The sequence below is a fragment of the Lepeophtheirus salmonis genome, chromosome Z (genome assembly GCF_016086655.4).
Source record: "Lepeophtheirus salmonis chromosome Z, UVic_Lsal_1.4, whole genome shotgun sequence".
NCBI lineage: Eukaryota > Metazoa > Arthropoda > Copepoda > Siphonostomatoida > Caligidae > Lepeophtheirus > Lepeophtheirus salmonis.
Genome location: NC_092584.1, coordinates 15,654,619 through 16,166,879, shown reverse-complemented (window position 1 = coordinate 16,166,879; position 512,261 = coordinate 15,654,619). Strand labels below are relative to the sequence as shown.

The 512,261-nt window shown below is 32.1% G+C and overlaps 2 protein-coding genes and 4 long non-coding RNA genes across 6 annotated transcripts in view; 3 read left to right on the top strand and 3 right to left on the bottom strand.

The window, feature by feature from the left end:
• The window catches only part of LOC121130488 (protein timeless-like), a 10,383-nt gene extending 7,421 nt beyond the window's left edge, over window positions 1–2,962 (bottom strand). Inside the window, 1 exon segment of the mRNA XM_071893798.1 lies at window positions 2,831–2,962. The gene's annotated coding sequence lies outside the window, so the exon portion shown is untranslated.
• A 5,373-nt stretch (window positions 2,963–8,335) lies between these two features.
• On the top strand, window positions 8,336–9,661 carry LOC139907372 (uncharacterized). Its single transcript, XR_011783931.1, has 3 exons — window positions 8,336–8,623; window positions 8,701–8,825; window positions 8,929–9,661. It is a non-coding gene; the product is annotated as an uncharacterized lncRNA (long non-coding RNA).
• Window positions 9,662–13,279: 3,618 nt separating this feature from the next.
• Window positions 13,280–14,538, bottom strand: LOC139907343 (uncharacterized). Its single transcript, XR_011783889.1, has 2 exons — window positions 14,331–14,538; window positions 13,280–14,271 (listed from the first exon to the last, which is right to left on the bottom strand). It is a non-coding gene; the product is annotated as an uncharacterized lncRNA (long non-coding RNA).
• An 18,007-nt stretch (window positions 14,539–32,545) lies between these two features.
• LOC121130290 (inactive dipeptidyl peptidase 10) lies at window positions 32,546–495,820 on the bottom strand. The gene is made up of 17 exons (XM_071893684.1): window positions 495,741–495,820; window positions 441,461–441,584; window positions 126,685–126,898; window positions 98,867–98,970; window positions 93,118–93,192; window positions 73,474–73,526; window positions 71,773–72,023; window positions 68,777–68,934; window positions 65,962–66,068; window positions 55,372–55,498; window positions 54,880–55,130; window positions 54,637–54,813; window positions 47,753–48,052; window positions 45,301–45,495; window positions 35,749–35,909; window positions 35,053–35,264; window positions 32,546–32,724 (listed from the first exon to the last, which is right to left on the bottom strand). The coding sequence occupies exons 2-17, from the start codon at window positions 441,578–441,580 to the stop codon at window positions 32,614–32,616; spliced, it is 2,616 nt and encodes an 871-aa protein (XP_071749785.1). The 5' UTR covers window positions 441,581–441,584; window positions 495,741–495,820; the 3' UTR covers window positions 32,546–32,613.
• LOC139907312 (uncharacterized) lies at window positions 115,573–116,096 on the top strand. Its single transcript, XR_011783813.1, has 2 exons — window positions 115,573–115,700; window positions 115,888–116,096. It is a non-coding gene; the product is annotated as an uncharacterized lncRNA (long non-coding RNA).
• Window positions 131,509–133,150, top strand: LOC121130291 (uncharacterized). The gene is made up of 3 exons (XR_005868649.2): window positions 131,509–131,811; window positions 131,889–132,182; window positions 132,817–133,150. It is a non-coding gene; the product is annotated as an uncharacterized lncRNA (long non-coding RNA).
• Window positions 495,821–512,261: the final 16,441 nt, after the last annotated feature.

Sequence of the window (512,261 nt, the reverse complement as noted above, 5' to 3'; positions counted from 1 at the left end):
TAGGATAATAAATTTCCTTTAAAAAAATACCCTTTCATTTTTCATTAGTGTGCAGAAAGCCCCTAAAACCGGCAATGGTAAGGATATAGTAATTACTTCCGTCTTCCTCTTCCGTATTACTGTCTGAAGAGTCCTCGTTCACAAAGGTATCTTCTTGTGTAAAAGACGAATTACTCTCTGAGCTGTCATCCTCATACCAATCAGGATTTTCCAACAACTTTTTAAGATTACTTTCAAGTTGACTCACACTTTGATCCTTGAATATCAGAGAAATGACCTCCAAAATTTGAGCACTCCTGTTACAAAATAAAAATATGGTTCATACTGTATACTAAATCTTTGAATGACTACCATTGATTTGAGTCGGTGTCTTTTTCAATAGCCAATAGAATGAACTTATCTAGACCCGCAGCGAAAAAGTTCCAAATTATTTGATTCTGACGTTGAGTTCGGGAGGATGAAACTGTTATTATGGAATGTGATTGAGATGAAACGGATTGATCAAATATAGTATTTGAAGGCTCTGGTATACTCAAAATATTAACAACAAATCGAAATATATGTTCTATTACATTTGACTCATTTTGGCTATTTGACAAATCCTATATATAGAAATTAGAACCATGTATTGATAACCATCAAAGTTATAATTGATGTATAAAAGACGTACCTCGTTTAGAATATAATGAGCAGGGGGTATTATTTTGCCCAGTAAAGGACTGTTTGTAAACTTATTTTCACTTCATCCAAAAAGTTTATCAATTCATGGCAATATTGATTAGATTCGTTGGAATTATTGAAGACATCAACGTAGTCCTCAATTGGCATTGTGAGCTCAGATAATACTCTATCAATTGGAAAAATATTATGCAAAAATGTGAGCTTGTAAATATATCAAGTGATTCTAACCTCGATTTTAATGACTTTTTAAAACATATTTTACTCAGACTAAAGTAAACATTTCAAAAATTCAAATTTGTTTTTTAATTCTTTAAATCTACTTGATTTAAATTAAGGACACGAGCAACGCACTCGGTATAAATTAATCTCTTGAACTCAATGAGCTGGACGGTTTACATATTGACTTCATGTAATATAATATATATATATGTATTTATATATTCGCAAAAACTTTAAACTTTAAAGAAGGAACAGTAAATATATGCTATCCTGTAATATAAATATGGGGATATTTTTAGTATAGTTTGCAAATGTACATGAATTTTATTATGCTAAAAAAAAGTGGTGGATTTAATATATGAAATCAAATGAAATTTCAATTTCTTGTTTTCATAATAGTCAAAAAAATGTTAGCCCTACTCACTTTATCATAGCCTCATAAACAAATAAATTATCTTCAACATGTGAATGGATGACGGGAATGATATCTGTATCCATAGAGTTTCTAAACATGATCATTTGTCTAGTTTTTTTACTTGACTCAGAGTCACAAAGTTTCCAACATATGTTTCCTAATTTTTCTTGTGCATCATCTGACAAATGATATTTGTCTCCAATAAAGGAGCCCAACTCCAGGACTTCCATATCGCTGGAAGGAGAAATAGCTGCCCATTCCATCTGAAATAGATATAAAAATTTATCATTCACTTTGAACATAAATAATATAGGAAAAGCTCGAACAGTATTGACAACTTTTTTTTTTACATGACAGCTTAAAATATTGTGATTGGTGATGGCGACCTAGGTCGATTTTCACAGGATGGTAATATGTAGTGAGTGCTATGTCGTTCCTCTTACATCTCAGTTCTAAAAAATATCCCTGTATATACATATTTTTTAAACTGGAGTCTTGAATGTATTATTTTTGGTTTTCATAGGGTTATAAAATATTTTCTAGATTATAGATGTTGTTTTATTGAAGACCTATACTTGTTCTAAAAACGTAATCTCCATATAGCTATATCAAGTTACTTCCCTTTGTTCCTTGACTTGTCTCCAAATCATTCCAAACATCAAAGATTTATCCATAAAAGGTTTCATCACTTCAAAAATCAGGTTGTGTGATTTCAATCCCTCCTAATTACTTCCCAGCCTAAATATACTTAATTTCGGAACATCTTGTAATGCAATCTTATTATTCATTAAAAAATCCGACAGAAAATTGACAATTAAACTGAAATAATCAATTATAATTTGACCTTTATTTTTTTACTGGAAATCTTTGAAGTTGTACTATAAGATTTATTATTTACTTTTAGCGAGAGGAAAAATTAACTTCCAAATAAAATCCTTCTTTTTATTAAATTTTGTATGATTAGACACATATGGTAGGAACAGTATTCAAGATAACTTCATAAATAATTTAGTTTGAATGTTGCAATGTTTTTCATCACTTGTTTTTACATGTAACTTTCATCTATATAGTTATTTAACGTCGAAATATGCCTTTGAATCGTAATTATACTCTAAAACTTGATTCAAATAAAACGGTTTTTAAAGAGCAGTCCGATTGCAGTTGAAGGTTTTAATATGGTATTTTTCGGGTTTTTACAGCTTTAATAACAAAAATATAGGCGGTTAGATAGTAACATATGCATCTATAAGATGAGTTGCAAGAGAACTACAATTCAGAATGGAAAAGTTCTTTTAGGCGATTTTTGATCAAAGTCGTCATGAAAAAGAGTTCAAAGCTGGATTGAGTTACAGATCTGAAATTTTATTTTTAAATTTCTTAATAATAGGTTATTTCATGTATTAAATGTTATTCCAATCGGATGGAGAGAAAAATGTATGTTTTCTAGGGAAAAACTACTGTGTATTCCATACTTATGTATTTCAAAATAAAGCAGTCGATATGTTAAAAACTCACCTTTGATTGAATTGTTTTACAACGATTTGGTGAGACAAGTACTTAGGATGATCCAATGAGAACCAATTCTTTATGTAAAGGCAATGTATATTTTATATAACAATCAAACGCTTTGGCTGTCGAAAGAATACTACGTTTCATAATAAAAAGGTTTTACTTATCACATTTGAAGAGAGTGTGTGAGTCTTCTCTTATGGTTTGTAATATGGTAGACCTCGGCTTTTCTATTGTTGCTTTCTAACTTATTTTTCTTTTCAGACGGGGAGAATTCAAAAATTATTTGTCCGAATCCTCCTTTGATAGTTAATTTTATAACTGTTTTCATTTGTTTCGAATTTTTTTTAAATAAAAATACTTTAATTTCAAAAACTTGATGAAATAGTATGGTCCGTAGATTTTTTTCTTTCGCAAGACGTCAAAACGTAGACTGTCAGAACGTCGAGCGGAAAATATTGCATTTCCAAATATGAAAAACAGTTTCTACGTCATTTCCTTCCAGACATTTCCCGCCCGAGATATTTAGCCCACCACCCTTACATAAACTAACAATAAGCAACTCTCACCTACCCAAATTTATACCTCGAAATTTGGGGTTATTTCGTGTACCGCCAGCCACCAAAATGAGATGAAATCCTTCGATGTTAATTACATTACTTTTAAGTCCCCTCTCAACACCCCAATTTATTTCACGAAAATTAATAGTTATACCTTAAATAAATATAAAAATATCTTCATTTATTCTATTAATTTATTATCTGTATAAAATAGACGTCCTCCTATATAAACCACAGTAATTACCCCTCACCCCTCATATTTATACCCCGAAATTAAAGATTTTTTCATGTATCAATGGGTCCTAAAAAGGCATGAAACCCACCACCATGAGATAAGTTACCTTCAACGGCCAGTCGCAACACCTCAATTATTATCCAGGTAGTTTTTGGATACTTCTGATTCACAAAATGAGATGAAATTCCATACAGTCTCAAATTGCATGGCCCCTTGAGGGGATGTGTGTAAATGAAAGTAGTAACCGTGAGCTTCATACCATTTTGGGAGAGGATCCCACTTATTTTACGTTTTTCTAATTAGACTCCCCTAAAGCTTTACATAGAAGTACCATGATCGGGGGATATAATTTTGAACATCTTGATAATCCAGGAGTACATAAATAGAAGTTGGTGTTAGGGACTTATTTGGCTAACTACGATATCATTTCTGGCCTTTTGTCTGTTTAATAAGGAAAATAAGTGATGTGAGGAAAGTGACTAACAGAAACAGAGCTCCATGAAAAGTCAAGATCTATTACTATTTTTATTGAAGAATTATGATGATTCTCCAGGTGACTATATATAAGGTGTGTCCATAAGAGATTTCTTTGCTACTGTTTACAATTGTTCTGGCTTTTTAAGTTCTTCCACCACCGCGTCCCTGAGCATCAATGAACCCTTCTCATTTTCAAAATACTCTTAGATTGTACAAGTGAAGTGCTGATGTTATATACAGTTTAAACTCTACCTCCACCGTATTTCTAGGCACCAAGGAACCATTCTAATATTCTTGAGTACACTCCAGCCCACGGGTTGTGCAGGTGAACTGCTGGGCCCAATGCAAGTTCATTTTATCCACCAACCCTTTCTTGAGCATCAAAGAACCCTCCTAATATCCCAAAATGCACCCTGGCTCTCAGGTTGTACAGAAGAAGTACTGTGCCTCAAGGAAGTTTAAACTGCACCACCACCTTATTTCTAAGCACCAAGAACCCCTTGGGTTGCTGGTACCTGATGCAGGTTAAATTATTCCACCACCGCTTCCCTGAGCATCAAATACCCCTTATAATATCCTAATTAAACCCCGGTAGGACAGGTAAAATATTATTTAATGGCCGTTCTGCCCTTAAAGACTATAAAAAATGTTATCAGAACCGTTTCTGGAGCCCTAAGAGCCTACATAAAAAAATTTCAGTAAAATCCATCCTTTGGTTTAGTCGTGATTGAAGGACAAACATTCACATTTAATATTTAGATGTATACGCTGTGAATTCCTTAAATTATTTGATTATTGTAATTACTTCCCCGATTCATAAAACTTTTCAGTGATGTAAAAAACATTTTCATAACGGGGAAGGAGGGATATGAGACATTAGAACCTGTTTTTTTAATAGGAGACCTTGTGGTTCTTAAGACTCCATTTTTCAACTTCCCTTTAAGTTCTTCGTCCATTACTACGGTCAAGGAGTAATTCATGAACAAAACTAACACTATTGTCATGTTAATTATATTTTCAGACAATTGAAAATTGTAAACACTAAATATGTATAAATTAGAAACAAAATTAAAAATATTTTTTTAATATTTTATTACTCAGTCCTATGCATTAATATATTTTACTATCTTGTAAAAGTTATATTATATTATATATCACTTCAATACCTACTTATGATGAGTCTTATAGTGCATCTTTATGTCAAATAATTTGACAAAAGTACTTAAGGAGGAACTATATTGGAATTTTTTGATCTTCTCAAGACGATATGGGTCTTCAAGTTTGATTTTTGTGTAAAAGAACTAGAGCAGTGACTGCATTTGTATTTTTTTATCTTCTCATGAACACCTTCAATATGATTCTTCAAGTTTCCACATTGTGTAAAAGAATTAGAGCAGGAACTACGTTGGAATTTTTTTATCTTCTCATGAACAGTTTTAATATGAGTCTTCAACTTTGATTTTTGTGTAAAAGAACTATAACAGGAACTACATGTGAATTTTTTTATCATCTCATGAACACCTTCAATGTGCATCTTCAAATTTCCAGAGCGTGTAAATGAACTAGAGCAGTAAATACATGTGATTTCTTTTTATCTTTTTATGAACGCCTTCAATATGCTTCTTCAAGTTTCCAGATTGGGTAAAGGAAATCGAAAGGTCACTACATTTGAATTTTCCTTTCCTCTTATGAGCACCTTCAATATGCATCTTCATGACTTTAGAGATTGTAAAAGAACCAGAACACATTCGAATTTATAGTAATTAATTACACTGTTCTACTAACGTGAAACGAGGAACACAAAGCCAAGATCCGTCATTACTAATTACTAGGTAGGTAGGTTACAAAAGTCAATAACAACTGATTCCAGGACTTTAAATAGACTCATGAATTGTATATTGAGTGTAGAATTTTGTTCACATCCGAACCATACAACTTTTATTTGTTTGATAGTCACTGTGTTTTGGTGGTATTGCACTTCTTCTAAGCCGAAAATAGAAAAGTTTTCTAACTCCTGAAAAAGTGACGTCACTTGCTCCTTTAATATTTATGTTTACATAATTATGTAGAGATATAAAGAGACTAAAAAGGAAAGAGGAGACAAGATACAATATTCTAATGTTATGGGGAGGAGCACAAGCTCATTTTTGATCATCATTCCATTTGGTGAACTTATAGCCCATTTTTTTTAGTAATATTAACTCATATGAACTTTTTGTAATTATAAGGATATAATATTTGTCATAATTGTAGTTTTATCTCAACATCACGTGGTATTTTAAGCAACTCTTCCATTTTGGTATAATATTAGAAATCCTCAAAAATGTTTTTGAGTTAAAAATTATGGATTGACTTAATGTATACAACTCAAAATCAAATTAGATATCTGTTAAAGGGGTTTCTAAATTAAACTTTAAAAACATTATTAAACTTATAATTATAACGGATGAATTTCCCCTTAAAAAATAAAGTGTTACTTCAGATTGGGTTTGTACAAAATAATGTAGTATAGTTATAAATAATACATTATATTATAATTATATAATTATTCAGAGGAAGATCAGAGGAAGCCATAAATTGCTCTTTGGTGGATGAGAAGGCCAGTGATTCCCTAATTTTAAACATGTGTTTATTGAAGCAGCTGCTCCAGGATTTCTGCATTTATAATTGCCTTGATGTCTTCAATGTTGAATCATTCATTATATTATATTTCTATTTTTGACGGAAGTTTTTATTTTTGCACTCCTGTATGATATAAATGACGCTAGGTACTTTTGCCTTAAATTCTATTTCTATACTCTCCGTATTTTTACTTCATGCCGTCCTTAATTTTGACAGTTATGTGTAATTTATATCCATGACCGGTACTTTTGCCTTAAAACCATTTTGCCTAAAGGATATTTCGCCTTAATTTTCTTTAACAAATTATGTAATGTTCATTAATATAAAAACATTAAATGGAGGTTTTCTGTTGGAATAATGAAGGGATTATGCCCCAAAAGTACAATAATACTATCAAAATCTCACTATGTAATGAGCTCGAAAAAGAAATAAAATATCTAATATAATAAGAAAAATAAACTATGAGGACAACTGTTCGAACAGAAGAAGTATTAATCACTGCTCGATTATTAATTATCATTTGACAATATGGATTAGTCATATTGGAAATGACTCATAAATTGACAAAAAGGCATAATATGAGCAAAAGATCCGGGATTTCCTCTTCGTTTTGATCCACAATGTGTGAGAAGAAGAAAATGTTGACTATCGTGAGGTGAGCCACTGAGAGGAATCCAAGAGGCCCTAAAATTATTCTTAATTCTACATATATATTCGGAGTCATTCATAAGTTTAAATCCTCCTCTTGTTTTTAAAAATTGATGAAATGATTGCACTATTTTCAAATTTAACATTATCAAAAGCACAGGGGCTAATTTTGAATATTGAAGCAGTCCTTAATTTGAGAATATTTATCTTATTCATAAAATGACATTTTAAGATCTTTTGAAAAAATACAAGGATCTGTAAGATTCTCAATAATGGACTAATACCACACATAATCAAAAGAACAAAAAAATATATATTTTCTCAATGATTGTTGTGTAAATTCAGGGTTACCTGTATCAAATATTTTCACACATACTCCAGGAAAAAAGACCAATATCTATAATACAAAACCTTAATGAGAAATGTAAGTCACCTGAAATCTTTGAGGCCCTTTGAGTTGTCCCCAACAATTATACCAAGTTGGACAATTACATAAAGTGAGGAATACATTTTTTTAAGCCGTTTTCATAATAATTCTAGAAGTATTTACATTTATCTAAGAAATTAATTAATTGACGAAATTAAACACTAATAAAAGAATATACATTAATATTAATTTTACAAATTGATGCCGGATTATTACTCTAAATTGGATTGAATGATTATATAGAGTCGTAATATTCATATTCTTTGAAAAATATTGTAGTAAACACAATGGTCACACATGAGGTTAATATTCAAATTTGATTGAATTATAATACACATTAAATTCGTTGAATTAGTTAAAAGTCACTTGTTATAGTTCTCATAATTTGTATTGAGATCCATTGGTGGTATGAATTCCCAGTCCTAGATATAAAACTTCCGAGTTATTTGAGTCCTTTAGGTGACTACGTATAGAGAATATACATAAGTAGAGTGACTACTCTACTCTTTACTGGCCTATCAAAGAACGACATATGAAAAATTGTTGACCTGGCTCGACTTGTGGGAACAAGATGAATTATTTTGAAATTACGCGCTTTATATAATAATAATCTATTGATAATTTTATTTTAGTGGAACAAGGCAAAATGGTTCGAAGTTGCTGTACAATAAAATGTAGTAATCGCAATGGATCGGACAAAGTGAAAATAAACCATATTTCATTTCATCGGATTCCACAAGATCCTCAATTAAGAGTTGGATGTCTACAGGCAATTCGCTGTGAAAATTTGAAACCATCACTACACATCTATTTGTGTTAAGAACAATTTAGTGAGTCGGACTTTGTTCGTGATGGTGTTGTACAAAATCATTGTCTCAAACAAGGAAGTAATCCGTCAGTATTCCAGATAGACTATGTCCTCCGAGCCCGAAAAGACGCCGACTTCATGTTCGTAATGCTCGGAATGAGAGAAAGACGAATAAAGATATACAATGCAATTTAGATGTTCCAGAATCAAATACAATCATTGAGGTAATGTAGTTGTCTATTTTATATATATCTGAATATACATTGCATACGTATTCAAAACTTGAAAAGATCATGCTTCCATATTTTATTTTTTATTTTTCTCTAGGATTCACATAAACTTACACCAAATTGATGATACACTCGCTAGAGCAGAATTTATTCTTATTCATGATGAAGTGTTTGACATTCTCAACAGTCGCTCAATGAAGGCGCCAAGCTATAAAGAGATACTGAATAAGAAACACTTTCATTTTGCAGAAAGTATTTTTTTATGATTTTGAGAATTTATACGAAAATTTCTTTGATCCAAGTGGGATGAAAGTAACACTCTCAATGAGAAAAACAGGTCCTCTTGGTATTCTTGGTGATATTAAATCTAGTCATTTATTAATCTCAAATTTGGATTCAATGGAGCTCTTGTATCTCGCACCATATAAACTTTGCCAGGATCGTTTGGAAATTTAGTTCAATGCTGTGAGATTACGCAATAAATTGAGCTATAATCCTAATCCTAATTATGCAGATATTTTAAAAATGGTTTAATAATTTTTAACATTCGGCTTTAAAATATATTAGCATAATTTATCCCTATCTTCAACACCGAGGGTGTAAAACAGCCTTGAATCTTAAAAATAACAAAAAATGTATGACCTTTTTCTGAAGGCCACGAGTCTATGAGAGAAAAAAATATGGCCATATTTGGAATTAAGGGATCAAACTGTACTAATTTGGTCATATACTATTTTTGTACCATTTTTTCTAATGGAAAGTGTTATCTATTTAAATTTATTTAATAATATTTTCTAAATATAAATATATTCTTAAGTTGATCATCAAAATATGTGTCGTATTCTCTGGAAAAGTATAGGCTAAAATTGTAAAACATATATTAAGAAATTGGTCCAATATTAAAAAGAATTGCTTTCAATTGAAACCTTCACAAACAAATGTATAAGATAAATTAATCAAAGCAATAAGATTTCCAATTGACGGTTTAGATTGTATATTGTGCATGAATTACTAAGTTCAAAACATTTTGACCTTTGCCTCTAGCTCAGCAACCCTATGTTATGTTCTAATTCAGCTCTTACAGTTTGTCCTTAATTAATCTATTAGTACTAATGGAGCTACAACAATTTTACCTTCTTCTCAATTGATATTCAATGGATTCTTTTCTTAATAGAAGAATCTCCAAGCAGTAAATTACTCATTCACTACAAGCTTTTATAGTTAAATATAAAAGGTTACCCTAACTGAGCTAGGGACAATGTTGACCGCAATATTAACTCCAACACCGCCAATAGTCACTCTGTTATGGCAATAACTCTATGTGAATACGTAATGTAAACTGTTTTGTACTCATTTGACAAGAAATAAAGTTTATGAAAAGATGAATAACATCGTTCTCATCTTTCTATTTCAATTAGAAATTGTTCCATTGTACGGAGCTTTAGATTTTTCTTTTCTTACGTATCTCATTTCCTCATGCTCTCCTATGTCTATGAGTTATGATCCAACCTTTCTCACCATAGTCAACCAATTCTTCTTCTGAAACATCCTAGATCATAAAGAAGTGGAAATTATTGATCTTGCTTTATGTTATACGTGTTCGTCTATCTATGACTCTTTTCTAATATATATAATCCATATTGTATAATGATAATTAATAACGGAGCAGTGACTAGCACTTCTTCCGTTTGAGCAGTTGTCGTCTTCGTTTATTTTTCTTATTATATTACTTTTTTTTTTCTTGTTCGAACTCATTACATTGTGAGATTTTGATACTACTATTGTAATTTTGGGGCATAATCCCATCATTATTCCAATAGAAAACCTCCATTTAATGCTTTTTATATTAATAAACATTAGATATTTTGTTTAAGAAGATTAAGGCGAAATATCCTAAAGGCACAATAGTATTAAGGCAAAATGTCCTAAGGTGAAGTGGTTTAAGGCAAAAGTACCGATCAAATATCGTTTATATAAGGAAAACCCCATACAAATGAAGCACCTTTCTTTAACTCTTGATGATGAGGTAGGAAGAGGACTTGAGCAAGAACGCTGATTAAATATAGGAGGGCTTGATGTAGGAAACAGATTCAAAATAGGAGAAAGGCTTGAGGTAACAAACAGACACAAAGGGGAGAGGGGGTAAGAAACTTTAAGTGGTAAGAAACGGATTTAAGGTTGAAGGAGAGTATGGGTTAGACAGAGGACTTGAGGTTGACGATATTGATGCAAGTACAAGACTTGAAAAGTGCTCCATAAGTCCTTAAATAAATATGTTTCTCTCAATTGATCACAAAAGCTATGTTTATTTTCAGATATTATTTCCTTTTTTCTGCTAAAGAAGCTTCTTCACATAAATCATTTTCAGGAATCGAAATTGTTAATTCCTTAGATGACATGCTATTTTTTAATGGCCTTAACGATTTAATTTCTTTACTGTTGGACCACTCATTGAACCATTTAATTTTTTTATTTCTCTTATCTTGTTTTGCAGACAATTTTGGAGACGTATTATTCACTACTTCAATTAAATAATAAATGCAATCTATACTTTGCTGATTTTTAAAAGATTTAGAAATCATTCCAATCCTACGATCGGTAGAAAATTTGGAAAAATGCTATTAGAAAATGAACATAGATGTTATCTACTTTCCCCAGCATTACAATGTATGCTAAATAAGAATATTATTGAAATAAATCACCCACCACAATTTTCTCATATTGAATTTCGGCCGAGGAGCAAAATTACAATGCATTATTTCATTATATAAAAGTGATGGAGTATAATTAGAACCTTTATTGCAAGTTTTCTGTAATAAATATAAAGAAACTAAGAATATGTATATTAATATTTTTAGAAATTATAATATATAAGGTTACTTGTTCCGCTTCATCAAACATGTATATGTGAGATGTCCCTGCTCCTTCATCTTCAACGAAAAATAAATTAATTTTATATAAATATAGGAATTGAGTATTTCCTCTTCGAATAGATGAATATGGAAGGGACTTAGCCTCCGAAAAGCCAATCATAAACCATTGAACTTCATCCCTATTATATTTAACATAACTGACTCGTGTGTTGTAGTCTTTTCTTTCCATTTGAACACATTCCAAATGTTATTTAATGGAATTATCAATGTATAATGTCCAATTGTCTTAAGGATTTTTTTAGGATGGACTCCCTAAACAAGGAGGCTTAAGTTTCTGAATGATCGTAACATATATGGCAAACGTCACTCCGCCTTCCCATAGTTCCTATTTGTGGACAAAATGCTTTATAATTACTTTATAAATGTGTTTTTTCAACAATATCGTTCATTACCATAAACCTGGCACGATTGAACATATTTCTGGTATAAGATGTATTTACTCCAATGACTGGGAAAACCAACAGCTCTGAAGTCCGAATGAGAAAGTCACCTTCAAGAAATAAAAACGCCATGCTCATAATAAGGGTTTCAAGACCTCAAAGTAAAGCCATTTTCCAGATAATGAGTATGCAAACGACCAATCGTATATTTGGACATTTCCATCAAGAAAGAAAATGTAACGAAATGTTACTTAGAAGCGAGAAAACCACTTAGGGCATGGACCTCTCTTTTCATAGGATTCTTGAGACCCTAATTTACAATTAAATCCCATTTCACAAAAATTAAAAACCATCCCTAGCCCTTTCTTGTCTACACAACAAAGTATCAGGCCATGATGAAAAGGTCGAATATCGAAATAGGGAACGGAAAAAATGTCGCACATAATTTATAACGTATGGAAACTTAATAATATATAATAACCCAATGAATGCTTAAACAACTTAGTTGTTTAAGTATTCAGTGTCATCCGATCAGTTGGGGGCCACATTTTCTTTGGACAGAAAGGCAAGTTGTCCTCCAACCACTTCTGGGCCTTTTTGGACGTTTATGCAGTATGTTATGAAGTCTCTGAAATATATTTATAATAAAAAACCATCACTATAGCCAAGAAATCAATAATATATTAAGAGTAAGTGAATATTATATACCCAACCTGAAATGCTTATGTATATAGCATAAACTAACAATAAGATCTTAATTTGTCATTTATCTTGAATATAATAAATATAGAGTTTAATGTAATTATCTTGTTAATATAACCGAATATGATGCCCTGAATAAGCTTCTTTTGCCTGGTGATTTTGACTATTCTCTCTATCGATATATATATGTATATTTTAGTAATACTAGCTAATTCAAATTTTCCAAAGCATCCCCACTTTTATATTGGTTGGAATAGTTTATAATACAGATCAATAATAGTTCTTCAACTAATAATAGGAATGATTTTGAAGTCTCTACTCACTTGATAAGAATCTCAATAACGACATAGCATTTGCATGTTCAAAATAAAACCAAATGAATCAATAAGATAAAAAAATTAAAAAATAAAGGAGAACTCATAAATAGGGAATGTAATTTTAGAAGAATATCATTGATCTTTTATTATTTTTTCATTCAATACTAAAACAATCGTACTTTGTTACATTTTAAATACTGTTCTCAGTAAAATAATTTATAATTATCTAGTATGGCAAACATTTAATAACTTATTTATTTCTGTGTAGATCCTAGATGTTTGCGAGAGTAATATTCCCATATGGTGGCAAGCAATTTAGCTGTTTGGAGAAGGATTCCAAATTCAATAAGTTTGGACATTACAATGACATTCAGATAGTTCCATAGAAGTACCTTATATATTTCGTAGAACACATAATCTCTTAACAGTTCCACACAACTGTAATATCTCTCAGTAGTTTATTAGTGTGAGGTTCTTAGTTATTCGGTAGAGAAATAATTATATTTTGATCATATGTTGGCACACAATTTAGTTGTTTAGAAGAAGATTCCCGACTCAATACATTAGGAAATTGCCAACATATTCATATATTTTAATATAAGTATACAAAAGTTAAGTAGTCTCTTATATATTTAAAAAAACAAAACAAAAAACTGTTAATCACTTAATAGTTCCAAATAACTATTTATATGCAAGAACATCAGAATAGACCAAAATATCGAAAAAAGAGAGGCATTATATTCTTAAGAGTCTAGAATCTTCTTCCACTTGTTTTCCAAAGTCAAAAGAGACTCAGTAGTAATAAAGAAATCAGGTGTGAGCTTGAAGTGTCCAGGTTATATAGTTATCCGTATTTCAGAAAATCCAACTTATAAATGGAATTGATATGAATGTGATAAAGAGATTTCTCCTTTACATATTTGAAGAACACTGAGGGATTCTTATTAATGAAATAGTTTTCTTTGACTAGGAGACGAAGCAGAGTTGAAATAAGGAGCTCTGGATGAAGGATGAGATCTCTCTTTCTTCTTCCCACTGGCTATTTTCTGTCATTTTTCGGAGCTCCTTAGTTCCATATGTAGAGATATAAGATGATTCCGTAGAAGATCTTAATGAATTTATGTAGAGGGACAATGATGAACGAGATCATACGTCACTATCACAGACCTTGATAATAAGAGGTATGAGCTGAATCAACGATCTTATTCCTTCCATTAAAGGAGATCGAACAAGTGAAGCAGTTGTTCAAGGGATCTCGGCCTATATCCATATATGAGAGATCCATCCAAATAACCATGAGTGTCGAATGAAATGTCTTTCCACGTTATTCCAATTCCTCACTTCTCTCACCTCTTCCGAGTCCATCTGCCTGAGTATTGGAACACATAGATAGTTCTACTTACTAGGCTTTGTGTATCAAAAATAAGTTGCAAGCTCTTTATATTTGTTTACATTTATTTTACTGTTTATATTCCAACGCAACCTTTCATTACATTAAAGAGGTAATTCAAATTATAAATTAATGAATGACCTATTTTTTATTCGACATAAATACATAAAATACAGTTGATAATAACAATTTTAAATTATAATTGAAAAAATATAGCATACAAACATCCTTTCTATAAGTTTTCATCATAGAGATAAAAAATATAGAGTGCTTCCTTGATGAAAATATTGAAGAGAGAGAGAGAGACAGCTGATGAATTCAAACAACATGGGGATCAAAACATTCAAATATTATATACTAAATAGCCCCTTCGTCTTACTTAATAATGTGATTTTAGGGGCCTAATGGATAATGACGGTACTCAACTTACTTCAAATTATTCTCTTATCATAATTATAAAATGCAAAATAGTTCATTATTAATATTATAATAATTCATCAACCTCAATTTTTTACTCTTAGAAAGGAGTATCATAATTCATCTCTAAAAGGAATATCCACGCATGGTATTTAAATTCGCCTTGAATCATTTGAAGCCTATAAGAACGCAATGAAAAACTATTTTCATAATTGATTTTTTCTTATAAATTCCTAATATTCTCGTTAAAAATATTATATACTTATAAAATTAAGCCTTTCAACATATTATTGATATTTTTCAAATGATTGATTCTTAAATCGTATCAGATTCGTGAGGATACTACGAATCTTTATTCCTTCACCCGTCTCAATTTCTAGCTTTCCCAAGTGATACAGTTTTATACTTGCATAACATCGAGAAATTGCTTTTATAAGCGAAAATACATGATAAGATTCTAGAGATAAATCAAATATATGATCACTAAGGCATTGAATGACCTAATTTTTAAGAAACCAATATTTTTCAAAACTACAATGCTAATTTTAAGGGTCAGGCTGGAATCTCGCAGCAAAACCCGTTTCATAGAATTTAAAAGTATTTCAAACATCTTTTCAGTTTCTAGACAAACTTCAATTACATCCTTAGAAGTATAAGTTAGTGCTGTTTGATGCGATCCTTCCCAATCTTTTTGTTTTTTCAAGGCATAATTGACCCTGAATTCGTTGTTAAGACACCAGAAAGATTCAATACATTTTTCATACAAGATTGTTTTTTCCAATTTTTTCACTATAAATCCGACAATGGCCACTCTTTTATAGTCAAATAATTAGGACTAGGCACTTTGCTGTAGTCATGGTCGAACTGTAAGGGACCTTTATCAATTAAGCCTTGTTTACGAATAAATTCCATATGGTTGCTATCCATATTTATCTGGCATCTTCCTTTGTTTCCCTGAGAGACAGAAATGTGGTGTTATCTTGACTTAAGCAATTTCCTCTCGTTTCTGCATTAATCTCATGTTGAATAATCAATCTTTTAAAAGCGAAGGAAAACTGTTTGACCGAAGGATTATTATAATGCCCGCATGCAAAGCGAATTGCACAGAAGATAAGTTCCAAGTGATCTTGACTGAATTAGTATGTTAGAATATATTTTAGATAATTTGTATATATATAAGTGTATAAAACTCTGAATTACAATAAAAATCCAACATATCCTGTTATTGCTTTGTATTAACAACTTTTTGACCACTGCAAGCTTTTAATTCTTTGATATAGTCGTAGCTTGATTCCAAGAGAGGGCACCAATAATCATAGTTGGATGTTCTTAATGGGGCTTTAGTTGAGCTTAATACATTTCGACTTAAAAATGTCAAATAAGGCGTCAAATATTCTAATGAATTCCACAGTATCCGTACGGTTCGAAAAGTTTTTCTGGTGAAGATCCATTGAGAGCATATCCAAAGCCTCTGCTACACTTCTCAAAAGTGTTTGACATGCCAAATTTACTTTCATTCTCATTCTTCTCCATTCAATTTGAGCTTTTCGGAACTTCGTTCCAGCTCTCAGACTTTCATGTTTCTGTCATAAGTACCGTTTATTGATAAAGATCCAACGATTCTCCTCTCCTTTTTGATTTTTTATAACACCAAAGGATGCAAATGTATTCCTCACGAGCTTGGCTCATATGGCATATATCAAATATTATTGTTATCTTGATTTCAGGATTGGAAGGATGAGGAAACGTAGTTTCCATATTATTTGGATAGAAAATAGCTCCGAGGGCGTTAAACATAGCAAAATTGCATGAGGGCCCATCACATGTAATACTAGGAATGATTATATCCGTATAATACACTTTACTCAAAGCCGTACGAACCAAATTTGCCTTTTCTCTCCCCGATAATCCATGGATCATAAAGTTTTCAATAGGTATTTTCAAAATCCCATTGATGACAACCACCATCAGTACAAGAACCTCTGTGGCGTGAGGTATTGAATCGTCGGACACTCCATTGTCAATGTCCACGTACCCATGGTACTTACTCCCATCAAACTCAATCATTTTTTTCATTATACTCATTTAATCTAGAGTGAGGTAGCAATAGATTTTGTCACCGTTGACACTTTCTTGTTGCTGAGCTCGTATTCTTAATGCTTCAAACGATTCTAGAGTAAAGACGTAAACATCAATCGATCCATACCAGATTCTAATGACAAAAGGATGTGGCAATGCCATGTTGAAAGTCCTTCGGACATAATCATAACCCTTCTTAGAGAAAAATTGTAAAGTCAATGGCAACTTGTTTTAATTCATCTGAGCTCTTTTGGAAACTTAGATGTTACCGTAGACATAACTTCTTCACTTAATCCAGAAACCATATTTTTTTTGTTATATGTCGACATAAATCTTTAGTATTGGTTATCTGCTTCTGAAGGCTTCGTTTGCCTTTTGACAAATAATTTTATTTTTAACTTTTAAAGCCTTTAAATGTGTTGAAAGAAGTTCATTTTTTTTTTTTTTGCAAAAATCCTAACGTCATTTTTACTCTTTTCGTCACCTCCCCCATGGATTCCATAGTACTAGGTAGAGAATATGTATGATGAATGACTATATTTACAATTGGCCTTTTTTCAATCATGCCATCAGAATTCCTTTTTATAATACTGTCTTCTTCATAGGTCTTTAAGATTCGTCAATGGGACTCTACTTTGTTTAAAATACATTGACAAGTCGAAAATTGAGGACACTGCACCATCAACAAGGTTGCACTTAACTTTGTGCTTGATGATGGCAGTGTCCTTGAAGTCCTTAGAACAGATTCTTGACCATTTGGTTGGTTTCCAATCTCGGAGGCGGCATTTCCCTATCCATTGTTTTAGAAGTGCTAGATTTTTAAGAAATCTGAAAATAGAGGGTTACTTATGATATATATGGAATATTAAATTAACTAACAAGGATGTCAAAACAAATGATTGTTTTATTAAGTTATCAAATTACTTGGGGAAAAAAGCTATTTTCCACATTATTGTGGTTGAGTTCACATTTTTTCAACGATTCAATGTCAAGATCGTGCTCTGTGGATCTAGAAAAAGCCGCCGTTCTTGAAGTACAATTGAATGCAATGCAAGCTGGCATTAAATTCTACGAATAAAAAATAAATAAAGTATTCATCAAGTTCCAATTATATCCACTATGACAAATTTACCTAATACCAAACTCCTTTTGTAAAAATTAAAAGGTTATTTTATTACTAATTATTAATTTATTTAGATTTTAAGAATATTATTCGTAGTAGAAAGACTTATGTTGAGATAATAACTGAATGTTTTGATCCTTCTTTCTTAATTGTAGATTAGCTGAGCGCTTCAATAAATTGCCCTTGCTATTCTAGAGAGTGAGCAGACTATAAATTATAATTCATATCTCTACGGTTCTAATACAAGCTCCAATCACACAAACTCTTCTGTTGAAAAACATCATTTTTTTGAAACAGTAGACTTGAGCACCACTTGCGTCAACCGTATCTAACTAAAATCGAGGCCTTAAACAACTTAAATTCTTTGCATTGAAAGTAGATAAAACCTAATAAAATCATTATAAAATGATAACATTATTTTTTTTTTAAACATAATACATTTATTTGAGTTGAAACACCTAGGTCAAATTATACAACATTACGAGTACGAGATAAAATTAGATGACTTTTTCTATAATACATATACTCATTAAATATGAAAACTAACCTTTACAGAAAATGTTTGCTTGCCAAAAATATGACCAAAAATATAAATTAAATAAAGGCTTAATGGCAACCTTTTTTAATAAATATTTATTCTTTTGGACTTTCAATTTTTAATTAGATTGGACAATTATTTTATATAATATTTTTAAATTTCTGTAGCTTTATAATCGTTTATTCTAAATTTAATTTCAATTAATGATTTCTTTTGTCAGTGGAGCAACTGGAATTATAAATATAATCTAGTCTGAAGTTTTCATTAATTTTCAGTGGAAGTATTAGAAAATGAAGCAATTGCTTATAATTAAAAAAACATGACAACTCATACTAATATTTAAATCTAAAATGAACTGAATTTATGTTATAGTTTTAAGAATTCCAAATGTAGTGTATGTTAAAAGGTTTTCCTCCCTTTTTAATCTCTTCTAATTATTATTACGATTTCTTAAGATGTGATATGTACCGGGTGTCCCGAAAGTCTTGACCGGTACTTTCGATGGTTTTTTTCGAGGTTTTAGAGACTTTTTACGTAAATGTTGCGTAAATAAAAGTTAAAGACCGTTTTCAGATTAACAAGTTTTGTTCAATAAAATTTCGAAATTCATAACTGTTTTTGACATGGAGGCTAAAAGACATGAAGTAGCTGCTCTGCTTCGTGCAGGAATCAGCCACAAGGAGATCTCTGAGGCCACCAGCATATCCGCCACCACCATTGGCAGGATCAATAGGAGGTTGGACAAGGGGGAAGGGCTTGAAGACAAGCCTCGAAGTAGGAGATCTGTCTTAAGGCCACCAAGGCCACTAAGAAGAAGATCAAGGCCTAGATCAAGATAAACCCTCTTCTGAGCATCAGAACAATTGCCAAGAAGAACAACATGGGTAAGACTACTGCTGCCAACATTGTCAAGGACATTGGGGGCAAGTCCTTGGCCCGCACCACCTGTCCCATGTTGTCCATGGCCAATATGGAGGCCAGATACATCCGATGCAAGAAGATTTTGAACAACATGAAAAGCAATGGGGACAGAATTCTCATTTTTTCCGATGAGAAAACTTTTAGAGTGGATCCAGTCTTCAACCGGAAAAATGATCGCTACATTAGTCTAAATGTTTATGTGGGATCTGAGAAATATGTGTCCATGACCAAGCACCCAGCCAGCATCATGATGCTTGAAGCTGTTGGCTTAGATGGTAAAGCCATGCCTCCAGTCTTCTTCCAAGAGGGCTACAGGCTCACCTCGGAGGACTACATCAAGGTACTCAAGACCAAGGTGGTCCCATGGATCAGGAAGGAGTATCCTTGCAAGAGGGTTTGTTTCCAGCAGGATGGGGCACCCGCACACACAGCCAAGAACACCCAGAAGTGGTTGAAGGAGAATGTGGAAGTCTGGTCTAAGGACTTCTGGCCCCCTCCTCCCCCTACCTGAACCCCTTGGATTTCAGCATCTGGGCGCACATTGAGAGGCAGGCTTGCAAAAAACGCCACAGCAGTACCAAAGCTCTCAAGACCAGTATCACCAAGGCCTGGGCCAAGATGGACCCCAACTACATCAAGAACACCTGCTCCTCCTTTCGTTCCCGTGTTGTGGCTGTTATAGAAGCTAAAGGCCAAATTGTTAAAAACATATTATAGATTATAACCAAGCGAAGTTTTTTTATTAAAACATTTCTCTGTATCTCTACTTTTAGTCCTTGTAGATCTTAATGAAGTTGGAAGTTAGAAATCAGTCAGGACTTTCCGGACACCCGGTATATGTATATGTAAAGTACTACCTTTTTCATTCTTGGTATAAATAGCCGGGACTTGTATGTAAGTATCAAAGCAGTATTGATCAAGGTATCTAATACGAATATACATGTGTTCCTATTAAACTAATCCTTTCATTATTCCTCCAAGTCTTCGGTTCGTGTCTCTCGGTCGTCCTGGATTCGTGGTACTAAATAGATTTGATCTCTCAACCTCGTCATAGACAAAGCACTACAAAAATTGATTTTTAAACTAATTAGTAAAGGATTACTCGGTGTTGCTCGGGCCAAGGAGATACAGGGAAATCAATTTGAAAACAACCCCCCAAAAAAAAAAAAAAAAAAAAAACTCTTATTAATGCCTCTTGTAACCTTTGTGGTGTTATTATGAATATAAAAAAATAATAATTTGTTATGAACTTGAAACAACATACTAACAAATATGCATCTAAAAAATTATTTAAATGAGAAGTACATTTTTTATTTACTTCAAAAATTCCCAAATCGAAATTCGCAAAGGAAATTGCAAAAAACTTTTTTGCACTAATTTTGCAAAAAAAAATTACCATTTATTGGAATTGTAAAAGAAACACAAAAGCAACCAATATTTTTTGTACATGCAAAAAAAAAAAAAGTTATGAAGAATAATGTTGTCCAAAAAATAACACTCGATAACTGTTTCATTTTCGCAAATATTGCAAAAATTATTTAATAAAATGTTTTGTAAATTGAATCGGCATTTTTGTGTGCAAAAAGCATCATTTTGTGGGATTTCTTCTCAAAAAACTGAAAATTGACGTTTGATGAAAAAATGTAAAAAAAAAAAGAAGTTAGGAACATGAAAAAAAAAGGAAAAAATACTCAAGAAATGACAGATATTTCAGGTAAACATCAAATTTTATTTAGCAAATTTATATGCAAACGACAAATTTTTACAAACTTTATTCCATTTACTAATCCCATATTCCATTGGAAGTTCATTTTTTGGTATTTGAATTAAACTAAATTGCAATTTTTACCGATTTCTTTTTTATTACATAACTTTTTTGATTTTGAATAAATTTAGAAAACGTATTTATTCCTATAGTTGTTTTTTGAAGTGCCAATCCGTTATTGATAAATAAGTCAACCCCTTACCTAGTCTACTTGAGCTGCTAAAAACGGTTTTTGGGTTTTGGGTATAGCACATGCCTGTCCAAGCCCTAAGAGGGAACCATGCAAAAAAAAACCAAAAAAAAAAAACCTACACACAATCTTTTTTATATATGTATACAGCTAATGTCAAAAAATAAATTTTATGAGGAAAAAGATGATACTAAAATAATAATCCCTCTTTATTAGAAATATGAACATACTACGACTATTGAAATTACATGTAACTTTTTTATCCTCTTTTATAATTTTGGTTTGTTCTCGTAAATGTATGTGCAGCCGAATAAAAATAATAGCAACTAATTAGAAAATTAACTATGTCATGGCATTTACGAATTTTTGTAGACGACTTTATCATTCCAATAGCCATTTCGGTAATAGATTTTTCAGTTTTTGTATTCTTTTCTTAATTTTCGATCTAAAAATGATTTCCACGTTCGAAAGCTCCACCCAAAAAAATTTAGATCCGTAAAAACTAATCCATTTGAAGACGTATCATTTCATGAGGATATCAGGCTGGTTCATTCGTAGTATCAGTTTCTTTGAAATACTCTTATCCTTTGGAAAGGAAAAAAGCGAGGCATCTTTGTCTTCAGATTTGCACGCGCATTTAACAATAGCTTTAGATCGAATTATTAGAAAAATTTCCTTGTCTACATATTTAATAATGATTAGGCACAAATTTATTATACCTAATTGTCAACTGACGTCAGGTAGTTTGTCTGGTGTCTTAGCTCTTCTTAAAGGGCTTTGGACTTGGTAAATTCCAAAGATAGAATTATGATAGAATTTTGTTGCAAGTAATTTGATACTCTAGTTTATTTTCATTGAAATGTATATTGTATTCACACAATCAATCTATTATATCATAAGAAATTATAACGAGAGACTCAATTCTATTTTTTTAAATATACCTCGGCCAACAGGTTGTACAGCTGGTCCCTAAAGGGGATTAAAACCTATCGCCACTATTATCTTGAGTATCAAGAACCCCTTTATATATATTATAATACTCCCTGGCTAATGGGAGAATCACTTTTCTACTAGAGGGCTCAATTACCAGCGTCGCCCCTTCCCTGAGTATCAAAGACCCCTTTCAATATCCTAAAATAAACTGCATCCCATGGGTAGCGCAAGTGAATCGCTGTTCGAAAAGGTGTATCTTTAGCCAGCGCCACCGCTTCATTGAGCATCAAGAAACTTCGTTATTCTCACAACTCAAGGGATTGACTTTTTTTGGAATTATAATTAGTGGGCTCTGTAATGGTATGTGTGACTTGTGTGGTGGTTTATGACTGTCATGCGGATCCTCTGCAACTAGAGGGTACAGGTGTTTTTAAATGGGTAAATTTAAGCAAAAAAGGTGAGCAATTTAAATGAACGTAATGAAATGTGGATATATCAGGATGACTACAGCAACAAGGAATGATCTTATAAAAATTTATATTGGAATTGTTGATCCTATTTGATAATATTCGAACTATACTTTTGTGTAAATGTGATTCGTTTTTTCAAAATAGACACAAACAAAAAAAATATTTAAACATACTCTTCAACATCAAATGTAATAATTACAAAAAATCATCTTTTCTATCATACCTAAATATTTTCACTTAATATATCTTAAACATAAACACATTCACCAAATAAACTAATTTTGCAGCATGTTGTGCTATTATGGCATTTGCTCTTACAGAGGTGTCCCTTTTTTTGTAGATGTACTTATTTGTTTGGAGTCTGTGCAATTGTGCCACTTAAACCCCTGGTTCATTTCCATCCGATAGAATTGACGTCGTACGTTGCATTGTAACTTCCTTCTCTCTGGGAACTTCCTCAACACTGAGGAACAACTCATTGAAATCATCAAACTCCTTTCTTACATTTAGTTGCTTTAAGACATCATTTTTGGTCCTTAACCTATACCTATAACCACAACAGACAAGTCGTAGTGGGGATCGTTTTTTTGATACTTAGAACTTAGGCTTTGACGCACTGTCCTACCCCAGTCTCCTTAAGCTGCCTTGGTGAGATTTGCATCATACTGTTTGCTTGTTCTTCTTGCTTTTGATTAGCTCATCTCTGTTAGCCGTACTGAGCAGATTGCCAATGTGAACACTTTAGATATGTCCAACTATCTTTCCTATTTCCTACCTGACAACCCTGGAAGGCTCCGAAGCGTAGCATTGAAGGCTGCAAATGGAACAATTTTGTTTAGATTGTTGACAGAACCCCCCATTTCTTGTCATCAACCGGTGTTCTCTCTATGACCTTCATTTTGGACTTTTTCTGGTCTATATTTCCACTCATCTCTAATAGATGCTACTCCATAGTTATATCACACTCTTTGGATAAATGTAAACCCTCAAGTCTGACCTTTATCGGATGGCCCCACATTGCTTGGTATGAAGATCGCCTAATAAAAGAGTGAAAGCGGTGTTTTTTTTTGGTATACTGAACAAGCCACTAACCATCAGCTAACTTACTTCTCTTTTTGTCATGTTGCCGCATCATTAGAATGTTTTGAATTTCTCCATCTCTTCTCTCATATAATTTCTGAGATTGTGAGTGATGGGGGATTTCCATGCCAAGTTCACTTGGACAACCCGTGGCCCAATGTCTATTATAGACTATCAGAAGGGATCCTTAATGCTCAATGAAGCTGTGACGTTGGCCAATAACCAACCTTTTCTACCAGCGGTTCAATTGTTCCACCCATGGGCTGGAGTGTACTATATTATATTGAAAGGGATCATTGATGCTCAAGGAAGAAGTGGCGGTTGTTAATGATCCACCTCTAATACCTGCGGGTATTTCGCACAACCGTGGGTGGAGTGTATTATAGGATAGTAACAGGGATCCTTAATGCTCAAGGAAGCTGTGTCACTGGGTATTGATCCACCTTTTGGACCAGTGGTTCACTTGCACAACCCGTGTACCGTAGAGTATTCGAAGGGGCCTTGATACTCAGAATAGCGGTGGAGACAAAGAGTTGAATAGGGTAACCAATGGTACAGGGAGTATTATAACATATTGAAAGGGGTCCTTGATATTCAAGATAGTTGTGGTGATAGATTTTGATCTACCTACAAAACCCGTTGGCCGTGGTATATTTTGCAAAATAAAATGGAGTTTCTTGTGACAATTTCTTATCATACTATAGTTTGATTGTCCAAATACAACTTAAATTTTAATAAAAATATACTAGATCAGGCTTGTCTAGCCTTTTAATATAATGGACCGCAATGGGACTTCAAATATTTTAATGGGCCACAGAACCTATGAAGTTAAATTTCTTAAAAAATGGCGATATAAAATAATGCTATAAAATAAAAATTTATTTCCATTTTAGATCAGATATAAATAAAGACCAAACTGTTTACAAAAACAAAACTGGCAACCTTTTTAGAGTCTCAGAAAATATGAGATACTGTCAAATTCATATTTTTCAATATTTATACGTATTATGTGGGTTCTACGGGTTTTGATGGTATTGTGCTAATTTTGCTAAAAAATACTACTTTAAGTGAAAATGAGTAGTAGGCTACAAGTAAGCATTTGGCGGCCGCAATGTTGTCCCTCATCCACAGGTTGGACATCCCTTCACTAGATTATAAAATTGCTTGCAATGAAATTATATCTTAATCAAATACTTAATGATCAAATTCCTTGCAATGAATTGTTTAATAATCAAATTACTCAAAATCATTTTACTTGACAATGTGAATTAAGTTAAAATGACCATTGACCACTCTATTGTAAATTTTATAGATTGTCCAGCCATTTTGCACATTGCCCGCTCGGACGGGCATTTTGTAAAATGCACAATCTTCCACATTGCCTGTCACATACTTTTTTCTTTCTCTATGAATTATGTAGTAAGTTTCATTAAATTAATATGAGATATTAATACACCTTTGACCTTATAATAATAAAGTATTTAATTCATAACAATGAGAATATATTTATATGTTAGTTACTGAACAAAAAATGATGAAAAACTTCTTTCGGACCTTATCAATTACTCATATCCTCAAATTCTGAGTTTAGAAGGATTAAAATAATCTATTTTTAAGTAATACCATTTAATTGAGCCCGGAGTTAGTAAAGTCGCATGTATATACGTACGGAGTTGAATTGATTTTGAATTAGAACAAGTTTAATTCAAATAAAATGAAATATTCCCCCATTAGCGTTGGATTAATAATGTAATTAATTCATTTTGATGAACAAGATTCTTATACATTTGGGTTCGAAATAGAACCACTAAGAAGCATCTGTCAGACTGTGTCATTCTTCTATATCCTCCTTTATGAGCTTAAAAGGATCAAAATAATGTAATTTTTAGTAACTATTAATTCGGTATATCTAATTACTATGAAGTAATAATTATGTTTGATGAGTCAGCAGAAACGCAAGTATTTACTCAGAGAGTTAAATTTATATTGATCTATGATTTAGAACCGGGATCTCTAAAATAGAGAAAATCAATTTAACGTTAAATACATTGAATGTAAATTGATTTTTCATTTTTCACCCACTTTAATTTTTTTTTTTCAATCCGTTACTTCGTTTAATCGCACCATTTGCTGGAAAATAAGTCATCTCCAGATGGTTTTCATAATTATTAATTAAGTATAATGGAGCAATTAACAGGTACAATGGATGTTTATGCATTTATTTATCTAGTATCTTTCAAGGTATCTAATCAATGTGTTTATGCCCAATACCTAAATTTTAACTCGACGTTGGGACCTTCAATCTTTATTACTGCATTATTTAAAGTACTTTGTATTAATTTTGAATCTCTTTTTTTTCTTTATTATCGGAAGAGTGTGGATAGATATTAATACACTCGAATTTCATATTATATACTTCAATTGCAGGTATTTAAAAATATAATATTTTGCACAATACTTTATTCTGTAATTCCTCAAAATTTCATTCTATTCTCTTGATGTTGAAGAAAGTTGTATTGCTTTATTGAAATATCATATTTTATTAGATCACAGATTTTTGTGTAGGTTTATAATGTAAACAGAACGAAAAAAAAAAAAAAAATGAAATTTCGATGTTAAATTGGTAAAATCTTCCTTAATATTGAAGCTAGAGACATGATTTTGGTACCAAAATATCTTTTTTACCATTGTTTATTAGATGAAATAGGTTTAAAGGAGAAAAAAAATGAATTTATATCTTATCTAAAAGAAACTCAGATTTTTCAAGACCATGTGATATGAATAGTCCACAGAAAGTGTGCTGATGGGCATTAATTTTTAACTTATTTGAACTATGTTACTTCTAAATTGTTTGATTTATTTTCAAAAAATTATGTTAAATATATGAATAGTCAGCTTCATTCGAAAAAAATGAAGACAGCCAAAAAATAATGAATCAGGGGGAAAAATTAAGGGCATTGTTGTAATTTTTGGTAATTTGTACAGGATTTATTTCTTCATAATGAACGTGGGTTCTCCCATATTCATTCGTAGGTGAGAAGAGAGTCAACTGTGATGCTGGGGCAGGATCATTCTCCTGTTATCTACGACATGCCGATACAAAATCTTCAATTTCATCGTCCAACTTGAGCCACAAGTAGCACTTTGAGCCACATACTTCATTTTTACGATGACTCGATATGAAAAATGCAATTCTTCAACAAACTTGCTTTGCAAGGGAAAATAGTCGATAAGGGGTACACCCGAAAATTTATTTGGGAGTAGACCTTTAGAATGTCCTGCCTCATACACCCGAACTAACAGCCTCAACAGCGTTGCAAAGCTCTCGATCCTCCGGTAAAGCGGAAGAAGGTACGATTCAGAGGAGCATGAGCTCGAGATAGATCTAAACTGCCGTAAATCTGTGGGGTTATCCAGAAACGGAGGATTGTTGACTCGTACGCAAGAAAAAGAATCTGCATGGGAAAGATTGATGCTTTTCACAGGCTCGATTAAATAATTAAACCACGATAACAACATTGCACCCCGAGGGAGACGGGTAGCAACAAGACTTGGCAAGTCTTTTATGAGTTGACGATATACAGTAATGGTCTGTGGCGCATCTTGATCTTGAATTGAGTGAAGTCGGCACAAACCCGAACACTTCTATCTTGTATGAGGACAGAAACAATTGGAGAGGGCCATTTTGAACAATTAAAATTGGAAATGTTACCACGCTTCTCCATCTTTCGTATTTCCAAAGTGAACTTCTCACAAAGTGCCAGTGGCACTGACGGGCTCTAGTATACCAATGCCAAGCATTGTCTTGAAGGTGAACCACGGCATGCCTCATTGTACTTCCTTTTCGAATCATCGAATCTAACCTTATATCTATTTTTTAGGACCTCCACTGGGGATTCCATAGAAATAACCGTATTGGATACGTTAGGAGAATTGTACAGCCTAACCAAAAACGAAATCCAGGAAACCCCGAACACCTAAGATTTACTGCCCAAGAGAGACACAATAAAATTACGACGAACAGGGTTAGAACCATTTAAGGTAACCCCCAACCTGACAGAACCCAGAGTCTTTACTTTTCTACCACCAAAGACTTCAATTGGACCAGTATTTTTAACAACCTTTGACCTGTCCATCAGATATTTAGGTAAAATATTAACATTTGATCTATGTTCTAGTAAAAATTTAATTCTTCTCCCATTTGTCATAAAGAAATCATAGGCTCTCCCTAATGCATCATTTAACTGGAATAAGATAGAAGAACTCCTCGAAGATGCAGATAACGGACAGTATATCCTGAAATGGCCTAGTTTCCCACACCGAGCACACACCTGCCCCGGACATTTTGACTTCTGGAAGAGATGTTTTCTCCCTCAAAACTTGCAATTCTCTCTATCCATCTTTAAATTAACCCTGGAAGGTTACCACATCCTGTTAGAACGATGGATACCTTTTGGGTCCTTACATTTAGATGCCATGACAGATTCACTTGATCCCATTTCTGTAACGTGGCTGACAGAGGTTTCCAATGCTCTTTCTATTGGCAGTTCGTCCGTCGACTTTGTGCTGCCCGCCTCGAAGATAGTTTAGTGGAGCAAAAGGGGAAGAAGTATTCGTCGAGAATAATTTCGTTCTCGAACGAGACCTCGCAGCTCCCACACGAAAATCGGCCAAAACTTGCCTGGCCATTCATCCGAGTTAAACAGTCATCCATAAGCTCCCCGACTCCCTGTTTAATCTCAGACAGCCAGAAACGTTCGAATAGTAGACTTTCCGTTAGGGGGAAAACATCACGAACGATTTTATCTTCAGGTAAAACAACAATTTGTATGTTGTTGAACCATTGCTGGACCTATGTCCCAGCACAGTAAGGCAGGATATACTTTTACCGTTTCGGGGACAATTCCCTAAACAGGGATTTCGTCCAACCATGACGACCATCTATGGCCTTTCACGCATCATCAATCACGAATGAGGAAAGCTGTCATATCCCCAGCTGTCCTGTCGTGCCTGACACACAATATCCAGGGGCTTGAGTACCATTACTAAAGACGAAGGACTTGGGATCACAGCTACAGCCTTCGATATAATCACTCACTAATGCCGCATACTCCAGTTTCTTCTTTTTCCTCAACTCATCCTCACTTCCAAGTTCCAACCGGGAACATTCACATCTCAGCTCCGCAAGCGTGAGCCTGAACAATAATTTTCCCATCTTAGCCGTCACTTATAGGGCTCCAAGGACGCTAACTGAGTATGCAAGTAACGGCCCAGAGGAAGAGCTAATAAAGTTGACGCTGGGATTGGAGATACAATCATACACTAACTTATATTTGTCAGGGATTACTATTTAAAGGATATACCTAAAACTACGATAATACACATACAAGTAGACACTACTACTAAAAATGTCCATTGATTAACTATGGTTATAAATAAGGCCTACGTCAAAACCATAATAGTAAATAGAACAATGGTGAGACACAACGAATAACATTCATTTACTTATTTTTTGAATATCGCATTAGCGATATATCCACCTATACAGTAGAATATATTTTCCACCCCTTCAACTTAAATATAATTTGATAATTCAATATTTGATCTCATGCGAATAAATTCTGTTTTATCAACTTGTATTTTATTTCCATCTCCCACCTTTTTACTGGCAATAAAGTATCGCGGAGAGTAGAAAATGACTGGATGTTAGTCACCAATAAAGAGTTGATTCTCATTTTCCTTTCACTTTCAAGAAACTATCTACAACTTAAGAAATAGTTTCCTCCCTCAAGCTGTCTATACCATCCAAAGTGCCTCTCAAGTGATTCAGAATTGATCTTCCGTAATAAAATAAACTTGGCTTCTATCTCATTTCAAAGATAATTGGATTGTTCACTTCAGTCAGTCCCCTTGTGGTTTGTAAGACAGGCAAAAATGTTTCAGAAAACAGTCCTTTCTAGCGAAGAGACATATCTTTAGCCAGCAGTATACTACCTCAACAGTACAATTAGTCACTCTATTTTAGCCCTATGGTAAGTGCCCTTGTATATATTTTGGAATAGTTTTTAATAGTGACGATTGAGCATATTAAAATGACTAAAAGTTGGAGCTTGGATAATTAAAAACTATACTTTTACTCTAGCTATAATTTTAAGATGTAACCATACTTCCTTTTTATATACTTGGACGTTTGGCTTTACATCAAATAGTAGAAAATTATTAAATATATAATATTAGAGGACAATCTAAGTTGGAGCCAAGGGAAATGTTTTCAAAAATTATGGACGAGTACCTATTGATATAAATTTTGATTTGAACATATCCGTCCAAGTTGTTGTTTTTTAACATTATAAGATATTCATACACATTCATTTTCAGAACAGCAGAATGGATATTTGAGTTTTACTATTAATCATAAATTCAGAAAGCTCCTACTTTTTTGATTTTTAATTTAGAACTTATAATATAAGAGATAATTAAAAGTTGGATCTTCTATCAAAATAACCAATTCATGTAAATCATATATTTACAAAATACCTCTTTATATACAAAAATGAATTCAGATCCTATTAACTAATTTACTAATATACCTATTTATTATTTGTTTTTGAATTTGTTAAATTTGTTAAACTGTAAAGTTTTGTTTGAAACCTTAAAGATGTCTTCCTCTCTTATTTAATTAAATATGAAACAAAAAAAGAGGACTTCCTGAGCCGAATATATAAGAATTAAAGCCTTAGAATGAGTTCACGCAAATTAATAGCTTTTCTCATACACCGTGGGACATATTGAGTTGTGAACCTCAAACACGACGGCTTATATTCCGAAACTTTGTTGTTGAGTTGATATTAAAAAGGTGTCTCACACTCCGGATCCAAATCCCTAACAGAAGGGCCAAGAGGGAAAAAAGCTTAGAAAATAAACTAAATTTACGAAAAATTAAATATGGAGCTAAACTTCCTTCACTCGCAATGTGGAGTAGGTAAGGCACAGTAAAAAATTATTGGAATTGAATTTGAGTCTATTATGAGACCTCTCTAAAAAGAAAAGCCCGAAGAAAAAGTCTTCAGAAGCGCACCCTCCATTCAGAGGAAAGTCATCTAAAAAGCTTGACTGCCTCTGAACAACCGAAGATATTAAAAAAAATGGAATATTTATATTAATTTTTTTCGTTTCATTTTCTACAAATTATAACTTTTTTACAACTTATTTTGCAATACTACAGTACATTATATTAGAATGGATATTTAAGAATACATATTTCTAAGGAGATTAAATGATATACCTATATGATTTAGTAGATAGCTAGTTGGTAACCAATCACACTGAAATAATTTCGAGTCACATGTCCATCAAATATATAGTTGATTGGAAGTAAAGTATTCAGTCAAAGTTCCCATCTCTACTTACCTAATGTCCATGAGCATCTGAGTATCAAGGTGAAGTTACCTCCTTCAATAAGTTACCTTTCTAACACAAAAATATTTTTCAAATAGAAAAACTTAATCTAACTAAGAGCTTAGATCTGTGGGTTCTACAGACCTAAAAAATTAGATGAAAAGACGTTTTTATTGAGAATTTCATACTCTAAAGTTGTAAGTAATTTTTTTGTTTTTTTTATTTCTTGATAAATCAAGTACAATTTTGGAATGAAAATATCCATTTATATAATTAAAATACATATTTTCTTTCAATTCTTGGAGAATGGCTTACACAATGAAAAAAAATCTTGTTAAAATTTTCTGGAGTTAGTTGTATAGAAAATTGTACACTTTTATAGTCCTTGACCTCTTACACAAATCCCTTTCTTATTTCAATATATTTTGTTAAAATTTGTCCAAATCCCTTTTTTTAAATTGAAAATAAGGTAGAAAATGACATAGACTACAATCTGAAATTCTGTTCAAGCTGTTATCATAACACGTATTTTTTTATTAAAGAAAGAACATCTATATATAAAGTAGTCACTAGTGCGAGTGCTCATGAATGAAGGGGGATAAAACAGACGATTCGTTGGGGAGTTAAAGTATAAGTTTCTGAATCTCATTTCATATTAATTTTATTTTATTGAGCTTGTTCATAATTACCAAATATTAATTTGTATTTGTTATACATGAATAAATAATTGGGGGTAGGATTTTCGAGATGAGTATTATCTGAAGTTTCAGGTCTAAAATAAGTCTTTTTCAATTATTTCAGTTTAACCCCTCGGCATATGAGCCAAATTAGTCCCAAATGGATGCTCATCTCGGATCCTACTCATACTTAAGAAATACATTTGATTATAGACACCGGAGTAATTCTTGATATGTCATCAATAAATATGGAGTGAATTTTACGCTTATTTCCTCACACGGCTGCTTGCAGCTGATATAATACAACGTCATGAGAGCTTTGTACTACTTTCCTCTTAAACATTGTATGTCATTTTTTCTACAACTCTTAACTATTAAACAAGAAATTATCTCACTAAGTATTAGATTAAAACATATATTTATTTATCTCAAAAAAATATTTTTACAGAAAAATGAAAATTAGTATATTTTACTCTTCAATCACTGGAGGCTTATAAAAACATTTTTCAAGGAAAGAACCCACAGAGCGATACAAGTGATATTTTACTCCTTCTAAGAAATGTCCTTCGTCTGGGTAAATCTGAAAAAAAAGTATATATTATTAAATATGAATTAAGAATGAATCAGCAAAATGATACAGCTAACGTTAAGTTTAATAGTTGATTTCATACACGTCGTTACCTTTTGCTGTATCAAGCAAAACTTGACACAACATCCACAAGTCATGACTAAAAATTCCGCAACTTTACACTTAGATGGGGATATTTTTTAAATTCACCAAAGTTTCATGACAATCTGTTCTTTAGTTTGTGAGTTTTTGTGGTTATTGTGATCCTGCTTTTGTTCTTTCCAAAAAAATTGATCAAAAAAAATTTCTTCCTTTAATTTTATACTGCTTCTTTGATGGGAAAAAGTACCGTCCAAACTAAGCCTTTGCTTGAAAAGTGATAAAAGGTACTCCGCCCCATAAAGAAAATTTAAAAAAAATTGCAAAATAAACTTGTTTTCTTTGTTAAACTGGCGCTTTTTGGCCATGTCTTATATTTCTTATAATTTCTTTTTTAATAGTGTGATAAAAAAAATGTATTTAAAGGGTCTAGTTTTACAATTAAGAATTTTCGAGACCAAGACATAAATATTTTTATTTCTTAAATTAGTAGAGATATATACAAATCCATTTATATACAAACGTAGGGACCCTCCATGAAACTAATCATTCAATCCAACCATCCTCAGGCTCAACGACGGCCTCCTACCTGTCGCAGAACCTGTTACAACCCTTGATCAGGTGATCTTTACTCATATTGTTCACAACCTCAATAATGGAAGCTCTTAGAGAAGCCAAATTGTTGGACTCCCTCTCCAAGACGCCCAACACGAAATAGTCCAAAGTATTGCAGTGTGGTGAGCTAGGGGCCAAATTTCCTTTACCAGAACATATCCATATTGTCCGAAAGCCAATTTTGTACCCAGATCGATCTACCTTCTACCTTGCTGGTGTTCCCATCCCTCCGGACTCCTTGAACTCCTTTGCGACTTTACACACGGTGGTAGAGGACAACTTGAGAAAGTCGATGATCTCTTTGGGTGTACGGAATTAACGGAGGATGACAATGATCGCTGCACGACGGTTGTACTCGGAGGACATTTTCAACGCTTTGAATATATAACTTTTACAAAATTGTCTGCTGAATCTGATAAACTGGTTTTTAAAGCTGTACCACTAAGCGTTCCCAAGAAAAACCCGTTTAAAAAAACTCTTAATCGTAAAGCCACAAACTGTACATTAATTTCAAATCCAAGTATCTCCAAAATATAACTTTTTATCTTCTCTATATTCTCTAAAGGGCATTGCTGATAAATTGAGAATTCAATCCCGCCATATTAAATTAAATCAAGTTTTTGGCAAATTCGACACTTACTGGGTACATAAGTAATTTATACCATCACATTGGCACACTCTCTCGGGCAAATACGCCAACTTAAAATTTATCGTATGGTCATTTATTGATCAAATCTAATGAACATTTAAAAATTGATGGATCTTATGTTTTGTTTCAATGGACGTGACCTCCTCCATCTTCACCAACCATTGTGATCCTTTGCCTGAATCGTTCAACATCCTTGGTGACATGTATTATTTGGGATCATATTGCAATTCTTAGTGATGCCAGCCTTGGGGGAGCTAACACTGAAGTAGGAGGGATTGTTGACCTGTTCTTGAAGGATGCCCATAGATTGTACAAGAGAATGACCATATCTGGAATATTGCTAGGGCAGACTTTAGCCACGAGGCAGAGTCCTGTGCAAGTACTACTATGTTCAGGCCATACTTCTCCTTCATTCAGGAGAGCAATTCGTCTTTAAGAATCTTCAGGAACTCAGTTGTCATGATCTTAATTCCAGCATCGATAATTGAGCCATCTCTGACCACAGTTTTAAAAACCCTGACTCTGGCCGAATTCTTGGACTTCAAAACCTTCCTCTATTATTACAGGGGATGAATCTTGCATTCTGCCGATTAATTTCTACGTCCACCACAATTTTTTTCTCATGAAAATGTACAATGACTTTTGAAGCCCTCTTGTGCTTCATGTAGGTCAAAATTTTTGAACAGGGTATTATAAGCTTGGGTTTTTCTGTAACAAATTTATCATATGAAAGAATAAATTTACCCAGTCACACATAAAGCAATTTGTAGGGTGAAGTTCAAAGTGGACGCCGAGATGTAGCCGTTTGACATATTGCCAATTTATCTGCATAGTCTTGTGTATATATTGTAAATGACAATCAGAGCTAATAAATAACTTTAGAATAAAACTTGTTGAATCGATAGATGACTGTATACATGCACGTTTTTTCATTGCAAATCAGTAAAAATAAATACCTTCATTTAAAACTACTGTACCTGTTGTTCAAAGTTGACACTGTTATAAACAAGGGCTTTTGCAAGCAGCATACTATTTTGAAAATGAACATTACGGTCTGCCGAACCATGAGCTAGAAAAATATTTTTGTCAGTTATTTCAGGAATCCGTTTGATTAAATTTGCATCTTCATAGCCTTGTATATTGTCGGAAGTAGAAGGGAATCCCATGTATCGCTCCGAGTACGAAGACTCTGTAAATATATTGTATCAAAAAATATGTTTAGGATTATGAAATGTGTCGGATCAGTCCTAGGGCTGATTGCTGAATCTGTCTCCCACCCCCCTTTCAGTCATTTTTTACATTTGATCTTTTAACTCTTCAAGCGCTCCTTCAGTCCTAGTTATTTTTATAGCCATTTTTTATTCATAAAAAGGAGGGAATATTAAAATAAACGAAGAAAATAATAGCTAGAAATTTAATAAATGAGTTCTAGCTACACACCCTTTACTTTAAACTTCAGCTATCTTGTCTCTTAAAAGACGTTATATTTAATAGCTACGGACATACTTAGTTACTATGCCATTTCAGCTGTTGTAGTTAGTATAAAACACCGTAAGGACTGTTCTTAGGACTGACAAATTTTATTATGACTTACTGATAGGACTACAGTCCTTTTAGTTTTTTTAGAACGATCCAACACTGGGGATGATGTATCTAGAAAAATGGCAACTCACCGTAGTATCTCCAGTCTACAACAGGCGAAATAGATACTCCACAAATTAAAAAATCCGCCTGCCTCATGGTAAGAAGCATTACAGACACATATCCTCCATAGCTGACTCCGCTTACTGCAACACGTTCCTTGTCAACATATTTCATGTTGTTGATAAAATATCTATGAAAAGAAAATGTTCAAATATATTATTCATATACAATATTCGTCCAAAAATATAAAATATAAAACTGGGAGTATATATTACAAAAACGTTTATCATTTTTTACTTTATGTGGTTGACAATTCAAGGATATTTTTTTACATAAATTGTCTTGATTATTCATTCGTAGGCTTCCAAATTGCACTTCCGCAAAAGTTCCGGGACACAATGATATAAAAATATTGAAATAGATGATCCCCTTTTAAAATTCAAATTGGAGTCAAATATAGTCTCATGAATCAAATAGGTACAAGTTGTAGACTATGTAGATATTGATAATCTCCTCATAAATTAAAAATAATCTTAAGATGTTAACACGTTCGTAAAATTCACCAAATTTCGGGAGAAAATTAACCTAACTTTGAGATCCCCCCCTGAAAGCTATGATAAAAAAGCTAACCTGATTTTTGGCTCAGTAAAAATCCTACATATGTAGAATATGTTGCCAAAGTTTCGTTTCCATAAAATTTGGGGAATTTTTTAATTCTTGATTAAATACATCACAGTGTATTTCAATTTAGAAAATAATCTACTTTTGACTTCATTTTTGGAATTATCATTCTTAAAAATATTCAAGTTTAAAATTCAAAGAGGTAAGCTCTTTTGGATTACCAAATATATACAACATATGTACATAAATCTAGTAATAAGACAATAAAGTAACACTGAATTTTTTTGATTCAAAAAGGGACCTGGAAGAATATACATTTCTCATCAACGACCCACCTGCTGAAATTCGCCACAATTGATAAAATCATGAATTTGAGGTTGTGTGCCAAAAAATATCTAAATTTGAGAGGATCGGGCTACACCAACCACTGATCTGACCTATAAAAATATGTGTAGAAACTTTATAAATAAAAATACCCGTTGCAAATATCTTCCCAGAGTTTCAACACTATCAACAAATACTTTCAAATAATTTATGTTTATTTTGACAAATCAGTTAAAGAAATTGTGTAAATATATGAATATGTGATAGCACAATCTAATGCAGGGTGTCCACTATAAATTAGATCTACTTTAAACTTCATCCAGATCCATAATGTGGATATTCGGGGTTAAATCATACTAATATAAAAGGTTACGAGAACAATACACTATAACTTCCACCACAATTGTTTTGACAACAAACAATAGTCCTCATGGAACATGCAAGGAGAGACGTCATCCTCGAATTGGCTCGATCGGGGCACAAACCCTCTGCTATCTACAAGCTTCATAACTACCCCAAGACCACGGTGTACCGGGTCTTCAATGCCTGGGAGGTTGAGGGGAAGGCCTGCCGCAAGGCCTACAACATGAGCAGTGACCAAATCCGCACTCCCCGCTTCCTTGAAGGCCTCTGGAAGTCCATCAAGGCTTCGCCAGGGACTTCCCTGTCCAGGTTGGCCAAGAACCGTGGAGTGAGCAAGCAGCTGGTCTCCACAGCTCTGAATGAGGACCTCGGGTACAGGTCATACCAAAGGGCCAAACAACACATCCTCACGGGATCCATGAAGGCCACCAGGCTCACCCAATGGTAAGCGTCTCCTCAATGACCTGAAGAGCCATGGAGGAAGAATCATCTTATTCTCCAACGAGAAGAACTGGACTGTTAACAGAAGCTACAACGTCTAGAATTACAAGTGGCTTGCCAAGGAGAGAGAAGATGTCCCTGCGGTCTTCACCACAAAGTTCCCGGCCTCCGTGATGACCCTGGGTGTCATTTGCAGCACCGGTGAGGTGATGCCTCCTTTCTTCTTCAATCCCAAGGAAAGGGTTAACGCGATAAGGTACTGCGAAGTCATGGAGGAGTTCGTCATCCCCTGGATGAAGGATACGGCCGCTGGGAGGGAGTTCATATTCCAACAAGACTCAGCGCCTGCACACATCGTCATGAGGACCACTAACCTCTTCAATTCCCACGACATCACTTTCTGGGATCGCAACACCTGGCCCTCCAACTCACACGTTCTTAATCCGTGTGATTACACTAGTAGGGGAAGTTGGAGAGGGAGGTGTGCAAGGCCAGACACAAGAGCATCGTGGCCCTTAAGGGCTCCATTATGAGGGAGTGGAATGCTGTTGATTCTGCAGAAGTAATCAGGGGATGCAAATCCTTTAGGGGCAGGATGGAGAAGATGGTGGCTGCTCAAGGAGGACATGTTGAATAAATTTATTGTTTAATATCATGTTTAACTTTTTCATATTCACAAATACACTCCAAATTCCATTTTTATCAAGCAGGTTGAATTGTTAGATAGTTCCAATTTATTGTGGACACCCTGTATTTCAATGCCAATCTTTATCTTTTGCCTCAACATAGTCATCCGTTTCAGCGATGAACTCTTTATTGTAGAGAACTTAACAGAATTTTTTTTGTTTAGGTCTGCAAACAGCCAGTAGTCGCCGAGAGCCAGCCTGGAGAGTAAGCTGTATGCAAAAGCAATTTGAAATTCAATTAATATAATTTTGATTGATTTGTGACACGGTGCATTATCCTGTTGAAACAACACATTCTTCTTCTTCAAATGGGGCCGTTTTCCCCTAATTTCCTCATTCGAACGCTTTATCATATTTACTGTTGCTGCTAGATCCCTTCTCAAGATACTCTATTAATATTATGCCATGTGCAATATCAAGGTCATAAGCTTTCCAACTGATTTTTGGGATTTCAGGCACTTTGGACGAGATTCCCTAGTTGCTGTTCACTCAGATAATGATGATTTCTTCATACCTATAGGTTTAATGACCTATGTACTAATGTTCCGTAAATATTTATGTATGATAATATATTAATATGAGAGTCATTCTGGATTCTCCTCGCGTAGAGTAAAGTATATATAACCCCCATATCCTCATATATCATAATGGATCCATGTTTAATCCATTATCACATACTGACACAAAAATTCTTGTTTTATTTTGTTTTAACATGGCCAAACACTACTCAGAATCATCATTACATTTTTGTTCTTGTTCAACAGTGAGCAAACGCAAACCCACTTTGAACAGAGCTCTTCTGAGCAAACTTTTAAGGCAAGAAGTTCTTTTGATATCTTTACAATCTTAGCTAACTCACATAACTTCCCCTTCCAATCATTCAATAGGATTTTGTGGATAATTTAAAATATATTCTGTTGTTACCGCCTTATTTAAGACATCCATTACGTTCTGGATCATTGGTGTCAGAACGACCAAGTTTGAAGTCAGCAAAACAACGTATTATCGCTGTTTCTGATGGAGAGTAGTCCCCAATACCCTTTTCAAACTAACACACGAAATTGTTTTGAAAATAACAAAAGTAGCGTCCCACTCAGTGCAATAATTCACAAACTAAGGAATACATTATTATGAAATTTTGACAATTGTCTTTATAAGGTTAGGTTTCAGTGAAAACAAGATGAATGATAAAAAAGGGCTATTTATATGTGAAGTAGGTGCTCTAGCCCTGTTGTGTTTGTGTAGGTGCTTCTTGGACAGGGAAGGAGTTGTCACATGTCATAGCTGGTGCTGGGACTTTTGTAAAGATATAATATTCTCATTGCGTTTTATGTACAAATGCCCCTTCCTAGTCATTATTATTTTATTTTCTAATTGAGAGTACGTGAAGGAGTGAACATAACTTTAGAGCCATGTTTTATCCTTCAAGTATTATTTCAATCATCTTTTCGCACCTCTTTCTTGAGAACATAATTGACTAGGATATACCCATTGATACTTGATTGCGTTTATATTAATGAATTGCATAAAATATTAATGTTGTTGGTTTTTATGTTCAAGAGTGCTTTTGTGTAGACACTCTACATATATATTTTACATTTCGTATTGATGTATATGTAAAAATATCTAGACGTTAGATAAAATCATCATTGAATACTTAAAGGAAATTTGAAATGCAAACTTAAAAGTATTCCTCATTGGATAAAATAAAAACACTTACAGTTGCGAATGGTCTACTGGGTGCGAGTTAGTAAAATTTTCCATTCGTTTAATCGCATTTTAACGCATTTATGTGATTTTTTTAATAATATGATTGTGTCATTAATTAGCTTTGTATTGATATAGTTTTTATCTTGAATTGGCGTCCAAATGAGTGAAATGGTGGCAAAAAGGCGTTGTATATCCGATTGGCTTGACGCACATAGAGCCCAAAAAGACATCGCTATCATCGTCTGGGTCAATGTGAGGACCGTTTGAAATATACCACGTACCTAGAACGTTAGTAAAGGGACGTCCAGAGCTATAAGAATTGCCACTTAAAACTTTGTTAATTTCTGGCCCAAGGATATGTGGTCTCTGTTATCCCCCGCCTTGAACACTATTGATTTCTTTTGGTTTTGGCCATTGAGGGCATCCCAAATGCAACCCCACACTTAGATTTGGATCACCTAAAGTGCGCCATCTTCAATATCTGAGTTATTTACTATGAAGACACAATTATCAAAGCCTGTAACAGCTACACAAACGGTATTCAGGAAGTCATTACTTCTAATGGAGGCCATATCAAATATGATACATCCTTTGATATTTGCTCACAGTTTCTCCAAATATATTTCTTATCTGTGAGTGGACCATTTTTGCCGAAGTACAATTTACCCAATGAAATTTCGCCAAAGAATCATTTCGAAAAATTTGGCGGAAAAATATATTCAATATATTGATTTATACGTTTATATGTATATTTTAAAATGTTACTAGGATAAACATGCATTGTTCATATCCAATATGCCAAATTGGTAAATTAATGAGTGTTTTTTTGCAGAATTTTTTGTATTTATAAACTATATTCATTCAAGATCATTATATAAACACCATACAGTAGTATGCTATTCAAATGTAGCTGGAATCTTTAAAAATAGACAAACACGACAGCAATTCTTATGGAATGAAAGCTAATCACTTCTCCATTATCAATTAAATACCATTCGAGCCACATACTACTATAAGTAATAAATAAGAATCGGAATTATAAATTTAACATTATTTCCCCAATGCCAATTCTCCGATTCCTGATTCCCATTAATCGTCCCATTACTAAACTAACCAAAAAAATTAAATTCACACCCTGTATATTTGTTATAGTTAGTAATCCGAATGCATATTTAATATGTAGGTATATAATATATATGAATGTGATACCATGTATTTTTATAGGCAATAAAGAATATCTGCGCAAGAATCTTTTGATTAGTTTGCATATACATTTGCAAAGTATATTCAGGGTGCACAAGCTATTTGTTCCCCGAAAATGATTATTTTTATACGTTATTTCCTATCTAACCAGAGTATGAATAATTGATGGATTCTAAATCATTATATTAAATAAAATCAACTCCATCTTCAATTACAGTCTCCGTACAGGCTGAATGTCTGAGCAGGCTTGTGCCACTTGGTCCCTTGGAAAGTCCTGGTATTCCTTTTTTTTCCACTGATAAGTTCATCTTTGGTGTTGAAGGGGGTTTGGTTGGTTTGCCGTTCAATTGCCCAACAAATAAAAATCCATCGGGTTTAGATTTGGATGCCCAAATTCCGGAGAGATGAAGTCGTCAAAATTGTCTTGAACTGAGTTCTGTTGCTAAATGTAAGGGATCCCATTGGCAACCATGTCGATGTATAGGGCTTTACCTTGGTCTCTGGCACCTCCAAGTAGGCATCAGTTCATAACTGAGGCCTTGGACATGAGGAGGTATGATGTGTCTAGACACAGTCACTTCGACCTTTGACCTCAGCACAAAATGCTATTGCGCAGGTTTGAGTAAGCTATCGAACAAAAATAAAAAAATCAGCTGCTGAAATACCCACGTTTATCCAAGAGAGCGCACCAAAGCGACAAGAAAAATAGCGTGTGCAGCGTTTATATCTACAACTAAATATGTAACATTTTCATCTAGAATTCTAGAATTTTATCAAGAGGAATTTCAGCAATAAAAAAAAAAACTGAATGATGTCATAGATGTGTTCCACATGGCAGCGAAGATGGTGTCCAGGCAGCCACGGAAGGCCATGCAATCATTGCGGATGTAGTCCTCAGACATGCATCCAAGTGCTGGTTGCAATAGCCTTGGGTTGCTGATATTTGGGTGATGGACAGTGCAATCCTTGGACTACACATGCATCCAAAAGGTAAAGTCCAATAGGTTGGTATCTGATGAGTAGGGGCCCGCATTTTCTTTGGCCAGTAAGGCAAGTTGTTTTCCAACCACTTCTGGCCCTTTTTGGACGTGTTGGCAGGCGTACCATCGGCAAGAAGACCACGTTCCTGTCCGGGTTCATGTTGGAGATCCCCAACTGCTCTGCAATCTCTGTTGGTTTCTTGCCAGCGTTCAAAAGTGTGCAGACCGAAATTTGTGGGTCACGTTCATTTTCTCGGCTTCTAAGATACTTAGAAAGATCTAGCTTTTTTCTTTCTTTATTTTAAGCATTTGACCGGAACAATTTTATTGCATTCACAAAATCCTTGGTTTATGTAGCAAACAAAAATTGTAAAAATTTCCGTACCCGGTGTTCGTAAATTAATGGATTATGAAAAATCTTTTCACAAACTATAAATTCTAAATAGCTCATTATAGGTATTTAAAGTCATTATTACTTTTTTATGATGTATTTATACATACACACCGTGTCCACTAATTCGAGTGAGTATCATTTAAGTTATAAAAATTATAGACTAATGCACAGTCGAAAACAAACAATGACTGCAGATGTGTCATTTGCATAGGTAGGAATTAATTTACCAAACTACATTCGTAGTTTTTTTTTGGTAATTTATTTTCTTCGGCTGTTGTGAAAAGAGGATCAATAACGAAATAACGAATAACATTTAGTGATGAAAATTGTGTGTATTTTGGGTATGCAAAAAAAAATTAACAAACTGAAAACAAAATGGACACCAAGACAATTTGAAGAAGTTTTCGAGAAAAGTTTTAAAAGCTGTCATGACTCTTTATAAGATTGGCTACAATCAGCTGCGGCAATGCTGGAAGGAGAGAAGGAAATAAAAAAGGACATTGGCAAAAAATACTCCATTGTCGATTCTCAATTATAGTCTGAGTCCAACGAGGACTTACAATGATAACTTCACATCATATCCTCAAAAGTACTCTCCGTCCTTTTGAGCACACACGAATGTTCAATCGGGTTTCGAGTATAATTGAATGTAGTAGGAAAGGGAATTACAATAATAATGTCAACCTGCTAAAAAACAAAAAACAAAATCTTCAAATTACCAATTCCAAAAAAACAAAAAACGGGACGGCTATAAAATACCCACGATTTACATCAATAAAGGTTCGTTTGAGGGATGATTTTTCTGGGCATGCTTCTTTTCAGTCACGTCAATTCAGCGACATTTTTATATTATGAATAAAGGGTGATTCAATACGAGCGGTTTTTGGATTGTAGAAATAAAACACATGAAATGTTATATTATGGTCAAAGCTTTATTATGAACCGAAAAAGCAATAAATCCCTTCATATGTTGGTAGCAACTGGCCTTTAAATGGTCCATTCTTTTGTGCCAATTTTCGATGACGCGTTCGAGCATTGTGACAAGGAATCTCACGAATAACTCGCTCAATATTTGCTTCCAATGCTTCAATCGTCGCTGTTTTATCCACATATACTTTTTCTTTTACGTAGCTCCAAAGAAAAAAGTCCAAAGGTGTGATATCACACGATCTTGGTGGCCAATTCTCCAGGCCAAAACGTGAAATTATTTGCTCACCAAAATGATGTCCCAATAAGTGCATTGTTATGCGCGCTGTATCGCAAGTGGCACCGTCTTGTTGGAACCAAATATCGTGGAGACCATGTGCTTCAATTTGAGGTATTTTGTATGCCTTTAAACCCAAATCTTTCTTCAAAATGTGCCAAGTTGTTGCATACGAGAAGCCAAGTTGTTGAGAGCGGTGGCGAATCGATTATTTACGTGTACGTGAAGCTGTACGTGGCCTACCAGACGACGGAACATTCCAAGAAGTTGCTGTTTATTCAAATTTATTCGATTATTCTGCGAATTGTGGATTCTGAAGGTCGATTATGTGGACCATAGGTTGGACGTAATTTGCGAAAAACTTCTTTCACAGAACGCTGATTTTCATAGTACAATTGAACAATTTGTACACGTTGTCGTGGCGTATATCTCTCCATGAAGAATTGTAAAAAAATAATGAGTAAAAATGACATATGAATTCGACATAACTCACGTGCGCCTGTCAAAAAATCCCTACTGGTTAAAACGTCTCGTTTTGAATCACCCTTTATTAGAAGATGCACGACTTCCTTATTAGACGTCATTACTCACTAGAGTGGTCTTTAAAATCAAAGGGGACAATTCTAGTAGGATCAACTGAGGCTTTTGTGAGATTTCGTAGAAATTCCGTCAGTTTATGTTAAGGAAATAATTTAAAAATATATATTTGAGTGTGATGGTATTCAAACACTTCCATAGATGACTCTTGGTAAAATAGGATTTTTTTCTTTGTGAATATTATAAACGTAGACTTTTCATTCATTGGACAACTTGTTCTTTTTTTGAATACTGATGACGTCATTCATCTTGTATAGAATGTACAGATGGGGACCCAAAACTTGAGGTAAACTTTAATAAATTACTCAAAAACCGGATTTTAATGGAACTAAGAAATGATAACTCGTAACCAATCTGTGATATATGTAAATACTATTATATTTAGCATTATTTTTTATCCAATATGTCCTCCTTCATAGGCAATAACAGCCTGTACAACTCGACAACGAACATATTAAATTTTATCTGCAAGACGCCAAGCAGGCCAAAAGTAATCTATACATATTTTTGCTACAATTTTTTTTGTTCCATATGCAAACTGTAATAGACTTGTAAATATTGTAGGGAGTCTCTCCAACCTTCTTCGGCACTGACACAGGATTTGAGGAGATTGCACCCGCGTTGCTTTTTTATTTCTACACTTAGAGACACGGGATAACAACAAAACTTATTTATCTTAGTTTCAGCTGCTGTTTGGTTGTAAACATAACAGGGATAAAGTCGTAATGAAATGCTACAACAAGTTTTGAGCTGTACCTATTATGATCATTTTGCTTAAATTAACCAATTTCGTCTTTTAACTTTAGACTACTTATCACTTTGATACCGTTTAAGTTAAACAATGTCATGAAAAGTGATATGGTGACGACTCCACTCCCTAAAGTAAATAAAAAAATAATATTGCACGAAACAAAACGTGTTTTCTTTGGAACGTTAATAAGCACCAAATTTTAAAGGAAATAAAATATGGCCCATAATTTTTTCACAGTTAAAAATATAATAAATTCAGTATAAAAATGGGATAATAATATCCATGCAGGATGTAAATTAACTCTTACCTCGTAGCATCCACTTGATCTTGTATTTCCTTCTTCCCAAGTTGACCCTTAACAGACATTTCCAATGACTCTCCTTGGCCAATGCTTCCTGCTCCATCGACTTCAATAACGATATAACGTAGTCTAGAAGCCATAAATGTGTTGTAGTTAACCATCCATTCATTTGTTACAAGCTGTGTTCCAGGTCCTGAATATCTACATATAGAGGAAAAATAAATTGAAAAAGAAAAACATAATACAGAATTGAAGTTTGTAAAAGAATAATAATGAGTTTTGTATTCATTTTAGTGTAGATCCTTATCCCTTTGTATAGTTTTGACCAATGATTTTTAATACTTATTGTGTAGATATTATATAGATGTTTATTACGAAAATAATGCTCTTGCAGTTCTTAAAATAGGTGCCTAATGTTCCATTACATATTATAAAAGATATTCAAGGAAATGCAATCGTTATGCGACTGATGAGTGTTGACTAGACTTAGGCATTGTGAGCGATCGTTCAATACTACAAAAATTGTTCACTTTGACCTTTTTTTTTTTTGATAAACTGCTCATTTTGGCATAATTCTAAAATGATATGAAATAAATGTAAAAAGTTAGAGTTCTAACTATGTTAAACAACCGCTTTTGATGATTCTTTGACGAAATTTTTAAAGTGAAAATCTAATTGACAAAACTCTCCTTCATTAGGCCCTCTTTTTGGAGGTAAAAATATGTATTTCTATGATGAAATTAGAATTGTTATTGAATAATTGGATATGTGAGGGGGGGCTTAGAATAACCAATTAGAGAAAGTATAAATTGGGGGCAAAATTGACTGTTGAATAATCCTCATAGAATCTTGCAAAAAATAAGAAATACTCTTGCGTCAAATTGCCAAATCCTGATCTTCGCTTAATGCAAAAGGCTGTACGAAATATCCTTGTAGGGGATGATGAGATCCATCCATCTAACAAGACTCCTGAAGATCTCAGCAATTTGAAATTTCTTACGACAACCACCACTCATTTGGACGTCTTTAGTTATTTTTAAAACTTACCATACTGCTCAAAGACAAAAATTAATGGAAGTAAATCTGTCTAAAATGTTAATTTGTTGATATTATATAACAAAATCTATAAATAAATTATGATCAATTTAAAACAACACTAATTACTCTAAATTATTCTTATAAAACTGATTTTTTCTTTAAATACAAATTGCTCAATTTTGATAATAAAATCGCTCAAAAATCCTAAGTCTAGTGATGAATTTTGAATATTAAATTTAATTAGGAAGATAATTATATTATCTTAATTGTATCATTCAGTCTATTCTATGTAAATATATCAGCCCCAAGAACAGTTTTTAGTATTTTCAGCTTTGAGCAATTCTGCAAATATAATGGAAGGGAATTTAATCAAAAATTCCACAAATGAACTCTATGAACACAAAGAGATGTGACATAGACAAGTTGCCAGTCTACAGATTATATATGCATTGCATTTTTAGGTTAATCAAATAAGATTCTAGTTTTTTTGTTTTCAATTGAAAATGTCACAAATAGAGGTTAAGTATTTGGTTCCTGTTTCATAGGATTTCTCGAGGTTTATTACCTAGGAGAAATTCCTCCTCAGAGAAACAATTTTAACTTAATCCTCAAGCGTTGGATATAGGAATTAATTTGGAATCTTGTAAGAGTGCCTTCCACAATATTTCATAATTACTATCTTATTCGGAATTTCCAGGATCCCACCATCTTTCTTAGAGAATCCATATACTACTAGAAACCTCTTAGCGAAGGCTCTACAAACCCTACAAAAAACCATTTGTCATATTTATGGAAACCCCATATATTTATTAGCTTCAAATGGTCAGTATATACCTATACCTAAAAAGATGCCTGAGATAGGCTTGATATTGGAATGAAATAATATCATAAAAATGTATCTTAAAAATTTCACAGCCTTCATTTTCTCTAATATAAATATGTTTATTTCGGCAAACATATTACAAAAAAAACGAACTTATGATATGTCATTGAAGTAATTCCTTACTTCTTCTACAATCCATATCAAGCCCTTGACAATTTAAGGAATGTTTTGGGAGAGATCAGCTGTGAAGAGGGAGAGAAGGACATAAACAAGAATATTGGCAAAAATTCCTCCGTTATCGGTCCGCAGTTCTAACAGTTATAATTATAAATCTGTGTTACATTCCTTCTTTTATGAGTACACACAAATGTTCAATCAGGTTTTGAAAATAATTGAATCACTACCCTAGAATTAAATAATAATCCCAACTGGAAAGGAAAATAAAATTCATTCTTCAGATTACCAAATCTAAAAAAAACGGGAGAGCTAAAAATATCATAGGATTTACATGACTGGTTATAACACAACAGGTATAAAAAAAAAAAAAAAGAACCTTTGACAAACTTATACCAAATAAAATATTTGAATGCAACTTACACATGGAGAACAACGGGAAAAGTATTTTCTATAACGGAGGATTCATTTATTGGAATATCCGGTGGATAATATATTTTCATTCGCAAAGGTACATTTTCATCTCCGGAGCTCATAACTGGAAGACTTTTAATTTGTATTCTTGGCCAAGCCATTAATTTTGAGGCTTCTTCAAGGTCTGCATTGGCATCCATTTCAAATACGAAGGTTTGTGTTTGATTTGGAAGAGGGGATCCAGAGAGTGAAAACAAGTAGGTTGCTGGAATTCCGGGACCAAGGCATTCTAACACGTAATACTCCAAACTAAATACAATTAAAGAGTTCTAATTTAAACGACTAATATTTATAAATTGAATACACATTGTTGGGGAAAATATAATTTTAATTAGTGTTTCATGCGCTATAATACAAGTTTAATGACCAGAAAGTAATCATTTTCAAGTATTCAAGTTTTATTGATAATAAAGAAAGTTTGGAGCATTACTCCTATTGTTGATAAAATATAATATTAAAATAAATGAAATAAACAGTTAAATAAAGCTTCTTGCATCTACATGCACCAGTGGTGCCGCAATTTAGGGGACATTGCTCCTTACTTTGTGGAATTTTTATGGACATCACAATAAAAAAATATCTAAAAGTGATCATTGCTTTAAATTTAGTCTCTCCTTAAGTTTTTGTCAAATTAGGCATTTATAAAAAAACCTGTAGAATCAAAATTGTAAAAAAAAAAGAATAAAAAAGACCAACGGTCCTCCTCCTAAAAATACTCCCCAGATGATGTTACCCTTACAGGGAGCGGAGTAGCCACTCATTCGATATAATCACCGTTGGCATCAATAACAGCCTCAATACGGCCTCTAAACCGACCGCAGGCTCTTCTGACCATCTCATAGTCCATGTTGCCGAATACCTCCTTGATGGAGTCCATCAAGCTGGCCTTGGTGCTATGGGGATGTCTGTTGGTATGTCTCTCGACATAGCCCTAGACAAAATAGTCCAAAGGATTAAGGTCAGGAGAGTTAGGAGGCAGCAAATCCTTGGTTACGACGTCATAACAGTTATCGGTTAACCACTGTATGGAGATTTTGGACACATGGCAGGGTGCTGAGTCCTGTTGCCACACCCAGGGTCTGTCTCCGGCCACCCCTTGGATCCAAGGAAGAACCACATTCTCCCTAAAATCCAGGTAGACCTCTGTATTGACCTTTAGACCCGTTTCAAACATGTGGGGAGGCATAACATGACCTTCACTGCTGACCACCCCGAACATGCAGGGAACTTGGTCTTCATTACCTTCCTCACATGGCTGGTGGAGGTGGGTATCCACCTGTTGTTCTGCTTGTTTACCATTGATCTTGACAGAAATTCTTTTCATCAGAGAAAAACCACAGTATCCCGGGCTGCATTGGGTCCTTGAGCTTGTTGAGCAATTTTGTTGACTTCATCAGCCTGTTGTCCTTTGCCTTCTGGGTCAAGATCTGGCACACCTGCATCTTGTAGCTCCTGCATCTTAAATCCTCAGATACACAGTCCCTTATTGTTTTCTCATGGCAGCCCAGATCCCTCGCCATGGCCTTCATGGACCTGGTAGGGTCATCCTCAACCATCTTCTTCACCTTGTCGACAAAGTCAGTGTCCCTAACCTTCATGTTGCCCCCTCCTCCTTGGGTGCCCTCTTTATGGTGGCATCAACATCCCAGGTGCCCTCTAGCTTCTTACGGATACGCTGAACAGTCCGTAAATTCACTCCTAAGGTTGAAGCAATCGTTGAATTGGAGATTTCACCTCCATTATTAACGAATGTCATGACTACAGCGGACCTCGAAAGCTCCTCGTTCCACTTATAGCTCTTTATCTCCTCATATGATGATGGCATGATGCTAACTGAACTACGTATCGTCAGCTGACGAGAATAGCTTTCCTATTTGGTAACCAGTTTTTTATTTGATAATGTCGTCTTCAGGTTATCAAGGTTTAAAGTAGGCGACAATCTGATCCCCGCTCCCTGTATAATACGTGCCTCGCTTCTACAAATGGGCTAAAAAGTTCCGGGCTTAACAAAGAAAACAAGTTTTTTTTCTTACAAATTTTTTTTTTTTATAGTTTCTTATTTAGTTGCTTTGGCCCTTTACACTTTTCAAGTCATTACTTAGCTTCAACAGTATTTTTTCCCATCAAGAAGCATCATAAAATTACAACACAAAATTGTTTTTCATCCATTGTTTGGGAACTAATACATCTTGCGTCACACAAAGCATAATAACTCAGAAACTAAGGAACAGATTGTTATGAAATGTTGACAGCTGTCTTCATAATTGTTGGTACTAACTGAAAATGAGGTGAAAATTTCTTAGAACAAATTACACATGATAAAAACCTGAAAATGATCTGATTACTCTATTGTTTATCAATTTATTTATATATATATACTAGCAGAGGATCCTGCGTTTCAGGGCTGAATAGAGGGGAATAGAAACAAAGAATGAAGGTAGAAGAAAAGAGATAGAGGGTGGTAAGAAGAGGAAGAGACAGACAGAAGTCGAGAGGTATAGAAAAGGAAGAGAGTTTTGTATTTCAGTCAAAAACAGACTCTTAATTGCCTCAGAGGCACAAGTAAAAATTTCATAGGAATATGCTTGGTTAATTATACGTCTACTTGCTAAATTTAAGACTGATTTCTTGGACCGTTTTGATTCAAGAAACAGAATATTAAATAAAATATATTTGTGTTTGATAACAAGTTTTTTCAGTCCTTATTTATTCATTCCAGTCCAGTTCTATGAACGGCCAATCAGTCCTTAAGACTGTAGGCCCTTCGTACTGTCAGTACTAGAATTGATTTAAAAAAATGAAAAATACATTTATAAGTTTTAGGACTGAACTGAAGAAGACTGTAGGGAACTAATGATGCCAAACAATTATGGATAAATAATGTTATCTAAGTAGGACGATTGATCAAGATGAAATGGTATTCCTGTTCTTTTAAAAACAGGGCAAAAGTAATTGTGTGCCAGTCCTTATAAATTCTGTTTAGTTCATTCAAGTCTGAGGACCAGTCCTTTGGACTTTGAGTACTAGAACTGAATAAATAAGAAGAAATAAAGTTGAGTGACGTTATCAAGGACCAAACTTTATAAGTTGTAAGACTAATATGCAGGGCTGGACTGAACAGAGACTGAACTGGACGGGGCTGCAGGCTTTAGTCCTAAATAAGGATCAATACCACACTTAGTATACATATTCTAACTTATTACATCGTTAGTTCATCAAAAAGAACAAATAATGAACTATACATGACGCTTCAAGTGAGACAGGGTAATCAACAGCTGACAACAGAGTAAAAAGGGTATTGTTTTGTTAGTCAGGTAAAACCGTGTCTTTTGAAAATTGGTAAAAATTTATCATTGAAGACGTCACTGGCTCATATATATCTGGGTTCTAGGTAATTTTCTGCGAACATTTTCTTGGCCGCTGGTAATTTTGGCTCGAGGAGATTTTGCTGCTTGATATATTTGCCACCTTTTTATATTTTTTAAAATATCGGCATTAACTTTACTCTCCCGACCTTAATCCTTTGGACTATTTTGTCTTGGGCTATGTCGAGAGACATACCAACAGACATCCCCATAGCACCAAGGCCAGCCTGATGGACTTTATCAAGGATGTATTAGGCAACATGGACAATGAGATGGTCAGATGAGCCTGCAGCCGGGTTAGAGGCCGTATTAAGGCCGTTATTGATGCCAACGGTGATTATATCGAATGAATGGCTACTCTATACCTATATGCTCGTCATTAAAAAAAAATGTATATTTTGTGTTGTTTTTTTAGGAAAAATATTTTGGCAACAATTTGATCCCCGCTCCCTGTAATTGTGTGCCAGTCCTTATAAATTCTGTTTAGTTCATTCAAGTCTGAGGACCAGTCCTTTGGACTTTTAGCACTAGAACTGAATAAATAAGAAGAAATAAAGTTGAGTGACGTTATCAAATACCAAACTTTATAAGTTGTAAGACTAATATGCAGGGCTGTACTGGACTGGACAGAGACTGAACTGGACGGGACTGCAGTGTTATCACAATAAATGAGTTTTTTCTGGAGCTTGTGCTTCTCTGAATAGTATTAAACTCATTTTTGAATTCTTTTTTTTATTAGTATTTATTAATTATTTCAAAAAATGATTATTTATATATTAAATCTCCAAAATACAACAGTAAAGTTCGAACCGATAATATAAAAACATCAAAAGGTGGGAATTATGTCATCGATGAAAAATTACTTGTGGCAAAATTCTCGACGGTCAAAATATTCACTGCAAAATTTCCAGTCACGATATATCTATGATGATATCATTTACCAAAGATTGTTCTGTGGGAAAGCTTTTGTGTCATATTCAGACGTCAAATCCAGGACGACAAACCTTATAAAAGGTTTTGAAATTGGAACTTCTAAGGATTGGATAATCCTACATAAGATATAAACACATATTTAACTTAAAGATTAAGTTAAGTTATTCGAAAGAAATAAAAAGTTGGAAAATAATTTCCAAATGAAGTAATACATATTTTTGTGTATAGATATATTGTATAACTTTTTAAATCTTTAAATTTTTTGTCAGTTAGATTACATAAGGACACGTTACAAGCAAAAGGAATATTTGATCACAGATATTTTTATTAATATACATTTTTGTCCGCTTGATGGAATTTAATAAATATATTAATTTTCTAAAAGTTAAATGCTATGATCTGTGACAAGGATTTTTTTCTGTCTCGGGATGATGTTATCTATTAGATAGTGTTGGATTGGTCCTAGGACGGATTTCCTAATAAGTCTTCCCCTCTTCCCCATTTCAGTTTCTTTAAATTATAGGTGCATACATCGGTCCTAAGGTCCTAGCTATCTTTATAACTATTTTTCACTCATAGATAGGATTGAACAACATAACAACGGAGAAAATAATAAAATATAGCTAGAACGTTAAATAATAAATTCTAGCTACAAGCTTTCTACTTTAATTTTACGGTATTTAGTAAATTGTAAGGGGATGTGATGAACAACTGAGATGACATAGTTCGTAACTACGACATTTTAGTTATTGCAGTTAGCATAAACGACCGAAAATGACCTATCCTAGGAGTAGCAAATTTTATTAGGACGGCATCCTTTTTATTTTATTTTATAGCCATTTCACACTAACAATAGGCTTTTAAAAAGAATTATGTTTAATCGATTTTTTGCTTTCCATAAATGCTTATTTCATTGGCCATCTAAACAGTGCTTATATGACGGTCGTACTCAATTACATATATATATATCGACAGTTAACATTACCGAGCGTGTTGCATCTTTGACATTAAAATTACGGAAACGGAATCCACAGAACCAAAATTGCGCTAAGTAAGTGCCAACTAACATATCCAGACCATAAACATTATTTATGTGTCCACTTTTCTCGCTGAAAAACTCTATTTTCACTTTGCTGGTGTCCATCTTTGATGCACGCTCAAATAAATCTGAGTCAAACAATTGCAAACTGTTTGAAAAGTTGTTTTTTTTTGTACGACATCTTATCTTAATCTAGCATATAACGATTGCACTTATACAAGCCAAAATTCACATTACTAAATCCATTAAATTGATTTTTACTACGCTTATACAAATATATAATAATTTTTCTTTTATGAAAGCCAAAAATTTTAACTGTTATGGGGAAAAATAGACAAACAATTTTTAAAGTTAGGAAATTGACAAACAATTTGTTTTTCTACATAGTGCAATATTGCAACTAAATTAGATATTGTAGAAGGAAATACTCTTCTTTTTTTTTATAAATGAAATACCGATAACTCACAAATGATAAGAAATTATTGTACCTCATACACAAAATGAAAAATCCAGAAGTTATTCCCCTCTAAGTAAAACCCTGTAAAACTTGTCCCTGCATACAAAAAAATTCCAGTCATCTACTAAAAAAATTAGAATATCTCTGCCCAAAACTTGTCTTGTGGAAGGGCAGACCCGCCAAGAAGGTTCAAACCCACAATCATTTAGGCTCATTTAAATACTTCAAAATGAACCTTGCACCCATGGGTTGATTTAGGCTAGGATAAAAACACCAAAGAGATTAAAAACCACGGCCAACACTTCACAAAGAATTTAAGACTCCGCAAATCACTTCAAAATGAACACCGGGCCCATGGGGGTTTCCCCCGCTTGGTGTTATTGCCGTAGCCTTTATCAACCCATGGACCTAGGACTCATTTTGAAATATTTTGGTGGGGGAGGGGGACTAAATATTTAGAGCCATCGGAAGTTCCATATGTGCTTTATGAAGCATCAACAGTGGTTTTTAAACTACTTGGGTATCTTTACCGTGCCTTATTCAACCCATGGATCCGGGGTTTATTTTGAAGTATTTGGAGGGCCCCTAAATACTTTGTGAAGGGACGGCAGTGGTGGTTTTGAACCTGATGGCTGGCCCTGATATTTTACAAAACAAGTTTTATACCGAGGTATTCTCAATTTGTTTTTAAATGACTGGAAATTTTCCTAATTATTATTTTTTGCCCATATAATTTTCTTCAGGGGAGTTTTCCTAGAACCAGAGTAAGCCCATATTTGAAAACAAAAGAAAATTTTAAAGAGAATAAGATTGTTTTTTTTTTGTTGTATATTACTGATTATTTTCTTACTCAAAAAGTAAACAAACAACCTATTTGATACGAAAAAACCATTACATATCAACACGAGATTTAAAGCTATAATATTTTGACAAATTATCATTTTGATGACTTTTGTTAACAATTATTTTTATATAAATGCCTGCCCAGTCTATTCTTAGATTAACATCGACTTCTCAATGGATATTTAATTTATCATACCTTGGACTAAAATAACTATTGACATAGGAACAATTTCTTAGGATTTTGCGCGAAAATATTGAGGAATGAAGAGAGCAAGTGATACAAATGGGAGTGTGAGGTCCAGATTTCCATCTAGAAGACACTTGGTACAAATGCAACTCTGATGGAAGTCCAAGCGGAACACCCGTGAAATAACTGAAAAAGTTTAACAAAGAGTTAAAATTATATATATTTTTTGATGAGCCCAAAAAAAAACCCTACATGAGATTTTCTTTTTCATTCCAGCCTTGAATTTCTCGTACTTCGTATTTTCCAAGTGTGATGGGATGAGTGGATGATGTGTTTTTACTGTGATCCAGGGACACTAGTGCGATATGAGTATAGTATCCTGAGTCCCCATCCCGTAGTGGTGTTTGAATAAGAAATGAATTTCGATTTGCTTGGAGCTTCCCATAAATGGGAGGCGAATAAAGTGTGGACCATGATCCTCCGAGGTTTTCTTCACAAAAAATCTGCCAATATAGTTACAGGAAATTTTTGATTAAAATGTACAGTTTTATATTGAATACAAATTAAGTATTGGATAGTTTTTAAGAAGGTATTTTAAAGAAAAATCATATTCCCTTTTTCATAAAGTCATAAAGCTGTCCAAACAAAGTGGATGATTTGCTGTTTCAAATATAAATTTTTAAGTGGTGTATTTCAATAAATTTAATTTCCTATCATAAAAATAAGTCATTAATAATGCCTTACGTCTTTACACAACCAAGTTGGTCCTCTACATTCTGAGGAAATACTATAATTTTGAGCTCTATTCATCCAATTTATTGCTATGGCTTCATCTTCACCAATCCAATTGACGGCTGTGAAATAGTAGTCTCTAAAAATAATACAAAAGTCTATTGAAATAATCGTAGATTAAATAACTAATTTAATTTCTCAAGTAAATTGATTATGAACAAAGAACACCCTATATATTTTCTTTTCTTTGTTGAACATTTGGTAAAGAATAAGGCTCAAAGTCATCAATAGAGCTGAGAAGTTTGTAAGGGGGAAAAAAGCGCGAGGAGAATGCGGGAGCGTTACTTATATTATTACTGAATTAAGACCCTCTTTAATATCAGCTGCACGTCAAATTATTTTGGAGGAAGAATATAAATTACTTTTATAAAGAGGAGGGGACTATTTTTAAGATAGCATAATGTTGTAATTATATATAAATTAATATATAATTATTTTATTATTCATTCGTTTTTAAAACAATTTACACGGAAGATAACGGTTTATGTGCACGCTTATTGTACTCTCTCCCCAAGACCCACATAGTAGTCCTAGGGGTGCAGACCGGTCAGCTAGGAGGCCCTTTGCATAAACACAAAGGCCTTAAAAATGTTGTTTTTCCCCTGAATCAATCCTGTTCCAAAGAGCCGATTGGGAAAAATTGGGTTCCAATTCAAAATTAAAACCTGGTCCTGGATCTGTCAACATCAATTTAAGCTCTCCAACGTCTCTATCTATAGAGTTAATTGCGTCCTTGGGCGTGCGCCCTGTAAGGAGGCACACAATAATGGACTCACTGCGTTCGTATTTGGTGTTGTTTATTCGAAAATAGCACAGGTGTAACAACTGAACCCTTGAGCCTTCGCTTACATTATATAGACAAATGGCAGACACTATTGCCGTCAAAGCCGTGTCATGTTCCCAAGAGGTAGACTTGGGAGGTGGAAGTATCCCTTGGATTTTTCAAAAACTGGCCATTGTCTCCTACGCCGACACTGTCACCTTATACACCATAAAGTTAGCCCACTATGTCGTGAGTGTGGTTTTAGAGATCAAGAACCACTTCATCTTGTTTATGAAAACCCTAAATATATGATTGAGAGGACACAGCTTTTAGACAATGTTCAACCTTCTCAAGGACATTCTGTGGCCTCTCGAGTTTTTTTAATGAATTCTGATATCGGTGGCTGGCTGAACAATACACCCTCCCCCGAAACTCGTTCAGGACGGACCGGAGTAGGATACCTAATCCAGAAAACTATTGTGAGGGTACTAAAAGTTAAAGTTATTTTTACATGTGCCCGTACTGATTATATGATTTATTTGAATTGTAGGAATAAATGTTTTATAATTAAATGACTTAATTTAGATCCTGGTTAATATCAGCCGCCTGTTATATGATTTTGTGGGGCGAAAATGAATTTAAAATAGGGTTAGTGCAGGAAAAATATTATAATTATTTTAAAAACCAGATATATATATTTTGTTATTCATTTTTAAAGTAATTTACACCAAAGATAGGTGAGAATGCTTCTTACTTCAGAGGGCGACTTTTTATATGTTGAGCAAAAAAGAAGAAAGAGCCCACCTTTTTTTTTTTTTTCTAATTTTTCCAACTTGCTTTTTCATTACAAACTACTCAATTCCAAGGTTAATAGAAATACAAGGTTATACCCAGTGTTGGGCAAGTTACTTCCAAAATGATATATATTTCATATTACTATTTCCCTGATAAATTGAAAATAGTGTGAGTATAACCACTTAAAAAATGATGAATTATCCTTTGTTGTAGCCATCTTGAAATCTCCAAACCAAATCGTCTTCTTTTCCTTTTTTTTTACGGGTGTTGCGCCTGTGTTGTTTTTCTCGAAAACAACTCGCCTGTTACACAGCTCGGATTGTAACGCGCGTTACCGGACTCAGTAACTGTAATAATATTACCGTAATAGATTTAGTAGCGCCTTATATTACTCCGTTACTGCCTAATGTAATATATTACGGTAACGCGTTGCTTTTGTAACGCGTTACGCCCAACACTGGTAATACTCCATCGATTCTACGATAGTGGTCGGACAAGTTCCCGACATCAACGTAAAGATGGTAGTAAATAACATATATTTAATTGGCCTTGTATCTTTGCTACGTAGAAAGGTTGTCAGACCACACTTGCAGCTGCGCATCGCAGCAATTTTTCATTAATGTTATTATATACTGTTATTTCTCCAATCAAAATATGTTTATGATATACATCAGAAAGCACTACAGACAGTGCTTGACTTATTTTCATATATTCAGACATTCTGACGTTGGAGTAAACAAGTAGAAAGATCAATAGCTAACAACAAAATATCCTCTATATTCCTGTTTTCCTGAGGTAACGCCCTTTCATTGATTCAACCAATCAAAATTTTCTAAGGGCGACTCAGACCTGTAGGTATCATTACCAAGGTTGTGCCTAGTTCAGGGTCAACGGTTCTATCCGTACCCGTTATTTCATTTCAAAGGTTTCGGTCTCAGTTCAGTTTTATTAATCTCGGTTCCCATCTTTGCTCTCGGTTCTTTTTTATAAAGCCTCAGTTTAGTAACAGGGACATAAAAGAAGAGGCGTCGCTTGAAGATTCGGGCTCAGGAAATAATACTAGATACAAACAGGATAGCAGCTACCTTATAAGTAGCGTGCTTTGTGTCCTAAAATCCAGCAGGGGCTCCAAAAACTAAGGTTGCTTAAGACCCTGGTTTTCAAAGTGTAGGCCGTGAGGGGAGGCTAGGGAGGTGGTGCAGGATGATGGAGAACTGAGGATTGCTTTCAGTCTACACATACAGAGTACACATGTGTCGTATAAAGGGGGTCTCACCTAAAAATGTATTAGTGGAGAAGGGGGTCTTGGTATAGTAAAGTTTGGGAAATCCTGGCTTAAGAAATATTATAGGTATCATATTATAAGGGGCTGTCAAACTTAGTAGTGGACCTGAATCCATAATCTACCCCGGCCCTTCCCTCTTTTATTTACAGCATCTGGTGTCTAATACCACTCTTACATATCCATAATAAACCTCTAGCTATTTGGAACTCAGATATAACTGTATCACACTGGCGACGTAAAAAAATAAATGGAGACTGTTACAATTCCATAAAAAACTGCGAAAATTGAATTATTAATTTAAGGTAATTTATGTTTTATAACAGGTATATATTGTATTTTCTTTATATATTCTATATAGGAACAAAAGCACTAGAACTGAGACAGATAAGCAATTTATTGCTGCCTCAGTTCGACTTTATAGGGTCCGGTTCTAGCTATTCAAGAACCAGAACTGCTTGAACTGCTATACCGATAAAGGCACAACCTTGTCATTACCTTTTGTAACCACGGAACCACTTTATTTTGTTTAAAAACGTCCACTCTACCTTCTAGAAAATGTCTTGTATAAAGTAGTAACAAACTTGTCTCTCGTCTATATTTAGAATATTTTTATTTACCTAAATATATACTCGTAAATGTTGCTATTTCTTCATTCTTTGTCTTTTAATATAAACTGCAGTATGATTTTCACTACATTACTTAATAATTCTAATCAAACAACATTGGATGAATTCGATCATACAGCCTATTGTGAGGGTATTAGAAAAATATGGGAATGAGAAGACAGACTGTAAGAAATACCATAGGTGAAAGACAGAATAAACCAGACATGGATTGAACAAATTAATTTATTATTTGGACCTAAAACATAATTAATGTACAGCATATTCAATTAAGAGTCTCGTCTACGAGCAACAACGTATGCCCTTCCTGCCTATAACTGCTATGATATCGGTTCAAGTCCTTCTAGAAGAGTTATGGCTTTTCTATCCAAGTTGATTTAAATCTCAATGTCTGTCAAAGAACATTCCGACAAAAGCGATTGGCACAAAATAATTATACCTACAAGGAGTTTTGAATATCATGTCATCAATGTGATTGTACCTGCATCAAGAAATTTTCTTTTTCTTTTAAAAACAGTTACGAATAATCAAGAAAGTTATTTGCTTCCTCTTCGACGACCTAAGTGTAGATATTTGAAAGGAAACAAAAACTAATTAGACAAACACTTTTATTCTTTTGAAATTGATACATGAACTTAAGTTAGTTGAAACTATCAAAATGTCAAGTCTATAGAATGATTTAGTTTCATGGAGGGAGTGGTTTTGCTAGCCACTTTCTAAGCTCTCCACCCAAAAATTTTTTATAATATCTTTTATATATATATAAAAGATATACATATTTATAAGTCTGTTTCTCTTATTATCAACCATGGAATCCAAAATAGTCGAACAGATCAGTCTGGGATATAATATAATTGTAAGAAAATAAAGCATAAAAGTTTTTCGAAACTTCAATGGATCCATCTTTAGCCTGCGGTTTAATTGTTAAAACACAATATTAATATTTTATGTGTATGGACTTTGATGTTAAAAGGCATTTATGCTTGTATTGTTTACTAATAAGTGATGCTTAAAATTTTTGAGGAGTTGGAGAAGACACTGGACTATAATTGTCAGCTGTTTATTTTTTAGAATTGTTGTCTATTAAATAATAGGTGCAGTCAAAATAAATCAAAGAATAAAATTTTAATTTTGAGGCAAGATCTCGGTACTTGAAAGAAATATTATTATGATTATTTCTTGAGGTTGAGTGATTAAAAACCAAACAAACTCATAAAATCTTGTGTCTAGTTGGGGCACTTTCAATTTAAAAATCCACTTAAAATTTAAGTAAAGTTGAAAAATTTACAATTCAAGCTGAGTCATTATTTCTTTCAGTCAGCACAGCACTACTTTTAAATGTATACATTGTATAGATTAAATAACTTACCTACTTTTAAGGCATAAAGTTAACTTAATGCAAGGATAGAAGCCTTTTAAGTGACATTTAAAAAATAGTATTTTTATATTTAGTGTTGCCTAATTCTTTATTTATTCAGTTTACTCTTAGGATCTGTCACTGGTACTCTCAGTACTAGAACTGATTAAAATAAGAAGAAATAATGTTGAGTGACGTCATTGAGGAGCGAACTTTATAAGTTTTAAGGCTGATATGCAAGGCGGAACTGTACTGTACCGAGACTGAACTGGACTGCAGTTTTCAGTGCTATATAAAGACTGAGACAAAACCAATTTTATGACTATGGGAAACTGAGAGGCACGACAATTTTTGCTAAAACAGTTTGACAGTATTCTTAGGCTTATGGATAGCAAATGTATATTTTATCAGCAGTTGATTTTTTCCTATTTTTACCTTCTATTATTCTTATTAGCGTGAATAAGAAATGCAGGGTGGACAAGGTAAATCCAGAATAACTTTAACGGCTAATTATAATAATTATAGTGGTTATGTGATAAATTTTCTTATAATTTTTACAAGCTAAATGCTTTAACTGTCGAATTTTATAACATAATTTTTGAGTATCTTGTCGTTCAAGCACGGAAATAGTCGGGAGAATTTCAATCATCGAAGCTCACCGCGCGGGACAATCTGCACAGCAGATAATTTTCTTCTTCAAATATCCAAAATCAACAGTTTATGACGTGATTGATGCCTTCGATGAGAAGGAAAAGACTGAGAAAGCAGCTCATTCAACAAAATCTGATAAACTCTAGACTAAAAGGTTCATAGCTGACTTGAAATGATGAATTGACATTCATCCAGACACACCAATTACTAGGCAGTCAAAGGACTGCAACGCGAGCAAAGTGACCATTAAAAATGCCATCAGGACTGACCTGCATTTCTTGTCTTTGGCCAGAGCCCCGATGCATCTGCTAACAAAGCAGAATAAGGCAGACAGAATGAGCAAAGACAAGATTCTTATTAAAACCAAATGAAGAGCAAAGGTGGTGTCATGCTAATTTTTTTTTTCGGACGAGAAAATCTTCACCATTGACGCCAAGAATAAACGTATAAAAGATAAATGGATCTATTCGGACTCTGATGAAGTCCAACTGGTCTTGAAAACAAAGAATTCAGCTTCGGTTATGGTCCTGACGGTTATCAGTACGGAGGGACTTGTTATACGCCCCACTTCTTCTGAAAGGGCCAGAAGGTGACCAAGGAGGTCTATAAGGACGTTCTCAATGATATGGTCATCCCATGGATGAATAAAGTCACTGATGGGAAGCCATATACAGAGCAAGACTCAACACCTGCTCATAAGGCCAAGATTGTCTAATTGTTCTTAGTACAAAATGCGCCAGATTTTGGACCAGTATTTAATTGACCAGCCAACAGCCCGGACCTCAATACCTGTGGTTTTTGACTGTGTGGTAGGACCATAGGTTACAAGAACAATTATGCCTCAGTTGAGGCCTTGAAGGCCTCCATCGTCAATACAATGAAGAACATGGATCCATCCGTGAGAGGTAGCAAAGCATGTAAGACATTCAGGCGCCGTGTACAGATCATGATCAAGAACGAAGGCTTTCATTATGAATAATTATTTTACATTTAATGTGGCTTACAAATGTATACAAAATTATCTTTCTATCTTTTTTTAAAAGTCTCATAATTAGCCATACCCGTTAATCCAGATTTATCTTGTCCACCCTGCATATTGTCCATATCATGGATATGCTATTGAGGAAGGGTATACATTTTTTTTTCTATTCACAAATCATTACTGAGTATTGATGAAGAATTAATCCACGTTATGGGCTCATTCTCTAAATAGAAAGAGCATTTTGGCTCACATTATAAATTCCTTCCTAGTTAAAGGAAATTGTATTTTGGTGGCTCAAAAAGACAAAGTTGATATTTTCACAACATAAAATGGCCTATTTTTTTAATAAACCTGTATGAAATTACTTACTTAAATAGCTTGAAAAATATATAAAGAACTCAACATCTGAATTGAACAGTACTCGATGACAATGATACACAGGGATATTTGAATTAAATCCCCGCTATATCTACTAAAAATAGCTAGATTTGTATGTTTTTTTTGATCGATTTGGGACATGAAAATTAAGATAGTTTGAGAAAATATCTTAATTTTCCATTGTAATACCTGTATCTACTAAAATATGAAAATAAGATTGTACAACGATGTAATACCATATTTTTAATACCATTTAGGATCATATATATATATTTAATAAAACTACGTAATAAAATGGTTTATTTTTGACAGTAAGGTTTAGGTCCTTTTATTTGTTGGTGCTATTTGGACATTTAATATTAATGTAAAAAGTGTTTTCATTGATATCAAACTTGGTTGTTTAGTTCAACAAAATGGTCAACATCAACAATGCTGACGTCGCGTGAAAAAACTCTATCAAATCTGAACTCTTTGTTTGGACGATAGGTTGAGAAATACAATGAATAATTGTATGTATTGCAAGATAGACTGATGATGAGTTTAATGTCGTTATAAAAAACCGAACTTTTTAAGTGTTAGGACTGATATACTGGACATCAGTCCTCTGTCCTAAATAAAGACCGACATAGAACTAATGACGCCAAACAATTATGGATAAATAATGTTATCTAAGTACGACGAGGGATCAAGATGAAATGGTATTCCTGTTCTTTTAAAAACAGAGCAAAAGTAATTGTGTGTCAGTTCTTATAAATTCTGTTTAGTTCATTGAAGTCTGAGGACCAGTCCTTTGGACTTTTAGCACTGGAACTGAATAAATAAGAAGAAATATAGTTGAGTGACGTTATCAAGGACCAAACTTTATAAGTTGTAAGACTAATATGCAGGGTTGTACTGGACTGAACAGAGACTGAACTGGGCGGGACTGCAGGCTTTAGTCCTAAACAAGGATCAATACGACACTTAGCATACATATTCTAACTTATTACTTCGTTAGTTCATCAAAAAGAACAAATTATGAACTATACATGACACTTCAAGTGAGACAGGGTAATCAACAGTTGACAACAGAGTAAAAAGGGTATTGTTTTGTTAGTCAGGTAAAACCGTGTCTTATGAAAATTGGTAAAGATTGATTGATGAAGACGTCACTGGTTCACATATATCTGGGTTCTAGGGCCCTTTACTACGAAAGTTTTCACTGCCGGTAATTTTGCCTCGAAGAGATTTTGCCGCATTGCATATTCACCGTCTTTTTTACGTTTTTATTTCATCGGCTCAGTCTTCAGTCCCTACTAAGAATTCGCACAATACTAATTACAGATATCTATAATTATGTTACTCATTGTAAGCAAAGTGTAATACATACGGCGTCCAAATTTTAGGAGAATTACCTCCTTTGGCTCATGATTATTATAAAATAGCATATTAATCAATTTAATCATCTAAATACAAAACATGCATATACACATTTCATGAATAATTTGCTAATAAATATGTTGCATTTACAATTTCTTCAAATACTTATATATACAATTGCCGATTAATCTTAAAAAGGGCAATAATATAACATATAAATCCCAAAAGATGTTTATGGTGTGCATTCGAAAAAGATTTATGTATAGGAGGAGGATTTGTAATCCGGATAATTTAAGGAAGGATTTTATTACAATTTATTTCCCAAAACTAATTCAACCATTCACAAATCTTTTCCTCTTACATGAAGGTGTCCATAGTGAATTACATCACTCAACCCAACCCTTCCAACTCCAACCACCTCGGCCTAACTACCCTGAACTTGGCATAGATCTTGATGAAGAACTTCTCGTCCATGTTGGTCACTGTCTCGAGGATGAACCCCTGCAAGGAATCCACATATTTATGTGTTTATTGGACTCTGGGTCAGATCTGGCAAGCTAAAAGGCTTGTCTAATTCTGTATTATTAGTTATTATCTTAAAACGATCATGTCTTCCTTGCATATGTTCCCAACCCATTAGATTCCTTGAAAGCCTTGGCAACATTGTAAACGATAAATTTGTACAGTTTCGGAAGCTGAATAATGTCATTGTGCGTGGTATTTCCTTTAATTGGTTAGATGGAGTTGCAATGGTTTAGGATAAGTAAGGATTCCAGTATTACATTTAGTCCATCTAACCTTGGAATCTTGTGTCAAGTCCATATACAGGGTTCTGAAGCAAAACGTGGATTGAATGACTGATTTTAGAAAAAAACATCAATAATCTTGAAGTTTTTGGTGGGCCCTTTGTGTAAGAGGACGACCCCCAAGTCCTCCTTCCCATCCCTCCTGATTGTCCCCTTGTCCACGTCAAACTCGTTAGAGAGGCGATTCATGGATTCTGTGGGGTCCTCGTTGATCTTATTCTTCAGGTCCCCCAGAAACTCAGAATCCCTTTTCAAGCTGTGTTCCCCACTCTTTTCTTTTCTTGAGAGCTCTCTTCCATCCGTTTTCATTTATGGAGCACTTCACAATGTCCATAATCTCTGCCACCTCAATTTTGGCATCCAGAAGGTCTGATATCCTCTACCTTTTTGCTTCTTGCTTACTCATTATGAAAGATTTGAGAAATGTTTATTATTGTTTACTTATCCAAAAAGGAGAGGAGATTCGGAATATGCAGGGGGAAATCACAGAACCTCTCTATTTTTAATTAAATAATTAGTATTTATTAACAGTCCACGGCTTGCTTCCATACCCTGTACATAAAATCTATTTCTTTCTCTAGGAATGACTGGGGCGCAAACGTTTAGTTCAAGAGAACTGTCCATGAGCTACATCGATTGTGATTTTGTTAATAATTATCACTAGTTAGTTTTACACAGGATATTTTCTGCCCACGAAAATATACAGTCGTCTAGAAAAATATATATATATATATCGTGAGTTGGTTACTTCTTTATTTTTTGGACATATACAAAACTTTCCACTAAAGATTATTCATGTAAATTACAAAAAATAAACTAATAAAAAAAAGAATTTTAACAAGTTATTTTATAAAAAAAACATTCAAGATTTTAAAGTTATTAAAAAATGGGGTAAAAGTCTTCTTTATCAAATAAAAATATAAAATTTACAACAGTTTAAAAGTCCATTGATTCTATAGGTATATCTCGCGATTATTGTGTTTAGACGTTCAATAAGAGAACTCCTGCAAGCTTAAATAATCGTGTGAGTCTTTGCTATTTTAGCCTTCACCTTAAAGTCATTTTCTCCCCTCGTGTAAGAGCAATAAGCAAGTATGTCGCCTTGATACTTATGTAAAGCCAATTGCTAATAATACTCTCCACGTTCAACAACAGAGGTCCCACACTCAATCACATGAATAAAACAGTTGGAATGAAGATACTACTGCAGCTGTACATCAAGGATGTCGCCAGCCAACACCGCCCCAAACCGTCCATCAGTAAATTGTACATACGTAAAAATGTTTTCGAACTATTTATATGGCTTATCTTGAGTAAATTACTGCGTTTGTTTACTTGCTATTTAAGTAGGCTCTCCCATCCTCTAGTCCTCCTTGGTTAATTATACATTGGGAAATGTTCAATAAATTTAAATGTAAAAAAAATAATTAAAAATCTGAAGTTGTCAATTTAAATTATATGTACAAATGCTCGAATTTTTCTGCTTAACACCAAAGATCTTGATTGCTTGATTGGTTCTATAGAAATGAATTGAATGACTTACCTATAATGAAAGGTTTTTAGAGGTGGTTTGAGTTCTTCGTATTGAAGATTATTTAGATCTGAGAGATCAACGACCCAAAGTGACACTGATGGATTTGGAGTTCCGGCCTATTAAAAATGAGTGGATTAATAACATACATTATTCATTAGAGATGTCCGTAGGGGTGGGGCTAGAGGGGCTATTGCTCCCCTTCCTTTTTTTTCAAATTTAATATTTAAAGTTTTTTCGAAAAAATTTAAATTTTTGTGAATACCTAGGGATTTTTGAATTTTTTTCCAAAAAACTTCATATTTTAAATTGAACTTTTGATATTTTTTTCCGATATGAAAATTTAGTTTAGTTTTAGAAAAATAGTTTTTGATTTTTTTACAAAAATTTAATATTTAAAAATTTTATTTTTGTGTTTTTTTTCCAAAAAAATAATTTTCTGTAAATAAGTATGAGTTTTGTAATTTTTTTGTGAATAGCTGTGGAGTTTATAATTTTTTTTTCAAAAAAAATAAATTTCCAGTGAATAACTATATATTTTTGAATTTTTTTTACAAGAAATTTAATTTCCTATGGATAGCTTTGGATTTTAGAAACAAATATCAAAAAAGTGAATATATGGAATTTTTTTCATATATATTTAATTTTTGATGAAATTGTTTTTTTTTTGGAATTTTTTTAAAAATCCTGTGTGCTCCATTTTCATTGTTAAAGTAACAAATATACAACATCCTGTTTATCTCAGTATTAGAAAATAACTGCAGGCTTTTGAAATATATCAAAGCTCTAAATTGAAATAAACTACATATTACAGCCTGAGTTAACAGCACAAATTCATTGCCCTAAATCTACGTACATTGCACGAGCAATATATTATGATGCAATCTAATAAATCAACAATATTGGAATGAATGGAGAGGAAATATAACAAACATTCAGTTGTCTATTTTATATGTAGTAAGAAATCGAATGGTTAATTTATGACTTCCATTTTCTTAGAAATCTTTCCTCACTTGTACTTAGGGCGGTTTGTTTTCAACTCTTGTCGAATTTAAATTACGGGTAGTGTGGAAAAGTTAGGATATGGTGTAAAATTGCCTTAAATAAATCCATAGTTCTACAAGGTAATCTTTAGATAACACATCGCCATCAAATTAAAGAATAGAAGGGATACTCAGAATTTATTTATTATCATTTTCCATAAAATAATTTTCATACCCATTTTTCTAACCCAGGGATTCCCAAAAATTCACCCTGCGACCCCGAAAATAACGGAGTCAGAGACTGACGACCCCCAATGACACTGGAAAGGTTTATAATCTTGCGCACAGCCACGCACATGCACTATGTGGGACCCCGCTCACTTGACCGTCACATACAGTGAGATCAGAGCTCGTTCACGCGAAGCAGCTTAAACAACGTTGCATTGAGATTTTCAGCTGTTTTCAAAAGGTTTTTGGGCAATTACCGTGTGACTGTTATTGCTGTAAATTAAGCTCTCACTAAATTGTGTCGTAAGATAAAAAAAATGAATTTTTTTTGTGAAGGAAAAAAAACGAAAAACAAACTGATAGGAAATGTGTAAGGTATTTATTTAGTAACTCTGATTGTGAAGTGGGGTTTTACTGACAGGGTGTGCTATACAAAACTGTTTCTACGTCTCCTGTGTCTTTTTCAGGCTAAGGCCTTATTCAATATAATAACTAAACGTTCGTCTACAATTGCATGGTTGTATTCTTTATACTAGTTTTTTAAAATTGTATTTGTTTCTCTCAAATACATTTTGCGACCCCTCCCTTGGGAGCACCTGTTTTTACCTATAAAAAGTGTTTTGACAAGTTATTGAACAAAAAAGATAAAAAAATAAGAAATATTTGATGATTTTTTTTACTTCGAATCATTTTTTTTTTACATTTTCATAAAGGAAATTCTCTTTTCTTACTCCAAATTTTCTAATATTGTCTATAGGATGGAATAGCGTATATCATAACAAAAGAATATCAATGAATGATTAACGCTGTATTTTAATCCGTATATGTAAATTACAAAATAAAGAACTTTTGTCTCCTTGCAAACTTTGAACCAGATATTTTATTTAAAGATTTTAATTTTTGGAAGATTAAATTTCACAGACTTTCTTTTTTTACCACATGATAACTTTTACGAACCAAACGTCATCAAAATTCGAAAAAGTTAGAAAAAAACCAAAAAAAAAAAACACACTCCTTAAAGTATTTACATAGTGATGTAAATCGTGTTTATTTTTTAGCTGACCAACTTTTTTAGAATTGGTAATCTGAAGAATGATTTTTCTTTTCCTCAGCTGTTGTTGTTATTTAACTCCAGTGTAATGAACGTATTTTCCTACTTATTTTAATTATATTCAAAACTTGGTTGAACATTCGGGTATGCTCATAAAAGATGGAGAATTAGAATTGTTAATTACTAATTCCTGAAATAACTAATAACCATTTTATCAAACAAGACTTGTTGTCAATAAAATGTCTCATCTTTTTGTATAAGGACACTATCTCTCTAAAACCCTTTTCTATGAAGAATTATTTATAAAGAATATAAAAAAAGGGGAAAAAATCATGTGCTATTAAAACACCCAAGTTTGGTTATTTTAGTCTATGGACAATGCTGTACGTCAGATAATTTTCAAGGCTATATAAAACAAAAAATTAAATATGGTCTATAATTTTTGAAAAAAAAGCAAAACGTTGCTTAAAAAAAGGTGTCTTGAGACCTTTTGGAAAAAGAAAGTTATCTTGGCGTGTACTGTAAGTATTCGTAATATAACTAGATACGAGTGATGGGATCTTACCTTAGGATAACGAAGTTTCTGAGTGCTAGGGTACGTTTCACCACTTCCAAATTTCTCAAAAACAACTTCTTGAACATTTGTATCATTGAATGTTGCATAAACAATTTTTTTTCCATTTGGAGATACCCAAATAGCATTCCCTTGTTTTAAAATGTCTTCTGTTGATTTAAAAGTTACACATATTAGTAGATATAGTTAAGTATAAAATATACAAATCATTATATTTGACTAAAGAGTTATTCATTAAGATCAGAAATATTATTGAGCAAATTTATATTGCCTATGTATGTCTTAGCCAAAGAAATTGCACAAGAGTAGCTATTGACTCGTATAGCCACTGATTACTCCCCTGAGAAAGTATAAATATTATTTTTTTAAATATGATAGTGATACCAATGCGTCGTCAATGAATCAAGGTTACTTGACTCTAACAACGTTATCTCCTCTCTCTCTCTCTCCCCCCTTTATGGATTAAAATCCTTCGCTTTATAAGTGAAGTCTTTTGTCAGAAAATGAATTAAATCCACAATTAAACTTTTTTGAATCTTCTTGATATTCATAATTTTTTAGCACTGTTATTGTATGGGATACATCCATTGTTTTCTTCTAGTCAAATCATTTAAGAGCAAGTGAGTTGAAACTTGGAAGGCTGTACTCTCTCCCGTTGGCCAATAGCACACCCAAGGCAATATTAATTAATAATTGATTATCCAACAAAACCTCACTTTTTGCCCACTCCATAAGAATGAGATATAATAAACCTTGCATAATCTGCTCCATTTATTCCAAATATGCCCTATTTTTATTAATAGGCTCATGGTCTTCAGAAAGGGGCAAAAAAGTTGATGTTATTCTGGACTATTTTTAAGATTAAAAGTCTTTTGAAGCACTGGGTGTTGAAGATAGAGATCAATCAATATATTTCAAAGGCTAAGGTTCAAGGATTCTAAAACTATTTTTAAAATGGCCGTATCATGTTTATAATACGAGTTATCTATGTTTAAAGTTGAAAATAGGAGATTTTTTATTCAGAGGCTCATAGTTTTGAAAAAGGACATACTCAGAAAATATTAAAGTATCTTATTTGACAGCTGAAAAAAAGTGGGCCACAGCTACGAAGAGAAGAAAAAAGAAAGAAAATATGGCTGTAGGACATAGTGGTGGAACAAAATCCCCTCTGAACTGCTCCTGGCCAATCGGATTTGGTCTGAGGACTCCCTTGATTGTACGTTTCTTGAAATTCTTCACTAATTATTAATCCGCAAAGAGTCATTTTGTGTCTAAGGAGCTTGAAATAAGCAAATCAAAACAAACTAATGATGCACACACACTGCTTCTATGTAGTGGTAACTGTTGAAGAGAAGAAAAAAAGAGTAAAATCTCCCCCCCCCCTTTTCTTTAATTGGTTAAATGGAGTTGCACTGATTAAATATAAGTAGACATTAGAGTATTACATTTACTCTATATGACCCTGGAATCTTCTTTTAAGTCCATACACATAAAGTATATTTCCTTCTCTAGGAACAACCGGGGTGCAAACCTACGCACATTGAGTTCAAGAATATAATTTCTACCTCGTGCAGCACTATCTTTCATTATGATGCCAAGTTTTGATCGCGATCTGTAAACCATTTTGCTTGGATTAGTCAGTCTACCTCACTAGTGCTCCACGATTTTTACAATGAATTTTCTTTCCCTCCATTCTGATTATTGTTGCCTTGTTTGCATGTCATACTCGTCGACACCAGGTAAGATGCACTCCATGAACGTTGGTTCATGTCTCATGCCCAAAATTTAAGTCAGAATGGTACAAACATACATGCAAGAGATGTGAAGGTAAAATGATAAATCCCTTAAGCTGGAATGAAAACTTTTGTGTTCAATAATTTCATTCATTGTACAAAGCGTGAAGAACGAGTGAGGTAGACTGACTGATCCAGCTGTGGCAATCAAATTCCTCTTCAGATTGCACACAAAGTAGGCCCCATAATGAAAGACAGTACTGCCAACCTAGAAAAATAAATGTTTTTAAATCCCTCCAGTGCAAGTAAAATTTACAATACATTAGTATACTCCCTTGTGGACAAGCCGTTAACTAGTGTAGCCCATGGGGCGGGATGTATTATAATTTATTCGAAGTGGTCCTTGATACTCAGGATATTAGTGACAATAGGTTTTCATCTACCTGCAAAACTTGTTGCCAGGATTATATTTTGCAAAATAAAATGAAGTCTTTTTACACTTTCTTATCATACTATAGTTTGATTGTCTGATTACAACATAAATTTCAATAAAAATATAGAAGATCAGGGTGTCTAGCCTTTTAATATAACGGGCTGCATTGCCACTTGAAATATTTTAATGAGTCAGAGAACCTATCAAGTTAAATTTCTTAAAAAACGGATATATAAAACAAAACTATTAAATACAAATTTATTTCAATTTTAGACCAAATATAAAACAAAGGCCCAACTGCTTAAAAACACGAAACTGGCAACCTTTTTAGAGTCTCAGAAAATACAAGATACTGCCAAATACAAATTTTTCAGTATTTGTACGTATTATGAGCGTTCTACGCGTTTTGATGGTATTGAGAGAATTTTGCTAAGAAATACTTCTTTAACTAAGAATGAGCAGTGGGCCACACGTAAACATTCCGTGGACCGCAATGTTGGACCCGATCCACAGGTTGGACATCCCTGCACTAGACTATAAAATTACTTGCAATGAAATTATATCTTAATCAAATCCTTATTGATCAAATTGCTTGCAATGAATTGTTTAATAATCAAATTATTCAGAATCATTTGCCTGGGACAGTAAATGAAGTTAAAATGACCATTGTTCACTCTATTTTAAAGTTTATAGATTGTACGAGCTTTTTGCACATTGTCCGCTCTGAGGAACATTTTTCAAAACTTCCAATTTTCTGCATTGCCTGTAATATATCTATCTACAAATATATTAAAAAAACCACACTCATGCATAAAAGTTACCTTCATATATCCAATCCGGAATTCCATGGATAACAACTTCAGGTATAACAGTATCCCTTGGACTGATAGGATAAATCTTTTTTTTTGATTGTGTAATATCTGGTACATAGTATATGTTGTAGTTTTCTACGAAAATGAGACCAGCTGGAGAATTTGGAAGCCACATTGCAAATGAAAGAGAACTGGAGGATGAAAGCAACGGGAGAGATTGGGAGGAAGCATAATTGGAAGATTCAACGTTCCACATTGACCTATATATTTAAGAATAAAAACAAAAGTAAATTATTATATATTCTTATTCGAGAGTAAACAACTAAAAATGCAGGAGCGTCCACAGAGTTGAATTGTGTCTTTTTACTATATAATTTAATATTTGATTTTTTTCCCCAAAATTTAATATTAGAAATTAAATTAAATTTTTCCAAAAATTATATATATTGAATATATATACCACTAATATAATCCTGCGGATTTTATATGTATATATACATTTTATATTATTATACATTGTACGAGATAAAATCGTGGATGTTACTTTAAATCAATCTGAATTACTTTTTGTTAAATATTATTTTAAAATACTAGGTCGCATTCTTAAAAGTATAGACTATTCCGTTGAATAAACAATACAGTTAACTTTCAATAGTCAACAACATGGAGGTGAAAAGACAAAGAGCGTCTGATTTGTTTTTCGAATCCAGTGTCGTGGAGCTCATGGATGTCGTATGGTGCTCCCAGAGTCTTTTTTGAATGATTAAAATCATAGTGGCGTCAGGTCAGAGGCTTGAGAGGTTTTTTAGGAGTGGTGACGCCGAAATATCAGAATAATGAATGACCCACACTCTAATATCACCAGAAATCCGGCCAAGTTGATCAGACAGCGTGCCAAGGATCTCAATGCCAATCATTGTACTCTGAGAAAGTATGTGACGGTCTATTATGTACAACAATCTCGGCAACTACTTTTAACAGCAACCAAGGCCAATAGAGTTAATGGAGACCAGAAATTGTTGACGCGTTTAAAGCATCATTTCGCATATTCTCAGACAAGATTATCACTATTCCATTTAGGGTGTAGTATAGAAGGGAACCTCAGTAGTGGACGTCTAAACCCTGCATCAAAAAGTGGTACGATGCCTTTAGGCTAAGGTTGGAGGCCATGATAGGAGCCAAGGGAAATCATTTTGAAAAATAGAATGATATATCAATAAACTGATACAGCTTCAATGTTGAACTCCTTTTAATTCTTGAAAAAGTTTACTATTTTTGTTACTTATCATAAAATTCCACGATTTTATCTTGCAATGTATAACAAATAAATGTTTTAAACTATAAAATATAATTCGTGGTACCTATAACCAAATTTTACAAAGATTTAAGTATAAAGTCTAAATATTGGGTCGTTTAATTTTTTAAATAAAAATAATAATTTGGAAATTTATCAATATCTTGATTTAAATTAGAGATTACTACTTTTGTGTTGTCTCATCATACATGCATTTTTATATTCTTAGCAATAAGTTGCTTAATTTAAAAGCCAAGTTTTTCAATGTTAAAAAAATTTAATCTATTCTAATAAATAGGGTTTTATTTAACTTTTTATAGGTAATGATGAAATAACATTATGATAGTTAGGGATGTTGTTTTTATAGTTGTAAATAAAAAATAAGATATGAATGAAGTATAATAGAGTTTCCTTACCCAGTTTCAATATTGTAGACTGTGTAGAAAGCGAAGACTGAATATCGATATCGCTGTAAAAAAAAATATGACAAATATATAATTGATATTTTATATTTATTAGTAGATTTTAAAAAACATTTTTCATTTAAATTTAAATTATCCATTGTTATCTTGTAGAAACATATTGATTTAATTCATTTTTAATATGTAAATAATATTGCAATTATCTAAAAAAGATAAAAAAATCTTAAAGTGAAACATATTATGGTTTATCTTTCAAAAAAAATCATTTTCCCATAAAATAAAATATTGTGTAAGATAGATTTCAAATAAGATCTCAGAGGTCTCTTCTTCCACTACGATTTCCTTCAAGCAGCTAATTATTAAACTGAGTATACAATTAATTAATATATTCTCAAACAGAAAATAACCCACGTCATTTTTGGTTAAACGGATTACATTTCCAGAAAGTCTGAGGTATAGAAAATAATTCAATATGGAATCAGTTGCCTATAAAGGGTTAAAAGTGTACATTCATGGCAAGGTGACTATATATAAAGGCGAGGCAGCAAGGAAATTCTACCCTTGTGTTTTTTTTCATTATGAAACGAAGATGCAAAATGGAATGACGTCATTGTCGATACACATAGCACTCTGTCTTATATAATGGTAAAGTAATAGTTTTAAAATACAAACTTAATTCATTGCAAGGCAACACAAATTATATAAATAAATATAATTAAAATTTATTTATACGACACAAAGGTAAACTTAAGACCATGGCAAAAAGTATGAAAAACAAAAAATATTTAACTTATATTGATAATAATATCTATAAAAGTAAGTCCTTTCCAATATTTATTTCCATTGTTTTGAAACTTGACGATATCCTTGCTTGATACTTTATAGAATAATAAAATCAATTTCAGAACTAACTACATAAAAAGACTAACGTTATTTTGCATAGAGTATATATTTATAATAATGAACTATCTGTATGCAAGGTTATCGTAATATGTTTTATGTATATTATCTAATTTGCTATTTTATTACATAATATAAGAGTGGTGAATAATAGAATAGCAATAAGTAAAAATTACAGCATACACATTTTTTTACATGAATAATAAATATTAATTTGTCAATTGACCAATCTGTCTAAGTTTCTTACAGATTAGCAACTGCGTTCTTCAGTTTAAGAATTTTTATTAAGGTTATTTACTCTAATTCTTGTCCTTGTTTGCACAAAGGATATAAAGACTTCTTTTGGCCAGTTAGGATATAATTCAAATAGATGATTATGTAGCCTTTCAAATACGTTTGGGTTTTCGTCAATGGCGTCTTCATGGCTACAATGAAAAGCTATCAAATGATTACATCCTCTTTTGAGTATCCTCGATTGAAAAACTTTAATTCTTCTTACTGGGATTTTGGAGTGGCTCTCTTCTATGGGGGTCCTTATTAAATTTTCTTTTAACTTCTTTGAGCTTTGTAACTTGCACTTGTTTTTGTATGAAAACAATTCCCTTAACAAAGAGAAAGTTCTTTAGGAAATTTTTTATAAGAAGCTCTGCCTAGAGATTCCGTTCAAAACCATTGGATGTAAAATGCTACCATAAATCTTGGTATTCTTAACATAAATTGGGTATTTTATCATACAGACTGAGATCCAAAGACGGTCGAACATCAAATTTGTCTCAGGAAATGAAAAATACTGGGCATCCTGTGGATTGGGACAGCAGGCCATGGTAAAATGACGAGTTTCATCACTAAACATACGTAAAATAGTCGAGAGTTGCATTAAGTGTGTCTGTTTACTGATATTATAATTTGGGATTAAATGCCCCTTGAAAAAATTTGTTGTTTAAAGAATTTGAGGGGTATTCAAATCCATTTAAGGAGAAGATAGCTCTAATAAAATTGGAAACGAGAAAATCATTTCAGATAAGTTGACTGTTGAAAGCAAAAATCCACTTTTTGTTATCATTTTTTTAAATAATATAAACAGTTAAGTTTTTTAGGGAAACAAATATTTAATTTGTTTTTTATTAGTCAATTTTATTCTCTTTTTCTATTTTAATTTAGGTAATCGTTTCTACGTTGGTATTTTTTTTTTTTTGATAGCTTAAGTGGAAGGTGAATTATAAAGTCTAATTTTGAAATGTATATAAGAACATAATGAAGCAACGTAAAAAGATGATATTTTTTACAACATCAGTTAACGACCTGAACATTAAAAAATAAATAGGCTCTTACCCTTACCAAATTTTCAATATATTTAAATGAAGATTAGAGATCATATAAAAAGAGTCCTTTTAGATAGGATGAAGGGGAAAAAAAAATATTATCTGACGATATGTTTAAAAAAATAACACGTAATGTTTCATTAAATTAGCTACGAGGGGGTACAGAATAATTGGCCGAAAACAATTTTTCCGAAGGACAGGTTGCCAAACCTTCATTTGGCCAAAAATGACACCCTAATATATTGATATTAGGGTGCCAGCAGGAGTATTTAAAAAAATCCTTGAAATACTTTTTTCTAAAAAAAACAATGCCGTAGAGAAATATCATTGATATGGGAATTGTTTTGATTTTTTTTTTTTTTTTCGATTTTATATTTCCAAATCTATAGTTCTTCACCAAAAACAAAAATTTGAATCAAAAATTCAAAATTGTTCACAATAAATTAAATTTTTAGAAAAAAAAAAAACAAAATGATATTTTTTGATGTAAATTTTTACAAATCCATAGATATTTACACAAAATTAATTTTTTCGGAAATTTATTTCAAATATAAATTTTTTTTTAACAAATCCACAGACATTCACAAAAAAATAATTTTTTTGCAAAATAGTTTAAAAATTTCCCTTTTTGTTTATAAAAGTCTATAGTTGTTCACCAAAAAACAAAAAAATTAAAACAAATTACAGTTTTTTACACCAAATTAACTTTTTTAAGAAAAAAAAATTCAAAATTAAATTTTATTAAGTAAAATTTAAAAAATCCACAACTACTCTCAGAAATTTTATTTTTTGTAAAATTAAATTTCGAATATTAAATTCTCTAGTAATAAGAAAAATTTCCTCTTTTTTTAGCCCCTCCAACCCTCTGCCTGCATATGCCCCTGATAATGACAACAAGTTTTGAGAAATAAAAACATATTCTTATATTACAAAAATTTTCATCTAGGAATGTTGACTATTTATCAATGTTTATTTTAAAACGATAGTCTTAATATTTTGAAATTAAATAATTTAAAAATGATATAATAACAAAATTAGATTCATGTTTTATTTGTAATAAATATTATGGTTCTTAACTATTTTTATTTTCATTATTAGTAGATTTTTAACAAGTTTTTAATTCAGTTTCACTACATAAAACTGAATATTTTATTGAATTTTTAAAAAAAAGTGAAAAGAAGATATATTGGATGCCTTTGTTAAATTATAACTAAGGCAGTGGGGATGCAATGGTTTATAACAGCCATAGCAATCGCAACTTCTGAAAAATATATCTACATATAGTTTATATGAGTCATTCTAAAGAAAATTTAAACTCAATTTGAATAAAATTTGAAAGTGTAAAATTATCCATTATTGAAAACTCGAAAATGAACATTTCAGATCTGTAACTCAATCCAACTCAAATAGTTTTTTTTTTTTTAAATAATTGGAGTTACCTAATAAATACATTCCTACATTAATCATTTATGATAAAGAATATTGCACATGAATTACACCTACTATTTCTTATTTAGAGTTTAGTCTTTTTAAAATATAGACTTTTTGGTGCAATCTAATTAGATATACTTACAAAAAGTCAGGAACAAAAAAATGAATCTATATTCAACGTTAATTCAATTTAGTTCACTCCCCACAAAAAAAAAGGTATAACTGATTGGAACATTAAAATCTGAACACTTACTAATTCAATAATTAATGAAGGTCGAGGGATTGAAATTAATTCATATTCGGATATATTAAAGCATAAATAATTAGTTCGAAAATAAAATAAATATGAGCTCACTAGCTTACGTACAAGTCAGGAAAATGACATTTTAACGTGAGTGACGAATTTCCATTCGTGCACAATAAGCAGTTGTGCGTCTCCAGGAGACCGTCTACGCCGTTGAAGAGGAGGAAGGACTTTTTCAAAAGGCAATACTGAACCCCGATGAGGTAAAGAAAACAGTCTGAGCCAATCCCTTCGAGTCCATGCGGAACCATGCAAGAAATCTTGGGGTTCCCCACCAGACTGTCCAAAGATTGATAAAGAAAGTGGGGTGGAGATGTCACTTTTGACTCAAAAAATGATGAAAACCCCATCTCCTTCTTTGCAACACTCTTTTGAACTCTTTTTTGACACTTTTGCCCTCCCTACTGCCCTGATGCCAAACTGATTGTCAAGGGGAAGGCCTTCAATATCGGTCATCCAAACATCGAGGCTCTCAAAGCCACTGTAAGCAACATTGGGATGCTATGCCAGAGGACTACCTCTGCAATGGAACCAGGCCTTCTGCCACCGTCTGGAAGTCATCATTACCGCTATATTCGGCTACATTAGTGATTAAGACAGCTTAGACCCACATCTATTTATGGTAATAATATTGTTGAAATTCTATTTTTAAGTGATGAGTTATATATTGTTGATGTACAAATTTCAAGTGTTAAGATTTGATTGTATCACTTGGTACTTAAAATTCGGTCTACATCAGTTTTATATATACATTATTTATAATGTTCATATGTGCTTCCAAACTGTGAACACGGTACAATGAATGTACTGGAATACGGAGCTCAGAATTCGAGCATCTCTTGAAATGAATTATCTAGCTAAAAGTACTATTCCTTCGATTTTAAAAGCATATCTGAATGTAATCGGTTCTAATAGTCGACTGCATCAAATAGATAAAGACTTGTGCAATACTAGTTTAATATAGTGAGGAGATAAATGACAGTTAATCTATTGGAAAAGAAAAAAAATTGTGTCTAAAAATTATGAGACCGAAAAAAAAAAATCAGTCCATAGAATGAGACTGAATAATATTGATCATAAAGTGAGATGGTCTAAGACTGTAGTCTGGACCAAAAATAGGCTTAGAAAAAAGCATCTGAGACCAAATGGAAACCCAAATTCGGTGCTGGACCGAGTCTTACAGTAGTAAATACTACTTAAAACACAATGTTTCAGTCTGAATATAGAACATATCAGATTGTCGCCTACTTTAAACCTTGATAACTTGAAGACAACATTATCAAATAAAAAACTGGTTACCAAATAAGAAAGCTATTCTCGTCAGCTGACGATACGTAGTTCAGTTAGCACCATGCCGTCATCATATGAGGAGATAAAGAGCTATAAGTGGAACGAGGAGCTTTCGAGGTCCGCCGTAGTCATAGCATTAGTTAATAATGGAGGTGAAATCTCCAATTTAACGATTGCTTCAACCTTAGAAAGAATTTACGGACTGTTCAGCGTATCCGTAAGAAGCTAGAGGACACCTGGGATGTTGATGCCACCATAAACAGGGCACCCAAGGAGGAGGGCGCCGACAGGAAGGTCAGGGACACCGACTTTGTCGACAAGGTGAAGAATATGGCTGAAGATGACCCTACCAGGTCTATGAAGGTTAAGGGGTGGCCGGAGACAGGCTTGGGTGTGGGAACAGGCCTCAGCGCCCTGCAATGAGTCCAAAATCTCCATGCAGTGGCTAACAAAGAACTGTTATGACGTCGTAACCAAGGATTTGTGGCTTCCTAACTCTCCGGACCTTAATACTTTGGACTATTTTGTCTGGGGCTATGTCGAGAATGGCAACAGACATCCCCATAGCACCAAGGCCAGCCTGATGGACTCCATCAAGGAGGTATTCGGCAACATGGACAATGAGATGGTCAGAAGAGCCTGCGGCCGGTTCAGTGGCTGCATTGAGGCTGTTATTGATGCCAACGGTGATTATATCGAATGAATGGCTACTCTATACCTATATGCTCGTCATAGTTTTGATTTTCAATAAAAAAGTTAAAAAATGTATATTTTGTGTTGTTTTTTGTAGAAAAATAATTTGGCGACAATTGGATCCCCGCTCCCTGTATGTAATTGTTAAAATTTTTTGTGTCTTAAGTATTTAGTGCTGAATTTGTTTAAAGCTCTACATATTCTCTTAATGTCTTTAGAAAGTCAGTTACAACTTTTAGTATATTATTATGGGCAAATAAATATTTAACTTGATTACTTTGCTTTCTATGATAGTATCACAATGTACAATATGTAGTTGGTATTCATACAGCAGTTTTGTCAGAGGACTAACAGAAAAATCGATTATAAATAGCATTGAAAACTTCCAAAAATGGGATAATTTAACAGAAATGGTTTATAAAGCATAAACATAGCCTTTAAAAATAAACGTAGCATTATCTATACGAAAAAAAGATTGGAATTTATTGTATTGATATCTTTATTTTAAATTATGATGCATATTTTTCAGATAGCGGCTGTATAAACAAAAAATAGACACTTGAATGTGGAATTTTAGCAAGTTTATTTGGAAAAGCAGGGGAGCTCCATTAACTAAATTTTTATAGATGATGACACATAACTCACCATTTCTAATCTTTAACATAGACTTCATCGAATTTGATAATGGCATCGATGGAGTGTCAGAAGTTCTGTCAGGTGATAATAATGTAAGTTGGGGCGTCCTGGAGTTCCAATGCTCATAATAGGAAGCCTTGAAGGCTTCAAGATTCAGCGCCCTTGTCCTACAGGCCCTAGCCTCGACATGCTACCAGCAGGAAAGTTTGAGTAAATTAGCTTTTGGCAAATGTAGAAGCCACATGGTTTTTAATCAGAATTAAATATTGCTCTATAAAAATGCATGCACATTGTGTAATCTTTGTTTTCTGTGCCGGTGTATCATCCTGTTAATGACATCATCGCATGACAATTGGATGCAACAAATACCTAGCTCATTATCGATGCTAGGCCCTTGACTCAGTCAAGTTTAAGATCTCTGTTGGATTGGATTCCCCGCGAAGTAAATGAACATTCTTTATTCTTTTGCCTGTTTGTGAGGCTATTTTTCGATTCATTATCCTAACTTTTTTTTGGAGAGAATGGCAATAGGAATGAATTATCAATTACTTAGGTAGTTGGGAAATTAGAGTTTTATCGTCTGTGCCAAACTTTTTTAAAAAACCTAAAGTACCATCAAGAAAATGGATCGTTATATTGTCCTGAGTTAAGTCTCTTGTTAATTCGACTGTAACATTTAATCATTGTTGTTTCTTCATTGCCTTTGGACTTTTGTGAGAGGAACATTATTTCTTCAGCTGTTGTTAATTTACTGTACATTTCCATCTCGTTGAATATTTTTTCGTTATTAGATAATCCTTAATACATATCCAGATCTCACTTTAGCGCTTGAGGGACATGTCTTAAAGACATCAGAGCTGCACAACTTTCGAATGATTTAAATCCAGCTATAACCAATGAACTTATCTGTCTCAGTGTTACTACTTTGCTAAACAATAATTTTTTTTAGGATTAATACGGAAAAAACATACTTTCACAGACAACAGCTATGCACTCAGCCATAAACATACATAAATTTATCAATGATATCCAATCTTTTGCTTTGTTCACTTTCACATAAGCCTAGGAATTATTTAATTTTCTGTTCTGGGTTTACGGATCTCATACTTTTTTTAAAATATCTTTGCTCTTTGAGGAACATACAAAAAATATTGAGGCCTCTTTGATTAGAGCCATGCCATATCTGATTTGCATTGATTCATGTGCCATATCTAAATTTAGTTTAATTTAGTTTTAAATGGAAATGGGAGAGTTCCTTTTTATGATACGTTAAATTTCATTTTTATCACTTAACATACTGTTGTTGGCTTCATATGTATGTTTTATATCTTTAATCAAAAAGGTCAAGTCTTTCATTAACAATGTTTTGTAAATAATAAGAAGGGTTCGTTTTACAAAAATAAACATTGGCAGACAGAATCCTTGATGAGTTGTTGGTCAATAAACGTGCTAAGGGAAGTAAAGATAGGACGCTAAATGGAGTTGAGGGGCTGCACTATCCACCACCCGACAACACCGCTCTGATTGCCTACGTCAATGAGCACTGGAAGGCATAAGAGAGGAGATCTCTGCACTTCTCAGAGTCGTTAAAATCTTCCAGAGAAATTTATAACCAGATTAAGATATTTAGGAACACATTCCATCACATCAAGCAGCGCATGCCTAGCAGTGAGAATGAAGAAGAAACTCTCCGACGCAAAACTGGCAGTGGCGGTGAAAAAAAATAAAAAAAACCTCTGGCCATGTCGATGTGGCCTCCCTAAAACCCTGAATGGAGCCTGCTTTACTTTATATTCTAATTGTAAATGGAGTCAAGAGCTTACACCATCCCCTCTTTGAAGGCCTACGTCAATGAGCACTGGAAGGGCATAAACGAAGAGACAATCTACAACTAAATATGGGATATATTTTCCCAGATCCGGGTCTGTTCAGATCGAATAAATTTGGGGTAGCTGAACTTTTAGATCCATATTCGAAACCAAAATTAGACGGATACACCCAATTTTTAGAAGCATTTTATGCAAAGTTCGGACCTTAATTAAATCGGATCCAGATATGTTAGTACTATTAACATATAATTATTAGTTATTTTTAGAATTATTATTGTAATATCTTTGAGCACGTCGTTACATTTATTGAATCTTAAAGCCTACCCTTTCTAAAATAAACAGAAAAAAGGCCCAAAATCAGTTTGTAGTAAACTGACTTTTCCGACCATAAAATTATAATTCTTTAATTTTTGATTATTGTTCACTGGTTGAAAATGACTAATTATAAATCAACCAATCAATTTTCAGAAGACTGATTATGAGAAAAGAAGCATCATTGCTCATTTTTGTCTATGGAGAATAACAATGCAATTGTTCTTTTAGATATTACTTCAATCATCTTATGAAAGTGAATAGTTTGTACATTCGATATAGATAGTATCTTTTTTTAAATCTAGGATTAAGATTTAGGTAATACTTCAACTCTTTTAAGATCTGAAAAATCTTAGATTTTTAAATGATTAGTCAAAGTTTGGGTACCCGAAGCCAAGTCGGGTCTTGAATCTCCAAGATCAGTCCTATCTCTATCTGTGAGCCAGCTGCAAATCCATTTTCTATTTTGATATTCTATTTTACTCATCGGAAATTAATAGGAAGATTCGGGTATGAACAGATTTTTCAATAGCAATCCTTTGTCATTATCTATCAAGATTTCGCATGAATAATTTATAACATCTAAAAACGGGGAAGAGTATTCATCAAATCAATTCATGAGACATATAACTTTTTCCATAGTAAAATGAAGTTAAATTTGTGTTCTTAGAATCGTTATCTTCATGGTTATAACTTTTAAAATATTACATACTTTTTTGATCCTTTTCAAGATTTATTAAATGATGGGATTTTATAGTAGGAGCTTCACATTGTGTAGATGAGTTTGAAAACATCAATACTTTTGGGGTAGAAACTCTATCTGACTTAAACTTCATCAGGGTTATCACAATCCTTATTGTCATCGTGAACTTTTAATTTTAGGGGTCATTTTCATTTAACTTTTTTACTTTCCTTAAGGATCGTATCGATATCTATTATGTGGTTCATTAAAAACAGCAAAGTTTAAAAGAATAAAAACATTAAGGCTTACATAGTACTCCCTACCAATAAGTTAGATATTACTTGTGCTGAAAATCAGGTGCAATTTTTGGATAGTCATTTTCTCGGAGTTCCCAAACTAAAGAATGAAATTACTTTTCTTAAGCTGTTGTCAACTAACGTTTCTACTATCTTCAACATATCATTGATGCATGCGTATGAAACTGGATTGAGGATCGACATCAGGATTTCCATCTCCCTCTTGTCGTAGCTGTTTGTAGTTGATGTAATGGAACGTCATTCAAGCTAATTTCCTCTCCTCTAAAACATTATCTTATTTGTAAGTTTACTATTTTGATTTACGGTTATTTGTTTTTTCAACATACATTCTAATACTTACAATATGATGCATTGACGTTTGTGAAGCTATATGTGTCGAATAAGATAAATAAAAAAATAATATACAATGATTCATTTTAGAATATTTAGGGTTCAACCTGGCTTTAGTATTACTGAATAATTAACATGTTAGAAAACCGATTCTAGAGATAATATGTATGCAAAGTCGCTCAGAAACAGACAACTATTAATTTTTTGTACACTCCCAATCTCAACTGACAAAGAGGGGAAGGAAAATTAAAAAAGAAAAAGAAATGTTAGCTAGTTTTCTGTGCTGTATTTTTTTTTTTGCCAATGATTAATTATTATGGACAGATTTATTATTTAGATATTTAAATTTCTTATCATAATTATCATTTAATTATAATATGGTTTGATGAATATCTTTATAAAGATGAATTAAGGATTAAAAGTGGTTTTTTTTCCTATTTTAATAGATACATATATTAAATTAACTAATTTTATATGAATAAACTTACTTATATTAATTATTTTAATGTTAAATGTATTCTATTTTTAAATTGAAAGGTACAAATTTTGTTTAGGTATTAGTAGTTTTAAAAAGCGACTACATCTCAAACTAGAAAAAAACTCGACAATTTTTTCTTAACAACTTGAACTTCTCCAAATATCCCTATAAAAAACTAGATTTAGCTCAATAAAGGATGATTTTTTAACCTTTATTAATGGCACGAGCCATTGAAAGGAATATATGTTATTTTAGCAAAATCCCAGGAGGTTTTATTTACGAAAATAATGCAGGGTAAAATTGATATTAATGGTTTAATAGATACTGCGAAAAGTGATGCGTGTTTTATTGAGTATTTAGCTGTAGTTAATTTAAAAATTATTTATGTAACGAATGTTATGCTGCTATAAATTTATGAAGCCTGGCCACCAGTGTATTTTTTATATAGTTTTAGTTGTATAGTATAATGATGTATTTTGAAATTAAATGAATGGCACAAATAAAAACAAAGAAAATAATCATAATAATGGGACTACCTTTTTGAGCCAGTCAAGTTATTTTTTTTTTTTTTCACATTATCAAATAATTAAAACGCAAGAATTTGGGATACGTGGGACATTGATTTTGATTAAGGGTAGAATCTAGCATAAGGGAAATTAGACAAGGATTGTCTGCTTATCTTTTTGTAATTGACCAAGAAGAGTTGATTGATATGCTATTTAATAATGACCGAATAAATGTGATATTTGTCGCAAACATGAAAGTGAAGACAGAAATTTATGTCAACCATTGCAAGAAAAAAAAGCATCAATTTTATAATTAATGGAAGTGCTAAAAGTTTTTGGAAGAAAAACTGTATTAATAATAAATACAAATAAGACTGAAGTAATAACCATGGTAATGAGAACAAAGGAAATAAGATTCAAACTAAGAAAGATCCTAACAAGGTATGGGGTATGTACAGGTCGGTAAAACAAGACACCTAAGTAGGGAAGAAATGGAATATTGACTTAAAAAATGTGCTTACATTTTCAAAACTAGTATTTGGATCGTGTTCAAGAGTACTCATTAAATGGGTTTTGTTACATACACTGATAAAAAAGAAAAAAAATAATTCAACAAATGGAGAGAAAATTCATCTTCGATGGGAAATTATGTGACATGACATCATGGAATAGACTTCATGAAAAAAGTTCTTCAAATGGTCTCTTGTGGAAACTAAGAAACGCTTAATGATGAGTAATTTAAGATGGTGTATAAGACTGTCAAAGTACATGGACAAACATGATAGCAATGGACAATTGATGTGATATTATGCATGAGTTTCTACATCTAAGACATTTTTATGTAAATATTTGTGAATACGTATAGATATTAGTCTGCTCTAAGGGATTGAGATGTATTTATTTATATGATCAAAACATAATTAATAACTTATGGAGCCGATTCAAAAGCTGAAAAAAAAGGAAAAATAATCATTCAGAGAGTTTGATCGTATAATAAATATTTTAGTATATAAGTAGGGATGGGAAAATTGTCACAATTGCGGTAGGCGTATTTAAAAAATTACATTATACTTTAGTAAATGCAAAATATGGTCTTTAACAAGTGCGCATTCTAAGAATATGATTCTTAATGTAGAGAAAATATTCTTCTTAGAAAAAAGAGAGGGGATGAATAAATCCTCTTATTTCTTATCTTTTCAGAGGAACTATTATAATTAATTGTTAAATATTCCTCCTTATTATTAAAACTTTAAGATATCAGCAAGCAAAAAGAACTATAATTCATAGTCATTTCTGTCGGCAACAGATATTCCAGATATGTTGTTTTTATGCTCACCGCAGTTTAGGTAATATTTCCATCTCTAGACATGAAATCAACAACTTTATGATATGCTATAACCAAACATAGTCAAATTATAAAAATCTAATTCCTAAACCTTGCGTTGTCAGTTTTTATACAGGTTCTCTTTATTTTTAACATTCTAAAAAACACACGATTTCCATCACTACTCATTTATCTATATCAATAAAATGAATGTAAAGTGAAGTTAAAATTGTTTCAATTTATTTTGACAATAAAATTAAGATAATTAGGATTTAGATGGTTCCAAACGGGTTTCTGCATAATTTTCAGTTCCTGGGCTATGAAATAGTGCTCACATGCCGGCCCATCTCGATGATTTTCCTTATTTCATCGACATTTTCAATGATTGGTCAGCTTGCCTCATTTTCGACATCCATATTACCAGAAAGGAATTGTTGGAAACACCGCTTTGCTGTTGCATTAAATACTGTTTGGGTCCATAAACAACTTTTTTTTTGGCCATCTGCTCTGCTTTTTCACTTTGGTTGTAGCTAGTGCTGTGTTTGTCCTTATTTAGGACCGAGGACCGCTTTCCAGTCCAGTCCCATCGAGTCCAGTCCCGCTTGTCGGTTCTTAAAGAAAGTAAAATCGATCCCGCCTGATGTGAATGAGGGTGTTTTTTCACCTTTTAATTATTTTGTTAGATAATGGAATAAATTATATAACCAAGTAACAAAAGAAAATATAATATTTTTTGCAAGATATGTGCAATAATCTTAATACATATTTAATATATCTTACTTGGCTCAATACAACATCTATATTTGTATGAAAAATTCTGAGGACTGATAGTTAAGGACCGTTTCCAAGGACCGATACTCCTAAGGAATGGTCTCAAAGACTGACAGTCCTAAGACTGGACATGATCGACGTATAACTAGTTGTAGTGATACTGAAGAATGTATCAAATGGTCTCATATGCACTTCAATTTTGGAATGCTGTAATATATGTACAACTGACTTCACCAAACCCAAAGCCAAAAGCATGTAAATGAAATTATTGTAAGTGTGAGCTTAACCTTTAAGCATACTTTAAGCTTTTTTTTAACGCAATTTAATAATTGTGAGATATAGATCACGAAAGACATCTAGCGAAACACACTCAGAACTTTTTACTTGGATTAATATAAAAATTTGTTTAAATATAAGCTCAAAAAAAAAGTATCCGAAGTGAATGGAGGTCATCATTAATACAAGTGTATAGCATGTTACCAACTCTGCTAATAAGAAATTTCATTAAATATTATGTAAATTATACCTATTAAATCTTTAAGGTATGGACTACTTACGTAATATTATGTAACTTAATGTAAACATGTATGTTACTACATTGATAAATCGATTTCGTACAAAAAAATAAATCATTCCGCTCAGAGGACTCAACATAAAAGCAAGGGAAGGCTATAAAAAACGTCAATCCTTTATAGCGTGAAGTATCTAGTTTATTTATGTATTCTCTCTTTCAACTCTGAAAAAAGCAAGTTGTCAAAACCCTTTCAAATGAGCAGAACGTATTCTTTCTTAAAGGGTCTATACGCAATACATGTAAACAAACGAATCTTTTTAAACTCCTAGTATACATCAGATTTTTCGATAAGAATAAAGAAAGGTGTTTATTTATGAACTAATAAATATTCTTGTCAAATTGTGTAGCTATGATTCTTAATAAAGGTAATCATGATTAAACTCCCTTTATGAATCTTTGTTCAAAAGAATACGTAAACACATATTCTAAGCTTATGTACACTGTGCAGGGCTGGAAGATAAAATCCGCCCTCTCTTTGGGTCTCCCTGGAACCAATTGTCGTAATATCTTCTGTTTATTTTTAATACTGTGAAATATACTAACAAAACACATTCATTTCGTCACAATTGAAGAACTATATTCGGAGTATCCGATGCAGGGACGGAGGTGCTCCATAGTTATGGGTCTAATTAATAATCAAGTACAAATTTTGGATTTAAAAAATATATATCTCTCATTTGAATGATAAACAGATAAACTTTATACCAATAACGCGTTAATAAGCAAGTAAGTTATACTCATTAGAAGTGTCAATCAATTATTTGAGTAGAAAAAAACTATATCCCGGGGAGTACCTCACGGATTGGGATTTGAAAATTATCGAAATTTTCATAAGGATACATTTAAAAAAAAAAAGTATAAGTTGGTAACTTTCAAGATATTAGTATTTTTAATAACTACCTATTCCATCCATATTTTGAAAATTCAAACATATTAGCGACCAAGAGCAAAAATAGACTTCAAAATTTTCCCCATACCCTCCACTATTCCCTTACTCCACTTTGCGAGTAAAGGATTGAGCTCATTAATTAATTTTTGTTCATTTAGTTTTTCTTCTGCATTTTTTTCTCCCTGGCCTTCCATTCAGGTATTTGGATCTGCAGAGTCAGACACCTTTCTAATATCGACAAAAGAATAAAATAGAGTTATATAATGTTTTTTCATTGTGTTTGGGGCTCAGAGTTTCACAAAGTCCCCCTTTTTATTCAAATAACCTTTGACTTTGTATGTTCTCATTAGAAGGCCATAATTCTCATGTATGTGATTTGGATCCAGAAGTTCTCTCTTTTCTTCCTCTATTTCAGTTTCAATCTAATAAAAGAGGAATACATCTCTATGGATTGAAATAAAACTATTCAATTATAATAGCAAATTTAAAATTTAACAACGCTTATACCCAAAAATATATTTAACAGCCTTAAAACTAATAATTTATAGATATAGTACATTTGTAAATGGGGTCGAGTGTTGATAAGATCTAAAGTCCTTTTGTTTTTAACTATGGGGAAATTTAGAAATGATATTATTTACATGAATTGTTCATTTTGATACAAAATTTCATTTTGAAATAACTCTTTCGTATGTTTTGAATTAGAGCTCTTAAAACTCTTATAATAGTAACGTATTCCATTAATAGAAAGAGATGTTCAAGTCAAAGGTTAATTATGCTATTCTGAAAATAAAAAATGCAGTAACGTTGTTCAATGGACAACGTGTTTGGGAAAAATTATTATATGCACTTTAAAGACAATTTCTAGGTTAGATAGAGTAATTGTAATACTGTAAAGTTTACCTATACTCAATTAGTGCAATCCCTCATCTAATCAATTAAAGGAACTTAAAAAAAAAATACAAATATATTTGTTTAAACTTTTTAAACTCTTGTTAACAAGTTGATAGATTTGAAAAAGTCAGCAAATTTATATAGAATACAAACTTTACACATCTGGGCATGAATAAAAGTTATGTTATATTTCTGCATCATGTAATTTTAGTAGTGAGACAAATTTTAAGTCACAATTTTTATGTTAAAGTATACAAGTCATTACAATCATATTTCAACTTAGTATCTTATACCAAAATAATTTTAATTTTTGGACATATTACATACAATATTATACTAGAATTCTTTGGGAACGGTGTTCTTGTGCTTCTGAACTTATATCTAAGAAATTACACCATTGCATCATTGTAATTTATTTCCTCTTGATTTTTGGAGGTTTCAAAAATATGAAAAATCTTTCATCTCAAGCCTCAATTGAAACTTGAAAAAATATATCAGTTAATACGTCAATTTATTACTATATGAGTGAACGCGAACAAAAAATTTTGATTACGTCCCAAGGGCTTTTTTACAAAATTTAATTATAGATTTTTTGTAAGATACGTACATAATTATGGCAGCCAATTGGTGGCTCTTCGAATCGCCAAAGCCAAGAAATTTACACTTTTGCCAAGGAGTTGCTGCCGAAAAAATATCAAAGGCATTGCTCGAGTTATACTTCGAGCTGAATTGAAATTCATATCCGTGTCTAATAACAATATATATATTTTTGACTGCAACTTGGTAAATGTTATCAAGGGGTAAGAGCACAAGAAAGGTTATGAACCTCTAAACTATTTAAGCATGTCTTATCAAATATTTTTTGGGGAACTGATATATGAAACAATTCAGTTCCCAACTGATACAAACCTAACAGAGGGTAAAAGGTCCCATGGCCACCCTACAATATTTTAATTTCAAATAAGGATTTTGATTAATAATAACACACATAAAAGTACCCTCTATTCATGCCTTTGTAAGTAAGATCTTAAAATATGAATGCTTCATTAGAGGTAATTTATTGCTCTCTCGAAATTTATAGGTATGGAAATACATGTTATTCTCTAACAACCATGATATTTAAGTTTGATAGTATATGACTATAAATTTGCAACTATACCCACACTAGTATTGTTAGGAGTTTATGGTTTCACATAGCTTTACCCCATTAGAGTAACGTAGTTATGATTTTGCATTGAAGGAAATATGGTATAATAGTCTAATAAAAATAAATCCATTATTTTTGCATGAAGTTGAAGGCTTTATTTAATATAGTTAGAAGGAGTCGATATAGGTCAAGTATGTTGCGTTTTGTTTGATAACTTCTTGGCATTTAAAACCTCTCTTATAGACACCTTTGTCCCTATCTTTAAAAAACTGGAAAGTCAAACTTTTTAATCGGCAAAATCATTGCCATAGAGTGGAACAGGTGATAATTAGTAGTTACAAGGTCCGAACTATAAGATAAAGGCATAAAAACTTCCCAAAATAGCACTTGGAGCGAATCACTATCGATGTGTGTGGCCTGGTGTCGTCTCAATGGTACGCAATTTTTCTCCTTTTGGTCAAAGCTGGCCGCTTTGGGGCAATTGATTCATTCAGGTAGTCCAATTGTTGATAGAGCATGTCCAAATCAAGATTTTGAGCGTAAGGAGTAGCTCATAGTGGATGGTATCCTTCCAATCGCACTAAACACCCAACAAAAGCCTCCCTGGCCGTAAAAGTTGCTTGGTCAGTTTTTGCCGGCTCACCGTGTTTCGACCACGATTGTTTATGCTTGATGTTGTCATAAGTGACCTATTTTTCATCACCAATCACCATCCGCTGCAGAGATGGTTATATTTTGTTGTAATTCTTAGGTTGAAGTTTGGTCCATGAGGTGTTTTTTTTGTTAACTCCTGTGGGACCCATACATCGTGCTTCTTTTTCTATCCAGCCTTGTTTAAGTTATACCCTACCTTTTTTTGTCCAATGTTTAGCTTCTGGGCAATTAGAACAGTGATTACATTTTTCATTATTTTACCAACTTTTTCTACAATTGACCTTCCAGAGACTGTTGTATCATCGACATCCAAATTACTTAAATGGAGTCCAAGAAATAAAAATACCCTTTTATTGGGTGTTACAGTTTCCGGACCATAAATGCTATTCACAATCCCTTCTGCCCTGCTGGGGCTTTCCCCTTGTTAGAAGAAAAACTGTAAGATAGGGCGTATTTTCTCTTTGCTATTGTGTATCTTTGAGAACTGCTTAAACTATACTGAGTGCAACAATTACCATACATGTTTTTTAGTACGAAATACTATCTTTCCAACGCCATCTAGCGTAAACGGATCGCAATTATAGAACGGGAGTTACTAAAGTCATCTATTGGAGAAGTAATGGATTTCTTTTTACTACTGATCCGTCAACACAAAAACAAGCTAGAATGATTTTTATCAATTGTCACTTTCCATCATTTTTATTCAGCCTTTAAAAGAGCCGAAAATTGCATTTGAAATAGCTAAAATTAATCAATTAAAAAAAAGTTGGCAATATCAGGGTACTTCTTCACCAAATTTGAATTTGACGCCTATAATTGACTTTAACATATCTAATGAATATTGGACTGGATGCATATAACTTGATTTATTTTTCAGATTGTTTTAAAAATGGACACATCCTATATTAGGACTGGAGTGTATGGGGTTGTATCGCAGCTCAGTTTGGTAGGCCCCTTAAACCCTTAAGGATCGGTACGTTTTTATTCTCCGTGTGTAATACGTATAAACAAATTTCACATATTAACTATTTGGATATGATAAAATTTAGGTTATTTAAAAAAAAAAAAATAGATTTAGGTGAATAAAAAATAATATCTGTATTTGTTTCTATAAAAAAATAAAATAGGTAATGTCTTACAAAATCGTAAAATACATACCAATTATAAAAAAACAAAACAACTAGAGAAATGTTGGAGTGATAATTTAATTAAATTTCACAATGTTTCCAAGTCAGCTTCACGATACCTAGCCCCTACAGATACATCTGTATCAAGGGAAATAATCTTTTGACAGCTGGCAATATTGTGACTACAAATCAAACTTTTTTATTAACAAAAAATATAGACAAGCTGATCTTTTTTTAAAGAAAAAAATAAATTCATGAATAATAGTATTACATACACTGTGTGTATATTTTAACTAAACTTTTTTTTTAAAGAAGTTAATCGATGAGTAATTTATTACCACAGAAAATCAATTATAAGAAAATAAAATATCGATCTTTTTGAAAGAAAAGAAGACAATAATCTATTTCAAAAAGTATATAATTTGCAATTATACCGTTTCGAACAGCGTACATTCAAGGATGTACTGCGGTTTGTAACAAGCCGTGAGTTCAATTTAGCGTACCCTTCTATCCCTATCACATATGCATGTATATTGAATAAGTTTTTTTTTATAAATAAGAAAGGATTCTTCTCTCTCTCAAAAACAAAAAACGAATACTTTCGAAACCCAAACGAAATTTAATAATATTTTGTGAAGTTTTAAGTTTTATTTTAATGTCAAAATATATATGACATACAAAAAAGAAATAAAAAACCTAGGGTTACTATCGTTGAAAACCATTTATACGTATAAAAAAAATGTTTTTATCTACGAAACGAATATGTAAAAACTTTTTTTTTTCTTCATGTTTTCTTGTTGAAGTATTTAAAAAAAAAATATTTCAAAAATTAAGGATTTTTTAATACAAAATTTAGTAAAATTGTATGAATTATAAATAGAAAAATGCATTGATGAATTGAATTTGCTAAGTTTTTTTTTTTTTTTTCAAACTTTCTAAGTATAAATTTATGATATAGCAAATCTGGGAAAAGGATCATGTTAGTAAAATAATGTTTTCATGAATTAAAGAGACCAACTGATTTAATAAGAATGAGTAGGCAGAATATGAATCTGATGTACGAAATGTCAACAAGCCAGGTACAAATATATTTGCTTTTAATCTCATTTATGTACAAGCAGAAATTAACATCTGACATTAGAATTGTTGATATTTACTACTGTGTTCTTATATAGGAGCCAAACATATAAATATAACTTTAAAAGAAAATTATAAATAAATTTCTTACCTTCTTAATATTATGAGATAAAAGAATATATTTTCTATTTGGAGATAATTTATAGTTGACTGCATCCAGTCTCCGCTGAAATCAAATATATATATTTATGAGTTATTTACAAAAAACTATGATTTTATTATGACTTTCAATTATAGAAAGAAACCCACATGGGGAAAAATATACACGCAAAAATATCTTTTAGGATTCATAACAACTAAATGTTCTTGAAATCATCATGAATAATTAATCTGTAAATATTTGTTTTTTCTTCATACGAAACTTTGTTTTTGATTTATTTTATTGCAGTAAACACTGTTTTAAGTTAAATGCTGATTTTTTGATTCCATATTATAAAAACCCCCCTGGGGCCACTACTTACACCATGTTTTATGTATAAATTACTAGTAGAAGGTGCTCACATTACAGGGATGAAAGGGGGGGGGGGCTGGAAACAAAGAATAAAGGTAAATACAAGAGACAAAGAACACGGAGTTACCTCACTAACACAAAAATACAATATGTATTTTGTAGTAAACTGTCGATTCCCCTTTCTTCCTTGATACGTCATGGCTATTTCATAATGTATTTTTTTTTTTTTTTTGGATAAATAAACAAAGTAATGAGTTATTCTATACTGATGCTCCATTTCACAACAGAACAGGTATACAATTTCTTGTGCATCCCTCATCGTTTATGTAATATATATATATATTGCCCATCTTATTTTTTCTATTAAGAAATTTCGCTATTTCTTCTTCATAGAAATAATGAAATACCTACTGTTAACTACTATTGTAATAAAATATTATCAAACAATATTATAATCAGAGATGTTCAAAAATCTATTACATATAAAGGAGGGCCCATATTTTTTCAGTTGTTACCTGATTCAGGGAGAGTGCTTCCTGCCTTAATATATGTTTTTATTTACCAAAGCTATCATCCTTTACTCGTAGGAGTAAAGGATCATTTATTCCTTATTTAATACTTACTACGACACCACAAAGTCAATGGAGTCCAAAAGTAAATTAAGGTTGTCAAAGATTAAGGAATAACTTGTGGAAAAAATATTTTGCCTTAGACGAGACTATAAGTATATTCAAACCTTTTTTTCTTATTATATTAGAATTGTAGGTACAATAAGTCTTAGAATGAATGGATAGCATTTTGAATATCTTTGATTATAATTCAGTTGGGAATAAAATACTAAGTAGATTTGAGTAACATTTAATTCATTTAAAAAATTGTGAAGAAATAATACAACAGTGATAGTCTCATAGTTCATACTCATAAATGGCAATTGGTATGACACTTATTGTGAGAAACAGAAGGAAGACAGAAAGAAGGTGAGATATATATACAGAAAAAAGGGTTTTATTTCGCTTAAAAACAAGCTTTTAATGTCCTCAGAGGCTCTAACAATACATAAAACAATGCTTGGTTGTTTTATACGTCTATTGCTTAACTTTTATACGGATCTGTTTGACCGTTCTGGATTCCATGTGTGATAACAATTGTCAACAATGAATTGAAATGTTTTTTTTTCAGATTATTTTAACACAAAAAAATATTTATATTATTTATACGTTTACAGTCTACAATGTGCTTTGTTAAAAAAGTTATTTTTATCAAAATCTACATAATTTATTTTTATTTTAGTTTTGGAAGAATTTAATAAGAGAAAAAATATATTACATAGTTTGTAAGCTTATGATTCCAGATGTGAAAATTATTTAAATGTCTTCTGTATTCTGAGTCGTAAAAAATGAACTGTAATTATAATATCCAAGGACAAAAATGACTTTTTCTTTAAAAGACTGATAAACTCCTCATTATTATCACAATGAAAATAAAAAAAAAACATAAAAAATTAATATTTTTCAAGCTTTTGAAGATTCTAAGGATTGATTAATACAATCCTTCAGTAAATTATAGTTTAATCTTTAAAGAAAAAAACTAATTAAGCCTATCACTAGTGGGAAATCTACAACGAGCAACAGATTTAAACAAAGTAAAATTATGTCGAATTGAGTATTAGATTCTTAATTATATAATATGCGTCTCTTCAAGCTAAGGTATCCACATCGTTTTCAAAAACCGGATAAACTATTTGGATTAATATTTGATCTAAAAAGGATGATCGAGATACGTTTCAACAGATTTTTCATTACAAATATTTACAAATTAAGTATGTGTATCAAAATTGGTTATAACTATCTATAAATGTTACTCTTTTTGAAGAAGATATATACAAATGGTTACATGAATGAAATATTTAACAAACCCAGAGACAGATGATATCACTAGTTAAACAATTTTAGTCGCAATAGTTACTCGAAAACTAATTTTTGAGACTTTCAACAAAAGTACAAATCTGCTTGCAGATACGGACTATTATTGTATGCTTAGAGTACCATGGTTTGAGCTATTAAAAAGTACTAAACAAAGTCATGCGTGAAATAATAGTTGGAAAACTGCATAATTCATTGCTTAAGTATAATTGTATGTCATTTAGAAACTAAGCTAATAAACGTCATCGTTATGTAACAATAAATCTGCATTTCTTACGTACTTTTTCTTGTCTTTTGTTTTTACTTACCAGCAACGAATATGTATTACACTAATCCGCATTCAGCTTTGTTTTTGAAGATTATTTGGTTTTCTGATTGGTTGTAATTCAAACAATGATATGATAAAAACAGTAATTAATTACAGATTGTTAGAACTAAAAGTTAGAATTAAAATTGGACAGATCCTCATTTTTTCGAATCCGGATTGGTTCGGATCTTTAAAAAAGAATATTCGAGTAAATTTTGGCAAATCAAACATTTAGAACCCGATCCAAAATTAAACTATTTCATTTTATTAGCATTTTATCTAAAGTCCGGACCTAAATCAAATAGGATCCGGATTAAGGCTTCATTTTTACGGATGAAAGATGTCGAAATAATAAATAACCAAATGTCATTACCATTAAACATAATCACATATTATTTATTATTTGAATTATTGTTATAATAACATTGGACACCTCATTATTTTTATTATTTTATATCGAAACCTTTCCTCCAAAAAGAAACAAAATATGTCCAAATTAGTTGGTAGTTCGATAATTCTTCCAACTTTTGAATTATTATGAAATATTAGTTAAAAACTTTTCATAGTTCAACTACTTTTTTTTCCAAGCAATCAATGTTAAGCACACTGATTATAGAAAAACAATAGGACAGCTGACATCCAATTACAGTTCTGAATGTTGATTGGTTGAATTATAGTCAACTACTTTCCATTTGAGAACAATTCTCAACAATCAATGAACAATAGTTCCATAGATGGGAAGAATTGGCCAACTACCAATAGATTATGGGCCTTTTCCCCAAGTTTATTTTTGGAGACGAGGTTGCGTGATATAATAAAGGTAACAACGTCTGTTGTAACACCATGAGGAATATTTATGAGATATACCTGTTAATCTAGATATCATTTCAAAAAATAATCACAATAATAACTGGGATTAAGTATAAGTTTTATAAGATCCTTAAACCGAAGCTGGTTCGGATTTCAAATCTTTTCGGGTAATACAAATGTAATAATACCGTACCTGGGGAGTTTGAGTGAAGGTCCATGCCATGTTCTATCTCTATTTGGAGGTTGTCAAAAAATATTTTTATGTGTATTTTACAAGTCACTTTTTCAGTTTTTTTATATTACAGGTTTGACAATAATATTGTCTACTAAAAGTGTAAATATCTAAGCAATAATTCCCTTTATACTTTTCATGATTTATGCACCTAATTAATAGAATGGTACAATTATGGTTACATTTGCATTATACCCCAGTTAATTTTAATTACTTTTTTTTATAATCATAGGCTAATTATAGAGCCAAAACTATAATTAACTAAACAGACAATACTCTCCGTATCTGCAACGTTCTCCCGCATTTCTTGTTATATTAATATTTACTTTACTGTACTTAAGAATGGATTTTTTTTTCTTCCTTTAGCTGTCGTATAGGATGGTTTATGCGGCAGTAACATTTGTAGATTATAACTTTATATCAAATAAAGATACATTAATCCAAGTATACAAATAACTAAAGTCTGCATAATCAAGTTGTTAGAAGTATAGCGTAGTACAAATACTCAAAGGCTTTTCAAAATCGATTTTTTCTATTCTCTAAAATAGATTTATATATTATATATTGCACATGGCCCCTAATACAGTTTTTGTATTATAAATAAAATTTACTTATTATATTCAAAAGATTATAATATACTCAGTTGGTGGCACTGACAGTTTGGAACAGTCTAGCATGTTTAGGGATTCTCACAGGAGCACACGTGCGTTTCTGAGCATTTTCAACTTCAAGAAATATAAACTTAAAACTGATAAAACTCATGAGATAAATGTTTTTTCGGGTGTTGATTCAGAAAATCGAATAAAAATTATCAAATTTCAAATTCTTAGCATGTTTTCGGAGATACTATTGGAGTGATTTGAATATTTGAGCAATTTTTTGTCTCATATCAAAGTTTGAACTCTAGAAACGTTTAAACTTTCAATTTTCTTTCTCTGTGCAAAAAATTGCAAGTCTACACGTGTCTGGAGCGTTCTTTTAGCCGAAAAACTAAGGTAAGGTTTTTGAGGCGCAGGTATTTAAATTATACAAACTTTGTAAAAAAAAAAAAATGAACAAATTGTGTTTGTTTTTTCTCTTGAATTTGGAATCCAAATTCGAAATTTGCAATAAAAGTTACACACATAAAACTTTTTTAGCAAAAATATTTTACAAAAATAAAGATTTCATGATTTAGCGAAATGCTCTGCACAATGTACTAGAATTAATTTGAGTGCGTGCCGTATTTCCCATGTTTACTTAAGCTCAAAAGTTGAGGTTTTTCTAGAAAATGAATGGTGCAAAACAGTACCACACCAACCACCGAATTTCAATTTTTTAAATAGAGATTCTGAATCAGCACCCAAAAAACATATACTCACAATTTTTCATACAAATGCACCATGTTTGAAATTCCCATGACAATCCCGAGGCATCTCCCTAGAACCAGACTAGTACTTCATAATTTGAAAGAAAACATTTTCACTACCAGTAATTTATCCATCAGGAGATTTACCGCAAGACATATTCGGAATTTTTTTATGTTTTTATATTATCAGTTCGAATTTTACGGTTGTATCTCGATCAGATTAATTATATAGCTAGGAGAACAATAAAATAATATTAACATGATTAATGTTTAGTCACCCCTGTTCTTCTTTGATTTTACATTCTATAAATTTGGTCGATTTTTTCCTATTTCAAATATTATCCCAAAATGGAAGAGTTGCTTAAAAAATCACGTTATATTGGTATCAAATTACAAATACAATAGTTATATAATTGTACACAGTTCATATGAGTTGACCAACAGGAATTTTTCTTCAGAAATGATGTTTTTCACTAGAACAGGCTACGTGATTGGAGAAAGGTCGCTACCAGACGGTATTATAATAACTAATTCACTATTCCTTCTGTAATATTATTTATTAATAATTTCGCCATTATTTTTCTATTTTCTGTTTTACGAGAGTAAAGTTCGAACTGATAATATACGAAAATAAAAAAGCGCCGAATATCTCATACGGAAAAATCTCCACAAAGTAAAATTACCATTGGCAAAAATCTAGACAGCAAAAATATCGGTCATAACCAATACTATTTCGGAATATTACTAACTAATTATAAATATATACTTACAAAAGTAGTGTTTGTAACGATTTGTGTTATTGAAAAATTTGAGGCTGAATGTAATTTAAGTAAAGAAAGACCCTCGGTGTGATCACGAAAGATTAATTCATTCTCTGTAAATGAAAAAAAAGAAAAAGAAACATTTATTAAAAAAACTTTTAAAGTAAAAATGTTTATAGTATTATCATTTAAGTACTGTATAAAATTACATATTTATGTATTTAATCTAAGTGTATAACTTTTCATTAATCCAACCACATACATTGTGCACTGTAATTTAAGACTGTAAAAACTAGAGCAATATTATTTTATTTTTTCTTAGGTTTATTATAAATCAATCAACATGTAAACATATACAATAGAAAATTAAAATAATTTAATGCCAGATACTTGTAAATCTAACAGCGAAGAATTTGTTTAGCTGCCACTTTGTCGACTTTGAAGATACAACCAATATTTAAAGGTAAAAACAATTGAAAATGTAAACTTAAATACCGGGCCGTGCAGAATTATTTACCAATTTTTGTTCAGAACATATTGCAGACAATAATAACATTTCGAATGACTTGAGAAACAATTTATTCATACATTTTTAGAATAATAAAATAGTTTGTGATCAAATTTAATCAATGTAGCCACCATTTGACTCAATGACACTGGTCAGGCGACGTCTGAAGCTACCACAGACTTGCTGGATGTAATCGGCGTCCATGGAGGCCCAGGCCTTGTTGACAGCAGCCTTTAAGGCATTTATGTTCTTGTGTCGTTTTTTGCAGGCCTTGGTGTCCACGTGCGCCTAGATAGAGAAGTCTAGTGGGTTAAGAACTGGGCTCTGAGGGGCCAGTAGTCCTAGTGGGCCAAAATTAAGATCCTGAGTTTTCTGGGTTTGGGCTCTGTTGAAAAACCCAAGGAGAGTTGCCACTTTGGATTTGATCCACGGAAGGACCTTGGACGCCAGAATCTTCACATAATCCTCCGCTGTTAATCTGTAGCTAGTGGGGAACCATTGGCCTTCCTGTTGAACGAGACAACATCATCACCGAAGCAGGTGGGCTTGTTTTACTGCCTTGTTGAAACAGCCCCCAGAGGAATGCTTGAGATCACCCCCAGCCTCCAAGTGCTTGCTAACGTTGTAAATTGTCTTCAACGAGGCCCCAACCTGTTCCTTAATGTTGTTAGGAGGCACTCCCCCTCGGAGGAAGGCTGCAATTTCGATCCTCTTTGTTTCCTGATTGGACATGGTCTCACGTGTGGAAGTTGTTACGCTCTCACAGGAAGGATTTTTGTTTATTTTAACAGTAAAAATACGAAACAATCAGATTAATTGCCACAAAAACTCTTAAAAAGTATATTTACATCATCAGGAAATAATTTTGCACGGCCCTGTACGACACATGGGATATTTACAAGAGGCTGATTAAATTTGCATATAATATTGATGAATAATTAAATTATTAAATTCCTCCCCCCCCCCCCCTCTTCCCTTTGCTCTCCAGTCAAAAACTTTACACTCCAGTAATTATATTTCCTCTGTTTTTTTTTTCTTTCCTTCAATTTTCCCATCTCTTTTTGACGTCACAGTGCGGGAATCTTGTTCACTTATTATGATAATAATTAATAACAGAAGAATAAACATCCCGAGTCCCACTGGTATAGAGGATTCCCGATCCTCTCGGTAAACTTTATACACGGTTCATCTTTTTCCTGTAATCTCCGACTGGGCAGAGACGGTTTCTAGGATCTCCATGGAACAATGTTATGACTTTTTGCTTTTTAAATGTTGCAAATCTAAGTTTTTGTTTTTTGTAGAATATTGATTTAAAGGAGACAATTGGTCAATTTTTGGTGGAGCATCGGTAAAAGTAGAGCTATACCTCATTGCCCTATGGACTTTCTCTATTGCCTGCATCATTTTTCCTGGAGTCTTTACGGAAAAGCTCGAGTTCTTTAAGGCCACAGGCGGCAGAAATGCAGTGGGGGAAGCATGGTTTCTTTACTCTATCACCTCATTGGGTAATACTTACTCTGCCTTATCATTTGATTAGCTAACAAATTGGCTAAATTATGGAAAATAAAGCTGAAAATATAAAAGTTAAATCTCTTAGACTTGCAAGTGCATCTTCGTTACTGAAATGTCTCCAATAATTTATGCAATTTATTGAGAGTTTCTTTCATCTCTTGAGGAGGAATCACGAGTTAGTCGGGAGTTCAACATGAGGTAAAGAATAAAAGTTGTTGAATAAGCTAAGGTTTTACAAGAGTCTGATTTTTGTAACTAATTAATATAGTTTTAATGACAAAGAACGGAACATTGTGATAATTATGATTTCAAATGTTTCTTTTAGATTAGCATATAATATTTGCCAATATGGGAACGAATCTTTAAACAACATTTACAGATTCTCAAAATTATAGCAGTCATCAGACTTTGTTACGTGCCCAGGTAACTAAAGAAAACGAATATGAACATCCTGATTTAAATTTTGAAACTCCTGATCAAGATTGACCAATAATTACTGAATTTGATGGACCTCTGACAAATGTACTTGGAATTGAAACCCGACAGGAAGGGAAGCAGGCTGAACAATCTTTCCTGCGAGAAGATGAGAATATCCAGCAAGTCATCAACAACGAAGGAAGTACGCAAAAACAAATTAAACGTACGTGCTTTTAAAGAAAAAAAGGCTTCATATGTATTCTTACAAATTTATGTATATACTTTTCAAAATATAGGTGCCGAAAGATATATAGCACAGCGTTAGGAAGCTATGTTCAAGACAGGTATGAGTACGAAGCAAAGTTGATAAAGTCCTTCCATAATGAGAAAATAAATGTTGTAAATAATGCAAATCCATTAAATAAGGTATTGCTCAGTATTGAAGAAGATGAAAAATCTTTCAAGAAGAAACTCAGGGAGGAAGAGCTAAAAACAGCAAAATCTAAAACAGCGGCTGCTCTTATAGAAAAGGAAATTTTAAACTTTAAGGAAGAAGTTGCTAATTGTGAACTGGAAAAAATTGCATTTGAAAAGAAACTGGTCGAGTCCAAATAGAAGAAACTTTTATAAAATATTTATGCTAACACATTGTTTGAGTGAGGCTGCAATGGCAAAACAAGGTGATACACGCTCAAATATTAAGAACAGCAGTAAAAATTAACTTCATTCTTCTCACATAAGAGTTTAAAACCTCTTCAATGACTCCATTACAGAGGTAGGCTTAATTTCTTCTCTTAAATAAATTTAAAGATTGTGTAGAACAATTGTACTTCCCACAATTTCTCAAACATTTCCCAGCTTGGAACATCTCAATTCGAATAGAAGTTCAGGAAGTTGTTTTTTGAGGACGCCAAATGTATGTTCTATTAAAATTCAGGCTTTCTTGAGAGCTTTGTCGAAAGCAATGACCTTTTGCTTTTTAGCTACATCTTCAATTTTATCAATTTGTGCATGTACAACAACTGTTAGAAGAGTGTTAGAGCATGCAATGCCTTCATCACCAATCAAGAAAAGGGGCTCTTTTCTTGAGAATATTATTTAGTCTACTTTCATTAAATATCTTCGAGTCATGAGCACTATCTGCATATGAAATACAAGATTCTTTTTCTGTGATCACAAAGGATGACAAAATTAATTGAATGTTAATATTTACGATTGAAGAACAGCTCAGTAATAGTCGACCTTATCTGTGGTTTTTTATCTGAGTATGAGTGGCATCTACTATACCAGAGTTCCTGACATACCTGTGTTGAAAAATAACATATGAGTAATGCGTTGGGATTCTTCAAGACTCGAAAATTGGATGAATTCACATACCCTTTGCTACTTCATTGATTGCATGCCAGACTGTTGACGGGTATACTTTGATGAAATAATGATTACCAACGGCACGATGAAATCCATTTGTTTGAAGAAATTGAAAGCAAATTGCCAGACGATGAATGGGGGGAAGTATTATCGGACTTTGTCCTTCCCGTGGTCTCTGAAGTTGGGGCAGTTGCATGTCAAGGATTCCTCAAAAAGATTTCTTTCCTATCCTGAACGTTACTCTGAAATATACTTGTAGATTAACACTATGAATGTTCATACATAATGGATTTTGTATCAGTTTTCTGAAATTTAAGGACACTCCTGGGGATTTCTCCAGGAGTTACCAGACATAAAATTTAATTGGGCTTAAATGTAATGATGTTATAAGCTTAAAAGAGAGTCGGGTTGGTGCAACCAAGTCATTAAGATATGTGTTTACTACACGATTTAGTTTAATCATATTAACATACCTAAATTCAGTTGGTGGAAGAGATTCAATTGGATTTAATCGATCCTTGAGTAACTGACGAGGCAATGATGCCTGCCAAAAATGCAGCTTCCTGTATATGTGCGTCACATATGTATAAATTATCTGAAGGCTTGAGCTTCCGACTCTGAATTCGAAGTGTTTTTGATTCTTGAGTCAAACTCATAATTAAACCATTCCGGCTTATTTTTGACTTCCCATTTAATTATTATTTTGTTTTGAACTGAGCCCGTGACTTTATAAAAGGGAATTTTCAATCTACCCTTGTTGGTAAGAGAAAGAAAAAAGAAGAACATCTATCTACATTGTACCTATATCTACGTTTATTCATAAGAAAGAATACTATTTATTAGATACATTGTAAGTTTAAACGCCTATATCTACATCTAGTCATTTATGAGTTTTTTTTCAATATATTTTCTTTCGATGAGGATATACATAAATCTATTAATACTATTATATATATTTTTGTAATAAAAAATAATCAATCTAGCGGAGAAATCAATATTATATTAAGAATATTTGAATATTATTTATTAAAGAAGGAATGATCAATTGAAAAACATAAACCAGGAATGAGATCTTAATTGCTCACTATCTCGAATATAATCACTATAGAATTCATGTAATTATCTAGCTAACAGAACAGAGTATGATGCTTTGAATAAGTCTCTTTCGCCATTTTAGTTTTGATTACTTTTGATTTCAGCGTTATATAGGGAGCGGGGATCAAATTGTCACCAAATTATTTTTCTACAAAAAACAACACAAAATGTACATTTTTTAACTTTTTTTTTGAAAATCAAAACTATGACGAGGAAATAGGTATAGAGTAGCAATTCATTCGATCTAAATTACCGTTGGCATCAATAACAGCCTCAATACGGCCTCTGAACCGGCCGCAGGCTCTTCTGACCATCTCATTGGCCATGTTGCCGAATACCTCCGTGATGGAGTCCATCAGGCTGGCCTTGGTACTATGGGGATGTCTGTTGGTATGTCTCTCGACATAGCCCCAGACAAAATAGTCCAAATGATTAAGGTCGGGAGAGTTAGGAGGCCACAAATCCTTGGTTACGACGTCATAACAGTTCTTGGTTAGCCACTACATGGAGATTTTGGACACATGGCAGGGTGCTGAGTCCTGTTGACACACCTAAGGCTTGTCTCCAGCCCCCCTTGGATCCAGGGCAGAACCACCTTTTCCATAACATCCAGGTAAACCTCTGTATTGACCTTTAGACCCGTTTCAAACATGTGGGGAGGCATAACATGACCTTCATTACTGACCACTCCAAACACCATGACCATAGCAGGGAATTTGGTCTTCATTACCTTCTTCGCATGGCTGGTGCAGGTGGCTATCCACCTGTTGTTCTGCTTGTTGACCTTCTGATCTTGACAGAAATGATTTTCATCAGAGAAAAACCACAGCATCCCGGGCTGCTTTGGGTGCTTGAGCTTGTTGAGCAATTTTGTTGACTTCATCAGCCTGTTGTCCTTTGCCTTCTGGGTCAAGATCTGGCCCACCTGCATCTTGTAGCTCCTGCACCTTAAATCCTAAGATACACAGTCCCTTATTGTTTTCTCATGGCAGCCCAAATCCCTCGCCATTGCCTTCATGGACCTGGTAGGGGCATCCTCAACCATCTTCTTCACCTTGTCGACAAAGCTGGTGTCCCTGACCTTCCTGTCGCCTTCTCCTCCTTGGATGCCCTCTTTATGGTTGCATCAACATCCCAGGTGTCCTCTAGCTTCTTACGGATACGCTGAACAGTCTGTAAATTCACTCCTAAGGTTGAAGCAATCGTTGAATTGGAGATTTCACCTCCATTATTAACCAATGCGATGACTACAGCGGATCTCGAAAGCTCCTCGTTTCACTTATAGCTCTTTATCTTCTAATATGATGACGGCATGATGCTAACTGAACGACGTATCGTCAGCTGACGAGAATAGCTTTCCTATTGGTTAACCGTTTTTTTTTGATAATGTCGTCTTCAGGTTATCAAGGTTTAAAGTAGGCGATAATTTGATCCCCGCTCCCTGTATACCTCACAGAAATTGAAGGACTGCAGGAAATGGTTTTCTTGTAATAGAAGACAAAGCAGAGTTGACTGAAAGAGAAAATGACTCTAGAATTTCGCTGTAGGGGATTTCAATAGAGGATGAAAAATCTCTCTGTTCCTCAGTCGATTATTTTGTCATTTTACAACACTCTTTAGTTTTATAGAGGTATGCAATGATTTTGTAGAAGTTCTGGAGTAATTTGTGTACTCTTGAACATAGAGGCAATGGCTCAGGAGGACGGAATTCACTATCACAAATATAGAGGGGAAATGGGCATTTGTACAATGAGGGATCCTTCCATTAAAAGAGATGATATTCATTGAGTGAAGACTAAAAAAGAGCAAGTTCCATTGAATAGAACCAGAAAAAAGTATCTGAAGTCGTGTGGGTTATAAATTTAAATGGAAAAATATGAATTCCTAGGAATAGGAAAGATAAGTGAATTGGGATCCAGTTATCAGAAAGCTTTGTACAAAAAATCCATCCAAATGACTATTAATGAAATGCCTGCCTCCCTTCTTCTGCCGAGTAATTCATAGGAAGACGGATCTAAAAAGGCTCTGATAAATATTGCATTTATATATGTCTATGAATTGTATGAAGATAAATTCTTGATATTGAATGTTGCTGCCTGTTGTCGTTCCCTTTATTTAGCTATAAAGTCATTATCCCCCAATAAAATTATCTTGACTATCGTAGGAAGAAATGGTTGGTATCTTTCTTTAAAACACTTCGAAATTACTCTCATACAAAGAACAACATTTAAGTTGATAATTCGTCACTACGTATCTAGAGTAATTCATGAATGGACTATATTCATATTTTCTTGATGCTAAACGATATCAGCTCTTGCATTTTATTCTTAATTAAGTCAGGAGTCGGTCAAGAGACATATTCTGAGGGTTGAACTTCATTGACACTACCATCTAAATGTCAAAACTCATTCCGAAGAAACAGTACCACCATTTTCGATGAACTCAAATTTTTTAATATAAAAATGAACTTATTATTACTTGTAATTCCGAGACTGAACCACTCCAAACTTTTGGAGCTCAAGGAGACTAAATAGGGTGTTGAACTATAAATTAAAAAATGACTGGCGTCTTAAAAAAAAACAACTATACGAATAACTAAATTTATTAAAAATCAAAAAGTTATTGGCAACAAAAAAAAGAAATCGGTGAAACTTGCAATTTCGTTTTTTTTCCTTTACAATAAAATAAGTGTATGGAACATTTTATCTGGGTGCTGTTTTTATATCCTTAGGAATGTCAAAAATTGCTAAGAAGATAATAAATTTTCCTTCATTGTTCTTCTACAAAATGTCTTCATTAACTGCAAGCGTTGCCGTGAGGCAGTTTTTTCATATATGTTTTAATATTGCATGAAAGGTATAAATGATATTTTTGTTAAACACATCAAGAATGCATGTAATTCTTGAAAACAATTTTTGAAAGTCTTGCTCCCGACTCCTAAAATTATTGGTATCAATTTCGAGAATAAGCAACTACAGGGTGAAAAAGTTATCTGTACTGTGAAAAGGATTTATTTTCGAATGTAAATTTCTTTCCAACCAGAAATCAAATTAAAATAATAAAAATAGATTGTAAAAGCTATTTGGATTCGAATTTATTTAACTTTTTAAAATCACCTCAAGCCTGAATTACAATATCTATAGGAGGCTGAAAGGGCGAGCAAAACTTTTGCCACTAGTTCCCTTGGCAGATTCAGGAATTCCTTCTTTATCGAACTGATAAGTTCGTATTTGGTTTTGCAGGGAGTTGTGTTGTTTAGTCGTTCGATCGTACCACAAACAAAAATATTCATTGTATTGAGATCCTGCAAGTTTAGAGGTCGAAAGCACGGCCGAGATGAAGTAGTCAAAATTGGCAGTTCGACCTTTAACGTCAGCTTGCATTGCTGTTGCTTCATAATCACCATTAAATGGCTCAAACTCCCACCTTACCTTGCGTACGAACTTGACCCAGAGTTTTTTCAATTGGTATGTTTTTGCTCCTTGTGAAGTCTCGTTGCCTTTTTCAAATATTTGGGAAAACAAGTTCGTACATGGATTGCAGTTTTTTTCTAACAAAGAAAAAAAAAGAGCTATCTTATTCCCGCGTTTACGTAGAGAGTGCGCCAAAATGGTGGCATACATCACTTGCTCACCTTTTGCTATATAAAATTGAGAATAAAGAATCCCACCGCCTTGATATTAGCCTTTTTAAGCGTACACAATTTAGATCATTTCAAAAGTAATCTAAATTTGGCTATTAAGTATTATAACCATTATTATTAGTCGAATTGTATTAATTATCAATTATGAAAGCAACTACGTCATTAAATGAACTAACAGCTAATTTTATTTTTGATTTTTCTGAGGAATTAAGTTATTAATTTGCATATCTCATGCAAATTAGCAACTTTTTGTTGTATTGTTATATACATATATATACCAAAGTACAATGTGTGATGATACAACATTAATTAACAGTTCATTAATTATGATTAGGTTCATTCGTGGAATAATTTAATTATATACCATTAATTAATAGGATTTCATCTGTCATTTGAATAGTAATATGCCAGGATTCATTCCTCTAGCTTTAATAAAAACAACTAGAAAAGATCCTAGCCTAAGGGATGTGTGTGTAGACTGTAAATATACATATATACTCTAGTACCAAAAGATTATCCCCATGAATTTTTTCCCCTCACTTAGATATTATAGCATAAATGTACGTTGGCTCTTAAATTGAGTCTTCCTTCACTTCAAGTCCTTTGTAATTCTTTTCTTTTAAGATGGAATAACTTGATATGAGGACATTTTAACATTTTATGTATAAATATTGTTTATATTAAAGACATTTAAATTGAATTAAATGTGCTCATTTTACGCTAATGAACCCATAAATGACTTACAAATGACATTCAGTGGAGGGAAACCTATTTTAAACCTTAAATTATATGTGAGAAGATATATTTTTTTAATTAATTCATGTATGAGGGATTTAATAAGAGACAAAAATCATTAATGACAATATTTATCTGCTAAGTTATCTGGGCAAAAATTCCCAGGAAGAAATATCCTAGAACTATTTACGATGTACCTTACATGTTAAATAAATGAATTCTGCTTTCACTAGTTAGAATCAACAAGTTTTCATTCTTGTTAGGAAAACCTTTTAAAATAATTGAAGTCCACAAAATAAATAGTATTATAGGGTGAGGACTCAAAATTTAGAAAACTTTTCGAGGTCGCCTAGCATCAGTTCTAAAAGAGCGGACAAAAACCTTCAATTTGATTTTTTTTTCTTCTGTGAACAAAAATGTACGAGCAAGAAACAAAACGGCAGAGGTTGTGCAGTCTCCTCCACGCACAATATTTACTTCCACAAGAATATCTTCACAGTGGACGCTGTTTTAAACAGGAGATATGATTGCTTTTTAGCTGAATCTAGAGCAAAGGTCGAGGGAACCTTCAGGACCAAATATCCTACTCAGTTCAAGGTCCTCCGTGTCATGGCGTCCAAGGGTAGCAAGATACCTCTCTACTTCTTCTAAGCCTACAATAAGTCAGCATGAATGTCTACTACAAGGTCCTCAGGTATCATGTATTGCCATGGTTGAAGAGCACGTTTCCCCAGGACAACTATACGTTGACGCAAGATGGCACCTCGGCCCACATATCAAAGAAGGTACAGCGTTTCTGCTGGGAGAAGATGACTGACTTCTGGCCGGCAGACTTCTAGTCTTTTTTCTCACCCAACATGCACTCCCTGGACTTTGCTGTTTGGTGTATCTTGGAGGGCGGGACAAACAATACTTCTCACACAAATGTCGATGCTCTGAAGGCTGTGATCACGGGGGAGTGGAACATCTTGTCCTCTGACTTCTTCCAGACCAATTGTGCCTCTGTTCGTCCCCGTATTGAAGCCTTCGTTGAGAATGGAGAGGGACAAATTGAATAAAAAGTGTAGAAAATTGTTGAATCATCAACTTTTGCTTCAAAAGCTTGCCATATAAATATGGATTGATATTGGAGTAATTCTAGCATATATTGTTCATTTATTTCCTTCCTCACTCCCTATAACTCCTTGCTTCTAATCTAATAAAACGTAATCTACTCCTTCTTCAAACATTGTATATATTTTTTTGTGAAAATTAAACTAATTTAATATTAGGCGAAATACACACAAGTTTGGCTCGATATAAAATATAAAAGGAAAGGGCATGTTTAATAAAATTTTGTGGTGAATAAAAATATATAAAAACATGCTCTTCGTATGTTATTACATAGAATTTCCTCCATTAGATACAATTCATTTAAGTCGTTACTATCAACCATTTCGTTTTTTTGAATATTTGAAACGATATGGAGTTATGGATTACACACACATTTTAATATAAAATAAAGGAGATTATAGATATTGTTTAAAGCTGTTAATACCAAAAGGAAAGCCAGTAAACATTAAATACAAATAATTACTATAATATCTAATTATTTGTCTCCATTTTGAAATGATTAAAATACATTTAGCAGATTAGTGTGCCGTGTAACATATTCTTATTTAACGAATTTTGATAATAAATATTAAAAAAAGAATAGAATCGCTAGGAGGATTTGAGATATAATTAGTTAATTTTTTATTTACATAACTCTTACTAAAAGACAATTTAAGAATTAAAATGTTTTAACAATCATGACAATCAGTATAACTAAATATCAGTTAGAGTACACATAAACTTGGATAGGTATGACGTATTATAGAAATACCGAGAAAAGATCACGACATTTGTGCTTTAGAGTGCAGGGATATGAGGGGACTAACGTCACGTTATTCTTCTCCTGGATTAGAAGGTTTAGCATTTTAAACCTTCTAAAGGGCATTCTAATGCCCTTTGCTTAGAAACGTTGAAACGTCTTTTCATCATTTGAGAAACCATGCAATGACTGTATTCTTCTCAAAATCAGACTCTCAAGCCCACCAGTAATAAGGTTTTTCTAATTTTTATATCGTAAATAACTTTTTTGATCCCAGTAACAATATATTCGATTCTAAACAAGTCCTTGAACAGAGGGGAGGGTAATATTAGTCAATCTGAAGGCTTCAGAGTAACCTTTTCGCAGGGGTTTCCGCGCGCTGGGGATATTCTGGAGGGGTTGTATCCTCCCCCAAATTTAGTAATGTTTGCTTTTTACTAGATTTTTCTTTCGCCAATCGGTCAAATTATGCAGTAAAGTAAAAAATTTAATATCTGATTTTTTTTTCCAAAAAATTTAATTTTTTGTGGATCACAATAGTTTTTTAAGATCTTTAAAATTATTTGGAATTCATTTTTTCAAAAAAATGTAATGGTTTCTTGAAAAACTATGGATTTTTGAAATTTTTTTCCAAAAAATATAAAATTTGCATTGAAATTATTTTCCAAAACATTTACTTTTGTGAATAGCAATAGTTTCTTTAATTTAATTTTTTTTTAAATTATTTTTATTCAGAAAAATTAATTTTAAAAATCAATGAAAAAATTTACTTAAACTAAACACAATTATTAGGATGTTTTGTATAGAAAAACAAAACAAAACGACACTTGCAAGTTTAACAACACAATGGGAAAACAAAACCGGCAGATCCAGAGATCTGAACAAGAAGAGAGGATGTCGAGCCAGTTCTGACTAATAATTGTTGGTAAACGTTCCATTTTTTTGTATTTGTATTTCTCATGGATAGAGAGGGAGTTGAATTTGTTAACAGAAACCTAATCTTGGAGTCATGAAGAGGGCTCTTGTGCTTTACTGCGTATATTATACTTTGTTTATTCGAGATAAGCCACTCAATCTTTCACCTATACTTATACCATGAGGACGTTAGATTAACCCAATCCTAGGGACTCAGTCTTACATCAAAGTTATTCCAGATCTCTTCCTCCAACATTCTTAGGACGGGGGTAATTTTTGAACATTGGTAACATAGATGAAACGACGAAGTTTTCAATTCTTCATGGCAAAAATAACAATTTTTCTCTTAAGAATCTAACCGGGACTTGGTTGTACTAATACAGGATATTAATAGTCTCTACTTCTCCCGTTATTGAAGTGTATCCGTGAATTGATTCTTCAAAATGACGTTTGGATCCGTAGTTTCCATGGCATCTGTTATGTATTTCATATTTCCTTTCATGTTCTTATCTTCTTGTAGGTATTATAAGTACTGTATTTTACTTAGTATAAATAGTCATGTATTTTGTAAATAAATTAGAGTATGGTTTTGTATAATAAATAATACAGATATTCCTGTAAAAAGTGTTTTACTCTTCCACGCTTTTCTTCTCATCATGTCTCTCGGTCATCCTGGATCTCTCCTACTATAAATAAGTTTGTGTCTCTCCCTCGTCAAGACACAACAGCATCTCTATAACCAAATAAACTTTGGGGGTATAGGAATTTAAAAGGTGTCAAAATAAAACCCTCTTGATAGTGGAATCCCGAATCTGAGATCGATTTTTATCAATGTAGGAGTTTGCTTGTGAAAATTTCACTTTTCCATTGCAATGAGGGATTGAATTGTCTAATTAAACGTCTTTCACTATTTAAAGTATGAGATTAGAGAGGTGATGACTCTTCCGCCTCCTTCCTTTTTTCCTCTCTTTACATTCTATGGGTCACTAATATATGGACTTTTGTTGTCAAAAGTATATATATCCAAAAATATGCAGGAAATATGTTGTGGAGTTATCTCGAATCGTTTTTAAGGAAGTCTATTTATAAATAAAAAAATTCAGGAATTCAACTATTGCTGATATATTTTTATATGTTCTTGATTAATTTTTATTTGAGCTCTGATCCTGTCAAGAAGAAGAACCCATTTTTATTTGAATGTGAGCATATAGGAAATTTGTAAGATCACTTAAGTACTTTTATTTTTTAAATTAATTTTAATATATCATTATACATATTTTTTATTCATCTTAATCAAAAATAAATTAATTTTATCACAAGAAAAGTTCAGAGCAGCTTATACAAATTCAGATCCACAAGAAAAACCATTGCCTCATCATACCTATATGTATGTACAATCGTACAAATACTACAAACAGAGTTAAATAATGTACATTTTTTTTCCACTTGAGTAAATCATAAATGTTGAAACATTTATATACATTAGCTTGAAAACATATGTACTTTGTGCTTTAGTTTGGATATTCTTAGCTATTACTCTTTTACTTTGTGTATGTGTGTTTTTTTAGGGGGGAGAGGAGGATTTGATCATAAATCTTTTTCAATGTTTTTCTCTCTATTTTTTTTATATATATATATTCATGATAAAGAATAAAATTATGATCCATAGTTCTTAAGAAATGCTTATTCAGTTGAATTAAGCTACTTTATATACCGAGTGCGGCAAAAAAAAATTTACACTTCGTTTTTCCTATACAAAAACCAAGGTTTTTGAACAACTGAACGTGCCCAACAAATTTCTGCCCGAGTACTTTTGAACGCAAGCAAGAAATTAACGGAGATTACCATGTTATTATGAGTACACACCAACAATTCGAACACGGACGTAGTGTTCCAGAAGGATGGTGCACCTACGCAAACGTCGAAAAAGGCCCAGAAGTGGTTGGAGGATACCTTGCCTTTCTGGCCAAAGAAAATGTGCCCCCGCTACTCACTAGATGCCAGCACAATGGATCACTTTTTTTTGGTGCAGGTTTAATCTATGGTCTGCACCGTTCCTCCCCCAAATATCAACATTCTGAAGGACACCATCAACCAACACTGGTATGCCATGTCTGAATACTATATGTGCAATGGGTGCAAGGCCTTCCGTAGCCCCCTGAAACCCATAATTGCTGCCAAAGGGGCTACATCGATGATGAGGGTAGCCAATACATCATATTAGTTATTTTTATTGATATACTCTAATATAAGTGGGTTGCTGAATACATTTTCATAAAGTTCTAGATTGAAATTGTAAAGAGGTTTTTTGTCGCACCCGGTATATGTATATTTGCATACTTGAGTATGAATATATGTGTGTAGTCATTTTTCTTCTTCAAATGATTATTGTACTTAGATTTATAGTATTGCTGGAAATTTGATCTCTTTTTATAAATAGAAAATATTTAGGAAAAGGAGATTTTAGTAAAGAGTTAATCTACATCGATTAGAAGTAGTTTATAATCATAAAAAAACTCAGTATACTAATTAGAAAAGGGAAAAAGTGTTGATGTGTGTGGTTTTTTTTTTTCTTTTTGGTTCATTATTTAATACAAGGGTACTACCAATATTTAATTATTAATAGCAATATTGAAGAAAAATATTTCATTTTGTTATTTTTAGGACTGAAGAAATAATCCAGCTTTTTTTCCCATTGAATATACCAATTTTTACATAAAAGGTAAATTTTTTAGAAAAAAAAAAAAATCAAAAGACCATTTGTTTTATTTTTAATATTTTATTTGGACAATTTTTTTCAATCTCATGTATTTTTAAATTAAAAAAAAAAAAGAATATGTATTTCTTTAAATCTAAAATTTGAATTTTTTTTTCCAATAAATTTAATTTTTTTATATACCTGTAGATTTTTGGAATTTTTTGGGAAAATCTATGGATTTTTTCTTGTTGTATGTTTGGTGTATTGAACATTTCCAGAAATACCAGGATGCAAACGCCTTCTAAGCACAAAATATATCCATTGGCTTGTTAGGAGAGTCAATATATGTTGGTAAGATTAACACAATTGGCAGAAACAAGCAGGAAACAGAGAGAATTCGCCCCGTTTTAGACAAGGAAATATTTTGAAGGAAGTCCCAGGTTCATCATCATTTGCAAAACATAACTTTACAGATCCAAATATTATATAGAAATGATTATCATTCAACTAAATCGTTTAGGGCGTCGTTTTAGTGGTCAAAACATAATAATACTTTTCATATATTATACAGTCACTATATTAAAATGCCTCTCAGAATAGCCTAACACTTGCCCGCAAGGCAGGGTTCTAAACATTAAAAAGAAGTAACATTGGCCATTATTCATGCAATTTCCCGCTCCCTTTTTGGCCCCATTAATCCCAGGGACCCCTATTGCCAGTAACTTATATAATACTACATTGTAACTGTAGAAGAGAACATTTCTATTAATCATATTTCTATTTATGTGTGTAATATATATATATATATATATAATAAGAATCAGTTGTGTTAGGAATAGGTAACATTTTTAGTTATAGGAGTAACCTAAATTTGGACTTATTAAGTCATTTTGAGTGAGGATTTAATCCAAATGTGGCTTATGGAATAATGTTTTCTATACATTAAATAAAAAAATTCTTTAGTTTTTGACTTGGAGTTGTAATTTTATTCCCCTTTTTAAGAATTGAAGGTGTTCCAGAATGTGTTTGCAATTAAGGATAAAAAATAATGGAGGTATGATTAGGGGCGACAGGAGAATATATTTATATTCAGGGGAGGGACTGGACTTTTTTGGCAGATTTTTTTTTTTTATAAATATCAAATTTGAAAATAGCTTTTTTTTAAATGAGGCAATAAACTTTTTTTTAATATTAAAGGTTTATTGGCTATAACATTATTGTACAAAAATCCAGTCATTCTCTTTACAAGAGTGACGTCTCGTAACGTTATCCTATGACAAAAATAATTTAATATTTGGGTTTGGAGTTGTCTTTCCTGATAAAATTTCCGGTTTTCATCGTTCGCTTTATTATTTACTAATTAACTTTTGTCTAAGAGTAAATGAAAGCGTTTGTCTGTCTTTTTTACCGGGGGGAAACTTGACTTACCCACTTGTTTATATTTATTTAAGAGGTTTTGTATGAGGAAATTAGCAGTATCTTTCATTGTATAGGTAGCCATGTATCTCAAGCATGTATCTCCTTTTTATTTTTTTCAAAGTGGACGAAAAATGCCAAAACAGCGAGATTTAAGTCTCGAGTTATCAATCCTTCTTTTCGTATGGTTTGTAACACCATTTACAATGTTAAAAAGAGACCAAACCACAACGAAACCAAGGAGAGGAAGAAGAGTTCCGGAAAAAATGGTATTGATACCTACAACTGTATGGTGCCGCCCCTAATCTGGCTCCCGTGTGGTTACTAGCTCACGTCTGCCATGTAAAACGACGTTTTCAAGGCCAACATGCTCCCGTGGTTCCAAGCAAATCTTATGACGACAACGTGTTTTTCAGCAAGATGGAGTCCTTGCTCACACTGCAAAAATTACTCAGACCTTCCCAGCTAACAACATTGCTTTCCTGGACAAGAGAATGCAGTAACCATACAGTTTGGATGTCCATCCATCTCAACTAATCTTTCTGGTTGTACATCGAGAAAAGGGCCTATAGTATCTGTCACCCGAACGTTGAACTCAAGAAGATGACAGAGTACTGAACAACTAAATTTCTTAATAAATATTAAAAAACTAAAACTCCATCAATATTGAAATTGAAATATAAGGTGACGTATGATATTAAGCATTTGAAGAAAAAATTAAAAAGTTATTGCTTCAGAGTAAGGTCCTTCATTGATTCTATTTTTTGGTGATCATATACAATTTTATATTAATTCAAGTTAAATAATTTATTTTTTAAATGCTGAAATGTTTGTATCAATTTGTTATTTAATTTGATTTTCATGTATATAGTTCTTTTGTGTCGAAATATGGCACTGAAAAAGGTTCTCCAGGACTCTCCAAGACCTTCATTTTGTTGCTTCGTGTGGGTGGGATCGTTATGAAATGTAACAGAGAACTGAATTAAAAATTGCTAGAACTTTAACCAATAATAATTAATATTTTTAAAATAACATAAATAAATAGATGACCCTATTTAAAAAATAAAACTAAAAACCCTTTAGACATTCATTGAACGATTGTTTTAAATATTTTCTCCTTTTTATATCAAAGTTTTCTTAAAGTTGTAAATTGTAAGCATTTTTAACATTAGGAGTTCTTTTGTAGTTGGGAAATATAGCGTACAGCTCTCCACGTTAATTTACAATTTGTGAAACATTCCAGAAATGCTTAAGATTTAAAACTCTAGTTATTCCACTTTAAAAATTAGTCTTTATTTTCTTATATAATGGGGGAAGAAAAAAAAGAGAGTCTTCCTTTTATTGGCCCACACCAAAAATAAATCTGAAGCCATTATTTGTCAAAATAATTAAGCCATTTTGTAAATTTATGATGTAAAAAAATAAGAATTTTCCTTTTTATTTAATTTTGATCAAGTTTGCTAAGTGGTAACGCATCTCCATATAGATCTTACTATAGCAGAGGTAGGGTAACTTTTTCTAGCGTTACCCCCACAAGAGCTTATAGTCAAATTAATTCACCCCAAACTAGTGCAAGGACGTCCGCAAGATTATATAAATATATATAGGTATATGTTAGTGTTGGAACTCGGTCCAGCAGCGAATTTTTTTTCGATTTGGTCTTAAGTGATTTTTTCTAAACCGATTTTTTGGTCCAGAGCGCGGTCTCAGAACCTGGACCGATTTTTTTCGGTCTCCCTTTGTAGACCAATTTTGATTCGGTTTCACTTTATGGACCTTTTTTTTTTGGTCTCAACTTATGGACAGAATTTTGGTTTCATATATTATGAGAGACCATTTTTTTAGATCAACTGTCATTCATTTTTTTCAAAAGAAAACTCAAAAGTACACAATAAGTTTTAGTACAAATACTGTATAGATATAAGAAACGACAAGATCAAAATTAATCAAAGCTATCTCGGTTTAAACTTAGTATTACGTCATTGTACTTGAAAAAACATATGATTTCATGTTATAAACAATTTATGCATGAAATTGGTCTTGATTGATTTTTTTTTAACCAAACTAGACCGAGCTTTTCCTTTAGGCCGATCTAGACGGACTTTTATATGAGATCGGTCCAGACCGAGCTTTTTTGTTGGATCTAACTAATTACATAATTATAAATTTTTCGAAAAAAAGAAATCAAATTTATATTTTTTTATAATTTTAAATATTAATTTTTTTTTAAAATGATTTCAAAAATCCACAGCTCTTCAAAAAAAATTAAATTTTCAAAGTAAAATTTCAAATAAATTATTTTTCTAAGAAAATTACTTTTTTGGGAGGGTCTACAGCCACTTCAGCCCACTCTTGCATACGCCTCCATAATTGCATCTTATTTATTTTACCTAACATTTGGAAGTACTACTCCCATTATCTTCAAAATTTTCTAAATGACCCCATTTGGGTAATTTACCCCTGTTCCCATACCACTGTACCATAGGATATAACAACAAAATTCGGCACTTTTAATAAATCTACTTTAAATTAATATAAGATGGTCATTTTTATTTTTAATTAAAAAAACACAAGTTTAAGTTTAACAGCAAAAAACTAATTGAGAATATATCACACTCAATGTAGCCACAGTTGAGCTCAATAACGACCTTGATTCGGGAAATTAACTGCATGCAGACCCCTGAAACTAGAACCTGATCTACATTCTTGTATTATAGGAAGATGGAGTCAATCAATGATTTGTTTGAGGTGGGAGAACCTTAGTTGATCTTTGACTCAAGGAAGCTCCAAGTATCCACTAGATTCAGGTCGGGTATCTAGGACGATCCTCCTATTGTGCTCGGGAACCCCATTTTTGTGGTCGCCCTTGTATCCTTGGTTACCACCAGAGCCTTCCTCAAATCTACAATCTTCTTCTGTTGATCCTTGTCATCTTTGAGAGCGCATCATTACTTACATCCATATCGTTGTCCACCAAAATCACCGCAATAGAGGCAATGCACGTACCTGTGCGTTGCCTCTGAAAAACTTAAAAGGCTTGAAATCTTCTGTTGTTGAATCCGTGGCGGTGTTTTGTTTGACATAAAAAAAATTGTGTAGTATGACCATCATCATTTTAAGCTAGCCCTCTTTTTTGAAATTGGTACATGGAAAAATTATTTTTTATTTCCTGAGTTGGTGTCATTCTGTCATTCTCAATTAACTACTGAGTAGTGATTTTTTTCCCCAAATACATTATAAAACTGATTGAACATTCGTGTGTGCCCCATAAAAGATACAGAGTAAACTTGAGGATTTGTTACAGATATATAATTCTATGTCCTTCTGCTTGACTGAGAGTAGAATTGAGGATCGAGATCGTATTAATTCTTGCCAATGTATTTCTTCATTTCCTTCTTCCACTCCTCCCTAGTTACAGCTTATTGTAGCTGATCCCAGAAAACGTCATGACAGCTCAGCTGTTCTCCTTCAAAACATTCTTGAAATTGTAAGGTTTACCATATTGTTTTTTTTTAACAATCACGCGATATTCATCAACATTTGTGTTACTTCGATAAAAAAATATTCTGCTAAAGATCGGTGATTATATTGACAATTTAAAACATGATCTGAAAACTACGGGTCTTCAAACAAAGATGGCGCTACTCTTTTTTTTTTAATTCATTGCATTTATCGTGCCTACTAACTTTCAAAAGACAGCTGTCAAAATCGCATCAAAATATCTTAAATAATAAATATTGACGACGGCTTAAAAAATTTAAAAGGAACATACAAAATGAAATATTCTAATGCGGCTTACACATGTAGAACAACGGGAAAAGTATTTTCTATAACAGAAGGTTCACTAATTGGAATATCCAGCTCGTAATATATCTTCATTCGCATATGTATATTCTCACTCTTGATATCATAACTGGAAGACTTATAATTTGTATTCTTAGCCAAGCCACAATTTGAGCCTTCTTCAATGTGTTCCATGGCATGCATTTAAAATAAAAAAGTTTCGCCCTTCATAAGTGTTCTTTTGTATTAAATTTTAATGACATGCCATGACAAAAAGCTGCTCTCCTCCAAAACATTCTTCAAATTGTCAGGGTTACCATGTTGATTTTCTATGCCTTTCTTTTAACATGGTTAAAATACACACCATTTTCCTTATTAGTCATCATATATGACGGAAAATCCAAAAATCTGAAGCGCGAGTTTTTGTTGTTACACCCTGTTTAAGCATAGATGTATTCATCATTGAATTAAAATGTCCTTTATTTGTCCTATGAATGTATATTATCGTAAATACATTTAATGCAGTTGTTTAGTTTATATCTCATCACTATAACCACTGATGCTTGATTATTCCATAAAGAAAGAAAAAAGATTATTTATTTGATATGATAGAAAGGATGGCTATGTAATTATTCATTGTACACAACTTTGTGCACGTACTGTTCAGTCATAGGGCCGATCCTTAGAACTGATAAGCAGATCTGAGCTCGACCGGACCGAGACTAAATCCGAAAAGGACTAGAGTTTCCAGTACTAAACAGGGGCGTTTCTAGCTTTTAATAACGGCGTTATATAATTACTTACAAAAATAGGTTTATTTTATATAAGATTGATATTAGTAGAGTATTGCAGGGATGAATAGAGGGGAATAGAAACAAGGAATGAAGGTAGAAGAAAAGAGACTGAGAGAAGACTGCAAAAAGATACACAGATATCACAGGAGCATGCTTGGTTATTTTATCGTCTATTTGCTAATTTTCAAACTGATCTGTTAGACCATTTTGGATTCCATATCTGATAACCTCCGAAAAAAAACTTTATATGGTATATATTACATATTTTTTCGGAGGGGAGGGGTTTCAGCGACACCACTGTTTTTTAATAAGAACCGACACAACACTAAGTCTACATACATAGTATATGAATGTTTTCATTTCCGAATAAAAAATTATTATTATACCATAATGTGTACAATAATTATTATAAAAAAGTATTAATACTTTTCTTGTACGTGCATCATACATAATGTGGCTTTTTGAGGTCGTTAAGGGGACATTATTTTATCATAAATCATTCCAAAATATGAATATACAGTAATAATTCGTTGAGCCCGGATTTATCCAACTGGATTTTTACTACCGAGTGCGGCAAAAAAATCTTTATATATCTTTTTTGTTATATGAATCAAGGTTTTTGTATTGTTCTACCCAGGCGTAACGTAGTGTTCCAGCAGGATGGTGCGCCTGCACAAACGTCCCAAAAGACCCTAAATGGGATGGAAAACAATTTACCTTTCTGGCCAAAGAAAATTTGGCCCCTTTACTCACCAAATTCCAACCAATTGAACTTTACTTTGTAGGTGCAGGTTTAGTCCAAGGCTTTCAAAGTCCGTCACCCAAATATCAACAACCCAAGGACACGGTCAACCAGCACTGGGACGTCATGTCGTAGCACTACATCTATAATGGGGACAAGGGCTTCCGAGCTCTGTGCCGTGTATAAGAGGGACTTATATTTTAAACAAAAATATAAGAAGTTCCATTTAAGACATGTATTTTTAAATAATTGTGGATGATTAAGTAATTTGTAAAAGGGGATTAACAAAATGTCATTAAAATACTGGACATTCAAGAGTAAATCCAGTTTTAATAACCAGATTTGTACAAACAGCACCAATTAAAAAAATGGCACTACGCCAAATCTGATGCCATCAGTTTTAGCTCTTTAACATCATTATCTGAGGAGTTATTTACGTCAGAACATTTTGGCAAATTTTGAAGGTAAAAAATGCTTTTAATATATAGAAAATTAAAGTAATAAACGGATTTTTATAAATTGAAACAATAAAAATGCAAGAGCCCTGAAGCCCCTCGATGGCGAGAAGAGGGTTACAGCAGCAAAATAATGTTTGAATCGCTTGAATAATAAGCAATCCTAGAGTGGTCATCTTGTACTAGGATGAGACGCCCTTTTCCCTTGGTGAAATGGCGTCAACAGACACAGACTTTTACCTTTCTTTAGTATATGAAACTCCACCTGACACACAATACGGGATGAAAAGGAAATCTGCCCAACTACAAGTGATTTCAGTGGTTGAATCGAATGGGCATAAGTGCAATTTCGTCTTCCTTGAACCTGGTGAGAGGATTAAATCCGCTACTTTGATAAACTACCTGAAAAAGATGTTCCCCCTGGCCCATGAGGACTTGCAGAGAAGACTGGTGGCTACAGCAGAACGGCAACATCTTTCAAAATCACACTAGATATGTTGATGCAGGAAGCTAATTGTTTCTTTCCAAAGGAGTTTTGCTCTGATGCTGCACAAATGAACTACGCCATATTTAGATGATTAAAGGGATGTATTAGTGGCATCCAATTCAGGAGTAAGGATCAGTCAAACGACTCTGTATTTGACGTTTGAGCCAACTTGGACTAAAGCCTTGTCAATAATAGGTGTAAGAATGTGTAAGTTATTACCTTTTATCCAGCTTAAAACGGAGTGTCTCGTCTTAAACGAACACACGTGTAATAGTAACAGGGATTTCAAGTCTCATATTCAGGACCAATACAACGACATTAATAAATTAAATTATTTTTTAATTGCAATCGAAAGAATGTATCTGGATAGATAGTTTCTATTTAAAAAAAGTAAGGTCCACCCTAAGTTCTATATTTACAAATATCAAATATTTTATATTCATAATTAGTCTTTGAAAGTAATTATACAAAAAAAGGAGCTTGATAAGGATTAAATGTCATTAGAGTTACATATGTAACATATTATTAGTATGACATTTAGCTTAGTAACCTTAAATAGCTACTTAGGAATATAATGCACTCATGCATAATCAATCTTTCTTATATATATTATTGCACAAATCATTACTTATAATTTATTACGTCTACAAAAGTAGATACCTTTCTGTACAGGGCTCGGAAGCAAAACGTGGACTGTTGATAAATGCTATTCATGTAATTATAATAGAGAGGTTTTGTGATTTCCCCCAGCATATACCGAATCTCCTGTCCTTTCTGCATAATTAAACAAAAATAAAATTTATCAAATCTTTCATCATGAGTGAGCAAAAAGCAAAAATTCAGAGAATCTCAGACCTTCTAGATGCCAAATATGAGGTGGCAGAGATTATGGACATTGTGAAGTGCTCCAGGAGCCTTATTTTCAAGATGGCCAAGATGAAAAAGGATGGGCATGACTCCTCAAGGAAAGAAGGCAGTGGGGGACACAACTTGAAAAGGGATTCTGAGTTTATGGGGGGCCTGTAGAAGAAAATCAAGGAGGACCCCATAAAATCCATGATTCACCTCTCTAACGAGTTTGACGTTGACGAGGGGACAATCAGGAAGGCTGTGAAACAGGACTTGCGTTGTCTTCTTACACAAGGACACCATGCCACCTGTTGAAAGACACTCAGAAGGAAAGGAGACTGCAGAGGGGCAAGAAAGTTCGTGCGTGGAGCAACACAACTGGGGACACTGTAAAAAATTCCCCAGACGAGAACATTTTCATCGTGGGCCAGGTCGACAACTGTTTGAACGACTGTTGGCTTGGGAGATCACCAGAGGAGGTTCGTACTAAACATCCAGCCCAAACAATGGTCCTGAGGTTCGTAGCTTCTGACGGCAAGAAGATGCCTCCTCCCTTCTTTTTTAAGGCGCGGGAGAAAATCGGCCAGGAGGCCTACTAAAAGGTGCTGAGGTTCACAATACTGCCATGACTTAAGGCCACCTACCCAGAGGACAACTATGTGTGGACCGAAGATGGTGCACATCCACCAAATAGCATAAGTTCTGCCAAGTTCGGCGGATTTGAACCTGTTGGACTTTGCTTTGTGGGTCACATTGGAGAGGGAGACTAACCGGACATCTCACTCAATCGTGGACTCCCTAAAGTCATCATTAACTCCGGCAAGGCTTTCTGCCGCAGCGTGGAGGCTGTGATTGCTGCTGAGGCCGGCTATATTTAGTGAACATGTTCACAAAGGTCGTTTCTCAAAGTTTTGTTTTAACAAATTTCAAAATTATGTTGCAAAATATAAAATTATTGACATTTTTCTAAAATCCACGTTTTGCTTCCGAACCCTGTATATGGTCGTTTAATATCACATATTACATAAGAAATTGATTAATGATTATACACGTGTATGGAAAAAGTTATGGGATAAACTATTATAAAATCAAATTAATAATATAAAAAGAATAAAAAAATATTTGTGGTTATATAATATTTGTATAATAAAAAGGAATGCAGGGCACGCAAAATTCAATTTGACCATGACAAAAGTAAATTATTTAGTTATGAAAACATGATTTTGACATAAATTAATATCAATTGTGAGCGGATTGAAAACATTTTGACTGCAGGAAATTTTACTGACAGATAAATTGGGGTATTTTGTAGATAAATGATTTTTAATATAGTTAATAAGCTTTGTAAAGAGACATATGTACATTATTTTTCCAACGGTTGCCTTTTATAATATGTATGATAAACAGTTTTGCGATTATTTGACCGAATATTGTTTGAGGGGTTGTCAAAGATGGACAGTAGTAAAGAAAAAAATACGGCATATTTCACTGTTTTTCTTCAACCAAGGAGAAGACGCAAGGCAGTTGACTGAAAATGAGAATAGTTTTTATGATTTTGATCATATAACGTTCAACCACGCACTATTTGGTTTCGTTGACTCCGTTTTGGTATTTTTATATACATTTAATAACCAAAACAATTTTGTTACTATGATTAACAATAATGGTTTAAAAGATAAATTATCTTGAATATGACGACCGTAATGACAGAGAGTTACTGGCTGAATTTATTGCAGGTGCTTTTGATGTAAGCCTCTGACATGAAAGCCCATTGCTCATTGACAAAGTCTGTTTAGGCTTCAACAAACCAGGAGTCTACTTCTCACATGATACGTTACTCCGGGCAATGGAGATACGTTAAGACAAGAATTCAGAAAAAAAAATTGGAACTGAAATAATGGTTCACTTTTTCACAATCTCTGCTGTCAGGAGTGGAACTTTTTGATCTCAAGGATAGACACTACAAGCCTTTTTGATGCACCATGAGTTGATGTAACTTGAAACATTGACATCAATGGCTATCTTCGACATAAAGAGATCTGGCTGCATCTTCAGTAGTCAATTTTCTTGGAAAAGCACTCTTGAGTGCTTTTCCAAGATCATCACCCTTATGCAAGTGCTTCTTGACAAGGTAAACAGTTGATTTTAAGCTATCTTTGGTCACAATAACATCTTCTAGTGACATTCCAGTGTAAGCAAGGTTGAAATCTTTTGCTATTGTTGCTCTTGGGATATGATAACTAACTCTAATGTATTGAATCTAAGGAAAATATACGGAAGAGACTTGGGTGTTTTTTTTTATCAGGGGAAACATGAAATGGTTGCTAAGTAGGGTTGGTATGGTACAAGGTTGCATCTCGGTTCGGTTAAGTATGGTTTTACACTCTGTGCGGTACGTATATTAAATACTATGATTTAATAAAATTATTGGTTTTTTTTTGTCATTCTCTATTGTGGTTCTATATTTTAAATAACATAAATATAAACCGAAACAATTCCACTGGTTTTTATTTTTCACAAAATCAAATATTTAGACAAAAATAATTTGGAGTAATCCGTATTTTTCAATATATCAATATATGAATATACCTGTATACTTAGGATTTGTCTTATATTTTTTTGTAAATATGTCTATGATGAAATTGCAATTTTTTCAATTGTACAAAATTTTATTTTTGTTTTTTTCTGAAACGTCTGTTAGTGAATTAGGATATTATATACTTCAAGATTTACATCGAGTAGTCCATTAAAATCTGAGCATTTTGAATCTTAAAACTTCAATAAGATATAATTAACAATAGAATTTAAATAAAACAATACGAAAATATATGTTTGTATGAGCTCTATTAATCATTAATGTAGCAGCCCTCAGTAGAAATGATAGCTTCCTGGGGGACGCAAAGTTTATTGACAGTATCTTTGAGAGCCTTGGACCTTGGTCTTTAGATAAATCACACTTGAGGCCTTTCTCTAGACATGCACCCAAAAAATGTAGTGGAGGGTGTTGGCATCAGGGGTCTAGGGGCCAAAAGTGTCAAAAAGATTTGAAAAAAACTCAGAAAACTTATGCAAAAGAGTCTTGCGACGGAGGAGATAACTTTTTTCCATTGTTGGTATCATAAGTGGCCTCTCTGATCTCACAGGGCTCTTTTTATCCATTTTTTATAGGTATCTGGTGTGAAATATCTTTTGCATGGCCCCTCATGGACTTGAGGGGATTGTCCTTTGCCATTTTGTTAACTCTTCCCTGTCTATTTTGGCCTTTTTGACAAATCCCTTCCTCCTCTCAAGTGTTTTGGACTTGCTGGCAGCGTACAAGGTGGTCCTGGAGACGCTCAACTGCCTGGAATGTGCTTATGGAAATCCTTCAATTACTTTCAAGTGTCAATTTCTAGACTTGAATGTAAGTTCAAGAGCTTCGGTTTGTTTTGCTTTGTGACTAATTGCTTATACTTTAATATTTAATTTCAATCACTCAATTTTCATTCATTATTGAATTACAAAGTGTTTAGATTTCAATGGACCACACAATATAAGTGCTTTTCATTCCTTTGAATCTACATTTTATTGCCATATAGTTTTCAGATTTTAGTATTAATTTTCCTTAAACATTCAGCCTATTTATACAGAATTTTATATTTATTTTGATAAGGAGTATAGGATTTACATGTATATGTAGCAATCTATAATCAAAGTTTAGTGATTTAGGTTTCTGTTTTGCCGAAAAGTATTTTTTATTTTATTTCTTCGATACTTTTTTTTGACTGCGTCGTACAACCGTAATTACACTATTATATTATTGTATCTAATACTTAATATGATACAAGGAAACTTATCAAAACTGATGAGAATTAATTTGATTCCCGAAATTCCCATATATTGTTCATAATTCACGGACAAAATTAATATTTTTTTAACTACAAGGATAACTAATGATATCTTATTGAAACCACAAATTCATGTTTTTCAGATTATTTTAAAATAAAAGTTTAGTTTCTCTTTTTCTTATATTTAAACAAGTACTTCTGGTACTTCAATTGATATTTACGAGTGTAAAAAAAGATACAAAATTAAAACGACTTATTATTATAGCAGTTAATTTTTTCATCATGGAATTAAGTACGTTTAAATGGAATTACTTTTTTACACAGTTCACTAACTGTGTTATAAAAAAGATCCTATCAAAAAAAGTAACTTCCGCTATTTGTTTCACATAAAACTGGATATTTCATGACTCAATCAAAAAACAATATTTGGCCTGTATTTTAAAATAAAACGTGTGATGATTAATCACCCTAATAAAAATCGTCTAGCAGTTTGAGCTGGTCTGATTTAACTGATAGCATACTAATCATTATTAGATCTTTTACTAATTCCTCTAAAATGAAATAAGAGAAAGCCTTGAAATTATGTATTATCTTCCCAATAACTTCCCTTTAACTGTTGTCCTATACTCATTTAAGAGTAGGAATATTCACAACTTAACAAGAATTAGTGCAAATTTTCAAAATATTTATAATCATGTTTTTGAATAGACAAAATACTGAAATGCACTTACCAGATATCCATGTGCCATTAAATCTCCGAGGTTGAAATCGATTGCTCAGTATGTCTTCTATTGAAAATCTTTCTCCTTTGACTCCTGGACCAGGGTCTGGGGGTGTTAATAAAACAACTGACAAGCCAACTGAGGCAAGTATAATCAGAATCACAAGGATGGCAATAGTTATTCCTTTCCAATTTTTTTGGCTGGGGCTTGAGGCTACGAGTTCCTGTAAAAGAATGAAAATGATTTAATTGATGCTCAAATTCCTGAAATATTCATAGGAAAAGGTGGTTTGAAATTATTTATAAATTGTGGATATTTACGATCTACTAAAATTTGATTTGAGTTAAACAAGTTAATGTTTAGAACATGAATAGTTATAAATGGGGTATATGTCGAGTTAGGGTTGAGTTGACAGAGGAACATAACAAATTCAGCTGTATGCCTCCTGTGACACTTTTTTAACAATTTGACAATTATAATGTAATTGCAATCCGTAAATTTCCCATTACTACTAATCTAGAGTTGTCTAAAAGGGCCTATACCTTTTGGCATCTTGAAATTTTTAAATGCTGTCTTTTATGTATAATTTCAAAAAAACACTAAGAAGCTAAGTCGGAGGCTCAATTAGCTATACGAATTGAAGTGATTTTGAACTACTTCAATAAGTATGAGTCCGGTTTGAAAATAAACTATAAAAAGACTGTTGTTCTGCCTATTGGTAAATGGAGCCCATGTAAGGCTATTCAAATTGCCGGATGTTCAATTAAGGACACAGTGGAAATATTGGGAATTCTATGGGATTCAAAAGGTGCCTCTTATTCAAATTGGACATTCCTAAAAAAGTATGTGTGTTCTTCCATTTAATAATGGAGAAGTTTCAATCTTCAGAAGAGTACCGATATAATTTCTTAATTATTCCTAATATACTATATAAGGCAACAGCTATTCCCTGGCTCGCTGAGAGAGCAATTGAAGAAGAAGAGTCCTGGCTTAATATGCTTTTTCATAGGAGCTATTTACCCTCAATCAAACGACCTAGATCTCTTGTGGGTGGAGGATTATCTCTGCTCTCAAGAATACTGCCCAAAGTATATCAAAAAGTTATAATTGACCTTTCAAGACATCCAGAGACTAAGTGGCGAGCCACTATGTCCTCGATGTACACATGGGTTATGCTGGGAACAGATTTGATAAATGATCACTTGCTGGAATTATCTCCATCTTTAGCGGCAGCACATAGGATTATTTGGAAAGGAACGCCCTCATTTTCATCCACCTCCACCATTGATGTGGTGCGACAGAACTGTCAGAAGAAGTTTTATTTTAAAAACCTCGTGGAACCAAAACAATTAGAATGGTTAGCCTTATCGAGAGGTATTATCTCCTTTCATGATTTGAGCAAAGACTCAATGTTCAACTGTAGGAAAAATTTTTATCCACTAAAGAGAGCCGCAGACAATCACATGATGCCCATTCCATGGCATTTGAGAATGTCTTTTGCATTAAATTATAAGGAGGAAGCTGACAAAATCTGCGACAAGTTCTTAAAAATATTGGGCCTGCCCATATCATGGAAGAAGATAATCATGGGTTCAATTTCTAAAGTAAAAGATGGAAAGCGATTTACTTCGCAATTTCAAATATCTTCAGGATGTATATTCTTCAATGCTCCTTGCAAGGACTGTGGAAAATTGTTTAATACAATTATTCATGCTTTTGCAGACTGCCCTTCACTACATATACTGAAAAAATTCATATTGCTTAACATAGCAGGAATAAGTGATAAATTCGTGACTGCTATTCTTTTATTCGGGCTCACTTCAAATATTTCGAGTGCTCCTACAAAAACTCGCGCCATAGAGCTGTAGAAGTAGGATAGCAGAGAAGCTGACAGAAGACGACCCTATCCGAAATGAAGAATTTAGAGCTATTTTTATTTCGACTGCTTCAAGATACTCTGTCTTTGCCAATAAAATTCAGATTTCTTCTAATCTAACGTTGAAGTACACTGGGAATTTGATACGCTACTACCCAAATGGTTCGAAAGACAATATGACGTTTCTTCGCCGTCTAATACGCATCCACCGACGGTTTAAAAAATTTTGTTCATCTAATGCTTGAATATTGTTCTTTTTGTCACCATCCTAATTTTTTTTAGGTTGTATGATTTTAATAATTTTTATTCATTTGTTTTCTACCAGATCATTTTACTAATTTTATTGATGATTTTTATGAAATGTGATCAACGACTACGGAGTATTTTAATTATCTTTTGACTCCCCGTGCTAGTTAATTGTTGTATTGACTTTAGTTTAGGGATTTAATTTTAAACTAAAATGTTTATTTATATATGTAACTTCTCTAAACGAATAAAGTCTTTATATGAGAAAAAAAAACACAATAGTTATAATATCATTTTTAATACTACCGATTATGCCATTTCTTTAAACGCCGGCAAGCCTTTTTTTTTTTTTTGATAACCTACTAGTTGATCAATTGACGGCTGACATCAAAGTACACAGGAAATGTTCTTAATTTAAGTCTGATCAAAACTAATTATTTAAAAAAACCACGAAAAAACATTCTGTTGTCTTCATTTGGGTGTTTTTCACCATTTTGTTTCATTTTTGAACTGTTCCTATCCAAGGATTTGTTATTTCAAACACAATTTGGTATTGGGAAAATAAAATATAAGACTACAGTCCCTTCCAGCTCAGTTTTGGTCAGGTCCAGTTCAGTTCTACGGTTCAGTCCACAATCTTACAAATTTTGCGCTTTGATGACGTCACTAAAATGTATTTCTTCTTTGTTTAATCAGTTCTAGTACTAAGACCGACCCAGTACTAAACAATAATGAAAACAAGTGGGAAAATGAAAATTCATTCTTTATATTACAAAAGGGGAGAGTTAAAAAAGATAGGGGATTTTCATCCCTGCATATACTCTATAGAGGAGTAAGGAATACTAATATATATGTGTTGCCCTGAGTAACACAAACTAATATAGTACACAAGAAATAGTTTAATCGCATGTTTTATTTAAAATGTCATCGTAATAAATAGTACATTTTTATAATTGTAGACGAAATTGTAGAAAAAAAACCTTTCAACATCCCCTCATGACGATATTTCTAAATTTGGAAGTCAGGATATGAGTGTAATAAGATATCAAGAAACTCTCAATTCTCTTGCGCAAATTAGCTTTACATTAAGAAAATAAATTCTTACGTAGGTACTCTGTAGGGAATTCAAATATACAAAGTCTTTTAACGATTGATCTTGAGATCTCTAGTGTATTCAAAATCGAGATGTTTTTAGTATAATCAAATCTACATATAAATATGTTAAGACCTTCACAAATAAAGACAAAACTACGATCCATGTTGAAGAGGCTCTACTATCAACTAGATATGGAGCAAAATGTCGATTTTATATTGGTATTAGAATTGTCAAGGAACCTTATTTTTATAATTTCATATGAGATTTTGGTAAAGCCCATTGTTTGGGCCACTGTGGGACGATGAAAATGTATCTACTTTTGTAAGAGGTGAGGAACTTCTGTTTGATAAAACGTGTGGATAGACGATCTGAAAAATAATGCTATTAAAAACGACGTAATGACTTAGTCTAATGTTATAAATGTTTTGAAGGTAGATGGTGAATCAAAATGCATAGCATATCAAGTAGCTTAAATATTCATCTTATTAAATATATACATTATCCAGGGATATAGAATACAATTTACAGTTTAGAAACGCGCTCATTATTAAAAAGAACCAGTAAAACAAAGCATTAAAGGGTTTTGTGTTGGTAAAATAATAGAAAATCCTCTTGCGATATACAGAAAGTGTTTGTACGAAATAACAAGACCATAGTCATATACAAATTGTTGAGAAACACTATAGTATTACAATTATTCCATCTCACCTAGAGATCTTTTGGTTCAATCCATAAATATAAAGTATATTTATTTCTCTTGGAATCACCGGGGCCCGAAAGTATGTACACACATAAAAACGTTGAGATGTATCTTTCTAATTTTCTAAATATATTTTTTTTTTTGCTTTTTCGTGAATATTCGAGGAAATATTATCAATTATTCATTGTTTGTGCTCTTTCTTAATAAAACTTGCCCATATATCGATGGAATACTGCTATATGTAATTTGCCAAATGAAATCTTATCGAATTAGCCTTCAAAAGTTTCTTAGACAAAAATATGATCATTTATAATAAACAATCCATATTCTTTAATATTAAGATATTTATTTGATGGAGTTTTATCATGATTTATTACAATTTTGTACAATTTACCTGGTAAAAATATCAACTTTGAATCCCCAAGATGTTGTCTCCTTAAATTATGGGCTAATTTATAACGTTAGTGAAAATTGTAGGTTGAGCGATTTTACTGTCGTCATGGATTAGATGCCCTATTTTGGAGACATATTTGCTGATATAGTATTTGAAAAATTGGCAAAATTAAAAAAAAGCTTATAAAATACAGAATAGACAACTTGCATATTGATTACATCACAAAAATGCGTTTTGCCGTAATATAATAAATATCTGTTTGTTATTTTAAGCAACATATGTTGCTTTAGATAAACAACTCTCGACTAGTGTTGTGTCAGTCTTTACTTATTCGGTCAAGTCCATTCTTAATGACTGGTCCTATCGTCTTTAGGACTGTCGGTCCTTGGGGCCTGTCTTTGGCATTTTTCGTATAAATGTCCAACGTAGATTAAGATATATGAAATAAACATTAAGATTATTGCCTATATCTTGCTAAAAAGAAAAACTTTTTAGATTATAATAAAATATAATACGAATATATCATATCGATACTTTTTTTAAGTTTAACCCACCTTTTTTTAAATTTAAATGGTATTTCAAAGAAGAACATGAAAATAGAGAAAATGCAAAGGTGTTTAAGGATGGACGTAACCTTAGTAGAACAAATCAATCATAGGTATGAAGTAAGTCATTAAATAGTAGTCATTTATTTGATATACAAGTTCCTTCGGCCAATTAATTATTCCTTCAATATTATAAACCCACTTATAAAGCTTCATAGTCATCCAAGGTTCGGTTCATGCCTTTGATACATCAAGATTAGAAGATTGGTTGGTTTCAAGGTATAATTTACAATTCCATATTATATTCGTTTCTTATACACAATGAACTTCATCTATAGTCATCCCGTCTTTTCCAGATCGTAAACATCCTCTCAATTCTTGAATATCCATGGTCAACTCTTTGAATAAATGCTCCAAGAGGTATGATGCCCTTAGAGGAAGAGACTTTGAATGTATAGTTTGGAAGATATGTTACTTAGTTTTACAATTTACTTGATTATATAACGGAATCATTGTAAAAAGTAAAGAGACTCTCACGTCACGACGGATAGATATTACTTTGTTTAAGTAGTGGCAAGTATGTAGGAATGGATTTTACTGGACCGCCGTCCTTGGTCCGAAAAAAGTGCGGACACAATACCACACACGAGGTATTAATAATTAGAGAGGTATTAATTTACAAAAATGTCCTGTAGTAGACACATTAAAACGTAAAAAAATAACAATGATACTTTAGAAAGCTAGTAATTGTAATAAGGTAAGACAGTTGAAAGTAAATGCTGTATTAAGAAAATATATTAAATTTATTGATTCGCTTGAGTATTGACTTCTTAGAGTGGTTCTATGCATCGAAGTAACATTTTTTTAAATTTATAAATAGATCTGTTTATATTTAATCCAATATTTTAAAATTATTTGTACTTTAATTTTGGTTTGTATTAATTCGTCAATCAAGTTGTCTTTTGATTTCATATTTGTATTTAATACCTTTATGCATCGGATAATTTATTTAATACTTTTGCAAATGTGATACCAAAACATGTGCATTCAATAAAAACAGGCATTATCTTGAGGGTAGACCTACCCCTATAGTAATTTTTATATCCAGGTGTTCTCTTTGTTAAAGTATAAAATGTATGCAACTGAAAATTTCAACTTTTTGAAATTTAATATTAATAAAATAATTTATTTTATATGTATTATGTAAAAAACTTTTTCCAAAAAAGTACTGGGAATTGTTAATTTAAATTGCTCTTACTGAATGGATTTCATTTTTTTTTCTAGGTTGGCAGTACTGTTTTTCATTATGATGCCAAGTTTGAGTGCAATCTCTAGGCCGGTTGGCTTGTAACAGCCGGATAAGTAAATCTACCTCTATTTTTTTGGTTGCGAACAAAATTTCACGTGCTGAAAATGTTAGAAAAAGCTTTTGGTGAAATAGTTTGATCAAAACCTGTACATATGAGTGGTATAAAACTTTCACGGAGGGCCGTGAGATCGTAGAAGACATGCCACGTTATGGACAACCTAAGTCCTCTACTACCAAACTAAACATCTGTTCACTGAAAGAAATTATGTGGAAATATTTTCATACCAGATTAAATGAGTTATTACATTGCCTTAACGTCTCTCACGTGTGTTTTATTTAACTATTATCGGTACTTTTTGACAAAATGTACAGTGTGCAAAGTAAAATTGTTGCCTGTTTGATAATAAAAAATAGGGTACTCTTTTGCATGAATGAAAAGGTGCAAAAAATTGAGGCTGCATGAGAGACTTTTTAGTTTTTATATGTTTCTATTTTTCAAAATGATTTCCTTTGGTATTGAGAGTCTTGGCATAGTACACACGTCCAAAAATGCCTAGAAAGGGATAGAAGACAATTTGCGTTTCTGGCCAAAGAAAATGTGGTCACCAGATACAAACCCAATGGACTTCACTTTTTGGGTACATGTCGAGTCAGTCACCCAAATATCAACAACCTCAAGGACACCGTCAACCAGCCCTGGATCCATGTCTGAGGACTACATTTGGAATGGGTGCAAGGCATTTCGTGGCCACCTGGAAGTTATCATTGCTGCCAAGGGTGGATACATCGATATGATTAGGGTAGACAAGACATCATATTAGTTATTTTTACTTCATTGGATTACCTTATTACAACTGGTTGCTGAAATACATCTTGATGATAAAGTTCTAGATTGGAAGTATACAGATCTACCCAGTCGGTATAAAACATCTTTATTAAACCCGTATAATGACACAATTTTGAGCTCTATACCTCAATTTGTTAGAATGTTATTGTCAAAGATGTATTTTGAACGTTTTATGATTCCTTTATCCATTCTAAATTTAACTGGTCTTACTGTGACCATGTATAATCATCGAACAAAGTTGGATCAAAATCGATCTCTAACTACTGCCGTGATAGTATGAGAGACAAATACATAACCTCCATTGAACTTCGCGGGGGAAGATAAAAAGTGAGAGAACATATGATATAGTCAGAGCATAACTTTCATTTATTCTTTCATTTTTTGCAAGCTGGAAAACTTTCTCTTTTCAATTTGCTTTCCTTTTCTGAGTTTTTCTTGTGGGGTGTATATCACAGAATAATAATAATAATAGTAAATAAAACTATGATGAGTCCAATAAATATATATCAAGAAACTGCAAATTACGTCTAATTACTTTTAGTCAAAAGAATTCTATTATTTTCCCAATAGATATTTTCTTAAATACATGTGTGTACAGGCGCACCATCCTGATAGACCACCCCGTTCATGTCCGGGTAGCTGGTCTGGATCCCTAACTGCTTTGAAATCTCTGTTTGGTTGTTTACCAGCGTACAAAAGTGCATTGACCAAAAAATTCAGTGGTCACATTTAGATGGCATCTTCTCGGTTTCTAAGACACTTAGAAAAATCTAGTTTCTTTGGTTATTTTTTATTTACTTTAAGTATGTGATCGGAACAATTTTACTGCATTCACAAAGACCATGATTTATGTAGCAAAAACAAAGTTTAAACATTTTTTCGCTGCACCCGGTAGATACCTTGGAGGATGATACAATGATTATAGAGGTAATATAATTTTTTTAATACCATTTTTATTTCTCTTTAGTCTTGAAATAAGAATAACTCATGGCTATTATCTCTTCAGTTCACCTAAAATTCTTAACATCATGCATTCTTTTGAGGTCTGCAAATAGGAACTGGGGGCAATATCCCCAAAAATGGTGAATGAGGAAGCAATTCGTAGACTAGTATATGCAATTTGGTCATCATTTTCTATAATTTGTGACAAGGTGCAGAGTCTTGATGAAATCCATCTTTTTTCCTCTTCAATGAGGTCGTTTGTCTGCGATTTCATTCTTCAAAAGCTTGAAACAATACTATCGAAAAATGCCTGTTGATGATTTATTTTTTTGAATATTATACCATGCGCATCCCAGAATACTGATTTCATAACCTGGCCAGTCTACTGGTTCGCATTTTAATAATTTGGATTAGGCTCATCAATTACAATTCACTCAGCCGACTGTCAAATTTGGCTCTAGACTGTAGTATTGGAGCCACGTTTTATTCAGAGTCGTATATCGTCTAATAAGCTCATATTGATTATGGTTTAATTATTCTAAAAAGTTGCTCTAAAGCATGAACACTTTTGATCGATTGGGAGATGGTCCGTCTCTACTTTGCAGACAGCATCGCATACTAAAATATTCATGCACGTTATGTCCTACACGTTCCTTTAATGTATGTAAAGTCACAGCAAATCCGAGCACCTTCACTTTACGATAATTCAAAATTAAATTTCGTATATAACTGCCTTTTTCGAACGTCCACTTCTGTGCATTGTCTTTCACACTCATTTTGCCTTTTTTACACTTAGCAAACCCTTTTTTAACTTTTGATTTTCCTGGTGCTGAGTTTGAATGCTTTATATCAGGAACCTATTGTCTTGTAAAGGTTGATACTATATAAAAATCAAATTATTTAATTATAGTGGCTCTATCTAGGTGTCAGCTTAGGAACTTTTTTGCCCACATAATATGTGTATAATTCGTATAACTGGAACAGGTAGAAAATAGAATGAGACAATTATTATAATTGGTCCTGAAGTGAGTTTCAAAACTTTTAAATATACATCGTAGATCCCTCTCACTCCTTTTTTATTGTTATAAAAATCAAGATGAATGCATTTGGCATTCTACATATTTGAACTGTATTTCTATGAATAATGTTAAAACTGTGTGACTAAAAATTTTGTACGAATGAATAAACTTTTTTTTTTTGTATTTAACCCCTTATAATATTCTCTATTTACATACTTTAACTTGTAAAGCGCAATAATTAAATATACTTGGATATATTTATTGTTTTAATCACACTGTTTTTCATTAGGATAAGTATGGTGCATATTGAGCTCAGTACGTTTCTTTTGAAGGAGTTTTTTCTCTCCAAAAGCCACATCTCCCTGACTCTTTGTAAAATGATGATTTTAAGGTAGTAATCGAGTCTGGACTCGAATAATTTTTTAATGAACTTGACACAGACATAAATTGCACTCGAATGGAAGTTATTGGATCTTTGGGCTCAGAATTATTTTTGAATAGCTATAATTTTAAAGAGATATTTTGTGAGATTATGATGCTACCCTGGATTTCAGTATTTTTCAAATATATGTTTTACAAAGTATACATAGTTCAACTTAGATATTCAATATAAATAGTTATAGATATAGAATATGTAACTTTTTTACTTATTGTCCCCAGCTAACACGGACTTTATGACGTGGCTAGGTTTTTCTTTTTGAACTCTCGTTATAATCAAAATTAAATATTAGATATAATAAGTGTACTAAAAAGTTATCCATTATTTATCAAATGTATGGTTTTAATAATGTGTATCTCGTGTTATATGAGTGCGATCGATTTATCCTACATGGGATTGAAAGATATGATTTCGTACTAAAAAAAATTCTTAGACAGTTATTTGATTGTTTGGCTCAGCATAGTTTGTACGTACGTTAAAGATGAACACCGTCAATGAGAAAATACCCCATATCCTTCCATAAAGGCGAAAAAAGAAGCCTTGTGGCTAAAAATCTGAATAGTGTTGATGGTCTTGATACATAACAGGCAATGCCTCACAATTTGGTTTTCGTCGATTCCGTTCTGGTAATTTTAATGTCAAGGAGATAAATGTTGATGGAAAAGAAATCCATTAAAAATAATGGATTCCTTTATCCAACAACAAATATATTTTTAAATAATATAATATCTACAATAGATACAGTAATCAGGTCTGGGTTCAGATTTGACTTGGACCAGGAAAATGTGGAATCAAATATAATACTGAGTTAAAATCAATGACTTTATTATTAGAGGTTACTCCACCTTTAAAGTTGTTTTTATGTACGAGCCAACTTAATGACATTGGATTAAAAATCTAGCCACTAAGACCACGTTGTTGGGAACATATTCTTAAATTCAAGATAGCAATTTTGACAGACGCACATAATTTTTCAATGACAGTTCCGTGAATTTTGATATGTTTAAAAAATAAAACATCACAATTTATATCTATATAGTAAACAAGGCATTGATATTAAATGATCATGTTTATTATATTAAAAAATCCCTGGAAATTTACTCGCTGATATGAGACGACAAGATTAACTATTCATGTCTTTGTTTCTGCATAAATTGTCAATTTTTATATAAATAATATATATGATTCACGCTCTAGATACCACATTAAATGAATTAAAAATGAATTTATTACATATTTGCTTTTTCAATATAATTAATTAATGGCTTTATTGATTTATAGTGATTTAGTTGACATAAAGATTTGTTTAGGCAACTACTGATGTTGAAGTTTTAATTTTCTTTATAATGATTATTTTTGTATTCCTGGGGACTTCGCTTAAGAAAATTAATAAATAGTTGGTATAAAGTTCAATTTATTAAATAATTGATGGAGTAAAAATAAGGATAAATTAGTTATATTTTCTATGTAAAGTTTAAATATTTTATAAGATAATGCCTGTCCTAATCTGCAATACCGGGCCGTGCATAATCATGTACCGATTTTAGTTCATAACATATTGCAGAAAATAATGACATTTCGAATGACTTGAGAAACAATTTATTCATACATTTTTAGAATAATAAAACAGTTTGTGATCAAATTTAATCAATGTAGCCACCATTTGACTCAATGATACTGGTCAGGCGACGTCTGAAGCTGCCACATACATGCTGGATATAATTGGCGTCCATAGAGGCAAGGCCTTGTTGACAGCAGCCTTTAAGGCATTTATGTTCTTGTGTCGTTTTTTGCAGGTCTTGGTTTCCACGTGTGCCTAGATAGAGAAGTCTTGTGGGTTCAGATCTGGGCTCTGAGGGGGCCAGTAGTCCTTGGGCCAAAAGTTCATGTTGTCCTTGAGCCATTTATGAGCTTTCTTGGAAGCGTGGGCGGGTGCTCCATCTTGTTGAAAACCCCAAGGAGAGTTGCCGACTATGGATTTGATCCACGGAAGGACCTTGGACGCCAGAATCTTCACATAATCCTCCGCTATTAATCTGTAGCCAGTGGAGAGCCATACCGGCTTCATGACCTTCCCATTGGAGGCCACAAGACCCAACATCATCACCGAAGCAGGGTGCTTTGTTGTTGCACATTGCTTTATCTTGCACATCTCCAAAGCTCAAAACACGGTCATTTGCCTGTTGAAAACAGGATCGACCGTAAAAGTTTTCTCATCTGAAGAAATGATGATGCATCCAGATGAGCTCTTGATATCATTCAAGATTTTCTTGGCAAGCTCAAGTCTGACTTCTGGCAGACGTTCAGTTAGCAGAGGGCATTCAGTACGCCTCAGGAACTTTCCTCCAGCCCTTTTAAATGCCCTTGAAACAGTTGATGTCGACGTTCCCATCTTTCTGGCCTTGTCGGCAATGAACCTGTTGGGAGTCCTCTTGAACACTGCCTTTACTTGCCTTGTTGAGACAGTGGGCTTCCTACCAGTCCCAGTGGAATACTTGAGAACACCCCCAGCCTCCAAGCGCTTGGAAACGTTGTAAATTGTCTTCAACGAGGTCCCAACCTGTTTCTTAATGTTGTTATGAGACACTCCCGCTCGGAGGAGGGCTGCAATTTCGATCCTCTTTGTTTCCTGATTGGACATGGTCTCACGTATGGAAGTTGTTACGCTCTCACAGGAAGGATTTTTGTTTATTTTAACAGTAAAAATACGAACCAATCAGATTGATTGCCACAAAACCTCTTAAAAAAGTATATTTACATCATCGGTAAATAATTTTGCACGGCCTGGTAATTGCAGGAAATTTCATCTTCTCATGAAAAAAGACCCTTCATTATCGAATACATTTTGTCCATTTCTGTTTTACGAAAATGACATGGCTCAATACCTTTCTTTATTGTATAAACAAATTTAACAAAATCTATTTATATATCTAACAGGGCGTTAAGATCAAATTGGGGCGTGCGTAAGTTGGCAATTTTTTTATGATGTACATGTCTGATGGGGTCCTTTTTTTTATGGTTGAAAGGTTTTTGTATCAGAAAATTTCTATAAAGTTCTGAGTAACATGAAGTTCCAGATATAAATGAGATTGAATCTATTAGAAGGAACAACATTGTCCTGTGGCGATGAGTTTTGTCCACATCAAGGAAATTTCAAATCAAGAGGTCTGAAATGTGCCTGGCGTCTAATGCAGACCGTGAAAAATATTTGTAAGCCTCTTTGTGAGACAGATGATCCTAGGTTCGTCACAAAAACAAAAAGTCAACTGCCGAAGTCCTATGAAAGTCCGAACAAGCTAACTCATCAAAAAGTTCGGACTATGATCAATGATGAACACTCCAGAAACTTCTGCTCTATTGCTGGGAACAGTAAAGGTACCGTGAAAGCCGGAGTGTTGCAGGACCTGAGATGCAATACCTACATGATTTACACTTTTTGGTGTACAAGTGATAAAGTCAAGGATATGGCCCCCAGGGGTGTGGATCTTAACCAGATGGATTATTTTCTCTGAATCTACGTTGAACCTAAAACAAATTGAATATTTGATGCCATCAAGGACTCCCTAATTGCCTCCATCAAGGAGACAATGACAAACATGTTAAATAATTACTTCTCCAACGTCTGTTCCTCCCTCCAGACACAAATTCAGGCTGTGATTGATATTGGAGGCGGATACATCAAGTGATATCTGTCTCAAGATTTATATGTAACAGTGACAATTTAAAGATTTTTAAAAATTGGGCCAATTTGATTTGTAAGTTTTTTGTTAAGCCCCTGTCTTACGTCATTTCCTTTTCCAAAACATGTCTGCATTTTGTCTTTTCTAAATAATGTCAATACTACAAATATATAATGATAAATTACCATCTCACAAGTAAATGAATGACCTCTTCAAAATGTATTAAATTGAAAATCTTTTTTATGGGTGTGTGTAGTTTAGTGCTTTTTTTTTTGTCTAAGTGCATTGATAACACTGTATCAGAATTTAATCACTAATTTAATTGTAAAGTCATACTTGAGATATGCAAATTTAATATACTTTTGGGATAATATGACAAACTGATATACAATATACATCCTTTTATACATTCTATCAACATCACATAGATCTATCATCAAGGATTATATTACTGTCTAGGGAGGTTTTCTTGATATTTTCTTTATTAATAAAGGGGAAAGTTAATCTGTCCGTCGTTATGAATGAGTGAATAACAGTCATAAAATGCACTGTGTGTAGTCCTCCTTGATGTATATCTAATAAGTATTTCTGATTTAAGAAAACATAATATATTCATATATATAGCATCCAACATGTATACTGGATGCACAGTATATTGTGCTCCCTGTATATATCTTATAAATATTTTGATTTAAAAAATAGCAATGTAAATGCTTCGGCTGTGGGCAGCATGGGCAAGGAACTCCAAATCAAAGGATCTTCCTGATTCATGTCTAGGGTAGAAGCTGCATTTGGAGGTGGTTGACTCCACTATGGACATTACATTTAAAGCCAAAAGATTTGGGAAGTGCGACTTCATTTTGAGAAATAAATTTGTACAACACATCGGTCAATAAGTCTTAGGCCTAACTACTAGATGGCGCAACTAACAAAATATTTTTCGGAAGTACAAATATTCACAAGGTTACTGTCAAAATTTCATGACGTTTGGTTTATTATTCATCGAGTTATAGTGGTTTAAGTGATCCTATTTTTGTGATTCTTACAAACGTTGGATTCAAGGCAATTTTGTGTGTTGAGTTATCATTGCTTTTTGATATGCAAAAATATTGTTCAAGCCAATGCTTGGTTCGAAAATTGTTATACGGACTCTTCTTCATCTAAAACAACCACCAAACGATGGTTTGCCGACTTCAAATGTGGTCGTACAGACACCGATGATACTAAACGCTCCGGTCAGCCAAATGCGATGGTTATTCAGGAAAACATTAAAAGAACCCTGAAAGTCATCATGGAAATCGCACAGTCAAAGATAGCTGACAATCTCAAGTTATCAAAAGGTAATGTTTACACCATCATACACGAACATTCGGGTATGAACAAGCTGTTTTCCACATGGGTGCCTCGTTTACTCACACCAGAGCAAAAGCAACAACGAGTAGATGATTCAGAAAGCTGTTTAGAGATGTTCATGCGAAATAAGAATGAGTTTTTGCGACGGTACATCACAATAAATGAAACATGGATTTGCCACTTCACTCCAAAATCATAACAGCAGTCTTCTGAGTGGTGTGCAGACGGAGAAACCCGTCCAAAGACTCAAATATCGGCGGGAAAGATCATGGCCTCTTTATTTCGGTGTTCCGATAGAATTTTATTCATTGACTATTTGTAACATGGAAAAACAATCAACAACGACTATCATATTGGTATGTTATATCGTTTGAAGGCCGAAATTACCCAGAAAAGACCTCATTTGAAGAAGAAAAAGGTGCCCTTTCACCAAAGACGATGTACCGTGTCACAAGTGAATAAAAATGGAAGCAAAGCATGTGTAATTACGTTTCAAATTGCTACTGCACCCACCGTATTCTCCAGATATGGCCCCTAGCGACTACTGGCTCTTCGCAGAACTCAAAAAGATGCTCCGTGGAAATAGATTTGGCTCAATTGAGGATGTGATTGTCGAAACTGAAACCTATTTTGAAGTTATCGATAAATATCCAGAGGAAGAAAGGAGAGCATACAAGCCGAAGAACACTGTATCCCCTATGAATCATGGTGGTGGTAGGATACTATTATGGGGATGCATCTTTTCCAGAGGCACAGGGAACCTCATTAAGGTTCAATGAATCATGAAGAAGGAAGATTAGATCAATATTCTTAATGAAAGCTTGAAGGGGTATACTGGGAAACTTCAGACTTGCCACAACGGTACCAACGAGCAGGATATATATACTAAACATAATGCTAAGGTAATGAAGAAATGGTTAAAGGAAAACAATATCAACATTTTAGAATGACCAAGTCAAAGTCCAGACTTGAATACTATGGAGGACTTGCAGTGAGAATTAAAAACAAGACTGATGTCTAGGAAACCGACTAACTTATTCAGCTTGAGCCTTTGCCAAGGAAGAGTTGCCCAACATTCCAGTGATTGTACAAAATCGTAAAAAAGTTGTCTACATGCAGTCATAAAAACAAAAGCTATGCTATTGACTATTAAAACATAAGGGAGGGGGGGGATAGGCTATGAATAATTATGAACATAGTATTTTTTAGTTATCCATCAATAAAATACCAATGAAATCAAAAGTTCCTTGAATTGTGTATAATTAGCATACATTCACTTCTTGGTCATAGAGATTGCTTTTTTGTTGACTCAGCACTTTTATAAAAAAATATTACCAGGGTTGATTCTAATTTTTGTGCAATCTGTACGTCAATTGACGTCTTACTTAGTTATTATGAATAATTAATTATCAAGCCTCTACCGGGATTTTTAAAAGTGTTACAAAACCTATTTAATTGTGTGTTTCAAAAGTATTGGAGATATTCTATGGCATTCTTGCTTAAAAAAATAGAGAGGTAATGCATTTGTCTTTAAAAGAAGACCCAAATCATATTTGTAGCTCATTTACAAAAACAGATGGAGATAAACAGGATGCTATCAAGTGTTTGGGAAGAGCACTATCGACATTTTCAAATGAATATGGATCAGCACTTTACAGTTAACAATGTTCGTATAAACGTAGAAATGAGCGAGCAAGCCTTTAGCATCTTCCTCCCTCAATCTGGTCATCAAACTTGATCATGAGATCACAATATAGCATAAAATATAGGAATGTCCAAGGTTGAGCTTGACCAGAAAAAGTGAGTTTTTAAGTCAAAATTTCTGTTGTTAAGTCATTGAGATATTTAGAGAAGCATTTACTGCCTTAAAGACATAGAGAACTCCGAGTCAAATGTAGTCCTATTGAACTTTATAAAACATAACAGAATTAGTAATTAGCTTTCTTTTTTCACATGAAAAGACATTTGATATTGATACTGTCATAAATTCGTAAAAGATATGTTTTAATTTATAAATTCAATATAGAATTATTAATTAATAAAAGAGTTTGGTTTCAATATTCATATTGAAATATAAACTAATTTAAAAAAAAAAGTTCTTCGAAATAGCCACTTTTGACAGATTACATAGCGGAGACAAAGAGGCAATTGGGAAGAGGTAGCAACAGCAGTTTTTTCAGAGATATTAGGCCATTCCTGGATAAGGGCAGGTTTCAGTATGCTTTGGGCGGAATGCTGCTTAGTAAAAGCTCACCCTCCAAGATGGATCACATAGAAAAGTACATTGGATTCAGGTCAGCCCTACTAGGAGGCCACATATTATTTGCCCAAACACCATTGATATTAGCATTGAACCAGTCCTGCACCCTTTTTACAGTATGAGAGGTCCCTTGTCTTGGCTAAAGATGCAAGAGCCCCCATCATATGTGCCCTGAGCCAAGGGAAGGATCTTGTCGACCAGCAGTGCCTTGAAAACGTATTGGTTAATCTTCAAACCCTCCTCAATGAAAATGAGGGGCATTTCCTTTCCATTTGACAACTATAACGGCCCAGACCATGACACTGGGTGGTTTTTGGCACATGGTAATGATATAGTGCTCCCAAAGGATGCTGTCAATGGTCTTATCTAAAACACAGTCATTTAGGGCATTGAGGATGGCCTCAAAAGTTAGCAACTTTGTCCGTGCTGCCTCTACCAAGGGGCTCTTCGCCTCCACAATACAATCTGTACCAATAGTGGTTATTTCGAACAAAAGTTATTTTTAGTATTAATTAACCTTACAATTGGATTATTCTTAACTGCGGGTAGTTGGATTTTATCATTTGGCATTTAATTCTGATCAATTAGCGCTTTCCGTCAGACAATTTAACAATTAAGTCATTTACCATTTGTATATCTAGTTTATACTTCTACGAGAAACCAAACGTGGTGAACCAGCAAATATAATAGGAATTTTGTTTATGTTTTAAGAGTATTTTATATTGTAAATCCTCTAGTACTAAAAATCTACAACGTTAAAGCCATAAACACACATTCTTTGGAAGCTTAATTTAATAGGAGTCTTAAAAAAAATTAATGAACAATTAGTATCAATTTGAAGTCAATTCATTTTCCGAAATTGTTTTATATTTGTACCAACTTCATTATTCTTGTATGTGTATAAATATAAACTTTTTTCTTTACAAATGGATATACACTTCAAACTATGTGTATGTAAATTGATTATATCTACAATAACTTGCATATATGTAAATATTTATATATATCGCCTGCATTTGGGATCATGTCTTTATTATATGGAAAGTTTTTATAGATACAATAAACGTTGTATAACTTGACTAGACGAGTCAACTTTGTTTGAGATATTCGAGTTTTTTAACTATAAAATAAATTTTCCAGTTGTATTATTGTTTTTTATATTTGTTAGTGTTACCAATCAAAAGTATTTTTTTAAGCACGCCCCTTTTTTTTGAAATTGGTAATCTGAAGAATGAATTTTCTTTTCCCCAGCTGTTGTCAATTTACTTAACTCCTGAGTTTCTTGCTCTCTCTAGGAGCTGACGAATACATTAAGATAAAGAAACTTATTACGGGTTTATTTTCCTAATGATTAGATGCCATGGAGTCCAGTTAAACAGTTCAATAATACCGAAAATGAGTGAGGAAGAAATGCGTACACTCGCAATACACCGTTTACCTGTCTCACAAGAGTCACAAATATTTTGCTGTTCTTTATTGTTATTGAAATTCAGCGTTCTTTTTCTCTGCTATTTTTCATTTTTTTATAATAATTAAATGGTCTGCTTTAAGTATGAAGAGGGGGGGGGGCGAGAAAAGAAGGATAGGAAACCTTAGTACGATAACAAGTACATTTGGTGTAAATGTTAGAATATTCTAGAACAGGGGTGTCCTAACCGTGGTTTGTATGCTGCAATGAGGCTCACTTAATGTTTAAGTGCGGTCCACTACTTATCCTTACTTCAAGTAGTATTTCTTAGCAAAATTGTCCCAATATCATCAAAACTCTTGGAACCCGCATATTATACGTACAATTATTGAAAAATACTTCTCAAATAAAGGAATTTGAAAATTAATCTCTGTCCGATTTTTTTTTAAGGTTGTCTTTTTAAAAAAAAAGTAATTTAAATCAAACGATGAAACTAAGCAAAAATTTGATTTTTTTCCCACAAAATTTAGTCCTGTGGGTGCCCTTAATAGGGTTGCCAGACGTGCCTTGAAAAATGAAATTTGGACTAAATTTGAAATACATATGAGTATAATAGTTTTGTTTTTCACATTTTCATAAAATTTAATTTAATATGTTGTGTTGCTTATTAAAATATTTCAAGTGGAGATGCGGCCCATTATATAAAACGGTTGGGCATCCTTGTGGTGTTTGGTGTTAAAAGCCTGTTCAACAGTGAAATCTTATCCTCACTGAACACAGCTTCTGAAGAATGACATTGTTTTTCATCAATTCCTTTAACCTTGACCTAAATTGATAGGTATTTTTGCCTCTTCAATTTGTAGGTATATATCCCAAGGTCATACCAGATAAGGCCTCTCATTGATGTTACACCCATGTTGAAATCCTTGGCCATCCTGGTGAGGTTCCTCCTGATATTTCTTGCAATCCTTTCTTTGACGACTCCAGGCGTCCTTTTTTACCTTGGGCTCCCAAATCTATGTCTGTCTTTGATAGATTAATTCTCCTCGTACCTCTCGATGATCATTGGGTTGACCTCCAGGCTTTTAAGTTCCTGAAGATAGCTTGTCGAGATTTGACCAGCAGTTACCCATTGATTATGAGCTCTCTCTTGGCTTTTTATTGTGGTTAAAAAACTGTTATATTATTCAAAATAGTTTATCTTGATGTAGTTGTGACGCAACTAGAGTTCAAACATAATATCTCTCAACCTTACATATAATTATATTATATAGAGTTAATGGAACAGGACTTTCAGTGAACCCAGTTTATAAGAAAGAATATTCACTTCTCAAGAATGAAAAAATAATGAAAACTGTTTAGAAAAAGGAAATTCATTCGTCAGATTACAAATTTTAGTTGACTGGGTAGCTATAAAATTCAGAAGATTTACATCCCTTAATATATTCTTCATTATTCCTAGTTGCTCAACAATGAAAATCTTGACTAAGATTTTCTTTGGAACATTGAAGATTCCTTTTAGCTTTGAGTCGTAACGAAGAAAGTCCGTATTGTCCATAACTAAAATCAGGCAGTTTGATGATCGTTCAAAAAATCATTTATGAATGATAAACGATGAAGGCCAAAAAATACACCTTTAAATCGTTCTTCATTTACTCAAAAAAGACAAGAGAAGACGATGAGAATATATTACAGGGAATTAATAATAATAATTTCATCTCCATCTTTAAAAATGATAGGTATATTGTATGAAATCAAATAAATCAGCTACACTCACTCGTTCAATACAAAATAATTTCAACAATCCTTAACTTCCAGAAAGGCGGGTTATGAAGTAAGAGGGAAAATGGGCTGGGGGTTCTTCAAAACAACATGTCGGGACGGATGTTGCCTATGAGCCGTAGTCTGGCAATCCTTTTATCAAATGATTGAAATTTGTCGATTTACTATGGTTGTGTTTTACTTTTCAGAAATTGGTTTAAAAACACATCGAAAACGATTAAACAAATTAAAAGGGAACGTTCAAGTAAACGGAACAAATTTATAATAATGAACGATTAAAATGAAGTAAATGATTTAAAAATGTGAATGTATACAAGGCTGTCTACAATTATATAAAGTATTGCTGAAGTGTAGGATATTTCATATCTCTCAACTCAAATTACTTAGTCTTCGACCAAGTACTTCAAGTCTATATGGTTCTGAGCCCAGGCAAATCCATAAACATGTATGTAAGATTTTTTTCTACTATTATACACATTAACATATAATTCCCTAGACGTTAATTTTATTCTCATGAATAACAACAACGCTAGACCTTTATACATGTATAACATACATTTATATTAAGAATTATTTGATATAATATTTATTAACACAAAAGTACTCAGCAAGATCTACTTTACATAGTAAATTTATGACTTATGACGTGTTGATTAAAATCTTTATATCGAAGTACATGGTTTGCAAGCTTTAATTAGTCACATTGTACAAATTGCAATAATAAAAAAATAATAGAAAGGTGTCAGGACTCACTTTTGCGATTTGATCGCTCATCCAGAGGATTAAATCTGCAACCAGATATAAATAAGACTCTTAGAACCTCAAAATTTAAGGAGTAGGAAATCTTCTGTTAAATTTCTTGGATCTAAGAAATTGTGGACAACCAATGGCATTTTATTACTCATTTGTACTTTTCTCTGTATTCAAACCTCTCTTACAAATATAATCATTTTTGAATGATGAAAATATTTTTGTATTTACAATTTAGAACAGATAAATATTCGATAAAAGAAGATTCCGAACGTATACGCCTTGGAACTCAAAGTTGTGTTTGCCACAAGACACAACAAAGTTGTATCTATTGATCACTTCTCAGAATGTTCACATAACTCAGTTCCTAAAGCCATGGATTGTGACAAATTCCATAATTATTATAATACTTCAATTAGTTTAAGTGCTTTTATTTTATTTTAAATAGTATAACACCAACTAATTTACTACTTATAGAGTAAAAAGTAGTTCTTTTAGATATTCGATGCACTCACCCATTCCCCTACATAACGGTTTTAATACAAGCAACCAGAAATTGAGAGTAAATCTCATAAGAATGCCACTCTACTACGTCAACCCCAGAAATATAACTTGAGTAGCAATACATCGTTGACAAAAGATCCTTATTACATCTCTAGGATCATGAAGGACAAGTACCCAGAGCAAGTTATGGTTCTTGGCGTTGTTAGTAGTGAGGCTCACTTTATTCTGCCTTTCATCTTAAAGCAGGGATTATGAACTTGCAATTTTTTTTGGATCCACAGCATCATTTTTACCAATTTTGAATCTGGTAGCAAGACACCATGTCACAACAGCAAAAGCACACCCAATTTTATTGATTCTAAGAATGAGATGTAGTTGCTGCCGAGTGCTTGGCCTTTTAACTCACCGGAATCAAACCCTCTAGACCATTTTTTCTTGGGCAATGTTGAACGGATTTCCAATGAAGGTCCCCACTACACCACAAGATCCCCAAGAGCTTGGATAAGGGCATTCGTGACTTTACCTAGTGGGATGGTCCAGAAGTCAGTAGATGATTCCAAGCATGTTGTAAATGCCGATTTTCTTGATGGAATTGAAATTTTACGTGAAGCACCCTTTATTACTGATTCAAGGTGAGTGTCAAATGGTTCTTGGACTTTATGGGGACAGTGGATTATATGAGGTCAGTTTTGTATCGATATATTTGCCGCCTGTTTTGGAGTATATGGAGATGGCAGACTATAGAAATACCACAAATAGTTTGAACTCTTAGCAATATTAGCATGACACAGATCCTTATAAACATATAGGTTTGGCATTTTGTCTTTCTTCCCACAGAGCAGTATTCTTTATTTCTGCTTCTTGTCTCTTTCTTTCTACCTCCAGATTATCCCAATTCTTCCTTTTTATCAAAGTGTTGCAAATTATCAAATAATATTACATTTAGTGAAATTTCCACTACAATTTCTATATATTTTCTTCAAGGATGTATGGAAAAGATGGAATCATCTGTCAGATATTTAGGTTCTTCGACACTTACCAAACACTTGTCTCTAAAACTTCCATAAAGTCCTATTTTTTTCATATGGAGAAAATGATTTGATTAGTTGTCCCCATAAAGTCACTGGATTTCATAAAGTCCGATTACTTTGTCAAATTGTATTGATACTCTGTAAACTATTATGTATTTTTTACTTGGAATTTCTGTGTGGACTCCTGGGATTTGTAGGAGAAATATAGGGATATTATAGAATTCTGAGTGTGATTTAACGTACCTCATTTTCTTGATTTGTGTTCAAAATTGTTTTTGTGTTAAATCACCCCATACTTTTTTACTCAATGACCCGAATATCAATAAAGAAAGAGGGCAAAACAATTTTCTGTATTGTTCAAATACACTATGTAGTATAAAATAAGTGATAATCAAAGGTATTGGATGTAGTAGACAGAGGGAAAAAGGGATTTCTTCTTCTTAAAGGATTATCCAAGTATAAACATCACATACGTATAGAAAAGGGTAAATAATGTCATGCGGTATCATAGCACAAACAGCTATAATGATGATGGATTTGAAGATGAAAGAGTGATGAAGGGGATTCTAAAAAGAAGGAAAGCCTGTTCTAAATATGGCACTTTAGTGATGAAGATTGACGATCATTTGTACGAATACCATTTATTTAAAAAAAAAAAAACTGAATGATTCATCAAAATGCTTTATTTTGTATGAAATATGGTTTAGGAAGTTTTAGAGGGAAAAAATATGGAGTTCTAAGAGAGACAGTGAAGGATAGGGGGGAAAAAAGTCTACAAAAGAAGATTTGCATTATATCTCTCAACCTTTTCATAAAGAAATAAAAAGAAATCCGATCGGAAATCAACAAACATCCAGACTCTTGACAACTGTTGTACTATTACTTAGGTGTCAGTCATATACAGTCTAGTCTTCGAACTGGTCCTAAGACCCTCGATCCTTAAGACTGTCAGTACTACAGCTGATACAAAATTATGAAGTAAAGTTAAATGATGACATCAAGGACCAAACTTTACATAGTATAAATTTCTTCGAAATAGCCACTTTTTGACGGATTACATAGCGGAGACAAAGAGGCAATCGGGAAGAGGTAGCAACAGCAGTTTTTTCAGAGATATTAGGCCATTCCTGGATGAGAGCAGGTTTCAGTATACTTTGGGCGGAATGCTGCTTAATAAAAGCTCACCCTCCAAGATGGATCACATAGAAAAGTACATTGGATTCAGGTCAGCCCTACTAGGAGGCCACATATTATTTGCCCAAACACCATTGATATTAGCATTGAACCAGTCCTGCACCCTTTTTACAGTATGAGAGGTCCCTTGTCTTGGCTAAAGATGCAAGAGCCCCCATCATATGTGCCCTGAGCCAAGGGAAGGATCTTGTCGACCAGCAGTGCCTTGAAAACGTATTGGTTAATCTTCAAACCCTCCTCAATGAAAATGAGGGGCATTTGACAACTATAACGGCCCAGACCATGAAACTGGGTGGTTTTTGGCACATGGTAATGATATAGTGCTCCCAGAGGATGCTGTCAATGGTCTTATCTAAAATAGATAAAAAGAAATCCGATCTGAAATCAACAAACATCCAGACTCTTGACAACTGTTGTACTATTACTTAGGTGTTGGTCATATACAGATTAGTCTTCGAACTGGTCCTAAGAATCTCGATCCTTAGGACTGTCAGTACTAGAACTGATAAAAAAATATGAAATAAAGTTAAGTGATGACATCAAGGAGCAAACTTTATAAGTTTTAGGAAGAATAGGCAGGAAGGAACTGGAATTGACCCAGAATAAAATGAAAAAGACTGCAGTCTTCAGTCGTGAATAAGAACTGACAAAATACTACAATTATTTTTTGTAATATGGGATATCCTTGCATATTTTTTGAGTATAACAACAGTCTTCTGTTGTTGACCGCTTGTTAAAATCAGTTATGTTAGCAGGTGATTTATAACTCCGATTATATATTTTTATAGTTTAGATAAACTTCATTTATTATCAAATGAAAGCTTCCTAATTTATAAAAATACTCAAGGTAGTAGCCGGCGTTGCCGGGAGTACATCATTAGGCTAAATTTAGTTAGCTAAATTAGCTAACTCCATAAAAATCCTCACTGTTACTCACTGTTTTTCATGAGGACACACGTAGTTGCTCAATGCTTAAATATCCTCATGAATGAAAAGATAATAATAATATCAAATACTATGACGTTATGAGTGATGAACCAGGGAGTACTTTAGTTTCTAGAGCACTACCTACTTTAGCTTGAGCTTGACATGCTCGATGATACAGGAAAAATGGCTTGCAGATTTAATTGATATGACTACATTGATATTTCTTAACTCAAGAATATTTATAGGATATACAGGAAGGAGAACCTAAATACATGCTCAATGTACAGTAGAGCGGTTTGATTATCAACTTATTTCGATTTTAGATTACAAATAGTGCGAGAAAATTGTGATAGGGTATGAAAATGATCTATGCAAAAATTGCATTGTCCTACAAGGGCATCTTTAGATTGTACATCCCGATCAAATTATGAAAAAAAGCAAAAAACCTTTACTTAGTCATTATAGATACTGAGAGGACATTTTTAGTTAATATGCTTTAATTAATTTTGATAGACATTTTTTATGGAACAAAAAAGAGGAAAAAATTAGGGATATTTGATGATCTGCGTATAGCACACATCCACTTTTTTTTAATATTTTTAGACAGGAAAGATAAAATTTTGTTATTCTCTCTTTTTTTCCTTAAGGTAGATTAAGAAAAAAACATTTTTATCTTTCTTATAGGTTAGATTAATGTCTATCATAATCAATTTATGCAAAATAATGTTGAATGCTGTAATTTAATCTTTATTGGCTAAAACAGTAACTTTGATCCCCTTTCAAACTTTGAAAAGGAATTGCTACATAAATATGACATCTTGTAAAAATGAAATGCAGCATAGATAGTTTTCTTCAATTCTATAATAAATGCTGAAAATTACATAGCTCATATTAGTTTTGAGACATCATTGTATAAAATTATGGTGTACATAAGTGATACATTATCAATAAAGTTGGGGGAAAGCACTTTTTCGTGATCCTTAGATAAAGATACAGAATACCTTCATAAAACGCTCTGTAGACAGATACAAGGAGTCAAAAGTGCAAAAATCTACATTGAATTGGTCGACAACAAATAGTATTGAGTTTAACTTGTATTTTCTCGAGTGTTATTTTAAAATACTCAAGCAACAAAATTCAGCTCGTGGCAAATTACTTACAAAAAACTTAGTACTAAAATATTTCAAAGTTGTGTCTTCTTTGTACATATAGCTTTTTTGAGAGTAATACTTTGGTAATCCATCATGTAATGCCAAAGTTAATTTGGATTCGAACATTTTTTTACATCTTCTAGTCATCCCTTCGTTGATTTTCCTTCAAATTCTATCTTAAATACATTATGTGGGTTTTCAAATCCCTAAATTAAAAAAATACCTGTATAACCTTTTCTTAACATATATCCTTAAAAAATACTCCTTATGTATACATGAACACTTTAAGTATTTTGTAACTATATATCCCATTTATTTTTAATATTTATTTTATGGTTATAATAACGAGTAAATATGAATATCATTTTTACAATTGCCTTGAATTTAATATTTTGGTGGCTTTTGAACATAATAAATATGCAGGCTGCATTAAAAGAAAATCCATTAATTTTCTAATAGATGACTTGAATAATGTGTATCTTGCATTATGTAAGTTGAATTGTTTTTTTTTTACACTACACGGCTTTAGAATGATATGACTTATTATGATTGTTTGACTGAGTTTTCTCTGAGCACGCGCCAAAGATGGACACTGGGGCAGACAAAATACGCCATATTTACAGTTTCCCTAGAATAAAGGCGAAAACACAAGCCAAGAGGTTGAAAATGTGAATGGTCTTTCTTGCCCTAATCCTATAAAAGCCAATTACATGGATTTACGGTTTCGTCGACTCCGGTCCGGTAATTTTGATGTCAAATATGTCCCACACTCTGAAAGACCAATTGTCGAAAGTGAAATATATCGAGTTCGACCGTCATCAAACAAGCCCTTAACTTCAGTGTATCACGCAATCTTTCCTCCAAAATGGCATTTAAAATAAATAAAGACTCGATACTGTTCACAGACTTGCTAATTCACAAAATGTATCTGTATCTAAAAAAATACTTATTTGTTGTGACTTGAATTAACTATCTTGTAAGGATTCTCAAGTGAAATGGCTTAAGTCCAGCATCATGCGATCCAATGGGTAACTAAAGTCTAAGCTTTTAATCTATTATTAATAAGTATTACTATCAAATAGAAATACGCAGGATCATGTAACAAAAAAGTTAAAGATAAATCCATGTAACATAACTACAGGGCCTTAAGATCAAATCACCGCTTCCGTGCACTGGCGAATTTTGTATGACGCAACCGTTTGAGGGCATCTCTTTCTGTGATGGCAGAAACATTGTTGGACTCAACAAACTTTAGGAATGTTTTGGGCATTATGGAGACAGCTTTTTCAAACATATTTGATTGAGTTTAGAGAGGAGGAACAGCTGTTGCGCCATGACATTGATTTTTGATTATTTTTTTAGAGAAAATGGTGCTGCCTTAGATCCAGCAAAATCGTTCGAGATAGGCATAAGGTCTGGCAAAAAGACACAGCACCTTGTCATGTCCCAGACAGGTCGCTGTTGTGGGAGAGGGATCACTGCTATGACTTCTTTGGGAATGAAATATGGCCCCCAGAAGTCGGGTTCATAATTAAATTAATTATTTACGTTAAATATAAAACAAATCGAGCAGCATCAGTACATATTATTATGTAGGTCTGGTAAGTACAAACTTAGCTTTTAAACAAATTATAATAGCTGACAAAAGCTCACATTCCTAGCTTTATTTTTCCTAAGGGATTTTGTAAGTTAACATTAGCTTAATATTCAGTGTTTCGATATAACTCATAACTCCTCATATTCGTCTAAACATGCTTATATTACTTTCCTTAAAAAAACTGCTTTGAAAAGTTTTAGTAATGTATATAACAAATATAATCTTTTACTTTATTTGCTAATATATTACACATTTTTATGTTTACATCAAGTCAAAAATACATCGCAGTTAGTTAGTAAAACAAAATATTTTTAGGAGATCATGTAGAAAAGAACAGTTTAATAGTATTCTAATTACATTTTCAATCTATAATGTAAGTCAACCCTCTAAATCTCCAATATCCACCTACCAATAATTTTTTCTCCTTCTAGTCCTATTTTTGAATCGATCAAGTCATTAATATTCGAAATATTTGACTCTGTTCAAAGAAATCATTGATAATACATACATAATACGAAACAATGTCAGAACTCTTATAACAAAACAATTGAAGCCGATCAAAGAAACTTTTGGAGGTTTTTGGAGTGAGAAAAATACTGTCAGTGATGTTTTTTAATGAGTACATTATACTTTAGAGTATTCATTAAAAAAAACAAAAACATTTATATTTTTATTCAAATCTTAACATATATGCATTTTCGTATAATATTTTGCGGGGCATCAAAGGTAATTAGCAACCTGTTTTTCTTCTTTTTTTCTATATCTCTCTGTCTCTTCATTGATCCCTATGTCTCTTTCTACATCCCTCAATCTGTCTCTTTCCCTCTACATCCGTTTTTTGTTTCCATTTCCTTCTATTCAGTCCTGCAACGCAGGTACCCTCTGTTAGTATATATCTGAGGTGCGTTTAAAAAGTAAAGTGACTTTATATTTTTGAGGAAAATATATTTATTTATGTATCAATATTTATCCCATTTAATGTCATCCTCTTCAGATACAATATACTTGCACCAACGCATTTTCAAATCATCGAATCAATTTTTAAAAGCCTTTTCGGTAAAGCCTTGAGTTCTTAGAGGGAGGCAGTTTTTATCTCTTATATCGTAGCAAATCCCAGTCTTCCATGGGTCAGTTTCGGTCAATATCCTTATCAACTTCTCTGATAATAATAATTTGCTTCACTATTTCATAATTTTCATCTGTTGTTGACGTGCTAGGCTCGTCATAAGCATTTTCCCGCTCATAAAGTTTGTACCAATTATGAACATAATTTTTGTACAGTCTAAACAGTTTCACCATATGTTACTGTCAAGATTTTAAAGGTTTTGGAGAACTTAATTTCATTTTCGTACAAAATTTGAGGCAAATTGTTTTGATCCATGTTTTCAAATGACAAAAAATCACCCCACAAACAAAATACTTCTAACTGTTATACCTCCCACAAGCAAACTAAATAGATAATATACCTGAAACAGTAAAAATAAATATAAAACAAATCCGCATAACAAGGTTACGTTGACTGCAAAATTTAAAAAGTCACCTGACTTTATAAACACACCTCGGTTAAAATAAACATATTTAAAGAAGTGATTACATAAAGGTGTTCATAATCTTATTTTAGCATAAATATCTATTTAGTGTACATCAGGGTGCACTATATAAAGTGCACCCTGTATATTATTTCGATGATAATATTTCATTAGTACGACTACATTTTTTTTTCTTCGATCAAAAAATATTTTTATGATAAAAACAAAGGTAACAACACCCAGTGTCTCATTGTCAAAATTTGAGACATTTATCCAGACAGACAAACTTTGCTTTATACATATAGTTGAACCACAAAAACCTTCCTTGAACAAAAAAAGCACACTATAAGAAAATATTATGTCTATGGTCAAATAGAATGCTATTTTCTCTTTATATAACAAGATTTATTTCCTGAAATGGTTTATCACTTTCTGAAAATTTGAAAAATAGGAAGAAAACGACTACACCTCTGAATATATATGAAAAAATGATTTATATACCATTATAATGTTAATTAACTCATTCTCTTTAAAAGTAGAGGTATATCTATTATGTGTATTTTATCCTTAGAAATAACACCATACATTTATTATGATTTATAACCATTGAATAAAATTAGCAGACAAAAGTCAGGGGAGAATATTCAACGACAGAGCCGTATAATATGTAATATATTTTATAAGCTATTCATGGTACAAACAATGTTGATAGAGCTCCAAATAAAGAATTATTTCACCATATATATTTTTTCTCAAAAACTGCAAAATCATTCTTATTTTTACTTGGTCAATTACATATATGATGGAGTTTCAATTCTACAGAAATAAAAAAAAAAGTTGTATACCAAAAGATTTTATAATAGAAATGAGCGTACTATATAATTATTGTTCTTAGTAAATCGTTTTACTTTAGACTTTTAACACAAATAAGTTAAATATAAATCCAATCTTTTAATTTTTCATTCGCTATATTTAAGGTAGCATATTTGCGTTGGTATCACAATAAAATATATTAATTTTTTTTTCTAGCAACGCTCGTGATGATCAAAATAATATCGTATTTCATTTCTATAAAGTACTTTGAATACTGATATTTGTAGTTTTATCCTAAGGATTTTTTATTAGAGTCTTCAAGGACAAAAGCTTAAAACTTATATTTAAACTTTGTTTTACAAAAAAAAAATCATTACAATAGCAAAAGTTGCTAAAGTATGTACAAGCTTTGATTCCCATGTTCTAGCCCAGTAATTTTTTTTTTACCATCCAAAATTGTCAAAATGAGGTCAATTTTTGAAAGTGTGTGAACGTCTTATATCAAATTAACAATGATATAGAGCGTTCTATATAGTAATTAAAAATAATAAATCAAAAATGAAATGAGATATTTATAAACTTCCCGGATTTAATTTTCTTGAAGCTATGAACCTCTGAATTAATATCCTGCATTTTTGAAATTTAAACTATTAAATAATAATATATATCCTAATTAAATTCATGGCAAAATAAATTTACAAAGGGTATATTTCCTTCTTTTAGAAAAAAAAAACCCAATCTTTTCATTCCACGATCAAGACATTTTCACATACCACATGGTCTATATCTATAACGAATTGGCTTTTATGTTTTCTTTAGTCAAAGGAATCAAGCAATCTAGGCACCACCCTTTGCTCACTGTTCAAGATCAATTTGCTGAAATCCATTTAGATAAAAAAATTATACACAGATGTGTTGTGATAACAGTAACCAGTTACCTGTAACGGCTCAGAAAAAACCTCGCTTTAAGTGGGTATACTATATATTGTAAACATGGGTCAAAACCAAGTGCCTTAATTCGAACTGCTAATTATTTACATGCATGGTTTGTTCCAAAATTACCTATTAATAGATGCCCATTGCTCTCAATTGAGATATATCAACCGATGCAAGAAGAAGATAAAGATCTTTGTATTCTTAAATTTAAATTTATGAAATGTACAAAAAAGTAAACAAATTATTGATAATAACTATAAAATTAAGTAAAACTCTAGATCAATTTTTAGCTATAGTAGCACATATAACCCTTTGGGTGCTTGTCTTTCTTGCCGTATGTATGAATAGTTTTATAATGAATAGATTTTTGTACTATTTTAAAATGTTTGTATGTCCTATGGTAAACAGAAATAAATTCTTCACTAACCGTGTGGCGATAAGAAAGCAAGCTGAGATACTTTTCTCAATAATGCAACAGTATGATTAACGTATCCGTTAATATGAGTACTTTAATTCATATTAGTTCAAAAAATGATCAAGTCCTAAGGAGCTGGTGTTTTTAAGGTTTACTGAATTGGATACAAATCAGTTATTTGGTAACACTGATCGTAAAAGATACTGAGACGTCATGACCGGAAAGAAGGGGACTAATTGGTTAAGAATATACATCACCAAATGAAATTGATTATATTAATGATATCAAAATTCGATTTAAAGTTCAATTACCGTAGAATCAAATTGATGGCACGTACCAAAGTTATTTCCCAATTATGAAAAGGTTGCAATGATTGAATTTCAACTATCCTCGGTCGCTGTCTCCAATTTAGAGATAGACAGAGAAAGTATGACGTGCGGGTAAACTTGTTCAGGATACCCTTTTTTTCATGTGTGTGTCCAAATCTAGAAATAAAGGTCGTATGTACAGGTCCGGAGGCAAATGCTGTGAAACAATCTAATGCAGGAACGTGTTATACCGTGCCAGTCAATTGGGTTCTTTTTAAAAGGATATGGTTAATTGATCAGGATTTTAACCGATGTATTAAAATATACATGGGATTATCAACAGGGGATGTTGGATTTTTTTATTGTACAAGAAAAAATATACAGCTCAAGTCGTGATTTAGGGGTTATTGCTTGGAGTGGAAAGAAGATGTCCCCTATTTGGAATTTGTGCTACGATCAAACTATAAAAACTATAAAACTCAATAATACTACTAACTTTTTTTAGAAAATTTTAAAAATATTTTTTTAGATTAAAGGATTGAGCCGCAATATATATAAACTGTTACATATTCTTACTTTTTTGATTTATTTAGGAAGGTTGAGAGATTATTTTTGAAATTCTAGTTCAGGCATCCTTTGTGCATAAACAATCTAAAGTAACTATTTTGTCAGCTTGTCATCATGAGTGAGCAAAAAGCCAAAAGGCAATGCATCTCAGTCTCCTTGATGCTGAATTTGAGGTGGCAAGGATTATGGCGTGGTGAAGTGCTCAAGCAGCCTTTTTTTCAAAGTGGTCAATATAAAGAATAATGGACAAGACCTTTCCAGGAAAGCAACAAGTGGAAGGCTCATTTGAAAAAAGATGCAGATTTCCTATCCATCTTGGAGAAGAGGATCAAGGAGAAGCCAACCAAATTTATCCATCACCTCGCCAACGGCTTCTCTGTTTCTCCTGAGACTAACAAAAGGGCCGTCAAAGTCTTCTTGGATTTTTTCTCATACCCACGCCACCTACTGATGTAAGTCATAAAGATCAGGAGGCTTGAAATGTAAAAAGCCAAAGAAATGTGGCGCCTACCTTGCCAAAAATTGAAAAAAAAAGAAAAAAAAGTCCAAGGGGTTTACTGCACCAAATATCCAGACCAAACAATGGTCCCAGGGGCAGGAGCCTCTTATGGCAAGAAGATGTATCTCTTCTTCTTGAATATAATGTGCTCTGGTACATCATCTTGCCATCACTGAAGGCCAAATATCTAGTATGTAACTATGTGTGGATTCGGGACGGCACCCTTCTAACACGTCTGTCAAGTGGTAAAAGTTCTGCACCTATAAAATCGCCGGATTCTGTTCGAACGAGATGTGGCTCCTTATTAGTCAAATTTGAACCCACTGGACTTTGCTCCGTAGGGCACATTGGATATTTAAACCAAGAAAACTCAAATATGGACTCACTGAAGGCTCGCCATAGTGGCTGTGTAGAACAACTTTCCAGAAGAGTTTTTCATCAATTCCTGCAAGGCCTTGCGGCTATCTATAAAGGATGTGGTTGATGCAACCGGTGGCCATATTGAGGTACTAATTTTGGAAATGTCTTATTTACAAGTTTTGTAAAAAATATTTTTTTTCTGATATTTTTGAAAATTAAGAAATATTAAAGTATTTTTGAAGCAACTTCTCGAGTTCGCCCTTTGTTTACTCAACAATTTTTAATCCTCCCCAATTTCCATGCTAATTCCAAATATAGGTTTGTATTGAATATGGAACTATTCAATCTAGCAAAATGTAATGTAAAGTTTAATTAACTACCTAAAAACGAAGGTTATTGGAAGAAAAAAAAATATATTTACTTTTTTTGTCATAATATCTTTCTTTTATTTTACAACACAAAGTAACTTTTCCAGGAAAAACAATAATAAGTATTCTTCTGATACTTGCATTTTATAAATATACTTTTGTCAGTGCGTATTTTTTATGTTGAATTAAGTTATAAAAACATTAAATATATAAGACACCCTCATACAAAAATGTTTTGCTCCATTATTGAAATCATTTTTTGTTAATGCCTGAAAAAGAATTTTTTTTTTTTTTCTTTTCAATTATATAATTGTATTGATTGATTTCGTTATTCTATAACTGTATACAAAAAGAAAGGCAGGCAGGCATAGTTGTATTATTCTTAGTTATGGAAAAATAATAAGTAAATATTCTTTTTTTTGCAAAACTACATTCCTTAACTAATAATGAAATAATATAGAGCCTTTTCATACTCAATAACATTGAAATTCACGTCGTATACAAATGTTATTAACAGAATATTATTTGAAAATAAGTTTAAGAAAATATAGGTAAATGATACTTCTTCATTACTCCCAAGAGTGGCATATATTTATCATCACGTATTTGAAGCTTAAAATAAAATACCATTTTGGGGAATTTATAGAAAAAAGTTGGCAATACTTACTATCTTAGGCTCTAACTTTTCAAATCATATATCAAAGTATGTGTATCAAAAAGAAATTCTTTAAAAACCATTATTTTTAATAGATTTTTTTTCCATTATTGTGTATCTCTTTGGCAATTTAAGTATGACAGTCAAACTCGACGATTTCATTTATTTTATTCACATTTTTGACAATTGGCCTTCCAGAGCGTGGTACATAATTTAAGATCAGAATTACCGGAACAGAGTCCACGAAATAAAAAAAATATGCATGATTGACTGTGAAAGTTTTAGAACTATAATGACTAATCAATTTTTCAGTCATCTTTCTAGCGTTTTACCATGTATGCTAGAAAAACTGTCAAATATCTCGTTTTTTCTCTTTACTGATATCCATCTTTGACGACCTCTCAATCAATACTGAGACAAACAATTACAATTTGCCGTTTATGAGTACAAAATCTTATTTTTGTAAAACCATATAGTGTAAACTGAGTAAACTGTGATAAAATGACGTTCAGACTCAAGGATTTCCATTGTTTTATCCACATTTTCGACAATTGGCCTTCCAGAGCCTCGTGTATCTTAGATATCTAAATTATGTTACAATTTTTAGTATAGATGTCAATGAAAGCACATCATAGTCAAAAGGGTATTTGATTTGATCGTGGCTATATCTTCCAATTGGTAGATTATCAAGTTCATAAAGAGTATACATCTTTATGATCCAGCTGACCAAAACGCATTAACGGTAAAAATAATAATGAAAAGGTTGTCAAATATTTAAGAAGAGCTTGTAAACCTCGTGATGATGTCTAGAGCTATCAAAATGGATCCAATGAGTCCCATAACAACAATAATAGATACATAAAAGTTTTGAGTATAATTATTTATCGAGTGCTCAAGGTTCTTGGTCTGAGATCGTTTGTACAGATTCTGAAACAAATGTCAACAAATAGTATATTATTCATGTCCATTGTTAACTTTTAAATTGATCAATTCTACAATCATGACAGATATCTGGTATTATCTACAGATGATGTTGTTATTTCGTTTCAAATATACCAAATATTCAGTTTGAATCATGGTTTTTGGGTTACTAACTTTAAGCAGAACGAGGATGCCCGCTATTGAACCGTAGCACTACCTTCAAATTGTTTGTTTATATAAATTTATTTACTCCAATTGAAACGTGCCTTCCAAAGTTAAATGTTACCAACTTATTTAAGAAATTTTTATAAATATTTGTTGAATTTTAACCTTAAAACAAAAAACAATTCCATATTATCCACAAAGATAAAAAAAATACCTTCAACAATCTAAAACTTGATGTCCCATTTGAATAAAATAAATTTTTGATAAATTGTGAAAATATCCATGTAATTGCTAGATTCTTATGATAATTACTATATTATTAGGGCTAGAAAAGAAGAAGAATCCGAGAAAAGTAAACAACAATTAGTTAATATATATTATGGTCTGATATAAAAGAAATAAAACTTTTTTTTGTAGATGGTTAAAGCTATGCTTGTAACTCCTATTATGACTCCAACAACAAGACAATAATTTACAAAATTAGGACAAAATAAAGTTATTATATAAGTAGATACACTCGTAACTAGATACTAAAAATATAGTAATTAAACTTTTATATGGATATTTGAGAAAAATCCTATAAGATTTTTATCGATTTCTTAAAAATATCTTTTATTTTAAAAAATTGTGTGTTTTTGTCCATTCCATGACTTAGATAGCTATTAAACATTTATATATGCACACTTTGAGATATAAATGGTCTTTGAAGTGAATACAATATTTTTCTATGAAATTTAAACATAAATGTATTTATTGACAAAGGGATCATTCTTATTAATATTATATTCTCTAATATTGCAAAAAAACACTCTTTAAATGACTTTAAAAACATACTTTTTTGAGTACGAAACTTACTTAATGATTGAAATTATATTTAAATCTTAAATATAAATTACGGAAAGAAAATTCATTTAAACAAATATATGATTAACAATATTTGAATTAACATAAACTTAAAAACCTTTTTTTTATTTCTACGAATGTTCAAACATTTGAGTATAATTTTTTTTTAAATTGATTTTATTCTTTTGTTTTGTGGTACAGAAATGAAATGGTACTTTTTCCATTTAGTAGGAGTGTAAAATTAAAACACAAAATTGTTTTTGATCCATTGTTGTTGAAATAAAAAAAGTAGGCCCACACTTAGCAAAAGAAGTCACAAACTAAACAAACAGATTATCCTGACATTTTGAATGGGTGTCCTTTGGAGGCTAGTAAGTAACTGAAAATGAGGTTCATCAACAAACAAAAAAAGAAAAAAAAGTGCCATCTATACGTGAAGACCGTGTGGCATTTGAGTCCTGTAGAAAATTGCTGGTAATTAGTATTTTTTTTTCTACAAATTTATTGTATTATTTTATTCAGGAATTTATAAAATATTGAGTTTTGTTGAAGCAAAGTAATAATGAATAAAATTTTCTTTATTTTACCATCTACTCCCAGGATTAGATAAATTATTTCATAAATAAATCTGTTATATGTATACTCTAACCTTTACATAAAGAAAAACAAAAAAGTTATTTAAAATTGAGTGTATCCATTACGAAATTAAAGAAAAAATAAGTATTGATATGACTATTGATTTAAAAATCATGTTACTTGCATGTAATGTATTATTGGCGGTGGTTTTTAGCTATCCAATACTACCCCTGGGTCAATCCGAGGGTGGGAGATACACACCCATATTTTAAGAGGGCTAAACTATTTATTCCCTCTCTCCTCCTTACCAATCCTCCTGAAATATTTCTTAGAAGATTAGATCCAACTAAAAAAAATAATAATATTACTCACACTTGAAGATACTCCCTTGGGGAATGGAACAAAGAAATATGGTTAGATATTTGTCGTAAATAATATTAAATTAATTTATAGTGTGTTATTATTCATTATGATGTTTGAACAAAATTCGGGCAATTTTCCTCCAGGGCAATCTTCCACGGATCATTTTCCTAGTACGGGTACATAGAATTCTCTTATTTTCTGTGACTCTCTCGTTTGATTCGGCACCTGTTTTTTATATTGATTCAGGTTTCCATTTTCAACAAATCTCTCTTTTTCGTTGATCCCTTGATCATGCTCTTCATCCCTTGAGGCATTGGCCTTGTATTAATTCTTATTTGGCGTACATGACTATCTGTATTTTGGTATCCAGGCTGCGATTTTGATTTTTCTGGGTGAATTGACTCTAGCCAATCACTCTTATTGATTCTGCAGTTCTATTGTTTCTTTACAATCTCATCCTCTCTGACAATTAATTGCCTCACGGACAGACGTTGGAAGAAAAGGTACTCTCAATTTTATATTGTAACGGACTTTTGAATAAGGTTAAATAATACATTGTACGTAATCTTGATGACCTGTTTTTTATGTACGGGTTGTATGTAAATATAATCCATTTCCATAGAGTTAAAATAAAATAACTTGAAGATCTCCTCATAATTTGCCTACATGAGTATTGAGTATGATTATAAGGGGAGTTAAAAGCATTTTGTAAATAGTATGTAAATTAAAAAGTAAAATAAAAAATGAGGAGAGTTATTGAATTAACATTGTATGCACTTTTTGCAATGTAATTATGTCACTTTATTTTTATGATGCAAAACTTACAAAATAAAGCCGTCACACACCTTTTTTAAAATAATATACATGTATGAATTATGATAATTCATTTCGTTGTCATTTCCAAATAGGGCATTCCTATGTCTCCGAAGGCCGGTTGTATTATTTTAAAAGCCTTTTTTATTTGTGGTCTACGTTTTCAGTCCACATACCTATGCAGGGCCTAGTCACTTGACTAATCCTCATTATTGGTGCATTTATTTTTTTTCGGCAGAATGAGTGGTTCCATCACGTGATCGACTCAGACTGATAATAGACCGACCAAATACTAGCTGCCAGATTAATAAATTAATTAAACACATCTACTGGACTTTTGGGTGGAAAAAAAAGTTAACTATATAGAAGCAGTGACGTCGCTAGCCCCCCTTTTTTGGGAGGGGGCTTCTTGGGCCCCCTTAATATTTTTTTTGGTGCATCCCATAATTTTATCATATCTGTTTTATAGGTATTTATAAGTCTGATATTTAATTATCATTCAAATAGAATTTGATAAATGTTTTCTTAACTTTTTTAGTTTAATGAATCAACATTCAAAAAAATCAAAGCTAATTTCCTCTAAAGTGTAATTATGGCGTTTTACTAAAAGGTTAGTTTAAAGAAAAAAAATATGTGTCTAGTATAATCCATATTTTTTTTTTTTTTTACTATTTCCTTCATTTAATCACATAATTAATATCATTATTCCGATTAAAATCTTTCTTTTAAGATTTGTTTCATCTACATTAATAAATAAAAAGTTTGTCTGTCTTTCTGTATGAATGTTTAAATGTATGACAACAAGTCACCGGGACGTTGTATATAGTGCTACGCAATGTATATCATACAAATATTTGTATCAAAGAAATGACAAAGTAGTCGTATTAAGGAAATATTGCAGGCGTGTGCTTATAACATGGAACTTCTATACAGGGTTAGTTGTATATAGTGCTCCCTGATGTAAATCATACAAATGTTTTTGATATAAAAGTTAATAATATTGTCGTATTCTTAAAATATTGCAAGCATATACCTGTATCAACGAGCACCTTTGTTTCGAAAAGGATTAATAGAGATAACCAATATTTTTGATAATATATGTCAGCGTCCCTATCAATTCACCCAAATCCAGTTCTGATCCACACACGTAAAACTGTTTGAAAATTTGTAAATTTATTTTCAGAAAATGGGTGAAAAAGAAAGTTGTGTGTTAATTAAACATTACTTTATGGGAGGCAAAACAAGCTCGTAGTTTTAAATTGTTTGCCGCCCTTAAAATGTTTTTTCATCTTTTATAAAGTAATGTTTAATCAAGTTACGGAATTATATTTTGCCTATTTCTTGAAAATCACTCAACTTCATCATCGATTCAAACGAATTCCAAACATATAGAAATAGACTGATCTGGTTGAAATGTTGGTGTATGTTCTTCCAAGAGAAGCTACTAACTAAACATAACCTGGATACGTACATCTTTCGAACTTTGCGGCGTCTTTTCAAACAATCCTTGTATCTTTGTGCTTGAGGACACGATTACTGATTACTTACATGTAATTCTCTCAAATTGATTGAAAAAAACATCCTTCAGATTGCCAACAATAAAAAAAACTCGTCGTAAAAAAAATTATTAAGGCTTAGGACCCAATATATATGATCTCCTCTTGTCTATACTTTATCAAAATGAGGTCCTGAGCTTCAGCAACACACGCTTGTTACTAAATCTAAGCCTAAAGTCACATTAAATATTTTATACAACATAACTTCCTTTTTTCAAAATCCAGTTGATAATGATGTTATACATTTCAAATTTTGTTTTCCACATTTCAAAAATAATATCAGATAAGTAACTTTCTCCATTGTCTATACACTGAACTACAGTATTTTTTCCATTTTTTTATTTCTGTATAAATAACTTTTGATTTATAGAGCTAAATTCATAATTGGGGATGATAATTCATGAAGTTAAGCAATTTAAATTGTAGCCAACTTTTTGGAAGCAAAATGATCTTTTAACCACTATAGAAAAAAAAAATAAAAAATAAATAGGAACTTTAATGAAGCCTTTGAAATTAAACAACATAACTTTAAATTTCAGAACTTCCGAAGTTCAAAAACATGGCTTTAAAATTCTAACTTCTGAATCCCTTCACAAATAAAAAATGTCGTTGAAAAAAGTCATTTTCAAATGGCTATACAAGTCAACAAACTCCCTTTGAAGACTGAAACTTCACATACATAATATTTTCATTAGAATACGACAGAAGAAGATATAATTGATAGGGCATCTAAAAATTGAGCACCCTGGTACACATGGTAAATTGAAAATTTCGAAGAAGATCATTTTTATGGGACCTTTGACCTTTTATACGACCTTAAAAAGGTACTTTATAAACTTAAAGTGTGATATGTTTATTGCTTTAAGGATAGAAAAGCTTTAATGATCAGGAATTTGGCGAATTTATTTTTATTACTTGACAATAAGTTAAAAAAATACACATTCATGAGTGAAAAAGTAATTTTGGGGCTAGGAGGGGTTTTGGGAGGATTTTTTTTTCTTTTTCTTGAGTACTTAAAAAATCATTTTGCGTTCAAAAAGTTGGGCTAAAATAGAATTTGATTTGACCTTCCCTCCCCCTATCATGGTGATTAAGTAATTAGTTATTGGGGATTCCTGCAAAGGTCTTAAAAATTTTTTTTTTTCTGAATAAATTCCAGTTTAATTTCATAATTTGAATAAAACGCCCAAATTAAAATTTTTACATACCACCGGATTTAATGGACCAAGTTGAAATCTTTAACATCATTATCTGAGATGGCACAGTTAGTTTAGCTTAATAAAATATTATGTCAATACATTTTTGTCAATTTTTTTATTATAGACGACAAACGTATGATTGACTATATTTCTAACAATGGAACCACATCCACCTCCCTACTACAGTCTGATTGATGTTATGTTGCCATTTGCCGTACATGTTTTTACTTTTTTATATTTTTTTAATAAGAGGTACTCAGCTTTTACTACCTACTCTCGTCAAAAATGAGACCAGACAGACAAATAAACTCAACTTCATTAATATATATACGATGATGACATTTATTGTGAACAACATCCTACGTTTTTATCAACTTGTCGTCTTTGAGGCATTCCCAAAAAACGCCTTTTGAGTGGTTAGAGTATATTAAAATATTTTTTTATTCAATTAAACAAAATAAATATATGGAAGTACCGAGTGGTCTATTAAAGTCTGAACACTCTGTATTTTTAAACTTTAACAAGATATAATTTATAAATTCACTATAGAATTTCAACAAAATGAATCCTTTAAATAGCCGACCAATCAGGAATGATGGCTTCCAGGCGGCGGCAGATATAGTTCTCTGGACAATCTAATGTGAAATCCCGATAACTCTTAAATGGAGCCTAATGGACTTGAGATGATTGGCCTGAGCTGTTTTTTTTAAACTTCCCAGATTCTGTTTGGCCTTTTTGTTAGAGACTTTCTTCTTCTCTAATATTTTTGACTTGCTGACGGATTAGAGAGTGGTCCTGAAGACGTCCAACTGCTTGGAATGAACGAATGAAATTTCGTTGATCAGGTTCAAGTGTCATTTTCTCGACTTGTACGTAAGCTACAGATATGAGGTCTAGTTTTGTTTCGTAACTAATTGTTTATACACAACCTTCCTAAATTATCAAATTAGCAAATGTTTAGATTTCAAAGGAGCACCCGGTAGCCAATTCTATTATGATGAAGGTATATTAATCGAAATATTAAATAAATATTTCAATCATAAAAGGTCAATTTATAATAAGCGTATAACATGCAATTTCAAAAATATATGCGCTTTATTTAAGTGTTTGCAAATATTTGATTTAATAAGGCTGATAAAACATTATGTATGTATGGAAGAGGCAGCAAATTTTCTGTTACTGCGTATATGTCTATGTATATATGCTGTAAAAACAAGCCTTCACAATATATTGTATTCAAGCACAATACACATGTTAACTTATTTTGACGAAATGTAAGTTAATATTTTGTAAACCATTTTAAAAGAAAAATACTCTGTTAATTAATGAAGTTTGTATGAAATTAAAACATTTATTTATTTATTTTAATTCTTCAAACCCCAAACTCTTCGAATATAGTAAACATCGTTTTTAATGTTCTTATGAAAAAAAAATGCGACATGTTATTATAAATGAGAATATAACTACTTAATTTGCAACGAATCAACCTGTCACACGAAGGGTTTACACTCATTCATATATTAGTTTCCTTTAAGAATTTATGTTTTTACACATTTTAAACGAGGGAAACATACCAATTACGAGTTATTGTATGGTTGGTATTGTTGGATACGTCTAAAAAAACTGCAGTACCCTTTTGTCCCGTCTATCTTAATAAAAATTTGTCATTTCTAGGAACAGTCCTTATCGGTCTTTTATGGAAACTAAAAGGACTAAATTACATAGTTACTCACTCCTACCTACATCATTTGAGTAGCTCAAGTTTCACCATAATTCATAACCTCTTTTGAAGAAACGTGTGATACTGGAAGTTATAAGGTAAGATATTTGTGATAAGAACGTAATATATATTTTAAATACCATTCATTATTTTCTTAGTTCCTATACTCTTCAATCCTCGTTATGAGTGAAGAAAGTAAAAAGTTGGGGTAGGACTGAAAGACCGATGAATTAGTCCTCCGTAGGAACGTTGAATGGTAAAAAAGATCTGACGGATTAAAACAAAAAAAGACTGAAAAGAGGGGGCTGATTATGCAATAAATTCTAGGACTAATCCAACAGACAATCTTAGAAAATATTTTAAGAGTTAAAAATCAAAAGTATGACAAACATTAAATTTTAATCACAAATAATAATCAACAATAACAATCGGTTTTGTCCAGTCTCAGGGCTGGGTCCATATCAGTCCTTACATGGGTTTGTGCAGGGAAAGGTGTGGTCAGGAGGGGTTGCATCCCCCACCCCCCATATTGAGTAATTTAATTTAATTTTTCAAAGTTTTTTCTAAACAATTTTATTTTTTGTAAATATCTATAGATGTTTAAAAACATTCTCCAAAAAATTTAATGTTTGAAATTTAATTTTAGAAATTTTTCCAAAAAATTGAATATTTTACTAGGCGGCTATAGCTGTTTGGATCTGTTTTCTCAAGAAATTTAATATTTGAAATTTCTTAGAAATAGCTGTAGATGTTAGATTTTTAAGAAAAGCTATGAATTTTTGGAATTATTTTTCAAAAAAAATAATTTTTTAAGAATAGCTATGAATTTTTGGAATTATTTTCCAAAAATTAAATATTTCAAAATTATTTTCCAATAAAATAATTTCTTGTGAATTTTTGAAAACATTTTCAAACAAATTGATATTTGAAATTTAATTTTTTAAATTTTTTTTCAAAAAATTTAATTCTTGGATTTTTCAAACCCAAATCCTCCAAAATATAATCTTACATTGTGACAGCTCCTTAAGCCCTTGGTCTTTTGGGCTTTTAGTATTAACACTAATTTAGAATTGAGTGGCGGCATCAAGAGTCGAATTTTATAAATTTTAGGACTTACATACACTACTGAACTTGACAGGACAGAAGTCTTCAATCCTTAATGAGGACTGACACAACACTATTTGTCAGAAGATGACTATAAAAGGAAAATTGTGGAGAATAATTGATATTTCTCCTTACCCAAATCATATAGAGTATAACTGAACTCAAGGTCGGTTTTAGGTGGGGTTACTTATCCAAGGGCACGCTCTTAAGCGCTGGTTATAGATTTTGGAATATAAAATGTATACATAGAGAAGAAATATCTTAAGTTAGACCATAAATAAGATTGACCTTTTCTAAAATAAGGTTAAATAAAATTTAATAAATATTAAATTAAAAAAAAAAAAAAGTCCTTTGATGAAATACTCTGCGAATTGTGAACAAATTTTTTCATGACTCTCAAAAAGTAGAACTGGTTAGATAATGAGACATTATATATATTTTTTTACTATAAATAAAAAATTATATCTTAAAGGGGCCACTTTCGGCCTGAAGGCCTTGCAGGTAATCTTCACCTATTACTTCGACATGTGACACCATTCTTTTACCACGGCATACCTTAAGGCATCAAAATTCAAATGGAAGGAGACACAGGCCTTCCTCTTGACAGCATCTGAGATTTATTGTCATAGGGTTGCAGTATGGTGAGGAGGGGGTCTACATTAACCAATGCCGGAAATTAGCGAAATTGTCTTCACACAATTTTTGACTATTTTTTGTATTTGTGTCTTCCAGGCTTCCTATGAGGCCATTAAATTTGAAAGGTCAAGGTAGCACAAAACGTTAAAAATACATAACAAAGAACAACTTTGGACAATATTGAGGTTCAGAGCTCAAATTGGTGTCCTTATGCATACAGGTTTAATAAAAATACTTGGAACGAATTATCCAGCTGTTGGAATCAAAATGGTCTACAGAGTGCCCTCAAACTTGGTATCATAATAAAAGACAGTGATCCCAAGCCAAGAAATGAAATGTTTTTAAATCCCTTCAGCACGGCCAATTAAAATAAAAAAAATCCTGGTACTTTTTTTTACTATTTATAGAATCACATGCCAAGTAATATTTTTGTCATATTCGTCAGCTTTTTATGCTTTTATTTTACAGTTTCGAACTTTACCTATGTATAGTCTTTAGTGTTGAAACATTCTTTTCTTCGATGGAGTTTCCTTCATTTCTTCAAGCATAGACTATGATAATTGCTATGAAAAAATGTACGAGGATATTTCCATTATATTTAAACAAATGCAATATACCCATGGATGAATTATGTGAAAAAATATTTAAGAATTGCATAAAAGCAGTTAAACTTAAATTTTCAAGAAATATAATTTAAAAATCGGGCAACCGGTTAGCGAGATACGACTCTTTTTAAAATCCTAACCATTAATTGGCGCTCAAATATTAAAAAACTTTAATAACTGAGTTTAGAGGTCCTATTTATGATAGAAATATAATTTTGTTATCAATTTATTTGTTTTTCGGGGTGAGGAGTTTGAATTTGTTGGTATAATTGGGGTAAAACTAGGGGAAAGCAATGCTTTTTAATGTTTTTATGTTTCAAGAGCCATATTTTTGTGACCCAATTGGAAGATGAAGGATTGCACAAATCGGAAACATATATATATATTTTTTTAATTTCTTCAAGAGTTCCATGTTCCACTAAAAAATGTATTTATATTAGTTACTTCCTTCAACTTTAATTCAAGCATGCAAATTTAATATTATTTCTAAGATATATCAATTATACTTCAATATATGCAATAAATCCATGGTAAAATTATTTGAAAAAAATAAAAATATATATATATATATATATTGTATGTATGCAGTTGAAATTACACTTAAGAAAATAATTTTAAAATTGGGCAATAGGTTAGCGAGATATGGCCTCTTTTTTTAAATATTACCCACTAGGTGGCGCTCACATATTTAAGAACTTTGTTAATTGATTTTAGAGGTAATACTTATGATATAATTATTATTAATATATCAAATTATATTTTTTTCGAAGATGACCGAGGGATTCCAACAATTCGAATAGGAGGTTGATCCAGAGCTCCCGCTTAAGCTAGCATATCCGCCACCTCCTTGCTAGTGATATTAATGGGACCTCTTACCCACCAGAGGCATAGAAAGACCTCAGTAGCTAACGACCCAAAAGATTTTTGGTATCTTAGACAATATAACTCTTGTCTCTATTGACTGCAATGCTCCAATTGCTACTTGAGAGTCTGACCAGATACAAAATCCTCTGGGCCCACATTTCTCACGATTGTCTTTAATCCAAGAAAGAACCTCTTTTATGGCAAATATATCGGCTTAGAAAACAGTGTTTTGAGGAGTGATGGGAAGGAGGCTTCCTCCACTACTTAATCCCTTTTAGGGATTACAAATCGTGATCCAAAACCTCGGTCGCTCTTATTCGTATTTCCTTCCCCCATGTTCTCTTCTCTTATGTTCTTGTATATATATATATGTTTAAAGTAGAGTGTTTTACCTGATTTTAAGTATAAATAGTTGTGTGATTTATGTATGTATTAGAGTAAGTAGGTTTTTGTATTAATAAGAATACCGATGTCTTATAAATAACCGTTGTATTTTTCCTCCACACCTTTCCTTCTCCTCACTTCTCTCGGTCGTCCTGGATGTCATCACCTTTAAATAGTTTGTGTCTCCTCATTACCTCGTCAATACACAGCACTCTTCCATCCATCTGATAATATATGAGTGTCGTCTTCATGGACTTTATTTCAACCTTGTAAGCTTAATGTTAATTTAACATTAAAATATTCAATTTTTTTTATGTGATCACACTAAATGTTACTCTATGCAACAGTGTAGTCACAATAAATTTTCATTGTAGTGTTGTTTGAAAATTTGTAGAAATATAATTAAACTAACCATCTGGTGTCAATGAGTGCATTCGAAATAGACTCAAAATTCATAAATAATCAGAATCTACAGCTTTCCACAAAAAAATTACAAAATATTAAATTTTTTGGGAAAAAAATTCAAAAATCCATATCTTTTCTAAAAAATTAAGTTTCTGGATACAAAAATCAAAGTCCATAGGAAATTCAGAAGAAATTACAAAATATTGTATATTTAATTTGTTAGATGGAGTTGCACAGACTAGGTATAAGTAAATATTATAGACTTACATTTATTCAACCTAACCTAAGAATCTTTTGTGAAGACCATATACATAGAGTAAATTTCCTTCTCTAGGAATCACCAGGTCGCAAACCTATGCACACTGAGTTCAAGAGAATAATTTCTCCTGAGAGCGTTGTTTATAATCAACGTTAATTCTATGTAATACTATAATGTTTAATTATACGTATTTCATTGCAACTCTATTTGACCAGTAATTGGAACATAAAAAAATACGACTCCACTTTTAAAACACGAAACCCACATTAACAAAGCCATTTATTGAAAAAAAAAAGAATTAATTTTTCCATCAGCTATTCTATACATATTAAAAACTATTTTAAGACCACATGTTCAAAATTATCTTTTGATGAAATTTCCTTCGGTAAAAATATTTAAATATTTAATTATAGCTATTTAAATTAAAAAAAGTTTTTTGTCTCATCTAACAAAAATAAAATAATTTGTCAAATTTGTGATTTATATAAAAAGAAAATATTTGTCAAAATTGCCAACGTTACCTAACGCATCTTCTCCCGATCTTTGACCACCCCTGATGGCATCCCCATTATAAATTTTGGGTCTCCTACTTGAAAATACGATATTCGAGAATAATGATTTATGAATGCATATTTAATGACATAAATTATTGGTTGTGGATTTAAAGTCCGGAACAAGTTTAGAACTAAAATATATTGGCAACCCTGATATCTATGTTTATGAAAGTATGTTCTTTAGATTCAACTGACAAAATTGTATTAGGAAATATACACAATTCTTGAGATGTCCTCCGAATACGAACTCTGTGAGTCCATTATTGTGCGCATCCGTACATGGTGCACGCACAAGGAGGGTTTCTGAGATATTCTGAAGGACGTCTGTAAATCCTTAACAAACTTGCTAGCACCTGAAGGGATATATGTCTTCCAGAAAGATGGGGCTCTGATGCACACTTCGTCTGCTATCAAAAATTTGTATTCAGTAAATTTGGTTTAGTTTTTGGCAAAGAAAATGAGGTAACATAGCTTGTCAAATCCAAACCCCTAGGAATAAAGAGCCTGGGGTCTCTTAGAGAGAGAGAGAGTACAATAAATAGTGCACATAGGATTGTTGACTCCTTGCAGGCTCTCATTCTCTAGTTAGTGGACAACATGAACAAGGTGTTCCACATCAAGTGCCGGGAAGTTTGATTTAATTCACTTTCTAAGAGCAAAATATTAGAGAATTGATAAACTAATTCTAGGAAATAAAATCTCCCGATTTAAAATGTCCAACGTATATTTTTGAATTTATGTCTAGTAAGTGTAAAAAGGAGAGTTTATATTAATTTTATTCTTATACAAAGTCTTGAATGAAAAGAAAATGTTATAGAAAAGTTGAACTCATAAAGATTTGGCTGTATAATTTTTTTAATCTTTTTTATATGGCATTCAATAACAAATTGTATTTTTTATACATTTATTGAAACAAATGTTCATATTTCGGGGGATCTTGGATTTTGTTTGAATATAAATATTTTCCACATTTTGTTTATAACACCTTCTTATACTTGAAATAGTATTTCTTCTTCCCCCAAGTAACACTCATCCACAAATACTTGCATATACAAAATGCCTATTTGTTAGAAAGATTTAATCTTAATGAAACAAATGTTTGAGAAAAAAAACATGAATGTCTAATTTATCTAGCATGGCTTAGGTACATTTGTAAATATAAAATTACTGAGTGTGTATTATTATAGAGAAAAAAAAGAGAGTACATTGGATGTGTTTACATGACTCATACATTAATTGAACACATTTTTGTTACCGGTTGGGGATTGTAGGTCCTTGTTTGATTTTTCTCGAGAAGTATATAAATGACCTTATTTCCTGCAGTTGAGTGGTTTACGGAGGTGGAAACTTCATATAATGCTTAAATCTCGCTCGTTGAATATTCATTTCCAACTTTTTTTCAAGCAACAAATCTTTAATAACCTAAAAAGCATTAATACTTTCAGATATTTTCTTCAACTAAAGTTGTATGTATTCACTGGACCACAAACTATGACTTTTTTTATTAAGATTTTTTTACTTACACTGAAAAAACCCCCGATTTTTTGTGATTTCAAACAAAATGAACGGCTAACACTACTTATGGTCAAGCTGAAAACAATTTCTAACAATTATGAAATAGTAATAGATGAAAAGTTTTCTCTAACTAACAACTGATTTTTGATGATATTTTCTACTTCTTTTTGGAAGATAAGCTGTGAGATACAATTAAGATAACGGGTTGTAATGGAATTACCTAATATAATGAACGGATTATTATTTAATCCAGCTTATGAGTTGGCAAATTACAATCGTATTTTAACTTACTCCATCAGTAAATAATTTATTTCAAATTGTTTCCTTGAGAGTCAAAATGTTAGATCTCTGTTCAAAAATAGATAGATACTCATTTTCCATGCAAAAAAATAAAGTAAAATATGGAATATAAATATACTTGTAATAAGAACTATTATATTTTTTGAAATCAATTGTTTATTCTACAGAAGCAAAATGCTATTAAAAATGGATTTTCATTAATAAATATATACTAATATTTAACATCAAAAGTGTAAAAGTTGTAATAAAGGACTCAAGGCAAATAGTAGCCTAAGGAAAAATCAACAACAAGTCATAAATATAGTTGGTAAAAATAAGAACTATATTATACATGGAAATTGGACGAACAACTAGTTAACAAACTTCCTTTTCATATATTCGACATGAAATTTTTGACATAGGACAATTATATTAGTAATTATTTAAAGATTGTTATCATTTAAATTATCATTGTCACTATCAATCTTAGGTTCAAAAATTGTCCAATCCATTTATCATCAAATATTTCAAGAGCTGTTGGAATCCTCATCTTCACTTTGCTGATGTAGGAAAAATTATTTCATTAAACACAAGCGGAGGAAAAAAATGTATTTCCCATCACGCCTTAATGAAAAGTTTATTTCATTATAAATCTGAAATTATATGCCTTCAAGATGTTAAGGTTCCTTCCTACCTCAGCATTGCGTACATTATCATTACTTTTTGACAGGCTTTGGTATCGATAGGGGTATACTTTCTCTAATTTTAAATTCAATCCAAGAACCTAAATCTGTTGAAGAATTATCAGGGATTCGTGATTGACATAACATTTTTATTCTAACAAAAAGTGGTGGTTTTATGTAATAAAAGCATATGGACCTAATGTGAAATGTCCCACCTTCTTTCAGTCTACTATAAATGTTTATAAGAATAACTTTTAACCTCTATTGATCATAGGTATTTAAATGTTCACTTATATAATACGAATCGTTGGTACAGCAATGAAAAAACTGTATCTAAACTCAAATTGAGTTTGAATGACATAATTAGAATTTTGACCTTTGACCCCAAAAGACATTGTGTCCTGGAGAATTGACTAAAAGACTTCCCGAATCGATCTGGCCCTTGCCTCTTCATCTTTCTTATCCAAAACTAAAAACGCTTTTTATTGGCCCTTTTCTGATTCAAATCATAAGCTTATTGCCATTTTTCCCCTAATTTTATTGACCTACAACACACTTTTAGTCTCCAAAATAGGTTTTGAAAGACACAAATTTTATCAGCAAGCTTCAAATACGTTCTAATATTTATCCTTATTTGTATGTACTATTACTTCCGATATTATAAACTTATTTCAATTTTTGGAGATTTCTAAATTGGAATTTAGAGCAAAAATTGTCAGTGAAAAATTTAACTCTAAAAAATTAAAAAACCTTCTTCCTAAACAACGTTTGTCTACGTCTATCATCAATAAAACTATCAAACTCTATTTCAAACTCTCGGGAGATATTGAATCTTTTTTAGTTGCGATTCCAAAAGACTGTTGGGGGTGAGAGAGTTAATTTTTCTGAGTCAAAATTAGTTAAGCACTCGATTTTTACTAAAGGAGTTATAACTTCTTTTATCAAAAATAACTTTAAAGATGGGAAAATTCGGGGCCTGATGATGTTTTTGGCAAATTTTTCACTCGGTGTATTGAGGGTGTTAATGACAATATTTTCACTCTGTGCATTGATGGTGTTGCTCCTTACTTGGTTAAGATAGGAAAGTCCATAGAAATACATGGGCATCTTCCAAAGTCGTTGACGAAGGGCAGGATAGCCTTGATTCCTAAAAAAGGTTAGCCTACAGATGTCAATAGCTGGAGACAAATTAGTGTTCTTAATGAAAACTATAGAATCCTTTCTGGTATTCTTGCCGCCAAAATGGAATCAATTTTCAAATTATAAGCTCGGGCTGGAGCAAAAAGGATTCCTGAAGGGGAGGATGATTTCCGACATATCAAGAAATATTCAAACTGGAATTGAGAGTATACAAAATAATATGAAATGACTTCTGTAAGGCCTTTGATACCATTTTACAAAGACATATTTTGAGAGCAATAAATAAACTACTTCCTAGAAGATTTGTCAAGCCAATTAGAGCTCTTCTATTCAATGGTACGTCGACTATTGCATATGATGATTTGGAAAGTGATCCTAGAGTTTAAAAAATAAGTTGTCGCCAGAGTTGTCCTTCAGCTCTGCAACTTTTCGCTGTAGGGATTAAAGATCTTGGGGATAACATGAGAAATAAGTTTGAGGATTTTGGAGTGGAAATTGTAACATCAAAACATATTATTGATAGGTATGCTGACGATATTATTTGATATTTGAGGGAAATTCAGAAGTCAATAAACAAAGAGGATTAAAGTTTTAATGAATTACTTCAAGAAATATGTCAAAAGGTCTTATTTGAAGATTAACAAGAAAAATACAATTATTCTCCTTCTAAGTAAATGAGATCTCTTTGAAAGACTTAGAATAGCTGATTGCTCTATCAAAAAGAATGTAGATATTTTAGGAGGGAAGTGGGAAAACAAAGGAGCCTCGTATAAAAACTGGACTGATTTAAACTTTTTATTAATTCTTCGATTCACAAATGGAAGAAATTTAATCTCCAAAAAAGAATTGACCTCTTTAATTACCAAATTATTGCTACATCTCTGTATAAGGCAACGTATATTCCATGGTTAGCCGAGAAGGTCATTGACGAATACAATTTCTGGCTCAATCAGCTTTTTCATCCAAGCTACATACATTCCTTAAAAAGACCCAAAAGTCAGTTAGGAGTCTTTGCTCTCTAGAATTATTCAGAAAATTTATCGAGAGATTCTAATTGGCCTCTCAAGAAACTCGGAGTCTGAGTGGCGGGAGACTATTTCGTCCCATTCTGCCTACAATTGCGTAATGCTAGGAACCGATTTTAATAATGACAAAATTAAGGAATTATCTCATTCTTGGGCAGCTGTACAGAGGATCATCTGGATAGGGACACTAGTCTTTTTATCCTCCTCGTCTATTGACATTATGCGTCAGAATAGTACTAACTAGTTTTTCTTTTAAAACCTCATGGACCCAAAAAAGTTGGAATGACCGCGTTATCCAAAAATATAATCCCAGTTCATGATCTTGAACATAATTCTTTCTTCAATAGTGAAAAGTTTTTCTTCGATCTGAAAAGAGCTCTAATCATCCATCGCACTCCAATTTCGTGGCACTTAAGAATGAATTTTCCCTCCAACTCTGAAGAACAAGCGGATAAAATCTGCAATGGATATTTAAATTGTTTGAATCTACCTAATACCAAAAGAGGATCAAGAGTTCCAATTCGAGGATTCAGGGGGGATGGAAAGCAATTTACTGCTCAATGTCAGATATCCTCATATAGTTTATTTATTAAGGACTCCTGCAAAATGTTCAATATTTATCCAATTTTATAGAAGGAGCGCTTTGTTGAAAATTGATTTATTACGTACGTCATATTTATCAATTTTTCAACGTGTTTGATTTAGGGAATTAATTTTAAAGAAGAATATTTATGAATATAAATAAAAAAACCAAAACATATTTATGCTCTTCTTTTACTGAGTGTCTATTCTTTCACTTATTCACTTTTCTCCTTATATTAAGAATATAAAGTGAACCCTCGACCCACACAACAGCTTCATCTACTGTAAAAAAAAGAAGAGATAAAGAGATATTCTTTTATTGTTGATTTTTGTAAGGTTCAAAAGTAACAACTGGCGGCATTAGCAAAAAAGTTATAAGATATTGCTTGGAGTAAGGGACTTGTCACAAACAAACACTACACACAAAAGAAAAAATCTACAGCGTTTGTTGATATATACAAAATAACTATTTTGCAATAATATATGTTAACTAATAATTTATAAGTAATTATAAGACTTATTGTTTACACTTTTCAATCGATTATTTCTCTTTATTTGCTCATTGTTTTGGAATTTAATTAATAGTTCACTTTTAATCTTTCATCCTTCACTTTTAAAACGACTTTTTGTTTCGTTTTAAGCAATATCAGAAAATTTAAACGCCATCATAGTAGATCGACAAATTTCCAACAGATTTAAATGCTATGGTCGTCAGATTATGGCTTACGGACCCTTTCCGGATGAGACATCCTCTTTTGATGGATTCTCTACCTCTTACAACAGGAAGTGATGATTTTGATGGTGGAATTTATTTTGTATTTGAAAAAGTGAGTAAAATAAAATATATTTATATTTTTACGCAGAGTTAAGTTTGAGATTAAATTATTCTTTTAATTCTCTATAATATGGAATTAATATATCCTCACCTCTCTTCCGTTTCGTTATTCAAACGCGTTTTTTATTTAAAGGATGTATCATTATCTTTTTTGAAAAATTATAAACAGGCCTGTTAATAATATAGTACAAATACCTCAAAAAAAGTTTTAAATAGAGGGTACGCAACCTATCTATGTCACTACTTTGGTGCACTCTCTTGGGTAAACAAATACATATAATTAACTAATTGTTAAAACTTGTTCCACATGGAAAAAAATGGAATCAATTCACAAATTCATTGTTCCAAATATTTGGAAGTGGCAAGGATCCCTCCATGTAATCTGCAATGGAAGTAACAACATATCACTGGGACTCTACTCGACTTTCGTTTGCAAAGTTAGGAAGGAAACTGAGGCCTATAAAAGATGATTTTGAGGCAACATCAACGTCATTAGAGGTCAAAAATCGATGTGCCTGTGTCTGGAGTCCGGAATACGGTGCCAGAATCAAATAAATTGTCAATGAGTTCCAAGGAAAGTCTATTCAGGGTAATTACTCGAGAATTTAGCCGGGTACAGTTGCTGATCCAGCTCTGCATTTACAAAAACATTCGTTACTACTCAATCAAGATGAGGAAGGGACATATCTTGACAAAAATGACAAGGATAAGCGCTTAGAGCACTCCAAAAAGTTCCTCAACCTCCTCAAGTTTTCCTTGGATAATGAATATTACGCAGGCACGTCATTGTGTTGGGGGTGGTTATCTCCGAAGGCGACGTCATGCCTCCTTGTGTGTGACCCCAGACTACAGGGTCAATACAAATGCATATTTGGACGTTTAGAGACCAAGTGAAGACCTGAATCAATATGGTTTACAATGGGAGATCTTATATGGGTCAGCAAGACTTGCCTCACTGATACACCTCAAAAATTGTCTGAGATGTCTCCAAAACAATTTTGACAACTTCATCTTGCCAGAATTTTGGCTTTCAAACTCGCCGGATCTGAATCCAATGGATTTTTTACTTTAGGGCGCGATCATACGACACACCAACCGAAGCCCATCCCTCACAAAAGACGAACTTATCAGTTGGATCAAAAAGGAATTCTAGGATTTGCCAAGGGACCAACCGGCAGAGTCCTTATTACGCTTTGGGCCTCATATGGAGACTGTAATTGAGGCAGGAGGTGATTTTATTGAATGGAATAAATCAAAATCTGTATAGCTTTCAAAATGGGTTTGTATTTTTATTTAAATTTGATGATAAATTGGAGAGAAAATTGAGTTTAAAAAAAATCCTTTTCGACTCACAAACACTGCAGTAATAAAAAAATTGAGTCATTGTACTAAATATGAGTAAATCTTCGCTATAATCATCTCATTTTTCTTTAAAACAAAAAAGAGATTTAAGTAAATACTTTTATCCATCATCTGATCCATGTTTATCCTTCCCTTTAAAAAATGTTATCCACGTTTTTCAAATAAAATATATTTTTTTTAATACGAAGAAACTGTAACTTTAAATTATTATTGTTGAAGGTGATAAAAAGGATATCAATTTTGTTAAAATTTCATGACGTATAATTGTCTAAATTCTTTTTATTAAAAATTGTTAAATTTTTGTTCAAGGAAGTTTTAATAAAGTAGTCTGAGTCCTTAATAGAGATGGGGTTTTCTTAAGAGCTCCAGCAGAAGGTAAGAGTGAAAACATACATATGGTACACATGAATTAAGACCTTTTTTTATAACAGTTACCTATTAAATGATTTTGGCTATAGAAAATGAATAACTAATAAAACGAGGAGAATTCTCTCAATTTGATTTAGCTGATAACTTATTATTATAATATGTAAATTCATATATATGTTTATATAAATTTTTTACACGAAAGATAGGCGAAAATTCTTGTTTTAGAGCAGAGGTGTGGCAACTTTTTGTAGAGTTATCCGAAAAAGACTTGTAGTAAAATTAATTTATCCTATTTTTTTAATTCTTTTTTCCTATAAACCTCAGATAAAAATTATGCCATTATCGTTATTTTTCATGCCCTTTAGTATAAGAAAGGACTGTTTGTTATAATTATTAACTAAGTGTCGAAATACATTTGCTTCAATTGTATTAGTTAGTCATTTTACTGCATCAGGATGGAGAGTCTTTGTTAACCTCTGGACTAAAGCTAGTTAAAATGATATTTTAACAATGGAGAAGAAGAGTCGTCCAGGACTCTCTGAGGAAGACTCAGAGTCTCAACAACATCAGTCACCTTCGTGACCTGCTCAACTCAATCCCTTGGTTGATCACTTGATAAGTTTATACAAACGTTTAAAAAAAACGACAATATCAAGCTGAGGAATATATTGCTGCTATGAGACTGAGCAAAACCTCACGCAGCGAAGAATACATAGGGTTGTCTGACAAAAGAGGCGTTTGGAGCGTTAAACAACCTCTCTACGGTCCTCACATAAGCCTGAACGACTCTTCTGACGATTTTGACGGCCTTGAAGAGGTTTTGTATGGCAGGCAGTGGGCGATGAAGAAAGTGAGAAAAGAATAATATGATTTAGCGTATTTATAAAAATTAATTAACTATGAAAACAATATTTTTTGAGTAGGTAAATCCTCGTTCAAGGAGTTTTTAACATTTGTATTCTTTTTATGAAGAGAGTTTACACTGACATCGCAAATTGATAATAAGCCAAAGGTATATTTGTTTATAATGTTCTTTATATATATTTATATATATATATAACTGTATCTAATAGATTTGAAAATGAAAATAAAAAAGTTTTATAGAAGTTTTATTCGGTCTTCAAGAATGATGATGAAACGTAAAAAGTTTTTTATTATTTAATTAATCGAAAAAACGACAACTTTTTCCAATTTTTTAAATATGTTATATACTGGGGGTGCTACCCAGCCTTGGCTTGGAGTTATTAGGCGTCGTAAAACAGCCAAACATTGCTTTCATATTATGTATATCCTTGATTATTATACAAGATTACCCTCCAACCAATCCCAAGTGTCACTCTTGGCTATTCTTGTGTACACCCACTCGGAGTTACACTTAATAGAGTGATGTTCTTTTATCAGTATATAAATAATAATTATAAATGATTACAGCTTTAAAAATTAAAAAAATCCTATTCGAGTTGTCAACACCAATACCATTTGAAAGGTGAAAAATATTTCGGATTTACAACCATAAATATATATAAGGGCGTGCACGGAAAACTGCCTAGAGAAAATAGCCCGTATTTTGGGCAAGCCTAATGATGAATAATAACATTTATAATGTATTATGTTATTTCATGTAGGAATTTATAAAATATAAATATTCGTTTAAACAAAATTATAATTACTCAAATTTTATTTTATTTACCATTTACTCAGATGATTAAATAAATTATAACTTTTCCTCAAAGAAAAACAAAAAATACTTTAAAATTGAGTCTACCCATTAAAAAATGGTATTGATATGACTATCAGAGCATCCATAGAAAAAAAGAGTTAAACGTCTTAAAAATACAGAAAAAAATTTGGTTTTTAATTTCAACCCGATGGCTAAAAATATATATCTTTAAAAAATTAGAGTAGTTCCTTGAATGTAGTGTAAGTCGTTTTTAGCAATCCCAAACTATCCCCGGGCCAAGCCGAGGGCAAAAGGTATTCAACCATAATTTAAGAGGCACTAAACTACTTATTATACTCCTCCTAACTGATCCTCTCAATACGTTTCTTAGAAAATTGCACTGAAGTAAATTGTATTGTTATAACTTTACTCACACTTGAAGGTACTCCTTTGAGGAATGGAACACACAAATACGTTTAGATATTTGTCATAAATAATAATACTCATGTTTATAATGTGCTAGTATTCATCATGAACTTTGAACAAAATACGGGAAAATTCTCCCGGGCAATTTCCCTCTATGGCAATACTATCCAGAGCAATTTTTCCCTGGGCAGTTTTTCTAGTGCCATACAAGGGATACCAGCATAACGCAGCTTCAAACACCACGGAATATGCACAAAACGAAGTTTCGAATTATTTTGAGTCCGTATTGTGTGGTATATTCCCTTCTTATAGCGTTTGTATATATTATGATAATAAATTATTAAAACTATAGACCTAATGCACCTAAGAGGCAGAAATTAAGGTTAAGGGAAAAATAAACAATTCAATCAAAAGACAAAAGACGACAAGGAAGACACTATGTTCCTAACCCAGACCTATAGTATAATATAAAAACAGTACATGACGGTCAGAAAATGACAATTTTCCTTATTTTGTCAACATTTTTGACAATTGGTCTTCCAGAGCGTTGTGTAACTTTGACATCAACATTACCAGAACTCAATTGACAACACCCTAAATCCGCGTGATTGGCTGTAAGAATATCAGGATCCACAACATTATTCATACTTTCAGTCGCCTGGCTTGTGTCAATGTCTGAAGAATGCATTTATTTTTCCTTAGCAGTTGTCTTTATTATTTAATTCCTGAGTAATGAACATCTTTTCCTAAATAGATTCAATGACATTCAAAACCTGATTGAACATTCGTGGGTCCTCATAAAAGACGGAGCGTGAACCTAACGATTTGTTGTGGAGTTCTATTTGTAAGTCCTTATTGGATTCAGAGTTCTTCTTCTTCCTTTGTCACAGCTGATTGTAGCTGATCTAATCATGGAAATATGATTATATTTCCTTTTCAATGTCTCTTATGAAACATCGTGAGCATTATTCTTTTTCTCCTCCAAAGCATTCTTCAAATTGTCAGGGTTACCATGTTGATTTTGAGCTTTTCTTTTTTGAACATGCCCATTCAACTCTTGATTTTCATTATTACTCATGTCTATCCTTGACAGGCACTCAAATAACCACAAAACTGTCAGTTTTTTTGTCTGAAATTTTATCTTTCAACCCCAATCAAAGGGTAAGCAGATTGCACTTATACAATACGAGATACACATTATTATAGCCATATATCAGAAAAATAATTACTTTTCTTGACTACATCTATTATACGGAAAAGATTAATATCTACAACACAAAGGAATAAATTGAACATAGTATTTAAACAGTTAAGATCATTTTAACATTTTCTGATATAGACCTTTTTCCTAACATAACTCCCGACCTCATTTGGAACCGAATTTGGTTTGCTGGAAATGTTATAAAAGTAATTTTAAATGAAAAAAGCAATTATTTACAATTAATTGCCGATTGTACCCATGCATTGCAAGGATAAAATTATTCCCATTCCCAATAAACAAGAAATCTTCATCCTGAGTCTAAAAAGTTATAAGTTCAAAATGATATTGTTTACATTTTATTTATCCATTTATTCATAACTAAATAGTTCTCCAAGCTTTCAGCATTGATATAATGTTATAGTCAATGTTTTTGAAAATAAAGTAATGCATTTATTCAAACATCACATCAAAAAAAAAAAAAATATTATACAAGAAATATAATTAAATCCTTTTTACTATGTTTTGATCTACATACAAACCATACATATGGACTTTAATAAAAAGTTTATGTTGTTTTTAAACATTTACATAGATGAAAGTTAAACAAGAATTATTCTTATCAAATATATTTTTGTATCGTGAACAACATTTCAATTATAGAGCATAGGTATGTAAATGCATTAATCGAACAAAGATTTCTATCTTATAAAATTTCAATTAATAGGTAGGTTTTATCAGTTATATGTAATATAATATATATTTTATAAAAGAGTGCAATTCAAATTGTGCATTCAATGCAAAAGTTCATGCCTTTTATGCACGTATAATTACTCAATAATATATAAGGTTATGTAAAAGGCTGTAACGTTACTAGCGCCTTTCTTTTGGAGGAGGAAGGTTTGACCCCATCTATCCTTGAATTCGTACCCGAAACATCAATGTAATTTCTAAGCCAGTACTTGCAAAAATTGCTATCCTGCGTGGGGTACTTGCGTAAGATGACAATCCCTCCTAACATCCCTCCTAATTGTCCCTTCGTCCACGTCAAACTCGTTAAAGAGGCGATTCATGGATTTTGTGGGGTCCTCCTTGATCTTCTTCTGCAGGTCCCCCAGAAACTCAGAATCCTTTTTTTTAGTTGTGTACCCACTTCCTTCTTTCCTGTAGAGGTATTTTCCATCCTTTTTCGTCTTGACCCCCTTGAAAATAAGGCTCTTAGAGCACTTTACAATGTCCATAATCTCTGCCCCCTCATTTTTGGCATCCTGAAGGTCTGAGATCCTCTGCCTTTTTGCTTCTTGCTCACTCATGATGAAAGATTAGAGGAATGTTTATTATTGTTTACTTATGCAAAAAGGACAGGAGATTCAGAATATGCAGTAAAAAATCCCAAAACCATGATTCAGCTTTTGTGTATGGTTAGTAATGTCCAAAGGATGACTCAGCAAAAGAAAAGCAAGATAGGTTTTTGTGACCAAAGTATTTGTCTTGAAATTTGAGCAGGAAATGCTATCGACCAAGGAAAATAAAATTATGGGCAGTATCTTTCCCACGGTCCCAGAAAGTGGTTCAGAACTATTGCTATACTCATTTTCATAAAAATGACGTCACAAATTGATTATAGCATCTTTTCAATGTTATTATTTTTCAAAATGTGGGGGAAGACACTGGACACATGATATGAACCTGGGAATGGATCATTAAATCCCTTCTAATAAAATAGACATTCTCTATTATTTGGATAACTGCGATAATTCAGTCCATACACATAAAGTAAATTTCTTTCTCGAGGAATGACCGGGACGTGAACTTGAGCACATTAAGCTCAAGAAAATAATTTCATTCCGAACACCCTGTCCATGAGATACGTCGATTTTTTGCTTATTAATAGAGAATTTAATATTTTAATTATTTTTATAGAGTTATGAAATTTTGAATTTTTTTTCCCAAAAAAAAAAATCATTTTTGTAAATGACTATAAAATTTGGAAATTTTTTATCACGTTTAAAATTTGATTTCTTTTTTTAAAAAATCTAATGTTTGAGTTTTTTATAAATAGCTAAAGGTTTTACAAATTTAATATTTGAAATATTTTGAAAAAAAATTAATTTTTGTGTACAGTTGTGGATTTTTGAATTTTTTGTAAACAACTCTGAATTTTTGACAATTTTTTCTAAGAAAAAAAATCCCTTTTTTGGGTGTAGGAGCTTCTGATTTTCTTTCCTAAACATTTAATATTTGAACATATTGTAAATACCTGTAGATTTTTTGAAAATATGTAATATTTGAAATTTGGTTAGAATTTTTTTTTTTTTTTTTTTTTTTTTTGTGAAGAGCTGTGGATTTTATGCTTTATTTTGTCAAAAAATTTAACATTTGAAATTAAATTTTTGTATTTTTTTTGGCAAAAATCCAAACCAGAAAAAGCCTTCCATATATGAACTAAAATCTAAAAATATGATAGGGATTCTTTTGTTGGTTCAAAACCAATTGATAATCTTCTATTCTCATCACTTATTAGTAACATTGGAGCATTAAAAAGTTGCCTTATTTGTTACTTTGGACGGTGTATTGTAATTAAGACTATATAGGAACAGATGTTGGAGACTATTCTAAGGAGTATCAATAATAAGGGGAATGTTGAATCCGAATAAATCAGCATATTTTTCCTACATTAGTGCAAAGGAAAAACTTTTTTTTTATAATAAAAACAAAAACAATAATAATAGTTCATTGTAATAAGTATTAAAAATGGCATTTCATGTGGAGGCATCTACGAAAAGTAGCTTGAAGGCTTTAAAAGAATGAATATATTTAATATTAAACTTTTTTAATATATTAGTTAGTATTTTAGAAGAAAAAACAATCTTTTAAAAGTTGTAAAAGAATTTTCATCTTTATTGATAATTTTATTTCTTCATTTTTTTTTAAATAGCTGAACATCGTAGAGCAGAGCAAAAGACGTACCTCCTGATTATCTGTCAAAAACAAAGCAATAATTCGTAAAATAGCTGATGTACTTAGTCAACATACACTCTATCGAGTGCCCAATCTAGTTTTAGATATGCTTTTGAATATAACCGGTCCAAAGGTTGTACTGATCTGCACCGTTTAAATATTATAACAACCTACGACAGAATATTGCGTTACCCAGAAAAAAACCCGCTTTATATGTCTTATATAGTCATTTGTATCTTACGTTGTTTAAGTGCAATTGGTTTTGCTTATAGGGGGTTAGAAAGATACAATTTAGTACTAAAGAAAAACAGTATTCTGATTGTTTGACACAATATTGTTTGAGCAGTTGTCAAAAATGGTAGTAGGTCAAAACTTCTACAGACAAAACATAGAACGATAAAATATCGAATGAACAAAACTTCGAATAGACAAAGTGTCGAGCGGAAATTATTAGACTTCAAAATATGAAAAATAGTTTCTACAATTCACTACAGATACCCAACCCACCCGAGATATTAACACAAATAAACTAACAGTAAAGAAGCCTCACAAACTTCCATTTACACCTTGGAATTTGGGGTGGTTTCGGGTACCGCCGGGCTCCAAAATTAATTGAAATCCAGGGCTGTTAATTAAATTATTTATAAGTGTCTTTCTCAACATCCCAATTTATTCCAATATTAAATATTTTTAGTTATTCTATTTTTTTCTGATATATATAAAATAGACCTCCCTCCCCCTAATAATTAATATAACGAAAATTGGGATGTTTTCATGTATCACCGGGTCCCAAAAAAGGAGGTTTACTCACCACCATAAATTACACTCCCAACACCTAAATTTATATGCAATTGAGGCTGCTTTAGGGTACCGCCAGTTCCCAAGACGATATGAAATGTTTGAATATAAGTAGTGGCGGTGGATTTCATAAAATTTGGCGGCCCGACGGGAACCTAAAAATAGGCCCAACTTGGTGTGTAAATTGAGGTTGGGAAGGACCCTTAGGGGTTAGTTAAATAGTGGCGGTAGGGTTCATTCCCCTTAGGGGCCAGGTCCTACTCAAAAACAGCCTCATCATTTGGGGGAGGGGGTTAGGGGAGCCCTTACTGGTTGTTTATATAGGAATGGTGGTGGGGGTATGTTTCGGGTGGGAAATGTCGGAATGGGACATATCGCAACACTATTTGGAGGAGCCCCTTATTTAATATTCTACGGTCGACTTTCTGTCGGTCAACGTGTTGTCTGGTAGACGTTTTGTCTAGTCGCCGTTTTGTCTGGCCAACGTTTTGTCTATTCGACGTTCTTTCGGTCGACGTTTGTCGACTGACCCTCAAAGATGGACACTTCCAAAGAGAAAATACGCCATTTTATAGTTTTTCTTCGATAAAGATAAAACAAGAAGCCAAACGGCTAAAAATGTAAATAGTGTTGTTATTACTGACACTGTAACAGAAAATTACACAGTATTTTGGTTCCGTAAATTCCGTTCCAGTAATTTTGATATCAAAGATGCACCACGCTAGGAAATGCCAATTGTCAAGTCTAACCATCATGTAAGCACTGTTTTTATTCGCAAGAAGATAAATATGTATAATATATATATAAAGAAATCCATTAAATATAATGGATTTCTTTTTACTAAAACATGTCTAAATCTTTCAATACGCCTTTCTTCATAATTGTTTAATCATTTAATATTTTCTTATATCAGAGAAACTTTTCATCTTTCTCGTTAGTTTGGTCATGGATCCACGAGTTTCTTCAATAAATAATTTTGTTTATCATCATTTTGATAAATGATTTAACTAATGAACTCACTCCATCAATAGATCACATTAACAATAATTTTATTGGATTATTTTGTATTTAATCTAATGTACCCTCTATTTGATTCCTGCGAAGAGTTTTGTACGCCTATGCTTTTATAAGGCTCAATGAATGAATATTCGTTAATGTATTGTAAGAATTATATTTGTAAGTACAATGCACATATACATCTCATTTGTTGATATTGAGATACAATAACTTCATTAGAAATTAATAAACAATACACAAATAATATATATCCCATAAGGAAAATGAATCAGGAAGGATGGTATTGAATGAATTGTATGTAGATAGATTAAATGGTACTAGGCCCAGAGGAAAATTGCCACTGGAAGATTGCCAGCTAGGGAAATTTATACATAATGAATAATGGCATATTATAAATTTGCCTAATATTATTTGTCGCAAATACTAAAACATACATGTTTGTTCCATCCCCCCAGGGAGTACCTTCAATTGTGGGTAATATTATTTCAATAAAATTTCCTTACAATTGTAGACTTTTATGTTTTGGGGAAAGGAAATGTGGCCTCCTAGCTTGCCAGACCTGAGCCCGTAGGACTACTATGTGTGAGACGTTTAGGAGAAACTCTTGCAAATAAACTTGTTCAATCCTTGTGGGCTTCCGTTCTTGATGCAGTGGGCAACATGGCAAGGAGTTCCTCATCAATGCCTGTGCCAGCTTGAGGCCTAAGTTTGAGGCCTTGGTTGAAGCTGGAGGTGGTTCGTTTGAGTGAATTACTTCACTATGAATGTCTATATGTAACAATAAAATATTTCTGAATTGCTGGAGAATTTGTTGCAGGTGATTTTGATGTAAGCTCCTGACATGACCGCCCAATGCTTACTGACAGAGTCCTTTAGTTGTGTCTGATTCTGGTACTTTAGGACCCTATTGCCCATGAATATTATAATCCAGGGGATTCAGATCTGGTAATTGGGATGCCCAAGAAACTTTTTAGGACAACCAGTCCTGGGGGCTTTTTTGAACCGCACAATGTTTTCTTAGACCATATTTGGTCGCAATAACTGCATTTTTGGATATTTTGGCAGCAATCAAGGTTTGCAAGGTTCCCCTTTTTTTTTGTTGCAATATGATCAATAACTTTAAAGGTTGTATTGAACTTAAACAAAGACTACGGGCTCCCTGTTGAAGGGAAGAGGTATCAAAATGTGGCTGTATCAGCTGAGTTGTTAGTTTTTAAAAATGGTCTCAAAACCTTTGCACGAGACTCTGTGTAATTTGTGTCGCCAGACCACTTAGTATATTTACAATTGAAACTTATAGTGTCATTGTTTTAAAACAAATTTACTTCTTGTGCATAGGAATATAACAGCAGAGGAAGAAAGGGGATAGTTGAGAGCCAGGTTTGTTGACATACTTCAATTTTCTACGAGTTATGATTCATCACTTTTATTGAATAACCCCCTTTTAGTTCTGCATTAAGAACAACTCTTTAAGATTTGTGAGTAGGGTGAAGAACAAACAAAACTGCGCAGGAACACATTTTTTGAATTTAAAATAAAACAGCGTAAAGTAATACTGACGACTGGCTCAGGAGTTATAAACTTCAGTCCTGATTGAGTAAGAGTAGAATTGAGGATCAACATCGGTGTAACTTCTATCTACATATGGCTTTAGTAAATACAGAGTGGGACCTTTGTTTTTTAAGATCCTTACCCTCCTATAGCTTCTTTCAGTTAATCGAATATAAAATCATGACAGCTAAGCTCTCGTTTCCAAAATACCGCTTCCTTTATCGATTTATTTTATAATTTATACAACTCCGTTGTATAGCATAGTCTAAAAGTGGGCCTAGGGCAAAAATTACATTAAAAACAGTCAGTTCGTCCGGGTTTAAAAACAACTACTAGTGATCTACATCATGTATATTTTTTAGCTGACCTGATATCTTTTCCCCCGAATTAGTAATCTGAAGAATTAATTTTCTTTTCTTTTGCAGTTGTCATTATAATTTTACTCTAGAGTAGCGAACCTCCTTTTCCACAACATTCAATTATGTTGAAAACCTGATTGATCATTCATGGGCGCTCATAAAAGACACAGAGTATCCTTGATCCTCTGTTGCAGAGTAATAATTGTAAGTCCTTTTCGGACTAAGTATAGATTTGAGGATCGACATCTGAGTGATCCTTGCCTTTGTCCTTCTCCCACTCCTCCGGGTCACATCTGATTATTGCTGATTTAATGAAATGTTATAACAGCCAAGATGCGCTCTTCCAAAATATTCTTCAAATTGACAGGGTTACCATTTTGATACTCGTCTTTTTATGACACAAATACACGCAGTTGTAAGTCCTAAGCATTTTTGTTAGCTTGTTGGTTTTTGTTGGAAATATGAACAGTGTTTCTTTTTTATTTTCCGAGGCTTTTAACGTGATTCTTTAGGAAATGACATCAAAATATCCACGAATGTGTGTTGTCTCATAAATGACAATGAGTAACGCTTAGGATTTCTAAATAATAATACTAATCAGTTTTATTTTTCAGCTCAACCTGTTTTTGTTTTTTGTTCTGGCTAGCTGAATATTAACTTCCTTTTCTCATACATTCAATTATATTAAAAACCTGATTGAACATTCGTATGTGCTCTTAAACGATTATTTTATTGATTTTTTTTTTTTGCTGAGTCATAATTGTAAGTCCCTGTTGGGCGCAGAGTAGAATTGAGGATCGATATCCGATTAGTTCTGCCCATTTTCTTATTTATTTCCTTTCCCCCTCCTCCCTTGCCAAAGATAATTATAGATAGTCTAATAAAACGTCAGACCAGCTAAGCCACTCACGTTCAAAACTTTGTGTTCATGTTGATTTCTTATTTCTTTTTTTAAAGTACCCAAAATATACACGATTTTCATCCCTACGTCCACAGATATTTTAAGTATAAATTGAGACTTTTGATTAACATACAATCATACAGATAAACAAAAAACACGATATATTTTACTGGTTGACAGCTAAAATAACAGCTGTTTTTGTTTGATAACTAGGTTTTTTTTTTTTAAACATATTATTATCGCAGTAGACAGTAGTTACCCATAGTTTTTAACGTCAGTGAATGTGATAGATGAATACTTGTACGCCTCTCAAGTTGAGCAAATTAATTACTCGATTCAAAAATTGGTAACAAAATTGAAATAAAACCTTAATTGCTCGGCTACATTTTAGCAATCAATGATCATGATTGTAGATGTGAACCAGAAAGATTTTTGTCATGCATATTTTTTTCTCGAACATCAGTGTTTTTGAAAACTCAATCGGAAACCAATTTTTCCAAATTTTTTTTGGGTAAAAATATACCCCCAAAACATAACGTTTTTACTAACATTATATACGATTACAATAAATATTTTTCAATTTTTGTATCATTTTTTTTTTTCACTATTCCATTCATTTTGCAGCCGTATACATATATTAATATGGTACAAATACTTGTATTTTATATAATATATACAAAAAAATATCTTAAAATAAGCATAATAACATGATGTGGGGTTTTAACAAATAATATTTGTTATTTTTAAAGTATAAACAAAAACAAAAAATATTTTCTAAAAATATCTCTATATTAAATCTGAATTTCTCTTTGAGTATGTTCTTCAACAAGAGCCGAATTAATGAATGGATTTGCCAGAATTTTTTTTATGTAGGATTTTATGGCTCCAAAAAAGGTTATGGCAACATTTTTTTGGTACTTGGGGCTGCAGCGGCTTTAAAATATCATTTTGTAGCATTTTATTTGTACTGCCTAAAACCTGAAACTAGCAGCTCACACCCCGTAGATGGGGTTGTATTCTAGGATATTTAAGGAGTTTTTCATGTTTAGGGATGTGGAAGTGGTGGAGTTTAAATATGCCTCCAGCCCTAGTGCTTCAGCTGTATTTACTAAAAATCGGGGTATATTTTGAGATATTAGGAAGATTCCTCAATGCACATGGAAGGTTTGGCGAAGAAATTTAACTTACCCTTGGATCAGAAGTTCACCTATACAACCCGTGGGTTGGGTTGTATAGTAGAATATTAAAGGGGTTCCTTGAAACGTGGCGGACGTAGTGTTTATAATGTGTTTTGGCCCATTACTTCACCTGAACAACTTGAAAAATGGGGTATATTTTTGGATATACGAAGGTTGTCTAGAAGCTCAGGCAAACGGATGCAAGTTCGGCATTTTACCGAGAATAAAACAACTTCATCCTCATCACATTATTTTTATGAGCTAATAGCTACGATATTTGTGGTGCACGTGAGTCCTTACATTGAAAATAGAGGAATCCAAAGGAAACCAAAAGAACAACTTTTAAGTAGAATAGTTAATAACATTTAGTAAAACTACATTAAAGTGGCTTTCAAAATACAAAGTGACATTCAAGTCTAATTACCGTCTGGCAAACTCCCTCATATCAGTCCTACAACTAATTAAGTGGGATCCTAGATGACGTCCCTCAACTCTATTTCCTTTTTTTTATTCATTTCTATAACCGAAAGTCCAACCTTAGGGACGTTACTTAGACTGTCCCTAAGGTTGGATTGTGCCAAATAAATAAGGGCCTAAACCACTATAGATATATACAATAGATGTAGATTCAATGGTCACTATAATATCGCCGGTCACTATCAGAGGGTTAAGTAACTTCCTAGATCTAATTGAACTATGAGTCTAGACACTGAACTTAGACCGAATTACTTCAGTCTTAAAAATGTTAAACACTCACAGACCGACTCTGGATTTTCAAACTAAAAAAGAACCCAATAATTAATCAGTGATGGGACGACTTCAAAAACAAAACAAACAAAAACAAAAAACGATGCCGAAGCGATTTTAGTAAAAATTATCGATGGGGATACAAATTTTCTATCAGTAGTGTCTAACAGATAATAGTTTAGAGGTGGAGGGTTTTTTTTTTGAAGTTATTACAAAAAAAATTGAAAAATTATATTTAAAAAAAAAAAAAATTTATTGAACCGTTTCCTCTTCCAAATTGTTTTTTTTTAAATCTACGACTACTCACAAAAAATCTTATTTTTTTCTAAAAAATTTCACTAACCCATGGCCATTCTCAAAAATTTTAATTTGTTGGAGTAAAATTTCCAAATTCCACAACTTTTGACAAAAATAAAAATTTACAAAAACCAAGTACTGTCCTAAGAAAAAAAATTTCTCAAAAAAAAGTTCAAATGTACATTCTTATTTACAGAAAATTAAATTTTTATTTTAAAAAAATTGAAAAATTAAATTAAATTTGTAATATTAAATTTTTTTGTAAAAAGCAAAAATTCCTTAATTTTGGAGGGGTATTTTTTTCAAAGCCTAGAAAAGTAGTATATAGTTAAATAACAGTTATAAATCAGAATCGCAAATTAAACATTCTTTTTTTAATGCCAATCCTGATTCTGATTACAGAAAAAAAAAAATGATTTTCCAATTCCCGACTACAACAAATATTTTTCAAATGTCTCAGAGCATGAAGATTTTTTTTATATTTCAAAGAAAAAATCGCAACTTACATTTTCACCAAATCCTGGAGCAGCCGTGTGCATTTCTGTATAGCCCATTTTGGACTTGACCTTGTGAATCATGGTCACAGTTGAAATATCAGGAGGCTCATTTATCGCTCCAGCCATATTCAAGTGTTGAGGTTGGGTTGCTTTTTTTGCTTTCTTTGGTTATGTGTGATTTTTAATATAAATTCTATTATTTACACTCATTTCTATCCGTTTAGTATTGTAACATATTTTTCTTTCTAATAACAGAGGTTTCATACAAAAATGTTTTTCAAGCAAATAGCCTTGCTCATGAGTCTACGAGATCCTTAGCAAAGAGCCTTTGTTGCTCGCTTGTATATATCTAAATATCAACTGAGAAAAACTAATAAAAATTCATAGTCGTATACTTCCTCACAAAAAAAATCCTTACACTTTTTTTTTTGCTCCTGAAGAAAGAGAGTGAAAAAAGATAAGAGAAACGACGCTAAATGTACTAGGTTTCGTGTTTTGCTTTCTTAGATTCATGTAAATTCTTCACTTAAGGGGGGAAAGAAAAGGAAAGAGACACTCAAGTGAGTGTCACACCTGACCTTTACTTTGATTATTTTTCATATTCTTATTTAATAATAGACAAAGAAACGGATTTCCTTCTTTTTTTTTTTTTTTTGCTTCTAATCAATGAAAAGCACACAAAAGTATTTAAATTAAAAAATATATAAATTATTATTACTATCCTATTTTGTTCTCACAAAATATACATCACAAAAGTTTTATAGACATATAATTGTACAACAACAAAATTTTATCTTCCATCTAATAACACATTAACGCATTTTTCGAACAACATGTGACCTATGTTATTCCGTCAAAAAAAAAAAAAAGAATTATTTTGATGTAGTTTTTATTTTGAATCTGTCATCAAGGAGTGAAGAGGAAGCAAAAAAATGCCGTATATCCGTCTTTTTGACACATATTTAGCTCAAAAAAGACATCGTTGTCATTATCGCAGTCAATGTTATGACCTTCTGTAATATCTAGCATACGTTGTCAAATGTACATAAAGAGTTACAGAACGTGAAGAAATCCCTCAAAAATTTGCTCATTTCTGCCTTAAAGGACATGTGGTCGCCTTCATTCTCCAACTTGAACCCTCTTGATTACTTTTGACGTGACACAAATTTAACCCTACACTTATATCCAAGGCCTGGGCATTTCACCACAGGACAACATTATCAAAGGCTGACCCAGCTTCAGGCAACGTATTAAGGCTTTCATTAATCCACCTGGAGCCCATATTGAATAAGATGCAGCCTCAGTTATTACCAAACAATTTTTCTAATTATAAATAATAATTATTAGTTATAATAATTTTGAGTTTTTCCACCAAAAAGTTTTTTGTTTTTGCAGAACAGAAATATTTCCTTACACACCCTCTACATTTAAGTAAGCTCAGGTAAAGTCCTTTCTTCTAGACTCAATCACAACAACAAGAAATGACCAGGACCTAGGAGGCGTGTGTGTACTTTTAATGCCTTTATTTGTATACCTATCATTATATGGTTATATATATGAAATTGTATTAGTCGGTCTCTAATTGTAAATCATCAATCAATACTTTCCTAATCTTATATTCTTTTCAGCTATAGTTATATCAGAACATGGCATGAACAGTCAAATATCTACTATGAAAATATTAAAATAGGGTAATTTGACTGTTTAGATCAGCGATCTCCAGACTTTGTTCCCTACTCGACTTCATCTCACACTCAAATACTTGTAATTTGACTTGGATTTGATTGCTAGTTCTTTGTTTGTGGAATTTTGATCTAAAATTTTTTGCCAAAGAACCATTTAAAAAAATATATACGATTGTATTTTTAATTTGATATATATATAAATAGGTATTGTTCATTTTCTATATACATATGTCGTATAGGTTAATTGGGAATGGAATAGGTTGGGAATACCTGTAATGAAGGTTCGTGGTCGTCCTGAGAGCAAAGAACACACTCCCTACTTCTGGAAGCTAAATGACAAATCAAATATGGTCTCCTAGCTCGTTGGATCTGAACCCCTTGAACTACTCTTGGATAAAGAGTACAATTAATGTATACATAACATTGTTGATTCCTTGTGAGCTTTCATTATTGAGACAGTGGACAACGTGGACAAGGAGTTCCTCATCAATTTCTACGCCAGGGCCCGGTGGGATAAATTATAAATTCCTTTGTAGTTTATAATATTTTGCTTGTGTTGGAGAAGAACGTTTCTTAGATCCACCTTTATCTATATATTACTTTACATTTAGGGATTCATTTTTCATCTGAATAATTTCCTTTTTACGGTTTAAGCATATCTTTCCATCATTGACGAACATTCCTCCGTTCAAGTTTCTATATTAAGGCTAAGGTGGCTGCCAGTTGGAACAAGCTCCACCGATTTTTTTAATATATTGTTTAGCCGGAGTTAAAGATCATACGAAAATGAGTTTTGAACGAATTGAAAACAACTAAATGAATAATTAACTCTTACAACTTTAGATAAACAAAGTATGGAGATATATTTTGCATGATCAACAAAAAAAAAGTATTACATCTGCATTTCATGTATAAAATCCCAAGATTTCGAGGTTTTTTATACAAATAGTTCCTAACGTAACTTCAATATCGAAGGATCTAGGGATAAGTCCCAAGAAGTTCCATCTCTTGCTGCAAATACTAATATTGAAGATAAGCCCGGGGATTATGGCAATGACATGACTACTAAAGGTACATTCACAAAACACGTAGACACATACATGGTGACGACTCAAAAATTGGATTAAAAGCCGTTTTGATTTCTACATATTATCATTTTTTGGCATTTTTGAATCTAAAGCTGGTAATTCAACAATTACAATTTTTATTCAATATGCCTCTCTCCATTATGAGGAACAAACAGAAGCACGGCTGGCCTTCATGAAGTCCAAGGACATGTTTTTCCACTCTTCTATGATCATGGCATTCAGGGCATTGTCATTAATGTGAGAAGTCTTGTACGTCTTTCCCTGGGGCACGTACAAAATAGCAAATTCTAGGGGGTTCCCGTCGGTGGAGGAGGAACACCAGAAGTCTGGCGGCCAAAAGGGAGCCATATTCTTCCGGGAGAAATGCTGCATATTTTTAGATATGTTTGCCGGGCGCCGTCTCGGGTAAAGACATAGTTGTCTTTGGGGAACGTGCTCTGTTTAGAACAGAGTCCACTGTGAAGATCGACTTGTGCAAGGAGGAGATTGCACACTCTCTTCGGTTTTACTTATTGTTTGGACATTTTTGGATCGGACCACAAAAAAAACCCATTAAATTGGAGTTTTTTTCAGCTCTTTCACATGATGCCAACTAAAAAATTGTGAGACTTTTAGAACTGAAGCTAGGTGGCCTCGAAAAGGATACTAATTTTTGAGTCATCATCCTGCAAAGAGGAGTTGTTAACTCATAACCACGTAGAACTGACTAATATACGAAGATGGCATAACTTACCTAATATGAAATAGCGGACATAAGTTTGAAAAAAAATCTAAAAAAAAAATCACCTCTTCCTTTTTTTTGTAAAGTTATTTCAGAAATAGAAGAAATACTTGTTTTATAAAAGCTTAGTTTAAAAGTAAAATAAAAGATTGTTTTAGTCACTTATAGGTAACCAAAAGAACACATGGTTCTTGAGGGATTAAGGAAAAAACTACATAATAAGTTTCTTAGGGGTATGCGGTTGAAATTATACGGAAATAGAACAACGTGTTTTATGGAGAACTCCAAATAGTTACTCTTGTTATTGAGCTAAGTAAATATCTCAGGATAATGTGGGTACTTGTTATTGTCATTTAATGAGGCTTTTCTTCTCCCTAATCGATATAATACAAACCAATTCTACAAATATTTTAATAATTATTTAGAAGAAAGTTCTCAAGGGAATTTTCAAGGATATAAACAACAGTACAGGCTCATAAAAAAAGTAGACTTCCATAGTTTGATCGTAAAAAGGAGGAAGGTAAGACAAAATAACAATTTTGTCCTTTTTACAAAAAAAAAAAAAAAAAAAATTCTGTTTTTCAACATCTTAAATACTACTGAATTCCAAGTATAATACAATCAGACATACATAAAAAATAACTTTTCTAATAATCATCTACCTATAAACATCCTAATTCAAGAAAAAAATAAAAAATAGTCGGGTATAATTACAAAAAAATGTTTTCAATAATTTCTTTCATTCTAAAAAATTCCTGGTATTGTTTCTTAGTTGTTTTTTATAGCTATTTTCTTCATTTTATTGTTGATAAAATGTAGCCAAGAATAAACCTTGTGCATTTGATGGGACTCAGAGTAGAATTCACACTAATTAGAATTGGAGACTCGGTCACGAGTTGTACAATACTCATAGTAGATATGAACTTCCAACTCCACGAGGACTCGATTTGGAATAGAAAAAAAGGCAATTCAGATTTTACTTGGACTCAATGTGAAAGACTCATAACTTAACTAAAATTATATTGACAAGTTTCATATTTTAATGAAGCTCAGGGCTTGAAACAAACAAACTCACGTTTCCAAAGCATACAAATTGACTTGAACTAGTATTTAGAGACTTCATTCGAGCTTATCTCTCAATAATTGAGATTCTACTATTAGTCTTAAAAATTAATTGTGAATGGTTTCATTTGCGAATATGGCAATATAGATATTCTAGTAAAATCGAGTCTTTAATTGAAATAAACTATAAGAATTTTACAAAATAATGATACATCATCACATACAATTATTAATATGGAACTAAACTATTTTTGGTCTTGAATTTTGATTATATATATATATTTGTGTTTGAAGATAAGTCATTTGACTGACTGAAAGAAGAAATAATCACCTTGTTTCATCATCATTCATAATTTTCATTCAAAGTTTTACAGAGACGACAAAAGGTAAATAACATATGTTAGAAGGTAAAAGTAAAATATACTGCTCTTATTAATATTTTATAAATATTCTTTCAATTGGTTGAGCTCTGTCAACTCGAAGAAAATCATTGGATAAAAACAAAAATTAGTATTCGTTCATAGCATTTTTTAGAATTTTCTGAATTTTAAAATGTACCTTGATACGTAAAAAACATATCTTAAAGATCTTTGCATATTTAAAAATGTCTTTAATGTAAATATTGGACAGTGGTTGATTAATTATTTGTGTAAGTTTAGTAGGATCTTTTTATTTGAAATACTACATTATCAGAGATTAGATGTTGACCAAAATCGCAGTATAACATTAAAAAAAAACAAAAAACACACAGACTAAATAATCAAAGGGTTTATTAATGAAAATGGATTCCTATACTCCAAAATAATAGCATTCACTTTTTACTAGATAAAAATATTAGTTGCTAGAGAAAAAAAAGTAACACATTTTGTTACAAAAATTATACCTATAGATTAATATTGTGTAACTCTGAATATAAACTATAAATTAAAATAAGTACAATACTAGCTAAATTAATGAGTTTCGATATAACTTGATAATATGGCTATAATGATTTTGTCAAATTGCTCTTTTTGATTTATAAATCATTTCTACATCAGTTATGTGATTTTCGATTTTGTTTTCAAAGTAATAAAATGTTCTAAAAATTGAAAAAAATGATATAATTCAATTTAGGTCATTAAATTTACCACCAAAATGCATTGTTTTGGGGTATTTTTTGTGAAAAATTGAAAATTGACGTTTGGTAAAACAAGAAAAAAAAAATATATTCAGAAAATACACATATTTTCGTTAAATATCAATTTTAATGTGTCAAACGAATCTTTTGATAAATTTCTACCAACGTAATCAATCTATAAATCCAAAATTCCATTTTTTTTACACCTAAATTGTTTTGCACCGATTTCTTATTTTTTTTAAATGTACTTTTATGATTTTAAACAAGTTTAAAAAACGTCAGCATTTGTATGAAGGTTTTTTTTGAGACGCTTCTCACTTTTTGATTTATAACTCAACCCCCTATCGAGTCTCCTTGAGCTCCAAAAAACAATTTTTTTTATTTTGAGTATTGAATACGCCCACCTTATATGACCCTCCCTCCAAAAATTGATACCCCCGTCTTAGCCTAACCAGGTTCAAAAGATGCATCCATTCTAAGTTTCAAATATCCTAGGCCCAATGATGTAGGCACCAATAAAAGACCCAAACACACACAAACTCCTTGCTTTTACATAGTGACTTGAACGTAAGTTTGAATAATATTCAAAACCCCTTATAATATTTCCTTCCTTCCTTTTTTTTTTTTTCATATTCAAGGATTTGGTTTAATTATTTGGTTATATTCACTTCAACGTTTTTAATTTCAAGTATAACTTTTATAAGTAATTTGGCAAGGTCTCTCTTTCCCTTAACTCACTTTTTTGCTTATTCTCAAAGGTTCATGGTATAGTAAACCTTCGTTGTATGTATTACTTGAATATTTCCTAATACAATCAAGAAAGTATTAATGTTCCACCAATAGTTATTTATAGTTGTAAAATTGTAATATAAAGTAAAGAAAAGTGTAAAGTGAAGGATTTTTCTGTACTAAGCCTTTATGTAATCCGGTTTGATGTGAAGTATGGTACTAATATTTGCTTTATCATTTTTAGCTTTAAGTTTCTATGCTTTCGCTAAATGAATTTAGTTGTCAAAGGATCTTCATATGTTGATAAGCTATATGGTATTATAGTTGACCAACTGAATTCTAGATAGGAATTGAAAGGGCTAACTAGGTATTAGTCTTCAAATAGGAATATTTATTCCTAAATCGGACGCAAATTCCGTCCCATTGAACATACTTTGTTTAATGGCATCATTATTATAGATTTCAACAAATGAAGGCATAGACGACCTTAAAATAATTCTGTCAATATTCACAAGAAAACTAGAATAGGCACTCGGTAGAGTCCAAAAGCTCTGCATTTGTTTAATTTAGATAAATGAAGTATTATTTTTCTCTATCCTAGAGTAAAAAATGTGCAATTTTAAACATCTTGAATTTAATCAAAATCTATTACATTCATACTTAACTTTTTTTGTGTTGTATACGTAGGTATGTATATGAATTGTGTGCCACAAAAAAATAATTTAAGCTGTGATGGAGTCGACACACATAACATAATGAACAAAGTGCTAGCGAGAATTTATTCTCTTGAACTCAATGTGATAAAAATAAAGATATATACTTTATGTATATGGATTTCACACAAGTTTATGTAATCCCATAATACTTACATTTACTTAATCCGTGCTACTCGATATGACCAATTAAAGAACCGTTAAAAAAAATCCGCTATGTATCTCAAATTATCCATAAGTGTTGATCAATTAAGCGTTTTTGATGCTTGACCTTGGATTTCCTTTTATTTGAAGCACTTTTATTAAATCTACATAATGACATAGGTCATCCAAGTCCGGACAGGGCCATTCTGTAGCGTGTTTCCAGTACATTCATCTTTGCCACCTTAGCTGCATTGGCTTTTTTGGCTGGCACACTGATCTGCACTCTTAGAGGAAAAAGAAATAATAAAAAAAAGAAAATTATAAGATGAAGAAGAGTATGAGAGATAGACAAAGAGAGAGAGAGACAGCTACTTGCTTTTTAACCGGCACACTGGACGACATAATCGACTATTGAAAGGGAATAATAGTAGATTATATGGCTTTGTCCATAATGGTGACAAGATAGAGAGAATGAAAATGAACACCTGCCCTTTTTCCATGGCATATGACGAATCTATAATCTAGCAACAGACAAATTATTACAAAGAGCAATATACTTTAGGAATGTGGCCAAAAAACTGCTCGGGAGAAAATTTATCGTATTTTTTTCAAACTTCATGATGAATAACAACGCATAAATTATCTTAATATTATTTATGGAAAATCACTAAACCAGCTTTGTGCCTCTTCAAATATGGTAAATACTCTGCATCCTGGGATTGGCCAGTATCCCAGGGGTAGTGTGGGATTGTTAAAAACCACGGACAATACCAGCAAGGAACCTTTCTGTCCCCACAAACTAGTTCAAAGCTCTTGGATTGGCTGGGATCCGAAGGTTGTGTGAGATATTTAAAAAAATAGTTCCAAGTCCTCAAGTTGTGGGGGGTAATTGATTATACCATTGGATCCTTAAAAACCACGACCAAAGCATCACATACACCCAAGGAACCCCTATAATACTAAAAAACAAGTTTCAAATCCTCCAATGGCCTCCGACTGCAGAGAGTATTCAATCATATTTTAAAAGGCCCTAAGCTATAAATCTCCCTCCTCCTCCTATATCGCAATAATATTACTAACACTAAAAGGACTCCCTTGGGTATGGAACAAACAAGTATGTTTAGATATTCGTCATAAATAATTATAAGCGAATCTATAATATGTTAATATTAATCATAAAGTTTGAACAAAATACTGGTAATTTTCTCCAGAGCAATTTTCCACCATGGGAATTTTGTCGACGGCAATCTTCCACGGCCAATTTTTCCCTGGGCAATTTTCCTAATACCTTATAAGATGTCCGAATTTTCTTTCCTTTTTGTTTGCTAACATAAAAAGAAAAACGGAACTTAAGAATGATGTACACAAACTGACGGCTAATTGAGGCAGTGTACCGGAACAAATTCCGGAATGTCAATTTACAGTACTTAGATATGTTGGAGTGAACAAGAAAACTGACGGCAAAAGCCCACTTTTGACCGGATAATAGGTTGAAGTTAAAACTAGTTGCCGAAACTCCTTGATAATGAGACCAATTTGAGGAAGGTACCTGAATATCACCCAAAAGTTATTGTCGATGTTGTATTTTTAACGTTTTCTGCTACCTGAACATATACCTCTGACTGCGACCATATATAATCTTTCTAGTAAAATAAATCGGTAACTTTTGCTGTAATCCTGATGACCAATAAACAAGTAGAGACAAAAACAAAGCATTTGTTCTAAATCATTGCCAGAGGCAATAAATACTCCAATTAAGTCGTAATTAAAAGTAATGCCGTACTCTTTTCTTACATTTGTCTGTCTTAATAGGTATAACGATGAACGTTGTACAGAAACAATTTCATTTGTAAATTGAAGTACTTTATTGTAATTAAAGAAACTCTTTTGAAAAAAGACAGCTACTTAAAATTAATTAACTATTAATTAATTTTTTAGAAGCACTGCTTCAATTACAAGAATATGAATACAAAGGTATTATCCATAAAATTAACCTAATATCTGTTATTTGAAAGACAATTTAATAATATGTACATATATATTTTCATTTATAAAATAATCAACCATAATTTTACAAAATAAAAAAATGATGGCTCCTTTACTAAAACGACTTATCATGCAGCGTTTAGAATATTTTTATGTGAAGTTTTTTTTTGGTAATATCATTTACTTTTTTTAATTCATTCCTAAAATTGCCACATGACGAGCACCACTGGAGAAAAAAGTATTCTTTTTATATACTTTTACTCCAAAAAGACACAAAAATGTAATATCTCTTTAAATCTTAATATGTTGTAATTCGTAGAAATGAAAATGAGTTAAAAACTAAGTATTTTAAAAGAATAATTAATTATAGTTGTTGTCGACAAACTGATCAAGGTCAAAGAAGTAATTAGTCAAAGTAAGTCTAGGGGGTGGGGAATAAGATTATGTACATATGTTTTAGTTTATAAATGCAATATATTTATTTGATGGCATACACTTTTGTGAACATGGAGGAGCCACTTCAGCAAAGGCCACACAGACAGTTTCATCAGAGATATTTTCCCATTCCTGGATGAAGGAACGCTTCAGAGTATCTTTGGTAGGGCGGTACTTGGTATAATTCCTGATCTGAAGAATGGATCACATAGAAAAGTAAATGGGATTCCGGTTAGGCCTGCAAGGAGGCCACATATTATTTTCCAAAAGCCCTTGAAATTTGAGAAAACTTGAGAAAAGTAATTTCTTTGACAAATTTAAAATTCAGCATCATTATTTTAAAATTGGAAAAACTCAATTTTATATGGCTAGAGAGGTTCAAAAACGGCTTCTGAAGATTTCAACTTTTTCTCATTAATACACAACAGAAAATTAACTTAACTGATTACCCGATAAAAAGCTCTCTCTATACACACACACATTAAGATAAAAAGTTGGAAGACTTTTTTTTTGATATTTAACTTTTAATATGACCCCACAAACATCGTTTTTTTTTTAATTTAAAATATTAGAAAGATATTTCTTCTACTATGAAGAACATGAATTTTTTTTGATTAATTAGAAAATCGGTTAAAAAGTGTACGTTGTCAAGGTGGAAACAATATTTTCAGGGAAGGGGGATTGATATGTTATGCCCGATTTTAATCATTAATTCACAAAAATACTTCTAATACATGTGGGCATTATAAAAAAATGGACTGAAATTGAATTAGCTCATTTTCAAATATTAACACCTTTTCTAGCATATATGCAGTATATACTACTTAACAACTGGTTCAAATCACTTAAACGGTACATTTTACCATGATTCATTCATGGTCAAGGAGTATATCCTGGCTGATTTTTTCAAAGGAGTTGAACAGATCATGTTCTCTTAACGAACCATGTGCTTCTTGACTAACAATAATAACTTAATTTTTAATATATATTCACTATAGGTCAAACCATATAGGCTTTGACTATTCCCACGTTTCGAACTATATAAATACACCTATGGAAATTGTATAGTCTCCAAGACACGAAACTTTTCGTCGCAAAATTGTTTTTTGCAACGAAATATAGTCTAGAAATTTTTTTTCTATGAGTTAACATATAAAAAACATATTTATACACAACTTTCTCCCATTTATACAAAAAGATGTAACTTTTATATTAAACATACTTGAACTAAAAATCAGAATGATTTATTATGATGTAAAATGTAGCCAAAAAATAAGTACTTATAGAGATTAGAAAACACTGCAATGTGAATATGGATGTTTATACATAAATCAATTGTTCTTGTTGATCTTGATGATGCTACAATGACAAAGTGACCAAATAAATACCCGTCAACACAAAATAAATGAATTTTTATAAAATGAAATTAATTGACAAAATCATTACAATTATTTTTCATTTAAGTCAATAAAATATTCAAAAAAGAAAAGAAAATTCTAGATAATTTAATTTGCAATACTATTTTGGAGTTTTGGGGTCATAAACTATCGCTAACGTTCGTTGGGATTTTATAAGGTGGCTTCACTGAACGAATTTTGATAGGTCAGTCCTATCTTTTTTTATTGGAAAAAATCTCCAAACCTATCAACTAAGTAAGTAAGTACTAGAAGAAGATAATTATAGAAATAGCTATCCTTTAAATTCGTCATAGCCCCAGTAATACTAAATACTAGACTATGAATTTGTGAGCAATTTGCCATAAAAAAGTGGCAATTTATATGCAAAGCTCTGTACTGTGCACATGATATATTTTATATCTTTGCAGAGGGTCATTAATTATAATTTTAATCATTGCTACTTAATACTATTTATTTTTTTAATCTTTATTTAGACATAAAATAATTTATAGAAATTAGAATTATCTAAAATTCTCTGTTGAAGGTACATTACCAAAAATATAATTAAACATTATTGTTTAAAATTTCTTAACCAAATTAAGGCTTACAAATATAAAATACTAAGGTATCTAATCTAATAGCATTAGGATCAAAATCAATAAAGTAGAAATATATAACATTAAGAGCAAATTTGCTTTTTTACTAACAACTGGCTCGTATGGTTTTTTTTTCACTTTCTAACAAGTTGAAGTATTTTCTGCACAGTTCGAAAACTTCTTAATGCATTTGATGAATGGTATCTAATGATAACTGAGGCCTATTCCAAGGACCCTCGATCATCCTAGGGATTCGTACACACCATATCTTGCCACCGCCGAAATTAAAATAAAACGAATATCCTACGCAACCAAAGGTTCTTTGCTAGGTAGCTCTTTACGTTTAATAAAGTATTCCCTATCGACCTAGCTTGAGGAGTACTTTAATAATGCTTGATGACACGCCGAATAGAATTATGACTGTATTTATATTAACGCCATTGTCCTCCATACCCCTCATGTTTAAACTAATAAATGATCTCAGAATGTGTAATTGTTGACATTCCCAAAAAACGTGGCTAATAGTGTTGAATAATGGACCACGATCTTTACTTGGAGTAAGAAAAAAAAAAAACATGTGGTTTTTTGAAATTGAGCTGTGAATTTTCATCCATCAGCTATTCGGGAAGTCGAAGAGATAATCCTATTCATCAAATTACTAGATAGATTTAATTCGCTAATCTATCTATTACACCTTGACAACGCAGAGTCCTCTTCTGAATTGTAAAAATTTCATTTTTAAAAGCCAAGGAACGGGCACATTGTGTAGCTTGGATGTATAATGGGAGGAAAAGTAATCTTTCCGGTAAAAAACAAACAAAAAACAGAATGAACACCAATATCATGTATTATGTGGTGATTTGTTGTAAGGGTCTCCCATTCCAAAGACAAGGGGTCCTGTAAATTTCTTGAAAAAAGGTTTACTTTCATTATTGTTATGAATAATATCTACAGCCGTTCCACAATCATAAGTGGAAGTCTCTATACAAATAACCCTTTGTTTTCCGGCAAGCAAAGGAGAAAAGTCGTCGATATATCCATTTATAAAATCAGTTCCAATTATAACATATTCATAGTAGGGACTCTATGTTGGGATTCTGCGTTATATCAATCAAAACTTTCTAATACTTTTTTGGGATAATGTACACCAAAGATTTGAGCCTACCATCTGATCCATTTCTTGGTCTCTTTAATGCTGAAATGACATTCCGATGAAAATTATTCAACAACTAATTTTTTCCCCTCCAATATACAGGGAGCGGGGATCAAATTTTCGCTCCCTTTAAACCTTGATAACTTGAAGACGACATTATCAAATAAAAAACCGGTTACCAAATAAGAAAGCTATTCTTTCCAATTGACGATACGTTTTCAGTTAGCACCATGCCGTCATCATATGAGGAGATAAAGAGCTATAAGTGGAACGAGGAGCTTTCGAGGTCCGCTGTAGTCATGGCATTGGTTAATAATGGAGGTGAAATCTCCAATTGAACGATTGCTTCAACCTTAGGAGTGAATTTACGGACTGTGTATCCGTAAGAAGCTAGAGGACCCCTGGGATGTTGATGCCACCATAAAGAGGGCACCCAAGGGGGAGGGCGCCGACAGGAAGGTCAGGGACACCGACTTTGTCGACAAGGTGAAGAAGATGGTTGAGGATTACCCTACCAGGTCCATGTAGGCCATGGTGATACGGAGACAGGCCGTGGGTGTGGGAACAGGACTCAGCACCCTGCCATGTGTCCAAAATCTCCATGCAGTGTTTAACCGAGAACTGTTATGACGTCGTAACCAAGGATTGGTGACCTCCTAACTCTCCCGACCTTAATCCTTTGGACTATTTTGTCTGGGGCTATGTCAAGAGACATACCAACAGACATCCCCATAGCAAACAAGCCAGCCTGATGGACTCCATCAAGGAGGTATTCGGCAATATGGACAATGAGATGGTCAGAAGAGCCTGCAGCCGGTTCAGTGGCTGCATTGAGGCCGTTATTGATGCCAACGGTGATTATACCGAATGAATGGGTACTCTATACTTATATACTCGTCATAGTTTTGATTTTCAATAAAAAAGTTAAAAAATGTATATTTTGTGTTGTATTTTGTAGAAAAATATTTTGGCGACAATTTGATCCCCACTCCCCGTAGAATCTTCCACCAATATTAATAAAGATATATATATATAACATTTGGAATGACAAAAGTGTTATAAAGATTTATTTTTTTTAATGTTAAAATTGCGCAAGTCATCGATAAATTTATCGACTCTCGTTTTTTATAAGGGACCAGAACCCTCCCCTTTACTGCCTCAAAGAGTTATGATTTTTTGATAATACAATTTGAGATTTTCAAAGCTTTTCCCGGATACCATTAGCCAATCGTGGGAATTGCAGACTCTGATTGATTGATTTTCAATGCCAATCTTTTCTCGAATGTTGTAGAATAAGATTAGACAATTTATATTCTTCTTTGTAATTAAGATTCCAAGTTCGTTTCTATCCTCACAGTCACATCATCGACCTTAAGATCTATAAGATGTTTAATATTTCCAAAATTGACACAAATCATAGATTTTGTGTCACTGAAGTTCTTAGCTCTTCTATTGTAGCAAGAAAGAGCAAGCGGGTGGAAGGACAACCTTGTTAACAACTTTTACATCCTTACTTACAACCGTTACTGGCGATGATCGCGTAGCTAGCAATGTCCTGAAAGGGTTATAAAATGGATTGGTAGTAGCTTTTTCACCGATCTCAAAATGTGAGAATAAGAAAGGTAATCAAATGATTTTGATTCATTTATTGCAATAATAGTTCCAAAACACTTGTTCCTATTCACTTTTAATAATCATTTTAACAATTGCAACTAAATACTATTTAACGTGATATAACAACTCTTGAATTAAAGGAGCAGAATGTATCAAACATCAGGGGCGTGTGCAGAGGGAGGGCTAAAGGGCTGGAGAAACCATCCCCAAAATTAAGGAATTTTTGCTTTTTACTAAAAAATTTTATGTTTGATTTTTTTTCCATAGTGTTTAAAATTTGAAATTTAATTTAAAAAAAGAAAAAATTCCAAACTTTTTCCTTTTAATTTTATTTCAAAAAATCTTTTACCTATGTATTTTTTAAACGTTCTTCGAAAAATTTCATATTACAAAAAAAAATCCAAAAAATTTAATATATTTGATTTAATTTTTTGAGACTTTTTTCCATTATTTTCTCAGAATAAATATAGGTTTTTGAAATGTTTGTGAATATGATTTTCGTATAACAAAAAAGAATAATTTTATATTTTAAACTTTTTCCAAAAACATTTAGTTTTCCACTTTTTTCCCCAAAAAGTTGAGTTTTTCAATTTTTACCCCAAATAGTAAATATTTATTGAACAACTGTAGATTTCTGATTTTTTTTTCCAAAAAAAATTAATATTTTGTTAATAACTGTAGATTAAATAATAAATATATATAATATTATTAAAATTTACAAGTACATAAGCAAATTTAAAATAATTTATATTAGCATTCAGTACATCAATCACAATTCAGAACCTTGTACAACATTTGATGAACCATCAATGGATTGGTTGATTGCAATTTATTTTTTAGGATTTATTTATAAGTAAATGAAGTTTAATGACCCATAGATAATTTCTAGAATGAATATTCTATTTCAACTGAGAGTAGTAAATTAGCAAAAGTTTTAAACTGTCTTTAAAAAAACAAAAAAAAGCATCAGGCTTGTAAAAGCTACAACGACTTGACTGCCTAAAATGAAAATGTATTTTAGAATATGAAATACCCTTTTTAAACTTTAATCATTTGATAAATTTATCACGTAGAAAGATAAAAGACTTTACTTTATCTAATATGTTTATTGCAAATCAATAAATCTTCAGAGAAATGTGTTTTGTAAAATGTATGTTTTATATTTTAATATAAGAAAAGTATTTTAATATTTTTTTTATTGATAGATCAAACTGCTTTAAAAATAAAAATGTCCTAGACATATCGATATTGCTCAAGTGAGGCATAATAAAGTTTTAATAAGTAAATTCAGGATTTGCTTGACGTTGTTAAAAAAATCAAAGTAATAAGATAACTTAAATTTTGAATTATTGAAATATGCACAGAGTGAAGATTTAACTCTACTATATATTTTGTGACATTCTAAAACGTTGAAAGATGTGTAGTACCTTTCAACAAAGGAATCCCCGAAAACATATGATCAAAAGAAAAGACACAAAAATGCAATCGTTACAAATCATTCATGATACAAATCGAATAAAAACTTTCAAAAGTCTAATTTCATGAATTAATTTACTGAGTATTCCCAAATTCAAAAAAATTATAAATTACTCTTTTCTTTTCAATGATTTTTTCCCCCTTTTTTAATTTAACCTCATTTGGAAGTACTTTTGGTACACTGAAACATTGACCTGATGGGGTGTGTAAAGGTTTTTGATTGTACAGAAAAAAAATACCATCATCTAAATATATTTCGTGATCCATGATAATTTTGAATTTGGTCTAGTTTAAAAAATAGGAAACATTCGATTACACATAAACCGGTCGTGATAATTCAATTGTGAAAATTTCACCAAGATTTTTATGCCAAAACAGTAAATAAGAAGGAGTAATGATAATTTAATCGCTTTAAACAAGTAAGAAAAATGAGAACTCGGTAGAGTTCAAAACCTCTCCCTAAAATTAATTTGAGTTATGTATCTCAATTTCTTCAAAATTTAATGTTCATTATGTATTTTTAATGTTTTGTGCTACCTTAACCTTTGGCCTTAACCTCTCAAAATTTAATAGTCTCCTACTACGCTCATATACCGAGTGTGGAGATAACCTGTGACGCGAAAAGATATTTACCTAAACACAATTTTCTCTCAAACCAGTTATCAGAGTAAAAAATAAAACCAGATTATGAAAACATCGTAGATCTTAATTTGTTTTATTGAATAAAATCACCTCGAGCCTCAATTAAAATACTTGATGCGAGGCCAAAGAAATAAATTAATTAACTCATATGAAATAAATTGATTAAAAAATCCACAAAAATTGGAAGAACGACCTTTTTATGGAGCCCAATGTCTTAAATATTCATAAAATGCAGGAAATGTGTGATTTTTTTTGGGGAGTCTGTGGAAAAGAAAATATAAATAGAGGAGCAACTATTAAGGATTTTTAGTATGTTATGTAATTTTAATTTTTTAATAGTCCAGTTTGACACTCATAGATGAACCTCTACCGTCTGATACCGGATTGAGTTCCGGTGTGGTGGAGTGTATCTAGGAGCTAAGCAAGAAATAGGTATTATATCAATTTGAGAAAAAATCTTTCCATTTTTCAACTTAGTCACGTTGTTTCTTTTTTTGGCTAAACAATCTTTTCCAGTCTCATTTCCACCTAAAACCTGTATTTACACATACCTTTATAATAGACATGGGAACTCGGATTCAGACATCATATTCCAACATCCCAATGAATGCTTAACAATACTTACGCTTAAATTAGCCATATATAATTGAATTTTCATAAAATCAAAAGGGCTTACATTAAGTGAGCTTGAATTTTAGAAAAAAACTATTATTAAGAAGAAGAAAATCACTAACAAAATGTAAATTTAGAGTAAGTTTAAAGATTTAATATAAATTAGTTGATTAGATTACTTTCCTCTATTAAATAAATAATCATCAAATACATTGGATTTGAAATAATTTGACATAAGAGTTAATCTTATTCCCTTTAAAATATTCCTTACGTATTACAGTTAGTCTAATAAACTACTTAGTTATACATAATTTTGAAACATTTTCATCCAACCTTCCACTGCATATTTGCATAAAGGGAAAAAAATAAAATAAAATCGAACTTGTTTGCGACAGAAAATTTTTTAAAGTCGTAACGTAAGATTCATTCTTTAGTTTTCAATATAATAGAAAGCATTGCAAAAAATACTTGCATAAATAAACGATCCTTTATTCCACTAGATTTTTGTATTATAAAACATTTCAAAAATAATTTATTATTTAATAAATTATTTTTATTTTATATCGTGGTTTTATACAGTTATTTCGTATCAAATTATAGTTTGGAATCGATATTATAATCAAAAAAGTTATTTAAAAAAAAGCTTTATCCTTATAATGAAACAAATATTTTCTGGCCAAATTCAAAATTTTTTAATATATTTTTAGCTTTGATATGCATCATTTATATAACTAATATAACTGGGAGTGAATTAAAAAAAAACAACACTCAAATTCATTTAAGTTTTATTGATATGGAACATATGTATACTAATTTGTCAATAGATGATAGAAACAATATCTTAAAAAGTCACACATATGTACGAATTAGTAGCTCAGTCTAAAGAACTTAAAGGATATTATATATCATTATAATTTTTACTTGTCCATAGCTTATCTAAAGGTGTTGTAAATAGAAAAGTTCGTGAAGTAACATGCACCTGAGCTCAACAACTATTTCGTGCTTGGTAGACAATCATGCAAGATTCTATAAATTATTTTTGAATGACTGAGTGAGAATCTCATGGAATTGTACGCAACAACTCCAGTTTTAAAATTTTAGTTGTATAAGTCATTTATGCATATATCCACAGTTATTTGAAATGTAACATAAATGAAAAGCCTAATCAAGTCCCATAGAAAATTTTAAGGCCATTTCCTGTTCTATGGCTTAATTAACAATAATAAATGTGGGTTTTACCTGGCAGACCTGAGCGTAATAGGTGTTATTTCTTTGTGAAAGTGATGAAACGTAACTCGTAGAAACATGCTTTAAAATTGAAATGTTTCAACTTACACACATATGAACTACCCGCTTTCCCCTTTCCAGACAAACTTCTTGAGAAGAAATAACTTTTATCCATAGGTCAAAGAATGAAAATTCTTAATCATATTTCACTTTGTGAAAACTTTCATTTAAAAAAAAGTATAAACTTTTGCTCTCGTTTTTTTTTTTAAAGTTTTTTTTTTTTGTTCTTGTCAGATATGAAACTGTCCTCATCTATGTATGAACCGTATATTGTATCCAAATATTATCTTTCTTTTAAATAAATTTACATATGTTGGGTTTCCTTTTCCCCACACTTTTTATATTTGTATTTTTTAATATTATTAAAATAAGTTTTACGTTGATATGTAGAAATCTGGATAATAATTTTTAAGATGTGGAATCATTTATTTTTTGATAGCTTGTCCATTTAAAAAAAAAGTATTTCCCAAACTATAAAGGGATACACGAATAACAAATTCAATAATTCTGTTTTTTGTTTTGACAAATTTACTATCAACTTGAAATAAATATCATTTTTAAGAAAAAAACATATATTTACAAATCATTATGACTTATGGATAATTACTATATTTATTTGACCAAATTTCGATTTTATAATCTACAATAAAAAAAAAATTTTGTCCAATTTTTATTTCTGAGGGTTGACGTTGGAATCTACATTTTCCTTGTTAGAGTATTTATTCCATATGAAGAAAGTATACGGTTTTTATCAAAAAATATATATTCGGATAAATAGAGATGTCCATTTGTTTGAAAAATGGATAAAATCTAATATATATATTTGGTTTCAAAGTCTACACAAAATATTCTGTATATATGTAGTATTGTCAATAGAAGCTGTGAGATGTAAATTGAGCCCTTTTCCTAATTGTCCTCATATTAACTCAAACAAATTGCTTAGAAAAAAGATGCCTTTGTACATCTGAAATCCACTCACTCTACTAAATAACTAGTGAAATTAATCTTCTGTATAGTCTGAAAGAGGCACTTGAAGGATCTTTAGAAATATTATTGCTATAAGAAAATACTTAAAAAGTGTAATGAAAATAAATCAATTATTTTTAATATCTTTTTGAAAATTAATATTTATCTCCTGTTGAATCTAAATGGTTATAACATGACGGTCGGATTGACGATTCCAATTTTTTTAATCTTTTTAATCTACATTTTTGACAATTGGTCTTCTAGAGCGTGGTACATTATTGAGATCAAAGTTACTGGAACAGAATGGACGAAAGCAAAATACTGCATGAATGGCCTGTACAGTATCAAGACCAAGAAGACTTTTCCCATTTTCATCACACCTAGTGTTTTATTCTTCTTTGAAGAAACACTGTAAAATATGGCTTATTTTCTATTTCCTCGTGTTCATCTTTGACGGCCTCTCAAACAATAATGCGCCAAAGAATCACAAAGCTCTTTAAGAAACTTTTTTATTACAAAACTTTATTTTTCTAACGCCATTGAACGCAAATGGATCGTACTTATATAACGCCATATATACGTTACTAAAACCTTCAATTGGACAGAAAATGGATTTATTTTCACTGCAGCTTTTTTATAGGAATTACTGAAAGAAAATATGTATTAAATGAAGTGAAAATGAGTTATTATGAATTCACACTGATTATTATTTTTATTCCGGGAAACTACATTAATTATCAAAGGTAACTGTTCCTTAGACATAATTAATATCTGAAAATGTAATTTTTTGCTATTAATATAGTAAAATTATATAATATCATGTAATAGTTTTTGAAGTTCTTAAAACTTTAATTTAGCAGAACGTTTGATTTTGATTTTTTTAAAACATTTATTAGTCGAAGGCGAGTGCTTAGATCTTTTGAATCCCCTTATGAAGAATTATATAGTATAAAAAAAGAAATTATATATAACTTTAAATATAATTAGGTAAACGATTGAGTTTTGAATACTATTTTATCAATAGTCTTATTGATATTTACATCAATAAATTTAGAGGTATAAATCAATATTGTAGATAAATTAGACCTTCTAGCAAGCAATACGCCTTGTATAAAAAATAAAAATTGACGCATTTTTTTTTCAAATGTTTGACTCTGTGATTTATTTATTGACTTTGCCATTGTTAATTTGTCATGTTCCTTATTCAACTATACTGAAGATTAAAGATACATACTGATATTAAACTGCTCATTCTCTTCCTAATTCACTTTTTTTAATTTGTATTTCATATACGTTCTGTTAGTACAATAGTTCGTTGTCTGGATTTTATCTTTTTGGTGCATTTTCCAAGGGACTACTTTTACCTTTAAAAAAAAAACTTTGAGACACGGGGAATCGATTTTATTTTATAAAAAAAAAATCAAATCGTGGCAAAAAATCAAACTTGCCTCAAGAGCCCAGGAATCTGGTCTGATCCGTCTTAAACAATGTGTAGTGTACGTAACTCAAAATTTCGAACAAAAAAAATTATTGTATGGGTCAAGTCTGTATTTATCTCTGTTTTTGAATTAAATGCGTTTTTATCATTGTTTTCTAAGCGGAACGTACATCACTCACACATATAAATTATTTTAATACTACGTAGGATATTATATAAGATAAACGCCCCTCCCCCCAAAAAAAAGGTATAGCTACGACACTGCTGTACACTATATAAGTAATACTTTATCAAAATAATTTTTTATTAAAATAAATCGATGAATCTTGTTAGAGTTTACACGCCATTTTTCTACACAATAATGACATACTGACAATGCACGTAAAAAGTATATCCTTTGAACAAAAATTCCATGTAAGATCAATTTATTTAATCGTCTCAAAAATATATATATAGATGTATATATACAGCAAGTTTCTCTAAAACTTGGCTGCAACATACACTTTATTTTAATCATAGTTGTAAGCATAATTTGTACTGGGACACAAGGAAATTATTAGGAATTTTTTTCTCAAGAATAAAGAATAATAATGACATATGATTACTTTATAAGTCTCTAGATTGCTTTAAAAAAACAGTGCTAAATACAAAATCCCTTCGAGAGTTAATTCATTTTTACATACCAGCCATTATATTCTGTTCAAATTAAAATCTGAACACACTTTGAATGCTAAACTTCAACAAGATATAATTTATTAATTAACAATTTAATTTCAATGAAATTTATTCTTTAAATAATGTGTTTCTGACCAACCTGGATACATAAAAGAGCAATAATAATAACACCAAAAAAAAGTACTATTTATATTAGCGGCGTCCACAAAGGGTGGGTAAAGGTAAGCCCTCCCCCTCCCCAAAAAAAAAATAAGAATTTAATATTTGAAATCAATTTTTTTCAAAAAAATTCAACTTCTCTAGAATATCAAAGAATTTTTTTTTTGAAAATTTTTTTCTTAATGATTTTTTCAAAAATTTTATTTTTTATAAACAAATGTTAATTTTTAATATTTTTTCAAAAATTTAATGTTTAAAATGTGTTTTTACTAAATTAATGTCAAACTTTTTTTCGCAAAAATTTAATTTTTTGAGAATAGATATGAATTGTTAAGATTATTTGTCAAAAAAAATTATACTTTTAATTTAGTTTTTAATTTTTTTAATAGCTGTATATTTATAAAAATTAACCTTGTTTAAAAAAAAGTTTCAAAATATTTAATTTGTTTGGAAAACAAAAATCAAAATTCTTCACTATTCTCAAAATATAATGTTTTTTTGGAACAAAAAATATCTAAAAATTCATATTTATTTTAAATATATAATTTTTTTGGAAAAAAAAAAAATCAAAAATTTAAACAAATATATAATTTTTTTGAAAAAAAAAAATCAAAAGAATATAATTTTTTAGGAAATTTTTTTAAAAAACCCACATATATATGACTTATCATATATCAATTTATAATAAATAAGGTATAATCAATCGAAGCTGTTTTGGGAAGACTTCAGCATGACATTGTGCACGAGGAACAATTAAAAATTACAGCTATATATACCTACATATATTTACGGTCATACCTGTAAGAAGAAAAAATACAGCATAGCATAATGTTTAATTTTCTTTAAAACTTTTTGGAAAAAGTATATACTTTTATTTTTTCATTAATTCTTTGTTATAACTTGTGCATTGTATATAATTGTTAATCCGGGCCCTAAAAATGTCTCTGTTAACTTTAACAATTATTGGTAGATAATTATTGTTTTGTCGATAATTATTTAACACTGTATACTGCAGGTTCCGTACAATTAAGTCCATCACATCAGTTCTAAAACTTATTAAAATTTATTAAGTTATGTCTTTCATGACTTAACTCAATTTGACGTTTTTTTTATAAATCAGTTTTAGTACTAACAGTCCGAAGGACTGATCCTAAGACAGGGCAAGACCGAAAGAAAAGGACTGGCATACCACTAAGAATAATTATGCTGCAACCTAAAAAATAGACATTTATTTTATATTTCAGTCGAATAGGTACAGACTCGATGATCAATATGTCCTCCTTTACAGGTGATAACAGCCTCGACACTCTGCCAAACAGAATGACAGTTCTTGCGGATAAAGACCCCGTGTTCATGACGTACCAGGCAGTGAGCTGGAGGAGCATAGCTTTGCAAAAAAAATATACCATTAAAATGAAACCACAAACTCATAAGCTGTGACAACCGGCTTTCAGAATCTGTTGAGAATAAAATAATCCAGGTAAGGAACCATAATTGTCAACTTGACGATTTCTAAATGTGCTCAAAAACATTATTCTAAAGACCTAAAAAATGGTTTTTCCATTTTGTCGAAATTTCCAGTGCCCATATGATTCTATATTTTTTTGTTTACTATAAACTTGTCTTGTAGATATCACTCTCATCTCTCACAATTGATTTATGATCTCACATGATATACATATACCAATTCATTTCAAAATAAAACAAAAAATACAAATGTACACATTAACAATGTCATCTCCGGCCATCTTATTGAGCAGTTGATGTACACTGGAAGTGAAAGAACATGCTAAATTGATTTTAAATGGGTAAATTTGCGAATTAAACGCCATGTTATTTGTTGTTGTTGTTGTTTTTTTTTTGGGGGGGGGGAATGTAGTAAGCACTATGCAAGAACGTGCTTTCAGGAGGAGATCACAAGGCACATTGTTTGTGTGGGATGTTAGAGCAAAGCTGCCTTGAGGCTTATCTCAGAGGAGCAATTGATAAAAGTGTACTATTTCGTTTTCAGTGGCTACATAGCCCCTCAGGAATGTCTTCCATTTTCGATCTACAATTTCTTCCGTTTCTTCCTGAGGAAGCAGGTTGATCAGGGAAGTTCTACATCAAAGCCAAAATCAATTCAAATGGCTTTTAAATTCTTGGAGGTTATAGATTACTTCCACAGCCTTTCCATCCACACAAAGGCCAACCCTAACCCCAAGTTGACAATCACTGTTACATCTGTGAGTTGGCAAGTAAAACAAAAATACACTTGATTACCCTGTTCCACTCAGCAGACCCAAAGACCTCCCTAACAAATCTCACGAGGCTCACCTTATCTATTTTAAATGCAAACAGGAAGTCAAAAAAGGGATCAGACATGCCTACCTTCTAATAGCAAAGTCTTCTAACATTCTCACAAAACTGTTACGGGAAGGAAAAGGCCAACTTATTAATGCTGGACTGAGTGACCTGATCCCATCTGGTTCTGGTGATTTGGTCCTTTCCAAAGTCATAGAGCACCCATTCCATGTTGAAATGAGTGAAAGCTTACTTCAAAATAACTCAAGCGAGATCTCTGCTCAAACCTTCATCCCTACTCAGCATTCTGTCAATCTGTCAGGTCGACAGAACTTCCGAATTGCCAAATCTTCGGGAAAATATCTAGGTAGACTTTTCGCTTAGTAAACCCTTCAGAGGATCTTGACAAGAGAAAAGTCAAATGTCAAGAGTTATATCAATTGGCAGAGCTGGAGTTTATGAGAAAAAAATAATAATGGATGTACTGAGCTTCAGTATAGGTTTGCTCCATTCTGTAAGTATGTCAAGAGTTTCATTCAGTTCATTACCAGTAGTAGGAACATTACTGGAGACATCAAACCAGTACTAGATGGAGCCAAAGTTTCATCAAGGTGTGTGCCAATTTCATACAGAAAGACAATTCTCCAGTAGTCCCATCTAGGGGCTTCTAAGACTCGGGAAAGAAGCGCATATTTTATCCCTTGCGATGCTCCCCAATCTCCTAGAAACTTACGAAAACGTATGTACCCTCATTTCTGTCTTAAGCCTCTCTTCTTTGAACTTCATTGCCTCGATGGACATGAAGATGTGCAACATTGTCCATGGAATTCAGTCTTACAGTTCTAAGCATCTTAGCTATGTCTCCGAGGCTTTCAATCCTTTCTTAAAAATACAGAACTTCCAAGGACACTTGGTTGTATCTAGGAGCCAGGAAAGGATTTCAAGAAGAGAGGTTATGTCCTCTCGAAAACTTATATTGATAGTTTGGGGAGGGTCTGTATAAAGCCTGGACGAATATCAATGTGAAAATCATCATGTTCTTCAGCCATGTTGGTGATTTTTGCACGAAAATGCGAAGGGGACTTGGCTATTTCTGTGAATAGGCTTGAGTGCCATCCCATCATGCATTCACTCATATCTTTAGCAAAGTCAAAAGAGAGGAAGGTAACTCTGAAAACTTGAATAGGGGTCTCAAAACAATCGTCATGTTCAATAGTCAGAATTTGTAATTTAGTTTCTATAAGTAATTAAATACTTGTGAACAACACTTCTAAAATATTAGTCAAAATAAAATATTCCCAATTTACTTAATATTTGCCAAAGATTATTATATAATAATAAGGAAAATAAAAAATAAAATTGAACACTCAGCATAAAAGTACAAAAATAGTTAATTGATGCATTTATCTGAGTGTGTGATAATGATGCTAAATGTGGGTTTTATGCCAATTCTTTGAGCTGATACTAATATATACACGATGAGATCATAATGTGTCAAAGAAATATAAAATCATATGGGTACAACAAATTGGAAAAACCTTTTTACAGGTGGTTTAAAATGTGTTTGACTACATTTAGAAATTCCAAAAGTTGCCAAATATTGTTCCTAACCTGGGATATTTTATTCTATACAGATTCTGAAAGCCAGATTTCACAGCTTTAGAGTTTGGTGTGTCATTTTGATGGTATATTTTGTTGCAAAAATATACTATTCCAGCTCACTGTGACCGCACTGTCATGATGATAACTTGGAGTCTATCAAAGTTTGGAGGAGCGGTGTGGAAGACATTCTTCTGCAAGCTGCAAAGTCCAGGAGGTTGACATCAGGGCTGGAGGAGCACTTGGAGTTAGGCTTGAAGTCAGCCATATTGTTGCTAAAGAAGTTTTGGATATACTTGGATGGATGGGGTTGTGATTGGTTTCTTGATGTTGGAAGCAGGCCAGATGTAGGTTTAAACAGACTTCTTAGCACTTATCCAGGTTCGTGGTGGAGATTACACACGTACTACTGTTTATGTTATTGTTGTTCTGACCTTTTTACACTCCGAGATATTGGATAAAAACAAAAACTGGGGGATTTTTGTTTCAAATAACATCTGGTTGCATAATGAAAGCTCAAAATCAACAACTTCATACCAAATTTGGAACTTTTATCGTGATGATACTAATTTTAATTTCAAACAACAAGTCTAACAGAAGTAAACAATCTCTGCAAAAATTGCAGCAGATGTATTGATATATGCTCTTAAATATAATTTATAAATTATGACCTATGTTAGTGTATAAAATTTGTCGTAAATAAAGCTATGCCGTAAGGCCAAGAAAAAAAATCAACAATATTCTTCGTCCACACATTTTTTTTTTTTTTTTTTTGCATCTAAGTTCAAATTATTGGGAAAAAAGTTTAAAATCGAATTGGGGTGAAATTTTGTAGGAAAATTTTATATGTTAATAGTGTTAGGCCATTACATTTTGAGAGATTACAATTAGACAAAATGATAAAATGTAATTACTGAACAAACACTTCTAAAGAATCTCAAAAGAATTGTAGAAAATATATTAGTACTAATTGCAGCTTTTGCACATAAACATATTGTACATTCAACTATATATATTAAAATATTTTAATGCTTTACGATTGCTGACAATATTTAGTCAAATATGCAAATAAACAACACATATCAGTGCAAAATTATTTTGGTAAAAAAAAATAATAATAATGTTACCAATAAAGAACTTTTACTTGAAACTATTTTTAGAAAAAAGTTTTCATATATAATATCGATATTTTTTCTTACTTAAAAAGATTATTCAAGCTGGTCTTGGATTTGGGTCAAAACTTTTGAGTTTTTGAAATATATGTGTAGTTTTTGTTAGGAAAACAAACCAATTTTCAAGTTCGTTCGAGTTGTTTAATACACCAACTATTATTTTAATTAGAAAAAAAGAATAGACACCCATTCAGCAAATTGCAAGCCGCTGCTTATATTCGTTTTTATTAAATAAAACATCTTTATTTAACCTGCAGAATGACACCAATTTGAGCTCTGTACCGCAATTAGTTTTTAAGTTAAGGTCGATTATGTACTTTTAACTGACTTTTTACGTTGCCTAAACCTTTCAAAATTTAGTGTTTTCCTACTGTGACCACATATAATCCTTTATCAAAGTTTGGTCAAAAATATAGTCTTATTTGTTCCCTGTTATCCTTGTGACCAACAAACAGACAACTACAGTCACTACCAAAGAAACACTACTTTGGAGTGGTAAGAAAGGATATATTGATTTGAATGTGAATACTGATTGTCAATTCGTGAAATCTTATAAAACAACTATACAATATAATTCTTGCATATTTTAGTACAGTACTTTATTGACAAGGAACGATTTGAACTGGAAAAGTCACGTTTAAAAAAAACGTATCAAACATAAAATTTCAACCATTCCTATGATTTACAATACAAGAGATGAAATATTCCTTATGAGACCTAACATGTATCTAATAAGATTTATATAATACTGTGTGTAGGTTTTTCTTTTTTTGTATAAATAAGTACTTTCAACCACATGGGAGATATGGATGAACAAAGCTATAACCAGTGATGAAATTCTCGTGTATTTTCGGCATGTAAAAAAAAAAAGGACCCTTGAGTATTGGAAAAGTGTTTTGAAGGAAAGGAGCTTAGTTGTCATTATGTTTAGATCAACAACAATCAGCTGTGACGATAGAAGAGGAGGAGAAAGAAATAAACAATGGTATTTGCAAAAATTTATCTGATGTTGATCTTTAATTATTTTCTGAGTCCAACAATGACTTACAATTATAACTCCACGACAAATCTTCTGGATATTTTATCATAATCAGGTATAAAACCCCACATGTGAGTTTTTATAGGAATTTTAAGAGCTGAAAGTGATATCTACAAGATAAGATCCACAATATGCGGAAAAATATTTAATTACATGGCGACCAGAAGCTTCAACAAATTACAAAATCATTTTGTTTGTGGCTTATTCTCATGTTTTTGAACACATTTAGAAATGGAAAAGTTGACGACTATTGTTATTTGCCTGGAATATTTTATTCTCAACAGCTTCTGAAAGGCAGACGTCATAGCTTTTGATTTTGGGGTGTCATTTAGATGGTATATTTTTTTGCAGAACTACGTTGCTCCAGTTCACACTCCTGGTAAAGTTATTTTTTATCATTAAGAGGTTGTGATATTTGATAAAAAGAGAAGGTATGCCACTTGGGTAAACATATAGAATATACCCAAATTTCAATTATCAACTATGAGAACTCATCAGTTAAAAAGGGGAACTAGAAGCAGTAATGTGGAATAAGTTGCTATCGAGGGACCCCCTACAATATTTTTTTGCAGATTGTGCCATATGAATGCATGTAAATATATTTGTATCAAATAATTCCTATGTGTACATTCAAATAATTGTTAAATCGACCATGATTTTAATTTAAGAATAGAAATAAATATATATTTTTCCGAAAATAGATTTTTAATACCCAGTCGTCTATAAAATGTGTAGCATCCCCTAAATTTAATTTCTTTTTAATGTGTGCATAAATTGTAATCATCTTTTTTAAGCAAGTTATGTTATACATTCAATTTATTCAAAAAAGGCAAATAATAGAATTTGTATACACTCTTACAAGAAAACCTGTGCACTTTGTACACAAACAAATGACGTTTCCATAGTTACAAAAATATATGTAATATTCATAAAATCAAGAAACTTGAAGAGAACGAATTCTTAACCTATTTATTTTCAAAATAACTTGGGAAGGGAACACAATTTTGGAAATCAGACTTGAGGAACAGATTCCTCATCATCTCCGCCAATGAAGTTGTAGGGTGTTTGGTTGTTTTTTTCCCTTTTTCTTTGTTAGTAACCAGGATTACAGCAAAACATACATATTGGTGTAAATCAAACTTGTTACGAAGTTTATATATGGTGACAAATGGAGGCCATGTTTTTTGTAGAGGTCAAGGTCAAAGGTAAAGGTAACACAAAATGTTAAGAAAAAGCCAATTCGACTTTTGAACAAATTGAGAATCATAACTAAATTTGATTTAAGGTAGAGGTTTTGCGCTATCAAGAGCCCATCAAATTTTTGATTGTTTCCTTTTTATTATAAATTCATCCTCTTTGTTAAGATACCGTTACATAATACGCACGAATATATTACCATATGAGGGGAATATAAACACAGTGAGGTTGTTTGTTTTTCAATTGGTTTACGGTAAAAGTCACGGATTGATTTTAATCAAACTTGAAAAGAAGTTTATATATGATCACAGCATACCTTCCAGCTTTCTCTAAAGATGTTAACGGCATCGATTTGAATCTCTGTAGAATTAGGAGGCTCACCTCAAGTGGTCCAAAATTTGATGTATGTTGGTCTTCAACCATTCCAAAGTTCTCTGGGATTTGTGTCCAGGTGCACTGTCTTGCTGGATTGCGGTAATAATCTTCATTCAGGGTTCGAAAACCCGTTTCTAGAACGTCCATGCAAACATCTTGGTTGATTCTGAGGTCTTTACTAAAAATCTGAGGATTTTGTAAACATCATGGCAGATGAGAAAAGAAACAAAAGTAATTTTACTCGTAAATTTTAGAGAGAAAATTAGGCTCTTTTTATCATCCAAACGGTTTATAATGATATTCAATAATATTTAAAAAAAATACGCATTGACATATTTCTATCATGGTCTATATTAAAACTTTACATGAATAAAGGTAACTTGAAATACATAAGATAATCTTGAATGGAATTTTTTATGTATTTACATTCAACATGTTTATTTCTATGTAGACCATACGTCATTATACAATTCCATACAAAAAACCAAAACAAAGGTGAAATAGTAAAAAGGCATATATTGAGAAAAATTTCACCCATTTAACTGGTTTTAGTACAAAAGTTTGTTGCCCGTACAGCGTAGATTTTTTTTGTTCACAAAAACCACCGTATACCTAAAAGCATTTTTTTATTTTGGCAAAATTGATTTGTTTCATTTTAAATTTGTTTTGATACTGCAGTCTGTTAGTTTATCACTTTTTAGTATTTAAATAACTTTTCATATATTTAAAACAATTAATCATATTTAAATACAAAAGCAAGCTAGAATGATTTTCTTAAAATTTGAGTGTGGATAATAGCATTGATGTTTTTCAAGGAATTATACAAAATACCTACCAACAAACTATTAAAAATAACCCCTTTAATGCAATGTATTAATTTGAACGCCATTTAGGGTTCTTAACAATATGTTCTTCTTTTTTTGGTATTTTATCTCATCCTACAAATTTGAATTCAATGTCGATAATTGAATCAAATGTACCTATGAATATTGGGCTGAAAAATAAAAGCAAAACAATAATGATTTTTGTGAAAAGGATTTTTATCTTGACACACCACATATCCGAAAGAAATATAATACACTCCTTTAAAAGTCAAAAGTTCCTTAGCTTATATGATGTACATCATCTAAGATAAAACTCACATTAAATATAATTTGAGCATTTTAAACAGATATTAGGGCATGATATTGTTAAGTATATCAATCAAAAATGAGGCACAATGTATCATTTTCCTTAGAACTGCAACTGACGGCTTATAATTTCACCAATATTTGACTTTCAGAAAACGTAGATTTTTCTTGTTCACAAAAACCACCGTATACCTAAAAGCATTTTTTTATTTTGGCAAAATTGATTTGTTTCGTTCGTATCCCATTATTTTTTCTATTTTAACATAAATATTTTTTTGATTAATTTAAGAATAAACTACATATTAATAGCAATTTAAGAGCTGTTTTGTAGATATGCAAGATATTTTTATGATAATTATTTGACACAGGCACATGGTCGAGCAACCAGGCAAACAGTACATCACTCTCCCTCCCCCGCCATCAGTCATCATTGTTTAACCCTCTATCCCCCTCCAAAACAGCCAAGGATAAACTTGTATCCTTATAGATCTGCCTTCAAGATAACAAATGCAAGGCTTATTGGTGAATCTCTAATTTAAAATATTTAATTTAAACAAAAAAAACGTAAGAAATTAAATCAACAATTTACATAGTACAAAAATCGTTTAAAGAGAGTTTTATGATCCCTTTATGCACATGTAATTTCCAATTGAGCAAACACGTCTTCTTTGGTATCCATTGACTAGAGTACATAATATTGCAGCCATGGTGGAATTGGCCATATTTTTTTTTTTTTTTGAAGACAATTTTTTTCTATTTTCCTTATTTTTAATTACAAACATGACGATTTTTTATTTAATATATTAATTTTTTTTAATTGGTAAAGTTTCAGAGTGACAATGAGTTATTTTTAATTAAAAATACAATTGGTAAATTGTATGTCAAGATAATTTATATTATCATCTCTTTCTGCCTTATATTTTTTAAGATAATTTAATTTACATTAAGCAATAATAATGTAGTTCTGAGGAAAAAATATTTATAATGTGAATTACAATGCAAACTAGTTGAAGAGAAAAGTAAAACATCTAGAACGTGATGTATCTAATATTTTAGTATTCTCCTCCTGCAAAAAAAGACTCTTTATGTTGGGGATGTATCGGTCTTTCATTTGGGATCTAAAATCAATAACATTTATCATACTTTTATAAGTATCCAAAATTTCAATATCCTACTAAATCTTAACTAAATATTAAACAATAGCTTATCTTTCATTGGATATTTTTATGAGTATAAAAGGTGTTCTAAAATGTTTCCGAATTAAGAAAGATACAAAGTATATTTCTAATTTTTTTTTCCAAGATTGTAACTCTAGAAACTTCTTGGTCTGCGAGTCGCATATCTCTTTAATCAGTTCATAAAATATTCACAATTTTTCTCTGCAAAATAATTGTTCACATCTGTCTAGCATTTGTTGAGAGTTTCACTTTCTTAAATAAAATATTTAATGACTGCTCGAAACCAAAAAAACTCAAATTAACTAACTCAAACAACTGTTTTATAACAAGTGTATAGGCGGAAGGGGTTTTTACCTCCCTCTAAAAGAAGAATGATTCCTTCTGTTAGGTGTTAATTTATTTAAAAATGCTTAATATAATATCTATTTATGAAGTTTAATATAATGGTAATAGTTTCCCGTCAGTAATTCTATTTTAAATGTAGAAATAGCAGAATTTCATTTTCTCATCCCAAAATCATATAATAGGTAGCTGAAATGAATAAGCGTGTAATTTAGTAATACCATATGTGTTATTCCCTCTTTTCTCCGGCCCTTATACAAATCCTATACCTAGTCTTAAATGATCCATTCATTCATTGTAAGTTCTCTGTAAATGAAATAATCCCTCCATACAAAAATTGAACAATTTTCGTTTCAATTCCGTACTTTTGTATGGTTAAATCATATAAAATATCAGAGCGAATATCAAAATTTCTAATAATTTTTTCGATACTATTGCCAATATATCGATTTTCTTATTATATCCGATATACAAACGCATACCTAGTTTTAAATAAAAATTTAGAAATAGGTATGAAAAAAATCACCAAGCTAAAGAATTTGCTTCTTACGTTTCCATTTCTTCTTCTTCACAAATTGCCCATCAAATAAAATGTGGGGTACAAAAAAAAATCCAGTTTACACACAAAGAGTTAAAAGACTTTGTAAACTTTCAAACAAGAGGTTGATTGCATCAGTCGTATAAAGAAACTCCTCTCAGGAGCATCAAAAACAAAAACAAAAAATGAATTTATGAGTTATTTTGTTATGTGCTAAAAAATAAATTATTAGAAAATTGAGATACCCCCTGAGCTGAAAACAATATGAAAAATAATTAATCCAAGTAGATTATGATTTTAAATCTAAACATATTCCGTATGCAACTACAATTAAATTACCTTTTTTCAATTATTTATTAAAGAGGAACAAGAAATGAAGTTACTCCCTTGGGAGCCTTGTTAATTTGAATTCTAATTCAAAAAACTGTTCAGTGAATTGTTAATTTAAAACCCAAAAACAATTTGATTCTTTTTTCATACCTTGGTTGATTGGGATTTAAGTTTTGTTCAGAAATTTTAATTTACTTCGTATTGACATAATTAATACTTTTCGTTAAAAGAAATCCATTTTTCCTAATGGATTGATCGTTTTTCCATTTTTTATAAAGTAATGTTACAAATCAAGGCAGTCCTTATATGATACATCTTTACCATCAAAACTACCGTACAAAACCAAAATGGCATCTGATTGACTGTTTTAGTATCAGGACTATAAAACCATATCACATTTTCAGCCATTTGACTTTTTTCCCCTTTCTTAGAGAAAAACTGTAAATATGGCGTATTTTCTCTTGTTGGTGTTCAAATTTGACGCGCACTCAAACAACACTGAGTTAATCAATCACATTACTATTCAAAAGTTTTTTTTTAATATGAAGTCTTTTATGTTTAATGATATCTCGTATAAACTCATCGCAGTTGTATACTGCAATATACACATTACTTAAGCAATAAAAAAATAATTGATTTTTTTACTAAACTTAATATTACATTAAGATATGACAGACAAAAAAACAAGCCCAAATAAATCTTAGTCTTAGACCACTGAGTCCCAAAATCAGCCCCAGGTATACACTTTTCTCGAATATGATCTGACCTAAATTTGCTGTATTTCTTACAAAAGTCAGCAAAAAATTCGACTCGCCATATTTATTACACACATCCTGATTTAAACCGGCAAATTGACCACAAGATTTTAATTTGAGAAAAACGACTAATGTATAAAAGAAAAAAAACGCCATGTTGGAGGCCTAGTTTTCAACATTCATACTGAATTACAAAAATGAATAAATAAACTATTGCCTATAATTTGGGATACTTACATTGTTCATTTGGATATCAATTTATTTTAACGGCATCAATGGACATACAGGAAAAAATTGAAATTAAGGTAGTCTTTGGTCTTTCTGACCAATTAGCACTAAACGTTAGTGATAAAATTACAACATTCGGTAGCAAATTTATTTAACTAAATTTGTTGTTTGATAAGGTTCATACTCTCATTTTTGAAAAAAAAAAAAAAACGTAAAATTTCAAAACTTAGGAGCCATTGAGATACCTCAAAATATTTTTTTGAACTGTTTAAAATTTATTTACGATGTCTTTAATCTAAAAAGAAAAACTTGCAACCCTTGCAGGCCAACATTTCTCATTTAAAAAAAAAAAAAAATAGCTCCACCATAAGGGAAGACCTTGGCATAGTAAACTTTGGGAAACCTTGGTTTAAGAAATATTATAGTTATCATATTATAAGCCCTTGACAAGCATAAAATTCAAACTGGATCCATAATCTACACCAACTCTTCCCTCTTTTTTTGACCGTCTGGTGCCTAAAACTACTTATTGAGATCTATAAGTAGTCCTTAGCTATTTGGTACTCAGATAAAACTGTATCACTCTGGTGACGTACAAAAAATCATTAAAAACATTAAAATTGTACAAAAAAAAAAAAAAAAACAAACTTGGAATGTTGACTTATTGATCCAAGTTAATTTATTTTCTAACATTTATATTGTATTTTATATAGGGAAAGGAGCTCAATACCCAACACTGATAAGGAAAATATTGTGTTCTTGGTTTGATATTGTTAGTTAACTATTCTGGTGCTTCAAGAACCGTAACCGCTTGAACTGCTAGACCGATAAGGGCACAAGCTTGGTTAAAAGTGCTATTTTTCCATCCTCTTTGAGTAGAAATGAGGGTAAAAATAATTTATTTTTAGATTTGTATTTATTATCTTCCTTTCATATATATTTCAGCTGATCAAAAAAAATGTGATGACCGCTACAGTGCTCTCTTCTCAAACATTTTTCAAATTGTCAGGTTTGGCCACATTAATTTACGTTTTTTTAAATGTCCATTTAATTTGTCACATCTAGTTGCACTGATTAAAGATAAGTAAACATTATAGAATTTCATTTACTATATCTGACCTAGGGATGGTCAATACCGGGCCGTGCAGAATTATTTACCAATTTTTGTTCAGAACATATTGCAGACAATAATGACATTTAAATGACTTGAGAAACAATTTATTCATACATTTTTAGAATAATAAAATAGTTTGTGATCCAATTTAATCTATGTAGCCACCATTTGACTCAATGACACTGGTCAGGCGACGTCTGAAGCTGCCACAGACTTGCTGGATGTAATCAGCTTCCATGGAGGCCCAGGCCTTGTTGACAGCAGTCTTTAAGGCATTAATGTTCTTGTGTCGTTTTTTGCAGGCATTGGTCTCCACGTGCGTCTAGATAGAGAAGTATAGTGGGTTCAGATCTGGGCTCTGAGGGGGCCAGTAGTCCTTGGGCCAAAAGTTCATGTTGTCCTTGAGCCACTCCTGAGCTTTCTTGGAAGTGTGGGCGGGTGTTCCATCTTTTTGAAAAACCCAAGGAGAGTTGCCAACTATGGATTTGATCCACGGAAGGACCTTGGACGCCAGAATCTTCACATAATCCTCCGCTGTTAATATGAGCCAGTGGGGAACCATACCGGCTTCATGGCCTTCCTGTTGGATCTCCAAACATCTCCAAAGCTCACAACACGGTCATTTTGTCTGTTGAAAACAGGATCGACCGTTAAAGTTTTCTCATCTGAAAAAATGATGATGCGTCTACATGAGCTCTTGATATCATTCAAGATTTTCTTGGCACGCTCAAGTCTGACTTCTCTCTAACGTTCAGTTAGCAGAGGGCATTCAATACCCTTCAGGGACTTTCCTCCAGCCCTTTTTAATGCCCTTGAAACATTTGATCTCGACGTTCCCATCTTTCTGGCCATGCCGGCAATGGACCTGTTGGGAGTCCTCTTGAACACTGTCTTTACTTGCCTTGTTGAGACAGTGGGCTTCCTGCCAGCCCCAGGGGAATGCTTGAGATCACCCCCAGCCTCCAAGCGCTTGGAAACGTTGTTAATTGTCTTCAACGAGGCCCCAACCTGTTCCTTAATGTTGTTATGAGGCACTCCTGCTCAGAGGAGGGCTGCAATTTCGATCCTCTTTGTTTCCTGATTGGACATGGTCTCACGTGTGGAAGTTGTTACGCTCTCACAGGAAGGATTTTTGTTTATTTTACCAGTAAAAATATGAAATAATCAGATTGGTTGCCACAAAACCTCTTAAAAAGTATATTTACATCATCGGTAAATAATTTTGCAGGGCCCGGTATATTATTACTGAAAAACGATGATATCACTAATAATTAATTTAAAATTCAGTCTAATATAAAAATATGTCAATTATTAATTGAATGATATATGCAAGTATTTAAATTTGTTTTGGTAATGCAGTCTGTTAGTTTATCACTTCTTAGTATTTAAATAACTTTTCATATATTTAAAACAATTAATCATATTTAAATACAAAAGCAAGCTAGAATGATTTTCTTAAAATTTGAGTGTGGATAATAGCATTGATGTTTTTCAAGGAATTATACAAAATACCTATCAACAAACTATTAAAAATATCCCCTTTAATGCAATGTATTAATTTGAACGCCATATAGGGTTCTTAACAATACATATGTTCTTCTTTTTTCGGTATTTTATCTCATCCTACAAATTTGAATTCAATGTCGATAATTGAATCAAATGTACCTATGAATATTGGGCTGAAAAATAAAAGTAAAACAATTATGATTTTTTTGAAAATGATTTTTATCTTGACACACCACATATCCGAAAGAAATATAATACACTTCTTTAAAAGTCAAAAGTTCCTTAGCTTATATGATGTACATCATCTAAGATAAAACTCACATTAAATATAATTTGAGCATTTTAAACAGATATTGGGGCATGATATCGTTAAGTATATCAATCAAAAATGAGACTCAATGTATCATTTTCCTTAGAACTGCAACTGACGGTTTATAATTTCACCAATATTTGACTTTCAGAAAACTTATAATGGCTCCATAATTAATAATAATAATTAATTCTATAAATTATCCGTTATTTACATTGTCAGATGATTAAGTAAGGATATGGAGGCTGAAAGTTATTTATAATTGAGGTATATAGTTAATATATAACCTATGCATTATTTTTCTTTGAAATATTATTATATAGTTTAGGCTTACACCCTGAGTTCTAGCAGTGTTCAGTTCACATCTTTTGTAACTATTGTGGGGTTGTGTTTATTATCTAAGTCGGATCAACGTCACTTTTTGATTATTTTTAAAAATTCATTGATACACCTATGGTTGAAATAACATTTGTGTGTTGCCTTTCATCAAACACTTTTGGGGCTGTAGAAGAGTGAAGGAAGGGTCTTAACTTTCGTTAATTAAATACATGTATAGTAAGTAGCTGCTTATCAGGGGGCAATGGGGCACATATTCTAGGCCCACGACTTAGGGGTACTACTTTTTATAAGTTGTGGATTTACTTCTTTAAAAAAATATATTTTATTGCTCAATTCCATCTCGATAGAATAAACATTGAATTGTATCTATTGGATAACATTTATAGGTATTCAACAATACAACTTTTTAGTCACATTTGATATATTTTCCCATTTCGTTTCTTTGTTTTATGTACCTATATGTTACAAAATGACATTTTATCAATAATATTTATATCTGGACAGACATCAACCTTGAGAGCTTCCAAGTTTAACACGTCTTTTAGCTGTAAATTCCCATGGAAAATTTCCACATTATCAAATTCCTGGAATACGCATACCTACAAACCTGAGTATTTCAAGCCAAATTATCGAAAAGTACAGACGAACTATCAATTTTTTACATACCTAGAAAACAAGAAGAAAAATATATAACGAATTTAATTCCTGGATTTTTTTGTCATTTTATACACTTAACATTTGTCAAAGATAAGTGATAAACATTTATATAAATCTATTATGATGAAAAGATAATATGGAACTTCATTTTGTGTAATGTAAATATATATTACCTTCTTTTTGCTAAAATTACACATGCAATAATATTATAAGATTTCATCAAGAAAATATATTTTATTAGGATTTTTTTCTTCTTATTATTTGACTTTTATTAAATGATTGTGATTTGTAGGTACCAGAAACATTTCATAAATGGTTGTAAAAAATCAAAAGTTGCCGACTCCAATGGATGACATCTACTTAACCTTTCCACTATAAGCTTTCAAATAAATGGATCCAGTTATTAATCAAATACTCTATATGATCACCTAAAAATGTAATGGCGTTGTATACAATATTACGAATACGTCATATTTTTTCTTTCTATTTCAAAATGGCAGACAACAATAGCAAAAAGTGTGGGAAATTACAGCGTGAGACCGTTGTTTTAGATCAAACTATGAGGGTCTGCGCAGGTAGTAAGTTGTTTCTTGTTTTTGCGCCTAGCCAGAAGTGTTTGGCGTCATTTAAAAAAAAATTGCATCTCTCAACAAATTGAATAATCCACAATCTTAAAAAAGGCATAGTCTCTATCTGCAATCCACGCAGGACCAAACAATGTTGAAATTGTAGAATTCTCAATGCCGGACAGGACCTTTTTTTAGGGGAGTCTTGATAGAACTGGAACAGTTTTGAGATGATTATGAGTAAGCCTTATAAGGACTCACTGTAAAAAAATTGCTTACCCGGATTTCAGACTGTTTTTTTAATTAGTTGTACCCAGTGTTTGGGCTCTAAGATCACCACACCTCAATTACACGGACTTTTTTGTTTGACACTCCAGCATATACTTGTGTAACACTAAATATGAGCTAAATTGTAAGATTAGGAAGGTATTCGAGAATCTGCAGAAGGAGACTGTCATCAATACTTATTCATGTTTCTTAAGTCGAATCAAGTCCGTCATACATGTAAATCCGCTGTGTTTTCTACCTGGCCCGTTAATTTGTAATTGGTAGTATAAAGAATAAATTTAATTTTCCTTAGCAGTTGTCATTATTATTTAATTCCTGAGTACTGCACATCTTATCCTATATATATTCAATTATATACAAAACCTGCTTGAACGTTCGTCTTTGCACATAAAAGACGGAGCGTAATCCTAAGGATTTGTTACAAAGTTATAATTGTTAGTCCTGTTGGACTCAGAGTAGAATGGGTGAGTAGAATGGGTGATTAATGTCGGAGTAATTCTAGCAAATGTCCTTGTTTCTAATCTTTTTTCCTTCCTCTCTCGTCACAGCTGATTCTAGCTGATATAATGAAACGTCATGAGCATTACAGGGAGCTGGGATCAAATTATCGCCTTCTTTAAACCTTCATAACTTGAAGACGACATTATCAAATAAAAAACCGGTTACCAAATAAGAAAGCTATTCTTTCCAGCTGACGATACGTAGTTCAGTTAGCATCATGCCGTCATCAAATGAGGAGATAAAGAGCTATAAGTGGAACGAGGAGCTTTCGAGGTACGCCGTAGTCATGGCATTGGTTAATAATGGAGGTGAAATTTCCAATTCAACGATTGCTTCAACCTTCGGAGTGAATTTACGGACTGTTTAGCATATTCGTAAGAAGCTAGAGGACACCTGGGATGTTGATGCCACCATAAAGAGGGCACCCAAGGAGGAGGGCGCCGACAGGAAGGTCAGGGACACCGACTTTGTCGACAAGGTGAAGAAGATGGTTGAAGATGACCCTACCAGGTCCATGAAGGCCGAAGACAGGACCTGGAAGTGTGGCAACAGGACTCAGAACCCTGACATGTGTCCAAAATTTTCATGCAGTGGTTAACCTCCCCACATGAAACGAACTGTTATGACGTCGTAACCAAGGATTTGTGGCCTCCTAACTCTCCCAACCTTAATCCTTTGGACTATTTAGTCTGGAACTATGTCGAGAGACATACCAACAGACATCCCCATAGCACCAAGGCCAGCCTGATGGACTCCATCAAGGAGGTATTCGGCAACATGGACAATGAGATGGTCAGAAGAGCCTGCTGCCAGATCAGAGGCCGTATTGAGGCCGTTATTGATGCCAACGGTGATTATATCGAATGAATGGGTACTCTATACTTATATGCTCGTCATAGTTTTGATTTTCAATAAAAAAGTTAAAAAATGTATATTTTGTGTGGTTTTTTGTGGAAAAATATTATGGCCACAATTTGATCCCCGCTTGTTGTATTCTTCCTCTCCTACAAAAAATTATTTAAATTATCAGGGTTACCCTGTAGATTTTCAGTTTCTTTTATATGCTCCTTCCACACCTAGAATTTCACTTTTAGAGTCTGTTATTGACGCAAAATGCAATTATATTGAATCATAATATTATTGTTTATTCTATTCTCGATATTAACTAAGTCAAGGTCCAATTTGTCAAAGAAAAACTACAGGTTCTCAAAACCACAGGTATTTGACTAATTGATTCAATCGTAGAACTTGAAAAAGCTGAAAATATATTTTCATTTCCTTCAGATTAGACATAACTTTATAAAAGTGAGTATATTTAAAAAATATCATCGTATATTTTGTATTTCTGACTTTAAAATTGAAGTCTTCATAAAATTTTGGTTTAGACAACATTTATTTCTCATACAAATTCCATAATTGATATTTTCCAATTTTGGCTATGAAACCGGAGTCAAATCTCCAACCATATAATATTTAATTGGAATAGGAGGAGAAGACTAACCACATGGATTTGCACACTCTGGGACATAGTACTCCTAAACGTAATAATACTCTCATGATTCTTGATAGATACAAGAAGAAGCTGTGGTACATCACGTGATGATTACAAACCAATAAGAAGCAATCCATTCTACCTCTGGCCTCATCCCTATTCCACTAAAATAATCCGAGACTTCATTCTATTGAAATTTGAAGGATAGGAATTCACAGTTTTCTTCACATAAAAAGATATTTCATATACTTTTAAAGATATGCCCCAGTGCCAATTTGTCCGAATACAGTAATATATCATTTGATCGCAAAATTGAAATCCATACCAGAATGCAAAAATTCTTTTTAAAAGTATTTAAAAAATAGGATACATTTTGTCAAGATGACTTGTACTAGTATAAATATTTTTAGCATTTTAATTGATAATAACGAGTGCAAAATGGTTGCAATATTTAAATTAATAGTGCAAATTTTAAATGCTGTAATTACAATTATCATTCAACTGTTTTTTAAGTAATTAAATACGATTTTTTTTTCGGGATTGAAAATTACCTTGTTCACTAAACATGCTAGAAAAAGGATGTTCCAAAATGAACGAACTATACAATTCTGGATATGTACATTTAATATCCAGAATAGTTTTAGTTATAAATTTTGTAATAATAGCTAGGGTAGTGTTACCCAACGTTGCCCGGGAAATTAAGAAATTAAAATTAGTTAAGAACTATTTTGCTTAATATAATACAAAAAACAAAACTAGTAGAATTATTCTCATGTTGGTTTTATGAGTATGAGTGGATAATATTTGGGCATTTTATATTAATAAGTACTGTTCTTTCATGCAAAAAGGAAGTAGTTGCGTTATTCTAAGTCATACACCGAACTCGTACTCTCGCTTCCGCTTCTCTGAGCATCAAGTAAACCCCTTAATATACCAAGATACACCTCGGCTCTCAGGTAGTGCAGATGAAGTATTGAGCCTCAAGGCAGGTCAATGCAGCATTTCTAAGCACCAATAACCCTTTTTAATATCCCCATTTACGAAAATCAGTAATAACGGCTTCCAGGCGGCGTTAGACTTTGTTGCAGGTTCTTTCGATGTTGGACACCACTTGGCAGCGATTCATTGATAGAGTCCTTTCAGACTTCAACAATTGTGTGCCTGTTTTGTTAAAGCTGAGACTCTACTTACTGCCAGATACTATACACCAGGAGATTCAGATCTGTTGATTTTTGGCCAAGAGTTCACAAAAGCTGGAACAAAACTGATGGTAATCTTTTTTAAGTACTAGTCCCTGCACTTTTTGGTCTTTTAGAGAGACACTATCAGTCCCTTTCATCTGCCTTGACATGGTAGACCTTGTGATATTGACACCCACAGTTATCTTTGTCATAGATCCGACTGCAATTTAAAGGCTTTGTCTACAACTTTAGTATTAATTTTTCCTGAATGATATATCATAGAGACTTCCAGAGATCCTAGGTCTTATCCAAGCACACCCAAATACCATACAGGGTTCGGAAGCAAAACGTGGACTGAATGAGTGATTTTATAAAAATATCAATAATTTCATTTTTTGAAAAATAAGTTAGAAATTTTTTAAATCAAAAATTTGAGAAACGACCTATGTGAACATGTTCACTGAATATGGCTTCCTTCAGCAGCAATCACAGCTTTGCAGGAGTTGGTGATTGACTGCTCGGACATGTTATTCCACTCCTTCACAATAGTGGCCTTCAGTGACTCCACGTTCGGAGGATATGTCCGGTTAGTCTCCTCTCTAAAGTGCACCAAACAGAAAAGTCCATTGGTTTCAAATCTGGTGAAGATGATAGCCACATGTCCTTGGGCCAAAAATCAGCCATATTTTCGGTGCCAAACTTCTGGCCGATTTGTGTGAGGGTGTACGATCTTGGCTCAACAGATATTTTTCCTTTGTGTAGGCAGCCTTGAGCAATGGAAGTATGGGGATTGGTTTTTTCAGGCATGTCAGGAACCTTGGGTTCTTGCAGCAATCCCTTCTGGGATGATGTTTCTTCCTTTGGAATTTGCCCTAGTCAATTAGGCCTTCACAGCCCTGTAGATCGTCTACTTGGGTAGCTGGATGCCCTCAATTATCTCCTTTACAATACTTTCAGTACAAGCATAAACGTCTATTGCCTACCTGTTTCCTTGCTCCATTTAAACTTGCTGACTGGAAACTGTAAGCAAAGTTTTGCAAAAAAATTCTGCCAGTCACGGGTAAGCAATTTTTAGCATTAAATTCATAGTGAAAAGCCCAGTATATTGTCAAAGTCAAAATGGATTCTTAATGTCAGATATTTTCATAATCATTCACTCCAACTGCATATAAATAACATCGAAAGTTTCAGTCATATAAAATTCTTAAATATCTACCAAGTAAGATTAAGAACTAGAGTAAAAATGTATGGGTAATTATGATAGTGAGTTGAAAATTTTTTGGGGCTAACCCCCCTGATATAAGTTATCCATTGCTCCTGCTCAACATAAATACTTGATTCGGCAAATCCCCCATCCCTATCACATGGGTTACTATGTGACTTAGGACAATATGAAAAAATGTTAAGATAACATTTTTTTTTTTTTTGCAATAAAATTATTAGTATGTTGTGACTGTGACAAATGAAGTAATATTAGCTTGATGCTTCCTAAATGTAATATACCTATATACGATTAATTCGCTATTGAATCGTAATCATAAATCAAGTTTTTGCAACTCACAAACGAGATTATCTTTCTAGTTTTCTATGATCGTCATAATGTTAATTTCAACATTAATCAATACTTCCAATCATAGAAGGAGTCTTAAAAGTTTTTTCGTAGATATTGTTGATAAAACTAAGTCATGACTTAGAAAATCTATTGACTCAGGTTTGGGGTAAAAGTAATTTCGTATTTCCCACCTTTTTTAACTTAATATACCTTCTTCATTATTGGTCATAGGGGGTCCTACAAGAAGGCGTTGTAAAGGTCTACAAATGTTTTATGGACTGAATAGCGCTTCACCAGTTCAGTCGTTGATTACCGTGCGTCGTCGAGTATGGAGGTTTCGAAAGAAAAGATTCGAAATAATATATATTTTTACTACCCAAAAGGGAAAAACGCGTCAAGAGTGATCAAGGAACGTTTATGGGGCACATACTATTACGGTTATTAATGAAAAAGAGGGGGTTTCCTCCACTATTTTGCGCCCTAATTTGAACAACTTGGCCGTTTGAAGCTGGCCATAGAACAGAAGCGGGCAGTATTGGTGAATATGATACATCAAGACAATACCAGGGCGCACAAATCTTTGATGACGTCCCATAAGTTCCACGAGCACGACTGGAAGTTCTTATTCAAGTGACTACCACCTGTTCTTGTATGTAGCCAACATGATTCAGGGTAGGATGTGGGAGTTTTATGGTCTTAGGGACAAGGGCTTATATGAAAAGGTATTATCCAGTTGGATTCTTGTTATTAAAAAGTTACCAAACAGCTTGCCTTGAATCGAATTATTCTAACACTTCTTATAAAACATCAAAATAAGGTGAAAACAACAAAATTACTTTTTTCTCCAACATTTTATTAAATAATAATTGCTGTTATTTCATTTGGATCTATCGGAATTGCTAATTTATTCTGCATTTATGTATAATGGATTGATTTCTCTTTCATATCCTAGAAGGTGCAACAGTATACCGTTCCTTTTTTCAATACGAAATAAAACAAGATTTATTTATTGTAGTTGTGTTATTTTTGTTTTAAAATAGGGGTTTACACTTAAAGTTTTGTTGTACACAGTATTTAAAATCATATGACGTCCTACGTTGGCTATACACTAAAAGAAAGCTACCTTTTGTATTTTAATATCCGGTGATTTTTTTGGTTTATCGTCAAACTACTTTGCATTTAAAGCTCTTAACCTTTATGACATGAATTATTTATATTTGAAATTATGGAAATGAATTAAAAAAGAAGTCGTTTTTTTATACATTAGAAATTGAAGCAATCATCTAATTTTTATAATTAGCTCTTATGAGAACTCAGTGACTGAATTGCAATAGGGGTCATACATTTATGATTTCCAGAGAAAAATACAATTTTTGACCCTCTACATCCCTCTGTTTGTATTTTTACAAAACACTCAACACCCCCCTCGGATTGGACGGCCCAAATTTGTAGCTCCTCTCCCCTGAATTTTTTAATTTTTCATACTGTGTTTCCTTATTCCTTTTGATACTTTTTACAAATGGAATCTGGTTAAAAGGATTTAGTAATAGTACAATTACTTATGACATAAAAAAATTACATATAAATCTTTATATTTCAGCTTCCATAGATTTCAATGCTCAGGGGCTCCCACTTATAAAAGTCTGTTATATTCTTACTTTTGCACCAAGATTGCACTTTTAAAACCTTGAGAGAAGTTTTTTCATTCCATTGAAGGCTAATATCTTGGGTTGAGAAGCCTTTACTGACCTAACGCAGTTTGTTTCTCTTTCAAAAAATTTAATATAACTCTTGGATTATTCTTACAAAGTCTGGAGACCGATGTTTCAGGCACATGAGGCATTCATAATTTAATATTTCAGTTTCAATGTATCCCTTCTTTCATGAGGCATTTGAGGATAAGTAATATAAAACCAATGTTGTCTACTGAAAGTGTCCAATCTAGTAGTAGTAGTGATATTTGTAATGAAAAACAGGTAACCATTAAAAAAAAAAAATATTATTTATTTAAATTATTTCCAAAATCAAAATTTTCCCTAGGCACTGAATTGAATCAATTTATCTTAATTTGGGGGAGGGGCTACAGCCCCTCCATACCCTCTTGCGTACACTCTTGACAAAAAAACTTCATTTTAAATACATTAATTTACATTTAGGGAAATAATGTTTTATGAAATACCTAAAACTAGATATATATTGTGAAATCCCTAAAATTAGTGATTTATTCTAAAAAGTAACTAATAAACAAATTTTAGCTATGGCTTACCTCGTCATCAAAATAGTCCTTAGTCTGCTGTGGATTTGCGTCCATGATTTATGTTCTAAATTAAATTTATAAGATCAAACTCAATGGTATATTATAACATATATATTTATGGATGAACTGGTCGAACGCTATTCAATGTTTTTTTAATTATGGAATATTTTATGAAAGCCCCGTAAACTTGATAGCACACTAGGATGATTCTCCCTCCTCCCCCAAAAAGATGAATATATACTGGGTGATCTATTGAAATAGGAATACCTACTAATTCAATAATTAATTAAGACTGATTAATTGAAATTAATTCATATTTCGATATATTAAAGCATAAACACTTAGTTACAAAAATTAGAAATACAGATTGAGGTCTTTATCCGCCATCAGCTAGTTCGAAACGTTAGAGAGGATGTATGCTTCCGTCAAAAGTCAAATGTTAACCCGGGTGAAATAAATAAAATGGTCCAGGACAATCCCTTCAAGTCCATGAGGGGCCATGCTAGAGATCTTGGGATTTTACACGAGTTGATCTAAAGAGCTATTAAAAAATTGGGTGAAAAAAGCCTAGTGAGGGTGGTGAGGCCACTATTGGCGCAACCAATAAAAAAAAATATGTCCTCCATTTCAAAACTTTTTTGATTGAGTTTTTTGAGTTATTATGAACTCTTTTTTAACACTGTTGGTCTCCCTACAGCCTTGATACTAACCCTCTCGACATTCAACCAAAAGGTGACTACCTGCAGTATCCGTCAATCAAACTCGGAGTGCCTCAAAGCCACTTTCAGCCAGCACTGGGACGCCATGATAGAGGACTACATTCGGAGTGGGTGCCATACCTTTTGCTGCACCTGAAAGTCATCCTTGCCACTAAGGACGGCTACATTTATAATTAAGAGAACTCAGACACACATCTAAACATTGTAGTATTTATTTTGTTGAAATCCTTTTTTTGATTAATAAATTATATATTTCATTTTTACTAATCAAATAAGAATTATATTTTATTCAGTAAATATCTAGTTGATTAATCATTTGGAGAAGCTGTAAAATTCACTTCAAGGTTTGTTAAATTCCTGATGATAATGAATGTAATATAATTTTTTAAATATCTATATTTGATCCACCATATAACCACGAAGGAATACCTAATACGTAAATCAAATGATGAGCTAAGGATGACATATTACATTCTTGGATATTTCAACGTATCTTAGACACTTGAGTATGAATCGTATCGTTGGACCAAATATATCATTGCCATAAAAAAATATCTTGAGAATTATCCATTTATATTTGTCGTTGTTTAATGTTGGTTTGAGTTGACAAACCACATTTTATAAAAATGAGAGACGTGCATGTAATTATGCAATGTTGTTGTCATGTTCGTTTTAACATAAGCAATTTGTATAACTTAAATTGCATATATTTTTTCCTAAGTGATGTATTTTTATACAATATAAATAAATATAATTAAATTAGTACGTGGGATGCAAAATTATTAGGCATTGCATTTGAATAGTTAGAGTTTCTTTAAAAAGAAAAACCAAATGATTTTGCATTACTATAATGAAAAATTGAATGAGATAATTTTATAAATGTTTTTCTCTTAAGAATGAAATGTTTCAAGTTGTCAAATACCTACAAAAATTGCCTAGTTCTAGAATGTCATCTCTATGTCTCACATCTTGGTAATTTTTTCATATTTTGATTGAGATGTACGACCAAAAAGGACATTGTTTAATAATACAATTACGCATTAAATATTTTTTCAACGAATGAAATTTTTTCCCTATTACCAGTTACCGAAATTACAAAAATGTTAGAACTCAATCCATGCCAATGAATAAATATTCAGGATGTACCAATGCATCAGAATCGGCTCAATACTTCGGATAACACCGATACTACCGATAATTTTAAGTATGGATAATTATTTATATGGATAATATAACTTATTTGAATTCATCTTTGAAAACAAAATTACGGTTACAAACCAATAAAATAGCAAAAACTAGATGATGTCTGTATAGGCAAATTCAGAAAAGAAGAACACAAAGGGAGAGGGGAAGGGAGGGAAAGATGATACAAATTAACAGGTCTTGTGAAATAAATTTACTTGAAAATAACAATTTAAAAATACCACATTTTTAGTGCTTCATATATTTGAAATGTATTAGGATTTGTTCAAAAAGTCCGTAACGGTAAAAGTTGAACTGAGCGGCTTACACTGAAACTTTTAATTCATTTTTTCAATAAATATTTCTTTTTTGTATGTCTGTTGACCAATATTGTTTATAACGGTATCTGGAAAATTCCCCCCTAAATTAATAAACCAATATCAAATAAAAAGATAAAGTAAATATTTTTATAACAATTTTCTATAAACTTTTCACAATTCCCATAATCATTTAAAGTAGTCACCATATGTTGGTTATAATCACAATATCGTCTTCTTTGAAATGGCGAAATGATCTAATAGCCGTTAAATTATCTCTATGCAATTAATATAGGTGTTTAATATACTTTTAATCGGAAGGATGACGCCCTTGGTTTTCTTCGGAAGCTGTTTCATGCCCTCTCATTATCTGGAAGTATCTTGCACTTTTAAAGGACGAAGAAAACTTGATACACATAGAGATCCTTCAACAACTTTCGAGTCATCCTCCGCCTGTTCAACGAAGACAATATTGTGATGTAACGAATATATTGTGTCTATTTTAAATGATTATGGGAATCCTGAAATTTTTGATTACTTGCGATTATGATTATTATGACTGCTCATAATATTGTATTTGGAATGTTTATTTCTTTTAAAATTGATCTATGTTTTCTCATGTTTATATTTGCTGTTAATTTAGAAAATATATAAAAGATACAAAGTTAATTTGTAGTAAGTAAAAAAGTGAAAGTACAATTCACCGGCGGGGAATTCTCCCGGGAGGAACTTTCCGGGAATCGTTTATATACATAAATGAAGTCGATTACATATTAGTTAAGTTTGAGTCCTCAGTATCCCTCCCAGGTCCATTAAAAAAGACACGATTCTGGATTCGAGTATTGATATATACATACATATTTCAATTTCTAGGGGCAACCATATAAAACTGGATACAGATCAACACCATGTGGGCCGAACCAGATAAATAATATAAGTGTGAGTGTTAAACGTATTCTTTTTTATCAATGAAGAGTTCAAATTAGATACGAGGCTGAGAGAAGAGGAGCCTCACTTTAATTATATATTAATGGATGGGCGTCGAACTCCATAATATGTATGAACCAACGAGAAATTAATTGACTCTTGAGCACGGAAAGTAACTCCCTCTCTTAATTGAAATTTGTTAACAACTATTTATGATTGATAAATTTATGCATTTTTTCCCCTATCCGTAATTAGTCAAAAGTTAAACATTAAAAAAAAATAATAGCAATTTGGCTATTTATTAATGAAATTCATTTATTCCAGGTCATCGAAAAAAAATTCCCCATTTGGTACATATTTGTTTATTTACTTATATAGATAAATATATTATATGAAATAGATTTGTATTCTTATGAGTACCATTTTTAATCAATATAGCCACCCTCAGCAGCGATGCAGTGCTCAAAGTGATGTCGGAGGGTACTGCAGGTTTAACGAAGGCACTTGGCGGACATTTAGCCTAGGTTTTGTCCACCTTGGCCAAAAAGGAACTAAAATTTGTAGTAGTTTAAGCTTATAATACCCTATATATGTGCAAACACTTAATGTCATTGTAGTGTACTAAATCTATACAACCCGGAACTAAAAAAATAGAAAAAAATGAGAGTAAGTTTGAAACGCCAAAATTCTATATTAATTATCTTTTCTAATATTTTAACCAAGTTTTTTTCATGCCATTATTGGTATTTTGCTTATAGCGTTGACCAAATTTGAATGTAGACCCAAACTTTATTGTAGTTATTTAATATATATTGACGGGCATTTCATCAAAATTTGAAAAAATGCAGTATACCATATGAAAAAATTTTCAAGTCAAAGACTTGAACTCGTGACCTTAAGGTCAAATAGGTATTTTATTGGATATAAAATATAAATACAGAATAATAAATGTTTCAATATCTATCCAATCACATTCAAAATAGAACGATGTCATTAAAAACACTAGGGAAATAGCAGTTTAAAGAAATAGGTGCTGTCCTCCTGGAGGTTGGAAATTGAGGAGCCTTTAACTCCTCAAATGAAGGTGAAAGAAGACTCAAAATTTAAATTTTTGAGATTGTATTCAATATTAAGCTATTTACAAAATGTCAAAAAAAAAAATTTACTTATCAAACTAAAATTATTTTTATTTTATTCTTGAGATGGAATCATATCAAATGAATTGATATGAGTAGTTACGTAAGAATTTACTCATGAAAAACGGATTCTAACATTGAGGATTTCTTCGGGTAGTTATTTTATATATTATTAAAGCAAAATTGTAATGCTTGTCGATACCTCATAGCTCGTTGCAAAATTTGAAGACTAAGAATAACTCTGAACAGTATCTCCATTTTTGAGAGAGGAAAATTATAACTTATTTTTTGTGTGTTCTTCACATATAACATGCACATTATAATAGTTTTATGTCAAACCTTTGTTTTTAGTCTCTGGGGAAATATTTTATGGAAAGCTTCTATTGAGAGGATTAAAAAAATGCTGATTAAAATAAATTGAATGCAAACGTAATACTCATTACCACAAATTAACAAATCCTCATCTTTTTTTTTTTTTATAATTATAGTAAATTAAAAACATTTTTGTATCTTTTTATAAATATACCCTATAACAAGTCGTGCATTTCTACTTTCATGGGTGTCATGTAATTATCAACTTTTTATTTAAATTAACTGTATTCTATACAATTCAGCCTTTCTAAAAGGAGTACAGACTCGGTTGTATTTTCGGAGTTATTTATGGACAAATAATTATGTGAGGGAGTTTTTTTGTAGTTGGTGGTGGTAATCAGAACAATAGCTTCAGCTGCTATCATTAATGTCGAAGAGAAAACATCTAAGCCTAAAGAGTGTCAGGAGTGGATTTGTTAAAGTATTAAAAGTAATGATGTAATTTGCGAGTATTTTGTAGCTAGACCCTTGGGGGGGGGGGGAATTGGTCATTTGAAGAATAATTTTCTTTTCCTAAGCTATTGTCATTAATATTTAATTCTTGAGTAAATATCTTTTTTTCCTAATATATTCAATTATATTCTAAGCCTGATTGAAAAAATACCAATAATAGGGATATTACTAAAATGCTAAAATTTGTAAAAATAGATAAACTAATTATTTTTAAAATTAATTGTAATAACAGATAATTTCATCTGTTATTTTTATAACGCTAACTACATTTTGTGACCTTTGTTTCAATATTTGATGCTAAAATGTGTGTTATTCTTAATTTATAGCCATAAAACGTAGTCACATTTTCTATTGAATTATATGTTACAGAGATCTGTTTTATGTTGTGGAGTTCTATACAATTACTACGAAGGTCGTGTTGAAATAAAAAAATTGAAATTTTTTTCAATAGGTCATACCTACTTACAAAAAATTTCAAAAATTAAATTTTTGGAAAAAAATTTCAATTAAAAATTTTTTGGGAAAAAATTTTAAAATCCATAGCTATTCACAAAAATTTCAAAAATCTACTGATTCACAAGAAGAAGAATTTTTTTTTGATTTTTTTTTAATTAATTAATAACTTTAAAATAAAATTTCAATATAAAATTTTTTGAAACTATTTTTCAAAAACCAGACATACTCACTAAAAATGTCAAAAATTTAAAAAATAAAGTGCTTCTAAAAGAAACTAAATTTACCGGAAAAAAAATTTCAAAAATTAGATATTTTGGAAAAAATTTCAAAAGCTGTTCACAAAAAATTATTTTTTTGGACATTTGGATATTTGGTTGGGGGGAGGCTACAGCCCCTATAGCCCACTCCTTGCAGACGCCCCAGGAAGGGAATTATCAAAAATAAAAATAAAATTTCAATAAAAAAAATTTTGAAATTATTTTTCAATAACTACTGACTAAAAATTTCAAAAAATAAAAAAAATCTGAAATATAAAGAGCTTTTACAAGAAACCAAATTTATCGGAAAAAAATTTCAAAAATTAGATATTTTGGAAAAAATTTCAAAAGCTGTTCACAATTTTTTTTTTTTTTACATTTGGATATTTGGTTGGGGGAGGCTACAGCCCCTATATCCCACTCCTTGCAGACGCCCCAGGAAGGGTATTATCAAGCCGAAAACAGGAAATCCAATAATTTATAACTTTGTATAATTTATTTATGTATTTAGTACATTTTATCTCTTGTTGTTTTTAAATCTGACTGACTGATAGTCACAGTCGTTTACCATTATACTCCCTCTGATAGAAAAAAATTATACTCCAGACACAACGGTATTTTTTATAAAATTTTATGAATGGTACAAATCCCTAATAAAACAAAAAAAAATGACAGGAATCTTTATATCTTTATAATAAAAAATAATATTCTAATAATTTAAAAAAACTTCAACATCATAAGGCTGCAAATGGCGAAGTAGATCAAAAGAATGTTAATTCTTTTCAGAATTTTGGTCCATGGGAAAAGAACTACTGATCTAATGTACATAGATTAAAAATGCTAAATACCTTCTTATAGGAAGAAGTTTGATTTTACATGCATACATATGGTGAAATATGTATACTTTGGCAAGAAAATAAAATACAAATAACCTCGGTAAAAATAAACAAGACTCCTTTTAAGCCTTTAACCAAGTACTTTATGTATTTGCTTTTAATAATGAATACATGAGAATATTCATTTCTTCTCTTCATTTATCCATTTATGTAAATCAAAGATGAAAGGATATAGAAGCCCTGACTGTAATCTCAAAATGTAAATAAATGCCCAAAAAGTTGTTTTATTTTTTTTACTGCTCTAAAAAGGGTTTAAAATATTTCAAGTATATATATATATATATTTATAAAGCTTTATAATTGCAGGAATGCATTGATGATCATTTATGAAAAATCAAATTTTCATCACAAATTTAAAAACAAAACACAGACTTAATAGGTGTATATACTTGTAGAGAGTATATCTTGAAGGTTACTTTTTAAAAGTTTCAAAATATAAAAGTTATCTACGTGCTAAGTAGATAATTATAATTCACAAAACGTGTGATAAATGGATTGAAATCCCTTTGCTCATATGTCCGTAATCCTTTTGAAAAAAATATATGCATAAAAAGCTACTCAAAGTTTTTTTTTTTAATGAAATAATCACAATGTCTATTTACAATTTCATATATTACTGGAAGAAAGCTTCTCACAACTATTAAGGAGATAACATATCCCCTGAGGGACTCCATTGAAAAAAAGTATGGTCTTATTTTAGACAAGTGGTTGTACGTTGTATTGCCCGGAGTAGTGACTAGTTGGAAAAAATTTGCTGTCCTAATATAGAAGATAACTCGAACACTTACAACTATATAGATTATGGTTGCGAGTAGAATATTAGGTATTAATATATATTTTTACATATTTAATATGGTCCTTCAATTAACCAATAATATGTTCTAGTTCTGAACAATCTGGTGGAGACGCCTCACCATTAAAATTGAGTTAGTAGGAACAACGTCTTCCAGAATCTTTGCCTTTGTTGTAGCAATCAAGTAGTCTTTGATGAGCCTGGGATCTGTGTTACCTTCCCTATTGGTCAAATAAAGTCGTGTGTATTTATGTATGGTTAAAAGAAAAAGAAACCGAAAATCAAAATGGACACCGAGATCATTTGAAGAATGTTTTTGAGGAGAGCAGCTTATTATATGCGTACACTCAAATGGGAATATTGGGATGACTCCAGTGATTGTTTTTAGAAGGAACCTTGTTCTGTCTTCCAATGTTCTACCGCATAAACTACTCAAGGTTATTAAGTTGGGCACTACTTTGTACTTCATACAAAATAAGAAATAGTCTGTCATCCTAACAAGGCCTATGATTATCTGAGTAAGTAAACTCGGATGTCGATCATCAATTCTACTCTGTGACTGACAATTATAACTTTGCAACAAACCTAAGGCTAGTTACTTTTCCTCTTTTAGGAGCATATGGAAATGTTCAATACAGTTCGTATTTATCAATGATATGTTGTACGTACTAGTATTATGTTCCGATCATTCACAATGAATTTAGCCTAAAAGTTCTCATTATACAACTAACTTTATTCTAGAATAATACATATGTGCATTATTTAAAATGCTTTATATTTACAAGAAGATAATACATCTGAGATAAACTAGCTCGATACGTATCTTATATCACAGCATCTCCTTCCTCAATTCGAAACTCTTTCGAATTATCTCAGATCTTCATACTCCAAGCTCATTTAGATTTTTATCTTCACTCCCACATTCCATATTCCCCTTTATAATTCTTAAGAAACGTTTATTTCTCCATAACCTTTCTCATGAATCCAATTTGACTTGATACTTTCGATTATTTCCTTTATCAATAATTTTTCCATGATCTGACCATAGTTGATTATTATAATTTTGAACGATCACACTCTCTCCAACAATAATTTCAGTTAAACATCTTCTATTCTTACTACAACCAATCATCTCCTTCTCTCTTCTAATATTAGTTCTATATTCTTCTTCCCTGTGCTATAACCTCGGAACGTAACATTTCCAATGGACAGGTACGCAAGATCTTACTTGATGCCCATATAAAATATCACTAGGTGACTTTCCGTCCGCTCTCGGCGTATTTCTGAATTCTAGGATTCCATGGATAAACTCGTCGGACTTTAATCTTCCTCCAACCTTATGAAGAAGAGTTTTCATTGCCTTTGCCATAGACTCCGCGTGGCCATTACCCTGGGAGCAATGAGGTGATGAGGGTCCCCATGTTACTCCCTATGTAGTTAAGAATTCTTGAAAGGCCTTAGAACTGAATTGAGGTCCTTGATCAGTCCTAAATTTGATGGGAATACCTAAAAATATCTTCGTCAGCACTACTTTAACTTCTCCTGAAGTCGGGACGCTTCTAAATTCCTCCACGTAAGTGTATCCAGATAATCTGTCTCCATTCAGCAAATAATGTTTCCTTTGATACTTACACAGATCCTCTGTTCCTCTTCGAAAGGTCTTCTCGGAATTGGATCTCTCATCATTATCTCCCCTCCAGTACATGGTAACTTACGAATAATTTTTTTTACATGATTGTACTATTCTTTCAAGATATCTATTCATTCCAGGCCAATATACCGTCTGCCTCACTCTCCTCTTCGTTGTCTCGATTCTTTGATGTGCACGATTTAATCCCTGAAGAACATCACACCACTTATTTCTTGAAATTACCAGCCTATCCTTATAAAGAACAAAACCTTCCTATATGCACAGTTTATCTAATATTTTCACAAATGATTCAATTGTGTCTTTTATCACACCTGTTTTAATTGCATTAATTAAATCAATACATTCTCGGTCTAGACAAACTTCTTTACGAATTAAATCAATCCTTGGATCCACTAATCTCTCATCTTCTTCAAAATCGGAAATCTTTGTCACTACTGATCGGATTATCTTATCTCTATGATGACCTATTTCTTGATCTAATGCATCATCCTCTTCTGATAATGATAGGGATGCTCTTGATAACGCATCTACAATTTCAGGGTTCTTCCCTTTCCTCAATTCTGTCTTAAACTGATACAAAGCTAACTTTATTTTATATCTAATCAGTCTAACATTTTAAGCATATCTATTTTATAATTGGTAAAAATAGGAACCAACGACTTGTGATCTGTAATAACACCAGACGTTGCTAATCCTGCCAAGAACACATAGCATTTCTTGATTTCCCATAACACACCTAAACATTCTAGTTCAATCATAGCATAACGAGTTTCTGCGTTTGAGAAAAAATGAAATCCACATTGTACCTACTTCCATCCTTCTTTATTCTTTTGTCTTAATACAAGTCCCAAGCCATTAACTTTTGAAGCTTCAATTTGTATTCTCGTTTCCAATTTTGGATTCAACAGAGCCAATGTAGGTGGACAAATTAATGCTTCTTTTATCTTTTCCAAAGCCATTTCTTGTCCCTATGAATTCAACTTGAGAAGATAACGGTTCCCTCAAATTGACTAATCACTGAAGAAAATTGACTTAATTGGTTTAGTAATCTCATAAAACTTTTGAGATTTTTCTTTGATGATGGCTCTGGAAACTTTTTTATTGGACTCAATTTATCAGGATCAGCTTCAATTCCCTCTTTAGATATAAAATATCCTCAAAACTTTACCCTAGGTTGTGCAAATGTAAACTTTGCTGGATTCAATGTAATTTTCTTCCCACGACATCCTCCTAAATTTCTTCTGACTTTTTGCACAAAAATGTTTGAAACTGTCAAAATTATCGTCAACCACTTTGTACGTATCAGTCAAACCTTCTATAGCTTCGTCCCCTCGTAGGCAATAATCATCCTCTATCGTAATAAATCCCATTGGAGCTCTATTGAAAGTATATCTTCCCCAAGGTGTCCTAAAACAACTCCATTGTCAATATCCCTTTTTTGCATCCATAACGGTAAAAATTCAGATATACCTACTACACTTGACGCAATATCTCTTGGATTTCTTTACAGGATGAATTGGTCCAGCTACTTGATCATTCAATTTCTTCAGATCAACACACAATCGTAATTTCCTATTTAATTTTGGAACAACCACTAAAAGATATTACCACTCTACAGCGTTATTGCCAACTTTGCTTATAATTTCCATTTTCTCCATGCTATCAATTTCTGTCTTGACTTCTTCTCTATACGCATATGGTGTTGTTCTTGGTTTATTAAACGCATAAGGATTGTAGTTTTCTTTTAAATGAATTTTCATAGATCCTCCACCAATGGGTTCTAGTTCTTCTCCATCATAAAAAAAAATCTTTAAACTTGTCCATCAATGCACGTTTAGTATCTTCAACAGATCGGTTATTCCATCTCCTGAATGATGCCACTTGAATTTGGTTGGGGAATTTTTTTGGAATGAATTGAAGTTCTCTACATACTCTTCGTGATAAGTATAACTCGAGAACACGTTCATTATTACTGTATTTAGTGTAAATGTCAGAAATATTTTCCCAATGATCTTCAATTTTGATCCTTCAACACCAAACAAACCTTCCTTATCATTGTATTTTACCATTTTTTTCCATGAACCCAATTTTCTTATACTGCCTTCATTTATAACTGAGACTTCAGTTCCTGTATCAGAGATTGCTCTGAGTTTCCCAATACATTTTTTCCCACAACTAACATCGAACTATCATTCTCTTATCTTTTATTTTTTCCATACCATTCACTCTAATTACACTAGTTCGAATAATGTGTCTTTTGAATTTGCATACCCTTCTTAAATGTCCTCTTCTCTGACAATTATTGTACCTTGTATCATATGCTGAACATTTTGTACATTTTGGATGGAAATCGTAACCACAATATGAACACTTTTTCACTTGAACTCCCTCTCTTTTTGAGTCTTTCTTCTCGATACTTGATATTGGATACAATGATTTTATCGAACGAGGTTCTTCTTGAACTTTGTCTTTCTCTTCACAACGAAAAATTGATATCACTTTTGACAAAGACATTATAGGTAATTTTGATAAGAATAGTTTTCTAGTTTCCTCGTACTTGACTCCAAATATAATTAATGTAGATATCCAATCTTCCAATGTCAATTCTCTCAGTCCTATATATTTGGCTTGACAACAAAGCGAAGTATAAAATGAATCAAAATTTTCATTCTCCCCTTGTTTTCTTTCCACTAATTAGACTCGTTCTAAAGTGATATTTGTCTGATTTCGTAGGTAAACTCCTATTTGTTCTATAGTATCTTTCACCATCTTACGGTGGTCTTCTATTTCATTAGACATTGTATGCTCTATTTTATTAAGAATATCTGGATTGAAAAATGATTTAAACACTCCTTTCTTTTTGTATCATCTTGGTAACTCATTCCCATTAACATCACATAATTATTCCATAATGCCTTCCAATTAATAAAATCTGGATATTCTATACCATCATCTAATTGAAGTGGGGGATTTATGTGAATTTCGATTTCAATATTACTAGTTGAGGATTGCTGTATCTCTTGATTTTTGCCATGGTCATTATGATTACACATCATTTTTCCCATGAATTGACGATGTTCTTCGTCCCTTCTAAAGGCGTCGTCCCGGGTTCCCCATAAGCATTTTAACCAATATCATTGTTTAATCTACTTGTTGACGTTTGATATCTGTTGCCAAAATTTCCTCTATTCTTCTGATTCGATCTTTTAATGCTTCGTTTTCTATTTCCAATTCGTTTTTAGTAGGCATCGTGCGTTATAACTTTTCCACGCAATTCATGATAGTCGCTTTTAATTAAATAATTACTTAATTGAATTTGCTTTCTATTTTTAGTTCGCAATTGACTGCGCCATATGATGTTCCGACCACCTACAATGAATTGACCCCAAGAGCTAAAATAGCATATTCACGCGTAGCTACTCAAAACTTAGATGTTCTCTCCTTACGAATGAAATAATAATCATAAAAACTTATAATATAATATGATGAGAAAGGGAGTATTTTAGTCCCTAGAGTGCTACCTCCCTAAGCTTATATTTAAGATAAACTACAACATGACTCCACATAATCCAAACAAATATTGCATATTTCATAAAATAGATTCACATTTATATTTTATAGATCAAACACAAATTAAATCGATTTTTTTACTCGCTAGATGGCTATTAAGCTGAATCAATATTACTTTCTAAAAACTTTTTCATGGCAAGACTTTTTGCAAAAAAAGAATACGTTTGATTCATTTCAGTCAAATTATATCAACTCACTGATTAATCAAATTGTGTAGCATACTTAGATAGTGAAATGCCCTAATTCCCTAAATAGAACATCCTATTAGATTGAAGGAAGAAGAGTTGATGTTCTGATAAATACTCAAGAGTGTAAACTTTAATGTATTATAAAAGATTACAAGATAGCGGATATACATATTTTTTCAGGCAAATGGTTATTGTTTATTGTTCATATGTAGATAAAGACACACTGTCATTGAACAATGTAAATATTATACACAAAGATGTCCATCAACAAATAAAATATTTGGAAATAAATATGTCACCTTATATTTTATTTTTTGACCATGGTTTGAGCGAAAACTGACCAAAAAAACACATCTTAGTTAACCCTTTGTTTATGAACTGGGATTTTTTAAAACCCAAATTTGATAAAGTTTCATTTTATCCGTTTAAAAATAGATTTCAATAATGGAAGCAATATTAATAAATCCAACTTTTGTTGTTGAGAAAATGTATTTTCTTTGAACTATTTGCAAATTCAGCAATTTTGAATTGAGGTTTGGTAAATGTGATAAATTTATTCAATTTTAAGTGTTTCTTTTTCTTTTGTTGATTTCCTATTGTTTAATTTAAAGTACACGTGTTGCTAGAAATGTTAAACCAATTGTTATCTCATGTATGTATCACATGAAAGAGTGCATTTTTAGTACATAAGTTTATTTATAATTACACAAAAACAAACAGGTACTTATTCCTGTTTAGAGATGTGTCATGAAAAATAGTAAGTAGTTAGGAAATTCATTTTAAAATGTAAGCTCTCCATTGATCTACATTATAAAACTTTTAACAAAATTGTACCCCCAAGCGCGATGCCCATGGACAGATCAGGTGGTACAATCACTTGGAAAAAGTCCAGGTGGATGCATAAGAACTTCTCATCTGAGACCCTGGAGCTGCTGGGTCCTCATCAAAGATGACTGATATCTGGGATTGTCCTGATGAGGTCTTCATTCACCAATGCTGGCCCCTTCTGTCCGAGAAAAAAAAATCAATCGAAGCATTGTCGTGCAACACAAACTAAGAGTATTAACTCCGTATACATTACAAATTTTGATGGTCCCAATATACAAGTTATTCTATTTAGGGTATTAAAATGTAAAATATGGGCAATTTCATCCTTTGAAACTTTTATACTCGACGCACGATAATTCACGACTAACGCGGCAAAGAGCAATATTGCACTAAAATCACTTGTAGTATGCCCTCACACCTTCCTAACACTTTATCGCATAATCCGATTTGGCCAATAATGAAGAAGATTACCCATGCAAGAAATCTCTTAATTTTGACACAAGACTGTCCAAAGAGCTACTAAAAATGTAGTTGGAAAAATCCTCATGGGAATGGATAGGCCACTTTTGACATCAGCAATTAAAGAAAATTGGGGGGGGGTCCTTTTAAAAGAGTCTTCTGAAGTCTTTTTATATATATTTTTTAGTTTTTCGGCTCCCTACAGCCCTGATGCAACCCCACTTGACTACACCTTTTGGTTTTATCTAGAGGGGAAGTTCTGCTATGTCTGCAGTACAAAAACTATGGTCTTCAATGTCACTGTCAGCTATTACTGGACACCATGACAGATGAATACATCCGCAGAGGTTGCCAGGCCTTCCAACACCGCCTGGAAGTAATCATTACTACAAAGGGCGGCTATATTTACGACTAAGAAAGCATATATATACAACTATTTATAGTATTGATTTTGATGAAATTCTATTGTTAATTAACAAATTATATCTCTTTGAATTTTAAAATTCAAATCATATTTTTAAAGGTTTAATGAAAGATAAAGAATTATCAAACCATTAAATATTAAAAAGTATATATTATTAAGTAGTTCTTCCGGGTCCTCTGCTCTGCCCCTCGGGATGCCGACTATTTTCATTTTCTTGAACATATCTAATGATCTCATTATGGTTTACTTTGAGAAACTGCTAAAATGTGATTTTTCAACTTCCAGAAAGAAGAAAATGAGAATACAATTAAATGATGCAAAACCTTTTATCATTTACTTTATTAATAGTTAGTAGTAAAAAAACTTTAATTACTTTTTCAAGAGATGGCTTTAGTTAGGTGTTTAAAAATAATTGAAGAAATCTAAAAAATATGTAATAATAAAGTTTTAACTGAATTGAAGAATCTATTTGATGTAATAGGTGTTGTAAAAATAAATCCGTTATTTTTCTCAAAGATGTAATGTGAATCTTATGTCATATAGTGGGATTGGTTTACGCGAGATGTTGTTAGAAAGATAATATTTCGATTAAAAAAAAACTTTTGTGACAATTTTGTGACTGCTTAGCTCAATATTGGTCAGCTATCGACAAAGATGGACACCAACAAAGAGAAAATATGCCATATTTTATGTTTTTTTTAAGGAAGGTAAAATCCAAATCAGGGGCCTAAAGATATGAATATTGATTATGGTCCTGAAATTGCAACAGGCAATTATGTACAATGATGGTTCCGTCAATTACGTTCCGACAATTTTTGATAGATAAGATACAATTAGAGATGGATCAGACTTCAGGATATGTGGAGAAACGATGCGTAAGTTTTCGGGCCACCTGGCAGGCTTTCGGCCAAAATATGAGAATTTATACCGAAAATGTATTCCAATATATACCTTTGGGAGTCAAATATATTCAAATATGAAAATGTAATAATTAATAGATGAAGTCAAATATCACAGAACAGGGACGTGTGCAGGGGTATATTAAGTGGGAGGTCTGTTGGTTTTTTTTTAAATCAAATCAATTTTCTTTTTTTTTTTCTCCGATGTATAATTTGGTGTGTCAAATCGATCGAAAATGACGTCATTGATAAATGATTTGTTGTACATTAGAAATAAATATTAGGGTAGAAGGCTTGGGTATGGCAATATCCCGTTTGGACGGCAGGGATTTTCGGCTCAGTCCTAGACGACAGAATCCACCTCTAGATGTACCACGCCCTTGTAGGCCAATTGTAGAAAATGTGGATAAAATAATGGAGATTGTTTAGATGGACTGTCATGTAAGCACTGTTTGCTTGCCAAGGAGATAAACTCTAATGCAAAACCAAACTGATAAAAGTCAGTATATCAGTAGATCAAATAACTTTTTGAAACAAAAAAAAAATGATTTCACATACTTTGTCAGTAGTCCAATTACAGAAAATAGACATTTGTCAAATCTGCTTTGATTATTAAACTTCTAAAATATTAATAAATTTTATTCTTCAAAATTAGTACATTTAATTAATTCCAAATATATTTCTGATTTATGCAAATAACCATTGTACAAACTAAAACTACTCATCAGTCCTAAAACATCTGATTATACTTAATATTCGTATTTATTTTTTCTTTGAATGGTATGTACTTTTATAAATTGAAATATTTGCATATTCATTCGTTTTAAATTAGATTATTGTTACAAGTATATTTTTTTCAATGTATATCTTTTGTAAATTAAATTTCCAAATTATAATTTGAATATTTAATATAAAAATGATTGATTTTTTCTTAATTATGTACACATTTATCAATATATGAACTTCATTACAGGGTTGATTTTTTCTAGTAGTACAAAGTTTATTAGTTCCAATTTTTCAAGAGTAAAATTTGCTTAATATGTGACCCCACGTCTCTAATATTTTCTTAATACTTGGTGTAGATTCCTTGCAAGCCTCTACTATGGAGTCAGACTTGAGTTTGGTCCAATAAATGATTAGGGTATCCAAGACGTCATACGTGATATTTTTTTTATTGACATTCACTATTACAACTGGTTGCTGAAATACTTATTGATCTAGTTCTAAATTGAAAGTGTACCGATTTTTCACTACACTCGGTATACATAGAGTTTTATTTAATTTTACCTAAAAACGTGAGAGATTGTTTCGTTGCACCCAGTTTATTAACTTTTTTGAAAAAATAAAGTGAAAAAACGCTCAGAACTTTTTAATTTACTAATTATTTCCAATGTATTTGTTTAGTGTTTATTGATTAGATGTAAGTAATCGTATTTTTATTTAATTTCTAAACCTTTTATGTAAATAAAATATTCATTACTTCTTCTAATTAGTAAAATAATTTAATTGTATATTTATTAAATATTATATAAGAAAACTAAAAGTTAAACTGAAAAAACCAAACTTTTTTCTTTTTTGACGGAAAATCTTTTGAAGTAAAGAATTAAGGTTTATTCTTAAGTTTTAGCTATAAATAAACGAATTTTCAAAAGCAATACATTAAAAAATATTAATTTCAAAATAAGAACCTTTATTTTATGGTATTTTTTTATAATTACATATATTTAGTTAGAACTGTATTCAAGGGAACATAATAAATATTTTATTTGTCGAATGGACGAATATTTTTTATAAGCTTTATATTTTTTTTCTAAAAAAGCTTTAACGCCCAAACCTAATTCTTTTAAAAATTTAAAATATCATTATCGTATTCTATTAAATAACAATAATAAAAGTGGGTTGTCGTCAATAGGCGTTCAAAGAGCTGAGTTTAGCAGTTTAATACATTTTATCACAAATGGATAATTTTATTGATCTTCCAGTGCAATTTCTCAGCACCTATAAATCCGTTATCAAAATTGTTAACTACTCAGCCTTGAGAAAAATCGTTACAACTTACGTTTATGTTGATTGCAGGGTCTGTCTCACTGTCTTAGCATGGCTTGGAGCAAATGCTTCCTATGCCGACTACTAAAACAGGCCGTAGTTCACAGGTCACTTATGTAGATTATACAAGTCTGGGAAAAAAGTAATTTTGTATTCCTCTCCTTTTTAAACAAAATAAATCTTCTTCATTTTCGGTCACATTGGTTCATTCGATAAAATATTGTTTAGGTGTGATTGTATACTATAAACACAAAAGTATTGTATTTGCCCATTTCAATTATGAATTATCGTGGGTCGAGTATGGAGGTCTCAAAAGAAAAAAATCGCTATATTTTACAATTTGACTAGCTGAAATGGAAAAATGCGTGGAAAGCAACAATTCAATTTAGGATGGCTACGGGGCTGACACTCTTTGGATTTATGTTGCACAATTTTCCCCTCTACTGTAAACAACTAGATCGTTTGATACTGACAATTGAAAAAAAGTGGCCAGCATTGGTGAATAGGAGAGGAATTTTGTTGCATCAAGACAACACCAGACCGACCAAGCCTTAAATGACGCGCTAGAAGCTCCCGGAGTTCGGATGGGAAGTTCGTATGCATTCACTTTACAGTAGTAACCTAGCATCAAATCACTATTTCCTATACCTATCAACGCGCTGGTGGGTACAAATTTGGCCTAAATAGAGGTATAGGAAAATTGGCTGTCCGAGTGAGTTGCTTAAAGGAACACGGCCTACTACGAGAAGGGAATTATGTAGTTGGATTCGTGTTGGCAGCAACAAGTAATCAAACAGAATGGGGCATATTTGCCATACACTTGATGATTGTTGGACTTTTTATAAAGCACTAAAATGAAGCAAATAAACTTTCTTTGTCCCCAACGTATTCGTTTTAAAATAAAATGAAGTAAAGTGCATTTAGTATGATGTATGGAAACATTTTATGAGATGAATTAACACACCATAACACTCGAAAGAACAAAGACAGCATATTGGAACAGAGGTCTTATGCATATGTCAACACCATTAGTGTTATCCTAGTATATACAACAAACAAATGCTAAGCAAACAAGGATTCCTCGATGTATGTAATCTATAAAAGAAGAGAGCCCTTACTACAAACACACTCAAAATTAAGTCCCTCAAGATTTAAAAAAAAATATATCGATATAACCAATTACTTGCCATTAATGCACATATTATGGCTGGGAGGTACGCTAAACCCACAGTGCGATAAAAACCGCGGTGCGTGGTTCGTTACGTAATAAGAGTTAAATGTTTTTTGGAAATTTTATTGTTAAATAATTTTTTTGCTGTAGATATAAATTATTCTTAAATATTCATTCCTTCTCTAAAAAAAAATAATGGTTTATTTAAAATATACACGGGAGATGCAGTACTATTATTCATGAATTCATATCTTTTATTTTGCAAAAAGATGAGTATTTCTACATTTTCTGGTAATAAATAAAACTGATTAGCTGTCGAAAAAATTATTTTGCTTGATACAAATGTACTTGTAGTTGCGAGATAGCTTGAAGCTAACTTGTAAACATTGGGAAATTTATATAAACTTTTTCTTCGGTAAAGCGAATGGATTTTTGTCAAGGGGGATGTATTTTGTCATTTTGTAGGTCATTCAGTCTTTTTATGTACACAAATACAGAAATTTTTTCTTATATACTACAAGGATTATAGTGGATAAAAAATCTAACCTCACTTTCTAAATCTGTTAATAAAGGAACATATCAAAATTTTATTATATCAATATATTTATATTAATATTTACGGTGAAAAGTACAGATTATACAATATACCAGACCTAATATTTATGTTACGAAGATAAAATATATTAGATATATTTAATCAGTATACTTTGAAGATGTATATGAAGATCACACATTTCAACACTAAAGGAAGCTGGAATGAGTTTTTTTGTCCAATGTTAAGTATGAATAGTATTTGCAATTATCAGAGAATTAGGGTACATTCCTATCAACAAATTTTACTTATGCCCCTTTTGGATTTATCGCAAATTCCACATAAAGTAGCCAAATTGACTACATAATAAAGTAGTATATTTAATGTTTGAAAGGAGCCTTATCGGGGCCAATTTATGTTTTTAAATCAAATAAAGGTTTTTTCAAAATACCTAAACCTAATTCTTGAGTATCTTAGCACGATATTGAAATCAAACCTGAAAATTTTCTGAAATATGCCTATGAAATACGATGTTGATTGTAGAAATGAAGTGAAAAAATCTATATTTTTGATTTTTGTTGAGGATTGTTTTTATGTTGACACACCCACACCCTGGTATGCCATTACGTCGTGGAAGGGGTATTATAGCTTTTTAAATTGGTGCAGTTCCGTTATTTTCTTTATTTCCTCTTCACGCCAGACAGAACCTCTTCAGGGATGTTATTAATCTCCTTTCTGAGTATATATTTGATATTCCTGAACAGGAAGCGGTCATTCAGATTTCTCTAGATACCTCTAACTGGTTGGAAATCCAGTATATTACTCTGTCTGGCGTGTTCTTCTACACCAATTTGTGGTTTATCCATATTCACCAGAGCTATTTATACCCACGATCGTCTATAACGATACGATAAACGATTTTTTGTTGAGTTCTCAGCTGAGGGTTTGATTCAATCAGGCTACAAATACATTTTATTGTACAACTGTTGTCAGAGCTGTGTAGATTTCCGTGACTGATTTTCCAATTTTAGAGCTGGGATAAGCAAAGGTGAAAAAACACAAGAATTCTCCATCGTGCAGCAGTGAAATGGCTACCCAATGCATTCCACATAAGGGTGTGAGAAAAACAATCATGAAATTATTTCTAATCTAAAGGTAAAGGAAAGAAAGGGTTGGTAGTCTCATATTATTTACGACTCAACTAATATATCCTCTTGTTAGTCTTCTTCTGTACCATTTTTATAAGGAGCGCAAGGAGAAGACGGGAGCAAGATATATCTTATTACTGAATTAAGGCCATTGTTAATATCAGCTCTCTGTTATATTATTTGGACTATAGAAAATGAATTTCGTCTTTATAACAGGGGAACTATTACATTTTAAATGCCATTAGTGATTGGAAATATTATAATTCCATTTAAATTTCATATATTATGAAATATTAAATTAATTTACACCAAAGATAGGAGAGAATTCTTCTTTCAAAGGGATACTTTGACACCCCTTCCCCCAATTAAAGATTGGACAAAAAAGACCAAAAAAAAAATAATAAACTTTCTTTCCTTTTTTTATGGCTATACTTAGGGTTTTTTTTGACACAAATCCCTTCTTTGCCCCTTAAATAACGACCAAATAACAACCGTTTTTCTTTTCTATTTTTTAAAGGTACTTATTTCATATCCAACAAATTAACTCTAGATATAATATAGAACAAAATATGTCTAAAAATATGAGTAAAACGCTGCATTGCAAATGTTAGGCGGACCATTTTTGAACTTGCTCCTATGAATAAAGCTACTAATATTTACGCTCAAAGTAATTCATACATATCTAAAAGTCATATCAATAAGGTATTATGAAGATGGTTATAAGGATAGTTATCTCAAACAAAAGTTCAAACAAATTAAATATTCAAGGAGGTATTTAATATAAAAACTAATTTTGAAGGTCACGAACAACATTATTTAAGCAACTGCAATAGTTTTTTCACAAGGATTTTTGGAGCTCTAAACGTTGTTGGATTTTATGAAAGTAAAGTTTTTGTTGTTCCTTCATGTCCCTCATGTATTAATAAATATTTGATGAGTACGTGGGAGCCCTGAAATACTTCCCACCTCAAGGTGAAGATGGCAGACCTCGTAAATAAAAACTGGTTACATCTATTTAGCATCTGTTGATAGTTACTCACCAAAGTGTAAGCCATTTTTGATGCGCTACTCCTATGTAATAGTCGTTTGAGTGAGTTGATGTTTGTGATTTTGTAAAAATGGACAAAATTAAGTATCAAGCTGCAATTAAATATTTGTCCTTCAAAATGGCTAAAACAGCTAGTCACATCTATTAAGCATCTGTTGATAATTTAAAGTTTTAACTACTTGAGACAACAAATATTTAATGACAGCTCAAAAGAGAAGGATGTTTGATTTAAAATTAATTATAATTGACATTCTTTAACAATGGCCATGCATTTGTTGACTATTTTTTGGATTAAATTACATATATGCTCAGCTTTTTAAAAGAATTATCTTTCAATAGCTCCATGAATGTGTAGGGCCAATAATCACTTTTGTTATTTCGTGCACTATCAAGTAATTCATTTCCGCTCTTGTATCATATGCAGTCATCTAATCATTAACTTTACTTCCTTGATAACACTATGCCGTATTCTTAATAATCATATGTTTTACTCATGTACCCTTTATCTCTTCTTTGTTCATCAGGAATTGTTTTTCAAGATCATTTAGGTTACTGAGTTTCTTCATTGCTTCTGTTTTTGACGATCATTTTGATTACGGAGTTTGTTCATTACTTTTGTTTTTCATTGTCTCATTTCTCTTTTTGGCTTACATTAATCAAGTACGGCTATTAATAGAAAAAACTAGCTAATAATCATGTCAGGATAATTATTTAATATAATCTCACTTGAATTTTTAGTGTTTCTAATTCCCCAAATTAAATAAAGATTTTATCCTTGTTGTAGTATTTTTAACCTTTTTCTAAAAAAAATTTGACTTTTTAGAAATGTTACTTTATAGAGGTAACTAAATATGGAACAGAATAGGAAAATGTCTCTAAAAGATTGAAAATTACCATATTTTATTTTTGAAAAAATATATATCCGAGAAAAAGAAGAAGTGGCTGGATATTTGTTCATTTTAATTTTTTTATATCATTTGAAATCATTAAAACTTAACCATAAAATATTAACTCAATTTAATTCTTGTTTTATTTTAGAAAGTTATTTATTAATATTTCTTTTTTTAATTAAACAGATTTTTGGATATGGTTTTGCAATTTTATTCTTTTTTTGAAGTCAATCTAAAAATTTTGTTCCACAAAACTCAGGACATTTCAGGAATTAATAAAAAAAAAGTACCAGTACGGAATTTAAAAAAAGAACATGTTACGATTTTTTTTTTTACCACTCTAATATAAATCTACTTTTGAACAATTTATACATCAAAAGGAATGAAACCCCAATCAATATTGCTGGTTTAATTGTGCTCTTAAAATCGAATACTCTTTTATAAATGATAACCATAATATTTAATTTCCAAATTTGATATGAAGCACTAATTACTTAATCGTAATGAGGCCTTTAAATGTTGTAATTATTTGAAAAATTGTTTCAAATGTTGACTTTTGTTATTAGAGAAAAATGTTTTTTCTTTTCTAGCAGGAAAGTGCAGTCTCTATATCATTCTGATTTATAATTAAGTACCCGGTAATTTTGCTTCATTGATAATTCCCCATAATACATATAAATAAATGAAGTTTATACTTCCTTATTGTTTATTTTGGGTTGAAATCAAATGCAATTATGCTCTTGCCTCATGCTATACTTGTTTGTCAGTCCATGAGTCTTTTTTAATATACATAAGCCATCATGCCTTATAATAGTTACTAAGGGAGAATTGATTACCAATTATTCGATTCGAATCGTTGGCGTCTTTATTTATTTAATTTTTCCTATTATTCTTATTTAATTACTTATTTCGTTTCTGGTTCTAATTCACAACTAAGTCAAATTTTGTTGGAGTAAACATTGAAGTTTTGGGGGATGATTTCATAATTTACCAACAGAAAAGAACCATTGAAGACGTTTTATAGTAATACAGATAACATATGTTGATTACAAAATTCCAAAGGAACATTAATTTTAATCAAAAACAACAAAAAACGACGAATTTACTTATATATCGAGGCAAAATATCCTTAAGGGCAAATGTTCTAAGGCGAATTGTTTTAAAGAAAAAATGTCCTCAGGAAAAAAATTACCCAGTGGCATGTAAATAGTGCTGATTCGATCTTTATTTAATCGGTCCAGTTGAGTCGGATCTCAGTACGAGTCCTATCCGTCTTTGAGACTGGTCCTTAATACTGTCGGCTTTTGGTACTGTCAACTGATTAAACTAAGGAGAAATAAAGTAGAGTCACGTTGTCAAGGACTCCTTTTATAAGTTTTTACAAATGTACATTCATTAAACCTGATCACCCACAATGACAGTGCTGTAGAATGAATTTAAGTGATCTTTAAGATCTTCATTACTTTAAATTTATTAACCAAATTAATTGATATATTCAAGTTTAACATATGTATAACACTTTTAAACTAACGTTGAACTCTTTGAAGTCTTATGTTTCTGATACAAATTCAAAGATTTTTTTTTATCCTAGCCTGTTCTGTTGTAATGTTGATGATCTCTCCCATAATTTTTACTTACTAATTTAAGCTTATAACTAGTCATTTCAAAACCTCCGTGAGCATAAAGTTAAAAAAAGTAGCCATTTTGCATGATATCAGTGTTTACATTATGTCATTTATTTCAAACGTATTATCAGGCAAAGGACACTACAGTATGTAAAGTGATCTCTGTCAGCAAATAACGCGTGGCCTGAAAAGTCCTGACCTCCATACATAAATAACACATTTTTTTTAATACACATTATTTTCAGTTAGTACCAACGTTTTTAAAATTTCATGACAATCTGCACTGTAGTTTGTGAGTATTTGTGATTAATGTGACGCCACTTTTGTTATTTTTAAAACAATGGATCGAAAACAATTGTTGTGTTTTAATTTTACACTGATACTAGATGGGGAAAAATATTGTCGAAGCTGAGTAATGGCTTGAAAAGTGTATTGGGTACTCCAACACATGAAGCGAATAAAAAAGTACAAAATCATCATAACAATTTTTGTCTTTTTGAATTACACCAACAAGGATTCAAACAATTTTAACATCCTTACTCATAGATTTAAATCTGATTGAAATATAATTCAGTATAAACAAATCTTTATTTTAAATTAAATTTCGCAATATAAAAAAAAATCATTATATAAAAACTCTTTTTCATATATCAAAGTGTGATGTTACACCTCAGAGTTTTAATCACTGAAGGCCAGTGACTCGAATAGTTTTTGAATTAGCAGTATCGAGTGACTGGTAATGAACTTAAATAAGTTAAAGGAAGGATTTCACCACCATAATGTTATTATATATTTGACTTTTGAATTGAAAATTGGTAAATCACTGAAATGAGATGCAATCGGATCTCTCCTTTTCCATGGATATCGTCTCTCATGCCTCCCTGATGGCTGACTTGAGAGGGTTGAAGTTGTTGCGGTGAGTGCTATTAAATATTTTCTCCACTTTGGGGTGTTGGTCGAGAGATAAATTAGAAAAACCCAGGCCTTTGTCAAGCCCAGTAACTTGTAAGTTAGGACTTGAGATAGAGGGGTAATGGGTTTTGATTTTGTTCTTTTGAACTCATTTTTGAAGCTATTTGAAAACAAAAATTAGCAAAAAGGAACAGAAATGACAAACTTTAGTAAAAAAAAGGGTTACCACATGTCGTTAATCAGCAATAAAATCACTTAACTGTATTTCCAGTCATCTTGTAACTATTACTCTATTAATGGAGTGTATAGTCTCCAGTCAGGCACCCTCAATCAAAAATCTGGGTCCCCAATAGCAAAACTGTGGTTACAGAAACGTACCAGGGCTTCCAGTGAACGTTTCGACAAATCCCTTAACGTAGATATTTAAAACCCAAGATTTAAAGAAAAAATCAAAAACAAGGCTGTAAGAACATTATTATAATTATGTATTTTCTTAGTATTATTCAAGACATTCCTGTATACATTTGGGAATAATCCCCTGCAGATAAATGGTAAAGCAAGCCTCTACAAATAATTTCGATATTTTTTTTGCATGTTTCGATGCAATTAAAGGTAAATGGACGGCTCCTAGTAAATGGTGCTGAAAAATTTGGGGTTTGGAATACTTAAATATTTACTATATTACTATATTAAATATGTTTGATTGCATAACTCTGGCGGGAACTTTACAAAATCATATTTAAATATTTCAGTACTTCCAAATACCCTGATGTCTTTCTTCTAAAATAAACTTTACTTGTATTTTTATGGTTGCTTCAATTATTCGGATCGAATTCTGCCAGTTCGACTGACTGCATTCTTTGATCTTTAACATTTTTTGTTTCTCAGATGATATCATCATAAAAAATATGTAGTAGCCTTACAGCTTAGGTTCTACAATAATTTAACGTTAGGAACATTTTTTATACACCGTAATAGGTTAAAACATACCCTTTTAAATCAGTTTCAAATGGGTATACATTATCAAGCAAAAGACTGAATCCACAGACATTCGAATCATATTGATAAAAATAATAAAATATAATCACGATTGTACTTTATTAACTTATATTATAGGGAAACCCCAAGATTATATACATTTTGTATATCTAAATCTTAGAGTAATAAAACCAAAGCACTGGCGGATCCACAAAGGCGTAGACATCCACTGCGAGATCAAGAAGTTATGTTGTCCAAATTTCTGTGAAATTGACATCATAATCAGAAGAATATTGTGATTAAGGAAGTTCCTTGTTATTTTCTCGTGATCAACGGAAATAACTGCAACTAAGATCAACAGTGTCATATCTTTGTCCGAACAAAGAAACGAAAGCGCCACTCTTAAAATTTTTCCTACACATTCTTAGAATTGTCAGGGTAGCGAAGTTAATTTTCGGCATGACAGGTCATATTTGATACTGGTTGGTCTATTAAAGTCTGAACACTTACGAATTCAACAATGAACGAAGAATGATTGATTGAAATTAATTCATATTTCAATATATTAAAGCATAAACAGTCGGTTAGCTCTTTAGCTTACGTACAAGTCGAGCAAATGACACTTACACGTGATTGACGATTTTCCATTCAATCACTCTCATCATTTGGCGTCTACGCCGTCAGCAAGTCGGAAACGTTGGAGAAGAAGGACAAACTAGACACGGAGGAGTTAATGATAAAAGTATTGGCCAATTCCCTCAAGTCCACTGGAGTCCATATAAGAGATCTCGGGATTTCAGACCAGACTATCTAGAGACCTACCAAAAAAGTGGATGGAAATAGCCTTGTGAGAGTGGAAAGGCAACAACCCATTCTACATGTATCAGAAAGGTTTAATCGAGGGGTAGGCCTACAGTTGTTTCCATCCAAAAAAAGGGTCCGCAAAGCCACTGTCTACCAACACTGGTACGTCATCACAGAGGGTTACATCTGCAGTGGTTACCAGGCCTTAAACAATCATTCCCATATGATTAGGAGAGTTTAGACGCACATCTATTTATGATATTATTTTTGTGTGGATTATATATTATATCTTGTTGAATTTTAAAATTCAAAGTGTTCAGATTTTAATGGATCACTCGGATCAACTCTCAGTATACTATAGTTTGGAAATTTAAATTTAGAGCAAGCAAAGTACCTGACGTTAGGAGGAGATACTGATATTTTGTACAGAAAGTCTACATTCATAAACACATAATTGTAACTAATTTTGCAAAATATAATTATCCAAATTAGTAAATATTTTTTTGCCCAATTCTATGAGGGTTGTTTAAAAAGTTTTGGGGCTCAACGTGAAGATATTAGCACTCGTAAAAAATGGCATGTCACCTCTATCTAGTATATGTTGATAGTTACTCACCAAATCTTTAGACAACTTATTTTTATTTTTCAACATAGTCTCCTTGTAACTCTAAATACATCTCCCAGCGATGCTTCAATCACTCTTAACTATCCTCTGTGTAACTTTGCTATGAGTAATGTGCTGAGTTACATGGACACTATCTTGAAAATAAAAATGAAATAAATCAGAAGACCTTTTTTCAGAAAACAACTCACTCAAAATACTATTACAAAAAAATGGTCCGTTCAAAATGGCTGAAACTTTGGTGTCTAACTGTCCACAAATGCTAGATGTATATAATTAGCTAGCATCTTCACGTGAGCTCGGAAATATTTCAGAGCACCACAGTACAACCTTCAAAAAGAAGACAATAATTTTAATTATTTATCGAATGTCAAAATTTAGTCTGTGGTTTTGCAGGGTGAAAGTATAAGTGAATTTTTCGACCAGTTCAATGGATAATGAAAAAAATCTACTTACATTTTTGTTTTTTTCCTCTTTTTTTTTGCTCCAAAAAAATATTATTTTTGATAATACGTCAAAGTATCCACATATTTTGAAATAATAAGTCTCAAATTTCACATAAATCCTTTTTTTTTTTTTTCTTATTGAGTTCACATATCATCCACCTTTAAATGGATAGCTCTATTTAAATATGTTACAATCGTTATTCTTAGAGTTTCTTCTCCTATTTTCTTCCGTATCCCTCATTTATTGTGAGTAAATGTGTTTACTTGATAAATGCTAAAAGAATAATGAAGACAGAAAAGCATAGACATACACGATGATGAGTTTCAACGGAGTACTTCTTCTTTTCACAAAGAGAAGTATAATTTTGCTTTTTTTTTTTTTTTTGGAGCACGTAGAGGAATACAAGAAATAATATTTTAGTACATCAGATATAAAGACTCTCCAATTTAATTTAGGGATATTATGAAGATGATATTTGATTAAATAGGTTATACATGCTACTTAAGGACTCTAGAATACAAACTCAACAACTTATACAGCATTAATGAAACGAAAATAAATGTACTTCGTATCAGACTGTATATTTGTTAGCGGGCAACTTATTACTAGACACCTGTAAGCAGAGGCTCCAGCGTGCCCGCTACAAATAAGGGAGAAGAACTGAGAAATGACCACAATGATATAACATAAGCCCCCCAAAACAGGTATTGTTTTCTTTGGGATTTCCAAGAGGAACAGAGGAGTGTCATGTCAATGTAAGCCTTTATATTTTGCTGTTCTAAACTTTAAAGTCTTAAAGGCTAACAGAGTAGCAAATAATGATGTGTTGCATCCTCATGAGCTGAGTGCAGTCGTTGTTGCTCCAGCAGGAAAATATGCTGCTCTTTCCATTAAAGTTCCGTCTCTGGGGATTAATTTGTGGACTTTGGCTAGAAAAGAAATTAGGTACCTTATATGAACTTCACGACATCTTGTAAAGTCTTAAAAAAAGATTTTACAACAATCTAAAATTTAAATTTGGGACTGGTTTGAGTATTTTCATAAATGTTCTTTGTTTTATTGTAAATGACACATCTTTTACCTGTTTTATGCTCGTATTTTTTTGTACATTTTAGTACCATTGGGATGTAATCTTACCCTGAAGCTTCATTTTTAAACTAGAATGTTTATGTATGTATATATTTTACGTCACTGCTACAGTATTTAAGTATAAGAACAAGATATAAAAAAAAAATATAACCCAAAAGGCCATTTGCTGGCGACCATTTGTCATACTTTTATGGAAATAAAAGTATTTATTAGATTTAAATTGTCCTATATATACCTATATAAATAATGATGCCTGTAAAATAAAAAAATCCCAGCTTTCATAAAATTATTTAATTCCATTATTAACCCCCTAAAAGAGGTATCTTTTTAGTTATACAGGGTAGGGCAGTAAAATGTGGACTCGAGAGATGGATTTAGAGATACATCAATAATTTTATGTTTACAATAATAGGCAAAAAAAATAATGTTTACAAAACATATAGACAAGGTTTTTGTATAACTTTTTTCACTCCATACAGCCACCTTCATTTCAATTACAGCCTTTACACATCCCCTCAAGGCAATATATGAGTTGATGACAAACTCCTCTGACAAGCTATCCCATGCAGTGAGTCCACATTTTGGTGTGAGGTACTGTCGGTTTCCCTTTCCAGGCTACCCAATACTGAAAAGTCCAGTGGGTTTCAACCGTCTAACGTAGGGGGCCATATATCTTTGGACCAGAATATAGCCATGTTATAAGCGCAGAACTTTTGGCACTTGGCGGACGGGTGAAAGAGGGCACCTTTCTGAGTGTACACTTAGTCACCCAACGGGTAGTTGGTCTTCAGCCATGGCAAGATGGTGTACCTAAGCACCTTATATACAGTAGGCCTCCTGACCGATTTTCTGTACAGTCTTGAAAAAGAATGGAGGCATCTGTTTTCCATCACATCACAAAACGACGACGACCATTGTTTGGGACGAATATTTGGCTTAGTAAACTTCTTAGAACTCTTCTTTTGTATTTGCAAGCCAGCAGTTGTTCCGGCGTTCTTGGAATTGATCAACTGTGAAAATTTTCTTGTCCGAGAAAATTTTCAGAATTGACTCATTTGCTTTGATCCATCTAAGAATTTTCTTGTGCCTCCTGAGCCTCCTGGCTTCCATGCCCTCAGTTAGAAGGGGGTGTATGGCCCTGTTTGAAAGAAACTAATATGTCCTCCACTTTCTGAATTCCTGGAGAGGTCTTCTTCATTTTTCTATCTCGGCCAACTTCAAAATCAGGACTATTGGACACTTAACAATGCCTATAATCTTCATCACATCAACTCCAGCTTGCGTGTTGCTTGCTCAGAATGATGAAATGGCAAATTGACTAGTATTATAGTTCGCTTATGTAAAAAGGACGGAGGAAACAGAATATCTAAAAATAATCTCTGAGCCTCTTCATAGTAATGAGAATTAATATACACTAATTAATAGTCCACAATATTCCCTGTAGTTTTAGATTCGACTCTTTAAATATAATAATGGGACATTTTTTATTGAATAAAAATATGACAAATGACCTTATGAACTTATGCTATGTCATTATTGAAGGGGGGATGTGCGTAAAGAAAAAACTAAGTATTAGGATTAGAAAAAGAAAAACGGTTGTTCTTCTTTTTTGTTCATCATCTAATAATTTGTGTGTCTCTTCACGTCTCCCTCTAATAAAAGAATGCTTGCATATGTTTGGTACAAATTGATATTGAATGTATAATAAAATAAATTTAAATATAATGATAATATTTTCCTCGCACAAATGTTATTAAAATGTTGGTGAGTTATCTAAAGACTAAAGTACTCACCAGTCATCCCATCACGTTAAAAAAAAATTATTAAAATCATATTATTATTGTTCTTTCATTCTTGAGGACAGCTGAACAAGTCATATACATATATATATAGGTATTGAGTATTTATGCGTGAGTATCAGCTGTGATTTCTTAGGGAGTTATCTCCTATATTAAAAAAAGCAAAATTTGTCTTTTCGCCAGATGCTACCGTTAGTACTTAAAATAATAGTTCACTAATCTAACAATTAAAAGTTGATTCATAGTTTAAAATGATGGAGTATGCTTAAGATATATTACCCTATTTTTTTCTACCCCCTTTCAATTCTAGAAACATGGGAGTGGGTGAAGATTGAAGAGCTCTTCAATCTCTCAAAAACTCATTTCTCTCTTAAATAACTTTTAATAGAAATTTGTACGTAAATAAATATGAAATGAGTTTGTTTATCACTGAAATATAAATACATACAGTAATTGGGATGTAAACCGTGTGTGGTTTTTTAGGTGGCCCAATGTTTTGGAATGAGTAATCGGGAGAATCAATTTTCTAATTAATAGTAGCTGTTGTCATTATTATTTAACTCTTGAGTAATGACCTTCCTTTCTTAATAGATTCAATTATATTCCAAATCTGATTGAACAATCGTGTGCCCTCATAAAAGAGTTATAATTGCAAGTCCCTGTTGTACATAGAATAGAATTGAGGATCAACATGAGAGTATTTCTTGCAAATGTACTACTTTCTTTACTTCTCTTCCCTTGTCACAGCTGATTGTAGAGGATTTCATGAAACGGCAGAAAAGGAAGTTTACTCTACTTAAAAAAAAAATCATCAAAAATCATGTTGATGTTCGGTCATATTCCTTTTTTTTTTTTGCTATGACGCACATGCTCGATTTAATTGTGTTTTCTTATTTTAAGAATATAATACTCAGAGATGGGATTTGTGAAGGAGGGCGAGTAGAAGATTGGGTTAAGACCTATGCTATTCATGAATCAAGGTCATTGTTAATATACGCTACCTGTTATTTGTTTTTGGAGTGAGACAATAAATTACTGCTATAATGAGGATGACCTCTGTACATTTAAAATAGCATTTGAATAGAGGAAATATTAAAATTATTTTTGAATTCAGTTATATTTATTTTGGTATGGATTTAAATCACTTTAAAGGAAAAGTTCTTCTTTTAGAGGGAGAAAATAAGACACCCACTACTTATTAAATAAGGATCAAAAAGAAGAAAGAGCACAAAAGTCAATTGTTGTTTTTCTTTTCTAATCGGTAAACTCATTTTTTTCTTTACAGAGATCCCATCTTTAATAAAAACTAGAAAGCTGTAAAGGAAAGCTCAGGTGTAGTAGCTACAAATGGTGTTAAAGTGAATACAAAGACATAACATTACTTCAAAAGGACCATTTATCATAGTTTTAAGGGGGGAAAAAGCATCTTTAATTGTCAAACATATAAATATATATAAAAAAATCTGTCCCGTGGAATTCATAAATGACGGCTTTTATAAAATTATTTCAATCCAACAATAAACATATCAGAGTACTCTTTTGAATGTAAAGATTTGCATTCCACTATTTGAATCTAATAAATGGATGTGTTTTATTTTTTTTTCATAAAAATATGACAAATGGTATTTACTTACCTGTTATCATATTATTTAACTTTTGAGTAATGCACTTCCTTTCTTAATAGATTCAATTATATTCAAAATTTGATTTAACATTCGTGTGCTTTCATAAAAGATGGAAGCATAACTCTGAGATTTTGTTGCGGAGTTTTAATTGTATGTACATGTTGGAGTCAGAGTGGAATTGAGGATCGACACAGTAGTAATTCTTGCAATTGTTCTTGTTTAAATGATTTTCTCCTTCCTCTCTTGCCACAGCTGATTGTAGCTGATCTCCTCTCAAACATTCTTCTAATTGTCAGAGTTACCATGTTGTTGTTTGGGTGGTTTTTTTTAAAAACATGCCCATTCTAGCCACTATTTATTTCAAAGTTTACTCACATTTAGATCCATAAATTTAGTTTGACTTTTGAGTAGGGATATGAAAATTAACCAAATAGTTTTCAGTGTAAATCAATAAGGAAATTAGTTGTTGGAAACTTTGTGTGGGTCCAGTCCAATATTAGGACCATTCCTTAAGAATGTCAGGCCTTGGAATTATAATAAGATAGACTAACGTTCTGTTAATGGATAAATCCCTTCTGATATCCATAGAGAATATTTCAACCACAGGTTTGCTGTCATTTCACCCATATTGTCGTTGGAAAAATATTTTTTAAATGCAAAACAAACCTCAAGGTACGTCAGTTACTTGTTTCTAAGGTTAGACCATCATGTAATCAGGCATGGTAGAATTTACAATCGGATGTATTTTACTGACTCCTGGGCAAGACAGGTAGATTTTCACAAAACACGCAACCCCTCATAGTCTATGACATCAATATTAAAAGTGTGGTGGAAGTCAAGCATCAGGCGTACACGCGTTAGGGTAAAAACTTGTATTTCTATTAACCTTGCTTTTTTCTACTTATTAAACTATTTTTCTTTAATTAAGTGTTATTCTATAAGACGAAGATGTTTGCACAGAATGTTTAAAAATAAACTAGTCTATAACGTATATTTGAGCAGTTTATATCGATCAATTGTTATTAGTTGAGAACAATGCACTGTTACGTCTTATCGAACATTCTCAACCCATGCACATCTTCTTAGTGCCATGGATTTGAATGCTGATAATCATCTTTGGGGAAGTAAATCCATTGACACACGAGGATAAATTCTTGTACACCTAATAGATGAACATTATCTCCAAATATTAAATAAAGAAAATGATTTTTTTCACTCAACAAGCCCGTTCAACCATTGACAATACAAATATGAATCAACATGATTTTAAAAAGATTGAGATTAAAGGATGACATGTAGATCGGCGACCATCTACGTCAGATTATCTATACATAGTTTTTAACCTTGGGAAGTACAAGCCCATTGGTGAAAAGTTAAGAAATTTCAAAAAAGTTAGCTGGGATATATTCAGACGTCATATAAAAAAAATGTATCACTACATGAAGTTCTTTCGAACGCAATCCGTGGTAAACCAATGTGCTAATTCAATATATGATGTTATAATCTAGGCACATGGCATTCTTTGCCCATTAAGAAAAACAACAAAATCCCTATCCCCCATATGGAACATGCCAAAGACAGCGATAGGGTAAAAGTGGGAGTTAACCTCAGATAAAATTATATGGCTCTACGAAGCCAAGATCAGAGTCATAATCAACTATGGGTGTCTGGTATGGGGTACAACGTTATTGAAAGGACAGGTGGAATAAATGGAAATAACTTTACAAACCGAAGAATATATAATGGGATTAGGAGGAAAGAGATCTCAACTTTTTCAAAATATTTGAATAGTTGAAACATTGGGTGAACATGAATGTCAATGGATGATCACATTATGTGGAAGAGGTTGTCTATAGACTGAGGGATGAGGATGTATGAAATCACATCCAATTCAGTACATAACTACAACTTTTCCTTGTATCTACTATGAACCATTACAGTATAGTTACAGAATAAATGTAATTTGTATCAGGAAAAGGAACATCTACATCGTCAAATCCAATAACTCCGGTAACAGAAAATTAAGTAACATATACAGGGAGCGGGGATCAAATTTTCGCTCCCTTGAAACCTTGATAACTTGAAGACGACATTATCAAATAAAAAACCGGTTACCAAATAGGAAAGCTATTCTCGTCAGCTGACGATACGTAGTTCAGTTAGCATCATGCCGTCATCATATGAGGATATAAAGAGCTATAAGTGGAACGAGGAGCTTTCGAGGTACGCCATAGTCATGGCATTGGTTAATAATGGAGGTGAAATCTCCAATTCAACGATTGCTTCAACCTTAGGAGTGAATTTACGGACTGTTCAGCGTATCCGTAAGAAGCTAAAGGACACCTGGGATGTTGATGCCACCATAAAGAGGGCACCCAAGGAGGAGGTTGAGGATAACCATGCCAGGTCCATGAAGGCCATGGCGAGGGATATGGGCCGGAGACAGGCCCTGGGCGTGGCCACAGGACTCAGCACCCTGCCATGTGTCCAAAATCTCCATGCAGTGGTTAACCGAGAACTGTTATGACGTCGTAACCAAGGATTTGTGGCCTCCTAACTCTCCCGACCTTAATCCTTTGGACTATTTTGTCTGGGGCTATGTCGAGAGACATACCAACAGACATCCCCATAGTACCAAGGCCAGCCTGATGGACTCCATCAAGGAGGTATTCGGCAACATGGACAATGAGATGGTCAGAAGAGCCTGCGGCCGGTTCAGAGGCCGTATTGAGGCCGTTATTGATGCCAACGGTGATTATATCGAATGAATGGCTACTCTATACCTATATGCTCGTCATAGTTTTAATTTTCAATAAAAAGTTAAAAAATGTATATTTTGTGTTGTTTTTTGTAGAAAAATATTTTGGCGACAATTTGATCCCCGCTCCCTGTATAGATAGAAATATATTATACAAATTCTAATGATTTTTGACTTCTTGAAAATTATTAGAGCAATTATGATCACTTGAGTCGAGAAATCCCTCCTTCTACTCCCATAATGTATTCTTCGTTTCAAAGTTGTTTCATTATTATTAAAAAGCCACAATAATTGATTTTAGACTATCCGCTATCCCTGTTTCCTATTTCGAGAAAGAAAGAGATATCATTACGTACAGGCAAACTTATACAATCTACCCACAAACTACATTGAGCTAAGCCTAAAGTTCAAGATATCATATCAAGATTTTTAGCTACAAAAAAAAGTATTTGATCTCTATCCAGTGGTATGAAACAATGTGAATATATATTTTATTGCTTTTCCAACATCTTATTTGCTAAAAGAAGGTAGAAATACACCCATCCCTTTATATTAATTTGGGAAGAACAACTTGAATGTGTTTGTTGGGCAGGGGAGGCGCTAGAATTTTATATTGAAGCCAAGGGGGTGCCAGCCTGAAAAAGTGCAGGAAACCCTCATCTATATTAATAAAATAAAGTTTATCTGTATTTCATAATCATGTTTTTATCTAAGAAATAGTTATGTACTCGAATAAATGAAATAATGCATCTCATCATACTATTTTTTTTTCTCAAACTTTAATTATTATTCATTCATGACAGAACACATATGAATTTATGTATAAGTATTGAGTAGTTACGTGTGAGTGTGTTCATAAAAAATGCAGAGTAACACTAAGGATTTCTTAGGGAGTTATCTTCTTTATTATTAAAAAATATTTGTATTTTAGCCAACGGCAAATTACTCTGGCAATTACCATAAAAAATATGTAAGCAATTTGTAATTGATATGCTAATTTATAAAAGTCATAATTTCTTTATATAATCAAATAATAAATTTTCTAGACCCCCCATTAATGAAAATACATATTCCCGTCTACATTGGGGAACAAGTGTAGAACAAAATCCTAATTAATATTAATTAAACCAAATTGAATTTAATTTATAATGGTTAAATTAATGTTCAATTTTAAAATGAATATATATTCATAAACTTTTAAATCTAGGATTAATAACTTAAAGTTTTAATTAAAAAATAAATACATATTAAAAACATAATTAATTTTATAAATATCATGCCTAAAAATGTTTAATTACTTTTCAATAGTGTATTACTATAAGCATATAATGTTTGTGCGTTTATTCTATTTTAATAGTAAAGGTTATTTTCGATGAAACATTATTTGTTTAGACTTTATTGATAAAGTAATTATTTGTATAAATGCCATTTAAAAAAAGGTAAAAATGGTTTTAGCTTAAGAAATATGACTAATCCAAAAATTATCCAAATTTCTTTATTTTTGAGACCTCAAAAGTCAGGGTTATGTAGAGATATGGATCCCAAATGTTATTTCTTGTTAGGAATACTATCAATAGCAAACATACTAAATTCGAGTTGAATCCCTTTATACAGTGCACCTTGTATACAATCTATACACGTTCGATGATATATGCACTTGTCTTGACTAGTTTTCATATTTATATTCAGTGTACGCATTGACTCGTTTTCATATATTTAGATATTCAGACAGATATACAGACAAATTTTGCTTTAATCAGATAGATTGAATAATATTATCATTCGAAGAGCAGTATTATGTTCCTGCAAGACGGCGGCACCTCTTTCTGCCACTTTCTTAACAGATTAATATAAGTAGACAGCTCAAGATATGCTTTTATGGACTTCTTTTCTGAGCCAACAAAACCAGGAACTGAAAACCAGTCCGCTTTTTGAATTTGTATGAACCAAATGAGGAATGGAAAAACGCTTCACCGACTTCAAACAATCATTTACTTCCAGACGTCAAAGACAATGCTTTTGGGATATTTTGTAACTTTTATGTTTATATAAGCATCATTGCCGCCCTCAAACAGTTCTGTAATGACTTTACGTTTGTCCGCTTGCTGCTTCTGGTGAAACTGAACAGATTTAGGAGAAGAAGATTTTTTTTGTCAAAAAGCAGTACTTTTGTGTGGAACTAGATAAATCCAGTATCCGAAAAATATATGAATACCGCTAACTACCCAAGTATCATTATGTATTGTTTGCCAAAAAGACAGTATTTCAACTCTCTTTCTTAATTTGTTCCAAATTGAGGATTGTATTGCGTTTTTGACCTTTTGAGGGACTTTGTCTTATATCTTGACCTTGAATAACATCAGCCAGTAGCTGTTAATTAGAATCAACGATGTTTTAATTACCTCCAGCAACGAGTATGAATAAATTTTATGTTCTGATTAGTGTTGAGACTCGGTCAAGCACCTAACTTTTTTTTTTTTTTGGTTAGGTCTTAGGGATTTTTTTAGACCAATTTGGGCCGATTTTTTGGTCCAGGCCGCGGTATCAGACAGTGGACAGATTTTTTACAATAACATATGTTATGAGATAGCATTTTTTCGACTTCAGTACAACAAAAAATAATATTGTCTCAGACGGGTCTAGGATTTCCAGCCGAACTCCATGGTTTTTTTAGCGCTGTTGGTTGTTGTGACAGGGATTACGACACGAATTACAAATTAATGTTTATCTAACTCGATACGAAGGTTATATATGGTGAAAGTAAGAGACCATTCAATTTGTAGAGGTTAAGTTCAAAGTAACAGAAAATGCACAAAAATGTATAATCGAAAACTGGACTTTGGAATAAATTAAGATTCATAGCTCAATTTTATTCTATTCTTGTAGGGGAAATTCTGATTTCTACAGAGTACCCATTCTAGTTAAATAATGGATTCAACCCTCTTTCAGTAAACACCTCTCTTGACGTAGTTAACTTGGGTTAAACGTTAAAAAAAATATTATGCAAATTTTATTTCTTGATGCACAGTTGAAATAGACTCAAAATCACGCTAATTTATCTTTAAAAAGTTAGACTAGGGCATCAACAAGATATCATTCGTGATTCTAATAGTTGAAATATCATAATTTCATTTTAAAGCAAAAATGTATTTAACATTAATTACGTTTAACAAACATTTGTTACTAAAGATGTAGTCATTATCTTTGATCATAAATAACGGTTGATATTACATTTGTAGCAAAAAGGACTACCTTAAATTGAAAAAAAAAAATGAACAAAGCAAAAGAACGACTTAAAATGGAACAGATTAATCAAATTCACCAAACCTTGATTAAAAATTGTAGAATTTGCAAATAACTCTAATAAAATACATTTTTTTGGAAAAACAAGAAGTCTTATTTATTTTGAAAGATGTTTTAGGAGGAATCTAAACAATTTTAAACCGATTTAAAGCAATTGGGTTGCAGAAAATCCCAGTTCACTAACAAAGGATTAAGGACAAAGAAATTGCAAGACATGGTCAACTTGTCAATAATATATTTTGGCAAAAAATATTTTTATAAGCACAACAGAGTAGAATATGGTTCGAATGTAGTTCAAATATTAACCCATGTACTAATGTAAATTAATAAACAAACACAGTAAGGATTTGAATGGAAGAAGTGTTCATCACATCTTCATTATCGATTAATTATCAATCCACATGATGGATTATTTATATTGGAAAATACTCCAGAATTGATAAATAGGAAATCATTTATATTCTGCTTATATAATGATCATTAATGAATATAATAAATAAAAATAAAACAATAACTAATTAACCTTATCAAGCATATGAAAACATTTTCAGAAGAAAGTTCCAAATGGTATTTTGTCAAAATCTCCTCTCTGAAAAATATTTTCGGCGAATTGTCCTACAGCCCAACAACATATAGGTACAATATAAAAAATATACTTATTCATTTTATATATATATATCAAAAGTGTATTCATTTTGTAAGCTTTTAACTCGATGCAATTCCGAATCAATGGAAAAAAACTTATTTAATTATTATGGAAAAAATGAGTGTATTATCTTTAAAAAGAAAAAGAAAAAATACAAATGAAAATTTCCGGGGATTTTTCAACTACAATTTGTTCTCCAACAATCCTTGATATTTGAGACGACAGTTATACAATTAATTTATTTTACCTGTGTAAGTATATATTATTATATGCCTGTTCTATTGATACATGATACTTTTCAGGTAATTTTTGTCAAAAGGCAAAAAATAACATTTAATAGGGATAACTTTCAAACTATTCGTACATATGTAGAAGGAATAAATAATGTTCAGCTTTTATATTTCAAATAACCAAAATTTAATTCTTTTTTTTAATTTAAATATATTATCATACAGAAAAAGAAGAATGTACTCTTGTAACTTGATATAAATTCTTTGGTGAGAGTGTAATTGGTGATAAATTTTAATGGTAAAAAGTATAACAAGATGGTAAAGAAACCAACAACTTTATTTTGCTGTACAAGTTCAATGATTTCATCTATGTATTTGTATTGTTGGGTATATCATTTAAACGAATGGGGACTTAATTGTCAATATGTAAGAGCAGGGGCATTACTAGCTTACACCATGCCAGGGTGAGGGAAGGGTGGGGGGAAGCCCCGAAATATATCAACAGCGTTAAATAATTACTTATATTAATAGGTTTATTTTTAATGGTAATAGCAAAACTTTCATGGGGATTGCCCGTGGAAGATTACCTTTGAGAAAATAGCCATGGAGGAAAATACCCAGTCAGGAAAATTGGCCGTATTTTGTTCAAACTTCATGATTCATATTAACAATTATAAATTCGCTGAATATTATTTATGACAAATGTCAAAACCCATCCCCAAGGGAGTACCTTCAAGTTTGAGTAATACAGGGAGCGGGGATCAAATTATCGCGTACTTTAAACCTTGATAATTTGAAGACAACATTATCAAATAAAAAACCGGTTACTAAATAGGAAAGCTATTCTCGTCAGCTGACGATACGTAGTTCAGTTAGCATCATGCCGTCATCATATGAGGAGATAAAGAGCTATAAGTGGAACGAGGAGCTTTCGAGGTACGCTGTAGTCATGGCATTGGTTAATAATGGAGGTGAAATCTCCAATTCAACGATTGCTTCAACCTTAGGAGTGAATTTACGGACTGTTCATCGTATCCACAAGAAGGTAGAGGACACCTGGGATGTTGATGCCACCATAAAGAGGGCACCCAAGGAGGAAGGAGCCGACAAGAAGGTCAGGGACACCAACTTTGTCGACCAGGCGAAGAAGATGGTTGAGGATGACCCTACCAGGTCCATAAAGGCCATGGCAAGGGATCTGGGCTGCCATGAGAAAACAATAAAGACTGTGTATCTGACCCCTATCACCCTGCCATGTGTCCAAAATATCCATGCAGTGGTTAACCGAGAACTGTTATGACGTCGTAACCAAGGATTTGTGGCCTCCTAACTCTCCCGACCTTAATCCTTTGGACTATTTTGTCTGGGGCTATGTCGAGAGACATACCAACAGACATCCCCATAGCACCAAGGCCAGCCTGATAGACTCCATCAAGGAGGTATTCGGCAACATGGACAATGAGATAGTCAGAAGAGCCTGCAGCCAGTTCAGAGGCCGTATTGAGGCTGTTATTGATGCCAGTGGTGATGATATCAAATGAATAGCTACTCTATACCTATATGCTCGTCATAGTTTTGATTTTCAATAAAAAAGTTAAAAAATGTATATTTTGTGTTGTTTTTGTAGAAAAACATTTTGGCGACAATTTGATCCCCCCCTCCTGTATTATTGCGATACAATTTCCCAGCAAAATTTTCAAAAAAGGATGGGCTGAATACGCTCCGCATTTGACATCAAAGGTAGTCTATGATTGTTAAAACTCCCTCTATATATCCAAATAACCCTCCTAATACCAAAAAAATAGTTCCAAGCCCTCGGGTTGGGAAGGGTACTTGGGAGTAGGCCCTGGAACCTTAAAACCACTTCTATTCTTCCAACACATCCAATAAACCCCTTTAATAACAAAAATAGTTTTAGCTTACTCTTTTAAATTGAAAACTGAATCTTGAACTCAATGTGCGTTCGATACCGGGTGATTCCTAGAGAAAGAAATATATAATACTTTATGTATGTATATAGATTTCACAAAAAAAAGATTCCTAGGTAAGATTTGTAATACTATAATAACTTATACTTCATCAGTGCAACTCTATCTGACTAATTAAAGGAACATAAAAAAACAAAAAAAACGCAATTCTTTGTGTTTTTAAAGCATTTCACTTTTTTCTTAAGGATGCTAATATTACATTCAAATAATATTATTTGTATATCAATAGTTTTATTTCCTTTAATTTTATTATGGGGGGACAGTCAATTTTAAATTACTTCATCATAAAGTTTGAACAAAATAGGGGCAATTTGCAGGATTTTATATGAGGGTGCCCGTGTTGCAAGGATCGATAGTGGGGAATGGAAACAAGGAATAAAGGTAGAAGCAAAGTGCCAGGGAGTGTGATGCATAAAGGATAGCCATATAAAAAGAGAGAATGAAAAAAAGACTTTATTTAGTTCGAAAACAAACTCTTGGAGGCCTTTAAAATTATCATAGGAACATACTTGTTTTTTTATACGCCTACCTACTAAATTTCACAGATATCTGTTGGACAAATTTGGATTCTATTTATGATAAAACCGAAATTACCTATAATTATAATGGTGCACGGCCTTAAACTGTTTTGCTTCAAGGATATTTTGCCTTAAAATATCATTAAAAGCGTAGGTATTTTTTTATAATTCGTTGAAATTGGTACCTTTGAATTTTTTAATCAAAATATATCATTTGTTTTACTTTAAAACTCTTTAAATGGTTGTTTTCTATTGGACTAATGATGGAATTATAATCTTCCCTTGTATTAGTATTGGCTATACCTCCAATTGGGCTCATAATTATAGGCTCAACCCCAATGAAATAAGCCAAAGAATTTGATTTATCTTTGAGTCGAGAATACAAAAAGGATCTCAGTTTATACGTAGGTCTTCAGTTTGTAAAAATATTTGCAATTATAGCAAATCGGTACTATTACCCTTCAGAGTCATTTTTCATCATTAAGCCAATCAATGATTTGAAGTACGATAATATAAAAGGCTTTATTATCACTAAAGAAAAGGTTTTATTTATTCTATGTGTTGTTCTGTAATTGACGTATTTCCATTTTGAGGCGGAAAAATAATGAAAAGCAACACTCTCTAGACTCTTATACATAATTCAAATTGATCAGAAATATCATAGCTTATAGCAAAGAAAAATAGTCCATGTTTTAGTTACAAAAGTACCTTTTTAAAAAATATGCATACACAAGGATTTTGGTTCAATTTTGTAGCTTATGAAACATTTTAACTCCACAAATTTCGAAAAATAGTTTTTTGTTTGTATTTTCTAACAAAAATGTTTTTTGTCAAAATGGCCATTTATTGAAAATTCAAAAAAGTTTTCAGTCAAAAAAAAAAACCACCAACCCCCTATCACATGTCAAAAAATTCTACGCCCAAAGCATCTTTTTTGGTTTTTTTTTTAGTCGTCACCATAATGTTATTTCTCTTTCCACATGAAAATACATTCTGACACCAGTCAGAATGTTCTATAAAACATTTAAGAGGTTTCAGATTAATTATACTGTGTAGAATCATTCTTGACAGCCGGATAAAACACATATTTACTTTTATTTAGCCATTACACACGGAATAATCATTAACAATTTCAATCGCAATAGGTTTTGCCCTTAAAGCCTTTTTTATAAAATAACGTTTTTAGAAAAAGTTAATTTCGATTCAGAAACTATGTTTCGAAATAAAATAACAATAGAGATGAAAATTAAAGGAAATAACAATTGATTAAAATATATTGAGTATTCAAAATAAAAAAATATTAAGTTATCTTGAACACAGTTCCTAAACAATGTGTCTAATCAAACATAAGTCTAGTGTATGGAAGTATATATTTTCTTCAAAAGATTTGCTGTCAAAAAAATGTTCAATTTTGATTGATTTTTTCAGTTAAACTTTGAATGTTCTTATAGATATTTATAAAATGAGCAATGTAATATTGACTGAAAATACTTCAAAATAGAATAATATTTATATCGACTATTTTACTTATGGTAATAAGTAACTAATTTTTGAGAGGCAGGAAGTTTGCAACTAATTTAAGTATGTTTCATATCCAATGTGTTTGATTATTATTTATTGATTAAATGAAAATACTTATTTGTATGTAATTTCAGTCTCGGAAATATTATTTGATTGTTTCAATTACCATTGAAATCGGAACACTTACTAATTCAATAATTAATCAAGGTTGAGTAATTGAAATTAATTTATATTTACGGTATATTAAAGCATAAACAATTAGTTACAAAAAACATGAGTTCTCTAACTTACGTTCAAGTCCAGTAAATCACATCTGAACGTTATTGAAGAATTTCCATTCATGAACTCCATGCAGTTGGGTGTCTCCATGATCACTGTTTAGACGGTGGGTATGTCTGAAACGCAGGAGAGTGTCTGTTAAAAAAGCCAAAATGTACCCCGAGGAGTTAAAGAAAACAACCCAGGCTAATCCCGAGTCCATAAGCCCCATAGATAAGATATCGTGGTTACGCTACAGAGAGCAATATAAAAAGTGTGTGGAAAGAAGCTTGTGAGGATAGAGATACCCCTTTTGGCATCCAAACACCAAGACCCTCAAAGCCACTGTCATCCAGCATTGGGATGCCATAACAGAGGACTATATCTGCAAGGTGGGGCAGACCTTCCACCGTTGCCTCAAAGCCATAATTATTGCTCAGGTAGGCTACATTAATTATGTACAGGGTTCAGGCAAACATCTATTGATAGTAATAATTTTGTTAAAAATCTATGGTTACTAAATTAATTATATCTTGTTGAAGTTTAAGATTGTTAAATTTTAATGGACCACTCAATCCCTGTGTAAATAATTGGCTTTATTAAATTTTATTTATAAAGATTCTAACGCAACATTACATTCTTATTAAATATTATGTAAGAAAACTAACATTTAGACAAAAAAAAATAACATTTTTTTATAATCAGCAAATTCTTTGAAGTTTTTTACAGGTGCATAAGCAACAATACATCATGCAATAAAACTAAAATGAATTCCAAATAGTTCAAAATAGTGAAATGAAGCACACATTACATGGAGTTTCGAGATTGTCTTCGTTACGTAACAATTTTTACAATTTTTATTAAAACAAGATCAGTTTCAAGATGTCGTCTAATGTGCTTTATTTGCTCACCACAGGAGTTCATCTTTGTTGGATAGTCAAGATTGTGGCAGTGAGCAGGTCCATGGATTTAGGATCAGAAACGCGGGTTTGAGGCTCATAGTAGCTATGAGGACGTCCAAACGATAAATTTCAGCAAGCATCCTACATCATGTTAGGCGCCGAGACCTTGAATAAAAGGAAAATGCCCCCGTTTTTCTTCAAAAAGTCCTTCAAGGTTGGTACAAATGTGTACTTGTGCATAATGAAGAACACAGCCATTCCCTGGCTTGAGGCCAACTATCTGTAAAGCAATTATGTGTGACAACAGGACTCTGTCCTGGGCCACAAGTCAAAGGAACACCTTTGGGAGTGGTAGTGGATTGTCATGTCTGATGAGTATTTTATCATAGTGTGCAAGGCCTTAAGACCTCATGTAGAGGGTGCAATTGAGGTTAAAGGGGGGTATTTTCAATTTTTAGAAGCAGAGATGAGTTTTTCTTCAACAAATTAATAAATTTCAAAGTGGTAACCTTAATCACGTTTTAGATCATGGTGATTTTGTTAATAATATCTGATGCATATTTGCTTATGCAAACTGCATAAGGTTTATTCTCTTTAGTTTTAGATATAATGTAAAACAATGGAAAAAAACATTAGCCTAATTCCTTCACTGACATTAGTATGATTAAATCAGCACAATGATCAAAGGACAATAACAGGGGCATGCCTATTTTCAGTCTCATATCAAGAACCGATACAACTTAAAAAATATAAAGAAAATTGTTTGATAAATTACAACACATTACAATTGTTCATCAATATTTTTTAGAAAAGGTCCCTTTATATGAGACATTATAAATAATAGATCCTACTTTTAAAGGAAATCAAAACCCAATGACAACATTATATAACGTTGTTTTTTTTCTCCGTAGTATACGTCATATATAAGTGTTAATGATATACACTTAGATAAGCTAAAATTAATGGCTCTATTAGTTAGATAATTGAGTATTTTCTCTAACAAAAAGTAGCTATTCGATATATTTAGTATAGGTCATACTTACATCTATAATATTAGAGATGAATGTGAACTATAAAATTAAACTTTACTCTTCACTTTCTGATGCAAGAGAATATTTGAAGTACTCTGGGGAAAAACAATGTCCATTCACCTCTATCATCAATTAAAACGTTTTGAATCTATTATAATCTAAAAAAAGATTTCTCATTATGCTCTGAACTATTATCATCTTGAACGAAATTCCATTGTAAACGTAAAGTATAGTTTACACTTTAACAATATAGTTAATTAACTAATGACAAAAGTCACAAAAAACAAAAATAACAAGGGTTCCTTCATTATTTCGGACGCGCAAGTAGAATGAATTGTTAATTTAAAATAAAAAAATCAACGTTCTATAAAAAATAATTTATTACAGCCATATACTCTAGACCAGTGGTTCCAAACCTTTCAAATATAGCGACTCATTCTTAAACAAGTAATCAGGAAATGATTCAATTCTTAAAATATCTTATATACACACTTGAACATTCATTTTTTTTTTGTACAAAAAAACTCACGTATATTACAATTATAGATTATGTATTCGAGAAGTAACCATACAATCCTTTAAGCATCCGGTTGACATTATGTTTCGCGTCATAAAGTAGACTCAAATAACGCTCCAAACAAATTGTTAATGCTCTTCAGTCATGAATTGCCTCTCCCCTCAAGCCTCTTTGACTTCTGCCAAGTAGCTCAGACTAGGTATTGTTACTTTTCTCACAAAATTTATCACTGCCAAATTCTACTAAATATAGTTGGAAATAGAATAATTTTTCAACAGTGGTGTGGGAAACGATAGCAACAGCTTGATAAAAACAAAATAGAACCCAAATTTGTTCAAAAATTGCTCAGACGTTTTTTTGAGTAACTTTGGAAAATTTACATTCATTTTCAAAGTTTCATAGAAATTCTATAACTGTTTTAAAATGTTTTCTACCGAGTTCTCATGTATATAATATTTACATTCGGCTCAAAATCAATTAACGACCTCATGACATGGACTCCCCAAATCAATTTAAGTCGAGGCCCCCAGGTGCGTAGCTACTTTTGTATAGCTCATAATGGATTGAATGTGAATGAAATACTCAACATAATTTATTAAATTTTTGTATAGTAAAGTTAGATACAGAGTGCCGTTATGTGAAGAATGTTATTGTTTAAGGAGGAGAAAATATAGCTAAATATACTATTAATTAGTTTCGAGTTGTCTTTTTTTGTGATTACGAAATAATCCCATTATTTTTAAGTATGTTATGCTACTGCAAGTTTTGCATCCCCAGTGGATATAAATGTACAGGGTGTTAAGATCAAAACGGTCCATTTTTCCAAATCTTTAAATGGTCACCGAGTCCACATTTTCTGTCGGATTTACTTGAAAATTAGCTTGAATCGTACAAAATGAATGTTGAAAAAAGGTTGATTGGATTTATTAGCCTCCAGTATCAATTACGACCTGAATTCGGCGTCAGAAGATGTAACAGGCATTGACGACGTAGTTTCTTGGGATGTTGGTCATTGTCTTCTTAATAGAGACAATTAGAGAGCCCTTGATGGCATAAGATTTTTGATTATTTTTGGAGGGTCCTTTAATCATGTGAATTTCAATTTAATTTAGATTCAACGTAGCCCATCACAAAAACAATCCATTAGATTAAGATCCATACTCCAAGGGGCACATATTTCTAACACAATGAATTCATAAATTGCTCATTCAGCTACTTCAATCACCTTTTTGATACATGCCAAGTTGCTGAGTCTTGTTATAAGGCCCGGATTTGGATGGCAGTCACATTTAAGACCTCCCAATTTGAAGTATTCATGATGTTGTGGAAAAAAAGTCATCGGGACGTGCAACACTGTAAACCCTCAATTCTTCTTTATATCTGATGCAGCTGTCGCCATGATTCCCAAAGTTTCACTAAACTTTGTTGATACAACAAGTTTTTTGTGGTGGGAAATAGAGACGTCCTAATACAGTTGCATTACCGATTTGATCTTAACACACTGTATATATTTTTTTTCCATATATTATAGAGATATAAATTCATTTCTTATCCTATTTACGAAAAAATTCAACTGTGGAAAAACAGGATATTCCTACATTCATATGTTTACTTAACTAAAAGCTAAATAACACACAAATAACATGAATATTAATAGGTAAATAACTCAACTATTACAAACACAAATACCTACCGTTGTATGTACGAATATAACTCAAAACTTACATAAAATAGGTTGTTTTCTTTCTTAGTTTCTATCATAGTTTTTTATGTTTCTAAAAAAAAAAGCGTTTTTATTTAAGCCTTACCATGAAAAGATTAATAGCAACAATTTAGAAATAAATTATGGTTCATGCTAAATCTTATCTTTTAACGAAAAAAAAAGAAGAAATGAAAGCAAATAAAAGAAATGTTTTATCCTTTCTTTCTGAACACAGACTCCCCAAAATTAGAAAATTTTAAAAACTGTTTTCACTTTGTCCTATTGTTAATTTGTCCCATTTTATCGCAAAAGTTAGATAATTTCACAACTTTCTAAACTTTTAGTCATTATTTCCCGTCTATTATGAATGATAGCTTCAATACGGAGACAAAAAGAAGCACAACTGGATAGATGAAGTCCAAAGATAAGTTGTTCCACTCCACCGTGATCACAGCCTTCAGGGCATCGACATTCGGATACAAAGTCTTGTTCGTCTTGCCGTCAAAGACGCACCAAACAGAAAAATTTCATGGGGTTCACGTTGAGTGAGGATAAAGGGCAGAAGACTACCGGCCAGAAGGTGGCTATTTTCTCCATGCAGAAATACTCCACTTTCTTGTACGCTTGTCCCGGGGTGCTGTCTTGGGAAGCACATAGGTGTCCCTGGGGAACGTGCTCTTCAACCATTGCAAGGAATGGGTCCTGAGGACCTTGTAGTAGACGTTCATGTTGACTTTCTCGTTGGATTTGAAAAAGTAGGGAAGTATCTTACTGCCGTCGAACGGTACGACATTTACGACCATGTTCTCAGCTGTATGTTTGGTCAAGAAGGTTCCCTCTACCTGAGCTTTTGATTCAAGCAAGAATACATCATTTCTCCTATTCAGAACAGCGTTCACCATGAAGTTCTTCTTACCAGAGTAAACGTTGACCGTGTTGCCGTGGTGCTAGAAAAACAACAGCACTTTCTTTGCCCTCCCAAGCCTCCCCGCCTTCATTGACTTGGTCACCGACGAAGCTCTTCAGGCCCATATCTTTGTTGATGACCTTCATATTGGCCTTGTGTTCAATTTCCATCTCGTTCGACATCTTTTTCACGGATGTCGGGTCCTACTCAATTTGCTCCTTGACCATGCCCCCCAAACTTGACACTCCTCTTCCTGTTATGGTTTCCACTTCTAGGCTTCCTCAGAGACTGCGTCATAGTATTTCATCACCTTCATTGTGTTGTAAACAGTGGCCAGAGACATGTTGACAATGTCCAAGATCTCTTTGGGATCAACTTTTAGGCGGAGGAGATCGCACACACTCTGCCGTGTTGCATGTTGCTCGTACATATTTGATCGCATAGAAACAAAAGAAACATCAAATTGTAGCTTTTTGTCTGCTCTTTTGAATGGCGCCAAGTACAAAATTGTCAAACATTCAGAACTGACGTAAAACGGCCTCATAAATGATACTAATTTTTGAGTCCTCAACCTGTATAGAAAAAGATACTCCATACCCATAAAAATCTTCATTTCATTTCTCATCGTCTATCTTTGTTGTAAATTTTTTTATAAATGCATATTGTGTATGTATTATAATATAATAACTACATTTCCCCTCCAAAAAAGTGTTTTAACTTTAAAAAGTTATATTCTTGATAACAGTATTTCATTTTCTCCTCCCAAATCATATGACAAGTAGGTGGTATAAAAAATATAATATTTCAACTTTACTCATCACTTATAAGTAGAGATGACATATTTGTAATGAAAAAACAACCTTTACAGATTAAAAAAGGAGAAATGGTTTTTGTTTATGATCTTTCTTCTTTTTTGTTCTTTATGTAATAGGTGATTGTGGTGGTAACTTCTCCGATTATAGTCATAACTATTGTTCTCTACAAAATTACTCATATTTTGCCCAAGGGGCAAGGGGGGGGGGCATAACAAAAAATTGCGGATGTTCCAATTAACAGACTACCAACAGTATTAGCGGCTATGCCTTTAGTTATTAGGTATTAACGAACAGGCATGGATCGAAGAGCGACCAAGACGTTGGTTTTGGATTTGTAATCACTAAAGGTTCACAAACAGTGGGGAAGGCCTCCATAACCATCACACCTCTAATCACCGTTTTCCATGGCGAGATGTTGATCATACAAAAATGGCTCTTTCTCATATCAAAGACAATCCTGAGAAATAGGATCCTAGGGGATTTTACAAACGGTCAGACTTTCAAGCAGCAATTGGAGCTTTTGGGATGGAATTAGACAAAAAGTTCCCATGTCCGATATACGAAAACTCTTAAAATGACATTTGCTAGTGAGGTTATTCTCTACCTAGGCTGTCTAAGAGAGCATAGTAATATCACGAGAAATGAGGTGGCTGAGATGCTAGCCAGAGCTGAAAGTATGGATCGAATTCCCGCCGGAATAGTTGGTATCCTTTGTTGATCTCTTAGGGAAAAGGTATCTGCCCATTACATAGATGAATGACAAACACTTTGGTTGAACCTTGATTATTGCTGTCAAAGACGTGCAATGCTCCCAATAGTCAGACTTGGAGAGTAGAAAAATCTCAGCGATTTTCCTTGTTTCCTTGTGGTTTAAGAGATGAAGAACCATTTAATCTGATTATAATTGAGTGGACACGGTTTTTGGTTAATTTTTGATATTTCAAAGACATTATGTCTCAAGCATCTCCAATTTCTTAATGAATTCTGATGTGGAGCGCTGGCTGAACGATGTGCCATCTCTAAAACAAATTCTGGCTGCAGTAGGATATCTAATCTGGCAAAATATTGTGAGAGCACAACAAGTTAAAATTATTTTATACATGTGCTCGTCCTGATTGTATGTTTATATATGACAAATAGCAATAAATGTTTTAATAATAATATTAGATGTTGACAAACTCCTTTTTATACACTAACGGTTATATTTTATACATTTCTTAACATATTCTGTATACATCAGGAAGCATTATATATAGTGGTGTTAATCGTGTGTATTTAATTACTGGCTTTGGAATTGCTAATATGAAGAGAGAATTTTCTTATTTTGAGCCGTTGTCATCATCATTGAACGACTGATCAGGGATGTCTCCTACGTAAAATTATATTTCCAAACCTTATTGAACTTTTGATGTGTACTCATAATTGACGGAGAGTGACCTTCAAGGATTTGTTGCATAGTTATAAGTGTAACTTCTCGTTGTGCTCAGAGTAGAATTGAGGATCGACATTTGAGTTATTCGGACCAATGCCTTTGTTTATTTCTTCCTCCCGTACTCCCTAATGACAGTTGATTGTAACTGATCTAATAAAATTTCATAACAGCTAAACGGTTCTCCTTCAAAACATTACTCAAATTGTGAAGGTTTTTTTTTTAATATGCTCAAAATAGATACGATTTTTATCCTTAACTTTGTAGCGTGCCCTTGTATAGATATACTCCCCATTATGACATCATACCTATACATCAGGGAATACCAGGTAGAGCGTACCCTGTATACCAGCTCGATACTACAAGCAAAACGCGTGCCAGATTTAACAAATATGGTTACATTGATATTTTTTGGATTAAAAATATGTGTATTTGGACAGGTCAAAAAAAAACATCAACAACGTAATTTCAAATTGGCAATCCTCACAATTTTAAGCATGTTTCGAAGGAGAGTAGCTTAGCTATCTTGACGCTTCATGAGATCTTCTACAATCCACTGTGACAATCGAAGAGAAGGCTAGGACATTGCCAAGAATTACACCGATGTCCATCCTCAATTATACTCTGGGTCAAACAAGGACTTACAATTATAATCCGCAAGAAATCCTAAAGGTTGCCCTCCGTCTTTTAAGAGCATAACAAATGTTCAATCAGGTTTTGAATATAACTGAAAAGGAAGTTGACGTCTCGAGAGTTAAAGGATAATTATAACAGCTAAAGAAATGAAAATTCATTGTTCAGACTATCAACTCCATAAAAACGGGCTGATAAAAACTACACGCGATTAACATAACTAAATATGCTAAACATCTGGTAACACTATTTACAGTGTTCCCTGTTTACATATTAATATGACAGTATGAACAATAGGTACATAGGTTCCTTGCTCAACTGCGTTCTTTTCAGACAATCAACCAACTCAACAAACATTGCTTTAAAATATGGATATCCTGCCTCACATGTACATCTACTTTTACAGTACAAAATGATATATTTTCTCTTTGTTCTAAAGTGTGAAGAAAGGTGGGTTATATGCCTTAATTTTTTATTAAGGAAATGACTAACGAGGAAATCATTTGTTATAGTCTAGAAAATATGTTTTGCTATTTTTCATACCATTAAACTCCTCCTGCAGGAAACTACAAGAAAAATGGTAAATGTATATTTCACTTGTACAGTAAAAAAATTTATTTTGACAAACGAGAATGAATTTCTTACATGATCATGTCATAATTTATGATGAATGTTTGTGATATGAACTTTAATATTTATTGTAAAGAGGTTTTCATAGCATAGATTATGAAACTTGGGGCTCAAAAATTTGATATAACTAGTTATGCACCACAAGTATTTATATAAATTAGTGGTTTTAAAAATGAGGGTATGCGTACCCCTTATGGTATTTGGAGGCACTCCTTGAGATTTTGAAAGAATATGTTCTAGCGATACATAAGTCAGGAGCGCCGCAGGGGCCGGACTGGAGGGTTTAATACATTCTCCAATATTGTTAAATTTTTCCTTTCCACTAGATTTTTTCTTTTCAAAATTATTCATTCTTGATATTTTTTTCAAAAAAATTAATATTTGAATTTTTTTTCGTAAAATTATAACTGAATTTTTTTTCTTCTACATCTTTTTGTGAAAATTTTTATCCAAAAAATCTTAATTTTTTCACAGTAACGATGAATTTTTGAAATTTTTATGTGGTAGATATAAATTCTTCAAATTATTTTTTAACAAAATATTCAATGTTTGATTTTTTTTTGTCGAAAAAAGTAATATTTGATTTTTTTCAAAAAATTTTAAAAATTGAAATTTTTTTCTTTACATTTTCTATAAAATTTGGTAGACTTTTAATTTTTTCCAAAAAAAACTCCATAAAATAAAGATAAATTTTTGAAATTTAAAAAAAAAAATTATCCCCTGACTATAGGTATGGATTTTGAAGTTGGTATAAATTTTTGAATTTTTTTTCCAAAAATATTTTAGTATTTGAAATTTAATTTACTGTGAATATCTATGGATTGTTAAATGTTTGTCTAAAAAAAATCAATATTAAAATAAAAATTCATCGATGGATTCTTTAATTTTTTTTGACAAAAAATTTAATTTTTTGAGAATAACTATAGATTTGTGAATTTTCTTAACAAAAAAATTATTTTTTGATAATAGCTGTGATGTTTTGAATGTATCTTTGAAAAAGTTTAATATTTTGAAATATTTTTCCAAAAAAAATTTATAAAATCCAGAAACCAAAATACAATCCTTCGGAATACTTTTACTGAGGTTAAAAAGGTTTTTTTCTTGTAGGGGGTGCTTGGGTTAAATAAATATTTTACAAGTCGTGCGGCACTAAAGAAAAGGTGTAGAATCCCCGATATATTTGGTATAAGTGCAAAAAAAGAAATGATTAGTTATTAGAATTTTGTTTTTTTGTTTTTTTTTGTTCATTATTTAATCAGTCGTGGGTATGTTAATATCCCACCTTAAAAGAAAAATTATCACCTACCTTTGGTGTAAATTTTTTTAGAATTGCAAAATAAAATAAATAAATATAAATTTAAATAAAATGTTAATATTTTCCCTAACACTATTTCATAATGCAGTAATTCATTCTCTCCCTCCAACATCATGAAACAGAGAGCTGATATTAACAATGGTCTTAATTCACTAATACCAAATGTCCTGCTTCCGCCTTCCCCTCGGACTATTACATAAATCCCATCTCTAGTTTTTATTTGTAATCCCTATTGGTAAAGTTCACTAAATGGGTCTTGATTTTGAAATTTGTTTTTATTTTTCTGTACTTCTCAAAGTCTTGGATTTTTTCTTGTTCATACATATTGAATGTTCCTCTTGATCTGGGTCAAAAAAGCAGGTATACCAAATTTTACTTTTGTAATTAGATAAAGTGGTCTTGAACGCAGCATTAGCCGCCATTGTTTATGAAGACAAATACTCCAGAAACCTTTATATATATATATAGGTGTTACAAGAAGCATATTTGATTATTCATCAAAATATTAATATTATACTATTCATTAATAAGCAAATTAATTTGTTGAAAAACTATTAACCTTTGAATAGATTTCGAACAATGCCCCAACAAATGATGCTTTGTTGTATTAAATTTTGGCATTTCTGGATAAAACCCATATCAAATTATTGAGCCATTAGTAAACAAAGTGTTACTGCTATTTTGGGTTTTCTGACATTATATCACTTTTTACTCAGGCCAACATTAAACATTTTATACAAGTATGAATAAGTATGTTTCCTTTGTGTGAAGTACTACCTTTTTCAAAGTAAAACTTGGATGTAATTACTCAATATTTAGATGTTCTTGGCTTACGAATGAAATAAAGATTAATATCAGCTTGATAAAACATAAAAATACATTGTTCATATTAACAACATGGAAAACTCGTAGAAGGTTCGTTTGAAGGGGTAGGAGAGGAGTTAGCTCCAAATTTCCACAAGACTCGATTTTCTCATGAATTTTATGGTTGAAAAAAAATCCTTAGTTATTCAGGTACTAAATAGCCAATGCCTTCATTACACATTTGAACATGTTTTCTCCGTTTGACGCTGAACATAGAGACTCACAATTTTAGCTTGTAGTTTTTGATAAACTACAAACTGGGCACAAAAATATCTAACAGTGTCACACCGACCTCACTATCGTTTACTCAGATGCCTCCCTTAGTCGTGCAACCGTCTTTCGGTAGCTCATAAGATCTGGGATGGTACATATAAGCTCAATAAAGGTATTTCATCAGGACGTCCCGGGAGACAAGGAACCACAACACCGTCGTCCAAGTCAAGGATCTGACAAAATAACAACCCCCAATTGAATGCTTGAAAGGTCTTAGCATAGGTATTTCTTCCATCCACAACAATTCTTAGAATCCTGACTCATGATCTTTGCTTCAAAAGCCTCCTCAGCCAGTGGGTTTCTCATTATCTCTATCATAGCCAACAAAACCAGGCATTTCTGAACGCAGAAAAAGGTGGAAATGATCAAACAGAGTCTGTACAACCTGGATCTGAATCTATCTGACGAATTTATCTTCCGTAAGCTGAAGCACATGCTCTGGTGTAACGATTTTGATAGCCATGAAGACCTCAAAGGCGGCGATCTGCGGGTGATGAAGTTGGTGGACTTAGATTAGCTCTCCAGGTAGTTGTGGGAGTTGGAGAACCATTGCCATGATGTTATCCGAGTCAGAGAAGACTATGTGACATAATTGAGTACTTTTTAACCAGCATAGAAGCTGAATTGGATTTTACCTAAGTGAATCGGTGCCTTAGATCACAAAAGTAAAATGCCTGGTCTTAAACTAGTCTGTACGAGCTACCCAGAATACATCACAGTAATTGGCCTAATGAAATGATGACTCCAGATATTGTGAAGAAAATCCCTCAAGGGACACTACTAATGGGTCGACCGAAACAAGTTAGCAAACGTTATAGGTATGTCAAAATCAGTTATACATTACATATCATCCAAAAATTTGGACAAGAGAAGGATCTGGACAAGATGAGTTTTGTATTTTCTCACACTCGAGCAAAACAGTAATACGAATTTAATGCAACGTTTGAGCAAAGAAATCAAGAAAAAACGGCTGCATTTGTCCAAGAAGTAGGTGTTTTTCATAGAGACAATACACCAGCTCCAAAATCCGTTACTTCAATGGCAAAAATTAAATAATTGACGATTGAATAAATACGACCAGATTTAGCCCCCGCCGATTATTATTTGTTGCCAAACTTGAAAAAATGGCTCAGTGGTTAAAAATGTTCCAGCAATGAAGAAGTGATTTCAGCAGTTAATGGCTATTTTGAAGAATAATACAGTTCATATTAGCTATTAAGATTAAAAACTGACTTTCTTTCCACGTAACTCTTGTTGTAGTTCAATTAAGTACTGTATATCAGTCCTAAAAACCTATAAAGTGCAATCCTTCTAGACGTCCCTCAACTATATTTCTGATTTTTTAAATCAGTTTAGAAATGACAGTTTAAAGTAATGTCTTTTATATTCATGTATTGTATATTTATAGAAAACCTACAACTTCTTGTGGCATCTAATATTCTAATAAATTTTGTTCTAATCTAGACAGCCGGATTTGTATTGTAAGTTTGACACAATTAAGTCAATTATAAATATATAAGTTAACATATTTTTTTATAGATATAGGCAAATAATAATTAATATCATTAATATTTTTTTGTCGTAAAGGTCTAATGAAGTGTGACATTAATTTGATGCATCTGTATGGGCCCATATATACTTAATACATATTTGTATATAGGCATATACCCAAATATGTACAATTTAAAAGAAATGACAAGTAATAATGAGCTAATTTGCCTTAACATTAGTTGTTAGAACTCAGCATTTTCACATAAAAATGATATTTTATATAATTTTCATGTACAAAAATACTATTTCAAGACAATATCTCTTTTTAATGAATAAAAGAAAACTTTCTAAGTGTTATTTGTGCACAGTTTGTAATTATTTACTTTTACATGATAGACTCTTTAAAAAAATCAAGACTCAGTACGACGTGCAAATAAACTACGAATGGTAGTACACGTTATTAAGCGTCGACAAGCAGGCAAATTTTGCTTTAATAATAGAGAAAATATCTCTCCTGGGTGTTACTCTCACGTAGTTACTCAATACGATGTTTTCTCCTCAAAGATGAAATAATAACTATAATAATTATAGATTATCTTTTAATATGACGGTATGAGCGGAGGAGTACTTAATTATAAAGAACAAAGTACTCTCTTGAGAATCATCCAAACAGATCTGTTGTCAAAATGAGTATTAGTGTAGATTTTTATAAGTTTACTTTACCCCCCGCGAGATTACATTCATTTTTAATATAGTTTTTGTACAACTTTATACATGGGAGCTAGTCCATTGAAGTCTGAACCCTTACTAATTCAATAATTTATGAAAATTGAGAAATTGAAATTAATTAATATTTTGATATATTAAAGCGTAGACAATTAGTTAAAAAACGACCAAAAAACCTAAGCTTATTTGCTTCTGTACAATTATAGAAAAGGGCACTTCAACGTGATTGGAGAATTTTTATTCGGCCACTCCAAGCAGTTGGGCATATTCAGGACCACCTCCTAAGCCCTCAGCAAGTCGAAACGTTGCAGTAAAAAAAGGGATCTGTCAAAAAGACCATCTTGGACCTGGTGGATGTAAAGAAACCCTTTCTGACCAATCCCCTCAAGTCCATGGGGGCCCATGTAAGAGATCTTGGAGTTTCACACCAGACCATCTAGAAAGCTATTAAAAAAGGGGAGGGAAAGAGCCTTGTGAGGATGGAGAGGTAACGTTTGACAACAGCAATGAAAATAAAGCACATTTCTTCAGTTGCAATACTTTTGAACTCTTTTTTGAACTTTTTTTTGACAGTTTGTGAAGCCATATATGATTACGAGAGTTCATATACACATTTATTTATAGTGTTAATATTTTTGAAATTCTACAGTAATTAAGAAACTTTCTCTTATTGAAGTTCAAATTCAAAGTGATCACCTCCATCTTCTACTCAAGCTGTACGGTATTCATAAACGACTCGTAATTTGTTGATTTATCGATTATGCATCGCATAAAATATGCATTTTTGTACACTAATTTGTATTTGAAAGAACATTAATACAAAAAAAAAAACATTCTTCATCATTTCATATAATAATTACGCACCTAAATGAATATCCCAAATGAATATTTATTTATTTTTTGCATGTTTTTGTCATGCAATAATAACTTTCAATAAAGTGTGTTGAATACCTTTCGAGAAAACAAACAAAAATATTCTATAGATTCAACTTTCAATAATGAACATAGGCATTTTCATCATTAACATAAATATTTTTAAATATTTATACTATCGATCATCATACATGTTGTATGATCTTGCTGTTAATCCAAAGATTGAAGTTGTATGTTTACATATAAATAATAAAATCTTTGATTTACCTCTTAGTTTCTCGTTCTCTATCTTTCCCTCTGTGTGTACATAAATAATTGCTTTATACTAATCTACAACTGAAATGAGATAACATAAATGTATAAAAAAATTGTTTTTCATAAAAGATTCGAAATTTTACAAGTATTTAAGTAAAATACATCTGCTGCATGTTTTACCATATGTCCATGTCTTTATGAAAACAAAAATATGTTCTAGGACAGAGAGATATAACTTGGAGATCCACTATACAATCCACTTAATCCACATTCAAATTATAATTCCATTTATGGTGTTAAATTTTCATTATCTGCTATAAACTATGTTTGGGGAAAATGTTATAGTTTTTTTAACGGAATACATTTACTAACATCCTAGTTAATAAAATCCGTAAATATATCAGATTGTTTCAAACAGAGATGTCCTATCTTTTAATATGACCATCTGTAGGGCCATTTAAAATATTTTAATGGCCCATAGAGCCTTTTAACTTAAATTTAATGGCAAATGGCTTTATAAAACAAAACTATTTAATAGATATTAATTTCATATTTAGGAAAAACATATTTTTTCATTGCCGAACAGCTTAAAAAAAGGCCTTGGGTATTTTGATTTTAGAAAAAATAAAAAAAAATATCTGTTACATAATTAGATTAAAGGACCTTTTTTAGAAAAAAAATCCTACTACAAATTATTTTTTTATCTTTGACTCATTGAAACTTTATTTGACAGAGTTATAATTTAAAAAAAAATCCTTTATTGGGAAAATAAATTATGTTCTATGCGTTTTGCTGATATTGTGAAATTTTTTGAAATTTATTTAACAGATCAGTAGCACTTATGTATTTCAAGCTTAACGAAATTTGGTCTTTTCAGTTACAATATTTGGCAATATCCACATTGGTTCTATAATAATTACAAATAACAGGTTGGAAATCGCCGTAGCTTATGGACCACGAACTCGGGAGAAGTTATTCTCTTGAATTCAATTTATTTCAACAGAAAATATACAAGGATTTATAAAAAAATATCTTGAAAATTTTGTAAAAATAAATACAAACTGGACATATCTGAATATGAAAATTAAATTTTGAAGGTTGAATTTAATAATTTAGCAAAAAATATGTATTACAATCAAATATTCCTTCTTACATCTAAATGACACTGATACTGACGATAAGTTAATTCATTAACAGGCTCTTATCGGGTCCCAGGGATCTTATGAATAAATAAAAAATATAATTATCATATTTGAGTCATTTACGAAGGTCGTTTGAAAAGTGCGTGCAAATTCCGAGAGGGGACACTGCTGTCCCGTATCTTGGCCCATTTGTTTGAATCGAAGAATCTGCCGGAAATATTATGGCGACTATCTTTTGGATCTTCATCGACTATCTGGAAATGGGTGAAACTATTTCAAGTGTTAACTATTCATCATTTTTGGACTGTTTGAAACCCTATGTGTAAGAAAAACGCAGAGGACACGCCAAGGAAATGTATTTTTCCATCACGTCAATGAACCAGCTCAAACTTCAGTAATTATGACAGCAAAATTAATGAATGTAGGATTCCAACTCGTGAGGCCCTCAGCATTTGCACTCTCATGGACTTTCTGTCATCAATCCCCATATTTGGGATTTATCAATGATTTCGGGAGTAGTAACCCTAACAGGGTGGCTAGAACATTCAACGTCACTTGAGTCCATATGGCCACTCCGAAATTTTTAAAACTACTTATAAACTGGTCTAATTGAAGAACCAGAGCCCCCATAATAATTATCAAGCTTATTTTTAGTCTCTTGAGGCCTTTTGTCTTTCATAAAGGAGTGTTTAATTAACACAAAAAATACTTTTTCGTCACTTTTTTTTGAAAATCACTCGACTTCCTCGATTCAAACGAATGCTAAACAGAAAATAATAGAACGATCTGCCTGAAAGTTAGTGTGTGCTCTTCGAAGAGATGCTAATAACTAAACATAACTTTGATATGTACCATCTTTTGGACATTGTTCGTACTTTTCAAACGACCCTCCAATAAAATATTAACTTTATTTCGTAATTGTTTCTAACTGTCCTAAATAAATCATTCCCTGTAATGGGTTAAGTCGTGCTCCTACAAGTTTTGGATCCCCCACTCTGTTTACGAAGGAGCAAAACGTAGCGAAAAATAACAACCATGATATTAGAAAAGGAAAAACAGTTCGTGATATTTATTAAATTCTGAACAAAGAATTCCCACATTCTTTTGGTATAATTTGTTAATTTGCGTAATGAATTAAAATGAAAGAAGTTTAGAATTCATTTTAAAATGTTTTACCTTCGCTAAAACTATATTTTAAACTTTGTAGATTCCTCTCTATGTAGCAGAAATAAATTTTCTTCACTCAAAAATCATATAACAGGCATCTGATGTAGCGATTATCTTAATTCCATAGTACCTTGATCTCACCTTCTCCATGGCCTCTGCGAAATACCCATCTCTAGGTATGTGTATTGTTTTAAATGGATATTGAAATCAAATGTCTTACTATATGAAAACCTGTCATCATTGAATACAGACTCTACGGATAAGGTTATATATTTATAGTTCACTATATTTTTAACTCTTCAAAAGTATGGGTCATTCTGTTCCATTTAATATACATAAAATATTAATTGTCATATTATGAAAAAAAGTTTGAACGTTTCTCAATTAAACAATAAAGATAGAACATATCTACTTTTTATTGTATACAAATCGGTTTGAATCTTTCTATGTATGTATTTGAGTAAATTTTAGGTACAGGATTTTCCAGATCCATTTCCAAAAAACAAAATTAAACAGATATTTATCTCGAATTGTATGAGTATTTGACCAAAAGATCAGACCTTAATATAAAAGGACCCAGATTCAATTGACGTTTATATTCCTGGAACTTTGAGAAATTTCTATGATCGATTCCCAATAATTTTTTTGCAATTCCTGGGATATTTATCGACTCTAGTATTGTAGATATTCTGAATTTGTAATAACTAATAAGTTTCTATAAGTTGATTATAGTCTAATTCACGTAGAGGTAACATGCAAGCTATACAAGTTTAATATTGTTTTTTATTATTTTTATCACATTAGTACTCAATTTTCTAAAGAAATGTCGAAATTTGGGGATATGCACAATACTCATTGTAGCAAATTTTGGGATCATTCCCCACCTCCCCCAAAAAAACCTAGATACACAGCAGTACAAATGCAAATATTATACCAAAATTTTAATGGCTAAAGCCTTAAATACAACTGTACTTTGTGAACATGATAATTATCGAAATATTAATAGAAGAGCAGAAAACATCTGATATGAAACTTGAAAATTTCTACCCAAGTGTCTTTCTAAAATTAGAAAAATGTTATTCTAAAGAGGGATTACCACATCTATCGCGTGTCTACACGTTTAAGTATATATATAAATAATTTTGGGAGAAGAGTTGCTCTCAAAAAATGTTTTAGACGAATCAGATGAAGAATACAGAGGATGGCAATAAACAGATTAATATTGAGGCCGAAAACATCATTTAAATCAACAAATTTCTTAGTTTTTGAAGAAGTGTTAAAACCATTTGAATAAAGTTAGAAAAAATTGCAAATTTTTCCACAGGAGCTCAATAAAAAAGGACGCAAATAGTTTTGACTAATGGAAAGGAGTTAAACATTACTTTTAGATTAAATTACTTGTTGAAATTCATCTGTAACAATGATAAGGAGCATCCAGTAGATAAGAAAACTAAATAGAAATTGCAATGATTGAAATAAAGGAAAAGTTTGATTTTGGTCAAAAATAAATCAAACTACTGGAAGAAGTTTGAAAGCTTAAGTTCTAATAGAAGAAACTTTGTTAAGTTTTTGTAAAAAAAGAATCCAATCTTCTCGCATGTGAGTAATTGATTATTCAGATTAAAAAAGAAACTGCTTAAATAAGACAGTCAACATTTGAGATGATTTTATTGAAAAATTCAATGATAGACATCTGTTTGAACGAATGCATCTTATTCAGTATTTATGCCTGTGCATATTTGACTGAAAAAAAGATGATTTTGATGTTGTCATTAAGTAAACAAAAGTTGTCAATCTTGCAATCGTGTTGGTGCAACGACTTTCAGTTGTTCAAGAACAAACCCCAACTTCAAAAGGCTAAACTTATCGAGTAAAATTTAAGGAAGTCTTAAATTAGACAACTGCAGCTGGTGGTTAAAAAATTTTATGGCATTGTATGACAAAGCTGGGAATTTGAATGAAGAGGCACTCTGAAATATTTCACAAACTTCTACCGAACCAGAATGCAGTTTTTCAAGTCTTGTATCTTTTCTACTAAGCCATTCAATCGACTAAGAGATGATGATTCTCTTCATCCAATGCTATTATTACGGAATTTTTTTAATTTAAAGGATCTAAAAACTGAAACTTAGTTGTACTGATTACTTTATTGATAGTTCTCCTATATTTTTTTAAGCATTATCGATACTATCAATTTGGGAATCCCAAAAAAAAGATCGATACTCACTTCTATCATCAATTCTTCTCAGTCATGATGAACCGATAAATAAACTAATGTTTTTACATAGTTTTAAGTGATTATTAGTATTTTTTTATATGGGCATTAGACCCATTGTTAATCTATACTCTATCTTGCAACCTCTTCTCTAAAAATAAAGATTAAATATACTATAATCAGTTGGTTTTTAGCCAACTCTACACACAATGGAGTTATGTTTCAATAATAGTTGAGAATTGTTCAAGCTTCAAAAGAACTAATTCGAATGCAACCGGTCAATATTAAGAACACTGATTAGAAAAAGTAGAAGGAAAATCACCGTTGACAACAAAGTACGGAGAAATTTTTTGTGTTTGCGAGTAAGGGACCCACATTCTGACAACAAGAAACTAGAGGAAGTGGAAATTTGGTACAAAAATGACATATAATCTTCCAACATAGGAGAAAAACTTTTGCTCTAAATTAGAAAATTGGATTTATTTGTCCATATTCATCTTTTTTAGCTCATTTTGGCATAGGTCCTTAGTTTATTTATCGCCATGTATACAAAAAATGAACTTGCTGTCTTAATTGTAATTTATTTAATGATAAACGTTATATTTCTCATAAGCATGAACTTAACAATAGTCAATCTCTTGTCAACTCATTTTATTTTTTTAATACTATCATCAAATGTTCATATATTTGAGGGGAATTCGAAAAGGAATATTCACATTTACACTACATACTATCTTTCAAATATATACCAGAAATTATGTAAATACTAATACAGAATCTCTCAAAATATTATCATCAAACGGATAAATTAATATTATAAAATAATTTATTGAATAAACTTTTAATTAAATAAATATTAAAATACTTTTTTGTTACTAATCTTATTAAACCCCTAAATGAATTATGATTTGAGTAGTTTTAGATTAGATACTACAGGGTGACAATTTGAAATTGTACCCTTCCCTTTTTCTAAGAATACTTCAATGGCAGGGTGTATTAAAACTATAATAAAAGCCGCTACAATTTTAATAAAAGCTAAACCAAAATAAAAGCTATTTATGTAGACTGTAATAGAAAAAGAAAAGACAAAAGAATATCTAAGAAAAACTGGTAAGAGTCTGCCCGTTCCACGGACACATGTGGGGAGGGGGGCATTTGGACAAAAATGCTGGTCGTCAAATAATTTAAAAATTCAAATAAACAATGTTATTCATAACTTATATTTGTTTATTTGAATCAAATGTAAAAGTATTATTATAAAAATAATTAAAAACCCCGAGAACGCAAAAAAAAACAAAAAAACCTTTGCTAGTCTCCTGGGTTTGAAAAAAAAAAGGTATTGTTCATCAGAATTACACCTAAACATATATTGTGTACGACGATACTCCCACAGTTATGCCTGCTATGAATACATCCATGCAAATTACAAAGATACCAAATAATCAACAGCTACGTTACAATCCTCTCAGTATTTACATAAACCAATTTATGAATCATAATTTTTTGATTATTTTGTTGATGTTTTTTTTGTCACAAATAAAAAGTTAATGATAATAACCTTTATAAATTAAACACTGTTCAACCCCATGTTAATAAACTAACCTACTCCAAGCTTGCCTAAAGTAAAGATCGCTTAATACATTCACCAACTATAAAATAACATTAAAATTACTTTACCTCCAAATAAATTAGTACCCTGCATAAGTGTTCATTTGAGTTGTAGCAATCCAAGACGAATTAACTGGCTAATAAAATCTCCCTTCATGTTACTACCTAAAAAATTATTGAACAGATAGAATTCTTATAAGTGTTCATCCAAGAAGAATTAACTGGCTACTTCAATCTTTCCTTCACTTCTTATTTTTAATAGGGGATAGAGCTGAAATACAAAAAAAAAAACTGTTGCTAAGCAGCAAAAACGGAGGAGGAATATTCAATTGTTTCTTTTTGTATATATAAGATATGGGGCCTTATCCTAACAATGAAACTTAAGTATGCAAACTACAGAATAGCATGGGGCATCTTATTCATACCGAGAGTATTTCACGATGAGCGGAGTATCTGTAGTCCCCGAAATGGGACCCAGGCATTGGAGCACGGCTTCAGGGAGTGAAAATGAATAGAGAAAGCGGTGGAGGCCTAGGAGAGCACCAACGCAGCAATGACTACTACACAGCTTCTTGCTCGACGGCCAAAATGTGGCTTTGAGGATAGTGCCAAAACCATGGCAAACTTTCAGCCAATGATGGTGAAGAGGGCATCCCTGGGATGCCATACCCCATGGAAAGAAGCCCAGGTTGCAATAGGTGATTTTAATTTCAAAGAAGTATATTCCCAGGAAAAGTATTGAAATTTATGCGGCGTGTATTGATATCAATAGTGATATTGTTTATTTATACAATTAGTTTTAATTATTAATGTCTTAGAACATTCTTTAGAAATTGACAAAACCTCGAATCCATGAATTGTATTTACAAATATTGTATTATTCATAGTGTGGTTTTTATTTGTTTTAAAGGACTTAAATAAATTTATAAATGTATAAACTGTATTTTTATCTAATAATCATTTACCAGTGACATTGATGTGGAATAAAAAAAAAAAGAAGCTGAATCTAACAAAAAATATTAGTATTAAATATCATCGCCTTTGGCGTCTATAACATCCACGACTTGACGTGAAACGGGTGTAGGGCTCAATGTCAGTGTCCTTTGGTAGATTCCAGAATTCTTTCAATATCATAGCCATCAGTTCCAATTTTGTATACAAATTTGGTGTGGCACTCAAATGCATTCCAGCAAAGAAGCCCATATGTTTGCGCTTACCTGAGCTTGGATGCCAAGCAATGGTTCCAACAAACTAAAAAAAGTTGTATGACATCCAGGTCAACGTTTTCTTGTCAGTGTGGCATGGAGCATAGTCTTTCAGTAGCTCGTTCAGTTCCTTTTTGACTCTTCAGACAAAGGAATTGTTCAGGCTGAAGAAGCTTGGATTCTCAACATTGTCACGTCAATTGCTTCCATCAGGGCACTTTCCCTGTTCAACGATTATTGAATAAATACCTTGTTGATCAATCCCAAATTTTTGTTAACTGACCCCAAACTCTTCTGGCTGTCCACGAAAACAACAAACAATATCTTCCCTGCGCATTTGCAGCTGTAGCAGGTGGTAATTTCTTTTTGTAAACAATCAATATAATTTTCAAATAATACTTGCAAAAGTACCAAGTCCAATTAAAATAATACGTCTAATTATTTTATACAAAAAATAATTGTCAAAATGATATTTGTTATTTATATTTAGTAAGCACTATAAAATATAAGATTTTTATAGTAATATTAATTTAAAATAGATTTTAAAAAAACTTGGTAATGTAATATCTCTCTACAATTTTGAAAACAAGGATTTGTTTTTTTATTGGCCAGACCTTTTACTTGCCTGTTAATCATTGATAACATTTTTCTAATGTTTGTAAAATAAAACATAAATTGTTTATATATATACAAAACATAATATTTCTAATTTTATTGAAAACCCCAGATTTTAATACTATTTCGATCACGCAAAACTTTTACTCAACTTAATGGTCTAAACTTGCATTGTATTGGCCTTTATTTAGGACAGTATCCCAGAGTATTACTTGATAGTCTTTAAAGAAGGTAAAATTGAACTCCTGTGACAGGATTGAAAATTTTCTTCGTTTGATTGATTATTTAGTTCTATAAAAAAATATATATTAAACCAATAACAAAAATGGTCACCATGGTCCATTTAGAAAAATTTCAGGACCAATAGGGACCCCTTTTAAGACTGAACGACCGGGACAAGTAAAGTAAGACCCACACAATTCTATTGATCACTTAAGAAATTAGATTTTTTTTTCTGTAGTAATATACTAATTGGTTACTTGTAATTGTATCCGTAAAACTTTTGTGACAGAAAATTGTCTAATTACTCCAATCAAGGACACACAATTGCATGATGTTTAGTTAAGGCTTAACCTATCATATTGGCTGGAGTACAAAAGTAGTGTATTAAATACTATGGATTTTTAGCTGTTGACAACATCCAGAACAATTTTTATTTTCTTTAGCTGCTAGCAATATTATTCCATTCTAAGGAAAGAACAATGAAATATAAAGTATAATACCAAATGCATGTGCTCAAGTATGAGAGTGAGTGCGTCTGAGGATTTGTTGAGTGAAGTCTCTCACGGCTGCTTGCATCTGATTACCTGAAACGTCACGAGAGCTAAACCCCTCTCTTCCAAAAAAACTCTTTAAATTGTCGAGGTTATCATATTAATTTTTATTTTTGCATTCATACCAAAAATTTTAACGATTTACAATAAAACAAAGTTTCACTCCTGGATATTAATAATAAGATCAACTTTTGTTTCCTTTAATTAAAAAAAAAAAGAGGTTTAATTAAGTCATTTTATTATCTGACCAGGATTTACATTGACTAATTAGCGAGTTAATACAATTAGACTGATTTGAATTCAACAAAACTATTATTTTACAAAAAAAGAAATATTCTAAGTGACGTGGAAAAGTATATAAAAAGTACTTTTGATTCAAGCTCGTAAATCTAACGTGAAAAAATAATTTCTGTATATATGAAAAAAAGTCCCCGGTGTACTGTATGGTCAATTTTTATACAATACAATACAATATATATATATATATATAGGGTGTATAGTATACAAGGAGCACTGTAGAATTTGAAATAAATCTTGCAAGAGTTTAGTTCAACTCAGATTAAAAAAGAAATAAAAGGAAGAACTTTTATTAAAATTTTGACTTTAAATGAGGTTTATCAACGAGCTAAAGTACTCAGGCTGGCTCATCCATTCATTTTTTTTTTTTAAATCTTAATCTATTATTATTTTTAGGGAGAAAATACTGAGTGATATGCTGCAAGTGATTGGTGGGATCTTGAAAAACGGATGGTAACACCAAGGATTCGTTAGAAAATTATCTTCTTTATTATTGAAGCAAGAAATCTATATTCATCGACGCCTAATAACTCCAGACTTTGCGAGGTACTCATACTAGTCTTCAACAAGTTAGCAGATATTGATGATGAATCACATAGATCATGCGATGATGATGAAGAAGATACAAATGCAAATTACACACCATTGGGTTCATTGTTTGGTCAACCTTTTCTGCATAATCAATCTGAATTGAATGACAAATTACAATCAATCTGAATTGAATGACCTGATTCGAGATTTGAATTTACCTAAACAATCTGCTTAGTTGTTGGCCTCCTGACTGCAAGAGCGAAACATGCCTGCTCAGGGCACAAGTGTCACATTTTATCGTAACAGAGATGCAAAACTGAGAAAGCTCTTTGATTTCGACCATCACTTTGTATACTGCAGTGACATTGAAGGCTTCTTGTGGCTATGGGATTATCTGCGTATCATTCAAGTGAGTGGAGACTCTTTATTAACAGCTCAAAAAGAAGTTTAAAGTGTGTTTACTTCACAATGGTAACATATATGGATGTGTCCCTATTGGACACTCGGTCTCCATGAAGGAGGGGTATGGAAACATCAAAATAGTACTTGAACGATTGAAATACCCCGATCATCAGTAGTTAATCTGTGTGGATTTAAAAATGGTGAACTTCCTTTTGGGTCAACAAGGAGGTTACACAAAATACCCTTGTTTCCTTTGCTACTGGAACAGTATAGCTGACAAGGATCACTAGCTTAGAATGGAATGGTCATCAAGGCATACGTTGGTACCTGGACATAAGAATGCAAATTCATGAACCACTAGTTGATCGAAAAAACATCATCCTTCCACCATTGCACATCAAACTCGGCATTATGAAGCAGTTTGTAAAAGCTCTTGATCACAATTGTGATTGTTTTCAATACATATGTTCAATCTTTCCGAGTCTTAGTGATGCGAAGAAAAAGGAAGGGATTTTCGACGGACCTCAGATCAGAACATTACTCAGGGACATACATTTCATTGAGAAGATGACCGCTGTCGAATCTCAAACGTGGACTACATTTACTAATGTGGTGCAGGGTTTTCTTGGGAACAAGAAAAACGACAATTACCAGGAGATTGTGGATGAACTTCTCCTTAGTCTACAAAAGCTCAGGACATCAAACTACACTACTGACACGGTCACCTGGACACGTTTCCAGACAACCTTGGAAACGTTAACGACGAACAAGGTGAGAGGTTCCACCAAGACATTAAAGTCATGGAAGACAGATATCAAGGTCGTTGGGACACGCATATGATGGCTGATTACTGCTGGAGTTTGATGAGGGATAATTCAGATTCTCTACATAAGAGGGCATCATCAAAAAGGAAGTTTACACCAAAAATGAACTAATATGTTTGTCTATAAACAAAAATACACTGTTCCTGTATTTACTATTTTGATATAACATTCTATGTTTGTAATAATATTGAATTTTGGTAAATATGTGTTAGTACTTTCATGTTTTGTATTTTTTTAGATTTGGATGTTTAAACAAAATTAGATTGTTGTGCCTTGTATTGAAAAATAAAATAAAACCTTTTAATCAACCTATAGTTCAAAACCCCCATGTGATAACCAACAACTAGGGACACATTGAAATCAGCAGCCAATTCTGCAAATAAAATCACAAAAAAACAACAAAAATGTATTATTTTTCTCTCGTAAATTAAGAATTTTTGGTATGTTAACCCATTATTCAAAAACTTGATGTGATAGGCAAAAACTAAAGACAAACTTGGAATTAAGAGCCAAAATAGAGTTAAATTCAATTTAAAAACTCCATGCAAGAAAAATTGTGTTGGCCGGTGTTATTAATCTTAGAATATTAAAAGTGAAGAAAAAAGAAGTTATTTAACTGCCTGCTATAAGACTTTTGATAGACAAAATAAATTACTGCTATAGAGAAGAGCATCTTCTACATTTAAAATATCATTTGTACAGGGGAAATACTAAAATTATATTTGAATTCATAGATATTTATTTTAAAATGGATTTTAAATCACTTTACGGTAAAGATTCTTCCTTTAGAGGGAGATTGTAACACATTCACAACTTATTAAATAAGGATCAAAAAGAAGAAAGAGTTCAAAAGTCAACTGTTATTCCTTTTATAATTGGTACGCTCATTATTTCTATTACCAAGATCCCTTCTTCAATATATAAACAAAGTTAATCAACTCCCAATAACTTTGAACAATGCTAGGTACTTTTGCTAATAGAAAATACGAGTAAATTTATGAGAATAATTGGCGTTAATTTTGATCTTGGGTATGTATTATTCTTATAGCCAGTAGATGTTTTATCTTGAAGGAGATTTGATGATTTTGGTGACTTGTAAATAACTAAGTAGTGCTCTGTAGTGCTGTGGTAAGGTCTTCGGATACATAAGGGGGTATCCGTGTGCATTATGATTTGAAAATATATAATGGACTGTATAAAGAAAAAAATAATTGGCAATCCATTTTTATTAAATAACCAACGTTCCACCCAAACAATAAAGAAGTTAAGTAGTGCAGTCGAAGGGAGTCATCAACGTTACTCGCTGAGATATATGCCTAACAAATTAGGCTAAATTTGCTTCATGGAACAGTTTTATCATCTGATCGCTGAGCATCCTTAAGAATTAGACTACTCCGGATGTTAACATTTTTGTACAAATATATCACTACCTGAGTATCAACATTGTAATCCTGGTAATTGGGAAGAATGTTTTAAAAGACATCAGCATATTTGTCTTGACGTTTCATTAGAATCGCTGCACTAAACCCTCAGTGTTATTCTTCGTAGTCCACTCATTAGAAATGACTTGATACTCAGATATTGTCTCTTCAAGATTAAAGGAATAATACTGTTTCAGCTTATAATTACAAAAAGTATTGCACTCGCCAATGTCATATTTTTTACAACCATAGCTATAAAATATAATATTTTTATTCTAGGCACATGAAAATATGACACAAACAGCTTACGTTGTTTTTTCTTTTTTACATTCACCTCGTGTAGGAATAAAAATTGTCCATGGTTATTCCAGGTCTTGCAAATTCCATGAATACTCTGTAAATTTAGACATCTTGATTGACAAATATTTTACACCACAAACAATGATTTAGTTACAATTTAAGAGTTAATTTTTGTCTTCAAAAATTATATAACATCAACGTAAAATTTCATTATATATGCACATATTCTATAGCTATGAAAAAGTCTGGACAGTATATAAAATGTATTCATCTGCCGGACAGATTATTTGCCTGTCCCAGACTGTGTTAATGTAAAGCCCTGTATTCACACTTAAGAAATATCCACATGAACAAAAAATTTAATTATGTATATTCACATCTGTAAAGTAATCATTCTTTCAGATATACAACTGCATATTTTAATATTCACACCTAATCTACATTTGATATATCCCTCATACGGTTATTTCATTCAGTTTTAAACTGAGTACGAATATTTCTAAAATGCAGATGATTTTCGGATGAGTCATTCAATGTCAAGCCAACCAGGGCGTGTCACCTCATCGTCTCAGATTTGCATAATTTTTGGACAAAAACTCAAAATCATTAATTAATTAAGTGGGCCAAATTTCAGGACATGATTCTGAGTCGCTTTTGGGATATAGATACTCGTCTCAAACTAAATTTTTCAACGTCGCTTTAATGTTTTTTACCGCACTCTACTTTTTGTAATATATTTTTATCTTGAAATTGTGACTGAGGCTTCTTGGAGTGTGAGAATTACAAAAATTAAGTCAATTTTGATTTTTTTAAATCTGAAATAAACTATTATGTTTCAAGAATGTAAAAAAATTGCCCAACTCTCGTTAATATGAAACTTTGGCATTATGTTCAAGGGTTGTACATATGTAGGAGTATTATAATTCAAAGATGGTTATATTTTAGTTTACTGTCTTTTTTGGCATTCAATGGTGTGTTTTATCTGTAATTTTGTACAAAAACCACGCCAAATCATCGAGAAAGATATTTTGGAAAAACTTTAAGGGCAATAAGGTAGGGTATAAGACATACTTAGGTCCCTAAAAAAAGGACTTTTGAGCTTCTCAAATCTTAAAGTATGGGGGAGAATGCGGACACATCAAAATTCAAACTTGTATATTTTTGAATAGTCCTATTGGTCCATATAAGTAGGAGTATATCTGTGCCAATAAAAATGTTGGCTTTTTAATCATAGCTCCTAGGGCAGGATCCCAAAGTTAGGTCACTTCTCTTCGGAAATTTACTCAACTTTACTTACGTTTTTATCTTTGAGACTTATTTTTATGATTAATATAGACTAACAAAAGAAAACTGAACTGGATATATTCATATTATTGATTAGAAGTTGACAAATTAAAAAAAAAACAATATGATTAGCTTCTAGTATGTCATATTTGGCACACTTTATATACTCATGAATTTGAGCTTGTGTGTCAAAATCACCCAAATCTGAGAGGATTGGGTCACATTTTTTATTTATTTTGGTCGATTTGACATGGAATGACCCAGATGCAAATATTTGATTCATCATAGTTGGAACAAAAATATATTCATAATTTTTAATAGATATTTTCCCCATTAATGTGTTTCTCCTGGTGAATAAAAATAATTCTTTTTAGACGGTCATAATCAACGATTTTCATTATTTTATCGACATTTTTGGCAATTGACCATCTATCTTTCACATCAAAATTACTGTAACGGAATATACGATACTAAAATTGCACCTCATTGGTTTTCCATCAATACTATTCAGATTGTCAGCTGCATGGCTTGCGTTTTCGCCTTATTTGAAGAAAAACTGTAAAATATCTCTTATTTTCTCTTTGCTAGTGCACATCTTTAATAACCACTTAAATTAACCTTAGTCCACCTATCTGACAAGTGTAAAAAAAGTATTTTTTGTACGTCATCTTATCTTTCCAATACCATCTGGCGTAAACCAATCGCACTTAACTACGCTAAATACGCATTAATAAAGCCATCTTTTGGAAAAATAATGGATATCGTTTAACTATGCGAATTAAAATATATTGATTGTGCTTATACAACATTTTTTAAGTATCCTATCACTACGCATTATTAAAATAATTTATCTGTGTTTGATGATCGCTCTGCTTAGAAAAGCAATAATAAAAACACCTTGAGGATTTGAAAACTCATATATAAAATATTTTATTTAAAAACGGAGACAGATACAGACGTTAGGCATTAAATAAAAGTTATTCATAATTTTGAATACTAACGTAGATGTATATTTCATTCTGATCAGATTACATTCGTGGGCTCAGAAGGGAAAGTTTTTTTGTTTTTTTTTGCAAATACATGGGTGTCCACGATAAATTGGAACTATCTTAAAAATTTAACCTGCTTGATAAACATGTAATTTCGAGTGTATTTCTTAGTATGAAAAACCTAGACATTATATTTATTCAACATGTCCTCCCTCTCCATCCTGCCCCTAAAGGATTTGCATGCCCTGATGTCTTCCTCTGAATCGACAGCATTCAACTCCCTCGTAATGGACCCCTTTAGGACCGCGATGCTCTTGTGGCTGACCTTGCACACTTCCCTCTCCAACTTCCCTACCAGTAGTAATCACACGGATTGAGGTCGGGTGAGTTGGAGGGCCAGGTGTTACGATCCCAGAAAGTGTTGTCGAGGGAGTTGAAGAGGTTAGTAGTCCTCATGGCGGGTGTGTGAGGGCGCTGAGTCTTGTCGGAATATGAACTCCCTCCCAGCGGTCGTGTCCTTCATCCAGGGGATGACGAACTCCTCCATGACTTCGCAGTACCTTATCGCGTTAACCCTTTCCTTGGGATTAAAGAAGAAAGGAGGCATCACCTCACCGGTGCTGCAGATGACACTTAGGGTCATCACAGAGGCCGGAAACTTTGTGGTGAAGACCTCAGGGACCTCTTCTCTCCCTTGACAAGCCACCTGCCATTCTGGACGTTGTAGCTTCTGTTAACAGTCCAGTTCTTCTCGTTGGAGAAGAAGATGATTCTTCCTCCATGGAGGTAATTGAGGAGACACTTACCGTTGGTGAGCCTGGTGGCCTTCATGGATGCCATGAGGATGTGTTGTTTTGTCATTCGGTATGACCTGTAACCGAGGTTCTCATTCACAGCCTTGGAGAACAGCTGCTTGCTCACTCGACGGTTCTTGGCTAACCTAGACAAGGAAGTTCCCGGCGAAGCCTTGATGGACTTCCGGAGGCCTTCAAGGAAGCGGGGAGTACTGATTCGGGCACTTCTCCTGTTGTGGGCCTTGCGACAGACCTTCCCCTCAACCTCCCAGGCATTGAAGACCACGTATACCGCGGTCTTGGGGTAGTTAAGAAGCTTGTAGATAGAAGAGGGCTTGTGTCCCGCGCGAACCAATTCGAGGATGGCGTCTCTTCTTGCTTGTTCCATGATGACTATTGTTTATTGTCAAAACAATTATGGTGGAAGGTATAGTTTAAAGTAGTTCCAATTTATCATGGACATCCTGTAATTGATATATTTTGCAAAAAAAGATCATTTCCATGTGTCTCAAAGTTTTTTTTAAGGTATGGGTTGTCGAATCAAAAATGTATTAGTCTTAGTATGTATTTTCATTATGGTGAAAGAAGGAACATAGCAAGTGATTAATGGCAATGACAATTATAAATCAACAGGTCAAACATTTGACTAAAAATGCCTTATATTTGCCAAAATCCGTATTTTTACATGGTCAATTATATGTTGCAGTTGTAAGAGTGTCAAAAAGGGGTTCAAATTTGATTATATTTACGTCGAATGGACAGAAAACAACCAAAATGTTGTATACAAGGAGTTATTACAATTTAAATTTACGTTTTATATATTTATAGTAGATTTTTTTACTTTAGAATTTTAACATAAACAAACTAAATATAAATAAAATCTTTTTAATTTTTCATTAGCTATCTGTAAGAGAGCATCTTAGTGCTAGTAGTAATTAATACTTATCTCATGTAGTGGCCTTGCTTTTTACAACAGCAAATAAACGTACGCACACAACATTAAAATTTTATATGTATATAACTTAAAGATAAAATATCTAATTTTGTTTTTTCACTTTGTGTCTCCTTGTCTTTTGGAACTTTTTTAGTTTGTTGAGTATCAATTGAATAAATACCTTTATCTTTAAAAGAAAAAGGTTTTAAATGAACATCACGTTCTTCTTCTGCTTTGTATCTTAATTAAATTACTTTTCCTATTTTACGACAATTTTATACAATTTTACGAGTACATTAACAATATAAAAAAAAACCTTTTTGTACGTTAAGAATATATTTTGCTATTAAATCGTTTATTCAAAAATGTATAATAACCATTTAAAAGTTCAAACATGGTTTTGTTTGTTCCAGATGATCAATTTATTTGTTGAAATTTAAAATGTGTACCCAGACACAATGAGAAAGCAACCAACTTTTTTTACGACAAATATTACTTGTATTTCTCTTTCAAATTGCTCAGTGTCGCCCTCTGGTTTTTCACTGTTAAAACAATATGTGTAGTAATAAGAAATTATTTATTTTCCTCATAGAAGACTTTAGGGATGTGTATCCCATGGTGTGAAAGTGCCATCAGTTTTCACTTGTGCACAGAAAACTGCTCTGGAAAAAATTGGCCGTCAAAGATTGTCCTGAAAAAAATTGCCCGATAGTAAAATTGGCCGTATTTTGTTCGTTATTAATGATGAATAACAACACTTAATAGTATTTTTTTACTATTTACGTATTTTTAAAAGTTGTACCATATAATTTGAATTTATATTAGGTCTTAAAAGATATTATTATAAGAAATGTAGTCTATTATTTTATTCCAGAAGTTATAAAATATGGATATTTTTTTAAACAAAATAATATCTGCAAAAATTTAATTTTATTTACCATTTACTCAGAGGATTATTTCCAAAAGAAATCAGTTGGATACTTTTATTTTTTTACTTTTTTTAACTTTCAAAAAAGATAAACAATAAAGTAATTGAAAATTGAGTTTACTCATTACAAAAAGGAAAGAAAGACAATTATTGAAATGACTTTTGAAATACAATTGATGTCATTTACATGTAACGTTGCATCCATAAGAAAAGAGTTAAATGGTGTAAACACACTGAAAAAATGCGGTTTTTAAATTTCAAACCGATGGCTGGAAACATTTTCTATTTATTAGAGTGGTTCCTTGGATGTATTACCAGTGGTTTTTAACAATCCCGCACTACCCCATAGCTAATCTGAGGGCAAAAGTTATTCAACAATAATTTAAGGCACTAAACTATTCATTATACTCCTTCTAACCAATCATCTCGATATGTTTCTTAGAAGATTGGATTGAATTTAAAAAATAGCAAGGATATTGTATTGCAATAATCTTACTCACACTTGAAGGTACTCCCTTGGGCTTATGGAACAAACAAATATATTTATATATTTGTCATAAATAATATCTCGTGAATTTATAATGTGTTATTATTCGTCATGAAGTTTGAACAAAATACGGGTCATTTTCTCTCGTCAATTTTTATAACTGGCAATTTTCCTCCATGCCAATTTTCTCTATGCCAATCTTCTACGGGCAATCTTCCACGGGCAATTTTCCCGTGGGCTGTTTTCCTAGTACCGGTCCTGATACTTAAACAGCTAGTTACACATTATTTAGGTTTTGTCGATTTTGTTCCAGTAATTTGGATGTCAAAGATACACCACGGATGGAAGTCAAATATAAACATAATGAAAATCTTAGAGTCTGACCTTCATGTAAGTACTTTTTTTTTATTTAGAAGTAGAAAAAAACTAATGCCAAAGTAATTAATACACTAAAAATCCATTAAAAGTGGTGGACTTTGTTATTGTAAATTATAGTTCCTATAAAATATTATAAGTAGTAAAAATTCTTAAATTAAAAACAATAAATGTCTTTTTTTAAAGTTGTACCCAAATCTGATAAAACATGAGCGATCGTTAAGGAAAAATATGCAAATCTATATTCTCCTTCACTCACACTTCACTCAAAAGTACATTTCCACGATTGTTCTAAGAGTAGAATCCTACTATTTTTGGTGTTTACAACATCTCAAAAATGTCAAATAATGAACTGAAAGATGGACAACGTGCTCGGAGAAATTATTCGCTTGAACTTAATGTGTGTAGGTGTACGCTCAAGTGGTTGTTGGACATGCAAATATAATGTAAACTATACCATTTACTTGTACTTAATCAGTGCAACTCTATCTGACTAGTTAAAGGAACATTTAAAAAAAAGTATCTGAAGGGATTTTATAAAGTTGTGGCATGGGGAAAGGTTCGGATAAATCCCATATCTGTTTACTTGTACCTGGAAAATTAATGTAAAAATTACTTATGTAACTACGTAGCTCAATGGACAACGCGCTCGAAAGAAATTATTCACTAAACTCACTGTGAGGAGGTTCGATACTCGGTCGTTCCTAGAAAAGGAAATATGGATAACGTATATGGACTTCCAAGTCAATTTTAGTTCCGATTGAGAAATTATAATACTATAAGATCTACATAGGCATAATCAGTGCAGCTTTGTCTGACCAATTAAAGGAATATTAAATAATACCCTTATATTTATTACCCACAAAAAAGGTATCCTGTGGGTTGTCATCCGTTTCTGTACACTTGGCTCAAATGACGTTACTGTAAGATCAATAATATTTTTGCAAGATTGTAACAAGGCCACTTTGGTAAACTATTCTCCAAATACAAAGTGACCCACCCCATCTATGGAGTCACTTTTCAAACTCTCTGGAGCAAACGCAGGCACATAGGCGGCATCTGATTTGTTTTGCTAGATAGTTAATTTCAAACATGCATCAGTTAGAAAATAAATGGATTCAATCGACCAAATTGTTGTCCCATATATTTGGGAAAGGTACGGAACCCTCCTTGGACACCGTACCGGGAGCGACAATATAACAATTGTTCGAACTCTGGGATTCAGAGAAGTGTTAATTTGTAAAATTAGAAGGGAATTTGAGGCAACAGCAATGCGGGTTGAGGTCAAAGGTTGAATGGACTATGTCCCAACGCTGGAATTCGGAAATGTGCACCTAGGAAAGACCATTATGGCGATTGGTTGAGAAGTTGACCGGTCAGAGTCGCTTATCCGGCTCTGCATTGACTAAATTCTTTGTTACTACACATACAATATGAGGAAGGGTCAAATATCTTATCAAAAAAATAAAAGACCAAGGAAAATCACTTTCAAAAGCTCATCAACCGCCGCCTCAAGCACACACTTCATCCAGACATGCTCTGGATTAACTCGCACTATAAACACGTTTACCAGGACTAGAAGGTCAACAACCAGAACTACAATCATTATGCCTTTTGTCAAATAGATAAGTATTTGTTGTCAAAGTTGATGGACAAAATATGTTCTGAAAAAAATTACTAAGTATAGTATAGTGTTCCTTACTCACAAATGGGTTTGAATTTTTAAAATCAGGGAAATAATTAATAAGAGCACTAATGTTTTCCAGATTAGTAACTTACACTTTTTTTTTTAAATGTATACTCAAGAAGATTGGGACAATTTCCGTATACCTACTAATTATAGCTGATGTGTTCCTTAGTCATGAAGATAATGAATGTGTTACTCTCATAAGTTAGTATTGATAAATATTGCACATGTATTTATGAGTCAGGTTTGAGTGAATGATATATATGGATGTGAAAATTGTCCAAATAGCGAGTAAAGAGCACAATACTTTATTTAATAATTTTTTCCAGTAGATATGTCATCTATCAAAGTTGTTGAGATATATTTTTCGTTTTGATTTACACTCTCGAGGATTTAGACAACTTTTTCATCTTTGATGATATATTTGTTTATATTATAGAGTGTTTGTATTTTTTAAAAAAACATTGTTTATTTGTATTTTGTAAATATTGGATCACAAGATTTGATTGTCTACTTCATTTCATGAAAGTATTTGTTATTGTAAAACATAAGGATATTTACAAGTTATAGACAATCAACTCTTTAAAATAAATGTGTAATCCCTTTCAACAACTAACTAAAATGAAGGACTAAAGATGAATTATACATAAATAACTACACAAAAGTGATGTCTTTTGAATCAATCGAGTGTGCGTAGTCACCCCCAGTTCGAATTCTCCAGGTTTTCCACTATGGATTTGTAATTTTTGTAATGAAAGTGCACCTCTCACGGGAAGAGTTTAACAAGGCTTTATCTTCAACAATCATCAATGATGAAAATCTAGTGTCTAATGGGCATGGTCAAAAAAAGAAAGCAAATATCGACCTGGTAACCCTGACAATTTGAAGAATTTGTTGGAGGAGAGAAAGACTAATGCTCATGACGTTTCATTAAATCAGCTGCAGTCAGATGTGACAAAAGTGGAAGGAGAAAAGGATATATACAAAGTCATTTAAAAGAAATAATATGATGTCGATCCCCAATTCTTTTCTGAGTCCCACAAGGACTTACAATTAAAACTCCGTAACAAATCTTCAGGTTTAGATTACTTCTTTTATGAGGACACACGAATGTTCCATCAGGTTTTTAATATAATTAAATGTATTTCGGAAAGGATGTTCACTACTCAAGAATTATTAAATAATAATAACGACTGCTGTGGAATAGAAAATTCCTTCCTTAAAATACAGATGATAAATTCATGGGACATCTAAAAAAACACAACAGATTTACGTCATTGACAATCAAATTTTGTAAAATACCTCCATGATTTTTCATATTTTCATGCATTGTTTGAAAATAATCAAACAACCTTCAATTTTGAAGGTTGTTTGATTATTTTCAAAGGTATGCTTCATATAGTGTGAGGAAAACTCCCTGGAGAAAATTGTCATGGAGGAAAATTGCCAGCAAGGATAAGGCAATTATCTCCAGGGCTGTTTTCCGCACACAACATTTTGTGACATATTTTCAATTGGTTAAATTGTTAGAGTTTTAGAGTGACAATTTTTTATTCATTAAAAAGAATACCATGAAATAAGTCTATGTTTAGAGCAGTTCTTTTATATTAATAACTTTTAAAAAAATGATACTCTATAATAATTATTTATTTTGTTCTGTGTCATATATATTTTATAACTTTATTAACTGAAACTAATTTATATCATAAACATAATAGTTTGTACTCTATCAAACATTATTATACAATAAGCCAATTAATAAATGGCTATCCTTTTTTCTGATTAATATGTTTAAAATAATAAGGTATCTTGAATACATTTTTTAATGCTCTTTAACAACTTGTAATAAGAATTAAAGCTTCCATTCTTGAGTTGTATTCCTTAATAAGTGCGACTCCTCGTTCTGTTTGGTCATTGACAAATTGAAGAGCATCAATTATTACAAAGGATTTCAAATATTCATACTTACTGGGACACAATTTTGGATAAACTTTTAAAAAATCTTTTGAGAGCTTCAGCATCTCAATTAATTGTTTTGCCGTTCTTGTAACAAAGTCTTCCTAATTTTGACGGATAATTTTTTTTTAGTTGGATTTGGTATTGTTTTTCTTATTTTTCATCCAAATGATATTTTATTTGTCGTTGCCAAACTCATTCGACGATCAGACTAAAGCAATAAGCTCTTCAAATAAATAACATAAATAAAATTGTAAAATTTTTGAGAATCTAGAATTATTATGTAGTGATTTCATCAAAACATAGCAGGCATTAATTATTTTCAAATATATTTGTAAAAGAAAGATACAAATATCCTACATTCCTTTCTCCTCTTTGTAAATTATGACTTAAAAAATCCCAATTTTTAAACTATAGAATTTAACCCCGAAACCCTGCGCATAAAAAATTGGTCTTAAATGTTCAACAAAAAACAAATTCTGCTGTAGAGTGACACAGAATGACCTACGCTAAAATAAATTTCAGAACCAAAAGTGATCTGTTGCCGGATAATAATTACCTTTCTAATGTGCGTAAAGATGTCTTTCTATGACCAAAATTACACACAGGGTAAGCATTTGAGTGATTTTAGTCATTTTCAGAATACCATCTGTGACCCCAAATAGCAACAAGGCCAAAGTCTCAACTACCCGCGCAATCATCACCCCCATAAACAAGTATTGGAAAAGTGATCTCCAGATATCCAAGACACGTGGAGATTATTGAAAATGTTATCAGTGCACTAAATGCAAATCGTGACAAGACCGATTGTAAGGCCCTCTATCAAGGCGGCATGCCAACATTCAGGGTCTGAAGGACAATATCAGAAGGACCAAGGGGGGAAATATCCTGGAGAAATTCAAGAGCAAGGAGGTGTGTGTTAAAGTCAAGGAGAGGATTGGGAACGTGCTGGTCGCAAATGGATAACAGTTTATGTAGTTTTTAGTAAAAAATATACTTACTTTTCAGTCGACTTTTACAAAATAAATAACTTTATTTTTTAAAAGGGTCTCCATTTAGGGTCAATCAAACCTAGTAAGAGTGCTTAAACCCTCTAAAACAGAGTCGAAATATGTATTATTTAATTTATAAACATAATCCTGTTTACTATTAACTTCAAAATGAGGCATTTTATCCTTATAAGAAACATGTTTTATGTCATACAGTCATTGCTACTAATACATGGATGAAGGTTCAAGGGAGAAATGATGAAAGAAAGCATATATGTGTTTGAACCATTACAAAGTGTATCTAAATAAATAATGAAAATGCCATAGAAAAAACTATTTTATTTTCTGTGATTTGTTTTTGAAAATAAATATGTCACGTTGTAAGATAATTGTGTTTGATCGTAATCCTTAATGCAATTGATGGAATAGCTTTAAATAATTTATACGGATTTTTGCATTTTTCATATTGATTTCATTAAATATTCTTTGCAAATATAAATAGATATGGATATGCTAGAGCACCGTTCCGGAAACTATTTTTCGTAAAAAGTGCATAAAATCTCAAGATACTCCAGTTTAAAATATAATTAAAAATAACACTGCATTACCTAAATGAAAAAGTGATATTTGTAATTGGTATTGTATGTCTTCTTTTTATCCTTAATTGTATTTACCTCAGCTTACTCAGAGCTAGTTGCCTCAAGTAGTTTGAGGTTTCATTCGACATTCAATCGTGTCCAGTTGTTGTGGGGCTATTCTTTTTAAACATTGATGTTGTTATTTGTTCCTATCTCTTTGTTATAAGGATACTTCAACATTTATCTATAACCCCTATTTTGGACAAAAGTCATCGTAACTGACCAATAAGTAATTAAAAGAATAAATCGGAAAGAGAAAATATGACGTATGGGCGAACCTATACATGAATTATTTGGAATCTAATAATTCAACTGCTATTCGGGGAGTTATATGTATATAGCGGACAATTTTTATCTGGACACTCGGTATGGCAAGGGTTATCAGGTCTACAACTAAAACCTTTCTCCAGTAAGTCCACAAAGCTCCGAAATTGTTTTCTTATTACTCGAACTGTTTCCCTTGAACTTTCTATAGGCTGGCATAGTATTGATAGATGTATGCGTCATTCAGTTGCATCTAATACCACTTCAATTATCGAAAAGTTATTCTCCGTTTGAAAGCTTGAGTGTCTACAAAAGTCCTCCCTGGGCCTTTTGTCATTTGTTCCAGTTACAACCCTGTTATAACTCGAGTTCCTTGCCTGTTAACTTGACGTACGAATGAATTTATCTCCGTGTTGCTGATACGTTGAAGAAACATCGGTCTTCAGATGTCCCATAAATTTTGATCAAACTTTATCAAATGGATTTGAGGGGGGAAGGGGAAATACTTGCATTGAATACTACCAGATGCCAACAATAAACAGTGATATTATCAATGTAATATGGACATATACTGAAAATATCTATGAAATGTGTAGATTAGTACAATTTTATTTTTTTGATCGATTATAAAGGAGAAAAATAGGATCATTAGAGAGAAATATCATATTCTTTCCATCATAATAGTGAATTTATTGTCTACACTTTGGAAATCAGATTACAGAATGATCTAATAGCATATTAGGATTTGGGGATATATTTTATTAAATAATCAGCAAATAAATCCAAGTCGTTCATGAGATATAGATACCCGTCCCAGACACTTTTTTGACCGAATTTTTCAATGATGCTTTAATATTTTATACCCGGACTGTACTGTTTCTCGTCTATTTACTGTGTTAAAAATCAGCTATGTTTTTTTATCGGTACAAGGAAAACTGCCTTGGAGAAAATTGCCAGTGGAAAATTGCCCTGGAGAAAATAGCCAGTTAGGAAAATTGCTAATTGTTACTTCATGATGAATAACAATACATTATAAATTTCCTTAATATTATTTATGACACATATCTAAAAATATATTTGTTGGTTCCATCTCCCAAGGGTCTACCTCCAAAGGTGAGTAATATTATTTCAATACAATTTCCTTGCAATTTTTGAAATTAAATACAATCTTCTAAGAAATGGATCGAGAGGATGGGTATGTAGGAGGGGGTATCCCCCTATACCCGTCCAACCCAAGGGCTTGGAACTATTTTTTGTCATAAAAGAAGGTTTCTTGAATATATTGGCGGGGAGTTTTAAGGATCCAGGGGTACCCCCTCCCCATACCCCGTCCAACCCAAGGGCTTGGAACTATTTTTTGATATTAAAGGGGTTCCTTGGAAGTATGTGATGCTTTGGTGATGGTTTTTAAGGATCCAGGAGTACTCCACGCATCTCGAGGGCTTGGAACTATTTTTTGATATTAAATGGGAGCCTTGGATGTTTGTGATGCTTTGGTGGTGGTATTTAAGGATCCAGGAGTACCCTAAAGTACTCCACGCAACTTAAGGGATTGGAACTATTTTTTATCATTGGAGGGGTTTTTTATATATTGGATTAATTGGTGGGGAGTTTTAAGTATCCAGGGTTACCCCCGATACTCCGTCTAAACCACGCCCTTGGAACTATTTTTTGGTATTAGAAGGGTTCATTGGATGTATGTGATGCTTTGGTGGTGGTTTTTAAGGATGCAGGAGTCCCCTCAAGTAACCTGCGCAACCCGGGGGTTGGAACTATTTTTTTGATATTAGAAGGGTTCTTTGGGTGTATATGATGATTTGACGGTGGTTTTTAACTATCCTACTCTACTCTGGGACCCTGGGCCAATCCGAGGGTGAAGAGTATTCAATTTTTTTTAAGGGGCCCTCAGCTATTTATTCCCCCATCCCTCCTTCCTCCTTTATTGGAATAATATACCTAACACTTGAAGGTATTTCCTTGGGGGATGGAACAAACAAATATGTTAATATATTTTTTATAAATATAAGAAATACGGGCAATTTTCCTAACTTGCAATTTTCCTCCATTGCAATTTTCTCTAGCCCAGTTTTCTGTCACTTTTTTATCATATCTCTCTCGGTGCCATCTCAGAGTAACGTTAATTGTCTCTGGAAATTTGTCAACTTCTAATCAATATTATGAATGATGACCTTAGGGAAACTATTTTATGGCGAAATTTTAGTACAAATGAATGGAATACAGCAATTGAATTTATCTATTAAAGCAGAATCCAAAACGGATCTCAGTTTTTTTTTCAGTTATCTGAATTCTTAAAGAGCTTGGATTATAGGAATTTGGGACTATTATCATTCCGAGTCACTTTTTACACTTAACACAATTCCCAAATTAAAGGTATGATTAATAAAACTTATGTGAAAATGTTTTTTTATAATGAAACAGTGTTTTTATTTATTCGGTATTTTATTCATAACTTGATACGTACAAAAATCTTTGGAGATGCATATTTTTTTAAATTACAGATTTTTTTTAAAAACTTATACTGAAATACTTTTCTAGAATATAAGCTACGATATTTTAAATCCTTATTTGTTATTAATAAGTTTTTAGAGTCTAAAAAGGAGTGTTGTGTCTCATTATTTTTCAACATAAAAACGAAAATATATGGACTTCAGAAGATGCAGAATGAATAAAAACACTTTTTTATCATAAAAAACATTTTAACATAAGTTTAATTAATCGCAGTTTTTTGTCTTGAATTTTCTACCAAATATGTGTTTCCCTATGTTATTGTAGACCCAATGTTTATGTATTTCTATTTAAATCATAACATATTTTTTTAGAAATAAAGACGTATGTAAAACGACAAACTTTAGGCTTGCATGTCAAAAATAATTCAAAACTAACAGGGTAAAGTTATATTATTTGTTTTTTATTGGTTGATTTTACAAGGAGAAAACCTTCTACCAGTTCAAAAGAATGAAATAACTCGTTGGCTTCCCAAGGGGCCCCTCTCCAAAAAAAGAAAATATTTTTAATTTTTACTAGAAAATTTAATATTTGAATTTCTCTTTCCAAAAATTCAATTTCTCAAATTTTTTTCCGAAAAACTAAATACATAAATTTTCTTGTAAAATCTGATAAATTTAATTTTTTTTTCCAAAAAAAATAAATTAACCAGGCTTAAAGAAATATTATCTTGTTTTTGCCCCTGAGAGATGCAATAAAGATGACTAAGTGATATGCATTAGAAAGATAAATGCTTAATTTTGAGTCGACCAATATAATATCACATATTTTGGTATATCGCTATATATTTCATAAAATTTTACTCTAGTTAAGTAATACAATGTTATTGGAATTTTTGAAAGTAAAAATGCATATGCTACAAACGCATTTACAGTATATCTACGTATAAAAATATACTTATCTAATTACATACTTTAAGAGTCAACAACTTTGATTGATGATCATTTCTTCTGTAATGAGATGATTTTATTTGTGTGATCCAGTGTTTATATTTATTCAGTTCTTAAGAAAAAATATAAGTGGATATGTACTTATATCATAAATTACGAAGAAAGTCTTAGTCATAATTAGGCACATCCAGGAATTTTTATATATATGTATGAAAGTACATTCTATCCTTTTATACTTAATACATATTTGATACTGGGTGTTGTATGGAAATTAACTCTTATAACTCGAGGTTCTTTAATTAGTTCACGGATTAGTGTATTTGTTTTTTTCTGCATCGTAAATCACGATAAAAATGAGATCAGAAAGACACGTGAGGATGAAGATATCCGCAATTCTAGTTTTGACTTTCTAGAAGTGAGAATGAAAAGGAAGCTCTCAGACGCAAAACAGCAAAAACAGTAACAAGTTCATGTGACACAATATAGCCCTAACTTTCATATTGTAAGTTAAGTCAACCTACAAAACTCTGCCACCAAAACATCTTAATTATGTGGGCCTCTGTCAATGAGTACTGGGAGGGCAGGCTCGAGGAGATACCAGTACTTCTCCCGGCGGCAATAGCTCCCAGAGATTTATGAGCTCTTTAAAATATCAAGGAATACAGTCAATCTAATCATACAGTGAGAATGAAAAGAAAGATATCAGACACAAAACTGACTATGGTCCATAAACTTTTGGTCCATATATATAGGTTTGGCCTCCCTACAACTCTACCTGGAATCCTCTTGAATTTACGTTCAGGCCACAAATGGAGTCAAGGCCATCCACCATCTGCCATCCATGCACATGCCATCCATGCACATGCACGTCGTTCAAATCCCCTAGAGAGATTTTAACCAGATTAAGGTATCCAAGAACACATTCCATCCCATCAAATAGTGGCGAACCAACCAGTGAGAATGAAGAAGAAGCTCTCAGATGCCAAACCCGCAGTGGCAGTCAAAAAAAAAATAATCTGGCAAAAGTCGATGTGGCTTCCCTACAACCTTTACATGTACCATGTTGTCTTTACGTTCTGGGAGCTAATGGAGCTTATGGTCTGTATCATTCACCTCTCGAACATCACTTCCCTTAAGGGCAACGTCAATGAGCACTGGCGGGCATGAGCGAATAGACTAACTGCAATGAAAGATAAGTCAAATTCACATTTCTCAGACCCAGGTCGGTCAGATCTTTAGATATACATATTTTGAGTTAATTTTGGTATTTTTACAAGTGATAATTAGAATTACTGTTATAATAACATTGGGCATGTTGTTACCTTATTGTATCACGCAACTTTTCATACGAAAAGAAACAGAAAAAATTTACAAGATCAATTGGAATTATTATTCAATAATGGTTGATAATTGTTACAGGTTCATAAGAACGTATTTGTTACCAATCAATCCATGTTCAGAGCACTTACCATACAAGAAGAATAAAATAAGAACCGTCAACAGCTGACAACCGAATGAATTACATATTTTTGTGTAAGTGAGGTAATCCCATACTTAATAACCACTCGATGCAACTGTCAATGTAGATTTGGCTCCAATCACTACTCAAGATAAATAGATACGCTCCGTTCCATGTGGATAATGTCTTTTTTATAAATATAATTAAGTTTTCAGCAATATTCAAAGTTTTTTAATATCCAAAAATCCTTTGAATCTTTTTCATCATCTGTAAAAGTTGGATTACCCTTAGCCAGTTAGGGTCTCAGATCTTTTTGGATAATATAAGTTTACTTATACCGTTCCCAGGTACTTCGGATTCAGCTCCAAGGCCATCTTATGTCGATCTAAATCGGGGTGCAGCTTTTAGACACCACGTGAAGGCCGTCATTGTCTCCAAAGTTGGCCTATGGAGAAGTAATTCTTCTCTAGAAGTGTGTGAAGAAAATTGGAAAATATGAAGTCATAGCTCTACGTATTTGTCATATAAATATAGGTTGTTGACATTATAAATGAAAAGTGACTTTAATTCCATGAAACACACGTGACATTATTCACAAGGTAAAGAAAAGTTGCAGTAAAGTTTTAATATTTGTATTTACTTAATTTTTTGTTAAGTGAAGTGTGGGGAAAAAAGTAATTTAGGAGTTACCTCACTTTTTTAAACTAAGTATAGCTTGTTAATTATTGGTCCAATCAGATCATACGATTAGGTGTTGCAAAGGTGTGAGTATATACTACAAACGCTTTTAGACGGTATTTCGCTTGGCTGGTTCAATCATGAATTCTCGCGCGTCAAGTATGGGGGTGTCAAAGGAATAAATTTGACGTATTTTATTTGTTTATTACCTTAGAAAAAACGTGTCAAAAGCAATCAAGAAAATATGTGATGTATACGGGGCCAAAAGGATTTCGGGCCGTGTTGCACAACATTGGTTCAAGGGATTTCCCCGTCCTCCTCAGTTATGAGGAAGAACTGTGAACAACTCCCCCGTTTGAAGCTGGCGATCGAACAGAAGCGCCCCGTATTGTTGAATAGGAGACAAAAAGACATCATCAAGACAACACCCAGCTGCATACATCTTTGATGAGGTGGCAGAAGCTCTGGGAGCTCGGATGGGAATTTCAAAAAATGTGTATTTAGTAACTTCCACCGGTTCCTATCTATGCCCAACACGCGTAATGATACAAATTTCCCCTCAATAAAGACATATCAAAAATGGGTTATCCGAGTTTTTTGTCAATAAGGACAAGGACTTCTACGAAAAGAGAATTATGAAGTTGGATTCTCATAAGCAATAAGTTATCCAATAGAACGGGGCATACTTGTCTTAAATTTGATGATTGTAACTTTATTTTTTAAAACCTTAAATTACAGCTAAAAATACGAAATTACTTTTTCCCCAACCTATTATTTATACACGTAGATTTACTACTTGTCATCTGACCAATTAGCACAGATTTTTTTTTCTACTTTTTTATTGTCATTTAATGGAGTTATTATTATAAAGGGTCGATGCAAGACTAAGTATCGACTTATAAGCACGTTTTGAGCATGTCAATATATAATAATGACAGGCAATTTTTTTATGTTAAATTTTATTTCCTAAAATACAGTGTGCGAGGTAACATTGGGAACTTTTTCATAACAAAAAAATGGGGTAAACTTTTGCAAGAATGAAAAAGAGTTTTTTTTATTGATTTATCTTTCTATTTCTTACAAATAATTTCCTTCGGCTGCTACCTGGGCCTTAAGGCGCTGCTGCTTTTCTTAGGGCTCGGAAATGGCCACCCCTTCTTTTCAACCGAGGCCTTAGGTTTGGGGTAGAGTAGCACGGAGTCTTTTCTTGATTACGACTCAAATGATATAGTAAAGGGGATACCATTTGGGGAGCAAAGGGGGTATGACAAACGTTTACAGGGAGTGGGGATCAAATTGTCGTTTACTTTAAACCTTGATTACTTGAAGACGACATTATCAAATAAAAAACCGGTTACCAAACAGGAAAGCTATTCTCGTCAGCTGACAATACGTAGTTCAGTTAGCATCATGCCGTCATCATATGAGGAGATAAAGAGCAATAAGTGGAACGAGGAGCTTTCGAGATCCGCCGTAGTCATGGCATTGGTTAATAATGGAGGTGAAATCTCCAATTCAACGATTGCTTCAACCTTCAACGGACAATTCAGCGTATCCGTAAGAAGCTAGAGGACACCTAGGATGTTGATGCTACCATAAAGAGGGTACCCAAGGAGGAGGGTGCCAACAGGAAGGTCAGGGACACCGACTTTGTCAACAAGGTGAAGAAGATGGTTGAGGATGACCCTACCAGGTCCATGAAGGCCATGGCAAGGGATCTGGGCTGCCATGAGAAAACAAGAAGTGACTGTGTATTTGAGGATTTAAGGTGCAGGAGCTACAAGATGCAGGTGGCTGCCCCAGAAGGCAAAGGACAACAGGCTGATGAAGTCAACAAAATTCCTCAACAAGCTCAAGCACCCAAAGCAGCCCGGGATGCTGTGGTTTTTCTCTGATGAAAATAACTTCTGTCAAGATCAGCCACCTGCACCACCCATGTGAGGAATGTAATGAAGACCAAGTTCCCTGCAATGGTCATGGTATTCAGGGTGGTCAGCAGTGAAGGTCATGTTATGCCTCCCCACATGTTTGAAACGGGTCTAAAGGTCAATACAGAGGTCTACCTGGATGTTATGGAGAAGGTGGTTCTGCCCTGGATTCAAGGGGTGGCCGGAGACAGGCCCTGGGTGTGGCAACAGGACTCAGCACCCTGCCATGTGTCCAAAATCTCCATGCAGTGTTTAACCGAGAACTGTTATGACGTCATACCCAAGGATTTGTGGCCTCCTAACTCTCCCGACCTTAATCCTTTGGACTATTTTGTCTGGGGATATGTCGAGAGACATACCAACAGACATCCCCATAGCACTAAGGCTAGCCTGATGGACTCCATCAAGGAGGTATTCGGCAACATGGACAATGAGATGGTCAGAAGAGCCTGCAGCCGGTTCAGAGGCTGTATTGAGGCCGTTATTGATGCCAACGCTGATTATATCGAATGAATGGCTACTCCATACCTATATGCTTGTCATAGTTTTGATTTTCAATAAAAAAGTTAAAAAATGTATATTTTGTGTTGTTTTTTGTAGAAAAATATTTTGGCGACAATTTGATCCCCACTCCCTGTATAATTAAAATTAAGTCAACAATTTTTTTACCCTTTTTGTCCCAGTTTCTGTTGAAAGCCGTTGTCGATGTCATCAAACATTAAAAGCCTTCCAAAAAACGTCAAATAACTTAACACAGTCCAATCACATACATTGAGAGCCTTCGTACGCTCCGCCTCATCAACTTAGCAGGGTTTCAGGCGAGTGAAGCGTACACGTTCTCCATTAACCTGATATTCCGGCGTCTACTGTTTCCATTGGATCTCTCAACTTGAGGCGACCATAACTTAATCTTATAAACAGGACTCCCAGAGCACTTCATGCCACCATGTTGTTGAATTATGAAAGTTTTTTACGTTTTTTATTAACCGGTATAGTCTCTCCTTCGAATAACACACCCTAGAATTTCCCAATATTCACCATAAAGTAATCCCGATTAATTTAATGTTAAGTCTCTTTTTTACATTGCACATTGTAAGGAACATTATCTTAGATCTTACTTTTTTTTTTGCCTCTACTTAAATGTATAATTTTGTATATTTAATACTTCTACTCTGTGTGTAGAAAACTATAAATCCTGATAGGAAAAGACAGGCTAAGTAATTTAGTATTGTACTTATCATGCACATAACTTTATATTTAGCATACATATATTCATACGGTTTATAAGCATAGTACACCATTGTCATTTTGATATAACTTTTTTTTATAAATCTTAAGCATTCCATAGCAAACAAATTGTTTCTCAGGACAGCAAAAATTCAAAACTAGGGGGTGTTCCGATGCATTGGAATATGCAAGAACCAATTTTTTTTGGAAGTATCGGAATTGGTTTTCGGAATCAACACAATAATGCCGATTCCACCGATATTTGAGCTTACTTAATTGTATATATTATTTAACAATAGTCACTAGTCAAAAACATTTCTAATAATTAAACTAGAGATTTCTGCATGCTTGTTTTGCCAAAATCAGCAGAGAAAAGAGCCTTAATATTTATAAAAATAGCAGCAAAATATCAAAATTGAGCTATTCGTAATTCAAATATATAAGCATAGTTTAAAGTAAATTACTTGTATTTAATATATCATAATTTATTGATAAATTTGCCTAAATTATATCGACATATCAATATTTTAGAAGGATATTTTGCTGCTAATTTTTGCCTTCCATTGGTATTTGTAGTTTTAAACATACATAATGACGTCCGCATTAGTAGCTGAAGAAATTTGAAGTTAGTGAGATGTTAACTGCATTAGCCTGACTTTCTTCCAGATTGTAGGAATTACCTCCCCTAATGAGCTCCATTGCATACCTAGGGACTTTAAACAGGCTATTTCCTCTACTTGGACTTTTAATAGGCTTATATTCCTCGCTTTCAATAACTTAAAATGTTTCATCTTCTTATGCAGTGTCTTGTGATGAAGAACCCTCAAATGTGTCCGAAAAATCATTCTGTGGCCTTTGAATGTGGTCTTGCAATTTTTGAGCATTAATTGATCTCTTCGATGCTTTTTGCAGGGTTTTTTTCTACCGCTCCTAATTGGAAGTTTCCTTTTGGTCGAATTTTTTCCTTGACCACAAAAATACTCCTGATCTTCAATAGGAACTTTTTTTAAGTGGAAAAGTACCAATAAAATGTTTCATGCGGCAATTGCATCTTTCATAAAAAGGGGCGGATTGATAGCTTGCATGTGCATGAAGAGATTTCGAAAAGCTCTTCCAGTTTTTTCTCCTAAATCATGTTCTTAAATAGTTGACAGTTATCTTCTATAGATTTATTTGGCTTCATTAAAGTAAACTTTATCCACCATATTTACTACATAATAATCGTTTTATAGTGGTAAACGTAGGTTAACTTTTTCCCAGCATTTCAATAACGTCTGTAGAATTTAGTTTCGTAATCTCATAATCTTTTGCATTCGTTCTAATTGTCAGAAGAAAATAGCTATATTGAATAATTTGACAAAGGATAGGAGCATCTTTTTTCTTAAGAGGACCAATGAACTTTTTTAAACTTCACTTCTAGTTATCACTGTTTTTTTTTTCCTTGCCATGTTCTTTTGAAATTTCTCTAAATTTTTAAAACAAAGGATTAACTAAAAAAGTTGTATCGCTTTAAAAATTATTATTTAATATTATGTCTTATGTCTTAGATAAATCAAACGAGGTTTCGATAATTTTGTTTTTTTTAAAGTTCCGAGAGCTTAAACTCTAAGGATCGAGGATTACTTCCTGTCATTATCTTTTGATATTCCTCAAATGGTGAGTCAATAAGGAAACGGGAAAAGTAGTTTAATATGTTAAATGACCTAATTCCAATGTAGCCCTACTTTAATCTTCAGAAGTCTTGATAGACAGAGGCATCTCTTCCTTACCACCAGTAAAATTACATCCCAACGTTTAGATAAATGGAAGATCAGGATTTGGAAGTTTGGTGCAAAAGTATTGCTAATTCACTGCAACATTAAATGGAGATTATTCAATAGTCATTTTTGGCCCAAATATACGATTTCTCTCATTAGCTATTGTCCAGATCTGGCTCTCTCACATATCCAATCATGTAATCATAACCCTGGTTTCATTATATTTACCTTCAAAAATAGAGCCTTATGAATTAAGGCTTTAACAGGTAGGTTTTCTCTCAAAAATATCATCAAAAGCTATTTTGTAATCTTACTAGAACACAAAGTTTGTATAATTATTTCCTACCAGTTCAGTTTCCATGACTTTTAGGGGATTTAAACAGACTAAAAGACCGTTTGCACCCACATTATTTGTTGTTGGAAATTTGAGGTTGGTGTGATCTTTTGAAGTCTGCTTGGATGGATGTATTTCATCAAGAAAACCACTGATTATACGTCCAACCTTAAGAATAAATTGAAGATCAGGATTTCACAATTTGGTAAAAAAAATATTTCTGATTTGTTGCTAGGCGGAACTTTTCTCAAATTGACTGTTGTCGTAATTTAACAACCTCGCATATCCGATCATGTAATCACAAGGTACCTGGAGCTTGATTTCCCCTCGTATAATATCATCAAAAGCTGTTCTCTAATCTAACTACAACCCACAATTTCTTAATTTATTTTGTATTATTTTAGAAAAATGAACAATTTTCAAACAAAATTAGCAGTCCCCCCAAATGTCAATGTGAGGAATTGAGCGATCGCTCACAAACCTTTAGTATTTTAATACTTAATCTATGTTTATACTTCCATCCTACTTCAGTGAACTCGGATTTGATTACCCCTAAATTGTAGGAAAATGTTTGAAACTACATTCTGTAACCATACATTATAGGTATGCTCCTAAAAAGTCCGGTCTGCATAAATGTAACATTTTTGTTGTTGTAGTTCAAGGTGCAAGGTTGAAATCTGGAGACTTATAAAAGAGTAAAAGAGAGGAATCCCTTCCAAAACCATTAATACAATCAATTTAAGAATGGTTTGATAAAGATACAAAAGAATCTGGATGCCAATTTTACTATGCGTAGAACTACCACCAACACATATCCGAAACTAGACAAAGGCACGTTGCCAAACTAATTTTAACGATATTGGCATTGATATTAATGACTAAGAACTCAGCATGATGAAGTGATGAAACAATTTCAAAAATCCAATGCGATTCTAGTAAAAAATCCGGATGCCAATTTCGATACTTCGATACTTATAATTGAATTTTAAGATGGGGGGGAGGATGGTTTTTGGAATTTTATGAAAAAAATCCCAAAATTTTAAATGAATTATACAAAATGGAATATTTTAAATTTAACTTTTTGAGAATAACTTTCAAATATTCAATTTGATGATTAAATTGTTCTTTAAAAATCCACAGCTATTCACAATAAATTAAATATTTTAGAAAAAATTTCAAAAATCCACAGCCGTTCAAAAAAATTATTTTTTATAAATAAAATCACCAAAATCTTCAGACGGTTTTATTTAAATACCTTTTTAGAAAAAAATGTCCAAATTAAATTTCTAATTTAAAAAATTTGATTCAAAAATTTCAAATATTCAAGTTTTTGGGCAAAAATTTCCAAAATATATATTTATTCACAGAAAATAATTTTTTAGTATATAAAAGTTTTAAAAATCTCCCTACTTGTTAACATAAATAATTATTTAAAAAAAAATCCCAAAAAACCCCTGTTCTCAAAAAAAAAATAAATGTGTTGAAAGCATCATCTTGTTTTTAAAAATAAATGTTTGAAAACGTCATAAATTATTTTTATAAAATAAATTTTTGTAATAATAGTTTCAAATTTATTTTTGTAATTTTTTTAATGGACAACTTTCCAAAATATACAAATATTCACAAAAATTTATTTTTCTGTATAAAAAATTCAGAAATCCCTAACTATTTAAATAAATAAATTGTTTTGAAAAAAAATTACAAAAATCCGCAGTTATTCTTAATAAAATAAATTTTTGTGAAAAAAATGTCAAAAATTAAATTTCTATTATAACAAATTTTGTTAAAAAAAAGTTTAAATATTACATTTTTTTGGAGAAAACTTTCCAAAATATATAGTTATTTATAAAGAAGTGAAAAGTTAAATAAAATTTCAAATATTAAATTTTCGAAAAATGATTTCAAACATTAAATTTTCTATTCAAACAAGAAATTAAAAAAGCTTAATTTTTCAACTTTTTTTTTTTTCAAAAAATTTAATCTATATAAAAAACTATGGAATATTTTCCCAAAAAAATTTAATTTTAAATTTAATTTTACCAAACTTCAATATTTTAAATTTAATTTTTGATATTTAATTTTTTTTCCTAAAAATGTTATTTTGTGTGAATTACTATCGATTTTTGAATTTTTTTTTTCCCACAAAGATTAATTTTTGTGAATGGTACTTTTAAACTTTGTTGAAAAATAATCAAAAAACCAACTCCCCCTCCTGTTGACGCCCCTACTGCCATTGCTTTGGGTTACGATACATCACAAATCAATTATTCTCCAAAATATTATTTTCTTTTATCTTGAAGACCTCAAAACTCAAAGTGGGATTAAGTAAGGGATCCAATATTTAATTTCTGAGTAGGACTACTAACATAAATACCACATACTAAATTTGAGTGAAATCTGTCTTATTAAGAATTTTTTTATGGAATGACACATATTGATAAATTATTTGAACTCTAATAATAAGCTATATAAATTTCATTTGCTTTAAACGTTATATAATGTCCTTATATGTGATTCTCAAGTAATATTAGTTTGTTAGGAACATGGATTTTTTTTTCTGCAATTATTTATATATTTGTGAAACTATATACAAGAAGGCTTATTGTTACATAATTTACTTAAAAAATGACAGATTGATAGAGAAGGCACTGAAATAAAAGTCTAATTAAGAAAGACTTTAATATTCCAAGTTTTTGTTTATAATAATTTTATATTTACGGAACTAATTATAGCACCAAATCTCGAAACCTTTCTATACATGATTTCATAAATATTTGCTCACTAATACAAAAATACCCGACGTATTTGGTTTTCACCTTTCCATTCCCTCATCTCACTTGATACCTCATAGGTATTTCATAATTTTGTTGGGCAATTCTTTAGAGATAATTAGAAGTTGGTGTGATTGACTTATATGGCTAACTACCAGATGATTTGGTTTTTTTTTTTAAAAGAGGTTGAATGATAGAATGAAGGTAACTACTTGTATTGGGACTTGGTCCAGCACTGAATTTTTTTTTAATCAGGTAAGGCTTAAGTGGTTTTTTCTAACCCGATCGGGACCAAATTTTTCGGTCAAGACCGCAGTGTCGCACCGTGGACCGATTTTTTCGGTCTTACTTTGTAAACCAATTTTTATTCGATCTAACTTTATGGACTGATATTTTTTCGATCTCAATTTTAGGAACTGATCTTTTTCGATATTAAATATTATGAGAGATTTTTTTAGATCAACTGTCATTCATTTTTTTCAAAAAAAACTCAAATATACACAATAAGTTCTAGTAAGAATACTGTATACAAATAAGAGATGGCGGAATCAAAATTAATTCAAGTTATATCTGTTTAAACTTCGTACAACGCTATTGTACTTGAAAAAAACAGATGACGTCATGTTATAAACAATTTATCTGTATAATCAGTCTAGATTGATTTTTTTGGGACGGAACTACAGCGAATTTTTCTTTGGACCGATCTAGCCCAATTTCTATATAAGACCGGTCTAGACCAAGCTTTTCTGTTGGACTGAAATAACTCGGTCCAGCAAAAAATATAACAGTATCATTATAAATAAAATATATATTAAGTGAGTACTATATTTTGAAAATAATTTTTGTAAAACAAAGATGTATTATTGTTCAGAAAAAAAGTGAAATATTTTTTATAACTCTACTAGTTAATAAAGTATGAAACAACACCTAATAAAATTTTTTACATAAACTAGACATTATCAAATAATGTGCTATAAATTTAATTCATTACCTACTATCCAATCTATTACACTGTGCAACAAAATATAGGTCTTGGAGCGCCTACAGGACAGACCCACATTTAATATTGTTGTTTAAGCCGTAAAACTCGAAAAGAAGCATTAAAAATTCTAACCTCGACAAGCTTGGCCTTTAAAGCCTTTTTTAAATCATGTTTTTAGGGTATTAATATGATTCAGTGACATATTCCGACATAAAATAACTACAAGGGTCATTTGAAAAGTCCGTGCAAAGTACAAAAGATGGCACTATTTGAGCATATCGAGTTTATGTTTAATTATTAGCATCTCATGGAAGAACACACAACAACTTTCAATTCGTTTGACCAAGGAAGTGGAGTGATTGTCAAAAAATGGACGAAAAAGTATTTTTTTGTGTTGATTAAACACTACTTTATGAAAGGCACCACACCACGCCTCAAAAGACTAACAAGAAGCTTAATAAACATTATGGGTACTCTACACCTTTGATAAGAACAGTTCATAAGTGGTGTCAATATTTTCGGATTGGCCATATGGACACAAGTGACGCTGAACGTTCTGGCCAACTTTTGAGGTTACTACTCCCAAAATCATTCATGAAATCCCAAATATGGTGATCGATGACAGAAGAGTGAAGGTGCGTGAGATTTTTGGTCGCAAATGAAGAGGTCGTGATGGAAAATAACTTTTTTGTGGGCAAAACGTGGGGATTTCTATTGCAACTCACTTTTCAAACGGGCCAATAACGATGAATAATATACACCTGTAATAGTTTCCCCTTTTCCAGATAGTCAATGAGGATTATTTCTTGCAAATGCAAAAAGACAGTTCGCCATTATCTTTATGGCCGATTCCTCGATTCAAACGAATGTCCAACAAAAAAAACCAGAATGATCTGGCTGAAAATTGATGTGTGTTCTTCCAAGATATGCTACTAACTAAGCATAACCTCTATTTGGTCTAGTAGAACCATTTCTCAGACTTTGTACGGACTTTTTAAACGACCCTCGTACTTAAATGAAAATCAAAGAAAGGAACAAATTGATAAAAACATTTATGTACTTGAAAAATGAGTCATTCATTACTTTATCTTGATTACGATGAATAAAAAAAGGTATATACACACCAACAAATTGAGTAAAATGAAGGACCTTACTTTGAAGCTAATGTTTTTTCTTCAAATGCTTTATGGCATGGCTCAAGTTATAGAATAAACCTTATATTTCAATTTAAAAAATAAAGTTTTTAAAGAAAGGTCGAATTGATTGATTTTTGGTCATTTTAGTTTTTTTATTATTGAGTAAGAAATATAATCAAATAAGTTACTTAGGCTGCGTTAAATAACGATTATAATAATCTTCCGGAGAGAAAATTGAATTGATTTTGAGTGTATATCAAAGTATAGAATTAATATTTTAGATGTTAGAGACTTAAAACAAGTTTATAGATGCGGCATATTCCAAATAAATTATTCTTATTCTATTAATTAATTAAAAAACTATATTTTTTTAACGTTATGTGTTACTTTGACCTTTACCTCTCAAGTTTCACATTTGTTTATTTTTTAACCCTCCATAAGTGACCATCTTTTTTAGACTTAGTTAATAAGCTTGGCCTAAACGTTAACCAAAATATTAAGCGAATTTTATTTTGTGATACACAGTTGAGATGGACTCAAAATTGCTCCAATTAATCTTAAAACTACAAGATATAATTTATGAATATTATAATTTCATTTTCAATAAAAACTTCTAAGATTGCCTAATTACTTTTAACCAACTCTTGGTATTATAGACAAAGCAAAATAACTACTAAAAAGTGAACAGATTAATCAACTCACTAAATCTTCGTTGAAAATGATAATAAATTTTAACATTTAAAAGGAAATACTTTTTTGAAAGAACAAAAGTTGTTGCAAAAAAGATAAAAGATGTTTCAGAAGAATAATTAAAAAAATTACACTATAATCGATATTAAACAGATCTAAAGTAATTTTATTAAGTTTTGGATGCAGATAGTTACAGGCAAAAAGGTAAAATAGATCATAATCGTATTATTTTTGCAATTATAATATATACGTTTAAATGTAATTACCTCTGCAACAAAGTTGAAGATAGGTTTTTACCCCACGTTTGTTTGTCATCTGGATTACGGCAAAAGTTACTTATAGATATAGATCTAACTTGGTACAAAGATTATATATGCTCACAGTAAGAAAATTTTTTATTTTGAGATGTCTAGGTAACAAACATAATTGACCATAAGTTTGGCACAAAATGAGATAATGAACTCAATTTGATTTTATCCAAAGGGGATGTACTCTACTTGAGTGTCCATTCTTGTTTGTAGTGTGAATATTTGGTATTTTAGCTACAAAAGAGTATTTACTTTTTAAATGATCCAGTATAGCAGAATTATTACTTTGATTTCAAGTTTAAGGCAGAAGTAGAAGAATTACTAAATTATGGAATCTAAATTTGGTAATTGTTGTTGACTTGTATCATATTATTATTATTAGTTTTGTGGGGACATAGGAATTCAGTACTCATAGTCAAGGATCTAAATATTCACCCTTCCAGTAACTTAATAGTCGCTTGGGATCGTTGGCTTCAGGCTTTTCGATCGTTTAATCAAGTATTGATTATATGGTATAATATTCTGATTATTACTCTAGAATATAATCAATTGATATTTGCACATTAAATACTTTACAAATTTAACCTAAAAATACTACCTAGGTACATTTTAGCTATTTTTTTTTTTAAAGTTTGACTGTTTTTTATAGTTTAACTAATGGTACTAGCCAATAATAACTTTGTATTTTTCATTTTTTTTTGTACTTTTAGAAAAACAAGATTATTTATTTCTTTAGTCTAATATTATATTCTACAAAAACAAAATTATAACATATAAGACTAATGGATTCAATATACCCATTAAAAGCTTATACACTTATTTACAAAACTTAAAATCTATTATACAGGGTGCAACATTAAAACTTCCTTATTAAAAATTACCATTTTTTTAAAAGACAGTTTTATTAATCAAAAAAACTATTTTTCTTTCAGAATGATGGTACACATTTAACGTTTTTTTTTTGACAGTTTTGAAAATCATTTCAAAGATGTCATGTCCTCCATTGTCAATCAACCAAACTTTTAAATTTCATGCCTTTTAATTTTGTAGCATTTTTCAAACTCTTTTTATATAACTTTTCATTAAGAGGTTTTATATAGACTAACATGATAAATGAAAGTGTTAACATATTTTATTGTTCAATGCTGTGGATAATATATACCAAAACGAAACTGGATGAGATCCGGTATATATTGATAATATATAGAAAAATGTAGGTGATGTGTTGATTGGATTCCTCTAATTTCGTTCGGATGAGTAAGTTGTATGGAAAATACCAAAGAAAAATTCAATGATCAAAGAATTTGTTTAGGATGTTACCTGACGTGATTGGGAGATAATTATAATGAATACACTTCCCGGTACTTCAGATAAACACATTATTTTATTTGAATGCTTAAGGTTATCTAATTTATTTGACAAATACAGTAGCCGTTCTCGCTACAACTCATGAAATTGTATCAAATAGTGATGCATTGAGGAAACATGACTTCTGCTCTGAAACAAAACTGAAAGTTCCTGTATAATTGATAACATGAGTATGTCCTAATTGCTCAGAATATATTTATATCTTCTCAAAGGGTGGATAGCACGAACCAGCATAAAAAACGAATTGTCTGTTCCTAGGGTTTTATACCTATTGAACCTAAATTTTCCAGTGGCCCGGATTCTGGCTATAATTTTATCCAAAAATTTAAAAACTCCGAAGTTGCTAAAATTCTTGATACTTCCAAAAATAAAATAAAATTTTGATTACACTTTTAATGATTAAATATATTAAATAAGATTTATATTCTTTAATTTTTTGCATGGTAGAAGTCATTTCTAATGTAATTGTTAAATATAAATAAAATTAACAATTAAAAAACTGTTTGTGGATGATTTGTTTATAAAGTACACAGCAACCAATAAAGTAAAGTAAATATATAATTATTGCATGGCATTGTACCTAATTACAGCAATTTAAGGTATCTAGCAGTATTATCATTGGAGTTATTTGCGTTTATAAAACTTTCCAAAATTCAAATAATGCAAATGAATTCAAAAATTGTTTTTTTTTATATTAGAAATTAAAGCAATCTACTGATTGTTATAAATCGCACCAATAACAATTCCAGAGCGGTAGTGTAATTTCTAATTTTATTTAATATTCAGTGACAGCATTTTTGCCAGTATTTATTCTCGATGGAATGCACACGTTCCTTACTAATTCAACGCATGATAGAGACCAAATGTAATTCAAGAAAACATTAGAACATTGTCTCGGCAATGAAACCCCGTTTCCCCCGTTTACTGATTATACTTTCCTAAAACAACGAGTATGCTATTATAACGCAATTTCAATGTTTTTTGGAAATGAATCGGTTCATCCAAATACTATAATCGACTATATGATTAAGTATTCTTTGTTATGGAAAATATCTCCTAATACAACCCATATTTTGTAGATTAAGGCATAAAAAGACGCTTAAGACAAACTATGGATCCAATGACGCTGATTAAACGTCCAGTAAATTATCTGGTATTTTAAGAGTTAATGATTACTCCAAATAAAATAGAAATACTACAAGGGTTATCTTCTCTAGTATTACAAATTTTATTTATTTTCGATCTGGAATGACATTGACTCAAAATCACGGAGGAGGACGATAAGAACAAACTGAGATGTTTGGAAAGAGCAAAGAAGATTCTAAATTTTCTCAATTCTAATAAAAATTCTGATGAGAATTTTTCACCGTTGATGCCACTTTGAATAAACAGCAGCCACTACATCGCAACCGATCATCCATACAATGTCTCTGCTTCAGTGATGCATTTCTGGATAACTATAAATCCAACCGGAACCATGTTCTTTGACCCCTCCATTTTTGTGGAGAGGAATGAGCGGTTCAATGCAGATGCTAACATAGAACGTCTTGTAAAGAAAGCGCTACCTTTGGACACAGTTTGGATTCACTCTAGACAGATCTGGATGGCATCGTTCCGATAAGATCCAGGCCTTCCTGAGAAACAACGTTCCGTACTTTTGGGACCTCAATATTTTGCCGCCCTTTTCTCCAGACAAGAACCCCTTGGATTAAAAATATGAACAAAATTTTATTAACAAAATTGATTTCTTGTAGACGAAAATTGACTCTGGATATTAATGAAAGTTAACAAATCCCAGAACTTCATCAATGATTGAGCTCCAAGACCGGTACATGTACTTTATAGTTCAATTTTTGATGATGACACATTTGTAATGAATCCATTTCTTCAAGCTTGACTCGTACTTGGAGTCAATGACTACTTGAAATTTCAAAATTAGGGATTATGCTTAAGCATTACCTTCAAATAAAATTCTTTAGAAAAGAAGAAATTAAATCTCGTTGTACAATTCCACATTGTAACGCAATATTTAATGATTTCTCAAGAGTCATTCAAGATCGTCAGATCTCTTTCTTCTAAGTAGAGGGTGATCTCCTGTAGATTTTGTCTACATTTGATATCTTTAGAAGGCTATCTTAAAAAACTCAAATTCAATTTATATTACAGGGTTGATAGTTTCTAGGATATTTTTGCTATTTTTCATGAGTAAAATTTAAATGCGAGGTTTTGTGAGGACTTTTTTTTAACAAAGTCATCTGAAAAATAGTGTTTGACACAACTTTTTCTCATTATATGAGCCCTCAACTCTAATAAATGCCTCAAAACGAGGCTTAAATCCCTTGCAGACCTTGACTATGTAGTCAAACTTGAGCATGGTCCTATCATTCTTGATAGAAGCCTCTAGAGATTGGACAATCCCTTGAGGATTAGGACACACTCTCTCCTTTAAACATGCTTAGATAGATTACTCCCAGAAGTTATTTTCACAAAAGGAGTGCGGCCACATATGTTGAGGTTCGGATAGTTGCCTCTCATAAAGGCCTGAGTCAAAGAGGCTCTAAGAGGCACGATGCCACTTTGTTCCGTCATGAGTGAAAACAAAGTTGTCCTTGTATATTTATCTGGTCCAAGGTACACTTTCTTATCCAAAAATTTCCATCCGCATTGAGCCACTCCTTCCTCTCAACAAAAATTGGAGGATAGACTTTGCCTGTGGTGGCCAATTGATTTTTTTGTTCTGAAGACATGCCCCACTGAAGCTGAGAATGCTTGATTATGCTGTAGCAGCTTTTCTACTTGTTCACAGTGTCATCAACAGTCATTTTTTTTTCAACAAAAATTAGCAAAACTTTGCCCGAATTTTGGTTGTCGTTGAGAAAATTTAAAATCTTCTTTGGACTTTTCAACCGTCGACGTTTTTTCTATTCAGAGATAAAATGTCTTATTGTCCTTCTCCATCATTTTGCATCAATTTCATTTGGAATTTAATATTGAAAATGTGTGCCACTAGATAAGATCAACCGTATTTTTGTTTGGGCCTTCTGTGCTCCACAATTATTTTTGGTTAATTTAGTTGTTTTTTTCTTCTCAACTTTAGTTTTCTTGTCCCTTTCTTTTTAATAGTGACACAAGATCTTATACGAATAATGTTCTTTATAAAACGTATGCATTCAAGTAATTATAATACTTATTGCAGTGAATGACAAATAAGGACAAAATGTCTGTATTAGATTTCTCAAACCACCTAAAAAAATATATAATAATTATTAATAGAAAATAGACATTGTAAAAACATAAATATTATCAATAGATATATTAATTCAATAGTCAAAGGGATTTATATAATTCGAGTAAGGTAACAAATATTTTTCTATTATTTATGGAGCAAACGTCTAACCAATTTCTACAAACATTATAAAATTATCTATGCATAACATATTACTTACTTTCCTCTGAATATTTAACTTTTATAAAAAATATGCAAAGAGAAAAATATTTTAATACAACTATCAAAATACTCAGTTTCTTGTTTTCTTTATTTAAATGTTTATTTTACCATAAGGATGTATGCAATTCTAAATTAAATCAATCTCAAAATTTATTTCAAACAAATTAAAACAAAATGGATATTTGCCTATTTTGGTTTCATCTACTTACTTTAGTTTATCTATCAAATATGTTTCTTCAAAGACATAAAAAAACTGAAGATTAAAATATATATTTGGACTATCAACATAGAAGAGATCCCTGCATAACACAGTTTCAAACGCCGCGGATTTTGCATAAAGCAGTGTTTGAAGTTATTCTGACTCCCCGTATAGTAGGCTATATTCACTTCATTTTGCGTTTGTTAATATAATGATAATAAAAACTACTGGCAAACAGTTATTATTTACCCATTTAACACGCAAAGTATTGAAGACCATGGGAGATTCCCGGGTGAATAAGGAAACATATTTATTAATTAATAATTGAAACCCAAAGAACATATTTAGGTACCTGTATCCGACCTCAAAATTGATGGTGAGCTCCGGGCGGTGGTGGAAGCTCCTGCAGACCCTCTGGATGTACTCGGCGCTCATGGAGGCCCAAGTTTTGTTGACAGAGGTCTTCAGGGGGATGGTGGTGTTGTGGCGTCTCCTTTAGGCCATGGACTCCATTTTTGTCTATAGTAAAAGGAGTAGAATTTTGAGGTCTGCATTGGCCACATCCCCTTTGCCAACGTTCATGGTGGTCTGGAGACACTCGTGGACTTTCTTTGTAGTAAGGGCAAGTGCTCCATCTTGTTGGAAACCTCAAAAAGACTTGTCAACGAAGGATTTTATCCATAGGGTAAATCTGGTGTCCAGAATTTTGACGTACTCATAAGCCTTCAGCCTGTATCCTAAAGGAAACAACACAGGATTCTTGGCTTTCAGTTGGATAGCACAGGCTTAAAACCATCACTGAAGCGGGGTGTTTGGTGGTGGAAATATATGGGTGATCCACTCCTACATACCACAACATCACTAATCGATCATTCTACCTGATGAAGACAGGGTCAACAGTAAAGGACTTATCGTCAGAAGAGATCACAACGAGTTCACAGGTTCCACATGAGTCCTGAACACCAATGATAAGGTCTTTTTAATAATCCTGGTCATGTCAGCAATTGATGAATGTGGTTTTTTTCTTCAAGTCCGACTTCAGGTGGTTGACAGACACGGAGGGTCTCTTGCCTGGAGAATGTAAAAGGTACTACTCGACCTTCAACCCCATGGAAACATTGTAAATCATCTTACTCGAGGCCCCAGATTGCTGCAAGATGGACTTCTGGTACATAGCATATTTATTATTGTGTGCTCATGGTGATAACTTGGACCATGTTTTTCTAAGAAATACACAGCTAATTATGTGTGTATTTTACAAATAGCTCATCGGAATATGGTAAAAAAATGACTCTTCAACTCTGCCAATTTGCATAATAGAGAGTAGCAAATAATAAAACAGTTGCCCGGTATATACTGAGAAACGCCCATAACTTTTGTAGATGCTCATGACTTTGTTCATTTTATGTCTACATGGAGCGGGGATCAAATTGTCGCCAAAATATTTTTCTACAAAAAACAACACAAAATATACATTTTTTAACTTTTTTATTGAAAATCAAAACTATGACGAGCATATAGGTATAGAGTAGCCATTCATTCGATATAATCACCCTTGGCATCAATAACGGCCTCAATATGGCCTCTGGCCGCAGGCTCTTCTGACCATCTCATTGTCCATATTGCCGAATACCTCCTTGATGGAGGCCATCAGGCTGGCCTTGGTGCTATGGGGATGTCTGTTGAGCTATGTTTGTCAACATAGCCCCAGACAAAATAGTCCAAAGGATTAAGGTCGGGAGATTTAGGAGGCCACAAATCCTTGGTTACAACGTCATAACAGTTCTCGTTTAACCACTGCATTGAGATTTTGGCCACATGACAGGGTGCTGAGTCCTGTTGCCAAACCCAGGGCCTGTCTACGGCCACCCCTTGGATCCAGGGCAGAACCACCTTCTCCATTACATCCAGGTAGACCTCTGTATTGACCTTTAGACCCGTTTCAAACATGTGGGAGGCATAACATTACCTTCACTGCTGACCAACCCGAACACCATGACCCAGGAGGGAACTTGGTCTTCATTACCTTCCTCACATGCCTGGTGCAGGTGGCTATCCACCTGTTGTTCTGCTTGTTGACCTTCTGATCTTGACAGAAATTATTTTCATCAGAGAAACCCCACAGCATCCCGGGCTGCTTTGGAGTGCTTGAGCTTGTTGAGCAATTTTGTTGACTTCATCAGCCTGTTGTCCTTTGCCTTCTGAGTCAAGATCTGGCCCACCTGCATCTTGTAGCTCCTGCAACTTAAATCCTCAGATACACAGTCCCTTATTGTTTTCTCATGGCAGCCCAGATCCCTCGCCATGGCCTTCATGGGCCTGGTAGGGTCATCCTCAACCATATTCTTCACCTTGTCGACAAAGTCGGTGTCCCTGACCTTCCTGTCGGCGCCCTCCCCCTTGGGTGCCCTCTTTATGGTGGCATCAACATCCCAGGTGTCCTCTAGCTTCTTACAGATACACTGAACAGTCCATAAATTCACTCCTAAGGTTGAAGCAATCGTTCAATTGGAGATTTCACCTCCATTATTAACCAATGCCATGACTACGGCGGACCTCGAAAGCTCCTTGTTCCACTTATAGCTCTTTATCTCCTCATATGATGACGGCATGATGCTAACTGAACTACGAATCGGCAGCTGACGAGAATAGCTTTCCTATTTAGTAACCGGCTTTTTATTTGATAATGTCGTCTTCAAGTTATCAAGGTTTAAAGTAGGCGACAATTTGATCCCCGCTCCCTGTATATATTCATAAAATAGAACAGCATTATTTTTCAATTATTTGAATTTTACGGTATTAAAACGACCTAGTATAAATCAAGTGAATGCCCGATTATTATGAAATTTTACAATCATTTTACAACTACCTTGTTTGGCATACTTTATTTTAAACAACATATGATGAAATGTTTTTATTGACCTTACTAGTATTATCTTAGTCAAGTCTTAGCCCCAGTACTATTGGTCCTTAGGACTGTTAGTCCTTGGAAATCTCGATGATTTATTAAGCCAAATAAATTATATTATATATGTATTAAGATTATTGCACATATCTTGCAAACAATATTATTTTTTCATAATAATACAATATAACAATAACATATTGTATTTTAAATTAGATATGTAATTTATTTTATTATGTAATGGAGTTCCTTTTTAAAAACAAACAAACAAAAAACAACCTTAATGGCGTCACGAGGGATATATATTATCTTCTTTAAGAACCAGACTGCAATCCTTGGTACTTATTAAGGACCAACACAACACTAGTCCTAACCCTACTTTTTAAAAAAATAAAGGAAAAATAGATAAAAAATAACTTTGTAAATTTTTTACGGTTTTATGTTTTAAAAAAGTCCCTATACAACGGGGATTTCAAATAAAAAGTAAATTTTTCTTGCTCACAAAAACCACAATAAGGGAAAATCTCTTCCTTTTTTTTTATGCTAACTAGCGTAAAAAAAATTTATAAGTATACACCACGATCTAATTCTAGTTGAATCTTTCAACTTTTGCTTCAAAATGGAAAATAAATATTCCAAATTTATGTTTATAGAAGTGAGTTCTGTTGTGGTCAGTGAGATTTTATCTGTATCCCGACAGTCATTGAATAGTGTGGGATCGGTCCAAAAAAAAAAAGAAGAAGATAGTATTATTGGTTTGATGTAAGAATTAGTGAGTTTATGTTGTCCTTAATCAAAATTGGTTTTGTGTAAAATACAAGTGATTGATTCAGTCCTACAGTATTTTGAGATCTTTATTGAACACTGTACTACGACTCACTACCTTAAGATTGGTGATTGTGTCATCAATTACCCTCTTTAGGAGGAGTTTTTTCCATAGAAGAAGGATCGTATTTTGAAGATTCCTTCACTTAAAGTCCTTGGTAATTTATTTTTTCCAACTCCCATCAAAGTAAAGAGTCTTGGCGAACACAAACACCCATAAACACATCAAAGTCTAAAGTTTGTAGGTCTAAATCAAAGTTAAAACTTTAAGCTTTAGAATTATCTCTGAAGTGACTGCGAATTGAGATGAAACCGCTTTAAATTTACTCGTGAGCACTTCGAGCATGTCGAGGAATATAAGATGTTGAGAATCAAAAAACTGAACAAGCACCACCCAATCCTACTAAAAAGAGTTCAAATATAATTACTGGGGGAAGATTTCCTTGTTGAAACATCTTAGAACCGTAAAACCATGGCATCTTTCAAGAGACGAGATACCTGAAGTTTAAAGCAGGAAGTGTGTAGCTAGAAATTATTGTTATACCTTCTGGCTACCCCACATTATCTAAGCAAGTCAAACTCCTACATTTATATAATTTGGTATTTAGCATAACTAATTATAACAACAAAAAACTCGTAAATTAAGATATAAGGAGAAATTCCGGATTATCACTATTTTTGGTAACAAGAAAAGTCTGCGTTGTACGAGGACATTTTACTTGACCAGTAGATTCACGGAAAATTCCCCCTGGATAATTATCTCCCTCCCCCGGTGAATTCCCACCTATATTAAGAAACCAATCTCAACTATTACATCTTTCCTATTCAATGGTTCGCGGTAGGTCATTTCTTTCCGTAACTTTTCGGATATTTCTTCTAATCGTTTCTTTTGTTGGAAGATTAGCAGAAATATCATCATTTACGTTTATCTATTCCGGGATTATAATTTTCTGTAAAGTATCAGTGCTCAAAAACTTTCTTGTCGACATAGTGGTAGTCCTAGATTTTCCATCAAATTGTGGAATATGTTTAATCAAACAGACGAAGATAAAATGTAAAATGGTAGAAACTATTTTTAAGGTCCTTTTTTTCTATTTTTCTTTCCTTTATTTTTTTAAGTATGTGTTGTACATGAACTATAGGTAGTTAATACTGGGTACGACGATAAAATCTTTACACTTTGCATTTGCTACATAAATCAAAGTTTTTGTGAATGCTGTAAATTGCTCTGGTCAAATTGGAAAAAAAAAGAAAAACACATCTTTCTAAGGGTCTTAGACCCCGGGAAAATTCCAGCTGAACATGAGCAACGAATTTCGATACACCCACTCTTCAACGTTGGCAAGAAACCGACGGAGATTGTAAAGCAGTTGGGGATCCAAACCAACTACCCGTATATGAACATGGTGTTGTTCCAAAATGTGGTGTGCCTTCACACAATTCCCAAAAGATACATAATTGGTTGGAGTACAATATATATTTCTGGGTGCATGTGGAGTCCAATGCCTGCACTGTCCGTCAGCCAAATATCCATAACTTCAAGGACACCGTCAACCAACACTGGGATGCTATGTCTGATAACTACATCATCCATGGCCGCAAGGCCGTCTGTTGCTTCCTGGAAGCCATCATTGGTGTCAAGGGGGCTACATCGATGATTAGGATAGCCAAGACATCATATTAGTTATTTGTAGTTTATTGGAATACCTTATTACGACTGGTTTCTGAAATACATCTTGATAAAGTTGTAATCTTAATTGGTATTTACTTAATTTTTAATCCGGTCATATTAATACTGTAAAATTTAAAAAATCGAAAATTAAACAATATCTATTCAACAATATTTTTCGTTGCAATTTGTATATTAAACAAAAAATTTAAGTCTAGCTGTATCAAATGAATTACTTACTGGACACTTTCTCCTATGCAAAATTAACGCTTCTTTTATGTGAATATATAGCCATAGTATGAAACAACTCATTAACAACAACAAAAGTTCCAGTGTTCCTCAATATATCGTTTTTTATAATTTATTATCATAGTATATAAAAAAACGCTATATAGGGTGCATGTACCGCAATAAAAAAAAGGATAATGTCAAACACTGTGGTATTTGAAACACGTTATGTGATGGAATGAAATATTGTTAAAAGATAATCTTACCTTTCTGTATAAGCACATGATTCTATAACAAAATAATCAATGTTCTTTCAATTCTTACCTGAAACAATATATAAATAATTAATGGAAATCTATTCTAAAAAATATATATATACACAAATACAAATTAAATGGTTTGGAACGTTTTCAAAACGACAACCATTTAGAGAAATAAAAAAGAAAAGCTTAAAAGGAAGTGAATCAATCCCTGGTTTCTTTTAGATAAAGTTTAGTTTTATTTTGCTAATTTTAAAGGCATTAGTTGACGTTTTCTAAAGATTTTTTGAAAAATTTCAATTGTATTTATAAATTATACTATTCTCTATTGGTTGACCTACCAGGTTCCACAACAATTTTTTATTTATTTTGCGCGATAATGAGACTGTAGAAGTCGTAAAAGAGTGAGCGAGGTTTCATTCATATGATTTTACAATATTTAGAAGTGAAATTTATTAAATAGCCTTGTGTATATGCTAGCTCCAACAATACACTGAAGGAAGACCAACCCAACGAATTTTCTCCTTGGAGTAACTGCAACCTGGCAAATATTATCAAGAGGTCACGGGAAGGAAAAGTTTGGAACTGATCTTCTACCAAATGGGGAATTGAAATATTAACATTTTAATTTTAAACTTCAATACAATATAATTTATTAATTAACAATAGAATTTCAACAAAATTAATACTAAAAAATGATGTATGTCTTAATTATAATTGACGCTGCCCTTAACGGTAATGATGGCTTCCAGGCAACGGAAGGATGCATTCTTCTGACATTGCTTCCTATTAGTGCCTGACAGTGGGTTTGAGGGACTCAGTATTTAGGTGACTCACACTGCAATACACTCAAAAGGTGAAGTACATGAGAATTAACATCAGGGATTTAGGGAAACCAAAAGTGTAAAAAAAAAGTGTTCGTTTCCTGTGTCAAAAGTTCCTTTCCATCCTGACAAGGCTCTTTTTGTCGACGTTTTGATAGTTCTTTGTGAAGTCTGCTGTAAAACACCGATATCTCTTTCATGGGCTCTGTGGGGATTTAGGACTCTCTCACTAACCTAAGATAATGAGATTAATGGGCTGTATTACTTACTCTATAATAAAACATTAGACAATTATTAGAGACATATTTATGTACAGAGTTTTATATTTCGAATGTATAATATAATAAAAAGAACAGAAAAAACCCGCATTTCTTCTTGGGGGGAAAAAACAGTTGAATATAATCAGGGTCGCCAATAGGTGATTGCATTGCCAGATATGCAAAAGACTTAGATTAATTTATTTAATTATTGAATGAGTAGGTTTTCAAATTTCAGTGGACCACCTAGTATATGGAATATTCAAAGTAGTTTAAAGTTTCAAAAAATTAGATTTTAATGGACAACCCTATATCTTTGCAGCGCAAATAGTAGCATTTTTTGAAAAAAATATTTATTAATGGTGAATGCAGAAATATCGGATCTTTTTAGATATGATTTTCAAAGATTCACTTATAGAAAAAAAAATAATAATACAAACTGCATTAACGTATTGCCACAACATTAATTTATCTCGCAAAATTACACATAAAATCTATGTTTATTGAGATGGTTTTCCCATATCTTCATCTATACATTATCATATGATAAGCCCCCTTTGCTTTCTAAAGGAAAGTTACTGACACGAACAATTATACTATTGTTTTATATTTATGATAGAACCAATAAAAAAGGAATCTTTGGAAGGATGAAAGATATTCAGAATTATTTATTCACCATAAAAGAACAATATAACAATACTCTTTAAACAAAGGAAATGTTTTCCTGACTGAAATATTGTTGTTCATACAGGGCATTGCAAAGAATTTAAGACACTCCAAACAACTTTTATAACTCGAGGCTGTGTCCATTAATTATAAAACTGAAACTACAAAGAAAATCCTGAGTGAAAGTTTGTTTCCATGCATGGCACGTTAGTTTCACGGTAAAAAAATAGCTAAGATATGTACGTTTATATCACTATTTCTGAACTTCTCCTGGAATCAATAATTTCCAGAGAGATTTATAACACCTCATAGTATTCAGGACAACAATCCATCTTGTCAAGCAGCCGAAAAAAAGAGTAAGCTTTCAGACGCAAAATGGGCAGTGGCCGTGAGAAAATGAGTTTTATCCGAATGTCGATTTTACCTCGTCCGTACTAATAAAATACATTGGATATGTAATCTACTTAAATTGGCATTAATCTTCCTGAATTTAAATATTACTGACTTATTACAATTAGTCAAATAATTGACGGAATTATATATAAATTCGAAAGATTTTCACGTAATGCTCTGACATTAAGCAAAGGATCTGATTGATCTTACGTTCTGACCACACATTGAGTATCTCGATTTCTACACTTCTCCTGACGAGAATAACTCCCTAGTTAGTAGATTATGTCTACATTCAGATGTCCAGGAACACAGTCTGTTAGTGGCTTCCTGAGTAGTAAGAATGAAGAGTAATCTGTCGGACGCAAAATTGGCAGTTGGGATCAGAAAGAAGTCGATGTTCCCCATTCATCTCTGACTTGAAACCATTAGACTTTACGCTCTGGTTGTATCTAAAGTCAAGGGCCTGTAACATCCGCTATCCCAATACGGACCCTCTGAAGGTCTTTGTCAATGAGGACTAAAGGGATTCGTTATGGAACCCCTGGGTGAGAAGATTTTCTGCACCGTTTTGAAGCCTTAAGACGTCGGCAGTTAGATTTCATTAGTATGACTCAATTGTTATTTCTTAGATAAAAATATTCAATTTGACTTCAGGGCCTGACCCTCCATCAACCAAACTCCCTGAAGGAATCCCGCTATGAGCACTTGGCGAAAGACTATTTGCAACGGATGTGAAGGCCAGGATTGATTTCAAGGACTACCGTGAAGATTAGAAATTTTTCTGAAGGAGTGTATGATAAAAACGGGGGAAATTTAGCTATAGCTTTCAATTGATCCCTTGATTTTCATTGATTACGGTATTATTCCAAATACTCATATGTTTTAAACTTCGTTCTCATTACTCGGCACTGAAATAGTTTTAAGATGTTTATGCTGTTCACTCAAATTAAAGGAAAATAAATCTTCTTCAACATTTTCCCTCAACATTTGGATCCTTAAAAAAACATGATTGGATATTGATTTAAGTATATGCAAATAAATATAAATTATATGCACACATTCTGGAATCATTTAAACAAAGTTTCATGGAGTAATGAATTGTAAAAATTTGTATGTGTTAGACATATATAATTTCTTTTTGTGTTTGTAAAATTATTATCCTAGAATTGGTATCTAATAAATAGCTTTTGAGTATTTATTATAACACTACAGTTATATATAAAAAAAATAAAAAGATTAACTTGAAACTTGATAAGGTAGCTCAAGAAGTCGCCCCTAAATATGCCTATAAACTCAGGCCTATAGTTTGTAAAAAGGAGAGGGAGAATATGAAAAGAAAGGTAGTAATTTACTTTAAATAAACAATGTTAATATATCATCTGTATTATTAAACCAAAGTGTGTTAACCTAATGGTTCGTAGACACGTTAGCCACCTCCCCTTAAACCCACGGACACCCCAGCAACCCGAGAAACATATACCACTAAGACTTGGATATATTTTCATACACTAAAATCACATCTTTTACAACAAAAATTTACAAGACCAACACAAGGCCCTAAAACTGTTTATAAAAATAACAACACCGATTTAAAAAACGTCATTAAAATAGCATTCTTAATGGCTTCAATGTAGTGTAAAATTTCTTTTTTATAAGACCGTGTCTTCCATATTTCCCTCCTTATACTCTCCAGGGGATCACACTCTACCCATAAATCAATTGGAGTCTCAGTTGTATCTCCATACAATCTGCATGATACATCTTCTACCATTCCCATTACCTTAGATGTGTCCTTAAGGGAATCTGCCCTATAATGAAACAAACTATAATGTTTATAGATTCTCTCCTGTTTTTAAAAAGTTTCCATTCTGAAGTAGGCCCCTCCAAAAATAATTTTGCTTAAATTATATGTACACATTCTGGAATCATTTAAACAAAGTTTCCTCGAGTACGTTGTTGTGTCTTCTATCCATTCCTGTTTCCATGTTTTCCTTATGTTCTTATTTATCTCGGACAAAATTGCACTTTTGTGAACTTCCACTTCCGATTCTGCTTGAATAGTTCCGCCATTCTTGACAAGCGCATCTGCAAATTAATTTCCTATATAATCTCAATGACCTTTTATCTATGTTATTGTCACATTCCTTTTCTAAACACTTTATTTCTTCTATCACCCTAGCTTGTTGACCCGTGAAAAAGTATTTATTTATGCAGTAATATTCTACAATCCTATCAGACAAAAAAAATCACGGGGGGTTCGTTTCAGTATCTTTTTTAAATAATAATTCTACACCAAAAAGAATAAATTGCGTACATACTGAGTGGTCAATTGACATTTAAACACTTTGAATTTTATACTTCAACAAGTTACAATTTAATAATTAGTAATATAATTTCAACAATATTAATTCTATAAACATATTTGTGTTTTAGATCTCTTAATCATTAATGTAGCCATCCTTAGTGACAAAGATGGATTCCAGGCTGCAGCGTAAGGCTTGGCACCCTTTGCAGATGTAGCTCTCTGTCATGGTGTCCTAGTGCTGTATGATATTGGCTTTAAGGTCCTTGGTGTTTGGATGGTGGCCACTTCACTCCTTCTTCTTGGCATTTACACAAAAAATGTAGTATATGGGGTTAGCATCAAGGCTTTAGGAGGCCAAAAGGTTGAAAAAAGTTTGCAACAAAACTCAAAAGGTATATTTAAAAGATTCTTGCAATGGAGGAGACTCATTGCTGGTGTCGAAAATGGCATCTACGCCCTACAAGGCTCTTTCCATAAACTTTTTTAAAATCTTTATTGACAGCCTGGTGTTAAATCCTGAGATTTCTTGCATGTACCCTCATGGACAAGAGCAGTAGTTCTTAACCTTATCGTAGTGAGGCTTCATCAGTGCACTCACCAAACCCCTTCGTGAATGGTGAATGATTTCTTATGTATACATTTTAATAGTGCACAAAATGAACCATGCATCAGTTGCAACAGAAACTACTGTGTTCAAAGAACAAACCCAGCAAAACATGAATTTCACACAAAAGGATAACTCAATGACTATTTGCTGAAAATTAATGTATCTTTTGCTGGTGTATTTTCGATGCAAATCTAGAAATGTGAGGCTTCACCTTGGCAATTTTCATATCATTTTTTGCAACAAAGTATGTTCCTTCTTTTGTTTTTATGTTGACCATCCTCGAAAACAATTGCTCACAGGGTATATTGTTACAAACAGTATAAGTAGTTTTAGGCCTTTTTTTGTAATAAGAGGGTATAATACAGATTGCTGACACGCTGAGAACGTTGTTGGTTTGAAGAGTTGCTGTTGAGGCTGGCTCTGCTGCAGTTCAATGATTTCATCAAGATATTCATAATTCACACTTGCTATCATAACACTTAACGTAAAAGGCTGTCTCACCCATGCAGGATTTGGTTCTATGGGGGGAAGCATTCATCGAAAGACTTTACAAGCTCTTCTAAGTGCATAGCAATTGCATTCTTTAGCTCTCCAGTTACAGATATGTCTCAAATTCCAACAACACCTTCGATCTTACTAACACAGCCGTCCAGCAGAGGAAAAATTGCAAAGTGGAAACGAATGGAAACGACGAGCAGAGAATGATTTGCTCGTCGTTACCATAACGGTAGCTTTTTTTTTTTAAATGTCTCTATATTTTCTTACGCTTTGATAATGCTGACTTCACTGTGTTGCATCTGTCGATTAAGAAGATTGAGAGAATCAAAAATATCTGCTATGTGCGCCAAAGTAATAATGAACTCAGAATTTTCAAAGTAGTCTGTGAGACAATGTCTGTACTCTCTTCAAAACAGGGATTATCTCACACGCATGGCAAAAACATGATTCAGCACCATTCCCTGGATAACTACCTAACGTTATAGTGGAACAGAAGTACCTCGAATTAAGAGCCCATTTCCTTACACAGCTCTTTGAAGATGCTGTGCTTCAATACACACTTTTGCACGTAGTTCACACATTCAACAACAATTTGTAATTCTTGTGCCAGTTTTGAAGGCAAGGTTTTTGTTGCCAATGTATGGCTGTGCAGAACATAGTGCTTAACAATGATATGTGGTGCATCAGATTTCACCAGTGCTCCAATACCAGAGTGTCGTTCTTGCATGACTGGAACTCCACCTGAATAAACTACAGAAAGCATATTCCATGAAAGATTGTTGTGTCTGAAGAATTCATCCACGAGTTTCATCGCATCAACGATTGTTGTTTTAAGAGGCTTACAAGCTTAAAAAAAGATCTGATTGAACATTGATATCCTCGATTCTGCTGCTGATAGTGTCATTTGAAAAGATTGATTTTTCGATGGGTAAAAAGCCGACAACAGGCAAAGTAACCATTTCATCAAATTTGGTTCTCTTCAACTCGAATTCAGGAACTGTTGTGTTCTTGTATTTCAGTCTCTATACAGCTTAAGGAAATGTTCCTTCTAGAATTGCTTAACTTGGAAGAGCAAATCATGCATTGAAGACGCCAAATCCCATCACGTTCCTTTATAATCCATACTGTACATATTTGTCAACCCACTTTGTATTTTTGCTCGATATAGTTAAGAATGGATTGAAAGATTAAAAGAATATAACAAATGATGTACAATCACTACAGCCACAAGTTGACTTATGAGTGCACCAAGTTCCCTACAGCACAAATATCAAGTCTCACTAATGTGACTTGATCACCTGTAGCCCATTATGGAGAAGCAGAGCGTAACGTCACAATTTAATACGAATGGCTGTATCTATTTTGTGTAGAACATTTTTACTAGGCAACTAAATATTTGTAATCTAGCTAGGAGAAGAAACTTTTTTTCATCTCACTGCAGGTGAACCCACGTCATTTTTTCATCTTGTTATACCCCCCCCTCCAATTGATTTATGCAACGCTGTTGTGGCACACTTGCACTGAAAGCAGGTCTCTTTTTTCCGAAGTCGAGTCAGTAGATTTTAGGGCCAAACCCCTGGGGGTCGATAGAACCCAGGTTAAGAACCACTGGACTAGAGCAAATGATGAACAATCAGTCTCTTTTGATACCTCTCATCTAATTGTTAGTATAATATTAAGAAATGAAGTGAATTGTAATTGGCTCTGCTAATGTACCTTATGGTTTTTAATCAAAACTGATCGAAACTGTCAGATCAACAAACGAAAACTATTTTTAGAAAAATTTATTTTAAAGGTCCTGGACTGAAAAAAATAGTACAAAATTTAAACTTATTAAAGTGTTATTGTATAAAGTTAAGCAGATTCTTCTTCATAGTGAAACACAAAGATTAACTCCTTAGAATCCAATCTAAATATTTTAAAATTAAAAAAATATATATATTATCAAGCCATTTTATATATAAAACTTTGAATTTTTATGTGTCGTCCAATATCTTTCGATAATATATTTTTGATGCAAAAATCACTTTGGGTTCCCAAAGAAAGGGCACTACTATACATACATGTTTACTTACATCCTCTTGAATTGACTTGATTTTAAACTATATTCACCGTCTTTTTTTTTATTAAATCCATAATTTAATTTAATAGTACGCAGTAAAAAGAAGAAATGAACTAGAAAATTTCCCTCATGTCTATTCTAGAATACTATTGCATACACGACCATTCTATAGTTTAGCAATTTGCAAACGCTGTGCTGAGAGATATTTCATAGAAAATAATACATCATTTTTAAATAGATAAGGTGTATTAAAAAGAAATCACTAACTTTTAAAGGATTTTTTTTCTTTAAATCCTTTAAAAGTAATTACTAATTAAACATTTATATGTTTTCTACGTATTGTATGTCGGTTTTTATGTTTTTAGGACGCCTTTTATATTCAATTTCAGATACTTTCACAATTATTTGTCCTATTATCTGCTTTGAAGCAATGATTCAATGAAGGAAGTAATATTTGATTTAACAATTTTATTAGTCTATTAGGTTCAGATTATGATTTTTGGTGGATAATGCCCGTTTTTGAAGAGCATTTTCCGTATACGTGGTATACCTTTCAATTGTACTTGTTTTGTTCACTATAATTCCCAAAATTTCCTTTCCTCCATTTCTAAATTATTGAAAACTGATTTTTTTCCAGCATAGTCGTCATAAATGTTGATTTATTTCCAATTTGTTTGCAGTCCACTTAGGCATTACTTTGCTTAAGGGTTCTCCTTGTGGGTTTCTCATTCCCTATATTTATTTTTCCTCCACCGCCTAAGGAAATTTGTCTTTTTGATCCTTTAAATAGAGATGTCATCATATTTATATATCGTAAAGGTATATTTAAAGTATGGAGAAGAGCAATTATATGCCATATTGTATCGAAGGCTTATGTATAGTCAATAAAAACTGTAGCCCCATCTTTTTTTATTTATTTTGTCCCGTCATCTTATCCATTCTCAAACAAATATAGCTATATCGCTGATTCATCTGGAATTTTTTCTTTTAAATAACTGTGAACTAGGTAAAACTTTTTCTAGAATTGGGGTAATTATCTTTACAATTAATCCGGATAAAATTTTATTATGTGCATTTAAGAATAAGATAGGTGAAAATATACATAATGTGTGTTTTTGCCATTTTTTTTTAAAGAGTACTATAATTCCTTCCTTCATTTCTTCGCAGAGAAATTGTTGTTGCAAGATTTTGTTGAAGTAGTTTGTTAAAATGGGGATGGAATGAGGAAACTTTTTATACAATTAAACATTTATTCTAGAAGGAACAGGGGATTCTCCATCTTTAATTTTTTGTACGCATATACTTCTTTAATGGTAAATTCTGTAAGTAATTTTTTTTTTCCAGACAATTTAACTTTGAAATCAAATTTTGAATTTTTTGTTGTAATAATCTTGGACAATCTTCTACACTGTAACTTCATCGTCTCTCAGTTGTCCTCCTTCATCATAAAGGGATAACTTGTTGCAGCTATATTTTTATTTGTATATCTTGATTACGTTCATATTTTTTTCATAGGTGTTTTGATTAATTTTGCTCAATTTTGCTTTTCTCCATACTATCTTGCGCTTCCATTTCTGAGGTCTTATTTCCCCACTGTAGGGTTTTAATATTTTTTTCTTTGTATGACCTTTTCTGTTTGGCCTTTTTTCTTCCTTCATCTGTGAGTATATATTTTGTTTTTATGAGCATTTTTTAAATTCCTTGCTTGCGTCCATCTCCTCATCTATTTCTTGCAACATTTGTTCTATTCTTAGAGCATACATCTGATGACTTTAGCAAATGTTTTTTGATTTTCCATTGTTCTTGGTATTTTTTCCTTTTTGATTCTTCTCTAATACATAGTATCCCTCCATTGTGTAAAAATTATTATATTCTTGCTGAATTTATTAATTTTTATTTTAGGTATCCTCAAAGAGAATAATAATCATAATTCTTTTTATTTTCTTGGTTATGAGTGTAATTATAATTAGACCCATAATCAAAAAAAAAAAAAAATGTAGTCATCCTATGAAAAAATACTCATAAAACTACCCTTAAGAGATAATATAAAAATTAACAAAAGTAATTGTTTTTCTCTATTCATCATTAAAAAAATGAACAAAAAGCATGAACCCCGTTAATTTTTTTATTCAATCTCCAGGCCTGGTAATTGGTAGTGTTTTGTTGAAGAATAGATAGGATATGGTAAATAAAAAACTATATTAAGTTTTGCATCTAATTCTGGTAGTACTTGGCGAATAAGAAGAATAAGAAATAGTGGATATGATGTACAAATTATGAAATACTCATTTGAAAAACATAAACTAACAATAAGATCTTAATTTGTCGTTTATATTCAATATAATAAAAATTAAATTAAATGTAATTATTTTTATAACATATTTAAATATGATGCCTTGAATAAGCCTTTTTGCCTTGTGATTTTGACTCTTCTCTCTGGATATATTTATTAATGATACTAGGTAAATCAAGTTGTCTAAAGCATAGTATGTCATATAGTATGGAATAGTTAGTAATAAAGACCAACAATAGTTCTTCAACTAAGAATAGGAATGATTTTGAAGTCTTCACTCGCCTGACAAGAATCTCAAATACGAAATAGCATATGCAAGTCCAAACATAAACCGAATGAATCAAATAATTGTAGAATAATTTGATACATTTTAAATATTGTCTGTAATCAAACAACTTATAATTAGATCGTATGGCGCACAGTTATTAATTTTTTTAATAAAGATCCCAGATTTTAGAGAGTGTAATATTTCAATACGCTAACAAGCAATTTAGCTGCTTAGAACAAGATTCCGGAGTGAATAAGTTTGGAAATTGCAACAACATTTAAATATTCCAATAAAGTCAACAGAAATTTAGAAGTTACTTATATTTTTTAAAACATAGTCCCTCAATAACTATTGAGGGACTATGTTTTAATTAATGAATATTTATAAGGAATAGCAAAATAGAATATGATCTTCAAACAAAACTATTATGAAAAAAGAGGCACATTATTTTAAAGTCTAGAATAATCTTCTACTTGTTTTCTAATCACAAAGGGTACTCACAAGTAATACATAAATCACTTATCAGGGACAGGCTTAATGTGCACAGGTAATATAATTATCCATATAGTGTCCTTAGTATAGATGATGAAGCAGAGTTGGCTTAAGGAGAAAAGTACTCAAGAGCTTCAATTAAAGAGAAGTGGATGGAGGAAGAGAAGAATCCATGATCCTTTTGGGATCTTTCAGTCGATTTTCTATCGATTGGAACTCCATAGTTCTTATATATAGAAGTATACAAGGATGTAGTAAAAGATCTGGAAGAATTGATGTATTCTTAAGCATAGACGCAATGATTAATGAGGTCAGAAGTCACTATCATAGACCTTGATGTAAAGCGTATTTACACAATGCAGGATTCTTCCATTAAATAAGATGATATCCACCGAGTGAGGCACAAAGACTAAGAAGCAAGATCCCTTTGACATGAAGTTGAAGAGAGGATCAGAAAGGATGGGTGGATTCCGATTAATATATCAACCCCTTGCAAGGAATATTAAAACAACCTGCATGTGCATCTTAAAGTCGACTTCCCCCCCTACACATAAAGAGGCTGACATATTCTTCCTTTTATATATGTGTTATAAGAAACTAAGTCGAAAGAAAAATGGATTTCACAAAACTTAATTAATTTATATTTAGTTATTAATGAATTGATAATGGTGTACAAGTGTTCTATACTTTAATTAAAATGATGTGACCCAATGTGGCTAATTATCTCGCAATTTAGTTTTTAGCACATTACTCAGCTTGTGAATATTAAAGCAATATCCTACTCTTGACAATCAATTTCATAATAATAATATTATATAAGTATTATCAAGCTTAGTGTATGAAATTTTTGTTTTAGCTCTTCCTATCGTTGGATTAATTTGATGCTCACAATTTTATTGATATGAGGGTTGTATGGTTGAATATTAAATAAATTTATTTCGGGGGTAATTAATCAATTAAACAGAAAAAATGACTTATATTTTTTCTTGACGTATCCTTTATCAATGTCGTCGCACTTTTGTAATCGCCGAGTCCACCCGTTTATAAGCTTCCGAACTTAATTTCCAACTTAGGGGTTGTGACTCTCTCCCAATCTGATTTTACCTCTGCCATTGTCCCAAAATGATCTTCTAGTGAGCTTTTTTTTTTGTGTTTGAAATAATAAGAATGAGTTTAATATTGACAAAAAGGTGGAGTATGGAAGAAAATATGGTCTTGATCCGACAGGAATCCCAAAACTTTTAGTCTGCCTGGAAGTGTGAGAACGGGCATTGTCCATTTGAAGGGTCCAACTTCCACCCTTCAGTTCCCGTCTTTTTTCCCCAAAATTATTTAAAAACGTCTTCATAATATTGTTGTATTGAATTGTAAGAATAGCCCAATCCAAAAAAAAAAAAAAATGTTTATGAGAAGTGCTCTATTCCAAGGTTGTTAATGACCTAATAATTATTAAGATGTATTCGTCTTTGGAGCTGTATAATAGATAATTATACAGTATTGGACCATAAATCATCATCTATATATATATTTTGGCAAAGTGTCCATTGGGTAAAGTAGTTAATGGGCAATGTGTTCATTCAACATAGTGTTCATCCGGCAATTATATATTCTGCAATGTTTCCTATCACCAAAATGAATCATCAATAATGGTTTTAGGTTCAAATTGTATGAAATTTATGAAAACATTTATTTTTCTCAGCAATTTACATAAATTACACTTTTTTAGTGTTAGCCCAACTAATTAACAAATAAACTTTGCACCAATAAATGTTCATCACACTTTCCTACAACCAAAATGTATTTAATCATCACTCAATACCTTTGCTGTTGCTTATATAAATAAAATTAATTAGTAGAATTTTTTTTACTCAATCTGATATATCAGAAACAATCTAAATATCTGTTCCATTTTGGCATTTAAGCTATTTGAAAAAGTTATTTTAAATAGTACTAATTGTTCTAAAATAGTCACTTACCTGAAGGAAGTCTGGGCCAGAACCAGTTGTTGTAGTAGTTCCTCCAACATTCATATTTGATTATTTAATAGTTAGTTTTTCTATAGAGGTGTTAAATTCTTCTTCCTTCTTGTAGAAATATTTTTGGGTCTAATTATTAAATTATGTTGATTATTATATCAAACCTTATTTAATTAAAAATGTTTTTTTAGAAATGAATCCTCATTTTGTTGTAAATGAAATATTTTATTTGTTAAGAACTATCAAGCTCAAAGGAATGAACAGACATAATGAAAAACAATATAAAAGTTAAAAAATCGATGGGTAACATTCAAATCAATTTTTTTTTTTAAATGAAAACAATGTATATTTTTGACATAGATCCAAAATCCTTCAATATAAAGAAAACTTTTGTTTTTCTGTTATAACAGATAATTGAACTAAAACAAACACAACAAAAACAAGATTTGACAATTTTTAATGCCTTCAGTTATTAAAAACATATTCATTTTTATTTTTAAAATGGATGTAAATAGCTAAAAGAATTAATTGAACAAGGTAGTCAATTTACTTAAAGGGTGCGCAAGCTATCTCTGCTGCGAAAAGTTTTTTTCCCTAATGCAATTTTCTCTCGAACTACAGTGTCCGGCAAGGAATCATGCAGTAGGATTTAAACTTGTTTAGAGCTCCTTCCCCTTATTTTAAACTACTTTAAGTAGCATGAACTAATTCTATAATCCAAATAGAACAATAAAAAAGACATTTGTATAACGATCGAGAGGATCGATCGATGGAGGTCTAAAAAAAGAGGATATCCGACTTGCTCGTCGCCCATGTCAAGGTAGCAGAAATGGTTAGGATCGTTGGCTGCTCGGAGAGGCTTGTCTTCCAGGTAAAGAAGCTGAAAAAGAATTCCCTGAGCCTCACAAAAGTCTTGACAGTGATAGTCTCAACAAAATACGGTCTCCAGCCTTTTTAGACTCGGTGAAGGAGAAGATAGACAGGAGCCTGATGAAGAGCATGAGAAAGATGGCCAATTTTTGAAATTTAAAAAAAAATCATAATATTTGAAATTGTATTCCCAAAAAAATATCTTTCTCTAAATAGCTAGGAATTTGAAGAAAAAAAAATCCACAAATTGAATATTTAAAATATCATTTTTCTCAATTTTTTTTTTTAAATACATAAGCCAAGGTCTTCAAAAATATTAACCCTGCAGACGCCCCAGAAAGGTTTCTAGTCAAAGGTATTTTGACCGCTTTCAAGCCCGGACCTGAACCACCTGGACTATGGGGCGTGGGGTACCATTTAGAGGAAGGCTTATGAGACCTCTCAAATCAATCTGGAGTCTCTGAAGGCTGCAGTTGACAAGGAGTGGGAGAAAATGAGCTATGACTTTGTGAGGTAGAAATGCTTCGACTTTTTTTTCAGGATCAATGCCATGATGGTGAACAAGGGAACCCATTTTGAGAAATGATACAGCTAATGACATCCCAATAAACCAGTAAAAGCTTCAATTATCTACCTCTCTTATTTATGAACATTTGGGGGAAATTGTGCACGGGAATCCATTGCTGTACGATTTCCTGCAACACACTGTAGTGATCAAATAAAAAAAAAGTAACACCTGGTTCTGCAAGCTTGGAAGATGTTGATTTATTCTATTTAATAAACTCACATCCAGGCTCAATTACAGTCTCTACACGAGGCTGACAGTGCAAGCAGGTCATTGCCACTTCACCCCTTTACAAATCCTATAATTTTTCTAAAAATTGATTATCGGTTACATTTGTACTCTTTAACGAATATTTGCCAATTAATTTTAACGAATTATTACCGTTTGGGTGTTGCAAATTATAATACCATTAGAAATGGACATATTGGACAAGACTCACGGATCAAGGAACAAGCATGAACTTATAATTGAGAAATATAAGCCAATCGTTCCCACGATTAGCAGCATCCATCAATATGTTGGATACAATAAAGGAGGACTTAAAATGAAGTAACTTTATATTAATTTGAAAAAAATAAATCCTTAACATATCCTAGATATTTATGGGACAACCTTTTAAAAAGTTCCGACATTAGTTCAATTTTAACTAAAAAATTATATCGACAGAGAACATGTCTTTGGAATTTGAAGATTTTGATGTGACTACCAAAAAAAGTTAAGAAATGTATTAATTGATTTTAAAGACGAAGTTATGTGATCATCATTAAATACAATTTGAAAGGTCCTTGATGGTGATTGGCATACAAAGTTGAAACTACAAGAATATAGTAACTTTTGTTCTATACTTTTACATTTCTTCTGTATAATGAAAATTGTATGTAAGTCAAATTATACGAATCAATCAATCATTTTGAATCAACGTTCAAAGTGATATTTCTCATGAAAATGTTAATATTGAACGAATAAATAATGCTTCTTTTAAAAGAAAAGTATAGGATAAATTAGTCAGAATTGGTTAAACGTACTGTACTAGGGAAGGGGATTTTCTGACTGCAAATCCATGTACATTGTATACATATACTCATAATTAATTGGCAAAAAAAAAAGTTTGGCTAAAATTGAATTAACTCATTTTCATAAATTAACCCTCTGGAATTACGTCTTTTAGAACTCATAACGTCACTTATAAGAGTAGATACAGATAACAAATTGCATATAGCTTTTATATAGCGACCGTATGACGTCACTGAAGTAAAAATAATTAGTGTGTAAACTACCCATCAATGGGTAAAAAAATCAAAAAACCTGATTTCCTTTCTAATGACCTGATTTTATCAATTCATATATGTTATTAATGTACTCAGGGGAGCAATATCTTTTGCTAAAGTCCCACTGATGATACACATTTAGTGCAGTCAATTAAGTGGAAATGTAGTTTTTTTGGTTAACTAACTGGTTGTTTAGTGTGATCACACATAGAATCTGAAATGTTAGAACAGATTAGTCTGAAATTTAGTAAGTAGACGTATAAAATAACATAACATGTCATAATATTTTTTTCGCATAACTGACGTCATTAAGAGCCTGTTTTTGACCTAAATAAAACCTCCTTTTCCTGCTCTCTGTATCTTCCCTCTCCCCTTCTCCCTGTCTCTTTCATTCTACCTTCATTCTTTGTTTACATTCCCTTCTATTTAACTCTCGATTGCAGGCACCTTCCGCTATTAAAGACATAAAATAAACTTATATTTAGGGTAAGTTACGCATCATACACTATGAGATTTTTTTTGAAATAAACATATTTACACATTTGTTAGTAAATAGTTTGTATCAAAATATTTTCATTAAAACATTGAATTAAGAGGAATCATTAATGAATTAAAAACTCAAACATAAAACCCCCAAAATTCAAAAATTTGAACTAGCTTCAAAATATATTTCTTTTATTTCGGATGTTATTCAATCATGTTTCTTAATTTCGGCAACCATGAAAGTGCAAAAATATAGGAGAAAAATACACATACGATAGCAAATGTTGCTTTCAATATTTACCTCTTGGATGGATAAAATTCAAAATACAACGTTCTTCCTTTTCTATGCAGGGGGATCCCTGAGTATTTGGCAATCCTTGAGATGAAAGATCGTATATTATTTTATGAGAATGAATAGAAAGAGAAACAGACACACAGTACATAAATTAGAAGAAGAATGATAAAAATCCACCTTCTTTAATCGTATTAATACAATTGATAAAAGAGCATATCCTTGTTTCTAACTCCGTCCCGGGAAGGAATATAATTGACCCAGTTTTGTAATATCCAAGGATCCATCCAATATCCAATTCACTGTTAAATCGTATGGAGTATCTCTGAGTTCGAGTCGCTTCACTTTAAATCTTGGAACCTTGGGAAATTATCAACTTTTCAAGTTTTTGATATAATTATCTTGTCTTATTTGCTCTTATCATCAACACCAGAAAGTTAAATCTTCATTTAAAATACGATTCTATATTTCATTGAGCATCTTTCATGTCAACATTTATATTATCCTGATAATATGGTGGATCAATTATGAAGAGGAATTGTATCCAACTAAAAATCCTTCTTTCACTTGAACAATCAAGAGTTATCATTTGTATTCCAATAGATTATGTTGATGTTCTAGCCTTTGACATTCTTTGGTTTCATTTATCAATAATGATTATTAATTAATAAAGCTCCGTCTCCTTTAGATATCTTTGCATTTCTGTTCTTCAAAATCCAATTTATCTTCTTTGTTTAGAAAGGTTTCTTTCATTAATTTATAAGCAAGGAAGTATATAGCTCAGATTTCTTTGGAATTTCGATATCTCGTCATTTTTAAGAATACAAAATACGGAGCTCCACTAGGATTAAGGAACTTACAATTTACCACTCCTTTATTGCTAAATCTAATTTCTCACTGACTAAAGATTTTGTTTATATTGCCTAATTTATAGTTTTATAAATTGATTAATTAAATATTATATTATCCAATCTATATATCAACTGACAATCAACATTGCTTCAAGTGGAATTGTTGCGTTCATCTAGTCAAACTTCAAATATTTATATCAGCACCTGTTAAAAGTTCCAAAATAGTTATTTATGCTTCAACACGAAATGTTGATAATTTCTACTTGGTTAGATTATAATTTAATATTATAGCATACAATATAAAATAGATGAATTAAATTGAGTTCTTAATTGATTAATTAGGTCGAATTTATAGCCTTTTTTTGTAGATAGACCATCGGGAGAAGTGGAACATGGTATTGGCTAAAGAATCTTTTGCTTTTTTCTCATCTTTACCTCAATAAAAGGTAATTATCCAAACGACTTCAATATTCAACTCAAGAGATTGACATTTAGACTTAATGGTATTGATATGAACATGTGTTGGAGGATTCGGAAATATCATTTATGTTTGAACACAAGAGGTTGATCATTTCTCAAGGTGATCAGTTGGAGTGAATCAATTCTACGAATTTCCATTCGATCTTTGTTTAGAGTTATAATTTGGAAAGAGATGTATTGTATTCGAGGAATCCTTGATATTGATGGCATTATCTTGCCTAACAAGTACGGTTATAATCTTCCCGAGACGGATTTGGATGCACAGATATAAATATTATTCATTTTATTAATTACTAATATCATTGGAGGTGAGTCGTGAGTATTGTTGTGTCGTCCTTATTTATTTGGTCCAGTCCATTCCAGTCTTAGGACCTGTCCTTTTGGTCCTTCATACCCTCAGTCTTTCGGACCATTCCTTAAAACCATCGGTACTTGGACTGGTCTTTGGAACCGGTCCTTTGACTTTTTTTATAAAAATGTCAATGGTTTACAAAAACAAATAAGATATATAAAATATGTATTAAGATTATGGGACTTATCTCATTACGAACATAATATTATATTGTTACTTGTTTATATAATTATTATTTTATAAGGGAATAATTAAAAGGAGGAAAAATACCCTCATGGACGTTACGAGGAATCAATTTTATCTTCTTTAATACCGACAAGTGAGACTGGACTCGATGGGGCCGGGCTTGACTGGACTCTGGCGGTCCTCTGTCCTAAATAAGGACCGATACAACATTAGCTGTGAGGGACTTTTCTCTTCCTATTTTATATACCCTGTGTATATTCCTCCATTTCTTCTTCCTCACCAATAGCTTTTTTGAATAATTTTCTCTTCCGTATATACCTATTTATTGAGCGATTTGTTATTTTATCTCATTTAAGACACTGTTTGATAATATAAACTTGTCATTTATTTTGTTCATATTATGAGACACCAATGATTTTGCAAAAGAAAAAAGGTAGGAAAATGCAACACAGATATAAAATACTTATGACAAAAATCCTTTTGTACATGAACATGGAGTCTTGTTCTAATATTACCAAATGGAGACGACATATTTTCATATTATCACACACCATAGAATATAGAAGTGTTGAATTTTGACTTTAAATTATTGGAAAATCGAACTTAAAACTTTTTTTTTTCCAAAAACTATTTCAAACATTTTGAAATGTGTGAAGATTATTTACAAATCTCTTTACACATACTAGTTTAAAGTACGAAAGAGTTGTTGCGAATTAACTGTTAAGTGTCCGACACTTTGGAACGTCCAACGTTGCGTAACTTACTCAATAAAGTATTATGTAACGGTGTAGTATTTGTAGCTGCTAAAAGCTAGTATTCCCCTGATAATACATGTGGTAAAAAATATCAATTATTTTTGCAATAGATGGCTTTAGTAATGTGTATCTCCTGTTGTATAGGTGTGATCAGTTTAGACTAGAAAGAGTTCGAAAAGTATGATTTCACACACAAAAAAAGCTTTAAAATTTTTGTTATCTTTAAACACAGTATTGTTTGAGTGCACGACCAAGATGGACACCAGCAAAGAAATAATACGCCATATTTTACAGTTATTCTTCCAAGAAGGTGAATACACAAGCCAGGCGGCTGAAAATGAGAATAGTATTTATGGACTTGATATTGTAATAGGCAATGACGCGGTATTTTGGTTTCGTCAATTCTGTTACGGTAATTTTGATCTAAAAGATGCCCCGCTCTGAGAGGACAATTGTCGAAAATGTGGATCAAATAACGGAAATCATCGAGTCTAACTGTTATGTAAGCACTGCTCTGATTGCCGAAGAAATTCCATATGAATTTCTTGACATGCTGGAATATTGTTCCGAATACGAGTAGAATTTGCTTTGAAACCTCCCCTGGAGGCCTTGAGTTTTTCAATTTGGTCGCAGGGATCAGGGATCATTTTATGAAGAGGGTTTATAATTACAGAGTAATGTGTACACAGAATAATACTAAAATAGTAGTGGTCTTTAGTCTTTAAAGGAAAGAAAAAATCCATTTAAGACTTAATCGTATTAAATCGTCCATAGTGATGTATCCTTGATATATGGAAATGAATAATTATCCTATCAGGCTGAATTCTAGGGAATATTAAACTCGTTTATATATCACAGATAAAGTTCGTAGCAGACCGACAGCGCCATACTACAATCGTATGTGTAAATGAATAAAGACCAAAGTATTAAATTGTAAACTACTATATTATATATTACAACTGTCTTGAACAACAAATAGAATAAGACTAAGAAAGAGGAACTGAAGGAAGTACTACTCATACACTTGCATACTAGCCAGATCATTCCCACATTACTGAAAAAAAATATTCAACGTAATGTTTTTATTTTCACTAATTTTAATACTTTAATAAATAAATTATGATATATTGAGTTAAAGTGAATATAACCTCATATTCCTCTTAAATATTCTAATATTTTAATTGAAGTAATCATGTCTTCATGAATGACTTTCATATATTATCCCTACGTTGAGCAACAATAGATTTATCTTTTCTTTACATTCCTAATATTCTTTAAAATGGCAATATTATAAATATTTGATCATTCTATTTTAAGAATAAGGAAAATATATTTAGGTTCATTCAATTTTAATTTGTAAATTGAAAGACAAAGAAATATTATAGGTTATATTCAAATTTTACACTTCAATGGATTGAAGGGCGTTCTTTATTCTACAATTTATAAAGCAAAAAGCACCTTAGGAATGATTAGCTCAGAATAACGTGAACAGATTCTGCATTAGTAAATTAACCTTAAAAATTGATTAAAACGAAATAAAGGTAAACAAGTCACAACCTACATTATTAAAAATTGTTCATAGCACCTTAAATTGAGCTTAAAAAGAGGAAAATAGGATAAAAAATTGATAACTGAAACACAACAATAATTGTGTGTCCATTTACCACACTACTGAGTAATCTAATGTATATTAAGTTAGTGGTCTAATGTACCACTTGTCTCTTTCAGTTATTATATTTACATATATCTATGTATACACAATGCATATGTCAGTAAAAATAGATCATATGTACTGTCACATCTTCGTTATATATTAATCATATGCATTACCAACAGATTCTTTTGTGGTCTTATTACTTATGATTAATTTAACGATTGTCACATGCAATTACACATGTGTAGAATCTGGTGCAAAGAAACTTGGTTCTATCAAACCATTGGAGAGTATTCATTCTAAGACGCAATAGTTATTAGCATTACATCTAAAAGAACGTGACATATTTTAACATTAATTCAGTTTCTAATTCTAATATCATTATGTGTCTTTGATATTTATATTTTATTTGACAAATAATATGATCTGTCATTTTTATACAGCTTCTCCAAAATGGATAAATCGTCTCAATGAAGTCTATTATTGTCATTTTATGTTAGTTCACGTTGTGAAAGTCCTTTGCCCTGGAGGATATCATAAAAGGGATCAACTCTTCTTTTCAAATTTTATACACCCCACTTTTTTTTATTAGATACAATGAATAAGTTCAATATTTTAAGATCAAATCGGTGGATTTTACAAAAAACTTTAAAATGTCATTGAGGGTACATTTTTGATGGATTTACCTACAAATTGGCTTGAATATGCATGTTGAGAAAACGGTCGTTTGATGTATATAACGTCTCTTGCATCCTTCACAGACTGGATCCTGGCGCTGAAGTTGTTGATGAGGTAGTTCCACGGCATGTGGGCCTTTGTCTCCATGATGGAGGCAATCAGAGAGTCTTTGATGATGTGAAATTTTTGATTGGATTTAGATTCAACATAGCGCAAGAAATAATAATGCATCAGATGAAGATACTGACTCATGACACGAGTATTGGATCATCTTTCCCTTTGCTTCAGATTTAAAAATAAATTAGTTTGATAAATGTTCATTTTCTTAATTTAAAAATATTACTGCGATTGGATCAAGTGCCTAGTTCTTAATTATATCTTTACATAGTAATTCAAACTTTATAACGTGATGCAGGCATTTTTGATTTGTTTTAAATCATTTTTTCATAGAATTTACCTATGAAGAGGACTCAAAATTCTTTCTGTTTTGTTTATACTTCGAAATAACTTCAAATGATTGAGTAATTATATCAAAATTGAGGAAATATCTCAGTGAAGCTGTTTGTTTTTCGGTCCAATTATGTTCTGTTATATTTGTAATGGGGTTATCGTGTTTTTGTTTTTTTTTTAAATCCTAGTCACGTTAGATATGTCAAAATTAAAAGCAAAATAGTAATTAATATATCTCTACTTATCTTGAATGTATTTTTTTTATAAATCGAATAAATTACTACCAATTGTGATAAATTATTTTTTTCTCTCTTATCTAGACCCATCACAAGCCATAAAAAAATATTTTATTGTACATAAAGATGTCTTGAAAGTTTCTATTTTTTTAAATTGCATTTACAGATTTATCCGATGAAACAAAAACAGACTTTATTTTTATGTATTGAAAATATAAGAAATAAGGGTATGAAGTAACTCAGCATTGATTATTACTTTGAGGTTGTCAGTCCTCCAAACTAACATTTTATTATTTTCGATGGATCAATTGATTAAAAAAATTTCTTCACTTGATAAAAAGCATTGTCACTGGCGTCAAATATTGCATCAGAATTGTAGGAAAATCCATGTTTGGGGAAAGGGAGTAAAGTTGATATTTTTACAACATAAAATGGCCAATTTTCAAATAAATCTTCATCAAACCTTATCAAATGGATTTAAGAATTAATGACTTAAAACTTTTATGAGAATACGACTCGATGCAAATGATTAGGAGTCATATTGGATTTTTAATCATATTAATATACATTAAAAATCCCTATGTCTTAGAGACAAAAAACGTAAGATCATTAGAGAAAAATGTCTTATTCTCTCTATTGTAAAAATTAATTTTTATCTAAACAATGAAAATTTCAAGTCTAATATATAATAAAAATAAGCATTAGAAGGATATATTTTTGATAGACATTAAAGTTCACGTACTTTTATTTACTTTTTCCGTTTTGATATCCAATAGATCATTATTATTTTTAATAAGAATGAAACAAGCGTTCTTGTTTACAGCCGAAATGGCCGACATTAACTATGCTGACGTCACATGTAAAAGTTCTACTCAAATAGCTACTTCCATTGCACTAGAAAAAACGAATGAAAGGAGGTCGAGTAATTGTCATGGTGAGAGTCAAATGTATCAAGGAAGGGAGATGAATGAACAGAGGATGAATAATGTCTTAGGGGGTCTTTAGAACCAAAATTATGATATTGTGAATCGAAATGGCGGTTCTTATTAATGTTTGACTTTGACTGTTTTTCACTTTTAAGTAAAATACAACTTTAAAAATGTAAAATATAAAGGGCTTTGATTTATTTTGTAATAATTCATGCAAAAAAAAATGCATTTATTGTTAAATTAAATAAACTGGTGTGAATGTTTCAAGAGATGAACATAAATCAGAAGTATTAGTGTAAATATATTGCATATTACGGTGAAGTCATTTCACTGTTTCTATCCAAACAATTTTTCTGGATACGAGAGGTTCTTTACCTTAGTGGAGGTATTGCAGCCTGCAAGCTTCATCATTGGCCCAATTCGTGATTGGAACAATAAAATATGAGGTATATATGTTTTTATTAGTACACAAAATAAACCGTACAAAGTTGGAACCAGAAACCACTGTGTTCAAAGAAAAAAACCAACAAGCCATGAATTTCACACAAAAACATAACTAAATGAATATTTTCTGCAAATCAATGAAGCTTTTGCTGTTGCCTTTCAGACACAAGTTCATAAATGAAGTACAATCATTACAGGCACAAGTTGACTACTGAGCGAACCAAGTTCCCTACAGTAAATGTGTCAATACTTAACAATTTGCCCTGATCACCTGCCAGCCAATGAGGAACAAAAGAGCTTCACAAATAACACAAAAAAGGTGTGTGTTTTTTTTTAATAAAACATTTTACAAAGAAACTAAATATTTGTAATCTAACATAGAGGAAAACTTTTTTCAATATCATAGACCAGGCTTCTTTTCATGTTAGTACCCCCCCCCGCTCTGAGGGATGCAACGCTGTTGCAGCAGACTCAACCTGAAAGCAGATCGCTCCAGTCGACAGTCGCGTCAGTTGATGTAGGGTCTTGCAGAGTTCCATCGAACCTGGGTGAAGAACCACTGATCTAGAGGCTTAATAAACACATTGAAATATAAAAACGCTACCTTGAGCAAAAATTTACAATTAATTTTTGAAAAAATAATGACAAAAAACTATATTGATCATATTTGTGAGGTTTTGAAACTACTTAAAATTTTTAAGTCAAACAAAGATTTTAGATTAAGATATAATGGCTTGAAAAAATTAGTACTATTTCTAAGAAAAAGTACCTTCTCAAAAAAGTGGAAGATTATTACATACTCTCAAAATAAGGTTTTTTTTTTTGTTTCTGCCTGACCAAGGATGAACATAGTGATCCTTTTCGATTTGATTCCTATGATTGTAGATTTTGATAGTGAACTGGGATATTTTACAACCCAAGATTTAAAAAATGCTTCCTATTCCTGTGAATCTCTATTTTTGCTCCATTTTTTTTACAAAAAAAGTACCTTAATACACTTTGAAGTATACTCCCGAAACATTCAATTAGATAATATAACTTTTTTACTCATCTTTTCAATGCCTTGTGTAAAATTTATTTGAATATTTAGCTAGTTATTGAACGAAACTTGGTGAATTTAATTAATTTTTTGTGTTAAATGTCGTTTTAATTCTTTCTTTTGATTTTTCAATTTGATAATAAATGCGTAGAAGCTATTACTATATAATATACTCAACTTTTTCAAAACTAATGGATATTCATTTGATTCGCATAAGTTATTAATACGGTTGTTAAGATAAGAATGTACTTTTTCTTCCTGTCTATTATTCATACAAGTATTTTTAGCATGTTTTTTTCATATTTACGAGTTCAAAATGAATTAAACACCGGGTGCAGTGAAAAAATCTTTATACTTCCTTTTTGCTACATAAATCAAGGCTTTTGTGAATGCAGTAAAATTGTTCCTGAATATATATAAGTGTATTAGAAGCCGAGAAAATGTTATTTGAACGATTTTTTTTATTTAATAGTTTCATGTTTAATCGAAATCCGAGACTGGAAGGTATTAAACTATATTTTAAGAGACCCTAACCTAATTATTTCTTCCCCTTCCCTACCAATCCTCTGGATCCGTTTCTAGGAAGATTTGATTGAATTTAAAAAATTATAAGGAAATTGTATTGCAATAATATTACTCACACTTGATGGTACTCCCTTTAGGGATGTAACAAACAAATATGTTTAGATATTTGTCATAAATAAGGTTAAGCAAATCTATAATGTATTGTTATTCATAATGAAGTTTGAACAAAATACGGGCAATTTTCCATACTGGCGATTTTCTTCAGCGCAATCTTCGACTGGCAATTTTTCCCGAGGCAGTTTTCCTAGTACCGATTTAATGAGCAAAGGAGTACTTTAGCTCGTTGCTAAACCTGACATAAAGAACACCTTCTTTTTTTTTAAATTTTATACTAGGTATTTCCAATTTTTTATATTTTATATGAGTGAATTTTACGTTTGCGATATGTCATCCTTTATACTGTATTGGTATATGAATTCGGGATCACTATGAAGGCAGTGCCTTCTTTTCAAACATACATAAACATTACACGACAATTTGAAAATGAACAAATGTTTTCCTCAATACAGTCAAACTGTTCAATCTCAATTAATATTCAGATTTACATCATACTCACATAATGAAATGCTTAATTTCCTTAATGAAACATCATTTATGATTGAAAAAACCTATTGTTGATCTTATTATAAAAACCCCGGAGTGCAACTTTGTTTTATTAAGAAACATTTGGCAAATTGTGATATTTCATACCCATTGAATCAAATCTTTAGTAGGTGCTTAAAAAAGATGATTTCCCTCCATATGAACAGTTATAGATATAAAAATTTAAATTATCTTAATTTTTTGGCAACAAACAGTAATGTTTCTAAAAAAAAAAATCAATTAACAATATTAATAGAGTACCAAGCATTGCCCAGAGTTATTAAGCGTCAACAAACTCTGCGTGAATAAGAAACTCCCACACGGATCCACAGTATTAGTCTCCATATTTCATGCGTACTGTCCCACGTGACTACTCAGTCAATGCTTAGTTGTTCTCTCCTCAAGCGTACTATAAAACTATAATAATAAAACAGGTTAAGAACCTTTTTTATATGATTTGACGTGCCAGAGAGTGCTGTAGCTCGTTGCTAAAGCTCATTTAAAGTCAGATTTCCTTTTCATAAAATTTCCTAGAAAGTATTTATAAAAAACTTGTTAAACACGAGTCTCATCCAAATACTCGACTCCTACATTTACATTTTTTTTTTTTTTTTTTTTTTGAAATTATGTAAAGGAAGCTGTAATGAGTAAATTACTCATTTCTGAAAGAAAAATGAGGAAGGGGAAGGAACCACCTGAGAGTATTGAACAACCGCAATGCATTTTATATCACTCCATTAATTATATAAAGTATAATGTAAAAACATATCAAAAAGCACTTACTATAATTGTAAAGTGATCCCACTGATGTCACAGATTTCTAAATAAACCGAAATTTCAAAAAAAAAAAAGTTTTTAAAATGTAAAGATATAAATAATCAACAGTTGTATAGGAATCATTTCTGTGCTCATAGATGAAAATATTACTATCCAACGGTATGTTAAGGAAAACCTCCCGAAAAGTATTGATTAGTAGAAGAGTATGTATTACGGTTATGACGTTCCATTAAACTAGCTGCGAGCAGCCATGCTATTAAAAAAAAAAATACTAATTTCACACTGGAACTATTAGAATTATAGTAAGGAATTACTCCGACGCCGATCCTCAATTCCACTCATAGTTCAAGAAGGACTTATTTTTAAATTAGGCAACAAATCTGTTACATTTTTTCTGTCACGGACTAGTGATTACTATCCACTCAAATTGCCCTCACACAACCGCTGCGTCTCTGCAGATGTGTGCGACCCTGTTGGAAGGTATAAGGCTCATTTGGAAGTGTTGATGTACTCCTTGGGGTGTATCTTTACCCTGACCAGCACAAACACAAAGGGGGACTTCCTTGTCTCATTAACGACCACTTAAACCATCAGACAGTAATTTTTGACTCTGTTGACTCAATGGTCACCCAGTTCACCTTTTTTGGCCAGAATCCGATCATTTTGGCTTTTTAATGCCTGTTCCACAGAGGAAATCTTCTCATCACTGAACACAATGCTGTGAACCCTGTAACCTTCGATATAATCATATCATATAAAGTTAATTTAACAGCACTTTTCTTGGACCCTGTGTATATACAAGGCATAAAGTTCAAATCACATGCTCCAGAATTTTTGTTATGATCCAGTTGTCTGGAGATGTAATCTATTTTGTTTGTCGACAGAAACTTTGTTGTATCAAAAACCTTTAGTGCACTTTTGAACATCATGTTAACAGCTGCTCCAGTTATAAAGAAGATTGAATTTACAGAGGAGGAACAGCGGTGCACATGACGATGTCTTTTTTTCACAGCAACATAGAGATGTCAAATGTGACAGGCATTCTAACCCAGACGGTGCAAACGTGGATCCTGTATATTCAGACAGCAACTACAATTTTGCCTCTATAGTTATGGTAAAAGCCACATTTGAGGGATTGATACCATCAGACAAAACATATATTCTTTTGCCTTTCTTTCTCGAGAAAAGGCGTATTTTGATCCTCCCTTTTTCCCCATGACAACCGGACATTGTAAATTCGTGTAAAATACCTTTATGTGTCACAACCAATATATAAGTACCCTCAAAAATTGGTTTCTAAACAAACAATGATTGCGTAAACCGCATTATTATTAAGAACAAAGGTTGTACCTAAAAAATATTATAGTTTCATTTTTTTGTATAAATTGATAATTGTAATTTCAGAATCGTGGCATTACGTAATATGCCCAACAGTTATTCTTAAAAAATATATAAAAGCTCAACTAAATCCAACTTGAATAATATTGTTATAGTAAGCCCCTGTGAATCGTGAACGAATTGTCTAAGCCTCAACTTTGCCAAGATAATCAGATAGTGCCATTAGGAGACAATGAGCTTTTCAATTAAATCTAAAAGTGCAACCATGGCCTTGTCTCTAGGTCGGAAAACATTTCAGGTCTTCTTCACGTATCCCTCGGTCATGTCAGTCCACTCCTTCTCCAGGAAAACTTTTCAGGCATTTATATGGGAGGTGGTAAAGTCTTTCGTTCCATGAAACCCCAGATCAAATAGTCAAGAGAGTTGTAGTCTGGTGAAGATGGAGGACACATTGACCAGGGCCAGAAATTCACCCAGTAGTTTGCATGCCACCGTTGAGCGTCTTTGGCCTTGTGTCTTGCTAGAAAACATAATTATTCTTAGAGTAATTTGCCTTCAACCAAAGAAATACCATGAACTTTAGGTACACTATCTCAAGGCCCTTTTAAAACCAAAAAGTAAACAACCTTTTTCCAGATTGGTACACCAATTCCAGGCTTCCTCTCAAGGCTCTTGTTGTCGTCTTTCAGCTTTTAAATTTTGGTAAGGATACCTTTGGAGCAGGGGATGATGCAGTTGATCTCGTTAAAACATAGTCCTGCATGTTGTACCACTGATACAAGATTTCTTTTGACCTCCATCCCAGTTGTCTGGGTCTGTTGGAAGAAATGTTTTTCACAAAATTGTTTGTTGTTATTGCTCTACTTTTTGATATGACAGGAAAAATACCGTCAATTTGTATGATAATCTAAATCTTTTGAGGCTTTCATTTGTGATTTGCTAAAGGCACCCTGTATAATAGACATTGTTCCTATGGTTTTAATATTTATTGATTGGTTACTTTTTATACTGAATTTTTTTTTTTTTTTGAACATTTACTAAATCTTGTTACAATCTAACATTTTAATTACTCCTATGTAACAATCATAAGTTGTCTAATTTTATCCTACGATAGAGGAATACTAAGGTAATGAAAAAAAGAATATTTTCAATCTTTTAAAAAGTACAAAATTAGCGTTACAGAATCAATACGTTTTGATTATCAGAAGAAAATGATCCAAAAAAAATAATATAAAGTAGTTTTCCTATTTTTAACACAACCTGTATTTCTTATAATCCTTTTTAATGAAAGTGAAATCAAACATGACATAGCTCATCACTCAATACGACCCAGTATGACATATATGCATATGGCAATACCCACGCAATTTCTGGTCAGTACTATCCTTTAAACAGTAAGTGTCAAATTTTCTTGATGTTTCGACTATTAGTTTACTTTTGGTTACAGCCGTTCTAGTGACCCAAGGTTTGTAATTTCCAATAAAATAAATAAAAATAATTCTGTGTGTTGATTAAACAAAGTTTCCGATGGTTAAAAATAATCTAATCTAACTGTGACAGGATAAAAATTACAGAAACTCCTCACTAGGGAAATCTACTTTAATTAATTTGTGTTCTGTATTTAAAGGCTGAATTGTTATGTAACAAAGGATGAAACATGTATTTACCACTAGATGCCTGGATCAAAAAAATTGTCAGCTAAGTAGATAGCAGTTGGTGAAACTCATTGACAAAACTGGGGTCACTAAAACCTGTAACCCCCAAACTAACTAAAGAAAGTAAGTACTAACTGGAATTAAATAAGTTCTGAGAACAATTTTGCCATAGATGTGTCAGATTAAGGACTTACGGAGTGATATATTTGACGAAAAAACATAAATATATTTTGGGAACTTTGTAATCGGTTAAATATACAAACGAAATTGAATAACAACATTCATATTTTCGAGGTAGACAAAATGTACACCAATTTGTGATATGTAGATGAAAATTCATTTCTTACATCTTGTAGACAGACGAAGTCAGGATTCAGTTTGATGATTACTGTCATTAATGCATGCCTCTTTTTTCGATCCCGTCCGCCTCTTGTGTTCAACAAGAGTATTTTGAGACTGTCCATGATTCAAAGTATTAATTCATTAGATTTTTGAAGAAATTTATTAGTTGTCTCATCAGTATCAAAGCATTAGTACTCGTCAATTGTACATTGCTTATTCGCTTATTAAAATTTATATACAAAAATAATAAGCGTCCGAGTGAGAAAGAGTTGGCGCTCATTGATTAGAAAACCGAGCAGATGTGAGAAAAAACTTAATGGGATTTATATTTACCAGTACTAATGATTTGTACATAAGCACAGACAAGTGCTTATCTCAATTATTTATAAGAAGTTTCATAATCATCCAATTTGAGCCGAGTATACCCGTTTCTGTTCGATAACTTGTTGCCAACAAGAGTCCTACTTCATAATGTCCTTATCGTATAAGCCCTGGTCCTTATTGGCATATACCTGGACCAAAAATTTTCAAAGTTCCCTAATGAAGCCAGGTGGATCGTGCTAACTGTAGATATGATACACCAGAACTTCACATCCGAGCTCCCAAAGCTTCTGGTGTGTCATCAAAGATGTCTGTGTTGTCTTAATTTAACATGGTTCCTCTCCTATTCAAGACTGAACCGACAAAGTGCAATAACGTAGCAAAAGTGTTTTCAGTTTCACACATTTAGAGCACATTACCGTATAATCCGATGTGGCCAATAATTAACAAGATATACTGCGTTGAAATAAAAGATGACCAATACAAAACCCCTTCTTCACCACTCTAAATATACTACTTGAAGGCCCTGTTATCCAATTGTTTGATGTTAGCTGTTGTATTTCACATTAGTAATGTAGAAATAAAGCACATAATACATGAAAAAGTGGATAGCGTGTGTTTAAAGTTACAGCCGAAAAGATTTTGAAATTACTTGTCTGCATTTGCTCAACTAAAGATGAACGTTTAAGCCAAAGTTTGATGACTCACATAAATATGAGCAAGATGAGACTAAATTTTCATCTATACAAATTAACAATTATATTTCCTAATTTAAATGCAAAAAGTAAAATGAATAACGAATTGATTTATCGATTACTTTCAATAAGTTGTAGCAAAAAGACTAAGAGAGTAATTTATTACAAAATAATTCAGATTGGAAAAATACAAAATTGGTTATACCATAAAACATGTAACACATTTCAATATACCCTATCAGTTGGTATAAAGAATATATAACTTTTGTATTTGAGTTGTATTAAGTATTTGAAACATAATTTATTGGCTTTACATGAGGAATTTTATGAGAGATATAATGACAGTAAAATAGAAATACGATTACATGTCATTGAGATAAAAAGATAGAGTGATGATCTGAAGAAGAAGTTGATACTGTCGTAGTATAGCAAAACAGTCAAATTGTAGTTGTAATAAAAAGACCATTTTGGACATTTTGCCGCAAAATGATGTATAATTTATTGTAAAATATAGTTCAATTTACATTGATAATATGATAAATAGGTTTAATGAATAAAGAAACATCTGCCAAAAAATGTATTCGACGCTTCATGTATTCATCGGATTTGCAGTTTGAAATCCATTCAAATTACGCCTCTGTGGATCTTGAACTACATAATGGGCACCAAGAAATGGACACTAACCATACAAGAACACCCTTTTGGGGTCATAGTCTATCTCCATAAAATATTCTTCAAAATTTGTCGCTAGAGGGAGGGAGAACTTGAGTTGACTACGGATGAAAAAGGAGTGTGAGTCTTGGAAATCGTTTCATAAATTCCCTAAAAAGGAATTCCTAAGAATCAAGCATGAAAAATGTCTACTATCTTTAAATAAGTGTTGAACGCAAGGCAGTACTGCCGATTCCAGTATCAGCAACTGATATGTCTCCAAATTGAGTTTGATCCCTTTTGTCTTTACCAACTCACATTTTACTATTTTCTATGGATCAATTGATTAAAAAAAAAAATAAGTTTTAATATATGACGTAAAAAGATACGTCATATATAAAAATTATTTTTTTCTTTTTTTGCTTATTTCTGTTCCTCCCATGATTTATAATCTTTCCCAATGATAAACTGAAAATTATTTTTTTAGAAGTTATAGTTAATGTAGTATAACAACATGATTTGTGAGGAAACTCAAATGTTTATTTTGTTTTTTTGATCAATTATTTCTAAAAACTATTATTATAGTAAAATTATGCCATAAAAATAATTTACATAATACTTATAATGTGTTTTTGTGGATCTGTTTTTTTTTTTTGTTTTTTTTTTTACAATTATTGTTCTGTTTACAATTATGCATAAAAACAGACATACATGTTTTAATAAATTTTAATAATTGATAAGTTAAACCAATAAATACTTCATATGCAGAAAAATACTAAAAATTCAAGGGTAAAATATTTACTATGTATTTTATCAAAATTTTGAGATGAACCTCGTCCTTATTTTTAGAATCATCCTAAGAAAGGTACAAAAAGAGCCATTAAATAGCACTGATGTGCTATTGTAAGGGATTGAATGATGAGCTTTTACACTTCGTTGCTCTATTTCAAAGCAATTTCCGTTCATTTAAGCAACGTTTATTTGAGGGAGTGTCATCTCAGCAGTAGTCATTTGAGTAATTATTTATTTGAGTGAGGTTTTTTTGACGTCGTTCATTACAGAAACATTTTCATACTGTAAAGAATACAAGAGGAAAGACGTTATTAGTAAATATGATCACTCACCACAGCAGGGTTTAGGCACAAATAGAACAAATCTAGCATGTTCTACTGACGCTCTTATTGGATTTGGTTTCAACTCCCCAATCACTTGTGGAGGGATGAATTCACAAAACTTATTGAGTGGGATGGCATTTAAACACTTTGATCAATAGATACTTGTGAAGTAAGATTTTTAAAAAAGGATATGCATTCTATTATCATTTTCATTGTTCAATGTTGTGATAGTAAACCTTTGTTTCATGAGCCATTTTCGATTTAGTTCAAAAATATATGTATTTTTTTCTTTTAAAAAGATGGCTTCACAGGAGTTTGGATAGATCTTTTTGGGTGTATTTCATGAATCGGTTAGCTTCATCGAATGAAGGGTTATTCATTATTCTAAAAGGACAAAATGATCTATAGATAGTCCCTAAAGGCTATCGCCCCTCTTGGTTTACTTTATGAAAACGTTGCTGAAATGAATGATACTGTAAATAAGCTGACCCAAATAGATACTTGCTCAAAATACACTAGCTGAATGTAATGTTTCTCAAAGAAGGCACCTTTTATCTACGGTGTGTTCTTGCAAATCCTGAACTAATTCTCTCAAACTCAACTTCCTAATGATTCCCAAAAAGTACAATAAGTAGGACTTTAAACATTTATTTAACTTGATAAAAACAATTAAATCTCAAAGTAGTCATCATTGGGGTCCACTATTGCCTCGATGGGTTTCACACAAGACAAAATCGCTGGTACACAAGCTCAATATGGCTTTGGATACTCTTGTTTTTACATTAAGGTCCCTATAGACATTCGTCCAAGGCTGGAGAGAGTAAAATGTTACAAAATTGATGTAACTAGACCTAAGGGTGAAATTGTGACACTTGATATTAAAATTAAAAACATAGGCAATTTTAAATTAGATAAGCAGAAAAATTTGAGGATTACTGCAGTTAATACTTTCAAAAGAGCTGACGAAAGCAGACTGATAGAAATTGTTAGTAAATTTGTTGACATTGTAGACTTCCACACAGAACAAACCCCTGGAGACTCAGAAGCGGAGGAGTGCTTCAAGAATTACTAAATGAGATGGAGGACCTCAAATTATATTTTCGAGGTGGGAGGGGGGGATCCCTTGAATATCCTCCAAATAATGTTTGTGGATGAAAGTTTTGTTCATCTCTGATTTCCTGGAGTTAGACTACAATGCCAAAGATATTTTAGATTTGGACATCCCTGGCTAAATTGCACCGAAAAAAGACTGCAAATAAGCGAATATACACAAGTTCTAAAAGAAAAAATCAGAGTTATTAATGAAAATAAATCCAATAAAACTTTTGAACTCATTTCTCCGATTGATCAGGTACGTTCGAGCACAGAAAAGCCAACAGAAGAATTTGACATCACACAAACGGACGCACCCACTTGAAAAAACACTGTAGAGCTCCAAACGATGGAGGAAGGAATGCTGGAAGAACAAATACATTATAATGGTCGGCGTAACCTTAGCAAGAAACAGAACAGCCATAATGTATGGAGCCCAGTGCAGTTATTTTGAGAATAAAAGGGGAGCCTGCCAGGGAGATATGCTTAGACAAACTCATTCGTGATGTTCACTAAGAAGCCAAGATAAAAGGACTTCAACTATCTGATAGAACTTTAAAAAGTCTATGCTATGCAGACGACCTAACTAGGGTGTTTTCAAGAAGTCTTATCAAAACTTTAAAATCAATTCGAACATTTATACGCATGCTTAAAAGTTTTCCCGACAAATCTGGTCTTTTTGAATGAAGAGAAACCCGTACTTTTATGTCCTTATCGAACCCTGATATCCAAAGATGGCCAAAATTTAGTTTCGGGGAAAACCTCAAAGTATTAGGACCATGCGTTGGTCCCAATAGTATGTTGATGAGTTATAAAGAAATCCTTTCAAGGATAAAAATACCTTTAAGCAACTACGCCGGACCTAAATTTATGTTCATAGGATAGAATAAGCGTCTGGAACACGTACATTGTGCCCAAAATCATCCACTTGTTACGAATATCTCCAATGTCCAAATAAAGCTTCGGAGATTAATGTAATTGAAGATTATTTGCTTAAAATCTTAGGGAAGAATGCAGAATCCAATAAATATGACGGCTTAAGCGTGACACAATTTGCTAAATTTTGGAAATGCCACTTTTCCTACTGGATCAGGAAATTGTGGGACACACAACACTTTAAAAGTCTCCTATTGAACCGCTTTCTAGTTACAAAAGGATTAAAATACAATGACTGCCCATACTTGAGCCTCTCCAAAGTCTTTTTAAAACTGGGCAGATTCTCGGCTAGGCTCAAAGGATTTTGTGAGGGGTCATGGGAAGAAATCAAAAAAATTAAAGTCTCCTTGGGATGGGAAATGCCTCTGAAAAATTGACTTAGCTACAATTATACTGGTGATTTTACATTGAAAGTAGGCGCAGATTTAAAAGAGTCAAACTTTCTTGTAAAGCAGATGGTTTTTTCCTTCTTGCATAGGTCAGTCTTAGGAATTTTTATACCAGTACAGCGACCAATATTTCCTATTAAAATCAAGATCAGTATTTTCTACACCTTGTACCTGAGGAGATCTCTTACACAATATACACTTACACCTTTCATTGCTTATTTAAGCCGTCGCAAAATCCCAAGAACTCCGCAGCAGAGCATCAAAGCTATTATAAATAAATATCTAACCGCTCCTGAGAAATGGTTTAAGTACAGAGTACTTACGAGTACTCTTGCAACGGCCGGGAAATACTACAAAAACGGGTGAGCAGATTGTTTTTTCTACAGTTTAACAAGAGAAACCACCGATCACATACTCTGGGAATGTTGCAGATTAACAGAAATCTACAGCGGCGTACAAATCATCATGGAAGAGGGATTTTCCCTCAAACTTTCGAAAAATGATATTTTATCAACAGCAAACGATGGAAAAATCGACACAATAATTACAAAGGCACAGTATATAATATACAAATTGCACATTACAGAAAGACGATAACTTTGATGGCATTTTATTAAGATTGTATTTTAGGACTTTAAATGGGATTATTTGATAATTATTATTTTATTGTCATGCAGCTATCAACAGTTTTTCATACTTAAAAGGTAAATTTACTTTGTAGTACATGAATACTAATGGTGATTAGAATGAGCGTGTAGTTTTTTTAATGATATGTTTTATTTGCTAAATTATTATGTTAATGTAATCTGTATTAAAAAATTGTTGAATAAAACTGAATGCCTTATTGGCCAACAAATTTTTTTTATTTATTTTAGCCACATTTTCATATATGAAAAAATACAAGAGGGATTATGTCATTATTAAACGTCATCACTCCCCAGAGCAATGTTTTTAACATCAAATAAAATACTTTTATCCGCAGGATTTGAGGACCTTATTGGATTTCCTCTCAACTCTGCAAATTTCTAAGGTTGGATGAATTTACAAAACTTATTTAGTATTCGAAGACTTTAATCAATGGGTCCTCGTGGAGTAGGATCTTTAAAGCGGATGTGCATTCTCCAATCATTTTCGTTGTCAAATGATATGATAGTAATTCTTTAATTCATGAGTCATTTTTGACTTTGTGTAAAACTATATCTATTTAATTCTTTATAGGAAATGTATACTGTATACATGGTAATTAAAACGGATCTTTTTGGGTGCTCCTTTATCACTCTGTTAGCTTAATTGAATACAGAAATATTCAGCATCCATAAATAAAAAGTCGACTATACATAGTTCTATACAGGGTCGTCCGCAGGGGGTGGACTAGAGGAGCTGTAGCCCCCCCCCCTCCAATTAAGGAATTTTTGCTTTTTACTAGAAAATTAAATTAAACACTTTTAATTTCATTTCATTTTTCAAATAATTTGCTGTGAATAGCCGTTAATTTTTCAATTTTTTCCCGAAAAATTTAATACCTGAAGAAAAAAGTTAAATTTTCTGTAAAAGGCTGTTAATTTTTGAAATTTTTTCAAAATCACCAAAACCAGCAATTACCTGTTAACAAATTGAATTCATACAAAATATAAACTCTGACATTTAATGGACACCAGTTTGAAAAAATATGCATTCCTATTTATCAAAAAAAAAATTGTACATAAATTGTCCTTGTCATAAGTTAAAGGAACATAAGATATGTTTGAATGCACAAACGCATAAATTATAAAGTTGTTTTAAATTACCTTTGTTCTACAGAAAAAAATAATGTAATGGACATTCTCATATATTTTAAAATATGGCTAAACTCATTCTAGCATTTTCTTGTTTATTGTTAAACAAATATAAGTATCAAACTCTAGTCGCAAAAGTCATGTGACTGCAATCATTATAAATTGGTGCCCAATGTGCTATTATCAAGCTTGTTGAAAATCTTTGAAAACTTGCTGATCTTTCATCGTTTCATAAAGTTTTTGAAGACGTTTTATTTCGTTCAAATAACCACAGTTATATTACTCATTAATAGAAGACAAAGAAATTGTTCCGGGTGTTCGATTGAAATTTGAACACTTACTTATTTAATAATTAATAAAGTTTTTGTGATTAAAATCAGGTTTTAAAATGTATTGAACATATGAGAAACCGAAGAAATAATAATCAAAATAGCGCGAGAAAAGAAAATTTACTTTTCCGATTAATCATTCCAAAAAGGTGGCCCAGCTGAAAAATACACCGGATTTGTATAACTATAAATACATTTGCTTATAAAATAATTTGGCTAGATATTAGTAAAAAGCATATAACTTCCTAAATATACAAAGAAAGGTTGACGCATAATCATTGAATTTGTTGATAAAAAAATATAGGTCTATATTAATAATAAAAAGAGTTATTTAATAACATTCATTTTTATACGTGAATGATACGAAAATCATCTGTTGTGATTTAAACTCTGTCATTGATGTCTATACCAAATTTATTAACTGGAGTGTTACTTAGAGAATGGATGTAAATGTTAATAAATATGTCTTGCATCCTTTCTCCAAAAAAGAGTTCATCTAATAAAGTTTTAAGAATTTTAAACCCTTCGGTTCTGAAATTTAAGAGGTATATACACTACATTATAAGGAAGGCCAATCGAAACATGGGGATTATTAAAAAAAGCTTCAAAACTCGTGACACTTTGTTTATGGTGAAACTTTATCAACTTTATGCCCTCCCGATTTTAATGTATGGATCTGATATCTGGAGTCCTTCAAGAAACAACTTGAGTCTCCTGGCCTTCTTCAATTAAAAAGAAGGTCGAAATTTTCTATATTGTCCCCCGAAAAAATTAACCATATTTTATCTAAACATACAAAGTATTCTAAATAAATTAGAACTTTGCAGATATATTATTAAATCTGTAATCAGGGAATTTTAACTTATTTAAATTAATTGTGCTTGTAAGGGCAGCTCCTTTAAAGATTTACTCTTATAACCCTAGACAGCGAATAATAGAGATAGACGAGAGGTATCTAATTTAACTAAGACACTGGGCAAACGAACTAATATGCCGTGTGTCTTGAATCTAATTTATTTCTGGTATGTTGTCGTCAGTCGTTGTAACTGTAACCTACACTATGTTGTATGTATACTTTGATTTCAGCCACATGGGGAACTTTTCTTCAAATTGTCCAACATTAGTATAAAGGGTCGGTTGTTACAGTGGCTTAGTTCCTGGTTGACAAATAGGATAGAGAGTGTAGTGATCAATTCCACTGTTTCTGAGTCTTGTTCCTTTACTTCAGCTGTTCCTCTAAACTTGGACCCACGCTCTTTGACATTTACAATAACGACTGGGTAAATAATTTTTCAGAAGATACATTTTTATATGCGGTTATTGCGAAAATCAAATGTTCTAATTTAAACTACACCGACGATGTATATACTAAATTTATTAACTAGAGTGTAACTTGGAGAATACTTATAAATAGAAATAAATCTGTCCTGTTTCCTCTCTCCACTAAAAGAGTTCATCCACCCAAGTCTTCAAGTGGTAAATTATTGACTTGGACTTAGAAATCAAAATCTCTTGTGATTTGAAATTTCAGAGGCATATGTAATACATTATAAAGAAGACCAATCGTAACCTGGGAATTATTAAAAGAAGCTTCAAAACTCGTGACCCTTTGTTCATGGTAAAACTTTATGTCCTTCCGATTTTAATGTACGGATCTAAGATCTGGAATCCTTCAAGAAATAAATTGATCGATTCCTTAGAAAAGGTGGCAGCCATATTTGTGTCTTTTTTCTTATATTGGGAGATAACAAAAACTTCGAATGCAAAATCAAAAGACTTGGCCGGCCTCATCACTTTGTCTCATAGACGTACAATTAAAGAAAGATATGATTACACGACATCGAACTTCAAGCAAAAAGATTGGAATATCTCTCCCAAACTGAATACTAAATAAAAGCTATCTGTTCCATAAAACGAGGCTCTCCACTTAAAACACCATTTACCCACCAAAACCAAAGATTGACATTTCTAAGCATAAGTTCTATTATAGATCTATTATTCTCGCGAACAAAATACCTCTTTGCAGTCGCTAGGGAAGAGAAACTGACTTCAAGCGATATTTTGTACATTCTCTTTTTCTTCTTTTTTTTGTGTGACACTTGTTTTTTATTTTTTCCACCTGAACTGTCACGTTTTTTAATGTTTTTGTTTTTTATATTTTAATATTTGTATTATTAATGCTTCACTATTATTAAGAACGATCCTTTTTATATTTTATAAAATAAGTTGACCTTTATAGGCTTTGTTTATCACGCTGGTCAGAAATACATCTATTACTTATTGCTTTCGCCAGAGAAGTGAGGTTGACCTCACGTATATATATATATATATATATTCTTTAGATTTGTGGTTTACTTTCTTCAATTGTTTTTTTTTTTTATTTTCAATGTCACATTGTTTTAAGAATTTGGATATTTTAAATGATTCACTTTTATTAAGAATAATATTTTTTATAAGTAATAAATATAAGTCGACCTTTATTAGCTTTGTTTATCGCCGTTTCTCGAAATAAATACATAGAAATAAAAAATAACAACAACGGACAATAATCTGAGTGAAAGATGAAAGAAGCCCTGTATATTTTTTTAATTTAAACAAAGTCAACTTACGGGATAAAAACATGAGCCCCTATATTTATTTTTTGTGTGTTTCTTTAAAGAACAATTAAAACATAGAAGTAAATATCCAACAATTAAATTAAAAATAATTAAACTAATCAAGAATCATGTACAGAGTGCCCAGTTATCTATGTTGTCACTTCTACATGTGATTTATTTTGAATAGTTATCTTATTCAAACCCGCACCAGTTGAAAAAAAGGTAATCAATTGACCAATTTTGTGTCCCAAACATTCTGAAATCTGTCCTCGGAGTAAAAATATAACAATTGCTAGAGTACTGAGTGAGACGTTCATTTGTAAAGTTATGTTTTCAATTAACTAAAAATATTATTTGAAATAATTTAATTAACTAATAAATATATTATTAAATAAATAATAACTTAAACTTATTTAATTTAACGTAATTTACAATTTTGGAAATTTTAAATGACTCATTTGAGCCTTTTTGACTTTAAATGTTAGTTTTTTTAATGAGCCATTGATTCTTTTTAACTTTTAGATTAGTTGTACATGAAAATATAGTTATATTTTCATAATATACAAGAGTTTAGGAATTGCTAGAATTTTCAATTTGATATATACTACCGACTGTTGGGGCAGAAAAGCAGATTCTGACAAAACACGCAACCAGTCGTCTACCATGATGTGAATATTACAAGCGTGGTGGAAGTCAAACATCAGTCGTACATGTGTTATGGTATAACCTTGTATTTCTATTAACCTCAGTTGGGAGAATTAAGTGTAATTCCTTATTGGACTCGGAATAAAATTGAGGATCAATATCGGAGTATATGTCTAAATATGTCTTTTACTTTATAAGGACTGGGATTTGTTTTTATTTCTTTCAAATTGTCAGGATCACCACGTTCATTTTTGGTTTGTTTTATTTTTACATACAGGACGGTCATATTTCATGCAATTATGTGTATTACAAATTGATAAGTTTCAATTCAAGTTCCTTGGATCAAGAGCCTAATGAAACCAAGGAAAGCATGCAGTAGTTTCTTTTTTTTTTTAGTGATATTGGAATAAAGAAATACTGACAAGAAACATTAACGGAAACCCTTATAAATATATCATGGTGTTCCCTCACTAACACAAATATACCCCATGTATTTTATTGCCAGCTGTTGATTCCCTCTTCTCCCTTGATACGGCATGCCTATTTCAATATTCTTTTTGATAAATAAACAATATAATAAGTTACACTACAATTATGCTCCATTTATTAAAGGTCAAGAATGAGAATAATAAGTTCCCTACTCCTACGTCGACCCCCAATTATACTCTAAGTCCAACAAGGACTTAGTTTGAAACGGTTCCAAAAATATTCAAGGTTAAGCTCCGTCTTTTATAATCACACAAAAATATTCAATCAGCTTTGGATTATAATTGTATCTATTTAGGAAAACTACTCAATGCTACATGTAAATAACTACGAGATTATATTCAAGATGACTACATTATTATTCCTTATATAAAAATTGATATTCATACATAAATACAGATAAACTTTTCTTTAAAAATAAAGAAAGTGAATGTTGAATTCGTACAATCAGTTCTCAGTAGTGTTGAATCAGTCTAAAAAATATAGAACCTATCCTTTTTGCCCTTAAATGGTAACTACAAGATTTGAAATGACGTAGATACTGACTTTTTTCCTTCAGCTGTGAAACATAATCTCTTTCAAAAGACAGGACACCTGAAGTTTAAAGAAGTTGTTGACTAAAATGTATTATTATACGTTCTAGCTATCATTTATTATTTTCTTCATTTTTTATCAAATTTAACATTAGTGAAGAATAGCTGTAAAGAAAGGTAGAACCTAGGACTAAAAGGCCGACGTATCGGTCCATTGGAAGAGTCCAATGGCAAAAAAAAATTAGACTCATAAAAAAAAAAGATTGAAAGAGAAGTGGAAGACTGAATAGGATATGAGTGCTAGGACCAATCCAACTCTTTTATTACGTAACACTAGACATATGAGATATGAACTCAAACATCAACAAAATATGTTTACAATCAAAGTTTCCAATTATGAAATAATTAAATAAATATTTACGACTATAATGTGAACATTAAAAATAAAGCTAAAAAGTTGCTGGGAAGATACATTTTTTTGTGAGGAAAAAACAAATACCATGCAGTATGTTCATTTTGACTTATATTTATGCATATGTGAAAAGAATGATATCCTGTCAAGTAAAGTTCCTATTTTTTGAAGATTATGTTCATATTGTGATATGATGCATATCATATACGTTGTGGTCTTAGAGAAAAGATATATATATATGATTTATTTTTTTTACAATAGCATATTGTACTTAAAGTGAAAGCAACTGTATGTTTAATTGAATGTTTTTTTATTGTGTAATATATAGTTAATAAGTATTACTTATACAGTTATTGCAAAATAAAACAATATATCTTCTGTTGCATAGCTTTCAATTTGTAATGACTTATATGACATGGACCGTGCATTCATTTTCCCCCAATTAAAGGGTATTTTTTAGTGTAGAAAATAATTATAGAAGAAAAAGCTAATTAAATCAAAGTCTTAATTTAAATATGCATTTCTTTAGTTTATCTATTTAATAGCAAAGGCTCCCCCGGCGTTGTTTGTGGCAAGGAGGACGCGGGAAATGACATTCATAATGGTCCATATGATTTTTTCTTAATTTTTAAATCTCTTCGGTGTGGGGATCATAACATAACACAAATAACATGGCAACATTTACACATGAAAATGGTACTTTAGATGAGAAGTCCATCTGTTAATTTTGTCAAAAATGGACAAATCGAAATTTGCAAAGAAAAATGAAAAAACTCTTTTGTAGTAATCGAATGTTATTTTTTGCCATTGTAAAGAAGAACCCAAAGCCTACAAATATTTTTTCCGTACAACCAAAACCAAAAAACCCTTATACCTAGAGAAATATATAGTCTAAAAAATATCTCTTTATAACAGGTTCATTTTTGCAAATAACTTCAAAAAATTATTTTTCCCAAAAGGAAAAATTCTAATTTGAAAGTTTGTGTTCTTCTTTACAATGGCAAAAAATAACCTTCGATTACTACAAATATATATGTTCAAAATGGTTCGTTTTTTTTTAGACATTTTCTCTTAAACATTGAAATTGTACGTTTGAAGAGAAAAGGAGGAAAAAAATATTCAGAAAATGACAGATTTTTCTGTTCCACATCTTTTTTAATGTGTCAAATTTATATAAAATCGAATCTCCAGACAAATTTCTACAAACTTTATTGTAACTAAAGTTAAATTTTTCGTTGGAAATTCATTTTTGAAACCTAAAAAAAAAACGAAACTGCAATTTTCTCCAATGTCTTTTTTTGACTGTAAGTTTTTTTGATTTTGAATACATTTAGAAAACGTACTGATGGGTGTAGTTGTTTTTTAGACGCCAATCAATCATTCTTTGATTTACAACTTCAACCCTAAAATAGTCTTCAAAAAAAAAAAAAATGTAAGGCCCCTTATATGTCCCTACCGTTTTTGTATGACCAGGGCCACAAGCGACAAACCAGCAAATTTTCAGATTCCTAGGCACAACAGTGTGGGCACCCATAAAAAAAAAAATTGAATTATATGTATATAAAATTATTACATTATAAGAATATTCATCCATAAAAAAGTTCTTTTAATTCCTTAAGGCCTCTATCAAACGATTGGTTTAATTCAGTTCTCTTGGTGTCTACAGAGCGTGGACCCAAAACTTGTCGTATCAATTAAGTAGAATTTATCCTGGTTATTTTTTATTAAAAGTTTCATTATGCAACCAAACGACAACTGAAACATATCTAAACAAGTTTTGACTGCATCCTAAATCATAAAATATAATAATGTCGGAGCAACAGTACAAAAGTGAGTTATCTCCTTTTCCCCGGTGTTGGTCCCAAGAAACCTTGGATATACCATTGCTATCTCCATAGGGACTTCTAATAACCTCAAAAAGTTTATTATAGCCCAATACAGCCAAGAAATACCAAAAAATATCCAACAACAATGTGGGTAACTCCTCCAGCTCTGATCTCAACTCTTTTGACTTGACAGTTTGGGGGCTCTTCGATAAAACTGTATTTTGCCCCTCTCATCCAAAAGTTGGATTCGCTCATGAAAGCGTGGTACGCCAAGGATAGGGCCTTTATCACCAATAGCTATCAATTCTTTTGCTGGTGTGTTGAGGTTGTTATTGTGTAAGGAAGAAGACATATTGAATAAATAAAAAATAGGTGAATGTAGCATTTAAACTTTTCCCAAATTAGTTTTGAATTGTATTTTTTTTATTACATAGAATTTGCATTATTTTTTTTTGTAATTTAATCATGCTACCGCAATTTGAGGGTCCCAACTCTGAATATACTAATATAAAAAATAAATATAATGAAATGAATTTGTTAGCAATATAAGTTTTATTGTAAGCAATAAAATCCTAATTTTATAGCCTTTTTTAAGTATGAAAACATCACGCATTAAAATGAGTTCAAATTGAAATCTATGAATAAATAAAGAATCTTCTATTGAAAGCGATATAATGGAATATTTTTTTATGCTAATATTAATTTGTACAACAAAGATTTATGTTTTAAAATATATTTTATTTTTATTTATAAAAAGCACAAAAATAAGTTCAATATCTAATTATGGCATAGTTGAATATTAACTATAAAGAAAGCAGTTTGATTAACCCTTTCGTTTTGTAAAATGATAAGATTATAGATTATTTTTTGGGATAAGTTGACTTTTTTATATGGGGAAATTCTCTGGATTTCGGTTTCATCTCATGGTGGATAATATTTATTACAATTATTTTTCCAAAATCAATTTACCAATTCACAAATCATTTGCTCTTACATATTGCGCAGCATTATAGTGAAGTCAATCACTTAAACCCACCCCCTCGAGCTTTAACCCCAGCCTCCATCCTAGCCTGAACTTGGCACAGGCATTGATGGGGAACTCATTGGCAATGCCTCAAGAATAGAAGCCTGTAAGGAGTCAATAGTGTTCTCTGTCCGTTTATTGGACTATCTTTCTCCAAGACGCCCCCGCCCCACACTTAGTAGTGCAAGAGGTTCAGATCCAGCCACTTGTCCATCGTTTATTCCATTAATTTATTATCAGTAATTAGCCCAAAATGAGTCTTCCTTGCAGGCATTCCCGCCAATCAGACTCATTGGAAGACTTGAAAATATCTTAAACAGTAGAGTTGGAAACCTTTGGAAACTCCATAATCTCCTTGGGCGTACGCCCGGCACGAAGACATACAATAATGGCTGCAAGACGTTGGTATTCAAGAAACAACTCAAGGATTTTGTACTTTTTTTATAAAGTGTTGTCAACAGAATCTGATGAGAACACTTTCAGAAACATAGATCTAAGGTTTGCCAAGATATTAAGGACAAACTGGTTCTTAATTCGCTCCTAGCTGTGTTCAGGACAGCATGGTATGAAATGGGTCTGGCCTTCATCGTCAAGAGCTTATAATCTGTTCACCAGTGTGTTGAGCCTGTTATTACTTGCATAAGAGAACAAATATGTTGCAATAGCATCAAAAAAAAATTGGAATTTTTTTCTATGAAACAGAAAAAAAAATGCAATATAATTTTTTTACTCCAATGAAAAACCAAAAAGGATTTTGTTTAGAGTCAAATACAATATTAAACCACTGAGAAACGGTCCAACATGTTATAAATATGTTCTATATTTGATTAAAATTTGATAAGAACATATTTTATATAAGTTCAGTCAATTTGAGCGTGCAGTATTTGAACTTTAAATCGAATTTTAATATCATTAATATAATCAATTTCAGTCGGTGAAGCATGTTCTTAACCAGCTAACCCCTTTCTTATTTTCATTATTCTTGCAACACAATGGCAATATAATACTGATACACTCTTCTTTAAATATAATTTTGACTTGATGACGACTCAGTATCTTTTATGATCAGTATTACCAAATAACCGATTTTCATCAAGTTCAGTAAGCCTTAAAAAACCGCAGCTTTTTTGAACTAATATAAATTATAGTACTTATATGAACGGATACATTTATCATACTATCACAATATTGAAAAAAGTATCCCAGCTTTTTTTATGTTATCGCCATACAAGTGTTGGGATTTGAATTAAATATAAACGCTGGTATATTCAAATGAATTTTGTATTTTTTTGTTAGTGAGCGCTCTTAAGACTTTAGTATTCATCAGTGATCCCAACATATTTTTTTTATAAATTCTCATTTTATTTTTTTCTAGAAGGAAAACACGACATATTAATTGATTTAAATATTACTGTATTGAATATTTATGTGAGAGTGAGCTCATCAAAAACTGAGTGTAAAACAAAGGTTTCTGGAGAAGTTATCTTATATATTATTAAAGAAAAATTTATTTTTTAGGGGAAAACTTATTACTCCGTGAAATGCTGGATACTCAATAAAACTCATTGCAAAAATATAACATTGTAAAACTAAGTCTATTATTTTTTCATATGTTAACTTTTTTGCCATTACTCTTCAGCATTCTGATTGTTCCAAAAAAAAAAAAAAAATAAATGGGATGGCGTTAAAGAACAAAGGAAAATAAATATCACTTCCCTATGACTCTGTAGCCTAGCTTACAAAGGCACAATTTAACCAATGTTCATAAATAGCAAATAATATGCTTTTATTTATGAAACTTTATTTAAGATGTGAAAAATTACCAAACATGGGTGGCAAAAGTATCCACACAATTTTTTTAAGTAAGTTCATGTTATAGTCGATGTAATTTTAATACAAAATTATATTTAAATTGAGCTGCTTTAGTATTCAGTGTGATCACCCTAGGGATTGATCACCAAGTGTAAACAGGAAGTAAATGCTGAGGAGACGTTCATTAAATTTTCCTTGAGGAAGCAGGACATGTTTCTGTCTACAAAGAGCTTCAGAGATCTCAAGAAGCTATAGGAATGTTCTTCTCGGCTCTGACCAAAACTAGAGAAAGCATAGTGGCTAATGCTGTTCAAAGGCCACTTATCAGCTTTTATTACGAAGTAGAACTGGCTGTCAATAGAAGGCATAACAGTTTTGACAACATGAATCTTGTATTTGAAGGCTATGTGGCTTCCAACCATGACATCACAACATTTTTAAAAAGGTCCAAGTACACTGAAGAGATCAGTATGAGAACGTTGTCAAAATGTGAGCCGGCATAGCATTCCATCTCTTGTGATCAAGCCAAACACCATAATCTTGTACAGGAACTTGGTTTTTATCGCAGCATCAATGTTAATAGAAATACAAGGTTATATCATAAAGCGTGAACGACTGATGTTTGACTTCCACCAAGCTTTTAATATTGACGTCATAGTAAATGAGTGGTTGCGTGTTTTGTCCAAATTTGTTTTTCTTGCCCAGCAGTCGCTATGATACATTAAATTGAAAATTCTTGCAATAGCGACATTATATACTATGAGTGGTTGCGTGTTTTATCAAAATCTACCTTTTTTACCACGTATTCGGTATAATACATCAGATTGAAAATTCTAGCAAGCCCTATTACATGACGTTCTAACCTTGTATTTTTATTAACCTAGGACAGTATAATCATTACCTCTATAGCCAGCCAACCAGCGGTCATTATGGTGAAAATGAAGAGATTAGGTATAACAAAAAAAGGTTGGTGTCTATGGACAGTACTTTCAGGCAAAGTTAAGGCTTACCCAGATAAACCCACAACTCCCATTGTGAATTGGATTATTCTTTTTTGAACTGGACTCTTCCCATTTTGAATTGTACTATTCCCATTTTGAATTGGAAATGGTATAGATTTAAAAAAAAAAAAACAATCAGAGATATATACGGATACTGCTACCCAACTCTGTATTTTTAAAAATCCATAGGATCCCTTCTTCTGATTTAACAAACATTAATCTTACCTAACTTTGTTATGTGTTTGTAAATTATGTTAAAAAGTTGACTATTATGTAAAAATTATTTCAATATTAATGAAATTTCAAAGTAAATTCTCCTTCTGAGAGAAAACAGGATTGATGTATATCAATGGAGAAATGTGAAAATTCAAGTTGTGTTATATCAGGAAGCATAGAATTTGCTTGTGATTTTTTAATCATATAAAATTGATAAAATTTGTAAAAAAATAATATTTGAATTATTTTTTATTTTCCTTCCCTAATCGAACACATTTTATATTTCCCAGATTTATAAGCAAATGTTTGATGTTTTATCAATATAAATTGATAAGGTTTTACATATTGAAGAGGAGTTATGTCATTTTTGAAAATAAATATTTAAAAGAAAATATGAAAGCTTGCGATAATAAACTAAAATACTAGAGTAGTGAATTAAAAAATTTTCAACTTTTTAATATACGCCTGATATTTTCATTTTATATATTCTGTGGCTTTGGAATATTTATTAGTAATTGTTCTCTGAAAATGGATTAGTGATCAAAAATCAAAATCAATTTGAATGTGGATTGTAAAATATCAAATATCACCTAGGAGAAAAAAAAACAATTAGTCTAAGGACGAATAACTGAATAATTTTATACCTGAATAATAAAAAAATTAACTTATCCTCGTAATTTATTAAGCATCAATTTTTTTTTATTGCGATAAAAATAATATCCTCTTGATGAAGGCCAATATAAATAAAACAAAGATGATTTACTTTTAATGTAACTCTGCACCTCTACAATGTCTCTGACACTCGACTCATTATCCCTTCAGTATGATGACATTTTGAGAAAAATCTTCTGGGGTCTCTTTTGCAATTTTATAGGAAAAACATTGTATCTCCATGCATGTTTCCAAAGGGTTATGGTTCTGTAAATGAAACAATTCATTGAAAAGTAGAGTCTTTTACAATATACAGGATGCAATATTCCCCGAATCAAAGCCTTCCATATATCCTCGTTTGTTGTTTATTGAACTTATATATTGTGCTTTGTGTTGATTCAAGGAACTATAATCTCCGAATATATCAATTTCCGTGTCCCCATATGAAATTTAAAAGACTATACCTTGGTCCAATCTCCCTCCCACGTAACTTACACAAAACACACAAATATGTTTTTTTACTGAATGTAATCTTTGCAAATAAATAAATCATTTTTGCCTACAAATCCAGGAAGCGGTTAGTTTACTTCAAATTGACAAGTATAAACATATATTTTTAGCTTGGACTGGATGAATAGGATTTTTTTAAAGTCAACACCATTGCCAATTTTGAAAAAGAAGAGGCCCAATTTTCGATTAGTTGGTCGATTTTTCTTTGTTTCAAATTAACTTTTGAAAATGCAGTAATTATTATTACAATAAAGTTCTATTTTGCTTATTAATTTGTGGGCCCTTATTTAAACTCGTATATATTCATATCATTCCTAAAACATATAAAAATTGTGCATTGATGACATCACTCAACTTCTCTTCTTTTTTTTTTAATAAGGAATAATACTGACAGTCAAAAGGATCGATGACCTGAAAGACCGGTCCTAAGGCTGCCCTGGACTGAATATATGAGTATTGACACAACATTAAAAAGGACCTATTTAACCATTCTTTAATTTCCACCATAACCATATTCATCAGAGTAGGTTTAGAGAATTCTTAAATGTTTTTCAAGATAACTTTGTCACAGTGCCTTCATTGTTGTGCAAAGCACACTGTGGGACAAAAAAAAACAAAATTCCATCATTGACAAAACTTAAATAATGGAATTTATCGAAAAAATAGAAAACACAAAGCAAATAAAACTTATTTTGACGATGCAGGAAATGAAATCTATGGGTAAATGTATACAATTGAAAATTGATTTGTTTAAACCCTATGTTTCTTTAATTTCAAAATATTACTAAAAAAGAATATTGATACTAAATCTTAGAGGTAGATTTCCGTCTTTGTCAATCATTGGAATAGTTCAGATACACGCTTGCTGGCATTATTCTTTGATATAAGAGAGCTTTTATTAGAAGTATATCGTCACTAAAACAACATTTCTCGGTGGATTTAATTGAAAATTGGTTTAAATTAAACATATGAATTTTGAAAAAGAGCTTATTTGATGGGTCTGCAATCACGGCTTGGATCCAAGGCCAGAAAAGAGGATTAGGTGTTGACGAGGTAGTTTCTTGGCAAGTTGGTCATTGTTTCTTTGATGGAGGCAATCAGAGTACTTGATACCATGAGATATTCCATTTGTATTAGATTCAATGTAGCCTCTGACAGAATAATCGATCGTATTATGATTTTGTAAGTTTAGTAGTCTTCAGCAGTCTCCGATACTTGACTTAATCACTGAGAAACTGAGCATTTTGCACCATGTATCATTTGCGTCTAATATCTTCTAACCCAAAAGCTCTCACGGTTACTTAGAAGGTCCCCAAATCCTCAACAAAGGAGCGGATGCTTCCGGATGGTTAATCATTGACCATAGTAACAAATTTTTGGGTGTATTCGCTAGTGCTGATATTACTGGCTCTGTCATTGTCGATTTTTTTGCGGCTGATGACGGATCTGCAATAATTAATCTCCAAAAAAACCTTAAGAATAGCTTACACGGTTGGGGTTAGAATCCCAGTCACAGTTGAGACTTTTCAATTTGAAATCTACATGTTTTGTAAACAAAAGTAATTTTCACGGCGCAACCTCGTCTGTAAATTCAAACTTCTTTATATCTGAAGCAGCTGTCACTATAGTCTTCAAACTAAAGCTTATTGATACAACAATGTGTCCACCAGCAAAAAAATAAAGACCTCATCAGATCCCTGCATTATAACTCAATCACTGGCGCTCGCTTATGCCAATTTCATTTTGACGCTCTCTAATTGTAATTAGATTCTAGATGTAGTATTTATTGTTTGTTTATCCCACAATGGCTTCAAAGGGTGTCCTTTGTCTGGATGTGGGCTTACTATCATTGATTGAAAATGTAGATTATAAATCTATAAGTCGCCTCTTCTACTCATAACTATTCGTTTGAGATTAGCAAACTCCCTCAAACTCATTCTCTTAATGTATATTTTTCAAATAAATCTTGTACTACAAACACGCAATAGATTCACTAACTTTCACATTTGTGATTGATTCAATTAACCCATGTCAGCCTTCAACAGTAATGTAAACATATATGACATAATCAATAAAAATCAAAGTCAATTTATAGGAAACATCACTTCCCTTCAAAATTATTAGTCAGTCAAATATTTCCTATTGTAGTTTAGAAAGAAACATTGCCTTAAAACGTTGCTTTAAAATGTATCTATTCACTTGTAGCTAAACACACAACCATAAAGATCGATCAAAGCAGTTCAATCAAAACTTTATAACCCATTTTTTCTGCTTAATAAATGCCATTTATGGTGTTTTAGTTGCGAACCAATGAAATGAAACGATTGTTATATTTTATTAATGGCTCATAGACAGTGGAGTAAACAGGATTTTGTCCTTTGGGGGTTGGATGGAGTGACCATGGAATAATATTATTGTCAATATGTCAGTCTAGTTCTACTTTCAAGTATGTCTAATGATTATTAACCGGCTTTGCGAAGGTTCAAACGTTTGTGTTCCATAACATTTTGTTTTGTTTTTGTTTGTTTGGGTCTTACATGATTCATGGCTCGGTATATTCAAGAATTCATATAAAACACTATTTTTTAAGAGTAGGTTCAAAGTAAATAAAAGAGTACCATTTATTCCTGTAGTACCTGTAAATACTTGTGTGAACTCTTTAAAATCACATTTTCATACAATAAACTTAAATATTACTCTCAATACCTTTAGTTTTCAACATATTGATTTATTAAAAGTATTGTTATAAATGTATGTAGTAAAAATAAGGATTTGAAAAGGTTTATTAACAGGAAAAAAAAACAAAACGTTTTTTAACTATATATGTGCCATTTATTAAAGAACAATGACACTTTTAATATGTATGCGCTGAAAGAGTCCTTCCAAGTGAAATCAATGAGTAATTATTCATTTCTCCTCAGAATTAAATAGAAACATACACATATAACTACTGATAAAAATCCAGTTTATTTTTAACTAGTCCATTATTTTGGAATTAATTATTTTATGTTGTTGTCGTAACTATTGAACTCTTGAGGAGTGAAGATACCCTTTCCTAAATGGATTCAATTATATTCAACCCCTGATTGAACATATGTGTGTACTCATGAAAGATGGAGTGTAGCCCTGAGGATTTGTTGCGGACTTATAATTGTAAGTCCTTGTTGGACTCAGAGTAGAATTGTGGATAAGGCATGCAAGTAACTCTTACCAATGTAACTGTTTATTTCCTTCTCTCCCTTGTCACTGCTGATTGTATCTGATCCAATGAAACCTCATGACCACTAAGCCGTTCTCCTCAATAACATTCTTCAAATTGTCAGAGTTACCTATTGATTCTTATTTTTTTCACATGACAAAAATACAGAGATTTTTATCGCTATGTATAAGTTTGACCCCAAGTTATATTATTACTTTAGATAAACAGAAAATATCTTTGCTAAATAAAGCAACGGGATCATTGGACTGAGGGATAAAGCAATTTACAAAAAAAAGTTCTAGTGTCTTACATAATGATATATGATCTCCTTCAGTCCCATCACTTAGTCCAAGGATCGACTAAGAGTCCCACTCCTCCTATAAATAATACGACCTTTCATCTATGTAGTTTCATGATACGTCCCATAACTACCGCTCAGGAACGAGACGCAAAACATGCCAATGCTGTAAATGAATTCGGTGAATAAAATACTTTTTGACGTTTATTAAGTACACCTTATTTATGATTTTTTTTTTTTCTCAAAAAAGGAGGCTTTAGCTTCAACAGATATGTAAATTCTTCTTTTGAAAGTAGCATGGGCCTTCTTGACAAAGCTGGTAGACATATTGGCTCAGACCTTTAGAGAATCCAAATATGGATGAAATTTAGCACAGGCAACCCTCTCAATTTTGTCACAAAGCTTAAATCAAGGGGGTTAAGTTTGAAGAATACTTTCGACCAAAACCCCTCCGAGCTTAATGTATTGGAAAGATACTGCTGAACGTCATTTTATCTATGGATAGAAGCTCCACGTTGCATCCACATGAAGCCCCCATGACCATAGGTTGCCTCAAGACGTGGAATAACTTGACAACGTAGTACTTCATTGTAGCTCTAAACATTGCCACTTCCGTTTAACTATATGGCAGAAAAAGCTTCCCATCACTCCAAACGAAGCCGAGCATCATTTAGACAGGGAGGATCCTTTAATTTGCGTGCAAATCTATCAAAAGGTTTGGCAGAGCCAACTGAAGATTCTATGTAACCATTTTTCCGTTGATTAAGGTTTCATGAGACATCTCACTAAATCGTAAACTTTGGCTGGCTTTTACAAAGTTAAAGCACGCGAATGTCTGGCACTGTCTACTCGCCTCCACCTGTTAATTGTCCGAATATAACCATAAAGTCAAGAGATCTCTTCTCCTACTCCGATGATATATTGTTCCTGTCTTGTCGTTTCACTTTGCGAAGTTAATACCTTATTATGGAAAAGTTGTTCCAATTGAATTTCAACTTTCTGCTTTTGCTGCCTGCATTTTCGAGGGAAAAAAGAAAGTATGACGTGCAGGCAATGTTATACAATGTACCTATGTTCATGTAGTTTTTATGCTAGCGATCCTCTTAATATGTATATATACAGAGTGTAGGAGGTAGTTTTTTTGCGCAGTTTTATTTGATTCTAGCATTATCTGAGGGGAAACAAAGAACAAAATAGAATCATCTGACAAATTAAACTTTTGTTCACCTCTAAATTCATAGTTTTAGAAATCAAACGAAAAATAAGTACATAGTAATCAAAAAAGAAAAGGGTGTCTAATCTTGTAGACGCTGAAATTGTATCGGACAAGAAGATCAGGCTCTAAACTCACGAAATGACAGATTCATTGCAAGATGATGTAAAGTGGTTAGGGAGATTCTGTAACAAAGCATCCAGCTATTTAGTTCATGTGTCTGCGTGCGTAGTGCCTGATGACAAGAATGTGGGGCCATATATCTTCAAAAACTAGGAAAACGTTGATGTTGAGGACTACAACAAGCTTTTGAGGTGGACTGTCTTGCCGACATTGAAAGCTAAAAATATGTACAAACTCGGGATGTAGTTCCATCTCCAAGGATTTAAAAAATTTATTTGAATAATTCAATCCTTTGGACTAGTGTCTGTGATGTGTTTTGGAAGCCATGGGATTTAAGACATCTTACAGCAATTTGTCAAACAATCACAAAACTGTCTGAAAGTTTTTTTTAGTAAGAAATCATATCTTGTTAACAATTTCTAGCGTAAATCAATTGCATTTATACAACGCAAGATAGACATTACTAAAGTATGCCATTTGAAAAATAACTGGTTTATTTTTTTCTACATGAATTATAATGTAGATTTTTTTATAAATTTCGTTAAATATTACTTACCTACCCAGTACATATAAAGAGAAATTTACATAATTAACCATGTTTATATGTATTTTTTGATAAGATTAAAAAAATTTGATATTACATGAAATTTCTGTTCCATGGATATGCCTATATGAACACCACATTGTCCTGATGATAATGAGAAAATAGGGGGGTGAATTGTATGAATATTCCTTGTTTCATACTTCTATAAAAGTAGTTTCGTATTGTATAGTTATATAGTGCCTGATTAACATCATCGATTATAAAATGAAACTATTGCTTCTAGTACAAAATAATATAGAAAATTAATTTTCGTAGTAATATTTTTACTGGTAGTAATATAAATGTATTTTTTCCCGTATCCTTCTTCATTTTTGATCTACAGCATTGAATTGCAGTTTTGACTGTTTTGCTGTTCACAAGAGTCCGTTATAAGGGCGGTATGCTTTTCACTTTACCATCATCTAAACAGATCCTTACGGATTTGGCCATTTTTCATATTGGTCTTACTGGTTTGAGCAAAATTATCATACAGGCGGCTTCTATCACATTTGTAGCTTTAACCTGGGGAATTATCTTCTTTGTTTTTGTTTGTTTTTTGGATTGGGAGGGGGCTTCAGGTTTCTTAAGATCTTTTGACAATTTTATGAGACCTTTATCGAGTAATCAATTCCTTCAAACGCCGTGGAATTCTAAAGGGATTATATTTGTTCCCTCTGTTTTTTGTTTCTTTATTAATCACCAGGACTACGAATAAAGTTACAAATGGATGTAGATTAACTTTAGTATGAAGATTTAATATGGTCAGAGTATAAAGTCATTCAATTTTGAGAGGTGAAAGCGTTAATTAAAAATGCATAATTGACCTTAACTTTTGAGTCAAATTGGTGTCACTATGTACGTTTAATAACGTTGCTTCATATAGCGAAAAATTCAAGGACAAGATAAAAGTCACACAAAAGATTAAAACCCCCATATCCACCATCACTTATAAATAAATTGAGAAACAGAGGTAAAATCATATTTTGAACAAGGAATAGTGCTGATGTCATCATTATAATAAGGGACTATTTACATAATCTCTAGAGGAAATGTGTATTATTCGATGTACATTTGGAATTAAATTCATACTGTTGAAGTCTATTGATGCAATTCATTGCACTTTTGTGCAATGAATTGATACATATATAGTAGATATTAATAAAGCATGAATGCAATAAATATTCAATTCAAATGCTCAACATTGTACATTTTTAAATTCAACCCTTTTTTTATAACATTGCCCAGGAGCAACTCTTCAATAATAATTACAATAATTCTCGTGTTCCTATGTGTTAGAAATAAATATTAATGCATTGAATGAATACTAAATAAATAGAATATTAAAATAAAATAATTTTGTTTTTGTAGTAATTATGGGCCTAAACTATATAATATTGCTTGAAAGCAACATTTTCTAATGTTTTTCTACGATAGAAAAAAAAAATCCTTGGGTATGATTCTTATGCTCAAAACATTGCAAAAAAGAAGTAGATTTATTTTTATTTCACCTATATCAAAATTGATGAGAGAAAGGATTCATATGAAGAATAAAGAATATTTAGGATATATATAAAACACGACCATAGACGAAAGTTTGCGCTCAACAGTGATTTCATTCTAGCTTATGTTAATATTCTTGATTTTTTGTCTGTCTACTCTTTTTCCATGCGTCCTTTAGACTCGGCTACAAAATTATATTAATTTATTTTACTAAGTAGATTATTAAAAGAGGTTTGATATACAATTCGAGTCCCACCGTAATCAAATTATTCTTTCCTTTAAAAAAAAAAAAGAAGACAAAAGTATTTCACTTTATTTGATAATAATCTTTTTGGTATGACTCAACACTTCTACACAGCACCCATTCACAAATTTTACTGAGAACAATTCCTTGATGAAGACTTCAAGGAACACTTCTCAAAAAGGAAAGAGAAAAATTGTTTACTTCATAGGGCTCTCCTCTCTGTGCACTGTATATCTAAATATATAAGGAGGAACGTCGAAAGAAATACTTTTTTTCCATAACTTCACTTTTGTATCATATGATATTGTCAGAAGGGCCGTTGTATACGGAGGTTGGAAGGATGTGTGACAGTCCATGGAGCATCAGTAGTGATGAAAACGTGTTTATTATAGGTATGATAAAAAAAGAAGACAAAAATCAACGTGGTAACTCTGACAACTTCAGGAAGATTTTGGAGGAGATCCGCAACAATTAATTGCCTGTCACAAGGAAGGGTGAAGAGAAGGAAATTAACAAGCACATTGGCAAGAATTACTCCAATATAAATCCTCCATTCTACTCGTAATTCACCATGGACTTAGAATTAAGTCTCTGTATTAAATCCTCAATGTTACACTCCGGCTTTTATGAGTACACACGAGAGATTAATCATATTTTCAATATAATTGAATGTAGAAAAAAGGAAGTTCACAAGGCTGACTTCCCCCCCCCCCCTTTCTAAAGATTTTAAAATTAATTTTTCATCAAATATATAATTATTACCATGACGGCGTCTGTATAAACTAAAATACTTCATTTATACCTTTAATATATACTAGATAAACAGAGTTAGCCTTAAAAGGAAGTCATTGTATAATAGGCTTTTGAAGTATGCCTTTGAAAATATAATTGATTTTTGTGGAAAACGATAAAAAATCTTTTCAAATTATTATAGAAGTAAAATGACCAATTTGTCAATTTGGAAGAAATTGATTCTCCTTGTTTGAAGTGAAAGAGAGGCCTGAATATTCCCATGTTGTATTAACTTTTAAATTTTGGTCGGATGCCAACGAGTCTTTGAATTATAAACTTTATTTTTCTATGAAGGAGTAAAAAGCTACGACAGGGTGGAATTAAAGTTATGATTACAAATACAGAATGTAATTAAATTCTTGGTTTATCTCTCTAAATAGCACTTATTTAAAAAAAAAAAAAAAAAAAAAAAAAAAACATTGGTCTCAGTCATAAAAGCCAAAATAAATCCATCACAAAAATTCACATTTTTCTAATTAAATTATTCCATGACAGTAACGTAAATGTAAAATTAAAATTCTTAAAAAAACTAGGAATTCCACTAGACGGAGTTTAGGAGTTGAGGGAAGTTTGTTTATTCCAAAGTCATTCTTCACAACTAACTGGTTTTAAGTGTGGCGAGTCATTCTTCACAACTAACTGTCTTTAAGTGTGGCGATGATTCTTTGCCCCAGTTCAAACCCATTTATTTGTCATTGTATTCATCTCCATAATAAAAGCCAATTATAGAAAGAGTAGAAACCGCAAATGTAAGTTTATTGACGTGCAGAAACACCATTTCCGCCCAAAAGACACATGGTGTTCTTGCAACTACATATATTTGAACAGACGAATAATGTATCCGCTACAAATCAGTCAGGCATCTGGAAATTAGTGATAAGATAATGTATGAAAATAAAAACCCCAAGATCGTTCAAAAATTACTGAATAGAGAGTCTTATTGTATTCATTTTGATGACCATAGACTAAAACTAGCTTTGTAAAGAAACCCCAAGTTTGGAAATCAAACTTGGGGTTTTAAATGTGAAAATGGTTTTGCTCAGGGCATATACAATAATAAATTGCATAAATTAATTGATAATTACGATACATATCGAAAATCTTTGAATGAGAATCTGTGACATAATACCAGTATATAATATATACAGTATTAGGCATCTATATAACTGAAATTGTAAAAGTATTCAGGTACCACAATACATATGATGGCTCTCAACACCACGTTCTTGAATACCTTTTAAACATATCATGCATTTTCTTATACTCAAGCCAACTACCAGACCTGAATTGAGTTTCTCATTTATTGAAAATATATAAATACATACAAGTCTCTTGGAATAGATTACAACCAAGTTACAATAGATAATCTTAATAGAAGCGAAACCCCTGATTGGCAAGAAAATTAAGTATTTTTATTAATTATGCTAGGCCTATCTTGATCATAAAATAACTTCTCATTGGCCTCAAATCAAGTGAAAGATGCTTCCGAAATTACATCCGAAACGATGGACTCACATACACTATATGTATTTATTGTTTTTCTGTTCTTCTTACTTAACAATCGTACTATTTTAGTTACTGAATGTGAGGATTTCATCTCTATCTCTCGGCTAGATAATTGCTTTTAGACTCATAATTATAATAAATCAATTTTGATTGAATTGTTCACCTCATTTTGCTAGATTCTATTTGACAACGAAACAAAGAGCCTGAAAAGTGAAACCCCATTTGAAAGGTAATAACTCAATGATTGACACTCCCAACTTGAAACAAAATACAGAAAAGGCTCTGAAACTTATGGAGGAAATACATCAAAGTTTAAAAATAAAAAGAATATTTAAATCTAAAAGTTTATAGGAAATAATATAATTTTTGTTAGTCAAAATCCATAACTTCTATAATTTATTTAAAAATCTTTATATTATTGAAAATTACAGAGTTAGACAAAACTTTACATCTGAAATTTATTTATTTATTTTTACCCATACTACCAATATTCTTCAATTACACATAGAAGTTCCTCGTTTGTGGTTGTGTTCACATACCGGGTGGTCTATTGAAATTTGAACATTTACTAATTCAATCATTCATAAAGGTTGATGGATTGAAATTAATTCATTGGTGTTTCGATATATTAAAGCATAAACAATTATGGACAAAACAAACTTTAGCTTTTTAGTTTACGTACAAGTCTAGAAAATGACATTTGAACGTGATTGACAAATTTCCATTCGCTGGCTCCAAGCAGTTTGGTGTTTCCAGGACAACCATCTAATTCTCTAGTTAATTAATAAATTTAATCTTATTGAAGTTTCAAATTCATAGAGTCCATATTTTAATTGACCACTCGGTTAACAAAAAGTTGTTATACAAAAATTATATACAAATCAGGAATTAAATAATAATGTCAATTGCTAAGAAAAAGATAGTTCATTCTTAATTTAGAAACTCCAAAATAAGGCGTGTTAAAAAATACAAAGGATTTACATCAGTGAGGATCCACGTACAAAAAAGGAAATCACTCGGAATTTTGAATTGCCTCTCTTCAAAGACGCCTTTAAAATCAAATATACTACTACAGGGGTCGAAAGAGTTATTTACGGGATAAAATTGAAGGAAAAAACCATTTCCAGATTGGTCGAGAGTCAAGTAACGAGAAGAGTAAAGTCATTTCACAACTTCTCAAATGATGGAAGGACGTTTCAATGTTTGTAAACAAAGGACTTGCTAAACTAAATGAGACAGACAATCTAATCCGTCCAATAGTTTTGTTACATTTTATTTCTTGAAAATGCCTTCGTTTTTATGTATAATGGATCAGCTTACTTTAGTTCCAAAAGTTTAATATATAATTTAATGAAGAAGTGTCGTTTAAAAACCAGATATTCAAGTTTATTATATTTGCACGGCACACGTTTTTCAGATCATGAATAGATAAATAATTTGAATACTACTTTCCATGTAAACAGGTTTTGTTTCCTCAATTTACTTTCATGAGAAAAAATACAATGATAAATTATCCGAATATAAACATCATTTCAAGTTACCTTACCTAAATAAACTAGAGTTAGAAAAACTCTGACATGAGTATGATTATGTAATTGTAAAGATCTTTGTCAACCCTTAAGTTCAATGGTTTTTGTTAAGTTAACGCACTGTATAATAAGTTTTGCAAAAAAAACATAGAGGCATTGAAAGTCATTTTAAAAAAATTACCAAGGTAATTTAAAAAGGTGTCTTAATGAAATGAAAATTAAATTTTTCAAAAAAACTTCAAAATCCGCAGCTAATGCCAAAAGTTTAAAGTTTTTAAATTTGTTTTTTAAATGTACAGCACAATTATTAACAAAAAAACTAAAATATTTTAAATAAAACTTTAAATAAAACTTCAAGATAAAATTTCAAATATAACATTTTTTTGAAAAAAATTCAAACTCTATATCTTTGTATAAAAAAGTATTGTTTATAAAAAAAACTCAAAAATCTATAAGTACTCTCAAAAAGTTCAAAAATCTACAGCTATTAAAAAAAAAAAAAAGTTGGAAATAAAAAAAAAAAATTTTTTTTAAGCGAGTATATTACAAAAAATTAATTTAAAAAAAACAAAAAATTGACAAATCTGCAGCTAATCCAAAAAAAAAAAATTTTTTTTTTAATCTTCAGCTGTTTATAGAAATTTCAAAATGGCAATTTTGTAGAAAAAATTTCTAAAATACACAATTATTAACAAAAACTAAAATATTTGAAAAAACAACTTCAAAAATAAAATTATATACAAATGATACATTTTTTGAAAAAAAATTCAAACTCCACAGCTGCATACAAAATATTAAGTTTTTGTAAAAGAAGCTATATTCAAAAATATATAGCTACTCACAAAAAAATTCTCAAATCTACAGCTATTGTCAAAAAAATAATTTCTTTTGAAAAAAAATTCAAAAATTAAATTTTTTGGAAAAAAAACAAATAATAAATTTTTTAGTAAAAAACAGAAATGCCTCAATTGGGAGAGAGCACACTACTCTATGCCGCCTTGGCTGATTTACTTTTTTAGCTACTACACTAGTCGGCACTCTGAGAAGACGAAGAAAAAAGGAAAACAGAATAAGGAGATAGAGACAGACAGAGAGAGAGAAACTCAGAACGACATTACCTTGCTAATACAAAAATACCCTACGCATTTTGTTGTCAGCAGTCGATTACCTTGTTCCATTTGATACGTTATTTCTAATGCTGTGTCGACCAATATTTAATCGATCCAGACCAGTACAGATGCAGGACCGGTCCTGTGAGTCCTTGGAATATTTCATTAAAATATCGATGGTCTATTAAGACAAATAAGATATATGAAATCCTATACATAAAATGAAAGTTTTTCAGAAGATTGATTTACGTAAGTAAAGCAACGATTCATTCTGATCAGGCCAGATTCCTGTGCACTGGAGTGTAAGTTTGACTTTTTGCAAATAAGTTGATTTTATTCATAAAACAAGATGGAGTGTCTCAAAGTTTTTTTAAGGCATTTGTTGTTATTCAAAAATTCAAATGAAAAAAATCCAAAAAACGAATTCTTGTATACAGAAAGTATATTACGAATTAAAAAAGGGAATTAGCTAAATGAAGGAGGAAGGGGATTAGCAAGTTAATCATAGTATGTATCTTTAATTTTCATTATACATGAAGAAGGAACATGGCAAGTTTAGCAATGGCAATAAATAAATCACAGGCTAAAACATTTGCAAAAAATTGACTTATATTTACCAAAATCAGTAGTTTCACATGGTCAATTATATGATGGATTTTCAAGAGTTTCAAAAAGGGGCTGCAGGTTTGATTATATTTACATCAAATATACAGAAAAAAAAACCCCAAATGTTGTATGCAAGGTGGTTTTACAATAAAAATTTACCCATTATATAATTATAGGGAATTGTTAATATGTATTAAAATTATTGCACATATATCTCAATTCTTTTTTTTTTCTTCTCATTATAATACAAACATATTATTATATTGTTAATTACTTATATAATGTATTCTATTATTAACAGAATAATTTATAAAAAAAGGAAAAGAACCCTCATTGACAACACGAGGGATCGATTTACCCTTCTACTAGGACTGAAAAATGGGACTGGACTAGAGCGTGGTCCTTGGTCCTAACTAAGGACCAACAGAACACTTTTCACTGCTGTATCACATTGTATTATTTTTGATTATTAAACAAAGTAAGATGTTATTTTTTACTTACTTATGATCTGTTTCCAGAAGGACAGGAATACAATTTCTTATTTATATAGGTTTTTGTTTTTTTTCCGATGGAACCGAGTCCCAAAAATGTATATCAAGCTTCTTTTTAGTCTCCTGAGGTGGTTTGTTGTTCATAAAGTAATGTTTAATCAACACACAAAATCCTTTTTCGTCCACTTTTTGACCCCTCCTCCTCTTCCTCAGTTCAAACCAAAGCCAAACAGATAGAAATAGACCAATCTGGGTGAAACAACCCTTCTAATGTTATACGATTACTTATGGAACATAAAGGACTATTGGCTTAAAAAATTTTTGCCGATTGATAATTTGCCGAACGGATATTTTGCCAGAGGACCATTTGGGACATTTGACCAAAAAATGATGGTTAATTATATAGTTGATGTAGACGATACTATATCTTTAATCAATAGCTGTATAATGTAGTTCAAATCTGTTCATGAAATGATTGAGGCCCTGAAACCTTCCCATACATAGAGTAGGCCCCAGCTCCGCGTACCACAATTAACCAAAGTAGAAAATTATATGAAGTGTCGAAAAAAGTTTTTAGAGTGAGGTCTCATTATATTTGTATTTACAATTATTCAACAACTTTAAGTAAAGACTAGAAACTACCTTCGAACCACTTGCTACTGTTTTCCTTGAATATAATGAATATAGGCATAAAATTTTTTTGTGGAAAAAAACACTAATTAATTTACTAAAATAGGACAAATGACCAATACTATTTATCTCTCTATTATTTTAAATTGAATTAAAGTATGCAATAGCATATACAAGAGGTCCCCGTGGTGTTTAAAATTATTCTGGCTCCTCGTATAGTGCAGTAAATTTCCCTTATATCGTGTTTTTATATACACTGATAATAAATGATAAAAAACTATTTATTGAGGCAGACGAGAAAGTTTATATTTTTTGATGAGTTCGTTCAATTTGTGTCTATAAGGATGTGTATAATTTCCCATAAGGAGAGAATAAAGTGTCCTGTAAGTATTTGATTTGATACCAAGACTTAAAACTTTTGCTTATTACTTATAATTACACTAACTTGCAAATGAAAAGTTGCTAAATAAAATTTTTGGTCAAGGTCCGATTATTTGAATTTTAAAATTGTTGAAATAACCAGATTAAAATATGTTTTGCAATTATTTTACAAGTATCTTGTCTGGCTTACATTATTTTAAATTATATATGATGAATAAAATGTTTATATTCTCCTAACCATACTAAAAATAAAATTAAGTTAAAAAGTGAACATTGTAGAATAATATATGTTCCCAAGAACTGCTTTAAGCTTATGTATCAATATATTAAATATCATTTTTTAGCCAAATATCCCCAATGGTCCTTTAGATAAATTGCCGTTGGGCAATGTGTCCTAGAAATTATTGTGGAAGGTTATTGTTGAAGGAATATGCATTTAATATAGAATCAACAAAATAAAAGGGGCGGCATCAGGAGGGGGGGTGTATCCCCTTCCCCCAATGAAGTAACTTTTGCTTTGGACTATAATTTTTAATGAGAAAATTGGTTGTAAAAAATCATTTTAAGGATTTATTTTCTAGTAATTCGATAAAAATTATATAGTTGAGCAAAAGTTTTAAAATTCAAACCCCTCCCCCCAACCCCAAAAATAAAATAATATATACAACATAATCCTTTGTTCACATTAAATTTCACACTTTGATTTTAGAATATCGATATTTGTAAAAATAAACTGTATAAATATCTATAATAAAATTTTCGACATTTTAACATCCCTAGTTCCTACTTATGAGATAAATTAAAATAGCAAACACTGTACAGTGAAGCAAAGCTTATTTTTTCAGCAAAATTTTACTAGGTCAACGTAGGAAATACCTAATATAAATTTTAATATATAATATTGAGAGGTAGCGTTACATTATAAAATTTTGAAATTTTGACAAAAAAAAGTGAAACCATATAAACTATTTTTTTCAAACTTTATAACACAAGAAAATCAGTTAAATCAATGTATATTTATTTTTTGTAACGTTGAAATAGGTCAAAGAGAGCAAATATTTCCATATCAAAAAAAAGTCAAAAAATTATATTTTTTTATGAATAACCAAAATTTAATGGTCAATTTATTTTAAAGAACACCAGAAGCTTTAACCATACTAAACTTTTTTCGATAAAAAAAGCCTTTATAAACTAAATTAATATTACATATACAAAATCTTTGCAGAAGTCGTATTTAAAACTATTTTCGGGTAGCTTGAGTTGAAACTTATCCGTTTAAAGCAAGATCATTATGGGGTAGGGTTAAGAAATATCACAACGTAAAGAAAATATTATTTTCTTCTTTATTCAATGATAAAACTTTAGTATATTTTCCTAATTTATTATTTATCTAAATTTTGAATATAACGTAATAACATTCTAGTAATTTCTATTGGACAATTTTTTTAAATTAAATTTTTAAAAGACTTTTTTTGCCTGAATCAAGGATATATAAGCTTCAATGATCTTCGACCCCTTTGAGGGTGAATTGGAGCTGCGATTCATCAGATTTTTAAATTAATTATAGGATCAAGAGCTTTTCGGTAGTCATCTCGAACATTCCATACGGCATGATCATCTTAAAGGTGCAGACTTTGAAACAGGTTCTTTTATTTTTCCGTAGAGAAATCTTTCAAGCTTTTGTATATTAATTCATTTGAGAGTAAAAAACAGCCTTTCTTGAGTTACATTGCTCAAACTTTGTATGGCCTTTATTATCCGGTTTATTTAATTCTGAGCTTAATGTACTGTCAAGTAGAAGTAACCCAATAAGTTGCTCAGAAATTTTCTAACAGTGTTTGAGTGTTTCGTTTCTCTATGTCCGTCAATTTGAATAGTGATAGAAACATCCAAATTTTTAGGCAGTATAAAACATTTAATAGCCATTGGGAGTGGTGTGCAGCAATCAAATGATATAAAATTATACATGAGGATGCCCATCATCAAGGTATATAATTACCTGGTTAAGGAATTTTATATAGTCGTATCGAGGAAGATTTGTTTCAATACATTTCTTGGCATTCACAAGGGTCTTTTGTAACACATCTTCTATATGACTAGCTATTTTAAGATCTTCAATTACAGTATCATACGTATATGTACGAATGGATGGCCATTTTTCTTGAAATCTTTTGAACATCAGGAGAAGACATAAGTCCAAAAATTGACTGGAAGGATGTGCTTAAGATTAATTCAATTATATAGTGTCTACATTCAAGAGGTAAAATATTTTTTCCAATTTTTTTTTATTTAAAAGAAGAACACAAGTTCTAGCACTTCTACCTGTATTTGAATTTGTTGTGTCAAAGGTCTTGCCTTGAATTTGATCAAGTATTTTCCGTCATGAAAAATTTAAACTAAGTAGCGGTGCTCCGAAATTTTATCTCATTTCAAAATAAAATAAGGTTTGATTACTTTAATTATTGATTAAAACTGGAATATTAAGACTTTTTGCAACAAGTAAAGGTCAGAAAAAGGTCATCATCTATGCAATGAGTATTTCTTAATACTCATTTACCAGTTATTAAATAAATTTAGGTTATAAAGTATTTTTATTCAAAAAAAGGTCAGGAAAAGGTCAGAAAATGTAAAACGTTGTTTTTAAATATATATTGTTTAAATATTTAAGACAAAGTCGACTGAAGATATATTTAAAGTTTTAGAAAAAAGTACAAATAAAAACATATTTAACAACTTTATATTACCTTTATGTAATCACATATTCAAGAAATTTTTATAATAAACTTAAAAGACGAGATAGTATCCTTTGTTAACAAAAGGATATGAATTGAAAAATAAAGATACTATTAATTAATTAGAGGATACATAAATATCTAAATGGTGCAACGCTATAGTTACGAATTTTAAAAATCAGTTCCTTTTAAAAAAACTGACTAACAAGTGATTATTTATTTCAAAATTTGTATAAGCATAGTATGGCTTCAACAACACGTGCTAAATCTTCTGTGAAACAAATAAGTAAAATTGTAGCTATCAGTATTGAATATCTACTGAACAACTTCCATCTCTACTCCTTGTGTATAATGAGTAGCAAATGAGATAGTATTACATCCAGAAATATATAGAAATTTGATGAAATCTTTTACCAAAAAAGGATCGATTCATTTATTCACAATTCATATACTTTATATGATAGTTGATCTTATAGGTATATGTAGAAAATTTTCATGAGGTGAATGTCCATTGACTAAGGAAATTCCTTTTATAGGAAAAAAAGGATAATTGATCAAAGAAATTAAAGAAAAATGTTTATTAGTGTCCTACACAAGAAAGCAACAGCTGCTATGTTTTTCAGCAAATTATATAAATAATTTTTTTCTGTGAATGCGTATTTATTTCAACAACGAATAATGGTTTATTTAAATATTGTTATTATACAAGAAACTTCAAACTATAAGTGTCACTTATGCGAATAAGACTACTTTTATTCTTCATATTGGCAAAAAGGTATGAATAATAAGTTTATTGAATAATGCCGTTAGACTGGTTTTACATTAAGTGGTACCTTTAATAAAAATGAAAAGCGGGGTGTCTATATTTTACATAAAAGTGTAGGCCTTGGACTCGTATCCTCTTAAGACCAGCACCAGCTGTAGTAACTGTTGTTAAAAAGCCCCCTCAAAACAATACAGCTCATCTAAAAATAATGGGTATTACTGTATAAAGTAGGAAAAAAACTAGTTTTTGTATTAATTTGGCCTAAAAACCATTATTGTTCTCAATTTTATTTCTTACAAACATAAATTAATCAGACTCAGCTGACAAAACTAAATAAGAAAATAAAAATACTTTAGATATTCTCTGAATACAAACACGTGTCCATCCAAGGACAAAAATAAATACATTGTGCGACAGGGAAATTAAAAACAGTCTTTAATTAGTTCCAGAGGCATTTGTTGTCATTGAATATCTTCAATGACAAGAAAATCTTCACAGTCTACTAGATTTTGATCCAAAAAAAAAAACAACAGATTTATTACTGCGTCACCTAACAAAGTCCAGGGCACATTCAGGACAAAAAATCCGGCCCAAATAATGTTCTTGGGAGTTGTTGCCTCTTAAGGGAAGAAAATGAGAAAATCCAGGCTGATGGCTACTATAAAATCCTGAGGTAGAAAATCTTACCCTGACTGAAGACTTACTATTTTGACAACAACTATGTGAGGACCCAAGACAGTTCTCCCAGTCATACATTCTTGAAGACACATAACTTCTACGAGGTACACTTGGCTGACTTTTGGTATAATACATTCTGGTACTCTTCCAGTTCTGATCTCAATCCCCTCAGCTAGAGTGTGTTGAGCGTATTAGAGAGAAAAGTTGGGAAAACATCACAGAGAAATATGCAAGAGCTCAAGGCTAGCATCACGAAGCAATAGGCTAACATGTCCGCCATTTATATTGTGTCAACCTCCACCAAATTCCAAACTCGTGTGAAGACTGTCTTAGAGACTGAAAGCGCCCATATTGAATACTTCTTGGCAAGATTGATTGCTAAATTTTTTTTCATATACCTTTTTCGTTATAATTTTCTAATAAAAAGTTATTAAGCTTTTAGTTTTGCTTCTTGATTGCATAAAAGTTCCCAGTCGCACTCTGAACTTATATATAATGATGCTAGAAGGCTTAAACTGATGTTAACTGATTTGATGTCATGCTAGAATTATAAATTGGATAAGTATGTGAAAATCGTTTAATTAAAACGGGATTGATTCTGAACATAAAACTGTTGACTCGTTGTACCCAACATGGACAAGGAGTTCCTCATCAATCCCTGTGCCAGGTTGGAGGCTGTGGTTGAAGCATGAGGTGATTGGTTTGAGTGATTGACTTTAATATTGTAAGATTGTGAATTAGACTGTAAGGAATTTTTGTGAATTTAGGATTTTCTCATTTTGTTGATGTTGGCTAAGGATTTTTTTATGTTGATGCACCAAACATTACCTTACTAAAGTATTCATACTTTATATACAAATGTAAGTATATAGTTACATACTTATTGTACATATTGAGAGTGAGAAACAATCATTAATTTTGTTATTTTTAGGCTATACTATTTGGATCTCGATACAAAAAAAAAAAACAAAAAAACCCACCCTTTTAAAGCATGATATATGTGCAATGTAAATAAATATATTTTACATATATAAGAAATATCTTTAAAAGGATTTGTACGCAAGCTTTTTAGATTCTCAGTAAATGAATAAGTGTGAAAATTACTTGAATATGTGCTTAGTCAACATAATTTTTATTGAGTTATATATGAAGATGGTCTGACAAGTTTCCGACCTCAATATGAAGAGAGTAGCCCTCGTAAATAAAAATTATTCACAGCTGTCTACCATCTGTAGATAGTTACTCAGTAAGGTTTCAGCCATTTTGGACACGTACTTGTGATGTAATAGTCGTTTAAGTGAGTTGATGTGAGCAGGTTTTGTGAAAAAGGACAAAATTGAGTATCAAGCTGTCATTAAATATTTGTTTATGATAGTGTATAGAGATTCAAACAATGGCTGACATATAAATGCAGATTGTATTAAAATTTGACTCGTCTAGGTCAATCCAAATGGGAGTAATTGAGCCAAAAACAAAAAGATTCTTGGGAACAATTATTTTGCAGATAAAAAGGCCAAGTACTATTTGGAAGGATTAAAGGGATGAGGGGATTACTCAAAGTAGCTTGTAGAGATTATGTTGAAAAATAAAATAAGAAAATAATGTATAGTATCATTTTTAGGTCAGAAACTTTTCAGACCCCTCTCGCCTCTACAATTACTTAAAAGCCCATTTTCATGAAATTTATACAAGATACAGAAAATCCACATTAAAAAAAAAATGGAATGCACTCTGTATTAATAAAGGAAACAGTCTGTGTATCTCTGTATGAATGCATATCATGACAAAGTCATTTTTGATCTCAAAAATGACAACGTTAAAAAAGATTTGAAGCTAAATTAATTTGTAAAACTCATAAAAGCAAAATTTTGCACTTAATATCTTTTCCTCATTGAATCATTTAAAATTTAAAATATATAATTTATATTGACGCATTATGGCCGAAATTTAAAAAAATGGTTCTGAGATGAAAGAAAATTTTACACACGGTTTTGAATGCTCTTAAACACTACATGCTAAATTTTGAGCGAAATTGAATCATAAGGTTTCCAAATATTGGCACAAAGATATATCTATGTATCGGCCGTATAGACATACAAAAATTCCACTACTAAACGGGAAAATGCATTTTCTTAAAAAAATTTAAATTTTATATTCCAAATAATAAAACCAATTACAAATTTTTGTAATTGTAAATTTTAATAATTTGTAACGAATTTTGGGTGCAGACAAACTTGTTCCCAAAAAAAATATGTTCCCACAGTCTGATCCATCGTTTCAACATAACCCATATGATGCTTATAGTTTTTGATACATTTAAGTTTAGGGATGTCTATATATTTTTTTTCTTCGCTCCCATCTTCAACATTTCGTGATACCCCACCATTGCCCACATTTTAAAAATAAATTGTATGCACAACTCAAATATATTGCTTGGCATAATGTTTTCCAAAATATGCGATAATACCTTCGTCAATGAAAACTATTTGGGTATTTTTCAAGATTTTGAGCATTTTTCTTTTTCCACAAATTTGCTCAGCAGTCCTGAGTTTACAAGTTAAAAATAAACAAAATTGTCATATCTTATATACATTAAAACATGCTATTATATTTTCACAAATTTTTATTGTTTTATGAACAAACGGTCAGAACGTAGATATATCGACGTGAAAAATTTCTTTGGAACATAAATACAAGAAGAAAAGAAAACAAAAAACATCTTTCATTGTTGTGTCTTAGCATCTTCAGACCATGATTAAAATTTAAAATGACAGATTTGTTTCATATAAATTGTAAATAAATAGATATAAATTATATTTTATTATTACAAACTAACTTAAAAATGGAAAAATACATTCAAACAAAGGGAACCAATATCTTTTTATACAGTATAAAGATATAAAGGAAGGAAAAAAACATAATTATATTTGCTAAAATTACTATTGCATCCCAAAAACTAAATCATTGATATTTGTTTCTTTGGCCCTTCCATCCGGTGATTTGGCTCTGAAGAAAGAGACACGCCTTTTTTAGAGCAACAAAATAAAGAAATGTACTAAAATGTTCTTCCATTGTGCTTGGGGTTCACAACGTCCCCCTTTTTATTCAAAAATCTATTATTTTGTGTGTTTTCATTCAAAAGATAAAGTTATCATTAATGTGACTATGCTCAAGAAGTACTCTCTTTTCCTTCGTATTTGAATTTTAATCTGATAAGAGAGGAAGACATTTTTAAGGTTTCACATAAAAATTTTCAATTTCAAAAATAAACTTGACAGAGTTAAAACTAATCATGAACAGTATTTTTAAAAATGGATGTGAGGCATGAGGGGATCTGAAGTCATTTCTTGCTTCTAAAAAGAAATTTAGAAATAATAATAATATTGACGTAAATTGTTCTCTTTGATGAAAAAATCCAAGTTTTAAATAAATCTTGCATCAGTTCTGAACTGAAGCTCATAATACGCTATGAACCTTAGAAACTTTTAGAATTCATGTTTAATAGAGGAATTGCTTAGGTCAAATATATATTTTGCTGTTCTAAAAACACAGATGTTTGTGATTTGCCTTCTTACAAAGTTTAATATCTTTTGTCGGATTTGTTCAAATATCAATTAAGTCAACGGGCATTTGTCAATTTTTTTAAACTCATCTACCTTGACTACAATTATATTAAATAGTAAGAATTGTATGCACCAATTTCTTCATATTTATTGTGACGTCAATAATGCATCTAGATCAGTTTTCTTTTAAGTTTTAATTATAATATTTGATCAAGGATGTCTGTTGAAAAGCAAAAGTTGAATCAAAAATGATCAACAAATCTTTATGATGAAGATGAAATTACTAGCATGGAAATAATGAATATGAAAACATGATTTCACAATTCATAAAAATTGAGTTAAAAAAAGGCTTACTAAAAAATTATGAGAAAAATAACTGAATAAATAAATAATACTTTTATTTACTGGTAATACCTAAATAACCATTCTTTTATTTTTTTCCCTAGGGCAAGGATGTTGGTCACTTTGGTCTATTGCCTTAAAACTATATAAATTCTTTTATAATAATTATATTAATATATATATATATATAGTCCTGCAAAAGTAACATATTAAGTTTCTATATAATTAGAAGCAAAAAGTGATTTATTTGATTACATTATGAATCATTTTTGACCATTTTCTATCTTTTTTAATATTTAGGAGCATAATATTTATGCTGTATATATTTTAGAGTTTAGTAATGATAATTTATTACAAAATAAAAGGATTTTATAAAACATTTTACTCTTTAGATAAGTACAATATTTGTATGTTTTTAAAAGATGATGGGTGTAATATATTTTTTTTTTAGATTGTATATGTGTATCATTTATTCGGAAGTTCGATCTAAATGATACTTTATGGACTCGTGTGTGTACAAATTCAGGGAGAGGGTGGGAGGTTGTAAGGTTGATCAGTTTCTTATAGTCCTTCTTTTATTTTTCGAGCTAAATATGTTACAAAATGAGGCTCTTTTGATGTATAATTATGTTTTTGGTACTATATATATATTAAAGATTTGCTGGAGACAAACAACATTATTTTGCAGAGGCATTTCATCATAAAAGGGTATCAGGTATAGAGCGTAATAGTGAAAGGCCAGCCAAACTGACCTCACAAGTGGACAAAAAGGCGTATGAGGCCAAGCCTACCATGTCGATTGCCTATTTTTCTCAAAAGGGGGCAGTGGCTCCCTCCAGCGTGCCCAGGGCGATCAAGGCCACCGGTAGAAGACCAAAAGGGACGCAGAAAGAGCATTCCTTACTTGACAGAAACAAGATGTCCTTGTGGAGTGGGCCAAACGCCTTCTAAACGACCTGAAGCATCATTGCAACCGTGTGGTCTTCTTCTTAGATGAAAAAAACAATCCCTGTCGACCCTGTCTTCAACAAGCAGAACAATCGGGTTGTTTGCTTTGAAGAAACTTCTGAATACCTCTCCCACGTGTTCAAGACAAAACATCCGCCCTCTGGGATGATGCTTTGGGTTGTGGATTTGACTGGAGACAAAATACCACTGATTTTGTTCAAGACTGGGTAAAGGCAGACGGCTAATTGAAGATCTTGAAGACCAAGATACTCCCGTAGGTCCTCAAAACCATCAAGAAATCGGGCAAGGCGTCCTACGTCTTTCAGCAGGATGGCCATCCCCTACACAGCCAATGTTGTGCAAGCCTGGATAGAAGAGAACTTGGAGTTTTGTCCCAAGACCTTCTAGCCTCCCCAGAGACCCAATCTGAATCCTTGGGATTATTTTATCTGGTAACAAGTCGAGTTCACGACTTGGCAGATCACGCCAAAGGAAGATCAACTACCTTAAGTCCTTCGTGGAGAATGATTGGAAGCTCATGAGAAGCGACTGCATCGCTTGAGTGTGCTCCACATTCCATGGCTGCTTAAGGCTGGCATTGAGAGCAATGGAGGTCAAATTCATAAATAATATATGTCATTGTATGGTTAATAAATGTATCTTTTAATTCTATTACGTCTGACTTAATTGAGACTCAGGAGGAGCAAAAGTTTGTTCACCTAAGTTAGTGGTACATCCATTTTGCACGACTCGGTACGTCAGAAGTTTATACATGATCCAGATTTCCTATATGTATACAATTCTCCAAATATATATTATTTTCATTCCACAACAATTTATATTTGGACTGAAAGTATTGAATATGGAATCACGAAGCCTTTGGCATAAACAATTAACCCAGAATACTCCATTCAAAAAAATTGTAGTAATGCAACACAATATTCCTGACCTAGTCCAAATCTAATTTGGCAACGAAAAAGGCACCGTGGCCAGTATCTGGTGAAAAAAATATCAATCTTATGCAAATGTACGAATCATTCATTTAAATATCAAATTAGCTGTAGCAGGTCTCACTATGTCCAAAACTAGCAAGTATTTTGATGAGTTTGGTCATTTTCAGTTTGTAACTGTGGCCCCAAACAGCTATGAAGCCAAAATCAGGGTCAATTTTGTAGTCATCAAGGCAAAACATGTGGTACCTCTAATTTTTATTATTTATTTAATTATTTTCAATCAGTTTACATTTTGTATGAGTAAGTTTTTTTCTTGTCTTTTTTATTATTAATTTATCCCTGTACTATAAAAATAAAAGAGTCCAAAAGAGAGCTGTAAAACAATGCCCCTAAGAGTAATTGATGGTCACATTGAATGGCTTCAAGTATATCACATGTCCAGTGCTACCACTGAGAGCATCATAGAACAATTAACTACTAATTGGTTCTCGAGGTTTGGATAGCCTAAATATATAACGACAGATGAAGATGGACAGTTTGGCTACTTAATATGGTAAAAATTTATGAAGAACTTCAAAAGCATGGAAGGAAGTTTCTGCCACTCTGTAGTTTTATTGAAAGAGAGTATCGTACTTTAAAGGCAGCAATTCGTTGCAAAAATATTAGAATCAAGTGTTAATTGTGTAGAAGTATTGTTATACATATTATTGGCCATGGGGACAACCATAAAATCTGGAGAAAAAGTTTTCGACTGCAGAAATAGTATTCGGGGAAGACATCCAGAATTTTGTATACTTAATACTTATGTATACTAGTCGTACAAGTTTAAAATGTTTTTTTTTGTTTTTTTTGAAAAATGAAATAAAGGAATTATTTAAGAATAAAGCAAAACATTTTTTATTCAAAAGATTGGCCCTTGTTTTTTTGCAAATTAGATACGTTTCTTGTGCAATTTACGGATACCATTCCAAAAGAAAGCTTCATTTTTCATTGAAATCCATTCATAGAGCAATTTTCGTATACCCTCAAAAGTCTTGAAGTGTTGCTGAGCCAGTGTGTGTCACACCGATGAGAAGAGGTGTCAGGTCAAGTGAATACAGAGGGTGGGGTAGGAGTTCCCAAACCAAGTGAACAAATTGTTTTCTTTGACCACTTTGGCTTACTGTTCAGGAGCGATTACATGTTGCAGAATGACTTTACCTTATCTTCAATCCCATTGTGGGCTTTTTTCGATGAATACGTGGTTCAAATTTGAGATCTGAACAATTAATTTTAAAATAAAAAATTGAATCGTTCGAACCAGGGTTGACAAGTCTTCAGGGTTGAACCAATATTGGGGAAGTCTCTATAAGAATTCGATGACTTTCCGATACCTTTTTTCTTTTGATTGAACAAGAAACTCCGACAATCCTGCAAATGCTATTTATTGGGCTCAAAATTCAACATGTTTAAGTCGAACAAAAAGTATGCTACTAACTCGTAACTGTCTAAGCAACAAAATGGCTCTTTGGGTGAGCTTTAGACAATAAAACAATATTTGAAACTTGCACCCCTTGTAAGTTTAAAATTCAACAATTATTTCTTCATTAAATCCTCATAATAGCGGCATGTTCAAAGTAAATTACGAAAACAATTACTGGGAAAAACAAGTCTATATCAGTCTGTAATTAAGGGCAAAAATAATCGAATTGGGAGTATTTGGTAACTCTAATTTTTATTAATTATTTTATTACTATCAGGATTTAAGTTGTATTTGTAAGTCGGTTTCTTGTCCTTTTTTATTATTAATTTATGCTTGTACTATTAAAAAGAAAGAAGTTTTTTTGTGTTCAAAATCAAAGACCCTACATGCTAAGTGACTGCCAGATTGCCAATTATATCAGGTACCACGTCAAAAGCATTCAGAATGTCATAAGATCCCTCAAGACTAAGTATGGCAAGACAGAGTGAAATATAGGCGGGGCGAGACCCTCAAGCTAGGAGGCACCCCACCATTTAGGTTCCCAAGGACAATATTAACAGGACTCGGGGACTGTCTTAGATACATACAAGATCAAGAGGTACTTGTCAAAGTATTGGCTAAGTGGTGTCCGCAGACGAAAACCCTTCATAGTCGATTTAAAAAATATATATATATTTTTTCAAAATGGCAGGCTCTGTCTTAGTCTTAAAATGAGATCACAAATAAAATAGCTAAAAATCTTCCTCTAAAACGAAATCCGAATTTATAAGGGACCTTTTAATTTAAACATCAAGGATTCTAATTACCAACTACAAGTTGATACTCTCATTTCATATTGATCTGATAAAAATACATTGTTTTGGCGTATTTATGATTAATATAGCTATGGGCAATTGAATTTTATAATGTGGTACAGAATACTTATATGTTAGTAATGGGATTTTTTTGTAATAATCTTGGAGAGAAACTGGCTCATAATGATGAACACAGGAGTGGATGATAATATGGGGTAGGACTGAAATAATAACAGATTTCCTATTCTCGATTTATCAACTAAAAGGGAGCAGTAGTAGTCTCACGCCTTCCTTAGTAAAAAAAAAAAGAAGTAAATTACATTAATATGACGACTAGTGATGAAAATCCTGTGTACAAAAATCAATATGGTAACCCCGACAATTTGAAGAATGTTTGGAACAAGAGTAATAATAGTGTTCATGGTGTTTCGTTAGATCAGCTACAATCACCTGTGACAAGGGAAGGAGGAAATAAGGAAATAAACAATGACAGTTTCTAGAATTACCCTTATTTCTATCCCCAATTTAAGACCAAGTCCAAAAAGGACTTACAAATGTTTAACTCTGCAACAAATCCTCACGGTTACGCTCCGTCTTTTATGGGGGCGCACACAATTGTACAATCAGTTTTTGAATGTCATTTAATGTGTCAGAAAAGGTAATTCATGATTCGTAAGCAAAACATGGACTGGAACTCTCATTTTTTTCATAATTATGAGAGTTTTGCGATTATTTTTTCAACATTCCATCGTTTGTCTTTTGTTTATTAATGACAATGATAAACATTTCACTACTAGGTCTTCATCATGAGTGTGGAAGAAAAAAAAGAATGCGTATCTCTGATATCATGGATGGAGGCGTTAGTCTGGAAAAGTTATCGACATTGTATTGTGATCCAGGAGCCTTTTTTCCAAGATTGACAAAATGGGAAATACCTCTCAAGGAGAGCAGGAATTGCAGGACACAAGTTGAAGAGGAATTCTGAGTTTCTTGACCAGTTTGGAGAAGGGGATCTCGGAAAACACTACTAAATCCATTAATCGTCTCGCTAAAGAGTGACTGAGGGGACCATCAAAGGGCTATGAAGGATTACTTGAGATTATCCTAATAGAAAAGACCCTTCATGACCTTCTGACATAATATTTGAAGACCAGAACACTTGAGAGATACAAAACAGTCCTCAGCGGATTTCCAGTGCTACAATACTGTTACTAAAGTAGAATGGCATCAAGAGTTATGAAAAAAGGGATTGAAAGATACTTTGTTGACTATTGCATAACTGAGTAGTTAGTCAAATGGGACCAGAAATTTTGAATCATGAGAGATACAAAGTTTCTTACAGGAATGGGCAGTTAAGGGGAGATATTTGTCAATCAAAACCCATAAATTGAATGGTTTGTCCGAAGCAAATGTGGAGTTACTAACGAATACAATCAAAAGCTTTGAGGCTCACCATTGAAAAAACAGTAAACACAATGGCTGAAAAGTTCAGTATTCACCCATAGATGGTGCTATTTTTATTAATATAGTTTTCGTTCTTTACCACCCATCAAAAGAGAGTTGTTAAAGTTTTATGACAATATGTTCCTTAGTTTGAGAGTTATTCTTCAAAGTTTCAGGCTACTTTTTTTATTTCCAAAACAATGGATCAAAAAAAGTTTCGTGTTTTAAGTTTAACGTGCTTCTTGATGGGAAAAATACTGATCAAGCGAAGCAAAGGATTGAAAAGTGTTGTGGGACTCCACTCTATCAGAAACAACAATTAAACGTTGATTTTCCTGACTTCAAATATGGTCGTACAGACACCAATGATGAAGAACGCGGTGGGCGTCCTAATGAGGTGTTACGGGACTCTGTTCCATCAAGTGAATAATAATTAAAATAAAACAATAATTTGGCAATTTTGAACGAGAGAAAACGTGTTTTCTTTGTTAAGCCTGAAACTTTATTATACAACAGGAAACTACATTTTACAGCAAATATGGCTATTCTTCGGGTGCCCTTTTACAATAAAAGGTATAGCTTGAGAAACACAGAGAGTTATAGTACAATTTGTGTTTATTTATACTAATTAATTTATTGGAAAATGAACAAATAATGATGTTGAACTATTTGTGGAATATTAAATGTCTCATCAATTATAGGTATAACTACAAAATTTTGTATGTACTGTATCAGTGATAAGTAGTTATTTAAAAAAAAAAAAAGCAGGCTGGCATCTAGCGAGTATATACCAGAAACAAAATGATCAGAAAATTAAACAATTAACAACTCGAACAAGTTACCAATTAGATGGATTATTCACCATCCGATTTGCTTCAGTATTTGTTTATTCATTTAGATTACTACAAAAAAAAATGTGCATTCGGAAAAGAAATATCAAAGGGTAAAGTAAATTTCATCGAAATAAGTAGGGGTATCAATATTACATTTGTGGGGCACTAGTGTACACTGGGTGGTGCGTAAGATGAAAAACAGGCGTAATGCATTTATAAATAAAATTAAAAATCTCCAGATAACCATTACAAAAAACGTCAGACTAGCTTTCATCATTTGGGGGTGTATGCCCATCAAAAATTAATAGACACCGTTATATAATTACTTGTAAAAATATGTAAACTTTATATATAATAACAGAGGGTCTCACCGCGTTATGTAGAACTGAATAAAGAGAAAATAGAAACAAAGAATGAATGTAAAAGAAATTAGATATAGAGAGAGGGATGTAGAAATATACAGAGGAATAAAGGAATGCAATGTGCAATGAGAACAGTAATAACAGACTTTTAAACATATTTAAAATATGAAAAAAAATCAGGGAAGCTTCAAAAAAATTTAGGAGGCCTAAATTTGTATCGGGCAGAATTGAATCCTGGTCTCTAAAAAGGACTGTGTAACCTTTTGCTGTGCTTGCCGATACACCATGTTGTTGAAGCTCGTGTCCATGTAAATACAGCCATTAATGACCTTCCTGACGTTGTGAACAGTCTACTTTCTTCCCTAAAACTAGTTTTGGATTCCCTTGCTGAAGCCAAAAAATGGATCGATGGCTGGTTTGCAGGCAAAGACGAACATTTTTTTTTTTTTTTGAAAAGACATCCATAAATTGCCGGAAAGATGGGAAAATGTGTTGCTAGCGAAGGTGCGCACCTTGAAAATTAAATTTGTAACCATTTTTTTTACAATAAAGGTTCAAATTTTTTATTTTCATACCTGCTATAGGCAAAAGTGTCCAGATAATTTTAGATGGAAAATCTACCTGGAAAAACCTTTCTTCATTAGGTACTCTTTTTTTTTTTGTGGGAAAACTATATTAATGATGCAATCAGGGTTATGATTCAATGGCCGGATAATTGACGGAGCCAAATTATGACAACCGTCAATTGGAGGAAGGTCAAACTTGGTCCAGAATTGACTGTTGCATAATTCCCCTTGTTGTACCTGAATTGTACGTTTTTATTATATACTCGCTAATATATAGTTTATAGATATATACACTATCGATGTTGGAGTATTTATCGAATGCCATTCTACCTAGCCTCTTCATCTTATTAAAATAATATAAATTTATAATACTAATCTACCAATCTCAAACCAAATTATTAATTTATTTTATTTGGCGTATATACGGAGATATCACCTATTACGAACCCACCAACCTCCATTTCTATCTCAATAACGTAGCGCCCTTCATCTTTACATTTGATTACTTTTTTTTCATGAACGCATAGTTTAAATATGTGATTTTGGACTAGTACGGACTGTCCAATGCTAATAGGAACACCTGGTTTATTCCTTAATCAAGACCATGAGTCTGCTTTTTTCCCCTGATAGATAAATCATAATTATAATTGGATTTCCTAGGTAACATTAGCAAAATTGACCTCATATTATGTCAAATACTAACTTTACAGAGCTAATTTCATTCTCCTGTGGCATATTTCTCATCTCAAGTAGTCCGCGATTTATAATGGACTAATCCACTTTACCGTTTGACGTTATTTTTTAACCATATATGTAAGCCTTTTCTCATTTGCTTCCTCTAAACCATTTGATTGGGGATTGCAAGAGTGATGAACATCTACACTGAGCTTCCTATTCATCTAAAAAGTTTTGAAATTATTTCGAAGAAAAATGCCCTTATCTGACTCTAACTGCTCACCATAGTCAACAATTTAAAATACTTTTACCCATTTTTTTTTTTTTTTTTTTTTTTTTTTTTTTTTTTTTTTTTTGCAATAGCACATTTGAAACCTAATAATAGGACTGAGAGTTTTATCATAATCTTCTCCATACCTTTGAGAATATCCTCTCGCCACTAGGTGTCACTCGAATCTTGCAGTCCTATTTTCTTCAATTTAAATACCGATTTTGCTTTTATAACACTTCTTTTATCAGGACGTTCTACCAAATTCCAAACTTCGTTTTTCTTCAAGGACGTAAGTTCTTCCATTATAGCCTCTTCGAGTCACTTTGGATCTTCGTGCAACACATATGTTTTTGCACCAAAACAATCTTGTTTTCTCTTTTCCCTTTTAGATATTCTGAGATCTTGCACACTATCCTTAATCTTACGAGGAGAACGATAGCCGATATGCCCTTCTGAATTTGCTTGAATCATTTGAATTCTCAAATACTATCACTTTCTTAACAAGCTCAGAATCACAACCATTTTCGTTTAAACCAATGACTTTTCATGAAAAATAACATCTCGACAAAAATAATTTTTTACCTCTTAGGCTCATATAACTTATTGCCTTTTACTTGTTATTCATATCCAGTATCACCATTCTTTTACTCTTGAAGTCCATCTTTTGACGACTCTCTTTAGGTATAAAAACATGACTACACCATCCAACTATTCTTAGGATGAGGATCAGGATTTCCGAAACTAAAAACAAGAAGGCTAAATTTCAAAAAGAGTTTGAAAAAGATCTTACTCAAGCCTCTGTTACACTGTGCTTAACAAATACTAGCAAAGGCATATATATATGACTTTTAGACGGTGGTCGCAACTTAACCTATAACATTTTTAGACAAATATTTACACAACCTGGCGCAATGGATGGTTTATCCTGAAGAAACATCATACACAATAAACGTAACAAATGCTGCCCTTGGTGTCCCCGGGCTAAACCAAGTGGATGACATGTTTTGCAAAAGTGTTCAAAGTTTCTCAGAAGTAGGAGATTACGACATCACTTAATCGCAACAGAATTTGTTAACCATTTGAAATTGAATGGTTTGGAGGTTATTGGTGGAGAATTGGGATTAAACCAAAGACCGGATATCCTTGCTTTAAAGGGTTCCCTTGTGGTGATAATTTGACTGCGGCTATCATATCTGAATAATCATCTCTCAATAGGGCTTACTTTATTGAGAAAACTTGTTATATTCCTTTCCTACTAAACACTTTGTTAATAACATATTATACGGAAGAGTAGTCCTTTTGAAAATAATACATTTAATCCTTAATACAAGAAGCACGTTTTCTTACAAATTAGCTAAATATTGAATGAGGATTCTGTTCATAAAGTGGAAGCTTGTGAGAAAAATTCATATAAGACTGATGGTAGCTGTTCAAGTGAGAAGATATGAAAATGGCTGACAACGAAATGTTAGGAGTGTCATGTGCTATCTTTTAGTTCCTTTATTTGAATTTATTATTTATTCTTTGAGATTTACAACATTTTTATCTTATTTAAATATAAATCTTTTTTTTTTTTTGTATTAATATTGTAATAAACATTAATATATCGAATAATCCACTATTTCTACCCACCATTCTTTTTAATATATTTAGGCCCAGTTAAATAAGACAAAGAGTTCTGAACGAGTTGAAAACGACTCAACGAGCAGTAAACTCTAACCTTTAGATAAACATAGTTTGAATATATGATTAATATAATCAAACGAAAGTTATCAATTATTGTCGCATTTATAAAGTCCCAAGATTTAAACCTTTTGAAACAAATCATTCTTAACGTAACGTCTATACCACAAAATCTTGGGATAAATCTGACGGAGCGGTATATTTGACTCCACTGTTCGGAGTATTATTGTTAACAATGTACTTACCTGACATAGAAAAATAATAAATATAAATGTTGAATCTTACATCCAAAAATTTATTTTTAAAAGATGTGACTCGTAGGGAAAAAGGAATTCAAGGAATTAATTTGTCAATATATTGTTATCTAAAAAATGTCAACATACTATATCGGGATTTATTTTCCTAATATTTCAATCGAAAAAAAAACCTTCTAAATCTTTTTTTTTTAAATAAGTCAAAAATGTACAAATTCCTTTATCTGGAAAAGTAGAGAATTATATTAATAGACCGGGTGCCTAGTTGAAATTGAGGCACTTAAAAAAGAGAAGAATATGAAAAACACATGAGAAGAAATGATCATTCCTCTCAAAAGCAGACAAACTGATTGGTCTGTCACCCCATCCAAAAAAATTAACACATTAATCGTAACATGTTATCACAAAGAACCAAAAGTATTGAGATTGCGTCTCTACTTCGAGCGGAACGCACGGAAACAGAGATGGAAAAGCGACTTCCTTTTGTAATGGGTGAGCAGCATTTCACAAGTGGTTTTTGGTTTTCTTGCTGCGTTTCATTCAGTTCATGTGGCACCCATCTACCGATATTTAAAATTTTTCCCATTGCTTTTAAACGTTTTCCAACGGTCCAACAGCGAACACCCAATTGATCTGCGAGCTGTTCTAGCGTTCGACCATCATCTTTATCGATAAATGCTTGTAATTCGGGGTCTTTAAACTTTTTCAGTGGCCGTCCGCACTCTTCATTTCTCACGTTAACATCACCACTTTGGGATTTTTCAAACCACCTGAACCTCTATGCTCTGTTTAGATCATGTCCACCGTGAGCTTCCACAAGCATTTGATGGACCTGAGAAGAGTTTTTCTTCAATTGGTAACAGAGGATCAATTATCTCAGCACATCGTTGTTTGTAGGCACAAAATTAGACATTATAACTATACAAGCAATGAATTAAATATTGTTGACACATGTTGAAATGAGTATTTAGATTTTTGGACCGGTTTATAATGACTACCTTGCGACACCTAGGTACCAATAGCCGAAGATTTCATTTCATAGGCGTATACCTAGTATTTCTTTTTGCGTAATTGTAAATATAACTTCTTTTCCATGTCAAATTAGAAAATGTGGCATGTTGAAGATATATTACATTAATACTTAAATATTTGTCATATATGTATTGTATGCCACAAAGTCCAAGGATATCCATCATTAGTTTTCAAAAATATGAATTTTATTCCAAGTTTAGTAAGAATAATAATTTACTCTAGAGATGATGTCAATATTCCTTTGATGTAGTGAGGATGTCAGCATGCTGAGTCAGCACTATTTCTTTGTTCAAGAGATCATTTCAGCTCTGTACCTCAATTTTTTCAAAGGTGATAGTCGACTTTGTTTTTTTAATCTTTTGTATGACTTTGTCTTTTAATATCGACCTTGGATTTTTTACTATATGAGGCATCTTTATTAAAATTACATCAAGACTTCAATTTTAGCTCTATTCCTCAATATATTCCAAAGTTATGAGCCACAATGTACTTTTAACATTTTGTTAGCTATCTAAATTGAATGGGATCTTACTATGACTATTTATAATCTTCATACCAACAAGTTACATCAAAATGGATCCTTAACTTTTGTCGTCAACCTGCTGACAACCACTAAACATACAAACTTCGTTGGGAGAGGTAATTATCAATAGCGTAACTAAGAGTTACGAGTAACTACATATATTACAAAATTTATATAATATGCTTTAGAAATTGACTGAGATGACACAGTTATCATTTTCTTCGAGATTTGGAAAGTAATTCATTTTGATAATGAAAGGTATGTTTTTACAGATGACAGACTATTCCTATCTACAATATGAAAGGGAAGTAGGAGAAAATAAGCTAAACAAAAAACATTCATTTAAAACAAGTTGTTCCAAGCTTTAAAAAGAGAAATTTGATAGAAATGAATATATATATTTTTTTAGACAAATCTATTGTAAATTCAGAAGTATATTTGTATTAATGGACCAAAAAAAAGTGGATATTATATCTTGTATATAGAACATGGTCCAAAATTTCCGGGCTTAACAAAGAAAACATGCTTATTTTTTTGTTCAAAATTGGCTTTGTTCATTGAGCTCATCAGAATCATTCCAGTGCGCACTAACAATTCCATACCCGTTTTATAAAACGCTTCATCCTATGTTTCACAATAGTTAATAGTTTCGGTGATAACCTCTTATGGAAGGATGAATTTAAACAAGTTAATACATGCTTACATATAAACTATGTAATTATATAGATTCTTATGTCATTAATTTTTTTCGTCGGAATATAATTGTAATATATATTTACGCAACCTATCCAGCTTATTATATTTAATTTTGTATATAAATATTATAAACTTAATTGACCATAACTCAATCAAATCGACTTTTTTTAAATTGAAATATAAGATATATTCTATAAGTTCAGCCATGATATAAAGAATTTGAAGAAAAAGAAATTAGCATCTAAGTAAGGACCTTCATTTTACTCGATTTTTTTGTTGCTATATACATTTTTTATTAAATATAATCAAGATAACTTAATAAATAATTTATTTTTTAAATACGAAAATGTTTTTATCAATTCATTATTTACTTTGATTTTCATATATATCGTTTTTGCAAGGCGAAATATGGCACTGAATCTTAGTTATTCCCTAAAATAAAATGTATAAAGGCAAATTCTTCATGAATTGAAAGTTTTAATGGTCATATTTATGTTCTACGGCTTAATAAAAGTGAGTTTTTAGCCTATGGGCAAAAATGCTGCTGCATTGTGTTATTTAAATGTATTATTAAAGTCTATAGTGTGACATTCATTTAAGTAGTTAATATTTAAAAAGTAACTTCAGTTCTTTTAAACCTTATGTACTCTTTTTAAATAAGATTTTTAATTGATTTCTTTATTAAAGATAGTAAAAAAAATTATTAATAAGGATTTTATAAAAAATAATCATTTTAAATCATGAAACATGAAGTAATAACAACTATATATCAGACGGTGCAACAGCTGTAGATGAAGACCTTATTTCAATTGTTTATAATGTTGTTGTAGATTATTTAATAATAATCACTGCCTAGGAAAACATAAGATTATATTCAAATTGTCAAACAGAAAAAGTAAGTACCGTTGGCTATGACATATTTTATACAATTCTGCCTATGCATATATAATTTTGTTTTCAAAAACTAATAGGGCACAAGTAAATTTAAAAAATATATATTCATTAGTCGATTCGGCTATTATAAGTATGGATTGCTTAAAGGCGCTAGTATGCCTTAAAATTACAACAACTGTTGTGTGACGCTGGTGTATTGTTTAGCTATTAATAAGTAATAAATAACAAGATTTATAGTTATTATTAACAATAGTTAAATTTATAATAATATTTCATCTTTACAAATTGAAATATTGCAATATTTGTAGGTTGAAAGTAAGTTATAATTATAATTTATACAAATGCCATTGTGTGTCTTGTGTTGTGTCTGCCTACTCGAGAGGAGGATCATTTCAATTCTCTTCCTCTTTTAAATAATGAAATTTTATGCGTAGTATGGAAATCACTATTTATCAATCATTTTCAATAATATTTTAGTTTTCAAAAAAAGGATGAAATAAACTTTAATCAAATCAATAATTTGTTATTAGCCTCAACCAATTGATTCTAAAATAAATAATTGCATTTAAACTCTTAACTTAATAAAAACAAGTGTAAGGTAAATACTATATAAATAGAATACAAAAATATGTTTAAAAGGACCATATGGATATCATCATGAATGTATTAAATTTTAACATAAAAAAAGAAAAGTCGAAGTGATAAGTATTAGTCCTGAGTATCTAATTCAAAAATGATAGAAAATTTACAACAAAATAATAAAACATAGTTATTTTTTTCCATTGTATAAGAGATCAGAGGGCTGTAGTAACCATACTAGTAATTAGATTTATAAAAATTGTATGAAGATAAACTCTTTATAGATGTTGACTGTTGTTGTGTTTATTTTAAGGTGCAAGAAAGTAATTATTCCTCAATAAAAATTATCTTGACTTTCATGAGAAGAAATGTTGGTTACTTTCCCCAACTTTGTAAGAATGATTTATTCATGAATGGTCTATATTCATATTATCTTGGAAGATCCAAATTGATGATAGCTCTTCGTTATCTTTGCTCACTAAAGAAACAGACTCCGAGGATTGAACTTATTTCACATGGAATCAAAATGAGGATGAGGAAAAGTCCATTCTTAACTTAAGAAGAAAAAATAACCGTTTTTGGTTGACTTACCTCGTTCCAGTAATATTAACTAATAGATACCCGATGGATTCGTTTTAATGGATATAAATCCAGATTGTCACTCAAGGACTACATGCGAGAAGGACTTCATACGTTTCTTATTTCTTGAATAGATTCTTGAAATTAACTTCTTGAATTATCCAATTCATCTTTGGAAGAACCACTTTGGGTCAAGAAATACTTTTACTTTAATTATCATTTAATAAAATCACAGATGACTGAACTTCGTTTTGAAGCCCTTTAGCTAATAGCTAGTATTCATTAGCCGGATAATCATAATTATTATTCAGGGAAGTGCATTATTTTTCCGCAATGTGGCGCTACTCTCTCGTGCCGTGTTTAGTGTTATATATGTGAGGTTTCGCGATCTTACATAAACAATATTCCGTAACTTTTGTGTGATTGTAACGAGTTCCTCATGAATTTAATTACAAACAAGTCTTCCTAACTCTCGAAGGATCTTAGTAGAATGATATACATTTATTTATACAAATATATAGTGTTGCAATAAATCAAATCTTAATTTAGTTATGAACATAGATTATGAACTATTATGATATAAATTTAAACAATACTATTACTGAATTGGAAATTGGAAACACAATGGCACCGTCCTTTTTGAACTTTGGACAAACCACACACTCATTGAAGTGAAAAGGAAACATAACCGTATTTTAATGAATAAACAGATAAAAATTACATAATTTCAGACTCAGTTGTATGTATAAATATGCTGTATTATCTTGGAAAAGTCGCACATGACTATGTCTACTTATGATAAGTCTTATGATGCCTCTTCAAGCTTCCTAATCGTGTGAAAGAAACAAAGCAAGAACCGCAATGGAATTTTTTCCTCTTCTCGTGAACACTTTCAAAATGTCTTTTCAAGTCTGTAGAGCGTGTAAAAGACCAGGAGCAGTAACTACATTTGTGTTTTTTAAGCTTATCATGAACGTCTTCAAAATGTTGATTTAAGCTTCTAGATTGTGAAAAAAAACTAGAGCAGAGACCACATTGGAATTTTTTGATCTTCGTATGAACACTTTCAATATGGATCTTCAAGTTTACAGATTGGGAAAAAGAACTAGAGCATTGAATACATTGGTATTTCTTTATCTTCTTATGGACACCTTCAATATGTCTTTTCAAGACTCCAGAGCTTGCAAAATAACTAGAGCAGTCACTACATTTGAATTTCTTAATCTTCTCGTGAACACATTCAATATGAACCTTCAAGCCTCCAGATTGAGTAAAAGTACTAGAGCAGTAACTACATTCGTATTTCCTTATCTTCTTATGGACACCTTCAATATGTCTTTTCAAGACTCCAAAGCTTGTAAAAAAATTTGAGCATTCGCTGCATTTGAATCTCTTAATCTTCTTATGAACACATTCAATATGAACCTTTAAGTTTCCAGATTGTGTAAAACAACTAGAGCAGTAACTACATTGGTGTTTCTTTATCTTCTTATGAATGCATTCAATATGCCTTTTCAAGACTCCAGAGGTTGTAAAAGAACTAGAGCATTCACTACATTTGAATCTCTTAATCTTCTTATGAACACATTCAATATGAACATTTAAGTTTCCAGATTGTGTAAATGAACTAGAACAGTAAATACATTGGAACTTTTTTCTTTTCAAATGAACTCCTTCAACATGAGTCTGCAAGCTTCCAGAGCGCATAAAGGAACTAGCGCAGAAATTACATTGGAATTTTTTAATCTTTTCATGAACACCTTCAATACGCATCATGTTTACAGATTGAGTGAAATAACTTTAATGTATTTTAACTCTATGCGAGAGAAAAATAGATTTTGACGTCATAGAGAAGACCAACGGCACCAAATACAAATTCACTAAAGTCCAAAATTAAGAAGGGTGACTAGAAAGCCAAGAGAGAGAAGTTTAATGTCCTAGGAGTATGATAAAAAACTATATTTATATTTTATTTACAAAAAAAACAATGATGTAAGTCTACGATTGTTTTAGCAGGCCCGGTTTTTTTGGGGGAATTGGTAGAATAAAGAGTCAATTTTCATTTCCTTAGAAGTTGTCGCTATTATTGTATTCCTCAGTAGTGAGCATTCTTTTCTAAAATCGAACATTTGTGTGTGATAATAAAAGATGGCGCGTAACTTTACAGATTTATTGGGCAGTTATAATGTGAAATCCTTGTTAGACTCAGTGTAGAATTGGGGATTGATATAGGATTAATTCTAGTAAATTCCCTAGGTGTTTTCCCCCTCCTTTCTCCCTAGTCACAGCTAATTGTGACTGATATAATAAGACGTCATCAGCATTATTCTTTCTCTCCTCCAGAGCATTCTTCAAATTATCTGGGTTACCATGTTGATTTTCATTGGTTGTTTTTTTAACATGCCCATTGTAGACAAACAAACAATAAATGTATTTTTTTAACGATTAGTATTACGATAATACTTCAAAAAATAATTAAAACATTGTAATGTTATAATAATACCATGGAGATAAAATATATAGGGTGATGACCTAATCATGTAGTTGACGTAATCCAAAAAAAAAAAAGTTGACAAAACACTCGAATTGAAATAGTACAGGGAGAAAGAAATATGTAAAGGTGAAAGGAATGCTCAAACTACTTGAAAGGAAAGAAAGATATCCTGCACAGACAAAGAGCCTGACTTTTGTTTTCCCTGTAACTCCAAAAATGAGAAATGGCTAGTATGAACATTGATTAATAAACTAATCCCACTTGTAAAAATTTATCACAATAATCAATTTTTTTTACTTATATTATATTATATTTATCACTTAATTAATCATTTCATTTGATGCTCAGACAAATTATAAGCATTACCTTTGATTTTCATTTAATGTACCTGTTCATAACATTTGTTTAAAAATAGTTTCTATTTTGTATGTAATGATCAAAATATACAAGCAGAACTCTGTTAGGTTTAATGAACTTTCTCTATGACCTTTTTATTATTTAGATGATGCCCAAATATTTAATCATTTGTAAGAAGCGCGAAATTCTTTATCACAACGTTGAACAATTTAATATAGTTTTAGGAATATATGTAGAGAAACAGTGGGCAGATTTGCAAGTTATTGATAATAATCACCAGGATGTTGGATGAGATAATATATATAATATATATATCCGACTAATCTTATAGTATTTATGTTAGAAACACGCATTAGCTTTCTTGTCCTTCACCTGTTGATTCTTTCTTGTTTATTTTCTTTTAATTCTTTCACATAAGAGTCTTTGAAGTATTAAATTATAATTATGTACTAAATTATTTTCGTGTTTTCCTCTTTTAACTTAATTAGACATATTTTTACTTTATATGTAATTGTTCTGTATCAAGTTAAAGTTGTTATTAAATAGAGAAAAATATATGGATTAAACATGAAGTCCCAAGTGAATAAACATCATATATACAGAAGATGTCAAAAATATATTGCAAACTTTAAAAAAAAAAAAAAAGAATTCCTGATCATTTTAAACGACTTGATCGTATCTCACTTCTTCATAAGTTACTTTTAGTTTTGAATATTAAGAATTACATTTTTAGTTGAGGGTATTGTGATGGCTTTAGATAATTAGAGGTAATAGAGTTTTACAGTAATTATTATCCTTGATTTAAGCTTATATAATAGAAAATATTTTAAATAATGATGTGCATACACAGAAAGCTTTTGGATAATGATTGTGATGGTAATAGGTAATGAATTGTCATTTTAAAATCCGAATGTTGGGGAGTTGTCAGGTACCGACGGGTTCCAAAACTGGAAGCAACACACTGCTGATACTTGAAGAAACTACTAAGAGACCCTCACAACCCCCCCCGTGTACCTTGAATATTGGGGGCCGCCTGCCAGGTCCCTAAACGGGGTGCAAATTACCGTCAATACCTGAAAAAACAATTAATAGCCCTCACAGCTCCCTCCCCTAATTGTACCCCGAACATATAGCAGATTATAACTTTAACCCAATAAGAATTTAGAAATACAAAGCCCCGAAAACACCCCAACATTTGGGGTACCATTGTGGATTTGTGAAGTGATCCCAGTATTTCATTAAGTATTGGCGGTGGGTTACATCCCGTTTTGGTACCTGGCGGTACCAGAAAACACACCCAACATTGAATGTACAATGGGGTTTTCTAAGGGGCTCAAAATAGTTTTCTTCAAGTATCAGCGGTGGGTTGCATCCCAGTTTTTTTATTTAATTAAACTGAAATATCTTTATTTTATGGTAATAGAACCGACAACTAATTTAACATTCTGAATTTAATTTAGCAATTGCGTTTAGAATAATATACTGGATAAAAAATTATAGTTACTTTTAGATGTTCTAAGGAAGCAACTCTAACTAGGACTTGATATATGTACATATTGGAGAGGATATCCCTGAATTTAAATTTAAAACTCTAGACAATTTTCTCAACTATGAAATGCTTGGCATAGAAAGACAGTTATTATATATAGAATTCTTCTGTATAGATAAGGACCGCATTTTTTCATAACTTTTTCGCATAACTTTCAGGAGGCTATCAAGATATGGTAACCCATAAAATTGAATCAGATATATTGCTCCAAAATGTCATAAAGGGCCTTAGAGTTTTAGATAAGGTTCAAATTGAAGTTGCAGTGATTACAACGAATGGGCATATTGCCAATCAGAACTTTTTTTTTTTAATGTGGGGAAGGCACATGCTGCATTAGATTCGAAATCCTATTGATAACGATTAAAAAAATGTTAACCATATGGCCTTGTACATGGCTGTGAGAGTGGCTTAAAGCAAATATTACTTTTTGGGACAAATCTATATGGCCCCCTTGGAGTCCAGATCTTAGTCCGACCACTTTATGTAGGGTTATCTCGAGATGAAGGTAAAAGTTCCCCAATATTTAAATTTAGAAGATCTCCGTCCTCCAATTCAGATGGAATATGCGGAACTTCCCAAATCTATGGTGTGTACATTTCAATCACGTCCAAGGGAGTTAGTCGATAAATGAGGCAGTTATATTGAATAATTTATAACATATGGAATAAAATTTAATAAATTTTCTAAACTATTTAGTTTGAGTGTTTTTCTCTACGATCAATCTATCACTAAATATATAAAATTTAAAAAGGTTTGGTCACTCCTGTATATAAATATATATCTTTCAAATAAACTGATGCCAACATATAGAAAAGAAAAGATAACGTGATATCCCAAATAGTTATTAAAGATATACTAAATATTTGCACTGACATTCAGACTTGGTATTAATATACGAATTATAAAATCATAGTAGTTATTAAAACTTTCAAACTCATCATTCTATTTAGTATTTTTTTTTTCTTTTTAAACACTTGAATATTCTATTTGTGTCCATGATTACCATTCAAATTCAATTTACTTAAAAAGAAAATATATGGAGAGGTTACGTTGTATACAGTAAAATTATCTTGCGTACTTTTACATATTATTGTAATAATGTTGTTTATAATTACAGGGGTCAGCAACCTATGGCCCGCTATGGCATATTCACTGGCAAGCACAAATTAGAACGTATTCCCATAGTTTGTGTTTTTTTTTATAATTATTGTTGATAATAGCACACTCCTTGAATAAAAATGTTGAAAAAAAGTTAGTACTCCATATCTCAAAGGTTGGGTGGGTCTGCTGTATTAAGTACAGTTTCATAAAACTTTATAAATTCTCACACTTGAATTTAAAAAGATATCCTTATGAACGTAGGAGAGCACCCAATTTTTTGAGCCATATGTATTTGAAGAAGCACTTATCGCATGATTCTAGTGATAACATTTATCAGGAGGATTCACTTATTTATCATATTGCTAGGAGTATATCCCACAGTACAAAATGTGAAAATTGTATTAATTTTCTGATAAATTAAAAAATATTCCATTCATTGATGTTTTTATTGATGAAAATAGTCCTTATCAAGTTCGAAGAAGATGTATGTATATATGTATAAAATTAATCGTGGGGGAAAAGTATCTCTTTCAGATTTAACATTCATATATTCTAGAGATAATGGAAGCTGTGGATTCGGCTTCGAAATCGCCGAAGGAAATGGTTGTTTCTTCGGAATCCAAAGTTTTTTTCAGCTCCTCCTCCGGTGCACCGAAGTCGATTATAAAATATGTAAATTATATCACTTTCTGATAGAGGAAGATAATCAGATTTATAATAGATTTAGAGATTCTAAAATTTCGTTTTTCCTCCAAATTTGATTTTAAAAGCTCAAAAGGAAGGATTTTCAAGCCCTCGTTCATTAGTTGAATCAATGTAATCGTCTCACAATCATGGGACTTTGACTAAGAATTAGAAGTAAAACTAGAGAAGTCAAAATATCTGATGAGCCATGCATTTCATATTTCTTCAAAGAATAGACTCTTGAAATTAACTTCCTTGGTTCCCCATTTCATTTTTAGAAGAACTAATTCACGTCAAGGAATGTATTTAATTTAATTATCACTTATTAACGTCTCAAATAATAATGAGAAATGAAGATGAAGGACTTTAGTCAAAGGTGACGAAAATTTCATCTCAAATAGTCCTTGCCTTACCTAAAAAAATAGTAAAAAATCTACAACAATGTATCTGCAGCACAAAAGATAACGCTAAGCCACCGGTGTTCCACGGCACACGGGTTAAAAACCTCTGATTTCTTGTTTCCTTTCATGGCATTCTAGAAAATAAATCAAAAAAAGAACAAACTTACCTGAAACAATGATGTAGGATCGATATATTGACCCTGCCAAAGTACTTTTCCATCAACCGATCCTCCTTGTCTCCTCATTTTATTGTCATCCTCCGAATTTTCATAACCCTTTTTCATCATAGACCTATATATGAGAAAAATATTCAGTAGGATCACTTCAAATGGAAATGTGTTTGAGAATTTTCAAGAATGAATTAATGAGATTATTAATAGATAGAAAAATTTGTTGTGCATCAACCCACAAACAATTGATTGATCGTTTTCTACATACCTATTGGCATTATATACCAATGGCACATACTCAAACATAACCTACAATCAGCTATCTTTTAAAAAAACTTTATATTAAATGATCTCATAATTAAATTATTTATTCTGTGAATTTGCATAAGAAAAATTGGATCATACATATAGTTATTATTTCCTTTCATAAATAATGATATAGGTATTATTAAACAGGATCTAATAATATAGGGCTCACCGATATTGACCCAAAAATGCCCATTTTTCATATTTAAGATATCAGTACCATTACAAAAATGTTATACGGTACCTAAAATTTTGCAGGAACCATTTTTAATGCAAACAATTATAACATCAACAGCTCCTTAGAGTAATTGTACTTAAGATATCGTAAAGTATATCTCAAAAGTATTTTCTGTTGCGAATGACAACTAATAAGAATAATAGGTCGACTTTTGGTAAAGCAATGGGTAAAGTAGTACCTAAATGATTGACTTCTTTGGTCCACAAACAACAACAACAAAAAATCGACCTAATAGCTAAGGACATTTTTGCTCTAATATGAAAAATGTTTTTAAAACATATAAGAAATCTAAGTATTTTAATTATATTTTAAGAGATTATATTGGCCCACATATGACCCATTTCAAATAAAGTCTATCAAAGTTTTTCATTCTTTTATTGGAACAATCAATTTGATGCTCCATCAAATGGTCAAAAATAATAATTTGCTGATAGCCGTTGAGGAAAATTTGTCGAACAATACATACTCAATCCAAAATCCATTTTGAGATAAATAATTTAAGCTTTCTTTTGTGTTGAGATGCCACATATAGAAAAATATCATAATTACAAAAAAAAAAAAATAGTATATATTTATTCTAATATAACAAAATTTCCCTCAAAAGTAAATTATTTTTTTAAGTTTAGATGTTTAAATGAAATTTCTTTTTAAAGTATTCCAATACCGTAATAGATATTAAATTCACTTAATAATAAATAATTGATTAAGCTTTTTCCGATTGATACAAATGAGATCATTTTTGACCTCCTACAGTTTTGTCGTACAAGATAAAAAACCCTTATATGATGAATCATTTTTCGTAAGAATAATATTAATTTTTGCAAATGTTATAAGAAACTTAACAATTGGGGATGAGCGCTCTTTACTTATATTATTTTGATACCAAGGTTTCAGAGAGTGCAGGGGCTTTCACAGGGGAGAGGATGTTGTCTTTCAAATTAAAGATTTTTTTCTTTTTACTTAAATATTTAATATTTTAAAAAAAAATTAAAAAAATATATATATTTTGTGATCAGCTCCAGATTTGTACCATTTTATCTAGAAAAAATTTTTATTCTGAATTTTATGTTTTTTGTAAACGGTAGTGGCCTTTTGAATTTTTTTCCGTAATATTTTTTATTTGAACTATAACTTTTGAATTTTTTTTTATAAACAGCTTTGGAATTTTGATATTTGTTCCCAAAAATTAAAGAATAGCTTTGTATCTTTGAAATTTTGCTCTAAAAATTAAATATTTTATATGAATTGCATTTTTTTTGAAAAAAAAAAAAAAAAAAAATTTAATTTTTCTATTTCTTTCATTTTTTGATTTTTTATCAAAACAATTACATGAACCAAGCCCCAGCCAAAATAGAATCCTGGAGACGCCCATGGAGTACACCATGTTGTAGAGAAATTATACAACATACAAGAAGGATACTTGTCAATAGAGAAATGAACTTTGTTTACTTAGCTGATGCTTCAGAACCACCTCTTGAACATTAATCGATCCTCCCTGATATAATTATAAGTAAAGTAAAAATGTATATGTGCTTTCCCCTTTATTTTGACAAAATATTAATATAATTAAGTTTCTCTGATTTAAATTATTTAAAACAGTTTCCTGCCTAATCTTCAGTTCATAGGCAATTGAATAAGTGCTCACATACCCGTCCAGCTCAATTATCTATATTATTTTATCGTCATTTTCGATGTCTATATTACCAGAATGGGTTTTTTGGAACTACAACATGGTTTTTTGCATTTGAATCTGTATTGGGTCCATGAACAGCACAATTTTTTTTGGCTCAGCCTTTTTCACCTTGGTGAAATGAATCAAATTTTCTCGTTTTTTATTTTCATTTTGGAACCCTGTAACACAAACCTCACTTCACAAAACTCTAAATTCACTTTTTTTAAGTGTATTCTGAACCTTTTAATATACAAAAAGTTTTTTTGTTTTTTTTTGATGGAATGAATGAATCGTGAGATATGGCTCCCTAAAACCATGTTGCAAAAAACTCTCTAAACTTTTTACCTTATAAAATAAATTAGAAAGAGAAACCTCTCTCATTGGCTAGGAAAACAAATCTGGATATGGTCCTCCTTGTATCTGGGTGGCATGTCAGTATACTCATTCCTAAGATTCCTTCAATATATCATCAAAAGGTTGTTCCTTCCCAGGGTAGAATTGTTGGAAGTACGGATAATGCTCTAATATTTGTGTTCCCACCTTATGAGGAGGTTTCTCATTCTAATTATTTTTTTAAATGGTGAATTTCAAAGGGGCCGTGATAACTGATTTCTTGCATTACTCAATTGCGGATATTTTTATTTATTTTGCTCATGTCCTTTTAAATCATCCACAAAAATGGAATTGATATTATCAATAAATTACTCAGCTCCAGCAATAAAATTCAAAAAGGATCAAATAAATGATCAGAAAGGGATATCTTAGTAATTATTTTCAAGTGTGTTGTTGGAATAAAGTTATCTTGTACACAAAATGGAAAGGCTTATCGAGGGACGTGAATTGTGAGAAGTTTATCGAATTACAATATATATATATATATATATAAACTCAATAATATGATGTAAGAATGAGTTTTAAAAATATAAAAAATGAACACGTTCCACTTTGGAGCTTTTTATGGTCTGATTAATATATATATATATATATTGGCATTTAAAGTAGCTCGTTACTGAAAGTAAACTAATTTTTTATGTACATAAATTAATAATTATCTCTCATCAATATGGAAAAATTCACCCATTTTTTTACACAAATATTTTTCATTTTGTTTTACTGACTAAATATGAATATCATTTTCACAATGACCATAATTTTGCATGTGAGCGTATTTTTGACAAGTGAAACAGAATACATAACTGTGTTCAAATTTTTTAAGATGGGTTACCACAGCTATCATGGATGTACAATTCTAACTGTATACATATAAAAATGATAGCAGTAGAAGAATAGCCCTCACAAAAATATCATTTTTATATGTAGAATAGCAATGGGTTACTCGGTGTTGATTGGTCAAGAAGGCAGCGGGACATCACATTGGTAATTGAAAAAATATTCAGAAAATAATTCTATAAACAGAATTTTTATTTATTATAGTAATAAGTATAATGTGAACGTTTCGTTGTTGTAGAGAAAGATCCTGATTATTAATTATAATTATCTTGCTATAATAATAACATTTGAGCGGAAAATGGACTATATTTTATTATCAATCTGATTAAGTAACGTAATCCACAAAGTATCATCATAGCGTACCACCCCCAAATACTTTTACTATTGGTTCTTGGTACCTTAGTTGTATTTATTATGAATTTATTTTTAACAAAATATTGTGTTATAAACTGAAAATAATATACAAACTTAATTCCATAAAAAAAATTGTTCTAGATGAGATGTTCATTTGTAATTTTTTTCAAAAAATTGCCAAATCAAAATTAGTGCAGAAAATGTCAAAAAACTAAGTTAAAAGGCCTTGTTGACATTGTAAATAGGACACAAACCTACCAATACTTTTTCCGTACTTGCAAAAATAAAAAAGTAATGGATATTAATGTTCTTGAAAAAATAAGTCGTGATAGGTGGTTTATTTTTGCAAATATTGCAAAAATTATTTCATAAAATATTCTGGAAATTAAAAATACTCTAATGTTATGATGGTAGAGTATGAAATATTTTGTCCAATATGTATCGTTTTGTGGCATTATTTGATACAAAATTGAAAATTGACGTTTAATGAAAAAAAGAAAAATTATTCGGAAAATGACATATTGTATGATGGTATGTATTTGTGTATGATTTTCTTCTTTCTTCCTCCTCTTATTATTTATTTTATGATCTTATTATTATTGTGATTATTTAAGATGATTGTAAAGTAGAGTGTGATCTTTTATCCGTATAAATAGCCTGTATGGATTATAATTGTCAGAGTAGTATGTAATATGTCTCTAAAAAGAATAAACCTGTGTTGCGTATAAGGCAAGCCTTGCATTATTCCTCCACGTCTCTTCCTCGTTTCTCTCGGTCGTCCTGGATTCCTCTAATAAATAGCTTGTGTCTCTCAATCTCAACAAAGACACAACAAGATATTTCAGTTAAACATCAATTTTTGTCTGTCAAATTTACCAAATATGCAAACGAATTGGTCCAAACTTTATTTTATTCAAAATCCAATAATTAGGGCAGTTGGCCTTCCTCAGGGGCTGTAGAAAATTAATTTTTATATGCTTAAATAGACATACACAAACCATAATAATAAACACAGGTTGCGTGATCTAAATTTATAGAATTGTTCCGATGAAAAGGAATTTATAATACCTTGTGTTTTGCCTCCCCTCGTTGCATTTCTTTATAACTTCTTTTCTTATAAGTTTTATTTTACGAACTTCTGTGAACATATTTAATTGGTTTTTACTGTTATTAAAGAAAAATTATATATTATTATCTTGACGTATATAGAATACAATTGAAATTGAGAAAAAAAAAAATTTTTTTTTTTTTTTTTGCAGCAGAAAAAAAAAGAAATTGCACCTTTTACTGATTGTTTTATTTAACCATAACTTCATTGATTTTGAACAAATTAAGAATTCTTAGTTATTAGTAAAGTTGTTTTATGAGATGTCAATCGCTTCTTTATTTATAACATAAGCCCTTATCTAATCTCATTGGACTCCAACAGACCCCTTTTGGGCATACAATAAGCCCGCTTACATTACCTCCTGAAAATTGGAACCTCGTCTTAGCCTGTCCAGGTTCAAAAGAGACACCCATTCAAAACTTCACCCTCCTCGGCTACAAAAATATAATCAGATATTTACACTTACGATAGATGGGATAACCCATTTTTATTTAAATTTAGACGAAATATTTCTTTAAACAAAATATTCATAATAGCAAAATTTCGTCTAGAAACTTCTCTTTTTTTTTTAATAATTTATTTGTGTCCATGATTATCATTCAGATTAAATCTACATCAAAATAAATCTATGAGAGGTTAAATGATATGCATTAAAAATACCTTGTGTACTTTTACATAATATTGTAATAATCAATACAGAAGGCTCAAATAATTAATACAGGACCATAATTTTTTAAACTTTCTATCTATAAAATCCTCGAGGCCAGAAGTTCTCAAGACTTTGCTTGTCGTTCGATTAAAATATATTTCGGATAATTTTTTTTTGTTACCACAGAGTCTGCTTTTGGAGAATCATTGTTGTATGGAACATAGCCACTAACCAATCTTCTTTCTGTATTCCTAATTCCTCTTCTTTTGATTGTTTCCACATTTTTCCTTATAATAAATTCATTGAACAAACGGTAAGCCGAGTCAATATAATCCTTACCAAAAGAGCAGAGCTTAGCAGCTTCATTTTCTTTGGATATTTTAGTGAAGATTACTGAGGTTGCAAGTCGGTATCTGAACCATTTTTACTTGGAGTTGATGAACAGATTCCTTAAGACGGATTTCCATCCCAATTTCCCAAAGTCTGAGTTAAACAGTCATAGATTTTGGAAACGTTTAGAGACTAAGAGGACCGGAGAGCTAACAATCCTGTTTTTCTCTATCTCTCTCCTAATCAGTCCCATCTTAAGAGCCTCTAAAGCAATATAGAAAGGGGCATGTTAACACATGCCCACTTTTACCTTTCCTCTCCACATCATGACCAAGGTTCGGTTTGCTGTGAGAAAATTTTCAAAATGGAAATCTCAAAACGTACCCAGCAACTTGAAGTCTTTCAAACGCCATTAGTGTTTTTTATAGTTCTACCGAGTGGAGCATTAAAATTTGAACACTTTGAGCTTACAATTATAATTTTGCAACAACTCTTCACAGTGTCTTCTCCGTCTTTTATGAGCGTACATGAATGTTCAATTTATTTGGAAAAAAATCAAAAATAAGTAGCTATTCTCAAAAAATTAATTTTTTCGGAAAAAATTTAGGAAATTAAATTTTGTGTAAACAAAAAATGAATGCTTGGAAATTTACTTTCAAGCATTAAATTTTCTAGTAAAAACCCAAAATTCCATAATTTGGAATGAATAAATAAAAACTGACACAATACTAGACTTGGATGTAATATAATAACGTACCTATTTTTTTTTTTCTTAAACTGAAGGAACTCATTTAAAAGTTAATGAATACACTCTATAAATCTTCATACTTTGATGTACTCGTATAATCTTCTGATGTTTTCATAAATAATTAAATTTAACATCTCTTTTGATCAATATCTTTATAATTTCATTAGGTGAAACTCTAAGATCATCAAAAAGTGACTATTTATTTATGATTAAGTTGATTTTGGAAAAAAAAATCTATATTTAACGATTTCATTGGATATCAAATTATTGATTCTTAATGCCTTATCCTCAAAAAAAAATCTATATTAATATAAAGTACTTGAGGCCTTCAAAATCATTTTTTGGATATACTGGGTGGTTCAGAATTATAGTCTCTTTAGCATTAGTGTTATTAAATTAAGAGTTTTGTGTGTAAAGATATCGTTACCCATATGTTCACAAGCAGAATGGGTTCACATCTCTGCAGCCTTGTTAATAGTTGCTTCATCTAATATGATTTTGATGGGGGAAAATGAAATCCTGTTATAAAGAGGAGAACCTCCAAGATTTAAAAAAAAGTATTAGTACAGAAAAAATATTTTAATTGTGATAAATTTTAATAACAACACATGAGCTGAAAAGTATTGGGCTTAACAAACAGATGGCGCTATTTCTTAATTCGCCTCATTTTCAGTTAGTATGAGCCTTCAAAAGACAGCAATAAATAGTTCAGGACAATTTGATTGGCAGGTTGTGAGTTATTCTGCTAAGTGGGACATTACCGTGTTATTTCTAAAACAATGGACCAAAAACAATTTCTTGCATTGATATTACACTTCCTCTTGATAAATAAATAAAACATCTCTGTAGTTAAACAATGGCTTGAAAAGTCTTATTCGACTCTACTTCATCAGAAACAACAATTAAATGTTGGCTTGCTGGCTTAAAACGTGGTCGATGAGACACCAATGATTCAGAACGTAATAGACATCCCAATGAGGCGGTAAGATCAGAAAACATCAAAAATCTACAACATTGAGTTAAATGATAGGAAAGTGAGTTATCTGACATCGTAAAGATATCAAAAGAACATGTTGTCTTTTTATTGCATGAGGGATTTTCCATGATCAATCTCTTTTCAAAGTGGGTGCGGCGTTTGTTCACTGTTGGCCAAAAACAAAAACTTATTGAGGATTCTGACTAGTGTTTGGCAATGTTTAAAAGTAGCAAACCGGAATTCTTGCGTCAGTAATTGACAATGGATGAAACATGGATCCATCACTTCACTCCAGTACCAAACTGATCATCATCTGAGTGGACAGGAGCTGGTGAACATCTTCCAAAGCACAACAATCAGCTAGAAGGGTTATGACCTCGATAATTTGGGATGTGCATTGTATAATACTCATAATCTACCAAAAGAAAAGTACTATTAACAGTGAATATTATGTAGCGTTATTAGAGCGTTTGAAGGAATAAATCAGAGAAAAACAGCTCCATTTGAAAAAACAAGAAATTGTTGTTTAATTGTGTCATAAGTCAATCAGAACAATAGCAAAACTTCATGAATTGAATTGATTCTGCATCCACCTCAATCTCCAAATTTGACTCCCAGGGACTACTGGCTGTTCCCAGACATAATAAAATGCTTGCTGCTAATAAATTTTGCTCATATGATCAGGTTATCACTGAATCTGACGACTATTTTGAGGCAAAGGATATATTTGTTACATTTTTATTTTTAAAACATAATATACATCATGTATACTTCAGAGAGAGAAGTCAACACCACGATCCCTCCTTCAGCCATATCAATAACACCTATTAAGTTTTCAATGATTGAAAACCCTTTTCTTGAATTCCAAGTTTCAGGGTCAGCACAAAGAATTTTTTTTGTTTTGTTCAAACATGTAAAAAAAAAAGTTCAATTGAAACTAACGATAGTTTTCCAATATTTTTGTCTTATTTTTTTTCGTTTTTGGAATATTGGATGAATTAGTGGAACCTACCTAATTTATAATTTTTTGGCCATATTTTTTGTTCTTGAAATGATACTTTTGAGTTAAAAAATGGCAAGACTGTATTTTGTTCCTTTAAATATCATAGGTACCTGGATTATTATTTTTTTGTTTGTTTGTTTGTTTTGTAACAGTTTCATTAATTACTAACGGTGTATTTTTCATTTTTTTAAGCCTAGCAGAAATTCAAGATCTTAGTGAGTAGAAAATATAACATATAAAAATACTAATATTACGAAATAAAATTGTGCACGATGATACTGTCTTGCAATGAAACTACTCACAATCATATTGCTTACAATGATGTGATTTCACAATGATAATGTACGTAACAATATTACTACATGTATTTTGCTCATGTATGCTTGACAAACTGAGGGTAAAATTGAGGATACATATTGCATTCATTTTTGCATATATCATTGTTCGATACAGAGTAAGATTTGTGTTTATTTCCTTCAATTATTGACTGATTACAATTAATATAATATTACGCCATTACAGATAAGCGGCTCTCCTCTTAAACCTGATTAAAATTGTCAGGGGTTACCATGTTAATTTTCGGTTTCTTTTTTATTTAATATACTTGTATTTTATATTTTTTACAACTATAGTCCTCTTCATGTGAAAATAAAATTTTTATTGCTGAGTTAACCTCCAGAATATAAGTCTGTGAAGAACTCTGGCCTGTCAGTAACTGATTTTAAAAAGATTTAAGTACATAAATCATCTTTCCCTCATTTTTTATGTATAAAAGAGACAATTTCTTTGGTATTTTTATAGGGGCATACCTTGTAATTAAAGGGAGTGTTTATTTTGTGTGTATAACAATATAAAAGCTGATTTCCATCCACTTTTGTATGTAGTGGAGATATTTTCTTTTTTTATTTTCATATTAGAGAAGTTTTTCTTTTTGATTCATTTGAAATGTTGATGTAAGAAAATTGACCTCTTTTGAATAAAGGGATATGAAAAACTACACCTTTATTTTCAAAAGCTAAAAAGCTTTCACTTCATTTAAGACCTTTCCATATCTGTATGTAATGTGCACATATTTAGTTAGGATTAAGACGTGAAAAACATAAAAAAAACACTATAAAATTGAATTACTTTTGATGTATGTAAAATAAAAAATAATCTTAGAAATAGTTTCTTAACACATTTGATATATGTATTAGAGCAGTTTGATTTTCAACTTTTTTTGGAATTTCGATTAAGTCCAGTGTGGGAAAACCACCTTTCAGGAAGAAAATTATTCTTGTAAAATTGCAAAGGTCATTTTTAGGCCACATATCCCAAAGACATAATCAAAAAAGAAAAAAACACTTTTCTTAGGAAATACGAATACTTTGAAGACATTTGAAGTTATTTTGGTTTAAATAATTCTGATAGACATTTTTTAAGCAAAAAAGTTTTTTTTTTTTTTATATATAATTTTCCTAAAGAACAAAAAAGAGAGAAAAGATGGAAAAATTTGATGATTCGCGTATAGCGCGCATCTTCTTTTAATATTTTTGTAAAGGAAATATTGACTTTCTTTTTGTTTTACAGATAGCTTTAGATAAAAAACTTTAATAATGTATTTTTATAGGTTAGACTATTGTCTATCATAATTAGATTATGCAAAATATTGATTAATGCTGTATTTTGATATAATTTGATGAAATAAATAATTTTTGTCTCCTTTCAAACATTGAAAGGGGTGGTTTACCTGAACATGAGATCGTAGAGGAATGAATATTTCCATAGATGATTCTCATACCTCGTAACAACCTTTCTGAACTAGCTGTAATCGAAAATCGAAAGTTTGTTGAGCCACAAACCACCCTAATATGTATATCTAAATATACAATTAAATAAATGTATAAATAAAGTTTTTTAGTTCAAATTACTTCTGAAAGTAACAGAAAAAAGGTTTATGTGTCTTTTTAAATGAAAATCTTATTGAATAATGTATTATGGAGTAATAAATATACTTTAACATGGTAGAGTGACTTGGGTTTGATTCAACTTTTTTCACAGTTTTTTGAAGCTCAAAAACTTCATGTGATATGCAATATGTAAGATTATATTTTAATTTAGCAGACTCAAATAAGTCTCTAACTGTTCTTTGATTCCATGTGATGATTTTGTTTGTAGATCAGGGTAATTTGTCAATTATTTGAATTATAGTCGTTCACCTTTTTAGGCGCAACTTTTTTCAATTGATAGCGTTCGTTTATAAACGTAAGTTAGTTGTCATCATTTGTATTTATCCTACAGGGTATAAAAATAATTTATGTGTGTGATTAAAAATTAAAAATATAGATGTTTTTCTATGTTAGTATTCCCTTCTCTGAGCGATGCAACTCTGTTGCAGCACACTCTGCAGTAAAAGCAGGTGACTCCGGTCACGTCCGATGCTCCAGGGGACTTGCTGAACCCTGTGAATGTCTCACTTAATCCCTGGGGTTCGATCGAACCAAGGTTAAGGGCAACTCTCATAGTGAATAAAGTTTCCTTAGAGTCATCATCATTTACAATAGTTGTATTAGACCTGGGGTCATAGGTAATCTTCAGCTCATTTTTCTGATCAAGGCTGGTTTTATAGGTGTCATTGATGTCATTTTTTCAACTCTTGTACTTGATAATGAAAATTAGGAGCTCATCAATGAATAGAGTATTCTTAATTGTGAATAAATAAAATATTTTCTCTAAATAAAATTTGATTTACCACTTGATTGCCATGAATCAAATAGTGTTACCATAGTAAAATTGACACATGAGGTATGAGAACATAAAAACAATTTTTTGAACAAAACTTAATTTAAGTATTTACTTCATCTCTATTAATGGAACTAAGGGTATTTAAAATAAAATTAACTCTTAATTACTACTATATAAAAGGCGGTTCCATTTAGGAAATTAATGCATGTCATGATGTAATTGTGAGATATAATTTGAGGGATCAGTGAGTTCTTATTTTATTTTTTATTACTAACTTCCACTTTAACTTTCTATATTTATACTTAATGATAATCATGGACCAAAAATTAAGTTTTTTTTAGGCACAAATATTGAATATATTTACTATTATATAACATTATGGTAGATGTTTGTATGTCAATAAAAACGCATAGCCATGGAATTTATTTCACAACCAGAGAGTTACCAGCTTTAGACATACAATAAAAGTTGTTCAGAATTCATAATTACGCACTAAAATCCATGTTTAATTCTGATCAGACGAGATTCCTGGGCTCTGGAGTGCTAGATTGTTTTTCACTAATAAATTGGGGGGTTTTTTTTGTGTTTTTTCATAAAATAAGACCGATTCCCCCTGTCCCAGAGTTGTTGTTTTTTTTAATGTATGATTTGTCGATTCGAAGATACACTAAAAGAGTTAAACATCTAAAAAACAAATTATTGTAGTAACAGAATGTCTATTGAATATGAATAAAAAAAAGAGAATTAGGAAGAAGATGAGCAATTTAATTTTAATATGTGTCATCAATCGTCATTATGGTTGAAGAAGAAATATGGCAAGTTAGCAATGGCAATCAATAAACACCGGGTTTAACATATTGAAAAAATTGCTATATATTTACAAAATAAGAATTTTCACATTGTCAATTATCTGTTAGACTTTTAAGAGTGTCAAAAGGGGGTGCAGGAAATAAGGCCATGGCCATTTCCTTCTTTTTTTTGTTCAATATTACGCCAATGTCTCTTTTGAGTAAGGAAAATTATGATGCTTTTCATTCCGCATGAAAAAATGGATCCTCATCCTTGAAAGCAACTTTTTCGATAACCCTCAATTCATAGAAATCCCCTTTCAAATCATTCAATACAAGAGCCATCATGAAATTCTTTGACACTCAACTAGGACAATGAGTACAGAGACTCTCATACAACTTCACTTCCAACTCAGGAGTCCACTCCGAGGAGCTCTTGACACTCCCAAAGGACCGGCTTCCTCCTCCAGTTGTCCTCTTTTTCATGTGAGTTGATACAACTTGACTGAATTGGTGAAACATCTGTTCTTTTTACGATATTTCTTGCTAATTGCCGTGAAAAGTCTTGGAAGAGTAACATTTGATGAATCTGATGACTGTACTTTCATAAACATAGATTACAGAGTTGCTGAGATATTGAGGTCGTTAATTGTTGCTGATTTAAAATCCCCACCCTGTATAAAGTACATAGTCCAAAATGAAACAGATCCATAATTTTTCTAACACATAAATATATCTACAAAATAAATATTTTGGCTCCTGTTTTATATGTATAAATGAAATATAAACAAACGCTTTTAGTCCATATTTAACCTGATGAATATCTTGGATTTTCTATACGAATAATAACTCAAACTGTACTACTTAATTTGCTTTCTTCAAAGCTATGAGTAATCCTTTCGATATTTAACTATATGTAATACAGAAGGTTTCCGCATAATGCAGTATTTGTAATTTTTCTGACTCACCGTATGCCTAGTGCAGTAAATTCCCCTCATATTGAGATATATAATGATAATAAATTATAAAATACTTTACATTTAGTTAAACAAACTTTTTTTTGTAATAGTTGATAAAATCGTTCATACTATGGCAATATAATCGTTTGAAAAGTTTCTACAAAAATAAAAACTGCTTAATTGTTTGAGGTTAATCTTTTTTATTTTTCAACATAGTCGTTTGTAGGGTTATACAGTTTGTCCAAGTTTGAAAAATAGCCATTCATTCATACAATCACCTCCTCATTTGAATAAAAAAAAATCTCCCCCCCCCCCAGGCATTTCATCAAATTGGGAACAAACTAATGTGCCCCGGAGCCAAGTCTGGGGAATAGAAGGAATGTGAAACGAGTTGGAACCCTCTTTCAATTAATTTGGCGACCAAAACTGTTAAGGTATGAGTAGGTGCATTGTCGTGATGGAAAATTACTTTTTTGTGGGCCAAGCGAGGGCGTCCTTCTTGCAGCTCGTTTTTCAAACGATGAATAATATCACCATTAATAGTTCTACTATTTTATAGAAAGTCGATTAGGATTAGTCCTTGCTAATCCCGGAAGACGTTTGTCATAATCTTTCCGGCTGAAGGAACGGTCTTCACCTTTTTTGGGGCGGATTTCCCCTTGACGGTGCATAGTTTCGATTTTTGTTTGGGTTCAGAAGAGTAATTAAAAAAGGATTAACAATTTTTGCGTGTGCTCTTTCTTCTTTTTTGCTCATTATTTAATCAGTCATTATGATGTTACCCTCTGAAGTAAGCATTATTCTCTATCTTTGGTGTAAATTGATTTAAAAACGCAAATTAAATTAAATATATATGATTTTAAATATAAATATAACATTTCCCTGCACTAATTCTATTTTTAAATGTAGCAGTAATAGTTTCTCCCTTCATTAACAGCAGCTGATAATAATAAGGGGTTTAATTCAGGTGAATCATATCTCTCTAATCCTGCCTTCTCCTCGCCTTGTTACACAAATCCCACATCTACTCATTACCAAGAGCAAAGAGCTGAAGGACGACATTGAGAGCCTTGAGAAGAAAACCGAAAAAAAGGACTTTTTGGTTCCCAAAGGCTTCAAAATAGCCGATTATGTCTAGCTGGAGGTCATGGATATGGTGATTTTTTCCCTGGTTGAAGGAAAACTACTTCAAGGGAAATTATGTTTTCCTACAATGATCCACCACTGGCCACAACCCCTTAAAAAAACCTCAAAATTGGTGTGACGACAACTTGGTGAGTTTCTGGTCATTGTGAATGTGGCCTTTTGACTATGGGATATGGGGTGCTTATGAGAGGAAGCTGCCACCTCCCATGTAAATGTGAATTTAATTAAGCCTGCGTTGGAGAAGAAGTAGGGGGTGGGGGTGACATGCCGGAGGAATACGTTGATAAAACATTCTAGGCCAAGGATAAATCCTATGGGCGAGGCTAAGGGTGGTCACTTTGATTTTTAATTTTTATGTAAAGTAAAATGAACACAGAAAGTATTTTTGTATTACTAATTGTACTTTTTAAGAATCTTTACAAAGTTGAGCTTCGGAAAATTTGTAAACCATTCGCAAGGAAGCACTTTACTTATTTCAACACAGCATATCTTCATGGATTAAACAACTAGCTTTTGATATTATTATTAATTTAGCTGTAGTTTTGAAGGATGTTATCAAATAAAAGTTTAGTTTTGACCAGGCCATGTTATTTAATGCTTGAAGTTTGTCACTTCATAATTCAGCCTAGCTTGAAAAAAAGTAGCATAGTTTATAAAATGATGGCTTTGAAATGATGGGATTGAAATATGCCAAAGTATATTGTAGAATGAATAAATGAGGATATGTAACACTAAATGGTACACCCGAATATTTCTACAATATGTCTATCAATTATTGATAAATAAACAACGTTACCTCACTAACCCGAACATTTACAATCTGCCGAGTTTTTGCTCAAAAATTTGTATCAAACAACTGATGTTAACAAGGGAACCAGTTCAGTATAACCAAAACTCACCCTCCATCCTTCTCCTCGTGCTCCTCAAAATGTCAATTCATACTTGTTCAAAACTTTACCCAAGGAATTTTCCTCCCCGTTTTCCTACATTTTTTTTTGTAATTATTTATAATTATAACATAATACAACTTTAATATTGTTAAGTGATCATCATCAATAATAAAAATTAAAAAATATGTAAGTAAATAAAGTGAAACTTTTGTTTGAGAAACATGTTTAATCGAATTTTTTTGATGAAGATTGATGTTCTTTCTATCAAATATATACAAGGTATTAAAAACCTAATAATAGATTTTGAAACCCCAAGAGTGTAAAAGGGACTAACGTCAATAATTGGTAAAAGTTGCAAAAATAAAAGTTATTTATTGCATCTAAGATGCAACACTGGAAGAAATTATATTTCTTGACTGCCCTACTGAGTAAAGTACGGAATGACTTCCTTATCTCCACTCTCAGGGATATTGTGATATTGTGGGACCTTCATTGAAAAAACATATAACAATGTCCTACACAAAATAGTCAAAAGGGTTGATTAACAGCGAGTTAAGAGGCCAAGAACTCGGTGAGACGTGTAACATATTCTCAGAATCAATAAAATCGAGTGGTCTTTTGCTATTCCGAAAGTGTCTCCGTCTTACGGGCAGATCCAGGGTCGGATTTCATGACGCTGCGGATGCAAGGGAAGACATGAATACTTAGAAAATGTAATGTAGACCTTCAGGCCCTGTTTGAAGTTAAATTCCAGCATAATGAGACCTTGTCTATTATCAACACCAATAATCATAATTTGCTCTGGGTACTTGGCCTTTATAATCCTAGGGACGTGATAATGACTTTTTGCTCCTCGAGCTATGCTTCTGGGTTTGGCAGAACTTTTCCTTGAATTGAGAAGAACTAGACGAGATCTATCATTGGAGGCTTTTGTTTTACCTTGATCAAAGCCTTGGTTTGGGTGACCCTTTTCTCCTTTTTTGACGGGGTTAGAAGTTGTTTCTTGCAACGTGCATATCTGTAGTACCATAAGTTTTCATGGGTGATACAATGGACAGATGAATAGTACGCTACATGAATCGATTGGCAGGCATTTTTCTCAATTTTTGTTTGTTAATTTTATCTACAAAGCAGGACATCAGACGATTTCGGTAGATTCCAGCTAAAAAAACAGTGTGGATTAACTCGAGGGGTTTTTATAATAACTGTAGTTTTTTTAAATACCTTGGATATAACAAAAATATAAACAAAATCTTTTTTTTTTATCGAACAAACGACATATCTGTATTCATTAAACAATATAGCAAGCGATAAAATCCACAGTGCAATACAAATGAAATGCTTAAAAGAGAGTCACATAAAAGTATACCCCATGGAGAGGAATGAGGGTGGGCCTGAAAATGAATTATGCAACGTTAAATAAACAGATACTAAAAATAATAGTAGAAACGTTTTATAAAAAAGTACTCGAAACAGGCTATTAAGGAGATCGTTTAATTGTCTTCTTTAAAACTCTCATCTGAAGTTCAACTAGCGATAAAATATCTTAAATGCGAAAATTAGAAGAAACTCTCTTTTCATACCAGACATTTTGTATTTTTTTAAGACCGATTTGATTATATTTTCTTGCTTTACAACGTAAAAAAATCGTTTCTTTTAAATTTATAATATTTAAAACTATCATTTATAAAATCAGCAATAGAAGTTTTAAAGATGTACAAGCTCATAGAAAATGACCACTACTGGGGTTAGAAAAAGTACAGAGATCGTCCTTTAAGTAGTCATTAAAATACTTATAATTGATAAGGATGATGTTGTACATATAAAATTTTATTTTATCATATTTTTGTACTAAAAAAATACAGATTAATTATGAATCTGGGTACCATCAGCCTCAATGACAGCCTTAACTGCAAAAAAAAGCAACAACACATTGGCACAGAAGTCCTTTTTTATGATCATCCACTACTGCCTAACGTAGGTCTTGAGGACATTAATATTTGGTTGGCGAACATTACATGCCTTCTTTTCAATTTGCAACCACTGAAAATCCAATGAACTCAGATCAGGGCTCTGAAGTGGGCGAAGGTTCTTGGACGAGGAGTTCATGTTGCTACCCATCTACTAATGTACAATATCAGGAGTATGGACTGGAGCCCCGTCATGCTAAAATACGTACTTTTCATGGTCTTGGTGATCTATGGGACCACATGTTCCTTCAACTATATCAATTAGTCACCCGTGGGTAACCGAAATTCAACAGAAACCCAAATTGGAGGCATTTTTTCTTCAGTTGATGCCATAACCCCCAACATCATCGCAGAGGGCGGATATTTGGTATTGGTGACTATACTATTGTCAGCCTTGCCAAGGCATACCACCCGATCATCTTGCTTGTAGTAGATGGGGTCAATGGTAAAGTATTTTCATCAGCAAAAAAATTACCCTATTGATGTTGTACTTCAGATCATTTAAGAGTTGTTGATGATCTGAAAACAGAGTTCTTTTTAACGTTAGGACAGGAATGGCCTCCCAATTCTTCTAAGCAATCTTTCTTCTGTCCTTTGTATAGCCTTGCCACGGTAAATCGATGTTTCTTCTTCTTCTTGGCGTACTCTGACACTTCTATCGTATGGTTTACCTTAAAATCTTCCATGATGTCTCCAATTTAAGTTTGGTGGGTCTCTTACTTTTGAGTTGTCCTAAAAGTTGTTTCCATCAGCCAAACAATAAGTAAAATATATTTTATCAAAATAGTTTAAGGCTAAAGTACCGGACAACATTATATTTGATATTCTTTGGAAGGGAAGAGAAGGAAATGAATCATTGCAAAAAAAAAAAAAAGTAAAGTATTCGCGAGACAAAATTGACTTTAATACATTCAAAATAGTATTATTGTAAGAATTAAAAAAAATTTTGAAAAATTATATTGACAAATATTTATCATACATTTTAAAAAATATACCAAAATACGCGAGAATTCTTCCTTCAATGATAAATATTCAGATCTTGATGATTTATTTAAAAATGAACAAACAAAGTAAAAAAGAACAGAACCCCATCAACTTTTCTGTCTTATTTGAATCTCTGACCTATATTATCTTTAACACAATCCCATTTATAATTATTTCAATATTTATACATATACGATATGCTAATATAAAAATATCGATAATTATTATCAATTTTCTGATTATAAGATAAGAATATACATATACAATACTCTTAAAATTAGGAACATAATTTTTATTTTTTGAATATCTAAGGGGCTCAATTTTCATTCATAGACTATAAAATATAAATCTAACTTCTTCATATGAACATTTTTTTAAAGTTTTGTGGCCCCATTAGGATCATCTATTAATTCCTTTGACATTATTGTACAAATATTGCATTTGGCAAGACCTTTTGATTAATTAAACATCAAATTAGTTAAAATATATATTTACAAAAAAGTCGTGAAAAAACAAAAAAGAAATGCAAAGAAAAAATATATGTAAATATTGGCCTTTTATTCAAAAGAGATTAGAATGTATTTAAAGGGTAATTTGATTATAATACATGTATACAGGGTGTCCACGATAAATTGGAACTACTTTAAACTTCAACCAGATCCATAATGGGGATATTCGGGTTTAAATCATACTAATATAAAAGGTTGTGTGAACAATACACTATAACTTCCACCACAATTGTTTTGACAACAATAGTCATCATGGAACAAGCAAGGAGAGACGCCATCCTCGAATTAGCTCGCGCAGGACACAAGCCCTCTGCTATATACAAGCTTCTTAACTACCCCAAGACCCTGGTGTACCGGGTCTTCACAATGCCTGGGAGGTTGAGGGGAAGGTCTGCCGCAAGGCCCACAACATGAGAAGTGACCGAATCCGCACTCCCTGCTTCCTTGAAGGCCTCCAGAAGCCCATCAAGGCTTTGCCGGGGACTTCCTTGTCTAGGTTGACCAAGAACCGTGGAGTGAGCAAGCAGCTGGTTTCCAAGGCTGTGAATGAGGACCTCGGGTACAGGTCATACCGAATGGCCAAACCACACATCCACACGGCATCCATGAAGGCCACCAGGCTCACCAAGGGTAAGTGTCTCCTCAATGACATGAAGAGCCATGGAGGAAGAATCATCTTCTTCTCCGAAGAGAAGAACTGGACTGTCGACCGAAACTTCAACGTCCAGAAAGACAGGTGGCTTGCCAAGGAAAGAGAAAAGGTCCCTGCAGTCTTCACCACAAAGTTCCCGGCCTCCGTGATGACCCTGCGTGTCATCTGCAGCCCCGGAAAGGATTGCAGTTGGTCATCCCCTGGATGAAGGATACGGCTGCTGGGAGGGAGTTCATATTCCAACAAGACTCAGCGCCCGCACACATCGCCACGAGGACCACTAACCTCTTCAACTCCCACGACATCACTTGCTGGGATCGCAACCCCTGGCCCTCCAACTTACCCGACCTCAATCCGTGTGATTACTACTGGTAGGGAAAGTTAGAGAGGTAGGTGTGCAAGGTCATCCACAAGAGCATTGCTGCCCTGAAGGGCTCCATAATGAAGGAGTGGAATGCTGTCGATTCCATGGAAGTTATCAGGGCAATCCTTTAGGGGCAGGATGGAGAAGATGGTGGCTGCTAAGGAAGACATGTTGAATAAATTTATTGTTTAATATCATGTCTAACTTTTTCATATTAACAAATGCACTCCAAATTCCATTTTTATCAAGCAGGTTGAATTTTAAGATAGTTCCAATTTATTGTGGACACCCGGTATATACAGGTTCTACGGAAAATTATTTTAAATGTTTATTAAAGTATTAATCATGTACCATAACTAATTACAAAATTGGCATCTAATTATAGACGTAGGTCGACACAAGTTCCAAAAACATGTGACATAATTATCATTCGAAGTGTCCAACCTTAGCCTTGACCACAGCCTGAAGTATCTCTGGAAAGGAGTTGTTGCATGCTACATACACAATTTTAACGGGGACAAAGTCCCACGTAGCTACCAGTTCGGCCTTCAGGTAGTACAAATTCTTGCTGGAGGTCACACAGTAGTACATTCTCTGAAGAATGGACCACATGTCCCAGAAGCCACGCAAATTGGCCTCACAGCATTGCTGCGTCTCTTTGGATGTGTGGGAGACGGTTCCATCCTATTTGAGGGTCTATGGCTCATTCTGGAAGTGTTGCTGGATCCAGGGAGCCAGACCTTCCACCAAGATGGCGCTTATGTATTCATTGCCGTTCATCTTTACTCTGGCCAGTACTAACACCAAGGGGGACTGCCCTGTCTCAGTCAGGGACCCCAAACTATCACAGACTGTAGCTTCTACACTCTGTTGACTCCATGGTCACCTAGATAACCTTTTTTGGCTAGAACCCGATCATTTTGAGGGTGAAAAGCCTTTTCCACATTGAAAAACTTCTTATCACTGAACACAATTTTGGGAGGCGTGCCCGTCCTCAGCTTCTGAAGAATAACATTATTCCTCTCAAGGCTTTTAGCCTTGACCTCACTTGGCAGATACTGTTGCTTCTTCAATTTGTAGGGATACATCCCCTGTTCATCTCAGATAAGCTCTATAATGGTTGTTGCACCCATGTTGAAATCCTTGCCCATCTTGGTATTCCTGATATGGGGCTTCCCTTTATAAATTGAGTCTCATCGTCCATCTCAATGGTTCTCTTGTTGAGTATATAGTTGACATCAAGTCTCTTCAGGTTCCTCAAGATGGCTGGTCGAGTTTTGTCCTTCAGGTTCTTAATGATTATAGCCTCTTTCTTGGCTTCCATTGTGGATAACAAAACTCTTACTTTATTCAAAACTGTTTGTTTGATCTAGCTTCGACGCAACTGGAGTTTAAACATAATATCTCGCAACCTTATACATAATTGTATTATATAAAGTTAATTTAACGTGACTTTCCGTGAACCCAGTATATATACAGGGCGGTAAAATCAAATTGGGGCTTGTGTGCACCGGCTATCTGCAGTTGTCAGCAGATGTAATCTTTTGCATTTGTTGGCAGAGCCTTTGTTTTATGAACAAACTTCAGTGGACTTGTGTGCATCATGGCGACACCTTCTGCTTCAGAGAAAAAGAAGGTTCAATTTCCAGAGGAGGAACAGTGGTCCATCATGACGAATATTTTTGTCCACAGCAACATGGAGATTTCAAATAGGGATGTCTCATATGTGACTCAAAATTTTGAAGAGAAACAAAAAACTTATTCAAAAATTCAAAAATCCATTGCTATCCACAAAAAAACTTCAAATATTAAATTTTTCAAACTGTTGCACAGTTTGCCGGAATGACCTTCCTTTTAAGAAAATATATCGTTCCAAAAAATACTTTTACCCTTATTTTTTTGTAAATTTTTATATATTGACCAAAAATAAAAATACCACCTGCGGACGCCCCTATTTCTATTCTATATTTCTATAAAGAAAACTCTTTTGATTAATTTGAGTTCTTTAGTGCAATTGAGTTACATAACGAGCAAATAACTCATATCAATGACCCGGTATACATTTATAATGGTATACTATTACTATAGATGTAATTATATTCACTTATATACAGGGTGCGGTTTTACAATTAAGAATTTTCGAGACAAGGACATATACTTTTTAGTTCTTAAATTAGTATATGCTTAGAAATACATCTATACAAACGTAAGGGCCTTCCATGAACCTAAGCATTCAATCCAACCACCCTCAGCCTCAAGCACGGCCTCCAAACTGGCGCAGAACCTGCAGCACGCCTTGGTCAGGTGATGTTTATTCATATTGTTCACAGCCTTAATAATGGAAGCATTCAGAGAAGCCAAATGGTTGGGATCTCGCATGTTGGACTCCCTCTCAAAGATGCCCTGCACGAAATAGGCCAAAGGATTCCAGTCCGGGGAGCAAGGGGCCACATTTCCTTGGGTCAGAACATCTCCAAATTGTCTGAAAGCTAATTTTGTTTGCAAATCGATCTGCCTTCTTCCTTGCTGGTGTTCCAATACCTCCAGACTCATTGAACTCATTTGTACAAGGTGGCAAAGAACAACTTGAGGAAGTCGATGATCTCTTTGGGCGCACGACATTCACGGAGGATGACAATGATCACTGCACAACGATCGTACCTGGAGAATACTTTCAACGCTTTGTAAACATAACTTATACAAAATTGTCCGCTGAATCTGATAAACTGGTTTTTAAAGCTGTACGACGAAGGATTCCCAAGAAAAACTTGTTTTAAAAAAATCTTAATTGCAAAAATGCAGCCTGTATATACACTTCAAGCCTCCCTCCCAACTCCTTTATTACTTATGAGTCTCAACGGTCATATAAAAAAGTAGAAGACTATGTTATACTAAGAAAGATAATGTGGTACTCTTTTTTAGATATATTTACCATCAATGCTACAAAATATCTCAACTCTCCTACCGGGAGATCTATTGAGATTGGAACACTTAGTAATTCAATAATCAATTTAAGCTGAGTAATTAAAATTAATTCATATTCCGATACATTAGACAATAAACAATTAGTTACAACACAAAACAAACTTAAGTAAACAAGTCGAGGAAATGACACTGGAACGTTATCGACGAATTTTCATTCCCGTACTCCTTGACACTGGAACAGGCAGAATGATAGGTTCTTAATTTTTTGAGATATTGATGAATCAATGAGAACAATTAGTAACATAAAGCTCCCTTCCTCCACATCCCCATAGGCTTTGTTCCCTCTGATGGGAAGGCAACCTCTCTGGCCTGGTTCCCGGTCTTGTACAGGCTCACTGGGTCCCACTATGTCATTGACTTTGAGCAGAACCTTTTGCTGGGCGAGCAGTTATCCAGCTGGATGGTGCTCCTAGACACACATCAAAAAAGGCACAGGATTGTTGCCCAACAACATACCCTTCGGATCCAAAAAGTTTTGGGCCCCTTACAGCCGTGAAACCAACTGCATTGATTACACCTTTTGTGTGCATTTCAAGGGGAAAGCCTACACAGTCCGACATCCAAACACTGAGGCACTCAAGCCTCTGTCAGCCAAGGACTGGTGTTGCCATGACAGAGGACTACATCCATAGCGTTTACCAGACCCTCCGACTCCGCCTGGAGACCACCCTTGCTGCTAAGGGGGCCTACATTAATGATATAAAGAGTTAAAGCACACATCTATTGAGAGTATTAATTTTGATGAAATTATATTTTTAATTAATAAATTATATCTTGTTGAAGTTTAAAATTCAAAGTTTTTATATTTTAATGGACAACCTGATATTATAAGCATAGATAATTTACTTTTACGCTATGAAGTGATTATAAATTATAAGTGATTTCATAACTTTACTAGATTAAACATATGATTAATTGTTCACTGACCATTGTAAAATATATTATTTTCTTGTTCATCAATTATAAAGTATGTTGAAACGCACCATCTTACATCTTCATTCATGGGCTTCCTTAATTTCAACTTCCATGTTTATTTTCTCCAATCGTTTTGCTACGATCTGTACTTATTTACAATTACATACTTTCAATATCCACTATTTAGTCAAAACATGAAACTCTTGACTTATCTCGATATGGTAAATAATTCTTCCATTCCAGGATGTCATATTGATTACCTGGTATCAAAGTCCAAAAAAGTAATTTTACTACCCCCATTTTCTTTCTGTGTACCTTTCTTGGATCAATATTTTCAGAAATTCAAAACAACTGGCCAATATTCATGAAAAATATATCTTTATCAAAAAAATTCAAAAGAATATATCCATCAATTATATTATTAGACAAATAATTCTGGTTATTCTTCATGTTAAATACATTGAAGAGCATCGTTTTGATCGGTTGATTTTGAAGGCATAGCTAGGAACTTAATTTTGAAAGTAAAAGATAATATTGCAAGACCCTCTGAACGTGCTTGTAACTCAAGAAAGTCAAGAAACTGTGGAAAAAGTAACAAACCAAAGTCAACATTGTGAACTCTGTGTTGATAAGTCTAATCAACACACAATAAACTACCATTGTTTACGATAGGGCAAGTAGTTGCACAGAGGAAATTGTAAATGTCTGTGTTGATGCTGTCACTAATAAAAATAATTGTAAAGTTACTCCAAATGCACAGGAAATTGGCCGTGTCAGAGAAAATGTTTGTAAGTAAAGCAGCAGGTGCGAAACACTGGAAAACTTCTAATATGTATTAAAAAGTCGGTAGGGCAAAGAGCAGTCCAAAATAGGCCTTTTCTTCGATTTGCCTTCCGAGCCCCTATTATTGGATAAACCCAAACAAAAAGGAAACAAAATGATTTGATATTTTTATATGAACATTCTATACTGCAAAGTAGCTAGCTCTAAATTAAAACACAGAAAATCATAAATAGCCTTAACAAGCCAATAACGGCTCAACAAAAAGCCTTGCTTTTAGTAGGGTTACCATCCATTGTAAACATGGGCAAAAACAAGAATTGATAATCCTTTCGATAGATGGTTTTATTAATAGATGCGCATCGCTTTCATATGAGAAATACCAAGCCATGCCAGAGTTCGTATCCTTCAATTAATGAAATTTACAAAAATTAAACAAATGATTGATAATAACTATAAAATTAAATAGGACTTGAGATCGATTTTTACTATAGTAGCACATATACCCCTTTGTGTGGTCGTGTTATTTGCTGTATGTATGGTTAGTTTTGTAATGTATGCACAATATTTAGGTGCTGGAGTTGCTCCAACGTAATCAGAATTCGAAAAGCCAAATATTTGATAATACAACTAGCTAAGTAGAACACAAATACAAAATTTTAGTGGTTGGATATAATGATTAGGTTCATGGAGGGTTAATACATTTGTATATAAATGATTTGTAAAAATATCTACTAATTTAATAAATAATAAGTTTTTATATTCTGGTCTCGAAAATTCTTAATTGAAAACCACACCCTGTATATCCCCCCTACAGTCCAGACCTGCTCCTGTTTATAGCCGATGCACCTGGGAGTACAAATTTGACCTCAATAGAGGCCTATGAAAATTAGTTATCAGAAGTATTTGCAAAATAGACCTAGAAGTGAATATAAACGTTGTGTTCTCCTTGGCAACAAAATGTTGAAAAGGACGGGACTTAAATTGGAGGATCATAAAACTTTTTATAAAGCAATAAAATGAAAAATATGAAAATACTTCTTTCCCATCCTATTAATCGGTTGTGTACAAGTTTCAAAAAGTTTTATTGTTCACTAATAAGTTGATTTTTTTCATAAAGCATGATCGATTTCCCGTAGCTCAAAGTTTTTTTAAAGGTATGAGTTGTCTTTTTGGATATGCACCAAAAAAATTAAAAATCCAGAAACGGATATGTTAAATACGGACATATGAACAGAAACAACAAAAAATGATGTACACAAGGAGGTTTCACAATAGAAATTTACCAATTATATATATGTGTATAGTTTAATCGTTTTCGTTTAGAATTTTATTATAAATATGCTTAATATAAAAAGAAAAATAAATTATTAATCCGGTATCTTAAAGATACCTTCTAGTATTCTTTACAATAGTTTTTAAAAAAAACACATTCTAACAGCTTCCGTCCACGTCTTTAACGCCATAACAAAAAAAACATCCTCTACACTTCTCATTTGACAAGTCCTGATTAATTTATTTATCTTCAATGTTTGTATAGAGAAAAAATATATACGTGACTAAAATATGGATACATGATTGTTTTTAAATAATTTGAATGACCTACTTTCAGGTCGACATGAAGGATAATAAATTATATTAAAGAGAGGTGAATCATTTTTTATATGTTCATAATTTGTTAACACTTAAATAGTAATAACTTTTCATTGAGTGTATCATCCTCAAAAATAAGGTTTGTATAAAAAATATTCCCTTTTATCTTTAGATAATTGACTGTTAACTCCATCCTATTCTTAGAATAATTATTTTTCTTATTATTTTCGTCCTTTTCCAAAGATTAATAAATCATATAGTGTGTCAAATATTGATGGATACAAACGTTGTCGAAGGACTGTAATTATTTAAGGAAGAATGAATTACGTATATATATTGAGAATTGAGAAACTACGCCATTTCATAAGAAGCAATAACGTTAAAAAAAGGGAAAAATGTAATATTTGATACATCATTGAAAAGGGTATCAAACATTTTTCATTGTAAAAATATCCGACATTTCACATTCCAATCTTTTTTATATTGACAAATCCTACATACATAAAACACGCTTTAAATTTCAAATATTCTAGTGATTCAGACTGTAGTTATCCCAGGGCATACAAAATAAGGCAAATTATTCATTAAATTAATACTCATTCATTTAATTAATATTCTAATGTCATTGATTAAAAAAAATAGCTGAATTATAATTAAAAGTTGTTATATGAAAATTAGTGTGCGGTAAACAAGTTTTATATATCAGAAAAGTGTTTCCTTTTTTAATGATGATAAAACACATTAAAAGTATTCCTTTACACAGTCTTGAAAATCATTAGACTCGGAGTAGAATCAAGGATCGACATTGTAGTAATTCTAGCCTGTATCATTTGTGAAAGAGGGAATGTGGAAAGAAAAAACTACGTATAGTGATTCAAAAATGAGAAACAGTTGATGAGTGTACTTTTTTGTTCGTTATTGAATAAGTTGTGGGGGTCTCCCCTACATTTTCCTCTCAAATAAGAATTATCACCCATCTTTGCTGTATATTGATGTAAAAATGGCTAATAAAATAAATATTTATGAATTTAAATATAATATTTCCTCTGCATTTATATGATTTTAAAATGTGAAAGGTTCAACCCCCCATAGCATTAACTCCCTTTCTTCCTTCAAAATCAATAAACAGGGAGCTGATGTTAACAATGGTCTTAATTCAGTGTTACCATATGTCTTGCTCTAGCCTTCTCCGCACCCTCTTACAAAAAAGAACCATCTATAATCAATGTTGTTAATACGGTGTGTTTTTAAACTGGCCCTTTAATTTGTAATTGGTAGTATAAAGAAGGAATTTTCTTTTCTTTGGCAGTTGGCATTATTATTTAAATCCTGAGAAGTGAACCTCTTTCCTAAATAGATTCAATTATATTCAAAATATGTTGAAACGTTCCTGTGTGTTCATAAATGACGGAGTGTAACCCTGAGGGTTTGTTGCAGAGTTTTAATTGTAAGTCCTTGTTGGACTCAGAGTAAAATTGGGGATCGACATAGGAATAATTCTATCAAATATGCTTGTTTATATCTCTTATATTTCTCTTTTGTCACAGCTGATTTTATCTGATCTAATAAAACGCCATGGGTATTATTCTTTCTCTCCTCTAGGACATCCTTCTAATTGTCAGGGTGACCATGTTAGTTTTTGGTTTCTTTTTTTTTTTACATGCTCATATCATTACTAGATACGGAGAGGGATTTGTGCTTATTTGCCTCTTTATCTTTCGAACACCAGCTAGCCCAAACTGATTGAACATATGTAACAATGTTTGGAAAAAATGGATTTCTTATTAATACACCTATGATAACTATTTTGACCTTGTAATTACATCCATGCTTTGATATTAAAACCCCTGTTCTTTACAATTTCTTTTCGTTCTAATAAAAAAATTAAGTAAAATAATGGGCACTAAAGTGTTGTATGTAGTATAAAATATGCAAATAAAACTAGAATGGATGAAACTACAGCTTCTACATTTAATAGAAGTAGTTGTAATTTCAGATTGTTTATAAATTATAACATATTTTATCGACGTAGCAGAGCTTAGTATTTTTGACAACCTGTCCCAGCCGCTACAACAAAAGTTAAAATACGGCCCAATCTCCTGTCAATCTATTAGCTAAGATTTCAACAATTTTTTAGATTATCCAATTTGATTTTGCTCATATGTCAACACAAATCCGATTTTTTTCGTGATTGCACACAAAAAATTTTGACAAGACTTGAATTGTAAAAAAAAAACAGTCTGTATTATTCATGTTGGATTCATCCCAAATGTTAATTTGAAGAAAAATTTCAACAAGAATTTCCAAAGGTTGAGAAACACTATCTTTTTTGCTTTTCTTTTTTTGAGTGGAAACTCTGATCGTGCAAGTAATTCATATTTTAAAAGTAAATGCTGCTAGAAATATTGAAACGGAACGCTAAAATCCCATTTTTAGCGATCAACATTTAGAAAACAAATTGTGTCCTTAACATGCCTAGATAAGGATTACATGGGAAACCAAGACAATGGCTTTGGGTATAACTAAACTCACGAGAAGTTGATATTCAAACTTTTCGAGGAAGGGAACCCTCATGGAAGATATTGTAAGGAAGCAAACTCCATTAATTATTCAAGTATTACATAAGGAACATATTGATATAACTGTAGTAACTTGGTAGCTAAATCTTTGATACTTTTATCCCAGTATCAAAACGTACAAGCCTCTAGCGAAAACATAATTAGAAATTGAAAGATTTAAATTATTTTTTGGTATTTTTCTATTTAAATGATGAAAATATAGTTATCAAAAAATATTAGTTTTGTCTTATCATGGTTTTGGTTGTCCTTGCATTTCTCAATGAGCCCTTGGTCTGAAACATATATGACAACATATTAGAAAACCCACGTATCTTAAGCAACTTCATTTTACAGTCTTTTAAAAATATTTTCCGAAGATGTTACATATTTTTCAAAACAACTGCTGATTTTAGCTGACTAGTTCATTTACCTTAATTTGTCCTTGTACCTGTTCCTTTTCCTGCTCCATAATTATCATAGAGTTTATGCAGCCATTGTTAAGCTTTAATTATACTATTTCCCACCAAAAAAAAAGAGTATTTAATCATCACACAAAATTCCTTCTTATCTATTGTTTTAAAAATTACAAAATCTGGGTCACTAAAACAGAGTCTCACTTCTAAAATAACTGTCAAGATCCAATGAAATTTTGACTCATACTGTTTAAAGTGTGTACTGTACGGAAATCTCGTGTTCAAGTCAACTTTGTTGCCATATATGTATGTGTAACAACGGGGATGATGTACTATATGTATCAATGAATATTATTTAATCAATTGTTTTTGTATCAGCTTAGGTTATCAAGAACAGTTTATTATCATTAACTATATAATTTTATTTCTATTTTTTAACTTGTAATGCGATAAAAATACAGTAAATGCTATAGTATTTGATATTGAATAAAAATAAAATTGGTTTTATTAGTATTTATAAATACAATCTGAAATACCACATACCATTTTTTTTTGTTTTTTTCAATCCATTGAAAATATAAAATAGCTTTATAGATTATCAAGAAATTAATATAATTAATTTTGGGTATTTATTAAGGACAAACTCATCCAATATATTCATTTTATGGAGAACAAAAATTATATATCTTTTCCCAAATTAAAAAAATGTTGTTAATAATAACAAAATTTATATAATATCTGAAATATCTAAGATTATTATTGGAACTAAAAATGGGTTACCACATCGATTGTGCTTATATATATTTTGTGTAAAAGTTCCGATGTATGTACAACTTGTATAAGGAAAGTATACAAGTTACAATTTCTTTGTCTTAAAATACCTTATTGAATTACAATATTGTTCATGCCAATTACCAAATATTTAATTCAAGGAAGGGGAAATTTGGTACAAAATTGACCGTTCAACAATTTCCCTTGAGTCTTGAAACAAAGGAGAAATACTTTGGCCCCAAATTCTAAATACTAATAATCCATTTATGGAAAAGGTTGGACGTAATTATACGTTCAACCTGCAATTGATTATTAACAAGACTCTTAAAGATCTCACCAACTTCAAATTTACTTTAACTATTAATGTGAACATCTTTTAGTATGTTTATAATTGTCAATACTGATCAAAGGCAAAACTAATAAAAAGGAAATATTCTAATATCTGGATTCTTATATATAATATTGCAAAATTTATGAATAAATTATGACCAATATAAAAAAACTCTAATTACATGAAATTATTCTTATAAAGGGGTATTTTCTTTATATACAAATTGCTCAACTATGATGTTAAGGTACACATTTGTCAAAAAATTTACCCCTCTTACTTTCTTATTTTGGTGAAAAAAATCGTTCAAAAGTCCTATTTCTAGTTTTTATGCGAAGGAATTTAATCATAAAATTCAATTGATGATTTTAAGTGCAACAGTAGACTATTAAATTTTGTATTTATATAAAAAAAAAATTACGAGTAATAGAATTGTGGGTATTTTAAATTTATAATTTCCAAATATGTACTTATATTTTATTAATTTTGAAAACTAAATCAACGAAAATTTGAACACAAATAATTCTATCATCCCTGGAATGTTTAGTTATTTCATTTTTATACTCTCAAGTACTGTAAATCCTTCATTTAAAATTATTCATCCCTTTTTTTTCGTTGCAACTTGAACAAATTCCTTATACAAGTCACAACATGTACATAGCATATATATATATATTAAGGGAGCGGGGATCAAATTGTCGGCAAAATATTTTTCTTATACATTTTTTTAACTTTTTTATTGAAAATCAAAACTATCGAGCATACATTAGAGTCCATTCATTTGATATAATCACCGTTGGCATCAATAACAGCCTCAATACGGCCTCTGAACCGGCCGCAGGCTCTTCTGGCCATCTCATTGTCCATGTTGCCGAATACCTCCTTGATGGAGTCCATCAGGCTGGCCTTGGTGCTATGGGGATGTCTGTTGGTATGTCTTTCGACATAACCCCAGACAAAAAAGGGCCAAAGGGTTAAGGTCGGGAGAGTTAGGAGGCCACAAATCCATGGTTACGACGTCATAACAGTACTCGGTTAACCACTGCATGGAGATTTCGGACACATGGCAGGGTACTGAGTCCTGTTGCCACACCCAGGGCCTATCTCCGGCCCAGGTCCCTCGCCATGGCCTTCATGGACTCGGCAGGGTCATCTTCAACCATCTTCTTCACCTTGTTGACAAAGTTGGTGCCCCTGACCTTCCTGTTGGCGCCCTCTTTCTTCAGAGCCCTCTTTATGGTGACATCAACATCCCAGGTGTCCTCTAGCTTCTTACGGATACACTGAACAGTCCGTAAATTCACTCCTAAGGTTGAAGCAATCGTTGAATTGGAGATTTCACCTCCATTATTAACCAATGCCATGGCTACGGCGGACCTTTGAAAGCTCCTCGTTCCACTTATAGCTCTTTATCTCCTCATATGATGACGGCATGATGCCAACTGAACTACGTATCGTCAGCTGAGGAGAATAGCTTTCCTATTTGGTAACCGTTTTTTTTATAATGTCGTCTTCAGGTTATCAAGGTTTAAAGTAGGCGAAAATTTAATCCCCGCTCCCTGTATATATATATATATATTGTAATAGTTATAGAACCAATACAGTATGCAATGCTACAGCCAAGCAGTGATTCCAACGATTCTATTCTTGTAATACGGACGTCGAGGAGGAGGCACTCTCTGGTAGCCCAATCATCGAAAATGTCAATAAAATAATGGAGATCATCGAGTTGGACCGGCATGTGAGCACTTATTCCAAACTATATTAATTTTACTGTCAAAATAAAGCGAAAAAACGCACAGATCGGTTTACTTCACCTTTTGCTGATATATTGGTAATCGGGAGCATTTTGAGCATGTTAAAAAAAATCGAAACCAAAAATTAAAGTGACAACCCTGACATTTGGAAGAATGTTTTGAAGGAGAGCAGATTAGCTCTCATGACGTTTCATTGGACCAGCTATAATCAGCTGTGAGAAGGGAGGAGAAGGAATTAAACAAGGACATTGTCAAGAATTACTCAGATGTCGATCTACAATTCTACTCTGAGTCCAACAAAAACTTACAATTATAACTCTGCAACAAATCCTTAAGGTTGTTCTTCGTCTATTGCAGGGTTCACTAAACTTCTTTTCTTTTTACTGTCTGCCTTAATGACGAGCATGAGCACCATAATCATTTTGTTCAAGACTTGCAAATCAGAACGAAAGCTCTGGGGAAAAAGATGATAAACTAATTTTAGCATTCTATGTTAATCATGGGTGTGTGCTGTGCAATGAACAAAAACCACTTTTTTATTTTCTAAAAGTTATGAGTAAGGCAATGTAAGCAAAACATAGACATGGTGTGCACAGATCCGAATCTTGCAAACTAAAGAGCAGAAAAAGGTTAGTGAGATTAGTAAAAAAGAAATACCGTTTTCAAGATATCATCAATCATAAGTTTGGAGTTGTCGCATTGAATCAATATAATTAATTTTAAATGTGTATCCCCATCAATTGCGTTCGATGAGCTAATGTGACATAATTCATTTTTGAAAATGTTAGCTCCTCTGAGAAATAAATAACGGGAAAGACGCCTAATGGTGGGATGCCCCAATAGAGATAGAAAAAATGCAAGTTACTCCTGTAGAGATGCTACCTGTTCACTCAATATATATTTCTCGAAATACATGGAACATGACAAAGGTGTTCCATAAGTATTTACAAGATATTACGTATAAAATACAAAATAACAGTATTAAAATTAAGGCACAAAGCAATCTGGATCTTTTTGTATGCTAAACATAACATTCAATTTTATATTTTATAGCAAAGTTTTGTATTCCATACGTTTTATCAAGCAAATTCAATTACGGGCGGTGGGCTGGAAAAACTGTCTTCGCAGGCCGTAGTTTGGTGACCCCTGGTCTATTGTGAGCCAGCACAGATTAATGCACAAGCTTTCCAAGGCTGCAGCCTAGGGGAACCACGTGTGAAGGGGGCCTTGAATTGGTCAGACTATTTTGTAGAAATGTAATTAAAAAAAAAGAATGGACCTTTCTTCGTCAGGTCGGGTGATAAATAAGTAAAAAAGCACTGATTCGGCAAACATGGGTCATTTCTATCCAATCAGCTCATTGATTTGATCTATCATTCTTCCATCACAGTGCTGTCACCTGTTGTGTGAATCTGGCCACAAGCATATCCGAACATCCATGTAATCATGAATAGGATTGCATCATATGGATTTTCCCTTCACAAGAATAAGGTTTTCTCCCTGCACCGCGTAGCAGGGGTTTTCCCCTTTGGTTTCCCTTACCTCAAGTAATATAATATTTGCCGGGCATATTTGCAATGAGAAATTTCCCGTTCACTTGGTCATTTGGAATTTATATTTCAAAGGATGAAGATCACGGAATTGGCGAACAACATTGCTTGCGACGACGACACCGTCATCGAATGGCTCCAGAAATGTGAATTGTTGAGAAGAAATATGGATTGCTTTGAATGCCAGAGGTCATGTAGGAAAGAATCACAAAACGGCAATCAAATTTTCCGTTGCACGGAAAGTGGGTACCGTAAGAGATTTTTGATTCGGAAGTGTAGTTTCTTTGACAAGAGTAATTTAAGGCACTGCTAATTAGTAGAGCTACCTTGATGTTGGGCTTCCAAAATCCCTGTCTCTGGAACAGTGAGACAAACTGGTACCTCTGTTAAAATAGTTATCGACTGGTATAATTTTCATAGAGACATTTGTTCTCAATGTTTTATCGATAATCCTGTTAAAATTGGGGGGGGGGCATGGTAGGACAGTAGAAATAGATTAATCTAAATTAAGAAAGACTAAATACCATAGAGGAGTTTCCAGGAAGGGCATTGAGTCTTTGGAGGTGTCTATAGGGTCGGTGGGGAATGCTTTCTAGTTGAAATTGAAGATCGTACAGAGGCAAAATTATTAGCAATCATTCCTGACCATGTTCTACCTGTAACACCCCTCATTTCTGAGGATTGAACAGCCTATCATAACCTGGGGAATGAATTAATTATAGCACACTTTACTCTAGTGCATAAGTATAACTTTGTTGATCCATTAACTGCAGCTCATACTCTGACGATGGAGTCTTTGTGGAGTCATCTTGAGGGTATGCCAAGACAGTGAGAGAGCTTTTCCAGACATCTCTCAACGACTTTATTTGGAGGAAGCGTCTCAAGGATATAAGTCATTTTTATAGAATTCTTGACAACATTATGAGCCAATATCAAATATGAGTTTCTTTCATATTTTTCAATTATTTTTTTTAAGTTCATTCATGCTCCACCTTATCTTTTTCTGTTTCATGACTCAGTGGATTTGATAGCATATATGTTCCTCACAATGATACCCATTACTTTCATCCAAGAAGGAGAAGAAGTATATCTGAAATATTATTCCCCAATTGGAATTGTTCAATAGCTTTAGATCAAAATAGAAACATTTTCTTTCCAAAAGATTACAAACAAAACAAATTGGAAGTTTGAACTGCTTTATATATAACTTTATCTGTTGTTTTCTATAAATTTTAGTGTTATTTGTTATTTTTTTATATATATTCTTGTGATTCTCTTTTTTGTTACATGTTGATTCATTTCTGTTTCATCTTTTGTAACTCAGATATTTTTTGTTAACTTTAAAATTTGTTAGTTATGTATTTATGAATATACTCTGTTTTTAATTTATTATAGTTGAATTATTGTCTTTATTTAAGTATGTCTTCCACACAATGAGACCTTCCATCTGTTTTCGTGACACTTCGAAGTCCTAATTAACAGAACCATACGGAAAAGTCGAGATCCAACCGCTTCACGCGTCTTCTCTTCTTCACCCAATAATATTCTTCCTTCACTTCGCGTCCCTACGCTTGACTAATTGAATTTCAACTATCCTCTCTCGCTGTCTCCAATTTCGATATAGAAAGGAAAAGTATGACGTGTGGGCAAACTTATACAGTGTTTGATTTAATAATATAGGAGATAACTCTTCAATAAATCCTTGGCCCTACTCTCCAATTATATACGCACACTCATACGTAACTACTCAATACTTATATCAATTCATCTGCCCTCAATAATGAAAAGTAATCATTAAAGTTTGAGAAAAATGTATATATGTTCGGATGACTGATGAGTACATTAGTCCCAAGAGCACTCACTTATAAAACCAAACAAAAAACATGTTAACAAACCTGCTTCATATTTAGTGCAAATCTTAAACATGTAGTGAAATCCACAGGAATAAGAGTCTACAAACAAAAACGAACAGAAACAATGGCGTTGTTATATGTAGATCACAGAGGCGCAATATTTCCTTAATACGTCTACATTATTATCTTTTATTTAAAAAGTATTTATTTGATCTTCATCAGGGAGCTCTATATACGGTGCAACCTGTATGCAACTTTGATATTATTTGCACACGCCCGCACTATTTCATTAATACGACAACGTTGTTATTTCCTAGATCAAAATATATTTATATGATTTACATCACGGAACACTATGGTAGAGTGTTCCCAATGGCTCGTTTTCCTATATTAAGGTAGACTGAAATACAAACTTTGTTTTGTTAATATAGATATTGGTTAAATAATGATGAGCTCATGAGTGATTGAAACTACAAGAAAGAAACACCCGGTATCATACAACAACTTTTTAGAAGGGCTTAGGCAACCCTACGAATATTGTCAAGCAATCAAATTGGTGAACTAATGACCAAGGCTAATAAATTATATAGTGTTCATCTTTTCACAGAAAAATTACATTAAAAACAATTGAGAATCTTCTCTTTTTTCATTTATTACCCCTTTACAAACGTGCCATTGAGAACAAATTTTATTTTGAGCAACACAATTGATTGATTATTGAACTATTAAACTTTGACTTTTTAGAATAGGATAAACAAACCGTGACTTTTACAATTTATCTCATATTTTATGTTCTAAATCATATTATTGCTATAATAAGCATGGATAAAAATCCAGTGTAGAATGGGCATGTTAAATAAAAAGAAGCCAAAAATCAACTTGGTACCCCAGACAAATTGAAGAATGTTTAGGGAGACAGAAAGAATAATCCTCATGACGTTTCATATGATCAACTACAATCAGCTGTGACAAAAGAAGAAGTCTAAAAAGATATAAAAAAGAAAATTTGCTAGAATTGCTCTGATGTCGATCTCCAATTCCACACTCAGTCCGACAAGGACTTACAATTATAACTATGCAACAATCCTCAAGTTTACACTTCGTCTTTCATGAGCACGCACAAATGTTCAATAAGGCTTTGAATATAATTGAATCTATTTAGGAACGGAAAATGAGGACTCAGGAGTTTAATAACAATGATTATTTCTAGGGAAAAGAAAGTTCATTCTTTAGATTACCAATTCCAAAATAAAAACGAACTGGCTACAAAATACAGACGATTTACATCACTGTATAATATTAAGCTTTAAGTACGTATAGTGAGTGTTATCCTTATAAGCATTGGAAGTTATATGATGACGTCACAATATGATAGATTTTCTAAAATTTGTGGTGGGATCTAACGGGATTTTATCACAATTTAGTATCATTATAATTCAACATCACATATGAAAAATGACTAGTACATTAATATGCAACTTTATGGTCAATATATTTAATCTATAATAGCAACATTATGTGATAAATCAATGATACCAAACAAATTTTGCCATTTCTCTCCATTTGTGAGGGTTTATTTATTTTTATTTTTGTACCTCCCTCATAGACCTTTAAAACCTATGAACCTCAATATTTATATATTGTTATTTTTTTGTCGCATTATGACTCTTTGGAAAATGTACAAACTATATTTCCTTAATTTTATAAATATAAAAAACTTTCTTTTAGATATAACATTCTGGATCATTTTTATGTTCAGATTTAAATAATCTACTTTATTTGCTAAGGCTTAGCCTTTTCAGGAGGTAGTATTTTCGGATATTTACAGTCTTCCATTGACAAAACTTTGATTCTAATGTAGACATTTTAGAAATAAAGATTCTTGCTCAATTTAGTGAGTTTATATAGATTTTCCTTGCAACATCAGGACTGTTGAGGACAGCCATTTGAGGAACTATACTGGTGGTTCTCAAATGGGGCTACGCGTACCCATTGGGGTACTTGGAGACACTCCAGGGGTACATGAGATATTGAAATAATATTTTACAAGAAAATATAAATCAATGGCATTTGCAAGTGGTAGGCTGGAGGGGCTGAAGCTCCCACCCACCCAAAAAAAAAAAAAAAAATTGGGGAATTTAGTTTTTTCAGTAGAAATTTAATATTTGAATTATGTTTCAAAAAATTTAATATTTGAATTTTGTTTCAAAAAATTTAATATTTGAATTTTGTTTCAAAAAATTTAATATTTGAATTTTGTTTCAAAAAATTTAATATTTGAATTTTGTTTCAAAAACTTTAATATTTGAATTTTGTTTCAAAAAATTTAATATTTGAATTTTGTTTCAAAAAATTTAATATTTGAAATTTAATTTAATGATAAAAAATGTAAAATTTGAATTATTCTTTTTCAAAATTTAATATTTGTAATTTAATTTAATTTTTTGTCAAAAACTATAAACTTTAAAAAATTTCCCCAAAAAAGTAAATAAATTTTTTTTTTCCGAAAAATTTTATTATTTAAATTTTTTGGAGAAAAATTTATTTTTTTGTAAAAAGTAGTGGATTTAGATTTTTATTTTTTTGTTCCAAAAACATAATTTTTTGGGAATAGATATGGTTTTTTGAGATTTAAAAAAAAAACTATTTTTGGATTTCTTTACAAAAAAAAACATTCCAAAAATCAAGCCCCCCATTAAAATATATACATACATAAATAGAATCCTGCGAACGCCCCTGTCACTGGAGCTAAAAATACTTTGTGCTCATATTTTACAAGTGGCACAGAACTAAATAAAAAAGGAGAATAACCTAAACAATCACAAATTAATAATAACAATATTATCCTTCTTCATTAATATTAAGGAAAAACGTGAAGGATTGGTTGTCAAAATGGCCACAAATTTTCCTATCTTCCAATTAGCTGATGGGGGAATGTGGCCCCCTCATATAAAAAACACCTTATTCCATTATATAAACCAATAATAGTGATAAAAATATCATCTAAGCTGATGTGTAATCATAGGAGAATCCAAATTTTCATTATTATTTCATAGCAGACTGGAAAAATAAGAAAAACAAATGGTCAAAATGAGCAATTTCTCATCAAAATGTTGAATGCACAATTTTGTGTGCGATTCCCAGATTGCTCAAAAATCCCAAGTCTATTGACTACATCCGCCAACAATAAATCCTTAAGTTATATCAATAAATAATTATATTAGAGCTAGACGCACGGATTTTGAATATCTAAAAGTTGTTTTGTATCAAATCTGGTCTTTCCTGGAATTTTTTGAGTATTTTTTGTCTTTCGATAAGTTTGAGTGAATGTTTCGAGTAAGAACAAATCCAATGATCTACATATGAATATACCTATTGCATTCAATTTTTTATGTTAATTTTAAAAATGGATTGATATTTATTATTAGATCCACAAATCTTGAGAAAATGCGACTTATATGTAAGAAAAAACATTTTTAAATAGTTTGTTCAGCAGTAATATTTATTTGATTTCGATTTTTTTCATGCAGAAATCGCACAAGGTTGATATATTTATAAATAAATATACAGGGCGATTTATAAGTTCGAAGGGTTTGTAAATTGACCATAGATTTTCAAGTGATGAATCTATCAATCTGCAATCTGATTGACTTTGCCTTAATCCCAGATCAACACCAAAAAAAACGAAGGAAAGACGTTGTTGCAAATTTACCAGAACCTAAGTGACTCGTTCAGTCTTATTACCATTAAATAGACGATCCGGAAGATTCGTAAAACTGGTAGCTATGATGACAAACCAGAAAGTAGATGTCGAATATCAGCAAGGCTTTGAAGGAACATCGAAAAGGTCCAATGAATAACTTATCTGAACCGTAGACGATTTATGTACAAATTGGTGTCAGAAATAGAAGTTTTGCAGCCATCAATGTATAGGTTGGTCCGAAATGACTTGAAGATGAAACCTTTTATTCTACATTACGGTCAGAAACTCAGAGAGTATACGAGCCAAAAGAATAAAGAGGTCTGATAAAATGTTGGAAGCTCTCCTTTGCCTTTTGTGACGAGAAGCAATGGGATATGGATAAAAACCTGTTATCCTGCTTTGGTTCAAGGAATAATCCTCCGATAACAAAAAAATCGTTTTGCAGCAAGTTCAATACATATTGGTCGAAAATATGAGGAATGTTTAAAAGACAAAATCAATTTTGGTTAAAATCGATATGGCCTTCATCGAGTCCAAATATCAGCACCCTCCATTATTTTTTAACAGGTGCAGATTTTTAATTTTTACATGGGAATGCAATACTTAAACCAAATGCATTTCTGTGTCAACCTGTAGGAATTGAATTTTTTTTTCGTTTAAATTTTATATTCATACCTTGACAAACTAACTTACTCAATGTATTTTCCCTTAGCCTCAATCATGGCCGTTAGCCTCCTCATAAACAATGATAGCATTTCTTTATGAAGTGTACGTCCATGGTACCCCAGCACTTGTCAACAGAGGCCCTCAAAGCATCCATATTCGTTTGACGAATTTTACAGTGTTTGGACAGCCAGAACAAAAAGTCCAACGGGTTAAGGTCAGGGCTATATGAGGCCCACATTTCCGCGGAACAGAAGTCAATATTATTCTTCAGAAAATTTTGCACCAATTTTGCCGTGAGAAGCGATTTCTCCTCCCTAACTTCCCACAGAGATTATTCACTATTTTTCTCACTTTTTTCTCATTAAAATCCAAGTCTGATGTATGAGCTCTTATTGATTTGGCTGGGCCTGTCTCCAAAAGGTTCAAGGTCAATTCTGGATCAAGAATTTTCTTCCTACCCGCTTCTAGACACTTTTGTATGATGTTGGCGTTCTCTATCAACCTCTGTGTCTGGATAAATCCACTTGGGAAGCAGTCTCTCCCCCCTCTCCCCCTGCACGAAGAATTGCTGGGATCTAAATTATGCTGTCTCTTTCCGTCCTCATCTAAGACTGGAGAGAAAAATGCAAATAACAAAAACTCCAGCTAATTTATCAAGAAAACCTTTGTATGTATTTTAAACTTTTTGTAATAAATCTCACGAAATAGCTTAAGAAAGAAAGTTAATTTTTATATAAATTGAAAATCTTTACCTTATTTAGGATTATAAAGAGTCCCAGTTTCAATTTCAATTTACTAATCGTCCCCAATTTCAAGGAAGACGGAGGAACGGAACTTATGGAAAAATACATTAGTTCAGCATGGAACTTTTTCCAATCTTATTTTCGGATATACCCGCGAACAACAGCAGTTATATTGAATAAGTAGTTTATATAAAATAAACTACGAAATATAGTCTAAAACTTTTATTCATACTGTTTCCTAAATATAACTTTGTCTGATTAATCATCACGTAGAATAATACTTTTAAAACGTTTGAATAACCCTGTGTATATAATGACAATTGTTTACTTTTTCATATTTGTATTATTGCATGGATTATCATGAAATTTCAAAAAATTTCAGGCGTAACCTCAAGCAATTTCTGAATATTAAAATTAAAATAAAATTAATAATGTGGCTGAATTGTACGTTTTAAAAGTAAATATTATTTAGTGAATAACTCCTTCTCTTAACAAATATCTTTTGATTTATTAACAATTGAATAAACCCGAGCTGTTATTTATTTCTAAACAAATTCCTTTTAAAATAGTTGTTTTTAACATTTAAATAGTCTTGCCTCCGGATTAGTGATTTTTTTTTTAAATAAAAAAGTAACTCATTCCTTAAAATGTATCACTAAAAAATTCAAATCAAGAACTTTTGAAAAACAGATTCTGTACGAAAATGTAATTAGCAGATCCATCATCAAATCGTTAAGATATAATATCATTAGAAGTGGACCTAAATGGACTGTTTTTTAATAGTAAAATTTTATTGGCGTGCTTTATTGGTTGTCAATTTTATTTTAAAGCAAACATAACCATATCCTCCACACAAAAAAAAACCGTTTTTGTGCATTATTTATTTATTTCGACCAGGGGCGATAGTAAATGTTAAAGTTATTGCAAGTAAAATATGATAATAGTATTCTTAGTATGAGAAATAAATATTCGGAAAGAATATTAAAAGATTTTAAAACAAAGATAAAAGTGTAAAAAACAATTTTAACATGTAAATAGTATATAAATAAATATGCCAGATAAAAAAATAAGTAACCAAAAATTGCTTGAAGTCTGCCTCACTTCCCTGACAAAAGCATAGAACTATGGAGCTCAAGAAAGAAGGGATTTATAGTAAAGACGATGCTTGAAAATGTCTTTATTGGATATTTGACATGTACCATCCGTAGGTTGGGGGCGTATTAGGATATTTGAAGGAGTCCTGGATACTCAGTGAAGAGCTCTTGGTGGAAAAACTGTATTGATTCGGCAGTTCTACACAACCTAAGGGCCAGATTGTATTCATTCATATCATAATATTTGTTCAAAATAGTTTTTAATTTGACGTACCACATATATGCAAAGGTGAGACATTAAATGGAGGCATAAAAAGCTCAGTTTACAATATCCCTATCTATTAAATATTTCAAATTGGTTTCAAAATGAGGTCATTTTGTCCAAAAAAGTCCTATGAATATAGTTTACTTTTTGTTGTGTGTGTCGTTCTAAATAACAAGAGACGCCTAGCGTAGTGGACAAGGAAAAATTATTCGCTTGAAATCAGTTTTTGTGAGTTTGGACATGGGTTGCACATAGAGAAGGAAATCTACTTTTAAAACGTATATAAACGTCAACATATTTCCTAGATCCTAGATCAGATGGTTTAAATTGTTAACTGTAAAATGATTGTGGTAAAAAGCCTGCAGATAAAATCGTTGATGTCATATTGTTGCCTTGTAAAATCGTCCTGTAAATTATGATTGTAGGACAAAGTGGTTGTAGGTGATAATATTGTTGTAAAGCCACATCATTGCAAGCAATATGATTTTGAATAATTTCATAACAAGACAATATTATCGTGTGCAATTTCATAGCAATTATATTATATTTGGGATATTAAACCATTGAATGATACACAAAATTAAATAGTAGCAACTTCTCTTATCATTATGGACCACTTCTAATATCTATAAATACACCACACCCCTGCCCTTAGGTCATACACGTAAAGTACTGGGCCTATTACTGGGTTCTGCAATCTAAAATCACACGAAGACAATCATTGCTGTTAAAAGAGAAAAAATGCATTAAATTATGAAAATATTTTGAAATAAGTTTGGTACCATCCAAAAAAAATTGTACCAGCTTCAGTATCAAAATTAGTACCGATATTTTGAGAAATTTTTTTAGAATTAAAAAAAAAAAACACATGGTAGTGTGTGTTCTTTCTGTCCTTTTTTGTTCATTATTTAACTTCGCCCTCTAAAGTAAGAATTCTCGCATCCTTGGTGAACGTTGTTTTAAATTGAAAAATAAAATAAATAATAGTTGCATTAAAAGTATTACTTTTTCTATAGATGGCTTTAGTGGTTTTTATAAGTGCGATTGGTATCGCTAGAAGGTATTAGAAAGATAAGATTTCGTTCTAAAAAAAATTGATCAACAGTTTTGTGATTGTATGCCACTGTTTTGTGTTGAGGGGCGTCAAAAATAGACACCAGGATCGAGTAAATTACGCCATATTTTACAGTTTTTCTTCAAAAAAGAGCAAATATACGCTAGCCTGACGGCTAAAATGTGAACCGTGTTTATGGTTTTGATAATATAACAGGCAATCACGCACAATAAGGATTCTGTCAATTCCTTTCCCCTAATTTGGATGCCAAATATGCTACACACTCTGGAAGGTCAATTCTCGAACATGTGTATAAAATAATGGATATCATCGAGTAGGACCGACATATAAGCCCTTGATTGTCATGAATATATACAATAATTCAAAAAAATTGAAATCCAACAAAAATAATTGATTTAAGTATTTTTTTTTTTCTGCCCTAATGCTATTGTAGTAATTCATTTGGTACCCCCAAAATCATATAAAAAGTAGCTGATTTCAACAAATATCTTAATTCAGTGATACCATAAGGCACCCTCCTTCTTTCTACCCTCTAATCCCATCCCTAACTATGATTCTACACTTCTTTAATTCGTTCACCGTTTAAAATGATTAAAATTTAAAAAATATTACTTATAAATAATTATTTATTATTTATGGTGCTTTGTGGAATCGGCAGTATGGAGCCGATTCCAAATGTGTTGATACTTCCCTAGTATATATTCCTGTGTAAGTTTTGGTTTTGTATCCCTGAAAAAAAGGACTCCCGAAAAATATGTTCTTGAAATTTCATATAGTAAGTGTTTTTTTGTTTTGTTTTTTGTTTTATTCTTTACACCTGGTATCACTATTAATACATCTTAATTAGTAAATTTACTGTAAATTTCTTCATAATTATTTTAAAGCTATTCAATTACCTATTTTCCTACATTTCAAGAAAATGTACTATGCATGCTTATACGAATATTAAACGAGGGGTTCTTTGAAAGAGTCTCTCAATCAATACTCAGAAGTTGGTACTAAGTTAGTGAAATGAATTGGTTGTATTTATTAGATGATAATATACCGATTTTCCCAATAATATCAACTAGTGGAGTAATAACCACAAATAATACGCCTGAAACAACAAACTTATTCATCAGACAAAATACAACTGAGATGGAGGGTAAAAGAACTCATATCAACACTGGGATGAGTTATAACGCAATCGTCCAATCCTCCAAGGATATCATTATTAAGATCAAAAAGCTAAAAGACAAAAGGACAGTCGACTTCTTGGACTTTTTCGTAAGCATAGGGCCTTAAGATCAGCACAGATCTGTACCTGGTGGTCATGGATTCAGTAGTCTTTCTCTGGTTATATTTTCTTGAATTACTCGGTCCTTTGCCAGAACGCCAAAAAAGAAAGTCAAACGTGGTGTAAAAAAAACTTGTCAAATTTATCCCCTAGTCAATGTTGCCTCCGTTCTCAAGAAACTGCCACCTGCTTGACTATAGTACCTGGGCTCTATAAAGAAAAAAGGCATTACCATGTCCCAACGAATCGTGAATCAAACTTTGGAAAGGTCTTTTTAAATTAATAAATAATTTAGCAATTTATTTATGTAAGTATCAACTCCTAAATCTAACAATTCCAATTCTCGTGAAATAGATTTCTTCGAATTGAATAAAAAATGAAATATGAGATTTTGAAACTAACTCATATTCTAATATATTAAAGAATAAACAATTAGTTACAAAACAAAACAAATCTGAGCTCACCACCTAACGCACTAGTAGAAAAAGACACTTAGACATGATTGTCGAATTTTAATTCCAGCACTCCAAGCAGTTGGACCATCTTCTACGTCGTTGGCAAGTCCTAAGCATTGGAGAGGACGAAGGTCTCCTTGAAAAAGGACATAATGGACACAAAGAAATTAAAGAAAACTTCCTAAACCAATCCTTTTCAAGTCTATGTGCACCTATTCAAGAGATATCGAGATTTCACACCAGACTGAGGTTTGTTGCATCCAATAGAGTGGCGATGCTACTCATTTGGCTCAAAACAGAGGAAAGGATTAACCCAATTGAATATGTTGAGGGCTAAGTTGATCTCCTGATTCAAGGAGAAGTTTTAAAACAGAAATGAGCTACTTGAACAAAATGTTGCACCGGGACACTCAGTAAAGGTTACAAAGTCATTTTCAGGAACCAATATGTTATTCAGGGCAGACACATTGTGGCCTTCATACTCACCAGATGCAAACCCGCTGAACATTTCCTTCTGGCTAAAATTCGAGTGCCTGTGGACAGGTGTATCGAATCTCGAAGCTCTTCAACCTTTATTGATAAGCATTGGAACTCCATAAATATCAATTACATTATTACTAATTTTCTGAGGTTCCAGGGGAACATTGATGCCATTATCAAAGTTGATCGAGGTTACATTTAAGATTACAAAGAGCAACACATGTTCCAATATCTTAATATATTAAGGCAGCTTCCCTTGTTTACGCAATAGAAATTGCTAAAATTAGTCTTCATTTTTGTAGGAAGTCTCGGAAATGTTTCCACTTTTAGTGGCTTAACCAGCATTTTTGATCAGTTCTTGAAGTTAATAAGGATTCTGGCAACAAATGTAATTGTTCATCCAAATGAATTAATTAAATCATTAATACAACAATAATTGTGGAATATTTTATATTATTTACATGAAACTTATTCTATTTCCAAATCCATTTACGTTCATATTATATCAGTACACCCCTGGGATGAATTTACTTCTTTTTTTACCTCATACTTATTCCCCCAAGGTTTAAACCCTATTTAGGGGTTTTCTACAAATTGTTTTTTTTTTACTTTTGAATAGTGTTAAAACTCGATTCAATAGCGAATGGATTTTTGGATCCTCCTTAACTAATTTTTTCCTAGATCAAATTGGAGAAATATTTAAAAACCTAGGGTTTTAAGATCGAATTCAATGTGCCTTTTTATTTATTTTTCTTGCCTCCTAAATACAATTTTGAATTAAAAAATATTTTGATAAATTAAATAATATTATCCCTCAAGGAGCAAGACAGAGCCACCACTTTCGATCGTTTTATAAACAAACTAATATATTAGTAAGCAATGCTCATGCCCAGTAAAGAGACCAAAAAATTATAAAAATATATTTCAGAGACAAGTTAATACAACCTCTATTACTTTCTCGGCGTGTTTTTCCATCACAAAGACTGAAATATCCTCGTAACATTTTGTTTATACTCCATTTTCTATTTAAATTCTCAATTTATCATATAATTACTTTAGCCAATATTTTTGGGGGAGAATGATACTTCATTAGTTTCTGAGTTATTTAACAAGTTTTGTAATTAATTATTGAGGTTTCAAAGAATCTATTTTATGGGTTTTTATTATTTATCCACTCCAATAATGAATATAAAAATGGGAGATGGAAGAGGAGTGGAAAATGTTTTATTCTCTATTGAACATGTCTTTTTTGAGAATCAGTCATTAATTTAGATATATACTAGGTATGCGTCTATTAAATTAGACCTTCAGCTATTGGTCCCGAGGTGTCGCGAATTAGACATTATAAACCGATCCAAAAATAGGATGCTTATTTTAATATTTAATTAATTGTTTGTATAGTTTCATTCAACAATGCACTTTTTTCGCTCGTAAAAATGTCTAATTTTGTGCCTACAAACTACGATGTACGGACATCATTGATTTTCTGTTACCAATTGAATAAAAACGTTTTTTAAGCCCATCAAATGGTTGTGGAAGGCTTATAGTGGGCAGGCTCTAAGCAGAGCACAGTGCTTCAGGTTGTTTGAAAAATTCCAAAGTGGTGATTTTGCCGTGAGTAATGAAGAACATGGAAAGACGGCATTGCTGTGTGTGTTCTGGGACGTGGTGTCATATGGTATTATCTTCTACAATCCGGTCAAACTATTAATGGTGATCCCTACCAACAACAATTGGCCGATTTGAATCAAGATATACGCCAAAAAGGCCTTAACATGAAGCCAGGCAACACAAGGTAATTTTCCTTGATGACAACACACCAATGCATCGCTCTATAGCCACCCATCAGCTTGTTGAATCGTACAACTGGGAACCTCTTGCTCATGCAGCTTACTCACCAGACCTGGCGTCTTCTGATTGTCACTTGTTTTCATCGGTGGGCGACGCACGTAATGATATACGTTTCTATTCTCATGCTGAAACCAAAAAGTGGATTGATGGCTGGTTTGCACCCAAAGACAAGTAATTTTTTTTTGGAAAGGCATCCATAAATTGCCTGAAAGATAGGGCAAATATGTGGCTAGCGAAGGCGCATACTTTGAAAATTAAAGTTGTAACTGGTTTTTCACAATAAACGTTCAATATTTTTTTAAAGTGTCATTTTATAGGGGCATATCCGGCACATGTTTCTTAAATATCAGATCACGAGAGGTGTAAATGCAATAGCCTAAATAATCATCTACCATCTTAAGACTTGGATGGATGATGTCTTAAAGTGTTGGAGGATTACTTTGGTATTTACATCTCTCATAATTGGAGATTTAAGAAGCCTAAACATTACATCATAGAAATACCAATCTATAAAATATGTTGCAAATACGTAAGCCTACCTTCATAGTGAAACTTTACAAGTCCTTCCAATCTTTAATTAATTAAGAATAGTTATTTTCAAATTTAAAGGATATCTAAATGTCAAATTTTTATATGTTTGTTTTACGGTTATAGTAACATATAATAATTTGTGAGTGGAGAGATTATGAATCTTATATTTATACAGTATTTACTCTAGAGCATATTGTGTACTTTTTAGACTTTCAAGGATATCCAGATATTTATAATCTAAGTATGATCTCTGTTTAATATTATTAAAACATGAATGAAAGTAAATATAGAAAAAAAATCTCTCTCATAATATGCATAAGGTTATTCCGAAATGATTGAGACTGTCCCAGTAAGACAAAAAATTACATTCAAAAGTTTTTTGGTAATGTCGTGGTAATGGTTCTCCAACTCCTACAACTGCCTGGAGAGCTCTTCTTCGTACACTAACTTCATCATCCGCTGAACCCCGCGTGTAAGGTTTCCATGGTTATCAAACCCGTAATCCCGGACCAGGTTATTCAGCTTACGGAAGAGAAATCGGTCAGAGAGATTGATATCCGGGCTGTAAAGGCCCTCTATGATCCTTTCCACTTTTCTTTATATTAAAAACTGTCTTGAGTCGTTGGCTATATGAGAACACATGAGCATACGTTCCTTTGAGTAATATTTGTTCTTATTTAGGGTTGAAACCCGCTCTCCTGTCGAGCGCAGGTACTCTATCATCGTCTCTCGGCTGGACATATTCCCAGGGACAAGGCTTAAATCGAAACTACCTTGCTTTTATATGTAAAGCCCATCGTGACATCGTCGTTCACCTTGTCTATTTTGGGCATGCAGTGGAGAGTAGCTTGTCCTTGGAGTTAACCCAAACATCCCTCCGCTCGCTCATGTCCCATAAGAACTAGGACTTGTACTGTACAAACAGCTGGGACTCCAAAAACTGCTTCCCGTGGTCCTGGAAGAGCTTTATCAGGGGTTTTTTTATGAGTCTTTCAGCAACGAATGTTTTTCCACCATACAATTCATGAGAAAATCGATGCTAGTGGAATTTTATAGCTAACTCTTCTCCTGTTTCTTAAAACGAACCTGTCTTAATCGTTTCGTAACTGGCTGAAAAAAAATTAGAGGGATTGTAAAATATCAGTCAATAAAGTAAAAAGAACAATATTAATCCACTGTCTGCATCGATCATTTGATTTAAACCGCTCCAGAAAAAACCAATATGACCGAACGGAAAAAAATTGGCCGAGTTTCAACACTATTTGATATCTTCGAGGGCGATACAACAATTATAGCGGTCCAAAAAATTTGTGATACAATTTTTATAGTAGTATTCCAGACTTTTGACCCAAAAATGCCATGAGTATACTTTTCGTATTTAGTACTCGACCCAAAATCAATTAACGTCAATTTGCATTGTGTCTATTCCGTGTTATCTGTTGACAGAAAAGCAGCAAAATTCCGTGTGGATTGTACCAAAAGATACTGAACCACCTACAGGACCTTGTGGACTCATTGGAATATTTTCTGATGAGAAGACCTTTAATGTTGACCGTCTTCATTAGGTAGAATGATGGAGTAGTGACATTTGGGGATTTAGCAGAGAAGCACCAATATGTCTTCACCACCAAACACCCTACTTCAGGGATGATGTTAGGCTAGTATTCTAGAACAGGAATGCCGTGTATTCCCTTGGTTTCGTTCAGGATACAGGCTGAAGGCTGATAGGTACGTTAAAATTCCGGACACCAGATTTCTTAGATGGATGAAATCCATCATTGGCAATTCTCCCTGTGTATTCTAACAAGATGAAGCATCTGCCCACACTGCAAGAAAATCTAAAAGTGGTTCCATGCCAACAAGCACTTTTGGGCAAAAGACTTCTGGCCACCAAAGAGCCCAGACCTAAGCCCCCTTAGATTGTTCCATCTAAGGACAGATGGAGTTCAAGGCCTGAAGGAGACGCCACAACAGCGCCCGCGCCCTGAAGACCTCTGGCAACAAGGTATGAGCCTCCATGAACTCCGAGTACATCCAGAGAGTCTGCAGAAGCTTCCACCACCCCCTGTAGCTCAACATCCATTCTGAGGGAGGTTACATTTACTAAAATATGCTCTCTGGTTTTCAATTAATAGTTTATAAGCTTTTTTCCTAATTCACCTATGATCCTCCCTTGGACTTCAATGCTTTGTCTTTTAAAATGGATAGATAATAGTAGTTATTCTGGTATATATAAGTTATACATACTGTGACTTCTTTTGCAGGATTTATATGTCCGATAATTTCCCCAGAATTTTGTTTTATTATACATTCTTGCATTGAATTATTTTACAAAAAAGTTTTGTTTATCTAGCTCATTTAATGAAACGTTGAATAGATATTGAAGATTTACTTGAGATGAGACTGCTTTTAAATAATACATTTGTTGCATGGACAAAAAGGATGTCTAATGAAGCATCTATTAAATATTATTTCATAAATGTATGACCTTTCGACTGGTATAAAAATTATTTTTTTCCCTTAAAATATAAAATTAATTCCTTAAACTTCACAGTATGGCTATTTACTATCTCATCCCAAAATGCCCTCGTTAGTATTATGTCAGTTTTATTCCTTCTATCCAGTCTTAGGATACGTACTTAAAACTGTCTGTTCTTAGGACTATCAGTATTAGAACTGATTAAATAAAGAAAAAATTGTGAGACGGCATCAGAGACAGAACTATATTAATTTTTAGGACTAATATGCAGGGCTAGACCCTGGACCGGACCAAGAATGAACAGGAAGATACGGAAGTCGTCTTCAATACTAAGTAAGAACAAATACAAAACTAGATCGGGGATCTTCAAATTTAGAAATTGATTTCGCAGCGTAATTTGTCTTCACATTACACGCTTCATAAGACAAAGGAAAACTGAGATTGAGGCCATAATAAATCGTCTGTCAGCGTTTCTTGACGTGGGAATTAATTATGATGAGAGCAATCATATTGTCCCCTGCTCCAGGGTCTCATTTCGAAGATTTAAAACCTGAAGGACAATAACACAAGCCCTTGAGCAGAATCCCCCAGAAGAAAATTCTTCAAAAGTGGTGTGAAGATAACTTGGCGAATGTTTGGTCCTGCTCAATGTGGCCTCCATTCATACCAAGTTACAAACCTCTTGAATATAGAATATGGGGTGTCATGCAGAGGAATACCAGTGTTATTTCCCTTGTGGTTTAGCTAAAGATTGTTGTGGAGAAGGAATGAACATAAATGTCGGATGTAAAGAAGACCTGCAAGGGTTTCAGACCTAAGATTGAGTACAAGGGCACTCACATTGATTTTTAATTGTTCATATAAAGTATTTAATAAATGTTAGGTTCAATACAAAAGTTATGAGCGTTTTTCGCTAGATGTCTTTAGTGAGCCAGTATGTCTCAGGATGAATTAGCTAAATCATCGCAAATGTCAATAAAAGAATGGGAAAAAGTTGTACGGACATATGAGCACTAATTCCATTGCTCAGGAACTGAAGATTAGCCAGAAAACCATTTGAATTGACTGGTCCTAAAGTAAAAAGCGAAAAAATGCGCAAAACTTTTTAATTAAACTATTAAAACATATATAGTCTAAAAAATTGTACTTTTTGAAAATCTTGATAAATTTGAGTAGGGAAAAATTTATTCACAATTCGAAGGGATATACTGTACACTCAGTCCACCCAGAGGAGAAAAACTAATCAGGGGGCTAGATCATAATGTTTTTTTGTAGAAACTTATGCAGCATATACACACATGAGTTGGTAATTAATTATTAATATTTTTTAAATATATATACCGGGGGAGTTGTAATCTTCAACATAGGTATATTCATCCTAAAGATAATCATAATCCTAAAAATCTTTTGTTAAAAATATATTTTAACAATAATCACATCATTCTTAACAATTAATAATTCACTCATATAAAATTCCAACCTCTAATATCAAAATAAATAAAGTATAACCAACTAATATAACTTTTAATCCCATAAGCTAAACTTTCAATCCTTAAAAAAAAGGAATTACAATTACTAATTATAAATCAAAAAAAAAAAAAATCAAATGTTTAATGAAATACTTTCTGACATCTAACATTTGAATCAAATCCACATTCAAAAAGGTTTAATTTATGTAACTATATCATTTCCAAATAAGTTTTTAAAAAAAACAGAAAAAAGGAAATTTAACAGAGTGGGAAAAAATGAAAACAATGCTATATAATAATTATTACTATAAAAATAAAATTAGCAAACACGTCAACCATTTGAAAGAATGGGAACTAAACACTTTAACCTTATCAATTATTATTCCTTATGATGGATCATTCGTATTTGAAAAGACTCGTGAATTAACTAACAAGCAATGATCAATTATTTATACTTGGCTATGATCAGCTACGTTCGCAAGATTATATATGGCATATATATTTTTTTTATTTTTACTGAGCTTGGTTTTTGGAATTTTCTTGCAAAAAATCCAAAAATTAAATTATTTTGTAAATAAAATTTACGATTTATATTTTTGGGAATAAAAGTTAAATTAAAAAAAAATAGATTAAAAAAATTATTTTTTTTTTTAAATTTTCCAAATCCAAAGCTATTTTCTCAAAAATTCCATTAATAAATATAATTTTATTAAATTTTTGTAAAAAGTTTCAAAAACTTACAGCTATTTACAAAATATTTCATTTTTAGGAAAGCAATTTCAAATACTAAATATCAAACATTCATTTTTTTTGAAAAAAAATTAAGAAATTAGATTAAAATTCAAATTTTAATTTTTCTAGTAAAAAGCAATCCATTCCCTTCCTGATGATCCAGGATTAGAGGCGTCTTTGTAAACTATATTGTAGTGACGTCATCAGAAGCTTTTTTGAAAAAAGTAATCTTTTACTTTTTTTTAATAAATCCCCGATTCCATATATAGGTTTTTATAGAAAAAAAAGAAAACCTTTTTATTTTACTTCAAGGTTTAAAATTTTTAGAAGAGACCAAATTTGAACTACAAATAATTTTTAAAAAAAGGGAAATTGATTTTTTGTTAGAAAGTTATGACATTTTTGGAAAAGAATTTTTTTTTATAGTGATAAATATTGGTGTATTGGTCCTGTTTTATTCGGTACGGTACAGTCTTAGAATTGATTCTATCGCTCCTCCGGACTTTGGATGCTTGGAATTTTTTTTAGAAAATGTCCATAGTTAATAGGCTAACTGAATTGCAAATACTTTGCAAAAGAATATTCTTATTTTGATGGTAAAATTATATATTGCGAACATATTCAATTTTTGCTTAGTTCTATTATCTATTTTATTATATAACGAATAATTAAAATAATAGGAAAAGCACCTTCAATGACGTCATTTCTTTTAGGAACGACAAGTGGGACTGAATGGGACCGGGCTGGACGTTGCCACAGTCCTTCATCCTAATTAAGGGCATAAACAACACTATTTATAACCAAGGTTTTGCCCGGATCAAAGGTTCTATTGGTCTCAATCCTTTGATTTCAACAGTTCCGGTCTTTGTCTCGGTTCTTTTTTTTATACAGGCGCTTAAAACAAGGGGCTTAATTAGAAAATTCAAGGGCAGGAAATGATATTAAATACCCAGCAGATGACCCAAAAACTAAGGTTCTTAAAACAATGCAGGAATGTGATCTGTTTCTGTTTCATTTATTCAATTTAATTGATAGAATTAAACACTGAGAAAGGAATTTAAATTAATATTTATTTTACAAATTAACACACACTCTATGAATATAATATAGCCAAGTCCTCCTAATACGATTGATGAAATTATAACTCTTATGGTTACCAAATATGTATGTTAACAATCTAGAGGGAGCTTCAAATATTTTTCCATGTTAAAGGAGAGGTAAGTTTTTTCTATAAATTTCAAAATTGTACTAACATGATTATTTTTAAAAATATTTTAATACATTTTATTTTTTGATTTTTCTCACATAATGAAATGTTTCAAGTATCATTTGACAAAATTTCATGAAGCCGACATTCATCAACTGTCCGATATTGTAAACTATAAAATTAAAGAAACTGTGAAAACAAAGTCCAAATTTCTGTCAAAAATTCCAATAACTCCGTTGCTATCAAAAAAATATAGTCAATGTTCACATCTTTTAAATCAAGTGACAAGGTTACAGCATATAACATGAATTATTACCTTCAAATTTAATTTTTTACGAATCGTTAAAGATACAGGTTGTGCGAACTATCTACGCTCTAATAATTATCTCCAACCAGTTATCAGATTTAAAAAAAAAAACAGATTACTTTGAAACTTTGATGCATTTGTATAAAATTTATTCAATCAAAATCCCCCCAGCCTCAATTATGGTATCTATACGAGGCCGAAAGCCTTCGCCACATGGTCCCTTAGCAAAGTCTAGAATTCCTTCTGAATCATACTCATAAGTTCATCTTTGGTGTTACAGGGGGTTCGGTTGGTTTGTCGTTTTATCGTACCAACGCAAAAAAAAAATCAACAGACTCAGATCCGACAATTTTGTAGGATAAAAGTTCAGCAAGATGAAGTCCTCAAAATTGTCATGGATCCATTTGACTTCAACCTGCATCGCTGTTGCCTACAAATCACATTTAAAGGACTCAAATTCCCTCCAAACTTTGTAAACAAACGTTTCATTGAGTCTCAGAGTTCGAGCAATTGTTATGTTGTCACTCTCGGCACGGATTCCAAGGAGAGCTCCCTGAGTTTTTCTAATATTTGGGACAATGAATTCGTCTATTTATTCACTGATACAAGTTTGAACAAATTAACAAATTATCTAATAATAAAAAACCAGGCTCCTGTCTGCCAAACAAATGTTCGCCAGGGTGGTGGTATGGATTGTTGACGTAGCTTATACCTAGTTACCAATCATAAAGATATTATTACCGAGAATATCCTCTCACTCCAGCCCCCTCCACTGATCCCCCCCGCCCCCCTTCAAGTACACAATTGAGTCCTAATTAAAATATAATCTCTTTCCCCTTACCGTAAATAATCAAGAATGTTTCTTATGAATAGAGTGGTGGTGATATTATTTTTGCAAGTACCTTCACTGACGTGCAAAATGTAACTACGAAAACGAGTTTTATTTATATTTATGTAGTTTTAATATCGTAGAAGTTGATACGAAGAGTGAGGGAGGAGGGAAGAAAAGGAGTAAAAAGGAGGGGGGGTCAAATTTCTCAATGTAGAGTGTATATGGTGCGTCAAGATAAAAAAAATCTTGAACTAAAATTTAAAAAAAAAAAAGTTCCAATTTTTGATTTACTTCATATACAAGAATAATAAATATACTAAAATAATATTTCCAAAAAAATTTAATACAGTAATTAAGAAATATTTTTCTCTTACATAACGGGGTCCATAGTGAAGGGACTCACTCAAACCAACCACAACAGCCTTCTACATCGCCCTGAACCTAGTACATGCCTTGATGAGAAACTCCTTGTACATATTGGTCACTGCATCGAGAATAGATGTCTGCAAGGAGTTAACATTATTATGTGTGCATTTACTGGGTGCAACCAAAAAATCTTTACACTTCGTTTTTGCTACTTAAATCAAGGTTTTTGTGAATGCAGTAAAATTGTTCCGTTCTAATAGTAAAAATAAATTAAAGTGTAATTTTGCGGCACTTCTAATGGGTTAATAAGAAAATTGGTGGATAGAAATTGATGATTTTGTGTCAAGTCTCAATTTTGAGAAAAATAATTCTAGCTTGTTTTTGTATTCACAGGCCATATATATATATATATATATAATGGGAATTTTTATGTTTAAATATGGTAACTGAAAAAACACACACAAGAAAAACGTTAGCATATTTATATCTCTCATAAACAGAATATTTATTTCAAGTATTCTCCAGTAGTCTTGTGTTGACTGCTCAGAATTTGTGATGTGGGTTTTAGATTTTAAGACCCTTGAGTCTACTTTATCAGTGGTTCTCAAATGGTGGTACACGTAGCCCTTAGGAACCTTGGAGGGAATCCAAGGAGTACTTGAGATTTTGAAAGAATATTTTACAAGTGGTACATAACTCAGGGGTGTCTGCAGGGGTGGGTTGGAGAGGCTGTAGCCCTTCAAATTAGTGAATTATTGTTATTTACTAGAAAATTTGATATTTAATTTTTTTTCAAAAAGTTGTGTAATTGAAATTTTTGTTAAACAGCTGTGGATTTGGCTATTGTTTCGAAAAATTTCATTTTAGGATTTTTTTGTTAAGAAATTCCAAAAAACAATGCCTTCCCCCAAAAAAAAAAAACATATATATATAAAAATATGGAATCCTTTTCCGTATCTTTTGTATATCTTGTGCAATTAAAATCAAAAGATAGATAAACACGGATTGGATTTGAATTGTGAAGAAAGAATTTGAGGATACACTGACAACGATTTCCCAGAAGTGGCCAAAATCGTTCAAAGTCCTGCTTTGTTGAGGAAAATAAACCAAAAACTTGCAAGAAATACCACGTAATACCTCTCAACATCGACGCAGCATTCCGTTTAACTGTCCATTGTGTCATCAATGAAGGATTACACAGCTATGCACGTCCCAAGGGGCAGCTTAAAATCCCGCCAAACAGGGGAGAAAAGGGTCACCCCAACCAACTCGTTGATCAAACTAAAATAGAAATCTTGTGTGAAGGTTCTTGTCTGGTTTTCTTAGGTGATAAAAATTTCTTTCGAACCCAGAAATACATCTCGAGGAACAATAAATGTTTGGCAAAAAGTCCTTATAGGTTTCCTATAACCATGTAAGCCTAGTACCCATAGCCAGTTATATTTCTTGTGGTTGTTAGGAGTGAGGGCCACGTAATGCCACCCTTCATCTTCAAACAGGACCTGATAGTCGACATATAGGTTTACATCAGTATTCTGCCTATCAAAATTTTGCCATGAATCTGCATCCCCCTACCTTGGATAAGGCAGCAAGACGAGACACCTTGTGAGACCAGCATAAGGGCAGACAATTTCTTAATTTTGAGAATGTGATGCACAATTACCAAGTAATTAGCCTCCTAACTCGGCAGAATTGAACTCTTTACACTTATTAAAGTGAGGTAATGTCTAACAGGTTACTAATTAAGGTCTCCAAAGCCCCATAAGATACCTGAGAGTTGGGATAAGGAAGGTATTCTAGACTTTAACCAATGGGACGTCTCCGGGAACGTTGTGAACTTGTGTCCTAAAATAACTGCGATTTTATTGAATGTAAAATTTAGGTTATAATATTTTGGATTTTTCTTTCCTTTTCTTACTTAATTACTTTATTCTATGTACATTAATTTCAAATATCGATACATTCCAAAAAAAAAAAAAACCATAGCAACTTCCTCACAAAATAGTACAAATTAATTAACATAACAAGAGTGACAATGATTTGCTATTCATTGTTCAAATAAACTGTGTTTAAATGAACCACACTTTATTGATTTTGAACTGTTACAATGTTAACCGGTAATCTGTCCTAATAATTTTAAAAATCAGCACAACTTCGAAACTTTTAAATGTATAGACTTTTAATGTACATAGTAAACTATGTTTTTTATTTATTACATGTTATATTTTATAGACTATAGCCATACATCTACAAGTTTCGGAGTCTTTAGGCTACAACCTTTTGCAAGAACTTGAGCAGACATACAGACATTGTTTTTATTATATATAACGATTTATTGTATTTATTTTAACTTTAATATTTCTGTTGTTTTAATAATAGTCAGGAATCTATTTTGATATTTGGCTCTAAGCAAGCCAAGATTGGATGACTTAGAAAGTCATTTGAAACATCGAAGTTACAAAAAAAAAACACTTTTTTTTTGTAATTCATTTTACTAATCTGCAACAATAAGGAGTAAGAAAAAACTCGGGAAAAAAATATGGACCAAAGTCATGTTTTAAATACCTGATGATTTTTTTTTCCCTTTAAACAACTTTTCAATGAGAAGTTTTAAATGAATAGTTATGTTATACAAAAAGATAAAAAAATTGATGAACTACGTCTTGTTTTTTTTGTTTTTTTAAATTGAAGGAACTAACTATTTTTCATCGATGGTATCAGAGCTAAATTTTAAAACTTCAACTGACAGAACGTCGACCAACAAAAAACGTCGACCGACAAAACGTTAAATGGACAAAATGTCGAATAGACTAAACGTCGATAGACAAAACGTTGACCTTACAAAACGTCCACTGACAGAAGGTAGACCGTAGAATGTAAAAATAATGTATATAAACTACAAGTAAGGGGCCCTCCCATCCCCCTTAATTGGGATGTTTTCAGTCACGGCTGTGTCCCAAAATGGATTGAAATCCGCTGCCACTATTTAAGCAACCACTAAGAGCCCCTCTCAATCCATATGTACCCCCCCCCTCCCAATTGTTCGAACTTTTTTCAGGACGGGCTTGGCCCTAAAACAGGATGAAACACACCGCCACTATCTAAAGTTACCCCACCTCCATTAACACACCGAAAGGGCCCTCGAAATTTGAGACTGTTTTGAGGTTTTCATGTTATTTTTGAGGGCCTTGCAGTGCGCGAAATGACCCAAAATTTTGTCTATTCGGCGTTTAATCCATTTGACATTTTGTCGGTCGACGTTTTGTCTGACCTACTACCGTTTATTTCTCTCACTATACCAATATATTGTCCAAGTATATCTGGGTACATTTCGATACTTTAACAATGTCGTTAAAGGCAATTCCCATGGGAATTTAGGGTATTTTGCAAGATAAATAAACTTATTTAATAAGCAAGTATAAATAATTGTTTTGATATTATAAAAAGAAAAACGGTTCTTCCACCATTTTTTTTTTTTTTTCATTATTTGCGAAATCATTTTTGTGATAACATCTTCTTCTAATAAAGAATCCATAGTTTACCGCCAACTTTTGAGTAATATTTACATTTATAAATTAAATTTTATCAGTAATAATTTATTTTTGAATGAAAAAAAAAATCATTTTTGATCTAAGAAATTACAATGTACTAATATTCACAGGCCTGTGAACAGAAAGCAAAATCAGCGTTCATGGAACGTGCATTCTATGTATTTTAGACAGAGTCTATCTCTTTAATGACACTTAATAGCTCCGGGCAATGCAAGCTGAATCTTTTGATATATTAGATGATAAGTAATTAGTTACAAAACAAGACAAATTTGAGTTCTCTAGCTTACCTACAAGTCGAGAAAAAGACGCTTGAACGTGATCGACGATTTTCTATTTGCGCACTCCTGACAGTTGGGCGTCTCCCAGATCACAGTCTACACAGTCAGCAAGTCCAAAACGTTAGAGAGGAAGAAGGTCTCTGTCAAAAAGGGCAAACTGGATCCAAAGGAGTCCAGGAAAACAGCCCAAGTCAAACCCATCAAGCCCATGATGGTTCATGCAAGATATTTTGTTTGTTCACAGCAGATTGTTCATAGAGCTATAAAAAAGTTGGTGGTAAGGGCTTTGTGAGGGTAAACAGGCCACTTTTTACACCAACAATGAAATAATTCCATCTTATTTCTTACAAAACTCTTTTGAATGGGTCTTTTGCGTTGTTTTGAACTCGTTAATGACACTTTAGTCCTTCTATAGTACGAATGCAAAGCCCCTCGACTACATATTTTAGGGGCATGTAAAGGGGAATGCTTGTAGTATCTTTCATCCACATACTGAGGCTCTCAATGCTACTGTGGGTCGGGGTTAATTTCTCTCTCCTAATTCTATCCAAATGAAGGATCATATTGAGATGCTACAACTCATCATCTTAGGAAACTATTATTTTTCCATATTTGTTGCTATCATTCTCTGATTTTGATCCACTAATTAGATAAACAACCAGAGATATCAGTTGCATTCCAATATGCAATATAATAGACGTCTTTGTATGATATTTTAAGCATTTTTAACAATGAAAATATTGCACGATTATATCAGTAGTCCTTTTGATAGTCGGCTACATCCCAAACATTGTCTTGTTATTTATACAATAGATCACAAAAATAGTTTTTAAAATTATCAATCGCAGTGGATTTATTTAGAGCTTTATTTGACGTAGAATAACTCTAAAGATGAAAGGTAATAATAATTATTAAAAGAACTAAACATTATAACATTCGAAAGATAAACTATTTATTAAGTTATATTGAATTCAATTCCGGCGAAATGTGTTTAATCTTACAAACATCCAGTAAAACGAAGAATCATATATGAAAGCTTCTTTTTTCTTCATATTTTTCAAAGAATACCCTTATGTTACAACTTCAAAAGATTTGCTGTCAAAAAAAAAAAAAAATTGATTGTTTTTTTTTTAGTTCAAAGTTGAATTTTATTATAGAATACTAAATAAATAAGTCTTGTAAGGTGGCGTGATAAAGTTTCGAAATAAAATACAATTAACTCGATTATTTTATTACTTATTAATATAAATAATTAATATTTAGAGGCAGGAAGCTTAATCACAATTTGAATATGTTCCATATTTAACTTATTTGATTAGATGGAAGTAACTCAACGACTTACTTATCTTTCCCATTTTTTTAAATATTAAATATTTATTACAGGTATACTTCAAATTGTTGGGGAGAGCAAGTTCATACACTTCAATTAACTTGAGACATACAAAGGAGTTGTAATAACGGGTGTTTAAAATTATTTTGTCTGATTTTTCATTTACGAGAAAAAAGAAGGTGAACAAAATCCCTAAATTCCTGAGTTTGTTGAAGTCTGGCTCGCCTCCCAATATTGTTATTTAGAGATGGTTATCTTTCTTTTTCTGTAGTGGGCATATCAATATCAAATGACCAAGTTTTGATCAAAAGACAGAGGCTTCCAGAGGATGTGGACAAGAGGGGACCCTAAAAAAAATAGAATTTTAGCTTTTTACTTTAAATTTTTTTCAATCAGTCGTATAAATTATACAACAGAGCAAAAAATTTAATGTTTGAAATTTTAATCCAAAACAATTCATTTCCGTGAAAAGCTATAGATTTTTTTATTTTTTACCCGAAAAAAATTGAACATGACAAATTTTGTACAAATAACTTTAATTTTTTAAAGTTTTTCCTAAAAGATCAATATTTGAAATTTATTTACAAAAAATTTGATTTTCTTTGAAATGCTTTCTAACAAAATTAATAGTGAAAATTAAGTTTTAAAAAAAAAATTCTCAGAAATTCAATATTTGAAATTTTATTCCAAAAAAAATTAAATTTCCGTAACTAACCAAAAATTCGTGAAAAATATGAAAATTTAAGTTTTTAAATTTTTTTTCGAAAAATTTAATTTTAAGTGAAAAGCTATGATTTTTTTGAAATATTTTTTAACAATTAAAGCTTTTTAGAAAAAAAATTACCAAAAATTAAATTTTCTGTCAGTCGCTGTAGATTTTTAGATTTTTTTTTGAACAATTTAACTTTCTATAAATAGCTGGTGATTTTTACTATAATTTATGAAAAAATTTAATACTAATTTTTTTTAGCAAACAATTAATATTTGAAATTTTTCCCAAAAAAAAATAATTTTGTCTGAATAACTATATATTTCGAAAAAAAATATATAATATTGCTAATTTAACTTTTGAATTTTTCTTCATAAAAATTTAATTTTTTGTAAATAGCGGTGAAGTTTTTTTTATCTTTGTCCGATAAATTTAATTTTTGTATGAATAACTATGGATTTATGAAATTTTTCACCAAAAAATTTAAATTTTTTGATTTTTTTGCAAAAAAAATCCATACCCCATAATTCCCCAAAATATATGGGCGCCTTTGAAAGAGGATCTGATTTGTTCTGTTATATTGTTGAAAGGAAAAATCATAGTCAGTAATAGTATAGAGTATTATTGGCCGGTCATGTAAGAAAGTAAAATAACAGTATGCTCTTTGGGTTGAAAATAAACAACATTGATACGTGAGCATCATACTAGACAAATCCCACTTAAGGGAAGATACACATTTTCCTTGCTTTTGTAGCAGAACAACCTTTGGCCTCTGCATTTGAATCTGATAGAATTTGGAATATTCTCCATTTTGAAGAACAAGGTCCGCGCAAAGCCCCCCTTACCTTGTTTCCCTTCTCTTTATTGGTCCAGGGAATAAACATCCTCAAAAAATATTCAAATAAACAAAATAGTGTATATTTAAATCCCTAAACGAAAAAGACATGACTACTATAAACATTGTAACAGATAATTTACATTAGTACATGCATTTTCTCTAAGAGTTTGATCAAATATGTCCATAAGTATTATAAAACAATGATTAAAATTCACATTAAAATATTGGTAATAAAAAAATTTAAAAAAAATAAAGTTACAGTTTCAATTGCAATAAAAAATAAATAAAAAGACAACCATAGAACTTCTATGGTGCAAAACTTTTTAAAGTGTGTATGGATGCGTATCAAGCGACATAAAAGCCTCATATTCGAACTTAAAGAGTAGTAGCCAAAAAGATCCCACCCCGTATATTTCCACGATAGACCATACAGATCAGGGATTTTGAAGATAAATGTTCCCCAAAAAATAGCTCTCAGTTCTTCCTTTCTCAATGGTTCGCCTTCAGTTAACATCCCAGCTTTTCTACTTTTACAGCTCAAGGGAGCAAAATCCAAGGGATGTCTCTTTATTGGAGCCTTGGCGAAATTTGATGTGACCCCAAATAATAGGAGAGGAGTTACAAACTTAACTCGTAGTTTAGATATGTCAAAGGAAATAAATTCCTTCACAATATAAAGAGCAGGTCAGTCAGCAAAAGCATATATTGCTGTATTAAATATGTTCCTATAACCTTTGCAAGAAGCATTAAAAAAATAGACATCCTGGAAGATTTGAAATCCCGAATTAAAACTTCTTCCATCATTAATTTTTGCATTTGAGATCATAATTCTCTTTTTCAATTGTATCGGTATTCTTTAAAGTTTGAATTGAACAATATTCTGAACGGATTAAAGTATTTAATTAAATTTAGGTGTTATGAAAGCCTCTTTAATTAGGGATTGGGATAACACCCCCATGGAGATTGCCCCTCCCTACTGTTATGTTGTACCAAACAGACTCAAACTTGTAATTTCTGTCAATATTTGGCATTTTACATAATTTTTTCGTAACCTATTGATATTATATGTAGTACTGTTCATACAAAATTTTAGATGTCTAATATTATAAATAACCCAGTATTTAGGGTCAACTTTGTAATTAAAAAAGGAAATCGTAGTGAGTGGAATAGAGCATTTGAATCTTGAATATTAAAATAATATTACGAATCAAGAAATAATTTTTTTGTGCTAAATTAAAGTATGTTAAATACTACCAATAGGAAATATTATATTTTTTTAGTTATCTATAACCACGACGGTCTCAACTTGCTCCATCTTTGGAGGAGAATTTGACACAAAAAAGATTAACATTAAAATTGTTATCACAGCTAAACTACCATTAGTAATTATCTATGTCATGAAATGGGTATTCTTACTCGTCCTTGGTTTCCTAAATGATTTACATCTAGAAAGATCAGATAATTGGTGTAGGAACAAAGGCGTCCGAATATATTTCACCCCCTTCCCCTAAAATCATTTGTTATAATCCTTTTTTCTACACACAATTCATAATGTATTTTTACTTATAACTAGTGGTAGTACCAGGCATTGCCCGGAGTAATTAGAAGTTGGCTAAAATACAAAATGTGCTTCTATAAGATAGAAGATAACTCCTGAATAAATCCACGGGTTTGCTCTTTGTTTTCATGAACACACTCACACATAATTACTCCATACTTATATCAATGCAGATGTCGTGTTCTGACCTCTAGAATGAACGAATAATACTTTAAGAAGAAAAAAATTAATATGATAGAATGACTGATGAGTACTTTTGTCTCTAGTGCGCTAACTATAATAAACAAACAACCCATATTCCCCATATGATAGGTAGAAAACGCCTGCAAGAGTTAATTTATTATTATACCATCATTTATATCTTATTCATAAGAGAGCAATAGCAAAAACAACCAGACCAGTGTCTCGTATTAAATACGACTAAATTGGTATTTTTTAGATCAAAAATAGGTATATTATAGACATCAGGGATCCCTATATACACGCTCGATGCTATATGCATACGCCTGCAATAGTTCATTAGTACATCCAGACTGTTATTTCTTAGATCAAAGTATGTTTATGATATGCATCATGGAACGTTAGGTATATAATGTACTCCGTGACTATATACCAAACAGAGAGACAAACTTTTCTTTATTAATATACAGGTCTTAATCAATAGTCTTAGGACAACTTCAAGAGACAAGACAGTACACAACTATTTATTTCTCAAAATCTCTTGTCCCTCCAGTGTGACATTTACTTCAAAATGAGTGCCATTTCATACCACATGACCACCATTTGCAGGAACTATAGCTCTCAAACGCTTCAGAACTGCTTAGCACACTATACAGATAGTCTGCTCCTACAAGTTGTCCGATACGGACACTTCAACTAATTGACGTAAAGGTAGGAAGTCACACTAACCTCCATCTCCAGAAAGGACTATATGAAGAAATCTATTACGTTGAGATCTGGGGAAGAAGGGGCAACATGTCCCAGCTCAAAAAGTGATCGAAAATGGTTTAGCACCAGTGGATGAAAAACAGAAAACACCACAGGATGGTAGTTGAAATTTAATATCCGAAATGGTGAGGGAGCACTCTTTGGAGACCAGGGGCAAGGTTGTTGGAATGATAGAGGGTAGAATAAGCTAGAGAGACGTTGCTCAAAGGTTACAGATTCCTCTCAGGACCATTGAGAATTGTTGTAAGAAAATGACGGAAGGACAACCCCTTGCAATTCAGAAGGGTCGAGAAAGGAAGAAAAAAATTAAAAAAGTTCCCAAACTGGTGATTTTAAAATCTTTGACAAAAAAGAGTCAATCCACAAGGAAACTTGCAGCAAGATTTACTTCAAAGGGCTATCCAATATCCAAGTCATCTATCCACAACTACCGGAGGCACTCTTTAAATGCTCTGCCATACAAACCTCGTCTGCACCCAAAACTTTCAGAAAACCAAAGGAAGGCCTGGCTTCAATTTTGTCGTGAGGGAAAACACTGGACTGCAGATGAATGGAAATGTATCCTCTTCAGTGATAAAAGTCCATTTGAGCTATTTCATGCCCCAAATCCCCTAACAGATAGGGGTTGGGCAAGAGATAAGGGAGATGTGGAACCCACTCCAACTGTCAAATTTCCTCTGAAAATTCAGGTTTGGGCCGTTATCAGCCACCAGGCAGTGTCAGATCTTCCCTTTATTCCACGAAACCAAACTGTGACGGCCGAGTACTACGTAATGAAGATCCTCAGTAAGTCAGCTTTGCCTCGTACTGAAGAAACTGGACCTCCTTTGCAGAGGAAAGTTTTGTCTGACACATCAAGAGCCATTTTCCAGCAGAATGGTGCCCCTGTTCACCATTCCAAAAAGGCAGAAGAGTGGTGTTCAGACAACTTGGATTCTGCCAACCTCCTGATTTGCCTCCAATTGAAAATTTGTGAGCCTTGGTCCGGAGGGAACTCAATGAAATTCGCCAGCAACTTTAGAGGATTAATTATTAAAAAAACTGACAAAAGCTTGGAAAAAATTTCTCCAGATACTTTGAATAATCTGTTTGAAGGGATACCAAAACGCATAAAAAAACCTATTTAACTTAAAGGTCGTCAATTTGGGAAGTAAATAAAGTTTTTCGCCAAAAAAAATCACTTATTGAAGTTATTTCATGATTTATTTTTTTTAACCACCATCAATTTTTGGAAAAACTGTACTGTAAATGTCCCATGTTGATGTGATGAGCCAAAAACATCCAAAAGGAGGACTGTGGAGCTATTTCTTTTGTATTGTTAATTTTACAAACTCAGGCCTAACGTAAATTATTGCAAATTGCTATTTTTTTTTTTGTCTTCTTTTTAGTAATAGCTGATTTCATTTACTTTACTATTTGTTGTATTTTATCTAGCAATTTATACCATTGATATTGGATTGCAATAAATGACTATTTAAAAAATAAATCAAATAGGTCTAGTAAAAAGTTGTGAGGGTTTTTCTCTTTATTTTGACAACAAAATTAACATAGTTAGGATAATCCGATTTAGATTGTTCCAAACGGTTTTCTGAATAATCTTCCATTCCTGGGCAATGGAAAAATTGTTCATATGCCAGTCCAAATGGACGATTATCATTATTTTATTGACATTTTAGACGTTCATATTACCAGTACGGAATCGTTGAAACCACTGCATTGCCATTGTATTCCATACTGCATTGAGCCTATAAACCCCACACATTTATTTGGCCATCTGCTCCGCTTTTTCACCTTACTTGTAGTGATATTGAAGAATGTAGATCGAACTTTTTCTTTTCAATTTCCATTTTGAAAAGCTGTAACACAAAACTGGTTTAACTACAAGGAGCGGGGATCAAATTGTTGCCTACTTTAAACCGTGATAACTTGAAGACTACATTATCAAATAAAAAACCGATTACCAAATAGGAAAGCTATTCTTGTCAGCTGACGATACGTAGTTCAGTTAGCATCATGCCGTCATCACATGAGGAGATAAAGACCTATAAGTGGAACGAGGAGCTTTTGAGGTCCGCCGTAGTCATGGCATTGGTTAATAATGGAGGTGAAATCTCCAATTCAACGATTGCTTCAACCTTAGGAGTGAATTTACAGACTGTTCAGCGTATCCGTAAGAAGCTAGAGGACACCTGGGATGTTGATGCCACCATAAAGAGGGCACCCAAGAAAGAGGGCGCCGACAGGAAGGTCAGGGACACCGACTTTGTCGACAAGGTGAAGAAGAGGGTTGAGGATGACCCTACCAGGTCCATCAAGGCCGAAGACAGGCCCTGGGTGTGGCAACAGGACTCAGCACCCTGCCATGTGTCCAAAATTTCCATGCAGTGGTTAACCGAGAACTGTTATGACGTCGTAACCAAGGGTTTGTGGCCTCCTAACTCTCCCGACCTTAATCCTTTGGACTATTTTGTCTGGGTCTATGTCGAGAGACATACCAACAGACATCTCCATAGCACCAAGGCCAGCCTGATGGACTCCATCAAGGAGGTATTCGGCAACATGGACAATGACATGGTCAGAAGAGCCTGCGGCCGGTTCAGAGGCCGTATTGAGGCCGTTATTGAACGGTAATTATATCAAATGAATGGCTACTCTATACCTATATGCTCGTCATAGTTTTGATTTTCAATAAAAAAGTTAAAAAATGTATATTTTGTGTTGTTTTTTGTAGAAAAATATTTTGGCGACAATTTGATCCCCGCTCCCTGTAAATGCAAAACTGTTCATGAACTTTTCTTTAAGTCTACCCTTAAACTTTAAACATACTTATAGTTTTTGTTTTTTTATACAATGTATGAATCGTAAGATATAGGTCACTAAAGACATCCAGCAAAAGACGCTCAAAATTTCTACTTAATCTTATATAATATTTGATTAAGTGTTTTATACCACTTCATTCCATTTTTTTACACAAAATTTGAGGCAAATTCTTTGATGTATGTTTTTCAATAGAACAAATCGACATCGCGCAAAATACTTCAAAAGTGTATGCCTCTCACTAACAAATGAGAATCAGAATGAAGATACCTTTGTTTTATTATTCGTTTATTTTATTTCAATTTAACATACACAGAAAATATATTCAACTCACACCTTTTAACCATAATGTGTAATTATAGAACATTTTATTATTCCATATGGAAGATAATATTAGCAATTTTCATTTTCATGTAATTTAAAATTTAAAAAAATGATTGCGGAGAAGTGATGAGAACTTATTTTCATTCTAACTACTGTATTTTTTTGTTATTCAATTTATCGAAAGTACTACAACGGTAAAAATTCGACCTGTGCTCTGTTTATATAATGATCATTATTGAATCTAATTTAAAAACATATTTTTCTGCAAAATAAATCTCATTATTTACTACATAGGATATATACAATGCAGATTTATCCTATTATCCTTTTAAATTGAATTAAAATATATAACTGGATACATCCTTTTTAGGTCAAATGTTCAAAAGGATCCTTTGGGGAAATGCCTTTGGGTAAACTGTATACTCGATTAATTGTCCTTCAGAAAACTGTTTTCTACCAATAGTAAACACATGGGAAAAATAAAACTACAAAAATTGTTGGTAAATTTCAAAGTTTGTATCATATTAGAAGCAATGACATCATCAAAAAACTCTTTTGAGACCCTGGAGATAGTGGAATTTAAGTGATCCAGGCTTGTTGATCGGATTTTTTTCTGGTCGTCGATCAATTGCGATATTAATTCGCTGATCGCAGTATCGCAATCGGCTCTGATCTTTATATCGCAACAGAAGTTACAAAAAAATCGCTATCCATTTATTTTGTTCAAAGTTCATCCCCCTCATTTCAGTGTAGCTTTTCTTACTTAGAACATTCAAGGTAAAACAAAAACGTTGTTTCTAGAGAAGAACCCCTTATTTGAACATCGGCCACCTAGCCAGCTGTCTCAATATAAGCAGAGTAATTTCTACACCAAATGTCTCAAAAAGTTGGATACAGCCAAGCTGGAAGTGGAAAGATACCTTGCTGATGATTTTGAAGGTCTGGAAATGATCTTGACGTACTGAGTAGTGCTAACAGCACTTGTTTCTTCTCCAAGGCAAGACAGATCCTGAGGAAAACTAAATAGAGGCTGGTTGACGATAAATTTGAGAAGAAGTTCTCAGTAATGTCTAATAAAGAGCTAGAAGAGAAGTGATTTATGAAGATATTTTATTATTTGCCAGCAGACTCAGTTTTAGTTTTTATTAAAGTAAAATATTGTAAAAAATACATTCGTTGATTTAAGTTAAAAGGTATATATACAGGGGCGGGGATCAAATTGTCACCTACTTTAAACCTTGATAACTTGAAGACGACATTATCAAATACAAACCAGTTACCAAATAGGAAAGCTATCCTTGTCAGCTGGCAGTACGTAGTTCAGTTAGCATCATGCCGTCATCATATGAGGAGATAAAGAGCTATAAGTGGAACGAGGAGCTCGAGGTCCGCTGTGGTCATAGCATTGGTTAATAATGGAGGTGAAATCTCCAATTCAACGATTGCTTCAACCTTAGGAATGAATTTACGGACTGTTCAGCGTATCCGTAGGAAGCTAGAGGACACCTGGGATGTTGATGCTACCATAAAGAGGGCACCCAAGGAGGAGGGCGCCGACAGGAAGGTCAGGGACACCGACTTTGTCGACAAAGTGAAGAAGAGGGTTGAAGATGACCCTACCAGGTCCATGAAGGCCGAAGACAGGCCCTGGGTGTGGCAACAGGACTCAGAACCCTGACATGTGTCCAAAATTTTCATGCAGTGGTTAACCGAGAACTGTTATGACGTCGTAACCAAGGATTTGTGGCTCTCCCAACCTTAATCCTTTGGACTATTTAGTCTGGGACTATGTAGAGAGACATACCAACAGACATCCCCATAGCACCAAGGCTAGCCTGATGGACTCCATCAAGGAGGTATTTGGCAACATGGGCAATCAGATGGTCAGAAGAGTCTGCGGCCGGTTCAGAGGCCGTATTGAGGCCGTTATTGATGCCAACGGTGATTATATCAAATGAATGGCTACTCTATACCTATATGCTCGTTATAGTTTTAAATTTCATTAAAAAAGTTAAAAAATGTATATTTTGTGTTGTTTTTTGTAGAAAAATATTTTGGCGACAATTTGATCCCCACTCCCTTTGTATATAAATTTAAAGAAATGGTATGTTTGTGTGGAATTGTGATTAAATTGATCGGATAGCTGATTGCAAATGGCCCTGATCGTTATGTATATCTTAGTGAATTTCTCATAACAATTTTGGATTGAGTAGCAATTTTTTTCCTGATCGCTCAAAAATCTGCATTTAAGTGTTAGGTACACACATAAAAAGTAATCCAAGGGGTTCAAATGGGGGAGTAGAGAGCAAAACTGCACTTCCTGGATTTATGGGCATCCCTTTGTTAACTTTTTTGGCATGTGGGATATTACGGATGGACCTTACATTGTACCCGAGGATGGTAGCAATTACTTTTTGGGCTATATGTACGACAAAGAAGGCTGATACACGACTCACATTTTCCCTCTGAGAAGCAATTTTTCCAGATGTTTGAAGGAAAATTTCCCTTTTGCATGCAATTCCACTATTCTATTACATATTTTTATGACTGTTCCATGCTTTTATACTCAACAATCCCCTCCAATTTTACAATCGTGTTATTATTATGATCCTTCATTTCTTCCAGACGCTTTTCAGTTTATTTTTTTCTTTCGAAGGAGTCTATTTTCCTTGCTAAATTTTCTATATTTCTTATGCAATCCCATGAAGAGATCTTACCTGCATCTAATAACAATTTTTTTCCTTTCAATAATTTCAGACACCTTGCCACAAGGTATTTTCCCTTCTAGGAGAGACATCTTCAGTTTCCAGAAGGATATCTAAGGCTTCGATGGATTATTAATTGCTACAAAAATTGTACAATGGTCAGAAATTTATGGTGGGAGCACCAAAAGATTTGTCTATCTACTTGGAGACAGAACATAATCAAGTCGACTTCGTATGTTGTTACCAGATCTTGTAATCCCTGTAAAAGTCATTTTTGGTGGAAACTCATCAAACACAAGCCACAGGGTCACTAAATTTTTTTCATTCATAACCTTTTCTATATCATGTGGGATATTGCGCACGGCTCTCATATTGACTCCGGCGATGCTAGCGATGACTTTTTAGGCTATATTTACGACAAGCAAGTCAGATACGCTACACCTTTATCCCTCTTGTTTACTCACATGGTGATTGATTAAAAAAAACTGGGTTAGAAGAAAGCTTATTTATAATTAATTCAAATGATTAATAAAATCACGCAACATCTTATTCATTATCAAAATCCTCAACACCCCCCCTCCCTTTCTTTAAATTTAACACTTAAAACTCTTTTTACTACTACTCAATAAACAGGCAACAGAACCATTCTTGTTCCTAATAAAGGTACAGACCAATTTGTAAGCCCATTTGCATCAAACCTTGAAAATAAAGAATTCTTTTCATATAAGTTTTATTTACTAGCTTATAGTAACCCTCAAAGAGGGTTACCCATCTAAACTTCCCAGGATATAAACTACTTACTATTACCTATTTAAGAAAATTTCTATTATAAATAGTTTTATTTCTAACCCTAAACTGAGTCAAGTTTATGTCAGTCTTTTAAACTGTCGTAAGTTAAACCTAGAACAACTTTCAACTAGTTTAGTAAGTATTATAACCTATCCAGATTACCCTTTATAAACGTGTCAGATGTCTTCTAAGAATGGAACAGCTCTTATAAAATGGAATTGAGTGAAGGTCATATTTCGGTGGAGGAGGTCCTTATTAAATGAGGATAAAATCGACCTTTACATTACCTCAAATCATTTTTTTTTTATTCGTCTTAA

Coding starts and splice junctions, on each gene's coding strand:
- LOC121130290 (XM_071893684.1), bottom strand. CDS start 441,580: ATGATGAAAAAGGGTTATGAAAATTCGGAGGATGACAATAAAATGAGG. Junction 72,024..73,473: donor GTCTACAATATTGAAACTGG/GTAAGGAAACTC, acceptor TTAAATATATAG/GTCAATGTGGAACGTTGAAT. Junction 45,496..47,752: donor TTTCCCGTTGTTCTCCATGT/GTAAGTTGCATT, acceptor CTCTATATGTAG/ATATTCAGGACCTGGAACAC.